Source organism: Acomys minous (assembly GCF_964271855.1).
Source record: "Acomys minous genome assembly, chromosome: 16".
Taxonomy (NCBI): domain Eukaryota; kingdom Metazoa; phylum Chordata; class Mammalia; order Rodentia; family Muridae; genus Acomys; species Acomys minous.
In genome coordinates this window covers 68,714,839-69,288,757 of record NC_140498.1, presented here as the reverse complement: position 1 = coordinate 69,288,757, position 573,919 = coordinate 68,714,839, and the positions used below count along the sequence as shown (strand labels likewise).

Here is a 573,919-nt window from a genome sequence, read left to right as displayed (position 1 = left end):
AGCTGATCCTGGAGGAAGGCACACAAGGCAGATGGCGAGATCCTGCTACCTGCAGGCTGCTGGGCCCTTCCTATCTCTGCGTTCTTTCCGTGTGCATAGTCTATGTAGCTGTGCATGTTCACGTGTGTGAGTGCAGGTGCATGTGTGAAGGGTGTCCTCACTGCCAGGTGTGTCAGGAGCTGTGAACTCCTCAGCAGGTTCCTGTCCCCACCTCCTAGCTCACCGTCGGAGTGCTGGAGTTACACAAGTGCACTGCTGTGTCTGGCTTCACCTGGATTCCCAGGCTCCAAACGCAGGGGTCAAGCTTGTGTGGCAAGCAGGGTGCTCACTGCTCCATCCCCCCCTCCCCCTCCCCCCTCCCCCTCCCCCCTCCCCCTCCCCCCTCCCCCTCCCCCCTCCCCCAGGCTCCTTTCCTTTTATTCATTTGGCTTGAGGCAGAGACACTTGTGTGTGGATTTACAGGCATATGGGAGGGCCCGGCAATGGCCTCCTCTGCCTCTTTCCCTTCTCTCTATCCTCCCTTCCTCTTCACCATCTTTCTTCATCTTCTTCCTCCTCCCTCTCTTCAACCCCACCCTCAAGTACCCAACAGCTAACATGCTCCAATGACATTCTCCTTTTCTGGTCTCACAGTCCCAGCTCTCCTAACACCTATCTAAGCTAGAGGAGGCCATGTCAGCAGGCATACCTGCATGTGCACGTATGTGCGCGCACACACACATGCATATGTGCACACTAACGTGCTGACTTGTGCACACACACACATTTGGACACACTTGGACACATGTGCACAAACCCATATGTGAACATGTCCACACACATATGTACATACACACACACACACCTCACACACATGCATACACAACAGGCATGCAAACACACATGCACACAGATGTGCCTACCACACTCATGAAAACACACAGGCACACACACATACACACATGATTGTACATATGCACATGTACACACACAGGGACACACATGTGCATGCATGCATACATACATATGCACACATGCACACTCACAGCCCACTGACATGTGCACACATACACACATTTGGACACACTGGACGCACACACATGCACAGACCACATGCACTTAAACATACACACATATGCCTGCATGCACACATGTACACACATATACACACATGCACACAGACATTCAGGGACACACATGTACACACACAGAACACTTGGACACATGTGCATACACACAAACAAGTGCACATGTATGAACACAACACAGACGCACACATGCTTGCATGTACACACACGGGCATATACATGTGCACACATGTACACACGTGTGCACACACACACATACACACACTCTTGTACACCCACCCACACACCAAGGCTTCCCAAGACTGGAGCTGGTCCAGCCCCACTCCCTGCTGGTACTGCCTTAGTGAGGTAAGGCACGTACTGCTTTGGTGGCACGTGGCAAATCCATCGAGAGAAATTTGTAGATGAAATTAAACTGACAGAAGGGCTGATAATATACGCGATGTTAAAGCCATCCAACATTGTCGGAGTAAATTAGAAGAATAAAATAAGGCTTATCCCCAGCAAAGCTGGAGCCGCTTTAATGGGAGAAAGGAGTCTGAGTAGAAACAGAAGAAGTTTAGAGCATCGTGATGAGGGAGGGCTGGAGGTAACGTAGATGTCAGCGTTAAGCATGGCAGTGAGACGCTCCAGAGCCGGCAGTGCCGAGGCAGGACAGGGACTCCTCGTCTTGTTTGGCTCTTGGTAGCGGTCCAGTTCAGGTCCCAAGAGATGCATGAGATGCAGACATGCAGGCTCAACCTAGAAGGTGGTCCACACCTGCAAGATGGCCGCTGTGGAGACAAGTGGATCTTTGGGGCTCCCTGGGCGTCTAGTCTAGCCAAGTCTGTGAGCCTCAGGTGTCGTCAATGACAGCGCATTTCTCAAAACCAGGGTTGATCCTGAGAAATGGCTCGATGGGAAAAAGCACTTGCCGGACAATCCTAGTGCCCTGAATTTGGTCCCTACAACCACATACTTACACCAGGAGAGAACCAATTCCACACAGCTGCCCTCTGACGTCACACATGTATACTGCGGCATATGCATGTATCTCCACACATCTCTCCCTCTCCACCTCTTTTTGTTTGTTTGTTTTTTTTTGGTTTATCGAGACAAAGTTTCTCTTGTAGCCCTGGCTGACCTGGCCTCGCTTTGTAGACCAGGCTGGCCTCGAACTCACAGAGATCCACCAGCCTCTCGAGTGCTGGGATTACAGGTGTGTGCCACTATGCCCGGCCTCCTGTCCACCTCTTTCTGAGAGAGATATACACTATATAGATATATATATCTTGAGGAGCAACACTGAGGTTGACCTCTGGCCTCCACCCCACACATGTATGCACTCACCGGCATACACATGAACATGGAAGCACACAATCACACACGAGGATGTGCACGCAAAACTGTTGATGGGAACAGCTAGAAGCTGTGTCCTGGGTTCCAGACCATAATATAAGGACTCATAAAGGCTCCCGGATGAAGCCCTGGACTGGGCGGTTCCTGGGTTCTGGATGTCCTAGACCTGTGGTTCTCAGCCTTCCTGAGGCTGCGACCCTTTAATACAATTCCTTGTGCTGTGGTGACCCTCCTGCCTGCAACACACTTATTTTGTTGCTTCTCCACGACTGCAATTTTGCTACTGTTATGAATCGTAAGGTAAAGATCCGATGTGCAGGGTATCTGATACGTGACCCCTGTGTAAGGGTCACTCGATCCTCCCACCCGCCTCACCAAAGGGGTCGCGACCCACTGGTTGAGAACCGCTGATCTAGCTGCCCAAGCGGGTGAATAGCAAGACCTTTGTCTTCCTACAGGGCTGGCCACACAAAGACTGCCCCCTGCCAGTGAGTCCTGTGTGGGGCTGGGAAAGTGAATGCTTTAATGGTGGAGGGAGGGAAGGAGGGAGGGAGGAAAAAAGGGGAAGGGAAGGGAGAGAGCAGAGAAGGAAAGAAGGGAAGGGAGGAAAAGAGGAGGGAAGTGGGAAGGAGGGAAGAAAGGAGGGAGTCTTTATCATCCAAAAAGAACGTGACCATCTTCCCAGGGCGGGGCATACAAGCCCAGGAAAGTTACAGTGGATACAGCTGGCTGAGGGGAGAGAGAGGTGAGGTGGAGTGAGCAGCTGAGGCCGAGGCTCCAGGAGGGACAACTCGGGAGGATGGGTCTTCACGGAAGTGCAGAGGAGCATTAGTGACAGTCTGGTGTCAGGCAGGCCCCCCGGCTCTCCCAACACTGGCATCTCCAGCGGCCCCATGCCAATTAAAGATGAGTCGAGCGCAGCATTTGTTAGCTTCCAAATCGTCAAGAAGCCAATTAAAGGAGCCTTAGATCCACTTGACCGCGTCTGCCGATTGCCAGCCTTGGGGGACTGCTGTTCAGGCGGGGTGGCCCGCTAAATTGGCCTAGGAAACCGGATCCAGGCATCACTCTGGCTTTGGGCTTCTCTGGTGTGGTCCTAGGTTTGAGAGAGCTTCCTTCTGGAGGGGATGAGCTACCCCAGGGGGAAGTCCCTGAGAGGCAGTACTGAATGCCACCTGTCAGAACTGGCAGTCAGGCCAAGTTTAGAGTTCGAGAAACAAGACCCTGGGTGGGGGGGGGCGCATTGTGTGTGGTCCTGGGGCTTGAAGACTCTGCAGCTCTGCAAAGGACACCTTTAACTCATCCAAGTGGCTTTCTTTGTTTTGCTTTTTTTTTTTTGGATACTGGTCTTATTCTGTAGCCCAGGCTGGACCTGAACCTATTGTATTTTAGCCCAAGCTGGCCCTGAGCTCACAACATCCTTCTGCCTCAGCCTTTCCCAGTGTTGGGATTGCAGGGATATGCCTCCATACTTATTACTCAAGGGGCCATCTAGGTTTTTAACAGCAACAGCCTGCTCTCACAGGTTCCACCTGTGCCTGACAGTTCTTTTCTAGAAGGAAGCAGAGACCCGGCTAGAACTTGCTGAGGTAAGAGGGAAGGTAATGTCCCGGAGATTTGCATATATGAGGGGGCTGAGGCTGCACACCATGGCTCCACTAAATACCTGTGGCTCTTAGCACACGCGGTCCCATTAGGAGCAGCTCCTTCCCCTGGGGAGGCAGGCTGCAGAGACAGAGCCCCTCAGAGCTCAGAGCCTCAGGCTACCTCGGGAAGCTCTTGCTTCCACTGGAAAAATTATTCTGGAAAGTGCTCTGATCCGTGGATGGCTGAGCGCTCAGTGGAGTGACGAGTGGCCGAGCCACGAGAACGTTGAGGTAGGAGCCAGTGGGTGGCCAGGGTCTGTAATCGCACTCCAGGGAGGCAGAGGCTGAAGGATGGACCTGAGCCACGTGACGTGATCTGGGGGGACAAGGCTCAGCCCACGAAGTGCATCCCATACAAGCATGAGGACTGAGCTCCACCCAGAGAACTCGTGTAAAATGTGGGGTGTGGTGTTGTGTGGCTGTGATCCAGGGAAGGGGGGCGGTGCAGAGACAGGAGGAACCATGGGGCCCACTGGCTAGCTACATAGTAGAATCAGTGAGCTTCAAGGCAGTGGACATCCTGTCTCAAAAGACATGGTGCCTTGTGTCTGAGGACTGATGCCAGAGCTTGTCCTCTGGTCCCACACATACGTAAACATATACATGTCTCACACACACATATGTACCACATACACGTACACATGCATGCTACAGATATGACGTATACACAAACCACACACATACCACGTACATAAAACACACATACACCACACACCTTTCCTACCCACATATGCCACATACAGATACATACACATATGTACACACACCACATAAAAGAATAACACACACAAGCCATGTACATAAAACACATATAATATACACCACATATGGAATATTCATACCACATACATACAAACAATTGGCATATATATGCTATATACATACACACAACACACTCTCTCTTTCTCTCTCCCTCTCTCTTTCCAAGCCAAACATGAGAACCTGTCTCAAAAAAAGAAAAGAAAAAAACGTTGCTTTTTATCCAGTGTTGCTAAGCCTGGGCCAAGTGCCAGGCACTGCCCCACTCTTAAACAGAACATGCCAGGAAGCCAGAAACAAAGGGAGGCCCAGGGTAGCTGGGAGCTCTGAAGACAAGGTCCCACTGTGCCCTACGTGTGGTGGAGGAGAATCCGTCCACTTGGGCTCCTGTAACGAAACCCTGCAGGCAGGGAAGCTTATCCACAGCACACACATTACGGTTTCTTACAGTTCTGTTCACAGCCACAGCACTAAGTGGATTTAGTGTCTGGTAAGGGTGGTGCCCTCTAGCCAGGTCCTCCCATAGCGGTGTGTATCGTGCATAAGGCATGTGTGTATGTGTTCAGTACATATGTGCTACGTGTATGTGTATTGTACGCACGTGGGATATGTGTACGTACGTGATGTGTTTGTGTGCTGTGTGTGTATGTGGTGTTTATGTGGTATGTGTGCATAACATATGTGCATGACTAGAGGCCGATGTCTTCATGTGATGTCTTCATTACTTTTCATCTTATTTTTCAACACAGGGTCCCTCCCTGAGCCCAGGTCTCACCCTTCACTGGTTCAGTTGGGTGGCTGGCAGTGAACCCAGGGGTCCCTGACTCTACCTCCCTGGTGCTGGGATTACAGACACGTATACTGCTGTGCCTGGCATTTTTATGTGGGTTATGGCGACCCTGCCACTCCAGCCCTCTAAAAATAAATCGTTGCTGTAGGTATGTATGTGGAAAACCCAGGGTTTGGTCCTGCCCAAAAGTCAGGCATCTGCTGGGTCTTAGACTGGATCCCCTACACACCAGGAGGGGGGGGAGAAGTTGTCCAGTGCAATCGAAACAACTTGTTCTCTCACCAAAGAGCGTTCCTGGGGGCTCTCGGTTCCCACCACAGCTCCGCTTAGCTTAGTGGCTGGCAAGTCCCCACTTGGTGCTTTGGAATTGGTGTGTGTGTGTGTGTGTGTGTGTTTCCTGCCTTCCTGAGTGTTACATGGCATACCTCTTGTTTATGGAGTGTACCCTGGGCCCTCTTCCTGGGTCCCCACTTGCCCTTGCCCATCCCCCCTCAAGCCTTCCACCGGGCTGTTCATCATCTTATTGATTTGTGGGCGTCCTCCTAGAACTGGGACATTCATAGTCACTCGGTTATGTAGGATGCAATCATCCCGCCCGCCTGTGGCTGCGTCTGTCTGGCGGCTTTGTTGATGGTGCAGTTTGTCTTACGGAGGAGATTCTTAATTTTACTCTGCTGGGTCCTGAGTGTCTTTGCCTTCATGATTTGTTCCTTGGGTGCTTGTGGAGGAAGCTCCTGCTGCCTGGAGGCAGCAGAAAGTTTGCTTTGCTGAGGCCTGCAAGCTGCCGCCGACTGCCTGTGTTTGCCTGTGTTTGGTTGTAGGGCGCCTTCGCGTTTCCTTCGGGTGGCCACCAGGAAACAAACCCCAGGTGTTGATTCCCGCTCTCCATCTTTTTTCCTCAGTGCGATTTATGACTATTCTGTGTGTACGATGCCCGTGTGGTGGCACATGTGCCTACACACATGTGTGGGGGTCAGAGGACAAGTCTGTGAAGTCACTTCTCTCTTGCCTCCCCTGCACGGGTCCCAGACCTGGAACTCGGGTCACCTGGCTTGGGTGGAAAGTGTTTTTCTTACTGAGCCATCTTAGCTCTCTGGTTTGTTTTTTTGAGACACAGTCTCTCCTTGGTCTTGGAGCGTGCTAATTCAGCTAGGTTGGCTGTCCAGCCAGCTGGAGGGATCTGCCTGCCTCCACCTCCTCAGTGCTGGGATTGTTAGTGCACACAACCATGCCTGGCCTTTTATGTGGGTTCTGGGGGCCTCTAACTTAGGCCTTTGTGTTTGCAAGGCAAGCACTGTACTGACTGAGCCATCTCCTCCCAAACTTCCAATTTCCTACCCGGTTGGCCTCTAGCATAATCAATCGTTACCCGACTGGTGAGTGTTGGATCTTGGTTTGCAGTGTTTACCACATGGCATAAGGCTGATTTGAGATTTGGGGGGGGGGGCCAGCGGGGTTGGGAGTCAGAGACGTGGAGAGTGATGGGGAGTCTGTAAAGGGAAGAGAAGCCAAGTGTTAGTGACTGGGGCCACGGGGGGGGGGGGGGGAGGTGGCTTCCTGTGTTGGGGGTGGGGGTGGGGAAGGAAGTCTGCCTTTGCTCCTTTTTTCTCATTGATCTCATGTGATCAAATATATGGCAGAAGCAATGTAAGGGAGGAAGGGTTTATGTGGCTCACAGTTTGAAGGGAGACAAGTTTATCACACTGGGAAAAGCATGGTGGACAGAGAGAGGCTCATGGAGGTGGGAGTTTGTAGCCACTTCTTGCTACCATCTTGATGGATTAGGAAGCAGAAAGGGTTTGGGGCCTGAAACAAAGCCAGCTTATTAAACCCTCCTCCCTCCCCCCATCCCCCTTCCCCGACCCTCACCCGCCCCCTGACAGCAACCCACTTCCTCCAGCTAAGTCCTACTTTCTAAAGGTCCCACCATCTCAGACTGCTACCAGCTGGAGGCCCAGTGCTCAGTCACGCTGGGGACATTTCATCTCCAAACGGCAGGGTGCGGGGGTGGGAGCAGGGGGAGAGGAAGGGGGAGCGATGGAGAGAGGGTAGTAATAAAAACCAATACAAAGGAGCAGTGCCTGTCTGAGTCACTAAGAAGACGGCAGCATCCTGTGCCTCCCTTCTAGTTTGAGTGTGCAATGTCCCCCACAGGCTCATGTGTTTGATCAGTTGGCACCCAGCTGCTGGTGATGTTTAAGAATGTTGTGGAGCCTCTGGTGCTGGTGTCCGTGGCAGTTGTGAGCCACCTGGTGCAGGTACTGGGTGGGGTTTGGAGGTTGTGACCCAGTCCCACCTACAACCTGAGCTTTCTGCTGCCTCGTCCTCCGAGATGGGAGCAAGTCCTGCTGCAAGCTCCCAGTGGCTGCCGCTGCTGCCGCTGCTGCCACTGCTGCCGCTGCTGCAGCAATCTGAGCTGCTCCTTCCTCTCTAGCCGGACGTGACTTCCCTGACTCGGACCCTGAGCAAAATATAAACCCATCCTCCATTAAGTTGCTTCTGTCAAGTATTTAGAATTTTTAAAATTTCTTTCTTTCTTTCTTTCTTCTTTTCTTTCCTTTTTGGTTTTTTAAGACAGAGTTTTTACTGTGCAGCCTTGGCTGTCTTGTAACTCACTCTGTAGACCAGGCTGGCTTTGAACTAACAGAGGTCTTGCCTCTGCCTCCTGAGTGCTGGGAGTGCTAGGCGTGAGCCACCATTACTTGGTTTCCTTTCATTATTTTTAATTATGTGTATATGTGTATCTTTGAGTGTGTTTGTGCATGTGAGTTCAGGTAACTGTGGAGGCTAGAAAAGAGTATCAGGTCCCTTAGAGCTACAATCAGCAGTAGTTGTGAGCCACCTGGTGTGGGTACTGGGAACCCAATTTGAGTCCTCTGGAGGAGCAGCGCATGCTCTTAATGGCTAAGCCATCTCTGCAGCAATGAAAAAAGAATGAGCCGGGTGGTGGTGGCACACACGCCTTTAATCCTAGCACCCGGGAGGCAGAGACAGGCGGATCGATGTGAGTTCAAGGCCAGCCTGGTCTATAAAGTGAGTCCAGGACAGCCAAGGCTACACAGAGAAACCCTGTCTCAAAACAAAAACAAAAACAAAAACAAAACAAAACGACAACAAAAAAGAAAAAAAGAAAGAAAAAGAAAAAAGAATGGGTACAATCCCTTAACTTTCCTACCGAAGACCTTATGACTTTCTGGGAAGCACAAGATAGCGGCCACCACCAAGGGTCAAGTGTCTCTGATGCTCTGTTCAGTTTCTCTCTCCTTACTCAGCTAGGAATTAAAGGCTCAGTCTGGAGGGTTGTCGAAGGATCTGAGGAATCAAGGAGAAAATTAGGGGATGTCCCAGAAGTCACTCTGGGCAGAGTGAGTTCCACCTGAAGCGCTCTCTCTCTCTCTCTCTCTCTCTCTCTCTCTCTCTCTCTCTCTCTCTCTCTCTCTCTCTCTCCTCTCTCTCTCCCTCTCCCTCTCTCTCTGTCTCTCTGTCTCTCTCTCTGTCTCTCTGTCTCTCTCTCTCTCTCTGTGTCTGTCTGTCTGTCTCTCTCTCTCTCTCTCTCTCTGTGTGTGTGTGTGTGTGTCTGTCTGTCTGTCTGTCTGTCTGTCTGTCTGTCTGTCTAGCTCAGGCCATCTTGGTACTTGCTTTATAGATAAGCTGCCCTTGAATTTTACTCAGGGCAGTCCTGAGTCTCAGGGCTAGCTACTCAAGTGCTAGCATTGCAGGCTTGGTCACTAGGCTTTGCCTAATCTCCCCTGCTCTGCCCTCATTCACTTGTGTAGGTGTCACAGTGAAGTCACATGTGAAGGTCAGAGGACAACCTGAGGCGCCTTTCCTCAGAGAAAGGGTTCGATGTTTGCACCCCAGGGTGGCTGGCTTGACAACTTCCGAAGTGCTCTTCATCTCTGTCTCCCATTTGCCTTAGGGATGCTAGGATTATAGACATGTGCTGCCTCTCCTAACTTTTCAGGAGGTCTGGGGGTCTGAACTCGGGTCCTCACACACACACACACACACACACACACACACACACACACACACACACATACAGCGAGGGCTTTATCCACTGAGCTACCTAGTCTTTTTCTCTCCGATCCCTAGTCTTTTCTTTTAAAAGGTTTGCTTATTCTTATTTTATGTGTATGAGTGTTTTGCCCCCGTGTATGTCTGTACACCATGTGTGTGCCTAGCGCCTACAGAGCCCAGAAGAAGATGGAAGATCCCCTTGGAATTTGAGCTGAAGATGGTTGTGAGCCACCGTGTGAACCCTGGGAATTGAATCTGGGTCCTCTGTAAGAGCAGCAGCCAATGCTCTTAGCCCCTGAGCCATTTCTCCAGCTCCCTAATCTTTCTTGTAAGGACCCTAGTCCAATTGGCTTATGGCCCACCCAATGACCTCATGTCCCTTAATCGCCTCGTTAAAGGCTCTGTCTCCCCCAGTAGGATCACCCCATCAGATCCTGTGGTTTAGGATTTAAGCATATGAAATGGGGGTGGGGAGGAGGCACAATTAAGCTTATAACGTACCAGGGGTGGGCACGAGACGTCAGGACCCTGGAGAACTTTACTTCACTGGCCACATTGAGCCAGCAGGAGGTCACACTGATTGAGGGGTGGGAAGTACCTGTCAACCAGAATGACAAGGAAGTAATGAGGTGGCTGAGGACAAGAAGCCATACCCAGCCATTGGTAGGATTTCCCAGTGGCAGTAGCACAGAGAACCAGCCATCCAATATACATACTTAAGGGCTTTGGAGCCTATGTTCCCATTACAGTGAGGAGAGGTGGGTCTTCCAGCTGTGTAGGTCTGCCTTCTTCTTGTCTAGAGCCCGAAGCAGAGCTAGTGTGGCCAGGAGCTCATGTCCCCTGCTTCCCCCGGGGAAGCCATCCCCCAATTTTGGAACCATATCACTAAGGAAGACCAGTCCCCTCTATGTCATAAGTAGTATCATAATTGATAGAGGCTTAAATAGTGAACTCAGGTGTCCCAGAGCCTGGAGCCCTCCTAATGTAATCAGCTCCCCGCTTGAAGTCTCCTGATGACTGCTATGGCCTGGGGAGATAGAGGGGGCAGTGCGGGTCACCAAGTCAGCCAGGTCTTTGGGCTCCAGGGGTAATCCTCCGGTAGGAAGGTAGCCCCAGTGTCCAGCTGCTGGTTCGCTGGTCCGAGGCCAAGTGAGTGCAGACAGCAAAGTGTGCTGTCCTGTGTGCCCCCCGCCCCACCCCCACCACCTCCAGCCATGACTCAGGCACTTTGCCCCGCCCATTTCCCCTCCACCCCCTCCACCCCACTTTACACCCACCCTGTTCTAGCCATGACTCAGGCACCTTCCCCTCCTCCACATCCACCCCATTCCCCCTACTCCCCCGCCCCACTCCACCCCCACCCCACTCCAGCCGTGACTCAGACACCTCGCCCCTCCCCTTCCCCCAGCTCAGGCAGTGGAGGCCACCTGCCCTGCTGTCAGGATTAGCTGAGAAGTCGGGCTGGCTGGTTTAAGGCTGGCTGAGCCCCTAGCACCTCCTCTGACCTTGAGAGGACACTGAGCAGGTGTCCAGGCAGTAAAGAGGTGGTAGAAAGCGGGGGCTACTTAATCCAGAGGCCCAGCATGGTGCGAGCTGGAAAAACTTTCTAGAACCTTCTCTTTGCTTTATTGCAGTTTATGCCAGTTCTGCTTGCTTCCTTTTCCTTTTTATGCCTCTCTCCTCTTCTCTTTTTCTTCTCCTCTCCTCTTCTCTCCGCATCCCCTCCCCCTCTTTGTGAGGGAGGAACTCACTATGTAGCTCTGGCTGGTCTTGAACTCACTATGCAGTCCAGGAGGATCTTGAAGTTGTAGCAATCCTCCTGTCTTTGCTTTCCAAGGTTCTGGGATGACAGGCACGAGCCATCATGACCAGCTCCTCATCTTCCTCTTCCTCCCCTATGCCCTCTGTCTCACTGGATAGAAGCAGAATACATGACAGGAACCATTCCGTGCCTGGCTGTTCCTCCTAACTGTGACTCCAGGCCTGATATTTTGCACTGGCTGTTGCGCACATGTGAGCTCTGCCTTGCCCATCCCATCCACTCATTGCTATGGTGTCTAGCATAGCAGTGAGCGCTCTGGACATGTGATTCTTCAGTCCCCGTGTTCCAGTTACCTTTCTCCTTGTGAAAAAACAAAACAAAACAAAAAACAAAACAAAGAAACCCAAACACCGCCTAAGAGAAGCAGCATAAGGGAGAGCGGCTTATTTTGGTTCCGGGTTTCAGAGGGTTTGGTCACATCCTGCAGTAGACGGGAGGCAGAGAGCTCAGGGCAGAAGCCTGCAGGGCCCCTAGTGACCTAGCTCCATCAACCATGCCTCCAGCCTCCAAGGTTCCACAGTCACCCAAAACAATGTCACCAGCTGAGTCCCAAGTATTCAAATGCAAGAGCCTGGGGACACTGGTTCTTAGTCCAACTTTAGAACCCTGTGTTTTTGTTTTGTTTGTTTGTTTGTTTGTTTTCATACACACCATGGCATGGGGTTTCTGGACCACATGGGAATTCTTTTTTTGGGAGGGGGCTTTCGAGACAGGGTTTTTCTGTGTAGCCTTCACTGTCCTGGACTCTCTTTGCAGACCAGGCTGGCCTTGAACTCACAGAGATCCGCCTGCCTCTGCCTCTGCCTCTGCCTCTGCCTTCCCAAGTGCTGGGATTACAGGTGTGCACCATTATACTTGGCTACCAAACGGGAATTCTACGTCGACATTTTCGCACGAATCCAGGTCTGTCCCCAATAGCGGCTGTAGCGTTTTTCCAGTCCCACCAGTTTGTGTGTGAGGCTTCACCTCCACCCACCCCCGCCCCCATGCGTGGTCCTCCCCAATGTGGGTCCCAGGCATTGAATGCAGGCAGTCAGGTTTGGCAGCATCGTCACCCACTGGGCCATCTCACCAGCCCATGCACCTTGGGTTTTGAGTCAGAGTCTCTCACCGGCCTGAAACTCATTAGACTAGACTGGCTGGCTAGAGAGTCCCACGGATCCGTCTGTCTCACGACAGATCTCATCTGTCAATCACCCATCTCTCCAGTAAGCCTAGGCTGCCATGACCAGCCTTTTCACATGGTATCTGGAGATGGGACTACTCAGGTCTTTCTGCTTGCAGGACAAGTGACATCAATGGACACATGTCCCCGGCCTTTGGTTTCTTTTCTTTTTCCTCAGCTGGTCTGAAACTCAAGCCCACCTTTACTCCACACCCTCCCACCTGCCCCACCCCATTCATCCACAGCCAGGACTACAGGCTATGTGGCAGTTAACTTTTTTTTTTACTTTTCCCTTGTTTAGTCATTTTTTTTTCCCTTTGAGGTGCCAGGGCCTGAACCCAGGCTCTCCTACATACTAGGCAAGTCCTTCATCATTGAATGCCAGCCTCAGACCATGAAGAGTATTTTTTTTTTTTTTTTTTGGCTTTTTGAGACAGGATTTCTCTGTGGAGCCTTGGCTGTCCTGGACTCACTTTGTAGACCAAGCTGGTCTTGAACTCACAGCGATCCGCCTACCTCTGCCTCCCGAGTGCTGGGATTAAAGGCGTGTGCCACCACGTGTGGCAAAGAGTAGATTTTTTAATCAAGTCTTGCCTATTAATGTTTTTCTTTTGTGAGCCAGGCTTGATGTCATATTTGCAATAATCTTTACCTAGGCAAAGATGCAAAGATTTTCCATGTTTTCTGACAGAAAGTTGATAAGCATAGGTTTTACATATATGTAGGTCCACGGCCCATTTTGGGTTGGTTTTGTAACTGGAGTAAACTGCTGTTCTGCCGCGACCACCGGTTCTTCTCCTAAGCAGCTTTATTCATGCCTTTCTTCTTCTCTTCGGCGAAATCCCCCCAAGCCACGCCCCTCACGCTCATTTATATCACTCAAACAGCCAATCACACTAAGATACGTCTCATGCGCTGATAGGCTCGCAAGCAGTGGGCCTTTTTCAAATAAGGGGTTGTTTAAATCGAGGTGGCTCCGGCTGCATGCCAGGCGCCATGTGGAGGCGGGGGTCCACAAAGGGCTCTGTGGCTCCCCACACTGTTCCATGCTTATTCTTTGCACACAGGGACACCCAAACACACCAGCGTTATCACACTGCCAGTTAGCCATCCGTGGGGCTAGGGTTGATAAAGCGCTTGCTCTACAAACAGGAGGACCTGAATTTGATCCCCAAAACCATGTTTAAAAAAAAAAAGGTAGATGTGGGCTGGAGAGATGGCTCAGGGGTTAAAAAGTACTGACTGCTCTTCCAAAGGACTCGGGTTCAATTCCCAGCACCCACATGACAGCTCATAACTATCTGTACCTCCAAGATTGGACACTCTCACACACCAATGAATGCACATAAATTAAAATTAAATAAATTATTCTAAAAAAGCCAGATGTGTTTGTAGGCTCTTGTAATTGTAGCTGAGAGAGCAGAGACAGACAGGTGGATCTCTCTGGTTCATCAGCTAGCAGCATAACTGAATTGGCTACTTCTAGGTAAAAATAACAATCTTTGCTTTAATAAACAAGGTGGCTGGAGAGATGGCTCAGAGGTTAAGAGCACTGTCTGCTCTTCCAGAGGTTCTGAGTTCAATTCCCAGCAACCACATGGTGGTTCAAGGCCATCTATAATGAAATCTGATGCCTTCTTCTGGCCTGCGGGAATACACGCAGGCAAACACTGTATATGTAATAAATAAATAAATCTTAAATAAAATAAGAAAAAACCAAGGTGGCTGGTGCTTGGAGAGCCATATCTAGAGTTAACTCTGGGTTGCTCCAGGGGCACACACAAACATGCACGCATGCACCATGAACACGCACAGATAAAAATAAGTTGTCATACATGTGTGCAAATGTGTCCAGGCTCACTCTTGCAGTCATGGATTGTTTTGCCTGTATTCAACCAATACCATGCTGTTGTATTTACTATAGTTTTGTAGTGTGTTCTGAGTCCAGCATGCGGCATGGATGTGCTAACCTTGTTCTTTTCCCAGGTCACTGGAGCTGTTCACATCCTTTTCGTGTCTCTCCTCTCCTGCCCAGGCACTGGGTCTCCTGGGGGCTGAAGATGATCATTTTCCTGCAAAGTTCAAAGCCCAAGAAGGTTTCAAATGTGGAAAAATCTTTCCTAAGAGTTTGATCCTGTTTCTAGACTAGCTTTTTCTATTATAGACTAACCCCAAGGTGCCAGTGGAACTATCTAATGCTTGAGATATCGTCAGTCACTCATCCACCCACCCATCATCCATACACCTATGTATTCAACCCATTCACCCACCCATCCAGTTTATCCATCTATTCATCCATAATCTATCCATCATCATCATCCACCCATCCATTCATTCATCATCCACACATCTATCAAACATCCATTATCCATCCATCCATACGTATAATTTATCCATCCACTCACCCATTACCCATCTATCATCGATTAATCCATTATTCATCCATCCATCATGCATTCAATTTACCCATCCAACCATACATTCGTTACTCAACTGCCTACTTATCCATCATTCACTCATCTACCCATCCAGTCTACCCACCCATCCTTTATCCATCCATCCATCCATCATTCATCCATCCATCATCCATCCATTAATCCATCCATTGAATCCATCCATCCATCCATGCATCCATCCATCCACCCAACCATCCATCCATGCATCCACCTACTGACCCATTCATCCATCCATCCATCCATCCATCCATCCACCCATTCATCCATCCATGCATCCATCCATGCATCCATCCATGCATCCATCCATCCATCCACCCATCCATCCATGCATTCACCTACTGATCCATCCATCCATCCATCCATCCATCCACCCATTCATCCATGCATCCATCCATCCATGCATCCATCCATCCATCCATCTATCCATCCATCCACCCATCCATCCAGTCACCCACATTCACCTATCCATTTAGCCATCTGCCCATTCATCCATCAACCTCACCTGTGGACATCCCCACCTGACCCGTGTTACCTCTCACCTCGCCTGTATATAATAAGGGCTGCTGAAATGTAACATGGAATCCTGGCTGAGCCCACACAAGCTTCACTGAGAGCAGGGGATGCTGGGTAGGTGGGTGACATGCCCAGGAGTGCCCACCAGGCTGGAAGGAAGGCAGTGCATAGGGGACAGCTGGCCCTCCATGTGCCCTGGCTCCCGCTGAGCGGTCCCCACTCCACGCATCTGGTGCATGTCTGATGAGATGCGTTTTGGAGCTGTAGCCAAGCTTTTTTTTTTTTTCTTTTCCTTCATTTTCTCCTGGCTCCGTGGCCTCTGCCTGTTGAGTCAGGGGCCCCAGCTGCCTCTGGGGGACTGTGGACAGAGAGCTAAGAACAAATAAATCAATGGACTCTCCAGGAGAATGTTGAAAAGCTCACAGCAGAGGCGATGTTCTGAAAGCTTGGAGGCTTTCTTTGCAGGAGCAGGGCTTTTCAGGGAAGAAAAAAGGGTTTTAGGTAAGAACACAGATTTCATTGGCGTAATCTGTGGCGTGGGAGAGGCTGTGGGGGGGGCCCTTTGTCCTGCTTGAGAGGGGACTGTTGAGGAGGCAGGAGGGGGAGCTGAGAAATCCTGATGTGCTTGGGGCTATCAGCAAAGATGACGTGTGTGTGTGTGTGTGTGTGTGTGTGTGTGTGTGTGTGTGTGTGTGTGTCAGAGAGACAGAGAGACAGAGACAGACAGAGAGACAGAGAGAGAGAGAGAGAGAGAGAGAGAGAGAGAGAGAGAGAGAGAGGCTTGTGTGCTTAGCTCAATGTGCCTGTACATAAATGTAACTGTGCATAAATGTAACTGGAGAAAGGCATCAGGTCTATATCACCAGCCATCTTATTATTTTGATACAGGATCCCACTGAACTTGAGCTAGGCTGATGGCCAGCATACTCAAGCAACCCTCCTGTTTCTGCAACCCCCCTGCCCCTCCCCCCCACCATACTCCAGCATTGAGTTTACAAGTGCATGTATGACCATATCTAGTGTTTTCTCTGGATGCTGGAATCTTAACTCAAGACCTCACGCATGCACCGCAGCCTTTCCAACCTCAGCCCATTCTTTAGACTAGCCCTTGCTCACCCCAGCACGGCTCCCAAGGAGAAGAGGCCTCCATTCTGGCTCTCGCAGATGTTACAGGCATAATTCTGAGGCTGCGGTCCTTGCTGGGGCATGGCCTCAGCACCAGCAAAAGGAGACGCAGTATGGCAAACGTAGGGTAGCAGAGCAGTGGGTTGGAGAGGGGCTGGCCCCTTCTGGGCCCCGCAGCTTCTAGAGCTGCAGACGATGGGAAAAGGCCAGCACAGGAGAAGCAGCACGGCATGAGGGTCTACCTGGAACTTGAGCCAGTTGGAAGTAGCCACGACTCAGCTATGGCAGGGCTCAGGGAATCGTCTCGAGAAGTTGAGCGCTCCTGCTCTGAACTTGATCCAAAACTGCCCCTCTTGCAGACAGTGTGGAGCACGCCTGTAATCCCAGCACTAAGAGGGAATGGAAGGTGGATCTCTGAGATTTGGAGGATAGCCTGGTCTACATAGTGAATCCCAGGACAGCCTGGTCTACATAGTGAGACACAGTCTAAAAAAAAAAAACAAACCTCAAAACCCCAAACCAAACAAACCAGAAAAATGTTTATTCCCTCTAATTGTCCCCTTATGCTAAGTAGTTTCTGTCAACTTGACATACCTAGAAAGAAAGAATCTCAACTGAGGAGTTGCCTGTCTCAGCTTGGCCTGTGGGCTTGTCTGTGGCAACATTTTCTTTTCTTTTCTTTCTTTCTTTCCTTCTTGCTTTTCAAGACAGGGTTTCTCTGTGTAGCCTTGGCTGGCCTACACTCACTTTGTAGACCAGGCTAGCCTCGAATTCGCAGAGATCCACCTGCCTCTGCCTCAGGAGTGCTGGGATTACAGGTGTGTGCCAGCACACCCAGCTTGGGGCAACATTTGATTGATGGGAAGATCTATCCCTATGGAGGTGGTGCCATCCCTGGAGAGGTGGATCTGAGCTATATAAAAAGGGTGCTGAGCACGCCAAGGGAAGCAAGCCAGTAAGCAGCATTTCTCCATGTTTTCTGTTTTAGTTCCTGTGTTCAAGTTCCTGCTTTGAATCTATGCCTCGATCGTGGACTGTGAGCTAAAATAAAGTCTGAAACCACACAAGTTGCTTTTGGTCAATGCTTTATCAGAGCAACAAAGAAACACAAACAAAAATTGGTACCAGAAGTGGGGTATTGCAATGATGGACCTAATCTTGTGGCTTTTATTTTCTTGTTTTCTTTCTTTCTTTCTTTCTTTTTCTTTCTTTCTTTCTTTCTTTCTTTCTTTTTTTTTTTTTGAGACTGTGTAGCCTTGGCTGTCCTGGACTCACTCTGTAGACTGGGCTGGCTTCAAACTTATAGAGATCTACCTGTCTCTGTCTCTCCAAGTGCTGAGATTACAGGCATGTGCCACCATGCCTGGCTCCTTGTGTAGTCCATGCCTTGGACACTTTTGTGTGAAGAAAATGAGGGTTTACAAGCTTTGCACTGGAAAAGCCGTTGAGTATTCAGAAGCTTAATGAGCAGTTGTGGGAACTTAGGAGATAATGCTGAGAACAAACAAACAAGAAACAATGAAGATTCCGCTTGTGAAGTTTCAGAGGGAGGGTGAGAGTCCCTCAAAGGCACAAACGAGGCTATCTGTGTGGTATTTTGAATTAAGGTTCTGTGGTTCTGCTCAGCTAGGCTTGAAGAGTCAGCTGTGATTAACAAGAGATCAGCACCATTGAAGTGAAACCTTTGCTTTGCTGGGAAAATCAATGCTAGTTAGCTGGAGCTAAAAAAACAAACAAATTGTGATTACGAAAAGGGGGGGAAAAGCAGCATCGTTGAGGCAAAATCTTCTAGGAAATATTTCTTTAGCATCAGCACATGGAAGATGTGGGCCAGTAAGGGATCCAAGGCAGCACATCAAGCTGGCAGTGAGACTTGATAAAAAGTGCACAAGGATTTCCCATGAGGTGCTGATTTGGAAGACATGAAGAGGTCATGGAGACAAGCTGAATCTTGTCACTGTATGGCAGCTCAGAGTCTCCCCAAAGAGAGGCCATTGGTAAAGGTTCAGTCCCAGTTGCAGTGGAGGTGCCAGCATATTGTAGATGCCAGGACTGTGGGACAACTATCAAGGACAGCAGTAGGTGTAGAGAGGAGCCTACCTGAGCCTGTGAGGCAAATTGTTTGTGTTGCTGATAGCAGAACTGGTAAGTGGGCCTACCCAAGCAGTTAGAAACCCAGAAGATCACTAATGAGCCCCAGATGTCAGATCACAGAAATACCAGCCACAAAGACAGAAAGAAGAAGAAGAACAAAAAGAACAAAAAGAGAAAGAAAAGAAAGGAAAACATTAATTGAAACATACAAACACAAACATATAAATAAAAAGACATGTAGACAAGCCAGGCATGGTGGTGCACGCCTTTAATCCCAACACTTGGGAGGCAGAGACAGGGGGATCTCTGTGAGTTCGAGGCCAGCCTGGTCTACAAGTGAGTCCAGGACCACCAAAGCTACACAGAGAAACCCTGTCTCAGAAAAACAAAACAGACAGACAAAAAAGACATGCAGACATAGCTGGTGGTATAGGCCTGTCATTCTAGCTACTAGACATTATGGAGGTTGAATCAGGAAAATCATGAGTTTAAGGTCAGCCTGGGGAATTTGGTGAAGCCATCTCCAAGTATAAAAATTAAAAGAAGGCCAGTGAGATGGCCCAGCCTGTGAAGGTACTTGCTTTTTTTTTTTTTTTAATTTTTTTGAGACAGACAAGGTTTCTCTGTGTAGCCTTGGCTGTCCTGGACTCACTTTGTAGACCAGACTTCAAAGTCACAGCGATCCACCTGCCTCTGCCTCCTGAGTGCTGGGATTAAAGGCATGTGCCACCAAGCCTGGCGAAGGTACTTGCTATTAAGATCTGAGTTTAATCTTATGTGGTGGAAAGACAGAACTGAATCTTGCAGGTGACTTTGGCACACGTAACATGGCACAGACACTAAATTAATAAATTGAATTTTTAAAAGTTAATAGGGTTAGAGGTAAAGCTCAACAGTATTTTGATTTTCTGGAATGTCCTAGTGAGCGGCTGAGGTGTGGCTCAGTGGTAGAACACCTGCCTAGAATTCCTGAGTGAGGGGCTGGGGTGTGGCTCAGTGGTAGAGCACCTGCCTAGAATCCCCCAGTGAGGGTCTGGGGTGTGGCTCAGTGGTAGAGCCCCTGCCTAGAATCCCACAGTGAGGGCCTGGGGTGTGGCTCAGTGGTAGAGCTCCTGCCTAGAATCCCCCAGTGAGGGTCTGGGGTGTGGCTCAGTGGTAGAGCTCCTGCCTAGAATCCCACAGTGAGGGCCTGGGGTGTGGCTCAGTGGTAGAGCCCCTGCCTAGAATCCCCCAGTGAGGGTCTGGGGTGTGGCTCAGTGGTAGAGCTCCTGCCTAGAATCCCCCAGTGAGGGCCTGGGGTGTGGCTCAGTGGTAGAGCCCCTGCCTAGAATCCCACAGTGAGGGCCTGGGGTATGGCTCAGTGGTAGAGCCCCTGCCTCGAATCCCCCAGTGAGGGGCTGGGGTGTGGCTCAGTGGTAGAGCACCTGCCTAGAATTCCTGAGTGAGGGGCTGGGGTGTGGCTCAGTGGTAGAGCACCTGCCTAGAATCCCCCAGTGAGGGGCTGGAGTGTGGCTCAGTGGTAGAGCCCCTGCCTAGAATCCCCCAGTGAGGGGCTTGGGTGTGCTCAGTGGTAGAGCACCTGCCTAGAATCCCCCAGTGAGGGGCTGGGGTGTGGCTCAGTGGTAGAGCCCCTGCCTAGAATCTCCCAGTAAGGGGCTGGGGTATGGCTCAGTGGTAGAGCACCTGCCTAGAATCCCCAGTGAGGGGCTGGAGTATGGCTCAGTGGTAGAGCACCTGCCTGGAATCCCCCAGTGAGGGGCTGGGGTGTGGCTCAGTGGGAGAGCACCTGCCTAGAATCCCCCAGTGAGGGGCTGGGGTGTGGCTCAGTGGTAGAACCCCTGCCTAGAATCCCCCAGTGAGGGGCTAGGGTGTGGCTCAGTGGTAGAGCACCTGCTTAGAATCCCCCAGTGAGGGGCTGGGGTATGGCTCAGTGGTAGAGCACCTGCCTAGAATCCCCCAGTGAGGGGCTGGACTGTGGCTCAGTGGTAGAGCCCCTGCCTAGAATCCCCCAGTGAGGGGCTGGGGTGTGGCTCAGTGGTAGAGCACCTGCCTAGAATCCCCCAGTGAGGGGCTGGGGTGTGGCTCAGTGGTAGAGCACCTGCCTAGAATCCCCCAGTGAGGGACTTGGGTGTGGCTTGGTCATAGAGTACCTACCTAGAATCCCCCATTGAGGAGCTGGGGTGTGATTCAGTGATAGATAGAGCACCTGCCTAGAATCCCATGGTAAGAGTTTGAGGATGTGGCTCAGTGGTAGAGTAACTCCCTTGTATATGAGGTCATGGGTTCAACCCCAGTTCCATGTAATAGAAAAGAAAAACAATGCAAGGTGACAATGTTGAACTGCTGGGGACTATCTCAGGCCTGAGTAATAGCTCCTAAAAGAAGCTAGCATGTCTAAGAAGCTTCCAGAATTATCTGTTCAGAGGCTGCGATACAGTCTTCTCACCCCATCCCCAGCATCCGTGGATAAGCAAACACTTGTGGGGTGGTTTTAGTTCTGGATGTAAGGAATGTGGCAGTATTTGCAGACTGTGGTTAAAGAGGTTTCTAAGAATGCTCAGGAGTGGGCATGTTAGCAACCGGGTAAATATTGTGGCTTTAAGTGTTTACAGAACCGAAACGATAAGAGCCTAGACAGGCCTCCTTAGAGGCGTTTCTTACCAGTGACTCAGTCTGCAGGTCCCCCTGAAGAGGCTCTTACAGGCAGCGGATACAATGTATATCAGATGTATTTGTAAGATGCTTCTGGAAAAGTTGGTTTGAGGGGCTGGGCAGATAGCTCAGTTGGGAAAGTATTTGCTGTGCAAGATGATCACCCAGAATCTGCATAACAATAAGATAGGTTTGGGGGTGTATGTTCCTTAACTCCAGCACTGGGCTGGGAGGGCAGCCATAGTCAAAATCCTGGGGTCACTGACCAGGCCGCCTAGCCTACTGAGTTGGCTCAAGGCCCATTATGAACTGTCTCAAAATACCAGGTGGACAGCTCCTGGGAAGTAACACCTGAGATTGTCCTCTGGCCTCCACACACATGCATGCACACGTGTGCAATGGCACACACACAGGTGTGTAGCCATGCAATCAGGCACAGACACACACACACTCCCTCTCTGTTCTAAATATATTACTTTGTATACGATCACAGGCGAGCAGTTCAGATGCTTGCACACAGAGACTGATGTGAATTAGCCTTCTGCCTCTGTAACAAAATGCTTGAGATAATCAATCAATTTAACGAGGGGAAAGGCTTATGTGTGGCTTACAGTTTCGAAGCGTTCAGATCATGCTTTTTGATCTGTGGTGGCCCAGTGCATCATGGGAGGAGTATGAACTGGAAGGGGCTGAGCCTTCAACCCGTGGGACTTTAAGGGCCACATCACATCTGAACAGCGACATCACAGGCTAGCCAGATGGCTCCGCGGGTGAAGGTGATTAGCACTAAGCCTGATGGCCTGAGCTTGATCCACAGGAGAGAACTGAGTCCCTCAAGTTGTCCTTTGACCTCCATACGCATAAGGTGGCATGCTCACGTGCACACTCACATGATAAATACGTAGGACAAGAGCATTAAAAATGGCTTTAAGGGCTGGAGAGATGGCTCAGAGGTTAAGGACGCTGGCTGCTCTTCCAAAGGTCCTGAGTTCAATTCCCAGGAACCACATGGTGGCTCACAACCATCTATAATGAGATCCGGTGCCTTCTGTACATGCAGAAAGAACACTGTATACATAATAAATAAACAAATCTTTTTTAAAAATCATTTTTAAAATGGCTTTAAAATGAAATAAACTGTAACACTAGGGCCTGGAAGATGGCTCAGCTTAGGTAAGTAAAGGGCTTGCCATGCGAGCACAAGGACCTGAGTTCAAGCCCCAGCCTCACATTAAAAAAAAAAAAAAAAAAAAAAAAGCTGGGCATCATGTGTTCTTGTAATCCCAACACTGTGGAGGCAGAGAAAGGCTGGTCTCTGGCCGGCTCATCTAGCAAATTGGCTACTTTAAGGCCTTGTCTCATAAAACAGGATGTGGCTCCTGAGGAACAATACTCAAGATTGACCCCTCTCTTCCACAAGCATGTGCACACTGACGCATGTACTCCCCCCCAGCATGTGCACGCGTGCGCACACACACACACACACACACACACACACAGGTGTACATGTACCAAATAAATACACAAATATACATGAAAATAAATGAATGAACTGTAACGTTCCCCACGGAGACCAAGTCTGGCCGCCACACACATCTGCGTCACACCTGTTATATACTCACTGCTGAGACAATAACAGCTTGAGTGGCCTTGGACGTTGGCTTCTGTCTCTTTGGGATCTATAATGTGGACAGGATTTGATGGGAAAGGCTTGTTTTCACTCTATGGCGCACTGATCAGAAGGCGGACCAGGAGCTTGGACTCTACTTAAAGATGGCGTGTGAGGCTGGCGGGTAGCCCTGCCTGTCAGCCAGCATCTCAGGGCTTCTCCCTAGCCAGTGTGAGGCTGGCTCCATGCATGAATGCCCCTGGAAATGAAGTGAAACCAAAGCATCTTCTTTTAATTGTTCAAAAGTTATTGCATTTACTTATTGTGTGTGTGCGTGCGTGTGTGCTCTGGCGCATATGAAGGGGGTCAAAACACAACCTGTGGGAGCTGGTTTTCTCCTTCCATCGTGTGAGCTACAGGAATTGAACTCGGGTTATCGGGCTTGGCAGCAAGCCCCTTTACCCGCTGAGCCACCTCACAGGTTTGGATTATAGGCTACTCAGGGCATGCCTATCGGCAGTTCTCTGTCTCTCTGCCTCTCTGTCTCTGTCTCTGTCTGTCTCTCTGTGTCTCTGCGTCTCTGTCTCTGTCTCTGTCTGTCTCTCTGTCTGTGTCTCTGCGTCTCTGTCTCTGTCTCTCTGTGTCTCTCTGCGTCTCTGTGTCTCTCTGTGTCTCTGTCTCTCTCTGTCTCTGTCTCTATCTCTGTCTCTCTCTGTGTCTCTCTCTCCCTTCTTCCCTCCCCTCTCCTTCCCCTTTCTCTTTCTGTCTCCCCCTCCCCGACCTAGCATGGCCTTCTGTGACTCCAATTCCCCACTTTTATAAAGGAAGCCTACCAAGCACCCAGGACTGTCAGTGGCTCCAGGTGGCACCACCTTAGATAAGGGCACACATTAACTGAAGGGGCTGTGCCCATTTGGCCATTACCTCATCCTGGGGAGTCAGAGAGAACCTGACCACAAACACACACTATGGGTCCATTTAGCACATGTCTCGGGGCCTCCCTCCTCTCTCTCTGAAACCTGTATGAACGCGTGATCAAGTTTTAAAACCAAGTTATGAAGTGTCACCTTGACACAACCTAGAATCACCGGGCTGGATGAGAGATAGGTTGGCCTGTGGGGCTGTCTGGTGTGTGTGTGTGTGTGTGTGTGTGTGTGTGTGTTGTCTTGATTATAGTTCACTGAAGTGGGAAAACCTACCCACTGTGGACAGCACCATCCCCAGGGTTCAAATCCCAGATTGTATAAGAATAGAGAGAGCTAGCTGAGCGCTAAGCATGCATACTTGTGTTTTTCTCACTCTTAAAAAAAAAAAAAAGGATTTATTTATTTATCATTTATACAGTATTCTGCCCGCATGTGTGCCTGCATACCAGAAGAGGGCACCAAATCTCATTATGGACGGTTCTGAGCCACCATGTGGTGGCTGGGAATTGAACTCAGGACCTTTGGATGAACAGACAATGCACTTAAGCTTTGAGCCATCTCTCCAGCCCCTCTCTCCACTCTTGACTGTGGATGTGATGTGAATAGTTTCTCCTAGCTCCTGCCCTGACTCCCTTGCAGCAATGGATTGTAAGCTGGGGCTGTGAGACGAGAGAAACCCTTTCCTGCAGTAAGTTGCTTTATGCCAGGGTAATTTATCACAGCAGCAGAGATGAAACCAGGACAGAGGGGGAGCCCCCATATCACCCCATGAGTCAGAACTCTCTTCAGACTCTTCAGTACTTTTCTGCTGTGCTACACTTGTTCGGTTTGGACGATGGGCTACTCAGGCCATTCCCATCGGCAGCTCTCCCTCCCTCCCTCCCTCCCTCCCTCCCTCCCTCTCTCCCTCTCTCCATTCCTCCCCCTCTCTCGTGAGTCAGTGTGCTGTCTATAGTATTAATATCTTTTCTAATAAATCTCTTGCCACAGAGGACAGTCTGCTCCCATGCCCCCCTTGAGCCCTGATCTTATAAAATAGAAGATAGACTTCAATGATCAATAGCAGGAAGGCCAAGGTCACCCTGAGAGAGTAGGATGTCCCACAAGAGAGGTGATGTAGCCACCTTTGGAAAACAAAAACCCGCCTCCCCCCCCCCTCCAAGTGGATGGAGCCACTATGGGGTCTGGCTCCTGTGACGTTACAGATCCTCCAACTGCCCTTCTCTCTTCAGAAATTAGATCACATGCCCCTGTAGTTCCCTTTGGGACAGTGACAGTTGGTAAGAAGCCGTGCCTCACCCAAGGTCAAAATAAGTTTATGGGCTTTTGTCCCTTGACACACGGACTGGGCCAGACTAAGTCACGTGGTGTGGAACTCCTGACACGCCCTAAACACTAACACAGGTCAGAAAAGTCCCTCTGTTCGTGTTTCCTAAAAGGAAAACGAAGGGCCTGTCTCTTCCTCCAGGGCTCCCATCCGGCTGCATGTGGGTAGACGTCTCCTTTCCCTCTCCCATTTCAAGGGTCTCTCAGATTCTCTTGAGCTTTTTTTTAAATTTAGTTTTTATTTTTAATTATGCGTATATGTATGGGGGTGTGTGCATGTAAGTGCAGTGCTCACAGAGGCCAGAAGGGGGCATTGCAGACCCTGGAGTCAGAATTACAGGCAGTTGTAAGCCATCTGATTGTTGGACCCTGGCCCAAAATGTTAGACCCTGGGAGTCCAATTTGGTAAGGGGTTCGCTGCGAGAAACCACTCAAGTCACACCAGCTGAGAGGTATAGGTAAAATTTATTACTGACACACCAGAAGTCCCAATTGTTGATGTGTCAGGGTCTCTAAGCACTCAGGAGGCAAAGGACCCCGAGGAGCTGTTACAGACTGCTAAAACTGCAAACCAGGGGGAGGACCTGACCTTTAAACTGATTGGTTGGGCTGCTGTATCTGAGGTATGTGAGCAGGATGATTGGCTCCGGCCGGGTTAACTGAGGGCAGAGTGCAGGCCGTGTGGGGTCTTTCTGCCTGGGGTGTTTTCCTAAAGCCGCAGGTGGTGTTTTGTTTTGCTGGTTTCTTGGAACTAGGGTAGGGGTCAAATGGCCCCGAGCTTGGCCTTGTTTGTCAGGCTTTTCAGATGTGGGTATGGGGGAGGTCAAACTCTGGTTCTCTGCAAGAGCGGTGCATACTCTTAACCACTGGGTTCAGCCCTTCCTTCCTCTTGGGTTTTGAAGAGGTTGCAAGAAGTCCTGGGCTGGGGGCACATTAACAGCATCCATCCCTTACTTGTGAGGTTCCAATGGCAAGCCAAAGTATGGTTCCCACACTGGCTCCTTTTCCTTCCATTGATCCGAGCTAGAGTCATCTGAAAGGAAGGAACCTCAGTTGAGAAAAAACGCCTTTGTAAGATCCGGCTGTATGGTATTTTCTTAAATAGGGAGTGATGGGGGAGGGCCCGGCCCATTGTGTGTGGTCCTGGGTTCTATAAGAAAGCAGGCTGAGCAAGCCACAAGGAGCAAGCCAGTAAGCAGCACGCCTCTCATGGCCTGTGCAGCAGCTCCCGCCTCCAGGCTCCTGCCCTGTTCTAGGTCCTGTCCTGGCTTCCCTCAGTGGTGGACTATGATGTGGAAGAAGTGTACCCCAAATAAATCATTTCCTCCCCCCCCCAAAGCTGCTTTTGGTAGAAGTGTTTCATCACAGCGATAGTAACCCTTAACTAGGACAGTTCTCCTGGGGGCACCGCTGAAGTTATTGGATCATAGAGCACGCGTCACCCTAAAGAAGCCATCCTAGAAAGTCTACACTCAATGCAGATGATGGCTTTCCCATAGCCACACATAGGGAGCCCCCAAGTAATCCTCCCCGGTCTATGCACTCTAGTTACTAGAGTCTAGTGCCTCCCGAGGCCATGAGCAGCTAGGTCAGACCTACATACACAAGGCTGGGAGGAGCGACTGGAACCTCCCTCCCTGCCCCTTCTAAGAGGGCATCGCAACAGCCTACAGCCTGATTGGGACAGCCTCTTGCAAGTTGGTATAGCCAATCTGATGAAGCTGCTGGCTCAGGGAGTAGGTCTCTCCAACCGAAGGGAAGGCGCTCTCCCTCCCTCCCTCCCTCTCTCTCTCTCTCTCTCTCTCTCTCTCCCCAAGGCCCCAGCTTAATTTAATGTCTCTGGTGTGATGGTGCTGTCTCTCACAATTGTTCCTTCCACTTCAAGGAAGGCCTGATCATCCCCACCCAGCCCTGTGATCACAAGGTCTCTGACTCTGTCTTTCTCTGTCTCTCTCCCTGTCCCTCTCTCTCTGTCTCTGCGTCTCTCTGTCACTCACTAAATAAGGCTTACTCAGAAGGGTAACTTGATATCAACTCCTTTCCCAAAATTAAGTCTGACCTGGAGCTGGGTGTGGTGGCACACACTTGTAATCCCAGCATTTGGGAGGCAGAGACAGGCAGATCTCTGTGAGTTTGAGCCCAGCCTGGCCTACAAAGCGAGTACAGGACAGCCAGGGCTACACAGAGAAACCCTGTCTCCAAAAAACAAACAAACAAAAACCAAAAAAACAAAACAAAACAAAAAGATAGAAAGAAAAAGAAAAACTCCAAAAACCAAAACCAACAACAACAGCACCCACCTGGAGACCCCCATGGGTGGGCCCCCCACAGTCAGCCAGTCGTGGGAACCCCACAGGCAAGGTTGTTACATTTACTTTTCCTGGGGAAATTTGAATAAATAGCTACTCACCCCAGATAAAGCATCAGTGACAGATCAAGTCCCACCCCATGGTTTTACTGGACTTCCTTATAAAGTGTAGGTGAGAGGGTCACAGTCAGGAACTGGAGTCATGGCAAAGTCCTACCCCACGGTCTCCCCATCCCCCACGGAAGCCGCATCACAGAGTTCCCTTCTAGTCAACCCTCTGCTTCCTGTATACCCGCCAGCGGCTTCCAAGATCAGTTGCAGCTGGGGGACTGCAGAAGGGAGTCTTGGATCGAACCCCAGTGAGGGACCCTGACTCTCTCCTATCAATAGTGCATTACCATCGCCATCTACCTGGTACCCTGCTATTGTTCCCGCTGCCTGGTTACCATGGCTACAGGCTACAGGCAACTTCTCCAAGATGGCGAACATGTCACGTACAGCCGCAGTCTTTCCACCCCCACCCCCACCCCCACCCCAGGGCTCAGTCTTCCGCCTCAGGGGATGAGTTAGCCTTGCCTTCGGCAGATGGGGCTGGAGGAGGATTTACACTGAAGTGTGTGTTAATTTTGAAGTTTATTTTGGTTGTTGTTATTTTATTTTGGTTCACAAAACAAGTGGTGGAGATATCAGCTGCCTACAATTACACCACAAATTGCCCTAAAATGTTGCAAATTATGAACAATAAGGGTGCATTGTCCTATCTAACTTCTGGGAGGAACAGTTTTGGAGGGGCTCAGATGAGTGGCTCTGCCTTGGGGACTTGCATGATGGAAGCCGACGCCGGGGAGTCACTGTGTGGCGCCAGCAGGGACTCCAAAGGGCTGGAGGACCTGCAGCCAAAGTGGTGTCCTCTTGCGGCTGGTGGCCGAGGGCCTTGGCTTCTCACTAGTGTCGTCATAACAGGACATGGCTTCCTCTTGGTGATGAGACTTCAGCACCCAGGCAAGGCCACCCCCATCTTTGCAGCCTCACCTAGAGGTTCACCCTGCCTTGGACAGCATCGTTTTGTCCAGATAGGAATTCAGAGGGCACCCGCTGAGATGCCCGGATTCTCGTGTCCCATAACAATGCCCTGAACAAGGGACACATGGATGGTGACTGAAACACAGTAACTTCTGAGAGTGGATTTCGTCTGTGAAGATGCTCCGAAGCCCCATGCCACATGAGCTCCGGTCCTTTATAGGTCGTCTGAGTTGCTTGCCTCATTTCTATGACAAATACTTAAGGAAGGAAGGGTTGATTTTTGGCTCACAGTTTGAGGACACACAGTCCATCATGGTGGGGGAGGCACGGCGGGAGGAGCATGAGGCATCTGGTCACGCTGCACGCACAGTCAGGAAGTAGAGAGGGATGGATACTGGTGCTCAGCACACAGCCCCAAAACCCAAGCCTAGGGAATGGTGCCGCCCACAGCGAGGGTGGGTCTTCCCATTCCAGTCCACTTACTCAAGATAAGTCTTCATCAGCACACTCAGAGCTTTGTCTCCAAGGTTATCCCAGGTCCTGCCCAGGTGACAGTGAATCTAAACCATCAGGTTGGATGAGCTCTCTGAAGCTCACGTGCTTTCAAACCCAGTTTTCTCGTTTCTGTTCCCTTCAGGACCCCAGCCAATGGGATAGTTCCACCCATATTTAGGGTGAGTGTCCTGGACTCGCTTTGTAGACAAGGTTGGCCTTGAACTCACAGAGATCTGCCTGCCTCTGCCTCTCGAGTGCTGGGATTAAAGGCGTGTGCCACCACTCCCGGCTCAAATGTCTGTCTTGATAGCTCTTTCCACATCTTTCTTGCTACATTTGTCACTCAGAGAGAAGACAGACTGACAGTCTGAGGCTATAACCTCACTGTGGATGGCACCATTCCCTAGGCTGTCTGGGATTCTAGATTAAATAAAAAAGAAAGAAGAAAGCAAGCTGAGTGCCAGTATCGACACTTCTCGGCATCCTGACTGCAGATGAACGCAATTGGCCACCTCAAGCTCCTGCGGCCACAATGGACTGTGTGCCCTGCAACTGTGAGCCAGAATACGCTCTACCTTCCTTACATCACTTGTCCCAGCAGAAAGATGCTTCAGAGTTTTGCCTGGGTCATCTCAAGACAATGCCAAGACAAACTATGCCTCTTGTTTAGGCACAGCCTTTGGCTGGGCATCCAGCTTGTGGGGGATCCAGGAAGGTATCTGCAGGGACATCCAACCTCAGGTCCCACGGAGGAGGCCAGAGCCAAGGATCAAATGTTAGTCCGGGTCAGCAAGCAGCAGAGAGGGCAATGGACCTGGAAGCAGAGCAGGGCCCCTTAGGGACCTGGATACCAGGCTGAGGCATCGTTAGAAAGATCTCATCTCCCCTCAAACATAGTCACTAAGATTCTCTCCCATAGAAACAGAAGCCACCAACTAGGAGAAATGTTTCCAAATATTTATCCAACAGAAGACTTGCATTCTAAATATGTAAAGAGCATTTACAGTTCATTAACAGGAAACTAAGAACGTGAGTTTTTTTAAATGCTCTAAATGTTCCAATCAGTCTAATCCGTGAAGATTGGGGACTTTTGCAATCTCTGAAAGAGTGACACATATCCATGCATTGCTAAGGACCCCCCAATAGTAAGTATGTGCCCACACAAAGATAGATGTGCCCACAAAATTCATGATGTACCATTTACCTGCCTGAACTGTGGGATTCAGTTAGTTGATGGGCATAGTGATGCCTTGCATGGCCTGTCCCTTGGGATACACTAAGCAAATAATTGACGATGTTATTTTTGTGCCTCCTGTGCTGCTTTATCTGCAGGAGGGGAAACTGAGGCTGCAAAAGTCCAGGGCAACAACAAGGATCGGCTAGCAGGTCAGTGTCTAAGCAGGGACCAGTACCAAGGGGGACATTAAAGTCCTTCCTCACTTTATCTTGGCCGGGCCACGTCTCTACCAGACAATTTCTATGCATCCCTCTGAGGTTTAAGGTGGCGTTAATTGGGCGGAATCTGGACTAAGTCCTTTCAGAACCACCCTGCTAATAAGCAGGCCATTACACGCAGGCAGGAACTGCCAGAGCCCTCACTGGCTCCGGCTCAATTAATTCAAACAAGAAGAGACTGTGGAGCTCTCATCCAGCTGGCAGGCTTGACATGCGCAGGGGTGGGGTGGGATGCGGTTTGCAGGCAGGGTTGTGGCAGGGGGTTGGCGAGGGAGGCTTCAGGTAATCCCTTTGGAAACTGAAGCCTGGAGTTCCCCATGAGGACAGGAAGGTGGCTTCCTTCAGCACCCCAGAGGGGGCTTGATCAAGGAAGTAGGTGGGGTTGTGTGGGCCTGTTTGAACAGGTTATATTAATAATAATAATAAGGTTCCTATTATTATTATTATTATTATTATTATTATTATTATTATTATTATTATTATTATTATTATTATAATCAGGGTCTGGCTGGCTATGTAGCTGAGGCTGCCCTGGATCTAAAGACTTTCCTGCCTATGCCTTCCAAGATCTAGGATGGCAGGCATGTCCCACCCTACCTGGCTTAGGTGAGTCTGGACTCTGTTCCCCTGGAGTTTTAGGGCCCTCAGTCAAGCATGCATACTCCCCTGATCTGAGCACTGGTGCAGGCTGAGACCTGTTTCTGTGACCCAGAGTGTCCTAAGAGAGTCCATAACATAGCCTCCTGCAATGCTGTATCAGCCCAGGACATTACAATACCTAATAATTAATAATACAATAACTGATCAGGGTCAGTGACTCATGAGGCACTGGGTAGATCTGGAGTAAACAGGGCTTGGATCATTGGTAGACAGTGGTCAGTGGTAGCCGCATTGACTTGACAGTGGGAAATGCTTTCCTGTAATGTGGTTTCCCCCTCTTGTCAGCTAGCTCACCCCTCATTCACCTCTGCTCTCTTGGAGCATCCATGACTGTCTACACCCCAGGATGTCTAGGTTGAACTCTTCCATGTCAACTGGAGTCACCAGAGCATCCCCCATGCCAGTCCCAGGCCTTCCTCTGGGTACCAATCTCCAGATCCTATAGAAGGGGGTCTTAGAGGCTCAGCTTGAGAAATAGACTTGCCAGTAATACACACCATGGCTTGAAGGTCACCTTGACTTTTTTACCCAGCACGATGGTCTCCATTTTGGTAAACCATGATGACTTCCAGAAGGGACTTGGGGACTTTTTCTGGGCTTTAGGCCATAAGCAGGAATTCCCTTCACCATTGGAGTGGTGAGGGGTGGGGGTGGGGTGGGGTGGGGGAAGGCAAGGCCTGGGCAAAGATCTGCACCTGCCTGACTCTGGCCTTGACCGTGGGCTCCTCTTTGCTTCTTATAGACAGGGTATGGGCCCCCTGCCTCCTGGGATCATAGTGAGAGAAGGCAGATGCTGAGCCACACACCTAAACTCTCTGAACATAGAGTGAGAGAGTTGGTGGGGATCCCCCACCCCCCAGACTCTATCCTAAAAGCAGGAGACCCTGCATCCCTCAGCTGAGCCCCTCTGCCTCTGAATGGCCCAGCCTGGTCCCCCTGCCCAGCTTTCCAACTTAAACAACCTCGGGTCCTGAACAGTAACTAGGATGCATAAAGTTGGTAGGGGAAAAAAAAAATCTGGATATAAATAAATATTCCTGAGGCACTCCACCTCCCGCAGGCATGAACTTTGAATAATTGGAGAGAATTATGCCGAGGACTAATCAAAACTTTTTTTTTTTCTCTTTGCTAATTACCTCTGGGCTTCATCAGTGTCAAAGTCTAATCAACTCCAGACATCTTAATTGACCCTTGGGAAATGCCAGAACCGGAGGGCTTTGGTGTCACAGCCAGAGGGGGGGAGGGCTGGGAGCAGAGAAACTGGGGTCCTGGCTGGAGCCGCCTTGGCCTGGGGAGGGGGCTAGGGATAGGGAGGGTCAGGGCAAGCTGCTGGCTCTGATCGCTAGGGAAGAAGTCTTGCTCTGTCCTGCAGGCCCTCAGACGTCATCTTCCACATCCTCTGTGGGTTTTAGCCATCGAATGCATGGAGTTCAGGTAGGGTTTGTTCTGGGTGGTCCCAGGGGTCGGTCGGGATGCCTTATTTAAAAAGGAGGATCCGGGTAGCTCTGGGATGCTCCACCTGGCGCGGGGCAGGGGGCGGGGCAGTTGGGGGAGCCCTGGGTATCTGCAGGCGGAAATAGGGCTTGGTTTTGTTTTTTTCTGAATGAAGTCGTTTGCTCAGGATGGAAGGAGCTGAAAGCTCTCTCTTCTAAGAACAGAACTCAGCCCTGGGAAGAGCCCTAGGAGGCAGAGTCCTGGGAAGTGGGCAGGCTTTGGGAAGTGGAGAAATCTGCTCCAGCAGGCAAGCCAAGGACTTGGTAGGGAGGGAAAGAGGAGCCCTGTGTAGGCGGTGGGGTCCAGAAATGGCTGGCTCCCAGGAAGTCTCGCTTGCTCGTCCTCTCTGTCCCCTGCCTCCCGGATTCTGCCTGTCTTCCTGCCTTCCTCCTCATCTCCTCACCTCCCCATCTGTCCCCACCTTCCTCCTGCTCTCTCCATCTGTCTCTCCTAGGGTCTCCAGGGAGGCTTCTCTGGGTACACAGCTGGGCTTGGGAAGCTGTGAGACTTTTGGTGGCTGATGTCACCCTGGGACTGATTGGGTGGCCTCTTAGGGTGCCCTCTATGGTCCCCCAATGGACAGAAGGCCCAGGCACCACTTCTTTGTGCCAAGTAACCTGATATTTCAGCTGTTGTCTGTTACTGTCTGGAGTCTGAGAGAAGGACAGCTCCTTGCCTAGAGGCCAGGCTAGCCCACTATAGCTCCAGTCTGCCAGACACAGGGTAATTTACTATGCTTAGGGGGCTGTCCTTGACCTCAGTGCAGAGAGACCTCAGGAGATTCCTGGGGATGATTTATTTTGTGGTACTGGTGATGGAACTCAGGCCTTCTAATGTACTAGGCAGCTGCTGGGTTGGTGAGCCACACCCCAGCCCCTCACTGGGGGATTCTAGGCAGGTGCTCTACCACTGAGCCACACCCCAGTCCCTCACTGAGGCTTTTAGGCAGGTGCTCTACCACTGAGCCACACCCCAGCCCCTCACTGGGGGAATTCTAGGCAGGTGCTCTACCACTGAGCCACACCCCAGCCCCTCACTGGGGGAATTCTAGGCAGGTGCTCTACCACTGAGTCACACCCCAGCCCCTCACTGGGGGAATTCTAGGCAGATGCTCTACCACTGAGCCACACCCCAGCCCCTCACTGGGGGAATTCTAGGCAGGTGCTCTCCCACTGAGCCACACCCCAGCCCCTCACTGGGGGAATTCTAGGCAGGTGCTCTACCACTGAGCCACACCCCAGCCCCTCACTGGGGGAATTCTAGGCAGGTGCTCTCCCACTGAGCCACACCCCCAGCTCTCTCTTTATTTTAAGACAAAGTCTGTCAGAGTTGCCGGTTCAGGCCTGGAACTCACTCTGTAGCCCAGTCTGGTCCTAAACTTGTAATCCACCTGCCTCACCCTTTTGAGTAGCTGTGATCCTGTCTGAGACATCTGTCCTTGATTTTCTTCTGTCTGTCTGAGGATCAGGCTTCATCGCTGCCTCGTTGACCCCTCCTACCACCAACCTGCCCCCCCGCCCCCATTTTTTGCTTGTATACTCTTTTCTGCAGCCCCACACCGTGGACACACTGAGAACCATTCAGTGTCTGGCGTTTGTGTTTTATTTCTGGTGGGGTTGCTCAGACAGGAGTGAAATCTGCCTGCGTGGACCAGTGTCCTGGAGGGCATGCTGGGTACTCTGAGTCCCTGCTGGAACAGAGGGGCCTTTAGCTATGCAACTTCAGCAGCGGTCCCTCCCTCCAACACAGAGCCCGCCCACCTCATCAGGCCCCCAGGCATCCGGGCCCCTGGATGGACCAGCTTAGCCTCCTTGGCCGGGCAGGAGCCATCCATCTCCTCTCCGTGATTGATGGTTTGTCCTTCTTCGCACCCACCGCTCTTGCTATTTCAGTGGCAGAAAAATGTTTATGGGTTCCCAGGGCAGTGCCATCCTCCCTCTACCCGCCCTCCCACCCACCCTCTTTTCCTGCACGTTGGGGACTCTCAGTGGTATCAGGCGGGCTGCTCAGGCTATTTTAATTCTCTTAATTTGCTGTCCCCGGCTCCTCTTTTTCCCCTTATTGCATTTGTTTCTGAGGGAGTTGGGGGGGGGGAGAGGGAGGGCCTCTGGAACCAGGCAGACATTTTCCTGGTGAACTTTTTGAAAAATAAAAACCATCATTTATGATTATTTTTTCCCTCCCCTCTCCCCTGTCAGCCTCTGCATTTGGTTCCTTATCAAGGCGACTTCCTTTGTCCTCGCCCCACCCCCACCCCCACCCGCACCGCACTGACACAGGCGGGGGTTTAAGAACCTAAAGCCGGGTCTGCACCTCCTCACCGATGCCCCCGCCCCTGTCTCCTCCTGGACTCTTCCCAGAACCTCCCCTGGTACATGCTTTCCATGTATTGGTAGCATCTGTGTGAGGCCGCTTTATGTAGGAGTTACAGTCTGACCATCTTCATATAGACATAAACTTAGGACTGTCGATCATTCATTTACTCACGCAGCAAACACTCCCTGGGGGCTCCCCCATTTTTCTGGGTATATTCATGTAGTGTGTGTGAGCGAGTGTGCATGCGTACATGTGTCTGTGTGTGCATTCTGAGGCCAGAGGTCGATGTCCAGTGTTCTTCCTCAATGTCTTTCCATCTTAGCTTTTTGCGTGTGTGTGTGCGCGCGTGCGCAGGTGCGAGCGTGTGCATGTGTGTGCATGTGTGTGTATGTGTGTGTGTGTGTGTGTGTGTGAGAGAGATAGCGTGTATATGGGTGCCTGTAGTTAAAGTTATGACAAGAATAGTCTCAAATAATCTACCTCATTAATTTTTTTTTTTTTTTTTTTGCTTTTTGTTGTTGTTGTTGTTGTTGTTTTCAAGGCAAGGTTTCTTTGTGCAGCCCTGGCTGTCCTGAAACTTGCTGTGTAAACCAGGCTGGGTCTCCAACTCCCAGAGATCCGCCTGCCTCTGCCTCTCTGAGTGCTGGGATTAAAGGTTTGTTGTCACCGCCCCCTCCCTCCGCCAGGCTTGCTCTGGGGGACCCCATCCCTGCCTTCTGAGGTGGGCGCTCACCCAGCTTTTCCATGGGCTCTGGGCATCCTCTTGCGTGCACAGCCTTAACTGCTGAGTCATTGCCCGGCTTCCTGAAGAGTTTTATTTTTGTGCCCCAAGAAAAGCCATACGTGTCTAGAGCAGGAATCTACCTCATAGAGTCTGCCTGTAAATCAGGGACATCCTCCTTCTACATCCATAAAACGGAGCCTTGAGCTTCCTCGTGATATTGCTGTGCAACATTGGGCGAGTCACTGGCCCTCTCTGAACCTTCCTTTCTTCCCATTTCTGTGAAAGCAAAACCTGGGTGCCGGGTACCTCCACTCCATCAGCAAATCTTCCTGCTGGTCCTCAGGTAACACCTGGTCTGAGCAGCTTTGAATTGGCCCAGCCCTTCTGTGGCTGTCTGCCAGTCACCAGGAACAGCTAGGCCTGCCTGTGTGGGGCACTTCCCCCAGCCTGTCATGCCCAAGTGTCTGGCCAGCTAGGCTCTGGAACCCTCATCCAGGTCAGGGAGAGAGCGAGCGCGTGTTCCAGATCCTGGGTGACCCTTCCTGAAGGGGTTCTTCCAGGTCTGCTGGGTGGGGTGCTCCAGGGCTCAGGGTCACAGAGGGTCAGGGCTTGAAATGGGCTCAGGAGCAAAGCATCTGTCCACCTAGCCTCTCCTCACACTGATAGAGGAGGTCGTCATGAATATTTATAAGCCTATAAATATTCATGACAAACAGTGATGTCACTTTTCCTACCCTCCTGCCCTTGGGCACCTCCATTGCAACTAAGTCCCCCTCCTCCCCAAAGCCACGTGTCTCTGTTGACCCTGCATGTGACCCAGCAGTGCGCAGCAGCTTGTTAGGAGCCTGTTGAGCGCTCCGCCCAGCTCTGATTCTCTCCCTCGGTAAAGACTGGCCCTTCCTCAGGCCTCAGTTTCCCTTTTGACCCTCAGGGGACTTGTGCCCCACCACCACCAATTGCAAGCTCTCTGGTTCCACTGCCAAACCCTTCATTGTATCTGAGACAAAGACAGGAACTTTAGGTTCCTGGGCACGTCAGACTGGATGTCAGGCAGTGTAATCAGAGAGGCGTCACTGCCACTCTCCAAGCTACCACTGGGGACATCTAGCTTCTCCCCAGTTGGAGCTAGCTGGACCACACACTGTGGGGGTCAGGATAAGCAATGACCTTGGCACAATGGACCATACTTCCTAGTCAGACTAGAGACCCCACTACTAACCTGTGTAACCTCTGTGCTGTGACCCGCTCAGGACATTTTTCCTGTCTGTGTTCCAGGCCGGTCTGTCCTTGGTGAATGTAGGCTGTTTCGTGGTCTGAGAGCGCCAAGCTGGACATATCTGGTCATTCACCCAGAGGGGACCCAAGGAGGCCAAGCCCAGAGTGGCTGCAGTGCACTCCGCTACCCAGAGGAGCCAAGGTCCCCAGGTTTTTCTTGTAAATCCTGCAGGCTCTGGATTTTCAAGGTACCTGGCCCCATCTATCTACAGAGTGGACATTCCTTCAGGCTGGCCTTGTCCACGGGACTCCAACAGAAGGTAATAGGTAGCTAAACTTACAAACAGGAACAAGCTCTGTTGAGTGCCTTCTGGAATGTTCCAAGATCCCTGTGGTCCTTGGAGCTCTAGGGCCTCTGTGTGAGCCTTGCATATAGTGAGACGAAAGGCATTTCTAGGTCCCGACTTCTCACCCTGCCTTCCCAAGCCCACAGTGAGATGCTTGGCTCTCTGCTGGGAGGCTTAGCTCTGAGCTCACTTGCCCAAGGTCACACAGTGAGTGTATGGTGGGGTTGGAACCTCTCTCCGTGTGTGCTTAGGGCCACCTTCCAGGGTAGAGGGCGAATAGAGGTCTCCTTATACGTTGGGTCTATGCCGAGACTGACCCTGGGGGAAGCTTCATGGCTGAGACCCAGCCTGCTCCGTGCTGTTTGCCTAAATATGTTCAACCCCTGTCTTCCCATGGGACCGACGCAGCCACCGCCAACATCTGTGGGGACAACGGCACTGGAATGCCTAATGAGAGTTCGACGTGGCCTTGCCACGGAGCTCGGGCTGGGACAGATGGTTCATCATTATCTATCTTTATTAATTACTGGCTCCCCGGGCAGCGATTGGCTCCTGAGATCAGCCTTGTCAGAGGCACCAAGGCCCCCAGCTCTTCTGGAAGGAAGAAACAGCCCTTGGATGAGTACAGCACGCCTTTCCTCCAGGCTGCCTTTGAGGCCACAGACAGTTTTGGCTCGGTGAGGTCCCTGGGGTGCTGGGCTAGGCGAGGAGAGCGAAACAAACTAAACAAGTGCAGTTACTTGAGGGTCCTGAGTGGGTGTGCGCATGAGGAGCAGAGACACTCCCCCTCGCACATGAGATCTGGCCAGTCACGCCTTCAGCTGTATGTGTGCATGGCCTTGTGTGTGTTTTTTTGCATCTGTGCCCGTGAGTGGGTGTGCATGTGCGTATGGAGGCCACGGGTGGGTCTGAGGTGTCTTCCACAATCTGTCTCCACCTTGCTTTGCAGATTTTTGGGACATGTGTATGTGTGTGTATTTCTCACATGTGTGTAGGCGCCCAGGGAGCTGGAAAAGGGTGTTAGATCTCCTGGAGCTGGAGGTGACAAACAGCTGTGAACCGCCTGATGCAGGTGCTGGAAATCAAGCCAGGGTTCTCTGTAAGAGTAGTCAGTGCTCTTTTATTCTTATTTATTTATTTATTTGGTGTTTCGAGACAGGGTTTCTCTGTGTAGTCTTGACTGTCTCTGGACTCACTTTGTAGACTAGGCTGGCCCCAAACTCACAGTGATCTGCCTGCCTCTACCTCCCAAATTCTGAGATTAAAGGTGTGCGCCACCATAGCCCGGCTGCAGTCAGTGTTCTTAACCTGATAACCACAGAGACACCCTGATCCTCTCTACCTTGGTTTTTGCTTGGTTTGGTTTGGTTTTTCGAGACAGTTTCTCTCTGTCGTCCTGGCTTTTCCAGACCTAGCTCTGTAGACCAGGCTGGCCTCGAACCCAGAGATCCGCCTGTCTCTGCCTCCCAAGTGCTGGAATTAAAGGCCAGCGCCCTCATTGGCTGGTTCCACCTTGTTTCTTAAGACAGCGGCTTTCACTGAACCCGGGGCTTGCTCGTTCAGCTAAGGACACTGAGATCTGCCAGTCTCTGGTACCCACACTGCCAGCCCTGGAGTTATAGACAAAGCCACTGAGCCTGGCTTTCATGTGAGTACTGGGATCCGTACTCAGGTCTTTATGTTGCAAGCCAACTCAGGCCCTTCTGCATCCCCCACAGTCCTGGCTTTCTTGGGGACCCAAAGACCCTTGAGGTCTCATCCTGCTTTACCTCTCACAGGCTCAGAGTACCATCTGTCCTGAGGCACCTTGAACTTTGATCTGGGTCCCATGCTCAGCTCAACTTTCAAAGAGGCCCAGTGAGTCCCTTCCGACTTCCCCTCCCTGTCACGTGCTCATCTATGATGAGGAAGTACACAGACTCCTTACGGTGTGGTTCCTAGGTATCATTGAGGCTTAGATAACTGTCCTAGGCCCAGATTGTGGCATGTACCCCTGGTCTCTGGTCCTACCCTGAGGTGACATCGCTGTCCTCCCTGCCCTCCAAGAAGTGACTGAACAGTCCCCAGAGAAAGAATCCCTCTGGACTCCGGGGCTAGGTTCTGTTGCCAAGGCCAGAACCAGGCATCCCTGGGCTGTGCCAGGGCAGCTGAGGCTGCATGTTCCTGCCAGCCGACACACACCCCCAGCTTGTGTGCAGCCTGTTAGTCAAGGAGATGATGGGACGTGAAGCATGAGATTTCCAGTCAATAAAAAGTGCCACGGAGGTTTTTTATATCCCGTCTGTCACACGGGGTAGGCGCGTTTTATCCGCTGCCCATTTGACAGCTTGTCAGGAAGTGAGGCCTTCCAGGAGCCCTTGGTGCTGCCCGACTCAGTGGTGAGCAGCTAGCCCAGCCTCTGTGAGGGGAGTGACAGACTGAGAGGACCCTCCAGGCCCCGCATCCATCCTGAGCTAGAAGAGCCACCTGCCTGTGCCTGTTTGTTTGTATCACCATGACAAAACACAGTCCTAGGGACTGGAGGGTGGGTGGGGCCAGGTGTGCACAGAGCTGCCTTCCCCTGGGGAACCCCTCTTCTGGGCATGGGGCTGTATGTTCCATTGGGTCCTTGAATGGCCAGCCTTCTGCACGAGTCTGCATCCTCATCTCTTCATCAGGCAGTTCACAGCTGTTTGTCACTTTCAGCTCCAGATCTGACACCCTTTTCCAGCTTCCTGGGCACCTACACACATGTGGTAAATACACACACATGCACATGTTTCAAAAATCTGCAAAGCAAGGTGGAGACGGATTGAGGAAGACACACACATGGGGGTGTGTGTATATAAATGTGGAGGTCAGAGGTCAACCTCAGGCTCTTTTCACTTTTTTTGATTTTTCTAAACAGGGTTGCTCTGTGTAGCCCTAGCTGTCCTGGACTCCCTCTGTAAACTAGCCTCGAACTCACAGAGATCCACCTGCCTCTGCCTCTGCCTCCCTGAGTGCTGGATTACAGGCATGTGCCAACCACGCCCGGCTTTCTTTCTTTCTTTCTTTGTTTCTTTTCTTTTCTTTTCTTTTTTGCTGGTCTCTCTCACTGAACCTGGAGCTCATCAATTAGGTTAGACTGGCCGGCCAATGAGCTCCACGGATCTGCCCGTCTCTGTCTCTCCAGTGCTGGGGTTACAGGCCTGGACCCCCATGCCAGGCTTTTTTTTTTTTTAAATGTGGATTCTATGAATCAGACTCAAGTCCTCATGTTTGCAAGCTAAGCATCAGCTGAGTCACCTCCACAGTCCCGTAGGGAGGAGCGCCCTGTGTGGTAACCTCCTTGAAGGCTATGTCTCCAATACAATCACATTTTGAAGTTCAGGGCCTCTGCTTCAGGACACAAATGTATGGGAGGACTCAACTCCTTCCTTCCTTCCTTCCTTCCTTCCTGCCCTAAGTGACTCTATGTACCCTACCTCTTCAAAAGCTCTACGTTCTTCAAATGAGTGGTCAGGATCCATAGCAGTCATCTGCCTGCAAACTGTAGAGGGCCACGTCTGTGGGAGCCTTGCTGATGGAAGAATCAATGCAGGCTGAGCAGCCACCCATGGTCACAGCCACCCATGGTCACAACAGAGCTGAGGCTGCTGAGGGGCATCAGACTCAGTTGAGACATGGTAGCTTGACTGCTAGTCCTGCCAATGACTGGCCTGGGTAACCAGACAAAGGGTGTTTGACCTTTTCGTCTCAGCTCCCTAATCTAGTAAATGGAACGGGGGAGGGGCGTAGGGATGAGTGAGGGGGCAGATGGAGGCATGTCTGCTGAGCAGTCGGCAGGCTGAGGAGAGGTGTGGCGTCAAGGAGGGAGCAGGAACTGGCTGGAGAAAGTCTTGAACCCAGGGAAAAAGAATAGTCACGCTTAAGTCTGTAGATAGTAAGAAACTTCAGGGATTTCCCCCAGCACAGACACCTGAAAGGTCAAAGTAGGGTGACACTGGCAGCTGTGCCACCAGATCACTGAAAGGGGTCTTTGTAGTGATCCAGAATGGGACAAATAGCGAGGGGAGACCTACCCAGGCTTCTCTGAGAAGGCGAGAAGAAAGAGGGCTGACTCTGGGCCCGTGTAGTCTGTGACAGGAAGATGTGCTGCAACCTGTGATCCCTGAACTCAGGAGGCTGGTTCAGAAGGAGCCACAGTTCAAGAACAGCCTGAGTAACTTAGTGAGAGCATATTTCAGAATTAGTAGTAACGAGAGGTAGGATGTCACTCAGTGATAAAGTGCTTGCCTGGAATCCCCCAGTGAGGGGCTGGGGTGTGGCTCAGTGGTAGAGCCCCTGCCTAGAATCTCCCAGTGAGGGGCTGGGGGTGTGGCTCAGTGTGAGAGCCCCTGCCTATAATCCCCCAGTGAGGGGCTGGGGTGTGGCTCAGTGGGAGAGCCCCTGCCTAGAATCCCCCAGTGAGGGGCTGGGGTGTGGCTCAGTGGTAGAGCCCCTGCCTAGAATCCCCCAGTGAGGGGCTGGGGTGTGGCTCAGTGGGAGAGCCCCTGCCTAGAATCCCCCAGTGAGGGGCTGGGGATGTGGCTCAGTGGTAGAGCCCCTGCCCAGAATCCCCCAATGAGGGGCTGGGGATGTGGCTCAGTGGTAGAGCCCCTGCCTAGAATCCCCCAGTGAGGGGCTAGGGTGTGGCTCAGTGGTAGAGCCCCTGCCTAGAATCCCCTAGTGAGGGGCTGGGGTGTGACTCAGTGGTAGAGCCCCTGCCTAGAATCCCCCAGTGAGGGGCTGGGGTGTGGCTCAGTGGTAGAGCCCCTGCCTAGAATCCCCCAGTGAGGGGCTGGGGTGTGGCTCAGTGATAGAGCCCCTGCCTAGAATCCCCCAGTGAGGGGCTGGGGTGTGACTCAGTGGTAGAGCCCCTGCCTAGAATTCCCCAGTGAGGGGCTGGGGTGTGGCTCAGTGGTAGAGCCCCTGCCTAGAATCCCCCAGTAAGGGGCTGGGATATGGCTCAGTGGTAGAGCACCTGCCTAGAATCCTCCAGTGAGGGGCTGGGGTGTGGCTCAGTGGTAGAACACCTGCCTAGAATCCCCCAGTGAGGGGCTGGGGTGTGACTCACTGGTAGAGCCCCTGCCTAGAATTCCCCAGTGAGGGGCTGGGGTGTGGCTCAGTGGTAGAGCTCCTGCCTAGAGCTGCTTTGACTAAGAGCCTGTGGGTGGTAGTCAAGAGACTAGGACAGAAGGCTTACTGGGTAAGTTTGGGAGAAAAATATCTTCTAAATTGTCTCATGTACTTTTTTTTTCTTTGTTTCTTTTTTTTGGCTTTTTGAGACAGCGTTTCTCTGTGTAGCCTTGGCTGCCCTGGACTCACTTTGTAGACCAGGCTGGCCTCAAACTCACAGAGATCCACCTGCCTCTGCTTCCCTAAAAGTTGGGATTACAGGTGTGCACCATCGACTGCTTCTTCTCCAACCTTTTCTTTCTGGTTTTTTTTGAGACAGGGTTTCTCTGTGTAGCCTCAGCTGTCCTGGACCCCTTTGTAGACCAAGTTGTCCTTGAACTCACAGCAACCCACCTGCCTCTGCCTCTGCCTCTGCCTCCGGAATGCTGGAATTAAAGGCGTGTGCCACCACGCCCAGCCTTCTCCTACTTTTTCAAACAATAAAAATCCCATGGAAATTCTGGGCAGTGGTTGAGCATGCCTATAATCCTGGCACTTGGGAGCAGAAGCAGGCAGATTTCTGAATTTGAGGCTGGCCTGGTCTACAAAGTGAGCCCCAAGACAGCCAGGGCTACACAGAGAAACCCTGCCCCATGAAACAGATAACGCCCTAACCAAAAAGCCTCCAGGAAGCTACCTGGGCTGTCTAGGCTAGAACCTGTCCCCACCTTTGTAGGGCCTGCAGGCCATAAGCAGTATTCTTTTCCAGGCTGGATGATCTTGGCATGGCATCTCTGAGCTTCATGTCCCTTTGAAAAACAGGCGAATGAGGTTCACTTCCTATGCTGCTGAGGTAAAGAAGGCAGGGTGTCAAAGGCTTCACATATTACAAGGCAGTGTGCCAGCTCCAAGACTTCAGAGTAAGATGCTACTGAGCACAACCTTTACCGAGGTGATCAAGGCTAAATGAGGTCACTGGGGTGACCCTAATCCATTGTGACAGTGTCTTTAAGAGAAGGGAAAATCTGGACCCACAAGACACAGAAAGGAAGTAAGTGAGATAGCTGACAGCCACAGAAAGCCAGCTGCAGCTGTGTCCTGGGAAGGGAGGTGAGGCGGGGTGCTCCTCCACAGCATCCTGGGGAGGCAGCTCGGCCTCCTACACCTGTGAGTCCAGTTTCAGCTGCAAGTTGACACCTTTCTGTGGCATTAGCAGCATGTGGCATCCCATTACTGTGGCCCCAGGTCATTGACACAGGCCTAGGTGTGTCAGGGTCCACGCTCTGAGGGCTGCTTGCTGGGGCGGGAGATGTTGTCTAGACCTGTGTTCTTCCACAGAGCCCTGCGCCCCAGAACACAGACATTAGTGACACCTATTCCCTTTTGTAGCCTAGGGAAGAGTGACGTGAAACTCAATTGTTGGTGGGCAGCAGTACACACTTACACAGGCATACACACACGTGGATATTTATGCCATGGGCATGCATATACATGCATATGTTATGCTTAAATCATGTATGCAAAACACCTACAATGCATGTGTACACACATGCATGCATACACATATGTACATCTGCACAAGGCACCTTGCACACGTGTACACATGTGTATGCACACAAACCCACAGCACACACATGCACAAGGCATCCTGAACACACATCACACACAAAAGCATTCAGCACACACACATATGTACTCTGCATGTGCTTAGGTGCATGTCTGCAGACATACACATGGAGGTTCCAATGCAAGCTTGTCCACATACAAGTTATATCACATGTGTATGTATATACACACACGTGCATACATCCACATGGGGCTCCAATGCACAAATATGCACACACAGGCAAACATATTGATATACCCACATGCACACTCATGTAGGCGGGCATGCGTCAGCACAGCTATGCTTGGAGATCACTAGCCCATAGGTGGAGAAGTTGCCGTAGCCTCTGTCTTCCCTTGTACACACTTTAGTGAAGGCAGTCCTGGTGTGTATCATTAGGCATAGGCTACAGGCTGAGCATCCCTCAGGGTACTCAGCAGGCATCCTAAAGTGATTATTGTGGGCAGCTACTGTGAGCACCTACTGCATGCAGAATGGATGACCAAACCTGTATGACCCAAAGGAGATCACAGTGAAAAGTCCAGAAAGATAGTGCCAAAGAAAGTCAACGGAAGCAGGAGTTGTTCAAGCCTGCATTTATGGGTGGGGGGTAACAATGGCCCCTCAATCCAGGCTTCAGGAACCCTGGACCACATGGCTGAAAGACCTATGACCCTCCCTTTCTGCTCCTAGGCCCCTCTTACATCTCCCTTCCTAGGAGGAACCTAGCTGCCCGATGCTGGTTTTGTTTTTTGTTTTTGTTTCAAATAAAAGACCTCTGGGCTCCATCTACTTAAAAGCTTGCAAAATGTCACTTTTGTTACCTTCTCGTTAAGACCCATTTAAGTCAGAATTGGAATGAATGGCTGGGATTGTGGAGCAGGTCTCGCTCTGGGGGTTTCATCCTCGCATCTGAGGAGAACAGCCCCAGCCTTCACAATGCAATGGGTTGGCGGGAACACAAAGAGGATACCTGTCCAGCACCCCCCTACCCCCCCACCCCTGTTCTGCCCAGCATCTCCCCAGCCCTGGCCTGGTCTGCCCACTGTCCCGGGGCCAGAGAACACCAGGCTTAGGACTAGTAACCCTTTCCCAGCGTCTTGTGCCCCACCGCCATGCAGCAAGCAAACTTTGGTCAGACAGGAAGATGGCTCCGACGAGCCGCCTCCTAAACCGTGAAGGGTTCTGGTGTGAGCAACCCACCCACGTGGAGAGTGGTTGATGGTCTGAGAGACCAAGTGAGGAGAGATGCTGGGAAAGCCATCAGCAGACATGGGAGCAGGCTGTGGGATCTGGTGTTGGCAGCTAGGAACTTCAACTTTGTTGGAAAAAATTCCTGAGTTAAAGGGGAGAAGGGGGTCAGCGAAAGCATCAGGCAGCGATGCAGGCTTGTCATCCTGGGCCATGCAGTGAGATCTTGTCTAGAAATAGGAAGTAACAGGAGGGGCAGGGTGGAGGCAGCTGGGAAGACAGCACAGTCAGGAAAGTACTCGCTGCCTGAGCACAAGGATCCGAGTTCGATTCCTGAGGACTCATCTCAAACGGTTGCGTGTGGTGGCGTGAACTGAGAACCCCAGTGCTGGCCAGTCATCTAGCATACTTGGCCAGTGAGAGACTTTTCTTGGAAAATAAAACGGAGTTGGCGTGGTGGCCCACATCTTTAATCCCAACACTTGGGAGGTGGATTTATGTGAGTTCCAGTCCAACCTGGTTTACACAGACAAGACTATACAGTGAGACCATGTCAGAAAAGACAAAATGAATAGCACCTGAGGAACAGTGTCCATGGCTGACCTCTGTTCTGTGTGTGTGTGTGCATGTGTGCGCATACACACACACACACACACACACACACACACACAGACACCTAAAACAAATTAGATGAAAACAAAGCATTGACCTAAACGTAAAAGCTAAAACTGTAAGTCTTGAGGGCTGAGGAGCTGGCTCAGTCCATCAAGTGCTGGCACCACAATCATGAGGACCCGAGTCTGATCCCCAGCATCATGTGACAAAGCCAGGTGTGGTGTGCACTGGAAATCCCAGCACTCAGGAGGTGCAGGCACAGAGATGGTGGGAGTCACTGCCAGCCAGTCAGCCTACTTAGCACGTTCCAGGCCAGTGAGATGCTCTGTTTCAAAAAACAAGGCTGTTGGGTTCTGAGGAATGACACTTGGTGTTGACCTTTGGTTTACACATGTATATACACACACATATATACACACAGATACACATGTACACACAGATAGATACACACAGAGAAATATACACATACACATAGATACAATACAGTACATACACAGAAATATACATATACACACAGATACACATATATGCACACAGATACATACACATACAAATACATGCATATACACAAGGACACAAACACATACACACAGATATATTCACCTACATATGGATACACATACACACAGATATGCATACAGAGATACACACACAGAAATACACACACAGAAATACACACACATACATACATATACATGGATGCATATACATACACACAGATACACACACATGCACACACATATATACATAGGCACATACATACACCTACATAGATATACACAAGGATACAAACACATACACAGATACACACAACACACACATACATACATACACAGATATACACACATACATACATGCACATGGATATACACATACACATACAGAGATCACACACACACACACACACACACACACACACACACAGAAATACACCCATACATACACATGATACACACACATATGCACAGACACACACACACACACAGATACATTAGAGGAGAACTTAGGAACAAATCTTTCTCATAAGCAAAGGGTGTTCAAATGTGTCACCAAGAGCTCAAGGAATTAAGAGAAATATGGACTTCATTAAAATTCTCTGTGCCGCAGACAGCTCTTATGAAGACAAACAACCCACAGGGACAGAGAAGACACTTGCAAGTGATACGCCTAATGAGAGACTTGTGTCTAAACTATGTAAAGAACTCTGACAACTCAATAATAAGAAGATAAATATCCTGATTTTTAAATGGGCAAAAATATGAATATTCATTTATCCAAAGAAGATATGCAAATTTCTCATGCATGCACAGAAAATTTCTCAACATCAATAGCCATTGGGGGAAATGCAAATTGTGGCCACAATGAGACAGCATTTTACATCCTCTGGGATGGCCATCATTGCAAGTGGCAAGGTAAGCACTGATGTGAGTGTGGAGGTGTAGAAAATACTGGGCTCCTCTGAGGAAGACTGCAGATTCTTCGGAAGGTTGAACATGGTTCTCTTGCGATGCAACAACTCATGGGCTAAGTCTCTACACCCAGAGAAAATGACACCCTATGTCCACACACAACTGTCTGAAAACATTTGAGCAGAAATCATTCAAATGCCTATCATTTGACAAGGATAAATAATAACAATGGTATATCCACCTAGTGGAGTATTACTCAGCAATGAAAAGGAATGGGCTACTGATACTTGCTTTACTGTGAGGGAACCTCAAAAAACATGACGGTCAGTGAAACAAGTCAGTCACAAGGACCACACTGCAAAGGATACCATTCTTAGTAAGGACCCAGAACCGTCAAACCCACAGAGTTAAAAAACAGGTTGTGTGTGGTGGTGCACTCCTTTAATCCCCGCCCTCAGGAGGTAGAGGCAGGAGGATCTCTATGAGTTCAAGGCCACCCTGGTCTACAAAGCGAGTCCAGGGCAGCCAAGGATACACATGGAAACCCTGTCTCAAAAAACAAACAAACAAACAAAAAGAAAACAAAAAAACAGGTGGCTAAGTCATCTGGGGTTGATAATAACTGTACAGAATCTTCTTTTCAGGTGGTGAAATGTCCTGAAATTAGATGGTGCTATGCTCACAGAATGCTGTGTATGTGGTGTGTGTGTGTGTGTGTGTGTGTGTGTGTGTGTGTGTGTGTGTGCGCTCAAACATGCATGAGTGCATGCTCGTGTACCATATATATGTGTGGTGTGGAGGTCAGAGGACAACTTTTGGGAGTTGGTCCTCTTTTGGGAGTTGGTCCTCTCCTTCCACTGTGGGTCTTGGGAATCAAATTCACGTCATCCAGCTTGGTGACAGCACTTTTACCTGTGGAGCCATCTCCCCAGATCCTCAAGTTGTATACATTCGATGAAGTCTCCTTATTGGAGTTGTGATGACCCCTGAACTTTGGTCTTGTCACCTATGAACAAGGGCAGGAAGAGCCCACCCTTCCTGCTTACCATAGGGATGAGGAGAGAGAACGAACAGCCTAGGAGTCTTCATTTTTGTTTTTAACATTCAAATTTATTATGAGAGGAAAAGTCTGTACAAACAATCAGACATTTAGAATCATCCAGGGACATCAGATCCATTTGGGGGGGGGGTGACACTGTTAGAATGGCCACCTAGGTGGAGGTTACCCGGCGTGTACACATTGTCAGAGCTCCCTGCACTCGGGCCAGAGAGAGGGCTCGACCAGTAAAGATGTTTGTTGCCACACTTGACAACACGAGCTCAATATCTCCTGGACCTAAACAATGGAAGAAAGAAAGAAAAAAAAAACCCAACTCCTACAAGTTGTCCTGTGACCTCTATATGTTACTATGCCAGGCGCCCCCTAAACACAAGCAAATAAATATAATTTCTTTCTTTCTCTGTCTTTCCTTTTTGTTTGTTTGTTTTGTTTTGTTTTTGAAAGTTTCTCTGTGTTAGCCTTGACTGTCCTGGACTTGCTTTGTAGACCAGGCTGGCCTCGAACTCACAGCAATCCGCCTGCCTCTGCCTCTCGAGTGCTGGGATTAAAGGCGTGCGCCACCACGCTCGGCTATAATTGCTACAAATATGAACTCTTAGCACTGCGTTCACAGCAGAATATAGACGTCTGCATTTTGCTGACCATATAAATAAATATGACATTTTGAGACATGGCCTCACTGTGTCACCCTGCTTGGCCTCGAGCTCCCTAGGCAGACCAGGATGGAACTCACAGAGATGCCCCTGCTCTGCCTCTCAAGGGCTGGGCTTAAGGATGTGCATCCCACACCTGGCTGAAGAATAATTTTAGACATGAGTTCCCTACACCTGTTCCGCCCTCCCAGCACTGGCCACAGGGTACTATGGGAACTAACTGGAAAAATAATTCCTGAGCACAGCAAAAATTAATGTCCTTTCCTGTCCATCTTTTGTAAACAAATGCAAAAATAACAGACTGGCTTGTTCCTTGCTTTTTTTTTTTTTTTTAATCCTTTAAAGAAACTCTTGAACCTGGGTTGGCCAGCACAGGCCTGTTGGGCCAGCTACTACAGAGGGTAAGGGAGGAGGATTGCAAATTCAAGGCCAGTCTAGGGTACAGAGTGAGTTCAAAGTTTGAACAGGAAACTTAGGAAAACCCTGTGTTAAAATAAAAAGTAAAAAGTAGCTAAGTTTGCTCAGTGGTAGAGCACTTGCCTAGAATCCCCCAGTGAGGGGCTGGAGTGTGACTCAGTGGTAGAGCCCCTGCCTAGAATCCCCCAATGAGGGGCTGGGGTGTGGCTCAGTGATAGAGTACCTGCCTAGAATCCCCCAATGAGGGGCTGGGGTGTGGCTCAGTGGGAGAGCCCCTGCCTAGAATCCCCCAGTGAGGGCCTGGGGGTGTGGCTCAGTGGTAGAGCACCTGCCTAGAATCCCCCAGTGAGGGGCTGGGGTGTGGCTCAGTGGTAGAGCCCCTGCCTAGAATCCCCCAGTGAGGGACTGGGGTGTGGCTCAGTGGTAGAGCACCTGCCTAGAATCCCCCAGTGAGGGGCTGAGGTGTGGCTCAGTGGTAGAGCCCCTGCCTAGAATCCCCCAGTGAGGGGCTGGGGTGTGACTCAGTGGTAGAGCACCTGCCTAGAATCCCCCAGTGAGGGACTGGGGTGTGGCTCAGGGGTAGAGCACCTGCCTAGAATCCCCTAATGAGGGGCTGGGGTGTGGCTCAGTGGTAGAGCCCCTGCCTAGAATCCCCCAGTGAGGGGCTGGGGTGTGGCTCAGTGGTAGAGCCCCTGCCTAGAATCCCCCAGTGAGGGACTGGGGTGTGGCTCAGTGGTAGAGCCCCTGCCTAGAATCCCCCAGTGAGGGGCTGGGGTGTGGCTCAGTGGTAGAGCCCCTGCCTAGAATCCCCCAGTGAGGGGCTGGGGTGTGGCTCAGTGGTACAGTAATTGTTTGGAATCCCCCACTGAAGGGCTCATTGGTAGCATGTTTGCCTAGCAAATTGGTTCTCAACCTGTGGTTCATGACCCCTTTGGGGTCAAATGACCGTTTTGCAGGGGTCGCCTAAGACCATCTGAGGATAGAAATACTTATATTATAATAACATTAGCAAAATCAAAGTTATGAAATAGCAAGGAAATAATTTTGTCGTGAAGGGGCATGGTCGCAACCCTGTATTAAAGGGTCTCAGCATTGGGAAGATTGAGAACGGCTGGGCTAGCACATGCAAGGCCTTGGCTTCAGCTATCAGCACAACAAAATAAATATATCGGCAAGTAAGAGGAAAGCCTTGGAGCTGGGTTCTGAGTGTCCGGTCCCTCTCTGCTGGCTGCCCTGCTCTGCTGACTGTGCTGCGATGCATGTAAGTCCTCCCTCATCTGTGGGTATTTAGGACACCCACAGAGCGCCTCAGCAAACAACCTTGCACAGAGCCATAGATCACTTTTTTTCATTCGTGACAAGCATCTAGAGGACACATTCCTAGAAGAAAATGCCAGGCCCAAGGGTGTGTGGCTTTGGAATTCTGACATTCGCTCAAGAATTCCGGGAGCATCCACTTTCCTTTGGTGTGGCCTCAGAGTAGCTGTAAAACTTTCTAACCTTTGCCCTTGGGAGTGAAAAGTCATGTGGAGTTTTCATTTGTGTTGTGTTAAGTGTGCTGACTTCTCTATTGTCAAGAGACCCTTTCTCCTCTTCCTCATTTTCTGTTTGTTATCTCTGCCCACTTTCCATGCCTTTGCCATTTTTTTCTTATTGAGTTGTAAGAGCTCTTTATATATGAGGAAACTGGCTCTAGCATTTCTTTTGTGGCTTTGGGGTCTTCTGGGGGGGGGTTGTAGATGTCACCGTGAAGTTCTGGGTATAGGAGGGACAGTCACCATTTTTCTCTAGGCATCAGTTTCTTTGGTGGCATGTGGAAAGCCTCTTTCACATTTCTCAGCTTTCTGCAGAAACGAGATCTCAGTGTCTCAGTGGATATAAAGTCATCCCCCCACCCCTGCTGGACCTCTGCTAAAACAGCAGAAATCATATGGATGGCTCCTGAGCCTGGGGTCCCACATGTGCCCAGTGGGAGAGTTGGGCCCACCCCTCTGAATCTGTTCTCAGCTCCTTCACCCCCATTTCAGAAAGAACAGCTGTCATGGCTGCAACTGTCCCTGTCTAGAGACAACCTTGCCAAGTGCATGTGTGTGTGCATGCGTGTGTGTGTGTGTGTGTGTGTGTGTGTGTATGTGTTTGTGTGCATGCATGTGTGTGCATGCATGTGTGCATGTATGTATGTGAGTGCATGTGTGTGTGCATTGCATATACGTGTGCATGTATGTATGTGTGTGTACTGAGTAAGCATATGTGCAGGGACCTGTGTGGGCACAGATAAAGAAATGCCAAGGGCAAGCTGAGCCTGATGGCACACACACCTATAACTCTGGCACCGAGGCAGGGTACTGGAGTCGTGGACTGGCCTGGGCTGCAGTGTGAGGGCCTGTAGATGGATAAGGAGGAGGAAGAGGAAGGGGGGATGGGATAGCAAAGAGGTAAGGGTGGGGGGCTTTCTTTTCTTTCTTGGTACCTGGTCTGATAGACCATGCTACAGACATCTGGTACCTCTGCATTCCTGAGAATGACTTTTGCACTCCCACACCAGTGTATAAGCTCAGGGACCCTGCTTGCTCCCTCTGGATCCCCGGGGTATGTGTGACCCTGGAGCAGAGTGGGGTGCCTTGGTGACTACCTTCAAGGGTTCTCCTCTGTGACATCTCAGCGGGGATCCTGTGTGTGTGTGTGTGTGTGTGTGTGTGTGTGTAGGGGGGCTGTGCTTCCTTCCAGGTCTGATGTCCTTCATGAGAGTGGGCTTAAAGCTGTTCTGCACATGAGTGGGTACCGTATACATGATGCCCACACTGCAGGGTTCTCTGAGGGTACGTATGTCTGGTGGTGACAGGGTTCAGAAGAATGGGAGAGGGAGGGAGGGGTGGGGGGTGGAGCGAGGATGAGACTCAGGAGAAAGCTAGCCTTCCTTCAATCTCATCCCTGTGGCTCTGATCTGAGGTTAGCTTTGTAGCCTTGTCAGCTTGAGGGGATCCTGGCCTTTTTGTGGGTGCATCATCCTGGAGAGCCAGCCCCAGTGAGGGTCTCTTTTTCAACATCATAAAGAGCTGTCTGTGGGGGTGGGGTGCAGTGAGGGTAGATGCATGGCTTGGGCTAAGGGCAGCAGCTCTCTTTCCTCAGCAAGGATAGTTAGCTCCCAGGAGGAGTCAAATTCCAGAATGCTGAGAAGGGGTAAGTGTTGGAACAGGTCTAAGTTACTGGCAGGTAGATTCTGAGAGGCCCAGCAAGAGAGGCCCCAAAAGTAAGTAGCCTTTGGGCCTTTGGTCTTAGTGATCCTCTTGAGGTCTGAATGCCTTGAGTTGAATAGTGTGGAGAGCTGTCCCCTTGACCATCATATTCTGTGTCCAAGAATCCACCGGAAAGGAGACAGACCTTTCTCTCTACCCTCAGCGTCAGCTGGAGGTTCCAAAGGAACCTCGGGGTTCCAAAGGAAAGATGGGCTGGGCGAAGCCTAGGGTCCTGCCAAGTGTGGGCCGCCTGCCCGGTGCCGCAGACTGGATGGAGTTTACGACCTGCAGAAGATTCGCAGGACAGGCCACAGGACCCGAGCTCGCGGACGCCCATCCCGGTCCTATGGCCGAGCATCTTCACATCATTCCTGTGCCTATCCCTGGTGCTATGGCAACCCCAGTGGCAAGCCCCTAGCCCCCAGCATCCCCTTGCCCATTGCCGGATGTACTTGGCCGTACGCAGCGCCTCCAGCCTCCCCCCACCCCCACCCCGCTCTGTCTTTGTTGACGCTGCTTCTTGAGGGTCCTCTTGGCTAAGAAGCGGCATCCAAAAAGGGTTGCTCCCGCTCTGACCAAAGGGGGTCCTTCAGCTCAGCAAGCGCACCGAGGCTCAGAAGATGCGCGCAAGACCTTAACCCGGCGAGGGCGCTCTTGAATTTGATTTTGAATTTCAACCCAACACGAAAGCTACCGGCTGGGGAAGGGGCGCGGTAGGGAGTGGGAGACTAGGCGACCGGCTCTGTCAGTGTTCCGGGAATGAGGAGGGGGTGGGGTGGACTGCCCGGGGCTCAGAGCCCCAGAGGGGCGACTTGGATCCCCAGAAAATTAAGAGAGAGACCAGTGGGAAGGGAATCCGCCACTCGGAACCTTCCGGGAATGGGAAGGTGCCAGGCTGATCTCACACGCCTCCGGGTCTCTCAGTCCAAAGGGGTGGTGACAAGCGTTGCAGGAGGGAGGACTGTGAAGGGGGTCGGTGACCTTAGGGGAGAGCGAGTCCCTGGTGGGAAAAGGGCATGTTGCATCTCAGAGGGCCTGAGAATCTTGTACCACCTCCTACTTGTCCCTCCCCCTCGCCCGCCCCATGAAACAACGGTCCCTGCGGGTGGTGCTGTGACACACGCGCTTACACGAGGTCTGACTTCGGGGTCAACTTCTACATGGCTTCGTGCGTGTACGTGTGTGTGCACAGCCGTGACTGTATGCGCGTGCACATGCTCGCCTCTCGTACCCACCTCCCATCGCCACGAAGGGTCCCAACCCCTTGACACTCAGGGACTTGGACTCCACGGCTCGGCTCATTGGCCTGGGGCGCGGGCAGGGGACGCAGGCAGGGCCAGGGAAAGGAGGCGAGGTTGTGTCGCGGCGTCCTGAGATGTCCCCACGGCTCCAGCCAACTTCCCCTCGGGGAGCCCTCACCCTCTCCCAGGACCACCGATGGACGTGCTGCGGCCCCTGCTTCTGCTCTGGTCCCCTCCCCGCTCGGCTCCCACGTCCGACCTGCCTCGCGCTCACAAAATGAACCACCGCCTCGCGTCGCCGCGGCCGCTGCCGCCGCGCCCGCGCCCGAGCTCGAGAGCCGGAGCCGCCCGGCCCCTTCGGCGTCGCCGGCGCCGCGGCCGCCCCGCCTGCCCGGCCGGTCCGGGGATGCTCCGATCGCGAGGTCCCCGCTCTTGACGCAGTGAGCGCCGCAGCCTGGGTCCCGCAGGCTCCTCTCCGCTCCCGGCGAGAGGCCGATCCCCAAGCCCGGCGGGCTCCGGGAGGGGCGGGCAACGCGGGAGGGGGAGGAGGTCTGTCTGGAGCCTGCGAGAGCCCCGAGGAGGAAGAGGAGAAGGAAGCAGGGCTCGCCACTGCTGCCGCCGCCGCCACCGCGGCGCTCCCGGGACTTGGGCGCGTGCGCTCCGCTAGCCGGCGACTAAGCTTTCAGCCTTGGGGGCCGTAGCCCGGTTCAGGTAGGATGGGGTGTGCAGTGGGTGGGGGTACACTCTGCCGCAGACGCGGGGTCCACAGGTCCCCGCCCCTGGGGGGGAGGGGCAGGGAGGATGCGCTCTCACCGGCTTCCCGGGTGGCGCGGGAGTCCCCAACGGCTCCCGCAGCCCTAGTAACCGCTATCGTCCCAGTCCCCCTCACCTTGTCCAGGGTGTCCGCACCTGGGCCGAGTCCCTTCCTTGCCCGTGGGGCTTTGGATGCGGCACGTTTAGTCTGAGACTCCAGGGCGCCCCCCACTTACCGGTGTTCACAAGGAGGGTGTACCCGAAGTTCTCATCGCTGAGCTCCGACCGGACAAACTTCCCTTCTGGGCTCCACAGATAGGAGAGCCTGGGCTTGGGACCCCACCTCGGATTAGGAATCACCAGCCGGGACCCGAAACTTTGCTGGGCATGTTCCCTTCGCCGTGGTGGGGTCGCTTTGCTGTAGGGTTCACGGGATGGCCGTGGTGCCCCACGTTGGCCCAGAAGCTGCACCCCCTCCCCCAGTCCGAATACCTCCACTCCTAGTCCAAGGAGGGAAAAGTGGGTAGTGGGGCCTCGCCTTCGTGTGGCACACTGGTCTCCAGGCTCTGGAGCCTTGGGAAGGGTAGTGTAAGACCTGCGCCCCGACCTCAGCCGGGTGCCCGAGCTCTGTCCAGCTCCCTGGAAGGACCGGGCTCCTAGTTATTAATAGGCGCCTGTAACAAGAGCCTGTAGGGATTGGGAAAGCCGCTGGGCTGGGTTTGGCTACGCGTTGTTGCCAGACCTCAGCGAGAGGCTGTCCCCTCCTCAGTTCTCACGGAACCCACTCATCACCAGCCCGCTCCTCTTCCCCCATCCTTCCCCTCCTCAGGCCTCGAGGCCTCACCTCCCCCTCCCCTAACTTTTTCTCTTCCCAGACAGCCCGGTATGGACTGTGACCACCCGAGGTCAAGAGCCTTGGTCGATCTCTCAACATCAAAGCACTTTCTAAGTCCCTCAATGTGAAGTCCCCGGAGCCACCCTGACAGGCATGAGCAGGGACCACCCCCAACAGCTTCGAGTCCTTGCGACCCATCGCCCACGCGTGACACATTCACAAGCAGCTGCCTAGGGGCTCTGGGGAGCAGATGGGCCTGCGAAGCTCCCGGAAGGGTTTGGGGGTGAAGTGCTCCGTTCCCTGTGAGGAAAGGAGCCAGTGTCGTCTTGCCAACCCCTCTGGCTCCCCCGCCCCCCGCCGCCCCTTCTCACACCCTGATGTATCAGGAGGATTCCGTGCCCTCTCCCAGCCTCATCCCAAAGCTGAGGTCAGAGCCTGAGTGGGCCCTAGTATTTGGGAACAGGGGAGTTCGTCACTTCTTCCTGTCTGGGATGGGAGGTTGCAAAGCCCAGACCCCAAACAGTTAGGGGAAATCTTTGTCCCAAGGGTGCCGCGGCCCCGCCCCCTTTAGGTCCACCGCTGGCGAGCTCGCTTCGGCAACCTCAGAGCTTGGAGAGCTGTGGTGGCGCACCTTTTTCCGCTGTTCTGGGTCTGGAGAGCAGGGGGTTGAGAGGGGGCGTGGAGCACAGCGATAGGCCCCTGACAGATGTCCTCGCGAGGCGGCGCCGGCGTCTCTGTGATAGAATTAATGGCTTTACAAGCAAACGGCCCCGATCTGTCCTGTCCCGGGGGAGGGGCGGCCCCAGGGACTCCCGGATCTTGGTTCCAACCAGCGGAGCAGTTTGGAGATTGGGGGATGTGACCTGGGGGATCTGACCCTCTACTGGTCGGGTCCCATCTTCACTCTTACCGGCCTCCAAGCTGGATGCTCCAATATTGGATGTCCCGGGGACCCTTCCACCGAAGGACGACTACCCGTGTTTCCCCTCCTTTAAGCTGACCCCCTGGGATCTTCCTCCCTTTCCTGCAGACTGCTGACCCTGGGAGGCCACAAACTTGCCTTGAGGGTGGGTTGTACTGGTCAAGGGCCCCCTGGGGACCTGGACCCCCTCCCCCTTCCTTGTTCTTCGTAGAAAGGGTCAAAGGAGCAAAGTACAGGGAATCTGGCAGTACAGTGCTTCTTGCTACACAAACCACACTCCTCCTAAATCTCAGATTACTACCAGACCTTCTCTCTTGAAGTTCACTTCCAGAGGCTGATGGTAGGCGTGTCAGGCCCTTCTTGTCCCATGCACAGAACTGGCTAGCCCCAGAATACCACTCAAGAGTGACCAGGAGACCCCAGGCACGGCCTTGTCCCTGGATATCAGCCGTCGGAGAACTCTTTTAGATATAGCTGAGGAGATACCCTCCACCTCCCACCCGATATCCATGGGCCACGCACGTTCTAGAACATTCAGCTAGCAGTATTTAGCTATTTAATGTCCTTGTTCTGGGCTCAGGCCATGACAGGAGGCCAGGTTGGGGAAAACTATAGATGACCCAAGGGCCCTGAGGCCCTTTTGCTTCTCACCTGACCCGACCTGGTTACACATTTCAAAGACATAGTCTTTGCCCAGATCTGCTGTCCCTTCCTGGGAGCCTCACCCCATAAGCACTGGGAGGGTACACAGCCCTTAATTTCCGAGTTCAGACAGTGCTTGAAGGAAGACCTGGCAGGGGGTAGCTAAGAGCCCACAGTCCCCTTTCAGTTTCTGTAGGTACCCAGGCCAGGAGGGAGCCCAGCCCTGCCACCCCAGAGCAGGGCCAGTCCATACATGAGACTGGTGCTATGGGCGTTCATTCACTTTCCGTCTTCAGTTCCCCACACACTATAGGATTTATCTTGATTTGCTCTGCTACTGAATTGAGTCAACTCTTTTGTATGCTCGGTGAATTGCCCAGCTGCTGGCGAGAAGCGGAGGAGCGGGGAGAGAGCGTGCCGGGGGTACTGAGGCCGGGAATCAGGAGCGGGCGGGGAACAGGAAATGGGGAGGGGGCGCGCCGCGTGGGGACGAGATGGGCCGTGTGGGGAGACTGGATCTGGCAGAGGCACCGGTGGGGCTGCGCGTAGGATTTATGGAGGACGCTGTCATCAGCGTGCTGTCCAGAGCGACGAGTCCATAGAGCTCTGAGCCTTGGGTCTTCTGGGGCCTGGTGGCCTGGGGCAATCCTCTCCTGACTCGGTTTCTCTCCTGGTGCTTCCTCACAAGCAAGCGCACGTCGTCGGGACTGGTAGGCTAAGCTGGAGGGCTGCTGGAAAGCCAGCCCCGAGTCCTCTCAGAGGTTGGGATGAGTGAGTGAAGGATGGGGGGGGTCAGAGTCAGGAGTGTCGTTCTGCGCCCCCAGGTCCCAGCTGCCTGGAGTCTGGGACAGATTCACGGGAAGACCCGGGTCCTGAGGAGGAGGTCTTAGTGTGATGGTGGTGATGGGGTCGTGCGAGGCCTCTGCAAAAGTAACATATACCCCCTCCTACTTAGACGTGCAGGAGGGACTGTCAGGTGCCCCTCGATCTCCAGGTCCCGCAAACCAGATCCTGAAGACGATCCGAGCCTGGAGCGCAGAGGGGACTGGGAGGCAGGGCGGAGGGAGGGCGAGCGGCTCTCGCAGCCGGACTGAGCGGCGGCGGAGCGGGTAGAGGGAGCTGGCTGGTGGCGAGGGCGGGCGGGGGGGGGGAGGGGAGGGAGGACGGGCGGCGGGAACCAGCCCCCCCCGAACCCCCCCCCAGGCCGCGCGGCGAGGGGCGGGGCGCGCGCGCAGATCGATGGGCGAAGCTGGGGAGGAATTTCAATCCGAGAGCGAACTTAGAGCTTGAAGGACGGCAGCGGCAGCGGTGGTGGCGGTGGCAGTGGCAGTGGCGGCGGTGGTGGAGGGTGCAGCCCCGGAACGCCGGCCGAGCCGGGCCGGGCAGGTAAGCTCGGAGATCTCGCGTCGCAGCGTGGCCCGAAGCCGAGCTTGGTCGCACGGGACCCTGGCCACTCCGCGGGCGGCCCGCAAGCGACATTGCGCTTCTCTCACCCCGGCGCGTATGGTGCGCCCCTCTCCCCCCTTCCCGCGCTGCGCCCCAGGCCCTGCTCACAAACAGGGAGCGCCGCTGCGGCCGGTGAAGTTGTAGCAACTTGGCGGTGGAAGAATCCGAGCCGGTTCAGTCCTACAGAGCCAGCAACTAGGGGTCCTGATGTCACCTCAGTGTCACTGCCGCAGCCTTCAGCCTGTAGTGGAGCAGCCCCCCTCCCCAGCACTTTGCTTTGCTGCGTGCACCCTGTCTTGCTCCCCAGTGCCAACGACCCTCCACAGCCGCTGCCCTGCATGGAAATCTTTGTGCTGTCCACGCACTTCCTCACCCGAGCCCCTGACCCCCATCCCGCCTGTGTCACCAGCCCTACCCTGTCTGTCATTCTTCCCACGGTTGGTGAGCCTACTGGCAGGGCACCTGGGACTGCTCAGTCGCACATCCGTGAGATCAGGGTCTGCATCCGAAACCAGTGGATTAAAAAAAAAAAACAGCATGGGAGTTGAGGACTTTGCCAGGAACTTGATGGACCCTCCACACAGACTTGAAGCTTTCCATGACCTAGGGGCTGGGGTGAAGAGCCTGTGAACCTGATCACCCCTAACCTGCATCTTCCTTAAGGTAGTGCCAGAGAGTGTCTCAGGCTGTGTTTACAGCCACCCTCAGACCCCCTTCCCTCAGGACCCCACGGAGACATCTGAGATCAAAATTAGCTCTTCCCGGTAGAGGTTATGCGACCTCCAGGCACAGTGATGTCTCTGAGACTCAGTTTTCCTGTCTGTAAGATGGGGATAGGATACCTTTAGAGGCCCAAAGGGTTAACAACGATGGATCTGGAGGACTTGTTTTCTCCAGCCTGGGGCAGAGGAAAGCAAGGGATGCCTGGGACTCCAAGGAGGAGCTGTTGGCTGCCACCCTGACCCTTACCTACTGAGGTTGTGAGGGCTGTGAGAGAACCATGCCCAGGAGAGCCTGGGATCTTTGGGGACAGGAGCTCTGGAAGGCATCCGAGCTGGGAGCAGGTAGAAAAAGCATGCCCCAAAGACGTACTCTGAAGAGTCCTCACCCAGCCCAAGAGGCAATCCTCAAATTGGGGTTATGTCACTGAAAGGCTACAAATAACCTCATCTCTCCTGCCTCTGCCGGCCTCCTCAGCTGTCACCTTGTAACTGAGCAAGTGTCAAAGAGACAGATTCCTAAATCCCACCCTATCTGTGTGTCCCAAGAGAGTTAAAGTCGAGATAGCAGAGGGCAGTATAAGGGAACACTTTCTTCTCCCTCTGGACTCAGGGGTGTGTGGGGTGTGTGTGTGCTGAGACCTTAGCTTTATCTTTTGCTTTCCCTGGGACCCGCAGAGAACCAGGCAGGTTGAGGAAGGTCTGAAGTGTCCCCACTCTGTACAGCAGAAAGCCCTTAGGGTCTCCACGTGAGAAAGGTCTGAAACAATGTTCTTTCCCCTGTTCCCCTAATGTCTGTCTACCCCCTAATGCCTGGTACACCCCCTAAGGCCTGGTGCACCCCCTAATGTTATGGTACCTGGCCCTTTGAGTGTACATCACTCAGCATGATACAGCAGGCTGTTCTGGACTCTGAGAAAAGTTGGGGTGAGCCCCCACTCTGAGGCCTGAAAGAGAGGGGGGAAGAATCAGGGAACAGAGCTCTGACCAGAGGAGGGAGGGTGGGTAAGCACCCCAATGCTAGGGGACCCTCCCTTCACCGAATAACACTGATTCCCCCAAAGTGTCTTGGCTTTGGGTTCGCCACACCTGAGTCGAGCAGTCTGCTAGCCGTTTCTCCCTTGACTCCCCCTCCAAAAAAAAAAACTGCAAGTGGTTGAGGCCACCCCCTCCCCCCAATCAGCCCCGAGTTCAACCGTGGCATTTGAATCACCGAACCTAAGTCCTTGAATACAGGCTCTTTAGATCGCACTCTGGTAAGTAGAACCAAAATTCTGACAAAGTTGGACCAGAGAGCACAGTGGGAGGTCTCTCTCCCTGTAACCATTGCCTGTGCCCAGGGTCTAGATGAGACCTTTCGATTCTAGGGAACTTTCCTGAACGCTCACAAAGTCATTCTCAGATCCCGTTACACCACCATCCTAGCCCCTGAGGAACCCAGTTCTCATCTGTAGACGACCATACTCTAAGTGGCAAGACTCAAAATACTGTAGCTTCTGGGTTATTTACGAGCGGAGAGGCCCTGGCCCCATGGATTCATATTTCTCAGCTGAAAGAGGCTAAGTCTTGTCGTCATCAGGATGGGGGGGGGGGGTTACAGAGATAGAGACAGAAGGAGCGAGATGAAGAAGTGTCACTGACTGACAGGCAGGAGAGATCTCCAGAGCAGGAGACCGACGGGGGCCATAAATTTCCTGGTGTAAACTTGGAAGCAACGATGTGTTACAGCAGACATTGGATGCCTTTGTCGTCACCACCACCACCACCACACACACACACACACACACACACACACACACACACACACCGCATTGTTCTGCTTTTGTTTTCTCTCCTGGATTTAATTTCTCCCAACAATGTGTAGACTGTCACCTGGCCTTGAGTGAGGTAGGTAGCTGATGACAGGTGCCCCCTCCCCCGGCAGGAAACTTGAGCACGATCCATTCCTAAGGTTCATATGAGGAGAGGAGGCCCAGAGAGGCATAGGATGGTGTCCAGAGTTGCACAGCAAGCCAGGTTGGGGGGAGTAGCTGGTTGTTCAGGCTGCTGGCAAACACCTGTGTGTGTGTGTGTGTGTGTGTGTGTGTGTGTGTGTGTGTGTGTGTGTGTGTGTGTGTTTTCTCTCTTGCATCTGTGCTGGAGATGAGCAAGAAGTGGGGTGCTACTCGTGGCCTTATGGTACCCCTCTGCAGAGCTATTGGGACAGCTGACACTATGAACCCTACTCTGTTCCCTGAGACTACAGGCCAGCTTCCTGGAGGTGGAGGTGGGGGGTGGGGGGTGGGGAAGGGGGCAGAGCAGAGGAGCTGAGGGCCAGCATAGGACTCCCAGCCACCTCAGCCCACCATGTACTGAGGTCCGCACCTGCGAATGAGGCTGTGGCCCAGAGTGTGGGAGTCAGACACAGCCACCATGGTTGTTTCTGATGGAGACCAACTGATCCGCCTCCTTTTTCCAGAAAGGTCTAGGACCATCCAAGGTCAGGAGCTGTGAGCACTAGGACTTAAGCTTCTAGAGGCTGAGAACTGCTCCCTCCCTGGAGGGTTGTCCCAGGGAGCCAGGACCTCAAATTGGAAGGAAATAGAAGGCCTAGCCTAGTCTAGCCTCCTCAGGCAAAATACAGAATTGGAGCGGGGAAGCCTTGGCTCCCTGCTCCCTCTGAGCTCTGGAGGGGAGGGAAACTGAGTCATGATTGGCTCAAGCCATTAGAACTGAGGCCTTAGACTTATCCTCCATCCATTTGGGTGAGGCTCAAGGCTGGTCTGCAGGGGGGACCTGAATCTTGATGGTTTGACCTCCTCCTCGCCCTCACCACTGCGGCCTGTCTCTTAGGGTCCTCTCTCTTGTGAGATGGTCCCATGCTTCTCTGCTCCAATATGGAGGGGTGTGGCTTGCAGAAAAGGGTCTCCTGGTCCTTAAGGCCTTTGTCAGGGGTAGGAGGCTGTTACCTTACCCTCCGGTGTAGTCTTCAAATAGCTGCTGTTCCCCTGCAGTCTCTGTCACCGAGTCTCCCCTGTGCCAGCCCCAGGGATGGACTCCAGTCACGGGAAGAGACAATTAGAAGGAATTCTGGGGCACAGGCAGGACTAGGGCCATCTGCAAGGCCATGGCACCCTAAAAAAGAAGCTGAAGTTCAGGGAAAAAATGGGGGTGGAAAGGCATGTGAGCTGTTCTGGAAACTTCCATTAACTCAGCCTAGCAGCTCAGCTCCACTTGCAGAACAGTCCAGCCATCTAGTAGACGGGGAAACTGAGGCCTAGACAGGACTATCGCCATGCCATGCTAGGTCAGAAATGATAGAGCAAGTCAGAGACCACAGCCAGGTTCCCAGCCTTGCAGATGGGAATTGTGCCCATGGCTACAGGTCTTCATCGCTTATGGTGTCCCCCAGAACCCTCTAGCCTCAGAAGCACATGTCTGCCCTCCCGATCTTACCTCTGTGAGAGCTTTTTCACTCATGCAGGCAATACTGGCAGGACACCGGAAGTTCAGAAAGCCTGTCCCGCTAAAACAACACCCCTGCCTTAGAAGCTATTGGGTTCAGACAGAAGCCTCCTATGGTGGGAACCCCAGGGAAATGATTGACAGCCTGAGACTCGCTTGTGTTTACTGACAGATCCCAGTTTTATTTTCAGTAGGATCAAACTTTGGCAACTCTTAGTCATTAGCTTCCTCTGGTTTAGTAAATATGGAAGCTCTCGTGGGCTGCCACATAGTCCCAACACACACAGACACTCACGCACATGCACACACGCATGTACGTGCATACTCACACATGTGAGCGTGCACGAGCATACACGCACATTCATGAGGACGACCCCTGGGTAGCCAGATGGGGGCTGAGGATCATGTCTAGGAAGGTGCTGTAGCCAGTGTACCCAGTGAGTGCTAAAGAGTGGGCTTTGTGGGATGAGGTAGGAGATGGCGGCCACGCCTTGCTGGGCAGTGACAGCTGTGTACTCCTGTAGGGCTTTCTTCTGACAAGGGACCTTGGAGTCCTCACTGTGTCCACAGCACAGATGTCAGAGGACCCGAGGCTTCTTGGGTATGTTCCTTGGGAAGTCAAAGCCTTGAGCCAGGAAGGCACCACCAGCCCCGCCTGCTAAAGCCCTGCATCCTGGTTTCTGACTGTCTCATGTGAGGTGGACATTTCAGGGGCCTTTCCACTGCTTAGCAGCATCAGGGTTCCTTAGATTGTATCCCCAAAAGAGATATAATCCCCCAATCTCCTTAACATCTGTGTTCTTGGAACCCCAGGAGAGAGGCGCACATCACCCCCTGTCCGGTGTTTATCTCACGGGACATTTCCATCAGAGCCACACCTGTCCCCCCACAACCAGGGGGCTTTGGGAGGGTGTGGGCTGCAACTCAAGGGTGACCCCTTTGCCAGTCATGTGACCTGGAAGTAATGTGACCTTTCTCCTGTGCCTCCGGGTTTTAATCTGTCAAATGGGTCTGAGGCATTGGGTGTCAGAGGGGACTGGAAAGCAGAGTCTAGAGATGGGATGAGGATGTCCTGGGGAGGGGGGTGAGATGTAAGTGTCCGATGTGGGGTGTGGCCTGCTTGGGCCCCTTCCCCCTCTTCTGAGCCATGACTTGCCCTGTGTTAAGGGAGAGTCGGTTTGGATGGATTATCACAGCGTGTCTATAGAGAAGAGCGAGGGTGCTGTACCTCTTAAATAGTTGCCCCCTGCACTCGGTGCTCTGTCCTGTGGGATCCAGACATCCTGGGTGGTGGCACTTCTGTCCCCATTGGGGGTAAGAATGTAAAGCGAGAGGGTTCTGAGGAGGGAGGGACAGGAACCAGGGTCCTGGTACGGCCACAAGCTGGTATGTCACAGGATGAGTGAGGCCAGCATGAACAGCCACCTAGGCCAAGAACTTGAAAGAGGAGGCCACGGGGTTCTGGCTGCCCCCTAGGCTGACGTTCCTGGGAAGAGCTGGTTCTTCTTCTCACAGCTCAGGGAAACTTCTGGAAGTTTGTAGCATCCCGGAGACCAGGTTGACTTAATGTGTTTAAAGGCCTCTATGAAGCAGTCAGGGTGATGCTGAGGAGGTCGAGGCAGGGGGATTTCAAATCCAAGGGTAGACCGGGATGCAAAGAGGGACCTTGTTTCAAAAACAAAGAAATGAATAAATTATTATTATTAATAAATAATAAGTAATAAGCCCCCCCCCCATGGCCTGTAGTGGAGAAATAGGTTCGAGGCACAAGTCTCGTGATCTGGGCTGGAGATGCAGGTGATAGAGAAACACGGACTTCTCTTTTGACATTGCTTGAATAGTTGGAGCTGGCCCGGCAGCATGGCCCAGTGGGTAAAAGCACTTGCTGCCCAGCTCAGCTACTGAATTCAGTCACCGTGACCCACACGGTGGAAGGAGAAAACTAACTCCTGCAAGCTACCCTCTGACCTCTCTGTAAGCGCCGTGGCATGCACATGCCCTCCCCTCCCCAAAAAATGAAATGTAATTTTCTGAAATTGAAGCCACCTCCCTATAGAGGAAAATGGTCTCTAAAGCGAAACCTTCCTTATCTGTGTGTGTTAGGAAATGAGAGACACACCCCATGAAGAACGAGGCTTTTGAAAGTAAGTCTTGCTTCCTTTTGATGTCCATTAATGCTTCAGAGGTAGAAATGGGGTGCGTGTGCCCCCTGGGATTCTTGTGGATGCTGGTGACAGTGGTGCACATTCTTGGAAACAGGTATCTGTCTTGGAGATAGGCTCAGAGGACACGCACATGTGTGTGCAGGAACACCGACGACAGCCCAGGCTTTGTGACATGCACACGATTCGGGCCCTTCCATTTTCTCAAGCCTGGCTGAACAGGTGGAAACCGGAGGATGAACGCGTGTGGCTCTGTGGAGCTCAGGCAGCTCTCACCTGTTGGGTCTTAGTGCTGTCCTGGGAGCTCACGGAAGACACTCAGGCCTCTGAGGTGCTCGCCGCCTGACAGACATCTGGGCTTGTTTTGGTTTCCTCCGTCTGGTGTCCCCACAGAGCAAGGAGATGCTAGATCTGAGGGATGCGCTTCATCAGGGATGGTGTTTTTTTGTTTTTTTGTTTTTGTTTTTGTTTTTTTAGAAAAACAGCTTGTCAGAAAGCCAGGGTGTCGGCACCGGAAAGATGGCTCGGTCTATAACAGTGGCTCTCAACCTTCCGAATGCTGTGACCCTTTAATACAGTCCCTCATGTTGTGGTGTTTCCCCCCCACCCCTACCCCACTATAAAATTATCTTTTCTTGCTACTTCTTAACTATAATTTTGCTACTGTTATGGATCATAACGTAAACATTTGTGTTTTCTGACGGCTGTGGGTGACCCTGCGAGAGGGTTGTTTGATTACCAAAGGGGTCATGACCCACGTGGTTGAGAACCGCTGGGCTGTAAAAAGGCTGATGTGTGCACATGAGGACTTGAGCTTCATGCCCAGAACCCTTGAGGAAGATAGGTGTGCCTTGCAAATCCAGTGCTGGGGTAAGGGAAACAGGAGGATCCTAAGGGCCCTGGCCAGTCAGCTAGCCTGGCCTATGTGGTCCATTACCAGCGAGAGACCCCGTCTCAACAAGCAAGGTGGATTGCACCTGAGGACCAGTTACCCAAGATCGATCTCTGGCCTCTACACACCCGCAAATGCACACTGGCACGCATGTTCAAGCAAGACTGGCTAGGTGCTCACAAGGGCTCACTGCTCCCCGACCCCCACGTCTTCCAGAATACAGCCAGATGGGAATCTCTGCTCCAGACCTGCTACAGCCGGCTCTCCCAGGGTCACAGGGAATAAAGATTTGGTTACCCTAGTAGTGTCCTACTGCCTGCAGAATAGCGCCCCCCCCCCACATAACCCTCCCCCCCCCTTCATCACCACTCACAATGTAACCGCTCACCAACTGTCCCCACCCTCTCATGACAGATGAGATTCTGAAAGGACAGCATAGCTCCCCAAGCCAACGTTTGTCCCCGCCCCCTCAGCCTCGAATGTGTGTGTGTGTGTGTGTGTGTGTGTGTGTGTGTGTGTGTGTGTGTGTTCTTGGTGATCAGGTTTCCCTGCTCTGCCCTCTCATGTACGCCCTCTTGTCTCTGAGGCATTCCTCTTGGTGGCGGGCAGCGGCGCTGTCATATCTCCTCAGCTGAGTGCTTCACGGAGTTGGCCAGTGTCATGCTAAACAAATGACTGTGACAGGAAATTTGGGGGTGGGGAGGAGGGTAAGGTGAGGCATAGAGAAAAAGCCGTGGCATTTCCCACTTCTGTTCTCTGCTGTGCCCACACTGGGTGGAGCCCCAGGTCCCTGCTGAAGCAAAACTCTTTTTGTTGTCGTTTTGTTTTTTATTTTTGTTTTTGTTTTGTTTTGTTTTTTTGAGACAGGGCTTCTCCGTGTATCCTTGGCTGTCCTAGACTCACTCTGTAGACCAGGCTGGTCTCAAACTCACAGAGACTCAACCGCCTCTGCCTCCCGAGTGCTGGGATTAAAGGCGTGCGCCACCACGCCTGGCTGAAACACCTCTTCTGAAGTTGGGTTTTTCCCTGGGAGGGAAAGAGACAGGAAGAGCAAGAAGCAGCATCATGGGGTCTGTAGGAACCTGTGTACATTGTATGTACATTGTATGTACATGGCTCACAGGGCAGCTAGGGCAAAGATCAAAGATGAAGCACTTTCCCCTCGTCTTCGTGCCTGGATGCCTCTCTCTGACTTGCGCTCCGTGTTCTACATGCTGCATGGACGAGCCTTCAAGATGCCTTGCCTTAAGCCCTGGTCCCCCTGGGTCTATGGTTGCATCAGGACACTCTGGAGTCCGAGGTGTGTCCAAGGCAGGGCATAAACGGGATGGGAGTGGGTGTTGGATTTGGGACAAGACCCTCAAGGTCAAAGTCAACCTTTTGCCGTGAGTAAAACCAAGTGAGCTGATGGCCATGCAGGGAGTGTTAGCCTCAGGGAGGGCCGACCCCAACCTTGGGGACTCAAGAGACATGGCTGGCAAATGGGGTGCCCGCTCCAGTAGCAGGGTGCACCTTACCTTTTCTCTTGAACAGTGGATTTTACGTATTACAAACACCATGGAGTCCTGCCTGTGCAAACTCCCACTGTGAGTGTGCAACTCTGTAGACTTAGACACCTACAGATTCACACATCCAGGGCCGGCTTTATTCTACTGTAGCCTTCATTTAGTTCTGAGACAGGGTCTCAGGATGTAGCCCAGGCTGGCCCCCAAACCCCCAGCCACCCTCCTGCCTCGGATTCCCTAATGCTGGGATGGCAGATGTATGTGACCACACTCAGCTCCGCTTTCTTAGTGTAATGTGTGTGCACGTATGTGCACATGTGCACATGTATATGGGTGTTTGTGTGCATGCGTGTGGAGTCCAGAGATAAGCCTTGTATCTCCTTCCTCAGAATGCGTTCATCTCTCACTGAACCAAATGGGCTAGGCTGGCTAGCCGATGGACCTCAGAAAACTCCTCTCCACCTCCTCAGTGCCAAGTCTCTCTCTCTCTCTCTCTCTTTCTCTCTCTCTCTCTCTCTTTCTCTCTCTCCCTCCCTCCCTCCCTCTCTCCCTCCCTTTCTCTCTCTCTCCCTCCCTCCCTCCCTCTCTTTCTCTCTCCCTCCCTCCCTCCCTCCCTCCCTCTCTCCCTCCCTTTCTCTCTCTCTCTCTCTCTCCCTCCCTCCCTCTCTCTCTCCCTCCCTCCCTCTCTCCCTCCCTCCCTCCCTCTCTCCCTCCCTCCCTCTCTCCCTCCCTTTCTCCCTCCCTCCCTCCCTCTCTCTCTCTCTCTCCCTCCCTCCCTCCCTCCCTCTCTCTCTCTCTCCTCCCCACACATAGACATGCACACATGTGTGCCCTCACCTGGTATATGTGTGTGTGTCAGGGGGGACAACTTCACACTCATGCATCCCACAAATAAAACCAGGAAAGAGATCTATGGTGTCTACCCACCTGATTCACACAACTTGAGATTGAAATAGGAGAGGAGGAAGAGGCACCCCCAACACCACAACTCCCTGGAAACGGGAAGGTGCCACCACACCATTTTTTTTTTTAAACATGGCTTCTAGGAATCAAACTCGGCCCTCAGACTTCCGGGGTAAGGGCTTCACCCTCTACGCCTCCTCCCCTGCCCTAGTGTAATGGCTTTGAAGTTCACGCGTATTGCTGCATGAGTCACCCCATGTTTATTTTTAATTGCTAAGTAGTATTCCCCTGCCTTGATAGAATTCTTTTCCTTCCTCTGCCTCCCAAAGGATAGGCATTTGAATCATTTCTAGTTTGGAGTCGTAATGAATCACACAGTGACATTTGTGTACCAGCCTTTATGTGGACGGCAGCTTTCGCTCCTCTCGGGTAGATCCCTCGGACTGGATTGCTGAGTCATTTTGGGGAGTTTATATTTAAATTCTTAACAAACTGCCAACTTGCCAGACTTCCAAATTGGCTGGACCAGTTTTCGTCTCCATCAGCGATCCTTCAGGGTCGGCGCTCCTCTGGTGTGCGCTGGTACCCCATACAGCACCGTACGGCTAGTTTTTTTTAATTTTTTATTATTTTTTATTTTCTTATCATCGATATCTGGGCTGGAGTGCGGAACTATCTGGTGCTGGGTCCAATTTGCAGTTTCCAGGTTGACCAGTGATGTTGAATGGCTTTTTGTATGCTCTCGGGCACTCAGGTTTCTTCTGTGATAAAACGTCTATTCAAATCTTTGCCCATTTTTAATGGGTTTGTCTCATTATTAGCTTTCAGAATTATTCAAATTTATGGTGAGAGAGCTCTGTGTGTATTCCAACATGAGTCTCTTGGAAGAAACACATTTGTAAATGCCGTCTCTTGATATTCTCCCCCTCCCTCCCCCCTCTCTCCCTCACCCCCCTCCTTGAGAAAGGGTCTCACGTAGCCCAGGTTGGCCTCAAACTGCTACATAGCTGAGAATGACTGTGGTCTTTTGATCCCCCTGCCTCCACTCCCACATGGTAGGACAACAGGCGTGCACCACCACACAGGAATTTATTCTGGGCTGGGGTAGGAAGCCGGGGCTTGCTTCATGCATGCTGGGCAAGCTCCCTACCCATGGAGCCCCAGCCTTCCGTTTTCTTTGTGTTATCTTTCCAGAGCACAGGTTTTTTTTCCCTATCGCAACGTCCACTTTACACATTTTCTTTTCTTTGATGAATCTTTTTTTTTTCTTTCTTTGCCCAGTCCAAGGTCACAAAGACTTTCCTTCATTTTCCCTTAGGGGTTGTAGAGTTTAAGTTCTTAGATTTATCGGCTATCTGAAGTTATTGTCTGCTTTTGATGTAGAAGGGCCCAAGTTAATTTTGTGTGTGTGTGTGTGTGTGTGTGTGTGTGTGTGTGTGTGTGTGTAAGACTCTCTTCTGCTTTATATTTTCTTGAGACTATAAATGTAGGAGCATATTTTGGGATTCTTGTTTCTGCTCCATGATATCTATTAAAAAATGTTATATGTATTTGTTACTGCGCATGCGTGCACACCATGACATGCACGTGGAAGTCAGGAGACGACCTGGTGAGGTTGGGTTCTCGCCTTCCCCCATGGAGTTCAGGTCTTCGGGCTTACCCGCAAGCCCCCTCACCTACTGAGGCATCTTGCCAGCCCGGCTGTCCGTCTCATTCTGTCCTGACGGCACGCTCTGCACTACTGGGGCGCCGCAAGAAGGTTGAGAAAGAAGAATCGTAAGTCTTTCCAATTGTTTTTCTCTTCAAACTCATTCTGGTTCTTTGTAGTCTCTTGACATTCCATGTCAATGGTAGGACCAGCCTATCAGTGTCTGCGAAAGGGCCTGCTGGGAGTTTGGGTGGCTTATGCCTAGTTAGTAGATGAATTTAGGATCTCTGCTTTCGTAGCCACACCTTAGAATGTTGTTTCTCTTTATTTGGGTCTTTAATGTCTCTGAACACTTTGTCATTTTCTATGAACTGAACATGCTTTCGGACGCTGACTCACAATGTAGCCCAGGCTGGCCTTAAACTCAGGATCCATTTCCTTCCATTTCCAACCGTGGGAAATAACACGTGTGCACTCCCACCTCCCCAACCTAACTGGATGTCTTCAGGGACCTCCATCCTAAATATTTCATTTTCTAGAATAAGCTATTGCAAACGAATGTATTTGCCAGGCATGGTGGCGCACGCCTTTAATCTTAGCACTCGGGAGGCAGAGGCAGGCAGATCTCTGTGAGTTCGAGGCTAGCCTGATCTACAAAGTGAGTCCAGGATAGCCAAGGCCACACAGAGAAATCCTGTCTTGAAAAACAAACAAAGAAACCCCCACCAAAAAAATGAAGGTATTTCTTAGTTTCACTTTTGCAATGTCTACTGCTAGTACAGGGAAATATCGGTGTACACAAAATGTATGTGTAGATTTGTGTGTGCAGGTGTGAGTGTGTGGAGTCCTGAGGACACCCTTGAGTGTTATTCCTCAAGATCTAGCTACCTTGTTTTTAGAGGTAGGGCTCTGTCATGTTGGCCTGAGTAGGCAGGGCTGGCTGGCCATGAAGCATCAGCCTTCCCCTGTTTATGCTGCCTCAGCGTTAGAATCGCAAGCAAGTACGACCATATCCAGATTTATTTATGTATTTTTAAATATTTTTAAATTTTTTTTAATGTGTATGAGTATTTTGCCTATGTGTACACAAGTGCACCCTGTGTGTGCAGTGCCCGTAGAGTTCAGAAGAGGGAGTCAGATCACCTGGAGCTGCAATTACAAATGGTTGTGAGCCACAGTGTGGGTGCTGGGAACTGAAACTGGGTCCTCTGCAAAAGCAGCCACTCTTAAGCACTGAGCCATGTCTTCAGCTCAGCACCCTACATGTTTGAATGTAAGTTCTGGGAGTGGCATGGAAAGCACTTCACTGACTGAGCCATCTCCCCCAAAAACCCAGATTTTATATATTGATCATTTGTTCCATAGCCTTGTTAGCTATTGATCAGTCAGTTCTGGCAGGCGTTAGTGAATGCATACAGGGTCATGGTGTCTGAAAACAAGGAGGGATTAACACCTTTACTTTAGAGCGGCATATGCCATGTTTCTTTTTCTTGCTCTATTGCTTTGGCGAGCATTTCTAGAGTCGTGCTGGACGGCAAAGATGCTTTGCGATCATGGAGAAAGGTGTTCCGTCTTTACTGTTCTGTTCAGGATGAAGGCCGATGTGGGATTTTTTTTTTTCAGGGTTTAAAAATTTCCTAACATTGATACCTGACTGCAAGTTTTTCCATACTAGCATTGGAAATACTAGTGCTGTCAACAACTTTTTCTGCATTTGCCAAGGTGACCCTGCGGTTTCTGCCTTTTGTCTATTATTTTATGTTGCTAGCTTGACTTGCTAATATTTTATTGAGGACTTTGCATTGATTTTTCTCAAGAGACAAAGAGGCTTATCTATGTTCTACTGGGATGTTTTTATTTTCAGTGCCAGCAAAAAAAAAAATCAGCCTTATGAATATGTCTCTATGTCTGTATGTCTCTCTGTGTGTCTCTGTCTGTCTCTGGTCTCTGTTTCTTTCTCTTCCCCGAGTGCCTTGGGCAAAGATTCTACCATTTGAGTTATAGCCTCAGCTTTTGTTTTGAATAGGGTTTTGATGTGTAGCCTCGGCTAACCTTGAACTCATAATCCTCCCACTTCAGCCTTTTGAGTGCTGAGACCACCAGAGTGCACACAGATGCATACAGCTCATCTCCTTTTCTTGAAAATTCTTAAAGATTTGATTTTTTTTTCCTCTTTAGCTATTAGACAGAATTCATTATTAAAACCTCCTGGGCCTGAGCTTCTCTTCATGAGAAGACTTCAAACTAGTTGTCTCTTTCAGTCTTGATCTGAGTATATTCAGATTTTTTGATGTTTGTCAAATCTGTTCTTGTGGCTTATGCCTGTCTAGACGTCTGTCCACTACATTGATACTGTTAATGCTTTCATCATAAGGCTCTTAATAATGTCTTTTTCATATTCCTGTGTGCATTTGAAAAGAATGCACTGCCCCCTAGGTTGAATGTTCTGGGGAAAAAAAATCATTCAGCCAGGTTAGTGATGTTGTCCAATCTGTATTCTTCTCCACCCCAAACTCATTGTTTTGTTTTGTTTTTGTGACACAGTGGGTTGGAACCTAGGCACATGCTCATTTGTTGAGCTACGGCTCTACTCTGGTTATCTGCATATAATTCTTTTTCTATTCCCATAATTTCTACATGTTTATACACTGACACTAAAATGTATGTCTTTTACACAGTGCATGTTATATTTGGCTCATTCTTTTAAATCTACCTTGATAGTCTCTGCCTTTTATCTGGATTGTTTGGCCCATTTATAGTTTTTATTTCAGGGAGTTTCCATTTACACAGTTGTTTTCTATGCCTCATATCCCTCTCTCTCTCTCTCTCTCTCTCTCTCTCTCTCTCTCTCTCTCTCTCTCCTGCTTCCTTTTGCACTAGGGAATGTCTTTAAATAATTGTTTACTTCTATTGATTCTTGGTCAATGGAGCTTTCATTTCAGCTACTGTACTTTTTAACTCCATATTTATCACCACCTCTCCATTTTCCTTCTCCTTCTTATTTTATGACAGGACTGCTTTATATAGCCCTGAGTGTTCTGCAATTCTCTAAGTAGAGTTGGCCTCAAACTCACAGAGCTCCACCTGCCTCTGCCTCCCAAGGGCCGGAATGGAAGGTGTGTGCTACTGTGCTCGGCTTCAAATTTATCACTTTATAAAATAATTTCTGTGATGCCGAGAGCTGACTCAATAGTTAAGTGCTCTTGCTGCTCCTCCAGAGGACCAGAGTTCGGTTTCTAGAGCTCGTATCAGATGGCTCACCACTCTCTGTAACTCTAAGAAACCTAACACCACTTCCGGCCTCTGTGGGCACTGCACTCATGTGCACAGATCCACACCTTCATGTATACATTCACTAAAAATGAAATAAAATCTTAAAATAGTTTTTGTTGTTGTTTTTGAGACAGGGTCTCTCTAGGTAGCCCCTGCAGTCCTGCAGTGTGCTATCCAGACAAGGCTGGCTTGGATCTCATAGAGACCTGCCTGCCTCTGCCTCCAGAGTGCTGGGGTTAAAGACTGGCTCAGAGGTTCCACACTTTCACTTGTTATTATTATACTTTAACTCTTTAAACAGTTTTGTTTCTTTGAACCAATTTATTAATATATTAACTGTCGTGGAGTATTTTTCTTCCATACTTGCCATCTGAAGACTTTTCCATGATGTTTCTACTTAATGCTCTTTTTTTCCCCCCTTAGTTGGAGTCATTGCTCCTGATTTTGTCTATTGTATAATTTTGTATTGAAAGTGGACAATTGTCCCAGAGTGGATCTAGATTCTGAGTTTTTTTTTCCTTGGAGAGTTGTTAATGTTGGCATTTTATGTGTCTGTTTTATTGTTTGTTTAGTAACTTAATTGGACTAAAGCTGTGGAACAGACTTCCTCTGATCTGTGGCCACCAATTTCTCCGTTGTTTCTGCTCCCTTACTTGCTCAATTCTAATTCTTCCTCCGCGTTTGTATTTTTTCTCTTCTCTTCCTTCTGTTCTCTCCTTCCCCTCCCTTGTCCTCCCTCTCCCCTCCCCTCCTCCTTCTCCTTCCTCTCTTCCCCACTTATTTAACTCTTCTCCTGCTGCTCCAATGTTCTCTGCTTTTCCCTACTCGTCTTCCCTTCCTTTTCTTCTTCCTCATCTTCTTCCATCTCCATCTCCTTTCCTCCCCCTGCCTTCTCCCCTCTCTGCCTCCCTTTTTCCACCCCCTCTTTCTTCTTCTCCCCTTCTTCCTCTCTTCCATCTCATCACTTCCTAGGGGCCACTCTGTGTCTGCCCAGCTTTGTGGTCAGTGAGGGACCAGTTGGAGGTTACGTGGGCTGCTTGGGGCCTGTGAGTCTCCATGCCAGGCTGACAGACCTATATGTGAGTTTGGAAGTACATGGAAGAGCAGCATGGTCTCCCTTCGCCCTTGCTTCCCGCCGGATGCTTTTGTGGCACCTACCGACTCTCGGTGGACCAACGGCCTAAGCTATCTGGACCCCTGCTTCCCCACATAGGTGTCCATCAGCCAGCTGTGTGGAGAGTGATAGGGTCTTTGTGTGGTTGCCAGAGCTCATGCGTAGTCTCTGGCTTGTCACTGCCCCCGTCTGGATCTCAGCTCTAGCTTAACAGCCTTGCTGGCTTTCCCTCCGCTTCCGCACTTTCCTGTCCTGTCGAGTTTTGTGCCTTTTGCTTCCAATCAACTGAGCCCCTGGCAGAGAAGCTTGGAGTCCTTGTGGCATGCTCAGTGCAGCCCTGTTTAAATGCTGCATCAGCCAAGTGGGGGAAACAGAGGCAGCTCCAGGGAAGAGCAGCGCAGACCCCTGTGTTATCCTTGGCTGGTGCTTTCCCGGCCACCCCCCCCCCCAACAAATCTCTTTGGCTTGTTTATAGGATGCTGGAATGATCACTGTCGAGAGTTTAACCAGTGTTATAGCTGAGGTGTGTGTGCGCTCGTGCGTGCGTGCGTGTGCATGTGCGTGTGCGTGTGCGTGTGCGTGCGTGCGTGCGTGTGTGTGTGTGTGTGTGTGTGTGTGTTCCCATGCATATGTGGAAACCTAAGGCCAATGTTGGGTGTCCTCCTCAATCCTTCCCTTAATCACGCTCCACCTCCACCTTTTTGAGGCAAGGTCTCCCACTGAACCCAGAGCTCACTGATTCGGCTGGACTAGACGGCCAGTGAGCATCTGGGATCCTTTTGTCTCTGCCCCTCCCGTGTTGGGGCTGCGGACGTGTACCACCATGCCCAGCTGCTATATGGGTGCCGGTGATCTGAATTCAAGCCCTCGTGCTTGTTCAGCAAAGTTCTTTATCCCCTGAGCCCTCTGCCTAGCTTGTGATCCCCCTGCCTCAGCCTCCCGAATACTGAGATTATAGATGCGTGCCATAAAACCCAGCCAGACTGGGTCTCGAAGAAAAGATTTTGCTGTCATACTACATTATGGTGGTAGTCCCACCTCCTTAGTGTTATCTTATAGACACAAAGTGTTTGGGCCAACAGGCAAGGGCACCTGCCGCCAAGCCTGACAGCCTGAGGCTGATCCTCAAGACGGCTCCACATGCCAGAAGGTGACAGCCAACTCCTGCAAGTTGTCCTCTACCATCCACATAACCACATGGCACACGTGCCCCCCGCCCAATTCCCTGCAAATAAATAAAATATAATAATAGAGTGGTAGTGGGCCATGGAGACAGCTCAGCAAATAAAGGTGCTTTCAGTGAAGCCTGAAAACCTGCACCCACCTGGTGGAAGGAAGGAATTGACTCTTGCCCTCTGACCCCCATACATGCACCACGGCATGTGCACGTACGAGTGTGCACCCACACCCACATGCACTCACACATGCACACACATGCACACATGCACACACACCCACACATGCACACACATGCACAGCACACACGTGTGCAAAAATAATTTCAAGAAAAAAAATTTAAAATAGCATACATACCATGAAACAGCACAGAGTAAACATCACGTAAGGACCACCCACATATCACCCCCTCTTGGAAACCTTCCACCATGTCTCTCTTGTCCTCACCCTTCTCCCCTGCCTAGGGGCAAGCACTCTGATTTTGACCCACATGTCCTTTCACAGCTTTTTTTTTTTTTACATGACATGAGTGGAACTATGTAGTCTTGTTCTTCTGTCCGGAAGTGTACGTAAGATCCCTGAATGTTGGTTGTTCATGCCCGGTCCCATATAGTGTTCCATTTACCCGTGGGCAGATGCATTTATTGATAGATTTATGGTTGTATGAGTGGACGTGTGGGTGAGAGGATGGATGAATCGGGGTTTGGATGCATGGGTGACTGAATGGATGAGTGGATGGATGAGTGCATGGGTGGGCGGATGGACTGATGGGTAAGCAGACGTATAGATGGATGGGTGGTGAGCGGGTGGAAGGATAGGTGGACGGAGGATGGAGATAGTTAAATGGATGATGGATGATGGATAGGTGGGAAGATGAATGACAGCATGGGTGGGACAGGAAGGGTGGATGGGTAGACAGGTGAGTGGTTGGATAGGTGGGTGGTTGATTGAATGAATGATGTTTGGATGGGTGGATGGGTGGATGGGTGGTTGGATGAGTGGATAGATGGTTGAACGAATAGATGGAAGGGCAGATGGATGGTTGGATGAGCAGATGAGTGGGTGGGTGGGTAGATGGTTGAATGGGTGGATAGATGGATGCATGGATGGATGGGTGTGTGGGTGAATTAGATGGTTGAATGGATGGGTGTTGAGTGAGTGGATGAGTAGCTGGATGGATGGTTGAATGGATGGATGGGTAGCTGGATGGATGGTTGAATGGATGGATGGGTAGCTGGATGGATGGTTGAATGGATGGATGGGTAGCTGGATGGATGGTTGAATGGGTGGATGGGTAGGTGGATGGATGGTTGAATGGATGGATGGGTAGGTGGATGGATGGTTGAATGGGTGGATGGGTAGGTGGATGGATAGTTGAATGGATGGATGGGTAGCTGGATGGATGGTTGAATGGGTGGATGGGTAGGTGGATGGATAGTTGAATGGATGGATGGGTAGGTGGATGGATGGTTGAATGGGTGGATGGGTAGGTGGATGGATAGTTGAATGGATGGATGGGTAGGTGGATGGATGGTTGAATGGATGGATGGGTAGGTGGATGGATGGTTGAATGGATGGATGGGTAGGTGGATGGATGGTTGAATGGGTGGATGGGTAGGTGGATGGATAGTTGAATGGATGGATGGGTAGGTGGATGGATGGTTGAATGGATGGATGGGTAGGTGGATGGATGGTTGAATGAGTGGATGAGTGGGTAAATGGATGCACAGGTAGGTGAGTGGGTGAACAGATGACTGATAGCAAGCATAGGTCATAGATGCACCCACCCATGCTAACGGGCGGCTGGATGATGGAGTAGCATAGGATGGCAATGGCTGATTGGATGGTAAATGTTTATATCCCTGCAGGGCCTGAACAAGTGTCCCCATGGTTAGACATTTGAAAGCGTAGAATCCCTTCAAATGGTGATAGTCACTGATGTCACCAAAGAGCAGATAGAGACCTGATGCCCACATAGCTTGACCAAGCTTGTAGGGCCAGGCGGTCCTTGTGGTGAGACTTGAACCCAGATCCAGCTTCCTTCCAGCATATCCTCCTGAGGTGTGGCACCTAACGGCTGGGACTCTAGTGGACTGACTGATTTCTGAAAGCCAGAGCCCAGTTTGTACCCTCACAGGCCGGGTCTGTCACCTCCATGTGTTGTGATCCCTAGCTGCTCTGAAGCCTTGCCTGTCTTTCTCCTGGCCATAACCACTCACTAAGCACTCACTGTGTATCTGACACAGGATAGACCATGAAAGCTCAGAGTCTTATAATCCGTCGCTTTAGAGGACACGCCCCCCCAAACACACATACACATTTATATAGCATGAGGTTAGAATCCATGCTCCTGAAGGCTGTGCTGGCTGGAAGTCACTGCTCCCAGAGCTCAGCTCTGCATCTCCAGCCTTGTCCACCCCCTGTCTCCGTGTCCCACAAGTCAACTACTGGCATAGCACTTCCGGCAGCATCTGTGGGTGGTGATAGATGCAGGCATGGTGGAAATCTCATAGAGGACGGCCTCCTGAAGAGCCTGTCTTGGCTCCGCACAGGGGTGTTGCTAGGCTGTCTAAAGGCTGGGCCAGGGAGCCTGGGAGATGTTTAACTTTGAAAAATAGACCTTCACAGCTCATTAGGTCCCAGCCTCTCGGCCCGGCGCCTCAGGCAGCTCGGGAATGGGAGACGGCAAGGCATGAAATCGCTGAGGTATTTAAAGGCCGATTCTGCATTCTCCACCAGTGGTGTCTGTCCGCCCGGCCCCTGGCAAGGCTGTCGTGTCACCCAGAATGGGATGGGGGTGGCTGATGGATTTCTGGAGTGCTGTGTGTGACCTGACTGACCTAGGTCAGACACTTCTGCGTCTTGACCTCAGTCAAGTCAATTCTTGATGCTGGGCCTCAGTTTCCCCATGTTTACCTATGCCTGTGTGCCAACATTTTTGCTCTTAAAAAAAAAAAACCATGTAGCCCAGGCTAGTCCCAAACTCCTTAAGTACCTGAGGATAATCTTGAACTCTTTATCTTCCTTCCTCTACCTTCTGAGTTCTAGATGACAGGCATGGCTACACTGGGTTTGTGGGGTGCTGGAACCCAGGGCTTTATGCATGCTGGGCAAGCATCTCCTTCCTGACTCTCAGAAGTGGAAACTGGTTACTGCCCCTTAGGGACCCTGCAGCTTCTCAAGGATATTGTGTTCCAGGCCCCCTCCTGCTCCTTGATGCAGGGGACCCCAGGGTCTGAATAGCATCAGCCAGCACTCAGCCATAGGCGAGGCTTCCGGGGGGCTTTCAACATGGTGAGAGCTGCAAGCCCCCGTTGGGCAGCCAAGAGGCTTGAGGTTTCCTTAGTTCATTCAGTGTCCATCCTAGGGGCCAGGAGGAGGGACTGGGGACGATAGGAGGAGGTTCATTTGCATGAAGCCTCAAAGAGACAGCCGAGAAAAATCAGGGCTAATCATTAGAGCCGGCTGCGGCCACAGGGCTCAAAATTGCATTAGGCGGCTTTTGGTCTTCATTGAGTGTATCAGATGCAGAGGCAGAAGCAGGAAGCGCCGGGCCCGGGTGACCTGCCAAGCCGCCCCCGCGGCTGCTGTCTCTGGCTGGAAGCTGGGGCCCCTCTAGAGCCCTGCCCCCCAACTCCTGCCTCTCCAGCCCCTGTAAGATTCTCGGGGCTCTGTGACCTTGGACGAGTTACTTTCCTTCTCTGGGCTTGTTTCCTTATTTAGAAGCTTAGGAAGGCTGGCTTTCCTGAGTGCCAAAGCTGCCGATGGAAAAAGACGAAGCCCACAGGGCGGGGCGGGGGGGGGGGGGAAGAAGGGGGATGTGGACGGGAGGGGGGGGGAGCGTGGGAGGGGGGCGTGGTCGGAGGCGCTTCAGGCTTCTTCCTTCTGCTCTGTAGGCACCTGTGTCGGCCTGTGTGGTCCCCTCGTCTGTATCAGGCAGCCTGAACTGGAACTCTGAACCTCGGTCTTGTTGACTAAGCAATGGGTCCAGGTCGGTTGGGTCCAGTGCCTAGCCCTGAATTCACCCAGCACGGTGGCGCATGCCTGTCATTCCGGCACTCAGGAAGTCATTGTGACTCTTTGGGGGAATATGGAGTACCCAGGAAATGGTGTAGAAACAGAGTCCCTTCTGTGGGTCTGCCTTGGAGCAGGTGTGGCTTCCTCTTCCTCGGGAGGTTTCAGAAGGTTCTGGGAGGTGGACATCCAGGCTTGGAGGTGGTTATGACTGCAGAGTTTTCCTCAGAGCCAAGGAGACCCCAGCTAGGTAGAAGTGATGCCTTGTAAGGTTCCTTAAAGAGGCTCCAGGGAAGCCCGCATCTTCTGTGCAGGCAGGTGCACTGGCGTTGGGTTCAAAAGGCTAGGACAGTCCCCGTAGTACTTGCACAGCCCGTCTGTGTACGCCAGGGAAGCCACATCTTTCATGAGGACACACACAGCTGTGTGTGCACATGCGCATGCTAACAGACCCCCGCACGGTGAGCAGATATCTGTAGTTATGTCACCCCTGGGGCTGCTGTCCCGTGTGAACACACAGAGTCAAATATCCACGGGTGTGTGCTCCCCGCTCCCGTGTGCTCACATGCAGCTGTGTGCACCCCGCACTTGCTCCCCCTGCTCGTCCCCATGGCAACCCCAGCAGTGTGTCCTGGTAAGACATAAAGCAAGTGTCGGGAGATCTCTGTTGGGGCTGGGGAGTCACAAGGGAGGGGCTCCCCAGCATGGACAGGGCTCCCCAGCATGGGCAGGGCTCCCCAGAATGGGCAGGGCCATCTAGGGTTCTTGAGCAGAGTCTTTGGGCTTAGGAGAACCTTTTGGAGCCCCCCCCACAATCTATAATTCCTACAAGATGAGTCACAGTCCCAGCCAGCCAGAATTTAGTACTGTGGGGTCCTTAGTGATAGATCAGTAGCATGTTGGGAAGGTAAACTGAGTCTTGAAGCTGCTGACACTGTGGACTCTCAGGCATCCCAGAAGGACACAGGTCCTTTCCTCTTCCTTTCCCACCTCCATGGAGAGAGAGGAAGGGACCCTGACCCCCTCCTGTTCTAGTCATGAGTGGGGTAGGTGGAGCCCTTGCCTTAAAACCTGGCTACCCAGTGGCTCCCTGCTTCCTTCTGCCATTTGGATGGTTGTGGCAGATCTCTGCCTTGAGACCTAAGGCTCAGGCCCTCCCCACCGGCATGTGAAGTCATCCAGCTCGGGCTGGCAGGGTTCCCATGGCAACAGCAGTGACGTCACAAAGGCTGGAGGAGGACAGCCAGAGGGATGTATGGGGCCCGCGAGGCTGAGAGGGGGGATTCCTGGCTTGTGTCCCACCTTCTAGAAAGATTATGCTTTGGCCACTTGTTACCAAGCAGGCACGAGCCACTGACACTAGGAATAGACCTTGGATGCTCCCCCACAGTCCTCACAGGTAAAAGGAGTTGGGGACACCCTCCCGTCCAGGTGCCAAATCCCTTCAGGAGTGAGGAGGTGGACGATGATGTGAGGCTCAGAAACAGAGATGTCACGGTCACCTGGCCTGATTAACTCGCTACTCTTGCCAAACTTGGAGAGACACCTTTCAAAGGCCTATGACTATGCAGGTCACTGCCAGCTGTTCCTGTGGGGGCATGGGAGCTGTGCCTGAACTTACTTCTTTTGTTACATGTGTGCACGTATGTGCATGTGTCCGCGCGTGCGTGCGCGCATACACACACGCACACACACACACACACACACACACACACACACACACACACACACACACACTTGCACTTGGGCACATACCATGGTGCTTCTGTGGAGGTCAGAGGTCAGAGGGCAACTCACAGGAATCAGTTCTCAGGTCTCTCCTTCCGTCACATTGGCTCCAGAGCTCAAACTCGGGTTATAAGGCTTAGTAGCAAGTGCTTTAGCACGCGAAGCCATCTCTCCAGACCCTCTCCCTCACTTTTAAGATAGGGTCTCTTAGTGCCCAGGCTGGCTTCAAACTCACTACTTAGCTGAGGATGACAAACATCCTCCTCCCCCTCCCTGCCCCTCCCTCCCAAGTGCCGGGATTACAGGTGTGCACCACCACTCTGGCTTTATGCAGTGCTGGGAATGGAACCCAGGGCCTTCCTGCACACTAGGTAAGCACTCGGTCACCGAGTCGCATCCCAGCCTGCACTGGAGTTTCTTGGTCTCTCCTTTAGCCTGACTTGATTGACTGCCAGGAGGCACTCTGCCAGGCTCTCATTCTTCATCCAGACACCCACCTTAGCAGCACCAGGACCCCTGGGTGCTCCCCTGCTGGGCGGGGACAAACCAACTTTCTGCTCCTTGTTGGAGTTGAGCATAGGTCAGAGCTAAAGGCAGGCGCTGGCCTGTCGTGCCTTCTCTTCAGGCCTTGATAGCTCTAGACGGGGCCTGGGAAAAGCTGCGCACAGTGGGCTCATGAGAGGTCCTGGGTTTGGCTAACCTGGTGCTGTCAGCATCCCAGCAGGCTCACGAAGCCACTGGTACCCGCAGCCGCCTGTGTACCTGCATCCTGCTTCCCGCTCCTGCTATTCCCAAGCCAGAGAGGGACCTTCTCCTCCCGGGCTGCCCCCTCCATGCTCAGATTCCCAGGAGGGCGGACGTGTTCAGAAGCATGGGACAAACATGGGGTCCTGACCAAACTGTGCAGGAAGTAAAGAGGTAGACACTGCTTAGCCCGCTAAAACCCAGCTGGTTCAGGCTGGACATCTATTTGGAAAATGCTATGCTGTTTTCTTTCTTTTCTTTTTTCTTTTAGTTTTCCTTTCTTTCTTTCTTTTTTTTTTTTTTTTTTTGTTGTTTGTTGTTGTTGTTGTTGTCTTCTGAGACAAGGTTTCTCTGTATAGCCTTGGCTGTCCTAGACTTGCTTTGTAGGCTGGCCTTGAACTCACCGTGATCCACCTGCCTCTGCCTCCCGAATGCTGGGGTTAAAGGCGTGCGCCACCATCCCTGGCTTCATTGTTTTGTTTCTTTGAAGCAGGCTCTCACTTTGTAGCCCAGGCTGGCCTCGAACTCATGAACCTTCTAGCTCAACCTCATTCCCCACAGTTCTGGGATTACAAACATGAGCCACCACCCCCGGGTTTTATGTAGGTTCTGAGGATTCAACCTGTGTTTGCACAGCCAGTACTTTACCAATTGAACATTTGCACATCTTGTCGGGTCCAAGTACCCCGCCCTGTACCCAACCACAGAGTTACAAAACAGAGCCTGTCTTACTGGGTATGTAATTATTAAGGGCCTACTGTGTGCTATGCGTTGCCTGTGTTGGTTTAGACACAGAAATTACATGCTTCTTCTTGGAATCTTCTTTCCTGTCGCCCTCTGCCATGAACACATGTAGGCATCTCCCAGCATCCTGCAGTCACTGGAAAATGTATCCGCTGGGCAAGAAGGAGCAGGAACACAGAGCAGAACTTAAAGGCTCTCTTCCCTGATGCCACCACCCCACAGGGAGGCAACCTCCTATGAGGGACTTGAAGGCAGGTGGGCAGGTGCTGACCCCAGACAAGTGACACTCTTTTCCTGATGGTCCTCACCTGTCATTTGCCTCTAACAACAAGATCTGTAGCCATTTGGGGGTGGCCCATGCTTATCATCTCAGCACTCAGGAGGCAGAGGCAAGAGGATTTCAAGTTCTGGGCTAGCCTGGGCTATAGCATGAGTTTCTAGCTCAAACAACAAACAGAAGATGGCCCTGATAGACTCGAGGTGAGAGAGTTGGTAAAGGGGGAGAGTTAAGGTCGGTTTTTTTTTTCTTTCTTCGAGACAGGGTTTTTCTGTGTAGCCTTGGCTGTCCTGGACTCGCTTTGTAGACCAGGCTGGCCTCGACATTGTGCCTTCCTGGGAGGGGCACATGGAGGGAAAGGCTCAGGTCAGCTGGAAGAGTGGCAGGAGGGGACAGAAAGCATGTGACGATCCTTCTGTTCCTGGTGAGCACGTTCAGACAGGGCTGATACAACGGTCACTATCTCTTCCTGATATATTGCCCGAGTCTAGATGTATCTTTTATTTTCCGCCTACATTTGAACATCTCGCTCATTTTTTTTTTCTCTCCTAGCCCATTAGAGACCGAGGGAAACTTAGTTTCGTCTTAGGCAAACAAGCAACATCCCGGCCTCGTTTTCACGTCTCTCTCTAATAAGCACTTCTCAAATGTACGGCTCGCAGGCACAATCCGTCAGGTTAATGCCTTTCTCGGGCCTCGCTTCCCTTCTGCAGAGACTTTCTTCTCCCGCAGTTGGCACCCTCAGAGGGAGACACTGCCTCAAGCTCCCAGGGGCAAATTAGTACCACTGGCTTCCTGGTGGGCGTGGAGCTGCTGTTGGGGCTGTGAGAGAGTGAGGAGGTGGGGTGAGGGGACCCCGGCATCACTGCGGCGCAGTGGGCTTCCAGCAACACTCAAAGCATTTGTGTCTCCTCAGGCCGCTCAACACTAATAAGCACAAACGTGGCACTGTAAACACTCGGAAGGCTGAGGCAGGAGGACGGAGGAGGTCCAGGCCAGCCTGGGTTACAGGGTGAAAGACCTTATCTCAAAATGATAAAGCAGCACCAGTTAGCACGAGTGCTTTTCTTTAGCCTAGCGTTTAAAGTTATGTTCATATAAGCCCAGGCATGGTGCACATCTTTAACCCCAGCACTTGGAGGGGCAGAGGCAGGTGGATCTCTGTGAGTTTGAGGCCAGCCTGGTCTACAGAGCTAGTTCTAGGTCAGCTAGGGCTACATAGTGAGACTCTGTCTCAAAACCAAAAACAAACACAACAAAAAGAAACAAACAAGCAAGCAAGCAAACAAACAAACAAACAAAAACCCTCAAAACCCCAAAACCTTATATTAGTATATTTTGTTTTTTGGGGGTGTATGTGTGTGTGCGCCTGATACATTTGTGGGTTTGTGTGTGGAAGCCAGAGGCCAACCTCAGTTGTGTCCCTCTGTCCACCTGTGTCTTGAGACAGACTTCTCTAACTGGCCTGGAGCTCACCACGTTGGTTGCTGAACTCAGGGTGGCTGGTTCCTGAGTCACACACACCAGCAATCATGGTGTGTACTTTTTTTTTCCCCCTGAGTTTAAGTTTTGGCTCAGGATTGTCTCAGAAGACCCATTGTCTTCCGCCATGTCTAGTGTTCATTAGCCTTCACTGAAGGAGAAGACTCTGTTGCAAGGGCCAACACTGTTGCAAGGGCCAACAGGGGCTGTGCAGTTTGACAGTGAGGATTCCTTTTAGAAGGAACGGCACACATTTAAAGTTCGCCAAGGGCTTACACGCAGCAGATATACGACCCGCCTATCAGACACATGTGACTTTGCGCCAGACGGCATCCCGCGCAGTGGACTCTAGCAACCTGCGAGTGTTCCGTGGCCACCACGTCCTCCCACTGTCAGACAAGAACAGATGGAAGCGTACCCACCTGGTGACTATGTCATGGTGGTTGACCAAATTTTCATCCTAATCTCCCTGATGTACCCAGGAACTGAGCGTCAGGGGCGGGGCTTAAGGCGACTAGGGGCGGGGCTTAGGACCACTTCTTATTCCTCATCTGTGTAATGAATTCCCTTTTCCGATATCTGTTCATTTTACAGCTGAGCTTTCTGTGTTTTCCTGATCAATTTGACAGATTTTTTTTTTCCTGGACTCTGAGAGAAGATTTGCCTCAGATGACACAGAAGACAGCGAGAGTGACCTCCTAACATATTGTGTGTAGCCTATGTTTGTTGATTTTGTTTTTCTGTTTTTGTTTGGTTTGACTTTTCATTTTGGAGGATTTGATAACTCAAGCTGGCCACGAGAGCATGATCCTTCTGTCTCAGTTTTCGTAGTCTGGGAATATAGGCCTGTGCCACCATGCTTAGCATAGGGTTTATTAACTTATTTATTTATGCACTGGTGATTGAATCTGGAGCCTTGTGCTTGCTAGAGAAGCACTCTACCACTGAGCCACACCCCAGCCCCTCACTGGGGGATTCTAGGCAGGTGCTCTGCCATTGAGCCACACCCCAACCCCTCACTGGGGGATTCTAGGCAGGTGCTCTATCACTGAGCCACACCCCAACCCCTCACTGGGGGATTCTAGGCAGGTGCTCTTCCACTGAGTCATAACCCAGCCCCTCACTGGGGGATTCTAAGCAGGTGCTGTACCACTGAGCCACACCCCAGCCCCTCACTGGGGGATTCTAGGCAGGGGCTCTACCACTGAGCCACACCCCAGCCCCTCACTGGGGGATTCTAAGCAGGTGCTGTACCACTGAGCCACACCCCAGACCCTCACTGGGGGATTCTAAGCAGGTGCTCTACCACTGAACCACACCCCAGCCCCTCACTGGGGGATTCTGTGCAGGGGCTCTACCACTGAGACACATCTTTTTACTTTTCTATTTTGAGACAGGATCTTTCTTAGTGTCCCAGGTTACCCCTGTGTTTATTATGTAGCCCAAGCTGCCCTTGAAGCTGTGTCTCTTCTGTATTTATCTCCCAAATCTAGGCTTGCAAGCTCATTCCACCATGATCAGCATATGGTACATTTTTAAGAGCAGAAATGTCTCATTTTTGAGCAATGATATTTATTAGTTTATAATTGTGTGGGTGGGAAGGAATTCTCCCCTGTCACCACATTATTAGTGTATTTTCAAACATGATAACTTAATATATAAAATGTATCACTGTATTATACAATGTACAGCTCTCTTTCTATGCTGTACACCGCCATCGTTTCAGTTTTGTTTTAGTTTTTGGTTTTTCTAGACAGGGTTTCTTTGTGTAACAGCCCTGGCTGTCCTGGACTCACTTTGTAGACCAGGCTGGCCTCGAACTCAGATTCTGCCTGCGTCTGCCTCCCGAGTATAAACATAAGAGAATAAGAAGTAAACAGTAGATGATGAGTGAATGGAGAGAGAGAGAGAGAGAGAGAGAGAGAGAGAGAGAGAGGCAGACAGACAGACAGATAGACAGAGAGACAGAGACAGAGAGAGACAGAGAAACAGAGAGACAGAGATAGAGACAGAGACAAAGAGACAGAGAGAGAAGAGACAGAAAGAGACAGAGAGAGAGACAGACAGAGACAGAAGAGACAGAGAGAGACAGAGAGAGAGAAAGGCAGACCCATAGACAGAGAGACAGAGACAGAGATGAACAGAGACAGAGAGACAAAGACAGACACATAAAGACAGACAGAGACAGAGATAGACAGACACAGAGACACAGAGACAGAGACAGAGAGACATTATCAGACCAAGGGCTATGAACACCCAGTAGAAACCAGCTGGGGAAGTCGAGGCAGCCAGCTGGAGCCATGACGAAGCTTTCTCTCCAGGGATGAACTTCCGGTTTATTTTTCCAACTTTATGTACTTTCACATCACGGGATAAATAGTGACCTCTGGAAATAGTTTACTGTCTGGCTCTTCTCAAGGACGTGGTATTCTTCCTCCTGGGCCGTTTTTCTGTGGTCTTCCCTCACAGTCACTGAGTTGGGGGGCAGCCCTTACTCATGCAGACTGTAGAGGACACTTGGAGACAAGCATGGCGGATCTGAAGTGGTACGGATGAACCCCAGTCCCAGAGCCAGCCTCTCAGGGAGTTCAGTCAGCGCATGACCATCACCATGACAACGGATCATGTAGGTCTGGGCTCAGCCTGGACTGGTGGGAGGAGTTTGACGGGACGAGGAACTCAAGTTTAAACTTCAAAACAGTGTTTTGTGCTTAGATATCTGATTGACAGAGGGCCCGTCGCCTTTCCTTGTTGGATAGTTGTACCACACTAAGGGTAGATCACAGATGAGTCTCTAGGTGTTCCATGTGCACTGTGGGCACGTGGGCACACTAACACTAACACTAATTTACATTCGTGTTACTCTCATGCAGTTGCCATAGCTCTACAGCCAGATACCTGTACAGACTCCAGTAAACCTTGTTCGTCTGGTGTGTGTGTGTGTGTGTGTGTGTGTGTGTGTGATGTGTGTATGCAGTATGTTTGTGAGTACGTTATGTGTGTGTGGTAGTTGTCTGTGTGTGGTTGTATGTGGCTGTGTGTGTTTGGCATGTGTGTATGTGTGTGTGTGTGTGTGCGCGTGCGCGTATGCGTGTTAGTATGTGTAGGTGCTTACAGAGTCCAGCAGAGGGCGTTAGTTCTGTGGTTGGACTGTGGTTGGGAAGCTGCTGCCTCAAGTTCCCTCCAACCCCAGGTTTTAATTTAATCAGTGTTAAACTGCTTTTTGCTGTGAACGCATAGACACCCAATAGACAGTAGGGTGTGGATTTTACATCTATCACCTTGACTACCTATTATTAGTATTGTAATTCACATAATTTGGGCTTTTACGTACATAGTCACGTCCTTGGAGAGCACCTAGAATTTCATTTCTTTCTTTCTGAATCTCAGAATTTCCATTTCTTTTTCTTGCCCTGTTGCAATGGCTGAAGTCACTAGGACATTATCAAATAGAAATGGCCCTGCTTTGTTCTTGATTTCAGAAAAGCTTGAATTTCACCATGAGGTGTTCTTTCCTGTGAACCAGGCCTAATTTCCTTTGACCAGGCTGGCCTTGAACTCACAGAGATCCACCTGCCTCTGCCTCCCCGAGTTCTGGGATTACAGGCATGTGCCACCACACCCAGGTAAGAGCCTTTAATGTGTATTTTAAAATGATGTTTCAAAAATGCTTGGCCCAGTCTACCACAGTCTAATGAGCTTTGCTGGGCACTGAGTTTTAGCCTTATGTTAGGGTTTGCTTGTTGCTTAGATCAATTCTTATTTGGTGAGCACAAGTGGAATTATATGTTATTTCCTTAAAAAAAAAAAAAAGACATTTCTGGGATTTGTAAGATGGCTCAGCAGCTAAGAGCACTTGCTGCTCTTGAAAAGAACCCAAGTTCAGATCCCAGAATTCATATGGGATAGCTCACGCTACCACCTATGACTTCAGCTCCAGGGACTCTGATGCCCTCTTCTGGCCTCCTTGGGCACTGCACTCAGGTGCACACGCACATGGGAACTAAAAATAAATCCTTACAAAATGTGTTTCCCTGAGGCACAGTGTTGAACATACGCGTGTACTTGTTAGCCGTCTCTGTTTTCTCTTTCAGCCTGATTCTTTGCCGTTCACTCTTGGGACTTCAACGCTGGTGTGAGTGGGTGTTGTCCCACCTCTGCCAAACGTACCGCAGACATTTCCTCTCTGTACCGTAGAGATTTCATTTTTTTTGTGTGTGTGTATGTTATTTTTTATGTACCTTTTTCCTGATTTTTTATTTAGCCAAATTTGCTTCTCTCTTCTTTTACAATTTATTCCACTCCTCCTGAGCTTGGAAAAGCCGGCTTCTCTCCTGAGACCTCGTAAGGATTGCATTCTGTTTCTGTCCAGCTTTTTTTTTTTTCCTTTATGGCTTAATATTTCACATTTAACTGTTTACTCCATCTGGATTTGTGGGGCTGTGGGTGTGAGGTGAGGACTTAATTGCTGCTCCAAATTTATCAGGGGAAGAAGGGGCCTCATTTGAACCCGACAGTCTCTGGGGGTCCAGCTTCCTGCTGCTGTGCCGAGCAGGGAGAGACTGAAGGAAGGGGGGAGGTGGCCAGCCGCGCAGGCATCATGGGAACTGTGCAGCCCTAATTACCATAGGGACTGTTCTGCCTGCTGCCTCTGCCTGGCTTTAAGTTTAAAGCAAGGGATTCGGCCCAGCTCAGGTACGGGCTGTGGAATCCTGGCAGTGACTCGGTGTCTTTTCTGCAAAACGGGGTTTAAGCTGGGTGTGGCGCAACCCACCAGTCCTCCCAGGCCTTGGGAGGCAGAGGCAGGACTACAAAGAATTTGAGGCCAGCCTGAGTTACAGAGTGAGATCCTATTTCAAACAAAACAAAACAGCGGGGCTGGGGAGATGGCTCAGGCTGTAAAGCACGTAGTTGCACAAACACGAAGATCTGGGTTCGATCCCCAGCACCCCACATAAAAAGCTGGGCATGGATGTACACACTTGCAATCCCAGCACTGGGGAGACAGAGACAGGAGGATTTCTTGCGCTTACTAGCCAGCTAGCCTAGCCTACTTAGTGAATTTTTGGGTCAATGAGGGACATTATCTCAAAAAACAATGTGGGCGGCACCTGAGGAATAGCACACACAGTTGGCCCCTGGCCTCCACACACGTGCACACATGTATACGTCTACATTGTAGGATGCACCTGTATACACTTGCACATGTGCACACATGCACACACACAATCAAGGGACTAGTGACACCTTTGTAAGAGCTATCTCACAAAGAGCAGGCATGCTGGGATGTGCCCTATACACAGACAGGGACCAAGTTGCAAGTCCCAACTCTTCTGCGTGACCTTGGTTAAGTGACCTGACCTCTGTGAGTCTGAGCTTCTGCGTCTGAAGGTGGAGATCACAAGGGGCTTGTGGGACATTTCCACAGAACACCCCACAATGTGAGGCACAGTGCCTGGCCTCGGGAGCACCCTCTGACAGGGTAACACCCACAGTGGTTATCTTTGCTATTTGTTCAGGAGAGCGTGTCCATCTCTAGATAGTGAGTAGCCAGGGCCCACTGTGATGGGGACGAGAGGGGACAGTGTTTGGGGAATGGAGCCAGCTCCCTGCCCAGCTCTGATCGGTCTGTGTCCTTCCTAGTCTGACATTGCATGCTGAGAGGGGACCCATAGGCCAACTCCTAAGTCTTTTGTCCAGTTCAGCCCTGACCTAGATAAAAGGACACACATCACCCTAGAAAGTCTACAGTATGCACATACGTGCACAACATAACGCACACGCATGCAACCAGGCCTCTGAGTACCCGTGGCCTTACACAGATGCATAGACAGGGAATAAGCACATATGTGCACACCTACACACCACACCCTTCTACTTGTAACCAGAGCCTTAACACACAAAAAGCCCTATATAGCAGACAGGCGTAGACCATGGACATAGACACACATACACACACACACATACACACACACACATACACACACACACACACACACACACACACACACACACATACACACACACCATGCTCATACTGAGGCACCAAGCTGGACCAAGAAGAAGTTATCTGGGTTCAGCTGTCTCATTCCTACTGTGCCTGGTTGTCTGCTGGTCCCTAGACAGCCTCTCCCGGCATCTCCTGTGGTCACTTTCTTGCCCATGTCCACCTTGAGGCAGTTCTCCAGCTCAGTGGGAGGATGGGGGGCTGGGGAGGTGGGGCCGAATGCGAGATAGAGACCTGCCAGCAGAGCCCTGGGGAATCTCAACTTGGGATCCTGAGCGTAGCTTGGGGTCTGGAGTCAGGGTGAAGAGGGATGGATACCGTTTCTCTCTCTTGCCCTGTTGGATACCGCCTTCAGCTCTTTTTCTCTTCAAAGCTCCAGCTGCCCTGGTACCCTGAACTGCAAGCCCAGCACTCAGAGGAAGGCAGAGACGTGCTTAGGTCATCCTTTGTTGGCCTAGCCTGTCTGTGCAACAGGGGAGAGCTGGCAGCCTCACCCATGGGAGTCTCAAGGCCCTTGGTGTCCTAGAGTTACAGTCTGGGAGATCTTGCTTGCTTGTTCCCATTAGGGTGATGCTAAAGATGTCCTCCCTGCCCCCCCCCCCACCACACCCGAAACTCGGCTATGAGGGGGAGGAGTCAACATCCAGTTCCGAGTGTCCCAGCCTGGTGGGGGCACTCTGAGTGAGGAGAGAGACACACTGTAGGGGACAGACAGGGCTCAGCGGTGCGGAGCCAAGGGCAGGAGACGAGAGTGAGGAGTCTGTGCCTAGCTTGGGTACTGGGATTAGGTATCACAGTGAGTCTTGTCCCCTCCCTGCAGGGAACCGGAGGTGCGGTCTTAGGGATAGGGTGGCAGGCAGGCAGTGGCGGGCAGTGGCGGGGAGGCACAGCTGTGCAGGAGGCCGGACTGCTGGCATCAGCAAGTGCCCCTCCCCCCCCACGCTAAACAATCACGGCACAAATATGCAAATGGTATAATTACTGTTATTTGTTTTGCTGATATAAGTGTTTGAAATGCAAATGTCAACTCTGGGCGCTGTTGGTTTTTCCCACTCTTCTCCCCTGGACATTTGCAAGTCGGATCAGTTAGCCCTCATCCTGGGAACACTGGGGTACCACCAACTGAGAGAGAGCCTGAGCACAGGGTACCCACCACCTGCCCCAGCCAGTGTACTGACTCAGAGGCCTTCGTGACCTTCCCAAGGGGACCTCTCCGTGGAGAGATCTCCTGCTCTATTCCCAGCGAGCTGGGAGAGAAGGCATCTGAACCTCAGTTTACCTCCCTGTGTAATGGGCCCAGGCACTAGCTGGCCCATTGCAACTTGACTGAAGAACCTAGCTCTCAGTTTCCCAGCCTAGAGTCCCTGAATTTGGTCTGCCTCTCTCTTCCCCGGAATCAGAGGCAACAGAGTGGGCCCTGAGTTCTGATCCTGCAGCCTCCGTGAGGGCTGAGGCTCCCAAGTGGAGCAAGTGGGAAAAACTGGATAGCAGTTCAGAGGTTTATTGAAGACCCGTCAGCTAGGGATGTCACTTGAATGCCACCTCACATTTGTGAGTCTGCAAGACCTTTCCCCTCTAGTCGGACCCACGAGCTCTGTTGTTTTGTTTTGTTTTGTTCTTTGTTTGTTTGTTTGAAACAGGGTTTCTCTGAGTCACCGTAGCTGTCCTGCACTCATTTTGTAGATACAGGCTGGCCTCCAACTCACAGTGATCCGCCTGCCTCTGCCTCCCGAGTGCTGAGATTAAAGGAGTGCGCCACATGAGCTCTGTTTTTTAACCTGACTAGAAGCAGGTCATGCCCAAGCCATCAGATTTCAGCCATCAGGCCCAGTGCTGTGCCTCCCACAGTGTGCCTTTCTCATTTACAGCTTGTGTGTGTGTGTGTGTGTGTGTGTGTGTGTGTGTGTGTCCTCCAGCAAAGCCACCAATCTGTCATCCATGCTGTTTCTCAGACACATGTGAGGGGCCAACCAAAGCCCTTGAACCACCTCTTATCCTGTCAGAGTCATGTACCTGAGAGACCTGACATGCAGGCGTCTCCCAGACGGCCAGTGAGTGGGCCTGAAGGCCCTCATTGGCTTCTGCCTGTGTTCAGGTGTGCACACACACATGCATATACATACGTGCACTCACCTGCTCACGCCCAGGCTCACGCTACGTGACAGACTCCTGGAAACTGCCTTGACTTGGGTGTGGCACCCAGCACTAGCTACGAGAACACAGAACTGCCTCGTAGCTCAGTGGGACAACAGAGTCCTTGTCTCCAGCCCCCTGACCTCCGCTCATACTTTGGGATAGTGCTAGTGGTAGAGTTCTGTCTTAGCTTTGCTGCAAAGTCTGACGGTGGCAGGAACTGTCCCGGCCCTGCCCTGAGGTTGCTGTCATTGGCAGGCCACGGACTGTCCTCAGAACTCAGTTTTCCCTCAAGTCTCAGGCGTGTGGTGGGGCTCACTGGGCGTGCACTCCTGCTTCTCCCCTGAGCATCCTTGCATTCTGGGCTCTGTCTGCCAAACGCGAGAAGCTGGGCTGCCTGGGGTTGACAGGTGGCCCAGCACAGGGACCTTGACCAGTAATAGAGATGGAGAGAGAGCATGTGGTGGCCATGGACGGGGCCAGGCCTGGACGGGGAAGGAAGGCTATTTCCCCTGGGTGTCATTTCATCCCTGAGGCCTCCTGCTATTTTTGTTCTCCTTACCTTTACGCAGGGAGGCAGGTTTGGCCTTGTTTAGCATATTCAAATACGGCCCATTATTATTTGAATTAGCTGTTAAGTAATTAGTTCTAATTGATGAGTGCCCCCCCCTACTTCCCTGTGTAGTTTTTGGTTATGTACATCCGCTCCTAACCTACAATTTTAGGTAATTACCGCCACTCACTGTCTATTTACACACACACACACACACACACACACACACACACACACACACACACACTCCTCCAGCGACAGGTTCCTTGTCGCCTGTAACATTCCTTGCCAGCCAGGGAGACGCAGTTGTGGATGCGGGCACAGACCCAGCTGGTTCTCCAGCTCGGCCAGCCTTCCAAGGGCACCGGTACCCGAAAGCCTCCTCGCTACCCCCATGAAAACCTTCGCGTTCAGGGTCCCCTGCTCAGGACGTCACTTCTTCTGAGGTGCACGACTCTGGGAGAAGTTATTCCTCTTCCCAGACCAGACACACTGCCTCCCAGACTGAAAAGAAAGGGTGAACGACACAGTGACGTTCATGATTGAAGAGAATCTACGCACGTTCTAGATGCTCAGAGACTAACGGGCCCGATGCGTTGGCTGGGTGGATGGATGGATAAATGGAAGCTCAGTGAACGCACGTGTGTGAAAGAGTGGATGAATGAGTGCATGCAGAAACTACTGAACACACGTATGCGCGAGAGAGGCCATCTTCTGCATAGAAAAAACGTGTTAGTGGCCACCTTCCCCAAGATTGGTTAGATTGGCTACAGAGATGCCCTGACTTAGTTTCCCCAAATTGTGGTCCCTGGCTAACTCTAAACAGCCTGTGCCCCTGGGAAAGAGAGAAGAGGCGGTGGTGATCTTTGCTTGGCCAGCCTCTCATGGAGACAGAGGTAGAGCCAGACATTGGACAGATAGGTGCCCTGCTCATGGGGTCCTATGTAGAGGCCACACCTATGTAGAGGCCACAGGGGCCAGGACAGAAAGAGACAGACCTGGGGCGTCAGGACCATAAACATGGCCACAGATAGAGTTGGGCCCCGGTGGGAAAGTGGGATGAGGCTTCTGGAACCACCCAGGTGCTCTTGTGACCAGAAGTCCACCTACAGGTGGCGGGGGATTACTCAGTCCTGGCCTCGATACAGTTCTGTTAGCGTCCTGCCTTGCCTTGAGGAGCTGGGATGTAATGCCACAAATGACCAGTAGGAGGTGCTGTTGGAACCCCCCCCCCCCCCCCCCCCGCCCAGGCACCTCTCTAGAAAGTCTAGTTTTTGAGTGGGATTTTCCTCCTGAGGTGGCTTGCCTGCTGCATTTGAGCACTGGAGAATTCTACATTACCAGACTGCAGGAGGAAAGCATTTGGAAATTTGTGGGGTGCTCTCCCCTGTGTCACATAGTGATGAGATGGGCGCGTGTGGTGCCTTTGTCTGCTGGAAGTCAGACCTCTCAGGAAGATAGTCCTTGCAACAGGTGGCCCAGGAGGCCTCTTGGAGGAGGAGCCTGGGACTCCTCACAGAGCCTGGGTCTCAGGTAGGCAGACAGCAGGCGTCCAGTCTCTGCTGTGCCACACACAGAGATGGCGGAGCAGACACTCAGGTAACACAGACCCTAAGTAGCCCTGACATGGTGGCTAGGGAACATGACCACAGAGACAGGACAGAGTCCCTGGACCCAGGGAGCAATCATGGGTGGTTGTCATGGAGCCAGGCAGACTTGGATGTGCTGACCACAGGCCATTGGCACAGCCATGAGTGCAGAAATTACGAGGGCATGGAGGCTGGCCTCACGTTGGGCCATGGCTCTTCTCCCATGATCCTTGCCTTCCACTCCCTGCCAAGCTTTTCAGTGTCTCTGCTGGGTTTTGGGGATGTCATTTCCTATCCCTAACCTCCATTTAAAAAAAAAAAGCTCATACGGGTCTTCTTGGCCTTCTCAAGCAAGCACAGTGTCTGCGGAATGTACGGATCCGCTGATCAAGAAACTGGGGAGGGGGCCTGCGCTATTCACACAACACCCACGCCCGGAGGTGTGCCCACCCTTGGCCCTTCTAAGGCCCCCCCTTTCCTTCCTTCCCTTTGTACCCCAGGCTTGCCACTGTGTTCAGTAATGTGCAGCCTCCTGGACCTGGCAAACACGGGCCCTGAATGAGTATTTGTTGAATGAGTGGAGGATGGGACAGTTCCCAGCCAGCTACCTAGACAGGCAGGTGGCAGAGCAGATGGCCTCCAGGCTCCTGCAGGTCGGAAGGAGGCACACATATGCTCCACTAGGGCCTTCCTCAGGAACCCAGGAGCGGGACACACTGTTTCTCAGTTGCAGGGATTGAGCTATAATTTGGAGGGGTTGAGGATGAAACAGAGGAACTCCTGTATACTAAGTCAGCACGCTACCACTGAGCCACACCCCAGCTCCTCACTGGGGGATTCTAGGCAGGTGCTCTACCACTGAGCCACACCCCAGCCCCTCACTGGGGGATTCTAGGCAGGGGCTCTACAACTGAGCCACACCCCAGCCCCTCACTGGGGGATTCTAGGCAGGTGCTCTACCACTGAGCAACACCCCAGCCCCTCACTGGGGGATTCTAGGCAGGTGCTCTACCACTGAGCCACACCCCAGCCCCTCACTGGGGGATTCTAGGCAGGTGCTCTCCCACTGAGCCACACCTCAGCCCCTCACTGGGGGATTCTAGGCAGGTGGCTGTGGTAAGAACAGCCTGAAGCTAGTGAGGTGGAGCCCAGACTCTGTAAAGGCCCCTTCCCTCCCCGGCCTCTGTTTCTCCGTCTGAGAAATGGTCGCATCGTCTCTCCGGCACTTGTTATTCAGAAAACATTCATCAGCTGACTTGTCCAGAGCCACGGGCAGCCCTTATGCTGCAGAGGTCCCAACTTGCTATGCTCTTCGCCAGCACAGCACTGTTTATGTGCCCCAGGGCGACAGGGGGTGACAACAGCCATGTTGGCCTGTTGAGCCGCTGTCTAGGGATCGGCTGGAGACAGGGAGGCAAACATCTCCAGCTAATTAGCGAAAGGTCACACCGGCTCCCGGAGCCCCTGTTTTTGAAGTCTTGCCACAGGCGGGTAGAGCAGCTTAAAGGATACTGGGGTGACCAGACTCCTGCCCCCACACAGCCCCAAACTGTCCAGCCCATGACTCTGAGTCTGGCTTTCCAGAAATTCTCCTGAGCAATAGGGGCTGGACAGGCCCCTGGGCAAGCAGGCCTCTGTCCCCAGCAGCTGGTGACCTTCACAGCCCTGCCCTCGCCTCATCCCCAGAGGTGACTCAAGGATCTGAAGGCTGGGCAAAGGGCCCAGACTCCCCACCACTGTGCCCCTCATGGACCCCCCCCTCCCCTGCCACAACACCCTTTATGGCTTCTCACTAAATCAATCTGCTTTTTAAAAACTTAAATACATTTATATAAAGGGAAGTTTTATAGCACTACACAAATGGAAAACAGGTCTCCCCGGCCATAAATAGAATTCATAATCATAAAAATAAATTCAATGGAAAGAAAACAATGTTATTAAATTCTCGTTGGATGCTGTAGCCCCAGGGAGACTCAGAGCCCAAGGCTTGCTATTGCTGTATGAGAGAGAGAGAGAGAGAGAGAGAGAGAGAGAGAGAGAGAGAGACTAACCTGAGAGATTAAGACCTTAAGACCTATCTAACAGTGTCGGAAGCATTTTCAGGGAATTGAGAGCCACGCCCTAAGGTGGCTCTTTATGCTGTGGCAGTTAGAGTGTGTAAAACAGAGAAGACCTGTACTGTGGGGCTGAAACCCCAACAGGGCGGCTCTTTCTCATGTGAAGAGCGTGGTGATGGGGCACCGTCCTCAAAACTAGTCAGTGATTCTGGTTCTTGCTCGGTCATCGCGAGCATTTGTCCTCATGGCCTACGATGGCTGCTGTACCTTCAGCCACTGCATCCGTGTCTCAGGCAGGAAAGAAGGAGAGGATAAGAGAGGGAAAGGAAAAAAAAAATCTCATAGACGCATCTGTTTCTTGTTGCCAGGAAGGCAGCTGAGGCCACTCTCTGGCCAATCAGGTTGAATTTGCCGAATATATTAGCACATGCACTGTTGTAGCCCAAATTTCCCAATCGCTGTGCCCCTGTTCCAATGCCTCCCACCACCACCACCCCCCCACAACCCAGCATGCCTCGGGGCATCACTGTGTGCTGTGTTGGAGCTGTAGGGGAGGGGCAGGCCTTGATGAAGAGGGAGGGGAGGGGGCTGGAGTGACCCGTGGTGACCTGAGTGGCAGCCGACGGAGGCTCTCGCCAGCCGGGATGTGATGTGGGTAGCCATGGCCCAGAGCTGGGGAGCGTCCTGCAGGAGGAGGCAGCATTCACTTAGTGTGTACTTGGTTAGCGCCAGCACCTGAGCCCTGCTGTCCTGTTGCCTGAGAGAGGCACGGTGGCTCTGAGGACACACAGGGAAAGGAGCTGGTGCCAGCGCAGGTGTCCGTCTCTCCAGCTTGGTTACCCACTTGTTGCGCCAAGATGGGGCCACCTGCTGATCCATCTTGCTAACCCTCCAGTTTAAAGGATATGAAGAGAATAGAAGTTGATGACCTGCCAGGGTTCTTGGACATAGATTCTCCATGGATGTCCTTGATCTTGGGACCTAGTAGGAGACAGAGGACACAAGGGTGCCTTAGGAGCCCGGGTAGGGTCATTTTCAAGGCTCTCCGTGGCCTTCTCTTGCCAGGAGTTCCTAAACAGTATACTTACGAAAGCGAAGGCACTGGATAGAGGAAGCCACGTATTCAGCCTGCTGTCCGCACAGTGCCTTGGGGTGGAAGGCAGCCATTAGCAGCACATAGAAGCCATAGGATGTGCTTTCAGATCGAGAACCTTCCTTCCGTCGTCTGGGTGGGGATCCAAGCCTTAGGTGACAGTCAAGTTCCTGAAAGAGGCTGGGGAGGCTGCTCAGTAGGTAAGCATGGGGACTGAGTTCAAAGGCCGTGTGGTGTGTGTCTGTCCTCCTTGCGCTCCTACGGGGAGACAGGAAGTAGAGACAGGAGGCTACCGAGAAAGCTCATGGCCAGCTAGCCTGGTGTGTGCAGGGCAGAAAAAGCCTTGAACAAGGCAGAAAGCAAAGACTGACACTTGTGTGGTGACACAGTGCCCTCCCTCACACACGTGACTGTTCATGCATTCATGCAGAGCATGTACGTGCACACACACACACACACACACACACACACACACACACACATACAGACACAGAGACAGAGACAGAGAGAGAGAGAATAATAAAGGTAAGGACAGCCACCTGAGAGTTCCAGAGAAGTCTGAGTTCTGACACCTCCGAGCCCCACTCAGAGCCTCGGGGACAGAGCAGGGTGGGGGATGGGGAGGTGGGGGTGGGGAGTCCACCTGCCGAGGAGTTGTCTCCAGGCCTCTTCAGGCCCTGTGTCATTGACAGAAGACATTGTAGAGGGGTCTCAATTGCAGCTCTTCTGTTTCTTCCTTCCTTCCTTCCTTCCTTTTCTTCTTCTTCTTCTTCTTCTTCTTCTTCTTCTTCTTCTTCTTCTTCTTCTTCTTCAGATTTTTAAATTTAATGTATGAATGTGATGTACACCCACAGGCCAGAAGAGGGCATCACATCACATTACAGATGGTTGTGAGCCACCACGTGGTTGCTGGGAATTGAACTCAGGACCTTTGGAAGAGCAGCCGGTGCTCTTAACCTCTGAGCCATCTCTCCAGCCCAGCTCTCCTGTTTCTAACCTAATCTGGCTGTGTGTCTCCAGGAAAGCCCTTCGGCCATTCTGGGCAGAAGCCATCGATTGCGGGATCTTAGGGCAGAGGCTGAGGTGGGCAGGTGGCTCCTGGGTGGCAGGAGAGAGAGATGTGTGACAATCTGGATGGAGCTGACCGGCTGAGCCCATCTGCACTCTGAGCAGCAGTGGTTCTCAACCTTCCTAGTGTTACGACCTTTAACACAGTCCCTCATGGTGTGGTGACTCCCAGCCCCTCAGCCCCCCCAACCCCCAACGCCCCCAACCATAAAAATATTTTTGTTGCTACTTCATAACTGTAATTTTGCTACTATTGTAAATCATAATGTAAACATTTGTGTTTTCGGGTGGTCTTAGGCACCCCCTGCCCTCTCCCCCAACCCCTGTGAAAGGAGTCATAGCTTGAGAACCACTACTCTAAAGCCGCATTGGCCAAGTTAGGAGGGTCAGAGAGTTGAAACGCCCCCCCCCACCCCCGCCTTCAGAAGGGGGTGCAGCCTCCTGGAACCCACAGCTCTTCTGTGCTGTGCTGCATGGCCAGCTTCATCCCTGGCCAGCTGATGGAGCTTGTCCTTGCAAAGGCAACCAGATGGACTGAGCTCCTGCCCTGTGCTGCCCGGAGCCCCTGTGATGACGTGGTCCTGGTCCTCTGAGGGAGAGAAAACTGCCTTTCTCCAGAGCTGGAGCTGGAGACAAACAGACAGACCAGATCGTGACCCCCTCACTCCTAACCCACCCCAGCAGGACCCCCACGTGTCAGCTCACCTCCCTCTGAGGCTCAACCCCCACCCACCCTGTGTCCCCCGCCCCCCTTTCTGCCCAGGCAGCCAGCCTGTCCTTGCACACCTCCACGGACGGGGAACTCAGTCCGAAACCACAAGCCGTTCCTTTTCAAAACGTTTTAAAATTTATTATAAAATATTCAAGACATCTCAAATATTTAAGGAATCCCTAATAAATATTTCACTAATTATAAAATATTTACTGTGACCAAAGGTATAAAGAATAACACAATGGCTCGCCTCCCGCGTGGCTTCTCACTCTGGCGGCTTCCCGCCGCTCATAGCGGCCCGTCCCTCTTCTCTGTTTGTCTTTCAACTTTTAACTTTGCTGAAGTCCTCAGAATAGCAGTTGCCATCAGAACATGGGGTGGGGGTGGGGGGACGCAGCATGGGCTCTCTATGTTGTTCAGGCTGCCTTCAAACTTGTAGTCCTCCTGCCTCAGCCTCCTGCGTGCTAGAATCATAGACCTTAGTCATTTCTTTCTTTTTTTTCTTTTCTTTTCTTTTTTCTTTTTCTTTTTTTTTCTTTTCTTTTCTTTTCTTTTTTTTTTTTTTGAGACAGGGTCTCTCTGTGTAGCCTTGGCTGTCCTGGACTCGCTTTGTAGACCAGGCTGGCCTCGAACTCACAGTGGTCCACCTGCCTCTGCCTCCCAAGTGCTGGGATTAAAGGCGTGCGCCACCGCCGCCCAGCCGCATGTGTGTTTGTATGAGTATGTATGAGTGTGCATGCATGTCTGTGTGTACATGCATGAGTGTGAGCCTATATGTGCATGCTTTTTATGTGTGTATGTGTGCTCGTGTGTGTGTGTGTGTGTGTGTGTGTGTGTGTGTGTGTGTGTGCATGTATGCATGTGTGCATGTGTGGAGTGTACACAAGCATTTGTGTGTGTGAGCGAGTGTAAAGGCCCGGGGCTGACTATCCCATGCCATCATATCTTTTGAGACAAGGCTTCCTCCTGAGCCTGGAACCCACCGACTTGCCTGGACTCTCTGGCCAGTGAGGCCTAGGGGAGCTCTTGTGTCTGCCCCTCCCCTCAGGGGGTGCTTTTTTTTTTTTTTACTTTTTTTTTGGGGGGGGGGTTTGAGACAGGGTTTCTCTGTGTAGCCTTGGCTGTCCTGGACTCGCTTTGTAGACCAGGCTGGCCTCGAACTGACAGCGATCCGCCTGCCTCTGCCTCCCGAGTGCTGGGATTAAAGGCGTGTACCGCCACCACGCCCGGCTTTCAGGGGGTGCTTTTAACGTGAGTTCTGAGGATTGAACTTAGCTTCTCATGCATGTGTGGTATTTTACCCACTAAGCCATCTCCCCAGTCCCCATGAGCTGGGGACCTTCCCCCTCAGCCACTGGGCTGATGAATAAAGCCACACCGAGCCCTTCCCCCTTCCTTAATTCTCTGCTTCTTATTCTCACACATGTTTGCATCTACACTTACCCTACCTAGCCCAGCAAAGGGCACTGCTGCAAATTCTAAAACTTAGGCATGGGGGACAGTGGAGCAGGTGTTCTCAGGAGCATGCTTTTGGCTGGGCGGTTTGTTCCTTTTCATGGCTGTATAATAGTCCACAGTGTGCACGCACTGCCATGTTTTCAGGTGATTCTCCGTGGGCTCCTGGAGTCCCTCCCTGGACATTCTGAACAGGAGACTGCTGTGTGCATCCTCCGACACCTCTTCCAGCTACATCAGGGATTTGACTTAGCCTGGGATTTTTAGCTCACGGCCATGTGTCTTTTCTTGTAGTTTTCCACTCAGGTGTGCATGTTCCCCACTCATTAGGCAAGCTTGGAGAAGTCAGTAATCACCGGCAGCCTGGGGCGGTGGCCCCGCACGTGCTCTGTGAACTCCAGGCAACCCCTTACTTCTTCCCACTACCCATGAGCCTCTCTGTCTTTTCCCATTGGCGTAGCCCATTCACCCTGGATCTCACACTGCCGGCCTTGTGGCCTAAGGTCATTCATAGGCTCTGCTCCAGTCTCCTTGGCTTGAACTCTGACCCCTCACCCCCGCTGCTATGGGAACGCACGCAGGTGAACTAGCTTTTTATGTGCGCCTCCCAGGATGACTGAATGCTATGGATGTACGAACAAATGAGAAATTCTCAGAACGGCATCGGCGGTGGAGCAGGGGTGATATGAGTCGGACTTCACGTCCCTCAAGATCAGAGCTGAGTTCGGACGAGTGCCAAGCAGTGCTGGACCAAACTCGAGTGTCTAATCAGGGTCAATGTGACTGCACCATGACCCGTAGGCAAAAGCAGTGAGGGCAGGGACCTGGAGGCAGGAGCTGATGCAGAGGCCATGGAGGGATGCTGCTTACTGGCTTGCTCCTCATGGCTTGCTCATGGGCCTGGCTTTATCAGGACCACCAGCCCAGAGATGGCACCACACACGATGGTCTGAGTCCTCCCACGTCCATCACTGATTAAGAAAGGGCCCTGCAGGCTTGCCTGCCGCCTGATCTTCTGGAGGCATTTTCTCATTGAGGCTCCCTCCTCTGCGGTGACTCTACCTTATGTCAAGTTGACACAAAACTAGCCAGTACACGGAGCACCCTCTCCTCTCCTCTGCTCATTATATCTCTGACGTCAACCGAGTTTGCCTCTTGAAGTTCGTCTTCTGTCTTTCTGTTTCCCGTGGGTGACATGGGGCCACACTTCTCTGCCCATACCTTTGTGGTACAAGTTTCGTTGCATAGGAGGACAGCGTGGCTGGGTAGTGACAGAACCCACGGTCTGCCTTGAGACTCAGCAGGCCAAAGAGAGTGCAAGCTGGGAGCTGGGAAGCTGTGCAGGGCGGGGGTGGAGGGTTGGGGGGGTGGGGGGATGGGGGGTGGTCTCCCAGAGCAGAGGTGGGAAGTTGAGCTGCCTGCCTCCCCCAAGGTAGGTGCAGCACACTTGCCTGGCACTGTCAGAAAGAACCTGGGGAGTGAGGCAGTGGCCTCAGAGGAGGGCTGCCAGCCTTAAAACCTGCCTCAGAAGCCAGGCGTGGCGGCGCACGCCTTTAATCCAAGCACTTGGGAGGCAGAGGCAGGTGGGTCACTGTGAGTTCGAGGCCAGCCTGGTCTACAGAGAGAGTCCAGGACAGCCAAGACTACACAGAGACTACTCAAAAAACCAAAAAACCCCAAAACAAACAAACAAAATCTGCCTCAGCCATCCCTGAGGTCTTAGGAACAGTATGAGTCTTCCTCACAGAGCAGAAAGATGTGTGTGTGTGTGTGTGTGTGTGTGAGAGAGAGAGAGAGACAGACAGACAGACAGACAGACAGACAGACAGACAGACAGAGACACAGAGAGAGGGGGAGAGAGAGGGGGGGAGGGAGGGAGAGAGAGTGTCTAGGGGGCAATTGCATGGCCTACAAGCTGCTCCCTTGGGTGGCAGGTGACAGACAGGGACTCAGAGACATGGGCAGATAGGCAGGGAGCCACGGGCCAGGATTAAATCCCTAAGGGCTTTATCAGGAAGCGAGCCCTGCTAGACCCCGAGGCTGTGCTCACACCCCAGTTGGGTGGTTTCCAGGCCCAACTGGGACACCAAATATGGAAGGTTCCCAGCTGCCAGGCGACAGCAGCTGAGCTCCTAACGCTAGACAGGAAACAGTGTCATATGCAGCATGTGGCGAGGCTAGGCACAGCAGGAATCAGGGTATAGGGGTGCATGCCTGCTTGTGTGTGAAATCATAGGAGCATTCACACTGGCCCTGGTGGGTCTCAGGATAGAAAATTCTGGACTTGTGACTCCCATCCTGGCTCTGTCCTAGGCTGTGGCCGCTCCACCCCAGGAGAGTGAGAGAGATAGACTTTTATTTTGGTGGGGAGATCTTCTTAGGCCCTGACATTGCCAGAAGCTGTGTGACTTGGCCAGGCTTTTGTTCCTTCTTGTGAAAGAGGCTAAAGGGACCTCCTAGGGATGGTTCTGCAATGCCTAGAGTTCTTACCAGCCCCTGAAGAGGGTGTCTGTCCCCACTCTCTGACTCCAAATTCTCCCATTTGCCTGGAGGCTCTAGCCTTATCCTCCCTCAAGCTCCCTAGTAGGAACCTGATGGTCTGAGAAGCTGGAAGTCCAGAGACCCTGACTTCTGGGCTCCAGGCCTCAGAAGGATGCTATTTCCTTAGGGACTGTATGTATGTGAGCCCGAGGCCAGGCCCACTCACTCATGACCTCCACAGCCCATCTTCCCAGGCCATACAGATGGGGGATCAGATGGTGCCCCACCCCTCTACCTCTGCTTTGTCCCCTCATATCTCTGCACCCCCCCCCCCCGACACAGCGCACCACTCTCTGCGCCCTCCCTGCTGTAAACGCCATTCTCTGGGTTATAAGTTGGTTTTGTTTTGTTTTTTGACTTGGAGAGCTATGCGGCTTTCTGGAAAGCCATACCATGCTCCAGCTGGGTACAGTCTCTGTGTCCCGCCCCCCACCCCGCCCCCCAGCAAGCCACCACACTTGTCCTCATCCATCCTCTTCCCTCCGAAACCTCGCCCTCTTTCCTCTTCATCCCCCTCCCACCACAAGTAAAAGAGCGTAAGAGCCATCTTGAGGAGCGCTGATGTGCCTGTGGGAGTTCAGTGGGTAAGTGGCTCTCTTATGAGGCCACTTTTTTGTTGTTGTTGTTTTGTTTTGTTTTGTTTTTCGAGAGAGGGTTTCTCTGTGTTAGCTTTGGCTGTCCTGGACTTGCTTTGTAGACTAGGCTGGCCTCCAACTCACAGCGATCCACCTGCCTCTGCCTCCCGAGTGCTAGGATTAAAGGCCACCATGCCCAGCATGAGGCCACTTTCTTGTCCCCATTTCTTTAAAGGAGACAGAGATCAGAGTGAGTAAACACTTTCCCCTTAGGGAGCTGAAGGTCTTCAGCTGCCTACCCCCCCGTGCCCAGCACAGGATGACACTGGTCCTTTCCCTGTGCCCTGCACAGACACAGAACCCTAAATACCAGCTGGCACGGTGGCCCTGGTCACAGTGACCAACTGGCCCACTTGTCGGAAAAGTAAAAATGAGGGTTGGAGATGTCTAGGAGCATCCTTGGGGCTGGGGGTGGGGGTAGCATGAGGTCCTGAGTTGAGGTTCCCAGCACCCATAGAAAAGGCTGGAAGTGGCTGGAGAGATGGCTCAGAGGTTAAGGGCAATGACTGCTCTTCCAGAGGACCCAGGTTCAATTCCCAGCAGCCACACGGCAGCTCCCAACTGTCTGTAACTACAAGATTTGACACCCTCACACAGACATACATGCAGGCAAAACACCAATGCACATAAAATAAAAACAAATTAATGAAAAGGCTGGAAGTGGAGGCCTATGTTTATAATCCCAGCGCTGCGGGGCTGAGACAGGAGGATTCCTGGAGCTCTCTGGCTAGCCAGCCTACCCTACCTAGCTCCTGAGAGGCTCGGTCTCAAAAATAAGGTTGACAGAGCCTGAGGGATGAATGCCTACACGGTCTTCTGTCCCCCCACTCCGACCTCCCATATATACAGAAGGAGGAGGAGAGGAGGAGGAGGAAGAAGAAGAGGAGAGGTTGTTGTTATTGTTGTTTGCAAGGAAGCCTATGGCCGTCAGGTAGTCAAATCAGGAGGCAAAAGGCTCAACAGTTTAAGGGGTCCTTGCTAACTTCCAGCTAAGCACCAGGTATATGGGGCTGCTCAGGCTGGCTCTGAGGGCTGGGGATTCCCCTCAGCAGGGAAGCTGGGAAGTGGGAGGGAAGCTAGGAGGTAGGGCCACTACCCACCCGGTTGCTGCTGCTGCTGCTGCTGCTGCCGCTGCTGCTGCTGCTGCGTAACAAGCAGTCCACCAGCTGTTCCACATTCAGGTTTGTGAGTCAAGCACCCAGGGGAGGGCTTGGTGGCACATTTGGATCTGCTCAGCTGTGATGCTTGCCCCCAGCTAGGCATGAAGGGGCCCTTGGCCTCCATCCCCTAGTTCCCACACATACACCTCAACACCCACAGCAGGATGGCATGGAAGTCGCTTCCAGGACAATGCTATGGAGCTACTGGCCCAGCTGATCGAGCTAATGCCGTGGCCTGGTGAGCCCCCCCCTCGCCCCCCCTCGCCAGGCCTGGGTTTAAGGGTGCCAAGGTAGAGCCAGCCAGGGAGCAACAGGAGGTGACACAGGTGCTGTAGTTCATAAGCTGCCCTTGCTGGGAGTGCTGACACTGCCGTGGGGTCTGTCCTTCTGTTAGGAAGGATGAGGCAGAGGCCCAGTCGGGGCCATCCATATCTTCTTGTGTATCTTTAGTGCTCGTGGGGTGTGCTGCAGTTACACATCCGTGCACGGCTACCCTGGAGCCTAGCCTTGTGGGCCCTGGGGACTGGTGCAGAGAGTGGCCCCCAGTTGAGGTTTGTGTCCCTTCCAAAGTCCCCATGATCCCCCCCCCCCTCACTGCTCTTGCGTCTCCCAAGAACGAGTCCTTCCACGTTTCTAATGTGTTCTCAGAGATCACCCTGTCCGCTGCCCCTACCGTGGGCCGACCCCAGAGGGTGATGCTCTATGTTAGGTCTATGTGAGTGATGGTCACCCACACCGCTTCACAGAAAGACCCCACGCCTCTGAAACCAGGGATTCCCCTCCAAGAACGTCAGAGGCTGAGGCCACGGCCACCTAAAGGAGGATGTAGAAAAGGCCACACACTCCCCGAGTGGCAAAGACACCCCAGCAATGAAACCCCATACCGTCCTTCCCCGTGAATGCCGTCAAAATCTCCTTGGGGAGACAAGAGCAGACGCAGTCTCAGATTTGAAGAATATTAGAGAGATGATCCGCCTTGATTATACAGGATTCATACAAAGAATTCAGAGATGGCTTTGAGCTAGAGCAATCTATTAATATAATATATAATATCAGTCAGCCAGCCAGCACGCCGTGTTAACAAATGACAAAGGGCGTTTGACCAAGCCCTGGTGCCAACTTCTGGCTTTAAAGGAACAGCTAAAAATAGGTCTGGAAAGGTGCTTTGCTATCTGACTGAAGAATCTACCTCAGCGTCACAGGCCACGACTGTTCCAAATGATGGCATTAAAAAAAAATCATTCCCGTTCTAAACCTTTTATTAGAGAAAAGACAGCACCTCTCTCTTTGTAAGAGATGGTAGACATAGCAATAAGACAGGAAAGCGAATTGAACGTCTCTAGGAAAAATTTTAATTATTTGCTGTCAGTGTGATTTGAGACCCGAGAGAAGCAACTGAAAAATAATTTAATATACGAATGTAATATAAAGGTACAGAGCCAGAGAGAAAACACGTAATACAGATCAATAACTTTCATTTGTGCTAAAGAACAAGTGGTTGGAACAAGTAATGAAATAATTGGTCCCCACTTGAGATGGGTACAATAAAAACAACAGCACAGAAGCCCCGAGGAGTTTCTCGAAAATTTGACAAGAAAAATTTAGGATCATTATAAAGAGCTCGATACTGACTTCCGGAGGGACAGGGAGGAAAAAAATAACAATGAGAAGAGGCTTGCCGGAACCTTCCGTGGGAGTTACTCTAGACTTAATTTACAGTCTGAACGCAGTTCCTCTGCATCAGGTGGCCAGTTTTGAAAAGCAGGAGAGAATTGTCCTCAAGGCCACCTGGAAGGCTATTCAGAGCCGGGTGTAGTGGTCTCCCAGTGCCCAGGAGGCTGAGGCAGGAGGATTGAGAGTTTCAGGGCAGCGTGTGCTACATAGAAAAACATTGCCTCAAGACAACTACCTCCCCCCTCACCACCACACAAAAAAATGAATATTCAAAAAGGAAAATAATGAAATGGAGCTAAGGACGTGGTCCAGTTGGTGGAGTGCTTGCCCGCTGCACAAAGCCCTGGCTTCCACCGTCAGGACCATATAAACAGAGTGTGGTGATGCACACCCGCAACTCCAGCCCTTGGGGGGTGGAGGCAGGAGGATCAGAAGTTGAAGGTTGTCCTTGACTACCCTTGGCTTGAGGCCAACCCAGGCAACACAAAATCCTGTCCAAAAAAAAAAAAAAAAAAAAAAAAAAAAAGCAAAATTAAGAATCAGAAAATCAGAATATATAAACAATTTAGCTACAGTGTTTGTCTTCCTAGATATGGAGCTAAAACTATGAAGGACAATGGTGACCTGTGACAGAAAGTGTACAGTTTTGGTGAAAGAAGAGGGCTGGGGAGTCTCCTGGGAGACTGTGCCACCAGGCCTCCTCCTGTCGTGGCTCTGCTGGTAGTGCGATTCTTACTATTTGTTCATTTAGTTGAGTGTGTGTTTGCACGCAAGCATAGAGTCCAGAGGTCAACCTCAGGTACCATCCACCTTGCTTTTTGGGGACAGGATCTCTCCCTAGCCTGGCGCTCACCAGTTAGGCAAGGCTGACTGGCCACAGAGCCCTAGGGATCCCCTTGGTTCTGGCTTCTCAGCTCTAAAATCTCAAGCAAGTGCTACCAGGCCTGGCTTTGTCTATGGGTTCTGGGGAGGGGTGTGTGAAAATCAGGCCTCTTGCTTGCACAGAAAGCGCTATACTGACTGAGCCACCTCCCCAACCCTCGTGGGACTGTTCTGGGGGATGCTTGGGAGCTGTGTAAGGCTGTGGAAGGAGGGAGGGAGGGAGCGAGGGAGGAAGGGAGGGAGGGAGGAAGGGAGGAAGGGAGGGCAAGATTGGAGAATCAGAAATCAACCAGAAGGAATAGATTAATCAATACATCTTGTCAGGACCATTTGCTGCTACTTAGGAAGGGGCTGGCAGAGTCGATTCGGACCCTTTCCCATGTGGAGGAAAACCTCCCATGTGGAGTGAACACTAAGTATCAGAAGGGGCAAGTGTAAGGCAGCGTCCCCTCTGAGGGCAAGCCAGTGTCCCCCCCCCCGCCCCCACCCCTACCCCCCGCCCTGCTCTGCAGAGCTGAGGGAGGCAGGGCTGGGGTCTCAACCCCAGGGACCTGGTGACAGTGAACTCACAATCTTCCTGCTTTAACCTCCTGGGAGCTGGGAACCCACCGCACCTGGCTCAGGGGAGTCTTCCTTGGTGGCTGCACACCATTCCCTGGTGCCTGTCATGGGTGAGGTGATGCGGCCTCTGAGAGAGGGCTGGTGGCCGTGGGAGCTTCCCAGGAGACAGGTCATTCTGGTGGTGGCAGCGATTGCAGACACCACCGGGTCCGTAAAAGCCGAGTGATCCCCAGGCAGGAGGATAGCCTTCAGTTCATCTCCTCAGAACTCGCCACGTGCTGGTAGCTCTCAGAACAAACGGAACGTGGGCAGCCGTGGGTATGGGGGGGGGGAGGGAGGGGTGTCGGTGTCTCTCCTTCCCATCCCCTCTTGCCAGGGCTGTGGACTCCGTCAAGAGGTCAGACACCCGTTTCTGGTGGAGGTGTGTCCCACAGAGGGGCAGCTGGAGGCTCAGATACACGCTGGTGCCAGCCACTCGGGTCTCAATGCCAATACCCTCGGGATAGATTTCGTGTGTTTTCTTAATTTCCCTAATTAATGTAATGTTGACGGACTAATTGCTCATTAATTAACTGTGTGTGTGTGGGGGGGGGGTGTCTGGCTGTATGCAGAGGCCCACATCTAGTGTTCTCCTCAGTCACTCCACGTTATTTTTGAAACAAGGTCTCTCACTGAACTAGGAGTTCTCTGCCTCAACTAGACTCTTGGCCAGCAAGGCCCCAAGATCCTCCTGACTCCACCTTGGTACTGGGATTACAAGCATGCGCCATGAGGCCTGGCTTTAATGTGGGTCCGAGGATCGAACTCGGGACCTCAAGCTTGCACGGCTGGACACGCTTTACCCGCTGATCCGTCTCCTCAGTACCCCTTGTGTGGTGTTTTCTTTCTTTTTTTTTTTTTCTTTTTAATTGCCAGATAATTGTAACATCTGAAGGCTAGTGACCTCAGCTCAAAACAGTGGTCCTCCAAATCTTTAGTGTGATGACAAAATGCCAGGAACAAGTACAGATCCAACAGCCAAGGTGGCAATGGCCCGAGGGTCAGCCTGACCTGGTGAGTGGCTTGCGGATAGTCGCTGTGTCTGTAGTGGGCCTGGCGGGGACAGTATAAAGTGAGGTCTGGCCCATGTTGTTCCCCCAGGACCAGCCAGCCTCACCTACAACAACTCCTTGCCTTCCCACCAGGCCAGTACCAACGCTCCCCGCCCCCAAATCGGGCCAGAGTTCTCGAGGTCAGGAGAACCTGACAGGGCCTTTCTGGAGCTCAGACGCTCTCAGAGGTCAGCATAACGCTGTAGCAGATCTCAGACCGGCCTTCCCTCAAAACAACTGGAAAGATTCAGGTCAGACTAAAGATAGAACCTCCTAGCTGCCAGAGTTATGGGGTGTGTGTGTGTGTGTGTGTGTGTGTGTGTGTGTGTGTGTGAGATGGGGCACCCAGACCCATGGTTGCTTTCAAATGAATCTTTCCCGTCTGACGATGGGGACCATGGCAGAGTTCCTGGAGAGGGTCACACTGTCTGTCCTCTTCAGGGACCAGCCTGGCACTCTCCTCCAAAGGCGCCTGCCAGCGCTTGAGCAGGGAGCCTTTGCGGACTGATTTCTCCCTCCAGTGGCGCAATACATCATCTTTTTTAATTTAAAAAGATGCCCGGTGGAAGCTTCAGAGACCATTAAGTGTTTGGGTCCCTAATTAACTTCAGAGCAGCCTGGAGCAGCAAAGGAAGGGAGGGAGGGAGGGAGGGAGGGAGGGAGGGAGAGCCACAGGGAGTGATGAGGGGGGGGGTGGCTCTAGTTGGGAAGGAAACTGCAGACCAGACACCCCCTCCCTGCACCTCCAGGCCAGAGCCTCCTGGGGGTGGGGAGGGTGGTTGCCTTGTACATCTGGCTCCAACTCCACAGCCCCCTCTGGAAGTTTCAAGTGAGTCAGGAGACCACTTTGCCGCAAAACTGCCTGGCTGGGTTCTTTTGCTGGTCTCTGCTGCCTGGCTGGCTTTCCCTCTCTGAGCCTCTCCACCTCTCTCTTCCCTCCCCCACCCCCCCCACCCCCATCCCCTCCCTCCCATCTATGTACCGAGGTTATCAATGTTGGCCTCGGTATCCAGTAGGTGCTCAATAAATGCAGATGCGGGGAGGAGAAGAGAATTGCCCTGGCTGCGTGCATGCAGAGTGGGGTGAGACCTGAGGGTCTCCTACAAGGCCATCTGGCATTAGACAGTCTCCCTGTCACCTTAACTCTCCTTGGTGACCCCTGAGCTATCACAGAGAGGGGCACAGCGTGGGCAAGAGTATTCTCTAGTCTCCAGTCTCTGGCCAGTTGGAGGACATAATCAGGGCCAGCCAAGGTCCGGGGCATGCCAGGCCTGACCCTGTGGCCAAGTCCCAAGGTGCCAGGCTGCTGGTTCAGTCATTCTACACTACTGCCCATGTCGACCTTGAGTCAGAGGGTCTGGGAGTGCAGGCAGGATTCAGGCAGCCTTGGTGGGCTGTGAGGAAACCCTCAGAGCTGGAGGGGTTCCCTGGGGCCTTCCCGGGGTGAAGGCAGGACTGCACATAAGCTCTGTCCACCCAGGCTGTTGACAAGGCCTCTCATTAGATCGAGGAGGGTCCAGAAAACCATCCATGAAGAACAGATGGGGGGAGAGAGAGAGAGAGATGTACAAAGTTCTAGAAAGCTTGAATAACCAGGAGCTTGCTTCCTTTGCCATCAGCCTAGGAGGGAGCGCCAAGCTCATCTCTACTTGACAGCAGAACGAAGCTCAGAGAGGGTCAGTAGCTCTCCCAAGGTCACCCAGCCAAATCAACCTTAGCACCTCAACGTGAGCTGAGGAGCAAGGGAGGAGGCTGGCTCTTGTCTGCCCCAGCTTCAGCCTCCAGGACCTGCCCATCATAGGGCTCTGCCACAGAGTGCCGCCGGGACAGTTCTGCCTGGAGCCCTGCTGCAGAGGCAGGCAGACATTAGCAGTAAACATGATCTATTGGCAAAACATTGGAACGTTGAAAAGTTATCGATCGATTGCCTTCCACCCATCTCTCTGCGTCTCTGCCCTGGCCCTCAGCCTGTGCTGCCCTGGCAGCGGGGGGTGGGGGGTGGGGGTGGGGGTGACAGGTGAGGGTGGGAGGGATGTTTGCAAAATAGGGAGAGAAGTCCACTCCACCAGCGGAAACCTTGGCCCAGCTCCAGCCCTGCCCTGGCCGCTCTTGTAGCTCTATGATCGAAGACAGATCCGTATTTTTAGACACATGCGATCAGTCCCACTCGCCCGCCATGATTATGCAAATCTCACCATAAGAAGTTTAAAAGCCTGGAACACCACACTCTACTTTGTCATCAGTGGAGGGCTGCGGGGTAGGGACAGCAGGACAAACACAGCACATCCCGTTGTTCCCACTGTGCCCTGGGCACAGCCACAGTGTGTGTGTGTGTGTGTGTGTGTGTGTGTGTGTGTGTGTGTGTGTGTGTGTGTGTGTGTGTAAGAGTCATCCCAGATACTAGGTCCTGGCACTATATGACGAACCCCTATAGACACCCAGGGAAACTCAGGTGGGGAAACTGAGGCCTGGGTTTGGAAATGGAAGACTTGGGCAGCGCAGGCTTGATTCTGCCCGCACCCTCAGTTTCTCTGGCCCCGAAAAGACTCTGTCTTTTGTTCTAAGAGGAGAGAAGTGATAAGGAGCAGGGAGGGCAAGAAGTAGATAGGAACTAAATCCGCCCCCACCCCTCACCCCTGCCTCTTATCACCTTGGGCCCCTCCTCCCCAACCCTGCCCTAAAATCCACCCGCTATAGCCTGGGGTACTGCCTGACACTGCCTACTCCTCTCCGTCCCCCTGAACACCCCACGGCCCCTACAGAGTGATGGCTCTGGTCTCATGACCTTGTACCTTTGCCTCTTCCCCTCTCTGCTCATCTTCTTTTCTGCCCGATGGACTCCTACTCAGCCGCTATGATCTTCCGTCTAATGCCCTGCCCACTGGCCCGAGGCCCAGTTGCATCTCCTCAGCTCGCCTCTCTCCTGCCGGGCTGGGTCCCTCTGTTCATGGGCCTTTGGGGGGTTCCTCTGCTGTTCTGAAACTCTACGCCCAGCATCCCTCTGCTGTGGGGAGAGACCAGAGGGTGTCTTGCTGCTCAGGCCTGTCAATCTGTGAGTCGGATGTCTAGTGAGAGTCTGTCAGAAAAGCCACACTCAGCCGGGCACGGTGGCGCACGCCTGTAATGTCAGCACTAGCACTCAGGGAGGCAGAGGCAGGGGGATCTCTGTGAGTTCGAGGCCAGCCTGGTCTACAGAGAGAGAGAGTTCCAGGACAGCCAGGTCTATGCAGAGAAACCCTGTCTCAAAAAACAAACAAACAAACAAACAAACCTCCAAATAACAAACAAACAAACCCCACAAAAAAAACCAAAATCAAAAAGAAAGAAAGAAAGAAAGAAAGAAAGAAAGAAAGAAAGAAAATCTACACTTTGTTCATCTCTGTTCATTCTTAGGGTATCTTTGAAAGTTCCTTTGGCCTGTGGCAGATCCTCTCTCCCTCCCTTCCTCCCTTCCTCCCTCCCTCCCTCCCTCCCTCCCTCCCTCCCTCCCTCTCTCCCTCCTTCCTTCTTCTTTCTCTCCCTCCCTCCCTCCTTCCTTCTGAGTGTGTATACATGTGAGTACAGATGTGTTTGCACATGCACACACATGCAAGTGTTCCTGCACATGGGGGCCAGACCACCTCAGGTGCCATTCACTCTCCTGTTGAGACAGACCCTCACCGGCCTGGAACTCACTGCTTCGGTTAGGCTGTCTGGCCACCAAGCCCCAGGGACCCTCCTGTGTCTCTGCCTTCTTGGTGCTGTGGTTGGTCACATGCTTTGCTTTCCACATAGGTTAAGGGGCCCCAAATCGAGGTCGCCGTGCTCATAGGACAAGTGCTTTACCAACCGTGCCATCTCTGCCTGTGTGACATTTCTTTAAATGGCTAATTCACTCCCTCAGGGACCTCTGCTTTCTCCATCCAAGCCAAGTGGCCTGGCCCTCAGCTCCTAGGCTTCAGCGCCTTCCTGTGGTGTAAGGCTGACAGCTCAGTGGTCAGAGCTGTCGACAGCTGGTCCCCAGCACCTGGGGTCGACCCCTGCATCCTGTAAGTGGAATCTACCTTCCAAACTAGGCCTTGGAGTTCCCCATTGGGCCCCACATCTGCAAACCTCATCTGCAACCTAGGAAATGTGAGGGCTGTGGAGACCAATGGGGGCCCAGGCAAGGGGAACGGGCTTCGAAAGATCGCATTGGACAGTCCAGCTATCCAAGTCATCCTTAGGTCCCCATGAGAACCCAGTTTCAGGGACTGGGATGGTGACACAGTGAGCATCAGACACCCTGTGCCAAAGGCCGCCACGAAATGAGCAAGACAAAAGCTGGAAGTTAGCGGCCCAGAGGTCACATATAAGAGTGACAGGAGGACATCACTCCCTCAGATCCGAAATGAAAATGGCTGCGGGGGGGGGGGGGGTGAGGGGAGGGGGAAGATAAAGGCAAGAGACAGTGAAAATGGTGGGTTACACTTTTTAGGGAGTTTGCTTTGAAGGGCAGGAAAAGGAGAATAGGGAGGCAGGCCCACAGGTTTAGTGTGTTGGTTGCTTCAGTGGAAGATTTAGAAGGACTCGGTCCAGCAGCCACTGGCCGCACTTCTGACATTAGGTACCCATCCACACACGGGCACAGGAACCCTGACACAGAATGTGGCCCACGGCCCAGGACTTACAGACGTCTCTTCCAGGTGGTGGTGGGCCCGGTGCCAGGAAGGAGCTCCCTCGTGCGGGGGTCCGTGTGCGCCCTCCACCCTGGAGGCCGTGGATTGTCGAGTGAATTACTGAGCACAGAGTGAAAGGAGTGTTGCGGGCATGAGAGGGGAATGGCGGGGTGAGGCGAGTTGTGGGGTGAGTGGTAGATGAATGGAGGACATTGGCTGGAGAGGTCGGGCTGGAGGTGGGACACTGTCCGGGGCCATCAGTACCCACCATGCAATTCGGCCTGTTCTCTCGCTAACTGCTCCCCTAGAGCTCTCCATGGCGGCAGTGCTGTGGGCCCAGACCCACGGGATGTGGTCTCTCTTCTACCTAATTCTATGCCTGCGGCTCTAGGTGTCATTGGGCCAGTCCGCTCAGCCCGTCCTTCACCTGGACGGGAAGAAGCACAGGCCAATTCACTGTGTGACCCAGGATGGGCCTTTCTTTCTGGGCCTCAGTTTCCCTGATCTGTGAAACTAAGTGTGGAAGGTCAATTTGGGGGGGGGCTACGAGGCTGAGCGTAGTAGGGGGACAGCCATGGGTTCCTGCCTTGCCTTGTACTAAAAGATCCCTCCATTGTTGAGGAGCCTAGATGTGGGGTGACAGGAGCCTGGGGGAAGAGACAGGACTACACCGTGGCTGCAGGCAGGGACCCTCGTACTCTGCCTGCCCACTGTCACACTGGCAGGTCCAATGGGGGTGACGGGGAGAGGGGGGGCTGTTTCCACACTGTGAGTCATAGCGCAAACAACCAGACTGCCATGTGGGAGGAGACATGGTGACACAGAAGTGTGAAAGAGGCAAGAGGGGACAAAAAAAAAAAAAAAAGAGGACCCAAGTCCCCACATAGCCTGTCCCGTGTGTGTAGGTGAGCATAGGTATGCAGAGCCACGCTTAGGAGGACACGGGAAGTGCAAACGTCCACGTGTGCACACTTGCATCAGCGAGCGTAGGAGGCCAGCACGGTGCAGCAGGAGACATCGTGGCGCCTCTTTGGGCCTGTAATCCTGCTTAACTCGACTTTCAGTTATTTTGAGCAAGAGATTACAGCTGATTAAGATCTCTTGCCAGGCGCCACCCCTCCTGTAGGCTAGGACAGAAATGCGCTCCGCTCACCCGGGCCAGTGGCCTCAAGACCAACCCCACTAGGCTTTCTCTGGCTTGCACTCTTCTCTGGTGTTGGTACGGGCATCAGGGCATTGTGGCTAAATTGTGCCACCACTGGGCCCTTGACATCGCTGTCAAAACCCAGGATAAGGCTCCCAAAAAAACCTCCCAGGCCCCACTGGCTGAGGATCATGCCTCCCGACTGACCTGTGTCCCCTTTCCTGCTCCAGTGCACAAGGTCCAAACAGACCCCGGACTGCTGAACTCCAAGGCAGTGCCTGGATGCCTCTGGGTCCCCAATCTGTCCCCCTTCATCTCTCTCAGTCAGAAATGGATTCCCTCGGGAGCCAGGTCCAGTTTATGATGTTTGCAAAGAGGAAATGTGAGAGTGTGTGTGTGTGTGTCTATTTTTTTCCCCCTCCTTATTTTAGTCACTTCAGTGCAGCCTAGTTGCGGCTGTCAATATTGGTGAAATAAACTCGGCTGGCTGCTGGCCAGGCCACTGAGCAGTGACAGAGGCTGCTGTAAATCCCTGTATTAACAAGCTAACACCCATTTCTTCATCCTGCAAGTGGGCAGAGGGAGACCACGGGTGTAAAGGACCCCAGTTCTACTGTGAGCTCTCTTCCTATCACCCCACAGTCCTATGTGCACACACTCTGGGTGCTGGGGGTTGTGGGGAGGCACAATCCTGGTCCTGGGGGTGTACATGGCTAGGGGGAGACATGAGGGAGAAGGGGCTGCTTGTAGAAAAATTTGGGGCGTGAGATAGAAAGAGAGCTTCGCCCTGGGAACGTGGAGGTGCTTTTGTTAAGCCTGGAAAGGACTTTTTTTTTTAATTAAAATTTTGTTTTTACATTTATTTATTAATTGTAGGGGGTGGGTCAGAGGACAGCTTGCTGGAGTTGATTCTCTCTTCCCTGTGTGGGCCGTAAAGATTCAACTCAGTACTTGTCAGCAATCGCATTGATTGGCTGAGCCATCTCCCTGTCTTCCCACAATCCCACAAGGACTTCTCAGCGGAGGAGCGGAGGAGCGGACTGTCCCCCCTCTATTGTCACGCAGGGATGGCTTCATCAAGCCCTTGGGTACCGCGAGGTTGGTTGGATGACTTCAGAGGTCAGCCAGTTGATCCATCTGGAGGAACTGAGGCCCACAGGACAGTGGCTTGCTGGGCCACGGGGATAGGAGCTCCTCAGTGTGCCAGGCCTCTCCCCCTTGCCTGCCTCCTTGAAGGCACAAGAAGGGTTGATCTGTCTCAGGCTGGGGCCATTGACTGGGTGTTCGGCACCCCCTGCAGGCAGTTCAGAAGGTGTGGAGCGGCTGGCGCTTCTTGGGGAGAAAGGACACCTAAGCGCTTGGGGTGGGAGGGCACAGTGCCAAAAAGTCAACGCCTTGGCCAGCCCTACCACTGCTGAACTCTGAGTCCTTTCTTAGCCTGTTTCCCTGTCAGTCCAAGGCTGTGCTCAGTCACCTGCATCAGTTGTCGTTAGCGCCTCTGAACTGATTACTCGGGGGGGGGGGGGGCCTCATGTCCACTCTGCACATGAAAAAAAAATGGATCTGATGGATGTCTGTTTTCCTTGGTGATCCCAGACCCTCTGAGCCCAGGCCCGTGATCTGGGACAAGTACAGTCTCCGTTTTACAGCAGACACTGGTGGGCGGCTCAGCTGAATTCTTCAAATAGCCACACAATGACTTTGGACGTGGCCTGTTCTGGAACTTACTCTCTTCTCTCTTGTCTTGCAGGAGAGAATACTTCAGGCAGAGGAGCCAGGGAGAGCCACCAGGACACACAGGCCCATGGGAAAGCAGGCCGTGGCCACCTCAGGACCGGGGAGGATGACAAGGGACCGTGGGCACTGAGGGAACCATTGTCCCTCCCAGCACCTGCGCCATGCATCTCGGGACAGGACACCTCTGACAGTGCAGGCAGTGCCCCATCCCCACCCCCTAAGTCCCCCTGGGGGCGGCCCATTGCTCAGCCCTCCTCCACCCTGTCCCAACAGGCAGAGTGTCCCGAGATGGCTGGGCACGGGTGGGGTGCACCATGGGTGCTCGTGGCAGCGGCCACGTTACTGCACGCAGGTGGCCTGGCCCAAGGCGACTGCTGGCTGATCGAGGGTGACAAAGGCTTCGTGTGGCTGGCCATCTGCAGCCAGAACCAGCCGCCCTACGAGGCCATCCCTCAACAGATCAACAACACCATCGTGGACCTGCGGCTCAACGAGAACCGCATCCGCAGCGTGCAGTATGCCTCGCTGAGCCGCTTTGGGAACCTCACATACCTCAACCTCACCAAGAATGAGATTGGCTACATCGAGGACGGGGCCTTCTCCGGCCAGTTCAACCTCCAGGTGCTGCAGCTGGGTTACAACCGGCTGCGCAACCTAACGGAGGGTATGCTACGGGGCCTGAGCAAGCTTGAGTACCTGTACCTACAGGCCAACCTCATCGAGGTGGTGATGGCCAGCGCCTTCTGGGAGTGTCCCAACATAGTCAACATAGACCTCTCCATGAACCGGATCCAGCAGCTGGGCAGCGGCACCTTCGCGGGCCTGGCCAAGCTCTCGGTGTGTGAAATTTACAGCAACCCTTTCTACTGTTCCTGTGAGCTGCTGGGTTTCCTGCGCTGGCTGGCCGCTTTCACCAATGCGACCCAGACCCATGACCGGGTGCAGTGTGAGTCTCCTCCAGTCTACGCAGGCTACTTCCTCCTGGGCCAGGGCCGTCACGGCCACCAGCGCAGCATCCTCAGCAAACTGCAGTCTGTGTGCACCGAGGACTCCTACACTGCTGAGGTCTTTGGCCCACCGCGCCCGGCGCCAGGCCGATCCCAGCCGGGACACTCGCCACCGTCACCTCCGCCGGAGCCCAGCGACATGCCTTGCGCTGATGACGAGTGCTTCTCCGGTGACGGCACCACGCCCCTGGTGGTCCTGACTACACTGGTCACTCAGACAGAGGCTCGCCCCTCCATGAAGGTCAAGCAGCTGACCCAGAACTCAGCCACTATCATGGTGCAGCTGCCGAGCCCGTTCAACCGCATGTACACCCTCGAGCAGTACAATAACAGCAAATCCTTCACCGTGTCCAAGCTGACCCAACCTCAGGAGGAGATCCGCCTCACCAATCTCTACACACTCACCAACTACACGTACTGCGTGGTCTCCACCAGCTCTGGCACCCATCACAACCATACCTGCCTTACCATCTGCCTGCCCAAGCCGCCCAGTCCACCCGGCCCCGTGCCCAGCCCCTCCACGGCCACTCATTATATTATGACCATCCTAGGCTGCCTCTTCGGTATGGTGCTGGTCCTGGGCGCTGTCTACTACTGCCTGCGCAAGCGGAGGCGGCAGGAGGAGAAACACAAGAAGGCAGTGGCCGCAGCCGCCGCCGGCAGCCTGAAAAAGACCGTCATCGAGCTCAGGTATGGCCCTGACATTGAGGCACCTGGGCTGGCCCCTCTGACCCAGGGCCCCCTGCTCGGCCCTGAGGCTGTGACTCGAATACCTTACCTGCCAGCCACCACCAGTGACGTGGAGCAGTATAAGCTGATGGAGAGCAGCGAGACCCCCAAGGCCACCAAAGGGAACTACATTGAAGTGCGCACTGGGGAGCCGCCGCCGGAACAACGCAGAGGCTGTGAGCTGAGTCGGCCTGGCCCTGAAAGCCAGGGCTCGGTCGCTGAGATCTCCACCATTGCCAAGGAGGTGGATAGAGTCAACCAGATCATTAACAACTGCATCGACGCACTCAAGTCTGAGTCCACCTCTTTCCAGGGCGCCAAATCAGGGGCCGTGTCGGCGGCTGAGCCGCAGCTGGTACTGCTGTCGGAGCCTCTGGCCAGCAAGCACAGCTTCCTGTCCCCTGTGTACAAAGATGCCTTCGGCCATGGTGGCCTGCAGCGGCACCACAGCGTGGAGGCTGCGCCCGGGCCCCCGAGGGCCAGCACTTCACCCAGCGGTTCTGCACGCAGCCCTCGCCCCTTCCGGCCCGAGGCCACCGGCACACATAAGGCCCCAGCCACTGAGACCAAGTATATCGAAAAAAGCTCACCTGTGCCCGAGACCATCCTCACTGTGACACCCGCAGCCACCTTGCTGCGGGCCGAGGCCGACAAAAGTCGCCAGTACGGTGGCGAGCACCGGCACTCGTACCCCGGCTCTCACCCTGCCGAGCCACCCGCTCCGCCACCACCTCCGCCCGCCCACGAGGGTTTGGGCGGCCGCAAGGCATCCATCCTGGAACCTCTGACGCGGCCGCGACCCCGAGACCTCGTCTACTCGCAGCTGTCCCCGCAGTACCACCACCTGAGCTATTGCTCCAGCCCGGAGTACACCTGCAGGGCGTCTCCAAGCATCTGGGAGCGTCTCAGACTGAGCCGCCGGAGGCACAAGGATGATGCGGAGTTCATGGCGGCTGGCCACGCCCTGCGCAAGAAGGTCCAGTTTGCCAAAGACGAGGACCTGCACGACATCCTAGACTACTGGAAAGGCGTGTCTGCCCAGCACAAGTCCTGAACCTCTTCTCCTCCACCCCTCCGCAGGGCCCAAGGCAGCCTGGCCCTGTCCTCTCCGAAACTCGTGATTGCCCATTGGACCAAAAAAAAAGGATAGATCATCCGCAGCAGCTATCCCTGACTGAGACTCAACACTAAATCCAACGTCCGTGCACAACAAGGGGCCTCTGCGTTCAGCGCCTGGCCCACAGGGACAGCTTGAGGAGGCCACAGGTGGCCACAACAGTAGATATACTAACTTCCATGTAAACTGTAATGTGCCTGCTGCCTGGTGCAAGCAAGCAAGCTACATACACACACACATACACACTCACACATACACACACACTCTCACACACACTCACTCACACACACATACACCACACACACACACACAAACACATGCATACACAACGCATGTGCACACACAAACACACATACTCCTAAGCATGCACACACTCACACACACACACACACACACACATACACACATGGGACTTCGGAAAACTGTGTCTTATGGGTGGGGGTGGGGGAGGGGAATTTTTTCCATTATCTTTCCTGTTTTGAGTCTTCTCTTCCTCCTTTCTTCTCTTTCTTCTTTATTTTTTCCTTTTTAAAAAAAATATATATATAAAAGTGAAAATCTTTAAAAAAAAAAAAAAGAACTAAATCACTTACTGTGGGGCACGTGACCAACCAAGTGTGGCTAGCTTCATGGCACCTCTTAAATGTGATCTCCTGGTCTGTGGAGTGCAGAGAGGTGCAGCCAAGACAGATGTGTCACCTCTGTCTGGCAGCATCCTGAGGCTGTGGGATGCGAGCGGGGAAGTGGAGACTGTGCCTGGGGACAGGTCAGGGTGGCAAGGGGGGGGGTGCAGGCTGGAAAAAATTGTGTGGTCTCCCCCCACCCCAGCCCCATCTTTGTTGTACACTGTAGCTGTTCTATTGTACAGAAAAAAATCTATATTTGCAAAGTTTGCTGTAAAATGAGAGAGAAAAAAGACTATGTCTACTAAAAAAAAATCTGCAAAGGAAAAAAATGCAAATATGCGTGTTCTGTGGTTTCTTTTCTTTTTTTTTTTTTCTGGGTTCAGGGTCCCATTTAGGCAAGCGAGTGTACATAGTGACTTGGACGGGCTCGGTGAGAGCCCATGGGAAGATCAGTGGCTCACACTGGGCAGGGAAGGGTCCAGCCTCTTTGAGAGTGGGTCCCAGTGTGGATGGATCAGGGATAAGGGGCCGGAGGAAGCTGAGGGGGGCTGTGGCTACACCAGGGCCCGTGTGCAGACCTGGTGGTAATGGTGGGGTTGCTGTAGGGGTGTCAGGGTATGTCTTGGGGCGGGGACTCAATTCACACCGAGAGCACCACCCACATGGAAAGGGACCCCCTCCCTACCCTGCAACACAAAGCCAGCCTTCCTCCTCCCACAGGCAGCCCTGCCCTGCCAACCTTCTTTGCCACGCTCTGTCTCCTGTAGCCTTCCTTGGGTGGGCCCCATCCTCAGTGCATGAGCAGTGGGAGTCTATCCAGGTTCTTCCGTTTCTGGAGCCGATAGGAGGAAGTCCCACTCTGAGGCTAGCCTCAGTACTGCCTGCTGTCGAGACGGTAACCACCCTTGTTAAGAACATACTCTGTCTGCACTGCGCTAGCCTCATGCTGTGATCACTCCCACCCGAGCTGGTCTCTTCCAGGGGGATTTAGTGCTGTGTAGGGAAGGGACACCTTGTCGCTTCATACCCATGGGACCCTAAGGCCATTCTCTTTACCTGGGCAGCCAGGAGGCTTGCCCCCGGATCAATATTCCCAAACTCGTTTGAGGGCCTTCCTCTCATCACCCGAAAGTCCCTAGTCACTGAGGGCGTCCCACCTAGGGAACACAACTCCTAATATGAACTTCTGACCAAGACCCAGCAAGACACCAACATGCTCGATCCAACGAGGTGCCTGGGGTCTTAAATACAGAGCTACGGTCATGGAAAGAATCAGGCTTGGGTGTCTGCTGAGCTGTATCGAATAGGCCAAGGTCCCAGCGTGGCTGGAGACGAGGGTAGAGAGGGTGAGTGAGGGCCGGGAGCTACCATCTTCTGCTTGCATACTCTCAGGGACCAGAGGCACATCTCTTTCCTCCAACTTTAGGCACTTTCTGGAGATCTACACAGCACCAGAGGCTAGTTCAAGCTCCTCCCTGGAGGGGTGCACGTAGCTATACACAGGGCCTACACTGGATTTCTTTTTTCTGTTTGTTTGGTTTTTTTTTTGTTTTGTTTTGTTTTGGTTTTTCAAGACTGAGTCTCTCCATGTTAGCCTTGGCTGTCCTGGACTTGCTTTGTAGACCAGGCTGGCCTTGAACTCACAGTGATCCACCTGCCTCTGCCTCCCGAATGCTGGGATCAACGGAGTGCACCACTACTTCCGGCTACACTGGGTTTCGAACCACAGTGCACCCTACCAGTAAATCCATTAAACAGGTCCTTTCATGGAATGCATGGCCGGCACTTTCTTGTCAAACTTAACAGACTAGAGAGACACCAAACCCTGGCAGCCCCTTCCCAGCTCTGTATCTTCCTGAACATCAAAGGAGAATCTGTCACTGGCCCAGAGACAGTGTGGTCATACCCAGAGGGGACATAGGATCAGGAGTTGGTGGTAGAGGCCCAGCGAAAGGTCTTTACTACACGAGGAGTGGGGGGGCGGCGCATAGCCGCTCGATGACAGGACAGAAGGAGGTGACCAGGCCTGTTCAACATATTCCCTGTCACCAAGAAGACAAAATGTTTATTTATAAGGGACCAAGGACAGACAGAGCAAAGGTGGCATCCTCTCAGGCTAAGCATCTGGCCAGGCCATGTACACATGTGAAGGAACAGGAAGAGAGAGCTGGTGCCAGGATGGGCTTTGGTGGAAGAATCACAGGTTCGGAGAGTGGGGAGGATGGAGAGGCGAGAGGCAGGAAAAGCAAGCAGGATGCTTAGCTGCCAGAGGCCAGGAAGAGGTTCCTAGTCTCCCAGGGTCTCTTGGGGGTCAATGGAGTCACCTCTGTATTGAGTGTGAGCTGGTGACAGAGACCCACATGGTGTCACACCCTTACAGTGTGTTTGATGAGGTGCTAGGAAAAGACCTACACATTATTTTTTTTTAAGATTTATTTATTTATATGTGTATACATGCTTTTGCCTGCATGCATGTATGCACACCATGTGCATGCCTGGTCCCTGTAGAGGCCAGAAGAGGGCATCTGGTTGCCTGGAACTGGAGTTCTGGATGGCCGTGAGCCACTGTGTGGGTGCTGGGAGTCACACCTGGGTTCTCTGAAAGAGCAGCCGGTGCTCCTGATTGCCGAGCCATCTCTCCAGCCCCCGGCCCACACATTTATTAAGTGCCTACTGTGTGCAAAACTGTGCCCAACTGAGCTTGGGAACTCACAGGCTGGCCCCACGTGCCATGGAAGAAAGTGGTCAGCTCAGAGGTGCACAAGGGATGAAGGGAGAAAGCCAGGATGCTCAGGGGGGGAGGGGAGCTCCTGAAAGTGGTGGGACATGGCTTAGAGAAAGGGTAGGAGAAAGGAGGGCAGGCTCTAGGTGGGTGGGGTCTGAGCTGAGTTCAGAGTGGGGACATGGGAACTCGGCCCATGGTCCCCCACTCTGTGACTTCCCAGTGGGAAGTGGAGGGTCTGGGAGCTTGAATCAGAGGCTCCTGTTCCCACGGCCAACCACATGGCTGCCCTGAGCCCCAGCCATCTCCCTCATGCAGGGTGGGGATGGCGCTCACAGCCTCTCCTCTTGGTACCAGGATAGTCTCACAGGTGACCCTGTCCACTATTCTCTACCACAGAGGCAGTGCTCAGGGCAGCGGCAGGTGGACAAAGGCCACTCCACACGGCGCCTCTTAGCTTCCACACCCAGCCCTGAGGGAGTGACCCCTGGGGTCACGTCAGCCCTAGGGGCCTGTTCTGTATGGCTCAGAAGGAGAGCTGAGGGCTGTACTTTTCTTTGAGTGAGTGAGTGTACTTCTCAAATATATAGCAAGCCAAAGCGAGAGAGATAGGGAGATGGCAAAACACCATCAAAGCAGGGCCAATTCAGCTGACACTGACTGGGGAAGCCCCACTGAGGCAGACAGCCGGGGCTTCCCATGGAGAGCCCAACTGACAAAGACCAGAAGCTTCCGCGGAACAAACAGCAACAGATAAAGATCGCCTCCTCCAATCGGGGCCTCACAACATCAAGCAGAAACCAGCTGGGGAAGTTGAGGCAGTTGGCTGGAGTCCGGGCTGAGTGTCCGGGTTCTTTTCCCTTTCACATCCCAAGCTAAACACAGTTGAAATAGTTCTAAAACTGTTTTCAAGGCTGTGACGGTTTCACTCCTGAGCTGTTTGCTCTCCTCTCCTGCCTGACACGGAGCTAGGGGGACCAGCCCATTCCCAGGCAAGAGGTCTTAGAGGACACACGGAGATAGATGTGCGTGGGTCCGAAGTGTAGGGCACAGCCTTCTTTTGAGCCCGTGATCTCAAACAGCGAGTGATCATCATCAATAGAGTGTACATTGCAGTGCGCCATCAGCCTGAGCAGGCCAAAGCCACGGGGAGGGGCAGGCCACTTCCTAGAGGATGGGGGGGGGATGGGGGGGGGAAGTGGACATCAGATAGAGATTCCCTGAAGGAGAAGAGTACAGAAGCAGTAGACAACCATTAATTCACTCAGTCATTTTATTCAACATGCAACTATAGAGCACCTACTGTGTGCCACACTCTGGGAAATACCAACACAGGACACTGCCACTCTTGAGGGCGGAGCAACCCTAGTTGTAGAAAAGAGCATAGGGGACCAGGAGGTAGATGAACTTCCTCAAAGCAGGAAGGAAACGGCACCAAAGGAGCCTGGAGAGGAACCATGGGGGAGGGGCACAGCTGGCGTTTCTTTCCATTTCTCCCCCCAGCTCTCTCTCTGAGCTCCTCAGTGGCCATGTGGCATGACAGCAGGGGTCAGGGGGCCCTGGTGCTGACGTCCAACATCAGAGAGGCAGAGCGAGCATGTGGGAAACAGCCTGGCCCGCTGGGGAGATGGCTCAGCGGTTATGAACATCGGTTGTTCTAAGCCGAGAACCAGAGCACCAGAGTTCGATTCCCAGTGTCCACATGGATCCTCACAAGTATCTGGAACCCCGGTTTCAGTGGATGCAATCTCTCAGAAAGCCAGGCAAAATACCAATGCCCAAAATAGGAACATCACCACCACCACCAACAACAACAACAAAAAACCCTCAAGAAAACAAAAAACGTTTAGCCAGGCGCTGGTGGTGCATGCCTTTAATCCCAGCACTTGAGAGGCAGAGGCAGGTGGATGGATCACTGTGAGTTTGTGGCCAGCCTGACTGATCTACAAAGAGTCCAGGACAGCCAGGGCTACACAGAGAAACCCTGTCTCGAAAAAGCAAAAAAAAAAAAAAAAGAAAGAAAGAAAGAAAGAAAAGAAAAGAAAAAGAAAGAAAGAAAGAAAAAGAAAAAAAGAAAAAAGAAAGAAGAAAAGAAAAAGAAATCAGCCTAGTCTGTGATTCCAACATGCCAGCCAGGATGGTGGCAGAGGGAGCTACCATCTCCTCTGGACAGGGACACTCTTTAAGGAAGATGCTCCTGTGAGGCCTTGAAGGACAGACAGGAGCTGACAGCACTGAGATGGGAAGTGGGGCCAGGAAAAGGGGATGGAACCCCCCCCAGGGCACACTCAGCAGGGAGGCAGGTGGGAGGCCAGGTTGTCAGTGCAGTTAGAAACTGGGGCAGGGCTTCAGCTGGGCTGGGCAGCCTTCTTGGCAAGTGTGAAGAAATTCGAGGGAGCTGCGAACCCCAGGGAGCCTGCGATGGTATTTTAAAGCATAATAAGTTTTATTGATTCTCCTTATCTCAGAAGTAATCCTTTTATTACATAAGCCTGAGAACACAGCTGAACATAAAGAAAAGAGAACTCATGGTGTTGCTCGGCCCAGTAATAACCATGGTAATTTAAGGTCTGCCCACGACCACTGGGAATCTCCGTCTCCTTCCCTTCTTAAGAGTCCTCTCTCTCCCCAAGCAGAGAGTGGGGTGCCTTGTGCAAAGGTTGGGGAATGGTAAGGAAGGAGGGGGGCAACCGTACAGGAGCATGGAGGGCTAGAGCAACAGAGGAGGAGTCCAGATTTGGGGGGTGGGAGGTGGGGGGTGGGGGGTGGGGTGGGGTGGGGTGGGGTCTGCTAGAGAGGCCAGTGTTGTTCAGCACCACGGACAGCCCCTCCATTCTGAGTGGAGGTCCTGGCAGGTACCTGACACGACTGCTTTTTGGCCTTTTTTGTTTTACTTCCTGGAAGAGTTTTAAGTATTTAATTGAAAAAAAAGTGTGTGTGTGTGTGTGTGTGTGTGTGTGTGTGTGCGCGCGCACGCGCACGCACCATGCGCGCGCACACGTGCACTCACATAGATACACACATACTCACATATCACACAACTTACACACGCGCGCATGCACACACATATGCATGCACACACGTGTTCGCAGCCCAGAGGTCAACATCTAATGATATCCTTGATCACTTTCCACTGTAATTTTTGAGGCAGGGTTTCTCTCTGAACCTGGAACTCATGAATTTCATTAGACTTTCTTGACCAGCCAGCCCTGGGGATCCTCCTGTCTCCACCTGTCCAGTGCTAGGATTATAAGTGTGCCCCAACATGGCCAGGTCCTCACACTTATGAGGCAAGCACTTACATGGAGCTGTGTCCCCAGCCTGATGGCCATATAGTTTACATTTAAAATCTAGAGTTATAGAAAGTTGTGAAGTTTCATAGCATCACAGGCTGTTGCCATGGTAACATCTTACCCCACTCTATTATAGGATCAAAACCTGGAAACTAGCTTGCACATTGCTGCAACGTATTTGTGACCTGGCAGGGCTTATTTATTTTATGTGTATGTGTGCATGTGCATTTGTGCGTGAGTGAATGCATGCTTGTGCATGCACACCTGCATCCAGACATTTGCAATTATCACCACAATAAAGACACAATAGGAACACTGGACTTCACACAGATCCCCTCAACCCCATCATATCCCTGTTGCTAGTGACAACCACACACCTCTTCCCCACTCTCTCCTCAGAAAGTCACATCTGTTACCCCATGCCATGTGACCTTTGGGCTCCATAAGGTTTTGGAGAGCAGTCTGAGGTGCTCCGTGTTGGTAGTTTTCTTTTTTCATTGGTGAGTAGTATTCCATTATATAAGCGATTGAGCACTCTCTGTGTAAGGCCACTTGGGATGTTTACACTTTGAGCTGTTGCAAATAAAGCCACTACGAAAGGCCCTCATTGGCTCTGTGTGAGCACAAGTGTTTGCTTCTCTAGGGTAAATGACCGTGAGAGCAACTGTTACTCTATGCCCCGCCCTACCCCCCCCCCCCCAGGCTGAGAATATACCATGCTCAGCTTTTCTCCAACCGTTTGTTTATTTTCGATTCAGGGCCTCACGCAGCCCAGGCTTGCTTCAAATTCACTACGTAACCTGGGACGCTCCTCTTGCCTCCACTGCTCCAGTGGTGGGTTTACAGGCACGCGCCATCGCACCCAGCTTAATGTGGCGCTGGGGATGGAACCCAGGGCTTTGCGCATGCCAGGCAAGCGTGCCACCAGCTGGGCCACATTCGTAGTCCTGTCACATGATAAACAACCAAGACAACCCCTCCAGACATGGCCAATCTGACCTAGCTGATCTCTCACCGAGACTCTCAAGCGACTCAAGGCCAGCAGTTCTCAACCCTTTGGGGGTCGCATCTCAGAGATCCTGCATATCAGATATGGACATTACTATTCATAACAGTAGCAAAAATTACAGTTATGAAGTAGCAATGAGATAATTTTATGGGTGAGGGGGGGCATTCACCACAACGTGAGGAACCGGATTAAAGGGGCTCAGCATTAAGAAGGCTGAGAACCTCTGCCCTAGGCTGTGTCACGTTGACAGTCACAGCCAACAAGGAGAGACGTCAGCTCTCGTGTAACGGGAAGGTGATCACTTCTGTTTCACTCAGCAAACATAATCTTTAAAGTTCATATATGGTGGAGGCTAGCCCTTTATAGTTACCCCTCCCCTTCTCCCTACCCCACCCCCCCACAACCCCGGTTGTTCCCTTCCCTGCAGTTGCCAGCCTCTTAGCTTTTCTTTCTGTTTGGAATCTTTAACAGTCAGTTAAAGCTGCATTTGCTGGTGACCAACTCTCTAGAGAGTCATCAACAAGGAGTTCGTGGTTCCCCGAAAGGACACACCAGACCTTCAACTCCTCTTCCTTCCGGAAGGAGGATCCAGTGCGGCCCTTGCTCTCTGCTCCCTTTCTAGCCTCCGCGGGGTGGGGGTGGGGGTTGGGGTGAGTGGGGGGGTTGGGGGGGGAAATGAAAACTGCCAGCATTCACATGGGTGTTCCCCTGTAGGTTAGCAAGCACTCTCCCTCCCACTGCTTAATATTATTTATGTATTCAGTGTCAGGAGATTAACTATGCATGCCTGGGTGTTTTGCTTTTTTAACTTGGAGTTTGCATACCCTGATTCTGTAGACTTAAGCCTTTTATTCAATTTAGGAAATTGGAATTTACAATGAGAGCCCATCTTTTCAGCCCCCTGTTCCTGCTTCTCCCTCGGCTGTAATTTCCTGACACGTGTGTGTTCTGTCTTTTGTTACCACTCTGTGGTGGGCGCGGGGCGTCTTGGGATTGGTTTGTCACGCTGTCTGCTTCTATGTCATTCGGATTGTGTCATTTCATAATCTTTTCTGTTGACTGGTTCTCTTTTCCTGAAAATAACAAGTCGCCCTGTCCTGTGGACTTTTATTTGTTTACTCACTCACTCACATACTTACTTATTGTGTGTGTGAGGTTTTGTGTGTGTGTGTGTGTGTGTGTGTGTGTGTGTGTGTGTGTGTGTGTGTAAGCACACATTCTTGAGGAGGTCATAGCACAATTTGTGGAACCAGCTCTCTCCTTCCACCATGGGGGTCTGGGGATCGAACTCAGGTCATCAGACTTGGCAGCACTCACCCTCCTGAGCCATCTCACTAGGCCTCCACTGCAGTTCAGTCTTTGGCTATTACATTTTTTTTTTCAGTCCTTTGTTTCCTATTAGATTTTTTTGCTTTTAAACCTTCTATCTCCTAGGTGAGATTTCCTGTTTCTTTGTCTCAGAAGTGTTTGATGGCCCCATGCATCAGACTACTTGCCACACAGGCTTGGTGGCCTGCCTTTGGAACCCTCGTGAAAGGCTGGGTAGGTCGGTGCCTGTGCCTGCAACTCTGGGGCCGTGAGAGATGTAGGCAGTGGTAGGGGCTGTGTGTGGCTGAGTGTTGCTGGCTGCCAGCCACGCTCCAGGGGCAGTGAGAGACCCCGCCTCCAGGGAATAAGGCGGAGAGTGGTGGCGCAGGACCCTCGATGTCCGCTTCCGGCTGCTGTGCGTGAACAAGCATGCATATTTTCACATAACTGCTCACTCACTGACTCACATATGAGTATCCATAGCTGCTTGCTGAACCGTACTTTACAATTACTTCTTTGAAACACTTGTCATGCCATTTTGGCATCTGAGTCCCCTTGGCACTGCTGTCTGGAGGGTCATTTTTTTCCCCCACTCTGAGTCTGGATGACCTGGTTCCTAAAAAGGATGCTATGCTCAGTGTGTGTATTATGTGTGTGTGTGTGTGCGCGCGTGTGTGTGTGTGTGTGTGTGTGTGTGTGTGTGATTTTTGAAAGCTTCAAAGTTGGACCATTTTTTAAAAAACATACCAAAAACATTGTAAACAGGCGCCACCTTAACTGACCGAGATCACGGAGAAACGGCCGATGACAGTCACAGCCCACACTGAATGAGACCTGTAGACGCCCATAAAGACTAGCTAGCCACACTGACACTGACGGGAGGCCATTTGGGCCTTTGAAAGCACCCACTCTTATTTTAATTGAGATATGTACAAAGTGGGTGTGTACGATTGTATGCATGCCAGTGCGTGCATGCGTGCATGCGTGTGCATGAGTCATGTGTACATGTACATGTATGTATGTATGTACGTATGTATGTATGTATGTAGGCTGTAAGGTAAATCACTCTGGTCCATTTTCAGTTTTAGGTGCATGGTGAGCGCACCAGAGCATCACAGGTAACCAGGAGATACTAAGCCCCTGTCTTCCCCATCAGCAGGGGTGGGGTGGGTTGCTTGCTTTTCTGGGTGCTTTTCAGTTTATTTTAGCATCACAAAGGAACAGATAGTCTGCAGAGTGAGCACGTGTGTCAGAAAAGAAGGGAATCCTGAGGCCCAGGAAAGTGGAGAGAAGGGATGGGGGCCAGTGGGGGAAATTAGACCTCTCCGAAGACATTAGCCAAGGAAGAGTTCAGGGGGCAGGAAACTGAGATTGGGGGAAAAAAACCCAACACTGTTTTGTGCCAAATCAGCACAGCAGCCACTTTTGCCTTCCTTCTAGGCTGACATTCAACTTTGCAATGTCAAAATAACTGCTTTTTCTCTTTGCTGATCCTCTAGTGCTCTTATTATGAAGCGATGGTCAGTGTTTCCCACAGGCCAGAGGTGGAATGAGGTATCTTATTACATTTCTCTCAATCATTAAAAAAAAATCTCATTTATTATTTTAATGTCTCTGTGTCGGAATGTGTGTGTGTATCTGAGTGTGTTCATGTGTACCACATGTGTGCACTGTCCTTGGAGACCAGAAGATGGAGTCAGATCCCCGAGAACCTGACTCACAGGCAGATGTGAGCCAGTCCTATGGGTGCTTGGAACCGAACCCTGGTCGTCTCTCTCTCTCTCTGCCAGTGAGCCATCTCTCCAGCCCTTCCACCCTGCGGTTTGAGGAAGGGTCTGTCCTTGGAGCTTGCTGAGTAGACCAGACTGTCTAACCAGAAGATGCCCGCCCCCAGGGGTCCCCTGCCTCTGCTTCCTTCAGTGACAAGTTCACAGGCGCCACCCTGCTGTGCTCTGCTGTCATGTGGCCACTGGGAATCTGAACCCAGTTCCTCAGTCTTGCACAGAAAAGACTGCTGCCCACCCCGCCAGTTCCCCAGCCCGTTCATGATCGACTGAGTCTCTCTCCCTCTTGGCACCAGTCTTTCCCTTCTGAGACTCTGCTCAGCCCTCTGCTGCGTCTTGAGTCTCCCTTTTCTACATAAAATCTGGAGAGAGCCTTTTGTACCTCAGCGGGGCCACTAACTCGAGGGCCAGGCAGGTGATTTGGTCAGGCACTTTGGATGGAGACGTAACTGTCTTTTCGCTTTGGCTGGCTTCTCTAAAAACCATGCCTTTAATCTTCCGAGGGCCCCCGACTGGGAGAGCGGCAGCAGGAGGGGGTGGGGAGGCTCAGAACCTTCCAGGAACTGACACTCAATCTCCATTTTTAAAACAGGCCTTCGCCTTTGCCTGCGCCTGGTGTTTTCAAGCACAGGGGTCATGATCCCATCTCTCCCAGGATAAAACTTCTAAACTAGTTGTTCTGTGGCTGAGGATGATGCCTCCTCATCCTCAGCGGCATCTCCTTCCTCCTTCCCTCCTCCTCCTCCCCTCCCCCTCCTCCTTCCTCTTCCCCTCCCCCCTCCTCCTTTCTCCCTTCCTTCTCCTACTTCTGTCCTCCCCTTCCTCCCTCTTCCTTCCTTCTCCTCCCTCTCTCTCTCTCTCTCTCGTTCCCTTCCCTTTTCCTCTTCCTCCTCCTCTGCTTTGTGTGTGTGTGTGTGTGTGTGTGTGTGTGTGTGTTTTACAGATACTGGTATGTGTAGAGGCCAGAAGTCAATCACAAGCATTATTCCATAGGCCAGTGATTGTCAACCTGCGGGTGTCAACCCCTTGGAGCGGGTGCCTGCACATCGGATTCATCATTACAGGAGCAAAATTACAGTTATGGAGTAGCAATGCAATCATTTTATGTTTGGGGGTCACCACAACATGAGGAACTGCATTAAAGGGTCCCAGCAATAGAAAGGTTGAGAACCACTGTGTTAGAGACTTTACCTCAAGTGTGTGTGCATGTGTGCATGTGTGTGTGTGCATGCCTGTGTGCAAGCTTGTGTGCGCATGGGTGTGCATGTGTGTATAAGTTTGTGTGTGTGCATGCTTGTGTGCATGTGTGCGCTCCCGTGTGTGTATATGAGTGTGTGCACGTGTGTGCATGTGTGTGCATGCTTGTGTGTGCACGTGTGTGTGTGTGTGTCTGTGTGCCTGGAGCCTGAAGTTCGACCTTGAGATACTTCTGAGTTTGCTCTCTACCTTATCTTCTGAGATAGGCTCAGTTATCTTTGGTGCTGTGATAAGATGTCCTGATAAAAAGCAGCTTAAGGGAGAGAGAGTTTGCTTTCACTCACAGCTGCAGGCCACAGTCCGCCCATGCAGGGAAGCCAAGACAGGAACCACAAACAGCTGGTCACAGGACACATGCGCACTCACGTGCACATGACAACACATGATACATGCACAGCCAGGGGCAGAGAGCAATGATTGCATGCACGAGTGACCACTGCTCAGCTAGCTTCCTCTACATACAGTACAGTGCCCACACATCCCTTCTCGCTCCCGTGGGAGAGCAGCTGCCTCGCTTCCCCTAGCTGAACACAACCAAGCACTCTCGCTAGCACAATGACAGACTCATTCACACCATGGGGACTTAAGCTGTGAGGATAGAAAACTAACTTCCTCCATGAGTCATCGGATGTGACGAACAGTAGGCCACGCCCAGCCCCCTCCTCCTCTCTTGCCTTTTTGATGGTGCTGGGGATTTAACTCAAGATCTTGTGCATGCTGCTCCATTGGTCAACCATTAAGCCATGCTCCCATCTCCTCACTGGAGATTCTAGGCAGGGGCTCTACCACTGAGCCACACCCCAGCCCCTCACTGGGGGATTCTAGGCAGGTGCTCTACCACTGAGCCACACCCCAGCCCCTCACTGGGGGATTCTAGGCAGGGGCTCTACCACTGAGCCACACCCCAGCCCCTCACTGGGGGATTCTAGGCAGGTGTTCTACCACTGAGCCACACCCCAGCCCCTCACTGGGGGATTCTAGGCAGGTGCTCTACCACTGAGCCACACCCCAGCCCCTCACTGGGGGATTCTAGGCAGGGGCTCTACCACTGAGCCACACCCCAGCCCCTCACTGGGGGATTCTAGGCAGGGGCTCTACCACTGAGCCACACCCCAGCCCCTCACTGGGGGATTCTAGGCAGGGGCTCTACCACTGAGCTACATTCCCAACCTGGTTTTCAGTCAGGATCTTTCTTAAGTTACTTGGGCTAGTCTGTAATTCTAGCTTAGGTAGCTCTGGAACTTGCTCCTGCCCCAGCCTCCCAAGTTGTGGCATGGTAGGGCCCTTAACACCAAGCCTGGCTTAAATCCATGCTGACTGCTTATTTGTATCAAATTAAATCATACTCTTTAATAGGTTTTATTCTTTCCCAGAATATTGGTAACAGCCCCATTCATCAAAGCTGAAAGTGACAACAGCCCAACTTCTGCTACAGAAGACGGGACTGACACTACCACAGAGCTAAATACCACAGCACACAGGATGGAAGACCCCAGTACACAGAATCCATGCCAAGAGTCTCATACTGAGCTATTCCGACCAGCCATTAATGAGTACCCATTGTGCAAGTCCGAGGAGTCTATTTTTTTAAAAAACACTTTAAAATATTTACGTGTGTGTGTGTGTGTGTGTGTGTGTGTGTGTGTGTGTGTGTCCTTTAGCTTGAATATGAATCCATGCCAATGAGATAGCTTAGCAGGTAAAGATAGGTCAGCAGGCCACCAAGCCTGCTGGATGACCTGAGTTCAATCCTGAGACCCCCATGGGAGAGGAAAAGAATCAACTTCCAAAAGCTGTCCTCTGTCCTCCACAGACACGCCATCCACCATATGCATCCCTACATATGCATACAGGCCCACACCTATACATCCACACGATAAATACATAAAATGAAATAGTAATAAAAGGAGACTCTGGACCTTGTACAGTGACAGCACAGGATCGGGAAATGCCATCAGCCTCCACGTGGCTGACCCTACGCTCCATACGGTCTGGAGTGTCTCTCCAGTGTCTACTGCCTGCAAGCGCTCTGGCTGCACTCTGCGTTGTGATGAGCGTATCTTCACCCTCATCAGCTCCTGGACTGGTGCTCTGACTCCTCCACGCCCCCCCCCCAACCCCAGCCCAAAGTCTGAGTCCCAGTGTGTTCGGGTAAACATGAATCTTAACAGCAGACGAGGAGAGCTTCTCTCTTCAATCTCGTTCTTCGCCGCTCTCTCCCATAGGCTCTTCCAGCAGCTGCCGGACCACTTTCCAGCAGCCACGCTGGGCTTTTGTAGGTGATTGCTTCAGGTTTATAGACCCAACTCTGGGGAAAACGACCTCTGTACAGCATTTACAGCTCCGGGGGGGGGGGGCAGCAGCCCCAGGAGGCTGGGCCTTTAATCCAGTCTTCTCTGAGATGCTTGGGGTGAGGATCAGGGCAGAAGCTGTTTCTTTTTCTTCTTCCTTTTGGTTGGCTGTGTGTGCCCACCTGCCTGATTCCTGAGTGTGGGACTGGCCTAGAAACTGCTTCTTGTGTCCTGTGTTCCACGTGGAAGGTCTCGCCTTTCCTGGTAGAGATGTGTTTCTCATGTTTTGGTAAGAGGTCAGCCTGAGGCATTATCCCTTAGGATCTGTTTGCCTTGATTTGGGGGTGGGGGGGGCAGGGTCTCTCACTCGGAGATCAGCAAGTAGAGTAAGCTACCTGGATGATCCATCTGTCTCCGGCTCCCCAGTCCCAGGATTACAAGCATGGATCACTATGCGCAGGGTTTTTTTTTCTGGAGACCGAATCCAAGTCCTCACACTTGGATAGTGTTCTAGGTAGCTTTGCTCTTAATGTGATAAACACCTTAGCAAAAAAATCACCAGGGGCAATATAGCTTCCTGTTCATCATTGAAGGAAGTCAGGGTAGAAACTCAAACTGGAGGCTGGACACAGGGACTGAAGCAGAGGCCATAGAGGAGACTTGCTTCTCAGGACTTACTCAGTTACCTTTAAAAATATAACCCAGGCCCTCCTACCTAAGGCTGGCACTACCCAAGTCATTGCACGTTAATTAGTGCGCCCCTTTAATCTCAGTACTCGGGAGGCAGAGGCAGGTGGATTTCTATAAGTTCAAGGCCAGCCTGGTCTACAGAGAGAGTTCCAGGACAGCAGAGGCTACAGAGAAACCCTGTCTTAGAAAAGAAATCTCATAGATTTACCCACACGCCAATCTGATCTAGATGATTCTTCAGTTGGGTTGCCTCTTCCAAAGTGACTCTAAATTTGTGTCAAGTTGACATCTTAAGATAACAACGACATTCCACCTCCTGTCAAACTTGATATATAAACATGTCACTTTAAACTATAACCTTTCTTTTCTTATTTGTCCCCACTATCTCATGCTAACATCGTAATATAAAATAGAATACAACTTTAAACTTCAATACTTCAAAAACACAAAGCCAAAAATAGATAAATAAATAAAAACCACAAAGCCTCTTATATATGGACTCCTGAAAAATAAAAAGTTATTTACTTTCTTCTTTCAAGAGGGAAGAAGCGGAACATAATTACAATCAGATCAAAGGGGAAAAAAAGCATCAATCTAATGGTGTACAAGAAAGAGCAAAAATCTAAAGGTGTAAAAAGCTCACGGTCTAACATCTTGGACTTACTCATGATCTTCTGGGCTTCAAAGGTCACCCTATCTCTCCAGCTCTGCCATCTGCAGCACACACACCTTGCCCAGTAGGCTCAGGCTGGCTTTCCGGTAGATCTGCTTCTGTCCTTGGTGGTCATCCATGCTATGCCATCACCTGTGGCGTAACCTAACGTCTCTTCAGGGAAATCTCAGCTTCTCTCTATTGCTACTTTGATGCAGCAGCTTCCCTGAACCAGTAAGTAAGTATAGACTCTTAAACACTGCTAAGTTTGGCTTCCAGATTGAAATGCTGCCTTGTCCCATATTGGGCCCCAGCTTCTATACGCTGCTCCTGGGGAAATGTTCCCCAAGATAATTTTGTCCCAAGGACACTGATCTCTTTTTAATCACAGCGGATTCATCAGTCCCAGCTAACCAGCACCCACTGCCCCAGTAAAGCATAGAGGACTTCACTTCCGCAAACTCTTAATTTAAATATATTACACAACGGAATTTCAAATGTCTGAAACTTCACAATCCGGGCCTCCATCACCTGCATTTTTCTCATCATTTTTCCCCATCAATTTAGTTATTTGATCAGTTTACAGCCTGATTGCAGTCCCCTAGCTCCTCCCTTCCCAGTCACACTCTCACATCCCCTCCCTCTGAAGCCAGAGAAGGAACCCCAGCTATAGGAAAGGGATCCAGGGGCAGGCAACAGAGTCAGAAACAACCTCTGCTCCGACTGTTAGGAAACCTACATGAGGAACAGGCTGCACGTCTGCTACATATGTGTAGAGGGTCTAGGCCCAGCCGCTGCATGCTCTTTCATTGGTGGCTCAGTCCCTGTGAGCCCCTGTGGGCCCAGGTTAGTTGACTCTGTAGGTCTTCGTGTGATGTTCTTAACCCCTACCGTTCTCCCAATCCTTCCTCCACAAGACGCCCTGGGCTCGGCCTATTATTTGGTTGTGGGTCTCTGCATCTGTTTCCAACAGCTGCTGGATGAAGCCTCTCAGAAGACAGTTACGCAAGCAGAGCAGACTATTGTACCTTCCAAGGCTCCCACAGAACAGCCCACCAAGCTTTGAACACTCACTGGGTTTTCTAGCTCTAATTCAAAAACACTCCTACAATCCTCCCCAAAATAACACATGGGTTTACTGGCTGTGCCATCTCCTCAGCTCCCGCCATGAAAGCTCGTGTCTGATTCTGCAAAGCAAAGTCTGGCCCTTTGTCTGGAGGAACAAACCTCTTTGTTTGGGAGAGTCTTCACAGCTGGGAAACCTTACCACATTTCCACCCACCACACCTGCCTCTGTCTCCCTGGCCTGATTGCTCATGGGTTGGTTCTCCAAACCTGCTCAGTCTCCAGCTTGCTGTCCTTGTGGTACCCATGTCTGGAGTCTAGAGACCTTCCTGGTAGCTACAGATGACGCTGGATGGCCCTGGCCAGCGACTGCCTTTTCCACAGAGAAAAGCCCCCTAGACTCAGTTTTTTATCATAGAGTTATAGATGCTGTTTTATATCCTAACTCAGCCTATTCTGAGTTACTGAAGTAGCTTCTAATCTGCCATCCCACCCGTTTGTTGTGCGCGTGTGTGTTTGTGTGTGTGTGTGTGTGCGTGTGTGTGTGTGTGCATGTGTGTGTGTGTGCGTGTGCGTGTGTGTGTGTGTGTGTGTGTGTGTGTGTGTGTGTGTGTGCTTGTTGAGGCCCCAATTTGATGCTAGGAATCATTTTCCATCACTCTTCTACCTTATTTATTGAGGCAGGGCCTCTCAATCAAGCCCAGAGCTTGCTGATTGGCTAGCCTCTCTCTAGGATGCTGGCCTAGGCTGGCCATGAACTCCAGATCCTCCGGCCATAGCCTTCTGGAAATGCAAGTATGCACCACCATGCTTGGCTTTGTTTCATTTTTTTTTTTTTCAAGACAGGGTTTCTCTGTGTAGCCTTGGCTGTCCTGGACTTGCTTTGTAGACCAGGCTGGCCTCAAACTCACAGCGATCCGCCTGCCTCTGATGCCCAAGTGTTGGGATTAAAGGTGTGTGCCACCACAGCCCGGCATCATTTTTTTAAAAAAATTGTATTTCGTTTGCTAACTATACATGCACACACCTCGCAGGAGTTAGTTCTCCCTCCATCGTGTGGGGTCCTGGTATTGAACTCAGGTCATCAGACTTGTCAGCAAGCACCTTTACCCACTGAGCCCTCTTGCTGGCCCCTGCTTCCGCTCACTCCCACACGCCCACAGTTGGTCGTTATCATATCCTCTCTGTCTGGTTGGATTTTGGTGTTCTCTTAAGTTTTTAAGTGAAATCTTTAGCTTTTCTAATATATGCTTTTATGATTACAAAGTTCCCCTAATCACTTCGCAGTGTTCTGTCCATTATCAATATTTTTGTTGTTTTCTTTTTGTTTTGTTTTGTTTCGAGACAGGGTTTCTCTGTGTAGCCTTGGCTGTCCTGGACTCACTTTGTAGACCAGGCTGGCCTCGAACTCACAGCGATCCGCCTGCCTCTGCCTCCCGAGTGCTGGGATTAAAGGCCTGCGCCACCACCGCCCAGCATTATTATTTTTAATTACTGCTCATGAGACTTTAGTTTTCATCTGTGAGTAATGAGAAACGTTTACCTGGGAGAAGCTAGGAATCTGATTTCTGTGTGTGCTCACGTGGAGGTGGGAGGTCAAAGGTTAGAGGTCATGTGTCTTCCTTAGTCTCTTTCCCCCTTATTTTCTGAGACAGGGTCTCTCATTAAACCTGAAGCTCGCTGTTTTGCCTGGCCAGGGAGCCCCAAGCACCCTCCTGCTTCTGCTTCCCAAGGCCTGGGATTGTAGGTGCGTGCCTACATGCCTGGCTTTTTATGTGGGCTGTGGGGAGTCTAGCTCAGGTCCTGATGTTTGTGCAGCCAACACCGTGCCGAGAGAGGCTTTGCCCCAACCCCAAACATGCTTTTACATTTCCAGATTTCGGGCAGTCATTGTGGTGTACGCTGGAACCCCAGCATTAGGGATGCAAAAGGCAGGAAGATTGGGAGTTCAGGGTCATTTCTGCTACGTGACAAGTTCAAGGCCAACCCGGGCTGTGTGAGGTCCCGTCTTGAGGATACAACAAACAAAATAAATCTCCAGATTTATTTTAACAGTTATGTTTTTTTTTTTTGAGAATTTTGTTTGTTTCCCTCCATCCTTCCCTTCCTTGGCGAGCTGGGAAAGAACCCAGGACCTTACACACAAGCCCAGCCCTTTCTTATTTTGTGTCAGAGTCTCACACTGTGACCCAGGCTGGCCTCCAACCTGTCATCCTCCTGCCTCTGCTTTCTGAAGCTGTGGGGTCCCAGGCAGACTGAGAAAGGAAGCCTTGCTTAACGCGGAACTTGTAATCCATGTTACAATGTTTCCTTCGCTGTTACAAACCCCCCTCCAAGTTGCAGGAGTCTGTAGGTATCCCAAGTCTCCCAAATCCTAACAGAGTCTTATCTGCCCCTTTAGTCAACAGTTGAGGTGGGTGCTTTAAAGTCCCAGCTGTCCTGGCAGGGGTCCTGTGCGCATGTGTGCTCAGGCTCCTGTGTGTAGAAGGCAGAGAACAACGTCTGGTGTCTTCCTCAGTCAGGGAGCTTCTGCTGATCAGTTTGATTCCTCCATGCTGGGCTTATGGAGTATGCCACCACGCCCAGTATTCAGGTGGCCTCTGGGGATTCAAACTCAGACCTGTACAGCAAGCATTTTCCTGACCGAGCCATCCACACACCCACTTATACACCCCCCCGCCCCGGCACACACACACCCCCCCCCCCGCCCCTGTCTTCTTTAGGAGGGAAGTTATACTAACAGGAGTGTGCAGCTTCAGAATTAGCGTAAGTGGCTATGAAATTGCACGGCACTATAGCCCAATCCTCTTTATCCCTAGAGGTGCATTTTGCATTTTGATAAGACTCTGTTTTGCATTTTGATAGGACTCCCTTTTGCTTTTCACTAAATGTGTGTGTGTGGGGGTGTCTCCTAAGGACAGTGTGTAACGTGTGTGTCCGCGCGTGTGTGTGTGTGTGTGTGTGAGTGTGTGTGTGTGAGTGTGTGTGTGTGTGTGTGAGTGTGTGAGAGTGTGTGTATGTGTGTGAGTGTGTGTATGTGTGTGAGTGTGTGTGTGAGTGTGTGTGAGTGTGTGTGAGTGTGTATGTGTGTGTGTGAGAGTGTGTGTATGTGTGTGTGTGTGAGTGTGTATGTGTGTGTGTGAGTGTGTGTGTGAGTGTGTGTGAGTGTGTGTGAGTGTGTGTGTGTGTGTGTGTGTGTGTGTATGTCTGTGCGTGTCTGTGTTGGAGTGCTGGCATGTGTCTATCCACGACCTCAGGTGTCAGTCCCTCCTTCCACCTTGTTTGAGGCAGACGTTAAAGGAGGTTGGTCTGATGTGTTTTGATGCTAATTACTGCTTGTGCTGTCTTTGTGTCCCAAGATTGCTAAGTAACCTTGCCTCAAAACTTACTCCTATTTGACCAGTCAAAAGCCGGCACACCTGGGCAGGCAAACAGGATAGGCGTGGCTAAGGCGTGGCTTTGGAAGACAGACAAGGAGAATCTTGGGAAAGAGGAGACCCAACGGAGGAAGAAAGAGCTGGGAGAAGAATCACCATGGGACAAGAATAGAGCCACGTGGTCCAGAGAAGGGACTCTGAAGTTCGTCATGGAAAGAAGTGAACAGCGACAGCAAGTATTTTGGGATTGTGCATGGGAAGTAGCACAGATAGAAATTACTAGAAGCAGATGGAATGGGATGGACATTATTATTGGAGGACAGCTTAGGAGGTAACATCTGCCTTGCCCCAGGTAAAGGCTCATTTAAAAATACCCCAAGTGTCTGTGTTCTCATTGGTTGCTAGCAGGTTAGAAAATACCACCCTAATTTATGCGACCCTAATAAGTGTTTATTGTTAGCCTCTACCTTCTAAATTAACCAGAACGGATATCATCACCTGAGTCGGGCTGGCTGACCCATGAGCCTCGGATAGGCTTTTCCTTTCATCTTGCTGTAGCTGCTGAGGTACAGATGCACACTATCGCATCTGGCCCTACGTGGGTGCTGGGGAGCCGAACTTGGGTTCTCCTGCTTAAAGGGCGAGTGCTTTTTCCAGTGAGGCATCTTCCCAACCCCGGGGTTGCCAAGGTCACATTCTTCAGGGACATTGATAGATGGGATTTGCTCCACCCACCTCAGAGCTTTTCTTCCTGTCAGAGTTCTTGCTGTGGGCTTTTGTTATTCTGCGTTGTTCTATGGATGGGTGTTTCGCCTGTGTATACGTGTGTGCACCATGTGAGTGCTGCTGCTCCTGAAGACCAGAAGAAGGCATCAGATGCTCCGGACCTGGAGTAAGACAGCTGTGAGCTGAGACGTGGGTGCTGGCAACCAAACGCTGGTCCTACGCAAGAGCAGCCAGTGCTCTTAACTGCCGAGACTTCTCTCCTCTCTGGCCCTTCCTGATATTTTTGTTTGTTTTTTTGTTTTTTGTTTTTAGAGAGACAGGGTTTCTCTGTGTAGCCTTGGCTAGCCTGGGCTCACTTTGTCGACCAAGCTGGCCTCAAACTCACAGAGATCCACCTGCCTTTGCCTCCCAAGTGAGTGCTGGGATTAAAGGTGTGCACCAGCACACACAGCTAAATCTTAAATAAATAAATAAATACTGAATTCATTAAAAGTTCAGGGTTTAAATTTTTCTGTCTCAGTTCTCCCTTTTAATGTATTGATTTGTTTAATAAATATGTATTCATTGATGGGTTATGAATTTTGTTTTTGTTTTCTGGGTTTTTTGGGGGTTGTTGTTGTTGTTGTTGTTGTTGTTGTGACAACAGCATGGTCCTTACCATGCCACTCTGGCTGAAACTCACAACACTCCTCCTGCCTTTGCCTCCTAAGTGCTGGGATTAAAGGGGAGTACCACTAATCAGATCCCCTGGGTTATTTTTGGTGAGGCACAGTGGTGGTGCACCTCCTTTAATCCCAAGCACTTGGGAAGTAGAAGCAGCCAGATCTCTGTGAGTTCAACGTCAGCCTGGTCTCCACAGGGACTTTTAGAGAAGCCAGGGAAACAAAGTGAAACTCTGTCTCAAACAAAACAACAACAAACAACATTAACTTGTGTTTTGGCCTTTGTCCAAAAGCCACCCACTAAGCCTCCAAAGCTCCCAGGACTTCTGCCCTGTCCTTGTGAGGGACTGCAGTCCTATGAGTACTGTCCGTTACAGCTTTCTTTCTTGTTTCTGGGAGACAGAGCCTCACTGAATATCCCCATCTGGCCTTGAACTCGGTCCTCTGTCTCAGCCTCCCCAGGGCTAAGGCTACGGGCATGCACCACTATATCTGTTCTCACTAGAATCTACGTCATCAGCCAGGCGCCGTGGCGCACACCTTTAATCCCAGCACTCAGGGAGGCAGAGGCAGGAGGATCTCTGTGAGTTCAAGGCCAGCCTGGTCTAAAAAGCAAGTTCAGCACAGCCGGGGCTACACAGCGAAACCCTGTTTCGAAAACCAAACCTGTCTCAAGAAGGTGGTGGCCTGGCAAGGTGGCTCAGTAGGTGCTTAGCCTGGCCACCTCTGAGCAATTCCTGTGACTCCCGTGCTAGAAGGAAAGACTTGATTGTCTTCCACCCACACACATGAGAACCATAGAGGAAGAAGATGTTGGCTGCTGACCTCTGGCCTTCATCACACACGCATATACATATACATAGATCACACATGCACACCAATAAATAAAATAAAATAATAATTAAAACAACGATCATCTACATGTTGAGGTCTCAGCTGCTCTACATGGCCTTGTCTCTTCCTGGGCTGCCGCCCAGGGCCACCCTACCCTCTGGTGTGGCACTCAGTAATTAAGATGGTTCTGTACAAATTTGATGACCCAGAAGAAAGACCAAAGGCCCCGAGGCAGCCCCTCTCCTACGAGGACTCCTGATTTATGGCGGTCCATGCCCACCCGGGAGCGAGGAAACTGTTTAATAAATGCTACGGAGACAATTCGCTATTCATGTGGAAAAAATGAAATTGAATTTCTGCCTCAAATCATAAATAAAAGTCACTTGTGGAAGACAGGGTGGGAGAGCTTCTCTGGGTCCGCTCTGTGGCAGAGAGGCCTGCTTAAACAAGACGCAAAGCGTGCCGACTGTGAAATACAAGATTGATAAGTTTCGCTATGTGAATAGGCAAACTTTGCTCGCCAAAAAAACTAACAGAAGGGGGGTGGGGTGGGGGTGGTACAGAAGCAAGCACCAAGGACTTGGGAGATGCTCCAATATGAAGAATTTGCCAAACACAAGGACCACATTTGCTCCCCAAAACTCACATAAGAAGCTGGACATGGTGGCACCTGCTGCTCATAGCCCCAGTGCTGGGGAGGTGAAGACTAGAGTGGGGGTGGGGCTGGGGGGGTGGGGGTGGCATAGCTTGCTGACCAGCCAATCTAGTCAACTCTATGAAATCTGGGTAGAGTAAGAGACCCTGTCTCAAGAAATAAGGTGGATGGGGCATGGGGGTTAGCAATATGGCTCAGTGTGGAAAGTGACTTGCTGGCAAGCCTGAGGACCTAAGTTCGATTCCCATGACCTACATGGTGGAAAAAGTTATCCTCTGACCTCCACTTGCATGCTGTGGTGCACACACAACAAACAAAGTAATGAAAAGTTTAGTCAGGCATTGTGGTATGTGCCTCTTTTTTTGTAATTATTAATTTTTCCATACAATGTATTTTGACCATTTCGCGGAGCCTTTCCACCTCCCTACCCACCCCACTCCATGCTCTCTCTCTCTCCCTCCCTCTTTCTCTCAAAATAAATTCCCAAAGAAAAATGAAAATCAAAACAAACAAAAAACAGTAAGACAACATACACACCACAGAACAGGAAGGAAGACATATTTCCTACACATAGACCATCCGAAGGGGCAAACCACTCAGGTTATAAAAAATCCACCGGCCAATCTGTGGACAACGTGGATGACAGACAGGAGCAAGTGTGTTGTAAGAGGCGCGCACGACGGTTCATTGTCACTTCCAACTTCACTGGAATAATGAGAGTCGCCCGGCTCCTGGCACACCTCTCACCGTGTCTGTCAGAGCATTTGCATGGAGGGTTGACTGAGGACACACAACAGTTAGTGCTGATTGCCAGCGTGACAGGACCTAAGTCACCCAGGAGAGCAGCTTCCAGGAACACATCTGAGAATTAGCTTGGCTCCTGGGTGAGGCTGGGGGGGGGGGGAGGGGGGAGGGGCCCATATCTTATGAGGTTAATGGAGGTAATGTGATGTTAACTGTCAACCTGCTGCATCTCCTGAAAGGTGGGCCTCTGGGATCGCTTTGATCACCCTAGCTGTGGGAGGGGCAGTTCCCCTGGCTGGGAACCTGGGCTGTGTAAGCGGAGACAGCGAGCTGAGCACCCTCTCTGCTTCCTGACCGTGGACACCATGAGAGCACCTGCTTCAGCATCCTGTTGCCTGGACCACACGGGGCTGTACCTTTCACCCCAGAGCTAAATAAAATTAACCCTTTAGTTGCTCTTTTCAGGACATTGTATCACAGCACTGGGAAAGGAAACCTAAATGTGGGTGGCACCATCTCATGGGCTGGGGGACCTCTGGACTGAATAAAAAAACGATAAAGCAGGCTGAGCCCCAGCATTTCCCCCCCCCCCCCATCTCCCCTTCCCGACTGTGGTTGCCATGTGAGCAGCTGCCTCACACTCTTGCTGCCATGCCTTCCCACCTTGATGGACTGTGTTTATATGTGCGAGGGAATGCGCGTCCGTTTGCTGCAGTCCCTTCTGGGTTGGCAAAACTCAGAGACACAACATGGTTAAGAATTGATGATGAGGCAATTCAGCACGCTCCCGGATCTTGCCAGGAATGCAAGCAAACCAGTCTTGACATTTCTCTTGGACACTGTGAGCTGCCTGGGGGCGCTGGAAGTCAAACTGGGGTCCTTTGGAAGAGCAGCCAGTGTTTTGACTGTGGGAGCCATCTCTCCAGCTCCCCATTTCCTCATTTATGGGGGGGGGGTGCAGCAGACTCTCTCACTGAACCAGGAGATCACTGATTTGGCTGGCCTGGCTAGCCCATGAGCTCCGGGAATCACCTGTCTGTGTCTCCCCTCTTGTCCCCCACAAATGCTACTATACCCAGCTTTTTATACCAGCTCTGGGGTAGACTCGCCTGCCCCCCCCCCGCCCGCTTTACACACTGAGTCGTCTCCCCACTCCCGACTATCCTTGTCACTTCAAGTTCTGTCTTGCTCCTTAGATTCTCTTCCTGGCTCCCCAAGCAGCCTGAGTCACAGCCTCACAGACACATCGCTCAGTTTCTCCCATGCCTCAGTTTCTCCCTGGCTGATCCTGCATGAGTTGGAGGGTGAGAGCCTCAGCCTGCCTCCCGCCTCCTCCTGTGACTTCCAAAGTGAGTGGTGTTCACCTGCCGGAGGCTCCCTCGGCTTCCCACAGCCCTGCTCATAATCGCTGAGAATAATCTTCATAAAAGGCAAACAAATGGTCTAATTTCCAGGCAAAGGGGGGGGGGATCAGATTAACGAGGCACATAGCAGAGCGCCTGCAGCCACGGAACCAACACTTCTAAGATGTAATGCCACGGAGTTACTGGAGCTATAATTTAGTGCAAACAGAAGTAACTCAAACCAGCATGGGCAGCCAGTGCCTGGGAGAAATCACTGTGCTTGTGCGTGGGTGAACATGCACACACGGACACACACGCACACGTGCACAAACACACATGTGTGCACAGAGACATACACTCATGCCGCGCACACACATATGGTCCATATCAGTGTGGCTGATGCCCGTCTAATGACTTATTCATAATGTGTGTCTGTGCAGTACTCTATGCACATATTAGGTACAGATATGTTCTGTATATACTTCTCCATGTTTGTATGTATGTGCGTTATGAACAAATATGTGTTTCTGCTCATCCATCCATCCATCCATCCGGCACCACCTCCCTGCAGAGCGGAAGCTCCCTTCAGAATCATCAGCTTCTTCTGTAGAAAAGGTCAAGTAAGAGAAGCGAAGGGCAGAGAACAGTTTGTTGCTTCCCTCTGGGACTGAGGCAGGGGGTTGCCTCATCATGAGCCTTAGGACCAGTCACTATGAAGCTTTGCTGTTTGGTGCTGGGGATGGGACCCAGGGCTGCTGGCTCATGTCACACGTGTGTGCGTGACTGCTGAGTGATGGCTCAGCTGGCTTTTTTAAAAAATGCATATGAGTGTTTTGCTTTGCACATATGTCTGCACAGCACATGTGTGCCTGGTGCCTGCAGAGGCCAGTAGAAGGCTCCTCTGGGACTGAACTTACAGATTGTCGTGAGCTGCCATGTGGGTGCTGGCTCTTCTGTATGTGACCTTACGTGACCACTCATGTGCATATGTAAATATAAGTGCTACATGTGCCAATAACCCTGTGAATGTGTGTCATGTATACAACTCAAGTACAGACACACAAACACACACATGTTGTACCAATAACTTTATGTAAATACATGGTCCATGTACAGGCCTAGGTGCATATACTATGTGTCTTTAACTCCATGTGTGTGTCACTAGGCTATGGGTCACAGGGGAGTGTCATCCTGCAGAGACTGCCTATATCTGTCTTGAAGAACAAGTCAGGAGACAATTCTTGAGTGCTGCAGGCCCAGGGGACAGCTCCACACAGTTACATACATGTACATATATGCACATGCAAACACACAGGTGATAACACACAAGTGCACTGTCCTGCACACAAACATGTACACATGTGTATCCAGGAGATCCAGGAGGATTGGTACACACACACACACACACACACACACACACACACACACACACATTTTCAGCATATAGACAGACAACAAAGAAAACTATATGGCCTCAGAATCATGGGAGCTGGGAAGGTGGCTCAGTGTGGGTAAGTGTTAGGCACACAACTGCGGGGACCTGAATTTGTAATCCCAGAGCTGAGGAGGAAGAGAATGGTGTGTGTGTGTATGTGTGTGTGTGCGCATGCGCCCAGGCTTATTCGGGCTGGGCGATGGTGGCACACGCCTATAATCCTAGCACTTGGGAAACAGAGGCAGGCAGATCTCTGGGTTCAATGCCAGCCTGGTCTACAGAGAGAGTTCTAGGACAGCCAGGACTACACAGAGAGACCCTGTCTCAAACCAAACCAAACCAAACCAAACCAAACCATAAGGTGGGGAGCCATTGAGGACACTACCTGAAGCCAACCTCCAGCCTGCACACACACACACACACACACACACACACACACACACACACACACAGAGAGAGAGAGAGAGAGAGAGAGAGAGAGAGAGAGAGAGGGGTTTTAATTTCCTTCTTGTGTCCCACATATTTTCCCCATTGTCCTAGCTACATCCTACCACAGAACAAGCAGCTGAGAAGGCTTGAAGGCTAGATCTAGGCTCTCAGGGCCAGTGCAGTGGCTCCTACAGCACATCGCCGAATCCTGGAGGAGACTCTGGCTGGGTGGCTGCGTGGCTTTTGTGATCACCAGGGAGGGGCAGCCAGGGTGGGCATCTCACACTCGCTACCCTGGGTCATGGCAGCCCCTGGGTCTCTGGTCCAGCTCATAAGGGGTTAAGAGGCCCACTGATGCAAATTAGGCTTAATTAATCCTTTTCATCAGCTGCAAATATACCTTCTGAACCCTATTAAGAACATGAATATGCAAATGCAGACCTTTTAAATTTTCATTTTCAAGGACCTGGGTGTTGGGGTTTGATTAGTGAATTCCGTTAACAGCTTGTAAACCTTGTGTAAAATTTAATTTTCTATTTTAAGTATAATATAAAAAAGAAAGAGGGAAAACGTTTGGTGGTGTCTGGCGGTTGGGCTGACTGTGGGATGACCCTGGAGGCTGGTGCCAAGCTGATTCTGAGACAGCTGCTGACACCCCGCTCTCCTGCTGTTAGCCCATTTCCCAGCTTTGGAGACTGAGGCCACAAAGGAAGGCTGGTGCTGAGCCAACATGGAATGGAGGCTCCTGATGTCTGGCCGAGGGCATTCCCAGCTGGAATACCCTAGTAGGTCAGAACGGCCTTAGAGGCTGGCTGTGCCCTTCACGGCCCCAGGTGCTTATGTAGTTATCTTCTGTCCCCCAACCCCTGAGCCACGCCCACTCTGCCACTGTACACAGGAGTCATGTGCCGGCTCATTTTATGTCAACTTGTCACAAGCTAAGAGTCATTCAGGCAAAGGGAGCCTCAACCGAGAAGATGCCCTCACCCAATTGGCCAGTAGGCAAGACTGTGGGGGCATTTTCTTGATTAATGATTGATGTGGGAGGGCCCACCTCCCCACCCTATTGTGAGTGATGCTACCCATCCCTGGGCTGGTGGTCCTGGGTGCTATAAGAAAGCAGGCTGAGCAAGCCTCGAGGAGCAGCATCCCTCCACTGTCTCTGCTTCTGTTCTTGCCTCCAGGTTCCTGTCGTGACTTCCTGGTTGATGGACTACAGGCTGAAAGCTGAAAGAAACCCTTTCCTGCCCAAGTTGCTAAAGTTCACCGTGTTTATTACGGGAACAGAAACCCTGAGACAAGAGGCTTCACTCTGGGTTCTGTCTTCCCGTCAGCCAATCAGGAAGAGCCGACAGCCTCTCTCAGGGAACCTGGTCTGCATCCTGAGTGTCCACAGAGCAGGACAAGCCAGGGCTACTGCTGTGGGGCTCCATCCATGGCCACTGAGCCCCAAATGTGGCTAGTCCAACCAGAGGAGGGCAGAAAGTGGAAGAGACTCCTCAGTTTCCAAGACTCTGAACCAGCAAAAACTGGCCTGTGCCTAGTTTTTTATTTATTTATTTATTTATTTATTTATTTAAAGACTGATCACTGCCAAAAGCCACCCTGTTAAGGGAGCTCACTAGGCATGTGGGCTGTCTAGGAGGTGATCTGGTATTTGCAAGGTCTTGTACCATGATGCACCCCCAGAACTGCTTCCAGCCTGACATGCTGTCAGCACCCATTGATTTGGGGAAGTTCTGTAGGCATGAGAGATCTCTGGAGGATCTGGTATTTGAAAGGTCTGTATTGTGATGAACACGAGAACTGCTTCCAACCTCTGGCTACCCTGTCAATTGTGCATTGCTGCATCCATCTCTCTAAAATCTGGCATTAGAGCCAGGCATGGTGGTGCATGCCTTTAATCCCAGCACCCAGGGAGGCAGAGGCAGGTGAATCACTGTGAGTCTAAGGCCAGCTTGGTCTACAAAGTGAGTCCAGGATAGCCAAGGTTACACAGAGAAACCATGTCTTAAAAAACCAAAAGAAGTTGAGATGTCTAATTTCATCCACCTTTTCTCTTGAATGTATCTATCCCTTTCTTATTTCTCTGTAGATTTGCAAATAAGTTAGCAGACTCAGGGCCATCAGCCTTCTATGGCTAATGAGCCCAAGTTTACATTAGCTTACTGGAGATCTCCGCAAAGATGCCTATCTACAGATCAAAGAGCCTCCTTTTAGGACCCCTGTGCAGCTTCTGGCTAAAGTCGCTTTTACAGCCTCAGCCACAGGAAAGTTGTGGTCAGTTTAAATTTTCCTACAGCCTGTCCCTAGAAAAGACACCCTGGGCTCCCTTCCCTCCTTTCTCTTTCAATCCTGATCGATTGCCTGAGCCATCAGCTCTGGCCACCCAGGAGATGAAGCGAACTGGAAGGGCATCCGCATCCGCATTCAGCACCAGAGGCCCCACCCTGGACCTCTTCGGAGCAGCAGTTGGGCGTTAACAGATCACAGGCTAAAAAGGGAAAAATTTAAATGTATTTTGTTATATAAAACATATCTGGGCCTGGAGAGATGGCTCAGTGGTTAAGAGCACTGTCTGCTCTTCTAGAGGTCCTGAGTTCAATCCCCAGCAACCACATGGTGGCCCACAACCATCTATAATGTGATATAATGTGTACTGCATGCATAATAAATAAATCTTTAAAAAAACAAAAAAACCCGTATCTGAAAACTAATTCCAATGGTTTCTTTATTGTCTCCAGTGGTCTTTTTTTTTTTTTTTAGTGTGCGTGCGTGCGTGCGTGCGTGCGTGCGTGCGTGCGTGCGTGTGTGTGTGTGTGTGTGCATGCAGGCAATGTCAGGTCCTCCTCAAACGCTCTCCCCCTTAGTTTTTGAAACAGAATCTCTCACTGAACCTTTGACCTTGTCCATTCAGCTAGGCTGGGTTGCCAATGAGTCCAGGATATGCATATCTCTGCCCCCTCTTGGGGTTCAGATACTGACATGCAAGCCACCCCCTTAATTAACACAGGGGCTGGTGATCCAAACCCCAGTCCCTGCTCTTGGACAGCGAGCTCTTTACCCACTGAGCCGTCTCCCCAGCTCTGTTCCTAGTTTGTTTTGAGATAAGATCTTGTTCTGTAGTCCAGTCTGTGCTGGAAGTTACGATGTAGCCCAGGCTGGCCTTGAATTCATCCTCCCTCCTGCCTCAGCTTCTTGAATGCTGGGACTGCAGGTGTGTACTCACACCTGGCTCTAATTTGCACATTAACCTCTGTATTGCAGTCTTTGGATCAGTGCTGCTGAGTCATGTAAACACATCTGGCTCCTTAAGAGTAGCCCAGGCTGCCCTTGACCTCGTGATCCTTCTGCCTCATCCTCTTATCACTCTATACTTCTGTACAATGGGTTTGTGTGTACATGTGTGTGTGCGAATATGTGAGTGTGTGCATGTGTGTGTGAATGTGAGTGTGCACATATGTGTTCCACATCATGCATGTGGAGGTCAGAGGGCCGTCTTGGGTGTATTAGTCCTGTCTTGTTTGAGGCAGTCTCCCTTGCTGTTGCCTGTGCCAGAATAGTTGGCTAGTGTGCAAGCTTCTAGGGCAGTGGTCCTCAACCTCTATGATGCTGTGGCCCTTTAATACAGTTCCTCATGCTGTGCTGATGGGCCCCCCCCCCAGCATAACAACTTTTTTTTTTTTCCGAAACAGGGTTTCACTGTGTAGCCTTGGCTGTCCAAGACTTACTTTGTAGACCAGGCTGGCCTTGAACTCACAGCAATCTACCTGCCTCTGCCTCCCCAGTGCTGGGATTAAAGGCGTGCGCCACCACTGCCCAGCCCAACCATAACATTTTTGTTGCTACTTCATAACTGTCATTTTTGCTACTGTTATGAACCATAATGTAAATATCTGCTATGCTAATGGCCTTAGGTGACCCTCTGTGAAAGGACTGTTCAACACCACCCCCTGAGGGATCACGGCCCACAGGCTGAGAACCACCGTTCTAGGGGCTTCTCCCGTCTCCAGTTCCCATCTCCGTTGAAACACTGGGATTACACGTGTGTGCTGCTCCTTCTGTCTTTTTGTGGATTCTGAAGGCTCAGATCCTTGTCCTCACACTTGTGCGACAAACACTACCCACTGACTCATCGGATTAGCTCCATGCCGTACTTCTTTAGCATGACTATGGAACATACATTATATGTGTGTGTGTGTGTGTGTGTGTGTGTGTGTGTTTGTGCATGTGAGTGCAGTGCCCATGGAGGACAGAGAGGGCTTCAGATCCCCTAGAACTGGGGTTACAGGTGATCATGAGCCACATGACGTGGGTTCTGGGAACCATATTTGGGTCTTTTGGAGGAGAGGTGTGGGTCCTTAAACCATTGAGCCATTTCTCCAGCCCCCCTTTGAACATTTCAAATGACGTATGTCATCAACATGACATTTCCTTGAGACAGCACTGTTCCATAGGTGAGAAGAGACTGATTAAAATATCTCCCTACATATATATGCATATTATAAGTGATGCACCAAACATAATGCGAGGTGGCGGTAAATGTCACAAGGGAAAATGCAGCAGCCTGGGTGGGAAAGTGGTACCCACATGTGATCTCAGCTTAAATAACACATTCCTTCTCCCAGCCCAAGGGCAAGGCTTGTATATACATCTCCTTGGGTCCTCAAGGGGTCATCTGTCTCTGTGTTCTGATCACTTCTCTTTGGATGCCTGTGTGTGTGCATGTGCACACGGGGAGGCCAGAGATCAACTATAGGCATGGTTTCTCAGGAGCTGTTTGCCTTGTTTATTCACTTCTGAGACAGGTCTCTCATGGAACCTGGGACTCACCGATTAGGCTACGAAGGCTGGCCAGAGTCCTGGGAATCCTCCTGTCTCCACCTCACCTCATCCTGGGGCTGTGGAACAGAACATGGCAGCTAACATGTGGGCAGATCTGATTGCAGACAAGATGCTCCCTAACTTGGAACTTGGCTATTCATTTGCTTTTTCTTTTCTTTTCTTTTCTTTTTTTTTTTTTTTGTGTGCATAGGATGTTTATTCAAGCTTGATCCCTCAGCACAACTATATGTATAGAAATGTAAGTAGGGAAAATATAAACCATACTGCCATGAAGTCCCTTCCTGTCCTGTGGCTTCGTTTTCTCAGTGTGCCCCTGCCCCCCCCCCCCCACTTTTGCTTCAAAAAGCCTAGAGTGTGGAAGGCTGGGGTCACTTCTTAGCAGTTTCTGCCTGGGCTGCCAAGTCTGCCTCTTTCTGAGCAGCCTAAACAACGGCTTGTTCATTCCAGAAAGCTGCCAGTTCTTCTGCAGTGAGGTCCTTCACCACACGAATGTCCAGGGAGACGGCAGAGCCAATGATGGAGCGGACCACAGAAGACAGGGGTTGCACGGCAAAAGCACCATCCTTCGCTTTGAAACAGGTGAGTTCATATATGTGCTTCAAGCTCACCAGACCTGCCACCCCGTTCCCTGTTTGTGGGGGCCCCTTCTCAATCCCAGCAGCTGCCTTTAGAAGTAGGAAATTGTGGGCTGCCCCACTTGAGCTCAAAGGTCCTGTTGGGCTTTACAAAAATCTTTGTGGGCAAAGCCTTCTTTGATGTCCTTTGTCTTCCAGTTGGTTGACAGACACCTCGCTGAGCCAGGACGGGACCTAGTGGCAGCCCAAGCACAGCTTGGCCTACTCCAGTGATGGTCCGAATCATGCTGCCCACCTTGGGCTTCTTGAGGGTCCAAGTGACCTGACATGATGTGGTATTTCAATCTTAGTTCACCTCTGAGAAGCAAGAGTCATGCTCTGAGAGCTGCCATTTTGGATCTATTCATTTGCTTTTAAAGATAGTGGCACAAGTGAGATGGCTCAGCAGGTAAAGGTGCTTGCTGCCAAGCCTGAGGATGTGAGTTCAAATCCCCAGAACCCACATGGAGGAAGGATGGAACCAACTCTGGCAAACTGTCCTCTGACTTCCACATATGCTCCATAGTAGGTGTGCTACACACACACACACACACACACACACACACACACACACACACACGGAAAGGTAACAAGGCCTCAAATGGCTCCAAAACACAGCAGTCCTGGGAGTTGCTGGCAGCTTCACCTTCACTCAGGAGCTGGTATTTCTGTTAGCCCTGGTTCTTAGGAAGCCTTCTGAGAACCTTCCACATTTGTTTCTTTCAGATCCAGCAATGAAACCCAGTGGCGATAGTTGTTGAGAAAAATTGAGCTGCACAACAAAGCAGTTATTAAAAAACTTCCGTATAGAATCTGACGAAACAAACCTGGGAATCCTTGCCAATTCACACGAGAGGCATGCAGGTCTGCCCACTGGGCTGGGAGCCAAGGGAGGGGCTTTCCTTCCTGTCTCTTTAGAGGCTTACTAATTTTGCTTTAATGATAAGAACATATTCAAATTGTGACGCTAACCCGAAGCAGGCATAAATACAGACCTGGCTGGGGCTCCCGGCTCCCACTTGTGTCTGTCTGTCTGTCCGTCTGTCTCTGTGTGACACACCCTTCTCTGGGTGACAAGCAGCACTCAGGTTGTAAGTGTGCATGTGTGCAACAACACCTATATGGCTCATGCAGGCAGAGTCCATGCCCAAGATAGTATGCACATGCACATATGCAGTTATGACTCATGTTTCATATGCAAGCACATCCCATATACGTACATGGGTGTCCGATTTGCATGTGTAATGGTGCAGCATGTGCACATGTATGTTGTGCATGTTTTTGCTCTCAATCAGAGCTCCTGGGCTTCAGTGTCCCTTCCCAGCCTACCTGAGGATAAAGGCAGCCTAACTTAGCCTTAGCTGTGGACACGGACGCAGGAGGGACCAGCCATGTCTGGCTCTGAAGCTGGGCAGCTGGGAGATCTGGGTTTGAGTGCAGACCTACGGGTACCTCTGGAGCAGGATCCTTCTTTCTAACCTATCTGATGCCACCCAGTTCGAAGGCTGTGATCACATGGGGACCAGCTTGTCATGGGAGAATTAGCTGTGAGCTGGGAAGTTCAGCTGGGTATGGCCTGTCCCCGCTGCCTGGGGTCTCTAAGTTGATTTTGATGCTGCCCTGGTACCTTCACCCCTGCCTCTGAACTTCCTAGTGGTCCCTGGGCTGAGCCAGGAGCTAGAGAGACACCCACAATCTGTACTTCCCAGAGGGCCTTGCACCAGCCCCAGAGGACAAGGAAGTAAGGAGTTCAGCCATGGGCCAGCACTGGTCGCTCCAGGTGAGTGGGGTGGGAGCTGGTGGGGACAGTGGGAGTCCACTGGTAGGGGAGCTGGAGGCTGGGACACAGCAAATCCTGTCACCTTCTGGCTGTGCGGCTTGTCACCATGGCACTAATCCCTTAAAGTGAGTCATTAGCAGCTTAAGAGCCATTTATCAGTGGGTGCCCACCAAGGAGCTCGTGAAAGCCAGGGGCTGCTACAAGTGGGACAGACTGTCTCTGGCCAGAGGGCTCCCAGGGCAAACCTGAACATTCCTCTTGCAGGCATGTGATGGGGGTATGACCCTCGGGTGGCAGGTCATCAATGCATGAGGGACACATGATCAGGTGCCTTGACTCTCAGGCCAGCCCAGACCCTCTCTTATCCACCTCTGTCCTATAAAACCTCTTAATGGGAACTCTTGGTGTTGTGCGATGGTTGGGTCTGGTGGGGGCCCTTGCAGAGGGAGCTGACAAGGGAGGGTTACCCTCTGGACTTAGAGGCCTAGGGCAGGGGAGAGGAGGAGAAACCAAGGCAGGGATGAGACACCCAGGTCACAGAGAGATAGGATACAAGTGCTTCCCTGACCCTATTTACCTCTCAGGCTGCGTGTATGAGCAGGCCTGCCCAAGTGTCCAATGGAGCCCGGCAGACGGTGTGGTGAGGCCTTGGACAGTCAGGGGAAAGATGATAAAGATAACTTTATTTCATCAGGCTGAGATTGCAGACTCAGGCCATGGCCTGGCTAGCAAAGTGACACAAGCAACCAAGCACATGGGAATGGAGGCTGGTGTGGGGACACCTTGGGACAGTATGGGGAGGGACCCAAGAATGGGGTGGGGGTGGGGAGAGACTCAGTGCTAGGGTAAGAGAGGAAAGTAGTGAGGTGTGATCTAGCCTGGTCATCCCCCGACTCCACCCCACGCCACCCCAGCTGCTCCTGCTGGCCAGAGACAAGAGACAGTGGCTTGCTTGTGCAGAGGCCACGGCAAGTGTTTGTCCCATGATGCAGCTATGGGTGGCAAAGGGGCCTGGGGCCAATGTGAGGTGATGGTATGTAAGACCAAGAGCTTGGCCAAGGTCTGGGGGCTGCAGTCTGAGACGCTGCGGGACAGGCTGGGCTGAGGTCTAGCGGCCGTAGCGGGAGGATGCTTTCGGGAAGAGGCTACATGGAGGTCTGGCGGCTGAACAGCTCTATGGTGAGCGCGCTGAGGAAGGCTGGGATGCTATCCTGCTGCAGCAAGTGCAGCTCAATGAGCTCGGGCACTGAGCGTGAGAACTCTGTCTCCAGCAGCTGCATCTTGGAGCCTGAGGGTCCCGTGGCCTGGAGGAGGAAAGAAGAGAGGGGTGTCAGTGGTTGCTGCTGGGCAGGTGGCAGCCCTGTCCTCACATGCGCCCCAGCAGAGGGGGAGAGGGACAGGAAAAGCTGTGCTGCCTGCCACCTCTACTGGGGTACCGGCTTGCTTCTGTCCACTGCCCACTGAGGCAAAGTTCAAGGCCATCAGCAGAGGGAGCTGAGATTCAGGATGGTCAGCCAGTCCTGCCCCAGGGCTATCCCAACTACAACAGGCCGTGGATTCCTGGGGACCTCCATTCCAGTCCCCGGCTCTTCAGCTGCCACCTGCTTGATCTGGGGAGATGAAGCAAGCCCAGAGTGTCTTCCAGGATGCTAGGTATTGCTGGTGGAGGTCTGGCCCTGGCAGGGTAGAGTCTAGAGCCCAGACTGGTTCTTATCCTGTTTTCTTATGTCATTTATCCCTGAACAGAGGACACAGTAGCTCTGTGACCGCTAGGATGGAGAGGTGGGAGTGGAACGTGCAGCCAGGCTCACAGCTGCAGTGGTACACAGCTGTTTCCCTGGGCCTGCCCAGGGCAAGCTGCCCTCTTCACCATGCAGGCTGGGCTGGGAGAAGCAGACAGAGGCCCTGGGCCTTCCTGTCACCCTGACTTTCCCAGCAGTCATATCCTAGGGCCTCCTGCGAATGTGCCGAGCCACGCTGCAGCGGCCAGAGATGCAGAAGGGCTGCTTAGGTAGGGGAGAAGAGGTCCTGCTTGCAAGGCCAAGCAAGAAGTAGTCGCAAGCTGGGCACAGTGGTGCATGCCTCCCAGCATCCAGGGAGGCAGAGGCAGGCAGATCTCTTGTGAGTTCAAGGCCAGCCTGGTCTATAAAGCAAGGCCAGGATAGCCAAGGCTACACAGAGAAATCCTGACTCAAAAAACCATAAAGAACAAAAGACACCCATTCAGGATCGCTCCCAAACCTTAGGTCTGATGTAGGACTAGTGTCCAACAAACCCAGAGTCCTTCCCCACTCAGCCACAGAGAGAGGAGGGGACCAATAGGAGTTGGGCAAAGTCAGACTGGATGGTTCTCCAGGGAAGTAGCATGGGGGAGGGGGGCGGCGAGAAAGCAGATGGCTTCTAGGGTCACGGGGGGGGGGGGCAGGGTGGAGTCGGGTGGAGGGGGAACGCAGGTCAAGCTATTAGGACAGCCACCCCAAGAAAGGCATGCATCCAGAGAGGATGAGGAGAAATCAGAACACCTGTGCATCGATGGCAGGAAGCTCAGCTACTGGGGAAAAGCCTGGCAATTCCTCAGCATGACTGTGTGATCTACTGGTATCCCGTGTGCACCCGGGGTAATTAAACACGCATGCCCACACCAAGATGCACAGTGGCATGATTCATATTGGCCTGAAGGGATGTAGGAATAACAAAATGCAGTTTAGCTATATAGGTATATGCATATACACACATATAAATAAAATTCAGCCATGAAAAGGGAGAAGGCTTGATGTATGGCTGAATTTCATTTATGTGTCTATATGCATATACAGGGTCACCTGAACATGGGAGGCTGTTTATGTGATACCATCTATACAAGACGACATGGCAGAGGAGGGGCGGGTTGGAGTGTATCAGGGTGAGAAAGGTAGGGCGTGCCTGCTTTGGGGACATTGTTTCTCTGTGGATTAGCCTGTGCCAATGAATGCAAATGCATGTGCTAATGAAAACTCAAATGTATGGCCGTGGTGAGGCCAAGGCAGGGCTTGTTCTAAAAGGTTCCTCCTGGCAGTGGCTCTGCAGGTGCCCCTGCTCCCAGAAGCCACACAGATGGCCAGGCTGCTCCCACTTGTCCTGGCAGCCATGACTGCCACTAACTCCCTAGCATGAGCAAAAAGGGACCTGGGGAGACTGCAGCTGCCATCTACCCCGCACCCCATTCCACCCCCATCCCTCGTGGGGCACCAGGGCATGTAAGGCTCCATCTCACTGTTTCCTAAGCTGTCTCCTGGCTTGCTTGTTACCTGGGTTTTCCTCCTGTTTTCTTGCATGGGCCGACCCCCAGCCTGTTCCCATGGCCCTTAATACATTTAGCCTTGTCATAGTTCAACACAAACCATCTTTAAACAAAAATAAGAGAAACCACTCTGACCTTTTCTTGAGAAAATCCTTTCATTTCTCCCTTCTGCTCTCGACTCGCAATGTTTTTCCTGAAATGTCAGAAGGGCTGACTCTGAGGCAGCTGTTGGGGAAGGAGCAGGCGGAGCTGGCTGGGTGGGGGTAGGAACAGGGTGGAAGGAGAGCCTTCAGGGTTCTTTCCGGTCCCAGCACCCTCAGCAGGATCCTTTGGGTGTCATGTCTCCACTGCTTCTCCCAGGTGTGTGTCTGTTTAAGTGTGGTACTAGGAATGGAACCTAGGGCCTTATACAGGTTAGGCAAGTGCCACACCTCCCAGCCCCTCACTGGGGGATTCTAGGCAGGTGCTCTACCACTGAGCCACACCCTAGCCCCTCACTGGGGGATTCTAGGCAGGTGCTCTACCACTGAGCCACACCCCAGCCCCTCACAGGGGGATTCTAGGCAGGTGCTCTACAATGAGCCATAACACAGTCCTCTTGTTAATACTCTTTTATTTTGAGACAAGGTCTCATTAAGTTGCTCAGGCTGGCTTTGAACTGAGGTCTTCCTACTTTGGTGTTCCAAGTAGCTCAGATGACAGGCTGCAACACCCATTCTTTATTTGAAAAAGACCTGTCTCTGCTGCCAGCACCACTCTCCTGTTCTTGACAAATAGGCAAGAACTAAAGAGGACACATGAAACCTACTCCCGTCCCATTGGCTATCTGCTCATGGAGCGCCTATGTGGCCAGTACAAGTCCTGGCAGGTCCCTCTAGGAGGATGGAGGGAAGGCAGGAAGTATCTCCCTTTGCAAGGCTCAAACAAAACCAAGTCTGAGGTTTGCATAAGTTGGGCATGGCCCAAGCAGGCCCTTCCACAGTCCCTCTGCCCACTCTCTCAACTTGGGTCCTCCAATGGCCCTGCTCCCCTTGGTGCTGGTAGGCTCACCTCCTGATGCAGACCCACCCAGGGAAGTGGTCCTGGCTTATCAGCATGTGCAGGTTGAATGACACCCCGCCAATCAGTCCCTGCACTGCTCTGCCGTGTTCAAATGCCACCCGGTCCCCAGGTGCCTGCAAATCACCATAATTAGGGCCTGTTCACTTAAAATTAGAGCGCAATTTTTTAAAAAGCAAATTGCCCAGTCAGACGTGCTGGCTGCGGTTAGAAATATTTATGGGCTACGTGCATGTGCCGTCTCCAGCTCCCTCTCCCTCTGTGCTGGGGATGGGCCAACAGCACTGTGGGCCCAGCCCATCAGGGATGAAGATGCTCTGCTGCCGACAGTTGGCAGCCTCTGCACTTTGACCTTGGCCTCTATCTCCAGCAGGGGACTGTCCCTGAGACTTGCATTGCTGAAGGGCTTTGGGAAGGGGGCGTGACTTGTACATGTGTGAAGCTAAGGAGATCCAGACGGAGATGTTCAGGTGGCTGGGCAAATGGCCAGAGGGATGCTAAGGACCATCCATGAGCCAGCATTTGTGAGTCCTATCTGCTCAGGCCCAGAGAACATGGTGCTCTCCATCGTTCCCCTCTTCCTTAGCATCTAGACCTGGTTATGTCCCCTCTACTCTGCTGACAGTCCAGTGGCTGCCATCCCTACCCTGCCTTGTGCTGTCAGAGTGGGTTGTGTGCAGGCCTCATGAGCCTGTGCTATCTGGGTGGTGGAGACAGCGAACTACTTCAGGAAGCTCAGCTCAAAGACCCTCTTCCTGCCACCCATCTTGTACCTGATCCCCAAGTCCCCACCAGATACTCCTCCTGCCTAACCTGGGGTCGGTGGTTCATGGGAAGAGCTGTGCCAGGGTGCTCTGAGACACTTGGCATCCAGCACAACCTGGCCTCTATCTTCTTCCTGTGCCCCCAGGTGCCAGACCCCAGGAGGAACTGGCAGCCACTGGATCAGTATAATGAGCACACTTGAGGATGACTGTCCTGCATGCTGTGTCTATGTAGCAAATGGCTTGCCTGGTGTCTCTGCTGAACTGTGCCAAGGAAAATGTCCAATGTAGTGTGGGCTAATGACAAAGTGAGAAAGAAATTTACCATTCTGGCTAGGGGTGACCTTTCCCTCTGGAGCTATGAGGGGGGTGGTTATGCTAGGCCCTGCAGCCCCTAATGATTCTCAAACCCACAATTATTATTATTAGCTGCTTTCTATTTATGAGCACTACGTCCCCCAGGCTCGCGTTCCGTTTCAGAGTTCCACAGCTGCTCTTGCAGCTTTGGGAGAGAACAGAGGGCAAAGGGCAGGACAGAGCTCGTGGGTCGTATTTGTGGGGTCTCACTCAGCAGAGGAGACAAGGGGCCCTGGCCCTTCATAGGTTCCCTATGGGCTTGGAGACTGCAGGGGCCCAGGATGTTGGAGAATGGTGGTAGACAGGAGGCGGGCACCTCAGCTTATTCCCTGAGGAAAAGGAAATGCCGGGGAAGTCACTCTTTTGCTTAGACACTGTGGCTCGGAAGCCTTGGTCAGATGACCAGTCTCACTAGTCAAAATGGTTGGGAGACAAAACAGTTGGGCTGGTCTCCTCACTCTTCTTTCTTCCACCTACAGGGCACTGGGTCTCTGGGAGTGACTTCCAGAAGCCACCATGCTTACAGCGTTGACATCACCTGGTGAGCTACAACCGTAGCTGTTATTCTTATTTGCTGTGTGACCAGGGTTTAAGCATTGCTTTCCTTCTCCAAGCTAGTATCCTCACATAAAACAAGGTTTGGTGCCTTTGGCCCTTTGTTGGGGGAGGGGTGTAAGCAACTCAGAGATTCCAAGCCATACACAAAGCTCCCAGTCAAGGCAATGAACAGGAATAGTCACTCACGACCTGAATGAATCCGAAAGAGCCAGGGAGCCAGGGAGAGACTCGTTGGGTAAAGAGCTCATGGATCACGTGAGGATCTAAGTTCAGAAGTCTAGAATGCTTCTAGAGCCAGGCGTGGCAGTGCCCATCCGTAATCCTGACACTAGAAGAGGCAGAGACAGATTCCTGGAGACTGAGGTCCAGCCAGCCTAGCTGAGCCAATAAGCTCCAGCATCCCTGAGAGATGCTGTCTCAAAAGACAGGCTGGGCAGCTGGCCAGAGGGCCTGGCAGGGACAGGTGCTTGCCACCAAACCTTTAGACCCGAGTTTGATCCTTATTGAAACTTGCATAGTGGAAGCAGAGAATCGACTCTGCCTCTGGCCTGAGTGAATGCTGTGGATGTGCCCTGCTCCATCAGTAAATGAATGAAGAAAGAAGGTGGAGTGCATTGGGGATGGTGGCCCCACATGCACACATGTGCTCCTGTAACCCTCCCCCCCCAAACATACAAACACACATACAGGAGAAAATGCCACAAAACCCAAACTGTGAAGCACAGTCTTCAAGTCACTGGACCCAAGGGCACAAAGGATCAAAACGGCTGGCCCGAGGTCGCAGGGCAGAGAGCTGATGGCGCAGGAGGAGATGACTTCACGTGTGTCCTCTGTGGCACAATGACTGGCACCTGGGGTAAGCAGCTGCCAGACCACGACAGACTAAAGGACCAGAAGGAACCCAGCCAGCACTTGTCGCTCAGAGGGCTGAGAAATGCCCTCTCTCCCAGCCCCAGGATGGCTCTTGGGGACTCAGGAGACACTAAAAAGGTCTGATGTTGGGGTGTGGTGGGAGGAGTCCTGCTGTAGGGGCCAGTCTCACAATCTTTTCTGCCTGCCTCTGCCTCCAGAGTGCTGGGATTAAAGGCATGGACCACCACACCCAGCTCAGTCTCACAAATCTTAAACCAAGGTCCCTGAGGCCCAAACGGCCTCCAGACAATTCTACTGCAAAGTCAAAAATAGTTACTGTAATCTAGAAAAATCAGGGACCCAGTGATAGGAGATTCAGGGTCCTCGGCACCGACTGAGGGTCAGATGGTCACAGAAAGACTCAGGAATACACGGCTCAGAGGGAAACGAGGACCAGCGGACAGTCTTGACAGGCAGCATTAACTAGCCCATCACCACTTCATACCATGTGGCCAGAAGCTGAGAGATAGAAAAGCACAAGCGGCCCAGCCTATCCCAGAGTGAACATGGCGCCATGAAACACGATGGGCAGGGTTGGGACCAGGGCAGGCCGGACACTGCCCTGAAGGATGAGTGATCCTAGAGATGCCGTGGGAGGAGATACCCAAGGTGACAGAGGAGAAATCATCCATCCACGACAACCGGGTCACATGACAGGGCTCCACAGATATCTAGAGTCTCAGAGGAAAGGTCAGGGTGCGCTGGTGCCTGTGGAACAGCTCCCAAAATCGCACATCCAGATAAAACAGTCAAGTCAGTCCCACCCTTCAGTGAGATCTGCCTCAAACTATGTGCATGGCTCTGTGTCACCTGACACTCAGCTCTAATGGGTATTGCTGGGCTCTCTCCCACTGCTGCCGGAAGCTCAGATGAAGTGAGCTGCAGTGCAATAGGGAATTGACAGCGGCCGCAGGCAGCAGCTACCAAGGAAACATTCCTGGTGACAGCTCTGTGGAAGGGTCTGCACCCATCCTTCCTCAGAAACCTGGTGAATGAGGCCAAGGGAGACCTGGAGCAGTGCCCTGCTCAGACCTTGGCCTTCAGAATTGGGGGCTGTGGTCTGTTATTCAGTGACACGTAACTGACATGGGGTGGGGTGAAAAAAAATGTTTGAGGAAATAACGCCCACATTTGTGCAACGTAAGGACAAGTTTAAACCAAAAGACCCAAGAAGCCTAATAAACTCCTAACAAAGCAAGAAGGAAATAGCATCACAGCACACCATCAACTTGCTGAGCTCCAGGAAAAGACAAAATCTTGAAGTAGCTGGCAGGAAGAGAAATGCTTTCTCTACAGAGGAGTAAAGATAAGGACAACAGCAGATTTCTCCCTGAAAACAATGACAGCAAGGAGTCAGTGGGGCAACAGGGAGCAGACCAGCGACCCAGAATGCAACACACAGTGGGATAACAACCCTGAAGACCCTTCAGACACTCGAGACCTATATGACTGACTCTTAAGCTGATCTATACTATAGACCACCTACTCACCCACCCATCTATCCATCCACTCATCCACCCACCCACCCACGCACCCACCCATCCATCCACTCTGTCCACCCACCCACCCACCCATCCATCCACCCACTCTGTCCACCCACCCATCCACCCACTTGCCCATTTTGCAGTTCTGGGGATGGAGCCTAGGGCCTCATGCATAACAGTAAGCACTCTACCCCAAGCCACTCCTGAGTTCCGTGGGAGGATTTTAGGCAGTTAACCTACCATCTAGACACTTCTCCAGCCACTCACACAGACTATTTTAGGAAAACTGTCTCAACCCTACCTAGGTCTGCTTTGAGATGAAAATCTGAAGACATCATGAAGAAAAGGCAAAAACTACAAAAGAAGGACCCTCTGGCGACAGAGAGTTCCCAAAGAGCATGGCTACAACCCAGGTCCCACAGCATAGTGCACACTCTACCTTACAACTGTGTGTGTGAGTCACTTGTGTAGCCAGAGGTCAGAGGTCAACCTTGGGTGTCACTCCAAGTGCAGTCCACCTTGGACTTTACTTTTCGAGACAGTCTCTCCCTGACCTGGTGTCCACTGGTGAGGCTAGTCAGGTGGGCATGAGCCTTAGGGATCCTCCTGTCTCCATCTCCCCAGCATAGGGATTAGAAATCTGAACCCCAACACGTGACTTTTAAAAATGTAGGTTCTGGGATCGAACTCAGGGCTTCATGCTTGCAAGGGCAGTGCTCTGCTGACTGAGCCATCTCCTAGCCCCTCCCCCCTGCACCAGTCACATTTGCATAGCTGTGTAAAATACTAAAAGATGACTGATTTTCCTCCCAGTGTCCCGGGCAATCATGGAGGGGCTGAGGCAAAAGAGCGCACCTCACTTTAGCTGGAAGCAGAGAAGGGGGCTGCCGGGGTCCAGCAGGACGACACACAGCAGACACAGGCCTAGCGATCTGCTTCCTCCAGCAAGACCCCACCTCCTAAAGCTTCTAGACTTCCCCAGGCAGTCTTAGCCTGTAGAAGGTGCTGTCCATTCCAAACAATGACCCAGCCAGGCCTCTCCAAGAACACAAGGCTGCTTGGCACCGGAGACTCTGGTAACTTAACTACTAACAATGACAAAGAAACTTTACACTCATCTTAATGCAAACACACGCACACACGCACACACGCGCACACACACACAAGCACACACACACCAAACAACATACATTCCATGGGTGTGTGTGTTTGCTCAGGTGTGTGTGGTTCACGCGTGTGTGGAGACCGGAGGACAAACTTAGCTGTCATCCCTAGGGTCATGCATCTTCATCCCGTCACATGGTCCCTCACTGGCCTGGAACTCAGCTGGCCAGAAAGCCTCAAGATCTGCCTTTGTCTGCCTCCAGTGCTGGGGTGACAAGTGTGCCACTATGCCTGGCATTTGTGTGGGTGTGGGGGGGTTCAAACTCAGATCCTATGGTGTTCTTATCCACCAAACCACCTTCCTAGCATATATTTTTCAAAAGCAAAGCCAAACATCTTGGCAAAGTAGGATGCGAGCAAGGATGGCTGTGGGCAGCGCATGGTGTAGCTATCCCTGAGGGTCAGGAGTGAATGTTTCTCTCAGATGAGAAAGACGAATGAAAACGCCCGCTCACCACCTCGATACTAGCAACAAACAGAAATGAAAAGTGTAAACCAATACTTTTTTTTTTTATAACAACACTGAAACATGAAGTACCTAGGGAAAAATTGAGAGAAGATTGAAACAGCTGCAGGAGGAAAATGAGAAGATGGGGCTCAGAGCAAGTCCCCCCCCACCCCTCCCAGCCCCGGCTGGGAAGTACGTTGCTAAGATGCAGCGTCCCCAGACACTCTGCACAGTTGGTGCATGCCCAGTCAGCACCCCAGCCGCCCTCCTGCTGCTGTAGAACGTGAAGGAGCTCTAGAAACCCTGGGACTCCCACAGGGTCTGAAAAAGAGCAAGGCTGGAGCAAACACTGGCTGGATGGTGGGCTAGGGATGCAGATGTGGTCCTAGCAGCACCAGGCACAATGGCTAGACGGCGGTAGCTCACCCTGAGGCTGACTCTCAGGTTCATGGCCAAGGTACAAAGGCAACTGTTTCCTAAGCAATGTCACTGCCGGGACACATGCAGGTATGTGCCCCCTTCTCCCCACACTTTTTTTTTTCTTTTTGAAACAGGATCTCATGAAACCCAGCCTGGCCTTGAACTCTGTGTAGCCAAGGATGGCTTTGAACTCCTGATCCTCCTGCCTATTCCTCCGTGCTGGGATTCCAGCCATGCACCAGCACACCTGGCTTATGTGGTCCTGGGGTAGAACCCAGGGCTTTGTGCGTGCTAGGCGAGCACTCTGCCATCTGAGCCACATCCCAGAGGCGTAGATGTCTGAGAGAACTTCAAAACATGTCTAGTATCAGATACAAAAGTCAACTACAATGCCTTAGACGTGTAAAACATACACAGTAGAACTGCTAGAAGAAAAGCACAGAGAAAAATGCTCGGATTTTTAAACACCAGATGCACACGCCACAGAAGACTCACGAGCCATCCAAAAGGAGAACCTCTGCTCTTCCCCACATGCCTTCAGAGAAGGAAAAGGCAAACGCTGAAGGGACTCCGGCCAGCTGGCGTGCATGGCTCTGGCAGGCTTTGCCCTTCTCTCCCATTCCCTCTGCCTTGCTAAAAAACGTTCCTGTCCTGAAGCTGGTCACTAAGGTCTACTCCCTCACTTGGCCACTTCCTCCTTCTGAGGCTGACTATGAAGATCTAGTTAGCAAAGTACGGAAGCCCAGCAATCCAAAGCCCCCCTTGGCGCACCCAATTAGCCTGTCCTATTAAAACCGAACACCTCATTCTGACATAGGGTGCGCCTTTATAAGCTGCCGTTTGCTTATGGGCCATGTTGTTCTCCTCTTATCCAGAGGCAGCCCTCTGTCCTCCGGGACACATACCCATCCCGTCTCCCTTGCTCCCTTCCCCGTCTCTGTCATCCTCTACCTCCTGTCTTTGTCTCTTATTCTCTGCCCTCTGTCCCTCTGGGGCAAATCAGTCTCCTTTGTGCAGAGAACTTGGTCTTGGGAGTCCTAAGCTGATACTTTTGCTAACAAGTGTGGCCTAGGAGAACATAGCATGGTTTGTGGCTGATAAACATTGTGCACCCAGCTGTGCAAAGACTCCCCAAATCCAGTATCAAGGAAATAAACCTAGTTAAAAAAAAAAAAAAAAGAGCTAGCCAGGCATGGTAGTGCAAGCCTGTATTCCCAGCACTCAGGGAGGCAGAGGCAGGTTGTGAGTTTGAGGCTAGCCTGGTCTACAAAGCAAGTCTAAGACAGCCAAGGCTACACAGAAAAACTCTGTCTCAAAAAAACAAAACAAAACAAAACAAAAACCAAAACAAAACATAAAGCAAAACAAAACAAAGCCAAAATAAAAAACAAAAGGAGCCAAGCAAGATGGCTTGGTGGGTAAGAGCTTGCCATGCAGCCTGAGGACCTGAGTTGGTTTTTTGGAACCCATCAATGAAAGGCGAGAACTCGCTCCACAAAGTTGTCATCTATGCCCCTGAGCAAAGATTTGAAGAGACACATAACCAAAGAATGGCTAACACAGTAGGCAGAGGTTCCATATCTACATGCATGTAGCTGCTAGGTAAGAGGCAATGCATGTCAACACCAAGACACACATGTGAATTAATGCTCCCTGGAAGCTGTATTTGCAATAGGCCCACCTCAATGCCCACCAACAGGTGCATGGATAAGAGAGTTGTGGTACGTCCATTCAATGGACTACTATTTAGTATTTAAAATGAATGAACTGTTGATGTGCAAGGCAACAGGAACGAATGGACCTCAAATAAATCATGTCAGATGGAAGAAGTTAGACTGTAAAGTACACTGACAGGAGACACCTGGGGTTGCCGGGGAGTGGGGTAAGTTGGAAGGGAGCTGCAAAGCGGCAGATGGATCTCTTGCAATGACACAAGATGGTATCACTGACCATCTTGGCAATGAGAGGTGTGCCCTCTCTTGTTGCAATGAAGCAGGCATCGGGCTTTCTGGGGTGGGCAGGGCAGGCCCTTGCAGACACAGGACGCCCCTGTTGTTCTTGGCCTTGATTGATGCATGGTCTAAGAATGGCAGTTTTGGCTCCTGCTGCCAGAAAACCACACAACACCTGCTTAACACTTTGTATGTAAAGCCCAAAGGGCTCCAGGAAACACCCCACATGTACCAAGACAGTCCTAGTAAAAGGGGGCTAGCAAGATAGCTTGGTGGATAGAGAATGTCACCTGAGGACCTGAGTTGATCCTTAGAACCCATGGAAAGGTGGAGAGGACTCACTCCACAAATTGTTTTCTGTCCTCCACACAGGTGCCTGGAACAATACTTCCCAAGGCAGGGGGGCTACTGTGGAGGACCAGGAGAGTTGGAGCTATGGAAGACAAGTGGCACAGCCTTCAGAAAGTTCCACAAGAGGGGCGCAGTTCCCCATTACACATGTAGAAGTCACGTGAATGTTTGTTACCCTTGTGCAGAGCTGGCGGTGACACGGCACAGGCGTATCTCCAGAACTGCCAGTCTAGCCAAGCTGTGAGCTCTAGGTTCAGTCAGAGAACCTGTCTTAGAAAATAAGGTGGTGGGCTGGGTGTAGTGGCGCATGCCTTTAATCCTAGCACTCGGGAGGCAGAGGCAGGGGGATCACTGTGAGTTCAAGGCCAGCCTGGTCTACAAAGCGAGTCCAGGACAGCCAAGGCTACACAGGGAAACCCTGTCTTGAAAAACAAAACAAAACAAAAAGAAAAAAGAAAATAAGGTGACGAAACCCAGTGGTGGAGGGATCAGGGATTTGAGTTCTAGCATCACCAAAACAAAAGTCTTGGGGCAGCCAAGTGATCAAAGTGCTTGTCACACAAGCATGGCAGCCTGAGGTCAATCCCTGGAGCACATACAAAGGTAGACAGGGAAAATCCATTGCAAGAAGCTGTCCTCTGACTTCTGCGTGTGTGATGTGGCATGCAGCCCCTGCCCTAAAACACACACACACACACACACACACACACACACACACACACACACACACACACACATACACACACAGAGAGACAGAGTAATACTAGACAAATACATTTAATAATAAAAGGAGTGGAGAGGGATAGAAAACTATTCCTAACACTTTCCTCTGAGGGAGCAACAGTGGAAGATACCAGAGCCAGTGTCTATCCTCCTGGCCCCTCCCTCTCAGCTTGTGCTAGGGATGGAACCTCAAGCTCTGTGCCTGCTAGACAAGTGCTCCCAAGTTCAGCAGAGTCACCAGCCATATGAACTGTGCCTTAATAAAGTGGTTTAACAGAAGAGGCCTGGCTGCCAACTGTCCACACAGGAAGGGAAGGCCCTTGTGGGTACGGGGACTTGGCAGAGGTATACTGCAGGGCTCACAGCCCAGCCCATCACTTGTCACCATGCAGCCAATCACGGGCTGCAGAGGGAACTCTGTACTGTAGAAACCTTGGGGCAAGCCTTGTCTCCTTCCTAGGGACCTATCATTTGCTCCATGTGACATTCAGCTCAGCGGTCATACTGGGTCATACATGGCTAGCAGCCTAAGGACCCTGCTCTGTGATGGGAGCTCAACGGCCTGTGGTCCTGGGTGCTAACAGTGTGAGCTTGGGCTCACACTCCACCCCTCCACCACCACTGCTGGATGCCTACTGGGTGCAAGCACCTTAGCTACTTTTCTGTCACTGTGTCAGATTAGCCAGCGTGGATGCCTCAAAAGAGCAACAACTTACTTTGGCTTCCAGCTTCAGAGGGTTAATGGCATCATGGTGGGCAGGGCATGGTGGCAATGGAGGTGCTAACCTCATGGGGGATGGGAAATAGAGAGGGGAAGAAAATAGCCAGGGATAATATGCCCCTAAGGAGCCATCACTGGTGACCTGCATTCTTCAGCTTGGCTCCACTTTCTAAGTTTTCAGAACCTCCCAAAATAGCGCTAACATCTGGGAGGCAAGCATCTCACCCGTGAGCCAAGGGGAGGTGCTTTTTATTTGGGCTGAGGCTTGTTCTGCCCCCAGTGATGGGCAGAAGTGAAGAAGGCCAGGTGAGCAGAATGACTCTGGGGATCCGGCCCTGACTGTGTGTTGGCATGGTGACCAGGTTTGAGGTTTAGGCTTCTCTGAACCATGCGCTGGCCTCTCAGGACCAGTGGTTGGTATGGAGCTGTGCTCTCGGTGGCTCCAACATGCTTTGCTGAAGGCAGCTGCCCTTCCTACATGGCAGGTGTGGCTCAGGGCTCCTGGTGGGCCCAGGGACATGGATGACAGCCGGGCAACCATCTGCCCTCAAAGCTGCGAGCTCAGGCTGTTGCTGTGGCTGCCGCTAAAAGGCAGATTTGTTGGTTCTTGGTTAAAAATATGCTGTGAATGACACGACTTTCAGAGGTAAATCTCTGCAGACTTGGGGAGGGGGGTGAGGACGTGCTCTCCTCAGCTTTGTGTCTCACTTGCCTGAAGTCTGACACACGGCGGCCTGGGCCCCAGTGGGCCAGGCCACTCACTTCTCAGAAAACCGCCTGGACGTTCCTTACACACAGCCCGCTGGTACCTGGTCCAGGACTGTTCTGTCCCAGTTCAGACTCGTGCAGAGCCTCCGCTGGGAGCTCTCAAGCAGACTGAGTAACAAGATAACTGCCTGGCCTTCCTGATGGCTGTGGGTACCTCAGGATGAAGGCAGAAAAGTCTCTGTTGCTTGCGGTACAGAATCCACCTGTTCAGACCCTCTGGGCCGGCTGCTCTGAGCACTGATGGATTTCCATTCAGTCCCCACCACATGGGCTGGTGGCATCTAGTGAGGGCATCAAGTCTGGTTGCTGTTTTCCGAGATGTGCTGCCCATGGCAACCTCTTCCCAAGGAGGGATCCAGAATGGTGAGGAGGGCTAAGGTTCAAAGGTGCCTGCCTATGCTACCGGAAGCCACTGTCCTGCTGCCTCAACACCTAAGACCAAAAGGAGAACAAGGCAGAGCACTGACTTCCAGAGGAAGCCTCCTAGGGACTCTGGTAGGGATGTTTCAATAGCCCAAAAGGTAGAATTCATCTTGGGTACAATTCTGGTGGGTGACTCAGCCCTCCTGTGAGTCCCGGGTGCCTCCTGGCCACCCTAGCCTGTCTGTCCATCTCTGTGGACTGCTTGCTTCTCCTTGGTGTCGGCATCATCGGCAAGCTGCCTTGGTTTTCATCTTTGGCTGGCCCTGAAAGCAGAGCATGAGAGGGAATTTTCTTTCTTGTTTTTTAATTGGACTCGGTAACATCACCAAGCTGTGAGCTTACGGCTTTGTAGATCTTGTGTTTCTGACAGTAATTACTCACCGAGGCTTTTCAGGCTCCATTTCAACTCGGCAACTGCCCTGCCAGTAATTAAGCGAGAGAGATGAGGCAAAAGATTCTGGGATTCACACGCGGCCCTTCCCGCCTGGGCTCCTGGCTTCCTCTGGCTGGAGCCTGGGTGGGTGTGCTTCTGGGTTACAGCCTTGGGGGCGGCCCGGCTCTCCACTCGGAATCCACGTGACTGTCTTGCAACAGCTAGAAAGAAAGCCAGTGCTCCGTAAAGGGTACCTCATGGTATTGGCTGCCTCTTCCCTTCCATCTTTGGCTTGTTCTGTCAGTAGGTGAGAGGAACTCATGTCATCCATGCAAGAGAAATCCAAAGTCTCTTCTTTAAGTCCATACCAGGAAAACTTGCTATCACGTCTAACTCTCCTCTGTCAACAAACAGCCGGTTGGCAATGGATGCTGCCTCAGACTCTCCCTCCTCCCTCTGTTCATGGGCACCTCTGGGACCACTGAACCATGTCACGAAATAGGGCAGGGTCCAGGGGTCAAACAGCACGTGCACATGCGCACTGTCCGTGGCCACTTCTCATGGCTTAGTTTGAAGACCGACTCAGAGACTCCTCTTCTGGGTGAAAACTGGCTGGTTGAAAGCCTCCAAGGCTAAGGGAAAAACCAGACTGTGTGAGGCTCAGGGAAGAGGCTCAGGCTGCCAGGCTGAGTCACATGGAGACCGATGGTGGATGAAAAATGACTCCTGGACTTCTTAGGCAAGTAGGGCCCATGAAGAGGAGGGAAGTGCCCCCTCTCTGACCTGGCTGTTTTATTATAAGCACTCCGGAGTCTCTGGTGCAGTCTTTGTGTGGAGGGTCTGGTAGCATCAGTTGTCCACACTGCTTGCTGCTTCTGCTTTGTGCCTGAGGTTCTCTGATTGTGGTGTACACTGACTCTGCAGATTAACTCTTCCTCTCTCTGGAGCACTCATTTGAACTGACCCAGAGGACTGTGGCAGGAAGCCCAGAGGGGGCCAAGGCCTAGTTGGCCACACAGCATCTCGATGGCTGAGTGAGTGGGCAGGCTCCATCAGCTGGCCCACCTCTGACTGTGCCAGGGCTTCCTTAAATACAATTGGTTAGTCACAGTTTAGTGTTCTTTATTGTAAGCTATTTTGAGAGGCAATTAAAACATCCCACTGCCAAAGTGCATGTCTCCTACCGGGAGTCCTAATATGAAGGAGTCAAAAACAAAGACTGGGGAGGAGACCCAGGCTCCAGGCTCATTTTTTGAAATGGCAGGCTTTGTCCTGGTCCAGTCTTCTTGGAGAGTGCCAGGGAGGCCATGCTGGGGAAGAGCCAGGGCTCATGGAGCAGGAAAAGCTAAGTCATTTCTACCCAGAGGCCATGGCATCATGACACTGATATGGCCGCTCCTGCCTGCTGAGCTCAGCACAGCTGAAGCCTCTTGCCAGGGCCGGTCCGTGACTGCAGGAGAGAGCAGGCTGGGGTGGGGGACCACACATAGGAGGTTTGATTTGCTTCCAAGAGGACTGAGCCTACAAAGCCGATTGGAATGGTGTGAGGGAGGGCTGCCAGGAGAGTCTGCTGGACTGGTTGCAGGCATCTGTGTTTTTACTGTGATTAAAAGGCAATTTTAAAAAGTAGCCAGAATTTTCAGAGGTGCCTCAGCCAGTGTCACTGAGCCTCCTACAGGGCTGACCATCCCCGACACACATCTAGCCATGCTCCCAGGGGACATAGCTTTTCCACAGCCCCAGCCTTTCTACCTCTGTGACCAACAGGAGAGGCCTGTGGTTGATGGAGTGCAGTGGCCTTATGACGTTGTGCTCCACGGGGCACAGGTGGTCAGGAAGACCTCGGATGGGAGGCCACCTATGGGACACTTGGTGGGTGTCCACAGCAGATCCCGAGGTTTGAGGTGTGGGACTCAGCAGCAAAGAGCTCTATCCTAGCCAGGGAGCTCCCTGCTACCTGAGGCTACCACGTGGCCTTTCCTTGAGGGTTGGCACAGGCGGGTACCAGAGTTGACCCTCTCTTGAGGGACTTCCTCTGGCTGCACGGCAGGGCTCAGCTCATAGGTGTTTTTCAGAGGATGCCTGTGATAAGCTCCACCAACTGTCTCGGCTTCTTCAGGGAAGTCAGCAACACTGATTCAGGTGTGGGGAGATGACACCTGCCCGGAGTCCTGCCAGAACTGTGGAAGATGAATATGCATGCAGCTGGCTGGTGAGCAGGCAGAGTGCCACGGTCATTGAACCACCCCTAGCCTGTGCCCCAAGAAGGCTGGGGCAGGCCCTAGGGCATGGTCGGCATGGGGTCTGCTATACCTACAATCCGCGGAAGATCCTGGAGTTGGACCAGCAGGGAAGGGCCTCTGCTTCCTCCATTTTATTGCCCCCTTATTACCTAGACATAGCATGTGAGGGAGACCCCACTTCTCAGCCTCTTGCAGCTCTGCTGCAAGGCTTGAGGCAGGGTCCTAATGCAGAGTGAACCCTGATCAGTCATAGGCAAGGCACAGAATTCCCATGCAGAAGAGGCCATTGTCTGACCTTGGCCAGCTCTAGGGCCTTTGCCACCCCTAGCCCCCCCCCCCCATGGCTCAGAACTCAATGTGTGGCTATCTGACGAATGGCCAGCCTGGAACTCATCCACCCCCCACCCCCACATCTGCCATAAGAACCAGCCCATGTCCAGGCTAATTGCCTGCCCAGTGGGCCTCATTTCCTCAAAGCCCAGCCCTGGACTTCACTGGTGGCAACCACGGCCGCCTCTCCCTTCAGTAAAGTAGAGTTCCAGGAGATGATCAGAAGGTCACAAACCACTACCCAGGATGATGTACCCTGGGGAGGAGCACCTTCGTCCCAGGATTCCAGGACTGATGCACCGTATATGCTGGGTGGGGTGGGGGTGGAGAGGATGCTGGAGACCCACAGGGTGATATGGAATGGGTATCTGATCATGATGGAGATGTGGGAAGAGGGAAATGACTGCCTAGCTCCATGAGGTCACTGGAACCAGGTGTCCTCCTAACTCCCACCAACAAGAGAGCAGCTGAGGGGAAGGACAATGCTTGCTGGGCTGGGGTGGGATGCCTGCAGGTCTGGGGCTGCCACACTCCCTCTGGGGCCCCATGGGGGCAAAAGTGTCTTGTTCTCTCTAGAAGTGAGTGTGGGAAAGTGGAGTGGTCAGCATCCTTGGCCAGCAGGAGGAAGGGGAGGGTACCGTCTGCTTTGGGAGCGGGTCTTAAGGCTCACATAGTACTGGGGTTGTCTCTACCCCCATCTTGCAGCAGGAGGGTCTGTGTGCTGCTGTTGGTGCTGCAGTTTCATTGACGGCGTTCATTTAAAAAAGAAATCGCAAAACACGCTCCGCAGTCAATTTGCTCCTTGGCCCCAAGAATAGAATACAAATCATCTCCCATCCGGCAGGTACCATCCTGTGATTTGCTTTAGGAAATGATTTTTGAGTGGGCTCTGACGTTGCCATCTGTCTTGGGAAAGGGAAATCACGCTCCCCACTTGTCCAGGGTGTTGAAGACCACATCTCTCTTCCAACCAAGTTTGTCCTTTTTCATTTAGCAGGCTCTAGTTTTCTTCCTGGCCACATCTGAACTGCGTGGATGGGCAAGGGCTAAGTGATGGGCACAGCAGCAGGCTGGGCACTGGCTGCCCACTTGCCATACAGCAGTGATACCCTTAGGAGGCTACATACATCCAAACACTGACAGAGCCCCCGGTCCCTTAACTCAGTTTGCATTGAGTGGTGGCTGCAGACAGAGTTCCATGGAAGGGTGCTTGGGTACCCTGCTACCTGCCAGAACCTGCAGCTATGGACCTATGGGCAGGTCACCTGACCCTTCAGAATCTCAGTTTCCCTGTCTGAGAAGTGAGGGCCAGGTGGACCCAGACGTAGCACTTTGGATCACAGGATATTTGAATGAATTAAGAAGCAGCCTGACTAGGCCAGTGAGTGCTACTCACAGGCACGTTGTCCCAACTATAAGGACCGACTCTCTGGGTGCAATGCCACACAGCAGCCAGACAGGGCCACAATCTCGCTCTTAGCAGAGTGGTGATACCTCTGCTGCTGGGGCCCTGGCACTGATGATACCCGTTCTACCTTGAGATGGAGTCTCACTGTGGAAGCCCTGGCTGGCCTGGGGTGCACTAAACTAGTTTCAAACTGCAAAAGAGCTGCCTGCCTCTGTTTCTAGAGTGCTGGAACTAAAGGCGTGTTGCCACCACACATGTCCTTGTGTGTTTTTTAATTATTTATTTTTATGGGTGTGTTTGTGTGTGCCTGCCTGCCTGTGTCTATGTGGGTATGTGGGTATGTGGGTATGTGGGTGTGTGGGTATGTGGGTATGTGTCTATGTGGGTATGTGTCTATGTGGGTATGTGGGTATGTGGGTGTGTGGGTATGTGTCTATGTGGGTATGTGTCTATGTGGGTATGTGGGTATGTGGGTGTGTGGGTATGTGTCTATGTGGGTATGTGTCTATGTGGGTATGTGGATATGTGGGTATGTGGGTATGTGGGTATGTGGGTATGTGGGTATGTGGATATGTGGGTATGTGGGTATGTGGGTATGTGGGTGTGTGGGTATGTGGGTATGTGGGTGTGTGGGTGTGTGTCTATGTGGGTGTGTGGGTGTGTGGGTATGTGGGTGTGTGGGTGTGTGGGTGTGTGTCTATGTGGGTATGTGGGTGTGTGGGTATGTGGGTGTGTGGGTATGTGGGTGTGTGGGTATGTGGATATGAGTGCAGGTGGCTGTGGGGTCCAGAAGAGGATGTTAGAGGTGGCTGTGAGCCACTTGATAAGGGGCTGGGATCCAAACTTAGGTCCCCCCTAAGGAAGCAGTGCTCTTAATTACTGAGCCACCTCTCTAGCTCCTGTTGTTTTTAGTTTTGTTTTAGTGTGTGCACAAGAGTGAGCATGCCTGGGGGAAGTGAAGCTAGATAACGGGGTCCCTCGGACATTCATGAGGAAGAAGGAGAAAACCGAGGATGTGTGCTGTGGAGACATCAGGCAGCCATGATGGCGTGGGCAGGAACAGGGCAAGGCTCCCGCTACCTGTTACACCAGGCCATCCTCCCCCTCAACACTAGCACTTGGCCACAGGCAGAGGCAGCCATACAGGAGAGGTCATTTAATGAAACAAGGGCCCACGTGGGCGCTGCTGCTTTCCAAGATGAATGAGCTGCTGGACACGGGCACCTCTCCTCTGAGAAGAGGCAGCCTGTTTGATTAGGAAAATATTGGTTAATTTTCTAGTGGAGAGCACGACCTTCGGGGAGAGGGGAAGCTAATTTTTAGAACAATGCTGCAGATAGCTCTCTTTTGGCTTTTGCTGGTCTGAGAAGTGCAGAGACACAGCCGTAGGGCAGTGCCCACCTTTGTCCCGTGCAGTGAGCTAATTAGATGGGCAAGCTCCCCCTCCAGAGGACAAAAATGGGTGAGCGCGCGCCACTCCGGGATGACTGGTTTGGGAAGTGTTTTGGGATGGGCCCATGCCATGGTGCAGCAATATCAGCACGCTTTCCTGTTTCTGGGGTCTAGATAATGCTAAATATCAGTGACGCTGCCCACCTGGTACAGGTGTCCTGTGATGGGCATGGTGTCCGTGCCAGGGTACCCAGGATGAGGCACAGGCTTTACCTGCCCTAGAGGACATATCTGAGCTCAGGTGAGGATTTTGTCAACCTGTCCTGGGGTTGTCTGGCCATGGTAGGACCCATGGTGGCTGCGGGGAGCTCCCTTACCTGGAACCTCAAGTTCCTGAGGGCTCCTGACAGACCTGGAGCCTGGGGCTACAGGTTCCCATAGTGGGCTGGGAAAGGTGATGTCATTTGAGGTCAGGCCCAGGGGCTCCCAGGACTCAATGCTACAGAGGACAAGGAAGCCTAGTGTGACCCAAAAACTGAGGGATAAGTTGCAGACCTGTGACATCACTGCACTACCCACCTGACACAGCCAGCTATATACTGCCATTCTGCCACTGGTCACAGCATGATGCTGAGCCAGCACCTGAGAGTGCTCTACTTGCGAAGTTCTGAGCTGAGGCCTTCACAGGCACACTGACTGACTTGTTCCTATGACTATGGAGTGAGCATGCGAGAGAGGCTCATCCCAAACCCACCCACAATGCTTGGGCATCTGGGACCCCATCTTCACAAGCATACAACCACAGATTCGTCCAGGTCCAAGGTCCTCACGTCCACTCTGCAGTCTGGTGGGGTGGGCATGGCTATAGGCAGCTGGCAGTAAGTTCAACGGGTAGGTACATCCCAGTTCCCACCCGTGTCAGCTCTATTGAGTCTCACTTTGCAGGGTAACCCATGGCTGAGAGCCTACTAGTATAGCGGTGACAGATGCACAGGGACAGGAGCCCACAGAGGAGATCCGAGAGGACACTTGAATCATAGCCTATGTGGCCACAGGGCAGAGAGAAGAGCTACCACATACTCACTACAGAACGAGCTTGAGGTGGGCCAGACAGACACAGGGCTTGGTGCCCTGCGGGGAAGATGTGGACAAGGGCAACTGGTTCTCTCTGGTCCTGACCACTACAAGCACCTAGAAAGAACTGGCTACCATGGCTACTGCCGTGGCCACACCAAGCAGCCAGCATGAGGAGACTCCGATTAGAGCTGCCGACCTAACAGAGCCTGGATGAAAACAAAAGTGGGGGAAGAGAATGAGCCTGCCAGTCACAAGTGACCAAACGTCAGAGGAGAAGAAAACTAAAGCAAGCAGTGAGCAGAGTCACACAGGAGTGAAAATACGCTAGATGGCACCCCGATGCATTAGATGATACCCCACTATGTTAAACTGTGCCTCAATTTGCTGGACAGCACCCCAGTAATCTGGAGGGAATTCTGGAAGACTGGGCAGAACCCCAGTATGCTGGAAAGAACCCCAGTATGCTGGATGGAACCCCAGTATGCTGGAAAGAACCCCGGTATGCTGGAAAGAACCCCAGTATGCTAGAAAGAACCCCGAGATGCTGGACAGACTCCTAGTACACTGAGTAGAATCCTAGTATGCTGGGTGGAACCCTCCATGCTGGACAGAATCACAGTGTATTAGGTGGGCACTTGTCGTGCTGGGTGGGACCCTGCTATACTGGACACTGGCACAGGATCTGGTATACAGGATCCTGGTATGCTAGCTAGAATCCTACCATATTGGGCCAAGTTCCTCAACAGTGGATCCTGCTGGTTGGAGGCAGTTATATGCGACAGCACCCTTGTCTAAGCACCCTTCTGCCATGGCCTAACGGCCCACTTTGGGAAGAGCCATCCTCTATGACTGAGAGGAAAGTGGAGAAGGTCACCAGGCTCTCAGACGCAGAATGTGAGGGCAGGCAGGTGTGGTCTGGTAAAGGGCCAGGAGTCAGGGCATAAACACAAGGTCAGAGGCTAGCTATAGAGAACAGGGCTCGGTGCCATAGTCTCCACTGGCCATGCAGGACTGACCTGCGAAGGCTGAGTTTCAGGGCTGGAGCCTGAAGTCTGTCTGTAGGTTCCTATGGTGTCCTGTTGAGCCCACATGTGAGCAGTAGGGAAGATGGTGCTGACTACTGTGCCAACTATGTGTGTCCAGCACCAAGGCGAGGTCTCTGCTGATGTCCCTTGAGTAGTTTTCTAAGGGGTATGGCAGCTCACTGGGTCCCCTGCTGGAGAGCAGGACCAAGCTCACTAAACCAGTGCCAAGTATCCACAGTGGGGCCTCACTCCCTGGGCAGAGACGAAGGGGAGAGAGCAGGCCAAGCCCAGGCCAGCACAGAGCTAACATTTGAGGTAGGTTGGGTGACAGTACGTGATTTAAAAGTTAATTAAAATGAGTGGTATAGAGTGTAACAGCCTCAGGTGTTTATTTCCAAAGGGCATTTGGAAGGAAAAGGGGGAAAATCTAATAAAAAGCTTGTGAGGCATTGCATTAGCAGGTAATCACGCCGCTAAATCACCAGGCGTCTGGAGCGGCCCAATGACTGCTGCCGCTGCCGGCCCTTCACCCAGGGAGTGGGGAGAACAGGCACCCTCAGTTTCTGGAGCGGGCATGTGAGAAAGGTGGGAGCACAAAGTGAGGTCTGGGATACGGGGCTCAGCCTGCAGGGAAGGCAGCCGTAAGTCAGTCAGCCTATCTTTCCTTCCTTCCCGCCCCACACACCCTGAGTGCTAACCAGAGACCCAGAGACCGGGCCATGGTAGTAAAGTCCCTCTGAAGGTCCCTCAGTGCGTGGAAGACGGCCAGTCAACAGCACAGAGACCATGCAGAGGGCCATAGAATAGCCCTGAGGAAGAAGCCTCTGGGCCAAGGCACCAAGGATGTGGCAGGTGGACTGGTGAAGGTGGGGGGCGGCAGTGGGGGCAGCTTCATGCTGGCAGGCCTGACCTTAGGGGAGCTCACCTCATCAGGCCTGACAACTATTGGGTTGGCCTGATAAGAAGGTTCTGTGAGTGACGCATGAGTCCCTGAGACCTGCACAGCTACAGAGGCTGGCTGGCCCCTCCTGCAAGGGACAGAGCAGAGATTCTTGTAGGGCTTGGTGGGACACTGGGGACGACAAAGCAGAGCCCCTCCCTGGACTACTCCTGTCATTCACCCATGAGTCATACCTGTGAGCTGACCCTGTCGTCCCACATGGTACACCCTGACCTTCTGCTCATACCTGTCATCAGGTTCTCCTGTGCCCTCAAAGAGGCCCTGTTGTCTCAGGCCCACTGACCATGTCCCTCATCTCCTAGTCAGGCCTGGGAGAGAAGTGGCTAGACAGCTGATGAGCAAGCGGCTGTGCGTCCACCTGGGAACCTTTTCCTGTGATTTGGCCCCAAGTGCCAAGCAGCCAAGGGCAGGTGCTGCCTTGTGGCGTCAGCCACCAGAAAGCCCTGCCAGGGGTTAGCGGACAGTTCTACCTCTTGGCCGTGTAACAGGTGAATGGAAGGCTTTTCTCTGCTTACGGTCGCCCCCTCCCTGACTGTCATAGGATGTGCTGAGGTGTCTCAACATGAAGAGCAATTACGAGCTTTGCCATGGTGCTGTGTACGCATCCCCCTCCATCTTCCAGGCAGAAGCTGCATCCACCAGCATGGAGGCAGAGTCCTGCACTTGCCCTCCTCACTCCTGGGTATCTCTGAGTACTTTTCAAAGCCAAGGCAATGGCCATACCAGGTGCTGGCAGCCACAGCTGACTTGTGGCAGCTGCTGAAGCACAGAGCCTGAAGCTTCGAGGGCCCGACTGACTGCTCAGGCTCCCACTGGTAGACCTGGCTTGTGGTGGCTTCTGCTATGATGGGGGCCTGTCTCAGTCCCTTCAGACTGGGTGGAGCAGAGATGACAGAAACCTTCATAATTCTGGGGTGTATATGCCAAGACCGAGGCCCCGGCAGAGCAGCGTCTGCTGAGGTGGCTACTCAAAAGAAGTCTTTCCACATTCCCTCACGCATCTCAGGGCTGGAGTCCCACCAAATGTCATCTGGAGTAGAGACAGGCCAACCCCAGACATGATCACCCCCAGCCCAGTCCCCCTCCAGAGTGAAGCCAGGCAAATCACATAATGACATGGCCATCCCAGAAGAAACAGAAAAGGAACAACTGTCTAGGGTAGGTCCCAAGCCAACAAGACCAGATCATTGCAATTTCAGCTGCAGAGTTTCTTCGCTGAGGTTCCTCCATCCCCAGGGGCGAGACTTAGTGGAGGACCCCAGCCTGGGCCACAGACCACAGCGGGCAGAGAGGGACAGTACCTTCCTGCAGGGGTGCAGGGCACACCCCGTTGGCTGGAGACAAGGGAGGAGGAGGCATCCAGTACACACAGCATCACCTGCTTATCCACCCCCTCCCCAATCTGTTGGCTCATTTGTTAATTACCGAGCAGGCTATCCATCATCACGCCTGTTGCCTGGCTGTTTATCACCCACCTTCTGCATTTGCCGAGCTCTATGTGAGCAGCGATAAGCGTCATTAATAAAGAGGAGCTCGGGCAGGGCTGCCTGGTGGCTCCTGCCCAAGTCCCCGAAGTTTCCAAAACAACTGCTGTCAGAAGGGAGGGGAGGTCTTAGCTCTACCCACAAGCCTGGTCCCACGGTGCACTGCGCCCACAGCAAAGCCTTAGGTCTTTTCAGGTGAGTACTATGAGGTGGTTCTGGAATGTTCTAGAGTTGTCTACCTGGTGGCAGAACCTGCTACCACCTGGAGGAAACTTGAGAGCCCCTCACAGGTTCCTTGTGCCTCAAAGCTGGGAAATAAGACTACTGTGTATGTGAGGATGGCACTTACATCTGTGACCACAGCCTTCCTGTGGATGCTCAGCCTGGCACACAGTAGCCTTCAGGACGAGCAGATGGAGCTGTGTACAACAGTCAGAACTGTTTCCTTCTGGTCACCTCAAATGTCCTGCACACCTGTAGGCCTTGCCTTGTCCCCCATCACCCCTGCCCACACATACACATTCTCCAAGGAGTACTCTGCAGATACTTCCTGAGTGGGGCAGGCCAAGGAGGAGGAGAGGAGGAAGAAGGAAAGGGCAGAAGCAGGGCTTGGGTCGAGCTGGGGTCTTCTTCCTCACAGTGTCCAATCAGGGGCGGCATCTGAAGCAGAAGCATTGTGGACCTGCACCCGTCTTTTCCTGAAACTGCCCCACCAATGGCCATGTGAGGAAGTGCCTGCCTTCATCTCATATGGGATTAAAGGGGACACCTAGCCAAGTATCAGGTCCCTCAACGTAGCTGCTTTAGGAAGTACCTCACGATGGCCAGCGCCATGGATGGCATCCCTGTGTCCTATTAAGACCTCAAGCACAGCTGGGCCCCGCCACTCTCTGCGCTTGCTGGCTTGACCATCACAGGCATGGGCTAACACAGGTGGGTCCCCAGCTCTACTCCTGCAAGTGGAGGAGCAGGGCCGGTGGAGGAGGGGGTGGCACAGTGGCCACAGCCTCTGCACTTGCCTGAGAAAGAGGAGGAGGGGGCAGGGTGAGTGGTCAGGGAGGAAGCAAAGGGGACAGGAGAAAGGATGCCCAGCTGGTGACCAGGGCTGGCTGGCCTGCATCAGCTAGGTGCAGAAGGCAGGCTGAGTAGGAACCCTGGTGCCTGGAGTCAGAAAGTGCCAGGAGCTGCCAGTGTATTACCAGGCTCAGGCTCAGGATCTGGCTCGTGCTGGAGCAGGCTGCCCTGGGGAACCCAGAGTCTCCTCTCTGCATACATTAATTATGACAGAATAAACAACACTGTTTTGAAAAATGCATGTTTCCGTGTGATTGCATTTTTTAATTGGTTGGTTTAACATTTGAAATTTAATTTAATTTCAACTTGCTTTTCCTCAGCACGGGGTCAGGTTGTGTGTGGGGAAATCATTACCGGAGTACCATCAGTAATGGCGGAAAGGGGCCCCCGAGCATGCACAGGGTCCCTTGGGGGCCTGGCTGCCTTGCTGTGGCCTGGGAATGGGGGTTTGGGAGTCCATTCCTGTATGTACCTGCTCTTTGTAGTTCAGGCTCCAGCTGTACCAAGGCTAGACCCCAGCCCTCCTGGCTCATGCTGGTTTTGATGAGGGATGCTGGTCCATAGGCGTTTCACTTTAGCCTCACTCCAGCTTGTCTCCTGGAGAGTCACCTACTCAGACAGAGGAGGCCAAGAAGCTGAGGGTGGGGGTGAGGCTCTAAGATGGGACAGGAGCTACCCACTCAAGACAACTCCGAGTCCCACCATCATTGCTGCTGTTCTTGAACATTCCATATGTGAGTGAGGACCAGGCCGGGGGCAGTGGGTACAGGTATTGGGACAATGAGGACAGGATGGGACAGGATACGGTGAGACCTAGAGCCAGTCAGTGAGACTCCTGCTGAGGCTCCTGGTACAGTCCCTGTCAGACCCTTAGGTTCAGGAGGTGTAACAAAGTGAAGGAAGCACCATCTCCAGGGAGTTCCTCCTTCCCACTCTCTTGAGAACTACAGAGACCGAGTTCCTGTCCTTAAGCGGCCAACAATCACACCACGGGACAACTCCACCTGGGAGAGCAGCCATATTCCTCTTCTGTGGCCTCCTCAGGAGGCTCTCTAATCCTGATGAGTGACAGCCTCATGGGCTGCAGGGACCCCCGTGGGGGAGACAATGGGGTGCAGGCTGCGGAACTAATAAGGCATTTAAAACTTGAAGCCCTCTGACCTGCTCTTTCCTGTATGACATCAAATCCCATGTGAACCCTCAGGGTATGAGGGACACAGAGTGACAGGAAGCCACGGTTCAGGTGACTGTTAAAAGAGTCTGCACTGTCGACAGACATCTGTAATCATGCCAGCAATGAGGTAGGAACAAAGGCTTGTATTTCTCAGTGTATGGCTGAAGGCTGGGCCCCTGAAGTCCCACCTGTTGCCTGCAGACTCTCCTTAGACATGGCTGGGGGGAGGATCCTATGTGTGTTCCAGGCCTGGGGCACCGCAGCAGCTGGTCCACCCTCTGACAAGCCCCTTATGCATGTATGTGATGAAGGATTTGGCCTGGCTTCCTGGAGCCACAAGTCCCATTGAGACCTGAAGCCAAGTGTAGAAAAAGGCAGAAAGAAACACCATTCTCATACATGGTGCACTGCCTGGGAGCCCATCGGCCTGACAAGCCAGGGCCAGATCTGGGCATTCGGCGGCTTCCAGGCTCACTATGTAGCCTCCAGGGAGAAAGAGGCAGTGTGACGTGTGGCAGCAGGAAGCACCACTGTGAAGATCTAAATCAGATCTATGGTACCGAAGCCATTTGTACTTTTTAAAAGCATACACACAGGTATCTGTGTGTGTGACATGAGCTCGGCAGAAGCAGAGCTGTCTTTGAAAGGATGTTTAGGAATCAGAGAATGGGTTGTCTGTGGAGCTGGGGATTTTCAAGGCGCAGATCTTCGCATTCTTTAGTATGAACAGACACACGGAGTCCCAAACATTTAATTAAAATAAAGCAGAAATGTAAACCACTCTTCAACAGGGCAGTTCCTGAGGACCACTGCACTAGACAGCTTTACCAGAGACAGTTGGCTGCAAGCCAGGGGTCCTGTACTCATGATAACACGTCTGTCCATGTTCATCCCCCCTGTACCCCAAAGTACTAAAGAAATGAAGCCAGATAACGCTGATCCCCCAGTGCAAGTGTACTCTTAGGTTTTGCACCATGGCTGGATGGAGTGTGGCAGCTGGGGTCCCGGTGGTGGCTAAAGGCTCTGGGGTTACTGCCAGACAGGGAAGGGTCTCAAGCCCTAGCTCTGTGGGCAGAAGCCGGGGTCATGGCTTCTACGAAAGGTACCTATGCTGAGGGCTGAGCAGGTTAGCTAGGGGTCAGGGGTCTGAGGAGAGAACTGTAGCTCTAGGTGGAGGGCTGGCTGAATACCAAGGCCTGGGGAAACAGAGCAGGTGAGCAGTGGATACCCAGCACACATAGCCAGAACCAGAGCCCACTCCTGCCCATTTTGGCCTTCTGGCAGCTACTAGAACTTTCCAGAATGCTCTCTCTGAGCTTTTCACAAATAGCTTCTCCCCACCCCACAGCACGCTCCTTCTGTACTAGGGTACCAATCCCCGCAGATGTAAATGTCTCTGCGTTACTGTCATCAACTCAGGGCCGCATCCTGGGCCTCGGTGCTCCTCCCACAGGGGCACATATTTGAGAATGAAGGCATTTGTGAGGCAAGGGTCTGCTTCTGGGCTGCACCAAGCCCAGTAAGCCCATGCTAGCCTACGATGGGGCTGGCTTTCCTCCCTGGGCCATCTCACCTGACCATAAAATGGCTTCTTAGATAATGAGTGTGACTGAAGCCATGCATAGCACTAGTGTCCTGCCATATCCTCTGCCCTGGTGTGTGTGCCCATGCCACTAAGGAAGGCCCTGCAGGTGGGCCTAAAGCCTATTGCCCAGGAAGACTGCATGAAAGTAAGGTTAGTTGTTCTTGCCCATAAAGGTTAGGTGAGACAGGAAGGGAGGTCTAGGGCTGCAGTATTGGCTCTGGGCCCACAAGGCTATGAGGACCCAGTTTATCTTCTGTGTGACACACTGGTTCAAAGAGAACTCTAGGACTGTTCCCAGATGTAGCCCCCTCCTTTTGATGCTCAGCTGGCCTCATTGTGGAGAGAACCATGTGCCCTGTCACATGGCATGTGTACACTGGGATGGACCTAGGAGGCCTTGGTTGAAGGCTGCGTTGATTAACACTGACAGGCCAGAGATGCACAGCAGCAAGTGGGCTACTCCCATGGCCTTCCTGTTTACACAGCCTGGAATAGCAGAATCAGTCTGTGGAAAGATACGGCCTGGTACGTGGTCTCCAGGGTTGGCAGAGCACGCAGGCCACAGGCAGCCATCTGGAACCTGCTTAAACTAGTGGAGGTGGTGGGTACCCAGCTGGGGCTCCACTGAGTTTGGGGCAGGACTGGCTTCTGCAGTGCTGGGGATGACCCTGGGCCCCGGGACTCTGTTGCCCTTACACGAGGGAGAGGATGTCGCAAAGGGCATGGACAGCTGCTGGCGAGTGGAAGTGGGACCTGGTGGGGCAGCTCCTCTCAGCCCAGGGACTCTGCAAGGACCTGAGGACAAGGCAGAGAACACACAGAAGGCTGCTTAGGTGACAGAACAGAGATGCCACATTGCCTGTCTCATGTTGCTCTCCAAACCTCTGCAGTAAAATGGGACCAGTGTGTGCCGCAGCACTCCAGCAGAGGCCACGTGAGCTGTACAAGGCCGGGGAGTCACTGTGGGAGGCTCGGTGTAGGGGCTGCAGGAGGCTGCCTGGCCTCTTCAACTCTAGAGCGCCAAGGAGGGCTGGAGAGCAATAAGCAGTGAGGAGAGGCCACTGACGGCAGCGGGGCCAGGCACTGGACTCTAGCTTAGGTCTGTTCTCCTCATGGAGGCCCTGGCTGGTGGTTCTATCTCTCTGACCATGCGCTGCTGGACTGCAAATGAGGCTAGGTTGAGGGTAAATAAGGCAAGACCATGTGATCTGTTGACATGATCACCCTGCCTGATGGCTCTAAGATGGCAGCCCTCTTAGCTACTAGCTAGTAAAGAAGAGACAAGGGGCATGAACACAGACTGAGTCCATTCACCCACAAAGCCCTCTGTGGTCTCTGGACCACACAGTACAGTACACATAGTGCATTGCACTTGGCAGTGACCAGGCTACCCCAAGGGTAGGCCCTAAGCTCCCACCTACTGTCGAGGCTAGATCATTTTGTACTGGATGGGGGAAATCTTTGCTGCATTGCCTGACCCTAGTCATTAGAAGCAACCAACACTGTCCCAATAGGGACACCTGCCAAGTGTCCCCTGAGAGGCAGGAGTAGCTCTGCTTGGAACCCAGCTTTTTCATCTGTGGGTTACCGTCTCAGCTGAGTCATAGCTCAATGTTGAGGCCACTAAACAAGCTGGAAATGGTGAAAGGTTTCTGAATGTACCATGACTGAAAAGTAATTTAAAGTCAGCAGGTGACGAGTGAGAGGTGTTTGCGACAGTGCTCACCTGTGCTGCGCTGCGCAGCGTCCCTGCAGCTGTGGCTCTCGACACGCGATGGTGCATACTTTGCACTGCGTACATGTCATGCCACAGCAACGCCATGAGCACTGCCTCAAACACTGCCTGAGAGTCAAGACCACCGGATGCTGGGAACTGTAGTCTGCCTGCATATGATGTCTGAAACACAGGGCTTATTGTGGAAAGCAAAAGCTTTGCTGTATTTTCCTCCTGCCAGCCCTCAGCAACAGAAGGGCCAAATTAGCATATCTTTGCATTGTATTGAAAGTTTGATTTTAAAATTGCTCTTGGAGCTGCTGACTCATGTTTCAAAACTATTAAAAATTTCAAAACTTTGGTTTTTGATTAGAACAAAATTCCCAACAATTTTTGAAAGGGCCCTGAACACGCAACTGCCACTTTGTAGGGAGTATTTATGTGAAATGAAAGACTCAGCATTGACAAATATAAAATCAAAGTATTGATCAACTCTGAAAAAAAAGTTGAAGATGCTCCACATCCCACAGCCACTGACATTAAGACTTGATGTAAAGCAGGAGGGCTGGGGAACGGCTCCCTCAGTAAAGTGCTTGTCTCACAGGCCTGCAGGTTTGAGTTCAATGCCAGAATCTGTGGGAAAAGGGGCTCAGTAGCAAGCAATTGTAATCCCACGTATGGTAGGATGTGAGGCTGTCCTCTGACCTCCAGGAGCACATGTGTGCACCCACCCCACTAAGCAGACAAACCCATCTACAAGTATGTAAACTTGTTTCCTCTTTATAGGGGATAAAAAATTATATGTAGAGTAAATAATTGTTTTCAAATAAATTTCTTTTATGATTATGAACAAATGTTTGATTTGTATACCTGGGTTTACATGCAGATTGTTGGGTTGAAAAGGACAGGGATGGAAGGAGTTTAGAAGTCTTAGCCTAGAGGCATGTGAGGCTCAAGACTGCCCCCTGTCGACCCTTCCCCTCAGCCCTCAATTCCCATCTGTGTGTGCCCCGTACATATACTGAAGGAGTGGACAGGGCAGAGTCAGGTGTGCAGAGAGGAGCCAGGTGTGCAGGGTGGAGCCTTGACTAGGAAGCAGACTCAGCCCCCAAGTGGAGGTTACCAGACAACAGCTGCAGACTGTCACGTACTCAGCACACCTCATCAACATAAACTTCATGTAAAATAACCTTTGCATGGCTAGTGTAACAAGGAACAGGGGGTGACTATGGGAATAAATTAAAGAGAAACAGGAAAACTGTCTGCTGACTTGAGGTAGTTGGCTCTAAGCCTAGGGTCTCTTGCTGGCTACAAACAGGAGGGCAGGAGAGGCCTAGGCCAAGGGCTGCCGATTGTGGAACAGTTTGGCACGAAGCTGGGGACGTGGAGGGGAACATACTTTTAGACCACTAGCTTACTTTGTGCCCTGAACCAAGGGCTTCATGAAAAGGTGGCCCAGAGGCAGATGCCTGATTTGGCCACTCTGGCCGAGGGAGGGAGATAGGGGTGGGATGGGGACCTAGTTAAAAACCCATCAAGGGTCCATGGAGAGGTCATTATAGATCAGCTGAGGTGGAGGCAGCAAGGAACATGAGCCTGGGGCAGGCTGGGTGGCCAGAGGCAGACCCATGAGAGGTCTTCCTGCCCACAGCAAGCCTCTGAGATGAGCAGGGAGCTCTGCCTGGGCAGGGTCTGTACCATGCTTCCCACACTTGGGTCTGTTGGATGGACAAGCCTACAGGAAGCCCGAGGCACTGAGCTGGAGCTGCAGTAGGCAGTCTTGAGTGCCTCCTATAGCTAGCCAGGTTCAGAACATGGAGCCTCAGGCTCAGGGAGATGTCTCCTCCCTGAGGCCATTGTTTGTGTAGCTGGCCCAGCACTGTTGGGCAGGGGTCCCGACACCCCTGGAGAGCTCACTATGGCTGTGCACTGACTGACACTAGCTAACACTGGCTACTCTAGACATTTGGAGGGAGGCCATTGAAGAAAGGCAACTGAGGGAGAAACCAGTCAGCAAGGAGTATGCCATGAGGGGCTGCTGTCAGTTTGAGAGTCAGCAGGGCAGGTTGTCCGGGGTGGGGGAAGGTCTGGGGTGACGTGAGCAGGGCAGGTGGTCCCCCTGGAGGGAAGTCTAGGGGTGAAGTGATCAGGGCACCTATGTGGAGGGAGACCCACGGTGAGGCCAATAGGGCAGGTGCTCCCCAAAAGGAGATCTGGAGTGGAGTGTGAGACAGGGAAGGTGCTCCCCCTGGAGGAGTCTAAGGATGGCACCTAAAGAAGAGCACATGAACAGGGAGTCACTCTTCTGAGTAGGGGGGCTTATTCTCCCTGTGAGTCAGTCCAACACACAGGAGGAGAGGCTGGGGCCCTGTTCCGGGGAGAGCCTGGGGACTTAAGGGGGGGGCAGGAAGACGAAGGAGGACTGTCTTCTCTTTTTAGTGCTCCAGGGAACTGAAGATCAAAGGCCTGGCCATTCCCTTTGATTGGGCCAAGCTCTGGAACAGGATGTGTCATTATCCAAACTGCTTCTAGCTGCTGAACCCCACCCCCACCCTGCTGGGGGAGTCTCTAAAGGGTGACTCTCCAACACCCTCAAAACACATGGGCAGCTGGGCAACGGTTAGGAGAGAAAGCGCTGCCTGGACTGTTGGACACGCTGGCTGGGGCGGGCCTGGAGAACTCCTGATAGGGCCATCATCCAGTCAAGGCCACCCCATGCTGCATGCTAACAAGAGGGTGAGGCCGGCCCCATTCAGTGCAGGTGACCTGGCCCTGTCGGGGCTCTGGGCAAGGTGAGCTCACCTCACAGGGTTAGACAGGGTGCCTCCGGACACGTCACCCACCGTTTCTCCCTTCCCAATCCCTCAGAAGAAATTGCTTTAATATTATTTACAAGGGTGGCACATCCAAGAAGCCACGGGGAAGATGAGACTTCGCTGGGGAAGGCTGGCAACCTGAGCAGGGTATGTTCAATATTAATACTGCCACACTGGCATGGAGTCTGGGCTTCTTGGTAACCGGAGGCTGTTCACACAGCTCCCTTGAGGGATACCTTCCACAAACTTGGATGTGAACTAATTAAGTTTGCACAGCTAATCAGAACGGGCTGCCTTGGAGACTTGGAATGCAGAGAACCAGAGGTGGGCCACGGTGAACTATGGAGTGGCTGCTCTTTGTCTCAGCCAGCCCTCCTGCCTGCAGGCTAGCATACTGCCCAGCTGGCTGCCAGCCCTGGCTTCTTTCTCTTCCTGTTAGGAGCAGAGCCCTGTTCCTACCCATGGAGGCTCTGTGAAGTCTACAGACAAGGGCAGCTGGTATTCTGTGATGCCATCAAGGTCTAGCGTGACAAGTCCCATCTTAGTCAGACTGGTACCAACAGACAGTACATGTGCCATGCGAAGGTGGCACTGGCCTGGCTATGTGCATCTTCTAAGCTAAGCTCTTAGGGGATGCAAAGGGAGCCGTGCTAGACACCCAGACTATGGCTGAGACCTGAGAGGCAGGTGCTTAGGGTGGGAGAACAGACAGCTGAGTTCAGGTACATGCAGGGAGACAGGCACCCAGGGAGCAAGGGAAGATAACAGAGTCTGGGTGCATGCTGAAAAACAGGAGCCCGGGACAGGAGGGCAGATGCTCAGGTGTATGCTGGGAGGGCAGATGCCTGGGGGGCCTGCTGGAGTCAGGCACCCAGGGCAGGCTGGTAGCTATCAAGGTGCATGCTGAGAGCCAGACACTTGAGCTCAGAAGCAACAGGTTCCAAGGTCTCCCAAGACAAGGATGAGCAGAGAGGGTCAGCCCTCTTGGGGCTAGCACTGGGAATGCTAAATGATTCTTTTCCTTTTAAAAGAATAGTAATGTGTGTCTGTATGTGCATGTTCATATATATGAACAATTGTAGGAAGCCAGGAGGGCCTTTTTGTTTGTCTTTGCTTTTTGCTTGTGAGGCTTTTGTTTGTTTGCTGTTTGCTTGTTTGAGGTGGGACCTCACTATGTATCCTTGGCTGTCCTAGAACTCACTGTGTAGACCAGGCTGGCCTTTGAACTCACTGCTGTCTGAGTGCTGGGGTTAAAGGCATGCATTACCACAGCTGGCTTGATGTCAGGTGTTTTCACTGAACCCAAAGCTCACTGGTTCAGCTAGACTGGCTAGGCAGCAAGCTACAGGAATCTGTTGGTCTCGGACTCCTCCCATCACTCAGTTCTGGGTTCCGTTTCAGACAAAGCCCTCAGAGCCCAGTTTCCATCAGGGTGCTGGGGACTGAACACAAGTTCTCATGCTTGCACAACAGGCACAACCTCCTCTCCTCAGCCTGATTCCCATCTTTTTGAATAGGGTTTTATACAGCTCAGAATAGCCTTGAGCTGATCCTCTGGCTCCCCACCTTCCAAGTGCTGGGGTGGCAGGCACATGCTACCATGCCTGGCTGCTTTGGAACGTTCCTCAGTTGTCACTGCTGGCTGAGCTTATACCTTACTCAACAACCAACAGAGAGCTGAGCGGAAGAAGGGGTGAAGGGCAGCGGACACCATGCTATGGAAAGTGGTTGGATTTATTGCATGGGCTAACAGGGGTCCTCTGAGGGCCCTCTGTGAGGTAGCACCACAGGAGTCCTCTGGGGAGGTGAGGAGAGGCAGAGATAGCTGCCCAGCTAGCAATGGCTGGAACTGCAGAGTGAGGGCATGCTGACAGATGGTGGCAGCCCCATGGCCAGACCTTGCAGAACTGACACCATATTGGACACCACGCATGTGTGGCTCAGCTAACTGCAACCTCACTCCTGCCCTCCTAGGCCTCCACTCAGCAGACAAAGACCTAAGGGAGTTGGGAGAGAGCTACAGCAGCATGGTCTCCACCAGGTCCCACTGCCCATGTCACCTGTGCTCCAGGCTACAGAGTGGGTCAGCGAAGCACTTGGTGGCCCAGCAGTGAGAGGAGTGGGGCTGGGGTTAAGGCTCACCACAACAGTTGAAGCTTGGGGAACCAGCAGTCCTAGTGAAGCCAGGGTGGGAAGGAGAGACCAAGGCAGGGCTGTCCACAGCAACGTCCTGAAGGACCTCTTCTGGCAGACTGGCATGGTCAGGCTATGAGCCAGGGACACATAATACAGCTGGCCCCAGCATGAGGCTCCCAGAATCCCCTGGGACTGATGGTCAGTAGAGGGGGCATGGTGGGCATAGTGCCTGGAGTCACAGAGGTCAGCTGACTCCCACCTACAACAGGGACAGGGACATAGGGGGAGAACACCAGCAGCCACATCTGTGTTCCTGGCAGCCCCTGGGATAACCCTGGGAGCCTGTCCACTTGTCCTTCAGCAGAGAGTGAAGTGGACAGCTGGTCTCCCGTGGTGGCACTCAGCAAATAGAGTTGAGGTTGGATGACACAGTTGGGGAATGCCACAGCCCATGCTCATCTCAGAAATTCCCTGCGAGGAATTCTATCTGCATTCTAGACACCTCAGCCAGTCCAAGCTTCCCGAAGTCAGGCAAAGAAAGGGCCGCGGGCCCATTGTTTTTCTCCTTAGTCCAAGGTTTCTGTGAGACTGCAAGACGGGCTGTGAGGAAAGGGGACGTGAAGGGCAGTCTCTCTTCAAAGGCGCTGGGAGGGGAGGGCATGGCAGGCTATCAGCTCTGGACGTTAACTGAAGCTAGGCTTGTTTGAATGACTTATTAAAAATAGATTACAAAGCATTTAAGAGTCTGCCCAGATCAGAATCGCACAATTAAAGCATCGTCCTTGCTTGCTTCTTCCCCACCTCCTGTAATAGGGAGCGACACGGGGCTCTAACAAACTCTCCGTCCCATCCTTCCTGCTCCTGTCGCACCTGCTCCCAGCATGGCAGGAGAGAAGCTGTGAACTCCACTGTCATCCCTGAGGTCACTGCAATTTCCTGGGCCCTGCATGGAACATGTCATACAATACACACCAAAGTGTGTCCGGGCACTTCTTAGGCAAGGATGTATCTGACACCACAGCATTGCCAAGGGAGTGGACTGCTTGCCCAAGGTCACCTGGAGGCACGGTAGGGACTTGGAGGTCCCGGGGAGGAAGTGTGGCCACCTGGCAGCCTGAATTGGAGCTTCTGAACAGTGTGGCTCTATCTCAGAAAAGTAACCCAGTTCCCCAAAATCCTGAACTCGGAGGACACCATGAGCTTCCCTGGGCTCTGGGACCTTCCAGCACTATGCTATCCCATGACTTATGAGCCTGACCGTGGTGGCTACTAGAAACACAGGAAGAGGGACATGGCGGCAGGGCCGCTGGCTCCCCAGCACTGAGATCCTTTTCTTCAGGACTACCTGATGCACCTGGGAGTCAGCACGGCGCATGTGCAGGGCCAGGCTTTCTGGCCTTGGCTGGTTGCATTGCTGAATGCTGAAGTAGTCAGAGGCTGAGACTCCGTGATGGCTACAGAAGCAAATGCACAAGGAAGGGAGAAAGCAGAAGCCATGGCTCCATGCAGACATGAGTACCAGCTTGCAAGGGGGCGGGGGAGGTGTCCTGGAAGGGCACATGTGCACACATGCCCTTCTAAGCGTAAAAGTCCCTAGCCTCTGTACCTCTTCCCCAGTATTTGTTAAATTGTTGAATTTGAGCAGGCCTTCTAGGGGTCACACTTTCTGCTTGCACCCCTCAGAGCGTCTTCAAAGCCAGCTGCCAAGTCCTGCTGCTCGCCTGACAAAGTGCTGAGCCTAGGTGGTCCTCATCAGGTAACCCAAGGCTCTCATGAAGTGGTGACACACAAAGCCCCTCATAGGTCAGGGCCACCAGAGGAAGGACTGGCTTGTCTGTGCATGGCAGCACTCTTCCTAGGAGGCAGGGACTGACACAGGGATGCTGCCTCAGCTGGGCAGGGTTGTGGTGTCTCCCAGTTAGGCCCAGAAAGGCTTCTAGCAGTGCTGCCCGCCAGGCTGGCAAGAGCACAGCTGACTAGCACCTTCCGAGGCTCTAAGGAGGGAGAGGAAGGCAGTGTCTCCACAATGTATGACTGGGAGCCAGCCAGTGCTCTGTGAGGACTGCCCACGCCTTCTGAGGTGGCAAATGTGGGTGGGTGACATGGAAACTGAGTTCAGTCATCTGTTCTAAGTTGTCCTTTCCTGCACAGCAGAGTGGCTCCCTAGCCTGTTCATTAAGGCCCAAATAGCTGTGGCCACTGGGCTGGCTGTGTGCCCCCCACAAAATCTGCTATTTTATAGTGACTCAAATATTGGCACACTTGATATTCAGAACAGAGATGTCCCCAAAGGCCAAGTTCCACAGTGACCCTCAATCTGCTCGACACTTAGACCAGGAACTCACTGGATACAGCATGGTGACTCCATTCGCCCCCCACTGACCTGCATGATGACCCCCAGCCCACCTGACACCCTACACAATGACCCTGGCATACTTGATGCAGCACATGGAAGACCCTCAGGCACATCAGACACCCTGCACAGTGCTGCTGACACACCAGCTGGATAGTAAGCAGAGTGGCTCCTCAGTACATTTGGTATTGTGTACACCCGCCTCTGGCACACTGGATACCTTGCGCAGCAAAGCCCCAGCACACGACACATGGAGCATGGTGGCACCTTAGCACATCTGATAGTCCACATACTAAGTGCTCACCCCAGCATACCTGATACCCCACACTCCACAGCGACACCACTGGCTTCCTGGATCCCACACAGGGATGCTCCTGTGAACGCCCAGGAGTCACCACACTGAATCAATGGCTCTCAGGCCAGCCTCTGGTCATGTGAGGAAAAGTCCCCGAGAGAATTACTGAGCACTGCAAGTGCTGCCCTTCAGCTTACTTTGCGTGACTTCATATGTCACACGATCCTGCAGGTGACCAGGCCATGAGAGCAGCAGTTGGGTGAAAGCAGGTCAGCATCCCCTTGGTGCATGCTTCTGGCTCCTCACCAATTCACCTCCTATCTCTGGAGGGCAGGATCAGTCTCAAATTCCCTTGTTTCCAGGGAGTCCCCAGATCAGGAATGGGCATCTCCAGAGCAAGCTTGTGTCACACGGGACACAGAGCTTTCCCTCCCCTGGGTCCCACCATCACTGAGACTTTAAGGGAACACTGGAACGTGAATTAGGACTAAATACAATTGTGCCGTAACCTGGCTGTGCCATTAATCTCCTAGGCATTAATTTAATTATGGCGAGTCAATAATGAGTTACAACCCTCAGTTAGCAGCATCACCACTGACAGTTGCTGAGGGGAGCCAGGAGTCCACAGTCCCGCCTGGTGACTTCAAGGGCCCAAGTCCTGCTCCTGCCTTGGCCTCTGCATGCCTAGGCTGCCCATCGTGTTGATGCAGCGTCGGGAGCCTGCAGGCCCACACTGATAACCACAATGGGCTGGAGAAAGGTCAAGATTGAGCTGCTAAGAGGAAGTAGTAGGGCTGGCCTAGATCCTGTTCTCACTCAATTGCCATACTTGGCCTGTGATGTGTTAAGACACCCAGCCTAGTGAACAGGCCTGGCCTCGGATGACGGGCTATGGGGGACCTTACATGCCAAGCCACAGCACAAAACTCTGAGCAGGGAGGCCTGTGCAGGCTGCAGTTGACTGTCACCAACATCTGGCCCAGGCGGTTGCCTGGCATGCACCTGGCTCTTGTGACCTCGAGAGAGCCACATGGCTCAGCCCTCACATACAGCACAGGGCATGGGTCCTGGTCTCAGAGTCTGCGGCCCACCAGAATGCCTGTCCTGCATTCGCATCAGTTAGGAGAGGGTCACAATCCATTGGCAAAGAGTCCTCCCTGTAAACAGCAGCTGCTGGGGGTGGGGAGTGATCTGGAGGGGTTGAGCTCAAGGAGACAGAGGAGCGGGAAATGTACCTAGAGGCCAAGGGGATGACGAGGGCGTGAGGAGAAGAGTGAGATAAGGGTACAGACATGAAACAGCACTGCTGACCAGGGCTGAGGGAAGAGCCGCGCCCAGCAGAGCAGTCTGTGCTCTGCAGGTCCGGCCTCTCAAAAGGGAGGCTGGTACAGTCTCTCTGGGACTGCCTGCTTGCTTGCCTTCCCAGGAGTTATTCAAGACACCTAGAGGGATTATAGGCAAGGGTTCTACCGCTGTGCCACATCCACAGTTCAAACTTTTACCTTGGTCGGGAGATCTAGCCTTGGAACCACAGCAGATTTGCTGTTGAGAACCCTTCACAGGTTCCATCCAGCACCTTCTACCACAGGCTCTGTGGTCTGAGCAGTGCCTGACCATCCAAGTCAAAGCATGGGTCTTCTCCTACCAACTAGGTGTCTTGGCTGCAATTCTTTAAACTTTCTTATATTATTGAATCGGTTACTAACTGTGGTGATTAGTGCGGTCAACCTGGCAGAGTCTAGAATCACCAGGGAGCTGGAACTCTGGGCATGTCTCTTGGATTATTTTGATTGCCTGGAGGTGGGAAGACCTATCCACCACGGGCAGCACCATCCCCTGGCTGGGATCCTGGACTGTACAATAGAGGAGGGGCTGAGCAGCAGCAGCATTCACCCCTCTCTGCTTCCTCATACATGGATGCATTGAGATCAGCTTTTGTCTCGACTTCTCCACCATCATATGTACATATGTATTCTTGAACTGTGAGCTGGAACAAACCCATTCTCAACCTTAAGTTGCTTTTGTCCAGAATATTTTATCATAGTAACAGAAAAGAAACTTAGACACAACATGCTGTTATTTGTATAGAAAAGGCAGGACGCTCGCTTCTTTGCACTTTCGTTTGGAGACAGGCTCTTGCTCTGTGTCCAGGCTGGCCTTGACACCAGGCCTGGCCACTCACTGTGTTGACAGGGAGTAAATAGGAGTACGCCTGGAATCCAAGCACTCACAGACTAAAGCAGGAAGATCAGCCTGAAGCTAGCCTGGGAGAGATATGAGCCCCCGTCTCAAACCAAAAACGAAAGCAGCAGCATGGAACAGAGCTGGGGTGCAGCCTCTCCCAGAGGTACCAGGAGCACCATGATAAGTTGAGGGGTGGAGCTGTCTGTCTCCTGTGTTCTCACTCATGCCAGCAAAGACCCTCTCAGGCTCCTCATGTCCCTGTGCTATGAACCCAGCTGTCTTTAGCAGTTCCTTGGTTTTCTAGGAGGACTATAGTGGCCTGGGAGCCACCAGGGCCCAGATGGCAGCATTAAGCTAGCTCTCCTTCTGGGAGGGTCTTGAAGGAAGAAAAGTTTCGGCTGACACCGGCAGTGTCCCTGTCCGGCTTGGGAATCCATCCCCTATTCTGCCCCACGAAGGTGGTTCAGAGGCTGCTGCTGGCCTTTAGAACTAACGAGGTTACAAACTGCAACCATGGAGGCCCAGGTCCACACACCCGCAGTGGAGGCCCCGAAGCCCAACAGGGGAGACATGTTAGGGAAGGCTAGGGAGAGTTCGCTATGCGTCCCCACCCCTTGCTGATGGCTGAGCTTTCAGCTTGGAGCTAGGGAAGCTTGGGTGGTCCAGGTGGTGAGGTTGGCCTTGGGGTCTGGTCCTCTTACGCACATGAGAATGGCACTTGACAGTCAGTCAGCACATCAGCGGTGTGATAATGGGAGAGAGCAGAACCCCAGGCTTGGTGCTCTGGCAGTGGCTTGGGGAAATGAAGGCTCAGAGAGCTAAGAGCTCAGGATAGAAATGGGTTTGATTGAGGATGGTGCTGGAAAAATGGAGCAAAGGAAACCGTTCAGCAGCCACAGATGGCTGCCACAGCACAAAGATGGTAAGACACAGGCCACTGTTGGCGTCCACTGGAGAAGGCCATGCATACACAGACAATGGCACCACCACATGGCTTAGGTCAGGCCAGCAAACAGCACATACAAAGGGCCGTCCTGGCTAAATGGGAGGAGAAGAAGGAAGCCTTGCACCCCAAGGATCTCAGGGCATGGTACAGCGGCAGGGCTGAGCATATCTCCCTTAAGAAGTAAGAAGAGGACCAAGCCGCTTTCACAGACCATGACACCTGCATCAGTGGCCTGGGAGAGAGACCTGGGGAGAGAAACATCTGGTGGGATGACACCTGCTTGCTGTTCAATTGGGACCTCCTGACTGGCCCTGAGAGCATGATACAATAAGCAGCAGGTGCGGGGTGGAGGGTGGGGTGGGGGGGAGGGGGGGTTGGGAGGGTAGCCCAGGGGTGTGTAGCATGGCCACTGAGGACAAGCCCTGGCAGGCTTAGGGCTGGATTAAGTACAGTAGCCAGGCCACAGTCATTAGCAACCAGTGATCCAGGCTGTGTCCTGTTGGTCCCACTCAAGACTGGCAAGCAGCTCCCATGCCACTCTGGGCCCTCCAGGGGAGCCATGCCCCCATCATCCACCACCACAGTAGCCCAGCTCACAGCAAAGCAGGGGCCAACTGACCAGAGAAGAAATGTCCCTCTGCTTGACAGGAGACCATCCTCTCAGCAGCAGACTCAGAAATGCCATTGAGAACTGGTCAGAGAAGGAAGTCAGGCTGTGCAGGCCCCACGAGCAGGCCTGCCTCTATCCCCTGGCACTGCTCACTGATGGCCTGCTCTTCAGAACCTACAAGTAAACGTGCAGAGAGGAAAAGAGAAGGTGGGTGGAGAACAGGTATGCTTGGTAGGAGGGCATGGGTTAGTGAGCAGTGCAGCCAGGTGCCCAAGTGAAGAAACCGACATTTTAGGAAAGGCCCCGACACGATATGATCCCATTTAACTGCAGTCCCTGTGCTATATCTACCATGCAGTTCTCAGACATAGGGAGTGTCTGCCTGTGACAGACACTGAGTGCTACTACAAATGGGTACACACACGGCGGCTAAGGACTAGACTGTGTTCCCTGAAACTCTGACACCAATTGCCTTCCTCCAACATGGTGGTGTTTGGAAGCAGGTCCTTTAAGGAGGTAATAAGGGCTAAGTGTGGCCACAGGGAGGGACGACATCCAATAGGGCTGGTGGCTTTATAAGAAGGAACAAGATGGGCACAGGGGGATGGCACTTATGGATGCTTGTTACAGCTCCTAGCTTGGTGTGGCCCTTTCTCCCTCAGTCCAGTCTCTCTGGGGAAGCAGCTCCCAGGGGTGGGCCACGTGAGCTACACGGGGCACTTGAGAGCAGGGCCTCTGGTCTCCATGGTGCCTGTAGAGACTGAACCACAAGCAGCCGATGGTACATGAGAAGAGGCCTTACCAAGCAAAACCACACAGCAAAACCTAACCAAAGTGCTCGCCTTTCAAGGCTTATGAGCAAGCAATAACTAGCTGTGGTGATCCAGGCTGGGAGGTTTGACGGTATCTTGTTATCAAGCAACAGATCACGAAATAGAGACTGAAGGAGTCAAGTGGGCCTTTTGGTTTTGTTTGTTTGTTTTTCGAGACAGGGTTTCTGTGTAGCCCTGGATGCTCTGGAACTTGCCCTATAGACCAGGCTGACCTACAAGACATCTAGCTGCCTCCCAGTGATGGGATTATAGCTGTGTACCAGCACTGCCTGTCTTTTGTTTTGTTTTGTTTTGAGGCAGGATCTCTCATGGGCCTAGAACTTTACCATGTAGGCTGGGCTGGTAGGCCAGTGGTCCCCAAGGGGCCCACCTCTGCCTGGCTCCCCAGCACTGGGATGGCAAGGGCTCTTTACCATGCCTGGCTTAAAACAAAATAAAGCTGCTGTCCCCCTTTCCTTCCCACCCCTCCCGCCTCAAAACTTGACTGGCTATGCTATCTCCCCAGCCCTGAGGTAGCTCTTTCTATGTAGTCCAGCCTGGCCTTGAAGTTGGGATTCCCCTGCTTCAGGCTACTGAGTGCTGGGATTACAGGCCTGTGCCACCAGGCCCAGCTCCAACCGTCTAAGACCCTTTAAATATGAAGAACAGTGTTTGGAATGAAAATACCACAGAGTGAGATTGATAGCAGATCAGGCCCTCCAGAGGGAAAGGTCAGCAATAACCAAGATCACATGAGAAACACGGGACGGAAAGCAGAAACGACGGAGGGGAAAGAAGGATGATTCAACAGCTGGACGCTGATGCCAAACAACCCCAACTGTGGAAGGTCAGCGCTGGAGGAGTAAAGGGGGTATGGAAACCACATGACCTCCCCAGTTCCTTCCTATTACTCGTTGGTACTGCGGGAATAGAACCCAGGGCTGCACACATACTAGGTGAGAGCCATGTCCCCAACTCCCTGCTGGGGTGGGGGTGTCTACACAGGTGCTGTCCTTCTCAGCCAGATACCCAGTGTCTCTCTAGAGAATTTTAGGCAAGTGAACCATGCTCCACTTGCTTTTTAAAATTAGGCTATTGACTTCTTTATTGGGCTGGCACAAGATCCATGGTGCACATGTGGAGGTCATAGGAAACTTGGAGAAGTCAGTTCTTCTCATTACGAGGGTCTTGAGGATGGAAAGAAATCAGGTCAGCTCGGAGGCAAACACCTTCATCTGCTGAGCTGTCTTGCCAGCCTCGTACTTTTTATTTTGAAACAGACTTAACTAGGTTCCCCAGGCTGGCACCGAGCGCACCCTGCAGCTGAACAAGGCCTTCAACCAGACAGTCTCCTGGCTCGGCCTCCCAAGGAGCTATGATCACAGGCCTGGAGCACCACACTTGGCTTTGTAAGTCTTCAAAATTTGTTCAGTTATAAATGTAGAAGCCCAAGGAGTTGGACTACCAATACACAAGATAGCACAAAGAAGTCACACAGCCAGCTGCAGGAAGACCCAGAGCATGTGCAAGGGCTGGTGGTGAGCAGATTTCTCATCAGAACACACATGAGTCAGAAAAGACACAAACAACAAAAAGTCAAGAAGCTGAAAGGAGCCAAGAATGTCAGCATGGATCTCAGATCCAGTCAAAGTGAAGAGGAATAAAGGCATTTCAGACAAAAGGAGGGGCTGGGCTGCTAGCAGATCTGCCTACGAGCAATAGTTAGGAGGGGTTTCTGGCAGAACAGCAAAGATCAGGCCAGTGATGTGTGGGGCTGTCAGCGTGTGTGCACACTTGAAAGGTGTTTGCGAAGCATTTAAATGTAGAAGATTAAAAAAAGAAGAAAGGAGAGATTTAAAAGATAATGGGTTCTCCAAAGTACACTAATAATATGGAAGCATGACAGAAGTTACACATAAGTGAGAAGCCGGGAGTCGCTGCTGCTGCTGCTGCTAAGTGCAGTGATGCTATTTATAGGGAGCCTGCGCTAATTTGCATACTGAGTCCAGAGCAGGCTTGGCAAACCAGCAGTGCAGGGCCCCTTCTGGTCCACAGGCCGCCTTCTATACAAAAAGTTCTACTGGCGACTGGGGAGACCTTGCTGCCCTCTCAGAGGTCCAGAGTTCAGTTCCCAGCACTGGTGTGAGGTGGCTTATAAGGCCTGTAACTCCAGCTCTTCGGTGGACACAGATCCCCATGCTCTCTGACATGTGCACACCCACGTGGTGGCCAGAGGAAACCTCAGCCATCTTTCCTCAGGAGCCATCCAATCTGTTTCTTGTCTTTTTCTGGGACCTGGGGCTCTCTGATTAGGCAGGCTGGCTAATGAGGCCCAGGGATAAGCCTGCTCTGCCTCCTTGGCGTATGTGAAATAGAACAGGTTCTGGGGGTTGAGCTTAGGTCCTCTGGACTGACAGAGTTATTGTCTTCCTAGTTCCCTGTCCTTTTTTTTTTTTTTTTTTTTTTTTTTTAATGAAACAAGGTCTTTCTGTAAAGACCTGGCCTGGAACTAGACTAGACTAGATTTCAATTTGTAGCAATCCTACTGCCTTAGACTCTGAAACTACAGGGCATTTACGTATACAGAGGTTATGGCTGTACTAAAGGAAAGTGATCTGAGCACAGGCTAGCCTAAGAACTCTGGACAGCCCCATCTCATCACCAATAATGTTCTTTAAAAGCTTTGGAATGGTCCCCAGGGCTCTTGGGAATGAACCCATGCCCAGGGTTCATCTCTAGTGTCTTGATTCAGTTCTAAGGATGCTCAGCCTCCTTGACCACAGGACCTCTGCAGAAACTGCTGGACCCAATACCAGTTTCTTCCTCCGTACTATGTTACATCTTGGGGACATGGCTGTTGGCCATGGAAGATGGCTGCTTGGGGATGGGTGTGGAAGCTGCCACTGAACCCCACCCTAGATCTACCAACTTCTCCTTAAACCCGTCTTGCCAAAGGGAGCTCAGCACTCACTGCACCATTGACTCATCCTTTGCTCACCTGTGCAATTTCACCCAAGCTCACAGGGCTCCCATCCTTTGCCCCTGGCTGAAGGCCAGCTGCAGGCAGGCCTGCTCCTCACACAGACCTAGTGATCCCTGATGGGGGACCACTAGCCCTCTTGAACACTAGCCCCACCCTGAGAATAAGTGTGTCCACTGCTGGGGTCTCTGGGGGCAACTACGCAACCAGCAGAGTGACTCTGCCTCCTGCATTGCTGAGATCCCACAGCCTGGTAAGCTCAGCCAACTCGACTGAAGGAATGAGGCAGGTTTTGAAGTCAGCATGCGTTCTTAACAACTCCATTTGAAATTCAGGGGACCCAAAAAGGCAAATTCAAATTAAAGTGTCTATCTAGATCTCATTGTTATCTCGGCAGACAGGAAGCCTCCAGAAGCTGGCCTCTGCCAACAGGAGCCTGTGAATGGGCCTGATTGCCTGTCAGGGGGGAAAGAGGGAGGGCCAGAGTGGTGTACTGCCTCCTCCACCCAAGCCTCTCTGTCTCTCTCGGGGCCTGTTGAGACCGCTGCCCGTCACCCACTTTCTGCCTGAACAGCCCCCACACACAGCCTGAAGGGCCCTTTTTCCTGCCCATACTCAGGAAGGTCAGGCTGCACATAGAACAGGGTGGAGCAGGAGGCAGCCTTATCACCCCAGAGGTATCCGCACAAAGCTGCAAGCTTTGAGAAAGAACAAACCTGTACGGCAGCCTCTCCTCAGACGGTACCCCTTTCTAGCAGTGGTATCTTTAGGGAGCCTGGGGACGAGAGCTGTGGCCAACATGGGGCCTTGTACCTGGGATAGCATCTGACTAGCCTGGACTTCACCTTTGATTCTGGCACCGCAAGAGGGAACAGCTCCCAACGCAGTGGCTCTAAATGCAGCAGCAGCTCTCTGAACTGGGCACAGGCGAACCCAGCCTGGAGCAAGGAGGATGGGCCATACAGTCCACATGCAGAGGTCTGGTTCCTCCAGCACTCCTTTTCCAGACTGTCCAAAGCGCCCTCTCTGGGCTCCATGATGGCTACAGCAGTGGCCTCAACATATAGGTTGCCACCCCTTTGGGGGTCAAATGACCCTCTCTCTCACAGGGGCCACTTAAGACCATTGGGAAACATAGATATTTACATTATGATTTATAACAGCAGCAAAATTACATTTATAAAGTAGAAAAAAAGTAATTTTATGGTTGGGGTCCCCACAACATGAAGAACTGTATTAAAGGGTTGCAGCATTAGGAAGGGTGAGAGCCACTGGCATACCTGTGAGTGATCAGACAGTCACCCCCACTCCCCACTCCCCACCCTGCCTAGTATTGCCTGTCAAATACAGAGGAGAGAGCAGATGAGGTCTCTCAGCACACCTAGGGTCTCCATGATCATATGACTGCAGTGAGGGTAGGAGGAAGGTAGAGAGACAGCAGTGCTTGGAGGGCAGCTCTCAGGACACCTGGGCTGGCAGAGACCCTCGCCAGGGTGGAGCCCCATCTTTGCCACAGTCCATTGTGTCCCAGTTGCAGCTTGTAATGCTCTGTCCCCTCACCCCATCAGCTTGACTGTGGTTAATTTGAGTCAGAGGCGGGACCCTCAAGCTGGCCCCTGGTGGTAGTGATCTCTCTTATGTGCACAACACTTGAGGATCTCTATCAAACTTTCAAGAGGCTCCTTAGGTGCCCACACCAGAAAGCTGAGGGTGGTTGTATGTACCTTTCTCAAGTCCTCTGTTTCCTAACTACCTTCCACAGCCTTTATCCTCACTGTGCTATAGACGAAGATGGACAAGGTACTAGGCCTTCCAGTTCACATCCACAGTATGAGCACCAGGTGGAGGCTGGCTAAGTATAGACTGCAGGCACTGGGTGGCTGCATACAGGATGGGCCTTGGGATGGGATGTACTGGTTCCTGCTTTCTGAGCTGTCCCAAAGGACACCTGTCTATCACTACCTGGCTTTCCCCACTCTGTTCCTCTAATCTGTCCCATGGCCTGACCTTCAACAGTCAAATTCCTTCCACTGATGACAGAGCTGAGGGCTGGGCAGTCACTTGGGTCCTATCTGCCAGTGTAGACACACTATTCCTAGGTATGTGATCCCAGAGCCATGGTCACAGAGGGCTCCAGGCCAAGGTGATGCTACCTCTGAGAGCTGGAGCTTCTCCCCGCCTCTGCTTGTCCTGTAGCACCCCTCACCCAATGGATTAGGAACAGCTCATGGTCTGGCGTTCCTTTAGGGCACTGGCGGATGACTTAGGGCCAAGCCAGCAAGACTTTCAGAGCTTTCTCTGTGAGCAACCATCCCTCCCCAGGAACCTAGAGCGTCATGCCTGATCTGTGTGAGATGGGTGCAGGGAGCATAGCAGGTAGGCAGGCAAATTTGCTCTGTGTGTTTACAAGGCCGCGTTGAAAGGCAGAGGCAGGGCAGCTATGAAGGTCACGTCTACACTACAGTGGAAATGCGAAAGCTTCATCAGGGAGCGATAAACCCTGAGCAAATCTCAGCCCATGCCCACATACCCCAGCTGCATGCAGGCCCTCGTCCAGCCAGTCTATACTCTTTGGCAGGAGCCATGGCCACAGATGCCCAGCCTGGTCTCACCATGGTAAGAATGATAGCCAATTGAGAGAAGTGTGGTCCTGAGGGGCTGCAGCACACAGCACCTGTGAGCAGGTGCATGCACACTCTGCTCCAAGGCCTTGCAGGGCAGCAGCTGGTGAGCAGAGCCAAGGGAAGTGTGATATAAAGAAGAGCCTGGGGTGCAGCCTCTGGCCCTGATACTGCCTGGCACCCAATACCCAGCAAGTGTTTGCTACCCAAGTGTTGACCACTGATGGGCTATGGGAGGTTGGAGAGCGAGAAAGGCTTGCACACCAATGGTCTCTTCCTACGTGGTTCTCAAGAGGCACCAGGAAGTATTTCTCTCACACAGCCTGTGTTATAGTTTGAATGTGAACTGGTTCCCCACAAGCTTGTTTGTTTGAACACCTGGTCCCCAGCTGGTAGCGCTATCTTTGGAAGTTGTGGAACATTTAAGACACAAGGTGGTTGTAAGCTACTAGCACTGAGCCACATCCTGGCCCTTCACTGGGGGATTCTAGGCCAGTGTTCTACACTGAAGCCACGCCTTGCAGGCTATACCTGATTCCAGTTCTAGCCGGAGCTCTCTGCTTCCCTGATCCACCAAGATGTGGGGAGATGCCATCTCACCCTTGCCACCATGGGAGGGGCCATCCCAGCACCATGCCTCCTCTCCAATGACAAACTGTATCACTTGAAGTGGTGGCCCAAGTAAATCTTTCTAGCTTTACGCTGCTTCTGTATATGTGTTCTGCACCACAGCGAGAAAAAGTAACTAACACAGCCTGTGTACACTGTGTTAACAAAGCTTTAGGGGTCTTAGGGACAGCAGAAGAATCCAGGAAGCCAGTCCTTGAACACTGGCACTGAGCACATAGCTCGTAGCTTTGAAACATATGTTCAGAGGCAGGGGCCCCCACCAGGACCCACATCATCACCATCACTTTCTGATCCTGTTCCTCTGACTTCTCAGAAGCAGGGGGTCATATGGGAAGCACCAGGGGAACAGAAAGAGGCCCAGTGTGTGCGTGCACGTGAGTATGTATGTGTATATATGTGTGCACACATGCCTGACAGTGAGTGTGCCAGGAACCAAAGTAGGAGATGAGGGTATCCCGGGGCCATTTCTGCTTTCCAGGAGGTCCCGTCTCAACGGCACATCTGGTGGGCCTTGATGTGCAGATGTGGAAGTGGAAGAAGAGTACTCTGGATAAAGAGGTGATGGAGGTCAGAGGCTGGCCAACTATGGAGTCTGCATCAACTGAACTGCAAGTGACTGACATTAAACTGTCAAGCTTGCATTTAAAGCTTTTAGTATTGGAGCCCATTCATACTCAGTCAAAACTGGATATGGAGGGTGCCCTTCAGTAGGCAAATAGGCACAAACTTATGGTATGCACCAAAATCATCAACAGAAAGAAATGAGTAGGCCAGGTGTGGTGGCTCACATCTGTAAGCCCTCAGAAGAGAGGCGATGGCAGTTTGAGGCCAGGTTGAGCTACACAGTGACATTCTATCCGAAAAAAACTAAAGGCTAAAAAACCTAATACTTGGAACTCAGTGGTAGAACACCTGCTGAGAATCCCCCAGCAAAGGGCTGGGAGATATGGCTCAAGAGTAGACTATTTGGCTTAACATGAACAAAGTCCTGGGCTGCCTTTGTAGGCCTGCAAAAAATAAAAACAAATGAGTGACCAAGCCCAGGACAGACCCAGAGGAATCTCAAGTGAATGCTGCTAAGTGAAAGAATCCAGTACATAGAGCCCCCCCCCCCCCACCGTTGGGACAAGAACGGCAGCATGATGGGTAGGAGATCTGCAGGAGCTGAAAGATGACAGATACTCAAGGACTTAAGACAGGGAACTCCTCTGTGTGACGCCACAGTGATGGCACAAATTTTGATGCGTCTGCACAAACTGAGAACATTCCATCAGCACAGACCCCAGGACTCCAAGCAACCAGACAGAATGATCAGGCCACACTTGCACAAGATTGGTCAGCAGTATGAGGAAGTGTGGTACAGGTTAGGACACAGGGGAACCTTATTTTACCCTCAACTTCTCTATAAACCTAACACTATTCTACAAATAAATGTATTAGTTTTCAACAAGCCCTAAGAATAATTGGTGTGCTATAGAAACTCTATGAAATTCAGAGCTTGGTACCATAAATAAAGTTTTATTGAAACATGGCCCCTCCATTGTTATTCCTGTCCACAGCAGCAGAGCTGAGCTCCAAGAGATTAGGCTGTGAGGCCTTTTCCAGAAGAGAGCTGTGTGAGGAGAACTGGTGGTGCTGGCTGTAGGACTTGGTGATGGGTACCCATGAGTCCATGAATCCCGTGTACCAAGCTTTGGCAAACACCCAGCCCCTTTCTCCAAGAAGTGTACTTAGGAAAGAGACTCCAAGCTCTCTGAGTAACCCAACCCTTGCACAACCACCCTGTGGGTGGAGACGCTGACTCAGGCTCTCCTGGTGGCCTACCCAGCAGCGTTCACACTCTGCATGTCTGAAAGGTAAGGCACTCTGGGACACTTCCTATGAGCACACCTGCAGTCTCTGGCAGCCCTGCGCTGTGGGTGCAGGTGTGCGGAAGCTGGCTGCCTCCTCACCTGCTCTTTCTGCTCTGCGCGTGGGCTCTGCATGCTTCCGCAAGAGCAAGGCAGGTGGAATCAGTGATACAGGCGGGGCTATGCCTGTGCCGAAGCTGGGCACATGGCTGAGGAAGTACCCACCACAGGATGCCAGGCTGCAGGGGGATGGGTGGGAGCAGCTCTGGGAGGCAGGTGGCTTAGGCAGCTTCTATTGGAGCAAATGCCACACTGTGCTCCAGGCACAAAGCCCTGTAAGGGGTGACAAAACTGAGCGAGACTTTCCACTGGTGCTGCTGAGCCCACACCACACATCCCAACACAAGTGCTATGACCCAGAGCCAGGAACCAGCATTACTGGGAGGCACAGGAAGCTAGGGGTGGTCCCACATCTGCCTAGAGCCCTGCTACAGACACAGGGAGGAGCCTGCAACTGGTCTACGGCCCCGAGAGCCCTTGCCATGGCATGACCTTTGGCTCAGGTCTGGTTGGTAGATGTACTAGTGACAGACTCCACGATGGTGCTTGTATGGGCGACATTGACTGCAATCCCAGAAGTCCAGGCAGAGGCAGAAGGGTCTCCGTCAAGGTCTGCCTGGGCTACAGTGAGACGTTATGCAAAGAAACAAAACAAGGGGCTGGAGAGATGGCTCAGCGGTTAAGACTGCTCTTCCAAAGGACCTGGGTTCATTTCCCAGCAACCACATGGCAGTCCGTAACTCCAAGACCTGACAACTTTACACAGACATATATACAGGCAAAAAAACCCAATGCACATAAAATAAAAATAAATAAATTTTAAAAAGAGAGAAACAGAACAAAAGAGAAGGGGCTGGAGTAAAACTGCTTCCTGTGTAAGTATGAGGACCTGAGTTCAATCCCCAGTGCCCATGTAGAAAGCTGGGCCCACCCATGTGGATAGAGGCATGGACCTGTATTTTATATAAGCATGCACTCTCTCTGCTTAGGTTGTACAATCTTGCTTCCCAGATCAGGAACTTGTGCTAGATAGCTAAGATTCCCCACGATCTCAGATTCCAGGTCTGCCTCTGGCTGGCCCTGAACAGGTTCCTCCAGGCCCTGGATTATGCTAGACTGTGGAGTGGTCACAGGCATGAGAGAAGGGGACCCAAGGTCAGGGCCACCTGTACCTCATGGGCTTTGTATCATTCTAGGCTTTTGGGCCTATATGGGCTTTGTAGACGGCTTTCTTGCCGTCCAGCCTCTCCCTCCTGTGACAGGAAATGTTTACCTCTGGGAAGGGGGTCCTGGTAAACCACAGGGAATGACATCAAACGAGGACAGCTGAGGATATTTGGTAGGCCGCTCCTTCCAGGCCCAGGTCTTTCCAAGGAAGCTGGAGACTTTGGGGTCCAACTCCTCTAGGGAGAGGAGGAGAGGGCAAGATGCCAGGCTCCCACTGCGTGCTGGAGCTGAGCCTCTGCCTTCCCCCACACGGCAGCCTTGGGAGGCAGCTCAGCCACCCACACACGGCAGAGGCTGGGTCTAGGCTGGGAAGGGAAGTGGAGCCATGTGGGCTCGTGAGCCAACCCTCAATTATCCCAGCACACATTGCAGAACCTGCTTGGCTGCAAACAGGCCCCAGCTATTTCTAACTCTGTCACAGACCCCTCCTGCCTGGAAGTTGTTTGGGGCGGAAAGAAAATGAGCGGAAGTTAGCGTGAGCTGTGGGGTGGAGTGGCCTTGCCTGAGCCTGAGTAGGCCATAGCCACGCAGTGTGTATGAGCCAGCCCTGGGTGCAGAGGTCAGCCTGCCTCTTGCCTGGTCCCTATCCACTTTCCCTCTTCTCTCACCCATCTCCACTAGGGCTTGTGTGCCCCTCTCTGCTCACCAGGCATCGGCTGGCAGGCACTGGTTATGCAGCTCCTTCAGCTCTGATAGGGTTGCAGAGGGTATATAATGGCCAAAGATGGGATGGGACTGGGCCAAGCCAACAGGTGACCCAACTGTCCAGAGATGCTTTACGGTTGCTGTTGGGGACCACTATGGGCCTTGTTAGAGGAGACAAGGGGTGGGGTAAGAGTAGCCTGTGCCTGGGGTCTTGCTGCCTCTGCTCCGAGACCTGCCTGCCCTGGCTTGCCCACTGTGGACAATGCTGGGGAACTGCTTTAAGGCTCTGACAGGGTTAGCGGCAGAAAAGGTCCTGGTGTCATCACAGGCTGCATGCAGGAGGACAGCATCTGTGGGTAACAGTTGAGTCACCCAACAGGGACCCTTGGGTAAGCCACACCTTCACAGGATCCTGTAGGGCCAGCAGGCCCTGTAATTCTCCACTCCTGACAGATGAGGAAGCAGACGCAGAGGCAGGCAGCTGGCCAGCATCAGTTTACACTGCAGTGCTCTGAGGACCAGGTTGTGCCCAGCATAGGGTTCCTGCACTCATTTGCACAGCTGGATAGAGTGGGGCCATGAGGACAGGAATCTCCAGGCTGGACAGGGCCAGGTATGAGGAGGAGGCGGTGGGGCGGTGGGGCAGAGGGGCAGGCCAAGCCAAGAGGAGGCTTTGGAGAGATCGGGAGCCAAGCCCAGCAGGCAGCAAGAAACCTTTCCCGGTCTCTTGCTGAGCTGCCCACAGACTCACTACCCTTAGCGCAGAGGGGTGGGCCATGGGAGGCTGAGCGGAACAAGCAGGGTGCTCCAGAGGCTGCTTCAGACTCTGCTGTGGAGAGGCAGCTGCCCCTCTACTGAATAACCTTAGAAGGAGGGGAGACAACCCCATTGTAAAGTGCTTGCCTTCCAAGCACCAGGACCCCAATCCAATCTCTGGAAGCCATGTGGAAAAGTCAGATATGGCGGTGCACTTGTCATCCCAGGCTAGGGAGGAGGAAAAAAGTGGAGCCCCAGGGCCTGCTGGCTAGCTGGTCTAGCCTGCTTAGCAAGTTCGAGGCCAGTGAGAGACTGTCTAAATGCTGGCTGGTGTTGCTGATGATGAGCAGGTGGAGGTGACCTCTGTCTCCGTCCTACACACACACGTGTGCATGCATGCTCAGGAATGTGCGTTCTTACAAAGAAACCATGGTACAAGGAAGAGTTTAGACACCCAGGACTGCCCCGAGGGACATGACGCAGTTGTGTTCTCTCTCCAATATGAGCCACCAGCCACCTATACTAAGGTCACATGATGTAGCCTCTTCAGTATGCCACCACATAACACGTTTTTCACCTGTCTGGCCACCATGTGACCAGTGACCACGGCAACACACTAGCACTTCCCCAGCCACTGCATAGCACAACTTCCACTAAGCCGCTCCACTGTGTCCCAGAGTGTGCACACATTCTGTGGCCTGTCTAATGCCAGGTGTTGAGAGAGGCCCCACTGTGGCTACACTGGCCACCTTGAGGTTGAGGTGCTTTTGAGGCCTGGGTATAGCTAGGAGCCCAGGAGAGGCTTCTTAACAGACTGAAACCACACAGGCTGGGGGGTTGCGGGGGGGGGGGTGTGGGGGGGGGAGGTGTTCATCAGCAGACCACATAGGAACTCCTCCTTGTCTCTCTTATCATAGCGAGGGAGCTGCCTGGAGTTGGGGAGGCCTGGGCTGCTTCTGAGCCCCAAGTTGAATGCAGTTGCCTGCCTGGCTGTGTTAGTGTCACTGAATGGCCCTTGGGTTTGACCTACTAACATCTGGAGCATGGTGACTGTGTGTGTGCGTTGGCTAGGCAACCCCAAGGACAGCCGGTGGGCAGGCACACCGCATCCGCCTACATGGGCAAGGGAGGAACTGGGGAGTGCGAGGCCAGTGTGTACTAGGTACAGTAAGCAGCTACTTTTGCCCTGGTGTGCAGAGGAGGCTGTGGATGGTGGTACACAAAGTCAGGTCTCGCATGCAGGTAGGAGGCCACCACAAATGGGCTTGTGACAGAAAGGTGGGCAGGACACCTAGGCCTGCGTGGACTGGAACTAGCTGGAATAGGGTGACAGGGCCACATTTGCCTTTTGGAGACTGAAGCAGAAGTGACTTCAGCTTTTCTGAGGCAGGTTCTCACTGAGTAGCTTTGAATAGCCTGCCCTGAAACTGGTAATGCACACTATGCTTTCAACAACCTCTAACCTCAGAATACAGCAGGACCTCGTGGTGCCTGCTGAGGCAGGAAAACTGCCAGTCTAATAACAGCTTGAGCTCCAGGCAGAGTTCAAGGCTGACCTGGGCAACTCAGTGCGTCCTTGTCTCTAAACACAGTAAAAATGTAGTTCAGCAGGATGTAGGTCGGGGATGCAGTTCAGTGGCAGAGTGCCTGCCTAGGCCTCCAGAGAGGCTGGGAGGGTGGCTCAGTGGCAGCGTGCTTGCCTACCTATCATGCAGGAGGCCCTGGGTTCCACTCCCATACCACCAAAGGACACAACAGAACAAAACACCAAAGTACTTTGGAATGCAAATTAGACCTTGTCTACAAACACGGATGGAAGTGATGTGTTCATTGTGACAGCTGCTCAGCACATCTTCATTTACCAATCTTTAAAACAAAACAAACCATGGAATTCCTACACCGCATTAAATTAAATACCCATCAGCAATCCTGAGTTATTCAAAGGTACACAGAAGCGAAGAAATACATTCCTGATAGCTTACTGACTTAGAGACTTTGGACGTTCAAATATTTATTTACTTAGTCAAAGGTTTGAGAGTGCTAAGAAGTGTAAAAATGGATGGATGTAATCTGAGAAGTCCAGGAAGTCGCAGAGCCACACCATGAAGTTGCAAGGAATGGTAGGTGCTGCGCTTCACGGGCCTCTGGCCACCACACTAAACAGCGTCCCCTGAAAGGGGCCAGATAGACAGAGGGATGGGAACAGGATAAGTGAGCCACTGGACAACAAAATGATAAACTCTGGGGCAGGGAATCTTTCTGTGAAATTCTGCTCAAAATACATAGGTCACACTGCACACATTTTTTAGACAGAAATGAAAGCAGGCTCTTGTTTCTGCAGGGCATGGACTGCCTGGCTGCCGAGGTCGCAGGTGGCCCAGCTACATGTGGTGCAGAGTAGAGCTGGCCAAACTCTGGGCTGCCCACCCACAGCTACTGACCAGCATCTCTTCCTGAAACAGCCACACACAGCACTAGGATCCCAGGCCACACGAGGGCTATATGTCATGCTAGTACCATCGACCATCCCACGGACAGGAAGTAAGGCTGCTGCCGGTGATGGGTAAGCCCTTATAATCTCAGATTCTGGGTATAACGCCACTCCACTCCTAGTGAGAAACAACTTCTGCTGGAGAACTTGCGCACATGTTTGGCCAAACTATACTCCAAGCACCCTTCCTCAGGGCTGCGCTGCTCCTGCTTCAGTTAAGAGAGATCTTTCCTCAGGAGCCCACATTATACATGAGACTCCAACTGGTACATGTTTCCTGAAGACCACATCCCCATCCCCAGCTACCTACAGGATCAGCGTTGGTACCTGTGGCCTGACCACCAAGTAGCTGGCACACACAGCCTGTCCTTTCCCTTCCAGGGGCTGTGCCACACATTGACCCCTGCAGAGGTCTGGCAGCAAGAGGCCTGCCATGCCCCCCATCATCCTCTGGGTGCCTACTTACTGCCTCTGGACAAAATCGAAGTACCCATAGGGCAGACCTCACAGAGTACAAAGTAAAGAAAGCCAAGCAGAAGTGGCCCCACGTTAATGTCTGTTAGGAGTGGGGAGCAAGGAACCAGTGTGTCCCCTCTTGGCACCGAACACCATGCTTTGGGGACATGGGGCTGCTCCAGCACATGACTCATTTACCAAAGCTCACACTGGCCTCCCTCCTAGTGAGGAGGAGAGCTGCCTGTGGCTGAACGAGCTGACATGATGCACACATGATGTTGCCTACCTTGAAGATGAGGCAGTCGCTCTGGTGCTCGGCGTATCGGGAGGTGAGGCGGTATTGGCTCTCAGTGGTCACGTCGATCTGGTAGCCAGTCAGTGTATAGCAAACCTTGCGAAACTCCTGGATCTTGGTCTGGAAAACTTCTTTGAGCCGCTGGTTCTTTAGCTCAGCACTTTCTACCTGTTTCCGCAGCTCTGTGGGGAGAGAGGCATGGTGTGAGTCCCACTGGGCATTGGTATTGATGGAGAACAGTCAGGGGAAGGGGCAGGGATGGACTAAGGATGAGCTGGGGTCCCTGCTGCCTGGGGATGCCTGAGGCTGGTGTCCATCTGTGAGCCCCGAGGAATCAGGGAAAAAAGGATGAGAAGAGAGATGAGTTGTGTGACCTTCTGCTGGCAGCCATAATGAAGTCACTATATTAACAACAGTACTTTAAAACAATCCAAAACACAGTGACTCTGAAAGACATATGCTGTGACTAAATAGCCCACTAGCAGAACGGTTACACCAACAGGACATCAGCCCAGTCACTGTTAGAAAGCACCGTAAGGCAGCTGGTCATGCTGTGGGGGTGACTGGTCCCAGCTGGCCAGCAGGTTCCAGAGCCTGCTAGAGAAAGAAGTTCCAGGCCTCCAGGTCTGCAGTGAAGGGCAGAGCCCCAGCCACTCTGGCAAATGGACCATCACTAGACTGGCCTAAGCGCCTTTCTGCCAGGGGTTGCTCACTCCTCCTGCATGAGCTAGCACAGCTCCCAGAGAAAGAGGCGGATGGAAGCTGCTTGGCTATTGTAGACTCTTTTATTTATGGGGGCCACATGCTGGCCACCAGTGACCAAAAGTACCCTCCTTGTCCCTCAACAAGGTCTAGGTGGGCTCCAGATAACCCCAGGACCCTCTTCCCAGCCTCCCCTGTGCCTCTGAGGGTAGCATTCAGGGCAGAGCACTACCTCCTCAATTGCCCACCATGGTTTACTGGTGCTCAGGGAGAAGCCAGCTGTGCAAAGCCACCAGGAGCACACACAATTACCATGAATCTCTCACCCAAGGTGCCTGCTGAGTAATTAAGCCCTGATTTACGCCCCTGTTAATTACCAAGCTGGGCTCCACTTACACACACAGGGACTGTCTCCAAGCTGGGCGCTTCCTGAAAGTCCTGTGTGGAGCTCACTCATAAAGGGAGCCCCGCAGGCCTGGGCCATCATGCTCAGGTACTGCGTGTGTTGTGCCCCCCCCTGCTGTGACGAGGGACTGGGGTTAGCTAACATAGGCCATGATATATGGTTGGGGGACACAGAGAAGACTGGGTACTTCTGAGGAGGATGATCCCAGGCTTGTGTGGGAAAAGATATCCCTAAGTTGAGAGGATGTAGAGTCCAAGAGACTCCATGGACCAGGCCCAGTGAGGGTCCCTCATGGGCTCACTGTGAAAGAGTAGGAGAGACAAGGTATAAGGTGGAGCATCAGAGGTCAGGCCTGAGGCAAGGAGAGTGAGCCTGTGCTCTGTGCATCACAGACCCAGACAGTGGTTAGTATGTGCACATGGGATGGCCTTCTAGAGATCAGTGAGGCAAGAGAGCCTGCCTTCCACAAGAGCCGTGTGGGAACCAGAAGCTTCGAGCAACCCCAAGGAAAACAGAAATAACTAGAGAGGGCTGGGCCCCATTGTGTCTTCAAGTCATCTCCCAGGAAGAGCACAGCAGCTGGCTTCAGATACAGTCTTGAGGATCCTGCCAGGGCAAGCCCTGCTGGCTAGCCTAAATCAAAAGCATAAACTCAAAAGCCACATTGCTGCTGTGACATGGTGGCATGTTGTTCTTTTCTCTGAACTGAAGCACTCCCTCTCGCTAAGTTCAGAAAACTTGCAGGGCTCAGAAGTAACTAAAGCTTACAAGGCTTAGGAAACACAGAAAGCTGTAAGATTCTTGACTCCACCTCCCCAAAGTTCTAAAAGCAGTAGCAACCGCTAGGGAGAGGAGATCCTCCAACTGTCCAAGCTGCCTTCAAGTTGCACGGGGAGCTTCAGGGATGCAGCTTTTATGAGTAGTTACCAATTGGTGGGCTTTTTGGTGGTGTAGCTCCCCTGAGTCATGAGCGCTTCAGTGAGTGACTGCTCACTCATGCTCCTGTAAGTAACTACAGCAAGCTCACTAACTTAGACTTGGATGAATGGTTCTGTTGTTGGTGCCCAACCTAGAATGAACAGATTCTTGTTTTTTAATGTCTTCCCAGGAAACCTCACAGGCCTCCGAAGAACATGCCCCCTCCTCCTTTTTATAAACAAGGAAACTGAGGCTCAAAGAGCACAGCCACTGGCCCATGCAGCTGAAGAGCTCCAGCAGGGCTGCCGTTACCTTTGCTGTCCCTCATATTCTAGAATGTACAGCCCACCCACAGTCCAGTGCAGGAATCACACTCTGAGCAAAGCATGCCGGTACCAAGGCAGTGAGGAGAAATGGCCTGACAGACCCAGCCTGAAGAAGCAGCTCGCCTGTGGGGCTGTCGCCTGGCTGCTGGCCCTGCCCTGTGGCTCCTTCATCCATCACCTGGCAGAGGCCTTGGCAGACACTGTTATCCACAGTGTGAGCCCCTTCAACAGGACACAGGCCCAGAGCCTTGATTAATCGAGTGATCAGACTATGAAAATGAAAGGTTAATTGGCAGCCCTGACTCCAAGACTCTTCCTGGCATCCCTTAGCCCCTCCTCGCTGAGAGAGAGCCTTCGGCGGGAGAAGAAATTCACAGCCCACACTTGGCAGGGATGTTTCTGCCACCAGATCCTGGGATAACTGTTGATGGACCACAGATGTCCAATGGGAAAGACTAACCTGGGGCCCAAACCCAGGCTGACCTTGAGGAAGGAAATGGGTGTTCACGCAGTTCTGATCACAAAGGCAGGTGGGGGCTCTTAGGCCCATGCAGGGCCCGCGGGGAGAGGGTCAGTGTACTTCTTGGGGATGAGTGGAATGGAGGTGTCCTGGCCACACTCCCAGCAATCACAGGCATGGTTGTGGCTGCAAAGGAGGAACACTAACTGCCCTTGGTGGGTGGAGTTGAGGCCACCTCCTTCAGGGAGAGAGTGAGGCCAGTGTGTGTGTGTGTGGGGGGGGCAGATAAGACAAGAGAGGGGTGATGCCCAAAGCCTGAAAACAATCATTTGATTTGGGGTGCTTCAACTTTCCTGTTATTTCTGTGGCTCAGTGACTTACATAAACAAGAATGAATAATTCACTTGGTGGTTTGGATTAAATAAATAAAAGATGGGCTCCACCTTGGAAGTGTCATTACTCTCCTGCCACTGGCTGTCACTCAGTCTCTTTCAAAGTGACCAAGAGCAGAGGTTGCTTTCGGGCTTCTTCCAGGAGGCAAAGGGCCTTGGGTCTGTGGTGACACGCTCTGGCCTTGGGGAGATGTCCTCAGCCACTCATGAGTGTGCAGGGAAAACCGTCGGAGGGAGGGCCAGGGTGAGACCCGGGAAGCTGCGAACCAGAAGCCTTAGTCCCCGAAGAGGCCCTGAGGTCATCCTGAGACCCAGAGAAGGGCAGCTTTGCTCTAGGGAGCCATCCTCTAGATCCTCAGCCAGCCCTTGGGCCACAGTCTCACTCTGGGACAATGTGGCAACTGAGACCCTGAGGCTCTGGGTGCCTCTCCATTCTGTCTCAGGCCTTGCCAACTCCTAAGTCCTGACAAGCTGCCAGGAGGAAGCTGTGGCTGCTGCCACTCTCCAGCTCTATGCCACTGTCCTCAGTATCCGCAGCAAGGCTGCCCATGCCCTCCCCTCTATGGACTCTCTGCAAGGACAGTCCTGGTTGTCCTGGAAGGACAGAGTGTGGTAGGTGACAAGTGGGAGCCAGGGAAGGGATATGCTTGCTCATCAGAACCTTCGCTGGACCTGACGCTGGCAGAGACTAAGATGGGCCAGAGTAGATTTCCAGAGTGGCCCTGGGGCACGTCATGCCTCACCCTGAAACCCTGATCTGTGTTCCATGTCTGGCCTGCAAGCTCAGCCTGGCCTGCTGATGGCTCCACTCCCCTAGAGAGGCTGACACCCCTCGCCGTCTCAGCCCCGTGCTTGCCCTTTTGGACTCACAGGGGGAAGCTGTGAAAGTTCTGAGGGAAGGACACAGGACAAAAATAGCTTGGACTCGGCCAGATAAAAGCTGGTGGGGATGCGCGCTCCTGCCTGAGAGCAGAGATGTCGGGATAATGAGCGCCTATGGGCTCGGATCTCTGGAGTCTAAGCTCCTGGCCTGAAGTCTGCAGAATGGCTGAAACTAGTGCGGCCAGAAGGGCACACGTGAGAGAGACACAGGGAAGAGATAACCAGAGAGATGACTGTGGGCTCGCAGCAGTTATACCACCTGTGCAAGTCTGTGGACAGAAAGGTGGGGGCGGGATGTGTTTTGTATTTACATTTTCTAACAATTTAAAATGATGTGCAGACTTTAGAGTGGGTATGTGCGTGTGATTGCAGGTGCTCTCAGAGGCCAGAGGGCGGACTGGCTATGAGTTGCCTGATGTGGGTGCTGGGAATTGAACTCAGGTTCTCCGGAAGAGCAGGACACACTCCCAATGACTGAGCCACTTCTCCAGTCCCTGTGCTGGTTAAGTTTTTGTAAACTTACACAAACCTTGGAAGAGGGAACCTCAGCTGAGAAGACTGCTTCTTTCAGGCTGTCTACAGGCATGTCTGTGGAATGCTGTCTCGATTGCTAAGATACATAATTGAGGCTAGCCCACGGTGGGCAGGGCCATTGGGACAGGCAGGCCTGGGGTACATAAGAAAGGGAGCTGAGCAAGCTTTAGAGAACAAAGTAATGAGAAGCCTTCCTCTTATCAGGTCCTGACATCAATATCCTGACTCAGAACCACCCAGTAGCGGTCTGCAGCCTGTAAAGCAAATAAACGCTTTCCTCGCCAGCTTGCTGTTGGTCAGTGCTTCATCACAGCGGCAGGGACGCAAACTAGAATGGACTCTAACGGTCCTGCCCCTTCACACTCACAGGCTGCTGCAGCTCTGGGTGACAACAGCGGCAGCCCCTATGACATCTGTCACGCCTCTCTGATGGAGAGAGGGGTCAGCCCTGGGGTCAGCCCTGCAGGATAAAGGAAAGCCCAAGTCTTTTCTCTTTGGAGAGAGAAACACAACCTCCAAAGAAACTACTGAGAGCCTAGCAATATGGCTCAACCAGGAGTCCTTGCCATGTGTGCATGAGGCTCTGGGTTTGGTCCCCAGGACTGCATAATGGTTCATGACTATAATCTCAGCACTTGGGAGGTAGAGGCAGGAGGATCAGAAATTAAGGCCATCCTTGGCTACATAATGAGTTATGGCCAGCCTGAGCTACATAAGATACTGTTTCAAAATCAAAACCAAAAAAAAGCCCCACCATGCCAAGCTCCTAATTCGAGAGAATTGGCAAAGTTCTGGGTTTCAGTCACAGCGTGGGAGAGGACCTGCCAGAGCCCTGTCTGGAATGGCACACTCACTCCAGCGCCTGGCAAACAGCAGCATCATAGAGCACCGGTTCTTCTCAGCTCAGGCAAGAGACACAATGAGAGAACAGGAAGGGAGGGCACCTGTGTGGTTGTGGACATCATCAGGGCAGGTGCCTGTGGTTGCACCCGACCCCCATCAGAGCAGGCCGCACTCTGTGACCCCAAGGGTCAGAGCCCATGTACAGCTAAAGCCACTGCATCTCTTAGCAATAAGAAGACACGCACAGGCCCTCCAGAGTTCCAGGAGTCGTCGGGCATGTTGGGCAGGCAGCATGGAAAACCAAACTGTGAAAGAACACGGCACAAAGGTGGCATCCTCACCCCACTGCCAGTTAGGCAAGATGAGGATGGATGTGCTGAAGGACCCAAGTCACTGCATCACTGACTCAATACGAGCCCCATCATAGCTGAGTGTGGAGAGGGGTGTGTGTGTGTGTGTGTGTGTGTGTGTATGTGTGGGGGTATATCCATGTGTGTATGTATGTGTGTGAATGCATGTGTATGTATGTATGTATGTGTGCATGCATGTGTGCATGCATGTGTGCAAGCACACACCAGAGCATACTCAGGCTGGAGAAAAAGAATGCAGCCTTCCCCTCTGCTGAGAAGCCAATAGACAGTCATGAGGCTAGAAAGCAGGTGTCTTAGCTGATGTTCTATTGCTTTGAGGAGGCACCTTGACCAAGGCAACTTACAAACCTAAGAATTTACTTGGGAATTGGCTTCCAGTTCCAGAGGGTGAGTCCACCAAGGTGGGAGGTGGAGTCACGGCAGGCAGGGATGGCACTAGAGCAGTAGCTGAAAGCTTGCATCTGCCTGGTCAGAGGAAGGCAGGGAAGAGCCTGGGCCTGGGGGGCAGGGGCTTTCAAAAGTGACACAGTGACACACCTCCTCCAGCAAGGCTATACTTCCTAATCTTTCCCAAACAGTTCTACTAACTGGGAACCAAACACTCAAATATATCAGCCAACGAGGGTGGTTCTCATTCAAACCACCACAGCGGGCTAGGCATGGTGCGCAGGTCTGAGGGCTTTGGCAAGTGAGCCGAGGCAATCTGTTATCACATTGACACTCATGTGAAAACAACTACATTTGAGTGTGAGCATGCTGGAAGGAAATACAGCCAAGCTCCCACCCAGCCTGGAAAGGAAACATGCTTGCATACAGGCCAGCAGGAAACACGCATGCTCCCCTCCCTGGAGCTGAATGTCACTGTGAAGGGGCATTGACAATGACGCTGGAAAGGGACAGGTGAGGATGACAGGGATGGGCTATGTGACCCTCTTCTTGGCCTTCCACCTTTGCAGAGGGACTCTCTCCCCCTTCCTGGCTATAATGCTATGGGATGGAGCAGAAAGGAGGGTATGGTCCAATGGAGCAATGACTATCCCAAGGCCCCAGCATCTCAGCTGTGACCCTTGGGGTCACAGAGTGCGGCCTGCTCTGATGGGGGTCGGGTGCAACCACAGGCACCTGCCCTGATGATGTCCACAACCACACAGGTGCCCTCCCTTCCTGTTCTCTCATTGTGTCTCTTGCCTGAGCTGAAAGTAGCTTTTCGAACATTCCTCTGGGGATTCTGGGCAGAGCCATTTTCCGTCCTGAAAAGTGAATAAAATCCACTTACTTAAAGCTGAGATTTTCAGGCCTTGCAAAACCCACCTGGATACTAGGATGTCATGCACTACAGCTTTCCCAACTGCTGCTGCTGTTCCCAACTCACCTAGCCGTAAGGATGGCCTCGCAGTCAGAAGATCATGGCCTGTGCTTTTCCTGATGTTCTAGCTGTGCCTGCAAGTCTATTCCTGGCCCCTTTGAGGGATCCCTGCACACCAGGCATTAAGGGAATGGCTGGACCCCTCTGTGTCTGGCCAGGTGGCAAGACAATACTTGGCCTTTGGTCTCTGCAGTAGCATGAACACTGACCAGAAGGGGTGCTGTTTCAGGCTCACCCAGGTGGAGGGACCGTCTCTGCTTGGCCACGGTGCAGGCTGGCAGCTTAGGCCTCCCCATAAACCCACTCCTGACTTTACAAGGCAAGGTTTGAGACTTGGCCTGCAGTGTGATGACAGGACCCTGCCTGAGTCTCTGTTCTTAGCCTAGGGGACTGGTGGCTTCTCAGAGAAGTCCCTGGTACTTATGTCCCTGGCTGCAGCAGGCACCGGAGGTGCTGGCCCTGTTCAGACCCAAAGCTGATGTGCATTGAAGGAATGAATTATTCATGCCTTGCTAACTTCCAAACCATCCCAGTTTTACATTTTTAAATATTTAATAATTAGCTATCAAATATTTATGCAATTTTATTAGCAGCTGTGGAGGCCGGGCACTGCTGTGGCTGTAACAGGGATGTCTGTGCCCTCCTCCCGATGGCTGCCTGGAGAGAATGGCAGGAAGTGTCCTGGAGCACTGTCCCAGGACCTGCTGGGCCACTATGGTTTCAACCTTCTGAGACACCACATGGAGAGAGGTGGAATGGCCAGCCAATATGGCACAGAGCACAGAAGGCTACTAGCCTACCCCAAATCTAAACTTCAACCAACCAACAGGTAGAGTGGCTGGCAGAAGGAGGTAATGGGCAATGCCAGCTAGGATACTTTTGGAGTTCTCCTTCCCTGAACCCACCCTGCAGAGTGACATGCAGTACAGTTGTTGTAAGGGACTGTGGTTCCCAATGTGACTAGCCCCTCCACACACAACCAATAAGGTGTCCTGCTGCCCTACAGACATAGGGCTGCTTTAACTCTACTGATGCCACAGGCCCTGATATTTGGTCCCCACCACCAGCCTGGGTTCCCCTGCTGGGCCGGAAATTGCATGGTTTACACCAGCCTCAGCAATGCTTGCTCGCCCTGGAATTATATGCAGATGAACAGATCGTGTGCACCCGGCTGGCTGCTGGCAGCCGCCCCTGGGTAAGCTCTCAGCGCCTTTCAAACGGGGCATCTCTGTGTGATTAACTGCTCACTCCAGCAAGCAGCTTGTCACCTTGCACAAAAATGATTTGAAAAGACACCGGCAATTACAGCCCACCAGATTACAGGGTGGGAGAGTCCCGGGGTGACAAGCGGGCGCTGATATCATATTCCTTCTTGTAAGACTCCCTCCCCCACCCCAGGGATAGAGCAAGAGAGGCCCTGCAGTGCCAGGCTGCACAGTCCCTGTGGCAGCACTCTCGGCAGTAGAGAATCAGCAGCCCGTGATGTCTGGGTGTCCTCCAGGGTGGGAGGGACACTGCACTGGCTGATGGACATGGAAACAAACAGAGTCCTGGAGGATCAACATCACCCAGCCTGGGTCTTCAGGATCTTGGTAGCCCTGAGAGACAAACACCTACTGGGGCCAGGTGATGCTACTGCAGGCACCACCCTGGGGGTTGAGCAGGGGCTTCCATCAGCAACTCAGGCCTTGGCTCAAAACAACTGCTGGATGCCAACCAGGCCGAACCCACGCAGTCCGAAACATGTCTCCTGCTGCTGACTTCACTTCATGCCTAACCTGTTGAGTCACCAGCCAGTCCTTCCTCCCCACTGACCCTTCCTAGAGCAGGCTTCTGTCCTATGGTAAAAGCCTGAGGTACCTGGCAGAGGCCCCTTCAGTGACAAGAGCCATGTCCACTGCTGTATAACTTCTGGCTTAGGAAAATAAGGGTCAGGGCTTGGGGTCAAACTGCATGCAGCCTCATATGGAGCTGGAGCAGGGCCCTGGTGTTAGTGCTCCTCCAGAGAGCTATGAGCCCCACCCATTAGGCCTCCTATAATTCCCCACCTGGGAATTGTGAAGCTCTGTGTGGGTTCATCAACCCTTCCTCATGACCCCAGTGACAAGTGTGCCCTGAGTCCTAACTGATCGACACTTTCTTCTTGCTCTTTTAGACACCCAAGACCACCAGTGCTGCCTGTGACCAAAGCTGCTCTAGGCTGTAGCCCTTGCCAGCTTGGCCCCCACACTCACCCTTGCCTTTGCAGCCTTTGTCCAGGAAATGAAGTTCCCATGGACTCCTGCAGACCCAGGACTGACCAGAGGCCCCTAATCAGATGTCTCACCTCTCCCTCTTCCCCACCCCGACTAGGCCTCCTGATCTGATGCATGGGGCAGGGTGGGGGGTGGGGGTGGGGTGATGGGACAGAGCAGGACTTCCCTTCCATCTGCTGATGTAGAAACCCAGCCCCAAGTGCTGGCTCCGCTTCCAATACTGCTGTATTCAAGAGGTTCATCCACCCATGCCTGGACAATATAATTCTCTGCCGTGCCACAGGTGGCGGAGCTTCTGCCTCCTACAGGGGACTGTGCTCAGTGCCACACTCTACCTGGTGCCTGCCTTCCTGGCCTTCCCTTGAGCTTCTGCACCTCTGGTGGACACGTGTGCTGCCCTGCTTTGAGGGTCCGGTGGACCTTGTCTGGTTGAGGGCCTACTTCCTCCACTGTAGAGGTCCCTGGAAGGCAGAGGCTTGCTTAGGACAAGTCCAGCACCCACAATGCCTGGGACACAAGACCACTGAAGCAGGCTCATAGGCACTAAGAGAGCTGGTGGGCAGAAGAGCAGCTGGGCTCTGACTCTCCTTAGACACGGGGCTGGGTGGCTGGGAGTAACCTATGATCCCACTTGAAGGTCTCTAGTACACCTGTAATCCCAGCACTTGGGAGGTAGAGGCAGAAAGACCAGAAGTTCAAGGCTAGCCTGGATGACATAAGACCTGGTCTCAAAGCAAGCAAGCAAGCAAGCAAGCAAGCAAGCAAGCAAACAAACAACACCCCCCAAATGGCAAACAAATAAATGAGGGAGAGGGGAGAATGAGGCCTGGCTGGCTACAGGCACTTGTGCCCACTAGTCCACTTCTGGGAAGTACTGCAGGGTGTAAGACGCACTGTAGAGGGCCAGACACTGCAGAGTATGAGATGCCAGCCAGCACTGCTCCAGGATTGTTTTCCATCCACAGCCCCTGTTGGTGGAACGTGAGCCTCTTTGACATGCCACCAGACCACAAGCAGGTGTCTTACCCAAGGGCAGCCAGCCAAAGAGCTGAGGTCCTTCCTTGGCTCTAAAGGCTATGTTTCTCTTTAGGGAGCCCTGCACTAGGCAACAGAAGATAAGGAGGGAGAGTGTATGTGGGGGAATAAAGGCATGCCATGGGTAGGGTAACAGAGGGCCAGAAGGGCCACTGTAGGCTCTAGCCAAGTCCTGTCCTGGGGGTGGTGACTCTAGCAGCCATAGTGCACACAGTCTCAATGAGCACGCATCAAGGCGGCACTCCCTGGTACCTGAGCTGAAGACCTCTCTTCACTGGATCTCGGCAGTGTGGTTCTAAGAGGTCAGGGCTGCATTTGGGTTGTACTTTGGGGGAGGTCATCTCCAGTCTAAGATAGGGGGAGGGCCTGGGGGAAAAGCCCAAGACCATGGGGACAACTTTGGTGATGGAAGACTGAGCCTACAACACTGGCGAGAACAGAGCTCCATCAGCTTGGCTGTTGGGAATGACTGTCCTCCAAGCCCAGTAACTGCCATCTTGGGAAGTTCAGCTGTGCCCCCTTGCAAAAGGATCACCCCAGCCAGGCCTGCTGTTTGAGTCCCACCATGGAGTGCTGGGAGGGACACGAGACCCTTACCTGAGTGTCCAGCTATACCCTACCACCAGTTATGTGTGACTCTGCCTTAACTGCACTTGGACTCAGGGAGGGGCCCGAGCATGTAGGATGGGGGAGACAAGGAGAGGGAGAAGCCCTCATCCCCGTTTGGCAAGGCTGTCTCATATGGCCAGCTGGGTGGTAAGAGTGCTCTAGGAGAGCCACAGCTTTCAAAGGAAGGTTTCACACAGACAGATAACCAGAAACTAATTAATAGGCATGACCTCATCACGTGTATACACACATACCCTCGGCTCCCCTGCCTAGCCAAAAACACTTTAAGCACAGAACCACATGACAAACACAAGAACACATCTGCTTCGACACAAGCTTCCAGAAGCTTCCTTTCACAGAGATGCCAGGCAGGTGGTCAGGCAAGAGAAGACTGGGGCAGAGACAGTGGCCTGCCATCATCCTCTGGACAGGATAGAAACTTTGATGGAGCCAGTGGGCAGAGGCAGCGAGGAGGAGTCCCATCAGAGCCACAGTGGTGGAGTCACATGTACAGGAGGCGGAGAGCTGGCGATCCATTCTGCACACTGGATGTATTATGAATTTCTGACACTGGGAGTACAGAAACCGTAACTCCCTGGAAGGTGAGCTCCCGTTTGGGGGAGGCGGTGTTCAGAGCTCATATTTTATTGACCGAGTCATTCTTGAGTCAATCCGTCTGCTCTTGGCGAGACAAGAGTTTTAAATCTCCTTTGTCCCTCCTCCTTGAGACGGAGCAGTGTATTAAAAGCCTGCTAATGCATGCCACAGCCTCAGACTTGATATGGAACCAATTCTTCAGACAGCAGATTAAGAAAAAGGCTACAGGGCCGACTCAGCAGCCAGAGCAGGGAAGGGAAGGGTTGGGAAGGATGCTGAGGTGGGGCAGCAATTGTGACTGTGGAGGCACTGGGTGCTAAGGATCTAGGCAGAGCAGAAGGAAGGCCATGGCTGCCAGAGAGGAGCCCTGGGTAAGAGGAGAGGCGCCGGGGATACCCAACTTATTGCCACACACTGTCCTGGAAAAGGAGACGAGGACTGGCTCTGCTCATTGAGTGTGAAATCATCAGGCTTCAAAGAGAGGCAGCAAAGGCAGCCTCCTGCTCCCATGGTTGAGTCCAGATGGAGCGAGTAGCCTTGGCCTATGGAGGCATGAAGGTTGTAACATGCTGATAACTAAACACAGCCAGAGCTGGGGCTGAGTGCAGGTAGCCTGGACTCTATTAGCCAGAGCAGGAGTGGGGCTCTGCTGACCCTGTGTATGTGTGCATGTGTGCACACATGTACAAGCATGTGTCTGTATGTGTGTGTGCAGGTCAAGGACAACCTTAGGTGTTATCCCTCAGATGCCCACCTTTTGATCTGAGTTAGATTCCTGGGACTTGCAAGATAAAGAACTGACTCCAGAAAGCTGTCTTACGCCCTCCACATCCACTGTTCTCACACCCAGACAGATGCACACAAACTAAAGAAATGAAAATGCAAGACATGATGTTTAAAAAAGGTATCCTGCTAGGGCGTACAGATCTGTGTGCTGTGGTCTCCATCACTCCATCTCACTGCACCACAGCAGAGGGTCTACTTTGAAGCCTGGCCAGAAAGCACATGTTGCAGTGGGTCAGGGAGGTGACAGCATGGCCCTCAGCATCTTGAAATCAGACCGTGGACTGTAATGGTCCTCAGGAGGCTCTCAGAAGAGTTATGCTCCCATGTGTGGGGGGAAGGCCCAATGGCCCTCTCACCCCCAAGGTTATAAAAGCAGTAAACAGTTGCTGGAGGAGGAGACTCAAATGGAGCTGCCTGCAAGTTATGCTGGAAGCTCCAGGGGTGTAGCTTGCAAGAGTCACCAGTATGCTGAGGTGGCCTGGGGTGCAGCTGTTGGGAGTCACCCACACTTCTGTGAGCCACTCATCACCCATTGTAAGTGATCCTGCACACACATTCCTACAAAGAACCCCAATAAACTCACTGATTCATTAAGCTGGGCTTGGTTGGAGTTGTTTCTTTGGTTGGTCACTGCCACCTGAATTTGGTGTGAACAGAAGTAAGACGGCCTGGTCACACACACACCTGTTTCCAAAAATGCAGGAAGGACAGGGCAGCTGACTCAGAAAAGTGCATGAAAGGGCGTGCAGTCTCAGAAGAGGTCTGGAGGATGCCCAGCCTCTGCTTCAACTGTGACAGGGATGGGCTGCCAGGACTGGGTGGAGCTGTGGGAGCTGGCCAAAGGCACTCAGCAATACAGTATTTGGGACTAGAACCCACATCGTGAGCTGATCTTCAGAGTCACAGAACTGCAGTCATTGCGCTGTTGTAACTCAGGCTGGCCTCCATCTCACCAGCTGGCCAAGGATAAACTAAAACCCCCGATCCTCCTGCCTCCACCTCCAGGGTGCTGGGATTGGGGAAGGCAAGTGTGCAGGTCAGGTTTTTGTCAACTTGATACGAGCTAGGGTCATCCGAGAAGAGGGAACTTTGTGAAGAAAATGCCCTCATCAGATTGGACTGCAGGTAAGCCCCGTGAGGCATTTTCTCTATTAATGACTGATGTGGGAAGGCCCAGGCCACTGTTATGCAGCGTCACCCCTGGACAGGTGGGCCTGGGTCCCAAAAGAAAGCAGGCTTAACAAGCCATGGGGAAAAGGCCAGTGAACAGCGTTCCTCAAAGCCTCTGTCTGCTTCAGCTCCTGCCTTGAGCTCCTGGCCTGACTGACCTGTGGCCTGTGAGAGGGACATGTAAGTCAAACCAACCCTTTCCTTCCCAAAGTGCTTTGGTCATAGTTTTTATCCCAGCAATAGAAAACAAGCTAACACAGCAAGCCTAGCTGGGTGGTCCATCATGGCAGGGTGACTGAGGATCAAAGAGGACAAATGGATCTGGATTCCATCATCAACCTAACAGGACAAGGCGCAGGGGCCGGAGCCAAGCCCTTCGGTAACAATCACGGCGGCCACAGCGCTGGGGTGAGCTGAGTCCCTGGGACAAAGTGCCTGCCACGGAAGGAAGAACAGATAAATTACACTTCATCAAAATTAAAAACGCTGCTTATCAGACGAAAGCATTAAGAAAATGATTAGAAGACAAACAATCCAATTAAAAACTGGGCAGCGATATGAGAGGCGTCTCAGCGAGGAAGATGTATGAATGGCTAATAAGCTACAGAAATGAGCTCCGAATCATTAGTCATTAGGGAAATGCAACCACAGAGGATGCTGTCGTCAAGAAGCCAGGAAAGATGAATGGCAGGGAGGATGGCGAGCACACACAGGGGACCCTTACAAGGGGATGTCAACAGGTACAACCACTTACAAAGGTGACACATGTACTGGGTAATCCCCAAGTCCCCTTCTACACATAAGACATGGGCACTATCTCCAACATCCACATCACCAGGACCCACAGTGGCCCAAAGTGGACACAACACAATGTCCACCATCAATGACTTGATCCCTAACGCATGGGCCACCCGGATGGTGGAATATTACTCAGCCATACAAATGAATATGGATCTATGCTATGGCACGGGAGAATCTTGGAAGTACTAGGCTTAGTGACAGAAGCCAGAACAAAGGCCTGTGTAGTGTAAGGTTCTGTTTAGACAAATGTTCTGAAAAGACAAATTGGCAGAGGAAAGATCCATGATTGCCTGGGGCTGTGAGTAGGAGTGGGGACAACTGCAAGGGCATTGGGGACCCATCAGGGTGAAGGGAACATTCTAAAGCCAGGCTGTCATGGGGGCAGAGCACCGCTATAAGCTCACTAAATCACTGAGCTAATTACACCCTTAGACAGCCAAGGATGGAGGGTGCTGCTGAGCATGGTGAGACACACAGGGGAGACAGCCCGGTGCAGACTCCTGGGAGAGGGGGGTGACTTTCTGCACTTATGCCAACTCAGTCAGATGGATCTTATAACCTCAGGACTCCACAGCAGCTAAGTCAGATGGACCCCCATACCATAACCTTTATACGCCCCACGGAGTGGGATATAGAGCATGTGCCACAAGCAAGGATTGCAGGCTAGCTACTAAAGCCAGCCTTGTGACAGCCCAGGCAGGCAGGTGTGCAGGCCACCCTCTCTCTGACACAGGAAACTAAGGGCTGCCACGCTAGGCCTGGATGACCTCCCATGGGGACCCCAAGCTGAAGGGCCCTGACCTCACCTGACTGTGAGTATTGGCTGTGCCAACACCTCCTGGCCCAGCCTGGCACTGCAGGTCTGAGGTGGGAGGTCAGGGCTGCTATGCGTATCCTGCCCGGGGTTCCAGGGCGCCCGCTTGTTTGATGTGTCATGCAATAAGACGCTCGCACTTCAATTACGGGCTGAATGAAACTGGAGAGAAATCCCTAATTGGGTACTTGGCTGCAGCTACACGGCAAAGTTTACAGACATGCCAGGAAGGAAAGGAAACAAGGCAGTCAGCTGAGCAGCTCAACGTGGCTGGGGAACGAGGCGGTTACTCAGCAGTCTCCACAGACCCGGGGATGGGGGTGGGGGTGGGGGTGGGGGTTACAGGGACCAGGTGGAGGCTGGCTCTGCCCTCAGCCACGAGGGACTCAGGATAAGACTCAAGGTCTAGGGATGTGGTCAGAGGTGGAGTGCTAGTGTGAGCCTAGAGCTTGCTCCTTGGCATCTGCAAAATAAAACAAGACTAAAGCTGCATAAGGCTCCATCTCCAAGGTGTCGAGAATCCACAGAAGAGCACAGGTGAGGTGTCAGTGAGAGGGAGAGAGGGTGACCTGAGGGGAGGGCACGCCATGGAAATAGGCCTGGGAGCATGGTCAGCAGGCTGGTTAAACTCTGATGGAGGCCTGGGGCCACAGGCAAGAGTCACCCTGGCTCTGGACAAAGACCCAGTGGCTGAGAAGCCTAGATGGTGTCCACAGAGTGGAAGCAGATAGGTTGGAGCTGCAACCAGACTCAAAAGGTCTCAAGGCTGGGCCTGGACAACATTCGAGACACTGAAAGGAGCTAGGCTATGCTGAGAATGTTGACACTGCCCAAGGCAGCTCTCTACCACAAGGCACAGTTCCAGGAGGGGCTGAGGGGTGGGCTGGGGTTGAAGACTCTTGGGAGAGCCACAGCCTTGAAATATAGCCTCTGCCCTTTACCCCAAGTCTAAGCTCTCACTAACTATACTTTGCAGCAGGGCTATACTCACGAGATGAGCAGCTTTCAGTTTTACCTGACTTGGGACAACGCCTTAGGGTTCGGTGCCAAGTTCTCTGTGGGAGTTCCATTTCTCAGTCCCATCCAGGTCTGGTCCTAAAGTGAGCCCCCAGCTGTGAGGAATCCCCTTGCCACTATCACTTTGTTCCAGTTCAGGGTCTATTCCCACACTGGCCCCTGAGCTTTGAACATCTGGCTGGGCCTAGAAAGGTGGGTGGGAAGAGGACTAATTTGGGAATGACCTGAGACCAAGTGGGAAGGCCTCTCCCAGTGCATTAGCCTGCAATTAAATCCCATGATTCTAAAAAAAAAAAAAAGTGTGTGTATACATGTTTGTAATTATTTGTGTGACATATATGTACATGCATAATGTGTATGTGATATGCATATGTATGACATGTGTGAGCATGTGCTTGAGGGCATGAGCACATACAATAATATGCTTGTGAAGGTTTAGAGGACCGTTCGTTTCTGTGCCAGTCCTCGCCTTCCACCTTGTCTGAGGCATCCCTGCTCGTCAAGGAGTGCCCAGGCTAGCAGGCCCGTGAGCTTCCCAAGTCTTCTGCCTCCCGGTCCCAGCTTGCTGTAGGAGCACACCTTTAGGCAGACAGTGCCTCGCGAAGTTGCTGGCCTTCAACTTGAGCTCCCTCTGCTTCTGTCTCCCAAGTAGCTGTGGTGACAGCCTGCACAGAAAGGCTTGGGTCAGGCTTTGAAGGTTCCTTCATGAGCTGATAAATAGTTTTCTTCTAGGCTGTTCTGCTGATTCCTTCTGTTGGAAGCTGCAGAGCCTCCGTAATGTCTTCAGTGTGTGGTTGAGGGTCAGGGTCTAAGTCTGTCTTTGTCTGGATCACTGAAGAGTTGTCCTAGTGACATCTGTCAGAGGTTCCCCATGGGCGGACTGCTCACTGCTCATTACATGAGTATTAACTTCTTAGACAAGGGAGACTAGGGCTCAGGGTTTCTGCTTGTCTTTTTATCCCACTTATCCACTGGTAACAAGTATGACTTTTTTTTTTTCTATCTCTTTTACTTGGTAAGGATTTCACTCTGTAGCTCAAGGTGTCCTATAACTTGGGGCCCCAAGAGCTGGGATTACAGGTGTGAACCACACAGTAGCCATTTTTAATGGCAAGTGTGGACTGAGCAGTAGTGCTTTGCTTTTCACTTGCATTATTAAATATAGCCACGAGTGGCCCAAATCTGAAGTGCACTGGCACTCTTTCCACTTCCTCCTGCTAAATGTCATCAGTCCACAATACAAGGATAACAGATCATACCAGAAGCCAGGCAACATCACAGGTAAAGAGTGGAGGTATGAGCAGATGGAGGGTGGACCACTACGCACCCAGTTACATGATTCAACAGCGGGGTTACGCTGAGGGTCTGGCTGGGTACCCTGAGTGGCCTCAGCCTCCTCCTCAGGGGCCAGCAGGTGGCTGTCCCCATGCTGTCCCCAGGTTCAGGATAGATGACAGTACTGTGTTCCCATTCTCTATCCTTCTCAGGCATTGGCCTGCACCATCACTAGGGTCACCTCAAGGAAGCATGAGGAGAGCACCATAGAATGTCATCCAGGAAGAGACTACTCAGTGTGCAAAGTACTTCCTGAGGTACTTAGTCAGGCTTGGGAAGCTGGGCGCTGTGCTGAAGACACAGCACTAGACACAAGGAGGGATGGAGCAGACTGTAGGCCTTGGCCTGGGGATGGACACCTGGCCTAGGGCTGGAGCACGACTCCCATTGGGGAGCGAATGGCTGACAGTCTTGCTTGAGGCTGTCACACATAGCATATGGAGCATATGTGGCAAATGGAGCTGTAGAGCCCAAGCTGCTACTTTACCACATGAGCCCTAAAACCAAGGTAGCAGAGCATCTCTTGCTGATGTGTTTCTTTGGCTAATGAGAAAGAGAGCTTTTGTTTTCTCTTGTCAGAATTGTCACCCGATAACTTCATCCTTTACAGAGTTTATGTCAGAAGGTTAATGTTAAGAGTTGTTTTTTAAGAAGAGATGATTTTGTTTAGAAAGATTGAGCTTGAGGCTTATCAATTTCATTACTTTTAATGAATTAGTCCCCCCAGCCCCCAAGTACTGGGCCTGGAACCCAGAGCCTTCAAGCACCGCTAAAGAGACGCTAAGCCACATTCCCAGCTCCTTGATGGGGGGAGTCTAGGCAGGTGCTCTACCACTGAGCCACACCCCAGCCCCTCACTGGGGGATTCTAGGCAGGGGCTCTACCACTGAGCCACACCCCAGCCCCTCACTGGGAGATTCTAGGCAGGTGCTCTACCACTGAGCCACACCCCAGCCCCTCACTGGAGGATTCTAGGCAGGTGCTCTACCACTGAGCAACACCCCAGCCCCTCACTGGGGGATTCTAGGCAGGTGCTCTACCACTGAGCCACACCCCAGCCCCTCACTGGGGGATTCTAGGCAGGTGCTCTACCACTGAGCCACACCCCAGCCCCTCATTGGGGGATTCTATGAAGGCAACTAACTCTTCTACTCTGGGAGCTTAACTCAGCTGCTGGGGACATTCCTAAGAATAGGGTGGACATATTTCAATAAAACTTTTTTTTATGGTACCAAGCTCTGAATCTCATAGTTTCTACAGTATACCAAGTATTCTTGGGGCTTGTTGGAAACTAATACTTTTATTTTTATAACAATGTCAGGTTTTTTTTTCTTTAAATATGGTCCTTCTGGGTCCCTGCCCCTGCCATGTAGGCCATATACATCAATGGTACTTTGCTGTTCTGCATGGGAAAGGGAGCTAGGGGATGGGGACTACAGTGGGGATATACCTGCTCAGTCAGCATCAAGCTATGCAGCACTGTGGTCCCGGGGCTCAGAGCCAATAGCTGACACTTTCCCCAGAGCAAGAACAGCTCTATGGAGACACCTGAGACGAAGTATCTCTATTTGCACTCAAGAGCTGCTCAGACCTGCCCAGACCACCCTTGCACCTCTAGGTACTTCAGAGAAGACTGAGGCCTGGGAGGTGTAGCCCTCCCCAACAGAACAAGACAGTAACTGGCCTGTACCAAACAAAGCCGCCAAACTGATTTCGGCTCTGAGAGCATTGGGGCATCCCTGACCCTCCCTTACCACTCTAGCTGACCTAGGTCCCAGAACCAGGGCCACTGTGTGGGGAATATTTGAATCAAAGCAGGAGCAGCAGCAGTCTTGAAGTCACATGGTACAGGAAGAGCATGCAGACCATGGTATCTCAGGCCCAGCTGTCAAGTGTCAGGTGCTTAAGCATCAATCACACTCAGTCAGGCACAGTGGTGTGAGCTTTTAATTTCAGCACGCAGGAGACTGAAGCAGGGGAACAGAGAGTCCAAGGCTAGCCTGAGCTACAGAGGAAGGGCCTGAGCTATCCATGTTCCACCCACAAAGCCCCACTAGGCCTTGGAGAGTACCCTCATTTCTGAGGCAGAAAGGCTACAAGTAAAGAGAACTCCCCACACACCAGCTCCCTTTCTCTCTTCCCCAGAGACACCTCTGGGATCCACTGTGCCCAGTCAAGCAGTGATAAATTTGATCACCTCCAAAGTGTCACTGTGACAAGATGAGATTGTTTTAATTTTAATGCATGTCTAATTAAACTGCAATTAACCAGCTCGCTGGCAGGGGCCAGAGACAGCAGGGGGGCCACACACACTGAGCCTGGGCGGCTATGGGAGGCTGGATTTGGTCCCTGTATATGGAATGGGTCAGCATTTTTCAGGAGGAACCAGGAAATTCCTGAACTGTCTCCCTAAATAGCCCAGCTGGACTCCGGGCTGCTGGGAGCCGGTGACAGGTAGGTGCATCTGGCTGCCAGTGTTGGTGAAGTGGAGAGCTCAGGAGTGTAGGCTGTCGCCTGAAAGCTCAGGGCTGTTACAGCTTGCTTCTGCTCTATTGGAGAGAGGGAGTGGTCTGAGACCTGAAAGAACTGGGCTCTAGACCCTGTTGCTTTACATGTGTGCGGGCTCTGCTGTGCAGAAGCACAGACACACAGGATGTAAGACGTCAATGTTAAGTTCCTTCATTCTGAAAACCTGACGTGGGAGAAGGGTGGAGGGGAAGGAGTGGGCAGTGAGGGTACGCACTTCCCACCCACAGCCATGCCAGCTGCTCATGAGAAGAGAAATAATGTAAGCCAACATGATCTTCTAAGCTGCCAAGAGACACGGGTCCTGACCTATACCATCTGTCACTCAGAGCTGACCCCTACAGTGACACAGGAACCTCAGGACTCATAAAGGACACTGACAAACTGGAGGCCTGTCGGAGCAGAGCACCAAGGCTGTCAGGCATCCCTCTGGTCAGGCAACAAGACTGTGGCTAATAACACAGATACGTCATATGGAGTGCCTACTCTACACTAGGCTTTCTGCACAAAGCCCCAAGGTATCAACTGCTTCTCAGAGCACCTCAACTTGACAAGACATGGAGGAGGGTGCACCAGCCATCCTCACTCAGATGCTGGGTCCTCGGGGCACCAGACCCCTGATGCGTGCCTTCAGTCAGCCCAGGACCCCTAGGGTCTGTGTGATACTGTCTTCAGGAGCCCTCCATGAAGGCCCAGGGCTCATGCAACAAGTGGTAGGGAGCAGGAGCAGGAATGTTGGGATGAAAAGGACAAGTTCTGCCTCTGCCACTGCATCCTGAGCCCCGTGCTGCAGGAAGGGCTCTCTGATGACGGTTCTTTCCCCCACGGATGAAGGACTCTCCCTGGAAATGGCACGTGCTGCCACAGGACCGGAGGACAGACACACAGAATGGGAATAGGAGTACTCTGCAGGATCAGAGTAGTTGAGAGCCGCATGCAAGACATAAACCCCAAGATGGCAGTGGCCCAGCTACATCCCAGCACAGTGGCCTGGAGTGCCCCGAGGGTAAGGAGACAAGAGTGGTGTCAGGTCAGGCAGGGTCGCTGCAACCCCGGCCACCAGCAGACTCTTGCCCCAGTTCCATTCCCACCCAGACCTAGTGCACGTGTTTCCTTGTACTCCCAAGTATGCACTGCACATCGGCAGAGCAAAGCAGCTAGGGCAGGACCTCATGCTACCATGCTCACTGAGGCTCGGTGACTGAGGCCAGTGGCCACTATACTGCATCGGGATGACAGGCAAATGCTCTGATGGCTGAGGCCTGATTTACTGACTGGAGAGGGTGGTGAAAGGCACTGCCTGTGCTGGTCTGGCTCTTCACTGGAATCTCGGGCCTGGTTGCAAAGGGCCCTGGGCTCTGTGACGTGTGCTTAGGCCAGTGAACGATGGCCCTGCTTTCTCGCAGGATTGGATTTACTCATGATTAATGGGTCACATAGAAACTGATAAATGGTATTAATTTGTTTTGGGGGGTCTGAGACGATCTTAGCTGCTTGCAAACTTGGATGACTAACCCTGTTTGTGAAGCCTGCAGGGAAGCAATAGCTCTCAGCTGGCCGCAGGGGCCAGCGGGCTCTGTCCATCCGCACAGCCCAGATGCCCCATGCATATACCTTCCCAGAGACCATAGGGCTGGGTGAGTTGACCTACCTGCCACCTCCTTGGATGAAGGCAGGTTGGAGGCAGCCTCCAGGTCAGCAGGGACAGGGCCCCCTCTCTCTAGGGCATGCACGAGTCCTCGCAGTCGCTCGCACTCCTCCTGGAGCCGGTCATGGTCCTCACGCTGGCGCTGCCTGGCCATGCTGGCCGGGTTCAGGCTCATGTGTAGCACTTTGGTTCGACTCTGGTTGTAGTCACCCTAGAGGAGCAAACACAGCAGAGGGTCATTGGGTGTGGGTGAGGAGCTCAAAAACATAGAGCACAAGCCAGGAGGAATCTTGATAATGGGTGAACAGTTGTTGGAACATGAGGTATGGGGTGGCAGCTGCTGTGACAACCATCTTAGCACCCTGGACAATGTGTACAGGTGAACCTATTACCAATCTGGGTTCTAATCTCTTAAGAGTGCAGAGGCCACGAACTAAACTGGTAGAGAAAACTAGCAAATCAGTCTTCCTCCTCTTTGGCCATCATAGGTGCTCAGAGCACACCAATCCCCTGCCCAGTCTACCTAAACACCAAATTTAATGCCAAGCTCCAGTAGGGATGAGAGGCACAGGCTTGTAATCCCAGCTACACCATAGGTTAGGCAGGAGTTTTTGCCAGGATAAGGCCAGTTAGGGCCATAGAGTGAGTACAAGGGTAGCTTGGGCTATTTGGTGAGACCCTGCCTCAAAAAACAAAAAAACCTAAAAAAACAAAAAGCAAAACAAAACAAACAAAAGAAGGAGGAAGAGGGCTGGAGATGAGGCTCAGTGGTACAACTCTTATGTAGAACCTAGCAGAGAGGTTGGGGGCGTGGGCTCAGTGGTAGAGCCCCTGCCTAGAATCCCCCAGTGAGGGGCTGGGGTGTGGCTCAGTGGTAGAGCCCCTGCCTAGAATCCCCCAGTGAGGGGCTGGGGTGTGGCTCAGTGGTAGAGCACCTGCCTAGAATCTTCCAGTGGGGGGCTGGGGTGTGGCTCAGTGGTAGAGCACCTGCCTAGAATCTCCCAGTGAGGGGCTATTGCAGGGCTCAGGATGTGGCCTAACACTTGCTTAGAATTACCTAGTGAGGGTTGAGGGTACAGCTTAGTCATACTGGACTTGACAGCATGTGCAACGGAGCCTCCACTCACAGACGCCTCCACCCAATGAAACCTGATGCAAACACTGAGTGACCAGACTCACAGTGCCTATGTTGCTGCCCTGTGAGGCCTGTCATTGATCCCTTTCTGCAAGAGGTGTGTGAGAGGGAGGCCCAGAACTGAACAAGAGCACCTTACTCTCTAGAATGGCTTCACAGAGAAACTATGAGTGCAGTAAAGAGAGTTCTCATAGACCTCACTCTGGTACCCACAGATAACAGTGCCAATGAGTGGCACCCACACCTCATTGCTCCCTCAAGCCAGGGACAGCCACAGGAGAGCAATGTGGCTGAATCTAGCATGTATCCCAACATGTTACAAAAACAGTGACTTGAGATTAGTGGCACCAGAGAGAGGGTGGACAGGATGCCCTCATGACCTCTACCTCTCACTACATGCAGATGCCAACTCCAGCGAAGCCAAGTCAAGATTAAAAGGCTATGGGAATGGAGAGACAACTCAGAGGTTACGAGCACTGACTGATCTTCCAGAGGTCCTGAGTTCAATTCCTAGCAACCACATGGTGGCTCACAACCATCTATAATGTGATCTGATGCCCTCTTCTGGCCTGCAGGTGTACATGCAGACAGAGCACTCTACACATAATAATAAATAAATCTTTTTTTAAAAAGTTTAAAAGGCTAGATTAAAAATAATTTTGAGGTTATTTTATGAGTATTTTGCCTGCTCGTACATAAGTGTACTGCATGAGTGCCTGGTGCCCATGGAGATCAGAAGAAAGTGTTGGATTCTCCAGAACTGGAGTTACAGCCGTAAACCACCTTGTGGGTGCTCTGCAGCCATCTCTCCAACCCGAAAGGTAAAGACTGAGAGTGAGCATGGGGAACATCACTGTCCCGACAGCACAGTGCTGACGACGTCTCAGATGGGATAGAGGATGTGCTGGCAGGAGAGAAATGAATGGAAGCTGGTGGAAAAGCAACACTCAGGGAGCTGAGGCAGGAAAATTACAAGTTATGGGTTAATCTGGGTTACATCAAAAAGGCAAATGAAAAAAAAATAGGGCTGTATGTGTTGGGGGAGGTACATTGTACCTGAAAAGGCACAGGAAAGGAGGTGGGCAGCAGCAGGCTGGAATCCTTCTCAAAGGTTCATTCACCTGATCGCCTCACACCTAGATGCTATTCGCAACTCAAAAGTAATCAAGAACGTCAGCTACTGAAAAATAGGCAAAATAATGAGCAGACACTTCCCAGGCAGAACCCAGAGAGCCAATGGACACTGAATGGTATATAGGTGAGCCACCAGGAAAGCCCAAACTGCAGCCAGAGAGATGGCCACACACCAAGCATGAAGCAGGCATCCCATGCAGGAGGGCTGTGCATTCTGGCAGGGCGCTGCGTGGACAGTGGTGTGGTGAAGCCACTGAAGGGACCCATCCACCCCCTGACCTGTGTGAGATCGGAGGCTCCCCGCTGTCTCCACTGAGCCCAAGATGGCCTTCTGTGGGGTCTGAGATGACTCAGAAAGTCAAACAAGGAGTCAGTTGTCCTCTCTGGCTGACCTCTCTCCAAGTGCCCCTGCTCTCTGACATGAAATAAGGCTGCCCCAGAGCATGGGATGGAGGCTTGGATTTCTCTTCTAGGGTCTGGGTGGCAGAGAACTCATATATGATGAGCCCTACACTGATGGGCTTGGGGTCCAATCCTCAAAGCCCAGGTGCTCAGCAAGGGACACTCACCTCCAAGTCTACATCTAGGGGCTTCCTGGCTTCTCTGGCCTCAGTCTCCCCTCCCATGATGTTTGCTTAGGAAGCAGGGAAAACAGCCCACCCATTCAGACATCACACTCACTGAGCAAAGAAGCTGGGAGACTCATTTAGTGAGGCAGCTGGTGCTCAGTAAGCCTCGGCATCCCATGAGCTAAGTTGCCATAGGTCACTGCCCTTCTAAAATGTTGAGGGCAGTATGGTCTTTACCTGGAGTACCTCATCCAGGCCACAGCCTGTCAGCCCTTGGCCACTCCTCCAGATTCGCAAAGGTGGGTGGGAGGAAAACAGCAAGACCCTTCACACAAGCAAACTGCCCAACTGCAGTCTCCTGGGATGGGATAGGGTAGGGGGAGACAGGGAACAGTAGAGTTTGCAACCTTGGCTTCCCAGGCCACATCCTGAGTATATTCTCACCAGAGAGGTAGGAAGGAGGAGGCCACCAGCCAGAACTGGGAAGAGGGAGGGAGGGGGAAGATGCCTGCAGGCTCTTCAGGGCCTTCCTGAGAACCTTGTAAAGCCCTGGGGATGAAGAGGCTCCTGGAACGCAAGCCGATTCCCCGGCTTTCAGGGTTGAAAGAGGCTGTTACTTGTGCAATTTCAACAGTCTGTTATTCCGTGCAATTTCACCAGTCGGGGAGATAACCAAGCATGTGAAATCCTTCACCCACACCCGCTGTGACAGCCCTGGGGCTGGACAAGCACCTCGGCTTCCCTCCCCAGGCCAAGCACCGAGAGCTGGGCAGGGAATCAGAACCCCAGTGCCTACTGCGCAGCTCAGTGAGAAAGCAGCCACAGACTACAGGCGTGGGAACTGGCAGGGAAGAGCATCACTTGTGCCAATGAAACCATGCTCACCCAAACACAAATATTTCACGTGGCCTAAAATGTTCTTGAATTTTTCTTTTTAAAGACTTTAAAAACCACAACTCAGCCCTTAGTCTGAATGTTAAACAGGCTGACAGGCTGGGTCTGGGGGGATCTCAAGCTGAGGTGGGGTAACTGAGGCCTGGAACAGCTCCCATAGCCCCATACTGAGCGCACAACACAAGAAGCCACAAGACTCCTGGGAAGAGCCCGGTGTGGCGGTGCACATTTTATCCCAGCACTCAGGAGGCAGCAGCAGGAGGAACTCTAGGAGTTCGAGGCCAGTCTGGTCTACAGAGTGAGTTCCAGGACAGTCAGGGCTACACAGTGGGACCCTGTTCCAAAAATCAGAGAAGAAGGAAAGGAAGGAGGGAGGAAGGGAGGAAGGGAGGGAGGGAGGGATTCTGGGGACAAAGCAGGCAACCTGTCTAGCTTGAGACCCTTCTGCCATGAAGTGCCGAGGCCCACTGCCTCACTCTACCGAGCATGAAGCCAACAGTGATGCCTCAATGCCTACCAAAACAAGTACCCAGCTACAATCTGACAGGCAACAAGTGACAGCCCATCACTACCCTTGCCGGCTCCTCTCCACAGCACCTACGCCTTATGACACGCTGTGTCATCTTAAACACTTGTTTTATTAGCTGTCCCCTAGCAGAGGTCAGCTCTGTGAGGACAGGGCTGTCTGTCTTGTTCTTCACAGTACTTCTGGTACTGACAACGTGTCTGATACGGCACAGAGTCTACCGAATGGATGTTTAATAAATAGAACATCTCTCAGGCCAGAATGTATTTCACACGCTTAGAAATCAGATCACCAACTGAAAGCATAAAGAGCCAAGAGGTCCAGAGAAACAGCCCGGCCTCCCTCCTGTGACAGATGCAGCATCTCTGCTCCTGAGTAGACACAGGGCTGCTACTGCAGGCACAAGTGACCCCAACTTAAGAACACTCTTCCCTACACGACCACCTGGGGACAGGGATTGCAGGTGAAGGGGCAGCCAGCCATCTGCAAGGGAGGGAGGAGGCAGGAGCAAGGGCACCACCTAGGCCCACAGTCATGTGCGCTCTCACTTGGCACCCAGCACCCACCTAGGTTACTATGCCCAAGTCACATGGCAGGGCTGAGAGAACGGGGTTTCAGAGCTTGGTCTGGAAAGGGAAGCTAAGTGGCAGAGGTGGAGGGGCCACAACGTGCAGGAGGAAAGCTGGGCGGGTGTCATCCATGTTAAGTGTGGCCTCAAGACTACCGGGGTGGCAGGAGGGGGCGTCAGTACTACCACCATCAGGCACACCAAAGACCCCGCTGCAAGGAAGGGCCAGCCAAGAACTTCATGACAAAGACAGGAGGCTGGGCAAACCCTGAAAGGCTGTCACAGGCCAGGGAACCAGGTCAGTGTCCCCTAAAGCATACCAATCTACCTGCCCAGGAGATATCACCAAACATGCTTGCTTCTGTGCCAGGGCATATTTGAGTACCTGAGCGGCCAGGCGGCTATGTGGCCTCTCTCTACAGCAGAGGCAACAGAGACAACTCAGGGGAAGAAAAGAAGTGCCAGGTTCATGCCCACAGCACTAGACCTTGTCTTGGCACTGTTTTTGGTTCTGCTTTGTCTCCAGACACACCTGCTGCCTGTTTCAGGCCCAGGAGCACCAGTGCCGATATAAAGAAGCACCGTCCAGGGGGCCGGTGAGGCATACGAGACGAGCAGATGGGAGCGAGTGAGCAACTTCGCTGAGTCTGCCACAGGATGACAGCTTTGAGGAAGAAAAGGGAGAATGGCTGTAATCTGCTGCTAAAATTTGTTGCCTTGTTTGATTCGCAGCTGAGGAAACTGTGGAGGCACTGACAAGAATCTCAAAAGGAAAATTCTGGAACTTTCCTTTGATGCCACGATGCAATCATTGACTAAACAAAAACATCTCACTTGCTGAGCGAGCGAGCTGACGTCTTTGGATAATGACTGTGGACACACCGGAGCTGACAGTCAGACTATGAGGCAGGAAGGTAGCAATACCGGGACACTCTGTGGCCCCTGGTCAGGGCTATAGATAGTGGTATTGTCAGGCCTCTGCAGAGGCTCCTCCAGGGCACAGTGCAGACTCCCTGAAGAAAGGTGGCTCTCACCGCCTTTCTGCTCTGTGACCTTTTGTTTGTTGCTCAGGTCCATGGAAGCTTACGTGACCAGCCACGTGACCATCCAGACAGCCAGCAGGCACACGGCTGGGAGGGCCAGTATGTGGTGCATTCGGTTCACATAGTATATTCTTCTCCTGATGTGTGAGTGGCCTTCTGCAGGCCCTCCTAGCCTCTGGGCCTCTGGGCCTCTGCTCTCCTGAGTGAGGGGGAACATGGTGACTCTGACCCTTTTTGTATGTGGTGCGCATGGCTGCATATAACCCAGTGTGCAGGACCATGCACATACGGAAGCCAGAGTGAGGCACTGGCTGGGGCAGGGCCCTTCTTCTACTGCTCTTAGTCATGTTGTCTCCAAACAGGGTCTTTTCACTGAACTGGAAGCTCACTGCTTTAGGCAGGTAGTAAGCTCTTAGGCTCCAACGTCCTCCACCCTCCAATGCTAAGGTTATAGGCATGGACCATGCCTGGCATTTTATATGGGTGCTGGGGAATTGAACTTGGGTCTTACCCACTGACCTGTCTCCCCTATCTTAGTGAATCTGGTCTTCAAGAACCTTTCTTTTGGGCTAGAGAGATGTCTCAGGGGTTAAGAGCATTTACTGCTCTTGTAGAAGACTCACATTTGGCTCCCAGCATCAGATGGCTGATGTGAGTGCTGGGAATTGGAGTTCCAGTTTGAATCAGAGTTCCCAGCATTCCCCTCCAGTTGCAGGGGATCCAACATGGGCATCTGTAAGTACCCACATGGTGCACATAAGATGTATACACGCACGCACGCATGCACGCACACACAGCCTTCCAGCCTGTGAGGTGGTTCAGTATGTAAAGGGAAAAGGTACTTGTTGCCAGTGCTGACAACCTGAGTCCCATCCCGGGGACCCTCAGGACAACAGAACCACATCTCCTATGTCCTCACTGGAGGACAGCTGCCCCTAGCCTCACTCCTCCGGGTCCAGCTGCCCCAGGGAAGGTCCAAGTAGCAAGCTGAGAGACAAGGCCGCCTGCCACTGGGTGCCTGACTCGCATACCAAGAGACCCTGCTGGAAAGAGGCAGCAACGCGAGGAGAATTAAAAAGCACAGTTAAATAACCGCCGATCCTCATGCATATTTATAAGTCACTCAACTCAAAACTCAATCAATACCTCTCCCAGCTGAGCTCGCAGCTCCATAGCGAGAGCAAGGCCTTTGGTGGACTGCTGGGTCTGGGAGTGGTGGGCGGAGTTGGGTCAAGGAAGAAGCAGAGGCCTCAAGTGTGGATCACAGGTCCCCCAGGTGCCCCACTCAGCCTGTGGGACCTGCTTGATCAAGAGACCAGGTTGGGCCACACTTCTGACCTGCCCTCAGCAACTCCAGGGATGAGACTAGGGAACTGCTTGAGCCAGCATAGCTCCGGGAGGTTTTTATGACACCCTCAGGTGCCTGGCTCCTGGTGACTAGGGTAGAGGAGAAACCAAGACAAGGGAGTGCCTCTGACTTTCTCATGCACAGGCCAGCACTCAGACAGAGCTCAGGAAGGACAGAGGGCTGGTGACTGCTTCAGGACCCTTAGGGTCTACTCTCTTTAGCTGTTCTGCTCGGGCCTCCTGGCAGGGCCATAGGCAGGGCCATAGGCAGGGCCATAGGCAGGGCCAGGCCTGGTATGGAAGTCAGTGATCCCACAGTCCCAAGCATCCCCTCATGTTCTGAAGTGATCCCACTGGGCTGCCTCCTTTACCAGCTTCAGCTTGTCCCCATGCTGTGGGTACTGCCGAGTGGCTCCAAGTCCTTAGGAAGGACAAGAGGGTGGGCAGACGGGAACTCGTTCTTTACAACAGCTTTGGAGGGTGGGCAGCTTTTGCCTAGGTGGCTCACGGGGTCAAAAGCTAAAGAGTCAACCAACCCAATGCTTTTGTGTCCATTCCTGCACCCAAAGCAGGTCCCACAGTCTGTTTGCCTGTCTACCTATCCATCCTCATTCCTAAAGCTAAGATGCTAGCTGACTAAGGCTAAGACTGTCTGTTTGACTTGCCCCCAGCCCCATGTTTGACATGCCCAGGTGGCTGGCTATCTCTCAGTGTCATTGATCATACTATTCATGGACCTGAGGTTTCCTCGAGATATCGTGAGAGGCCTGGTTAAATAAGCCTAGCCAACTCCATGACAGGCTTCAGGTTCTTGTTAGTTCAGAACAGGCCGAAGTCCCCATTCCTTGGAGGTCACTGGAAATGCTGCAGAAACTGGCAGCCAATCAGAGACGGCCTAGCCACCTGGTCGGAGGAAGATAAGTTTGCTTAAGGTTAGTTTACTGATGGTCTAATTGCTTAAGGAAGATGTACTGCCAGTCTAAAATCGCTTGCCTTATGATTAACTCATGACTGCTGACTAGGGTCCTGAGTTTACTCGGCTTGTCCAGACTTTCTAGTTTGAATGCTCCAATTATGTTAATGATCGCCTAATCCCCTTGGAATGCCCTGAGATGTCTTTAAAAAGAGCCTGCGCACTCACCTTGGGGTCACCATTGTGTCTAAGTGGTGACCCCAGCATGCTGGAGTTCTGCAGAATAAATGCTCTTTGTTGCTTGCATACTATTTAAGCCCAGGGTCTTCAGCTTATTCAAGACCCTAACAAACCCTAAGAAATAAAGGATACCTACCAAAGTGAGGCAACTACTAGAGGCTACGAGGTGCAGACCCAGGCTGGTAAAAGAGATGGCAGCCACTAGCACTCATCCACCACAGTGGGATCAGAAGTGGTGGCAGCAGCAAAATGAAGGAGCAAGCAGAGAGCCTCACAGAGCACTTAATAGCCACAGGTTTCAGGTACTCATGTCCCAAGGCTCTTTGGCCACTGGGGCACCTGGAGGTCACCCGTTTCCTCTTTTATGCTTACTCTCTCTGCAAAAAGCAGTGTCTGATCCAGTTTGCTTAAGATATGCTCCAAATCCAAAAGAAGCCCAGAGCTGGCAAAGCCAAACCCTAAGAGCATGGCAGCCGTTGGGGAGAGAGGGACCACCTGGGCATATGCAGTGCTGTGGGCTTGCCAACCAACTGGACCAGTCACCACAGGGCAGGACAGTCCTGGGGAGGATGTGGGACTATGGCGGCTACACACACGCTCAGGGATAGCTGCCATAGAAGAAGCCAGGGAGTCTTCAGGTTTGGTCTCCAGATCCTGGCCCCGTGCTCCATCCCTCCTCTCTGCATCGGGCTTGCAACCCAATGTACTCAACAAACCAAATAGGGAGACAGCAGGTAGAGGTGGGTCAAGGAAGGCTGACACTCAGGAGCTGATGTCTGCGCAATGCTTGTGGTTGACAGCCAGCAGGAGGGAGGCAGCTGAACTCAACTTTGGGCCCAACTCCACCAGCTCCAAGCTCGGTGTGTCCTCAGGATCCCAGTCTCCACTTGTGCCCCACAGCACTGAGGATGACAATGGTTTCACTGCCAATGACAAGGACAGACACCCTGGGCTTCTACAACAGTATAGTCAGGGTGTGGGCATGCAGTGGAGACTGTTCCTGGAGGAGAGGCAGGGATCCATAGCTTAGGCTGTCATTCTCAGTGTCCCCAGGTTGGGCCAGGCAGAAGAACCTCTGGAAAGCAAGGAGCCTCTGTTCTCACAACCTCCTTGCTGGACAGTAACTGGCTGTTGCCCAACCCCCATGCCTGGTGCTTGCTAAGGGCTGGCAGGAGGCTGCAGAGAGACAGGCCAGCAATAACAGGATCAATTAAGAGGTGATGGTCAAGGGTCAATGAGAGCTGAGCAGGAGTCCGTGAGGGAGGTCTGAGAGCTACCACCATTAGCACACTGACGTGCATGGCAGGCACTTCCATCCCTGCTCCTCAGTCTCTGTGAAAGCTGATTCATCCTCCCCTCCTGCCTGTCCCTCTCTCCCCTCTGTCTCATGTAGCTCAGGCTGTCCTTGACATCACTATGGAAGCCAGGAAAATGACCCTGAACTTCTTCATGAAGATGGACTCCTGCCTCCACAACTTGAATGCTATGACTACAAGCATGCACCAGCATGCCCAGCTTACATGGTGCCAGGGAGCAAACTCAGGCTTCATGTGTGCTAAGAGAGTACTCTATGAGCTGAGCCGTAACACCGGTGCCTTACAGCTTTCTAAACAGAGATAACACATTGAGCCATCCCTCAGTGCATGAAGCACATGCAGAGTTGTACAACCATGACTGCCCTCCATCCAGAATGCCTTCTCTTACCAGCTGAAACTGACATTAAATACTAACTTCCTGCTCCCAGCCCAGCCTGGCTTCTGCTTCTCTACTTTGCATTTCTAGGCACCTGATATCCAAGGGAACTGGCTTCTTTTTCTTATGGAATTCATCAGGGTGTAGCCATACTGCAGCAGGTGTCAGGAGTTCATTCAGCGATGAATAATGTCCCATGCGGTACAAAGGCTATCTACTTCTCTGCCCATGGTCACAAGTGCTCCATGTGAGCCCAGTGTATGAACAGTTCCCAACCCCTGCTTCCAATCCTTCTGGACTTGACAGGTCATGGTTAAAGCAAGGTGCTTTGAGGTTGTTTTGGTTGTTCTAAAACAAGGTTCTATATATAGCCCAGGTTGGCCCTAAACTCACCAGCCTCCTGGTTCAGACTCCTGACTGCTGCGATCAAAGGCCTATGCCAACACAGCTGGTTCTAAAGGGGTCTACCAAACCATGGCATCCACAGCAAGCATCATGAAGCCCCTCAAGACATTTCCCCTAGAAACCAGAGACTTATCCATAACAGCAGGGTCATGCTTATCTTTGTCAATATCAGGCTCTATGACAGAGCAATTCATTTGAACAGGGAATACTCTAAGGCTGCCACCACCAGGAGGGCCAGACACCTGGACAAAACTACCCCATCTGTTTTGAGCACAGATGGTGAAAGAGATGCCAAACAGTGCCAACTATGCCACACCCTGAAATGCACTGTTCCTTCCATGTAGTTCCCCCAATGCTTGACAGCTGTTCCATTCATTAGCCTCCCCATGGAGACAGCTTGGCTGGACAGTCTCCATGTTGGTGCTGCTATGCTCATCTCTCGTTGTACCCTGCTGCAGGAGAGTGTCAATTTTCCCAAAGATTAGTCACAAGCAACAGTCTAAATACTGGGTTTCTATAGTGCTAAGAGTTGGGGTGTGATACAATGACAAATACCTGACTAGAATGAACCAACCTGAGACTAGGGGTGTGGCTCAGTGGTAGAGCCCCTGCCTAGAATCCCCCAGTGAGGGGCTGGGGTGTGGCTCAGAGGTAGAGCCCCTGCCTAGAATCCCCCAGTGAGGGGCTGGGGTGTGGCTCAGTGGTAGAGCCCCTGCCTAGAAACTCCCAGTGAGGGGCTGGGGTGTGGCTCAGTGGTAGAGCCCCTGCCTAGAATCCCCCAGTAAGGGGCTGGAGTGTGGCTCAGTGCTAGAGCACCTGCCTAGAATCCCCCAGTGAGGGGCTGGGGTGTGGCTCAGTGGTAGAGCCCCTGCCTAGAATCCCCCAGTAAGGGGCTGGAGGGTGGCTCAGTGCTAGAGCACCTTCCTAGAATCCCCCAGTGAGGGGCTGGGGTGTGGCTCAGTGGTAGAGCACCTGCCTAGAATCCCCCAGTGAGGGGCTGGGGTGTGGCTCAGTGCTAGAGCCCCTGCCTAGAATCCCCCAGTGAGGGGCTGAGGTGTGGCTCAGTGGTAGAAAACCTGCCTAGACCCCCCCAGTGAGGGGCTATGGTGTGGCTCAGTGATAGAGCTGTAGCCTAGAATCCCCCAGTGATGGGTTGGGGTGTGGCTCAGTGGTAGAGCACCTGCTTAGAATCCCCCAGTGAGGGGCTGAGGTGTGGCTCAGTGGTAGAGCACCTGCTTAGAATCCCCCAGTGATGGGTTGGGGTGTGGCTCAGCAGTAGATCCCTTATCATGCACAAGGCCTTGGGGTCCACTTCCACATAACCAGTAAAAAAAAAAAACCTAATTAAAAAAAATAACAAAACAAAACGCTGGGTTTCTAACATTATCATCTAAATCCTTCACAAATACTCCAAGGAGATAAAGGTGCCTTGACATGAAAAAGTGCGATCACCAAAACCTTAGACGCAGTAAGAGGAAAATGAGCATCAAGTAGCCTGCCTTCTGGGTTCTGAGTGCTGCTGAGCAGGCTGCAGGTAGAGATGCCAATGGGAATAAGCTAGAAAGGCACAACGCTGCTGCAAGATGAGACCATTGGGCTCGAGTGAGCCTGTCAGATAACCTCTGCCTTCTGACCAGACTGCTAATCCAAGCCAGGGTGCTGAGCTAGTAGTCGGGGTTAGTGTAAGGGTCCAAGCTGGGGGTCTGTGGAGTATGAGGACCCTGGATACAGTGGAAGGTAAGAGGCTGCAGCAAGTTCAGTGCTCCAGCAAAAACAAGCAGCTGGTGCTTTGGGGGACTTATAGGGCCAAAGGACTAAGCTCTGTAGGAGGTGACATCAAAAGGAGGAGGGGTTTAGTATGGAAGGTACATCAGTCACTCCAAAACAATCAAAAGAAATCAGCGCCTGAAGAAATTCACCACACTGCCCATCAGCAAGCTGGCTGTTTTTAGTCTCTGGCGTTAATAAACATGAGCAGCCTGCGCTTACCTCTGTGGGGCTATGCTCTCTATCCTTTCACTGAGCATATTACTTTATATAGACTCTGTAAGGCAGGCCTTGGAGGCTGTACCAGGAGAGACGCTGAGCTCATCTCTGCTCAAGGCCAGCTCCCAATCCTGCCACAAGTAGAGGCAGGTTGGACATATTCTTGTCTTGTGCAAGATGTTAAGGCACAGTAGGGTGTGAGGTGCAGGCCCACCCCAGTATATGGGGGCTAAGACAGGAGGATCACAAGTTCAAGGTCTGCCTGGGATATGAAGTGGGTCTCCAGGCCAATCTAGGTAACTTAGTGAGAACCTGACTCATAATAAAAAGAAAAAAAAGAAGGCTAGGGTTGTGGCTCAGTGAGAGAGCACCTGCCTCAAATCCCCCAGTGAGGGGGCTGGGGTGTGGCTCAGTGAGAGAGTACCTGCCTAGAATCCCCCAGTGAGGGGCTCGGGTGTGGCTCAGTGGTAGAACATCTGCCTAGAATCCCCCAGTGAGGGGGTGGGGTGTGGCTAAGTGGTAGAATACGTGCCTAGAACCCCCCAGTGAGAGGCTGGGGTGTGACTCAGTGGTAGAGTACGTGCCTAGAACCCCCCAGTGAGGGGCTGGGGTGTGACTCAGTGGTAGAGCACTTGCCTAGAATCCCCCAGTGAGGGGCTCGGGTGTGGCTCAGAGGTAGAGCACCTGCCTAGAATCCCCCAGTGAGGGGCTCGGGTGTGGCTCAGTGGTAGAGCACCTGCCTAGAATCCCCCAGTGAGGGGTTGGGGTGTGACTCAGTGGTAGAGCACCTGCCTAGAATCACCCAGTGAGGGGCTGGGATGTGGTTCAGTGGTAGAGCACCTGCCTAGAATCCCCCAGTGAGGGGCTGGGGGTGTGGCTCAGTGGTAGAGCACCTGCCTAGAATCCCCCAGTGAGGGGCTGGGGTGTGGCTCAGTGGTAGAGCACCTGCCTAGAATTCCCCAGTGAGGGGCTGGGGTGTGGCTCAGTGGTAGAGCCCCTGCCTAGACTCCCCCAGTGAGGGGCTGGGGTGTGGCTCAGTGGTAGAGCACCTGCCTAGAATCCCCCAGTGAGGGACTAGGGTGTGGCTCAGTGGTAGAGCACCTGCCTAGAATCCCCCAGTGAGGGGCTGGGGGTGTGGCTCAGTGGTAGAGCCCCTGCCTAGAATCCCCCAGTGAGGGGCTGGGGTGTGGCTCAGTGTTAGAGCCCCTGCCTAGAATCCCCCAGTGAGATTCCTCTAGTGAGGGGTAGCAGTAGAGAATTTACCTAGGATATTCAAGACCCTTGAATAGAATCTGAACATGCAAAGAAAAAAAATAAAGGGAAGGAAAAAATGGTGAAAGTAGTAAAGGTCCACTGGGAGATACAAGATGGAAGTAGTGTCTGTACACGAGCAATGCTCACAGTAAGGCACAAGACAAAAGCGAGATCTGTTCTAGAGGGATACAAAGTAGGTCTCCAACTAGAGACATCAGTCAGCACATTGGTTCAAGGAGAGCCGGCATGTAGAGAATATTAAGTCTCCAGGTCCACCTTATTCCCATAACTGTCATCAAGATTCCAAGCCTGTAGGAGAGGCATGGTCACTGCCCACAGGTAGCTGTACAATGGTCCTGGGCAGGGGCCGGCAATCAAGCACTGCAGAGTCTCTGTGGATAGCTGGAGGAGAGGGTGCCATGGCTGGGCTAGATAGAGCAAATGGGTTCAAGACAGTGGCAAGAGTGGCATCTGGCTTGGTCTCTGCAGCCTAGGCAACACTGCAAGACATATAGACGGGTGGTGTTCTGTGGGCCTCGCAGACATATTAAATCTTTAATAGGCAGAGACAGAGACTGTCTGCAATGCTTTGAGAGGACGCCCCAAGTCTCTGCCTGATGTCTGAATCTTGGTACGCCACTTACTGCTCTGTGGTATGTTACTGCCTTCCATGATCCATAACCTTCATACAGGGAGCACTGATGCTGCCTCCTTGGTGTGTCACTCAGCATCAGGTGGAGGTTTGGGGGGGCGGTACAAGAGATTGGTGCTGGCACAGCCTAGAGCTCATGGATCCAGACAATACTGGTTCTTCCATACAGTATCTTGGGGCCTTGCCTGACATGGTTGTCTCATGGTAAGTGACATTCTGACACTGCAGAAGTGTGTGCAGTGAGCCCCCTAGAAGCCAGACACCTGTGTCAACAGCCAAGGTCAACACTGGAAGGATGGTAGTAAGGGGGAGGAGACGGGCTTGGAAAGATGCTGTCCTTGTCCTGGGCAGGAGGCTCTGGATAGGTGTGGCTGACAGGAGCCAGTGGGGCAGCAGGAAGGCGCAGGGTCATACACTCGGTAGATCCCAGGTAGCTGCAGGGGAAGGTAGATGGGAGGGAGGTGTGGGCACAGGAAGAGGTGAGGCTGGGCACCCTAACCGCACTGCTGCCTGTGACGCAGACAGGAGCAGGGACGACTACAGGCACGGGAAGCTTTCCGCTCCCAGGAAACCCAGCAATTTTCTGCCCACTCCATTTCCAAAAAAGATATACTGATTTTAAATGTCACTGGGCAGCCGTCTGGGCTCTGTTCTGAGCAGCGTTTTAGGAGGACTGTCAAGTGACAGAGACACCAGCCCAGCTTCCCCGACTGTGGGAAGACTGTGCCAGGCTGAGCCGGAAGGACTCTATAAAGGATGGTCAGCTCAGAGAAGCCTGCCCCTGGCGTCCACTGGCATAGCCTCACTGGTGGAGGGAGGAGCTCAGCGCCATGATGAGGCGATACTGTGGGACGGCGGGGGCCGGGGCGTCAGATTCCAGAGATGAATTCGCTTAATTACATGCATGCTCGAGTGCTTAGAGGAAGTGTACAGATGTCTGCAATTTAGTTTCAAATGCATCAAAAGAATAAAACGGACTGATGGATGGCAGAGGGATGGGTAGGAATGTCATACAGCCACAAGTGTGCCCATTCCCGGCAGGATGTAGGTGGTGGGTAAGTGGGCATTCACTGTAAAATTCTTTCAACTTCTCTATCTTGAAACGCTTGCAATAAAATCCTGGAGGAAAGTGGTAAGGCCAGCTTCCATGGAGGCCCACCCTTACTGCCTATAATGCAGGAGCCAGGAGGCATCAACTTGTCTCAGAGATGGGTGAGCACGTCATCCTTCACAGAAGAGGAACCTCACTTATCACCAGGCAGGGATATGACCTGTGCTGGACGGGCTCCTCTGTGTCTCAGGGTGGTCAAAGCCCCTGACCAGCCTCGGTGACGTACAGTGCCCTGACCTAGCTCATCAGAAGCAAGTATGTGGAGGCCTTCATGGGAGGCTGTGAGGAGCATGGGCCTCTGTGATAAAGCGGCTGTCCTGCTTTTAGGGGACACAGAAGGCACCTAAGGACAGAGATTGCCAATCCCCTCTCCCCCTATTTGCCTCTGTGCCAGCCTTAGTTTTCCCATCTTTAGGTAAGGCCTTCCTGCAGATTTTCCCCTTTCCACACAGGATCTCGCTATGGAGCCCAGGTTCTGAAACTTGCAAACAGCCTCTTCAGTGCTGAGACTGAGGCCTGCACCACTGTGTCTGTGCTCCCTGGAGCTCTGACAGGGCTGACTGGGAGTCCAAAGTTGGCTGTCCACCCAGCGAGCTGGTGTGAGATCCCATTAGGCAAGTAGACCTTTTGCTCCTCACTAGCCACATAAGCAATGCACCTGGGTCACTCTGGTCAGTGAACAAACAGCCCGCGCCCCAGGAGACCCAGAAAGGATGGCACCAACTTGGCCAGGCTGCATGTAGCCACTGTGATGACCCTTCCACTAAGCCCCCAAGATGCCCACACACCCAGCTCTAAGTGGTCACCGGAGTTTTGCTTCCTCGCCAACCAGCTGTGAACTAATTACGAAAAATTCTAACTAGTTGAGCTCCCTCTCCAAGCATATGTTCCCAATTAAGATGAACCGCAGCTGATTTTAATCAATCTTCCTTGAAGCGCCAACTTGAAGCCACTCTTCCTCTCTGGAGGGAAGGAGTGAGGCGGAGAGTGCGAGAGCAGGAGGCTGCCTGCATACTGAGCACACGGGCAAGGCTTGAGGAAGGTTAAAGGCTGGCCAAGCACTGCGAGCTTCCAGGTCTGAGCACTAGAGCTGCACTGAGGAGACCGGGACTCAAAGAGGCTGGCATCAAGCGTGATGACCAGGCCATAAGAAGACCAGGACGGAAGTTTCTTCCCCGGTGCCGGAGGGGCCCAGGTTCAAGACCAACATATACTAGGAATGAGGTCTTTGCCCTTGATGAAAACGGAGGAGCAGTGATAGCACACGGCTGAGCATCTGACAAGGGCTTGCGGGAGGGTGGGGTGGGGGGAGAAAGGCCCTAGCTCAAGATTCCCTCAAGAATACTCATCACAGCCTTCCTCTTTCTTTTGTAGGTTTGGAGATAAGGGTTGAAAAGAAAGAAAAGGGGTCTAGAAATATATAGGGATGATAGGACAAAAAGTCGATTATTCAATCTACTCCTCAACTTAAGGCCTTAATGGTTACTCACCAATGAGGTTCTTTTTAACTCATTGGTACAGAATTTTATATATTGATGCAATGGTATAGAACTCAAATTTAAGATTATTCTTCACACACTTTCTATATATAAATTTCTACTCTAATATTAGGTATTGTACCCATACAACTCAATTATAATACAAGATTTACTTCCAATACCTTGAAAGTGGTATTGCAGGCTGTTTAGGATCCTGCAGGAAGGAGATCTTGTGAATCCCACCCTCGTGTCACCCACATGGGGCACAGAACACTGGCACTTCCTCCAGCTGTGCTGTCCCTGAAGTCCCTGCTAGCTGCACTGAAAGCCATTTATCACCCATGCTAACACAGTTCTGCAGCCAGGTAGCCTCAATTCACCCTCCAGCAGCCCTCGGCCCAGGACAGTGGCCCAATTAGAACAGAACAGGATGACAGGTCCTAGGGCCGGGCATGAGCACAGCCAAGGTTCTGAACACCTCACTTCATCAAAGTTGTCACCTCTCCCATCACCAAGATTGGTAATGGGGACACCATCTGATTGCCTCTAATAGGTGCCAAGGTAAAAATCAATGGCCTGTCTAGAAGTCGGGCAATCTCTAACCTGTGGGCTTCTTGCCATGAGCAGTGGGATCAAAAGGAAGAAAACGAAAAGGAAGAACCAGTCCAATGCAGACAGCAGTGAAGGTCACGGCACAGGGAAGTAAGCAGAATGGGGGACAGCAGCAGAGGCCAGTGCTGAAAAGCAGAAACACCAAGGGCAGGAGGAAGGCCTGTGGCCCTGCAGGACCCAGCAGCAGCTCTCAGCCAGGTAAGGTGTGCAGGAGGAAGCCTGGGGTTTCATGCCCGGGAGCTGGAAGGAGTAACGTCTGTGCAGGGCATATGTCACTGGCCATCCCACACCTACCTGTAGGGTTAGCCTCTCCATCTGCATCTCCAGTGCCTGCTTCTCCTGTTCCAGGCGGCTCCGCTCACCTTCCAGCTCCTCCACCTTCAACCTGCAAGAAGATCACGGCATGACCAGATGCCGCCACAGCCTGACACAGATGGAAGGTCACGGCCGTGGTGGTGATTCCAAGGGCAGAGTGGGAGCCAGTGGGGAGCACTTGTTCAGGCTCAAGGGCTCAAACCTGGGAGGCTGCAGATTGGCTACAGGTAAGAACTCTGTGTCTCAGGATCCCTGATCTGCTCTGGAGGGTGACCGCAGGCTAGACGGGGAACTGAGAAAAGGAAAAATGACCTCAGGAGTCTTCAGGACAGTGGTCTCAACTTTCCTAGTGCTACAACCCTTTAATACAGTCCCTCATGCTGTGGTGACACCCAACCATAAAATTATTTTCTTTGCTACTTCATAACTGTAATTTTGCTGCTGTTATGAATCATAATGCAAATATGTTTGAAGACAGAAGTAGAGCAAAGGGGTTGTGACCCATAGGTTGAGAACCACTGCTTTAGAATGATGCAAGAGTCCTAATGTGCTGCAGAAGGGACTGGGGACATGGGAGTTTTGGACAAGCCATCAACTCTGAGGCTTGCTGAGATACACAGCACACCAGCCATCCAGCCATAACACAGGATGACAATGGCGCAGGTCCTCAAATCTGTGTAGTTCAGGGACTTGAAACACAGTAGCCAGCCAGCTTCAGGGACCTGAAAGGAAATGAACTGTACAGGGAGCACCTCACTACAGCAGACACCGAAGAGAAAAATGTGTAGCATCCAGTGGGGGGCGGAGAGGGGGACATGGGGGAGGAGAGAGAGAGAGAGAGAGAGAGAGAGAGAGAGAGAGAGAGAGAGAGAGAGAGAGAGAGAGAGAGAGAGAGAGAGAGAATGAGACTCGAGTCAATAAGCCAGGCTTCCACTTCAAGAACAGAGAAAACAGAGAAAAGGCTGAGCAGGATGGGGACGTACCTGTGAGCCAGCCCTCCCAAAATGAAGGCAGAGGGGGCAGGAGTTCAAGGCCAGCTTTATGAGTTAGGATCTGTGTGGCCCTGGCTGGACTGGAATAGTCATTAAGCACTCCAGAACAGACCTAATGAATGGCCACAAAACCAACCTTAGAAAGTTGAAGATACTCAACGTAATAGGATGCCTGCCATTAGAGATCAGTGTTAGAGGGACAGCTAGAAAAGCCTTAAGCAGGAGGCAAGTTGACAACATACTCTTGTTGGGGCGATGGCTTTGTGGGGAAGCACTTGTCTGGAGAGCATGAGTCTTGAGTTCGATTCCCCTACGTGAAAAGCTGAGCACAATGGTGTGATGACGCACACTTGTTATCCCAGGGCTGGGGAGGCAGAGACCAGACCAGGGGTTCTCAACCTGTGGGTCATGACCCCTTTGAGGGCTGAACAATATGGTGGTCACCTAAGACCATTGGAAAAACAGAGATCTTTATGTTATGATTCATAACAGTAGCAAAATTAGTTATGAAGTAGCAATGAAAACAATTTTATGGTTGCAAGGGCATCCTACAACATGAAGAAGTGTATTAAAGGGTCGCAGCATCAGGAAGGTTTGAACCACTGGCCTAACCAAATTGGTGAGCTCAGGCCAGTGAGAGATGCTGCCTCTAGGGCAGGTGTAAGAGTTGATGGGCTGATACCTGGAGTTGGCCTACACCCACCCACCCCCACCCCACACACTCATAAGACAAAAATGTAAGAAACTACAATCTGAAGTGACTCTCAAGTCAGAAAAAAACTCACAAGGGAGATTAGAAATTGCCAGAGACACACACCAAGAAGCACCTGAGGGTTCCAAATACAAGGAAGACGGCACAGCAGAGCACGCACAATGAGCCCAAAGGAAAATCAGACAAGAGAAAGCAGCTCGAGCTGGGAGCTGACAGCAGGCTGCAGACAATGGGGTTGTCTGAAAGAGGCAGCGGAAAATTCCGGGCCCAGAAGCTGAGGTCCAACAACAAACCTTCCCATGGCAAAGAAAACCAACCAGGGAGAAGAGCTCACTGTGAAAGTGGAAGATGCCCAAAGACATCACAGGATAAAGGTCGCAAAAGGATGCTAGGGACAAATGGGCACACGTCGAACATCTGAGATGAGAAGTCAAAGGTCTCCCAACCAAGGGAAGAGGGCCAGGCCAGTAACCACAAGCAAACACTCCAAGGAAGGATTATACTCTCCTTCAACTGTGCAGAGAAAGGGAGGAAAAGGAAGCCCTCCCTTGTTGAAACCAGCAGCGGGCAGACCAAACAAAGGCAAAGACACTTCCAAAAACGATGGCCAAGCTGGGCCTGATGGCATAGGCCTGCCAACCAAGCTATGTGGGACTGGGGGAGCAGGATCAAGCGGTACAGGCTTTGCTGGGCCATGGTTCAGTTAAGGACTACTCGGTGGGATTCCATCCCACAGTGTAAAAAGCAGTTACAGAAAGAGAGCTGGGAAGGTAGTTCAGGGGTAGAGCGCCTGCCTAACGTGCATGAGGTCATGGGTGAAAACTGCAAAGCTAAAACTTAAATGAGAATGAAAATTTAAATATATGAAATAAAAACTAAAATTATTGTTGAGAGAGAAGGCGCACGCTGAGTGATTCCAGCACCCACAGAGGCAAAAGCAGGCGGATTCCTATGAGTTTGAAGCCAGCCTGGTCGACAAAGTGAGTCCAGGAAAACCTGTCTTGAAAAATCAACAATACAACAACAAAAAAAGCCCACTAAAATTATTTTTTAAGAGAAACAAATAGAGGGGGCTGGAGAGATGGCTCAGAGGTTAAGAGCACTGTCTGTTCTTCCAAAGGTCCTAAGTTCAATTCCCAGCTCATAACAATCTATAATGAGATCTGGAGCCCTCTTCTGGCCTGTAGGACTACATGTAGGCAAAACACTATATACATAATAAATAAATCTTTTTAAAAAATGAAAAGAAAACAAAAGAAACAAATAGAACTGAGACCAGTTAACCTGGGGACAGACGTGGACATGCCTAACCTCATAAACCTGGGGGACTGGTGTGAAAAGCCCTAACCATGTAAACCTGGGTCAGATGTGGAAACACCTTAGCATGTAAACCTGGATGTGGAAATGCCTAACCACATAAACCTGGGGGACCGATATGGAAACGCCTAACCATGTACAAGCTGTTCCCTGAAAGCTTTCTATGCTGTTGTAAGGGGGTTTGAAAATAACAGGAGTATAAGCCACCACAACGTATAAAAGGTGCTATGTGACCCTCCAATGCGCCAAGGGCAAGAAGCAGTACTCTATCTGCTGCAGTTGAGACAGGACATCCCTTCACCAAATCCATTGCCTTGCACTCAAGAGGGAAGCAGCCTCACCAGGACATGGCATTCCTGAAAACAAAAACAAAAACAAGCAAACAAACAAACCCAGGGGAGGATACCTGTGAGATCTCCTCAGGACAAGGTCTGTAAGGTGGTTCAGTAGATTAAGGCATTGCCACCAAACCTGATGTCCTGAGTTCCAGCACAGAATGGAAGGAAAGAAAGAATGCAATCCTGAATGCATGTGTGCACATGCACATGCGTGGACACACACACACACACACACACACACACACACACACACACACACACAATCAATGTAATAAAGAAATTTTTAAAAAATTGGGACAATGCCTGCTGTGACTGCTTTCATCTGACTAAACTGCCAAAGCAATTAGACAAGACAATGAAATAAAAGCTTCCAAATTGTAAGAGCAGCAAACTGCTCCTATTCACAGATGCCTTGTTGATACACAATCCAGCAAAGCAGCACCATAAAAATCAACATGTGAGAACTCTGTTGCATACTCTGTTAAAGCATCAGAAGAACAAAACATCTGGGAATGAATTTACACAAGGCAGAGCGAGATGATCTATGACCTGCAAAGCACTGAAGAAAAGAAAGACAGAGAAAAGGAAAGCCATGTGAATGCCTGTGTCCACAGAGGAACCAACATCCACATAGGTTGTCTAAAACAACTGTCAGTAACTTTAGCGCCAGGGGATCTGGTGCCCTCACCTGGACTCTACAAGTACCTGCACCCACATGCACATGCACATGCAAACATAATTACAAAATAAGAAAGAGTTCTCTTTATAAACATGTAGATGCTTGTGTTCAGGGACAGGAGAAACTGATGCTGAGGCTGCATGGGGCAAAGCAGACAGGAAAAGAAGAGCCAGCTGGGAAGATGCACCTCCTGCCTCCAGACTCACAGCCATGGAAGGGGAAACATTCTTTTAATGAGATGCCCCCTAGGGTGCTGCACCGAGTGGCAGGTACCAGTGTGAGGAAATGATAGGCATGGAGTCCACCCAAGTGGACAGGCTGCCCCAGAGCAGGCCACAGGCTGAAGTGTGCGCCAAAGGAGCTGATGACCGCACCTCCACTACCTGTTCATGGCTACCCAAAAGAGTCTCCACAGCACACAAAGATAAAGTACTGGCCTCAAAGGCAGGATGGCCTGAGTTTGATCCCCAGGCCTCTCCAGCCCACCCACCTAATCTGCTTGGTGAGTTCCAGACCAGGACTCAAAATACCAAGATAAGCAGCTTTTGGAGAATGACAACAGAGACTGTCCTCTCACTGCCGCATAGACACACCTGCCTTTGTGGCCCACAGCCCCTCACGTACAAGTGCACTCACTGGCACATGCAGGAGCAAACTCAGAGAGGTGGGAGCAGGTTCTGGGTTCCATCTCCGGTGATAACAATCTTAGTTGGTGATTGCAGATGGCCAGGGAGACACAGGAAGCTTACACTCGACATGAAGAGAAGTTGGCAATATAAATGCATTTCTTCTTTTTCTTGTTTTTGTTCTCTCTCTCTCTCCCCCCCCTTTCTTTCCTTTCTTCCTTCCTTTTGTATGTTGTTTCACTTACAAAAAAACAAAACAAAACAAAACAAAACAAACAACAACAAACATATGAACTGGGCATGGTGGTGCATACCTTTAATCCCAGCATGTAAGAGGCATAGGTAAAAGAGTAAGTTCAAGGCTGGCCTGAGCCATTCAACAAAACTTTACCTTAGAAAACAAAACCCCATACATAAATAAGCACAGGAACTCCTAAAGATGGTGGTGTGAACACAGCACTTAGGAGCGCTGTCAGAACGCCACTGGAGTTGAGAATAAAGGCAGTCTTGCTTCTCTGAAGCCTGGCCACAGAAAATAAAAGGGACAGCATCAATAACTTCCTTAGAAGTTAGAAGCGACAGATAGGGGCGGGCAATGACCCCCACAGCTGGATCCCTGATTATGAGTGACCCCAAGGGAGCTCTGCCAGCATGAGCACCCCGCAGGGGCTTGCAGAAGCAGGATGGGGGAGGTTGAGAAGGCACTAGGTAGAAGGTCTTCCAGAAACTTCGTGCACTTGAGGAAATGCAAGTGACAGCTTCTTCCTGTCCGCTCAGCTCTCTGAACAACTTCAGCAACAGTGTCTGTGCCAGCAGAGTTGTCTCTGTAGGGTCACTGCATGTGTCACCCATTGCCGTGACATTGCCTCATCCCAGGAGCACCAGGCTCCCTTGGCTGTGCTTTGTAGACACCCTCCGTCTTCTGGAGGATGGATGAGTCAAGCTGGTGCCCATTAGGCTGCAGCTGGTGAGCAGGTCCCTCGGGGAACCAACTCTCTGCCTTTCTTGGGAGCATTTTAATTATGACTTCACGTTTAAACTGTTCATCAACTTAATTCTACATCTTGGTTCGGGTGTTTGCTTTGTTTGCTCCTTTGGAGCCAGGGTGTCGAGTAGCTCAGGCTGGCCTTAAACTCTTGTGTAGCCTAGATGGACTCTGAACTCTGATCCTGCTGCCTCCATTTCCCCAGGCTGGGATTACAAGCAGAGCCCCATGCTGGGGCTAGTTTAGGCTTTGGTTCAGAGGGGTGACTAAACCTGCTAGTAGAAAGCTGGTGTGCCTGTAATATCCTTCAGTGGCCACAGGCTCTCTATATAGCAGTGTCCCTGTGTCATTCCCGATACCGGTCATTTGTTTCTCCATGTACATGTCACTTTTGTTGGCAGTTTGTCAATTTTATAGATTTTTCCCCTAGAAAAACAGCCTTTGCTTTAGCATTTTTCTCAATTGTGTTTCTTTTTTTCAAGTTCATTACCCCTTCTTCCTCCTCATCCTGGCTCCCTTGCTTGCCATGTCCTCCTGGTGGCAGAGCCGGGGCCTCTGCTCTGTCAGCTGGAACGCTGGGTGCCGCAGGTTCTCTTCTCTCCACGGATCCAATGTAGTGAGAGTGTTTTCATTAGTGTGCACTTGTTCATCTTCCCTTCCGTGCTTCCAGTGTGATTCGCAGGCAGTTCAGAAGCATGCTGTTAATCTCCACATGGGTACAACTTTTCCTCCTGCATTCTGTTACTGATATCTAGTTTGAGTCTGGTGTGTTAGGATGACGTTTTCCCTGTGCACCTTAGATGTGTGTGCTTGTGTGTGTGCATATGCTCTGAGGGAGCAGAGGTAGAGGAGGGTGGCCTAGCAGTAGCAGACACAAACAGAAATACATCTGTGTATGCACACGCCTGTTCGTGTAATGTGCATGTGCTCATATGAACACCCATGCAATGCATGTGGGAAGCCAGAAAAGGACTTCCCAACAAAGCAAGCACCAGCATTTGCGGCCTTGTTACACTGCTGCTGCTCTGCTCTGGTGAGGGAGGGGCAGGTGGTGTTGGGGGACCCATGAGAGAAGAAGGCTCCCCTTCCTCTCTTTGTGGCCCAATTTTAGGTGTTTGTGTTTGCTGCTACTAGGCCATCTCAGCTCCTCAGTTGGCCACATCTATCCAGGTCTGCAGGTGAAGGAAGCAAGCCTAGGAGGAGAGGGGCCGCCCAGCGACCAGAGCTGGACACTAAAACCTCTTCAGTAACCAGGCCCCCTTTGTCTACCGGCTTCTTACACCCATGGTGCCCATGTGCCAGAACTACAGGTTGGTCTGTCTCCTGAGAGGAGGAGGGGCCTGGGCTGAGGAAGAATGTCTCCTCACTGTCAGCAGATACTGCTGTCCCCTACTCAGCTGCCAGAATCACACCCTCCAAGTCTGAGTCTCCAAAGATACACTGGGCCACAAGAAGAGACCAGAGGATGCCTGCCATGAGCATCCCAGTGGAATGGTCCACACAAGCTCCCCCGTGGGAAGACACAATGACAAGTGACAAGCTGCCTAAACAAAAGGTCTCCTGCAACTCGCTGATCCCTCTCCTAGAGAGGGTGACCCAGGCAGAGCACACAAGGCACCAGTCACAGAGTTCTTGCTTTCCCCTGAGAAAGGCCAATGTGTCCAATTCCCCATCACAGTATCCCTCAGCTTCCCAGAGCCCGAGAATGCCCGCTCAGGCTGGGGCCCAGCAGGCAGTGAGCATGGCTGGGAATGAAGACGCTGTGGAGTACGACTAATGGGTTCTGACCCAGATATGCAAGCCCACAGTCTACCCAGCTGCTAAACCCATGGACACTTAGGATCTGTCAGAGATCCTGTCTGACAGCAGAAAGTAACGAGCCGGATTTGTTCCAGGCGAGAGGCCCTCAGCTGCCACCACTTGGTTTTGCACTGGTGCTCCCCAGGCTGGCTTCACGGAAGGATTGTGCAATGCCAAAGGTGTGTGCAATTCACATACCATACTGACATCTGTGCAGCTACTGTGATGTATGTGCATGCCTGTGGAAGCCAGAGGCCAACAACAGGTGTCTTCCCTAGCCCCCTCCATCTTAACTTTTGAGATCTGATCTCTCACTGAACCTGGAGCTCACAGCTAGACAAGCTAGGCAGCAAGTCCCAGGACTCCTCCTGTCTCCACCTCCCCAGGGATAGGATTATATAAGCTGCAATACCTGGCTTTAAGAAATAAACGAACAAACATGGGTCCTGTGGATCAAACTCATGTTGTACAGCAAACTCTTTACCCATGGAGCCATCTCCCCAGGCCCTTGCCCCGTATATGTGGCCAACAGCTCTACGCAAATCCACCACCCCTCCTCCTCACAGTGCCCCCAGGTAGCAGCACTACCCTGCTCTGTCCTCTGCGCCTGCTAGCTGCCTGTGTACACAGTCGTGGTCCTGAGGGAAGGGCAAGCTGACCTGAGGTAGGGCTCGCCTGTCCATTCTCTTTCTCTGAGTCAACCACTTCAGAAGTGGCCCTCAGGAGTTGCATGAAGGAGCAGCAGGAAAGGCACTTCAGGTTCAGGAGAGGGATCCACAGGAGAAGTGAGCTCTTGTTCCAAGAGGGCAGCCTCAACAAGGGGCCCGTACTCTTGGCCAGCTGGAGGAAAGTGAGACTTTAGAGTCCATATTGCCAGTGTCCCTTCTAAGGTGAGCTGGGGCAGCAACAAGGGGCCAAAGACCCAGCTCCTCTGTGGAAGTCTTAGGTGGGCTGCCCCTCCGAATGCTCTTGAGCCAGAAGGTAGCACGATGGGTCCCAATTTGTCATCGCAGTAAAACAAGATGCCATACATAGCACAGTCCACTTGCTCACATAACAATGACAAGCACACTGAGTGCACTGTGGGAAACTGAGGTACGATGGTACAACGTTTGACACAGCTGGGAGGTTAGAGAGCAGGACAAATGGGACCAAGCATGCCAGTGCCAACAAAGAAGGGCCGTGCTGGTTGTTGGCTTCTTTGTTTTTGCATGTGTTTGTTTGTTTGTTTATATTTTTGTCAACTTGACACAAGCTGGAGTCATCTGGGAGGAGGGAGCCTCAGTAGAGGAACCGCCTCCATCAGATTGCCCTGTGGGCAAGTCTGTGGAGGACTTCCCTGATTTATGATGACGTGGGCAGTGTCACTCCTGTGCAGCCAGTGTTGGAAGTACAAGAAGGCAGACTGAGCAAGCCACAGGAGCAAGGCAGTAAGCAGCATAGCTCCACGGTCTCTGCTTCAGCTCCTGCCTCCGGGTTCGTCCTGCCTTGAGTTCCTGCCTCGGCTTCCTTCAAGATGGGCTGAAATATGATCAGGACATGTAAGTCAAATAAACCTTTCCTCCCCAAGCTGTTTTTGTGGTCACAGTGTATATCACAGTGATAGAAATCAAATGAAAACAAAGGCTTTGAGGTGGCAGACTACCTTGCGGGAGGCAGGCTCAAAGAGGGAAGGAGCTAGGCTGACTATGCATGTTTGGCCCAGCCTGAGCCATCTGCCCAAGGCATGGCCTCCACTTGAGGTCACTGCACAGAGGCCCTGCTTGCCCGGACTTTCCTACCACACATGCGCCAAACCCTCAGGAGTCACCTGCACACCCTGCCTTGCCCTCGGCTGGAAAGCAGAAGTGCAATCAGAGCAGAGAGGGCTCCAAACTCACTGACCTGCTTCTTATCAGCTCCAAAGGCGCCTCACTCACAGCTGTTTTTCCAAAGAAGACAGGAGGCTTTGATCTTAGTGTGGAAGATGTGAACAGCGAAGCCCCTTTTTAAAAACCTAACAATCATCAAACCTGAGGTGCACCACCCTTAGCAAACCTGACACACCCTGGTCTACACTCCCACAAGAGGCTGTGGGGAGAAGAGGCCTGCAGACAACACAGTACTGTGGTATGAGGGGAGTGGAGCTGCATTGGGGGCCATGCAGCTAGCCAATTCCGTAAATATGACACTTGCCCACACCCAAATCCAAGCCCTCTGCCTACCAGCTGATGTGGAGCTGAGTACGCAGGGCTACCTGCCTTGTTTTTTTTTTGTTTTTGTTTTTTGGTTTTTTGAGACAGAGTTTCTCTGTGTAGCCTTGGCTGTCCTGGACTCGCTTTGTAGACCAGGCTGGCCTCGAACTCACGGGCTACCTGCCTTGTGTGGCCCCAAGGACCACACTGAATGCAGGCAGGCTAGCAAGCACTTTACCTCAGCTCCCCAGCCTTAGAGACAGCACTTCTTGCCAGAACCTCCCAACCAGCTGCAAATGAAGGCTGCCCTGGCTCTGCTGTCCCTGGCTTCAGGGACCCAGAGCCCACATGGACTATGCTTCCAGGTCCACTAGATGCCCCCCACTACCCCTCCCCCAACACAAGTGCACATGAGGTCTTTATCACAAAATGGATGTTGTGGAGTATCAGTGGGAAGTGTCTGGTGTGTCTGCCCAGGAGCAGCCTCTCTGGCTTGGCTGAGTCTCACAATGAACACTTCCCAGCACTTGGCCAGGGCACGGCTGCTGGGCCTTGCCAAGTCCCTCTGCCTGGCCTAGGCGGCCAGCAGTGCCTGATGCCTGATGCTACAAATCAGATCATGTCACTTTTCTGCTTTAAAATGCCTAATGGCTTCCCACTACTCACAGGATAAAACTCCCAACACTCACCAGGGCCACATTAATTCTCCAGCCACCCAGGCAGCCACAGTCCCAGCCTGTCCTCTCGCACCCAGATGCATGACCCAGGGACCCTGTCCCCACATGCCAGCTCTCATAGCACCACCCATAATTAACCAGCCACAAGCCCATGTGAATAATATCCCCCCATTAAGCTCTGAGCTGATGAAGACGGAGTGTGTGGCTCTCCTGGCCAGTCAATTATCCACTCTGCTCTGCCCTGACAGCGCACAGCACACGCCACGCTGGGACAAATGCAAACAAACAGCTCTGTGCCTGGTAGCCCCACAGAGCTACTTCCCAGGCCTGGGTCTGTGTGAGAAGTGCTTTGGCAATGAGAGGGAACCTCCATCCCATAAGGCACCTCAGCGCTATTCACCGAACACTTCTGGGAAAGGTGCCAAGAAGTAAGCCTTCCTTGTTCTAACCTCAACAGCCCTGCAAAGCAGTTGTCAGTCACCAGCCATTACCCAAAGAGAGATGGAAGTTGGAAGAGCCTAACAGACAAGGTCAATTCCACACAGAGGCAAGATCCCCAGATAGCCTCTGGGACACCAAGAGCCCAGCCAGAGAGGGCTGCATCCCCTCCCCCAAGCTCCATGCCACTTCATCAAGAGACCACTCAGTGTCTACAGGGCTTTCTTGTTCCCTAGGCCCCGTCCCACTCAACAGAAGCATCCAAAGGCATCAAGTCCTGCATGCAAAGCAGAAGCAAGTGGCCGACTCAGTACAGTCCTCCTGTTGCCACTCACAAGATGCCCGGGCAGTGGTGACAGCCATCCCACAGCCATTACAGACAGCAGTTAGAATGGCAGGGCCTGTACAGGCTGGAGGAGAACCTGAAGACAGTTCAGAGGTGGCATCCCCGTGAGAAAGCCTGGGTGTAGACAGGTGCCTGCAGTTCCCAGTGCCAGGGAGGCAGAGGCAGGAGGGTCCCAGGAGCTCACTGCCAGCCAAGCTAGCCCAACTGGAGAGGTCCAGGTTCAGTGAGAGACTCTATCTCAAGAACTAAGGTGGAAACTATTTGAAGAAAATTCCCCACGCACACACACACACACACACACACACACACACACACACACACACACACACACACGAACACTCAGGCACACATACATGCATATGGCAAAAGCAATAAGTTGTCTCCAACCATGCACCAAAGCCGCCCCACAAATAGTCACCCTGAAGCTTAACCAGACTGCTCATCTTTCTGTGAGACAGTCTCTGAACGATGCTTGTTTGCACCATTCAATAAAGTGCTGGCTGTGAGCCCCCCAAAGGAGTTAGGCCTGGTGTCTCATGTTGCTGGCAGGAAGGCAGGTCCCCATGGACACCCTGACGGGAGTGTCTGTTCCTCTTAAGCGTGGAGAATGAATGCCAAGGGGCCAGCTGTCAGTGACCTGGGGCACGACACTAGAAAGGCAGGGTCTCAGCAGACAATGTAACAAAAACAACAACCCTGGGAAGGCGGGATGGCAAGGGCTCTGGCAGGCTCTGCTCCTGCTCTGGGGAGTGATATGTGTGGCAGCCAGAGGCCAAGAGAGGAGGCCATACCTGAGTGCGTCCACCTCCTCTTTGCAGAACGGGAAGCTGGCCTCAGCTGAGCTTGTCTGGGTCCTTAGCATCTTCAACTCCATCTCCAACTATAAGGAAAACACAGGGTAAGTGGTCAGCACATGCAAGGACCCACAGCCCAGGTCCCTGCTTCATCCCCAAAGTCCTGAAGTCTGCATCTAACATCTCTAGGCTGGATGCCTAGTTTGTGCTGGGGACGTGGGGAAGAGGGCCGTTTGCCTTGCCAACTGTAGCCTGGATCCCCCCAGCCCACAAGGCATCCTGAGTCAGGTAAACTAGGTCCTTTCTCTTTCTCGATGCTCCTATTCCAAAGGTTCATGTACTGCTGAGGAGAGCTACAGCGCCTCTGAGACAGAGAGGGACAGAGTAAGTAGAGAGACTACAGTCTAGAATTACCTATAGGGTGTAAAGTCACAGCATTTCCTATAGGGTGACACGAGCTTAGCTTGTCCTGAGCCAAGGTTTGCAAGCTGCTCTGCACACATGCTGGGGGGAGTGGAGGTGGCAGAGAGGGAGCCAGACAGACCCCAGGCACAGAAGACACAGGCAAACTCAATCAGCCAGGCCCAGGGGGAAAGCAGATGGCTGCTGAACTGGTGGCTTCCTGGACAGCAGGAAACTCACCCAGAGCTGACCCTTGCTCCTTGAGTGTCCTCAGCCCCATCCCTCCCAAGAGATGCAGAGTCAGTGCAGGGGCCTAAGGAACACAATGCCAACAGTCTTCAAGGAGAACAGAAACCTCCTTAGGGATGGACCACAGGTCAGTGTCACGGCCTACAGCCCAGCTCAGACCCCTCACCCACCCCATCTCCAGCCACACTTGGCCTCCTGACATCCCGCTTTCCAGACTCTAGAATCACGAGCCAAATAACATCTTTACACATTCTGCTATAGCTATACAGGGTGGGGAGGAACAGGGCAAACTGTATCTCTCTGTGGGTATGCATGTGTGGGCATGAGCATGAATATGGAGGTCAGAGGTCAGAGCTCAGGCGTCATTCCTCAGGAGCCATCCAAGCTGTTGGCCTTGGACGCAGGGTCTCTCACTGAACCTAGAACTTGACAATTCATCTAGGCAGGCTGGCCACCTGTCTCCATCTCCCCAGAGCTAGGGTTGCATGAGTTCCAAGGACTGGACTCATGCCTTCATGCCTTCACAACAAGCACTTTACAGCTGAACTGTCTTCCCAGCCCCAAGGATGGTTTTCATCTTCACATGCTGCCAGCTTTTATTCCTAAGACACTGACACTGTCATTCATGGTACAGCCCCTCCAAGGCGAGGAGTAAGCAACATGGCGCTCACTTCCAGAGAGCCCTCCCCTTGCCTCTACATTCTAATGTGCTTTATAGGCTGCGGTAGGTCTCATAGTTTCGAGAATCTGATAGACTGGGTCCTGGCTGTACTGGACAGACCCCAGCAAACTTCCTGCTGCTCATTGTTGGAGGAGGTGGCAAGGCTGCAAGGTCTACTGCATGGCGCTATAGGAAGGGGTGTGGATGTGTGTCTATCTGTGAGTGTGTGTGCACACGCATGCATATGCACACTCACAAGCACACGGAGCCATACTGTGGGTGTAGGTCAGAGGATGACTTGCAGGAATTGGTCTGTCCATCCACTGTATGGGTCCTGGAGATCAAACGCAGGTCACCAGGTCTGTGCAGTGCCTTTACCTGGGTAGCCATCTTGCTGGCCTCATAAAGGAGTCCTTCTCGATAGTAAGCTCTTGAGCTTTGAAGAGACCAGTTAGACACACATGCACACACTGTTATCCTGGAACACGTGCTTCTCTGTGTACTTCCATGCCCCTTGCAGAATGGAGTACAGCTGTCCTTGTGCACCTTCAGTACTGACAGGCACATCTGCCCGCTTCCTGCACTGCTTTGTGGCTTGAATTCAGATGAGGCATGAATAGCTGATGCCTGCTCAGATGCTTACAAATGCCAAGTGGCCTTGGCAGCCACCTGTTCCAATTTCTTTGGTTCTGCGTAGAACTCATCAGGAAGTCTTCTCCTTTTAGTAGCAGAGTTTAGTCCATTTATATCTTGCTATCTGTATTGATTTCTATTGCATTAGGCTCCTGTGCTTTTTCTCTTCTGGCTTGTGAGCCTGTTTCCTTTTATGTGTCTTAATATTCAGCATTTGTGCTGTTAGGTACTGGCTGCTTTAGGCTGCATCTATACCTTTCTGTATTGGCCTGTACCAGGGACAGGTTCCATTAAATGTCTGACTAGTTAGATATGCCACCCTCCTCACTTGGTACACTTGGTGAAATTTATTCCACATGTTCACCTGTTGGGCTGAATGCCCAGATAATAAAGCCTGGTACTCAGTACTGATTTAGGACACTTAAGACGTCTTTCTCCAGTGTGGGCAGTGGCACCCATCCCTGGAGCTCTGGACAGAGGAAGGTGACAGTGGGACTCCTCCTCTTCCACTCTGATCACAATGGTGACAGCTCATCATATCACTGTCCCCGAGCAGGCCTCCTCTATCAGCTCCCCGCACCTCTGACCATCAGAAACGCATCATGAGCTTTTAAAAATCTCTTGCTGACAGACATACAGCACATGCAGGTTTTGGGCCTCATTGGCCTTTTTGTTCTTGTAACCCGCCAATCACAGCCGCTCTCCATTAGACAGAGGATTCTGTCAGCCCTGATGCTCTGATGGGTCCCACAACACAGCTAAGTATGCTTCCACTTCATGGAAACTTTCCACAACATCTTCCCGTTCTTGCTGGCAACGATGGACAGCCCTTGCTTTATTCCCTCATCTTTGCTGCACTCCTTCGTCTGTCCAGGTGTTTCTTTCTAAACACCTGCATCCTGCATTACCTGGCACTCACAACGGATTCTGCCATGGCACTCCCTCCCAGTACCCTGCCCTCTCCCACCGCCCTGCATGCCTGCTGCATTTCCTTGGCCAGCTCCTCCACTGATGCTCTGGGCCTACTCATGCCCAGGTTCTAATACATGGTAAACTCCACTTTCTGACAAACTATGCTGGGGTCAACTTCTTTGGCTGTAGACATCTCTATCCTGTTCCTCAGCCTCCTACCTTTGATCTCCCTAAATATGAGCCTTACTGCTTAGTACAGGAGGCTCCTATCAGATCCAGTTCCATACCTGAAGTAATGAAAATTAATGGCTCACAGGACAACATTCAGAGGGTGAATCCTCTCATGTGAATCTTCAGCCTCGGGTTTATGCTCAAACACCCCACCCCACCCCCACCCCCCGCCGAACAGTTCTCTTTCCCTGCTAAGCCTGCACCAGGCATGCTTCCTACCCACTATCTTGGTTCCTTGACCAAGACTTCCCCTCCACCACCACTGTAAGCCTACACACACACACACACACACACACACACACACACACACACACACACACACACACACACACGCCCAGTATACCCACAGCTATCCTATCACACATTTGCTCTACTGTGTCATGACAGTCTGCCACTGCCTGGTTTCAGGCCCATGACCCATGCTTCATGAAGGATGTCCTGCCCTCCCCTTTGTGGGCACCTGTTCCCTTCCAGCCAATAGGAGCTGACTCATGTTTGGGGTTGGTAAACATGGGATGAAGGGAAGAGAAATTTGGTTGTGCCTGAAGGTTTTAGCCTGTACCTATCTATTTTCTACCTCACTGAGGAAAACCGGGGTCTAGAGTCAGCTATAAAAACAAGAAAACATGGGACTAATTGGATTGCGTCTTCAGGGACTCTGCCAAATGCCTCAAACCACGGGCCAGATTCCAAACTCATCCTGCTAAAAGGATTTCACACACAAAGTGCTTTTTGGAGGGATCATCTGCAGCTGAGCAGCAGAGCCCCACGCACATGCCTGCCAAATGAGGGGGGATCGAGGTGAAGAGGAGCCCTGTGCATGCTGGGGGGGGGGTTCTCTCACCACCTGCCACTGCCCCGTCTCCCACTTTGTTCAAACTGAATGTCCTAGAGAGGCTGGTGCTGCCCACCCCATTCTCTAAGACCAGCAGGCATGTGACTATTTAGCCCTTTGGCACTCTCCTGGTAGGACAGCTAATGTTCCTGATATCCTCTACACCCAGGTGTAGCTGGACACCTGACTCTGGGGACAGCCAGCATGTGCCTCTCAGCAGGCTCTGCTCATGTATACCAGGGATGGGATGGGGATGCTGCCCACTGCTCACTGCCCATCAAGACTCTGTGGGTCCTCAGGGCCACCCAGCACTGCGAGCTATAGCTAACAGTTGCAGGTGACTGACTGCTCTTCCACACTAGCTCCTATTCCTCCGCCTCCAGCTGCTATTCCAATGCTGTGCAGCCTACTGCACACCAGCCAGGCTGAAGGGCTACAGAACAGGGCGGGTGGCCCAGGCCTGGCTGGAGGGTATGAGGATGAACACACCTGTCCCTCAGGTGAGGCTGGATGAGCCAGGATGTACTCTAAACCAGGACAGGGAATGCGGAAGACCCAGCCTGCCACTGACCTGAGCAAATGACATAGACTTTTCTGAGCCTCTATAGTGAGAATTTTTGTTTATTTAAAAATCCAGTTATGTTACGTGAATGTTTGTGTTTTAATCCCAGGTGTGGGATATGGGGCTGCTTCAGTTCCACCCCAGCCACCAACTATGATTGTCTCAGGCTCTAGGAGGAGCATGATTTTTGCCAGCTGCAGATAGTTTAATTCTGGGGGCTCTGGAGAGGGTATAAATGGGAGAGTCCTGACAGTGCCTATGGCAGCAGCTGGTCCCTCGGCTGCTGGTCTCTGCAGCTGCATTTGCTGGTGCTGGTTGATGGATATTTTGCAAAGAGTAGACTTGCCCCTAGGGACCCAACACCCTTGATCAGCAGGAAGTAATCTAAAGAGGTCTCCGCCCCTCTCCCCTCTAACCTTTCTCACTTACCTAGTGTCGGAAGGTTAAAGGGACTGGGGTGAAGAAGGGTGGTCGATAGAAAAGCCCAATAAACGTAAGCCTACAGGCGTCAGGCTTCTTCCGTCCTAACAGCCCCATCACAGGCTGTTAAAATAAACTAGATGGTGGCTCAATGAGACCAACAGATCTATCAGACCAAACTCCCAAATGCTGGTCCTGCTGCTACACATGGAGAAAGACTCTTTTCTCTTCTCTCGCTTGCCCACATACCTGTACTGTCTACTCAGGTAGCAGGCACTAAAAAGGCATATGTAAGTGGGGCATAGTGGTACATGCTGTATTCCCAGCACTGGGGAGGTAGAGGAAGGAAGGCCAGCACTGGCTACATAGTGAGTCTAAGGCTACCCTGGGCTCATGAGACCATGTCTCAGAAGTACAAAGTCACTTATAGAAAATCCAGGGTAGAGCCCAGCCCCAGCCCTGGCTTTCTAAGTACCTTACAATTCACACTGTCTCAGCCTCATCACAGGCAAGAGGACTCACGACACTCTACCTCTGTGCCAGGGACACCCTGACCCCACCCTGTTCCTCATCTGAGTTCTGGCTGGCAGAGACTGAAAGACAGGCAATGCAGGTGACCTCAGGGTTCAGCTCTGCTGGAGATGGCATGTTTGGTGGGCCAACATTCTCCTGTGGTAAAGTAGGCTCAGGACATTTTCTGCACTCCACACCTCCTCGGTGTGGAGAAGGGATGCCAGCAGTGTCCCTGCTCTAACGTCTGGGAAGACTTTTGGGTCTCTTCTTGGGCTAGGTCAGGCCTGGAAGGTGTGAACAGGCAACAGTGGGAAGCAGCAAGACACAGGGTGAGCGCTGCCTCTGTGGGACTGTGGGAGTCTAAGCTTCAGCCAAAGGCTGTCGAACAGGAAGCCTCATTGCGGCCAGGGCCTGAGTCTCCAGTTTCAGAGGTGCAGAGAAGTCAGGTGCCCTCGGAGCTGGGTCAAACCTCCGAAGCGATGGACAGAATCAACGCAACTCTATCAAAACTGCAAGCAGTGACTGGAGGGGAGGACGGCGGTGGAGTGCATGCGCAGCCCGGGTTCCCAGCACAGCAAAACCGAGAGCTTCAAACGCCTTTCTTGCAACACTGGGTTTGGTTTTCTTTCTTTTTTCCTTGTTTATGCTAAAATTCACAGGTACGTGCAGGGGACTCTGAACAGACAAGATGATGCTGATGGGCGCAGTGGTTACTTTTCTTGAAGCTGCAGTGAAATACCTGATGAAAGCAACTTAAAGGAGGAGGCTCACAGTGTGAGGGTGCAGTCCATCGCGGCGGGGACGGCATGGTGACAGGAGTGTGAGATGGCTGGCGGCACTGCATGCACAGGCACGAAGCAGAGAGGAGGAACGCTCGGCTCACACTCTCCTTTTAACTCAATCCAAGACCACAGCCTATGGCATAGGACTCCCCACATTTGGGTGGTCTTCCTACCTGAGTTAACCCAATCCAGAAACTCCTTCAGACATGCTCGGAGGTGTGTCTCCTAGGTGATTCTACACCCCTTGAAGCTCACAGGCAAGACTTAGTCACCACTGTGTGTGTGTGTGTGTGTGTGTGTGTGTGTGTGTGTGTGTGTGTAGGGGAGGTGGCAAAGTCACAAGGTTCACATTAACCTAAGACCAAAGGGACACTAAAGATAACAACTTAGGCAGTGGCCTATGGAAGAACCCACAGCTGGCACACCCAGCTGCTATCCGTGAGGAGGCCATGCCTACTGGATACAGAGAGAAGAGGCTCTGCAGGGGACAGGATTCAGACAAGTGGCCATGCACACACAAGATCCAGGCTGGAGCCCTAACTTGTGCCATATTAAAAAACCACCTCAAAGTGGATCCAAACCGAAATGTGAGACCAAAGTCACCAGAAGGAAAAGACAAGCAGGGGAAGATGGAAAGAAAGACAGGTGAGTGAGAACGCAGGCCGGATCTTCCCAGCTTCGGATCAGGCACCGGTTTCTAAGCTTTATCAACAGAATACAGCAACAAAAGGAGATAACAAGGCCTCATCACACACGTGTCTGTATGCCAAAGGACACGGTGAGGAGAGTCTATAGGACAAGCTACGGCATTGCTGAAACGGAGCTCTGATAGTGGCCGAGTGTGCAGAATACAGGAAGAGCTCATACAGCAGAAAGCACAGCTTTAAGATGGGCGAAGGGGTCCAGGGATGCGGCTTAGCTGGTAGTGCGCTTGCCAATTAAGAACAAAAGGCAGAGAGCAGATAACAGCCCACTTCCGTCATTCCTGGTATTGGAACTTCATCTTCCTGACTAGTATGGCTGGAGGCAACTCAATGCAGTGGCTCTCACAGCGGCAGACTTTGATCGTGTTCAGAAAGGCGACCTCTCACAAGTGATTGAGATGAACATCCCTCAGAATTGCAGAAGGCTGTCTGCAAGAGACAGCAGCACAGGGGAGGGTGGCCAAGACCCCCCACCCTGAGTATGAAGAGCCCCAGTGCTTTCATGACCAGAGCTCTCTGGCAGCTCAGGAAGGCACAAACCCAACTTGCAGCAGAACCAGGGATGCTCTCCCGAGAACACTGACCGCTGGGCACAGACACTCACTGGCCCTGTGCGGCCCAGCCCCGAGTCTTGCCAGGTCTCTTACCTATAGGCTCCACCAGCTCTGCCCGGAAGCATCCCTGAGATTCAATTCTAAGGATGCTGTGGCTGCCTCCCCAGCAAGGCATGGCCTCCTACTAGAGACTGTGCTGTGGCTTGGGTGGTTTGTGGTTTGATCCTGGGAGCAATACCCAAGTCTACAAAGTAATAACCAGAGCAGAAGCTCAGTACCCTGCCCCTTCTGCCAGCAGTTCTAATTAATGAGGCTGCTACTGGGCACCAGCGTGAGCATGCTCATCTGTATACCTAATCCTGCGTCGTCTCATCATTCAGTGCTCGGTACATACCAGTCTCCATCTGGACCAAGTACACAGATGAGTGCCAGGTCCAGGGCTCTGGAGAGCTCTCAGGCTGCCACAATCTCACCAAAGCCCACTCTGGACGGACATCTCGGGCTCTAAGGGGTAACTCTGAGATGACAGTGGGAATTCTGAAGGAGGCCACCAGAGCCCAGGGAAGTATCTGAGGAGCTGTGTCTTGGTAAAGGGGCAGAGGGGTCTTAAGCTGAACTCTCTCCCTACTTCCAGTTCAGCGTGGAGAGAGACACAGGGTACATAAGGCTGCATAACCACTGCTAGCTCCCCGGCACCTTGCTGCTGAATGCAATGGGCCTCTCAAGTGGGAAGCATCCACAGAGGCCAGCTTGTAGTTTCTACCCAGGGCTGCCAGGTCATCACTCCAAATACAGGGAAGAGAATTCTGGCAGCTCCGTAGGTGCGCAGCCCAGGGTGTAGGCTGCTGCAGAGCAGGCTGGCTGAACCCCATGAGGGATAGGTTGGATGGTCAGCTGCTGGAAGGCAAGTGGTAGGATACACGCTGAGCCTGTGTGGCTTCCCTCGAGGAGCCTAACAGGTCAGGCTTGGGGAAGTCCAGCATCTCAGATGCAAAGAGTAGAGACAGGGTGGAAGGCTGAGGAGGTCCAGAAGCAATATGAATAGCCCCTGCCAACCTGCTTCAGCAGGGCGTCGGCTTCTTCTAGTGGGCATGTGCAAGGTGCACCCTCACAGGTACACAGGGACTAGGGGAAGGCAGCTAGGTAAAAATGGGGCAGTGAACACCGAGTTGGCCATGCAAAACAGAAGGGTGTGCACTACCTGCCAAGTCCACATGATGAAGTAAGTCCCTCTGGGCAGCAGTATGAGGCAGGGGAGACTGGACACTCAATGGGGCCAGTTCCTTCATAGAACTCTCTCAGGCTCCCTGCATGCAAAGCTGGTCTGGGAACCAAGGTACAGCTTCCCCAGGCCCCTAATTGGCCACTAGACTCTTGGCTTCTAGAGCTGAGACCCAGTTTCTACTGCTTTGAGCTGCCTAGTGCTGTATGCTTTTGTGTTAGCATCAGGGTCAACCCAATGCATCACCACTGAGCTGTCCTGCTCCCTCAGAATAATGCCTGGGGAAGCAAGTCTTTAAGGACATGCTTGCCTAATGCTGTAGCTGCCTCAGTCTGCATGCCACACTTACTAACATACAGAATATACCCACAACGGGAGAAAGGCTGAAGCTTCACCAGCTGGGACCAGCTCTGTGGAGGACCACAGAGGGTCCAACTGTGGAGTTCCTCAAATAGGAGGCCATGCACATAAAGCTGCTCGTGACATGGTCTTGGCTACAAAGAGCCCATTCCAACACCGACAAACACTACAGGGAGGCAGCCAGTGCTAGACACCATGGTAGCTTCCCTTCACACCGTGTTCCAGCATAATCTTGTACCCAGTAATGCAAACCCAAAAGGACAGACATGGAGACAGGATGAACAAGTCAGTCTCAGAAGTAGGAAGGGCTGACAGGAAGTGGCTGGCTAGGACCACAATGGCAGGCTATGAGGAGACCAGATGAGTGGGAAGGGCACACAAGACCATGGTCCCCAGTACTCACTTCTATGACATCCACCTGACCCAGAATGGCACCCTGAACAGGCCTGGCCCTGAAGGGTGTCAGACAGACTTGGACTTTAATGAGCAAGCAAAGCTCTGGGAGGCCATGGAGATGTGGAGACCACACACTGCACATGGTCCTCAGAACTCAGGTCTTTCTCCATGTGGAACCACAGGGTCTATACTGTTGGCTTGTTTGTTTAATTTAGGCTGAAGAGATAGCTCAGTGGTTAAGAGGGCTGCCTACTCTTGCAGAGGACTGGGGTTCAGTTCCCTGGATCCACACAGCAGTTCACAACCACCTGTTAACTCCAGCTCCAGAGAACTCCACACACTCTTTAAGTTGGGTATGGCGGCATGCACCTTTAATCCTAGCACTCCAGAGGATGAGGCAGGTGGATCTCTTTGAGTTCCAGGCCAGGCTGGTCAACACAGAGAGGAGGGCAGCAGACAGCCAAGGCTACACAGTGAGCCCTTGTCTCAAAGAATGCAAATGAAAAGTATTTAGTTATTTTTGTTCCATGTGTGAGTATTTTGCTTACATGGATGCATGTGTACCACAGATGTGCCCAATGCCTGTGGAAACCAGAAGATTCCCCTGAAACTGGAGTTACAGATAGTTGTGAGCCACCGTGCAGGTGCTGGGAACTGAACCCAGGTCCATTGCAAGAGCAACAGGTGTTCTTAACCAAACCATCTCTGTAGCACACACAGGTGTGCGTACATACATACATACATACATACATACATACATACACACACACACACACACACACACACACACACACACACACACACACACACACACAGAGCCTCCTCTTTCTTTGTGATCTGGTCTCATGTAGCCCAGGCTGGCCCTGAGCTGGGATGACAGTGAACTTTTAGACTCCCTGCTTCCACCTCCGGCATGCCAGGGTTGCATGCAGGTGCCGATGCATACCATGCAGTGTCAGGGATGGAGACCAGGGCCTGTGCCTGCTTGGGCGAGCACTCTAAGTACCAAGCCCTGCTGTCAGGTCATCATACCAAATGTCTGCCTGTGAAGAGAATGTGTGGCTGGCTGCAGAGGGGGACACTATCTGCAAAGATGCTCTCAGAGACGGAGTGCGAAGAACGGCCAGACTGATTCTACCACAGCCTCTCTGGGGACAGAGGCCCCTCCTGGTCCACAAAGCTCCACTGGGAATAAGACACAGAGGGCAAGGAGAAGCCATTAGGAGAAAATAGTAATCAAGAGAAATGACTGCTTAATTACACTGGATGGGAGGGGGCTGCCTGTTAAGACAGAAAATAAATCCACATTTCTAGCTCCCTGAAGTCTATAAAATATTGGAGGCCTTTTATGGTTGTAATCAAAAACCTCATTTCTCTAGCCACTGCTGGCCGGATCTAATTAGGGTGAGGTATGCTAACGACGCAAGCCTGGCCCGGGACCATTGCTCCTTGTGGTATTAATTGCATTTAAAGAGGAAGCATGAACCACACTCATGCTCACTAATTAGTGTGAGGTTACTAATTAATAACACAAAGTCAAACTGCCTTTGTCCTGCCATTAACGATTAGCTCAATATGGCACAGCGTCCTCTTCTACTACTTGTGAACAAGCTTGGAGTCAGATTCCAGCAGGCAGAGGGCTAAAGCTGCACGCATCAGGCATCCCTGGGCCAGTCCCTGACAGTGCCGGATGCTTGCGTGCTTCCGCTACCTGCAGGCCACATGAGCCTCCTTCCCAGGGCTGGGGTGGTGGTGGTTCCGCTGGCCCTTCTTCACAGCATCTCAGCCTGAGGAAGACAGCAGGCTCAGAAACGGGCTGTGCAGCCCACTGGCCTCCCAGCCTCACTGCCTGCTCTGAGGTACACTTACCCCTTTGTCTCTGGTTCTTCTCCATTAAGAAAAGAGCTACTAAAGCCGGAGAAGTTGGCAAGCAGCAAGAACCTCACAGGCAATTCACTCTATAAATGGTGGGGAGGGGATAGGGCCAACCAGAGGAGGGTGGACCCAGGGCCCGTGCACAGCTGACTGGAGAGGTGACCACCATAGCTGAAGAGAAAGTAGGATGACAGAGAGGGCCCTGAGGCTGGCCTCTCCGCAGTTCCATGGGGAGCCCTGACAGGAGCCTCTCTTCTACAGGCCTCTTAAGGACACTCAATGGCAACATCAACTGCATCTCATGAAGCCACGACAGAGGGACCAGGACTCACAACACAGGGCGGGGGTGGGGGAGCCTAGGAAAGGAGGCAGTTGTGGTGAGTATGCCTCTAACCTGAGCACCCGGGAGGCTGAGGCAGGGGAATCATGAGTTTGAGGCCAGCAGCCTAGGCTACAGAGTTGGACCTTTACTCAAAAAGGCAAAAGCAAGGCTGAGATGACGGCATTGTGCCTGCCTCACAGGCAAGGAGGACCTTGATTCTGACTCCCACCCTGCAGAAGCCAGGTGTGACAACGCAAGCAATGGGGAGATGGGAGGTAGAGAGAGTCAGGTCCCTAGAGGCTCATGGGCCAGCTGGCCTCGCCTAGAAGCCAATGTTCCAGGCCAATGAGAGACCCTGTCTTGAACAGCAGAAGTGTCCAAGGAATGACAGCCGAGGTTATTCTCTGATCTCTACATGTATACACTCATTTGTGCACACAGGTACAAATATATACTTACAGACACAAAGAAACACAAAATAAGGAATAAACAATAAATAAAATGGAGGAAATAAATGAAGTTGTCAGCAGCAAATGCAGCCATGAAGGCAGGAAGAGAAAGGTGGAAGGGCTTCCAGAGAAACGACAGAAAACATTCTGCCAACCAATGAGCCAGGTGACCTGGGCTGCACGGGAGCCAAGGCAACACACAGCTGCTTAAAGTAACCCCAACACTGAACAAGACTACAGTTGTGTGGTGGGGCTAGGCACTCATGTGATACACTGCTCCACAGAGTGTAGCTCCTGATGCTCTGAGGAAAAACACACACACACACACACACACACACACACACACACACACACACACACACACACACTTCACCAAGCTCAGTGTGGCCAGGAGGCAGGCGAGGTGTCTGGGGCAGCCAAGCCTCAGAGGTCACTGACAGTTGGGGCATGAAGATGGATCTGCCATACCCCAGGTCACTGCTCCTCCTGAGGCCAGGGTAGGGCTTACTCAGCTAGCAAGGACACCCCTGAGCCCCTCCCAGTACCTGTGGGAAGGATGGAGGCTGTGAGATAAACACACGCATGTGACCAGCAGCTGTGTCCCAGGTCCCCAAGCACTGCCACTTCTTATTTTCCTCTTAAATGGGAAGAAGTGAAATAAACAACTTGAAATGACCTGAGATTAGGCAATCAGAGGCAGAGATCAAACACTGGCCTGAGGAGACAGCTACATCCCCAACCCTAAACAGACATGAAGGAAGCCTGCCCCAGGGGCCTGCATCCTATTCTGCAGCAGCAGAGATGGGCATCCTACAGCCTGTGGCACCTGCCCCTCTCTCTCTCTCAAGGGTCAAAGACAACCATGATTCACAGAATCTCGCATTGGCCACTGTCTTAGGGTTACTATTGCTGTGACAAAACAGCATGACTAAAGGCAACTCTGGGAGAAAAGTATCTACTGTGTTCATGGTTCATCATCAAAAGCAGTGAGGGCAGGAATCTGGAGGCAAGAGCTGATGCAGAGGCCATGGAGGGGTGCTGTTTATTGGCTTGCTCCCCATGGCTTGCTCAGCCTGCTTTCTTATAGAACCCAAGACCACCAGGCCACGGATGGCACCACCCACCATGGGCTGGGTCCTCCCATCAATCACTTAATTAAGAAAAAGCCTTGCAGTCTTATGACTGCATTTTCTCAACTGAGGCACCCTCCTCTCTAATGACTCTAGCTTGTGTCAAGCAGACATAAAACTACCCAGCACAACCATGGTCTCCAAGTACCCTAAAACCAGGGGTAAGCCTCTGCAAGAAGGACAGGCTGGGACTGGGGAGTTAGACCAGGGAGAAAAGCACTTGCAATAAGAGCCAGAGGACCTGAGTTTGATGCCCGGCACTCAAAGCTGGAGAGGGCAGCAAGTGTCTGTAACCATAGATGGAGGTAGAGACAACTCAAAGGACAGCTAGCCAGAAATACAGTGGTAATGAGACACTACCTCAAACAAGTGGAAGAAAAGGACCTATGCCTTCTGACTTCTACATGCCAAGGTGCATACATGTCCTCCCTCCCTCCCTCTCACACATACAATGTAGATACAAACATACATTAAAACAAAAAATGAGGCAGGGGTAGAAGCCCAAGCTCGTTGAGACCAGAGCAACACAAGTCAAAGCCCATGCTGCCAGAGGCCCTGGGATTCTAAGTCCCTTTCTGTGGGGATTGCAGGCAATAGTGCTTTTCAGGTCCTAGGAGTTTCAATGAGGGCCATGTGAGGACCAGTTAGGACCTCAGCACTATGCCACTTAGTAGCCCCATACTCCCGCACCAAGATGTGGAAGCCTACAGCCAGACTAGGAGGCTGCTTCTGCACCCTGCCTCTAAAATGGACACGGGGCACATGGTTCCTCCAAAGTGACATGGGACATACAGGGCAGAGCCAAGCAGCCATGCTTCTGTGCCTAGTGCACCCTGAGTAACAGCAAGCTTAGCCACAGAGCCCTGGGCCTGGCATGTGCTTAGCGCAACTCATTTCTAATTCTTCCTGGCCTTGTGTACATTATGAAAACAAGGCCCTGGGGTACATCTCAATTCAGGTCAGCACTGAGGAAGCGTACATGTTGATGCACAGAACAGCAGGGTCTCCCCAGGCTGTGCAGACTGATTCTCAGCTCACACAAACTCCCACAATCTGACACGTGGCTCCCCCAATGGCAACAGCAAACAGACCATCACTAAAGGAGGGAGGAGCGCTTGGATCACAGGGATAAAAGGGGGGCCATGTGTGGAGACAAGAGGGTTACTACACTAGCCCGCCCACAACCAACACTGCTTGGGTAGAACCAGATCATACTAGCCCTGACAACCTGCCAAAGTCGAAGAAAGCCACCATGCCCACTGACAGACGCTACACTCCACAGTCCACAGACCCTCCTCCACACTCACTGCTGGACATAACACCCCATAATCTACAGGACCGTCCCCTCCATGCTCCCCACACTCTAGGCCATAGACCTGCCTGACCTGCCACCTTCCCCTCTCTGATGCTGTCTTCCTGTCAGCTATCAGCTGGCTGATACCTTGCTGCTTGATGCTGGTGAGAACACACCGTGTCTGTAGCACTTGGTGATGGGCAGTGGACACACCCAGTATTGCACAACCTTCCCTGATTCTGTATTCCATGTCTGGTCTCTCCCACCCCCAGATCAAAATCTCAACCCTGACCCAGAACCTTCAGGGTCCCCACAAGCCACCCCTACTTGTGAATTCTAATCCACATCTCAGAGTCCCACAGGCAAACCCCATCTGCATTATCTTACCTGTGCCCTTGAGTGTCTACAAGCCTATCTTGCTTGGGCTGACCTGGCCAGACCCAAGCCCTTAGCCATAGACTCCCAAAGGCTCCCTAGACACCTGCTGGCTCACCCCAGGACTCAATCTCTACCCCAGTTCCTTCCACTCTGAAGTTTCTGATATCAGACAAACACCATGGCCACACAGGAGGATGCGCCTGGAGGCCAAGTCCTGCTGGGGGAAAGGTAAGAACTCTCTTGTGTCTGGATCCTGGACTCAAGGTGGTCTGCCTCAGGCTGCCCTTCCCCTGCACAGCACCAAGCGAGCCCCACTTCAGTACTCACCGTGTCAGCTCTCTGCTTCTGAACCCCAAGTTCCTCCAGGGCCTGAGACAGCTGAGCCTACAAGATAAGACCAAGGGAGTCAGGGTTGAGAGGAGATGCCTGGCAGCACTGGAGTCCAGGTCTGCCACCCTAGTCAGGCCCTGGGTAATATGAAATTCTGAGCCCACAATACCTGCTATGTAGTCATACATTGGGGGGTAGGGGTGGGGGCTGAGGAGCAAACAAGCCAGCCACAACCTGCATCCTGCAGTTTCCCACTCTGGAAGTACTAACTAAGGTGGTCCTGCCAACCCAGGCCATGGCCCAGAAAACTGGGGGTGCCCTAGCCCAGTTATTACTTGGCAGACTGGGAAGGGGAAGGAAAAACCCTCAACCAGGGACACCTGGCCTGCTAGCCCCAGAGTACCACCAGGGTCTCCTGACTAAGAGCCCCAAGCCCTGAGCCCCACACTGGGCCTCTACTCCCAAAGGAGGATGGCGTTCCCGAGGTTTCTGGGCCTCTGCTTCAGCAACCCAGTGAAGGAGTAGGCTATTGGAGGCTGCCCTGCTGGAGGCCACAGCAGAATAAGCACAGATTCAACTCCAGTTGAAGGCTTCAAGAGCCCAAAGGTCAAAGAGCACAGACCTTGGCTTCAGGGTGCCACGGACTCCCATCCTCTTGAATCCACAGCATGCCCCCCTCTACGATGGCAGATAGTCCTCATTGACTGAACATTGTGATTTTCACCGGCCCTGCTAGAGCCTTCCTAGGCAGGCAGTAAATACCTTGGCCAAGAGGCTTGCAAAGATACACCCCAACCACAGGTAGCTGCTGTGGGCCATCTATAAACGCATACCAACTGTGAGCCAACCACTCACATGGCTAGGATGCAGGCCCCTTCACTGAGCTGGAAGGGCACTGGCCCAGCCCAGAACAACAGTCTCCATTGTCAGCTCTGCAACAGGCAAGGGCGCTCCTTCCTTCGCTCTGTCTACCGTGGGGCTGGCTCTCTTCCTTTGGGGACTGCCACAAGCTGAAGCACCCTGCAAACACCAGGGCAATTCAGGGCCTGTGGATATTCTCCTGGCACCATACCCTCCCCTAGGAGAGCTTTTCTTAGGAAAACACCATATACAATTCAACGAGTGGTCAGTGAGCATAGGAGGATTTGAGCCCAGGTCCAACCTAAGACTCTCAAAACTAGAAGAACTGCAAGGCATATGCATCCATCTCCAGGGTACAATCTTTCCTCTCTGTCCCCAAACACAGCACTCTCCCAGCTTTCTAAGTAAGGGGGTGGCGGACAGAGACTGACAACCCCTCCACCTGATTGGCCTCAAGGACACACACTGATCTGCTACAAAGCAGTGAGGGAAAAAATAAACAGTGTGACAGCAGAGCGGGCAAAGAGGCAAACAGACATCTCCCAAAAAGGAAACGCACACAGGCGGCAAACACACAGAAAGGTAATTAACATGGTTAGCAATTAGCCAAATGCAAATCAGGACCAACAGCGAAACACCACTCTGTGAAGACAGGGCTGGCAGAACCCAGGAAGTGCTGGGGCTCTGAAAGGAAAGGATGGGAATTAAGCAAGTCTCGGTGACGGTGACGGTGACAGTGGCAGTGAAACTGCAGAAACTCAGATCTGGTTTTCCCTTAGGGTTTAATGTCTGCATAATCAACTCCCGGTATGTGCTCAAAGGACTGAGAAATGGACTTCTGGGCTGAGAAGATCGCTCAGCAGAAAAACTGCTTGCCACATAACTGTGAGCCTCTGAGTTCGGACCCCAAAAGTCCATGTAAGAGCTAGACACAGTAGCACACATCGTAATCCCAGGGCTCCTCTGGTGAGACGGAAGGCACAGACAGGAGACTCTGGATGCTCTTGGACAGATAGTCTGGTACACTTAGTATGAACAAGAGCCCCTGCCTCAAAATGGTGGAAGGCAAAGATCAACGCTGAGCTTACCATGCATGCTCACATGCGCGGATGCTGACACGGACACGGACACACACACACACACACACACACACACAATCTCTCTCTCTCTCTCTCTCTCTCTCTCTCTCTCTCTCTCTCTCTCTCTCTCTCTCTCTCCAGCACCTGTGGCTGTGGCCTTGGCCACAGAAGGGTGATAAGTGACAATCTGCCTTCTATAGCTAGAAGAGGTCCCGGCTACCACTGCAGCTGGAGCGGCACCCCATCCCATGCCTGCGTCAGGAGATAACCATTAAGTTCTTTAGAAGACTTCTAGAAAACACTCACTCCAAACGGAGCCATGCTTGCTGGGACAGTTGGCCAGAATCAAACACCATGTCTATGACATGGCTACCTAGCAAGGGTCTCGTCTCTTGGGCAGGCCAAGCATGGCTAGCTGAGGTAGTCTTCAGAGGGGGTGAACAGCACGGCCTGGGAGAACAGCAGAGTAAGTACTGTCGTAGGAGGAGATGGTGGGGGAAATGGGACATCTCAGTCACCACGTCCTCATCTAGAAAGCAGGTTCCTTGTGAGGTCCCAGGGCAGAATGGATGGCCCAGATGTGATGAGCACACAGCTCTCAGAAGGGACAGAATGGCAGATCCCTGCCTGCAGCCCGAGCACAGAGCCTCTGACAACCGCCATTTCAGCACAGAAGGAAGACAGCAGAGGTGATGGCTCGGGCCTCGATGGAAGACACGGTGTAGAGCTGAGGATGGAGGCTGGGGCGTGAGGCCCAACAGAGGGAGACGGGCAGGTGCAGGGGCCACATTACTGGCATCTAGACGAGGAAGTACTGAGGTGGTGGCATCACAGTTAGTGTCCTGCCCTTTGCAGGGACATCAGGGCCCATATGCTCTTGCTTTCTCCCGAGACTTCCAAAGAGGGACAAGCAACCTTTACATAGAAAAACAGCAGCAAAGTGCCTCAGCCCACCAGCTGTTCCTCATCTGCCCAGAGCTGGCCCAGGCAGCTCATAGGGTACCAGCTACCAGCCCTGCCCAAGATACTGCTGCCATGAAGGAGGCAAAGCCTGGCTTTGAGGCTATGCACAGGGAAGACAGGCTGGCAGACTGTTCCAGAGATGGTCCCAGTTTGGAGAGGGCAACAGCAGCTCCTGCTCAGGCTCAGAGAGGCAGACAATAACACGGGGACAGCACAGCTGTGGTTGGGTCTCAATTGTGGCCAAGGTGGCCGGTGGGCTAGCACACACTTCTCAGCCCTGTCAAAGCACTGACAGTACTAGCCCTGGTCCCCAGCCAGGCCCTGGGGACTGCGTGTGTTCAGACACAAGGCCTGGACATGCGCCACCTGTGACATTACATCCTGCACAGAAACCTCAGCAGGGCTATTTTTATCCTGACGTGAGAAGTGGCGGCCTGATGATCTAGCACCCCTGCAGGCACACAGACAGCCTGGAGTATGCAGGAAAACCTGCGGGTGGGTACAGGCAGGGACAGGCCATCCCAAGCCCTGAAGGGGGCTGGTGATACCTTCTGCAACAGCACAGCCTGGCCTGCCCTGCCCTAGCTGGGAGCACCCAGAGAGTAAAGCATCAGGCCCACATGGACCCAAGAAAGCAGGGACCCCCAAGGTCACTTGGGGGGCAGGCAGAACACCTTCCTTCAGCTTCTGGGGGCCCCGCAGAGCAAGCCAGCCCCTGAGCAGACAGTCAGCATGCTCAGGAATTCAAAGCTGCAGACTGTGGTATGGGCAATGGGGGATGGGGTGGGAATGGAGGAGTGGGGGATGGAAGCCCTGTGGGCAGGAGTAGGTGCTGCTGGAATGAATGGGGACAAATGGCCTCAGCCTGCGCCACCACACTCTATTCAGGGTTAGTGACTCCACAGAGACCCATTCCCAGCAATCCTCAGCACTTAACTAGGAACAGGAGATGCCCAGGCCCCAGGCCCCAGCCACTGGATCCAATGTCAACGGAGGGTCCTTGCCTACAAGTGTACCCACAAACCCTGCAAGGGTCCCAACAGAGCTCACATTTGGGAACTGTTGCCGCGGGCAAGCACTCTTCTGGCATGTGGCCAGATCCCACTGGCTGCCTATCATCCATCACAAAAGCTGACCTGAGGATCTGACCTCAGCTCTTACAGCATGTGCCCTCCATCTACGCAATGGGCCCGGTGAGCTGGAGCTATAACTCGGTGGCAGAGCAATTCCCTGTCACATGCACGGCACTGGGTTCCTCCTGTTCCTCTCTTCAGCATCCTGCATTCACGTCTCTGAACTCTTTGGAGCTTCTTCCCCTACGCTTCCCCTACAGTGAGGTCTTCTCACCAGAAAGCAGCATGCTGGTCTGTTTGGGAGGGAGTCTCCATGTAGCTGGCCGCGTGGTAATCTGTTTTAATTAAATACGCTGGAAACACAACTCAGGTGACGCGTGGCATCCAAGTGCCACACACTTGTATTTATGGCTCTGTCGACAGAAGACTCGTGACATCTGCTTCCAACCTCCGCAGCCGCTTTATTAAATGGAATAAATAAAATCTGGGCAAAATGGTAGCAGCCCCGCCAGAGACAGGCTACTGGGAGTCTCCCGGCTCCCCATTTCTCGTTTGTTTTGCTGAAATGATTTTGCTGGAATCAAAGCGTGCCCCGTGCTGGAACTGCTCAAAGATGTTAGCCCAGGCCAAGGCTGTGCTGAGAAGAGGCCTGTGGTGGCTGCCTGCCTTCCCGTGAACAAAACTGGCAGTGCACATTCACACCATCACTGGCCAAGCATGGAAAGGCTAACCCCTTTCCAGTGCACAGGAACCCATAGAAGGGTCTGTTGACCCCAGAGAAAACGGGAGCTTGGGGTGAGGGTAGGTGAAGAAAGGGGACAAAGAAAAGCATTCAGAAAGAAAGAAAGATAATAGAGGGTGCCTGGGAGACGGCCGGTGGGTGAAGTGCCTACTGCACAAGAATGGAAGACTGAGTTCCCATCCCCAGTGCCCATGCAGAACGCCCAAGTTTGGCAATGTGCCCCTTCAATCGGTGTGGGGAGGTGGGGCGAGAGGCACCTCGCAAGCTCGGTGGCCAGCCAATGTGAGCTCAGGGTTGTGGTGAAAGAACTTGGCCTGACCTTGACAAGCATTGGCATGTGCACCCACACACGCACACGGAAACACACAAATGCACAACTGACAAACACACACAGGGTGAGAACAGGCAAACATAAGGGAAGACTAGGGATGAAAGAGAAAGGAAATAAGAGGAGGAAAGGTGGACAGAGCTGGAGGCGGCCACACACCCAAAGGACACCCTGAGGCACAGCATGGCTACCTGTGTTCTTCCTGTTTCCCTGGAGCCCTCTCTCTTATCTGTGAAACTAAGGGACGCCTATTCCTTGAGGGAGGATGTGCAGTCAGAGCCCACACTGGGGTGCTCCCAAGCATGTGTCTCTCCACCTTCTGACACCTCAGGCAATGTGAGGGCTTGCTCTCCATTTCCTGCTGTGCATCTTCCCTGGAAGAAACTACTTGCATCCCAGGCGTGTGTGATGCTTGCCAGGCTGCAAGGCGTTAAGGGACCTTTTCAAAAGGAGTTCCATGAAGTTATGTAACTTTTTACTGTGTCGATACAAGCAGCTTGGCTAATAAATGCCTGACAAGACTTTTAAAGCTCTCTAGGCATGAGCCATTTGCAAGCTTCTGGTATATGAATTTGGCTGTCCAGTTAGGAATGGAAAGCTACCATCCATGGCTGCAGCTCTGGCACCTACAGCAAGCCAGGTGGCCTGCCCCTTGGCCTGCCCCTGGCCTGGGAATACAGAGGTAGGTCGAGGCTGGGCTGCCCTACAATAAGCTGAGCACTCTCGGTCCAAGATGATGGCCCTCCCTGATCTCAGCTGCTCTTCAGGCATTCAGCACCCAGGAGGTGCTAAGCCCTCTTTGAGTGTAGCCCTAAGACCTGGGCAGTGAGTGAGGTCTCTGGAATGTACCCACCAGGGATGTCAGCACGCTCATGGGATGAGAACAAGAGAGAGGAAGGTTTGCCTTGAAGCCTTGAACCACCCTCCACCTCAGACTCCAGTTCCCCCAACTGCAAAGGAGACACTTAGTCCTATCCCCAAGAATCCGGAGAGATCCTGAGTAAGACCAAGTAGGCTGTAGAATGTGTCTACCAGCCAGGTCAATCGTAAGTGGCAGGCGATGTACGCCATCTTGAATAACAGAGTAGCCTGAGATGGTCACAGTGCACCTGCTGGACCCCAGGGTACGATATAACCAAGCTGTGGCTGTTCTTGGCCCAGCAGTGCTCTCCTCAAAAGGGTCAGGGGTGGAGATAACAACAGGCCTAGGCCAGGGATCTACAGGGGCTGGTGATGGCCAGCATGTGGGCTGTGAACAGCAAGCTCCATGGCTGCTATGGGAACAGTGATCTGGCTCACTGTGGCCAAGGGGCCTTTTCCACCAGTCACTCTCAATTCCTAGAACTTCTGACTCAGAATGCACCCCCTCCAGCTTCACTAAGGCCCCAGGAGCCCACACCTGCCTCTCCAGAGGCAACTCCTCTCTTCTCTGGCCAAGGCAGAGCTTGCCTTCTATGCCGAAGCAAGGTCGTCTGCCCATCTCCCTTCTCACTAGCTGGGGACTTACAGAGCACCAACTGTGCATGGACTCTGCAGGGCAAGTAACAGAATGGAGAGGACAAATGGCTGGGGAGAGAGTGCTCTCCAGAGTTCGTGCTTCCAGGTAGAGCTGGGAAGCTAAAAACCAAGGCCACCCCTGTCCCTGCAGCTTCCTCAAGAGCAGGCCACCAGCTGTGAAACTTTCACACCTGCCAGGTACTTGCCTCTGATCAACACCTACCCAGGATGTGCCCAGTCCCCCACAGTTCCCCCTTGGGAAGGACCATCCTTTCTTACACCTGCCCTAGCCCCCTCCAGGCCAGCAGCTAGGCCCAGAAAGCAGTGAGCCCGTCTGCTGCCACCTGGTGGAATCAGAAGGTGTACCGCCCCCATGCCAGTGGCTTAGGAGCTCCAGACCAGCTTCCCATCCTAGACTACACTAAACTCAGGTACTATGCCATCCCCAAAAAGCTGATGAGCCAGACCTTGTGCTCCTCCAGGCCTCACTGTATGAGGCCTCTACTGGAGACAGGGAAGCCGGTGACTGACTGGGTACAACTGCCTTTCGGTGACTCCTGTGAAAATGAGGCACAAGTCTGAACACATGGCCACTCCAGACTGCAACAGTGACATAGCCACCAGCTCTAAGCACAACTAATGGAGCCACAGTATGAGCAGAAAAGCCACCAGGGCTCTGCCCACAGGATCCTATCTCACTACCGGCATGCTAACAGCAGACCTGCGGCCAGAGGAGGAAGATCACTAAGGGCCAGCCTGCTTCAAGAGTGGGCTAAAGTGCCCATGCACAGGAGGACAGGCTGTGACAGGGACCACAAAGGCGTGTATGTCAGGGGAGGGGGGGCCTTCTCAGCCTCCCTCACCTGGACTAATCTCATGAGCACTCACAGTTATGATGACTGTAAAATAATAAAAGCATCTTGCTTAACATCAGTAGAGTTCCCAGCCTTTCCATTCACAGGCTCTCTCATAGCTCTGGGACACAAAAGAGGAGGAAGAACTGCCATCTTTACATCCCACAGGGGAAGAGAGGCTCCTGACACCCACCCCGTGAGCAGGTGACAGCAAGATGCTGACAGGGAGCGCGCGTCTGCTGGAGTTGGATCCTGACAACACTGATCGCTTGACATAGACCACACGACACCGGCTGTGCCCAGACTATCACAGTCCTCACGACCTAAGGGCAATGCATACAAGCAGCACAGACAGGACCTCTCAGCGAGAAAATACCAGGGGATGCTGCAAGGTGTCAGGGAGCAGACCCGCAAATCTCTCCTCGTTAGCGTTTCTCATGGAGCTAAATGTGCTGTAATAAAACAGCTATTAGCACACTTACATTGATGATGGCACAGCTCGCCAGAGCCTCAGTTAACCTTTCAAATGCAGCAGCTCACAGCAGGCCTGGTGGGCTGCACTCCTGGCTGCCAGGCACCTGTGAGACACAGGGGCATGTGTGCAGCCAGAGAGGGGGTTGGGAGGATGAACACAGGACCCAAAGGGGTCTCCACCACTCATGGGGTTGGTTTGTTTCACTCTGCCAAGAGTGTCAGTGAGGGATGCTCCTCCGGGAAAGGCCAATGCAGGCCCAATGTGCCTGATGAGAATCTCATGGGCAGAAGGAACACAAAGGCAGCCTGGACCGTGGCCTCCTTGTATGGCACAGCCTTGCCACAATCCATCCCAAGAGCTGGAGCTAGCAGCTCCCACTGCTGTCCCTTCCCAGTCTTCCCACTGTGACACCTGTAGCCATCCTTTCAGGTGTTGATTCAAAGGTGCTTCCTTACCTTCCCAGATGTGTTAGAACAATGTCCGGAGTTTCTGATTGTGCCCACGTGGGAGCCCATATCTCCACACCTCACACCTAAAATGCTACTGCATTTTTTGTTACTGTGGGATATGTATGTATGTATGTATGTATGTATGTACGTATGTATGTATATATGTATGTATGTATATGTTTTGCAGTACTAGAAATTTAATGCAGGGACTCTTGAAAGTTAGCAGGTGCTCTACCACTGAGCCACACCCCAGCCCCTCACTGGGGGATTCTAGGTAGGTGCTCTACCCCTGAGCCACACCCCAGCCCCTCACTGGGGGATTCTAGGCAGGGGCTCCACCACTGAGCCACACCCCAGCCCCTCACCGGGGGATTCTAGGCAGGGGCTCTACCACTGAGCCACACCCCAGCCCCTCACTGGGGGATCCTAGGCAGGTGCTCTACCACTGAGCCACACCCCAGCCCCTCACTGGGGGATTCTAGGCAGGTGCTCTACCACTGAGCCACACCCCAGCCCCTCACTGGGGCGTTCTAGGCAGGTGTTCTACCACTGAGCCACACCCCAGCCCCTCACTGGGGGGTTCTAGGCAGGTGCTCTACCACTGAGCCACACCCCAGCCCCTCACTGGGGGATTCTAGGCAGGGGCTCTACCACTGAGCCACACCCCAGCCCCTCACTGGGGGATTCTAGGTAGGTGCTCTACCACTGAGCCACACCCCCAGCCCCCTCACTGGGGGATTCTAGGCAGGGGCTCTACCACTGAGCCACACCCTCAGCCCCTCACTGGGGGATTCTAGGCAGGGGCTCTACCACTGAGCCACACCTCAGCCCCTCACTGGGGGATTCTAGGCAGGGGCTCTACCACTGAGCCACACCCCAGCCCCTCACTGAGGGATCTAGGCAGGGTCTCTACCTCTGAGCCACACCCCAGCCCCTCACTGGGGGATTCTAGGCAGGGGCTCTACCACTGAGCCATACCCCAGCCCCTCACTGAGGGATCTAGGCAGGGTCTCTACCTCTGAGCCACACCCCAGCCCCTCATTGGGGGATTCTAGGCAGGGGCTCTACCACTGAGCCATGCCCCTGTCACTCTAGCTGTTCTTTTAGACACTCCTCCAGGTAGACAGCCAGGAGCTCTGGCTGGGAAAGGGCGGAGCTGCCTATGCAGAATGACTGGCTCCCGCAGCACCTCTCTGTGTGTCTGCATCATGCCAAAGTCAAGGACCAGCCCAAAAGGTATGCGCACCAAGACCAAAAGAGCTGATAGTCCACAGAGCGACAAAGGCCTTGATCAGGATGCTCTGCAGGTGAGCAGTGCTGCAGTCTAGAGCTAACTTTGTCCACAGGTAGCTTGGTCTCTGTCCTGGACCTTCTGGGTTTCAGCTCTCTTGCCATTAAAATGTGGGCAATGACAGTCCTGCTTCTAGGGTCACAGCCTGAGTCAAGCTCAGAAATACAACTGAAAAGTGGGTACAGAGCAGATACAGGCAGCATCTTGGGGTGTGGGGGTGTGGTTTTCCTGAGAGACAGGCTCCTGCCTCATCCTGTATGGCCACATAACCACTCCAGAGAACTAAGCAAACATGCCCCTCTCTGTTGGAGGGAGAGCAGGTACCTCCTCCTGTGGCCAGGACGGTTTTGAGGGGTTAGTCCTGCCCCAGGGAATGCCAGCATTTAGCAGGTAGGAGTCCTGCACTGGCAGAGGCCAGCCAGGAGGGAGATGCCAAGTGGGTTCACACTGGTTCCCAGTACCTAGCAGCTTTCAGGGGCCAAAGAGTTCTCCCCTCTTTTAAAACGGGACATTTTCTCTACCATCACTCCACTAAAGCAACATGAGACTTGACAGCGGACTCACAGTACTGCAGGTGGTGACAAGGAGAAACAAGAAGCCACAGACTGCTTGGAAGACACTGTGCCATCCCCTAGACAGGAACACGCAGCAAGGGAAGCAAGCTGCCACAGGGACCACATGGCTACATGACACAGACTGTTCTCAAGGCACCTGGCAATAGTATGGCAGAGGCCTTGCCTCACCCGGAAGCTCTCTGACACACACCTCTGCTGCCTGGAACCCCTTGACCACCAAGTGCCCTATACAAAGTCAAGTAGGACACAAAGGAAAACAAGCCCCATGGCTGCCATCCCCCCACTTGCCCATGGAGCACACCTACCTCCATCTCCGAGCTGTGGGCATGCACCTTCTGCACCATGTCCTCAGCCTCCCACATGCGTTGTGTCAGCTGGGGTGAGTACTCAGCTTGGGTCAGCTCACTGTCATAGGATCCCAAGATAGCACGCATGCCATCTCGTTCCTGTGGACACAGAGGGCCTGGTCAGGGTGGGTACAGTGTGTGGTAACTTGGAGAAATACAGCAGCGGGAGCTTCGCACTCCTGCAGTGTCCAGCTTACGACACTGGCCCATTTCCATCTGTCAGCAGCGCACACCTCCAAAGAGTGCAACAGAGGCCCAGGTGTACAGAGTCCTAGACTCGGCTTCACAGGTCAGTGATCAAAAGAGCCAACCCTGCCCACAGCACTCACTACAACCATGCCAGGGTGGGCACCAACTTCTGATCGGCGGCACTTCAGAGCAAGAACGCAAGCCTGGTGACTGAGGACCAACCCTTTCAGAGCAGAGGCTCAAAACCCTTGGCCCTGTCCTAATGCCCAGACACCACGGTTCCAGAAACAGCTGTGGTCTTGGCGAGCACCTCACCTCCACAGAGAACTCACAGATACATGAGGCCACCAGCCTGTCCAGCCATGTCCATGGCCAGCCTGAGCACACTAGAGACCCTCAACTAGAAAGTCAGCAGTGGAGAGATGCTAAAGAACGGAACCCAAAGTCCCTAGGATGCTAGAGACACCTATCAGGGGCTGAAGGGAAGCGCCCTCCATCCTACTAGCAAGGAGGTTTGCAGACATGCAACCTGCCCTGTGTGGGGAGCCAAGCTGCTCTGAGGGCCACATATGGGGTACAGCATTGTTGGGTAGCCTGGCCTCCCCAGGGCTGTTTACTGCATAATCTATTTTCCTGTAACTGGAGTTCTTAAGTATGGCCCAAAACCTACAGGCCAGTGGGCTCCTTTGGACATAGCTATCACTCCTAGGTAGAGAAGACCCAGCCCCCAAATCCCAGGCCCAGGCTAGGAACCCTCACCCCAACCTGATGTCACCTTCCGAGAGTTCCATGGGGTGCACAAGCTGGGGTGGCAAATCCTTCCTTGGAAGTCCAGGTGTACCAGGACCCAGCTTCAACAACCTCCTGTGAGCATCACCTTGTGGAAGGTGATGAGGCTTCTTACCCTGCAGGGCTGGGCAAGCCCGGCCCTGTGCTTCTAACTGGAACCTGGGGCATCCCTGCTGATGAGCTTGGCGCCCTCTGCTTAAGTTCTGCCCGTTCATATAGCCAGCAGTGCGGATGCTGGGAACAGCACAGCTCAGGAAGAAGGGGACAGTTCCTTCTATAAGAAGCAGCTTCCAACCCCCGCTCTGCTCTGCAGCCAGAGATCCAGTCACCCCAAGTCTCAAATCCTCCTTCAGCAGGAAAGTGGTCACAAGGGCTGCTGTGTGGATCAATACTGCTGTGGACAAAGTGTCCAGTGAGCTGGCCTGTAGATAACCGGCACTCATGAATAAAATGGAATTATTACCATTGGCAAATGCTGTCCCAGTACGATGGCTAGGACGTGGCTCCTATGTGCTCCGGCGTACCCCTTCCTTAACCACGCACCCTGGAAAATGTCTGAGTGCCCAGCACAGCCTTGCTCCACGCCCCCGGCCAGTGGCTCCTTCCCATGTGACCTGCATGGTCTGTCCACACTGGGGTAAACACTGACCTCCATGGAGCAGCTCAACTCAGATCATGGAGGCAGCAGGAGCAACTCCTGTGGCTACCAAGGACTTTCCCATGAGGCTGAGTCCAGCTGTGTCACCCAGACTTAGCCACCGTCAGCATCAACACTGCCCATCCTTAAACTCCCTTATTTAAGAGAGTTGGGGTACCAGGATTCAGACCCCACTCTGCCTCCCCTCGGCCTGTGGGCCTCCAAAGCCTTGTCTGGGGTCTCTTCCCTCCCAAGCTGAGGGCAGGGTTATCACCTCGGCATAAATTCACTATTAGTGAATGCCAAAAAATTCAATAAGTGAGAAATTAAAGTTCCAAATCCAGCTGGAACTGGCCACCGGTCTGGGGGCGATCTGTTTCCGTGGGAAGGTTTATGAAGTGCCATAACTTTATTGAAATCCTATATCTTCCCATTGACTTTTATCGTCTCGAGCTAGTTACCCAAGTTATCATTAGCAGAGTGTCGATGCCACGAGAGGCCGGGCGGGGGATTTCCTTTCATCAACAAACTGTAATTGTCTCTTTTATTGATCGGTAAATCTCCCTGCTGCCGCCTTTTGCTGGGCTTCGCTCCTCGAGTGTCTCTAGGCTGGCGTGGAAGAAAAATAGAACTCAAGAAGTTTGTTGTTTGTGTCTTTTCAAGGAATGGCCATCACAGTGAGGGTGCTGTGTGGTGCAACTGGGTAACGGTTCTTTAATGAGCGATGCCACTCTCGTCTCAGCTCCACTTGAGCGGGCACAGGCGATTCACTGCAGCACAAACAGGCGCCTGGGTGGTGCCCACAGAGCCCTAAAGACCTGCTTGCCAAGCACCAAACAAAATGGTATTTTCCACTGAGTGCTTCTCCTCGGGTACAGAACAATCCTGTTTGAAAGCAATCAAATTTGCTCACCGTGTAATTAATGGCGATGAGAGAGTGCTAGCAGACAGTCTCACTGAGGGAAGCCATCAGCTAAGGATGGAGACCTCAAAACCACCTGAGACAAGTGGAAAGGATGGTCGGCTTCTGGGGCAGTGTCTCTCAGGGGCAGGAGAGGCCAGGGGCCATCCTAGCTCTCAGAGAGCCCATGGTGACATTACAGTAAAATGCCTGATGGTATCATGGAATGTAGAGAGGGGCTGGGCAGATGGCTCACTGGGTAAAGTGTTTGCTGTGCAAGTATAAGGACCTAAGTTCAGTTCCCAGAACCCATGTAAAAAGCCAAGTGTGAGGGGACGTGCTTCTTATATTAGTGCTGGTGAGGTGGAAACAGGACTCCCAGGGCTGGCTGGTCAGCCAGACTAGACACACCAGTGAGCCACAGGCCTCAGTGAGAGACTGTGTCTCAAAAAACACAAGGTGGGGGCTCCAAGATAGCTTAATGATAACATTTGCTGCCAAACCTGAGCATCTGAATTTGATTTCTGGGACCCACATGATAGAGAGAGGGAGCTGAGTTCTGCAAGTTGTCATCCTGACCTACATGGGCCCCTACACAAACATATATGCACAGACACCAAACAGCCAACACACACACAGACACACACACACACACACACACACACACACACACACACACAGACACACACACACACACATACACACTGTAGTGGAGGGAGGATACTAAAGCTACACTGCATGAACATTTTCAATTCACTCGTAGCTAGAGAGAGCAACAACAGATCCAAAGAAAGGACTCCATTTGTCCATCTGTATCCAGATGGTGAACAATACATTTAGTGAGTTCACTTTTAGAAGCATGGGTAACCAGGGGCAGCTGCATCACCAAAACCTCACCCAGGCATGCAGAGGACTCCACAGAGCTACAGCCTTAGAACTCCCTGTGCAGCTTGCAGGCAACTCCACCAAAGAGTCTCCTCTCCCCCAGGAAACACTCCCTGTTTTTATAGCCCTGGGGAGACACTCTTGAGCCGTGTCTCATGTAAGTGTCACGAGTCACAACCCCACACTCAATCCCACATCCCACCTGAGCCTCCTCCCTGCCTCCACAGGCCAGTTTCAATCTGGGGGTGGGGGGAAACACTGCACAAAAAAATTAGTAAAGAATTCCAAGGCCAGGACTTCAGAGTGGTTTTCTAGAAGGAAAACCCAGGGACACAAGTGCAGAATCACTTCTCTTGGAACCCAGAAACTCCAAATATTTGCCTTCTGGGACTTGAGCCTCCTGACAATGCTCTTCTCTGATGACAACATTTAGGGTGGACTCAGAGAGCCAGGCCAGAGGGCCACAGGTGACCATCACAAGACAAGCAACAGCAAACATGGGGTACAGGAATCCACATCTCCACTCCTGGGCAAGCACTGGATACCCCAAGAGTTCTACTGTCATTGTGCCAGTGGAAGCCCTGTCACTCATCTTGGACCCACCAGTGTGTGCTTACTAACCTGTCTTTGGCACAGAGAAGGCCCCACTTAAACCCATGGAGGTCTCCATAGTGCAGCCCAGTGGACCTTAGGATGCAAGAACAGGCCAGTGGCCAGAGCGCTAAAAAGACAGCAGGTAGTCACCGATAAGTATAGCATGCAGGCTCCACCTGCTGCATGCAAAGAAGCATATCCCAGCCAGAGGGCAATGTGGGTAGTTTCCTTTGCCAGAGAGCAAGACATAGGAACCACATGGGGTGGGAGACTGACAATCACAGCAGCGGAAAATCAAACAACTGCATCTTCAACCCCGAACACCAGAGAGCACAAGCTGGAGGTGGGGCAAAGCTCTACGCTCTCAAAGCCCGCATCCTATGGCGTGGTCCTGAGCAAGGCTCCACCTCCTAAAGTTTCCACAACTTCCCAACAATGCCAGCAACCAGGACCAAATGATCAAATACATGAGCCTACAGGGCTCACTTCTCATTCAGACCTCCACCCAGCCCGTCCTTCACCAGCCTCTGGTTCACTGTGAGAATGCAGTCAGTCTCTCTGAGCCTCAAGAGACTGGACTGTACAGTGGAGAGGCTAAGTGCCTGAATGATCTTGGAAGTTCAAGTACAGCCCTCTGCAGGAAGCTCTGGACGCAAATGCCACACCCTCCAGGTGACACGTCAGTCTGGCTGGGTGGATGTGTGCATCACTGCTATCCTCTAGTCCCTCTCATCATGTCAAACACCCCTGCTTGGGATGGACATGAGTGACGCACTAAGCAGGCGTGCGCGCTGCTCTGAAGCCCACTCAGACTGTTGGAAAGGAGGGATAATAAAGGGCTCAAGGCAGCCCTTGTCACTTCCCACACTCACTAAAAGGGAACTGGGTTGGAGGCACCTGTATGTTGGCACAGTGGTCTCTCCCTAGATGCAGAGCTGCCACCCCCCACCAGCCCCCTGCAGAAGCAGCTGGTATCAGAACCTATACTCAGCGCAGACATGTCCTCCCCCCCCCTTCCCTCCTCTCCTCCCCTCTCTTCTCCAAATCCCCTGCCAGTGCTGATTCACTGGGCCGCCCACTCATCGCAGATCTGTCTGAAAAGCCTCCAAGGGCCTCTATGCACGGAGGCTCTCTGCGGGTATCTCCTGTGGTCCTTCCGCTGCCCCCACGGCCTCTCTCTGTGTCTGAGTTCCTCCACTCAACTCTCAGTCACTTCACAAGGCTTTCTTAAGGAAAAAATAAACCATGAGCTTACAGACCACAAAGAGATATTCTGATTACCGCCTAGTGCCAGGAGCACAGGGGACCTCCAAATGAAAACAGTCCCTGGTAGGACCTAAAGCCCCTCTTTTACAGGCTTATCTCTATTTGGAGACCGTGGCTGTACCCAACCCTGAAAGAACTGAACAGACGAAGTGCCCATGCCTCCCTGCCCTAAGTGCCCAAGCATTCTGGCCCCACTGCCTCCAGCTCTGGTCACGCCACCACCAGGCCTGTGCGCTGCCGCTTGCCACAACTTAAAGGACTCTTCAAAATCCTCTTGAGCTTCAGATCCTCTCTAGAGGACCCAGGCCTGTCTCTGCAGCCCATCCCAAGGGAATCCCAACAGGTCAGGGGCAGGAGTAATTCTCGCTCTAGAGTCAAGCCTGCCAGGCACGTGCCCTGCACATCCACACTAGTGCAGAGAGGTTCCAGAAAGAACAGGGCACAACATCACACTGGAGGACACATGTCTTCAGGAGGTTGAAGGTGCCTGCATAGCTTTGGTACCTTTGTGACCCACAGGAGCTTCCATTCTGATCAGCCTAGCTGCCTATGAAATGCCTGCCTGACCAGAGCCCAAGCCCCGAACACAGGCTCACAGAGGCCAGGGATGGCCAGACTGACCACATCCTATCAGGGTTGTCTGCATTATCTCTTTCTGCCAGTTTCCTCCTGGAACTCTCTAGAACTGCAAACAAACGTCAGACCTGAGGAAAGCCTGTTTACAGGGTTGTAAGAGAAAAGAGGCCTCTCCATGGCGCATATAGTCTGACAGTGGACAAGTCAAACCTGGTGCTGTCAACACAACAGCATCTCCACCCATCTCTGTGAGGGCTGACTGCTCACTCCCAATCAAGAAATTGGCTTCTCGAATTCCAGGGGCCTCACTCACTGTCCACAGACTCCAGAGCAACCATGACCCAAGTGAGCAGTGAGTACCAATGTCAAGTGATCAGCTTATATGGTAAGGCTGTAGGGAGTGGACAAACCTCAGTTCATCTGCAAAGCTACAGGCCACCAAGGTCTAGGACACAGCAAGCTTGGAGCAGGAGAAGGGCAGAGATTGTGTGGCCTGATCAGCTGAGCACCCTGATGAAGGGCCCTGGATAGAGCAGCCCTGCCCACAGGGACCCAGCTTCTAACAGGGCCCACCACTACACAGAGGATGACTGGGATATGTACGCCCGCCGTGATGCTGGGTAGACAGGAGAACCCACAAAAAGCCTGTGACCACAAGCCTGTACGCAAAACCCAGGACCTGGAGATAACTAGTCTGACATCACAGAGCATGTCAAGCCCAGATGGACACACAGAAGGCACAAGTCCTACAAGGAAGGCAGAACCAATCCACTTATCAGATAGCATCCCCAGGTGAGTCAAGGGCTGGCAAGGAGGGTGTGGGAGCAGCCATCCTTCCCCACTGAGACTCTTCAATCAGAATTCAGCAGGGGACGGAACTAAGACAGAACGGCTGCCTTTGGGATATGTGGTAGTTGATCTTGGTTGGCACATGACTTGATCTGGAATGAACTGAAGGACAAATTGCTGTCAAACCTGTAGGGGACTTTGCTGAGGTGATTTTAAGTGGAAAAGCCTGCCCTTCCAGCAGCAGCCCAGATAAAAGGAGGTCCCTGAAGAAAGCTCGGCTCTCTGCCAGCTTGCCTTTGTGCCTCGCTGGCAAGTTCATCTACCCTGTGGCTGCTGCGCCACTTTGCTGATATCAGAACCCAGCTTCCTCGGACTTCCTCATGGACTGAAGAGCAGCGACTCTCCCAGAATCCTCTAGGCCTTTGGGAGCGGGCCAGACTGATGAGACACTCAGCCCTGTGGGCTACTGAGCTGAGGCCCAGCAGCTCTCCAGTTAAGGAATCCACTGTACTGCCTAGACCATACTGTGTAAGCCAGTCTAAGAAATCCTTGGACAGCAGGAGTGGGGTCAAGATACAATAGCTGCAACTCAGAAACTATGCCGGGAGAAAGGGGAGGGCCTCAGGGAAACCACAGTAAATTGCGGACAATGGGAGGCAACTGTAACTATGATATTTTTCAATGGTACATATAAAGTACTAAATTGGAATACAGAAATTCAAATGTGAAGAATAAACAACAAGGAAAACTACACATGCTGATTAAAAGACGAAGCTCACACTGTATTGTCACGGACTGGTTTAGTTGGGGATAGGTTTTTGGGAACGGGGATTCTTGAAGTGTTGGTGAACAGAGATAAGGCGTGTGACAAACAGACACAACCACACTGGGTCTGAGTGTCACACGCCTTATCTCTTTCACCAAAGCTTCAAGAACTCCCATTCCCAAGGACCTATCCCCAACTGAGCCGGTCCATGACACTGTGTAAGCAAAACAAGTGTCCGCTACAGAGCACTTCCACAGAGTAAACGACACATGGTGACGGCAGCCAGGGAGAGTGGCAGCCCCACCAACCCAACAAGACACAACTGAAGGCCAAGGCTCACCTTGGGGGACCTGGGTGTTACTCGAGTGACCCATAGCCACCAGACAGAGGGGCTCACTATGCAACAACCAAAGGCTCAGTACACCAGAACCATGTGAGTTGCTGATGAGAAAGAGGGCAGTGACAGCCTGGAGCTGTAAAGCCACTATTGATACAATGGCAGATGTCAACAGCCTTCAGTGACAAGTCAGGTTGACAGTCAGGGGTGAGCCATGGAAACCAAAGACCAGCATGCAAGAATCTGACCTGAGGTATGGTTGGTATGGAACTTTCCACACAAACATGAGGATCTCATTCAAACCCTAGAATTGACTCCTGGGACTAGCCTAGCCTGTGTGGAACACCTCAAGCCAGTAAGAGGCTGTCTCAAAACAACATAGGCTGGTAAGCCCCTCTTAAACATCAAGGGACAGCTAAAAATAATAATAATAACCTTCTTTAACTGTAACAGTTTTAAAAATTAGCAAGTGCTAGGATACAGAACACAGAACACGAATTCCAAATGAAGAATCATTCAGAGCTACTTCAGAAAAAGAAAATGGTTTTCCTGAGAATCAAGTCTAGAAAGACTGTGAACAACATCTAATACATTTGTAAAGAAGAAGAACAACTCATATTTTCAGCAAGCAGAGGTTAAATAAGACATCCTAGGAGAAGCATGACGATATAAAGATAAAATGAGAGGGCCAGCGTGGTACCTCTGCAGGCTGCCGTGAACGCCCAACAGCCCGGAATGTAATTCCCTAAACCTCAGGTAAAAACACCGGAGGTGGTGACGGATGTTTGTAATCACAGCACTGTCGGTTATAAGAAATGAGAGGCAAAAACGGGGGAATCACCTGAGAGCTCTCGGACCAGCCAGCACTGTAGAAACCACACCAGAGACCCTGCATCCCCAAGGTGCAAGGAGAGAACTGACTTCTGCTGTCCTCTGATCATCATGTGTCCATGAGCACATGCATACACAAACAGAAACTTACAAGAACAACATCTTCCTGTCAGGAAGCATGGCAGTGTGAAGTCCCATCTACCAGGTGCCTGGGATAGGAGAAAGTGACGTGGGCTCTGTGCCAACATCAGACATGCCTCACAGGAGTCCCAAGAGCCTCAGCTCCACAAAGGAAGGTCAGTTCTTTATGGAACAAGGACACAACGGAAAAGTGTGGACAAGATAAAGTAGATGAATCTCCTTGGGCTTCATTCATCTCGCAGAGGCTGCATAGACGGCTCAACAGTCAAGAGCATAGACTGTCTGTTCCTCCAGAGGACCAGAAGAGAAGTCCCAAAATATAGGTTGGGCAGCTAACAACCATCTATAACTGGAGATCCAGGAAATCTAACTCCCCTTTCTGGCTTCCCCAGGCACCTACAGCATACATATGCACATAAATACACAACACACACACACACACACACACACACACACACACACACACAGTAATAAAAGTAAACTTTTAAAGTCAGCACCTTGGGTGACTATGGTGCTCCTGGGTAGATGGTAAGTGGTTCAAAGAGCTTAAGATCATCCCTTAACCTACAAAGTAATTCAGTGCTGTCAAGCCTCAATGAGATTGATTATCCCTAAGTGTCTATGAGCAACATTTAGACTACCACTAAAACAAAACTAGCCAGACCTAGTGATGCAGGCCTGTTGGTCCAACTACTCTGGAGACTGAAGGAGAAGGACACCAAGTTCAAGACCAGCCTGATACACAGAGTAAGGTCATGGCCAGCCTGAAAAACTTACTAACATCTTCCCTCCAATAGAAATATAAAACTGGGTGTGGTGGCACATGCCTTTAATACCTGGGAGGCAGAGGCAGGTAGATCTTTGTGAGTTCGAAACCAGCCTGGTCAAAAACCGAGCGCAGAACTGCCAAGGCTACACAGAGAAACCCTGCCTCAAAGCATAAAAATAAAATGTAAGAAGTGGACTGCAAGGTGTAACAGTGGAGATGTGGCTCCAAAGTACAATACCAGAATTCCTTTCATCCCCACCACTACCTAGAGCTGGGGTATGGCCTGGTATAGGAGCACCTGCTTAGAATCCCCCAGTGAGGGGCTGGGGTGTGGCTCAGTGGTAGAGCCCCTGCATAGAATCCCCCAGTCAGAGGCTGGGGTGTGGCTAAGTGGTAGAGCACCTGCCTAGAATCCCCCAGTGAGGGGCTGAGGGTATGTCTCAGTGGTAGAGCCCCTGCCTAGAATCCCCCAGTAAGGGGCTGAGGGTGTGTCTCAGTGGTAGAGCCCCTGCCTAGAATCTCCCAGTGAGGGGCTGGGGTGTGGCTCAGTGGTAGAGCCCCTGCCTAGAATCCTCCAGTGAGGGGCTGGGTGTGGCTCAGTGATAGAGCACCTGCCTAGAATCCCCCAGTGAGGGGCTGAGGGTGTGGCTCAGTGGTAGAGCACCTGCCTAGAATCCCCCAGTGAGGGGATGGGGTGTGGCTCAGTGGTAGAGCACTGGCCTAGAATCCCCCAGTGAGGGGCTGGGGTGTGGCTCAGTGGTAGAGCGCCTGCCTAGAATCCCCCAGTGAGGGGATGGGGTGTGGCTCAGTAGTAGAGCATCTGCTTAGAATCCCCCAGTGAGGGACTGGGGTGTGGCTCAGTGGTAGAGCACCTGCCTAGAATCCCCCAGTGAGGGGCTGGGGTATGGATAAGTGGTAGAGCATTTGTATAGCATATGCAAGGTCCTGGGTCCAAGCTAGTATGGGGGTGGGGTGGGTGAGAGGGAAGCTGCATAATTCATGTGCTGCCAGAGGGGGAAAACTGAATGATAAGAAATATGCAATTAAATCCAAACAAGGCAGATGAAGTGGAGATAAAGAGAAAGGAAACAAAGAGCAGTGACCAAGCACAAAACGGAAAGAAACATGGGGTATAAAGCAAACCGTGTCAATGATCATTTTAAATGTGGATGATCTAAACACACCAATTAATCTAAGCAGGCCACTTTGGAAGATACTGTCAGAGTGCATTAAAAAAACAAGACCTAATTACATGCTGTCTACAAGAAGTGGTCTTTCAACAAAAAGACACATCTATTAAGGTAAATCGTGAAAGATATACCACACTAAGTCCAATCAAAAGAGGGTTGGAGAGGTTAGAGCAGCAGCTCTCTGTAACCTGTGGGTTGTGCCCACTTGGAGGTTGAGCAACCTTTTCACAGAGATCGCCTAAGGACATAGGAAAGCACAGATATTTGCATTATGATTCATAACAGTTGCCAAGTTACAGCTATGAAGCAGCAATGAAATCATTTTATGGTTGGGGGGGGGTGTGACCACAACATGAGGAACTGTATTAAAGGGTCACAGTGTCAGGAAGGTTGAGAACGCTAGGCTAGAGAGATGGCTCAACAGTTAAGAGCACCTCCTATCTTAAAAAGGACCTAAGTTTGGGTCCCAGAACCCACATGGACATCTCATAGCCCTCTGTCACTCTGGTTCTAGAGGAATCAATGCCCTCTTCTGGCTTCCAAGAGCACCTGCAACTCACGGGGACACACACACTACACTTCTGCACTTCAAAGGGGCCCAGGAAAAGCACGAGAAAGGAGCCTGGCTTTACACAGTGTTAAAGGGGTCCCTGTGACAGGAAGCCATGCCTGCCCTCCACACCAACTCACTGATACTAGAGTGACGAGACACACACAGCACAAACAGATCAAAGTGCAGAGAGACAGATGAGCCCCTAGCACATGTCAGACTTCAACACTTCTCTATCTGAAATAGGCAGAAAATCAGTAAGAACACCGCTGACCCAAACTGTGCCATCCATCACCTGGCCTGACAGTGATAGAGTACATCATCCTGGCAGAAGAACCCATGCGGCCCCCAAGCTCACAGGGAACACTCGCAAAGCAGCACACTGGGGCCAGAAACAACATCACAGGAAATGGGGATGGGGAGAATGTTGCTACTGAATTAAACTGGGCACTGGGCACGAAAGAACTGGGGGTAGAGACCCCCAAACGCACAGGCATTAACAAAGCGCTTCTAACTAATGCACAGGCAAAGGAACAACTCAAGAAACTCAATGATGGCTTGAAACAACAGGAAGACAATATAACTTTACTAAAGTTGTGGAACATAGCAGATGCTGGACTCAGAGGGAAACTTATGGCCCTGCATGTGTTTTACAAAGATCTAAAATAACTAACCTTCCAGGAGAGAAACTATACAAAGGGAAACAACATGAGCGCAAAGCAAGGGAAAGAAAACAGTAAGGCCAGAGCAGAAATGAGTGAAAATCCATACAGAGACCAGAAAAGCAAAACGAGGGCTGGATCGTTCAAACAATTGAGGAGGAAACCTTAAAATTTGGCCCACGACTCGGCTGAGAGCAGGGTAGACGGTTCCGTACGCATAGCACTTGCTATGCAAGCGTGAAGACCTGAGTTCAAATCCCCAACATTGCAATCCCAGTGTTCCTAGAGCAGCTTGGAGGAAGAGATGAGGGAAGCCTCACAGAGTTCAGGGAGTAGCAGCCTGGAGGATGCAGTGGTGCCTTCAACAAAGTGGAAGATGAGGACTGACACCTGAGAGTGCCCTTTGGCCTCTTTGTGTGTGGCATGGCATATGCACACCTGCAATCACATACATGTTATACACTTATGTACACCAAAAAGAGCCACGCTCTCAAAAACACTGACACTATAGCATGGGCAGCAGATGCAGCCGAGTTCAAAAGAGGTAGACAAGTTCCTGTATGACACCAGCCACCAAAAGCCAATGGGAGGAATGACACCTGGGTTACCCAATGCCTGTTCTTCCTTGGTCCCAACTGTGAAACACAGAGCACAGTAGTGCTGCGACCGGGCCAGCTAGACATCACTGTAGGCCGTGGCCTGCCAGGCCATGCACTGATGAAGGTGTTTAGTCTTCTTGGCTGACACACATAGAAACCAGTGTGGCTGTGAGCTGAGCTGTTAGCACCATAAACACACGACACCCGGTCACAAAGGGACTGCATCCAGCCCCACCCTCTGTTTCCTTCTGTGGAAGCCCAAGTGACCTGATCTATAATTGTCAGGACAGCTAGCCTCTTGATCTGCTCTGTCGCTGCTGCAGGAGTACAGCGTGACAGGATAGCCTGTCTGTTAAAGGAACTCAGGTTTTTGAAATGGGAACCAACAGCCCACAGGGTCCCACTAGAATCTAGTGACTATTTGGATCCTACCTCAGGATTCCACAAGGGAGGAGACCAGTTCACTGCAAGCCTTCAGTAGACAAGAACAGTACAGGGAACTATAAAGAGAGCTCTACAATGCACCCTTGTCAAAACCCACAGAACTAGTCAAGAACAGAGGCATGCATCTATAACTAGCTACTCTAGAGGCTGAGGCAGGAAGATTACTTGAGTATAATTTGAACAATACCATAGACATACCAAGACAATTATACAGCACAAAAATACATGCTAATGAAAGCTATGTACATTTAGTAATAAGACTATGATGGTTAATTCCAATTACCAACTTAATTACATTAATAAAAGCCTCAAGGGGTAGAGAGATGGCTCAGTGGTTACGAGCGTGTACGGCTCTTACAGAGGACCTGAGTTCTATTCCCAGCAACCACCTCAGTCAGCTCAAAACTGCCTGTAACTCCAGCTCCAGGGATCCAAAGCCTCTGAAGTCTATAGGCACCTGCACTCAACAGGCACATATCACCCTCCCACAAAAGACACATGTATACACATAACTGTTTAATTAATAAAATTAAATGATGAAAGAAGAGAAAGAAAGAGAGAAAGAAAGAAAGAAAGAAAGAAAGAAAGAAAGAAAGAAAGAAAGAGAAAAAAGGAAGAAAAAAAAAGACAGGGCTTGGGCACTGCTGAGATACAGCTTCAGGGTACCAGTTGGGTGTTTCCAGCGAGGACTGACTATACAGTCTCATGGGCTGATATTCATCTATATGTGAATAATCAGCTTTAAACTCAAGCTGCTACAGCCCAAAGCAGCAGCCACCACCTACTTCCAGCACCATGCCTTTCTGACTGAACGTGTACCCCTTTCTCCTTGTTGGCACAGCCATGAATTAACTAAATAATTCATAAGGTATACATACTGGCTCACTAGTTAGAACAAACGGACCACAGTAAAGCAAGCTAGTAGGTACAACTGCCCAGTTCAAACATATATAAACAATACAGTTCTGTGCTACACAGCTGTAATCTAAACTCAGGAGGCAGAAGCAGGAGGACCAGAAGTTCAAGGCTAGCCTCGGCTACACAGGAAGTTCAAGACCAGCCAGAGCCATATGTCCTTTTCTTCCTTCCTTCCTTCCTTCCTTTCTTTCTTTCTTTGTGTTTGTTTTTTCAAGACAGGGTTTCCATGTGTAGCCCTGGCTGTCCTGGACTTGCTTTGCAGACCAGGCTGGCCTCGAACTCACAAAGATCCATCTGCCTCTGCTTCCCGAGTGCTGAGACTAAAGGAGTGCACCACCACACCTGGCTCATATGTCCTTTTCTTAAGGAAGTACATCAGTATGTCTACATCTTCATATCACGTCAATATCCATGAGCCTATGGCTGAGGAACAAAGCAGAAACAAATGGCTCAAGGTAGGAAAGAGCGGGATGTACTAATTTTTACTAGACTTTGATAATAACAGCCTATCTTCTCATCAGCAGTGGCGCCACTAAGAAGAATCACATAAAAGCACACCAGGTAACCAAGATAATGAGGAGAGAAAAAACAGAAAGTTTATCCTATGACAAAGTACAAAAAGGGGAGGGGAAGAGCCCAAACAAAACGTGACTGTAAGATAAATAACTGAAATGCAAATGTGTTAAGCTGAGGACATAATGCCCCAGCAGGGGACAGAGGCCTGGCTCAGCAGTACAGGGGCTGGAATATGGCTATAGTGATAGAGCACCTGCCTAGAATCCCCCAGTGAGGGGCTGGGGTGTGGCTCAGTGGTAGAGCACCTGCCTAGAATCCCCCAGTGAGGGGCTGGGGTGTGGCTCAGTGGTAGAGCACTTACCTTTGACATTTAAGACCTTGGGTTCTCTCTGATTCATTCATAGGGAAATAGATTTATCATTACACAGAGGACAACTAAGGTAAATATTCCAACTTTACAAAAAGAAACATTGTCTGACAGAATAAAACCATTAAACCTATATTCCACTTATAAATGTTTATCACCAAATAATGAAGTTTCAAATGAACATGGGAAGAGCAAAGGGTGCAGATATAAAAATAAAAGCTGATTGCCTCTAGAGAATTAATCGCTGGAAGAATCCATAGATGAAGATGAGTTCCTATGAAGAAAAGGAAGGCTCTCCAGGAAGACTCCACTGTTTAGTCAGCACCTATAGACACAGGATGCTAACTCACAAAGCTAATGGAAGACACAGGCAGTACACAAAGAACCAAACCAGGGGAATCTTCACTGGAGATTCAGAGAAGCTGAACAGAGCACCAGGCCATTGACACGGACATTTGCAAGTGAAGACAACCAGCAGCTGCAGGTCAACTGCACACGCAGAGATGTTTCACGAACACATGTTGCCGTGAGGTCTAACACGAGGCTGTGCGGCAGGTCTTCACAGTTACTTTTAGACAGTCTCACGCTGTAGGCCAGGCAGGCCTCAGCCTCACAGTGATCCTCCTGCTTCCAGAGCACTGGGACAAGAGTGTGTGCCAACACTCTAGGCCATGTTGCTTGCTAAATTTTAAGAGTGGTATCATTCAAAGCATAATCTGAGGCCAAGGAAATTATAGAATTCAATAATGCAAGAGCTAAAAACCCAGCAAGTGGTTTTAAATTAAGAAATTTATTTGTGAACAACCCATTGGTCAATTGAAAAAAAAAAAAGATCACAATGGAAATGGATAAATACACCAAATTGCAAAGTTTCAGTGTTTGAATCACAAGTGTCCCCAAAGGTCCCTGTATTGAAGGCTTGTTGCCCAGCCTGTGGTGCTACTTGGAGCTAGCTGGCCCTTTAGGAGTTGGTGCCAAGTGAAAAGAAGTGAGGTTTGTAGGGGGTGTGACCTTGAAGGGGATTGTGGGATGCCAGGCTCTTCCATGCCATATCTTGACCCCAGGACCTGGAGGTGAATGGCCTGGCCTCACCACATGCTTGTCCAGGATGTCTGGACTGCCCACAATGTAAAGCCATAATCCAGTATAGCGCAGAACTGCCAAATAAGCGTTTTGTTGTTTTTTTTTTAATAAGGAAGATCTTGGCAATCTGTTATCATGATGGAAGGTTGTTTAACACAATGAGGAAAATATAATATATCAAACACACAGCATGCAACTGAATTACAGCCTTAAGAGCAGACATCCAAAGAGAAGGAAAAATAAGACGCAACCAGCTCCATACACAACTGAGACTGAAATACAAATTAACACCATAGAAAGGAAAGAGCAATATGCAAAGACAACAAGTAATACAGGATAAATGTTATAGAGAATTAATAAAGCAAAAGTTGACTCATTCAAATGACTAATAACATGAATAAGCCCTTAGGCTCAAGAGATGGCTCAGGGCTAGGAGTGCAGAGTTCTATGCACAGGGCCTTAGTAGGGTTCTTAGCATTAACATAGGATAGCTCACACCTGCCTGTAGCCACAGCTCCAGGAGTATCTGATGCCGCCTCTGGCCTCTACAGGAACTTGCACTCACATGTACATAGCCACAGAGACAGATATCCACATAATAAAATACACACACACATACATACACACACACACACACACACACACACACACACACACACATATATATAATCTTTTTTAAATTAATAAACCCTTGGTGAAGTTAATGAAGAAATACAGATTACCAAGCAAGACTGAGCAGGAAGCAATACACAGCAGAAGAATATTAAAAGCACCGGGAGAGGAAGGCTGCAAAGGTAGCTCAGTGGCTAAGAGCACTGGCTGCTTTTGCAGAGGACCTGAGTTCGATTCCCAGCATCACTAGAGGTTCACAAGTGTCTGCAACTTTGGTTCCCGGTTCTTTTTGTGGCCCTTGGTGCACAAACATACATGCAAGGAAAACACTCATCCATTTTTTAAAAATGAAACTGTGGAGATGGCTCAGTCAGTAACATACTATATAAGCAAGGACCTGAGTTAGGATCCCAAGCACTCATGCAAAACTCTGGGCTTGGTGAGAAACTCTGCCTGAAAAAAACAAGGTTAAAGCTGAAGAGATGGCTGAGTGCTGAAGAGTGCTGGCTGCTCCTGCAGAAGGCCTGAATTCGGTTCCCAGCCCCCGTGCTGGACAGCTCACAAACACCAGTAACTTCAGCTCTAAGGGATCTACACCCTCTCCTGAACACTGCAGGCACCTGAACACGTGATGTATACCTACAGGAACACATGCATCTATACAGAAATAAATCATTCTCTTGAAGGTGAAGAGCAATTTAAAAATATACTCTCTAGCCTTTACATGCATAAACACACATGTGTACCTGGACGGACGGATGGACGGACGGATGGACGGACGGACACACACACACACACACACACACACACACACACACACACACACACACAAGCATGCTCACACATACAAAATAACTTAAGTGTTGAGGCTAGAGAGATGGCTCCATGGGTAAAGGGCCTGTCAGTCAAGCATAAAGTTGATCCCCAGCAGCCACTTAAATTCACATAGCCACATGACTCTGTGACTGCAGAGAAGAGGTGGGAAGAGGCAAGCAGATGGCTGAAACTTACAGGCCAACCAGCATCTTACACGTTGGTATATTCCATCAGACCATTAAGGAAGAAGCAGGCACCGGTCTGACAGACTATTCCAGAAAATCCACAGCACAGAACCTGGTAGGAACCTAAGGGCCGGACTCTCTAGCCATCATTCACCCAGAACCTCGGCTGGACGGCTGGGCAAACACAGGGCTGGGCAGCAATGCACACCCCGCAGGGGAGACCTGCTTGCTTCGTCCTGGGATGACTGTACAGCTCCATGTTTGGAAAGTCAGAAAACTAATCCACATTTCCAGAATAAGTAAGAGAAGTCATACAATCTCAATATTTGCAAGAAAAACATTTGCTTAAAATGGATACCTATTCACCATGGAAACAATACAAGAAAAAAGCCTCTTAGGATCGGCGATATGGCCCAGCAGGTCAAAGGCCTTGTTCTGTAAAGCTGATGACCTGAGTGCCCTGCCCCCCCGCCCCATTCCATGGTGGAATGGGATATCCAACTCTTAGAAGTTGTCTTCTGACCTCCACATGAATGCTGTATGGCATACATATACCGCACGCTCACACACACACACAAATAATAAATGAAATGAAATAAAGGAAATGGTCAATAGTGCCTCTTTGCATATGAAGACTGGAGAGCCTGCTGAAATGGCTGGATTTCCTCCCGTGGCTAAGTGTGAACTCTTAACAGCTATGTACTGCCAGCTTAGCTGAGGCTTGCAGGGAGGGACACTCTGCCACTAACCCTCTGTTCAAAGCAGTGTCGTTGAGCTTCTCAGAACTGGAGCAAAGCAAGAAAAGAACCCGAAGGATAAAGGCTGGGAAGGAAGGTGATGCGGATTGCCAGCACACGCCACAGCTGTGACCAGATAATCCGACTTAATCTACAAAGGATTACTAAAGTAAGTACGTTTAGCCTTAGCCGTGCGGCTGGGCCACAGCAAAATCATCAAGGATAAACAGAGGCACACCCTGGGAAGAGGAGCAAAAGTTCAAGGGCTGCCTGGGTGGCAGGGCAAGGGAGGCCAGGCCTGGCAAGTTAATGAGACTTTGTCTCAAAAGAAAGCACAAGAGGACTGGGTTGCGGCTCAGTGGCACGGGCTTGCTGTGCACGGCCCTGGGTTCAGTCCGCAAGCTCAGTCCCCACTACTGCAAGGGAAAAAACGTATTCACTTAAAAGCCCTACCCTGCAGCAGCACAAGTGGTTAGAAGTAACACTGAAAGGTACTGTGACTGTCCACTTTACGGGACTTGGTATCACATGACTCTGGACAGGTCTGGAGGGTACTTTCTGGATGGATTAACTAAAGGGGAAGACCTTCCCCCAGAGTAAATGGTGCCTTCTGGTAGTGGCTCAGTGTGGTGGTTTAAGTGAGAAATGTTCCCCATAGGCTTCCGTATTTGAACACTTGGGCCCCAGGTGGTACCATTGTTTAGGGAGGGTATGGAGGAACCTTTAGCAAGTGAAGCCTTACTGGACAGAGTGTGGCACTAGAGACAGGCTTTGTAGTTTCACAGCCTCACCCTACTTCCTGTGCTTGCTCTCTGCTTCTCAGCCAACCTCCTACTCCTGCCACCATTCCTCGTCCTCCTCACCATGACAGACTATTTCCTCTGGAACCCTAAGCCAAAACAAAGCTTTCTTTTCTAGCAACAGAAAAGTAACTACTATACCCAAACATAAGGGGTCTCAGAGTAAGGCTATTGCTTTTTGCCTGCTCCCCACTGTCTCTTGCTGGTGAGTGTGTCTACTCTGCTGCTGCCTCTGCCACCCTTCATTAATATCTGACTCCACTTTCCTTGCCTCCAACAGACTGAAGAACCACACTGGGTCTCTAGCTGAGGCACTGTCTTTAGAGGGTCTGGAAGTTTGAGGACTGTGGCCTCCTTAGCAGAAGAGGGGCGCTGGGAGCAGCCATCATGCATTCCTCGGCATGCTGGGCTGTATCCAACGAACCAAACTAAGTCCTTTCTCCTTTAAGTTGCTTCAGCCAGGAATCTTGTCACAGGGACATGGTAGCTCATAGGGCAGATAAAGCCACATGAACTGAAGGCACAGGCAAGAGCAAAGGCTTCTAAATCAGGACACACACCACAAATAACAATCATAGAGGAATCTGAAAACAGATTAGAGCCTGGTAAAATTAAGAACTTCAATTAAGTGAAGGAATGACAAAGGCCAGATGGAGGGGAATATATTTGCTATCACTTATGTAACAAAGGATAGTGACCAGAATTTATCAAGACCCTTATGAATCACTGAGTCAAAAGAGCAATGGGGTTTGCTGTGTGCCATTTTCTGGGAAGTCATAAAGGAATGTCAATTACCCCAGAGAAGGGCCACAAGCCAAATAAAACACTGTGTCCAAGTTATACTTTGGTGACTGCCTCCACTCCTTTGCTGTTTCTGAGATAAAGCCAGCAGCAGCTGAAGGGAGAAGGGTTCCTCAGGCTCACAGTTCAAGCATGTAGCCAACCACAGTGGGGACGTCAAGGCAGCAGGGAGCAAGGGTGGCGAGCAGGAACCACGGTTTCGGATTAATCTGAGTACTAGAATCATCACTAGTGACAAAAGAAACAAGACACGACGGGAAAGGCTGAGGGCCTGAGAACACACAGCCTACACTTGGATTAGCTGTGGCACTGGGCCCCCAGGCTAGATTCCACCTCCCCACCTGCCAGATCCCTCACAACAACTGATGTTCACAAGAATCTGGGAGGTAGGTCTACAAGACACAACTGAGGCCACCAGGTCCTGCTATGTCCAATCCTGTGTCCATAGAGCACTGGCGATGAGAAAGGAGCCCAGAGACGCCAGGTGGAGCACAGAGAGAGAGGTGGCTGCCCCACACACCGCCTTAGCAGAAGCGAGGAGAAAACAAAAGTGTGCCCCCAGTGGCTGTTTGAACAAGGGGTGTCGGGAAACCTCTCTGGGGACAAAAGTGTTCACAGTCATCAAAGCTCATTAAATGTGGTTAATTGGGTGAGGCCAGTCCCACTGATGACGAGGGAATGAGAAGATAATTTTAGTGAAATGCAATTCTATTAATTTCCATATAGTCTCTTGAACAAAGCGCTAACAAAGTGTTACCAAATGCATTTCTTGCTTCGATTCCTTCATGAGTAGATAAGGCTAATTCAGAATTAGCACACCATTCACTTAGGCCAATTAGAGCCGTTTAAACAAGGTCCCTGGTCTGTTCCCATGTGTTGTGCTTCCTGGGTGGGCTGGGGCTGGGGAGCTAGAAGCTAACCCTTCCAACAGTGCAGGAAGCTGTCAACACACGCTCACGGACACATGGGCAGAAGCCTGTCAGACAGCACATGGAGAGTGGACAAACTGACTTCCGTTGGTGACCATCAGCCACCCTGTTCTGTAGCTGTGGAGACAGCAGGGCTTGCAGGCCACAGTAAACACTCTACGCTCTGAGGGGACAGAGAGCAGCCTTGCTGAATGCCTGGCACACCTGACCTCTTTCCCAGTTCTGAGTCTTCCCCTCTCTGAACTGTGGTAAGCCTTCTGATGTGGTCATCTTGCCACCTTCTGGATCACCAGCTTCTGTAGCACCCCACTAGAAAGAGCCAAGAAGCTCCACTCTTGTGTCAGCTGGCGTGCGGCTGCACCTGTCAATGTATCTGGCTCCCTGTGGGTGGCTGAAGCTAACATAGCTACTCAATAAAGGGACAGAAGGAGCGCTTCCCCATGCTGCATCTGCTCCCTCCCTTCTTCTGGCTAGGAAAACAGTGCAGACAGCAACACACTCTCTCTCTCTCTCTCTCTCTCTCTCTCTCTCTCTCTCTCTCTCTCTCTCTCTCTCTCTCTCTCCAGCCCAGCCTCCCTCCTTGAGCCACTGCTTCTGACTGCTCCTTGCCCACCCCAGCTGGAGGGGACAGGAGAGGAGGAGGCCCTCAGCACTTTGTACCACGAGCACCGAGTTCCTGAGATCTCAACCTCCCGAGAAAAAGCTCTACAACACCTATTGTAGGAAGGAGTGGGAATCAATTGAGACTTCCCGAAGCAATCTTACTCTGGCTTCACACTGCTCTATTACAAACTCCATTTCATTTACGCTACTTGTAAATGCATTCCCAGCATCCACCCTGAGCCGGCCCTGTGCTTCCAAGTGACAAGTCCTCACACCGGGTGCGGGTGACTCTGTGGGCAATGCATTAGCGCTCATCTCCCTGGGGGAACACCAAAGGCCGCAGAGGGATGGAGTCTCACTGACTGCCCCTCCCTCAGTGTCCTCAGGGAGAAGTGAGAAACAAGGTCCATGCTGATGAAGAGGGGGGGGGGGGCGCTATGATAGTGTCTCGGGCCTGGCACATTCCACAGGATGCAGGAGGAAGGTTAGAAGACATAGCCTACAGCACTCAATGAAGCCGATGCCCTGGATGCTCGGCCTGGCTCCACCAGCTCCAGACAGTCCCTGGTCTCCTCCAACTTCCTGTTTCCCCTACTTATGAGGAAAAGACTGAAATAGACAACTTTGTAATATCTCAGTTTTATAATGCTGAGCAGCTGGCTCACCAGGGGACATCACAGGGGACATCACAGGCAGCTGGGCACCTCAGAGTGCTGGCCAACATCACAACCTTGTCCTCACTCTGTGACAGCTTGTCTGCCTACCCAACCTAAGGCTCCTCCTACTGTACTACTCATGTCATGGTATTCTTCCTGATGACCACACCTCCACACATCTGGAGCTGTGGTTCTCAATCTGTGGGTCATCACCTTTGAGAAGAGGGGTGTCAAATGACCTTTTCACAGGGGTCGCATATCAGATATCCTCCATGATAGATATTACAATTCATAACTGTCGAGCCAGACATGGTAGCACACAGGTAAGGCTACACTGAGAAACAAACAACATCAATAACAACAACAAAAAAAAAACAATACAATTCATAACAGTAGCAAAATTAGAGTTATGAAGTAGCAACAGAAATAATTTCATGGGTGGGGGTCACCATAACATGAGGGACTATAAAAGGTGTCACAGAACTAGGAAGGTTGAGAACCACTGGTCTGGAGGGGCTGGGTCAAATCAGACAGTGCATTGTTCCCAGGACCTCAGGTGAAACGTGAGAACACTCTTGTGAACTGTTCTGCTCCAAGCTGAGAAGGCAGCAAACCCAAGTGCAGATGCCTCCTTCAGGTGGCAAACACGACACACAAAGCTGCAGACACAAGTCCTCTGGAGTTCACATGCAATCCTTACTAGCATGGGGCTCACAGTTACGGACAGCCCTTTTCAAGGAGACATAGATCCCGAAGGGTGACTTTGCTTAGCCCGTACAGGGGAGATGGCTCACCTTATCTTGCCCATTTCTAGATTTCTTCTTCTCAAACCTGGGCTGCCTGAGATGAAGGTGAGAGAACAGAGAGGCTTCTGGCAGCAGGGTGACCCTGGGTCACTGCCAACACTGCCATTGTGCCATAATTCCAGTGTCTACAAGAGGACATGCACTCAGCATGGACCCTAGCAAAGGTCTCAATTGAAGAAGGCTGGCAGACATCAACCCATCACCGAGACTCCATCATCTCCCCTGGCTACCCAGACAGGGGATCACAGGCCCCAGGCAGAACCTACTGACGACACCAGCTGCCAAGTAATACAAGGAGTCACTGTGATAACATGGGGACTGGTACCCACAGACCAGTGAAGGAAGAAATCCTTGAGTGTGATCCCTGGTGAGGCTGTGTCTTCCCTGAACATCTGCTAGCATAAGATGTACACACAAGGAGAGTGTGGCATGAAAGACATTAAGCAAATGCCTTAACAAACACTATCCAGGTTGACAAAAATCTAGCCATCCCGAAAAGCCAAAATAAATAGTCTACAGGAGGAATGTAACTAAGAAATAAACATGGGGAGGACGTGAGACTAGATTGATTAAAGCCATCACTGGAGCACAGCAGGCAGTGAAGTGGAGGCATCCTGAGAAGAGCACCCACTAGCCAGCAGTTGTGGTACAAGCTTTTAATTCCAGCACTCGGGAGGCAGAGGTGGGTGGATCTCTGTAAATTTAAGGCCAGTCTGGTCTACACAGTGAGTTCCAAGATAACCAGGGCTACACAGAGCAACCCTGTTTTAAAAAAATGTTCTCCTCTTCACACACACAAAAAAGTGCCCACTAACCAATGCCCCAGAGGCATAGAGACCTTTAATCCAGCAAATCTACCTGACAGGTGAAGCTACTGGAGCTTGCTCTCACCAGCAGGAAAGTCAGAGTCCACCAAATTACATGGAAGGTCGAGGTGTGCATCTCTACAGAGAAGCAGGGTGTCAGGGCACGTTCTGTGACAAACGCAGATTTGGCCCCAGCGCCTATGTTGTTACTGATGGAAGAGTGAGCGTAAACACAGGATTGAGGAGGCTGTGTGTTCAATACCATCTTGGGGAAGATGCAATGGGCTTCCCAAATGGCTTTCATACTTTGTGTGTGTGTGGGGGGGGGGGGTTGCTTTCTTTGTTTGCTTGCTTGCTTGCTTGTGTTGACACAGGGTCTCAAGTAGCCCAAGCTGACGTCCAGTTCACTTTGCAGCCAGAGATGTCCTTAAACTTCTGATCCTCCTGCCTCTACCTCCCAAGTGTTAGAATTATAGGTATGCATTGCCACATTTGGTTTATGTGGCGTCAGGATCAAACACAGAAGTTGGGGCCACACTTGGCAGAGCCAAATGACTTGGGGTCAGGCCCAAAGGCACAGAGGCCAGATCCTAGAACAGGCTGAGAAAACACAAGCTGGGGCTCCCAGTATTATGGGAGTGAGATGAAACCATGGGTAAGAACCTCAATCCAAAAATCAGCATCTGTTCTTGTCCAGCCACAGGCCACATGCACTGCAGGACAGCTACGAACGCAGCCCAATACAGATCACAAACTTGCTTAAAAACTATGAGATTTGTGCTGGGCGTGATGGTTGCACGCCTTTAATCCCAGCACTTGGGAGGCAGAGGCAGGTGGATTGTTGTGAGTTCAAGACCAGCCTGGTCTACAAAGCGAGCCCAGGACAGTCAAGGCTACACAGAGAAACCCTGTCTTAAAAAACTGGAGAAAAAGAAAAAAAGAAAAAGAAAAGAAAAGAAAAGAAAAGCTATTTGTGAGTTGGGGGCTGTGGAGAGCGGGGAGGAGGTCTGTAATACAGCTGCACCATTCCAAGCCTGAATTTCATAGATAATGACATTATATCACAATGGCAAAGGTTGGACACACACTGAACAAAGCTTCCTATCTGACCGTAACTGTGACCTGCAATGTCCACAGATGTCCAGCCTGCTGCTGAGGTTTCTCACAGCTTGTACTGAGGTAAATCCATGGGCTGTGAGACCCACTGCTGGCCTCTGATCACAGCCAGGACCCTAAAAGACAAGGCTCGAAAAACTGTGTCCTAGAGAGCACATCCCCCATGGTGAGGGACTTGCCAGACGCTCTATAAACAGAGCTGCTGTGTCCCAGATGTAGGGCAGAGGCCACATGCTGCAAGGTACATGGGAAACAATCAAAATGGTGTCATACACTTAGAAGCCCAAAGCCAGATTGCCTCCAGGTGGCCACCAACACTGTAGGAAGTGGTTAGTTGGATGCAGCCTACCTCTGGTACCTCTCACTTCTGATGCCAAGTGCCCCTCTTCCCCAAGCCACCAGTGCCACCAGAGGAAGCCCCACCCTCAGCAGAGAGCACAGCTCCCAGCCTCTGCCAGAAGAGAACCAAGCTGGCTTTCCTCCTAGTAACAGGCTGTATTTTTCAGAACTGTTTTAGATTTATAAAGAATGGGACGATAACAGGCATGTCACAAACCACGCCCAGCCTCTGTGTTACTCATGACATACTCAGGGCATAAGCAATGGTTCCTAGCTAATGCAGAGACACCCAGCTGCCTCAGCCCCTCCCCGTGCACCCCAGGACCCCTCACTCCAGATCTAGCTACAATACCACGCTGCCTGCTAGCAACATGCTCCAGAAATCTCGCTGCCTTTCTACATTCCTGGTGACCTGGGCAGCCTGTGAGAAGCTCCACCACTGGAATTCGCTTAGTGTTTTCTCCACAGAAGGACTGGGGTTGGAAGTTACTGGGAGAAGGCAAGAAGGCTATGGGCAAATGCACTGCTTTGCCATGCACATTCAGGTGATACCTCTTCAGGGTGACTAAAGAGCAGAGCTGGGCCTGCTCTCTCTCTCCAGATGGCATATGGTGGAAACTACCACCTGAAGCCACAAGTACAGAGCAGGATCTATGGGCCATGCTCAAGGGAGAGCTGAGCCCCACAAACCACTGGAGACTCCAACCGAGTGAGTTTGTTGCCCCACTCACACTGGCCAGCACAGACAGATGGGTCTGCCAGCCAGCCAGTACCACCTCCCAGCCCTCCAGAGCTCACAACACTGGCTTTCTGGAAACAGCAGGCTGCTACGATGCACCAATTGGTTTGCTTATGAGGGCGGAGGGCGGTGGCATTGAGTGCACTCTGCACTGGTACTCCAACAAGCTCTTGGTCACAGTTGGCATTTCCCAGCCAGTCTCCGTGGCAGCAATCTGTCCTACAGGCCATCTTCTGGATGCAGGATACACTCACTACAGGGGGACCTTTCCCCTTCTAGGCTGTTCTGAGAAGTCAGAGCAAGGACGGGTTTGTGCTAACCTGGGTAGGGATAGCTACTCCAGATGCAGCTGCCTCTACAGTAAGCAAGACACACACTCCTGGGGTGTCCCCAGCTCTAGGCCTGCAGCCCAGTGCTCACTCTCACCCCATGCTGATCCAAATCCAGCAGAGAGAACCCCCTAGTCAACTGCTCACTTCTATGTAAACGTGTGGCACTCAGATCACATAACCTGTGTGACAATGGCACAATAGTATCCACAGAGCTCAGTGCTCCTGTGTAACTGGCACCAGTCACTCTCTGGGAGTATGCAGGCCAGCACTCCCCCACAATCGATGTCTAAGAGGCTCTGTCAGCAACTGTTCTTTTTGTCTGAGCATTTGGTCCACAACCCTATAAAGACTGCAGTTCCTATCTATGTGAACATCTGCTAAGAACAGATTTCATCTTTTTTTTCTCCTCCTCCTCCTCCTCCTCCTCCTCCTCCTCCTCCTCTTCCTCCTCTTCTTCTTCTTCTTCTTCTTCTTCTTCTTCTTTTTGGAGACAGGGTTTCTCTGTGTAGTCCTGGCTGTCCTGGAACTCACTTTGTAGATAGACCACGCTGGCCTCGAATTCACAGAGATCCTCCTGCCTCTTCCTCCCAGAGTGCTGGGATTACAGGCATGTACCACCACCCCTGCTGATTTCATTGGTTTACAAAGCACCACAGGGGACAGGACAGATGGCTCAGTAATTAAGAGCACTAACTGTTCTTCCAGAGGACCTGGGTACAATTCCCAGCACTCACATGGCAGCTCACAACTGTTTGTAACTTCAGTTTCAGGGGATCTGACACCCTCACACACACATATATGCAAGCAAAACACCAATGTGCATGAAATAAAAATAAATGAATTTTTAGCCAGGCGGTAGTGGCGCACACCTTTAATCCCAGCACTTGGGAGGCAGAGGCAGGTGGATCGCTGTGAGTTCGAGGCCAGCCTAGTCTACAAAGCGAGTCCAAGATAGTCAAGGCTACACAGAGAAATCCTGTCTTGAAAAACAAAACAAAACAAAAAATAAATGAATTTTTTTTAAAAAGCACCACAATAATAAAAACAGCACGTATTGCAAGTGGGAGACACCAACCTTTGGTGATGACAACCCATCTGCTTAGGAGGGTGAATGAGGCAGGAACACTAAAAGTTCAAGGCTAGCCTGGACTGCAGCATAGAAAGAGGGCTGGGCTCAGCAACAGTGTCCGCCTAGAATACAGACTGAAGGGGCAGGGGGCAGGGCTCACTTAGGAAATGGCTCAGCAGTAAAACAGGCTGGCCTTGGATTCCAGCATAAGGATTTGGAGTGTTAGGGGTGAGGCTCAGTGACAGACTGACTGATTATCTGATATTGCAAAGTCCTGTGTTCAGCCTCCAGTACCACAAACAAAAGGAGAGGGGGAGTATCCCTTTGAGTTAGTACCAGCAGGGGGCCAGCACCTGACCCGCGCAGTCTCATGGTATAAAAGAGAAAAGGGAAGCGCCTGTACCCTGCAGCCCATCTCTGCCCCTCTGATACATCTGTGCGCAGGTTTCCTAGAGTTAAGAACATTCCTTTGAAATGCCCCTCACTTGGAAGAACAAGGTCTAGTCTCCCCGGTTCAGGGGTAGGGGGAGCCTAACTCTCATGGCTACAGCACCATACAGCCTGCCTGGTTGCATTCACCCAACCAACCTTCCTGCCCACTTTTTGAATTGTCATTTTTCCAGACCCCCAACTCCCCGACTATCCCTTTGAAAACGCTTGTTGCCTCTGCATCAAATGGGCCACAGCTGAGCTCTCCTCTGCTGTCAGTGGAGAATGCAATGAGCTAGTTCACCACTGTCACATCTGGCTGTGCAGGCAGGGAACACAGCAACAGGCCACTGCCCTGCTACTGCCCTTCCTGTGCCCCATTGGGACAGTTGCCACACATCACCAAGGTCAGCCACCAAGAGGTGATACTGAACCTAAATGTTGCGAGTCACTGTCACCGTGGCAACTAGATCAGAATAAGACAGTGGTAGCTAGGTCTTTTGTAATGGTAAAGGAGCTACTGTGCCCTACAAAGGGTCAGAAAATTCAGCCTAGCATTCTAACTATTATCCACATCCCTTCTCAACACTGCAAGTGTTCCTGGGAGATGCTAGTGTACCTAGACAGTCCTGAGAGCTGATTCTCTATCACAACCTCCCCCTTTGCACCAATTAACCAATCGTGTCACATTGTAAAGTGGAGCTCCTACCAATGGATGAGCCTTTCTTACCACCTGTGTTAAAATAAAAACTAAGTGAACTTCCTGCCCCATGTGCTTACAGCCCCATTTTGGTCACGCCACACCCGTTTTGCAAAATAAAACTGCATTGCCAGGTTACTTTCGCTTTGTTCGTGCTTCTTTGGGTAACACTGAGGCCATTCTTTTCTGACATATGGAGACACAACAGCTGGTCCTAAGGAGGACTCCACAAAGTCTGCATCCATTGTGGGTTGAGGCTCTGTGGCGATGCAGATGTTTGGGGCCACTCATACCCCTGTAAGTAACCTTTCACCTGTGTGCTGTAAAAAAGTTCAATAAACTCACTGATCTTACCAAGTTGGATTTTGGTAAAATTGTACTTTGGCCTGCCATCCATACCACATGCTTTGACTGGGTGTTCCTATGAGTCTCTCCAGGGATGTTACACAGCACTAAACCTCCCTCTTTGCCTTCCCTGACAATCTGACAATAAAGCAAGCCCCAGGGTTCACCCAGCTTTGTCCATAGCTGGCATAGGTCATGGAGACCATCACCGTGGAACAACAACAGGGACTGTCCATTACTGAGAATGACCAGTGGCAGCCTCCACCCACCTTCTCATCTTGTGAACATGCTAGCACCATGGCCTCCAGCCCTGTAGATCCCACATAATGCATGTATTCGTTTACTCACTCAACGTGTACCTCAAGACACCATGCAAACCATGGCCACCTCTCCTTAAGGATACCTGACTCCTGCTGCTAATGGATACGTTGGCCAGGAAGAAGGTTCCTGAGAAGCAAAGCCCTGAACTCAGAAAGTCTGTAGGCTGCCTGCATCCTCCTTACTTATAGAATTGCTTACGTGATGATATTACCATGCATAATGCACTCAGCTATGCAGCGCTAGCAGGAGTCTTAATGGAGAAAATTCAAGTCAGCCACGCAGACGTCAGGGAGCCTGCTGCTGACTTCCAAGCACGCTTGGGCCCCCTTCCTTGCTGTCCACAGGGGCATGGAACATGCACACAAAGCTCTGGGCTGGGCTGGCTCCCAGCTACTTTCTCACGTGGTGCGCTGAGAAGCTGACACCTTTCCAGGGCCTCAGTGGCAGGCCCGCATTTGCATGTAAATAGCTGACAGATACAAGGAAATGAAAGCATGGGAGAGCTCTTTAATTAACTTTAACCCCCTGAAAATCCACGCAGCCATCTCCTCCAGAGCCCTCTGAAAGCTGTAGCTGGGAAGGGGCAGCTACAGCCTGGGAACCAACTTCTACCTGCTGCCAAGTTTAGAACAGTCCACAGGAGCCAGGCTGCAAGGGGCTCCCAGGTCAGCCTTACACTCTTCATCGGTGGCACAGCCAGAGACAGGACTAGGTGACCGACTGGGCACAGCAATCTGAGCTCAGGGGCTTGCCTGGGGCTACCAACATGGCGGGGGACAGCAGCCCAGCAACAGGGGCTCCTGGTTCCTGAGAGACCATCTTCTCCATGGGAGGATCCCAGGCCTGCCTGTGGAAGGAGGCCAAGATGGAACTGTCTTTACAACCACACCCCCTGCACACAGGGCAGCAAGCACCTGTGGGAGCACCGCACGGGTGACTGGCAAGCGAGCTCAGCAGCTTCAGAACCAGCTTGGGACTTGGAGGTCAGAAACAAACCCCAAGCACGCACTGAGCCCCAGGCATCTTGCGCTGTCTCCATCTTCCTGTCCAGCCAGCAGCTTCATGGCGTGTCATTCTTCATGAAGAAAAAGCTTGAAATGCTTAAGCACAAAAGGTTGAGTACATGACTTAGGCAGCCAGGGCCAGACAGCAGTTCCTGGGCACTAGCATGGCCAGAGGAAACCAAGGGAAGGGCAGGAAACACAGGAGCCACTTGTCCCTAACAAAAGAGCTACTGTGGGGCAGTAGAGGCATGAAAGACCACTCCCACTCAGTTTATGTCCCCTGCCCTCTGCCCTGCTCTGAAGACACATGAATCTGACCTGACCCTGTTCCATCCCAGGCTGTGGACTAAGCTCCCTCCCAAGGTCACTACAGAAAGGCTGGCTTGCCCCCAGCCCACGCCCTGAGCCAGCCTTGGCTCTGCATTTTCTATAATGCTGTTCCTCTCGGGAGCACGCAGGGGGCTTAAATGAGGCTGGCTGCTTCTGGAATAAATCACGCTGCTGTAGCTAGCAATATTTCTTTAACCGGAGGTTAATAAAAATCACCGACGAAGGCTAACCAGTGGATCTAATTTATTTAGAGACTTCCATCAGGCTGTGGATAGAGCCCTTTATAAGGGCTTATTACAGCGCCGGAGGAAGCCCCAGAAGAGCGACGGTCACTTAGTGGGATTTGCGGACCCCGGAGCAAAGTGAAAAATTTAACAGGACTCCTCCAGGAAAGAGAAAAGAGAGTGACATGAAGCCAATTTATCACTTAACAAGTGAGCCTCTGCCAGGGTCACCTCAGAACCTGTCCCAGGGAGATGGCCAAAAGCAAGGCCCATGATGCCATCAGCTAGGCCTGCCCTGCAAAATGAAGGGAGATCTGAGTTGCAGCTAAGAACAAAGTCCTCCCAGGGGCCCCAGAAAGAGGCCCAGGCACCCTCACAGAGAAGATGACGCAGCCCCATAGGCTGTACCTAGAAAGTACAACATGGCACTGTGAGGGAGGGCTGCCTTCTGGGCAGGCTGGCTGAGTGTTGAACCCCAGTGCACCTGGTGGGGGGGGGGTCCCTTACAAACCACTAAGCCCTAGAGCCAGTACCCTGGGGTACTAGAGGTAAGCATGCAGGTATTAACACCAAGTGGGGCTGGCAGAGCCTGCCTCTCCTTGGCCCAGTGGAGACCCTCCCCAGCCTGCGTGCTTTGCTGAGACAGCCTTTGAAACCACAAGAACACAGGAGACGGGCTGTCTACATGCAGAGCCAAGCCCCTTCTCACTAGAGCCCACCCACTGGCAATGTCAGAAGTTCTGGTCAAGTAGCACCTTCCTCCTTGGCCTGGGTTGGGAGGCTGACAGAAGATGGATTCTTTAACACACTGGAAGCTTCTAGTCTAGAAAAGCTGAAAAATCTCTGACGGGTGAAGTCAAGGAACTCTTCATATTTCTCTATGATTTGTCTAGAAATCAGGCACTGTACACAGAACATCAATACCTCTGACAGAAGGCTTCTGCAGACCACCAAAGAGACACTACACTCAGCCTTCATAAAGTCACAGAGCAACATCTTGTGCCAACAAGGGCCCAATCTCTACCCCACCTTCTTCTCAAAGGACAGGCAGGACCCCTAACCTGGGGTCACCGCACAGCCCCTGGGCTCCACCTTGGTGAAAAGGGTGGACATTTTTGAGGGGGACTGCAGCAGGCTCCAGCCCCAGCGAAAATCCCTAGGAAGTGCAGCCACAATCACACCTGGTGAAACCCACCATCAGGCTGTGGATGAGGGAGAGCCCCTGGGCTTCCTGTTCTGCTCCCCCCCTCAGTGAAACCCCCTTCGGCCCACACGGCTATATACTCAGGTCCTGGGGCCTTTCTGGCTAGCATCATTTTCAGCTCTCTCTGGCTCTGCAGACTCAAGTCGAGCTGACCTAAGGCAAAGCCAGTAATGAGCATGCACTCAGGCTCACGCCATGTCATCAAGCACAGGCTGACAGCTTAGGCCCTGTGACAGCACTGCAAACCCCAGAAAGGATGCTGAAGCAAGCTGGTGGCATGCTAGTCTAATGAGACATCCCCTCTTCCTGGGGTTTTATTGGGACCAGTCTGGGTCTTTGCTGGGGAAGTTAAGCAGAAGAATATTAGTTCCAAGTGGCACCCCAGCTATCGACCGCTTTCTACTTGGTGATGGATGATATTTAATACCCTCTAGTCGCAGCACCCCAGGTCTGTAAATACTGATCCTGTTTTATTGCTATTTAATCACTATTACGATGGCCAGGGCCGGCCCTCCTCCACTGGGTTTAATGTTCCATGGGAGTCTCACGGGAAACAAAGCGCAAGAGCAGAAGATGCCGGCTTTTCAGGACATGCACAGCCACACACATACATACACATACAGTACACTCACACACATGCACACATGTACAATGTGCTCACACAGCCTGCTCATAGGTACACAAACACTCATCTGCACACTCGTGTGCAAACACTGGCAGCTCTGCCTCTAGGACATGAGTGGTGTAGTAACATGGACGAAGGAAGGGCTGCCAAAGAAAGTCACACACACACCTGCTCAGGAATGTTCCTTCCCCAGCCCACCCCCAATTCCCTGGCAGCCACCCATCCTAGGCCAGGTGCAGCTTCCTCTTGTACAGAAACAAGACTGGGAAATTCTAGGTGCGTTTTCAAAGTGACACTCCCCGCCGCCCCCCCCCACCGCCACAGGATTATTATAGTGGGAACAGTTAACGGAAGTAAGTTGGTTTGATGGAAGCAAGCAACATGGTTCCTGTGGGTGGAGTCAGTGCGTGCCTGAGCCTCTGTGATAATAGAACTCCCCCAGAAAAGGAAAGCAAAGACCTCACCAACAAAACCCACCATAGGTCCTAAAGCCCCGGCTCAGCTAGTAAACAGCTAGCCACAGAAGCACAAGGCCCTGAGTTCAGATGCCCACCAGCCACAAGGAAGAGCTGAAAGCAGCATGGCGCATGCAGTGCCGCGGAGGTAAAGGCAGGATGATGCCATGAGTGCATCAGCTTCCCCCAGGCCGCTGGGAAAAGAACTCAACTTCTGGTCTGTATACACAAGCACAAAACACAGATGAGAACACACACAGACAGCAAACACACACATTAAAAGTTGTTTCCAGCCAGGCGTGGTGGCGCACGCATTTAATCCCAGCGCTCGGGAGGCAGAGGCAGGAGGATTGCTGTGAGTTCGAGGCCAGCCTGGTCTACAAAGTGAGTCCAGGACAGCCAAGGCTACACAGAGAAACCCTGTCTCGGGTTGGGGGTGGGGGTGGGGCAGGGAGTTGTTTCCCAGAAGAGCCTTTAATCCTAGCAGAGACGGGCAGATCTCTTTTGAGTTGGATGACAACCTGGTTTAACTATCAAGTTCCAGGCAAGCCAGGGGTACAAAGGAAAAAACATTGAGACCCTGTCTCAATCTAAGAAGAAAGAAAGAAAACAAAAACAAAAACCCAACCATGACAACCAGAAGCGAACGAAGATGGCTTGAGTCAGCCAGCCCAAGAGCTCTTCTCAGGGTACAGAGCCTGCCACATACACCCTAGCTTTGGGGACCTCGTGGGATCCTTAGAAGGCAGTTATGTGGGGAAGCATACAGTAGCAGCCCCAGTGCTGAGCTGGTCCTGCAGCTGGCCAAGGGCAGACATGAAGGCCAGGCAGCAGGGGAGGCTGCCACGCACTCAACATCTTTAGAGCAGGCTCCAGGCTGAGCAGGGACCAGTTCCAGCACCACTGTTGTGGCGGCTATTTTTGGAAGCCGCACTCGAGAGGCTGTCTTGGCAGGGAACCATGCCTTTGAGCACCACCATCAATTTTCACCTGCAGCAGGCGCCTCTCCTTTCAGGACCAAGGTTATTCAAAGATTTGGATTTCTTCGAAATTGTGTGAAAAAGTTGGAGAAGGTCTTCACCGCAGGCAAAGAGGTTCTACGGTTTGAACTGAAGTGTCAGGGACAAGCTGGACCTCTAGTGGCACCCAGGTACCTTGTTGAACCCCCTGGGCGTGGGAGGTCACATGTCCCCCACCAGGCTAAGCCATAGGCCACCTGTGCTGAGTGGAGAAGGCCAGACCCAGGCCCTCCCTGGGGACCTAGTCAGGCTGGCTCCTCCCCTCTCATTAGTGTGTAGCCTTGGGTTGGGATTTGACTACTGTACTGACTGTTTTTGGTTTGGGCTGCTGTCTAAAATTTGAAACAGGGTCTCACTCTGTAGCTCAGGCTGGCCTTGAACTCATAGAGATTTCTCGGCCTCTGTTTCCCAGGCACTGAGATTAAAGGCATGTGGTGGCACTGAGCTGTGATGTGACTAGCCAGAAGTGAAAGGGCATCTGGCCTGGGATGACGCAGGGCAGCGGTGCGCACGGCAGGCTTGGGTTTGATGATGTTCGCAACAGCTCTGAAGATCAAGATCAATAGCGCGTGAATGCAGTACTTTAGAAAGTCAAGGTTAATAAAAAAACAAACCTTACAAGCATCCTACTAACATTTCCTCCTGGAAACAGGCTTGCCTTACCTGCCAGGTTCACCCTGCCATCCTCACTGTCCCTCATGTCCCAGCCCCCATCCTGAGGGACCCTGAGGACTTTCAGAAACAATGACAGGGATGCCAGGGTGGTGTGGCCTCCAACTGTATAGACCTTCTCCAAAAGCCACTCTGGAGAGAACTGAAAGAGCCCGTGTCCTAAGGGTGCCCTTTGGGGTAGGATGCACTCAACAGTGACAGAGCAACATGGAGGAGAGGGCAGGTCCATGAGAGATAGACACGACCACACAGCCTCAGCATCTTCAGACATCATCCACCAAGGCCAGGACCCACAGCAGGGCTAGCATCCTTACCCAAAGTGTGCCAGTTGACCACAGGGAAGGATGGATGGTGGCAGGGACAGGGGACTGTGCTCTCCACCACACACCTCTCTTCTCCATCACTGAGGGCTCCATTTCTTCCATTGTTGAGAAACTGAGATGACAACAGCCACCACCTTCCAAAGAGCTAATTTTACGCCATGAAACCAAACCAACCAAAAGACCAAACAAAAAATCAGAAGCCAAAGCATCTGTAACTGCTACAGGGTGTCCATGTCTTCCAGATAGATGTCTCTGGAGTGCTGTGAAGGGCAGGCACAGGGTGACCTGTCTTTGGGGCTGGGGGCAACACACTCATGCTCTCCCATGCATGCAGGCCATGCAGAAGAGGGCAGTGAGGCTTGATTTGCCATTCCCATTGCCAGGTGGAAGACTTCCCTGGGCACATGACCTTGGGCAAGCGCCTTCTCTGTGCTTGTCCACCCACCAGATGAGGGAGGCCCACACTTGCCAGATTTTGATGGCTGCAAACAGCTGTGCCACAGGGCCTGTCAAAAGCAAAGAAAGAGGGATGCGGGTGAGCCAGCAGGGGGCAGGACAATGGCAGTGCCAGGGGGCAAGAAAAGCAGAAGCAAAGGCCCTGAGACATACAGTGGGCTTCAAAAGGGTGATCTTCCCTGGGAAGGTCTGAGGCCTAGAGAGGCAGGGACCCCATCAGGTCCCTGGAACGGCGTGCATGGCCTTGCTTTCATGGATCAGCTTCAGTAGCCAGAGGCAGCCCCCAAGCCCCTCCTGCCTGCACACCCAGGGCCCTATCTTAATAGCCATCTGCAACTTGGAGAGAAACAAAAGGTGTTTTGTTTTTATCTCATTTTATTTCCTAAAATTGCTTTTCTCCTTAAAAACTTTTTTTTCTCCCCTGTCACAGCCCAGTTCCAGTGGCCCTCTTGGTGGGAAGATGCAAAAGTACTGTGCCAAGGACAGCCTTCAAGTGACTTTGTAAATGGCACCTTCCCAGACCAAAATGAATGTTTTCCTTCCTGTCAGACAAAATGGGACGGGGGGGGGGGGGGGGGGGGATGTGTGTGTAGGAAGTGTGGGCTGGCAGAGGGTTTGTCTGGCATCCACAAAGCCCAGGGTTCAATTTGGACAAAGTGGCACACTCTTGTAATTCTAGCATTGACGAGGTAGAGGCAGGAGAATCAAATGCTTAAGGTCAAGTTTGAGGCCAGCCTGGGTCACATGAGACAGCCATGGGACCCAGAAAGGCTTGAGCAGGCGATTCACAAACACCTGAACAATCGTGTCACAGTCTAGACTGGACCCTACATTCAAGGTACACAGAACAACTCTCCAGCAGGAACAGACACTGAGGGATACCTCAGCAACTGCTCCAAACTGGTTGCCAATGTCAGCAGAAATGGAGGGAACTTTTAAGAAAGAAGCCAGCAAGCTTGGCCCTGAACCTGGCTGGGTGGCACAGACAGGTTCCGTTTGTGACGGAACCATCCATTGCATCCTGCTTCCTTGCAGTGTGGCTCGGGGCTGGTAGTACAGAGTGCAGAAACCCAGGTGCAGGGGCTAGAGAAGTAGCTGAACAAATAAGAACACATACACACAGTCTCCAATTCCAGCTGCGCCAGAGTGACCAGTGTGATCAGACCTGAAAGGCCCAGAACAATGTCGAGTCTCTTTTCCCTTTGCAGCAAGCAGGGGGCGGGGGCACAGAAGGCTGGGGACCAGGGGCAAAGAGAAGAGGGGAACACCAAGAGCCACACCTTAGAAGAGATCTGCCCCTTTGTCCACTCCCAGGAAACACAGAAGACCCATGTGGAGTTGTAGTCATGTCCACACACCTGTGCCAGGTCAGCATCCCCTAGGACAACAAGGAGGGCCCTGTAGCTTCTCAAGGAGAAAAAGAGGTCAGGGCTGCAACCTCAAAGGGTCCTGAGGCCAGACCCTCTCATAGGCTAAGGGCTAACCAGAGCAGTCAAGAGGAAGGATTCCAGACATGCCTGATTAGACAGGCCTGCTGTCCCAGCTATCCAAGAAACTGAAGCAGAAGTCTTGAGTTCAGGGCCAGCCTGACAAATGTTGCTCAGTGGCAAGGTCCTTGTCAGTCATGCTCAAGGGCCACGGTTCAAGCCTTAGTACTCTAAGATGGACTCCCTCGCCACCAGCACACAGAAGCAAACCCTACTGTGCAGAGCACACCACACAGACTCTGGCTTGAGACTGTGCAGGGGGTACTGTGAGAAGAGAATGAGAGAACGGAGCATCCGCTCCTGGAGCAGCCTCAGCCAAGCCTCTAAGCCGCACTTAGACCTCATTTGGATGAGTTAAAGGAGGGCTGCGGCACAGATCTCACAGCCTGCGTGGCTGCCAGAGGATCGCTTTGCCATAGACCCGGGAGGCTGCAGAATTACAGGGAACACCGCTTACAGTCAACAGCTTCCCCAGGGTCCAGAGAAGGCAACAGGCAGGAAGATTCTCTTCTCTGTGGCTGGGGTCCCACACCCAAGAGACAGTGAGAAAATGGTGAAGACGGGGCCGGTAGTGAAGAGCCTGAGCCTGGAGCTCCAAGCCTGGCCCACAGGGCAGCTACCCCTGGCTGGAGGATGGCTGAGCAAACAGAACAATGCTCCATTGGTCATAGAGCCTCCACCTACCACTGACACCTGCCTGGGAGACAGGGGACTGCCACTCACTACAAGGCCAGAAGGAGACCAAAGACAGGCTCTGTGGAGGTCCCAGGGTGGTGAGCGGGGGGCCATGAGCCAAGAGCTGAAATGGCTCAGGGGTTAAGAGTGCTTGCTTGTGGAACATGAGGGCCTGAGTTTGAATCTCTGTACCCATATAAGAAAGTTGGGCATGGCTACACATACCTGTAGCCCAGAGTTGTGGGGGCATGGGGACAGAAGGATCATGGGGAATTGTGTCTAGACAACTGAGCCAAAAGACAGCAAGCTCTGGGCTCAGTGGGACTATGTCTCAAGGAAATGAGAGTAATAGAGAGGGGGTTGGGGTAGCTGGTGTCCTCCTTTGGCCTGAGTGCATTCATCCTTGCACACATGTCTGTCACACAGGGCGGGGGTGGGGGTGGGGGTTAGAACAAACTAAACAGAAGAAAATAAGTCATGAAACTGTCATTAAGACAGTGACACTGGGAGATGCCACCTCACCTATCTTTGTGCCTCATTTTCTTCACTAGCCCCAGCCTCAAGGAGATCTCAGAAGAGGATAGGAAGTCTTATATGTGGAAACCATCATGGGCTAAGGGTGGCTGCATGCAAAAGGTCTGATACCATACGTACTCAGAGCTGAGCAGTGTCACCATAGCAGCCACTGCTGAGGACCACATCCACCGTATACATATCTGCTAGAGGCAGAGTCAACTGTAATATACCAGCTGATGAATGCTGGGTAAACTGCAGTCCACTGTGCACTACAATGGTAACCGTTTAAGCCGAGCAGTCAGCCAAGAAAAATGTGGAGGAATCTGAAGTTACCTTCCTAAGTGAAAGACACCAGTCTACAGGCTGAGGACGCAGCTTGGTTAGTAAAGTGGCTGCTGCCCAAAAAGGGTCCCAGCTAGAGCCCCAGCGCTCCATAGAAGCTGGGTGTGATAGGCCATCTGTAACCCCAGTGCCAAGGAGGCAAGAGGACCCCAGGGGCTCAGTGGCTGGCCACCTAGCCTACACAGGAAGCTCCAGAACAATGGACAATGAGAGACCCCCATCACACAGAAAGGGCTCAGCTCAGCACAGCACTACTACGCCAAGGACTGCTGCGAGCTCCCAACCCACAACCACACAAAGCCCAACTGCTAAAACCCATGGGCCACTGTGATGCCGGCACTCTAGCAGGTGAACGTCCAGGCAGGGGTCCACCCAGACGGAGAATCAGTGATGAAAAAAAAGAAAAGTGATGGAGCTATGACAAGCATGGAGGAATCACCAGCCTAACAGTACTGTATACTACCCAACAGGCTACAATAGGAAGGCATGGCCTGGGAGATGGGGGGCAGGGCTGCCAGGCATTCAAAGCAGTAACAGGAGGAAGGGAGGACCAGACAGGCACAGAAGGTGTCGGGGTGGAAAAGGCTCTCTGGACCACCTGTAGGGTGTAAATCCTACACCCATCTAGTCCCGCAGAGGACACGCCTCTAGTAACTCTCACAGTGCCACACTACGAACAGTGACCACAAAGGACATGGGAGCCAGAACCTAAGAGTCTGCAGATGGGAGATCATGCAGACAAAGGCAAGAGGGAAGGGTGCCAGCAACGCTTGGCATGATGCTCACTGCTTGAAGCCTAAAACTGGGGCTAGCAAGGTGGTTTAGTGGGATGATCTGACTAAAACCCCCGAACCCAATAAAGGTGGAAAGAGTGAACTCATAAGGTTGGCTTCTGGCTATAGCACACACGACGACAACAACAACGATGGCGATGTTGATGATAGCCTAAAACTGCTCTAATGTGATACAGCTTAATTCATAAAAGTAAAACCACAAACATGATTCTGCTTTGATGAGATGCTTAGAACACCAAACTCAGCCAGATGAGAACCAGAATCTCAGTCATGGCCAGACAGCTCTCCATCCTGAAGGTCATGGGGCAATGCGAGCTCTGATGGGAGACAGCATGGCACCCAAGCTCATCCTACAGCACAGCTAGCTTACTCCAGGAGTGCTGCAGGAGAAGCTCAGACCCAGGCATGAGGGACACCTCTGAATCATCACAATGCCCTGTGATTCCGTGACCACTTGACCACCAAACAACCCCCCCCCCCAGCATGCATGTTGCCAGCCTCTACTGCGCAGTGCGCAGGTGCTCTCTTCTCCAGGCTACACTGAGGCTTAACAGAGCGCCTGTAGGAGGCATCACCCAGGCCTCATCATACCTAGGCGACAAAAGGTAAATAAAGTAAAAGTCTCATGAGATACTATTAAAACCCACTGCAAGTGGCTTAGGGGTTAAGAGTACTTCCTGCTCTTGGAAAGGACCCAAGTTGGCCTTCCAGCACTCAGGTCAGGAGGCTCACAACTGCCTGTAACTCCAGCTCTGAGAGAGCTGATGCCTCTGGGCCTTCGGATACCTCCACCCCCATGTGTGCACTCCCCCTGCCACAGACTAAGCATAACTAAAAATAAGTCTTTAAAAAAGAGCACACACCATGAGTAGAAAATAGTCAGGGAGGAAAATCCAATGCCACGTCAGATTTTTAGTGTAAAATCTATAAAACGTGCTGTGAAAAATTAAAGACCATCTCAGTAAATGAGGGATGGTTAATGCCACTTATAAAACTAAACAACACCAAGATATGATTTCTCCCCAAAATGATTCATAAACTCACGTAGTCTGAATCGTATCCCAGCCACACTTTGTGGGAAGTAACCAGCTGCACACAGGGAGGTGTAGGGGCCTAAAGATCTGTGGGAACACTCGCTTTATTTATTTATTTGTCCCCGTGACAGCAGCCAGGGCCTCAGCAAGCATTCTGCTGCAGCAATTTGTATGTGTAGGTGTGGGGCTGCCCATGTATAAGAAGTACAATTTTTCCCCAAGATCTATTTGTGTGAGTGTGTGTGTGTGTGTGTGTGTGTGAGAGAGAGAGAGAGAGTGTGTGTGTGTGTGTGTGTGTGTATGATTCGTGTGGTAGTCTACAAAGGCTAGAAAAGAGTGATGGAACCTTGGAGCTAGAATTACAGGCAATTCCAGCATCCCAATGAGGCTGCTGAAACTGAACCTGGGCCCTCTGGAAAACAGCAAGAGCCTGCAATAGCTGAGCCACCTCTCCAGCCTCTTTTTCTCTCTTTTTCAACTTTGTTTGTTTGTTTGTTTGTTTGTTTGTTTATGGGGGCTCCATAATACACATATGTTAGTCAGAGGACACCTTCATAGAGTCAGTTCTCGCCTTCAGCTTTATGTGGGTTCCAGGGACTGAGGGCATCAAGCTTGACAGCAAGCACCATTACCTGCTGGGCTCCCAGGCCTGGGCCACCTCAGCTAAGAAGTGCTAAGGAACAACGGGTCTGGGGCAGGAGTGTGGCTCAGCCGTTAAGAGCACTGACTGCTCCTCAAAGGATCCGGGTTTAATTCCCAGCACCTACATGGCAGCGTACAACTGTCTGTAACTCCAATTCTGGGGAATCCTACACCCTCAACATATATATGTAGGCAAAACACTAACGTACATAAAATAAAAATGAGTAGATTTTCATTAAAAGGGGGGGGGGGAAGCAACAGACCTGGAAGATGCCATGGGCAAACATCAACACTTATCGAAGTGTCCAGCCAGGGTGACATTGGCTCACAGCCACAGGGGCTGACAGAACGGACGCTGCAGCAGCCTACTATGGACCGACCACAGGCGGCCCCTGCTGTAAGCAGAGCCATCCACCAGCAGACATGGAGCGCAGAGCAAGCCTGGGCAGCTCTCTCATATCACACTCCGAGCCCACTTCCAGATGCCTGTCAGACGAGAGCACAAAAGGTAAAACAGAGACTGCTTGGAGGAAGCTGTGAGATCCCTTTAATATCTGCCTGACTTCACTCGGCAGAGATACTTAATCAAGACGCCCAGAGTGCCGGCAGAAAGAGAAAATCGATACACTGGACTGCAATTAAAATAAAAACTGTCTGTTCACCTGCAGACACAGAGGTGGTGACAAGAGGAGAAAGGCAGCCACAGGTGAAGAGGACCCTATCCCGATGCAAGGGGTCACACTCAGAACCTAGAACTCTTGCTCAACCCGATGAAAAATCGAGACACCAAAGAACTGGGCCGTTGCTGTGAATCTAGAGGATAAGGAAGGCCCCATGCTCCTGGCAGCGTACAAGGGGCACCCTCACCTGGCACTCAGGTCAGAGCATGCACTGTGTTCAAGTACGTCATCACAAGAGTAGTAATTCATTCACATGGTAGAACACTGGCATGTAACGAACGGTCTAGCAACTTCAGGTAAACACAACAGCAACAAATGCTCACCGAGGAAAACAGAGACAGGACATGAAGAGCAGGGACCCTGTGACTCCATAAATGTCAGTCCACCACTGGGCCACGTTCAAAGTCAGAAGCAGGTGGGACCCCAGAGAGTGAGGGGAGCCTAAGGTCATCAGGGGCAGGCAGCAGGCTGCCTCAGTCTTGCTCGAACTGCAGTGTGCACATGCAGCCTTCAGCACAAAACTTGCTGGGGAGAAGAAAACACACATGGCAGAGCAAAGGCACAATGGACACTAGTACCAACTGCCATGTTCCTAAATATTCCACAGCAGCAGCCACACTGGAGAGAAGCCAAAGGTGCGCCCAGATGGGCCTTTCATGGTATAGTCACCCCACGATCACAGAAGTGCATAAGCACTGTGGGTGACAACAGGCCTCCAAAGCATAATGCTGCGACAAAAGCAAAGTAGCCACAGACACATACACACACAGTAACCCTACAGAACTCTTCTGAGGACTTTCCTACACATGTTGGCTAGGAAGGCAGCTCTTCACAGAGCCCTGGCTCCGTTAATTCCCCCACAGAAGCCCCCAGCTAGTTCTCAGCATGTCTGTCTCTAGAACTTTCTTCACAACCACATGCCATGAAGTAAAGGGTGTGAAGGCGCTGGAGTTCCACCTGATTCCACACCCACCATCCGTAAATGAGTAGGACAGGCTCCGGTAACCCAGGGAGCCTCCCACTGGCATGATGCTCACCTGCAGACAGCAACCTGCCCAGCACTGGAGCAGAGGAGATGCTGCACCTGCTAGGGAGGCCTCCAAGCAGAAATCTGGCAATGCTGGCTCCGTGTATAATTAACAAAACCTTGAGCAGACGTCACTTCCCTTTACTGTCTGTGGGGTACAGGCACATGGCACCTGACCTTGTGACAGCATCCCAGCAGGGAGTAAATCAAGTCACTCTAAAGCAAATATTCAGCAAGCCAGGCTGCGTGAGCCTCGCCCCAACACCTCTCCTCAGCCCTCACCAGGGACACAGACCCTTGGACATGGTTCCTACTTCCTGCCCACAGTCCTTCCAGGACTGCAGGAACCCACGACTGTCTGTGGTCTCCAGCTCTCTCAGGAGCGGTCTGTGAGTCATACCCTGCCACACACAGGAGGATAAATCACAACCCCTGCAGGTTAGGAGTGGAAGGACTCTCACCAAGACTCTGGGCTGACCAGTGATACACTCTCCACAGAGGAGGCCCAGAATCCCTCCTGTCTGCTGGTAGCTCATAGAAGTCCTAAAACATGGCAGCACAGTCAACAAGCCTGCTACTGGCCTCTGGGGATGAATGCCATGTTGGAGCACAGTGCCAGCCAGCAGAGACCTGGAGACCTTGAGACAGTGGGAACCTAAGGTCTGTGAAGAGCCATGACTCAGAGGACATTTCATAGAAAGAGACAGCTCAGTGTCCCAGCAAGCTCAAAGGACAGACAGCCCTCACCCGCCAAGACAGCGGTTCACAGGGTAAGGGCACTCTGCTGCCAAGTCGGACACTATGTTTGATCCCCGGGAATCACAGAGGATTGCTTGTTTATATTTTAAGCCAAGGTGGGTGGAACCTGAGGAAAGATACTAAGGTTGATCTCTGGCCTCCACATGCACAGCCATATGAACAAGAGCTCACATGTGCAAATTTATGTACACACACACACACACACACACATACACATACACACGCGGGCACGCACACACAATCTGAGGTAACCTAAGGCTCCAGGCCATCACTAGGACATCCAAATGGCCTCTGAAGGTACCATGTAACAAAGATGGGACTGGCCACCAAAGGCCCCACAAGCCACCTCTTTCCAGGCCTGCTTTCTAGAATCTGTGTCCCTAGTGACTGCTTCCCCGGGGACCTTGGGCAACCAAACAGGGAAAGTGGAAGGCTTTCTTTCATTAAAAAAATAAAAATAAAAATCTTGCTATAAATATGATTCTGCAACTATGGTAGAGAATATTAGTGCACACTGGAAATAGCGTGTCTCAAATAGGAAAATGGTTTGTGTTCACCCAGTGCCAGAAGCCAATTTTCAATTGCTTAAAATAGTCATGATATTTTACCAAGGTAATTATACTCTTAGCTATCAGTAACAATTAACTCCTTAGACTGGAGCCGCTTAATAAAGGTCTCGAGCAAAATTGCGCATGCCAAGCACTGTAAACTGAAATATGAAGCTGGCAAAGAGGCCCCTTGGAGGGGAGGCTGAGGTGGAGCACCACAGCCAGTCCCAGGGCCATGCAGATGGGTGCAGGACAGGCCCCACGCCCTCCCATGGGGTTGGGAGAATGGGCTGGAGGCACACAGAGGCAAGGTCAGGCAGAGGTGAGCAGTCCTGGAGACTGAGGCCCAGCAGTAGCTTCCAAAGGGACAGTGGAGAGTGGACACTGCCCCACCACAGGCAAGCAGGCTGGAGTACAAGATACCCAGGCCAAGTACCAGCAGGGGACATTATACTATGCCTATGAAGCCACGTGACAATGCCCCCAGTGCCTCTCCACACCAGCCTAATGAATTGTTTTATCATTCTGGCTGGCTAGCAAGCCAAATCCCTACATCCCAGACCCAGGGCTGGGAAGGCAATGGGTATTGATCCATTGAATCTCTCGGAGGGACAGCAGGTATAGATAATCAGTCAGTGCTGGGTAATCAATAGCCACTTCCCACTCACTCAGAGGGAGGCCAGTTTGGACCAGAGAAGTATTGGCCTTCCATTTTCAGAGAGGAGACTGGAAATTTCCTGACTTGGGAACACTAGGTGGGAATGTCAAGGCAGAGGCACCCACATAGAACACTAGGCACTAGGCACTAGGATCTGTTCAAACAACCATGGGGACTCAACAGAGAACACACTGCATTAGCTTCATGGCCAGCAATGCCCACTGCCACCCAAGTCCCAAGCCTGACATGACGCCCAGACAGCCAGAAAGTTCAGAGCCACTCTGGTGACATAGCAGGGGCCACAAGCAGTACACCAACTATATGGGCGTGCACATATGGGAATGCTACAGAACACAGGCCACAAAAAACTAGACCATGTGGGTGTACACATGTGGGAACGCTATAGACACAGACCCAGATCAGACCACGGACTTCTCCAGGAAGTGGATAAAACAGCTATGGCCCCAGGTGATTTCTACAAGGAACCAGAAGGCTGGGACAGATGAACACACCACAGAAGTGCAGAAGCTGGAAGCTTCTCTACCAGGCTGGCTGGGGTGGGCAAGGCATCTTGGAAGCATGAAAAAAAGCATGTGCTGACTCAGTTTACCCCCTGACCACAGGTAGCTCCACCTCCTGGGGCCATACTGCAGAGCCTCCCTAGCCAAGACAAAGACCGGGCAGGATGCTTCAAGAGGCTGCTGCACTAATGCAGTGCACTCAGAGCGGCTCAGGACCACCCCGCTGAGCTGACGATTGCAGAGTCTGGGCACCGGTTCTGTGACTAAGTCTGAAGGTTCTGGGTCACAGGACACAAGCATGTCATCCACTAAGGATGTCTATCAAGCAGCTCCCCTTCCCATGCCACTCTCTGAGCTTTCCCACAGCCAGCTGTCTTCTCATGCCACCAGCACAAGGACGCCCTGAGCGGGGTCAGCAGCCCAAGACATCAGCCACCTCCTGCCCCATGTGCCTGCAAGTTGGCATCATCAACAGCGCCTCTGTGACAGCCTTCTTCCCTGAGCCGCGCCTCTGTGGGGATGGGGCCAGCTCTCCTCACATGCTCTGGTAAACACTAAATCCTCTGGGTCTTTGCTCAAGCCTAACCTCCGACAGCTCCTCCCATGTCAGCATGCACGGCCGTGTTTGTCTTTGTCACGGCTGGTGAGTGGATGGCTGAGCACTCTGCTGCCTTCCCACTGCACTGTCAAGCCCAAGGGCCGTGACCCGATATTCCCAGCACATGGGCTTCATAGTGACAGGTGCTGGGCAGGAAAGGATGACTTTGAGGCTCAGAGGAGGAACTTTGCCAACACACTGAGCATCTTCTCAGCCAAGCTGGGACTAAGCTGCTATGAGATGACAGTCTAGCCACCTCTCTTCCTGGGCCACCTGCAGGGACCCTGGGGCCTGAAGAAAGGACTTGGCCCCGCCCCAGCGCTAGGAAGAAGTGTTGGAAGCCAACACAAATGCTAGCTTTCCTTTACGAGACAGTGACGGGTTGGCACAGGGCTGTCTGGTCAGGAGCAGCTGTGAAACGGCGGTGGGAAGCAGGAGAATGGCTCACTTTGTAGCAGGGTCCAACCCGGAAGTTCCAGTAGCAAAGGGTCAGGTTTCCATCAGACACCACAAGCACAGAGCTGGCCACATACACCCTGTATCTTGTGGGTGCACCATCATCCTCCTGCTCACACCCATCAAGGTAAGACTGGGCCTCCACCGCACAAGCTGGCCTCCCTACTCTCATCTTCCCAGGGGCAGATCCAGCTTCTCTGTCCTTATGCTCTGAAAGCCCAGAGTCCATGAGATGCTCTACATCTGTTCACACTTGAAGACCTCTGTGCACCATGCAAGACACCAGAACGCCTTTGGGCCAGAAGGCTGAGAGAGGCCTGGACACCAGGGAGTGAGCATCACTTTGCTGGGAACCATAGCATTAGCTCAGTACACCTGGGGACAGGTGACCCTCTTCATGTCACACTGGGATGGAGCCCACTCCAGCATCCTGTGCTCGTGCTGGCAGCAAAGATGGGGAAGGCTGGCTACCACTGAGGAAGGCCAGCTTATAGGAAACTCTCCCGTGGGACACTCACTACACCAGCCCAGGTCAGGACACACAGAGAACATGAGTCTGGGAGACTGTTTTTTATCTTGTTTTGAGAGGGGCAAGGCACAGAGCCCAGACTGGTCTTCATTTCACCATCTCCCTTCCTGCCTCAGTTTCCTAAATTCTAGGGCTATTGTTGTAGGCTGCCACTCTGGGCTCTGAATGATGTTTTGCCATTCAGAAGACAGTCCTCAAATCTGGACTAAGAGCACACAGCCTAAGTGAACTGTTCTGCTGCAGCCTGCAGCTGGGGAAGGACAGCACTGTGCCGGGCCTGCAGTCCAGGGAATGCGGGATACGCGCTGGTGATGTAGGATACTGATCACAGACAAGAACATGCAGCTTCAGAGAGGTCTGGATGAAGATGCGCAGCCAGAGAGAAAAGGCAAGGCATAGGCATGGTAGAGCCTGGCTACACTGTGAAGACTATACCTTGGTCAGCAGCACGATGCGCTTCTGGAGCCTTCGGGCCAGTGCCTCATGAGTCTCCCTCTTCTTCCTCTCCTCTAGCAGCTGTGCACTGACCTGCCGGACCTCATCCTGGAGCTGTTGCTGGGCTTTCTCCAGACCCCGGGCACTGCAGGGAAGGTAAAAGGGTAGAGCTATGAGGCCTGGCATGACCATCCCCCCACTGTGTACCCTACAGGGCCCTCCTAAAATAGAGCTGCACGTGCAAACACCTCGCTGTCGTTTCCTAGCTCCTGAATAGCTACTTAGTGCCTTTCAGGAGGTTCTGGATTTCAAAGACACCCAGGGTGATCCCAGAACACGGTGCGAGGGGGAGGGAAGTGCAACTCCACACACAATGGGAAAGATTGTCAGCCACAGGCGCTTCAGGACTGCACTTCTGAATGAGCTAAATTGCCAGCGCAAGCACTTCCCATGTGAGTCACAGTCGGCACAGATGTGCAGCACAGGGCGGGTGTGGAGAGCAGCCCCCGCAGCAGGCACTGGGCCTGAAGACTTTCTGAAGGAGAAAAGTCCTACCTAAACAGGGGTGCTAGGTCTGCATGTGATTGACAGATAGCAGGACAAACCCAGGCAATAGCATCTGACCTCCTCTATGTTCCCTTTCTCTATTAATCCATGTATGTGTGTGTTCTTGCAGTATAGAGGATTGAAGTCAAAGCCTCAGGCATACTAAACAAGATCTCTGTCACTGAGCCAGGCTGTCAGACCCTCACTGGGGGATTCTAGGCAGGTGCTCTACCACTGAGCTACACCCCAGCCCCTCACTGGGGGATTCTAGGCAGGGGCTCTACCACTGAGCCACACCCCAGCCCCTCACTTGGGGATTCTAGGCAGGGGCTCTACCACTGAGCCACACCCCAGCCCCTCACTGGGGGATTCTAGGCAGGGGCTCTACCACTGAGTCACACCCCAGCCCCTCACTGGGGGATTCTAGGCAGGGGCTCTACCACTGAGCCACACCCCAGCCCCTCACTGGGGGATTCTAGGCAGGGGCTCTACCACTGAGTCACACCCCAGCCCCTCACTGGGGGATTCTAGGCAGGGGCTCTACCACCGAGCCACACCCCAGCCCCTCACTGGGGGATTCTAGGCAGGGGCTCTACCACTGAGCCACACCCCAGCCCCTCACTGGGGGATTCTAAGTAACTGCTCTGCCACTGAGCTATATTCCCAGCTTCTTTGGATTTTTTTACTTTAAGACAGGATCTCACTAAGTTTCCAAGACTGAACTCAAGCTTGTAATCACATTTCAGTCTCCTGAGAAACCAGGCTTACAGGTTGTAGCACTAAGCCTGGCTTCCCTTTACAATATCTGCTTTCCTACTGCATCCCTGTGGCCTCCTTGGCTCAGTCACTTTCTCCCCTGTGTCATCGCAACAGCCTTCTAATCCGGCCAATTGCCTCTGCAAACATCAGAAGCTCAGGTCTCTGGACTGAGGCCTCTTAGGGCTGTTGGCCACTCCCAGGCTGACCTCAAGCATTTTGGCAAAGACCCTCAGACAGTACCCTTCCTACACCCCACCAATCCCACAGCTGCTGCTACTCCTTGAGAGGATGTGGCAAGCCCCAGAAGAGCAAGGGCAAGGACCTCATCGTGTACCCAAACGGTGCCTCTCCCATGTGCCCTGGGCTGCAGCCCATCTTAAGGCTGTACCTGGGGAAGGACAAGGCCAGATCAGTTGATAGGAGCCGTCATGGAAGGACTGACCAACCCCAACAACCAAGAAGGTACAAAGCAGGCTGATGAGGAAGGGACAGCAGGAACACAGTGCGTGTGTCCCATCAACAGCAGAAACGTCTTCCCACAGGGAATCCTAGAAGCTCTCAAAAACTGAGACATGGAGGCTGGGAAGATAGCTCCGTTGACAAAGTGCTTGCCTTACAAATACAAGCACTGGAGTTTGGACTCCCAGCACCCACACAATAAATGGGGCATGGCAGAACACAGCCGCAAGCCCAATGATGTTAAGAAAGACGTGAGGCAGAGACAAGCAGACAGTTCCTACAAGCTTGCTGGTCATCTCTCTAGACTACTTGATCATGTTCCATGCCAATGAAAGGCCCTGTTGCAAGCCAAAGGCAGATGGTGCCTGAAGACAGCACTGGAGGTTACACACACACACACACACACACACACACACACACACACACACACACACACACACTAATACATAAGCAGAGCATCAAGATTCCAGTCTCAAGTGACATCTGTAATGCTCATGCAAAGTGACCATCACCAGAACACTGAAGCTACCTTGAAAATGTACAAACAGGGACAGGGCCAATGAGAGACACCCAGCTCAGCTTACTTCTGCATCCAATTATTTGTTTGCTTTGATTACACAAATTCAGGAAAACCTGAATTCACAGGGGCGGCAGATAAGGCTTTTGTCAGGTAGACGCCCCTACAAATATGTCTATTTCACATCTGACTGAGTACAGGATTTTGTAAATTATAACTTGGTAAAATCATTTAAACAGCTGAAATGCAATTTGAAAGTGAATAAAGTCAAGCATTTATGAAACTTCAGCAGGGGCTTGTGAGGCTTCTGAAAGTGTCACAGGGAACCGTGCTCTGAGCCACCAAACATGACCAAAGATGACAGAGTCAACCATGTAACATCAAGGACAGTGGCTTGGCTTCAACTGTACAATCTCAGATGTCTTGTGCTGTCCCCTAGTCCCTCTGAGAAGCAGTCGAAAGCCACCTGCACCCTAGGTGCGTCACAACCCCAAATGTAAGGCAAGAGCAAATATTCATGGGAAACAGAAGTATAAAGAGGCTATTTTGAGTTCCAGTTCAATTGAAAACTATTCATAGACCAATTTAATAATCAAGGACTGTGAAATCGACTCTTGAATCGTTGAATTCAGGTGGGGAGGTTCACAAGCGCCTTAAATCACTGCTCCAAAGTGGGTAATTTAATTAGAACGGCAGCATTCGCTCTGCTCCTGAAGAGCCAGGCACACACTGATGCATGGCAGGGCACACACAGGCAGGGTGGGACAGGGGGTTTGGGACCACTCTGATACACTGTCCTCGGCACAGCGTTCAGGGGAGCATTGCAGGAAGACTGCCAACCCCAAGGCAGGAATTTAGGGAGAGCATTGCCCTTGTAGCTTCCCAGGGTCCTGGCCACCCACTGCAGATGCAAACAAAGCAAAGAACATGCCAGAACAGCCACTTTGTCAGGACTTTGAGGACCAGCGCTCAGTGTAACAGAACCAGGCAGCAGGATTGAACACCAGGAAATCTGTCTCTCACTCTGAGCCTTCTAGCAACCTCCACTCTGCAGCTAGGCTCTGCTACCTAAGGAAAGCAAAGACACGGACGGGTACACAATCTCCACCCTGTACCTAGGTCACAATGTGGAACTCCACACACACTGCAGGCTGTGTACAGAGCTGTGTGCACTATGGCACCAGAGGATAGGGTGGGGTGTTAAGGGTATAGGGGAGACTTGAGTTGTAAAATTGCAGATTGTAAAGGAAATTCTTTGTCCCTCCCCACAACATTTCTTCCCAAGAATAAAAGATCCCCTCAGGAATGTTAGGTATCTAACCCAAGGCTTCGCTGATGCTACATAGGGACTCTCCCACTGATCCACAGCCCCAGTCCACATCCCTCTTTCAATCCCTTCCCCTCCTCCCCTGCACACAGACCTCTGTGCTCACCTGTGCAGACCAGAGATCCACGTCAGGATGTCTTCTTCAATCTCTCTCCACTTTACTCACTTTAATTTTGGAGACAGAGTCTCTCGCTGAACCTGTGGCTTGCTGTTTTGACCAGGCTAGCTAGCAGGGGAGCCCTGGAATCTGCCTGTCCTGCCTAACAGAGACACAGTACAGTGCCCTGCTCTATGTGAGCTCTGGGGACCAGAACTCAGGTCTGCATGCTTGTATAGCAGGTGCTTTACTCAGTGAGCCATCTCCCCAGGCCTCATACTCTGTTTTAAGAACAAACACATTTCATCCACTGTGTAGGGCAAAAGCAGATGTCAGAGGAATGCGTGACCCAACAGAAGAGGCCAGACAACAGGCAGGACTGCAGACCACAGCAGGTCCTAAGGTCCTTCCCAGGCAGAATAGGTTCTCAGGTTTCCTAGAGGATAGGACTGAACTATAAGTTGCAGTTCAGAGAATGGCGTGGCGAGGGCGCTCCAGAGCACCATTTGCAGAGCTTCAATAAAGCCCTGAGGCTTCCAGATCAACAGGCTGGGTTCTTCCCGACCCCGCCCTTACACACAGACACACACCTGGTGCAAGGCTTGCTAGCATAAGGTGCTGCAAAGCAGGCATCAATCATCAAACAGGAGACTTCAGGGGAAGAACAGCTCACATGAACCAAACGGGCAGCAGCAACACCTTCTGAGACTGCTGGACACCTGTGCCTGAGTGGGGAGAGGGCATTGGGCGGGGTCCAGAGCACTGGGCATGGTCCAGGCCTGGGGAGGGCGCTGCCTGCAGCAGACAGACATCAGCCTTGATTCAGGGGTTATGCAGGAGGAAGCAGATGGGAAGCCAGCAGGTGAGCAGGGCAGGCACCGGGCCCTGCACGTTCCTCTGGCACCTGCGACAGGCTAACTATGTGCCAGCTGGCAAGGTAAACATGAGTTGCAGGTCAAAGCAACACAGAGCTGAAGCACTGCTGCCTCACTGGCCATGACAAAGGACAAATGAAGAAAGGCGTGCCATGGTGAGGAGGGTGGGGTGAACTAAATGCCCACGGCACAGGGGAAGACAGATGTGTGGGACACTCAGGGGAGGGAAGGCAAAACACTCTTATATCCAGGGCACACTCACACTGTGTGGAAATGAGAGTTGGCTATAAGGCTCAGAGTCCTTAGCCACGAGGCCATGGAAAAACCAAGGAACAGGAGCAAGGAGAAAACATCTCAAGAGGAGGAGAGAAAAGGACACAAAAGCTGTCCCGATGCTCCTGGGACTACAGCAGTGAGAGGAAGGCAGCACGGGATGAGAGGCAAGGGGCTAGAAATCCCAGGCCCTGCTTAGAACCGGCAACAGGTGGCTATTCCCCATCCAGCAGTTGGCTCCATGCAGGGGACGGGTTGGCAAGCTCCAAGGGTGGGGCCCACGGAGAGGACAAGGGCCTCCAGACAGACAAAGCACACCATACCAGAGGGCTGCAATACAATGTCTCAAGAGGCCCTGGACGCTGGTAGCCAGGCTTCTCAAGTCACACCTACCACACAGGCCTAGACACCCAGGCATGGCAGGGTGCAGAGATGCAAGGATTTTCAAATTGAAAGGGGACTCTGCTGCTGGGCCCAATGCGAGCCTCAACAGCTGGGAGAATTCGAGCGACCCCCTCCCAACACAGATCCCCATCAGCTCCCAGGACTACTGGTTTTCTCTCAGCCTCCCTTGCCCCCCGCCCCCCTGAAGGAGGCTCTCTCCATTCAACTCCAGCCTTTCTTCCAAGGAAGAGAAGGAAAAGCTCATAAAAAATTAAAGCTCTCACTCCACAGCACACTGAACTCTGAGGGCAGCGGCATTTCCACAAACCTCTGGGGCTTCAGAGCGAAGCTCGTGGTGCTTCAAGAAGCCGTTGTGCGTGTTTATCGATCGCTGCCTTTCTGAGGCAGCATCTGCTGAGAGAATGAGTCCGAGCCTTTGAGAGCCATCTTTGGATGTGGCGGGCCACTGCCGCTCACTTTCATGTGAGCTTCGTCAGAAACCCAGGCCTAAGAATATCTACTTTCAAGGAACCAGGCCAGGCCAGAAGACACTGCAGAACGGCAGGAGACATTTTAACAACCTTCTCCAGGACACCAAGACAATGCAGCCTCTAGCTCTTCCTTGCCTGACCCACCATTTCACAGCCTTGGGCCTGCCTCCCTCCCCTGCTCGAACCCAGCACCCACACTCACGCAGCAAGAGAAGCACACCTGCATCAGCAGATGCTGTGGGACCCCAACACTATGGCCCCACCCAGCAGCTCTGAGAAAGAGCCATGCTTGGTACCCAGCTGAGAGGGGACATGTACCAAGTCACAGAATGACATATACATCACGCAGTGAGTTGTCACACAATGTGGAGCTCATTGAGAAACTGGCTTTAGCAGAAGAGCTGAGCCCTCTCTCCCCCATTTCAGATCCAAGCATGTCTGTCTACGAGCATCTAAGACTATGACAACAGAATAGTCCAAGAGTAAAACTGTCACTCCTTTAAAAACAGTTGCACCCATTTCCAACAGAGGTCACTAGTGTTTATAGCATGATAAAAGAGTGCCTGCAGTGGGAAAGAAAAGCCAGAAGTTCAGCCATGGGAAGTTCAGCCATGGGAAGCTCAGCCACAAAGAAAAAGCTCAATGGGGAACTCGAGATGCCTCAACTTCCCCTAATTGGCGTCTGCAGGATGTTGTGAATACCCAGTTGAATAGTGTTTGCTATCTATGTATCATCGATCTATTACCTGCTATTTATCTTTTGACGTTGGCTTGTTTTATACTTAATAAACTCACTCATACAAAACCACAAATGTGAGTCTACCAGGCCATTCACCACGAGGCATAGAATGCAGTGATGCAGCGCCGCCGCCTGGTGCAGAGGCACAGAGCATGTTCATGTGGCTCCAGTCATGGCCAAGCCCACGTTCTAAGTTTTAAAAAAGAAGAAGAGGAGGGGGAGGAGAAAAACCCTGGGGCCAGAAGAGATGGTTTAGCAGTTAAGAGCACTGGCTGCTCTTCCAGAGGACCCAAGTTCAATCCCCAGCACCAACATGGCACCTTACAATTATCTGTAACCCAAGTTCTAGTGGATCCAACTTCCTCACACAGATACACATGTAGGCCAATTACCAAAGGCATATAAAAATAAATAATTAATTAATCCTGTACGTAGAAGAGCTTGATTGTTAGAAATAAAGAATGAGAGAGAGAGAGAGAGAGAGAGAGAGAGAGAGAGAGAGAGAGAGAAGAAAACTTTGAGGGCGGGTGGTGCAGCCCAGCAGGCAGAACACTTGCCTAGGATGCTCAAAGCCCTGGTTCTCCAGCACTGCACAAACAGGTGTAGGAGTGAACACCTGTAACCTAGCATTTAGGAGGTGGAGGCAGGAGGTCAGAATTCAAGATCACTCTCGGCTATGTAGCAAACTCAAGGTAAGCCTGGGCTACACGAGACCCTGTCTAAAAAATAAAATAAGAAGCTGGGTGTGGTGGTGGATGCCTTTAATCCCTCCAGAGGCAGAGGCAAACAGATCTCAGTGAGTTCAAGGCCAGCCTGGTCTACAGAGCTAGTTCCAGAGCAGCCAGGGCTCCACAAATAAGACATCTCTGAGGTAGCTGAGGTAGCCCTAATCCCCAACATGACAGTGTTGAGAGGAGCCTGGACAGTGAGGAGAGAGCTCTCAGGATGGAAGAGCGGCCTTAGAGGAGACCCTCACGAGCTGATGCCAAGCAGAAAGACAGCCCTTCTCAGACGCACACCTGTAGGCACTGCAACCTCAACAGCCAGCTCCAGGACCAGGAGGTAGACAAGCTTCCAATTTAGGAACCCTAACTATGGCAGAGTTGTGACAGGAGCCCAAACTCACTGAGACAACCCTGTTCTGAAACACTTGAGGAGAGGTGTCACACAGAGGGCTACCTCCGAGCCTTTGTGGTGACAGCCCAAAGCAGTCTGACAGCAGTGGTCTCCTACAGCTATGACAATGAGATTCCACATGAACTGGTGAGTTTTTTGTAATTCATCTCTTTCAGGAAGCTAAGAAAATACTAGTAAAGTATTATTCAAACCCTACAGCACCTTTGTTCTTAGAGGTCTGAGAAGAGCAGATCAAAACCTGCTAACACAAATGATTTCTAACCTTGAGCTTTGTGGATGAGTCAATGCAGAATAAGCCTCTGAGTCACCTCTACAAGGCCATGTATCTGCACCAGGAAAAGTGGACGCTTGCTCTACCTGACCTCTGGGCACTATGCCTGGCACAGCCACAACACTGACCTAAGCCACTCCAGGTCAGGTGGAGCTAAGCTGCTAACAGGTGCCTGTATGTTCCTAATCGCCACCCCTACGTCAAGAGGAAATGTGCAGAGTGCAGGTCCCCATACCCGAGGCCTGCTGTGATGCAGTCACCTACAGACCCAATGCCATGTACACGGAGCAGGAATAGGTCAGCTTGTCCCTGCTTCCTTCCTCCCAGCTCACTGGGGAGTCTCTAGAAGCTGAAAGAAAATTCTAGAAATCTGTTTGTCCAGTGAGTAACAAATTAACAGGGACCACGCAGAGGCAAGATGGGCTAGAGTTATGGCCTCAGAAATGGATGACAAGCAGAGGGCCAGCTGGTCAGCCCTACAGTCTGCACTGAGCCCTATTCCTAAGCCTATGAAATAGCCACCCATGTTATTAGGGCAAGCCCTGACAAAGGCAAAGGGACTCAGGGTATATTAGTAGTAGTGAGCAAGCAGCCTCCAATCAGACAGTGAACACCATGATCTCAGAGTATCCTGATGCTTCCGGATAGTGAGATGTCATGAAGGGAGGGCCCTGTCTGCCAGTAGAGCTTTGAAAGTGACCGGGATGCTTACACCAGGGTACAGACGCAGAGAAGGGGGAGCAGAGGGTGCTGGAGAACCGACTCTGAGCAGACACAGGAGAGAAAGCCGTGGAGCTTTACAAAAGACAAACAGAAGAAAAGCAACTGGAAATCTTGCACTCAGGGCCACGCTAGGCTGCTTGGTAGGAATCTCACAACAGGCTAAGTCACCACCCAGGAGGACCCTCTAGACAGTCAGTACTGCTGTGGACCACACTTCAGGGGATTCAGGCTTATTACTGGTAGGTGTGGCTTTCGGGGGGGGGGGGGAGCCAACTGACAGAGAGCTACATATTCAATAGAAGGTATGGAAGATATAGTCCACATTAGCCTGATTCATCAGCACTCCCCATACACACCCCAGTCAGGGATGAAGTAAGGCCATATGCTCCTACATCCCTTTGGATGTCACATCCTAGGTGGCCACTGGTTATCTATTCCCAGATACATCCCAGATACATTCCTTTCTAAAATACTTCCAACAAAGACAGCAAAGGCCCCAGCACTGAGCACAGAGTACTTAGAAGGACCACCAGCAGCAGAACAAGGTGGCCATACCTATATTACTGAGTCTGCAGGCAGAGCTAGGATGTCCTGTACTGTCCCCATCCCTCCTTGGCACACTCTTGGGAGGTCTCCGATGACTGAGGACAGTCAGATATGGAGCAGCCTCAAGGAGGCCATGTCAGCACATCTAGCCTGAGCCATGAGGTAGTTTTGGAATTTGTAGGAGAGGCAGGATCAGAAACACAGGGAGACAACAAGCAGCAGGCCTGCCCTGCCTCCCGCAGTGGGGCAGCCTGATGCAAACTCAAAAGGAGCCAAAGCTTCCAAGTGCCCTTGGCAACGGAGCTCAGCACAGCACATAGCTGTCTGCATTTCCATCAGTTCCATTTCTTAAAAATCTCCAAATATTATTACACATTTTTCTGACAACCATTCATACCCCCACACCCAAATCACAAAACTGCCAAATAGTAGAGACAAACCAGAAAATGGGGAAAGGAGAGATTTAAATAATTACCAACCAAAGGCTCAGCCCAGGAAGCCCGTGAGGAGGCCGGTGAGGAGGCCGCCTGGTCTCTGGTCAGCGGGCACACAGCCTCTGACGAGAGCCGCTCCTAACAGCTCATCAGTTACAGTCACCAGATTCAACTTGCATTCCCAGATAACAGAGGCCATCAGTAAATACTCTCATCTGGCCTTGAAATGTGAGAAGGAAAATCACCTTTCACAATTTCTATCTGCTCCGGACCATAAAGAATAATCCAATCTGAGTCATCAGTTACCAGCCTGCAACCTCCAGGTGAGGCAGAACTCACTGCCAGCCACTGAGTCTGCTGATGACGCAGAGATGGAGGGCAGCTCAGCCCTCCAGGCCTTGCTGAGCAGCCCTTGTGTGCCCTCTACCAAACATTTGGGATAAGAGGTGTAAACAGATAATCCAGACAGCTAGACGAGGCCTGAGGGTGTGACTCCGCAGCTCAGCACTTGGTGGTTTACTTGTGAGGCTCTTGCTATTCTCTGGAGCACTGAAAAGGGCTATTAAAAACCAAAGTTAGAAATGGCTAAACAAGGGCTACTGCTCTTGCAGAGGACCTCCATTCCATTCCCAGCACCCATCACAGTCTGCTCCCAGCTGTCTGTAACTTTCCAGCTCCAGATCTATATACTGTCACCCTCCCCTGACCTCTGGCCTCTGAGTGCCTTCCCCCTGGTCCCCACTGTCCTCCCCTGGCCTCTGAGTTCCTTCCCCCTGGTCCCCACTGTCCTCCTCTGGCCTCTGAATGCCTTCCCCCTGGTCCCCACTGTCCTCCCCTGGCCTCTGAGTTCCTTCCCCCTGGTCCCCACTGTCCTCCTCTGGCCTCTGAATGCCTTCCACTGGTCCCCACTGCCTCCCCTGGCCTCTGAGTGCCTTCCCCCTGGTCCCCACTGTCCTCTGGCCTCTGAATGCCTTCCCCCTGGTCCCCACTGTCCTCCTCTGGCCTCTGAATGCCTTCCCCCTGGTCCCCACTGCCCTCCCCTGGCCTCCACAGGCACCTGCACTCATTCATTTATACTGCCACAAAGACAAGTAATTAAAATAAAATAAAATAAAATAAATATTTTTAAATGCCCGTGAAGAAGCTGTGAGTGACACAGGTGTATGTCAAGTAGGAAGGGGCATTCTCACATGTCACTTCAGCATGAACATGACTGGAGAAGAAGAGCAAAGGCCTGGGTGTGGCGACCCTTAGGAGAGTCTACAAACTGTGGCAGAGATGGGCAGGAGCTCAGCCAGAACCCTTGCTCTCCTCTATATGCCTGACCTTCAGCAAACAGCCTTCCCTCCCTTTGCTCACAGTCATACCCAGCATCGACCACTCTGTGGCTGCTTTCCTATGGGCAGATGTGTGGGCTGAAAACACAAACATCTTTCTTTATCTTCTGTGCCCATCACAGAGAAGGGCTACTGACCACTGGCCTACACCAACAGTTCACTTTTGAACTAAAACACAGATACACACTTACACCACAGACCCACTAATGACCTAGCTTGCCTCCTAGGCATGCGCCAATAGCTTCAGAAGCTCCTGCTGGCCTAACCCAGTCACAGTTCCTGCACAGGTAAGAATTCTAACCACACAAAACCCCTGTTTCAGAGTAGGGGTGCAGCTCAGCTCAATGCTAGAGCAACCGCCTGGCATACATGAGGCCCTGAGACTATCCCCAGCACTGCAAAAATAGACAAATATATAGATAGACGATATATAGACAGATGGATTCACACCAGAAACATAGAAGATGGGTAGGTATATAGGCAGATAGATGCATGGTAGAAACACAGATGAGCAGATGGACAAACAGTCAGACAGAGTGATAAATTGTCCCCAATTCCCCTCAAACCTAGAACCTACTTCCTCACAAGAAACCTAATGAAGGCTGGAGAGATGGCTTAGAGGTTAAGAGCATTGACTGCTCTTCCAAAGGTCCTGAGTTCAATTCCCAGCAACCACATGGTGGCTCACGACCATTTGTAATGAAATCTGGTGGTCTCTTCTTGTGTGCAGGCCTACATGTAAGCAGAATACTATATACATAATAAATAAATCTAGGAAGGAAGGAAGGAAGGAAGGAAGGAAGAAAGGAAGAAAGGAAGGAAGGAAGGAAGGAACCTAATGAGGGCAGGCAGGAGAGATGCTCAGCAGTTACAAACACTTACTGTTCTTGCAGAGGACCTGGCTTGAGTTCTCAGCAACACAATGGTGCTCACAAACTACTTTAACACCAGGTCCAGGGGACCTCATGGCCATTTCTGACCTCAATGGGCTCCTGCATGTATATAGTGCTCAGATATATACATATGCTTGAGTACACATGCAAACACATAAACATTTAAAAATAAGTAAATCTTTGGAAAGAAAGAAGGAATCACAGTATGCCTCAGGGTGCCCACCTCTGCACACAAACAGGAATGAGAGCAGCCCTGGGCCCCAAGTCCACTGCCAACACACTGAGGAGCAGCAGGAATGACGCTAAGGACTGCCCCTCACTCCCCCATGAAGGCCTGGGGAAGCAGGGGAAATCCTTTCTTCCAACAGCACCCCAGGCACCTACCTAAGGAGGGCAGTGTCTTCGCCCCATGCCCCAACAAGAGACACAGACGCTCAGAGGGTCATGGTGCTCCCAGTGGGCCATCACTCCCAGGTAATGTGGCTGGAATATCAGCTAGCCCTCAAGCCAGCTAAGAGCTCAGCAGTCTCCCATATTCTCCCACATCCTAGTCTTCTGAAATTCAGGCCGTCTCCTTCCCTGGACCCTGACTCTGGGAGATTAGATGCAGGGGGATAGGGGAAATCCCAGCCTGGGAAGAAAGAAGAGACAGAGACCAGGGACCAGAGAAGGCTGGAGTTCTAAAATACAGGACAGCAGCAGGAAGTGAGGTAGGGGGGCGGGGGCTGGGGGGGGGGGTCTCCAATAGGTCTCCAATAGTGCCCTGGGGGTTGAGGGCACTGGTCACTATAAGGCCAGGTCTCTGCACTGGGCTCCTTGATCCCGATCTATCTAAGCTCTCCAGCTCTGACAAAGTCCACCAATCTCGCTCTAATCATCCTTTCCAAGATACAAGTTGCAAAGGCACCATCTCCTATCGCCACCCCACTCTACCTGCACCACCTTCCCAGACAGGCTGAAGGAGAAGCAGCAGGACAGCCATGGCTGCCTAGAGGTGAGGGTACTGCTAAATGCCTCCATGTGGCAAGGGGCCCCTCCCAGCAGGCTGGCTAGACTGTTCCTGTACCAGCACTGCTGGGGCCTCTCTCCCACATACACACATACACAATGACCCCAGAGTTGTCAACACAGGACATGTATGGGGAGGTAGGGAAGCACTGAACCCTACGATGGCCATGAAATGTCCTGTGTCACCCAAGGATGGCAGCCTTTGAAGAGATGGCCTGGTGGAGGCGACAGATCTCTAAAGAGCACACCCTCACAGGGATTGTAATGCTCTGCTCTCTCTGTCTCTCTTTCTCTCTCTGCTTCCTGGCTTCTGGAATAATTGGTCCTGCTTCACCAAATGATGCATGCCATCACCAGAGACGCAAAGCCATGGAGCTGCCTGTCTGCTCCAACCTCCGGAAATGAGGCAAATAAACTTTTTCTTTGTAATATAGCTACCTGCCTCAGGTATTTTCATATACTGATGTAAAACTGTAAATACAGATGTCAAGAGGGGATACAGGCCATGGGCCAATGTGTATGAGACTACAATGAATGTGTGCTTCTATTCACATAGGTGTGTGTATGTGTAACACAGGCGGTAAGAGGGCCCAGGAGTGCTTGACTGGAGTGCCTGTCAACATGGTGACTTCAGCCTCCTGACCTGGAGGTCGTTCAGAGCGCAGAACTGAGCCTACCCCTCCAACTCCATGCCTGTGTCTAAGGACAAGTAAGGGGCTCAGGATGCATTGCAGGCCCAGGCCAAGGAGAGAGGAGCCCTGAGGGGTGGAGCTGGGTGCGGGCTTAATTGAGAGTGTGAGTCAAATCAGACAAGCATTTAGGAGATAAGACAGAATAATCTCAGCCACGGCTCTCTCTCTTTGGAATCACCGGGCAGCCCAATTAGCAGTTCTGATGCTGAGGTTCCTGGTGTAGCATGGTCGATAGCAGCCCGCTGGCCAGCATGGCCTGAGCGCCCACACCAGATGCACTGTCAATCGACACCTGGGCTCCATTATAATCCCTGCAGCTGCCTCGGTGGCGCCTGATTAATAAAACCCATTCTAGTGTTTATTCTCCCATTGATTTCCCTGTCCTCGGCCCGAAGCCCAAAGTCAATAACCGGTTGGGTGAGGCAACTTCGCTGGGCCTCTGCTGTCTCCCCTGGGCAAGAAGCATCATCTGCCCTTGTCAATCACCTGTCTCAGCACAGGGACCACTGAGGGGCAGAGCCATCTAAGCATGCATGGGACGTCAGGCTTAAATGCTGTCACTTGATTAATAAAGAAACATCTCCAAAGTGTTCCCCAGGCTGAGAAGTGAAGCCAAGAGGAGAAAATGAGTTTGAGACTCCCCAGTGTCCTGTCTGTCCACCACTCTGGTGAGGGCTGGGGACAGGGAGGCACTTGCTGACCGATGGCTATGTCAACATGGCCACTCATTTATTAATCTCACTTCCTCTCCCTGCAGGCTCAGGCTTGGAGAGTTGACACTTGGCTTGAGAAATGCCAGCTCTAAGCAGTTTATTTCCTCTTGAACTTTAAGAGCTGACTGAGACAGAAGTGACCTTTAAAAGGCTGGGTTAAAGCTTGTCGGGCCTGGTGTGGCACTCCTCTACGTACACAATGCGAGAGAGCCGCAGGCCCCATCAGCACACTTGGTGACCCTGGGCTCGGAAGAGAGGCGCCACAACAGGTGGGTCAGAAGAATAGGTCCAAGGTGACTGGACTGGGTGATGGCCAGCATGGAGTGACAGCGCCTGTGGCAGGAGTGTCCAAACACATGTGGGCTCTAGAGTGAAGACTGGAGAGGCATGGTGTTGATAAGAGCAAAAGCAGCACACTGAGGGCTGGGACTTAGCCCGCATCACTGCCGGTGGCCAGTGAGTCACACATAAAGAAGGGAATCTACTTCTCCACTCTACCAAAAGAAACTCACTGAGGAGACGCAAAGGTGTCCCCAGCACCCTGTAGGGCTCCGTTCTAGCCTCCCAACAATTCCATGGGTCGCTTTCCCAGCATTTCCAGGGTACCTGCTTATTATGGTCTGGCCCTAGGTGGTCTTTGACCATGGGACTCTATAGTGCCCTTGGTGATAAGTAGGCTGTGACCCAGAGCCAAGACTGAGGGTTGGGTGAGAAAAGCAGAAGGCCCTGGGAAAGGGAACAGGCCCCTTGCCTGGAAGAGGTGTCATCAGGAAGTTAGTAAGAAAGCAAGCTCGCCTTTTGCCTAGAAAATGTTTTGCTCTGATTTTTCTCCATGCATTTTTACCCAGATTTTTCACATGGCTTTGTGCCAGATGTTTTTCTTAGATTTTGTTACCGTATTTCTCATTAAATTTTCTCCTGAATTTTTGGCCAGGTAGTGGTGGTGCCTTTAATCTCAGCACTTGGGAGGCAGAGAGTTCAAGGCTAGCCTGGTCTACAGTGAGAGTTCCAGGACAGCCAGGGCTATACAGAGAAACCCTCTCTGGGGGGTGGGGGGGGGGAGGAGAGAGAGAGAGAGAGAGAGAGAGAGAGAGAGAGAGAGAGAGAGAGAGAACTTCATCCTAGTGGACATCCCCACAGGAAGGAGGCAGTGCAGCCTAAAGGGCCCCAGCTTGCTGAGCATTCAGCACAGAGCAACCACGCACAGGGCTCCCGGAGAGGCTGAGGACCCACAGCCCTCACCTGTGGCTGCAAAGCTGAGCAGCCCTGAACAGCCTCTACTCACTGGCGAGGACCACAGGAGAGACCGCAGCTGCAGAGCAGGCATGTGGGGTTGGATGCAGCCTGAGAATCAGACTGGAAGTAGGCTATCCTCCACATGGACCTCCACTACGGGAGGGGCTCTGTCCTAGGAAGCAGCCCCAGTCCTCAAAGTAAGGGAGCAGCAGGCCACCTGTGCCCGCCAAATGCTGTACTCTGTGGTAGCAGAGCTGGACAGAAGTGAGGGTGATTGTGAGTATTCTGCTCAGGGAAGGTTCATGTTCTGAAGGTCTATGCAAGGCACAGGCCAGAGTGATGCTGCACACAACCACAGCTATGCAAAGTATGACTTCAGTGACAAAGAGGCTGGCCCCTGTGACCTTCGAGCACTAGTGGAGCTCTGCAGGGGGAGGCTGGGCAAGGGGAATCAGGGCTGCACAGGGTGGCCAGCTGCTGAGTGGGTCTTCTGCAGCCTCCCACACACCCCATGAACAGAGCGGAGCGGAGCTGGGCGGCTGCTGCTGCTGCTGAGCAGATCCCGCCAGGGCCCATCTGCTGAGCACAGATTAGAGGCAGGAAATGCAGCTCAGAGAGCAGGAGCCAGAAAACACATTTCCTGAGCCATTGTGTGAGTCCAGCGCTCCTGGCGGTGCCACTCAATCGACAATGCGCAGCGAGTTTAATAACTTTCTTAGAAGACACTCAGAATTGACCTCAGACCCTTGACTATCTGCTTCTCAAACTCCCATCCAGCACCTAGAGCTCTGTAGGCCCAGGACTCCCCTTAGAGGCTGGAGATCACTGCTAATACAGGGCAGAGGGGAGGTGTACTGTACAGTATAGTGTAAACTGCCGTGTACTGTATGAGCTCACGGAGAGGCCAGCTCTGGAAGTAAGATTACCTCCCCGGCTGCAGACCCAAGCGTGATTGTCTCCACGTGTCCTTTAAGACCGCTTGCCCTGGCACCAGCTGTCCTGGCTTTGTAAAAGGGGAGGTGGTGACCAGCAAAAATGCTGCAAGAGTAAAAACATCACACAGGTGAACTACTTCAACAGACATTACTGTTATGTATCCCATGGTAAAAAAAAAAAAAGCTCCTGCTGTGAGAACAAGAAGCTAGAAGCTCATTCACGGAAAGAAATCACAACCGAGACCCTAGATGACTGTGTCCACTTCCCCAGTCGTCTGCAGGATGAGCTAAGACCCCAATTGTCGGCATTTCCTCTACTCTCAAGCAGGCTGCTCCACAGTCTCCGAGGGATGTGATAGGATAATCGTTTCCTCCATGTCTGCTCCTTGCTACTTTTCTTTTATTTTTTCTTGCTATGTGCTTAACAAAGACACCTACTCAAAACTAAAAAGGTAGGCTGGAGAGACGGCCACAGATTAAGAGCACTTGAAGGGTGCTCTTGCAGACGGCCTGGGTTCAGTTCCCAGCACCTACATGATGGCTCACGACCACCTGTAGCTCCAGTTCCAGAGGATCCAATGCCTCTTCTGACCTCTGTGGGCCCCTAAACACGTGGTACATATAAATACACTCAGTACACGCATATACACATAAAATAAGTATATTTTACAAGACTGAGAATATGGCTAACATAGGTCATTTTCTAGACCCAACAGAACAAAATGCACGACCATCCCCAACACTAAAGATGAAAGCCACCCATCTTTCCATCTTCACTTCTAGCCATATACCATCTCCTTAAATTCTGCCCCAAGTCAAGTGGTATGGTCTACCCCAAAGAGGAAAGTCTAACCGAATGAGGGGTCCCAAGCAGGGCACTGGGAACCTTCACTGAGGACACCAGCAGAGAGGAGAGGTCAGTCCTTGCTATGTGGTACATGTGAAATGTCCCCAAAAGGCTTGGCTGTTTGAGCACTTGGTTCTCAGCTGATGAGCGGTGCTGTTTTGATAGCTTGGGCCAGTACATTACAGCGTGGCCCGAACTGGTTCCTGATCCACCAAGCTGTACAAAAGCAGTCCCTCAATCCTGTTGCCACCACTGTGAGCACCCACCTCTGCCAAGTCTTCCCTGCCATGGTGGACCACACCCTCTCAAGCGGTGACCCTAACTAACCCAACTCCTATAGGTTGCCTTTTTTCAGGAGTTTTACCACATCTATAAGAAAAGTAATGGAGGCAGTCTACTAAAGAAAACAGCACAGAGCCCACAGAAAAGAAGCAAACAGAACCCCAAGTCAGCACTGGGGCTAGAGAGCCACTTTCCCTTCCCCCATGGGAAGACAGCTGCAGAAGGTGAACTGGAGCTTACCACAGCCCTGCCTTTGCCTTCCCAGCCTCCAGGATGGTAACAAACAGGTTTCTGTGGCATACGAGCTGCCTGGACTAACGCAGACAAAAAGACAGCAACATGGAGCTTGCAGCAAATGAAACGATGGATGATTTTAGACATGAAAGTCAAAATCATGAAAGGGGAAAATGCAGAAGGAAGCCTTAATGATCTAGGGAAAAGAAGACCTTTCTGTACCCACACGAAACCAAAGCACTACTGCACAAGACTTCAGAACTGATGCCCGGAAGATAAGCTTGTACTCATACAGAGGGAAATGTCAAATGAGAAAGCAGCTGGGTGTGGTGGTGCAGGCCTGTCATCCCAGCACTCAGGAAGCTGAGACAGGAGGATTTAGAGTTTGAGACCAGCCTGGACTACACAGTCAGACCTGTCTCAAAAAGAGAGTAAGCAAATCATATTCTGAAAGAAAATAGTAAATTCTGGGGACAGAAAAATAGCCCAAGTATATAAGTGGAAAGCAGGGCAAAGTGGAATGAGACACAGGTCAGCTGAGCAGCAGTGAGCACCTGTACTCTACACCACTGATGCCAGGTGAAAGCACACCAGGCCTCTCCCACTCACCGTCCACACTTAGTTGTGGCTATGTGAAGGTCCAATGGTGCACATGGACACATCTCAACTTCTCCTAGATATTTCCCAGTGGCCACAGGTCCATGTCAAGATGCACGTGTGTGAGCCCTCAAATAATTCTGCACAGACACACCCACACTGTAACTCACAAAGACTGAAACCCAGCACTGACACAGATACCTAAGAGCAGGGGACAGATGTGCAAGGAATGCTGCTCAACAGAGGGACAATATGACAACCCCACCTCAATGCAGAAGCAACCTCAGCCAGGAGTGCTTGGGGCCAGCTATGTCATGAGGCCCTATCAGAACTCATTGTTCCTTTGTAGTATGACACACGAAGATGTGTGAAATTCAAGAACAGAGGCAGCAAACCAGGGTAGAGAAGCCATAACAATAGTCAGCTCCCCTGGGGGCTCAGGCAGCCCACTTCTGAGGCATGAGTTATGTCCCACATATGACTTGGAATACTAATCCATGGGGACTGCTAAGTCCTTCAAGGAATGTTCTACATTCTATCTCACGGAAACCAGACTTCAAGAAGGTACTAGGTTGCTGGTGGTGGTGTTTTTCATGACACACATGCACGTGTGTGTCACACGTATGTGTGTATGTCTGTGTGTGTGTGTCTTTGTGCACGTGTGCTCACAAGTGAACATGTGTGTGGACCTAGTAGTCAATCAGCTGACATTGTTTAGGGGCCATCTACTTGTTTGTTGAGACAAGGTCTCTCACTTGCCAATTGGGTTGGGCTGGCTGGCCACCAAGCCTCTGGATCCACTGTCTCTGCAGTCCAATTCCCCACCATTGCAATCAAATGCACAGCAACCATTGCACCCAGCTTCAACTCTCGTCTTTGAAAGCACTTTAACAAGGAGCTGTCTTCCTAGCCCCAAGTACTGGATTATACCTTTTCCCTGAGGTCATACTGATACTCATTTTCACTTAAAGAGAGTCCCACCTGCTGGGCAGTGGTGGTGCACGCCTTTAATCCCAGCACTTGGGAGGCAGAGGCAGGCAGATCTCTCTGAGTTTGAGGCCAGCCTGGTCTACAGAGCGAGTTCCAGGACAGCTAGGGCTATTACACAGAGAAACTCTGTCTCGGAAAAAACAAAAACAGAGGGGGGGGGCGAGCGCACGAGAGAGAGCGCTAACACATTTTAGTTAATGATGCCAATGCTTCTGGTTGGCCCCAGTGAGGAACCTCTGGCTTCTCGTGATTGCCAACCCTGCTGGAGGCATGACACTAGCACCGGTCACAACAGACTACCTCCCATAGGCCCACAGGTGCCCCCTTCTGCTCAGAGAACAGGACACCCAAGAGGAACACAGCTAACAAACACTTGCCAGCTTCCTCCACAGCTGCAGTCACTCAAAGTCAAGGCAAAGAAAAAGAACACGGCACTCTGCAAAGAATCGGTAGAGTACTGACACAGCCTGGCTTCTGCCATAGCTGAGGGACTAATAAGGTCTTTAAAACACGCTAATTAAGGAGAAGAGCTCCCAGTGACTGAAGACAGACTGCAGGACAAAGCTGGAATGAAAATGGCCTGAGACCCATCACACCGCTGCCAGCTCCTCATTGCTGCATGAGGCCCCTGTAAATTCTGCGGTAGCGTAAGGTGATGGATTGGATGGCCTGTAATTGCTCTTATCTGCTTGTGCTAAATGTCTGGACTGGGAAAGAAGACTGTAGAGGCCAGAAGATGGTGAGATGTGGTCAGGAGTCCTCAGCGTGACATGCTGTTGAGGAGAGGCCTCCCTTGGCTCTGAAGGGAGCTGGCTGCAGACGCAGAAGCCTGACTTCAAGCCTCACTCCACTCAACCCTGGGCTTAAGGGGATGGAGGCGGGGACTGGCCTGAGGGTGGTAACCACTGCCCTTGACGGCAGACACTCAGCTCTAACGCTTGGGTTGTTTGTCAGGACCTGCAAAATAACACATCAACGGAGTTTCACAACTAATAAATAAAAATCAGTTGGATTGCCAAGTTTTCAGGAAGCGGCTGCCGTGTGGATCTGAGCGGGGATGGCCAGGCATCTCTTTATGGTAAAGGGAAGGCTGACAGCCAGCCAAGAGCAGGAGGGTTGAAGTAAGCTCCAAAGTGTCTGTGCTGAGAGAGCTCCTGAGACCCAGAAAGCATAGCCAGGTGAGAAAGCAGCTCAGAGGGCCTGGGATGTGGCTCCACTGACAGAGTGACTGCCTAGCATTCATGAAGCCCTGGCCTTGATCTCCAGCGCTATATAAACCACTTGAGGTGGTGCATAGCTGTAATTCCAGCACTGAGGAGGCAGAGGCAGGAGGACCAGAAGTTCAAAGTCACATCTGAATACACATTATGTTTGAGGCCAGCCTGTACCACGCAACTCTGAGGAGAGAGGTGGGGGTGGAGTGGAGACAGAGGGAGGGAGAGGTGAAGTACAGTCATCACAGACATTTAATTCTCCCCTTTGACTCCACACACAGAAGACTGAAGGTAGGGGACATGAAGGGATCCAAACTTCCCTGCTTTGCTGGCTGACATCAGGCAGTCAGGCTGTGGTAGAGGAAGGGCTTGCAACAGTATGGGGGATTCTAGAACTTGCCCATGCTTCAAGCCTTTCCTGGAATGAGCCATCCCCAGTCTCCCACGCCCTGCCCCTACCTGCCCCTTGTCACCCAGGTTTCTCACCTGTCCTCACTCACTGCATCCAAGCCTGTCTCTGACCTTCTGACACTGGAATACATGGGTTCTGTGGGCCTCTGGCGCAGCTTCTCAGAAGCCATGTCTGACCACCGACTCATGCCCTGGACAGCTCTCTCTGGCCCTGGACAGCTGTGCCACCAGCTCTGTGCTTTTGGTGTGGTTTGATTTTGAGCCTACAGCAGGGTGTTTCTCTGTGGTCTATGCCGGTTTTCACTGTTGTTATTGTTTGTTTGTTTGTTTGAGATAATGCATATTACTCCTATTACAACAGGGCTGGAAGTATCAGTTGGGCAGGCACCCTCAGCGGTGACAGAGCCAGCAGACCTACCATCCACAGGGACAGGCTGGTCATGGGAGGTTCAGCCTCCCTCACCAAAGACGTTCTTGTTCCTTTTCTGCCCTCTACCCATCAGAGGAGTCAGCAAGCCTCACCCAGAAGGGAAAACTCAAGAGAGCCCTCTGGAGAGGAGAGGGCTACCTGTGTGGCCTAGGACTCCACATCAGAAAGTTTCTACAAGAAGTTGAGATATAACCATTCTCTCAGGGGTATAATTCACAGGGACAAAGCTGTTTTGTTATATTTCAACTCTCTGTCTCCAATTATTAATTTCTGAGGCAGAGTACCATGTAACCCACACTGTCTCAACTTACTATACAACTGAGAGTGGCTCGGAGCTTCTGGTCCTCCTGCCTGCACCTCACTAGTGCTGGGATGACAGGTACGAGCCGCCATACTAGGACGTGTGATGCTGGGATGGAAGCCACGGCTGAGAGCATTTACGATAACCATTGGAGACCCTAGTGGAGCCTATTTACCAATGTTTCTCTTAGGCTGATTTGCTTCTGGGGCAGAAACTAAAAGCCCGGGGGTCTGAGCCAAAGCCATGAAGATTTTCTCGTACCTTTTTTTGCTGGCTGAGCAAAGGGCCTTCTTGACTATAATGAAGATAATGTAGGTAAAACCACGTGGCTGGGGCAAAACGTTCCCAAATGGCTTGCTTTTAAAAAGGTGAAGACTTCTAGAGGTACAATTCTGATTTAAGAGTTTTTCTTGAAGAAATAATCAGCAGTTATGCAAGCAAGGATTTGGAGGCACATATTAATCAGGGCATTATTTATAATAGAGGTGAAAAACTAAGGATGATTAAATACCTAACAATAAGGGAATGGCTAAATAAAGTACTCTTAATGAGTACAATTTATAGTCAGAAGTTTGGGGTGGAGTGGAGGGGTCCCTAAGTGGGTCCCAGGGCTGGGGCTAAACTGATCTAGGTTCAAAAAGTTGTTTTGTGAGAACAGTTAATTTGGGAAATGTCAGGAAAAATTAAGTAAAATAGGTAGACTCCCCAAATAGTATTGTTTTCACTAAAAACTACCTCAAGATACACATACACACACACACACACACACACACAGAGTCAGGCCGAATCTGAGCCAACACATTTAGACTGGCTTTCACCAGGCAGAGGGATTATGGGAAACCTTTCTTCTCATCTTTTCTGTTTGTTTCCTCTACATTGTCAAATGTTCTAAATGGAACTGGTTCTTTTTTGTAGTGAGACCAAAAGCAGGTTATTCAAATGCATTGCTGACATCCTTTCCTTCCAGGTGGGGGGGACACAGCTGCAGGAAGTGGGAAAGACAGATACAGCAAACCTGAGGAAGAACCAAGGACAAGCAAGGATGGTGCTTGGCCTCTCCCACCCTACAGCTCCCGGGGCTGATCCAGATGCACAGCAGGAGGGTCCTGAGAGAGACTGAGACCAAAAAGGGCTTACACAGATACAAGAGTCAGGCCAGAGGCCACCAACTGTGACCCAAAGAGTATCCCCAGGGGTTGACAGTGGAGGTAGAGGAAAACACCCCAAGCTCCAGGGGCCGTCAAGGTACTTCTGGGCAGAAAGATGTCACTATGGACTCTGTCAGCACAGCCTGATCACAAGGGATACAACCAACCCTAGGGAACTGCTTCTGCTGTGGCAAAGTAGATGGGCCAGCGAAAACCTCCCCAGCAATGAACTCACCAGGCTGTGAGGAATGGGGCCGGAAGAGACAGAGACACCTACTCAACACTTATCACTGGCCACCCCCAACCCCCCAGGAACCTGCTGTCTCCAGGAGGGAGCCCAAGGGCGAGATGAAGTAATGGAAGAAAAGCTGGACAAAGGGGCCAGAGCACCCACTATTTGACCTGGGCCTGAAAGCCAAGCTAGAGTCAGCTAAAGCCAGGATCTGAACGTGGAAATTCAGGCAGGAGGACGAGATACTCGGGGAATGCGACAGCTTTCTAATATGACACATAATGTCACAGAGTGAAGGGACAAGGCTGAGAGCACACAGGAAAGGAAGGGGCACTACAGGCCCAGGGCCACCGAGCCTAGACTTCCTAAGGGTGGTGGAGAAACAATGAGGCCAGCTTTGCTGACAAGGGTCACAAGGACGAGGGCAGCTCCCAAGAGACCTAGGGCTTTGGAGGCCAAGGTCCTTCTCACCCCCGCTTTGCACACTTCATTCACTGCAGCTGGCTGCGTGCAGCACAGCTCTGACCATCTCCCACCTAGGGCTGGAAGAGCGGCCCCATGCTTTCCACCTCCTCCGCATCCTTAGTAGGCAGCCTTGACTGAGCCCTCTCTCCTGCCTGCTTTTGTGCAAGAGATAAGTAACATTTGAAATCTCTGCTATCGCCCAGCTGCAAATGTTCCAGCTTTTTTTTTTTTAACTTAAAAAGAAATGAAATCTCATTTTAGATTTCCAGAAGGGACAGCTACCAATCTTTACTGTACTTTAAGAAAAAAAAGAAAAAAGAAAAAAATCTGCCACCCAGAGGACAGGTAGGAGGTGAGCACACAGAGGTGAGAGGGTCAGGCTAGGAGAAGCCTGATCTACAGACACACTTTCCTCCTGACTTCAAAACCCACCAGCCAGGCTTCGGACGGCAGCAGAGCCTCAGTCCCATAAGCAGGGTCTAGAATGCAAAGAGCACTGCCCTGTCCACAGACTGCAAGTGGGGAAGAGTTTCCTCCAAGGAGTCAACACTCCATGCATCAGACACAGGTAAGACTGAGTGTGGGGGTGCACACCTGGAACTCCAGCACTCCTAGGCAGAGATGGGCAGATCTCTGCAAGACATAGGCCAGCCTGGTCCACCGAGTGAGTTCCAGGCAGCAAGAGATACAAAATGAGACCTTGTCTTAAAGGTGGGGGGGCAGGGGGGGGAACATGTCACCTGGGCTGGTCAGTCATAGAGGGTCTCCAACTGTCTGCACACCTCATCTGGCAGCCCCAAGGCAAGAGAGGTCTTTTCTTAGCCTTCACTCTCAGCTACACGAAGGCTACCAATGCATGGACATAGGCACTCCGTGCTGGCCTGCTGGACACTCAGAGTGTCAGGCAGTGCCCATCTCTTGCTGCAGAGGTGATGTACACTAAGCAACTAAGCTAGAGCAAGTGGCCTTCCAGGCAGGACAGCAGGAGCGCAAAGCCTGTCTCTGAGCAAAGCCAACAACTCCTCTCTGACTAGCTGGCTGAACTCTCACTCATGTCTGATGCGCAAGAAGAGGAGGACACTGCCTTTCAGACGGCAGCTTCTCACAGAGATTAACAGCATGTCACATGGGGCCGGGGCTTGTTGCTCACAGGTCAGGTGCCTACCTAGTGTGCAAAGCCCTGGGTCTCGTCTCCAGTACCACATAAACCAGGCATAGTAGCGTATGCCTCAAGTGCCAGCACTTTGCAAGTACAGCCAGGAGCCAGCCTGGGCTATATGAAATCCCATCTTTAGCACTCCCCAGCACGAGCCCACTGCCTCCCAGGGGGAAGCCCTTCACCTAAGCCTAAGCATTCTGAGACTAAACGGGGAAGGCCCGGTTCCTGAAATCAGACATGGAGTCCCCGGAGGCCTCCTCCACTTGTGCTTTGCAGTGTCACAGCAGACTCTGGTCACCTGCGACTTATCCTTCTGACACCAAGACAGGGTCCTACTGCTCCATGGCATCACAACTAGCCTGGTCCCTAGCAGAGAACAGAGTGGCTGCTGTTGCTTGCTCCCTGCCCAGACACACCCTACAGGCTCCTCTGCCTCAAAACCCTGAGCTTAGACCAGAAAGGGGCCTGTTGATCAGCTCCTCCCAAAACAGGGCAGCCAGGGTGCTGCATCCCAGCAGGGAACCAGACAGATTTCAAAACAAAACTGCAGCTACCAGAGCTGGTGCCAGCTGGTGGGAAAGAGCCTCTGGCCCAGCAGCTCCCAGGAAGGTCCCAGAGCGTCACTTACCATTTTAAATAACCAAATAACCAGCTGGGTGGAGTGCGGCACCTCGCCAGGATCACCTTCCTTGTCCAGGAACTCCTGACAACTTGACATTGGTGTTAAAATTTTATCATTTATGTAACAACTTAGTTATTAACGGAGGCTCATTTGCACGTGTCAGAGGAAGAGAAAAATCACCTAATTAACTAACCACTTTCCCCATCAGCATCACAGAGCAGGGAGGGCTGCCAATGTGCTTCAGCGGCTTGCTTCCTACCCTTGGTGGCTGCCTCACCTTTAATAGAAAAGATTTATAATCCGTCGTCATGAGGGCCTGAGAAAACTCCCCTTCCAATTACTGGAGTGTTAGCTACACTAGCTACTCCAATTTCAATGCTGTCTCTTGCCATGGGTCTGCCATCAAGGGAGTCACAGGCACCATGAAGTTCCTGGTGACCCTGTCTGGTGCTAGCCCCCTACTAGAAGGGCAGGCTCAGTAACAGTGGGAATACAACAAAGCACACCTGTGAGTAGCCTAAATAATCACTACTTTTGTTCATTTGGTTTTTGTTTTGGTGCAGTGTAGCATAGTGTGGTGCACAGGATTGAATCCAAGGCCTTGCTCATGATAGGCAAGAACTCTGTCTGAGCAACACCCCAGCCCCTCACTGGGGGATTCTAGGCAGGTGCTCTACCACTGAGCCACACCTCAGCCCCTCACTGGGGGATTCTAGGCAGGGGCTCTACCACTGAGCCACACCCCAACCCCTCACTGGGGGATTCTGGGCAGGTGCTCTACCACTGAGCCACACCCCAGCCCCTCACTAGGGGATTCTAGGCAGGGGCTCTACCACTGAGCCACAACCCAGCCCCTCACTGGGGGATTCTAGGCAGGGGCTCTACCACTGAGCCACACCCCAGCCCCTCACTGGGGGATTCTAGGCAGGGGCTCTACCACTGAGCCACAACCCAGCCCCTTACTGGGGGATTCTAGGCAGGGGCTCTACCACTGAGCCAAACCCCAGCCCCTCACTGGGGGAATTCTAGGCAGGTGCTCTACCACTGAGCTCTACCCCATCTCCAACAATGTTTAAAGATGCTTCTGTTTGAAATCAGTGTGAAAAGGGAGTACTGTGAGCATAAGAAGGAAGTGCCAGGCCATGTAAGAACCTACTTCCCTCCACCTGTGCCAGTATTCACACCTCTCATGATACAAGAGCTTGCCACCTCCCATTATACATTCAGTATGTCAGGTCACAGGGGTTAGCTGGTTCTCAGACAAAGCCCACCAAGTAGCTCCAGAAATGAAGATTACCAAGGCAGAATGAATTTGGGACAGACTCTAGAGGACCTAGCATCAGTGACGAACAAGTAATGAAGTATGCACTCACTAACAGGCATCCTGACAGGTGGCACCAGCAGCCATCTACAAGAGGAGCCCCTAGGCAAGAGTCTCGTATACAACACCAAGGCTCTGAGGATGCCATGGAAGTGAGAGAAAGGAGAGACCTCCACACACACCTAATTATAACTATCTGATCTAAAACACTCCAATCCTAGAAGAATTGACAGGATTTATTCCAAAGGAAGCAGCGTCCAGCTTCCAGCTTGTAGCCAGAGCCTGGAATTGTGGGCCAAAGAGAAAAGAACAGAGGTCTTGGTGATGAAATAAGGTAGTCTCTAGGCAGAAGGCCCAGGGTGGAGCTCTCAAGGTAGGCTGGCCACACCCCAGCCACACCTGCCACTCACACTACTGATCCAACTGGCAGGTGCTCAACTGTGAGGGCCATAAAGGACAGCACAGCAGTCGACTGCCACCCAGAGATACCAGAGTGACAGCTCACAGGCTTGGAGAAGCATATAAGCCCAGTGAGAGGCACGCATGGCAGCAGCCCCCAACCATGAAGACATGCTGGCCGACCAAGGAACCTCAGCCTGGTTCTCTGGCTTGAGGAGAAGTCTGCTGCTTCAAATAAAATCCCCCTCCACATGTCACACATTGCCTCAAGCAGGCAACTTGGTCATCGGCAGAGCAGAAACCATCCTGAGTACCAAGCAAAGCAGAAACACCTGTGGGTTACAGGAGAGGAGCCTGGGGATAACAGAGGACAAATGGTCACCTCAAAGAGAGCCACACAATGGGCTTTCAGGGCAGAGAGCTGCCTGGAGTCAGCTGTGGGTTAAATGAACTGACTCCTATAAATTGTGAACCTGGATGCATAACTGATGTGTGAGGACAGGACCCAGACTCCGCTGACACCTCCTAAGAGAAGGATACTGTGGCCAAATTTCCTAAGCTCTGAGCCTGTATGTCATAGCCTCCCACATTCACCGCCCTCTGCTTCCAACCACAGTCCAAACAGTAAGCTTAGATCCAGGCTTGGGGACTCTTCCTGTGCACAGAAATACGCCCAGTCACCTCCAACATACTGAGCCATGAAAAAACCAGACAAGAGTAGCACCACACTTAAGACACTCATCCTAGACACACAAGTCCCACCACACCTGCCACAGCCTTCCTTGTCTTCAGTCCAGGTGCAGAAGGGAGGGACCTTTGGGAAGGACCAATGCCAGAGAAGGAAGCTCCACCCTGCAACTTAGAAAGACCCCTGCTCTCTCAAAGATCACATGTGAGAGAGACACTGCCGAGGGATGCCAGGTAAGGATGCTTACACATGGATAAGAGGTCTGAACATAGGAAGAGAGTAGCTAACCGTGAGCAACACAGGACACAGGTTCAAACAGAGAGGAAGGAAGATGAGAAAGGAAAGACCCTCCCAGGGACACACCCATCAGGGATTCCCACCCCTACATAGCCATGTCCTTTGGGTTGCCATGTCCTTCAGGCCTGGCACTCCTGCAACTTGCCTCTACCCTATCCTACCCTTGGGTGGGAGACAAGACTGTCCCAACATCTGTGCCTGTAGGAGCTGTTCCTGGGGCTACTAAGAGGGTGGGAGTTTCAGTCACGTCCACTTCCCCATTCCTTCCCTCCTCCTAGGTCTCCTAGATACGCGTACACCTGCTTAATCCCAACTAACGCTCCTGTGAACATCTGCCCAGCTAGGAGCGTCTTCCCCAGTCCAGCTTAAAACTGCGTGTGAGGGGGATGGAGAGACGCCTCGGTAGTTGGGAATGCCAGCTGCTTTTCCAGACAACCCCGGCTCGGTTCCCAGCACTCACTGGATTGCTCACAACCATCCGTAACTCCAGTTCCAGGAGATCGGACTCCCTCTTCTGGCCTCCATGGGCTCCAGACATATATGTGGTAAACAGAAATACACACAGACAACACCCATGCACATAACAAATAATAAAATGATTATTTTTTTAAACCAAGGCTGAGGTTCTGGGCTCAACCCTAACAGGAAGGGAGGGGCTGCTCACCTACTGCTCCCACCTGGCCAGCACAGGCAACCAGGCAAGCGCAAACACTCCACACACTTACAGAGGAAGTCTGGTGACCTGCCTGCCTGGAACCTCGCTTGCAGCCATTAGGGCCACAGCCACTCTTCTGTCTTCCGCAGTTACTAAGGTACAGAGGTTAACCTTCCCGCAGATAGCAAGCTCCTCCACAGACATGACAGTTGCCACTGCCGCCCGCCCGTGGTAGAGCTCAGAATGGAGATGTCCCTGGGTCCTGACTGACCACTTGCAATGTAGGCCCTGGTAAGGCTCTGGGGACAGATGAAGCTGGCCCAGTTCAACTCTAAAGACGTCCAATCCCTTGAGAAAAGGCAGCAGATGCCGAAAGCTGTGTGTGCTCATAAAAGTGGTACTTGTGAGAGGGACAGACCCACAGCCTGGTACTGAGGGAGGAGATAGGGAGCCATGCACAGACCACCATGCCAGTGTCCAGCAGGCTGGGGCATCCAGGCTCCTGAGCAGCAAAGCTCTTCAAGATAGGGAGCAAACAGAAAGCTGCAGATGAAGCAGGCCCACCTCCCTACCTCCCTAGCACCGCAGGGAAGCGGTGTGTTCCTCACCTGCAGGTGGAGAGGCTCTGAGGAAAGGGCAGGGTAGGCAGCCTCAGCTGCGGTGGGGGACTGCAGACCCTGATGGGAGGCAGCAGCCCAATGGCAGAATGGACAGATGGCCACTGTTGCTGCAGTCTTCCACCAGCTGACAACAGCCTACCCTGTTGACTCCAGGTCCACATACACCATAGAGCTTCCTGCTCCCCAAAACAACATACGCCACTCCTCTAAATAAGCCAACTAAATACGTCACGCCATACTTCCAATCTTCACATGGCTGGACCACAACACCCACAGCCCTGCCCGTTCTCTCAGCGACTACCTCTCCTTTGGGTCTCGGCTAAGATGCTTTCTGTTTCCTGCCTTGTATACGAGCTATCCGGCCCTGAAGGGTGTCCCTACCCACCACTTTTCTTACAGTACTCTCCACAGCATGAGTGCATGTACATATGTGTACGTTTATGTACATGTGTTTGGCACGAGTGCATATGCATGCATGCTTGCATGTGGGGGCCAGAGGTCAACATCAAGGATCTTCCTTAATCACGCTCTACCTTATGTGGTGGGCACAGTTTCTCACTGAACCTGGACTGATCGGTCTAGACTGGCTAGTCAGTGGGCTCCAATCATCCTCCCCGTCTCCCCTGTGCCATCAATGGGATGAAAGGCGTGTAACATGCCTGGCTTGTTTTCACATGGAATCTGGAGCTTAAGCTCAGATCCTCCTGTGTATATGGTAAGCATTTACTGACTGAGCCATCTCCCCTGGTCCCACAGTTTTTCCCCAGCACTGAAGATGAAAGCCGAGGCCTCCCATACATGAAGCAAGTATTCCACCCCTGAACTCACCTCAAGCTCTTTCTATAACTGGGAACTGCTATGTGTCTGATTATATAAATCATGCTGGCCTAGAACTTGTGGAGATCCCCCTGCCTCAGCTTCCTGGATGCTGGGATGTGCTTTTCTTTTTTTCTCTCTCATTGAGGACATCTGGGGAGCAGGGTGGGGTGGGGAGCCAGCTGGTAACAGTCCTGGCTAACTCACCGGCTCCAAATGGTAGTATGCCTTCCTGGCATGTGACAGGCCCTGAGTGCCATCCCCAGCACTGCATAAACTGGGCATAATCCCAGCAGTTGGAGTAAAAGCAGGAGGACCAGATATTCAAGGTCATGCTCAGCTACACAGACCAGCCTGGAAAGAAGGAGGAGGAGAAGGAGGAGGAGGAGGAGAAGGAGGAGGAGGGGGAAGGAGGAGGAGGAGAAGGAGAGGAGGTAGAGGAGGAGGAGGAAGACAAGGAGGAGAAGAAGAGGAAGAGGAAGGGGAAGAAGGAGAAGAAGGAGAAGACGGAGAAGAAGAAGGGGAAGGAGGAGGAGAAGAAGGAAAAGGAGAAGGGAAGGAAAAGTGGAAAGAAAAGCATCAACCCTCAGCCACCACTTCCTATCTAAAGGAAGGCCCAGTGGGCTCAGTGATTGGTGCTTGCTGAGCAAGGGCAGTGTAAGAGCCCTCCAAAGGACACTAGCATGCCAGAAAGCCTGGCACACTGGAGGGCCAATGCGCTCATCCAGGTGTGCGGAAACGCCTATTTTAAAACTTGCTGACCAGGTACTCCACAGTGAGAGTGGAGTGTGTACTCCGTGTCTTCATTATTAGGAGATGGCATCTCTGTCAAAAGGAACAAACTCAGGGGGCCCCAGTGCAGATCCGCTCAATTGGCTCGGTGGGATTCACTTCTCCCCACTTGGCTATTCAGCCTCCCTAGTCAGCAGCTCAATCGGCATTTCATCCACATTGTGTCTGAGAAAGGGACGAGGTGCAATTACAGGGGGAGCGCTTGGCTTAATTCATCTTTCCTCGCATCAGAATGAGCGCAGATGTTCCATTGGAGGACAGGAGGGTGATGAGCGCTTTCACACGGCACTTTGTTCCTTTAAAACTTTATTTAAGATGAAAAAGTGATTTAAGTGAAATTTACACACAGTGTTTTTCTCCCTTTGTTTGACTTGCTACGGGGCATTCACTTTCAAAGGCTGGTTCCGCTTAATTTGATTTCTCATTTTCAAATGAACATCTGTGTTTAGGTCTAAAAAGCTCTTTGTTTAAATATACAGAGAGGGTTGGGGGATTCTGAACAAAGACTCGGCTGTAAACACTCGCTTACCACGAAGGCCTGTTCTGGGGACCAGGGCCTGAAGTGTGGGAGCCCACAATTTGGCTTGCTGTCAAGGCCTGCTTTACGGAACTGGGATCCAGGCTCTGCAGAGCAGATCCTGTGCCACAGCTTAACGTTAAGAGCTGCTTTCAGACGCGGGGATCTAGGCCCTGCAGGATGAAGCCTATGCCTGGGCTTCCCAGGAAGGCCTGAGTCACATATAGGCCTAGACTTCCCAGGGCAGCAGAGTGGGGAGTCCATTTCACAGTAACCCTTGTGCCTAGGCTTTTGGCACCAGGAGAACTTGATCTCTTTGGTCAAGTCTTGGGCTCACCGGCCAGCCCAGCAGCTCTTGCCCAGGCAGACACTGGCACCAAACACCATGGTCTCTGCCTCTGGTCTCCCATCACTATTTAGAACTGGGGTGTGATGAAACTTAGAATCATCATGGTAACGCACTTCTCGGTGAGTGGCACCATCCCATGGGCTGGGGTCCCGGGCTAAACAAAAGAGAAAAGGTGAGCTGAGCACCAGCATCCATTTCTGTTTTCCGACGGCAGGTGCAAGGAGCCTGGCTGCCTTGTGCTCCTGCTGCCCCACCTTCCCAGGGGTGATGAACTGTGTACCCTTAAACAGTGAGACAAGAAACCTTTCCTTCCTGTGTTCCTCTGCCAGGTACAACAAGAAAAGTAGCTGATAACCAAAGTGTGAAGTCAGTACCGCATGGAGCATCCTACCCCTCAACTCTGTCCTCAGCCCTCCTACTTCTTCCTCTGGTCCAGGGTCTACTCAGGCTGGTCCCAAATGCACTCTGTAATCCAGGCGTGCCCTCAACTGGCATGTCCCCTCAGCCTTCCTAGTAGCTGGAAAGACAAGAGGGCGGGCCTGTCCCTGAGACCTTTATCACCTGGACTCTGGAAGGTGACTTCCCCCAGCTCTGCTCCTCCTGCAATAATAAAAGTTCCCCTAAATGGTTGGGCAGCCTCTCAGCTGCTTCCTGCCCATGCAGAGAGTCCCATTCTAACCAGGCCACACAAAGCCAGAGCCAAGGCCTACAAAGGCATGGAACAGACAGGATGCACTGACCTGGCCATAGAGGGAGCAAGGTTGCCCTAGGAGCCCCATGTCAGTCAGCCACAGCAGGTCCCAATCACTCTACAGACATCAGAATTCATAGGAACAAGGGTGCAGGGCCTGCGGGAGCCAGGGATGCCCCTACATGCCATGGTGGCGCTTTGTTTTGGAGGCTCAGGAATAAGTCAGAAGACCTTTCTGCAGTCACGCCTGGTTAACAGGAAAGTTTAGCACACAGCCCACTGCAGCGTTGTGGGTCTAAACCGTCTGCAACACTTCTGTGTTTTTATCCACTATATTTAGAAATCCCTAAATAAAACCCACGAAGAGCGTTGCAATACTATACATTTTTTTAAGCTCACTAATTGAATGTTGCCATTACGAGTGCTATTTTGGACCATCTGCTAAATATGTAATTTAGGAATTAAGATTCATATCTTACAGGGTACCAATTATTCCCTGGATCCATGTGGGGACTTTTGGAACACATGCTGCAAGTCCCAACAGTTGGCAGGGATGTTCACTGCAGTCACACGAGTGGAGGTCAAACCGCTGACAGGCACAGCCCAGCATAGGAAGAGCTGTCAGGAGGCCACATGCCTTGCCAACCCGAGATGGAGCCAGCAGGGTTCAACAGCAACAGGTACGGGTTAGGACCCAGCCCATTAGCCCCGCCCTCTGCCTAAGTCAAGAGGCCTGTGTGCAGTTGACAGCAGTGAGTGCCGAGCCTCGTAACTGGTCTAGTTATGAGAATAATGACTGTTGAGCGTCCAACTAGAAATAGGATATCAATAGCAACCGCTCTACGGCTCAGGGAATGTCACAGAAGAAGAGCCAGGGGATGGGGCAGACAGTGTGAGACCCATCTTCTAGACATGACATGAGCAGTGTACCACAGCAGCTGTGGTAACCTGCACACAATTGAAGTCCATCACAGGTGGGTAGGAGGACAAGAGGTCCACCCCTCCCTGACGGCTAATGGTGGTTAAGGCTGCAGGAGGAGTAGGAGTCTTAGTCCTTGGTACAGACACTAAGAAGTTGCCTTTGCTCAAGTAAATCGGCCCCAACCATGTTCAGGCAAGCATCCCTGATTAAATCCAGTAGGCCAAGGGGAAAAAAAAAGACAAAATTAGGAAGGGAACACGTTCATGGAGGTGGACAAGAGGGTAAAGAAGATAGTGGAGGCGAAGATGATCAATGTGTGTGTGTGTGTGTATATATATATATATATATATATACACACACACACACACACACACACACACACACACACACGAGACTGAAATTTTAATTTTTGAGACAGGATTTCTCTGTAAGCCTTGGCTGTCCTAGAACTTACTGTGTAGACCAAGCCGGCCTCAAACTCACAGAGATCCACCTGCCTCTGCCTCCCAAGTGCTGGGACTAAAGGCATGTGACACTACTATCAGTTATTTTTTTAAAAGACACAGCTTATGTTGCTGTAGCGTCCTCCATTGTTTGGTCTTGTAGCTCAGTGAAAGGATGGGAAAACTGAAGCCACACACTGACCTCACCCAGAGGCTCAGCATCCCAGTGCCACACTAGTGCCAGACAGTGATGGTGCTGGCTACATGGTACACAACACTCTGCCTTGACACAGAGGCACAACTATGACAATGACAAAGACTGTTCCTGTCCCTCCTGGACCTGTCCTCCACTCATGGGAAGGAGCACTGCCCCAGGGTGTATGAGACGACAGCAGGGAACACTCTCTCTCCACACACCCTCAGCTTCAGTGGTGCAGTCTGAAGTGGTCCCCTCTGCACTCAGCACAAAGAGGCTGAATCAAGCTGGCTGAGCCCTTCCTAAGAGCTGTACCTCTTTCATCCTCAGCATAGGCAGCAACTTTAGACCCCCAAGTGTCTCTCTTGTCTCGAATGTAAATGGTCTTGCAAAGGGCCCGTCTCTTTAGACTGTTAAGACATCCTGTGATGGTTTCCTCATCAATAAATCCTGCTTCTATACCATCACCCACCACCTGTCACCCAGCAATCCACAGCACGGGGAGATGCCTTTCATGGAAAAAGACAAATAGCCTGCCCTGAGATCTTGTGACATCCAAAAGGGCTCCCCAGCAGGCAATGCATAAACACTTTTTGACCAATCAACCCTCTTGTTTCTCTGTCCCCATGGCCAAAAATTCTGTATATACCTAAAGAGAGACAGATGGGGGAGACAGCCATGCCTGAGGGTAGGGTGGAAGCATTGCATGAGTGCACAGGGCACATGGAGGCTGAGTGCTGGGGAAAGAGCTCATAGGAAACAGGAGCCAATATGCGGACAGGTGGCTCAAAGGATAAAGCTCCCATTGTGCAAGCATGGGGACCAGAGTTCAGATCCCAGGATCTACATGAAACGCCACTGTGGTGGCACACAACCACAACCCTGGTGGCAGGAGGCAGAGACACGCAGAAGGCTCTCTGCATCTCACTGGCTGGCCAGCTGGCTGTCAGTGAGCTCCAGGGCTAGTGAGAGACCCTGCCTCTAAACAAAAGGTGGGTGGGCTGGAGAGATGGCTCAGCGGTTAGGAGCATTCGCTGCTCTTCCAGAAGACCCAAGCTCAGGGCCCAGCTTACCACCACCTGTAACTCCAGCTCCGAAGGATCTGACACTTTCCTCTGACTTCTATGGGTGCCACATTCATGCTCACATAAATGCATACAAACACATGCATATCACTAAGAAAATAATCTTTAAAATGATAAATATGGTGAAGAGTAGTTAAGACACCCAATGTTCACCTTTAGCATACACACACACAAAACCACATGCATGTGTACAAGCACACACATACATACATACTATATTTACAGATCTACATAAAATATGCATGCACACACATTCATGTGCATGCACACAAATATGCATAGACACATACACATACTCACATATGCACACAAAATGCACATACACATACAGACACAGAAAAGGAAAAGCAGAAAAGAGCTAGAGAATACCAGCAGGAACGGCAGACAGCTGAGATATCTGACATCACACACATGCTTCACGCCACACAGTCATGCAATGAAGCACACTTGTGTCCCAAAGTATGCCTCACATCACATTGCACACATCACACCATGTGACTATCACCATGCTGTGAATCTCACGGCACACTACCTGGCAATGTGACAGGCTCTACAACAGGACAGCCTGGTCTCCCTCCTCCATGGACCAGGTCCCATCCTCCACCTTCAACCCCACACCTCTGGGTACCACTCTTATTCAAGGTCATTGCTGCTCACTTGTCACGCTGCACAACGACGGGAACAGTGGCTCTGATGAACTGGGGATGCAGTTCCCCGGAAGTCATGAGAGTCCTGAGCTAAATGAAAACGGAGGCTGATGGGGGAAGGAAAGACAAATGGCTGCAGGGCTGTGGAGTGTACTGAGAGGGAACAAAAACTGAATCTTACATCTGGGGCTTGATCTTGACATACAGGGAGTTGGATATGGAAAACAAGTTATGACTGGAGGGCTTCCAGAGAAATGGAAAATTCCAGAGACAGTGAGGACTGGAAAGCTGCACACCTAGAAACACACCTGTAGCCCATATGTCTGTGGGACTGGTGAGACCAATAAGACAGCATCAGCACAAGGAAGGGCACGGAGGGGCTGGGACTCCAGTGTGAGGATGCCCGTGCCAGAGCTTCCTGCATTTCTCATGAGGCTAAAAGTACACCACGATCAGAAAGGTGCACACATGCGCGCGCGCACACACACACACACACACACACACACACACACACACACAGAGAGAGAGAGAGAGAGAGAGAGAGAGAGAGAGAGAGAGAGAGCGCGCATCAGTACATGCAGCAGTTCCAGTCCTTCTACCAAAGCCCAGGGTGGCTCAAAGAAGAATGGATGAGTAAACTGAGGTCCTTTCTTATGATAAAATGCTCACAGCTTAGACATCCTTGTATAGAGGACAGATGACTGTGGCAAATCCTTATGGGGGGAGGACTGTGCAGCAAGAGGAGTGGTGCCATCCACCCCGTGCAACACTAAGGACCTTCAGCTGCCTTTTGACAAATTGGAAGTAGCTATATCCCTATGGCAAGATGGCATGTGTCAAGGTGCTAGGGACAGACCTTTCCGAAAGGGAGGGCAGAGCTTTGAGGGACAGGCTGGGAGAAGAAATTGCTAGCAATGACTTAAACATGACAAGGAAGAGGTGAAAATCCACAGAAGTGTACATGATAAAGAGCAAAGGTTTTTTTAATGTCAATTTTTTAAAAGAGAGAGAGAGTGTGTGTGCGTGTGCATGTGTGTGTGTGTATATATATATAAGCATGTAAGTTCAAGTGCCAATGGCATCCAGAAGAGGGCATAGAATCCCCAGAGCTATGAGCCACCTGACATGGCTTCTGGGAAGCACTGGGTCCTTTCCAAGGGCAGTACTCACTCTCAACCATGGGCATGCTGAGCCATCGCTCTAGCTCTCCTTCATGCTAACTGGTTTGGTTTGGTTTTGGTTTTTTGAGACAGAGTTTCTCTGTGTAGACCTGGCTGTCCTGGAACTCACAGAGATCTGCCCGCATCTGCACCGCAAGTGCTGAGACTAAAAACATGTGCCACCATGCCCGGCTTCATGTTAACTTTTAAGAAGCACCCAGAATGACAAATGGTCCAGAAGAAGCCTGAGCCTGCACCTCATGAGTAACAGAACTCTGGGGAGTAGGGAGCAAGCTGCCTGCAACCCAACAGGTAAAGACCAGATGCCACAGTTCTTCGTTCTGGTTGTAGATTAGCAATTCTGCAAGGGAGGCCTGTGCGAAGTCTGGGGTTGCTCAAACAAGGAACAGTTCCCAGGCATCAACAGGATTGGTGTTCACTTGAACCATCACCTCAGGAAACAAAGTCTACGCATGAGTTGCTTTACAGGAGCCTGCACTGCTAACATGCAATGCCCTGCACTCCCAGATGCAACAGTGCAGCCCCATCCTCTGGACTATATACAATTTTCAGAGCACAGATGTAACACAGAGGGTGACCTGGGCCTGCAGCCATCCCTCACTGCTGCTAGGACAGCGTGTCTATGCAGGCTCCTGACTGCCCTGGCCACTCTCTCTATGTGCCACCCCACAGCTCTCCTCACAGGGGAGGGAGCGGGAGCCTTCCACTGCCCCTGAACAATATGCACAGGACTCCTAGAGCCTGCTTACTTTGGCAGGGCAAGGCAGGGATACAGTTCAGGAAGTGGGTGTGCTTCTCCCTGCACAGAGGCAGAGACTGAGGAGATGACTTATTTGGTCAAGTGCTTGCCTTGCAAACATGAGGACCTGAGTTTGGATCCCCGGCACCCACGTAAAAAGCCAGGCACAGTGGCAGGTACGCAAAACTAACTTAGCAGGGGGAGGTCACAAGCAATCGACCCCTGGAGTTCACCACCTGCCCCACCACCTAGCAGAACTGCGAGTTCCAGAGTCAGTAAGAGGCAAGGAACAATCAAGGAATGCACTTGGCATCAGCCAATATGCTCCATACATTTGCACGTCTGCATATGTGTGTGTGTGTGTGTGTTGTGTGTGTGTGTGTGTGTGTGTGTGTGTGTGTGTGTATGTGTGTGTATGTCAGAGACAGAGACAGACAGACTGAAGGACTTTAGGGTCAAGCTGTACTAAGAATTGATACACCCCCAAAGTTCAAGGTGCTTCCAAGACATTCTCCCTTTCAAACCTCCACTGAACACCCACTTTTTAAAAATTTAAATCACTTTACAGCCTGATCCCAGCCCCCTCCCTCCTCTCTCCCAGTCCTACCCTCATGCACCCCTCCCCCTGTGTCCCCTCTCTTTCTCACAGAAGAGGAAGCCCTGAAGGGGTACCAACCCACCCTGGCACCTCAGATCACAGCAGGACTAAGCACAATCCTCTCCAGGGCCTGAGGAACCTCCACTTTCCATAGCCACACTGATCCTACGTCCTGCAGAGCCCCTCCCCCTTGCTGCCATCCAGGACTGTGACCTTGGGTCTCACCCTCCTTCCAAGCTCTCTAGCTATGAGCTACTGACCCCCAAGGCCTGTCTGCCATCCTCCTTGTTCCCGAGAAGTCCTGTGCAAGGGAGCCAGGGTCAGCTTCTCCTTTCTGAGCCTCAACCCTGTCCTGGCCACTTTGCAAGCCCTCTACTTCTGGGAACATGGATCTACCTTACACTCTCAGGCCCTGCTCCGACAGCGTCCCCAGCCCCTCTGTGTGGTCTGCTGCCCCTAATCCACCACACTCGCGTTACTTCCCCATCCTGCAGACCAAACCACTCTTTCACTAAGTGCAACAGACCACACCCACCCCTCATGCTCAGATCCCCTTTAACTTCTTCCTGTGTTCTCCACATGCTCTCTGCCACCTTTCGCCACCATGGATAGCATCCTCCAAGATAACCTGACACTGAGGGCCATAGGGCCAGCGTGGGAACACTGGGAGCCAAATGGGATCCCTGAGGATGGGGTGAGCTGAGCACAGCCCTCAAGCAAGTGCCCAAAGCAGAGCTTCCCTACCCAGGAGCTGGCTTTGTAATTCATAGTCCAACAACACCAACCTTCTCAAAAAAAAATGCAAGCAGCTAACCTGATGGTGGTGGTGCACACACTTAATCCCAGCACTCAGGAGGCAGAGGCAGGCAGGTCTCTGAGTGCAAGGCCAGCCTGTCTACAGAGCAAGTTCCAGGACAGCCAGGACTACACAGACAAACTTTGTCTTGAAAAAAGAAAAAGAAACAAAAACCTACACACAGCCTAGTTTCAAGAGAGCGTCAATGAACCTGTGTGGAGAGGCAGGCTGGGACAGCAGAGGCCAGGCAGTGGCCTGAGCGCCATCTGCAGAAGGAAAGGGGTGGAGGTCTAGTGACAGAAAGGTGCCCCTCAATGCCACCAGGATTACAGTACTGGAGCCGACTGGCTCTGCTGAGTCCGTGGCCTCTATAGGCAGAACAAGGAACTCCATTTATAGGTGCTGGAGCAACCTGGGAAAGGCTAGACACAGAAGTTAGCTGGGAAGTGCAGCCGGGAAGACATGGTGGTTCTGTGTCTTAGTTGGTTTCTACTGCTATGAGAAAACACCTTGACCAAAAGCGACTTGGGAGCCTGTTTTGGTAATCCTAGCACTTGGGAGGCAGAGGCAGAGGCAGGTGGATCTCTGAGTTCGAGGCCAACCTGATCTACAAAGCAAGTCCCCAACATTCAAGGCCACACAGAGAAACCCTGTCTCGAAAAACCAAAAGAAAACAAAACAAAAACAGACACGAAGGCAACCTGGGGAGGAAAGGACTTACCTCAGATTAAACCACTCAGATCACACTCCATTGCTGAGGAGAGTCAGGGCAGGAACTCAAGCAGACGCCATGGAAGAATGAATGCTGCTTACTAGCTTGCTCCTCGTGGCTTGCTCAGCCTGTTTTCTTATAACACCCAGGACCACCAGCCCAGGGGTGACACTGCCCAGGGTGACTTATCCCCCTGCCCAAAGATACACACACCAATCATCAACCAAAAATATACACCACAAGACAATCTGGTAGGGTTATTTTCTATACAGACTCTAGCTTGTGAAGAGATGACATGAAGTCACATGACACACATGACTCGGGACACAGGACTCATGCAGGTGTTAAGTGTGAAGGTCTCAGGGGAGGTCCACCTGTGGAAACACAGGTCTGTGGGGTCATCCAGGCCCTGCAGATATCAAGCTCTCTCATGGGGTAGGCCTGTGTGGTGCCTTTCATAGGACAGAGCCAGACAGGGCAGCTGAGGGTCCTTCTAAGTCTGAGAGCCTCCATGAGTTGGTCTCCAATAGAAGACCAGTTCCCTGTTCCCACAGCAACGCCAGCATTGGCACAGCTGAGAGGGTAAATCCACATACAGTACATGTCCAACACAACACAAAGCTTAATGAACCCAGCCTCAGACAAGGGGAGGGTGGAGACACAAGCCAACCAACACACACACACACAGACACACACACACACACACACACACACACACACACACACACACACGCTTTAGTCTACAGAGTCAAGACACACTGGCCTGCCTGGAGTTTCCCCATGGGTGGCTGGTGCAGCCTCACAGCTCTGAGCAAGCAGCTCATTAGTGGAGCCATTGATCTTGCTTTTCCAGGTAACCAGCTCCAAGTATGTCTTGGAGGGAGGAGGCGCAGGATTATGCTGTGGATTCAGGCAGGCAGTCTTAGACTGTGGCCGGCAAAAGGGGCCAGAACTAAGCAAACCCAAGGACCTCAGCCACCAGCACCAGATCCCCAAGTAATAAGTACCAAGAGTGTCAAGTCCAGAAGCCCCAGAAGTCTCTGAGGGGCCATCAGAACATTACTTGCTAAAAACAGGAAGCCAGACTCCAGGTGTCAGGCAGAGGACCATCTACCTGTCCTCTGCTCTGTCCCTGGCACAGGCTGGTCCAAAGAAAGCCAAACACATATGCATGGATGGACACCTGAGAGGACACAGGCAAAGAGTGGTAAAGTCCAGAGATCACTAACTGCCTATGACTGTCCTGGGAGTGGAATGGGCTCCGGGAACCCTGGCTTCGCCACCCTTCACACAGGCTAGGGCTGAGACCTGACTCTACCGGCTAGTGTACTAGACTATCCCTTATAACAAGATGGGGGGCAGACACATTGTCTCCACACGCAGCTTCCACCACAAGGTCAGAGCTCCTGCCTAAATAAAGCAGAATCTTCTCTGCCCACATTGCTCATGAAAAGGTAAGGAATTTGTACAGTCACCAGACAAGGATGGCACCTGTCCACTTTGGCTAAAAAGCACTCCACAAGACACCAAGAGAGACCAGGCAGCCCAGGGCAAAAATGAAATTTGACATACATGAGTCTATACAAGCCAGACATCTGGCCACAGTGAGAGGAGTCTCAGAGCACAGAGGAGGCTGATCAGCCCCTGGCTGTCTCTGCAAAGGCCACACAGTTTCCTTCACCCCATTAGGCTGTCCTCACTGCATTTCTTTCCCTAACAACACAGAGAGTAAACCCAGTAGCCTGGACCTCCAGGGTCATTGAGTAGACAGCACCCAGGAGTTGTGGCACCTCCAATGATACACTGAGCGGGAAAGACCTCACTCCTGGGGAGGGTAAGACCCCTCAGTAAGTAGAGCGACACCTCAAAGCAAAGCTAGCTGGGACCTGGTGTGTGCAGGCCAGTCTTGAGGCAATTAAGCCCACTCTCGAGTAGGTTTGGCAGGCGGTGCCCAATCGATGAGCTCTCCCCCCACGCATGCCTGCAGGTGAGGAATCAATCAGGCAAGTGCCTCCCGCCTGTTCCTGCTGAGCAGAGAATCAAAGCTGTTTACCATCCAGGCCTGGAAATAAATAAATAAAGCCGTCAATTAGTCAGCACCTTTGTCTCTCTGGCAAGAGCTTTTCAGCTGCTTCCAGAAAGTCGGTGTTCCTACGGACCCTCAGGCAGTGTGCCGCTCTGAAGAAGGGGCAAAGGAAGGGGCAGGCTGAGGGCTGAAACCCCAGATGTGGGCTCACCTGGGCAGAGCAGGTAACCCAGGTTCCTACCCCAAAGGCCAAGGGCATGGTCAAAGGTCACAGCTCTCATATGTTTACCCCACACCCTCATGAACAGATCATTCTAGAAGAAGACCTTTTCTCCCAAGAGTCACGTTCCAACCCACTTTGGTGCAGATCCCTAGCCTAAGCCTCTGCCCCAAAAGCTACTGCAAGGGCAGAGCCAGAGCTCAGCAAAAATAGGCTACCACCCATCAGTTGTCCCTGCCCAAAAGGTTATCTCCCAACAGACAAGACTCCCAACGTGGAGCTGAGGACTAATAGATGGGGGCACGGGTGCTTGAGTCAAGCACCACACGAGGCTTACAGTGACATGTGCCCAATGCCATCTACTCTGTAGCAGATAGAGGCCATATCTTGGTCCTGCTCACCCCCTATGCAACAGAAGGGGACAGACAGCATGTACGAGGCAGCCAGTGGACACAGACCCTTCAGAAACACTGAAAGTGGAACCACATGCGCTGACCACAAGGTCCCCCAACTTCCAAATCTTGGAGGATTTGACTCCAAAGGCCCCATACTTAATAAAATGTACAAAATGTAAAGAGGGCCAGAAGGCAATCCTGGGAGGCCAGTCTGGGGACTGGATCCAGTAAGAGGCCAGCTTGCCATCTAGTGCATACGGCCTTGAGGCTGTCAGTGGTTGGCTCAGGATAGACAGCACGCAGAGGCAATGGGAAGGCTTAGGACCTCTACCCTGGGACCAACCAGAAAGGCCCAGGGAAGCAGGAGGAATGGAAGTGAGGGAGCCGTTCTGCTGGGCAGGAGGCTCCAGGGCCTCACAGCTCCTCAGCCATGCCTCCACAAGGCAGGGAGTGCAGGGGAGCAGGGGGTGGGGCCCACAGTGATCTCAGCTGAGATGGTCACACTCCACCTATCACTACTCACTTGGGAAACCTATTGATCAGCAGGTACCGGTGTGTCAGACATGGCAGTACCATGGCAGAGAGACACTGCACAGATGTACCCCTGGGATGAAGGACACTGGATGGTGACACAGACCCTGAGAACTTAAGAGGGGAAAAGCAGAAAGGAGACACAGCCCAAATAAGTGGCCCAGATCCCTGGGAAGGCAACGGGGTGGCTGTTCCACAGGACATACATACGAGGCAGCCCAAACAAGCCAGGGCTATGATGGCAGGACAAAAACAGTAAAGTCCCTGACTATCACACTCATCACATAAAGAGACTCTCCACGGTCACCAAGGACCTGTGACCCAGAGGAGGAGCCTGTGGCAGTAATCACACTTAACAGGCAAAGCCAGAACAGAGTGACAGCAGACACCCATCTAGTGACAGGCTGGGATGTGGCTCAGTTGCCTTGCCTTCACAAAGCTCTGTGTTTGATTCCCAGGGCAGCATAAATTGGATGCGGCTGTGCACACCTATAAACTCAACATGTGGGCAGAAGAGGCAGGATCAGTAGTTCAAGGCCGTTCTCAGCAACTCAGCAAGTTGAACCCCAGCCTGGGCTACATGAGACCCTGTCATTAAAAAAAGAAAAAGAAAAAAAAGAAACCTGTCTAGTGGCCTGGACTGCCTTTAAACACAAGATACTGGGAAGCTAGGGGTAAACTGAGGCTGAGCAATGATGGACTGTTGACAAAACTCAGAAATGGCCCCCAGGCCTTTCAAGTCACTTCTACAATCCTCGGAGTGTCCCTAGCGCCACCAACAAACCCAGAAGAGAGAGGACAAGAACAGCAGATACCAGCAGAGTACAGAGGCTGGCAGGAGGGAGCAGGCACCCCAGCCTAGGCTCTTTGTCTGTCTACCCACACATGTGACACGTGGTGACATTTCAGACTAGTAGGCTAGGAAGGGAAGCTTCAGCTATATTTCTAGGGCGCAATTTCTGACATGAAGACTTATGAATAGTTATGAGTCCTTGTCTGTCCAGGTGAGCCTGGGAACCTGTTTAGCTCACCCCAAAAGCAGCGCTAGCTCTAGAACAGAGGGTTCAGAATGGCCAGTATGCCTGGCACAGCGGGACGGGAGTGGTTTTGACAGCTGCTGGCCTCGGCCTGATAGATGAAAGATGAGCCTGAGAAGGCCAGAAGCTGACTGCCGTGAGCTCGCTATGACTGCCTTAACACCAGACAGGGGCCACTTTGGTCTCCAGTAATGGCCTCTGGGGTCCCTTCAAAAAGACGAAAGTGGTGGTGTGGAGAAAGCCTCCTGACATTTGTCCAGCGTCAGAATTTCAGAGCAGCCAGCGGGAAGGCCAGCTCAAAGCACCTACTTAAAAGTGAGCCCGCCCGCAGCTTCCAAGCGTGCGGCCAATTAGTGCATGGCCCACCGTCGGTTGGCTCCCTGACATTTACAGCCCTGGACTGAGAAGCCTCAGCACAGGGCAGGCAGCGCTGGGTGAGGGTTGAAGTCCTGTGTGGAGCTGCAAGGGCAGAAGAAACAGTGGTCTCAGTAACATAGGCCTGCCAGCCTCAGGCCTGACTGCCACTCCAAATGACAATGTGGAGGAAGTGGGCCACCTGAGAGGTGGGCAAGGCAACTACCCCTGAATTTAGCCAACATCTAACAAAACACCTGCAAGATGCACGGATGTGAAAAGAGGCAGTGACAAGGGCTTACAGCCAAAAACCGCTACGAGATAGCTCGGTAGTGGGAAAGCACTTGCCACATGAGTTCGGACCACCAGACAGACCGCACATCTGTACTCCCGGCTCCTAGAGTGAGGTGGGAAGCAAAGAAAAGAGACTGCCTGGAAGCCGTGAGCTAGCTAGACTGACCTACGCAGTGGCCAAAAAGAGATCCTGCCCCAAACCCAAGAATTCACAGCACCAATGGTTCAACATCCTGTGATAAGGCAGAGGCTCATGAGACCCCACAACTCCCTGAGGAGCAGGGTAAGCCTGCTGGGGGGTAGAGGAGAGTCCATTCCTAAGTGCTGTAGCCTCAGGTAACATGCCCCTGCTCAAGTGCACGAGCCCCACCCATGTTCAGCAGGCAACCCTAGTTAAATGCAGTAGAACACCCAAAAAGGGTATTATAGAAGGAAAGAAAACACAAATGAAAAGGCATGATAGAAAAAGCAGGCTGAAAAGAAAATGGGGTTCAATGGGAGGGAAGCAGAGCGCATATGGGGAGAGAGGAGCAAAGCACATCACATATGAGATGAAAACTGCCAAAGAGTAGAAAGTATTTAATGGCATCCACTTGTAAAAAGAACGCACAGGCTGCTCCAAGCCATAGTAAATTACGAATGGTTTGGGTCCTTCCACCATTGAGCACTTCAGTGGCTGCTGGAGCCTCCACCCCAGATCCCTGCCAAATCAATTTGGCTTTCATGAACCAGGTGATTATCCATTGCCTACAAATTCTTTATAGTCTCTGGTCTCAGACTAATTATTCCACATCTCTGTCACTGAGTGGCATTTGTCACCAGCCCCTCAATTGCTTCTCATCACACCAGATGGTTCTCCTCAAAGCCTGGCAGCCCATTCATGGGGCAGTGCCGGTCACTTCCAGGACATGGGGGTGGCCTTGGCAGTGTGGAGAAGAGACAGCTCCGGTCATGAGACAGCCCTCATCAGAGAAGAAGCTACCAGAAGCCTGAGACACACAAGCTGTCTCAAGGAAACAAGCCTCCTTGAGACTCCTGGACAGCTGCTCCCATAAGCCAATGCCTCTGGTGGGCATCACCTAATGAGCAGGTCCTCCACAGTATGATAGGCAGGCACCTTTGTGCCTCCTGAGTCCAAGTCTGAGGCAGAACCAGAAACCAATAAAACATGACCAGTTGCCAGTTGTGATGGTGGAAGCCTGGGATCCGAGGCTAAAGCAGAGGCATCCTGAGTTTACGGCAAGCCTGAGCTCCACAGCAGCAAGACTCTGCCTATAGAATAAGCAGAGGCTAGAGAGATAGCTCGCTTATTAAAGTGCTCGCCACAAGCACAGGGACCTAACTGTCCTCATGAGCCCACCCACACAAAAAGCCAGGAATGGTGCTATGTGTGTAAACCCAGAACTAAGGTAAGACGTTGGGGAGGGCTGGCCAATCAGCCTAGCTAAATCCCCAAGCTCAAGGCCAGTCAAGACATTGCCTCAGGGAGCTAGGTGGACAGCTCCTGGGAATGACACATAAGCTTGACCACTGGCCTTGGCTGTTTGCATACATGGGCACATGTGTGCATGTACACATGCATGCACGCACACACACATACACTACAAAAATAAAATAAAATAAACAGCTTCTATCCAAGAAGGCTGAAGGTTTGATCTGGCACCTCGACCCGCAGAAAGTTCCTGGTGTAAACAAACACTCACAGAGGAATGGCTAACAGCCACTCAGCATGATCACTTAATCTACCTCTGCCAGACTTGTCCACATCTGCAGGCCTCACTGTCAGCCAGCATAGGACCAAAGCAGCTAGAGTTTTCCCTTGGTCTGTTCACACAGAACTCCCTGAAGACCTTTGAGTTCCCAGAGCCATGAAGGGAAGAAGACCCCGTCCATGGAGAGCTGGCCCACTTTGTGCCTGCCTATGCTCTTCATATGGGCCAGCCAGGAAGGAAGTAAATCTGGGGCATAGGCCTCAGGCATCAGAAATCCAAGTGGCCTCTCCTCCAATGCCTGAATGAGGAACGGACAGCAGCAAGCATGGCCACCCCAGTGGGCTGCAGCACAAGGGATCTCTGCAGAAAGGGACCTGAGTTTGCAGCCTTCAGCTCTCCAAGCCCAGAGCCGGTGAGCCCTCTGGTTCATACCTGGCAGAGCTAGGGCTGAAGCAGCACAGTGGTCCTGATGGTGTGCTCAGAGAATCCTTGAGCCCCAAGACGCCAGCTAGAACCAACATTGGGGCAGGAAGTGAATATATGTGGGGCTCGGGGAAGATGCAAGTGCCTTCAGAGGAGGGCCCAGAGTAGGCTCTGGGCAAAGCTGCCTGAGCTTTAACAGGCACAAAGCAGAAAGGTTTTTCTCTGTGGGACCACATTAGACAGTCAGGTTGGGTCATCCAAGGCTCCTCGGGGCTCCCTATCCACCATGACTAGCAATGTTCACCTTGTGTAGCTACTGCTCAACACTATCCAAATATGAGAATTCCTGGGACATGAGCCTCAGGGTTCAAAAGCCTGGGCATTTCTTCTGAAAAAGGACATGTAGCAGAGAGACAATTGTAGGAAAGTAAGTGGGGGTGGGTGTGTGTGTGTGTGTGTGTGTGTGTGTGGGTGTGTGTGTGTGGGTGTGTGGGTGTGTGTGTATGTGTGTGTGTGTGTGTGTGTGTGTGTGTGTGTGTGTGTGTGTGTGCAGGAGGTTGTCATCTCCTGCAGAGAGGTGACACATGGGTAGCTTTGCCCCCTCCCAAAGACCAGAAAACCAAATGTAGCTATTTCTGCCCGCATGCCAAGTTGGTCCAAGCAGCTAGAGCCACAGCAAAGAAAGGCCAAGCGCCACCCCCAGGGTCCTGTCTGGACACAGGGTCTAGACTTAACACGGGCTGCCCCTGTCAGAGGAACAGACAGGTGGGCAGCACACAGGGACTCATGGCATCCTGGGATCTGCTGCCAGCATGGCCCTGACAAGTCAGGAAAGCTGTCCTGTTGGGATCCAGTGAACTGTGAAGAAAACATTTCCCCAAGGGAGGGGTGAGCGCCAGGAGGGTCTGACAGATGGCAGGCATCACATGGCAACCGAAACCTGCCTGCTTCAGAAGCACTGTGCCAATGCCAGGGATCTGGCCCTCAGGAAAGCTGAGAGACAGGGACTGTCTAGACATCACCCTGTTGAATGCCTGGCCTCCTGGATCACCTCAGTCCCCACATGAGAGCCATTCATATGCTATAGCCTACTGAGGAGATACCACTGCCTTCCTGAGCTCCCTGTGCCCCATGCCTCTGCCCTTTCCAGTGGATAAAGACCTGGTAAAACAGACCTGACTGTAAGCCCACAAGGCTGCCTGCAGTGCAGCCTGCCAGGGGGCTGTGTGGCAGGTAGCATCCAGCACCATCGGTGCACAGCCAATGGAACAAGGCTCAGTCAACACCCGGCTCCATGTGCTGGATCCCATGCTGGAGACAGCCGCGTGTCTCCACATGCTGGCTCCCTGCAAGTGCAGGAGAAACAACTGCAGTATCTGCCTGCAAAGCCCACGTATGTTCTAGAAGCCATGAAGACCTGAACCATCACAGGAGACTGAATACCAAAGAAAATAACAAGGTCAGAATTACATACTAGAAACTAACTTTGGCAGATCTTTTAAAAACTAACACTGAAGAGCCAAGCAAATGGCCTTCCCACCTATCGGGACAACTTGAATTTGGTCCCTAGAACCATGTAGTAGATGGACAGAACCAGCTCTGGCAAGTTGTCCACATGTGAGCTGCAGGCATCTGAATACAATCACACACACACACACACACACTGAATAAACAAAAATCTTTAGATGTTTTTAAGCTGACACTGAGATGCAGTTGGAACAAAGTATGAGACAGTCGGGGTTTCTGCAATGAATCACAAAGGCAGCTTGCCTGGATTAGTGTCCCAGCATTAGCAAGTGGCAGGCTGGGTACAACATGGAACCCACATCTACTAGACACTATAAACCATGTCACCACCTTCCTGGCCAGAGCGGGACTGCAGGTGACATGAGACAGCAGAGCTCTGGCTCCCGACAGTCTTCCCCAGTAATACTCTTGGGGGCAGCTGAATGGGCAGACTGGACAACTTGGGGCTAAGAGGATAAATCCTCTGTGCCATGAATGAACTACATGACAGGAGACCTATGCCCCAGGCCCTTGGCCGGTCCCTCTCTGTGGGTCCACTATTTCCATATGAACCCATGTATCCAATGAGTCCTGGTGCACTGGGAACTTCTGTTAGGACAGCCAAGGGCACAGCCACGCTGGGGACAGCACATCCAACCAAGCACATAAGGAGCACTTCCAGAATGCTCCATGGGTTGCAGGGCCCAAATGCTTGAAAATAGGTGGGTGAGCATTCCAAGGTCTGATGAGGCACAAGCCTCTCACTTCTCCAGCTTTTTATGGGAATCTATATTAAAAAATGGTTCAAACACAATAAAATCTGTTACATTTATGACAAGAAAATATGGAACAACCATAAAATTAGCAGAGCATGGAAATGAGAGGGTGCTGAAAGTCTAACAGAAAGATGAGAGACTGTTAAAGTCAAGGAATTCAAAAAGCTACTGATCCTTGCCTGCTAGGCCTAGGCCCTGACAGCAGATGCCTGAGTCCAAAGCACATTCCCACCATGTGCTCACAACAGGGAGCATCTTCCTGCCTGACTCTATGGCCCAGGGTAGGCCCAGACCGCCAGCCAGTGGACTACAGGTAGCATAAGGGAACCCATCAACTCAATGCTTGATCTTCCACTTGACTTTTCCACCACCCCAGACTCAATCAGCCCAGCTATAATCCCAGCTGTACACACAATTAAGGCTGGGGCCACAGTGACACAGCTCCTCACATCACTAAATGAGTCGGTTCTCTCCAAAGCGAAGTGAGAACCACAAAAGCCTATTTTGCCCAATCATGAGCTGAGGGGCAACAGGGACCAACCGAATAGTTGAGAGACTACTGAGCCGAAAGGAAGGAAGGAAGGAAGATCACCACACTAAAATCAGCATCTTTGATTCCCCATGCTCACAGTCAAGTTCTGGGGACTCTGAACAAAGGTCAGACTGAGGGTGTGACTTCAGAATCTCAACAAAGAGACAGCCTTCTCTAGCCCCATCTTACTTAATAATTATGATGGGTAACCTTTCCTCAGGAATTAGAATCACCATGGAAACACGGCGTGTCTGTGAAGGAATTCCCAGAGTATCTGAGGAAGGCACTACCTAAATATGGGTGGCACCATTCCCTAGGCTGGGTCCTGGACTAACTAAGGAGAAAGGGAACTGAGCACCAGCATCCATCTCTCTCTCTCAGCTATCTGACTATGACATCTTGTGGCCAGCTGCTGCAATGCCTTCCCTGCCATGACACCATGATGGACAGTACCCCAGAACTGTGAGCTAAAGCAAAGCCTTCTTTCCTTCAGCCACTTTTGTCAGTATTTGGTCACAGTGACTGGGAAAATAACTCACAGTAATTCTCTTCTGTACTGATGGACGCTGTTATTTAGAGAAAGTTAGAATCGCTAACAAAACTGAACAGAAATCCTAGAACTCTGAGACCCCTGGAGCCAGCCACGATGCCCTGGATTAACAACTACCCTCCATGACTCTGTATAGCACTTGCAGCACAAGCCAGAGGGAGGAGTGAAATGCAGCTCCCCAGCACCCCACCAATGCCAGTGGCCAGCCTACAGCTCCACAAGCCAAGAGACAGAGGCAGCAACCACAGAGCAACGTGGTTAGCCAAACTAGGGGGCTCTGGGCTCAAATATAAGATGAACATTAAGTTCTGACCTGTACCCCTACACACACACACACACACATACACACACACACACACACACACACACACACACACACACACACAGAGTTCTATCACTCATCCTTCTTTCCCCGCCAATGCACCAAGTCACCCTTTTCCCTGCAATTCACCAGCCATTGCCATTGTGATACCGTTTCTAAAAATGTCCTGCAATAGAAACCTCAGCCTCCCACTTCCAGGAAGTATAGAGTCCGTCTGTCTTCCTGGCTTCAGGGTCCATCTTTTTAGCGCTCAACAGCAGCCCACTCTTTGGGTGTACCAGTTTATGGAGCCAGTTCTCTCTTCAATTCATCCTAGCTGCTTCTAAGGCTTTGGCAGGTAAGCCTGAAGCTTGGGTGAGAAAGATGGCTCAGCAGGCAAAGCACTTGCCATGAGCCAGGTAAGGCCGGCCTGGTAGTGCACAGCTGTAATGCCAGCATTCCTACAAAAAAAACGGGAGGCAGAGGCAAGGGCATCCACAGAAGCCTGTGAGTCAGCTAGCCTGGTGTATGCGGTGGAAACTGACCCTGTCTCCAACAAGGTAGAAAGCATGTCCTGGCACCTGAGGCTGCCTTCTGCTCTTCATACGTGTGTCCAAAATGACACATAACACACACACACACACACACACACACACACACACACACACACACACGCTAAAAATAGAGTAAGGCTGTTGTCGCTGCTTCCAGGCAAGTTGCTGTGTGGATGCAGGTCTGATTCACCCAGGTATGCTTCAGAGGGTGCAATTGCTGAGCCATATGGTGAAATTATGTTTACTTTTGTAAGAAACTGCAAAACTGTCTTCCAAAATAGCTGTACCATCTCACATTCCCACCAGCAGCAAACGGAGCTTCTGTCTACTCCTTTGTGGGCATTTGGTATGGCCAGTGTTCGGATTTGAGACATTTCAAGAGGTATACAGAGGTGTCTCATTTTAATTTACAATTCCCTAGTGAAATGTGATGGTGAACATCTTTTCAAACGCTTAGTTGCCATCTGCTTTTCTCTTCAGCGAGAAGTCTACTCTCAGATCTCTTACCCATTTTGTTAACTTAATTGTTGTTATTGGGATTGAAGGGTTTATTATATATTTGGTATTCTGGTAAAAGTCCTTTATTCAACACGTATTTTGTAAATATTTTTCCATGGTTTATGGCTGCTACTCCCCAATCCCAAAACTAGGGATTGAACCTTGGCTTCTGTACATGTCACACAAGTACATTACCACTGAGCCACACTCCAACCCCTCACTGAAGGATTCTAGGCAGGGGCTCTATCACTGAGCCACGCCTCCAGACCCTCACTGGGGGATTCTAGGCAGGGGCTCTACCACTGAGCCATGCCTCCAGACCCTCACTGGGGGATTCTAGGCAGGTGCTCTACCACTGAGCCACACCCCAGCCCCTCACTGGGGGATTCTAAGTAGGTGCTCTACCACTGAGCCACACTCCAGCCCCTCACTGGAGATTCTAGGCAGGGGCTCTACCACTGAGCCACACCCCAGGCCCTCACTGGGGGATTCTAGGCAGGGGCTCTACCACTGAGCCACATCCCAGCCCCTCACTGGGGGATTCTAGGCAGGTGCTCTACCATTGAGCCACACCCCAGCCCCTCACTGGGGGATTCTAGGCAGGTGCTCTACCACTGAGCCACACCCCAGCCCCTCACTGGGGGATTCTAGGCAGGTGCTCTACCATTGAGCCAAACCCCAGCCCCTCACTGGGAGATTCTAGGTAGGTGCTCTACCACTGAGCCACACCCCAGCCCCTCACTGGGGGATTCTAGGCAGGTGCTCTACCACTGAGCCACACCCCAGCCCCTCACTGGAGATTCTAGGCAGGGGCTCTACCACTGAGCCACACCCCAGGCCCTCACTGGGGGATTCTAGACAGGGGCTCTACCACTGAGCCACATCCCAGCCCCTCACTGGGCGATTCTAGGCAGGTGCTCTACCATTGAGCCACACCCCAGCCCCTCACTGGGGGATTCTAGGCAGGTGCTCTACCACTGAGCCACACCCCAGCCCCTCACTTGGGGATTCTAGGCAGGTGCTCTACCATTGAGCCACACCCCAGCCCCTCACTGGGAGATTCTAGGTAGGTGCTCTACCACTGAGCCACACCCCAGCCCCTCACTGGGGGATTCTAGGCAGGTGCTCTACCATTGAGCCACACCCCAGCCCCTCACTGGGGGATTCTAGGCAGGGGCTCTACCACTGAGCCATACCCATAATCTTTCACTGGGCAGTTCTAAGCAGACGTTCTCCCACTAAACTAATTCCTAGCCCTCTTTTTGGTTCTTAATTTGAGACAGGGTCTCACTAAGTTGTTCAAGCTAAACCTGAACATACTTTGTAGCCCAAGTAGCCTTCGAACTTGTAATACTTTTGCTTGAGCCTCCCTAATAGCTGGGATGACAGCCTGCAACACTATATCCACTTATGGTTTTTCTTGTTATTCTCTTGTTATATATTGGCAATATAGTCGGCAGAACAGACATTTTTAATTTTAATGAAGCCCAGCTTATCAATTATTTCTTCTAGAAATTATGCCTTTCATGTTAGGTATTAAAAGTCAACACAAAATTGAAGGTCAGCTAGATTTTTCTCCTGTCACGTCCTAGGAATCGCGGCATTTTGGGTTTTACACTTAGGTTTGCAAACCTCCTGGAATTAACAATGAGATATATAAGGCCTGGGCCTAGTTTCTTTCCTGTGGCTACTGAGTTGTCTAGCAAGGCCTGTGCCAAAGCCCCTCTTCCCTCCAAGCTGCCTCTGCACTGCTGCCAGTTAGTTTGCTGTGCCAGCGAGGAGTCCAGAGCCCTTCCACCCTTCCATGCAGCCATGCTGCCTCCATCACTGCAGCTCAGCGCTCAGCCCTGCCGTGAGATGTCAGCCACACCCCTTCACTCTTCCTCAAAGGTATTCCAGCCAGTCTGGGTTTCCTGCTTTCCCCCATAAGCTTAAGAAAGCATGTGTTGTGAGGACATCCTCAAAATAAGGCTGGGGGAGACCGCTCAGTGGGGAAAGTGCTCCCTCAGCAGCATGAGGATTCAAACTGAACCCCCAAGAATTCACTCTGGGGGAGAGGAGGCATGGTAGGGTGCATTTGTAATCCATTTGTACGGGAAACAGAGACAGGCAGATCTATGGAGCACCCAAAGGAGCCAGCCTCCCTTGCTTGATGAGTTCCGAGCCAGTGAGGGAGCCTGTTTTAAGAAATAAGGTGAATGGCACCTGAGAAATGAGATACAAGACTGTCTTCTGCACTCCTCATTCATGTGCAGATATGTGTTCCTGCACCCCAAGACACAAGTGCATGAACATGCATATACACACAAGCACAAAGTGTTCCAGGATTGTGTTTTGAGTTCACACTACATCCAGACCCGGTTGGTAAGAGCTGCCATGTCTGCAGCACTGACTCTTCTATCCATGAACATGGGATGTCTCTCTGAGCATTTTCATCTTTTTTTCCCCCATCAAACTCTTAATTTTCCTCATACAAGCTTTACCCACATTCACAACCTTTCCTTCCTCCCCACTGTCTAGTGTCTGTGTGAGTGGCAGTCTGTTTCTGAGCTGGCGTGGCCACTGCTGCTGCGGCTTCAAGGGAAGCAGCCAAGCTCAGCACACTGATCCCTGTACAGTTGCCCTCATCGCTGCTGTGTGACCTAAAGCACTGTGCAGAGAGACAGGGAACAGCAGCCCACCACAGCCACATTCATACTACAATAAGCTTCACACCCCAGCACTGAGAAGTGGGGAGAGGCACTAGACTTCAGCAGACTAACCTCAGAGACAGACACAGAAATCCACTGCCTCTCCTTTATCCAGAAGTAAAGGAGGTGATATGTCACTGTTGTCACTAACCCTGGCAGCGGTTAGGGTAAAGGGGAGAGAATTAATGAAAAGCTGGAGGAAGAGGTGGAGTGTCAGGGAACACAGACTTCTGGAAATGACATGTCTGTTGCACACGTAAGTACACAGCGCTGTGATCACCTGACAAGGCCCACATGAGACTGAGCCCCAGAGTGGTCCAGGCAACATTCCATTATGGATGGAGGAGGGACTTGAGAGGCCCCACCTCTCCTTAAGGAGACACTGGCTGTTCTCAGCTGCTGGGTATGGTGGTTCAAATGACAAATGCTCCCTACAGGCTCCTGTATTTGAACACTTGGTCCCTGGTGGGTGAGCAAGCTTGTGGAGACTTTAAGAAGCCGAGCTTTTCTGAGGAAGTGCCTGGGGGTTGGCTGGCAGTGTCTATGGCCTCTCCCACTTCAAGTTTACTATGGGAGACGAGATCTCTCAGCTTCTGCTGTGGCGACCTGCTGCACTGCCTCACCTGCCATTTTGGACTCTCTCTCTGGAACTGTAAGCCAAAATAAACTCTTTGTTCCATCGCCTGCTTTTGGTTGTGGTGTTTTATCAGCCACAGAAAAGTTGCTGACATGGGGGGGTGCTCTTCAGTGGCCTACACTGCTCAGTCATTCTTGCTCCAGTAAATAACCATCTACTCAGTAGGTCACAAAAAAGAGGAAAGACATTAGAACACTGGGGGTACTAATTGCAAAAAAGTGGGGTTCAGCAGGAGAGGGAGAAAGATAAACAAAGGCTAACAGGTATTTTATACATCCATAGGCAACAAGTAACATTGAGTGAAATAATAATTTAACATAGATATAAATATACATGTATGTGAGCGTATTGTGTGTATATTGTCTGTCTGCCTGTGTCCATTTAGTAGGGGGAGGGTTTTTTGGTTTGTTTGTTTTGTTTTGGGTTAGGTCTCTCACTAGCCTTGGCTGGCTTGGAACTCACAATATAGACCAGACTGGCCTCTATCTCACCAGATTTGCTTCTGCCTCCTGGTGCTGGGATTAAGGGCGTGTGCCACAATGCCTGGCCTATATAATATTTTTGTCTTAACTTTTAAAAAGGATAAACATTGATGCAATTCTCGAATGTAAGTAGTTTGTTTTCAGTGGCTGCTGTGCTAAACTCCTGAAACCACATGCCAAACAGCACAGATATGGGACCAGGGTGTGGCATCTGAGTGCACCCACCACCACTCTACTACAACTCAAGTGCGCAGCTAAGAGAAAGAGGCACCTGACAGAGTGCCTGGGTGAGCCTCAGCTGTCTCCCCACGTTCTCCCTAAGCAACTGGGTGGGATCCTCTGATAACCCTCTAGGCCCCAGGGGACTCCTTGCTGACAAGGAGTCTTTCTCCGTTACACAGCAACCTCAATCTCACACTGTGCTTGACAGCACAAGGGCCAGCACGGTGTCCCCGAGTCTCAGCAACAGCAGCACTCTTACTCTAAACTGCCTGTAGGGCTTGGTTCTTAACAACTGTCAGTAATTGAGGTCTCCTAACCCAGAGACGTTCTTGTCTGACCCAGCTGAAAACAGTGCTGCCTGATGAAACACTGTGGGACGGAGATGTCACACAGGCCTGTGTTCTGTGTTCAGACCCAGATGGCCACAGGGACTGGCTGGATGACAAGTAATGTGTCACCTAGTAGGCAGGCTTGGCTAAGGATCTGGGGCTCCTGAATCTCCGCAGGACCTCTATGAGCCACGGCTTCTATTGTCCCCAGCTACACAAGTGGCCCCAGAGAGCCCACAGAGACATATGGCACCAACAGAAGCCCCGACATCCAACCAACTGCACTCACAGCCAAGCAGAGGTTGGCCTTGAGCTGGGAGTACTTAGAACCTGAGGCCTGAGCCACAGGCAGCCTTGTTCCTGGCTCATGGATCTGCAACCACAGCTGCAGAGCAAGAGAGCTGCCCATCTAGAACCCTGGGAGGCACCTCTGCCTCAGCCACAATTGCTGCCCTAAGAACCATCACAAAGCACCCCCGCCAAGCTAGCCTGCCAGGCCAGGCCGGAGTTAGGGTCTCTCCACAGGCCAGAGTTAGTACCTAGGAGCAGCTCGGGCACCAGGGACCTGGCCAATGCCACCTCCTGTACCTCACTCAATGGCAAAAGCAGGCAACTCTCACTGCCCTCTGGTAACAGGCAAAGAGATGCCACTCCTGAGGGGTCTCAGGAGTGCTAGCAGTGTATCTGCATTCCAGTCATGACAGGAGTGCTGAGCAGTGCCCCTGAGGCCTGAGGGCCGTTGGCAGGGGAAGGGGTGTCATTTCCTCAGCTGGGCCCTGTGGCTGTGGTCTCAGGAGACACCTGAAGCTATCTGGAAGGTAGACTGCACTGCTCAGTTGCTGCTTCCTTCACGCCATATTCTGTGCATCAGCTTTCCACTGCTAATACAGTCCTGTCTAATGCTGTCTCCTAGGGCTTCCCAGACACCATAGTCTACAGAAAGACCTCACTGAGATGACAAAACATGATGTCATACTTAGAAAAGGGGATTGAATAGCAGAGGCCAGAAACTGTGCTCACTAGGTCTGATTCTGTCAAAGCAATGTCAAGTAGAGTCCCTGAAGGCTCTTCCAGTTGTGTGTTCAAAGCTCAGCCCCTAGAGCCCTGCACCGATCCACTGCCTCACAGCAAAGCCAGAGATTGTAAAGCTCCATCTATGGAACCAAAGTGCCTACCCAGGCTTGACCTCCAGCCAAGGCTAGCCAACAGAATCTCCCTCGTTGGCCCCTCCACTCTCTCCAGCTACAGTGTCCTCCACTGGGCTTCCTACAGACAGACATTCCAGAAGCAACAGCTCAGACAGCTCCCAGATGCAAAACTGGAAACCCTAAATCACCTCTGACCTATGGCCCTCACGGATGCTGTAGGGAGAAGGGAGTGGTTGCTTCTCCCCTCCACAGAAAATGGAGGTGCAAGGAGACTGGTCACTCAAAGCCCCAATCGCCAGTGGCTGAGCAAGGAGAAGCCTAGGCAGGGACACCTAATGATGCCTCAAAAATGGTAAACCTTATCTGTCTTAGGCTTTTCTTCCAAGAAGGGAGATGTGGGAGTGGGGGGCTCGGTGGGTAAACTGCTTGCAATACAAGCATCACCGGCATGTGGATCGCCAGCACACACCTAAGGCCAGGGCAATAGTGGGTGTCAGTATTCCAAGCACTGGGAAGAAGCTACCCAATGCAATGCCCTGGTCTTCATGTACACATGTAAGCGCGCGCGCGCGCACACACACACACACACACACACACACACACACACACACACAGGCACACTTGAATAAGGAGAAAAATTATCCCATCAGGAGGCAAGGGTCACACCACAGGGGCTGCAAGTGTGACAAGATCCTAGAGCATGGCTGTGAGCAGGGGACTGGTGAGCTGTGCTGTGTGCTGTGTGCTGGACATGGGCTGGGCAGGGCAGGGCAGAGCTGAGAGAGGACCATGGGACAGGATAGCTGGCTTCCAGAATAATCTCCCATGGCAACAGAGCTAACCACTCAGGAAGTGATTGCATTCAGGGTAGGTGGGGGTGAGGTTTTCTCTGGTGCTTGAATAAAAGAGGGAGTTTCACATTTTATCCACTTCTACATCCCTTAACAATAAGAACTTATTTAAAAATCCATGAATATGTAAATACCATTTTAAATATGGATATGCAAGACACACAAAGCAACAGTCCGGGTGAGAGATGTTAATGGCAGCTCCCCTGGTTGAAGAGCCAGCACAAGCAGACTGAGAGGGCCTGGTCTGGAATGCTGGCCCTCCGCACTCCAGGATGGTGCAGAGGGGACACTGGGCACTCCTGGAAGGACAGCAACCTGGCCTTGAGGGAGGATATGCCCATCTACCCAGCACACACAGGGCCCATCCTTAGTAGGCCTTTCACGTCCACAGCTGTGTGTGTCTCTAGACTATGATCAAGACCAGGCAGACATAGCTAGGGAACTCTGAGCATTCAGTAAAGGACCCAGACCTTGCTCTGGACTCCAGGATGGGCTGGGTGTTCTTTTGAGGGGACAGGGACCCAGGCTTGGTCTCAAGGCACAGCAACAGAACAAAGGCAGTCTGAAACAGAGGAGTGCCTTAAACAGGACCAAAGCCAAGCTAAGGTTGGAGCTTATATCACTACACACATTCACTCTTTTCGTACACACACATACACACACACACACACACACACACACACACACACACACACACAGAGCCCACCCCACCAAAGAGGGCAAAGATCGAACATCACAGGACCAGAGGAGAGACAACCCTCCAGGAAGACCCTGTGACACTTGCCCACTCACCTCAAGGTCTCTCCATTCTCCCTCTATCTTCCCCTTTCTGCTATTTGGCCACAAAATTTATAGACTTGGTGTGGATGCCACCACTGGGGAGGCTATGGAAGGAAGCTCTGAGGAGCAAGCAGACAGGGCTCCCAGTGCTGCAGGCACCATCTCATGTCCAAAGCTGGGCACTGCAGCCAGTTGCCAAGGCCTTCAGAAGCAGCCCTGTGCTGACAGTGTAAGCCTGGCCCGGCACAAGCACACAGATAGCTTTAGGATAGAGCCACTGGGTTCTGTTCCTACTAAAAATTTTAATAATAATAATAATAATAATAATAATAATAATAATAATAATAATAATAATAAAATAAAATTTAAAACCACACACAATTACAGCGGGTAAGTATCTTAAAAAAAAAAGAGCTACTAGCCTCCAGGTGGACCTGCCTGCCCTCGTGTTCCCTTCAGAATACTCAGGGGCCTGCATAAGTGTAACAGTGTCAGATATTAGCCCGCTGGGTCCCTAAACCTCACCAGCAGCACACTGGGTCTGTTCTATGGCACCAAACTCACCAAATGGAAAGCGACTATCCTGAGTGCACAGACTAACAAGACTTCAAACACTGTGCTACACAGCCATGCTCAAGCCCTCGCCTGGTAAGCATGTCAGAGGAAAAGATGGTGACTGGTTTGAGCTTGGGCTAACCCACAAATGCCTATCGCATTCTGCAGCCCAGGTCACAGGCACATCAGATTGTGCCAGACGTTCCCATGGCTCCTGGCCAGGGAGTCCTGGGGCTATAGGCGGCTAAGAGCAGCATGCTCCTTGTAGGACAGCCATGGGCCACATGCCCCAGCTCCATGCCACTAGTGCTGCAGAAGACATGAGAACAGGGCTGGGACCCAGGCAGCCGCTCTCCACATCTCAGCGTATATTTCAAGATGCTTCATTTTGTTTTGTTTCCCTCCCCCACCTCCCCCCAAAAAAATACCAGTTCTGGCATTACAGGACCTAAACAAAACTTGCATCTGCTAAGACATTCTCTCACCTTTTAGAGCCACCTATGCTAGCGGATCGCAAACACTTTACACAAGTTCTATACCTCGGTAACACTGTGTACACACACACACACACACACACACACTTGCGCACTGACCCCTTCCTGATCTGTCTCCATTGCTTCCTTTCTCTATGCAGACAGCCCAGCTAACACCATTGCTGCCCAGCATTCCGTATCACCATTGCCACTGATGGCAGGCCTGTGCTGAGGCCCAGTGTACACAAAGCCTACCAAAGATGAACTCCTCCCACTTGGCGCAGCCTCAGATCTGTCACAGAAGCTGCCTCCCAGGTACCATGTGAAGAGACAGCTTATTGCTTAGGCACTGAACAGAATGGCAGTGTGGCCTCCAGGCAGATGCTATGCTCAAAGTTCTAAGCCAGTTAGCTGGCCCAGGCTGAGGCAGATGGGCTGGTGGAGGGAGGGGGCTGAGAGCTGACAGGTGCTCCAGATACCGAGTAGCAGAGCAGCCACAGGCAATGCAAGGCACCACCTCTCCGGCTTGGCTCCTGACGCACCTAGTAAAACAGGGGCCCAAGTGACAGAGAACAGAAGACAACAGGGAAGGGAGACACAGATGAATTTACAGGCCTTTTAACACCACCAGCCAAAGGAAGAAGCCAGAGCCATCACAACACTCCATTCTTGAGCTGACTGACGTCAGGGGAAGGGGCGTGTATTTACTCAATACCTCTTGGGGATGGACTACACGCCAGGCACGCAGAACAGCCATTACCATCCTTACCACAGCAACTGTGCCGACTACTCACAAACAGCCCTGAAGAACAGGCCGCTAACCAAGCAGTGGTGGTGGTACATGCCTTTAATCCCAGCAGAGACAGAGGCAGAGGCAGGCAGATCTCTCTGTTCAAGGCTAGCCTTATCTACAGAGCAAGTTCCAGGACAGCCAAAGCTAAAGAGAGAAACCTTGTCTCCAAAACAAAACAAAACAAAACAAAAGACAGGCCTGCTGACACTCTCTCACAAAAGGGGGAGTAGGAAGGGTCATTAAATCCTCACCTGAGATCCCAGCCCTCTCTCCTGCCCTTGGCCCCTTTCCCACCTGCCTGTAATTCTGTCCCTGAATCTTCTGGTCTCAGGAGGTGCTGGAGTAGACAGCGGGCGGAAGGTGTCTGCCGTGTTAAGTGAGACTCTACGCAGCTATGGAGATGCCGTCATTCATACTGGCGTGAGACTCTTCAGTGACATGGCTGTGGCTTCTGTAAGCAACCCCTCAACCATGCTCTTACGTAAGGAGGCCCAATAAACTCATGGGTTCTCCAAGCTAGGCAGGTGGAGGGAGTCCTTGCTTTGTCTGTTCATGTCTCAAAGAAGACACCTCACCCAACATGGTAGCTGGGAGAAATGACCTGCCCAAAGGAGCACAGATGAAAGCTAAAGCCAGGCAGGCGGCCATAGTGGTTCCACAGCAGATGAGAGATCGAGCTTCAGTTGTAAGCAAAGGGAAAAGTCCCAAGTTGTGGAAACAGGGGTAGCATGTGCTAGAAGTGTGTGACTACTGACAGGTCAGGAGGGCAGAAGCAGATGCATTCAGAGTGCACACAGCTGTGGGCAACAGGGGACAATGGCAGTGATCCTTGTGATACCTCAGGTGATGTTGAGCCCAGAGCAGGCAAGAAGGGAGACAGGGTGACTAGTCCAGGATAGCAGGGAAGGTGCTCCTGCTGGGTTCCAGGTAGAGCTGGTAGCCTCGTGGCTTGCACAGGATGTAAGGGAAAGCCCAGGCCTGTGGGACCACCAGTGGTGCGTGTGCATCTAGCTCAGCTGCAGAGCGTGTGCTGCGGCTGCAATGCCAGCAGGCTTGCTATAGGTCAAACCAGGCCCTGGCCCTGCAACTGAGGAAGACAAGCAGAGGCACACAGACAGAGTTACACAGAGGCAAACATGCATGCATTTTAACAAGAACCCTAGCTTTGATGGGTCTGCCAAGCCAGCAGGGGAAACAAGGCCAAGAGAGAGCATAACAGTAATGCTCGTCGGGGAGGAGGGTGGAAAGGCAGCCTAGAGGGAGTGCACAGACCCTGGACGAAGCCAGCGCAGAAGCAGAGGATGCTGGTGTGGTGACAACAACCTGGCAAGGAAGCCACATACACCCTGGAGACAAGCACCAGGGGAAGGCTCAGGTGTGGGGACAATGTGGCGTGACCTGAGTGATAAAGTGTCCCTCAGACAGCTGTGTGGAAAGCAGGTGTCTAGAGGCAAGTGTAGAAAAGAATGACACAGTTTGTCATTTTAGAAAAGGCAGTGACAGAGAATGGCATGAATTCTAGCATGGCGGAGATACATGCACACCAACAAGACCTGAGATAGGGCACAGGCCCTGGGCCTACAAGGACAGCGCTAAGACTATCACAGACAGACCACAGCACAGAAAGCAGGCGGCAGGACAGTGTCTGTCTGGCCAGCCGTGCAGGGCCCACCCTGGCTGAGTTTTGGAAACAGAATTGTTTGTAACCATACTCTCAGCCTCCGCACCGAACTGTAAGGCAGGCAGCTCAGCCAACAGGCTGAGCCTCCCACAGCTCCATAAGGAGCCCAGACAACAGTCAGCTCAGAAACAAGTACTGAACCAACCAGCCTACTAGTGAAGGGAAACCCTAGGCTGCGGGGGATAGTCCTCCCTGTGTCGCAGGAAGGAAAGGATAGGCTCTCAGGCTGTTCCTCCAGAGGACCCAGCCAAGGGTCTAGGGACACAGGGATCGTGACCAGCAGCGCCTGAAGGAGCTTGGCCTGGAGTTGCTGAGAAGAGGCATGTGGTCACCATGAGCAGGTCCCACAGCGTCTCTGAAACACACAGAGGGACTGCTACATAGGACACATGGAGAGAGCCCACCACATGTAACCTGGCTCAACTGCTCTGCCAAAGTCCAGTCACACTGGGTGGAAAGAGCCAGATGGACATTTGAGGCCTCGGCCTGTGTCCCTCACAAGCCCAGGAGCTGGCTCATGCCAAAACAGTAAGTGGCTGGAATGAATATAAGCCCTGGCAGGGGACACGGCTATGGGAGATGGGCCAGGGCAGGGCTGGCTGCTCGCTGCTCTCCTCCTCCTGCCCACCCAATCAACCGGATCAAATCCCAGCAACTTCTCCATTGAAGATGTGCCCAGCCCCCAGCCCCTTTGCCCATCACCAAAACTCACCTTGCCCGTGGTGTTCTCTAGGAACACCCCAGTGCCAGACGGGCATGGCTCAGGAGCTGTTCACTGTGTCTCCCTGAGCACAGAAGATGACAATAAAGATAGCTATGGTGGCTGGCCAGCCCCTTGTTTGCTATTGCAGACACCAGCCTGTATCCTTTAATATACTTCACCCTCCTGCACATGCCCCACTGGAAACGGTGCCTTCACTGTGGATGGGCTAATTAAACAAGGTGCTCCTCAGTGGTGGGGCTGATTCAAACCCAGGCAACAATGACTGCTCCCCCATCACAGCTCCAGGATAGAGCACAACACCCCCTCGGAGGCACAAAACATGTCCCACATCATTAATCTTGAGCACCTGTCACTGGCTTTGCTGGCCTCTAGACAGCTCGAGAGCACTATAACTCATGTGGACACCAGCTCGCACAGGTGACAAGGCCTCATTATACAACAAGATGCTGTGAGAGGGTGGCCTAACTGCGCTAGACAAACAGAGGCGAGAATTATGGCCTGGATGCTGAGCTTATTTTGCTCTTGGGAGGCAACGGAGAAAGGCAGGGCACAGCCTTTGTGACACGGATGGCATGAAGCCCTCTACTACTTACTGTTTCTTAAAGTCCCTCTGCTGGACAAGTAGGCATGTCATCATCATCGTGTCCTCTACCTGTGTCTGTCTGTCCACCCGTGAGGAAGGTGGCTTCCAACAAAGAGAGCCAGCCTGGCTCAGCAGAGACCTGGACCACAGGTACCTCAGGACTCCACATGCCTAGCCCCTGCTCCCTAATCCTGCCCCATGTCTGCAGGCAGAAGGAGACCTTCTGGACTACAGGTGCAAGGTGAGGCCACAGCAAGTGCAGTCCTGGATCTGAGCACATAATTATGAAAGCTGGCTAGAAAAGGAGTGCCTCAAGCCAGGAGTGGTGGCACACACCTTTAATCCCAACACTCGGGAGACACAGGCAGGCGGATCCCTGAGTTCGAGGCCAGCCTGGTTTACAAAGCGAGTCCAGGATAGCCAGGGCTGTAACACAGAGAAACCTTATCTCAAAAAGCCAAAAAAAAAAAAAAAAAAAAATGGATGGATAGAATAGGCAAGGCCAAGTGGAAGGAAAGATGCCTGTGTCTACATAACTGCACAGTCTCCAGTGGCCTTGCCTTACAGAGTATCTCAAGAGGTGCCAGACTAGAAAGCACAAGTGGCCCGGACGGCAGCTGTGTAGCATAGATGCTTGGGAGAACTGATAGGCTGGGTTCGCGCTCTGTTTCTACTCTCTCCCTTCAGACCCACTAGGGTTCACACTCACCTGCTGCAGAATGAATGAGGGAATGGGGACCACACCTACCCAGGATGGGTCAGGCACTGCCCGGGGTGTGCTAGCAAGAGTGTTCCAAGCAAGGTAACACCCACGGACACTGGTTGCTCTAGGCACAGATGATGAAGAGGCCTTGCTATCTCTATCAGCCCTCTCCCTATGCAGCAAAATGCAGAAATCCACTCAAATCCCTGCATAAGCTTCTCAGTTCTGTCAACACTCACAGGGCACAGTGGACCATCCCAGTGAGTGGCTGACTGCATGATAACCTAGCTATGCAATCAGTGAGCCTCCTGCAGGACACTCCACCACAGCGCTTTAGCACCACGAGAAAGCTGGGAAGTTTGACGGTAACACGGCGAGCACCTGGGCCTCTGAACTCCTGACTCTAAAGGCCCAGCAAGAGCAGAGGGGGCTTTCAGGCAGCACTGGCAGCCAAGTGCAGTGGACAGTGAAGACAGGAAATACCCAGGATTTACATACAAACCCCAGGCAACCTGCTGGCCCCTTTGCCACAAAACCAGGAGATTATCAGCCCTACAGGACAAAAAGCAAGGCTGGCACAGTGAAGAGGGCAAGGCTCTTGACACTGTAATCAGATCCTGCCCGAAGGTACCGGGGATGCACAGGCAGGCCCTGACAGCCCCATCCATATCCATGATCGATAGTGCCCGTGAGCTGTGCAGGATGGGTGAGGAGGAGAGCAGGCGCAGCCCAATGGCTCGCGGCAGCCCTCAATGGAAATGTACAGACCAGCACCTTCCTTGAGGATTCCCTACTGGTACCCAGTGGACAAGCTGCCCCTTTGCCCACCAACTCCAGATGCATGTATCTTGCACATAGATCCCTCCCATCCCATCTTTACCAATCAGAGAGCTTCCCAACACCAGGGATGCAGTCCTCAACACAGCCCTGCTGAGACAGACAATGTTCACCTAGCAAAGGGTACCAGGTCCTCCTTACCTACTGAAGAGGACACATTTGTCCATCCATCCCTCCATCCATCCCCTGTCCCCTCATTCTCCCCAACCCCCATTCCCACCCCTCACCCCATCTCCTGCTACCCAAAAACACCAGTCCCCTACCAGGAGGAAGTGTGAGTATCACCTCTGGGCTTTCACCCAAACCCTCAAATAAAAGAGAAAACAAACAAATAAACAAATTCAGATGGGTGGGATCACACAGACACACACAGGCACAAGCGCACACACACACACACACACACACACACACACACACACACACACACACACACACACACACACCAAAGCCAGCATCAGCTACACAAGAAATTCCAGGGAGTTCCAGATCAGGCTTGGAAACATAAGGCGACAATGTCTCCATAAAATGAAGGAATCAATTGCAGTTTAATGAGCTCAGACCCACGCCTGACCAGCTAGGGATCAAGGTCATCCCATCTCAATGGTAAAGAAACACTTTCTCTGGCTGGTTGGAGACTCTAGGGTGAGACATCATCTGACCTTCCCAGAGGCAGATGATGCCTATGGCTCAGCCTCCTTCAGAGAGGCACACTACAAGACCGCACCTCACCCACACAGTGCTCAGGTCAGAGCCCTGCCTAGCAGCCTTCCCAGAGGCATGGCTCTGCCCCACACATGTCAGGGCTTGCTGAGGTAACTACAGCAACACACAAAAGCCCAACTCCAAGAGCTTCTCAAGGCTCCCCGGAGACTGACCTACAAACACTCACTCTCTGGCTTCCAGTCACCGGCCCACCAGCTTACTAACCCAGCTAGTGCTAGCAGACACAGATGACTCACACAATGAGTTGCGGGGGTGCTGTGTGCCCGAGGGAATGTCCTTATGACTGATGGTGTCGCCATGCTCTTCACAGCAGAAAAATGGAGGGCGGGGGGACAAAACCTTCTAAAAGTTCATGGGCACCCTGAGACCACACTGAACAAAAGTCTGCACTTTTCCAAACAACAAAATAGAAGTGGGGAATTGGGGAGCAGAGTGGGGAGAAGGAAAGGATGGGAGGGTAAAGAAGAGAAAGGAGGAAGAGAGATGGAAAGAAGATAAGGAAAGAAAGAAGGACGACCAGAGGTGAGGAAAAAGAAGGGGGTAGGAAGAAGTGGGAAGGGAAAGAGGAAAGATGGACTAGAGGGAAAAGGAAGTAAGGGAAAGAGGAAGGGGAGGGAAGAAGAGGAAGGGGCAGGAGGAGACGAACAAAATGGAACCAAACAGTGGATCATGAAGTTCATGGCAGCGGTGTAATAAAGAACATGCTTAAAAGCTACAAAAGGGGCAAACATTTGTTTCCCAAGTTCATACTTGATCGATAGCTGGGCTGGTACTGTGGACAAGAACACAGCATGATGGACGTGCAGGCCAGTGGCTGACATAGCTGTTGAGGTGTGTGACACCTCATGTGACACCGTGACCTGAGGTGGGACTGATGGTCTGCTCCTCCACAACAACATATCACCCAAAAAGAAAGAGCCCCAGGTGCCCTGCCCGTTCTGTGGAAAGCCTGTGACGCACTCTGCACTGCAGGCTGCACGCTGCTCTCTCCTTCCTACTTCATCTGAATCTGCCTAACCATCTTCAAAAGGCCAAGGAAAAACATTTGGCCTTGCAGGGTCTCCTGGTCCCACAAACAAAATGATGGAGACGTGCCCTGTAAGCCTGGGCCCCAAGAGCTGAAGCGCCCAAGCTGGGATAATCCACCCAACCACCAAAGCCAGTGCCACCTAGCCACCTCCCCATCCTCAGGTCTGGTTCCATCTGGAACCTGCATTAAAGGGAAAGGCAAAGCCACAGCCCAGCACACAGTAGGCTGGGAACATAGGGCCTTAGCTCATTTCCTGAGTGGCCTGAAACACATTCCACCCAAAGTCCTGGGTTGCTAACCCATCTGCCCTACCAAAGCAGCAACTACCTTATTCCAGGCCAACTCAGTTTCCAGCATGGAAACCAGTTGATATGGACCTCATGGTGACCACTGGTTTCCACCTTACTAAGAGTGGCCTCTGCCCCAGCCTGCCAGTGAGGAGCCCTGGCAACCCAGCCCCAGAACCCCACAGCTGTTGCCTATCCATTCCTTAGCTCAGCTCTATTCCAGAGGCTCACAAGCCAGGCTCCATGAGAAGCCTGTATCTGGGCTACAGAAGCCACATAGGATAAGGAGTTGTCACAGGTCCCACGTGAACCCAGGCACAGAAGGCCTACAGCCAGAAACCCAAAAACAACCCATCTTGGAAAATCGTTCCCAGGGAGGCAGAGGCAGTTCTGTGGACCATGCCTCTCCTCCCTGAGATCTGCTAACTAGGGACCACATCATCCTACAGAAGAGAGCAAGCTACCAGGCACATCCATAGGGTGTCCTGATGTTAGAGCTGTACTGGCTCAGGGGACCCCCAGCCCTGCCTGCCCCTGGCACAGGCTACTCCAACACTCCAGTCTCAAACCAACACAAACTGAACCACAGGCTGCCTCAGCCCACACTGGCAACCTCAAGGCAGGTATGCTGGGAAGTACGCCAGGAGCCCCCTTCCTCACGGCTCTTGGGCAGACATAGGCCTTACGCGCCTTGGTCATGGCAGCTAACTAGTGGGTGCGAGGGAAACGCACACAGTCTCCCTCCCCTTTAATAGTTCATTCCGTTTCATACATAGTCAGAGGAAAGGGAAGAGGATTGCCAGGCGAACGTTAAAGCTTTAATTCCAAATCACTTTTCACACCCGTTTCATCTGACAGTGGCTTTGAAAGCAAGAGGCAATCTTTAGCATGTGAGCTTTCCCAAGTAAATGGATGTGATTATGTCCAACATAACCAGATGCTTCTGAAAGCCAATTTTCAGAGTGACATCAGCGCTCAAAATGAGAAACCTTTCTTTCTGGCTAGTAATAAATGATTAAAACGCTGTCTCCACGAGATCGCCAATGACAAACAGGTCAGCTCCATGCTCCTCCCAGACCAGGCCATGCAAGGGTCAGTGCTTTCAGGGCACTAGGGTCTCCTGCCCTAGTCGCTGCACACAGCCCCTCCCTCTGGTTCTACAGAAGCCCATCCCACTTGCCTCAGGTAGCTCACACACACATGGGATGACCTTGGGCTCACCATGGCAACCCCATCTTCTGTCAGTACAGGATCTGTACAAGGCACACAGCTCAGTTTTGGTCAATGAAGGGGAGCAACTGGACTGGGGCCACAGAAAAGCCTTCCTTACTCCAGAAAAGACTCCAAGAAGACTTCTCCTTTTTGTCTTTGGACATAAGACTAAACCTGGGAAGGCACCTCAAAATCACAAAATCAGCTGAGTGGCCAGCCACAGGGGAAAGGGCAAGAGCACAGGCCCACGTGAAAGAAGATGAAACACATCTGGCTTCAGTTTCTGGTTCCTGGCAGAACCCTAAAACTCTTGGGCTCCGCTGGGTGACAGGCCTGTCTGCTGGTAATTCTCAACAAGCTAATGAGATAAGCTGGTACAAGCCCCATAAGGCTCAGGTTGGAGCTAGTCACAAAAAGACTAGAAAACAAAGGGAGACTCTCCTAACCCCAACCACCGACTTGGGGACTGTGACTCGTGTGTATGCTGTTTATAAGTGAGTCTGTCGGAAGCACTAGTATATGGAGGGCACTGACCTTCAAAGGGACTAAGACAGCTCAGAAACTCTTGGCTAGGGCTCAAAAGGCCTGATGTAGTGGCACATGCCTTTAATCCCAGCACTTGGGAGGCAGAGGCAGGCAGAGCTCTGAGTTTGGGCGAGCCTGGTCTACAGAACAAGCTCCAGGACAGCCAGGCCTACACACGGAGAAAGCCTATCTTGAATAACCAAAAAGAGGGGGAAAAGGGGGGAAGGGGGCAGGGGAACGGGAAAGAAAAGAGCTCTTAAAAGCCTTCTCCAATATGCACCAAGTGTGTGTGCACACATGCACATCTGCACCCACAAGCCTATCACCTGCTGTCCTTAGCAGAGCTACACCTCAATAATACCATCATTATGTCCTAAAAAATAATAATAATAATAATAAGTTCTTCTTGAAAAGTGTCCAGCCCCAGGTACTATGTCACAGTCATGGAAAACAGACAAACAAATCAAGTAAACCAGGAGTAAGGCACATGACTCAAACTGGCCCACCCCCATCCGCGGGGTTACCTGCTGGCAATGGTGTTATTCTTCTCCTTCAGGGCAAGCTCTCGCTGCTGCAGCTCAACCACGAACCTGGAAAGGTCCTCTGGAGTCCTGAAGAAGAAAGAGGGCACACTCAGCTCCTGCTCTCCCCAGAAATGGGCCACATTGTGCACACAATACAAAAAGCCACACCATCCACTGGCGATTCAGAGATCTGCATAAATCCATTCCATCCCCATGTACAGAGGAACAAGTGCTCACAGCACCGGGGTCCAAGCATAGCCTACCCACCTAGGTAGACTACTTTCAAAATACACCTTCGAGCCATGGGGGTTATTCCATTGGTAAAATACATGTATGCAAGCATGAAGACCAGAGTTCAGTTTTTAAAGCCATGTTTAGAAGGAAAAAAAGCAAGAAAAAGCTGGGTGTGTTGTGCTAGCACTATGACTCAATGGGTAAAAAGACAGTTGCTACCAAGCCCAAGGACCTGAGTTCCGTCCCTGGGATCCACTGGGGGAACAAGAGAACCAATTGCCTCAAGTTGCCCTCTGAACCTCATGTGCACACACACATGCACACACATAATTACAACATGGAATTTAAAAGATTAAGAATACACGAAGTCATATGTGTGGCACCTGCTCAGTGTTGAGATTGACACAGGAGTATGTTTAGGGCTTGCTGGCCAGCCTAACCTGGTTGGTAAGTCCCAGGCCAATAAGAAATTCCTATCTAAAAACATGGTGAACGTCCCCAAGGAACAACACCCAAGGTTGACCTCAGACGTCTAAATGTGTGTGCACATGGGCAAATGCACACGAGGCTTAACTCTACCTATAAAAATATGAAGATCATGTCAGAGGGTCGCCGTGCCTAGGAAATAAGATGCACAAAGCACCCCATGGCTCGGCATGAAGGCAGGACTCGGATGACCTCACACCCTCAGATGCTTCTGCAAACAGATGAGGCCAGCGAGAGGAAAGAGCAGCACTGAGCTGATGCACATATGCATGCTTCCCAGCTCCCCAACATGCTCTGCTCACCTGTGTGTCATTGTGAGCGGACCTCGTCCTTATTGTTTCCATCTTTTCAGTGAGAAAACTGACAACCAAAGATACCGCCTGTGTACACAAGGTCCACTGCACCCATGAGTGCAAGCAGACACAAGCAGGCCACATCGCCTGACTGGCACATAGTGGGATGCATACTCTGAATCTCATGTTTTGAAGAACAGTATGACCAAGACCAGACACACATATGGGCAGGTAGTGAGGCTGTGTCTGCTTTCCTCATCAACTATGGCGACAGTGAGCACAACGCATGCTGAAGGCACTACCCGGTCAGTCATTTAGGAACTCCCATAGCGTCACCCAGGAGCTGGCAGGACCATGGGGACAATGGGAACAAGGCCGGCTCTAACTGTGTGCTATGCTAACGAGAGGCTTGCACCATGCTGCAAAGAAAGCACTGGGAGACACCTGGATTACAGTGTACTCACACTGAGCACCTCGGGTTTCAGGTCAGCACCCAAAGAAGCACACAGAGAAAAGACAATGAGCCAGGACAAGGCAACTTACTCAAAGAGCTACAGTCTTCATGAGCAAGAGACTGGTGAGTCCCGAGTGTAAATGAGCTACCCTACCAACCGGTCACTGTGCAATGGACTGAACTCTGTCCTTACAACAGGGCTGTGTGAAGGCCTGGAGAGCCCACTCAGTGGCAGAGGACTTGTGTAGCAGGCATATGTTCCAACTCAGCACCAAAACACCAAAACAAAACAAAACATTAAGAATCTCTTTTTTCCCCTCTGCAACATGAGGTCACAAAAAACCAACCCTCTGAGAAGCAGGGGATGAGCCCTTGCCAACGCTGTACCGTTACTCACCTGCAGACCCATGAGAGGTCAGTTCCACTCCCCAAAGCCTCACCTGTGGGTCATCTGGCAACCCACATAGACTATGAAGTTGCTCTTGGCAGAAGGGCAAAACAGGTGTGGCTGGCAAAGGATGCCCAGGAAAGAGCCAGGCACAGACTCTCTGCACCTCAGCTACACATGCAGAAACATGTATGTTCTTATAGTCAGAACGCACCCTGGTGGGAAGTGAGATTCAGTGGAAGTGTGCTTGCCCACACAGGTGGGGGCAGTCAAAGATCTCTTTTACGGACTGTGTGAATTTCACAAACTGAGAACTCTCCGTGCGTGTATATGGAAGTATAAATAAACACCAAAAAACTAAAACAAAACAAAACAAAAACCTTAAGACATGAAAAAGCTACAAGGGAGGAAAGGCACGAGAAGCGCCCAGCTCAGGAACAGGATACTAGCTGTGTGCTGCCATGAGGCCTAGCACTGGGATGGCAGAGCACAGGATGGAGAGCATGGGGGAGGGTCAGGGTGAGGAACAATCCTTAAGAAGCCCTGGGAAGGCAGGGCAGTGCTGACACACGCCTTTAATCCCAGTGCTGGGGGATGGGGAGTGGGGGCAGCGGCAGGTGGACTGCTTGATCCCACAGGAAGTGAGGGTGCCCATCAGCCTCCACCACCTGTGCTGAGCCTCGTGGGCATGGAGGAGGGTTTTCAAGACCTGTGGAGTCACAGGGGACTCATCCATAGACGCAGCCTTCACCTCGTGCCTGACCAGCAGCCCATGGATTGCCAGGTGCTGGCAGTGTTTGTGCTTCAGAAGCTCCTGGCCTGTGTGGTTAAAGCTGTTCAGAGATGCTTGCAGGCACTCGAGGGATTAGCAAAGTGCTTTCAACTACAAGGCGTCCCACCGAGTGCCACTGTGGCCTAAAAATACCACTGCCAGTCCGGTCCAGCGAGCGTGACACTCGCACTTCACAACTACAAAGTGGAAGGCACTCAGGGCCTCTGGGGCCTCCGACACATGGGATGACAGGGAAGTGACAGTTCCAACTGCAGCCCAAGCTGTGGCATCTGCTGCCGAACAACCATGGCTTCAGCTGCTAGGCCTTTCATGGTCTGGCAGGGGGGCTCTCTGGGAGAGGTCTCTTTGTTCCATGCACAGCTGAATTGTGACACAAACTCAGCTGCAGGCACAGAATGCTGTGGGCCTGAGCCCACTAGTTTATTTCTGAGGCGAAGACAGTTCCAGCCCGACCGCAGCTATTTTGAGTTCTAATAGCAGGTGCCATGGCTCTCACTGAAGCTCTAAGTGCTGGTTTCACAGTGTCTGAAAGACACCCAATCCCGAGGACACCAGTGTCGAGAATGAATGAAGTGGCAGCAGCCACAGACCCAATTAGCAAACGCCAGGCCATGGAGCTCTCTTCCAAGGTGCCATTCTGTCCAAAGAATAGGAAGCCACAGGGCTGAGACCGTGGTCCAAAACTGCAGGGACTGGGCTTCAGCCAGGGCCCAACAGAAAATGAAGGGGAAGAAGGGAACACAGTCCTCCACCACCCCATCCCCACCAAAATGCATTTATTGTTCTTGCAAAGCATATGCCAAGTCCAGGACAGAACACACTAGGCAGCAAAAACTAAAGGATGACAGGCACTCACGGCTATGGAGACATGGAGTCAGATGTCTCCTGATGATCTAGAGGGCTGCAGGCTCCTGCAACTGATGAGACCCTGGAAGGAAGGCTCCAGGACAGTGGACAAGCAAACATCACACACTAAGTCAGCATTACATGGCAGGCTTCGGCTGTGCCAAGCACTGCAGATCTGCCTGCAGTGGCCGGACCTCCTGCCCACAGCCGTAAGGCCACCCAGCAGGAGTTGGAATCTCTCAAGTACTCAGGCCACAGCCACTAAGGCATCCGGGAACACTCAAGAGGCACAAGTGTGTCGTCATTGGAGCTCAAGACCACCCTGTGACAGCCTGACCGTGAAGTGGGCCTATCCACCTTCCAAAGCTGTACTTCCCAGCATGCACAGGTACAGTCCCTCTCCCTGAGAAAGGCAAGGCAGGGCTGGCTGCTGTCCCAAGCAGAGGTTTGCCACAGCAGCAAATGCTGGACTTGCAGGCCCTTGTCACATGACATCCCTCCTCCTTTTTGGAAATGAGGTCACACAGATGGCCTGGCCAGGCGAGGGACAGGAAGGCAGATGCTGTTCCAATTCACAGCCATTACCACATTCCCTCCTTGGATCCCTACATGTCCTTCGGGTCCCTTCCTCAGGGTGCTTCTCCTGTGGTGTGCTCACACAGCTCTCCTGTCACCCTAGGTGTCCGCTCACTGTCACCTGTTAGTTGGGCTTGCACCAGCCTACCTATCTGCAACCCAGAACCTTGCCACGCCACACTGTGTTCCTTGTGGGTCCTGTTTGCACCATTACGCTCCCCCAGCCCAAAGCCCAGGCTCCCACATCAGGCCGTCCACGCTGGTCACCTGTCTTCATCAGGTGTCAGGGTCACAAGAGGGATTATTCCCCTTTGGTTGTGTTCTGGCTCTTCCCTGCAGAGACTCCAGAGAATAAATGAAAACCCACGAGACCTTTCTAGAAGACATCCAGCCACGTTCTGCCCGAGCCTGAAGTTCAGATGCTGGATTAAAAGCGCAGGGTTGGCCTGAGGGTGTGACAGAGGGCCTGCTCACAGGAACCAGGCCTGGGTTCCACACCCAAGCCCTGGGGGAACCACAAACAGATTCAGTGTTACTGGCCAAATTACGGTCTACGCAGATGATGAAATCTGGGTAAAATAAAGAAAAAGAGGAACACTCACATAGATAGATTATGAAAGAGCTCCGGAATGCACTACTTCATAAGCGCAGGAGAAGCGGAACGTGAGTGCACTGTGTTATCTGAATAAAGCAAAGTTAAGTACGGCTGTGCTAGCCTGCATCTAGGCTAACAGTGCAGGAGACGAAGAAGATACAAGTAGCTTCCTCAAGGGAGTAAAAAATAGCCAAGAGACTTACTTCTAAACATTTATAAACTTCTTAAGTTGTTGGGGTTTTTTGTTTGGTTGGTTGGTTGGTTTGGCTTGGTTTTTTCGAGACAGGATTTCTCTGTGTAGCCTTCACTGTCCTGGACTTGCTTTGTAGACTAGGCGGGCCTCGAACTCACAGAGATCTGCCTGTCTCTGCCTCCCGAGTGCTGGGATTAGTGGCCTGCACCACCATGCCCAGCTTAAGTATTTGTAAATTACATGTATTTATTAGAGGGTTGGGTGGCATAGCACATACGTGCAGGTCAGGGCAACTTGCAGGAATCGGTTCTGTCCTCTTTGGAATCAATCTCAGGTCACCAAGCTTAGTGGTAGGCACCTTCCCATGCTGCTTCCCCAGCCCCTTCTTAAATATTTTGTGCCATGGAAATTAAAAAGACAGTAACAGATAATCAATGACTACTGATTTCAAAGTTTAGCTCTGAAACCTTGTGAAGCAGGTGCTACCTAAACTCTCTTTAAAAAAGAAAAATCCCCATGGCAAATTAACACACGGAAACAACTCTAACCATTTATAACCGAGCAATCAGATCATTCCTAAGTGAGGTTCAGCTACACAGAACAAATGACTTGCATTATAAAAGAGGCCATTACAGGAGTATTGGAGAAAACTGGAGGTGGGGGAGGGTGTCTAAATACTCAAGGCTTGCGATCCCTAAAGTTTGTTAAGAGAGAAATTGAAAAATCTATGTACCTAAGTTACTTGGGGGTGGGCAAGGCGGGGGACAGAGTCTCACTATCTAGTCCTGGCTGGCCTGGAACTTGCCATGTAGACCAGGCTGGCCTCGAACTCACCAAGATGGTTTGCCTCTCAAGTACCGGGATTAAAGGTATGCAGCACCATACCTGGCTTGCACCCAGAACATTTTAACTTAAGAAAAAAGAAAGGAAAACAATATGGGCTGAGAAGGTGGGCCCTTGAGTAACCTGCCCAGGGCACAAGTGTAAGGATCTGAGTCCAGACTCCTTAGCACACACCTGCTGAGCACAGCTGCACAGATCTGCAACCCCAGGGCAGAAGGAGCAGACACAGAGGACCCCTGGTGTTCATTGGCAGCCAGTGTAGACAGAGCAGCAAGCTCACGTTCATGGACAGATCCTGTCTCAAAACACCAAGGTGGACAGCAATTGAGGAAGACACCTGATGTCAGCCTCCACACCATCTCACCTGAGCAAGCATGCATTAGTGTGCATATCACACACTCACAAACATGCACATACATATGCATATGCACACGCACATGCACACTCATCCCCAAGTCCGCCTGTAGGAGTTTTATCTTGTATTTTCCACAAACCACACCCAGAAGACACACACATGACTTTGTGTCTCAGAGGCAGGCCCTGCTAGCTAAATGATTTTAAAGTGGATTGCTATCTTCTTTGCACGCTGTTTTGTTGAGAGCTTTCAGAATCTCTCTGGTCACAGAGCATGCGCACCTGGCTCCTACAGGTCCCTCCTGGGAGTAACTTCTCTCCCAGAGCTCGGTATGACTGATGGGAAGGGTGTGCACTTGGGGGGAGCTTCGGGCAGAGTGAGGGTGAAATGGCGGAGGCTCCCCGTCTTCAAAGGCACTGTTCCTTTGGTAAGTGGAGATGGCTACAGAGATGACAACCTGATTCTTTTTAATAAAAAGAAAAAAAATTTTAAGACAAGGGTAGAGCCTGTGGAGATGCTGTGGTTGATAAAATGCCTGTCCGAAAGTACCCAAGACCTGACTTGTTCATTTACACTTATTCACACTTACATGAGAGCCAGAGGGTGGAGGTCAGAGGGCAACTTGTGAACTTTGAAATTCAGTGCTCTCCTTCCCTCACGTGAGTCCCAGGACCCAACTCAGGGCATTGGGCATGGTGTCAATCCTCTTCACCCTTAGTAAAAGCAGGGGGTGGCAGTTCCGGAAACAGAGACAGGGGATCCCTACAACTTAGCAGACAACTGGTCTAACAAAGTCAGTGCTCTTCAGGCTCAGGGAAACACCCTGTCTCCAAAAAATAAGGTGGAGCATGACGGACGAATATGCCGTTGACCTCACATGCACACACGCATTCACACACACATACTACATACATGTGCAAATAAGAAGAAGAAACAGAATAATCATAAATGGCAACCTGGGGCTGCGAGATCTGACAGAATTCTCCAGAGATACCCTGGACTAGCCTAAGCAACACTGGTCAACCCAGGAGATCATTCCAGGCCATGGTCCTTCATGGTGTGTGCTGCTGCCCATACAAATCCAACCCAAAGCATGGAGCAAGTACAGACAGCAGGAAATACACAGAGAATAGAAATGTGGGGCAGGGGACGTCTCATTCTCATTTCCAAATAGGAGACTCCACAGCCATCAGGAGACTGGGGCGTAGAACTCACAGCTCCCAGGGGGAAGACAGGCAGTACATGAGCTGCCCTCACACAGGTCTCAGGCCCTGTACCCAACCAGCAGACCCCTGCAGACTCAGCTGCCCCCCACTTCATATGAGAAGTCATGAGGACAAAGTGCTTAGCAGGGCTTCACTGTGACACTGCTGAGACTGCAAGCCGTACAGTTCTTTACGACACGCTTGGCTGGAACCCAAGGAGCAGTGGCTGCCCTGTGCCAGGAGTGTGCTGACAAGGATAGGAGAGACACCAACAGCAAGCACGCTTCCAGGCCATTGAGATAGCTCAGACAGTAGAGGTGATTGCCACCAAGTCTAATGAGCTGAGTGATCCCAAGGACCCACATGGTGAAAAGAGAGAACCAGGCCCCCATGTCGTCCTCTGGCTGGCACATGTGTGTCATGTCACATGTGTCCTCATACACATTCAGAAACGTAATTTTAAAAATTTGAATACATACTTCTGTCCCCCTGGCCTCGTTCCAGGGCAAACAAGTGTGGTTCCAAACATCTTTAAGCATTGTCCCTAAAGTGCTGATGAGAAAGCAAAGCCGTGAAGAGATAGGGCATGGCAAGATTTGGAGCCGGCCAGGATCCAGTTCAGGTCCAGCTAAGCCTTCGCTTCCTGATCTGGGAAACAGGGATGACACTACCTTACTGACAGCCTGGCATCGGAGACATTGGGCCATCAGTGGGCCTTTGTGGTCCCTGCTGCTGCTGGGTCCCCCGGGACAGTTACACAGCATTGTACTCCATCCCACGCCGCCCCCAACCATCATGCTGGACCTATAGGACACAGGCCTGCCAGTTCTGGAATATGCAAGAAGGAAGAAAGCAAAGCTGCTCGATGACAGAACCAGGTCGAAAATCACCGAGAGGCAGGCTGTGGGTGGATAACAGGGAGGAAGGAAATGCTGCCACCAAACTAGTCACCTTTGAGCACACGGAGGAGGGAGCACCTGATCAGCGCAGCATCTGAGAGGACTTACAGACTCTGTGTGTCTGGGGCAACTTCCCAGCCCAGTATGGTAGCTTAGCCTGTGTGTGATCTGGAAGCTGAGACAAGAGGATTCCATCAGAGTCCCATGCCAGCCTGACTGACACAAAGTAAGGCCTTGTCTCCAACAAATTTAGGAGTGCTACGTGTGTGGTCCCGCCCAGAGACCTGGAGATACTGCGCTAATGGAATGCATGGCATCCAGAGTCACAGAGACTCACTAGCTGCTGGGGCTGATGATCACTGGGACAAAACCAATGTGTGATATACTTCCATTATGAGCACAGTCAAAGTCCAGCAAGGGAACGGGGCAGTGTGACCAAAGTGAGGAGGTCACTTTGACAAGCTGGTCAGGAACAGTCTCCAAAAACTAGGACAATGGCTGATGGGTAAAGTGACTAAGGCCTGATGATGACTTGCGCTTGACTCCTCAGCACCACCTAATAACCAGACACAGTGGCACACAAGTCTGTAATCACAGCACTCCCACATGCATACAACAGGCAGAAACAAAAGCATCCAAGTACATGTAAAGGAGAAATTTCAAAAACAAACTCCCATCTCAGCACTTGGAAGCTTGATTCAGTAAAGTCATGCATTCCAGGTCAGCCTGGGCTATACAGTGAGACCCTGACTCAAAAGCAAACACAAGGTGAGGGCATGGCTCAGTTGGTCACTGCCTGCCTGGCAAGCATGAAGCCCTAGCTTCCATCCCCAGCATAAAGCTGGCTCGATGTCATTTGTAACTATATGTAGAGTTCAAGGCCAGTCTGGACCACAATGAGACCCTAAGCATCTCAGGGAGAGCCAGACAAGAGTGCTCGCCCTGCTGTGTCCACCTGGTACAGGCTGGATTCACCTCTGAGGAACTAAAGAGGTGTGGGAGAACAGCTCTGCTGGGTGCCTAATGTCCCATGCTCATGTAGCAGAATAAATGACTGGGGGCATAGCAGCTGGCGGCCAGGAGCAAGACAGCCTGCCTCCTAAGAAACCAGGAAGGCCAGAGGCTGCTGGACTGCACGGACACAGTGCTCACTGGTGCCACTTTGAAGTGACCCGCTCGCTGCCCTGAGACTCCCTATTCCAACCAGCTAAAGTCCACATCTCACTCAGCTGTCCATAGCCGAAAACACAGCTTAACTGCCTCAGGGAAACGGGCTGCGTGGGTCCCCAGACACATGTAAATAAAATGAAGAAATTTCAGATTTACAGTTGCTGCCTCCAAATTCTTTCTCCCAACCCAGGAAGGATTAAAAGGACTTCAAAGGAGCCTGGGTTCCAATTAAGCCAGTGTGACCACCCCAGGGATGCTGGAATATTCCTCTGATTAACAAGAGGAGTTCTTTGAACTATTCTCACTAAAAAAAGCTCTCAGAAGCTCTCAAACAAACGCCTCGATTCCGCTCCCGCACCCGTCGCTCTGGAAGAGCTGGTCGTCTGATGCTATAAACATCCAGAAATGTGGCCCTAAACAAACTTCAGCAAGGGGTTCCAGTGAGCACAGGGAAGGGAGAGCCAGAGAAGCACACCCTGAACAGACCTGAAGGGCGCGCTCCTCTCCTCACGATGGACACACTCCAGGACTGGAGACAAGAGCAGGCAGGACTGACAGGTCCCTGGCCAAACCAGGAGCAAGCAGAGCTTACCTGCCACCCTCCCCACGGAGGACCTGAGTCAGCTTAGTGTGGGAAACCTATGCACGCTGGGTGGTAGTGTCTGAGGACAAGAAAGTAGGTAAGACCAGATGCATCCCGGGCAGGCGTCTGAACACAAACAGATGTGTGGTCAGAAGAGGATTTATTGGAAGCTGATCGGACTTCAGAGATACTAGGTTATCAACTCTGGACAGGACTTTCAATATTAAACAGAAGGGAGGGGAACCTCCTATAATACATTTACAACTCCCGACCCAATCACTACCTACCAGGACTTCTCTCAGCGAGGGAAGACTGAATTAAAAATCAGCGCACCTGGCTTCCAGGGAAACAATCAAATGCAAAGGCGAACAAAGGACTTGGTGGATGCAGCGGCTCAGAGAGAAGCCATCATTAGTGAGGCACTCGCTTTGAACTCACTGAGCAGCAAATGGAAGAGAAGGTCTCAGAACTTTGCGGAAGCAAGTACTACATCCATACAGACCCAGGCTGAGGGCCCAGGCTGATCTGGAGCTTGCTGGGTAGCCCTAGGCTACTTATGTGGCCTCTCTGAACTCTGGTTTAATCTATCTGTAAGTGAAAGGAAGGGATTAAGAGGCCACATCCTGATTTAAGATACTCTCTCCAGAAACAAAAATTGACCTCGAAACCTCACCCCTCTGGCCATGACAGTGAAGAGAGAACAGAAACTGTGTGGAGCTCGGAAGCAAGAATGAACATAGGACGTGCCCAGAGCAGAAGCGCTCAAAGGAAGTGTAGACCAACAGGGACAGGAAGCTTGGCACAGGGCCTGCGCCAGGTGGCATACTGATATGCTTCTCAGGATGCAGAGAACAAATAACTGACGGCTTATGCTGGAGGATGATTCCTGGGACACTGTGACATGGTCTAACACAGTGGTCCTCAACCTGTGGGTCACGACCCTCTGAGACTGAGTATCAGATATCCTGTATATCATGTATTTACATTATAATTCATAACAGCAGCAAAATTATAATTATGAAATGGCAACAAAAAAGTTCATGGTTGGGGCTCACACATTAAGAACTAGATTAAAAAGTGGCAGCATTAGGAAGACTGAGAACCACTGCTCTAGGTGGTGGGTCCCTGGGATTGAATTTAGGTTGTTGGACTTGGCAGCAAGCACCTTTACCTGTGTGTGTGTGTGTGTGTGTGTGTGTGTGTGTGTGTGTGTGTGTGTGTGTATGGGGGATAAGGGTGCCCACAGACACCAAAAAAGGGCATCAGATTCCTTGGAGCTGGACTTACAGGCTGTTCTGACCTCCCTGTGTGGGTGCTGGGAATGGATCTCTAGTTCTCTGCAAGAGTAGCAGCTGCTCTTAACCACTGAGCCATCGCATCAGTTCCTAAGACTTAAGATTTTTATTTATAGCCAAGCAGTGCTGACGCACACCTTTAATCCCATCACTTGGGAGGCAGAGGCAGGTAGTTCTGTGAGTTTGAGGCCAGCTGGTCTACAGAGCAAGTTCCAGAACAGACAGGACTACACAGAGAAACCCTGTCTCAAAAATCTAAAAACTTATTTATTTATTCAGAGAGAAAGTGCACATGCCACAAAAGTCTGTGTGGGTTTATATGCATCACCTTCATGCAGTACTCTGTGGAAGCCAAAAGAAGACATCAAATCCTCTAGAGCTGGAGTTACAGGCAGTTGTGAGCACCATGTGGAGGTTAGGAACTGAAACCACGTTTTCTGCAATCCAAGTAAGCACTCTAAACCACTAAGCTATACTTCCTCGGATGTGTTTTAAAAGGACACATCCCCAACCGTCGTATAACAGGAACACAGAAATCCCTGTGGGAGGTTTCTATGGTCAGCAGCAGAAAGAAATGGGACGAAGCTAGGACTGTAGTTGAGTGGGAGAATGCTTAGCTAGCATTTGGGAGCTCCATCTCTGGTACCCCAAAGGGGGTGGGAGGAAGATGAGTAAGGACCAGCAGACCATGGCTTTGGATAGAATTATGGCATTGATTCTGCCAAGATCCTCTGAAGGATGGAATGCAGAGCAAGCTGGAAGACAGGCATGGAGACAGAACTCCTGGGTCAATGCATAGAAAGGACTGCCTCTATGCACACGGTGTCACAGCTTCATGGTGGCTGGAGGCAGCTTGGCTTGAGACAAACTATAAGGGGCCCTAGAACTCTCAGTAGGAAGCCACAGCCTCAGTGCTAAAGTCCCTTGGACTCCAGAGAATTCTCATGCCTCTATCACCTCTGCCAAATGCTTCTCAAAGAGGAGATGAAGGTGAAGATGGGGATCCATTGACAGAGCAATGCACCAACACCAGGCTTGGTCCCAAACACAGAAATAAATTTGTTTTCTGTTTTGTGAGCCAAGCCCTGTGGTGTGTGTCTATAATAGCAACACTCACGAGGCTGAAGCAGGAGGTAGAGCTTCAAACCAGCCTAAGCTACACAACAGCTCCCATGCAGCCTAAGCTATACAACAAACAGCTTCCATGCAGCCTACATTGCAAGGCAAAACTGCTTTATAAAAGGAAACAAAGCTCAGAGGATACTGTCGCCTTCATAGGAAGGACAGCCACACGCATAGGTGCCAGCCTTGGGAAACTGCTCACCCCTCAACCTCCCTGGAATCAGCAGGACTCAGCTCAAGCCTGGATGGATTCCTGCCACAGCCTCTGTGAGAAGCCTGTCAGAGCTTGCTGCCCAAGCACAAACCTCTGAGTTTGACCCCTGAGCAGCCAGGTAAAAGGCCAAATGCAGCCATGCATGCCTTCAACCGTAGCACTGAACAGAGACAAGAGCGTAACAGGGTCTTCCTGGGTAGCCCCTGGCCTGCAGGGAAACCCTACAGTCCACCATGACTGAAAATCCCTGAACTCAGCGCAAAATGAAGGACTCCCTTTGTTGGCAAGCCTTCCTCTTCTCTGTCCAGGGAGCCCAGAACCCCACACCCTCTACCTGAGGAACATCAGGTAGTCCTTCGGGAAACTACAGGTCCAACACTCTTTCTCCCGACAGAACCAGTCCAGCAGCTGGGCAGTGGTGGTGTACCCCTTTAATATCAGCACTTCGGAGGCAGAGGCAGATGGATCTCTATGAGTTTGAGGACAACCATAGCTGAGAAAGAAAGGAAGGAAGGAAGGAAGGAAGGAAGGAAGGAAGGAAGGAAGGAAGGAAGGACCCCCTCAGCAAACACCTGGGTTCCTGGAATGCCTCTCCATGTAAACGCGGCATCCCAGTACCATAGCCCTCCAACCAATGATCTATACCCACCCTGGAAATCCCTACGCCCTCCCCAAGGTTCTGTTATCATCCTCACTCGCCCCAAATAAAATGTATCTGCCTCCCTGAAGCTGGTCCAGGAAGTCATCATTTCTATGCTCACAGGCCACTGACTCTCCAGTTTGTCACTTCTGCTCCCTTGTCCCTGGGGACCAGTGTCCATCAACCCCCCAGGAAGAAGGGAGAGCCACAGCAGCCTAGCTCTGGAGGACAGGTCTGGGGAGCATCTTCAGGGTCCACACAGACCGAGCCTCTGGTTTGATCCTCATTCTTCTTTGGTCCTTGCTCTCTCCAGATTTCCTCAACCTTCTCCACCATCCCCAGATTTCCCCATATCTGCTCAGTGTGCATTCCCTGAACTCCTCTGGTTCATAGAGTGTTCCTCTTTCATAGAATTCTCTTCTTGTCTCAGTATCTCTTCTCTGGGAATGCTCAGGGAAGGGTGTAGCTTCTGAAGTCTCTCCTTGTGTAGTTCCCATCTCCACCAAGTTCCGTGACTCTGTTTGGTCATGTCTTCACCAGTGTGGCAGCTTGCTTGGTGTTCTAGCTTCCTTTCTGGTCTGTGATAAAACACCCCGACAAAACCAGCTTAGGAAGGACAGGTTTATCTCACTTATGATTCAGGTGAAGACCCATTCTTGAAGGGGAGTCAAGGCAGGAACTTAACCATCACATGCACAGTCAAGAGCAGAGGATGAATCCACACCTGCCTGGATCCCTGCCTCCTGCTTGCTTGCTCTCAGCTAGCATTCTCTCTAAACTATTCTAGATTCCCCCACCTAAGGAATGGTGCCACCCACAGTGGGCCTTCCTACACCAACTAACAATGAAGACACTCTCAAGTCAAACCCGCTCTACATAATCCTTCCCTAAGACTCTCCTGCCAGGTGATTATAGGTCACACCAAGCTGACAGTTAACACTAACTGCCACACTTGGATATGGAGAGCACCTGTTGACAGGCACAGGCATCACGGCAGAGGGAGCTAGGGCCCCCCCAGGATAGAGCACAGTGATGACCTCCTTCTCCATACAGCCATGGCCTCCAGAAGAGGCGCTTTCATCTCCTCGGTGGATGACAGCTTGCTGGCCAGATTCAATGCTGAAGCAAATGGAGACTTGTAAGCTCGTCATCAAGCGTGCAAAAGCTCACTGGCATGCAAGAGGGAACCAATCACAAGGGCTGGAGGCTTCGCCTGCCTGGTACCTTCTCTCTGCCAGGCTGAGCGTACAGCAGCCCCACTGTCCCACAGAGGCTCCAGGGCTCTGCTGCCCTTACTAACCCTAACTCTTATCTGGAACTGTGTAACCAATGCACAATGAAAGCCATGCACATAATTCGAGCTGGCTCTTGGCTTTTACCAGCTCTCCTATTAACCAGCCTCCCCTTGTCCCTTGTCCCTTATAACATGAGCTTTCCTTCTAAGACAAACTTTTATCAGTGTGGGAGGCAAAAAGACAAATACAGTAGATAGATACACACACACACACACACACACACACACACACACACACACACACAAGCCAGGCATGGAGGCTGCAGCAATGACTGCACTTTACGAGCACTGGTTGCTTTTCTCGAGGCCCAAGCTGGATTCTCGGCACTCACATGGCAGCTTACAACTGTCTGTAGCTCCAAGTCCAGGAGACCGGATGCCTTCCTCTGTCCTCCTTGAACAAAGGACACATACATGCTGCATATACATACATTCAGGCAAAACACACATACATAAAATTAAATAAAAAATAAATTCTGGAAAAGAAAAAAAAACCTAGGCAGCCGGGTGTGGTGGTGCATGTCTTTAATCCCAGCACTCAGGAGGGAGAGGGAGGCGGATTTCTGTGAGTTCGAGGCCAATCTGATCTACAAAGTTAGTCCAGGACAGCCAAGGCTACAAAGATAAACCCTGTCTTGAAAAACCAAAAGGAAAAAAAAAAAAAAGCTAGGCATAGTAGCACATGCTTGTGGTTCCAGAATTGGGGAACAGAAACAGAAAGATGCATGGGGCTTGCTGGAGCCCTAATCACCAAATTCCAGACTAGGCAGAATCTGTCTCAAAGAGTGGACATTACTAGGCAAACAGCTGATACTGTCCCGTAGCCTCTGCGAGCACATGCACTTCTGTGAACACAGAGACATGCACCTGCACATGGGCCCAGAACCTAAGGCTGAAAAGAAAAGTGGGCAGAGAACAAAATACGAAGTCAATATTCAAAAAAAGCTGTTTCTTATATACACAAGAGAACTGGGTTCACGCACCTCAAACCTGCCCACAATCTTTCTTCTGTGAAAATAAAAATGGCAGGACACTGGCCGGGCTCACTGAATCTCTTCCTTTGATAATACTCGGTATAGTCCCGGAAAGTTCTGCCTCACCCAAGACTTTCTGTAGAAAACTGATGTTCCTCCACTCTGATAAATTAGACGGTGACCTACACTCACTTCTTTCCAACAGGATTAATCACTATCCATGGTGATGCTGTCTAATTTTCTAATTGCTCTTTGTATCTGGTTTTGATGCCACAGAAACCACCCAGCTTCCACATCAGTCAGTCACTGCTGAAGTTCCTCAGGCACCTCCATCTGAACACCATCAGTAGTGAGCTACTGTGGAGTAAGTCTGCCATCCCTGGACAGTCATACTGCACTCTCAAGCTAGATGGGAGGCTCAGGGCAGCCACAGGCAGAGTTGCCATCTTCCCCATAGAGGACCAAGGTCAGACTCACAGGAAGAACACCCCACTCCAGAGACATCCAGACTTCCAAGACACCATCAACCTAGATGTGACCCAGTAAGAACTAAGTATACAGAGCTGAGCTAACTAAAGAGGGAAGTCTTACTGGGACCATTGTGTAGGCAACATTTTTATGTTCTGTGTTCAAAACATGGAAGGAAGTGATTTCTCTTACACTCTTTAACCTACAACAGCTTAGTGTCTGATCCTCACTGAGGTCCTCAAATTCAGAAGCCTCTCTCATCTTTACAAGGCAGGAAAGCAGACAGCTATCAGCACACCCTGAATTAGATTTCTTCCTGTAGTCTGGAGAGATGGCTCAGAGGCTAAGAGACTGGCTGCTCTTCCAGAGGACCTAAGTTCAATTCCTAGCACCCACATGGCAGCTCACACTTGTCTGTAACACCACTTCCAGGGGATCTGGCACCCTAACAGAGACATACATGCAGGCAAAACACCAATGCACATAAATAAATACAAATAAATTTTGTTTTATTTCCTCCTGCACTGGGAGATGGCTCTCTGAGAAAAGGCTCTCTGAGAGTGGGGGTGCACAGTGTAGGGGATAATGAATAAGTCTCTAATCCAAGCATACCTTTCGGGAGATGGGAGGTGGCACAGAATGCCCAAGATCTCACAGGCTACCAAACCTGGGGTTCCCAGTGGTGAGGACCCTGTCTCAGACAAGGTGGAAGACAAGGACACCTGACGTCCTCTGACCTTCACACATGTGCTAGACATGTGCACACCCAGACTCACACAGGCAAAAGAGTATGACCAGCATACTCAAAAGGACAATTCTATAAAATAAATCAATAAGAGGCCATAAAACACACAGAAAAGACACTTGCAAAAGAGCACAAACCGGGGCTGGAGAGATGTCTCAGAGGTTAAGAGCACTGGCTGCTCTTCCAAAGGTCCTGAGTTCAATTCCCCACAACTACATGGTGGCTCACAACCATCTATAATGAGATCTGGTGTCCTCTTCTGGTGTGCAAGCCTACATGCAGGCTGAACACTGTATATGTAATATGTACTAAATAAGTCTTAAAAAAAAAAAAAAGAGCACACACCACACAGAACATGACAAGGAGCTTGGCAGACACTAGGGAATCAGTCACTGAGCAGATGTGGTTTAAAACCCCGGGCAGACAGCACTTCACACCCAATGGATTAATAACATAATTGCTTTTTTAAAAAAATAAAATAAACAGTCTCAATGAACTGATGCAGAGCAAATGGAATCTTGAGACTACAAGAGGAATGCCAAGCCAGTGACCTGGCTGGAACCCACCTGGCCATTCTCATGGGTCTAAGCACACAATGACTAATTGGCCCAGCTATTTCACTCTTAGCTACCAGCTTAGGTGAAGGCAGTAAAGTGTGCATAAGAAGACAGAGGCACTCATGTCTCCATCCCAACAGAAAATAGATGCAACGCGCCTGTCCCTGCAATAGACCACCACCCAACTACAAGAAGGAATGACCCCTGACATGTCCCCCAAATATGCTTCATCCGAAAAGTGTCATGTTAAGCAAAGGCAGGGACAGGATGACAGTGAAGCGAGAGGGTCACCAGCACAGACACAGACGGTATCCCCAGGCCCCATGCTAGAGTTATGAGGAACAGAGCCCAGCCTCTGTCTCAGCCCCGGGAAAAAGAAGGAGCCATCAAAGGCAGAAACAGCACATTTCCCTGATTTACAATTCTAGAACAGAGGAAACTGATCGGTGGAAACAGAACTGAGAACAGCGCTGTCTCCCGGGGGCAGGAACAGCCTGGCAGGAACAGAGAAGGATGCCGGGGAAAGTAAGGGAACATGCTGTGACCTGCCTGCCTGCGGAGAGGAGCACAGGTGACGTGTCCTCAACACCCTCCAGTCATGTACCAAGGAGCCATCCATCACGCTGCATGTCATTACCATCTCATTCAAAACTCAGACGGGAGTTGCAACCTCTGGTATCAGTCTGCATCCTCAGCTACCGGAGACCCTATCTCAAATGAATGAATGACCAAGTTATCCATACACACACACACACACACACACACACACACACACACACACACACAGAGGTATATTTAAAGAAGAATCCAGGAGGGTTGGGGAAAATGGTTCAGTGGGTAAAGGTGGTTGCTGCCAGACCTTACAACTCCAGTTCAATCCCCAGGACCCAGGAGTTAGAAGTAGAGAGCATACAAGCTGTCCTTTAATCTCCGCATGCCCTCTATGTGGTGCATGTGCAAATACTCAGACAGACAGACAGACAGACAGACAGACAGACAGACAAAGGATAAGGAGGTAGGGAGGTGATAGAGAGATTAGATAGATAGATAGATAGATAGATAGATAGATAGACAGACAGACAGGCAGATAGATAGATATGAGAGAGACATGTAATTTGGGGTTTTGTTTTGTTTCTGAAGGAAGAATAGTAACTAAGAACTGGGAGATGGCTCACAGGGCAGAGTGCTAGTCAAGCTATCCTGATGGTCTGAGTTCATCCCCCCACCCAGGACCCAGAAAACCACTAGATACAGAGGGAAGTATCTATAATTTCAGCATTCCTATAGTAAGATGAGAGGTGGACAGAGAGCACTCTCCAGGAAAGACATGGACCAGAAACCGTGGAGCTCGCAGCATAGCAATAGACACAAGGAAACCCTATCTTCAACAAGGTAAAGATGCTAATCAACACCTAAGGCTGTCTTCTTCTCGCTCTCTCTGTCTATAGCACATATATGCCCTCCAACCACACACACATATGCACACACACACACACACACACACACACAATACACACTACTTTATTATTATCATTATGAAAGAGGACTCCAAAGAGTGTCCTGCGTGTCCCTCTGAGGTTTGTGCAGAACAATATGTCAAAGCAAGGGAATGGCCTCTGCTGGCAGAGACTTTCTGAAGTGAGCCACTTACTTCTGGAATTCTAAAACAGGTTTCTTTAACCCCAGGACACTGGCAGCCAAAGATGCCTGCCCTACTGTGATAAGGCAAGCACAGGTGCTCCGCACAACTCCTAGGAGACTCCCACTGTCACCTCAGCACTGAATTCACTCGATGCTGCTGGTAAGCTTCCTGCCCTACGCTTTGTAGCAGGGAGCACTCTTGGTCCCATGCACGACCATTCCTGGGCCCCAGATCCCACGCAGTGGTTCCTCAGATATTGTAAAATAGAAGCCTAAGGCCTGGCCGTGGGATCTTCAAGTGTCTGCACACACATGTTCTCTGCAGTGTTCTTCACGAGTGCGGGGACACCAAAGCAACAGTGTATCACTGTCATAGAAGAAGAGAAAAATCTCATGGGAGTGAGGAACCTTAAGGAGGAAGGACAATGAAGCTCTAGGTCACTGGTAGACACTTTGCCTTGCACACATAAAGAAGTAGTTTCAATCTCCAAAATTATGTCCTCCAAAAAGGAAGGAAGGAAGGAAGGAAGGAAGGAAGGAAGGAAGGAAGGAAGGGGAAAAAAGATGTTTTTATGGGTGACTGCTGCCTTGAAGTTGTCCTGACGGAACGCTGGGACCACTGGGTCAGCAGATGCTTCCCTAGTCTACACGGCGCCCTGGGCTCTGCTCCCCAGCACTGCACTGAACCACATATGGGTGATGCTCATGGTCATCCCTTGGAAGGGGAATCAGAAGTTCAAGGCCATCCTCGGCTATGCACCTAGTTTGAATCCAGCATGAACAACAAGAAATGGGGGAGGAAGAGACAGCTCTCCAATAAAGAATGCTTACTGTTCTGAGGATCCGGCCACGTGAACATAACCACACTCAGATACACAAATAAAAATAAAACCTTAAAAGAAAAGAAATCCCATCACCTGCTATACCAGTCAACCTTGAGGACATGATGCTCAATGAAATACACCAGTCACAAAATGACAACCACCACAGAATCCTGCTCCTATCGGATGCATAGACTCACAGATCCAAAAACCGTGAAGAGTAGAATGGAGGTACCCAGGGGCCAGGGAGTCAAAGTTGAGTAAGTGAGCAAGATAAAGAGTGTTAGAGTGAGGGCCACAGGCAATGTGAACCTCCTTGACCTAGACACTTATTCATACACCCCCCACGCATGCACGCACACAAAATGCAAAGCTGGTTCTAAAATCTACCCACAAATACAAAATCCATAAATAGCCTTGACAGTTTTGTTGTTGTTGTTGTTGTTGTTGTTGCTGCTGTGTCCGAGTCTTCTCTGTCGATCATGGGGAGAGTGGTGCACAAGCCACGGCATGAGTGTGGAGACCCCAGGACAACCTTGTGGAGTCGGTTCTCCTATCTTTACATGTACTCTAGGGATCAAACGCAGGGGGACGGGCTTGCATGGCAAACGCCTACACCCACTGAGCTGTCACACTGGGCCCTCAACACTTAACTCTGACTGTCAACTTGATTGAGGAAGGCCAAACTTTGACAGTCATGTCCGTGAGGACATTTTCAGAAAGGATCAACTAAGGGAGCGACCCACTTGAATGTGGGCCTAAGCAAAGGAAAAGCAAGAATCCAGGCAATTTTCTCTTGTTCAGTCACTCATTTATTCATTCTTTCTTTCTTTCCTCTCTCCCCTCCCCCCAATTCCTGAGCTCCATGAAGCAAGTGGTTCTACTTAGCCAACCTTGGCCCAACCTAACGGTGACAATTGGAAGGTAATTTTTACCAGAAAAAAAAAAAAATTATGAACAGACCCCTTCCTGGGACCGGAGCTTGTTGGAGCTCAGTAGCTTGCCTGACGGCCCTAGGCCTATGACCTTCAGCCACCATGAGGAAATGGGAGTAGGCAGCATGGCTCTGACCACAGCACAGAAATGAGCCTTGGTAGAAACCAGCTAAGGAGACCCACAGCCACTGCACACTGTGGACAGAAAGCAGGTCACATGACACAAACATAAGTTCAAATCAGGCCAGTGGCAGCTTGCTGATGACAAGTCCGTACTATGGGGTGGGACAGGAGACCAGGACGGGCTGCATCTGGTACCCCTGGCCCTTCATAAACATCAGCCCTCTGCAAAGGGAAACAGGAAGCCATACAGACATTGATGACAGGGAGAGAATAGAAACAAAATGAAGCTCAGCCTGCTGGGAAACTGGGTCTCTGAGGAATGAAATTTTTTTTTAATCTTTTCCAAAGAGGGGTGGGGAGAAACACGACCTTCCTCCGCGGCCTCCTCCGTGCTCCTACAGCAACGTCATGCCCCAAGGAAACGCGAGAAAGGCTGTCATTAATAAATTTCCTTCAACTTTCTTTTCAATGGTGCTGAAAAGTGTATGCAAATCCACCCGTAATTAGGTTTAAAAATTCCATTTCATGGGATAATCAGACTTCAAAAAACTCAATTTTAGTTTTAATCAGATTTTAACAAGGATATTAAGTCCATTTCGGTTAGAAAAGGAAAAAACTGTGAATTTAACACAAAATGTATTCAAGCTTAGCCCTGGGAGATAATTAAATAAAATTAATTTGGCAAGGGTTGTCAGTAAATGAAAAAGGCCGTAAACAAGGGTTCATGTTGCTGATGGAAACAAAAGCAGGTCTTACTATACAGTCAGATGTGGGGCTTACCATGCACTGGCGAGCGTGTGCCCACAGCCCTGTCCAGGGTGAGGAGAGGAGTATTCTCAACCCCAACCCCACCCTCAGGGCTGAAGGAGGCCAGGGCAGGGGAGGAGGGCTATGGTAGGAAGAATAAAGCTCCCACCATCCCCAGGAGAGCCGGGCATGCCGTGCAGGCCTCACTACTCACCCAGACCTGCAGATCCTCAGGCAGCCCCTGGCACCAGCTACCTAATCTACGAGGATAGCCCAGTCCTGCCAGAGAACCGCTCCCTCCTGGTGGCTTTCACAGCCTGTGACAGGCAGGTCCTCCTGCTCTCTGCCTCCTCAGCTCATGCTAGACCCCATCTGTGTCCATGTTTTTTCACCCTGAAGCTACCTTGCAGAGGCTGTGTTCCTTCAGATCCCTATAAGGGAGGCTCATGTTCTTTAGATAGCTGCAGGATGCTTATGGGAGGCCCCCTTTGACCAAGATCAATACTCCAACCATGACAGGCACTGCCTGCAGCTTGGGGATGCCACCCCACCTGTATAAGGCTCACGCCAAATAAAACCACTGCCAAACAAGGTCACAAGATGTTGGTAAATTCTCCCAGACCAGGAGAGAAAACATCCCAGGATGCCAGGGCAGAAAGCTACTGGGGAGTAAGCTACCAAGAAGGAAGAAACAGAAAGAAAGAAAGAAAGAAAGAAAGAAAGAAAGAAAGAAAGAAAGAAAGAAAGAAAGAAAGAAAGAAAGAAAGCCAGAAGCTTTGTGCTGCTTTCAATCCAAATGACTAGATATTGGTTTTAAAAACAAAGTTGTTCTGTTTATTTAAGCTACTACAGATGGAACCCAGGGCCTCAGCATGCTAGGTAAGTTCTCTACCACTGGGGGATTCTAGGCAGGTGCTCTACCACTGAGCCACACCCCAGCCCCTCACTGGGGGATTCTAGGCAGGGGTTCTACCACTGAGCCACATCCCAGTCCCTCACTGGGGGATTCTAGGCAGGGGCTCTACCACTGAGCCACACCCCAGCCCCTCACTGGGGGATTCTAGGCAGGGCTCTACCACTGAGCTATATGCTCAATTCAAAAGGAAAGTTTTATTGAACATGGCATAGCTAGGTCCAGTTGTTCATACTGTCCACAATGGCTGGGTTTTGTTGTTGTTGTTGTTGTTCTGCTTTGAGTTTTGTTTGCTTTGCTTTGTTTTTAAGACTACAATAATGACCTACAGCCCACAAGATCTTCCAAACCAAACCATCATGCTTCATAACTTGCAGAAGACTGAGAAGCAACACCTACTGACATGCCTCTGACAGTTCAAGCAAGCTACAGTAAACAATAAAATGTCCAACTACAGGCAGGGCCAGTAACAGCACCCAGTGACTCTCTCCTCATAGCCAATGTTCTCTAAGTCAATTTAAAAAAAAAGCTATAGTTTAAAGAAAACAGAAATCAACATGCTACAACTTGCCTAGCCTAAAAGGCAGCTGATACCTGCATTCTGTAATTGCAATCCCAATAAACAGCAAGATGCTCCTGAGACTGAGGCACAATAAACTATACCACAGAAGAGGGCTGAGGCGGGGGAGCACGCAGGAAGCCAGAGAACTCGAGTCTGAATGTCTTCCGCGAAGACTCATAAGCAATTGCTATCAGCTCCAGAGCAGACGAGCAGCGGTGCACTGGGGAACGAGCCGAGCGGAGCCGCCCCTCCTCGCGGTGGGAGGACTGTTTGGTTCCACGGAACTGGAGAGGAGTTTGCACGTAATAAAGAATTAATTGCTAATCTTCTACCTCGGCCGCCTCCACAGAGGAGATGGTATTGTGTTTCTGCCTCCAAAGTTAAACGTTTCCTTTCCCAAGTGATGGCTGCCTGCGCTCTACCTGGCAGCTTCTACCTGGCAGTCCCTGCAGCAGGAGCAATTCCAGATCCAGCTGGGAGGCAGGGCAAAGGTGGTGGGCTGAACAAGCCCTCCAGGAGGCCTTGCCAAACCAAGTGCTACAGAGCGACAGGCCTGGAAGAGATGCCTCCCCGGGGCTTCCTGACACATGTGCATCGTGCTATGCTCCAAAATGGTGGTCCCTGGCGGAAGGGAAATATCACAGCATGGGATTGAACACCCTGCAAAGATGCAGGGCCAGCTGCCTGGCGCCAGATGATTGGCCAGATGGACGGAGATTACCAAGGGCAGAGCCCACGGTACTGCAGGATCAGCTGAGTAGCCCACCAAGAGACAGGCTTACTTGGCTGACCTGAGCCACAGGTCCCTCCAAGAGCCTCTGGTCCCACGCTGTCAGGCAGAGGCCATACAGAGCCACAGACAGGTAGGGAAGAGCAGAGCTGCTACCAAGGAGCAGGACAGACTGCAGCTATCACAGCCCTGAGGAGCCTCAGAACCCGCCCAACAAGGACTGTCTTCAACCAAGTTGCCTGCGGGTTCTCTGGCAAGATACCTGTTTCTACTGTAGAACCTGCCCTGACCTCTGTTCCCACCAACAGCATCAAACCAGCAAAGACCAGCAGGCTGGTCCCCAACTTAGCAGGGTGCCCTAGAACCATGTGTCAGGTGTACAGTCCACAGTCACAGGTCACCTGGCTCCTTCCTGACTCCTACCTCTAACGACAAGCTACAGAACAGACATTCCAAGGTCCCACCTCTCAGTTTGCCCAGGCCACAGAAAGCCAGGGCCTATAAGCATAGATAGATCCACACTGATGGCAGGTCACAGGTCTCCTCCAGTTCACTCCACGGTGTGCCTCCCAGTCCAAGCACACTTTGGCCTGGGGGACACCAGCCTGGAGGGTATACCTGATCACAACTCCACGTGACGTGAGACTCCTCACTCACAGACAGAGCTGGAGGTGAGCCCAACCACACGTCTACCCAAACAGATCCCTCGCTTAAGCAAAGAGCTCTATCAAAATAGTTTCCCTAATGGGTATGTACCTCACTTGGTACAATGCTCGCCTAGCATGCATGAAGCTGGCGCCACATAAACTGGGCATACATAGCAGTGGCTGCGAGGCAGAGGCAGAAAAATCAGGAGTTAAATGTCATCCCTAGCTACAGTTTAAGATTAGCCTGAGCTACATAAGACTCTATCTCAAAAACCAAAAACCAGGGCCAGAAAGATGGCTCAGTACATCAGTGGACCTGCTACCAAGCCTGCCTACCTGAGTCCAACACCTGGAACCCCACATGGTAGAAAGAAATAACTGACATCCACAAACTACCCTCTAACCTCCACACTGCGTCATAGCATGTGTGCACATACATATATATGTACTAAATAAATAAATAAATACAATAAAAACTTTTTTAAAGACAAGAATAAAATAAGCAAAAACAAAAACCAATTCAGAGACTTCACTGGCTCCAAACAGAAAAACTTAACTATCAGAAAGAGCACTTTCCAGGAGCATTCCCAGGTGTGTGATCCCAGGATCTTCCTCACACTCGTGTCTAGATGAAGAAGCACCATGTAGAACATTTGTCATGTGCTCCACTGGTGCCATTCAACAAGTGTTGCCAACCATGACTGCAAAAACCATACTTCAGCCAAAGCCAGGCTCCCAGGACATCAAGCTGTGTGTGTTCTGTAGAAATGGAAGGATGCCTGCAGATTCCCTGCACTCCCGTGAGTGTGGTATGTATAATAGCGATGGTGACAGTGCCTCATGCTTCATTTCAGAATCCTCCACCTCCCACCACCCAGGCAACACTTGGTCCAACCAAAGGCAGGAGGCGGCCTGCTGGAGCCTAGGGATGCAGGCCAGGGTCAAGTTGGGAAGACACATGGGCCAGCAGGAGCTGGGATGCTACTCTTGAAACCTGCCTACGAGCCCATCTTCTCCACAGCTGAGCAGGCTCTTGGATAGAAGGCTCTCAGGCCCTGTCCCTGGCAGGCAGCCTGCCCTAGGTGAGCACTGAGGACTTAAAACCATGGCCTTAAAGGCGATGCTCACCTGGGAGATGCCCCAGCCCAAACGCCTCACCATGATGCCAGCAACAGAGCGGAGTGGTTCAGTCTGTCTGGGGCGAGGCATGGCCAGAAGCAGGGCAGCTCTGCTTTAGTGGTGGTCAGGGCTCTTCATTCAGATAAGCGCTCAACTATCTATCACAAAGGCAGAGTGGAGAATGGAGGAGCCGCCTGCCTTTCAAGTGGGAACTGCACTCTGCTGCTGTGAATGCAAGCCTGCTCTCTCTGCTGCAGCCCCACACAACTCTGCTTGGAGGGCTCCGTGCGCCAGCTCTCTATCAGAGTCCCTGAGTGGGATGAGGACCACCACCCACAGGCCAGCTCCATTCTGCAAATAAAAGGCTAGCTTCAGGAAAAGGGGTGCAGGGGCTCTAGAAAACTAATGACCTAGGTTCTGTGGCACTCAACAGCTAGGGAATCCCAAAAACTGAAGCCAGACAGCCCAGCACAGGGAGGTCACTCTGAGCAGGGTAACATGAAAAAGACCTGAAGTTTCTGACACCAATGGCAGCAGCTGTAAGGAAGGACAAGGTAACCCATCCGGAGTCACAATCTCACATGTGGGGAGCCCAGGCACTAAATTTTCAGCACAAGCAAAAGAACCCAAGTTCAAGCCCCAGAATCCATGTAAAAAGCGGGTACATAGCCAGGCATAGTATTACACACCTTTAATCCTAGCACCTGGGAGGCTCAGGCAGGAGGATCTCTGTGAGTTTGAAGTCAGCCTGAACTACATAGTGGTTTCACGACAGCTGGGGCTACATAGAGCGGATATGTCTCAAAAAATAAAAAATAAAAAAAGAGTAGGGGGTGTAGGGGTCTAGGGGTAAAACAACATAGGTCTGTTTCTTGGTACTAGGGAAATGGAGAAAGGAAGATCCTTGGAGCTCATTAACCAGTCTAACCAGAACAGCACGTTTCAGCTTGAGTGACAAACCCTGTCTTAAAAAATAAGGTTGACACATACTTGAATCATAGGATACAGAAAAGCTAAGCTGGTACCAACTAAAGCTTCCCTCCTACTGGCTAGCTTTCATAGCACTGGGAGGTGCTGTGCAAGCAAAGCAGTCAATCAATAGTCTTACTCAGCTGTAGAGCTTTCCGTCTGTAACAACCAGCCAGGCAACAGAGGTACAAGTGTTAACGGATCAACAAACCACTTTCTAATTAGATTTAAAGCCCATTACACAAGATGGAATTATGCCTAGTCCTGTTAACTAGGTCAAGAGCCCATGACTGAGTATATCCTAGACCTCAGAGGAAAATCTACTAGTATCATTCTGCTAAAGGGACCTAGTATTAAGTTGTCCCATAAATACTTATCTTTCTGCCCACGGATTAGTAGTACATCTCTTACTCTTCATCAGAGAAGCTTCTGCATGTGGTAGACAACAATTAATACTGACACTCATAACTGGTTGCTGTGCACAGAATAAGAGACTGTGAAGTACTCGGCCTTAATGGAACATCTACATCAAAAGTCATCCCCACAAGGTTCATGGATCACTGTAAAAGAGAGGGTAGGAAGTTCCTAAGAGCCAGAGGTGGCAGGTGACGTGAAACAGTGTTCTCCAGGCATGAACTCAGTGATTCTCACTGCATGCACAAGACTCACACAAGGGCAAGCAGGGGGGGAAAGCCCAGTGTGGACAGAGGAAGGGTTGAGAAGGGAGTCTGTTTTCGCTAGCAATGTGAAAGCTACCCATGTTCCAGTCCTACACCTCGGTGCATCCTGCCAACAGTAAGTAGACTCAGGGGGATTTTTAAAAAAAAAAAACATACGAAGTTGGGAAGGGATAGCAGGGAGGAGTTGGAGGAAAATGGGGTGTTTGATCAAAACACATATGCATATATGACATTCTCTAACAATAAAAAAGAAAAGATGGGGGATGGAGAGGTGGCTTGGCAGTTAAGAGGACTGACTGCTCTTCCAGAGGACCCAGGTTCAGTTCCCAGCAACTCCAAGACCTGTCTGTAACTCCACCTGTCTGTAACGCCAAGACCTGATGTCCTCACACAGACATACATGCAGACAAACCACCAAAGCACATATAATACAAATAAATAGACTCTTTTTTTAAGGGAAAGAAAAGAAGGTGGAGAGTGATTGAGGATGAGGAAGATACCTGACATCAAACTCTGGCCTCCACATACATGCATACACATATGTATATGCACACACAAAAAAAAAGAGGGGAGGGGACAAAACCAACTGTGACAGCAGGGATGCTGCTGTAGCCACTGCCACATCATCCCTGGGCACAAATCACACCCACCTACCCAGTGCTTTCCAGGCTTTGGGTGTTGTCGTCTCAACTTTTGAAGGAGGCACTGGAGATGCGAGCTATCTACACAGCCTGGAAGAAAGGCCCAAAAGCAGCGTGAGGACCAAGGGCCCATTGAGTGTGGGGCACTGCCTGGCCAGCTGCTCCCTGCTAAGCATGCAGGGCTGCCTGTGCGCATGTGCGGTGTCTGCTCCAGAAAGCATTTGTTGGCCATACTCTACACCCTACTGCTTTCAGCCCTGCTCTGGTGCATGACAGGCAGAGGGACGACACCAGCCAACTCTGTCTCCCATCCCTTCCCGATGGGACTAGGAGACCACTCATCTCAAGCAGATGCCTCTTTACAAGGGGCAAAGAAACAGAGGGGCTGCCTCCCCAACCCCACAGGTCAGGATGGCGCTGTGGCCCTGCAGCCCCTGCTTCCTACTGGAAGGTACAAATGGGCAGCCCCAGGGCCTCATCAGAGCCATTAGGCAAGCCCAGAGACAACAGTCATGGCCCTCCTCATACACCCCCCCAGGGTTTACTGAAAGCCTACTGCTCTGAAGACCAGCCCCTCCCTTAGGTCTCAAATCATCAGACTGATTTGATAGCTAATATAAAACCTTCTCATTCTCCAGGGCAGGAAGCAGCAAAGGATTCTGTCAGGAATGAGCCGTATCTAATGCCTCTGAGACCACTGCTTAGGGGAAGCCCACCACAAGCACATGAGCCAGCAGGGTTCCTCCCTCTCCAGGACATAGGCCACACACAAGCAACTTATGAGCAATAAACCAAGAAAAGGCTACCCAAAGGCCAAACGTTTCTCAAATCTCCCTCCTCCACATCTAGGCCTCAAAGAAAAGCAAGCCATGACAGACATCACGTCTTCAAGACACCTGACAGCTTGCTTTCCTTCCAAGCACAGGGGAGCTCTGGGCATCCATCAACAAGACACACAGGTCATTACAAACCTCGAGCAGAGAAAGCAGGTTAGCAGAAGTGTTTGGCCGGGTTGGCCAATTTGCTCCCCTGCCTTGGAAGGAGTCTACATACTCACTCTCCCCACGGTCCCCCTAATTGGCCTGGCACATCAGGGAAGCTAGTCCCCAGAACGTGTCATCTCGTTGGCCTAGAGATGCTTCAGCAAAAGTCCAGCTCAGCACTTGCTGGATTCCAACTCTGACTCCAGGTCAGCAGTCTGAGGTGGGGCGCTGCCCACCCTCCCGGGGCCACACCACATCACTCCTCAGTGCCATTCAGCCCGCACACACATGCTGACAGGTATAATGACCACCTAGCGGGGTCTGAAGCAAGGCCAGGCTCTGGCTCGAAAGTGACAGGGTCAGGTGCCAAGCAGCAGAGGCATTCAGCCACTGGCAAATTATTCCCAACACAAAATGCAGGCCTGACTACAGAGGGGGCCAACACTCACTCTGAGCCTGCTTAATAAGGCTCTCGCTTCCATCTGAATTGCTAAGTATAGTGTTTAAAAAGCCAAGCCAGTGAAGTAGCCTGCTCTCAGCGCTCTGTTGTGACTCGCTCTGGATCTCTGCTTGAACCTTCGAAAGCACACTCACCCAATTAAGCCATGGGCTCCCATACTCTGACAGAAATGTGTAGAAATCTGGCTTTTCAAAGGGCAATTTGACATCAGCTATCAATTCTAAACACACACTTTCTTTTGAACTAAGGGGGAAAATGCCTTTAGGAATGTATCCAACTGATGCTAATGCTGTTTATTAGGGGGGAAGCAAAGCAATTGTCCCTCTGCATGGAGAAATCAGTCTGTCCGCACCATGCAGAACTGGGCAGTGATTCAAATACTGTATCTGGTACAAGTATACTGTCCAAGACGAACTGAGAGGCCACGGGGTATGGCTCAGTTGGTAGTGCTTGTCTAGGACCTGAGGGAGCCACTACTGCTGTGATAAAGACCATGACTGAAACCAAGCTGGGGATGAAAGGGTGTAGCTCCAAGGACAGCTTGTAGTCTGTCATCCAGGGAAGTCAGGGAAGACACCAACGCCATGAACCTGGAGGTAAGAACTGAATGGAGCAGAGGCCATGGAGGAATGCTGCTTACTGGATTGCTCCTCGTGGCTTGCTCAGCCTGCCTTTTAGGACCACCTGCCCAGGATGCCCCAAGTAAGCTAGGCCGGCCCACATCAAGAAAAGGCATCACAGGCTTGCCCACAGGCCAATCTGGTGGGGGCATTTTCTCAAAAGAGGTTTCCTCTTCCTAGATGACTTTAGCTTGTGTCAAGTTGACATAAAACTGGCCAGCACATCTGACATGCACTAAGCCCTAGGCTCTACTCCCAGCACTGTAAAGAATGGACCTAGTGGTGAATGCCCAAAATCCTAGCACTCAGGACGTGGAAACAGTAAGACCAGGAGCTCAAGGTCAGCTTCACAGTGAGATGGAGGCCAGCCATGAGTCTCAAACACACAAACCAAACAACAATGGGCAGACATAAAGGCTTTTCTGCACTCTCTGAGCATCCCTAGCAAATCAACTCAAGGGCCTTCTGGGAGCCTTGCCTTGGCGCCAGTCTACTGGAACGTGGTGACAACCTAGGATTGAGAACAGGCATTGGAGTGGGCCAACCATTTGAGTCTGAGGCCTCAACCTGTGGCATTCAACCAGAACTCTGACAGTGTCTGGGCTGGATTGTAGGACGCCCAGCTGGCATCTACTAGAGAACTGCTTGCTGTGCAGGAAAACACACACAAACACACACACACACACACACACACACACACACACACACACACACACATCTGGTGTCAGGGTGCGGGGCTAAGCAGGCAACTAGGAGCAAAGAGGGAAGGGTCTATTTTCTCCTCCCCCCGTCTCTTGCCACATCCCGCCATTATTAGGTCATCCATAATTACTGACAGCTGCGTCTTATGTTTGCAAAGCACAGATCTTGGACATGCTGTGTTAAATTTATCCCTAAGTGCTGCACTACTTTGATGCTACTGTACAGGCCGTGTCCTTCCCATAGGTCGCCAGGGTGCTCAGAAATATGCTCTATCTTTGTCCACGGTCTCTAGTTCTAGGACCCTGCTGACCTGGCTAACAGGTCCAAATAGCTTTTTGATACTTTGAAATTCCTACATGACTATGTTGTCTCCGGATAGGTTTTTCCTATCCAGGCTGCACATCCTGGTTTTTGCAGGGGGAGGGAACATATCTGTATGTGCACACATCCATATGCATGTGTACAGAGGCTGTCAAAACGTCCTGCTCTATTACTTCCTGCTTTGTTCTCAGGAGATAGGTTTTCTCATGAATCTGGAGCTTGGCTAACAGCCAACAAGCCCCAGTGATCCTGTCCCTGCCTTACAGTGCTGGGGTTACAGGCACATATAGCCATGTGCGTGCTACGATCAGAGCACAGGCCCAGCAAGCTTACCCATGGAAGCATCCACTCGGTCCAGGGATGACCTGCTCTTTAACCACCTAGTCACACAGGGAAGGACATTCAAGAGGAAGGCAGGGACATGAGGCCTCATCCCAGTGAGGGGCAGCAGCCAGTCCAGCATCTACAGTGTGAGCAAGCGGCTGAGACTGCATGCCTCCTCCCTAGCCACCAGTATCACATTCAGGCAGTTGTTTCCAGGGGACTTCTTTTGGTTTGGGTTTTTCGAGACAGGGTTTCTCTGTGTAGCCGTGGCTGTCCTGGACTTCCTTTGTAGACCAGGCTGGCCTCGAACTCTGGACACAAATAGGTACACACTTGCATGTTCCAGCTCATGTGACCACATACACTGAACTCACCAGAGGGAGAGAGAAACATGTGCCCCAGCCCACATGACCTCATGCACAGGACACATCACAGGTACACAGGTCCATCTGTCCTGGCCCCTGTGGCACAATGCATTCCCGGGACACATCAGAGTCTACGTATAGTTCAGCATCTGACACCTGGTTTACAGTGGCCAACCACCCCAGTCAAGGTGCTTAAACACTCTTCCTAATATCTCTAGGCTCCCCAGACATAAGAAGTATCACACTGCAGACAGCGACACTGTTACACTGGGAGGAACTCACGCAGGCCAAACCGCTGCTCTAACCTAGGTGTGCTGGTTAATCTGCATGGCCAGCTTGTCTGGATGTAATATTACCAAGGAGACACACACCTGGGCGTGACTGTAAAGATGTTCCCGCGGTGGTGGTGGTGGTGGTGGTTTTGGGCTTTTTGTTTGTTTGTTTGTTTGTTTGCCCCCTGCCCCCACCGAGACAGGGATTCTCTGTGTAGCCTTGGCTATCCTGAACTCACTTTGCAGACTAGGCTGGCCTCGAACCCACAGAGATCCACCTGCTTCATGCACTGTCATCAAGCCTGGCTCTCCCATGGAGTTTTAAGCCAAGTCGAATGTAGGTGGCACTAGGCAGTGCACTGCGGTGAACAAGGAGGAAGTGAGCTGAGCCCATGCATCTCTCTGCTTCCTGACTATAGACACAATGTGACCAGCGGCCTCATGCTCCTGCCTCCGCCGTGCCCTCCCACCTTGATAGACTTCACACTCAAACCAGGAGCTAGAATCAGCCCGTCTTCAAGTTGTTCTAGCAGGTACTTTGTCACGGCAACTAGGAAAGCACACTGGTGACCAGAGCTATGTCCTCAGAGGATCTACACCAGACACCAGCAGCACTCAGACCCCAGGGGACAGAGGACTCTGAGCAATGATGGTCACACAAGGGCAGAGGCCAAAGAAGCAACCAGCCTGCCCATAAGAGGCAGCCAATGGACTCAGACCCCGCGCAGCTTGGGTAACAAGACCCCTGATACTACTGAGGAAGTCCCTGGGGGAGGCAGCAGGCCCCTGGACAGGCTGCCAAAGGTGTTCCCAGACCTCACAGAGAAAGCTGATCATCAAGAGGGCAGTGCCACCTAGTGGTAGCTGCACCTCAGAACCCACAGCGCCACAAGTCAGTCTCCGGCTAAAGACTGGGTCCTTGAAATAGTACACAGTCATGTGTGCTTGTGCGTATATGTGTGCTTGGGCATACGAACATACATGTAAGAATATGTGCACAGGTAAATGTCTGAGTTCTGAGGAATCACAGCCCAGCACTGAACCCTAACTGTCGCCGTCCTTACATTACTTCTGACCCTGTCCTTAATCTCCTCACTCTCAAGCTTCAGTCAGTCACTCCTAGTCCTGCACAAAGAGGTTCCAACAGCCGGGCGTGACAGCGCACACCTTTAATCCCAGCACTAAGGAGGCAGAGGCAGGTGGACTGCTGTGAGTTCAAGACCATCCTGGTCTACAAAGTGAGTCCAGGATAGCCAGGATACCCACAGAGAAACCCTGTCTCGAAAAAAAAAAAGTTCCAACAGCTAATCAAAGCCTGTCTATAAAATAAAGGAGGAGAAGGAGAAGAAAGAGGAGAACAGCCTTGGGGCTGAAGAAATGGCTCCACTGTGAAGAGCGCTCTGTACTTTTTTTTTTTTTAAGAAGACCCAGGCTCAGGTTCTAGCACCCACATGACAGCTCATAGCCACCTGTGACTCCAGTTCCAGGAGATCCAACACCCTCTTCTGGCCTCCAAAGGCACCTGCACACTGTGATACACATGCATGCACAAATGCAATAAATAAACAAACATTTTTTAAAACACAGAAAATCCAAAATCCTCATCAGAGCAGGAAGTCAAGAATATCAGTTTTTGGGGCTGGAGAGGTAGCTCAAAGGTTAAGAGCACTGCCTGCTCTTCCAAACGTCCTGAGTTCAATTCCCAGAAACCACATGATGGTTCACAACCATCAACAATGAGATCTTATGCCCTCTTCTGGCCTGCAGATGTTATATGCAGGCAAAGCACTGTATACATAATAAATAGATAAATCTTTAAGAAAAAAAAAAAGAATATCAATTGTCTCCAAACGCTAATGTTGTTTTCTCTTTTAGCTTCTCTGACTTCTATTGCGTATGTAAGGTGCGTGTCTCAGTACTCAAATGCTATGTATGACCCATGTAGTCAGAGGAGAGCTCTGTGGAGTTGGTGTTCTCCTCTGCCTGCATTCCAGAGATCTACCATAGGGTGGTCTGGCTTGCATGGTAAGCGCTTCGTCCACTGAGCCATCTCAGTCCCCATCCACTTTTTGAGGACCAGCTGCTGGGAAAGGAACCCAGGGCTTCACACAGGGAAGGTGAGCAGGTGACACTGCGCATCCAAGGTGCCAGGAAGCCTCAATAGTCCAGAGCAGTGCACACACGGCAGTTACCAGAAGACCAAGGGGACTGTGGACCAAGAGGCCAGCACTCTCTGCCTTCCAGAAAAGCCAGTCAGCAGCCGAGACACTTCCTAAGACATGACCCTGCTGGGCCTCAACAGCACAGCTGACAGAAGCCCTGCACTCCTCCTCAGTTAAGGGAAGGGGGGTCCAGGGTAATGCAGCTACCAAGAAGGGTCTCCCCCTTGGAGCACCATAAGCACCCACTCCTTCCTCTGCTTGGCACAGGCAGCTAGACAGCACCCAAGGAGCAGCTTGCCCTCACCAGCAGAGCCCCTGACAGGGCTATCAGTTGGGGAAATAGGTCACAGGGCTCGCTGAGCAGCTTGACGCTGCAACCTGGCCACTGTGACCTGTGCTACCCCAGCCAGGGCAATGGCTCCACAGGCCTGATTGACACTAAGTACCATGTGGCAGAGAGCAGACACGCAGGCCCACCAGCACGCCAGTGTTCCAACAGGGCTGGTCCAACCGGGCATGAGCGGCCTCTGATCTCTGTCACAAGAAAGAAGTCACGGAGGTGTCTTGTCTGGGCAGAGCAGCCCCAGGGGTAGGAGGGACCCTTGCGGGCAGCTAACGAGCACAGAGGACAGGAGGAAGCATGCAACACTGGGCCTGCTGGGCCAGCCTCTGAAAGAAGGGCTCTGCAGACGGGTTGGAGAGGGAATGAAGAGGCACAGTCAAGTGACAAAACGGAAGGCAGAGCTGCCATCGGAAGGTGACGACTCCAGAGCCAGCAGGGGACAGTGTGATTATAAGACAGCTGAGCTCAGGCAGTCTCCATCTGGCCTCGTTTCTCAGAGCAGCAGGAAAGACAGCCAGCAAGCCAGAAGTTATTAAAACAAAGGGCTGTTTAAATCCCACAGACCTGTTCCCAAGCTCCATCAGCCCATCCCAACCAACAGTACCCCGCCCCAGCTTCCCTGAGACCTGGAACAGGCATAGCCACCATGAAGGGTGACATCAGACCAAGACTCAGGGGCTCACAGCTGTTGGTGGCAGCTGGCAGGCAGCCCAAAACTGACCCACGAATGGGTCAGATCATCAGAATGGCACCCCAGAACAGAGCAGTGTACAGATGGGAGAGCAACAGGGAGCACCCTGCCCTTGATGTGTTGAACACACAGGGCCCAGCAGCTCTGCCCTGTGGCCTCTTCTGCTTCTCTCAAACCATGCCTGACATAGATCAGTCACATGGGATGCTCCAAGGCCCCCGTAGGACATGAATTCTCCAGGGTGGTTGGGTTTTAACTCAGGTCACCCTCCAAGTTTATTATCACCTTGAAGAAGTGATTATCCCCCAAAGCAGTTACTTCCTTATATGTACAGGGTCCTGTGAGCATGCAGGCCAGTGGCTGTGGCCACTCTGTGGCTATGCAGATCTCTACAGTCTTTACCATGAGGCTCAAACTCTCTCCCAGGCAATGCAGCCATTAAGCCTAAACAAGAGCTCTGCCACAGCACACGAAGGAGCCTGCCTGCCCTGTCCTGAGGCCTCTGAGCCAACAGACCGAGGACAGCACTGGAAGCCAGCAGCCAGGCATGGAGATGGCAGCAGCACACCCACCTGAGACTCAAGCCCATGGTCTGGTCCAGTTTCTCCCAGCTCTGCAGCTTTGCGAGCAGCTTCTAGAAAGACAAGTACACCCATCAGTCTCTCGTGCACAGCAACTGTCATGTGAAGGCAAACAATGACAGAGGTCTGGAGTCCCTGTCCCGCCTGAGGTCACAGGTGGTTGGCCGACTTCAGCAGATGAAGGTGCACAGGCCTTGCTCCCTCCTGCCCCATGGTGCAAGTCCAGGCAAAGCCCTGGCATGGGAAGGGTGCCACAGCCTGCAGGAGCCTGGGCTGGGTGCAAACTGCTCCTTACCCTCAAGGACTGAGCTCTCCACCTTCCAGGAGCCTCACTCACAATGCTAAGCCCTAGGCGGATGAACTCCATTCTAGAGCCAAGTTCTCCCTGACTCTATGGAAGGCCAAGACAAAGAATAACTTAGATGGGACTAGCCAGCCATGAGGGGTGGACAGGGCCAACTACGGCTGTGTGTTCACACCAGCTTGAACCCACAAATCAAAGTCTCTCTCCCTGCCCCTTGGAGCTGAAATGACCATGAACTTCAGATCTTTGGGGCCCATCACACAGCTGTTACCTGGGGTCCACCCAAGGCTCTGGGCCCACAGGCATGCCCCATGGCTTTAATCCAAACTCTGGAGACAAAGGCAAGCAGACTTCTGAGTGTTCAAGGCCATCTTAGTTTACACAGAAAGTTCCAGGCCAGCCAGGAATATACAGTGAAGACACTGACTCAAAACAAAAAAATGCCTAGAACTGGCAATATACCAGCAATACGGTGAAGAAACTCACCACACCTGGTCCCCAGAATGCACATCGGGCAAAGGAGAAAACTTACTCTCACAAGTTGTCCTACAAAGTCTATACATACACTATGACATTCACTCTTTTCATATACACACACACACACACACACACACACACCACACGCATAGCATATGCACTCACTCTTTTCACATACATACATATACATATACATGCACACATATATACGCATATACAACATGGCACATGCACTCATTCGATCTTTCTCACATGCATGCATACATCCACAATCACTGTGACATGTACACTCATTCACTCTTTTCATGTACATACACATACACCATGCATACATACACACATAGACTGTGGCGCGTGTACTCATTCACCTTCTCTCATACATACATACATACACCCACACACAAACACATACACACACATACACACCTACAAGTAGCACGTAACTCATTCATTCTTTTCACATACCTACATACACATACACATGCACAAGCACACATACATACACAGTGGCACATGCACTCGTTCTTTCTCACATACATACATACACACATACACTGTGGCATGTACCCTCTTTCTCAAATATATACACACGCATACACACATATATATACAGGCATGTACACATATCCAGGGGCACATGTACTCACTACCTCACATACATACACATATACCCAAACAAAAAATGAAAAAAAATTAGGGGGGCAGGTGCTCAGCTACTAACTTCCTACAGCCAGCCAATGTTTCCATAACAGGGCCAGGCCCTAAGCACGTTCCACAGCACAGATGGGGCACGGACTGACCCAGGGTTAGCAGCGAGCACTCTTCCATATAGGACTTGAAGCTAAGCTGTGGGATTCTACACCCTAAACCTCAAAAACTGTCAAGGACAAAACAAACAAAACACATTACATCTAGGTGTAATATAAGTTACACTGGTGAATGGCGTGTGTTGTTTGCACTTGTTGAAAGTCGGCTCAAGAACCAAGGTGGCCTTCCTTGTCTCAGAGTTCAACCAGCTTAGTTAACGTTCTGGGCCAGGCTGGACCCCTGCAACAAGAAGCAAAGTGAACTACAAGCTGCTATGACATTTTTAAAAACGTGGCACTTAGCAGTGGTGGCACACTCCTTTAATCCCAGCATTCAGGAAGCAGAGGCAGGCGGATCTCTGCATTTGAGGCCAGCCTGGTCTACAGAGTAGGACACACAGGACTATACAGAGACACTCTCAAAAAAACAAAAATAAAAAGCCACTTGGCCCTTGAGAATAGCTAAAAGGAAAATCATCCAGCAAAGATTATTTATTCATTATTGCTCATTCATGGTATAAAAATGCCTGTGGTGGGAATGTGAAGCCGGAAGCCTCACTACTGGATGTTCTGCCCAAAACTCTCCGCTGGGACCCAGCAGGACTTGCGAGTCATCTCTGTGGGATGCTGCAAGCACCCAATTAGATGCTTTGTGCTGTCTGCTGCTTCTCTCTATCTGCTCCTTGCTGCGTTTTTCTTTTACTTTCGTTTGCTCTGTACTTAATAAACTTACTCATTCAAGACCAAAAGAATGGCTCTCTGGACAGAATGCCAGAGGAAAGGACAAAAGAGTTCCAGGTCTTTTCGCCTACGAGAGCCAGCCTCCCAGAGAGGCCTGTCTGGGAGAGCACAAACAGCCAGAAGCTGCAGCGCTGGTGGGTATCGGAGAACTCTGTAGTACGCACAGGGCCCTCAGCTGCCTTAGAGCTGGAGATGGCTCAGTCAAGCAAACAGCTTACCACAGAAGCATGAAAGCTGAGGTCACTCCCCAGCACTCACTTAACAGAAACTTGGCAGAGGATCAACCATCTAAAATCCAATGCTGCCAGGCGTGGGGGTGGGGGTGGGGGGCACGCCTGTAATCCCAGCACTTGGGGAGGCAGAGGCAGGTGGATCTCTGTGAGTTCGAGGCCAGACTGGTCTACAAAGTGAGTTGAGGACAGCCAAGGCTACACAGAGGAACCCTGTCTCAAAAAACTAAAATAAAGTAAAATCCAACCCTGAAGGTGAACAGACAGACAGAACCCTGAAGCTCAGGGGCCACCCAGCCTAAGCTGAATCAGCTAGCTCCAGGCTCAGTGAGAGACTACGTGTCAAAAAGGAAAGAAGTCAGCGAGGCCTCTGCGGCTCTAAAACAATGTAGGGAAATTGCCACTGCTATTGGTTGCCCACCAGAATTACATGGGAAGACACTGTTGCTAAAGACAGCACACACTATGGAGAAGAGGGAAATCAAGCTAAAACTGAGCTAGAAGCTTCCTCTCTGCTAGCTACCTGGTCCCCAGAGTGCTGCAAAGTGCTATCCAGACCACCAGGGAAGAACTGTCATCAACAGTCTTACCCAGCTTTAGAGCCTGTGTGCACAATAACAAGCAGCCAAGCAAAAGGAGCCTACAGGTGCAACAGTAGGGGTGCAACAACGGCAAGTATGTTACTAGGACAACTGCTTTCTGGTTGGACATGATGCTCACTGCAGAACAGGGAACCTTCACCTGGTACTGTAAAACCAGTCAAAAGCTCATGGCTGGGAAGTCATAGACCCTAGTACGTAAACACTATTCGCCCACTGCTCACCTCCTTCTCCAACTCCAGGTCAACCAGAGCTTCCTGCATCTTCTCCTGGCGGCCCAGCTTCCTTTGCAGACCTTCCAACTCCTCTGTGAGCAGCCCGTTGGTTTCCTTCATCTCCCTACAGAGCCAGAACAGTCACACCAACAGCCACACGTGTCGAGGCTGAGCCCAAGGGACACCAAGCCCAGGCAGCCAACTCCCAACCAGGGGCAGCAGGCTGGGCACTGGCCTCACCTTAGATGAGTGTTCTCCTCGCGCAGCCTCTTCAGCTCACGCTCCACCCGAGGCAGCCGCAGCAACTCAGACTTCATGCTCTTTACCACAGCCGCATCCTGCTCCTGCAGACACAGCTTCTGCTCCAGGTCCTGTCAGAGGCAAAGAGGAGAAAGGAGAGTGAGCAGCCGGGAGGCAGAGCAAACGCAGCCTCTGTACAGGGAGGCTAGTCTGAAGGACACACGGGCCTCCAGTCCCACAGTGATCTGGAGAAGGCACAAGGGCGGTCAGTTTAAGAGAAGAGCATGCAGACGGAGGTGCCAGGAGCTAGGGAGTACCTACCTGGCATGCATGAAGCACAAGGCCCTAAGTCCCCTCAAGCCCGCACTGCCCCCCTCCATACACACACACACATTTCTTCTAAAGGCATAAGCCTTTATTCCCAGCACTTGGGAGGCAGAGGCAGGAGAATCTCTGTGAGTTCAAGGCCAGCCTAGTCTACACAGTAACCAAGGCTGGTACCCAAGACAGCCAGGGCTTCATAGAAAGACTTGCCTGAATGAATGAATGAATACACGAATGAATGAATGAATGAATGAATGAATAAATAAATAAATAAATAAATAATTTTTTTAAAAAAGCAAGCCAGAACAGCAGTATACATTTTTAATCCTAGGCAGAAGGAGGGCAAAGGAGAGTCTCAGTGAAAGGTCCTGTCTGGAAAAGAAAAAAGTGGACAACATCCTGAGGAAGAACACTAACCTCCAGCACCCATGTCATACTCACACTGTAACTCCAGGCCCAGGGGACATGACATCTCTGGCCTCTCTGTGACACCTGCATGCACGTACCTGCATTCACATACATGTACGCATACAGACATAGATACATATACACCAAAATTTTAATTAGGTGAATCTCTTCTTTTTAACAATGCCATGGGAGCCACAAAGGTCTTCTAGCTTGTCCCGGGACCTCTGTGGCCTCCGGAGCCCAGGCTGTCTAGGATGTCTTCCAGGCTAACATGCTCTGTGCTCAGATACAGCCTCATGTGCTCTAGAGCAGCCGTGCAGCACCCACAAGAGCACACATGGCACTGTCCCTCCTGCCTATGCCTGGCCACACATCATCCAGCTCTCTGGTCCCCAACCACAGGGGTACATGGCACCTCTGGCTACCTGTGGACCGCTTCTGCTGTCTGAGTAGTGAACCTGCAACAGTTGCATCTGTTCCCGCTGTGTGACAGACTTCCCTGCACTACACCTGTCACCCCAGGCCTCAATAAGGTGGCACTGGCACATAATGACAAGTCACTGAACAGGCTGAATATAAAACCAGGACACCCTCATGGACTCTAGCTCCATATAGATACAGTCAAGTAGTGGGAACAGAGTGATGGAGAGGACCAACTGGTCAACCCCTATGCACAAGGAAATATTGAAGTTAAGCCGAGAGGGGGGGGGGAGGGAGAGAGAGAGAGAGAGAGAGAGAGAGAGAGAGAGAGAGAGACCAAGAGCTAATGAAAGAAGGACAAGAACCAGGAAGAAGGTGACTAAGAAGGCAGGGACAAGAAACTAGGGGCATTTGCTGCTCTTCCAGAGGATTCAAATTTAGTTCCCAGTACCTAAACTCCACCTGCAGACACCCACACCCAAGCACACATAAATAAAAATAAATCTTTAAGCAACTAAAGAAAAAGAAACAGAATAAGGCAAACCAGTAGCTAGAGGCACCACCTTGGACTGAACACACACACACACACAGACACACACACACACACAGACACAGAGAGAGAGAGAGAGAGAGAGAGAGAGAGAGAGAGAGAGAGAGAGAGAGAGAGAGAGAAGGAACAGCAGGGAGACAACTGGCACAGGCCTCCTTCGTGGGACTAGCTATCACCCTAAAGGCAACAGGAAGCCATGGCTCAGGCATCACCTCTCCAGCGACACCCACTAGCGTAAGGAGGTTGAACTTAAATCAGACAGGCCTGACTTAGGGACCTGCTCAGCCATGCTCTGGCCATGCAAATGCAGACAGGATTTCCACCTTGCTGAACCTACTTGATGGAGTACAAGTTGCTCTGAAACTAGGGTCCTCCCATCTCAGCCTCTGGTGTGTAGGATCACAGGTGTGCTGTGCCCACCTCTCTAAGCCTACACTGCATAGTCCTCTATGATAACTATTCCTGTGGGGCTCTAGTGGGTCTTTGTCACTGAGGTGTCAGCTTCCCTGGAGCACTCACTGTGGCCTCCCTACCAGTCAGCACACAAGGCCCGGCATCCAAAAGCATCCTTACATGCTACTGAGCACATCTTCACTCAAGAAGGCCTGTGAGTGACAGGAGGGCTGGCCCCACCCCTGCTTAGTACAGGAAGCTTCAGGCTGACTGGAAGTGCCTACCTTAATCTTCTGCTCTTGGTCAGCTCTCTCTTCTTGACTGGCCTGCAACTCCTGGATCTTCTGATTTGCCTCCTGCCATTTCCTGTGAGAGAAAGGTATAGTCCATGCAAGGCCAGTCCATAATGCTCCTCAACTTGAGCCCCCAGCATCGACTTGCGCACAACACCCACCTCATACAGGGAGACCCCAAGTCCTGGGCCAGCCTCTGCACAGGCTCTAAGACTGTGACACTGTCTCATGGGGTCAGAAGGGAGACCAGGGACTACCTGGTTCTCTGCCTACCACTCAACCCACAGTGTCTGCCAGCCCTGATGCTGCCACAGGCGTCAGAGGCCACCCAGGCCCGCCCACACTAGTGGTAGAACATTACTCAGGCAATGCCTGCCTAAGGTAAGGGCCAGACCTTCAGGGAAGAATCCAAAACCTCCTGGCTGCCACCCACTCGCCACCACATATCTGTGTCCTCTGTGACCTGAAAGAGCTCATCCCGGCCCAGAAACCCATGCCCTTGAAACCTAGCTTAGCTTGTCCCTCTTCGGCAAGTCACCCCAGGAAGGAAAGAACTAAGTTGTTACCCCCTTATTCTGATGCCCACTCCCCAAGTCTAGAGGCCTCTCTGTGTGTCCCTTGTGTAATCTATGGACAGGGACTCACAAAGGTTGGCCATGCTCTCACCGTTGCTGTAGGTCCAGCTGCTCCCTGAGCTCCTGCTTCTCAGACTCCAGGCGCTTCACCTGTACCTTCTGGTCCATTGCACTCAACTGTAGTTCAGAGACACGCCCCTTCAGCGAAGTAATTGTCTGCAAGTGGGAAAACCTGGCTGCTCACTGGGGTCTCATCTGCATCTTCCACACACAGAGACCAAGGAGAAAGGAAGGGCAGGGCACCTCCCATATGCTACCCAGGACAGAACAGAGCCCACTCTCCTGGGAGCATGTGGCAGGTAGCCAACACACTCTCTCAGGAGCATCCTGGCTCAAGGCCTGCCTTGTGCTCCTCACCATTGACACAGATGTGGGTCACAGCCTTTAGGGAAGTTAGTCCTAGTCACATCTGACCCTCTGAAGTCCATCAGCCTCCATATAGGGGACCACACCCAGTGCCCTGGACACCTTTCTCCACACCTCAGACCGCCATCACACAGCAAGCCTCCTTACCACCTGCATGCCAACATTCCAGCAGAATGTAACTCAGGATGGAAAGACAGCAAGGCCCTGGCCGAGGCGCAGGCTGTCATCAGACCTTTGTTTCAGAGTTTAGCTGGTGGTGCACGGCCTGTTATGCCAGCTACTTGGGAGGCTGGGGCAGGTGCAATAAAAGCTGAAACTCCGTAAGGGCTACAGAGTAAGTTCAAAGTCAAAGCGGAAGCAGGCGGACTTTATGTTGAGTCCAAGACGAGCCAGGGCTTTATAGTAAGATCTTGTCTTTAAAAAATTAAAGTTGGGAATAGAGATACAGCCCAGTGGTTACGAACACATACTAGTCTTCCAGAGGCCTGGACTCAGATCCTAGCCCTCATACCAGGTGACACAGCGGCCTATGATACCGGCTCCAGGGGACTCCAATATTGCCGGCCTCCAGCCTCCATAGGCACCTATACCCACATGCAGACACACACACAATCCATACACACAGAAATGCAACTAAAAATAATTTTTTTAATCTCAAAAAAAGAAAAAAAAAGAGAATAAAGGTGTAGTAAAATGGTAAAATAACTAGCTGAACTCTCCTAGGGAGGTGAGGGCTACAGGGGGACTAGCTCAGTGGTAGAGCCCCTGCCTAGAATCCCCCAGTGAGGGACTGAGGTGTGGCTCAGTGGTAGAGCTCCTGCCTAGAATCCCCCAGTGAGGGGCTGGGGTGTGGCTCAGTGGTAGAGCACCTGCCTAGAATCCCCCAGTGAGGGGCTGGGGTGTGGCTCAGTGGTAGAGCCCCTGCCTAGAATCCCCCAGTGAGGGACTAGGGTGTGGCTCAGTGGTAGAGCTCCTGCCTAGAATCCCCCAGTGAGGGGCTGGGGTGTGGCTCAGTGGTAGAGCACCTGCCTAGAATCCCCCAGTGAGGGGCTGGGGTGTGGCTCGGTGGTAGAGCACCTGCCTAGAATCCCCCAGTGAGGGGCTGGGGTGTGGCTCAGTGGTAGAGCTCCTGCCTAGAATCCCCCAGTGAGGGGCTGGGGTGTGGCTCAGTGGTAGAGCACCTGCCTAGAATCCCCCAGTGAGGGGCTGGGGTGTGGCTCAGTGGTAGAGCCCCTGCCTAGAATCCCCCAGTGAGGGACTAGGGTGTGGCTCAGTGGTAGAGCTCCTGCCTAGAATCCCCCAGTGAGGGGCTGGGGTGTGGCTCAGTGGTAGAGCACCTGCCTAGAATCCCCCAGTGAGGGGCTGGGGTGTGGCTCGGTGGTAGAGCACCTGCCTAGAATCCCCCAGTGAGGGGCTGGGGTGTGGCTCAGTGGTAGAGCTCCTGCCTAGAATCCCCCAGTGAGGGGCTGGGGTGTGGCTCAGTGGTAGAGCTCCTGCCTAGAATTGCTGCTATAAAAGCTCCTCAGGATAGGGAGAAGTGAAGCAAGCCAGCAAGCTGAGCCACAAGCTAATGGGGAACCGTAATACTTAGAAAAAGTGCAGTCTCAGAGCAAAGCCAGTAGGCCTCATCAGGAAACTCAAGGATAAACTGAAAGTACATCTGACATCACTGCTTGTCCACACAAAGAATTCTAGCTCTGCCCATGCCTCCCCAGCAGATCTCCCTAGCTATTTTCCTAGAAAGAGCATGCTGGCCCAGCCACTCAGATAGGCCAGCCCACTTAGAACTGCTACATGAATTAGCATTTGCAAACAGTGGCCTGAAGCCAACTACAGAAAAATCTCACCAGAATGGGCCTAGAAAAGACCGTAAGTGATGCTGGGTGGCCCTGCATTGAGGTCTACCAGCTTTCTCAAGTTGGCACCCTCTACAGAGAGGCTACATTTGTCCTTCTATGCATGACAAGCCACTAGGATCAATCAGTGGGGATGTTCTATGGGAGGCTGGCTTGGGGCTTGGGGAACCCCACATTACAGCAGCCCTGTGCCTTATCACAACACTCAGACTATGATGGTATTGAGAAAGTGTTCAAAAACAAAATGTGATGGTATGTGTCTGTGATGCTCGCACGGGAGGGGTGGAGGCGGGAGGGGCAGAAGTCAAGGTTGTGGTATGACACTATTCTCCCAAGCAAACAGCTGCTATGTTCATGATTTTGGCTGTCACAGCTGGGCTTGGTGACAGCAGACAGTGTGTTACAGGAGGGGTGGAGAGGGCGGCTGGAGATCTCTGGAATACCCAGGCACTCCAGCCACACTTCCCACCCACTTGTACTCAGTTCTGCACTAACTGCACAGGGCCCCGGGGGCTTGGGCAGGGCTAGGGTACATAGGCTGGGAAGGACTAAAGGAAGAAGACCCCAGCTACACAGCTGTGGGGAAGCCAGCATCCACACTGGGTACAGACTTTACAGTGTGGCTGCTCTGGGGTCACCACATTCCTGTCAGTGCCCTGTCACCCATGCTCTACAAGGAAACCTAACAAATTCACTGTTTCCCACAAGTAATTCTGGTTTGTCATTTGGATCTTAAAAGGGGAGGAGCAGGCATAGCTTGGTGCCTTTCCCCAGGGAGAAAATTCTCTCAACATTATCTTTGGCTACATAGCTAGTTTGAGGCCAGCCTGAACTACATTAATCCTTGTCTCAAAACAAAACAAGCAAGCAAGCACAGGGCTGGTGGGACAGCAGCCACTCAGAAAGGACTCACGTAAGGAGGAAGAGACGCCAACTCCAAAGATGTCAACCGACCTCCACAAACACACTCGTTCATACATCACATATGCTAGCAAGAATAAAGCACAAAAAATTAAAATAAAATTTAAAAAGCCATGTTCAAACCAGACAAGAGTCCACACACACACACCTTCAGTCCTAGCACTGGGAGCCTAAGGCTGGAGACATGCAAGTCTGAGCTTGAACTAAACAGTTCATCTGAGGACACCCTGGGCCACACAGTGAGACCATCTCAAACACAAAAGCAAAAATCAGGGGACTAGAGATTTGGTGCAGGAGGTAAAGGCACTGTCTACTTTCCTGAGGACCTGGGTTTAGTTCCCAAGAACTACACAGTGGCCCACAAGTGTCTACAGCTCCAGTCCCAGGAAACCTGATACTCTCATCTGGCCTCTGTGGCATCAGGTATGAGTATAGTATACTTAGATACAAGCAAGCAGAACACTCATTCACATAAGAAAATAAAATCTTTTTTTTTTTTTTTCAATCAGGAAATTAGGGAAAAGGCTCACTCAGTAAAGTGCTTACTACGCAAACGTGAGGACCCGAGTTCAGATCCCCAGAGCCCATGGAATAAGCTAAGTGTGTTGGCTAGTTTTTGTCAACTTTACAAAACATACAGTCATTTGCACGAGAGAACACCAAGTGGGAAAATACTTCCCCAGGCAAACCTGAGGGGAAGTCCACGGGCATTTTCTTGATTGGTGATTGATAGGGGACAGCCCAGCTCACTTGGGGTGGTGTCACCTTAAGCTTGGTAGTCCTGGGTCTTATCTATTAAGCAGGCTGAGTAAGCTATGTGGAGCAAGCCAGTAAGCAGCACTCCTCCACAGCCTCAGTCCTTGCCTCCAGGCTCTTGCCCTGACTTGTCTCCATAGTGGACAGCTACTAAGCTAAAAACCTCTTGCCTCCCCAAGTTGCTTTGGTCATAGTGTGTTGTCACAGCAATACAAACCCTGACTAAGACACTAGGTGTGGCACCATACACCTGTAATCCCAGCACTAAGGGAGCAGACAGAGAGACCCCAGGAATTGGCTGGCCAGCCAACCGAGCCAAAAGACAACTCAAGGTCTATTAAGAGACAAACCGCCCATGGAACAAAATAAGGTGGAGACTGACTAAAACAGACCCTCAACAGCAACTCTCCAAACATGCACAATGCATGTGCATCTGCATACAACATGCATGTCTACAGGAACACACACATACAAACGCAATACACACACACAGACAAAATGTTTTAAAAATCATTTAACAGTGCATACCACCTTTTAGAGGTCTCTCTGAATTCAGTAATGGACACAGGTACTAGGTGCTAACAGGGACGGCCTGCCCTCATGAAGGACAAATATCACGGGGGAAGTGTACAAATCAGCAAATGAACAGATGAATGGCAGAACTGCAGGGCAGGGGTTGGGCAGTGATATATTGGGGCACACGACTGAAAACTGCAGTGGTGGGCTTATGATTTTGGACTGTGTGACATCTAAGAGCTTCCCTAAGGAGGGGCCACAGACCCTCCCCTCCCCTTCCTGAGGGGGATGCAAGGGTCTCCTCTACCACAGAAGGGCCAAGGACCCAGGCCAGGCCTGTGCCCATGTGAAGCCAGAGCTCACTCATCTGGAAACAGATCACGGCTCCTCTCCTGCCAAGACTTGCTTTGGAAGACAGATGCGCCAACAACCTTAACATGCTCCCCGGCGCTGCAGAGGCAAAAATAACCCGCAGCCCGCTCCGAGGATCTATCAAGTGGAGAAGGTGCAGGGACAGAATACCAATGATGCCACGCGCCTGGCCCCTGGAGCTCTCAGCTGTTCCCTTCTGGCACCTGTGATCCTGAACACTACAGAAGAAGGGCAGAAGGCCTTGGGGGTGGGGGTGGGGGTCCGGATCTCTCCACACCCACACTCAGGCAACCTCCAAACCACACTAGCACCAGCTTCCCTGGACCGCGCTGCACCTGCAGCCTTCTTCAAAGGCAGTCTCTGATGCTCGGAGGACTCACTGGTAATCAAAGACATGCAAATCCACAAGCGCCTACTTACATCTTCTGGGGAAAAAAGGAAACAGGACTTCCAAAATGTTCCCTACCCATGGCAGACAAGACAGCAGTGCCATCAATACCTCTGTCACAGTGGCTGTTAACACAGCCCATCGAGTGACAGCAGCAGTCAGAGGGTCACAGAGGCCTGTCACCCTGCACCTAGTTTGCCCAAACAAAGCAACAACTGGGGAAGCTGATGGGTGCACACAGGAAGCCATGTCCCACAAGATATTGAGACACCAAAGCAATGGGCTGGCCAACTCTCGAGTTCACATGTACACCCACATGTACAAAGACCCAAGTCAGAAACGGGTCAGCTCCCTCTCGCCATCCCAGGCCACAGAGACTGAGACAGGTAGACGGTGTCCAGTTCAAAGGCAGCCTGGACAACAAAGTGAGACCTTGCCTCAAATGCAACAAAAAACACCTACGTTCAATACACTCATTAACCTTGACCCTGCTGAGTGGAAAATCAGTGTTTTTACTATGATTACAACCCCCAAAATGAAGTCACTCATGATACATGTATTTAAAATGAAGGTGCAGGCTGCAGAGATTGCTTAGTCAGCCGCGAGTTTGTCATGCAAGCACAAGAGCCTGAGTTCCAACCTCTAGACCCATGTAAAAAGCTGCTGCAGTAGTGCTTGTAATCCCAGTACTAGAGTGACAGAGACAAGCACATCCTATAGGTCGCTGGCCTGCCAGTCTAGCTTAATTGGTGAGTTTCAAGCCAGAGAGAGATCCTGTCTCAAAATACAATGTGGGAGGAGGGAGGGATGCTGGAGAGATGGCTTGGCTGTTAAGTGCATGTGCTGTGGTACAGAGGCTCCAAGTTAAATTCAAAGTACCCACATCAAGCAGCTCACAACTGCTTTTTAATTCCCATTCCAGAGGATCTGATGCCCTCTTCTGGTCTTCATGGACACCTGCATTAAATATGCACATATCCATACACTTATGTATAATGTAAAATAAAAGTAAAAGCAAGCTGAATGGCACCTGAGGAAAAATAGCCAAGGTTGGTCTCTGGCCTCCACAGGCATATGCACGCACACACATGTACCCACCCACATGTGCGCATGCACACACACCAACAGATGGAAAAATAAAAAGATGTCTTGCTGTACCATGATGAACCATGGGTACATTCACTCTTCTTCTCTTTGAAGGCAGCCATCTGTACCAGGGTGAGTCTAGGTCCCCGGTCTGGGCCTGCGCTCACCTCCCTGGCAGCAGCCAGGCCATCCTCGCGTTCCCGAAGCTGCAGGCTGGCAGCATCCAGGTTCTGCTTGCACAGCCGGTGGCGCTCCAGCTGCTCCCGCATCTTCTCTTCCGCTGCGGCCTCGCGCTCCTGGAGTTGTCGAATGCGTGCCAGGAGCTCCTGGTTGCGATCCACCTCACGCTGTGGACAAGGAAGGGCTTGGTTTGGGAGTGTGGTAACAGAGGAGCCAGGCAGGCCTACCTGTCACAAAAGGACAGAGCCAGGAGCAGACAAGAGACCCAGGTGCCAGGGCTCCTGGTGCGGCAGCACGGTGACTCCCGCTCTGAGAAGCAATTGGCATGGAGCACACTACACACTCGTCACACAGTCTGCTCACCGCCGCCCTCCTTGCAAGAGGAGATAAAGCATGGAAAATCTACAATTCAGACTTGACCTTGGAATGAAGCTGAGCTTCTGCAGCGCCAGCAGATCTTGTCTGGCCATGCTCAGGCTGTCATTAAAATGCGCTGAGACTCCCCACGGAGAAGATGACTACAGCCAGGAAGGGACACGGACAGCCGACTGCAAGCAGGACCATTACTGTCCCAGGTGTCCATCACACACACCTTCAGGGCCACCAGACTAATCTCCAGGAGAGCTGTGTGGCCCAGAGAGGTGGAGACAGTTCTGAGGGTCAGTCACACACCTCATGACTCCCACCACAGGGACATGAGGCTTATGTCAGCCTTGGACTTCTCTAGCTGAGTCTGGGGAGGACAAGGCTGAGAATGGTCACTCTACCCTCAGCAGAAACCACCCACCCCAGCTCCCACTAAGATCCGCCAGGAACTTAGCAGCCAGTCCTACTCAATGAAGCAGATGTCACCAGTGTCTAAAACAGTGCATCTCCAACCAAGGCAGCTCAAATACACACACACAGGGCTGCAGCCTCTATCCAAGGCAGGCTCAATGCATGTACACAGGGCTGCAGCCACTAGCCAAGAAAGGCCCAATGCACACACACAGTGCTGCAGACCCTAGAGAGAAGGAAGGCTGAACACACCCTGAAAGGACTCAAGAGAATAGCAACTACAAGTGCAGCCTTTAAAAAGCAGGAAGACCCTTCTGCAAGTCCAAGAGGCCTGCTCTATGACTGAGACAGGGAGGGAAGGAGGAATGGGTAGGGGGGGTGAGAGAGGGAGGGGAAAGAGGGATAGATCAGAGTGCTGCCAGAGCCAGGAAGCACTCTCCTGATGCCGCCAAGCCACTACAGAAAGGGAATCAGACAGGCCCTCAGACCTTCCGTCTCACCCCCTAGTACCTCAAGGTGGGAGAGACACCTGACCTGTTTTATCTACCCACCATTAAATAAAAGTTGTCCCAGAAAAGCCATTGTAAATGTCAACACGCCAAGGGACAGTCTGACAACTGGAAGGCCTCATGGCTCACTCCACCCCTTAGAGTGTCTCTGAGCAGGACGAAGAAGGACAGGCCTCTGAGAAGGGAGCTGAGAGTCAGAAGGCCTAGTACTGCTGCACCCTGTTTCTCCCCAAGAGAGACCCTCACTCACTTAAATGTCTTCCGTGCCCATGAGGTCAAATCAGCGCTGCACACTGGAGACCCATGGCAGCAGGCAGGTCTGCCCTTGAGGGCCACCAGCAAAGTGCAAGGGCCCTGGAGGGAAAGATCTACTTGTTAAGGTTAATCTTGTCAACTTGGCCTAGAAGACACAGGGATGTCTATGAAGATGTTTCCACAGAGGGTCTACATGAGGCACGACCCTGAAACAGGCAGCCTGATCCCAGTCTGGGTTCTCAGACTAATTTTAAAAAAGAGAGAGAGACACCAGGTATGGTGGCACACACCTTTAATTCCAGCACTTGGGAGGCAGAGACAGGCGGACCACTGTGAGTTCAAGGCCAGCCTGGTCTACAAAATGAGTCTAGGACAGCCAAGGCTACACAGAGAAACCCTGTCTCAAAAAACAAAACAAGACAAAAAAAAGCCCAGCATCAGCATCTACCTCTGTCTGTGTCCTGATCATGGATGTGATGTGAGCAAACACCTCATGCTCCTGCTGCCATGGCTTCCACCATGATGGACTGTGCACCCTAGAACTGTGAGCCACAATCAACTAGGGCCACACATGCCAGACTTATATTAACCCAACCAGCAGCACACCAAGGAAGATGCCAGCCATTCCCACCAGCACAAGAAAAACTGTGATGGGCCCATCAAAGAAGAATAGAGCAGGTGGCCATTACAGGGTCATGGTGGCACTTATATACTGATCAGAATCCTAGAAGGCCCCAGCAAAGCCAGTAGTAAAACTGAGGCAGGGGCTAGGAGTATGGCTCAGCCGCTAACGCTTGCTTAGGAAGCCTGAGGACTTCAGTTTCATCCCCAAAACCCACATATAAAGTCAAGAGTATAAGGGCTGGGGAGATGTCTCAGAGGTTAAAAGTACTGGCTGCTCTTCCAAAGGTCCTGAGTTTAATTCCAGCAACCACATAGTGGCTCACAGCCATCTATAATGAGATCTGGTACCCTCTTCTGGTGTGCAGGTGTACATGCAGGCAGAATACTGTATACATAATCAATAAATTAATCTTTTTAAAAAATCGAGTATGACAGGCGTGGTGGCGCATGCCTTTAATCCCAGCACTCGGGAGGCAGAGGCAGGTGGATCTCTGTGAGTCTGAGGCCAGCCTGGTCTACAAAGTGAGTCTAGGATAACTGGGGCTGTTACACAGTGGGGGAGGGGGGGAGTCAAGAGTACAATGATACATGTATTTAATCTTAGCTGTGGGGAGGCAGAGAAAGGAGGGTCTCTCAGGCTCACTAGCCAATAGCCTAGAAGAGACCTTGTCCCAAAGGAGATGGGTGACATTCCTAAGGATGACAGCAAGGTTTCCCTATAGCCTTTACATGCATGCGCACCCACACCAACACACACACAAATAGTAAATTAGTTTCTTGTACTGTACATCTCCAAGTCATGGGGCTGCACTGCCCAGTTGCCCACCCCCATTACAGGGGCACTTTCATGAGGCTCTGGAAAGACCCAACATAGCCCCCAAAACTCTGCAAGCCTGCAACTTCCTGAGCCTATCCCCCAACCCTACCCCAGCACCCAGTATTTCTTCCAGCTCTACACTGCAATTCTTCTGGAAAGAAGTGTAAACAAAGGCCAGTCGAAGGCAGGTCTGCCCACACTATAGGATCACAGCAAAGACACAGCAAAGAGCCCCCTCTGAAAAACGTCTCCAAATCAAGCCACCCTTCTCCAACCTGCTAGCATCAGGTGACCACAGAGGAATGCCCTGGTGCCTCTGACCCCACCATCTGGATCCTATGATAGTCGACAAATGATGGCACATAGCCCTTTGCCTCCTGGGGCTGACTGGACCCACCTCGTAGTTCCTGGCACTGGTGCTGGCCGCTCTTTCCAGCTCCACTCGAGCCCTCTTGTGGCTCAGCTCCATCTGCATCTTCTCCCGCTCCACCTGGATGAGGTAGGACTTCGAACGGATCTGCTCTGCTCTTTCTTCCAGCTGAGCAGTTGGTACCCAAAGAGAAAAGAGAAGGCTCAGTGGTCACAGCAAACAAGGCAAACTGACAACCTCCAAGGCCAGCACTCAAAAGGCTGAGGAAAGAAGACTGCTGCATAGCAAGATCCTGCCTCAAAAAAGAAGGAAGGGGCCGGGCGTGGTGGCACACGCCTTTAATCCCAGCACTCGGGAGACAGAGGCAGGCGAATCGCTGTGAGTTCGAGGCCAGCCTGATCTAGAAAGAGAGTCCAAGACAGCCAAGGCTACCTAGAGAAACCCTATCTTGCAAAACCAAAAAAAAAAAAAAAAAAAAAAAAAAAAAGAAGGAAGGAAGGAAGGGAGGGAGGGAAGGAGGGCGGGAAGGAAAATGTCTGAACTCTGAGCACACTGTCCTAGCAAGGCACTGTCCTAAGCCTGAACTCCTATTTGGAAATGAGCGGGAGGTAGCAAGATTACAAAGGAAGAGGCTCTAGGGTCAGTCGGAAAGTTCTTGCTGCATACAAGGAGGTAACTAACTGTCAACCAGACAGGATCTGAGACCTGGAGATGGGCCTCTGAGCATGTCTGCAGAGGGTCAGCCTGAGCTGAGGCAGGAAGATCTGCCCACTGCGGGCAGCACCACTTCCTATGTGGGATCCCGCACTAAGTGGAAAAAGAGCTGAACAGCAGCATGAGTTCATCGCTCTGTTTCCTGATGTGGATGTGATGTGACCAGCTTGCTCCAAGCTCCTGCTGCCTTGACTTCTCCACCCTTGACCTTCAACAAAATAAACCCTTTCTTCTTCCTTACGTTGCTTTTGTCAGGGAATTTCATTATGGCAACAGGAAAAAATAACTAAGACACCACGAGTGTGAATACCTAAGTTCAGATCCTCATTACCCACGAAAAAGAAAAAGGCCATATGCCTGGCATACAGATAATTGCTCAGTCGGTAGAACATGGGACTCTTAATCTCAGGGTCATGAGTTCGAGCCCCACATTGGGCGCCAATTTGTTGCAACTATCTGTATGGCCTAAGAAGCCAATAACAGATACAATGAGACTGTGGTGTATTTTAAAGCTGCAAGCACTATGCCAGGCAGAATCTAAACTACTACTAATTTACTAGTAAACTAAAATAAACTACTCTAATCCTATGTCCTCATAACTTACATATATCCCCATCACTTGCCGATCTGATCCTCCTTGGGCGGCTTCTCTCCACCAACTGTCAACTCTCTCCTCCCAGCTTCCACCCCCAACTCCAAACTGTCAACTCTCTCACTCCAGCTCTCCCCTCTTGGAAGCCTCGCCTTCCACTTCCTGTCCTTCTGCTCAGCTGATTGGCTAAACAGCACTTTATTGACAACTGCTACATTCACTCAAGGCATTCCTCCACATATTGAACCAACATTTCATCTAGACACATGCACTTTAAACTCATACCCACAGACTCGGACAGTAGCTCCCCACAGAGGGCAACACTGTCCCAGGGAACATTTGTGACTGTCTAGACTCTAGAGGCATTCCAACTGCCACAAGGCATTAGAGGTGTGTATGCAGCTGACACTAGTGGGTAGAAGCCAGGGACTCGGCTATGGACGACACACACCACAGAACTATCAAGACTGCCTATGCTGAGGCCAAGCCTCCCACATGCCTCCACCTGTGCATGTGGGGTATGTATGCATGTGTGGTGTGTATATGTGTTCATGTGGATGGGCATATATGAGTATGCCTGGAGGTCAGAGGTCAACTTTGGGCATTTTCCTGGATCACTTCTACCTTAGGGTCATTCACTAAACCCAGAGCTCATCCGTTCCTCTAGGGTGGCTGGCCAATGAGCTCCCAAGACCCTCCTGTCTCTACCTGCTGCCCCCTCTAAGCAATGTGCTTACAGACACATCACCTACTGGATGTTTACTTGGGAGCTGGAGATGTGACCTCAGGTCCTTATGTTTACACAGCCAGCACTCCACCCATGTCCTTAGGCCACAGTGTCTTTGTTCTATCTCACCTCACCTCCACTCCCACCTGCTGGCAGGAGGTGTGAAGCCCCTTCCCACCCCATCTCACCTCCACTCCCACCTGCTGACAGGAGGTGTGAAGTCCCTTCCTGCCCCAGGGCTCTGTTTTAGTGGCAAGGTCTTGCTATGTAGCCTGGCTGGCCTCAAACTCACAGCAGCCCTGCCTCCATCCCCCAAGTATCCCATGCCCAGCTCCAGTCCTGTGCCTCAGCAAGCTGGAGCTCCTGCAGAGGACACAGCCAGCCTAGGGAAGGAGCGTCACACGACACCTAGGACCTCAGACACCCTGACCCACATCTTCCTTCTGCTGGAACCCCTCCATAACACTCGCGTGCACGCAGTGGGCCAGAGTGCATGGCAAATGCTGCCAGCCAAAACAAGGGCAGGAAGAGGAGAGGTGGGCAGTGGTGGTACACATCTTTAATCCCAGCACCAGGAAGGCAGAGGGGGAGGCCAGCCTGGTCTACAGAGTAAGTCAGCAAAGACTACACAGAGAACCTTATCTCAAATAACCAAAGCAAAAGAACTAATAATAATAAATCTAAAACAAATAAAGAGGCTTGGCAAGCACACATTCAGCCTTCTTCATCTCCAGATGCCCTGGACCAGCTCTGACCTGCCATCTTCTCATTTTTCTAGTGATCAGACTCATCTACCACCTGTTGGCAGCATCTTCAGAAGAAAAAGGCTTAAAGCTGAGGATGTAGGGACATTTGTGTTATCAGAGAGGATCCAGGCATGGGATATATATATACATGCAGGCAAATCACTAACTCACATAAAATAAAACAAATCTAAAAAAATTTTTCAATAAAATAAAGCTGTAGCTCAGCAGTAGAAAGCTTGTGGGTTCAATACCCAGTGCTACAGAGAAAGGGGGAGAGGAGGGGGATGATTTAATACCCAAAAGACCTACTCTCAAGATGACAATGCTTGCCACCAAAAAGCTGAGTGCAGGCTAGTGCTGTGACAAACAGCGATTCAGTCAACAAACCAAAGCTCACAAACACTGTCCACTTCACTGGGCGGTAAATGAGCATCACAGAGCTCCCAGAACAAAGGAAGCTCCCAGCTCAATACAGAACAGCTCTGGCCAGAGCAGAGGGAGGGCAGGAGAGAAAGGTAAGCAAGGAAGCCCAGGAGCAGCCTGGTGTGCTGACAGGGCCAGACAAGCAAAAACATCAAGGCTCTCCTTCGGCCCAGAAGCCCTAACCACGCCTGCGGCTGAGGCATTCAGGAGCTGTGGTTGTCTTCACAGGAGCAGTGCCAGGGATTAGGATGGAGTAAAATAGGACTCCAAATTACAGTTAACTTCTGCCAGCAAAAGTCACCCTCTGGGGGACTGGGGGGGGGGGGGGGGGCAGGCGGAACACAAAGGCTTTTGTGTGCAGAGACAGGCAGAACTTGGTGTGTTCGAGGCCACCCTGGTCTGCATAGTGAGTTCCAGAACAGCCAGGACTACATAGTGAGACCCTGTCTCAAAAAATAAACAAATAAAAAAGATATATAGATGATAAATAGATAGATAGATTAAAAAAATAAACAAATAAATAAGATATATAGATGATACATAGATAGATAGAAAAAATAAACAAATAAATAAGATATATAGATGATACACAGATAGATAGATAGATAGATAGATAGATAGATAGACAGACAGACAGACAGACAGACAGATGATAGAGCAAGTGCCCTAGAGATGACTCCGTTAGTAAAGTCTGTGTCTCCAAGTGTGAGACCCCGAGTTCAGTCTCCAGGGGCAAGCAAGGCAGCCTCTACCCAGCATGCTCAGGATAGGCCCTGGTCTCCAGGTCCTGCTCAAGTGCCATCAGGACATGTATCTGGCCTTCAGGCGGAGCTCACACAGACCCAATCTCACTACACAGAGCTTGAGTGGGCCGCGCGCCGGCCAAGTGTATACTGGAGACCCACCCGGCAGGCCACTCACCTGCATGTTCTGCTCATACTGCAGCTGTAGGGACCCTGACGCAGAGGTGGACACATCTAGGCCTGATCCTCCCTCTACTCGCTGAGAAATGAAGTTGTTCAGAGACCTCAGGGTGGACAGGACTGTGGTGTTCTCTCCGAAATCCTCCATGGTCACGCTCCTTCTGGAGAGAAAGGTAAGCTTAGAGGCAGCCTTCCCACACGCTATCTGCCAACAAGGCCTACGCCTAAGACCCTTATGGAGTCAACCAGGTTTTCAACATTAACTTTGAGCCAATACTGCCAATGTCGTGGAGAGGAAATGAGGCCTGTGATCAGCTGGTAGAGGCAGGAAGATCAGAAGTTCAAGGCCAGCCTCAGCACTCAGACAGAGGCAGGAAGAGCTCTGCACATTCAAGGCCTGTTTAGCAAGTTCCAGGACAGCCAGGGCTGCATACAAAGACCCTATCTCAAAAACAAAGGGGGGGGAGTAAAAGAAGACTCAGGGGTCACAGTGTTTTCCCCTCTTGCAGAGGACCTACATTCAATTTCCAGTACTCACGCCAGCCTGTAGTTCCAGTTCCGGAGCACCCTCTGCCCTCTTCTGGCCTCCCTAAGCATTGCACTCATACACAGACACATTTTTAGAAATTAAAAATAAACTTAAAAGCAGGGCAAGTGAGATGACTCAGTGGGTAAATGCAGTGACAACCGAAGCCTGATGACCTGAGCTCTGTCCCCTGAGCCCACAGAAAGGCAGCACCACCATCCTTTACTCGCCCCACGGCACCCATGGGCCTACAGTAGAAACACCTGGGCTTGACTCCCCAGAAACCTACGCATGGTGGCATCTCTAATGCCAACACCCCTACTGCAAGATGCAGGCAAAATAATCCTCTGGTGCTCACAGGCCACACACACACACACACACACACACACACACACACACCCTAAATCCTCAACTCCAAGCCCCCATCTGAGGGCTGGTCCACACACCACACAGGCTGACATTAACCTCTGAGGAGGTGCTCAGAGGCCCAGGGATACACCCCCCCCCCCCCAAAGCCACACTCACCACAAATGTGGCCTCTGGGAATCAGAAACGAGCATGGAAAAGTCAGGTGACAGTGGCCCCAGCAATGTTGTTCCCAGCAATGCTGCTCAATGCTCCCAACTGGGTCTCACATAAAGAGGGGTCCTGCAGGTTCCTAGCACCTACACTTGCTAAGGCTCACCTTCCTCCCCCATAAACCCACTTGAGCCATAACCCAGCTTGGAAGAGTCAGAAGGGCAATACAGAATGGTGCCACTACCACCACTCTCTGGGAGCCTCCGCCTGCTGGTGCACTTCCACACACCCGCTCGGTCCCTGGCACATGGCAACCCCAGCTTCTTACAGAGTGGGTTTTGGTTTTTTACTTTTTTCTCTCTCTTTTAAGATTTTGTGGGCGGGTTGCTTGTTCGGTTGTTTTGTATTAAGATAATCTCTCACTCTATAACCCTAGTTTGCCTGGAACTCACTATGTAGAACAGACTGGCCTCAAACACATACAGAGCCTAGACTAAAATAGGCATGCACTACCACACCCGGTACCTTTTTTTTTTTTTTAAGACTTGATCTTGCTATCTGGCCCAGGTTGGCCTGACACTGTGATTTCAACCTCTAGGAGTCAGGCTGCTACACAGTCAGCAAAAACACCAGTTCAAACTTCACCCCAACCTTCCAGACCCCGGAGGGGGAGAATGGGAGATAGACAGGATCCCAACTTTCTGGCTAGCCTGTGATCCGAGAGTTGAGCAAACACTGTCCTTTGGTCCCCAGCCAAGTCACAGCTGGGAAAACTAAAGGAGTGCAGCCTGGTGCCGCAGGCCTGTCATCCCAGACACTCAGGAAGCATGAGCCTAAGTTCAAGGCTCACCTAGGCAACTTAGTGAGACCTGGTCTCAAAAAGTTAAGAAGGTAAGCCAGGCATGGTGGCGCACACCTTTAATCCAAGCACTCCAGAAGCAGAGGCAGGTGTATTGCTGTGAGTTCGAGGCCAGTCTGGTCTACAAAGCGAGTCCAGGACAGCCAAGGCTACACAGAGAAACCCTGTCTCAAAAAACCAAAAGGAAAAAAAAAAGTTAAGAGGGCTCAGGATATAGTGCCTGAAGTCCTTATTATGACCCAAAAAGAAAAAAACACAACATAACCCTTGACCATCCTAATCTTCAGCCTGAGCCAGAGTGCTCAGGCTGAAGAAACAAGACAAGGAGCAGGCAACTGGGCAGTACCAGAGGTTTATGAGGAAAGCACCTGCTGGGGGGAGCGGGCTCCAATAAATACCAGAGCTCAGGGTGCACTTCCACACCGCGACCTTATAGACTGGGGCTACGAAGAGCATCAGGCTGCTGGGTACTGAAAAAGTAATACCTACTTCTGGCGTGGAGCACAGCAGTGAAGGGAGCGGCTACTGGGGTGTTGGACTCAGGGTGCAGAGCTCTTTGGCCCCAACACCTCTCCGTGTCTATGAGCCAGTTGTGGTGGGGCACGCCTCTTATCTCAGCATTGTCTACATGGTGAGTTCTAGGTGGCCAATGTTACAAGAGAGACCCCACCTGAAAAAAACAAAACAGAAAATAGAGAGAATAAGGAGGAGGCCGGTGGACTGGGAGCCAGTCAAGCACGCCCAGTGAGAAAGCAGCTGATGGCAGGAGGCTAAAGGGACGTGGACAGCAGTGAGAGGAGACTTTTGTTTTGCTTTGTTTTTGTTTTTCGAGACAGGGTTTCTCTGTGTAGCCTTGGCTATCCTAGACTCGCTTTGTAGACCAGGCTGGCCTGGAACTCACAGCGATCCGCCTGCCTCTGCCTCCCGAGTACTGGCATTAAAGGTGTGCGCCACCATGCCTGGCTTGAGAGGGGATTCTTACACTGTGCACCTCAACATCTGAAAGGGGGGATACTTTAAGAGCAATGCTATTATGACTGTGCAGAAGAGAGTGTGAGGGTAAAGTTACAGAGAGGAAGAGATTCCCAGGAAGGAAGCCTGAGAAGTGAGAGTGGTCGGGGCCCCACCCCACCCCTGCAGGGCAGAGGACAAGGCTGGGGCCTGCAGGAAAGGTGGGTTAATAGCCAGAAGAGGTTTATGTGGCTGAGCTGGAGACACGCAACAACATCGTGCCCTGGGCTTGCCAAGGGAACAGCTAGTGGGTAGAGAATGGGACAGCCTGTGGTTCTTTTCAGCCCAGTAGCTGGAACAGGCCAGGGAGGGAGTCACTGGTGTAGGCGAGATGGAGATTTAAGCGTTGATCCAGGCTGGGGGATGGCAAGACAGCGGCATTCCCATGGGCACGGAGACAAGGGAGGCAAAGGGAGACACCCAGATGAGGGCCACAGGCAGCATCCAGCTGCCAGACTGAGGACAGGAGCTGGGAAAAATAGAAAACTGGAGAATGCAGACAATCAAGAAACACATGTGGGCTGGAGAGGTGGCTCAGCAGTGTAGAGCACTGGCTGCTCTTCCAGAGGTCCTGAGTTCAATTCCCAGCAACCACACATTATAGATAGCTCATACCCATCTATAATGAAATCTGGTGCCCTCTTCTGGCCTGTATGTGTACATGCAGATAGAGCATTCATATGCATTAAAAAGGAAAAGAAACAGGCGTGCCAAGGCTTTTGAGTGATAGATGGCATCTAGCCAGGAGGTAAGGGGAGGGGACAATGTAGGGATGCTGTGGCCCTGATGATCGCTGCTATTCTTGGTTTGGCATAATGGAACTGGTGTGGGATGTCTGTGACTTTAATGACTGGGAGGGTTGTTAAAAGTACTTGTCTTGGGGCTGGAGAAATGTCTTAGTGGTGAAGATGCTTGCCCCAAGCCTGCTGGCCTCAGCTTGATCCCCATGACTCACACGGAGGAAGGAAAGAACTGACTCCCACACTGGGACACCTCGGAATTCACATACACATGGGCCATTTTATGAATGGGGTCTAGAAGCAGAGCATGGTGGCCCACGCCTTTAATCCCAGCACTCGGAAGGCAGAGGCAAGTGGATCTCTATGAGTTCGAAGCCAGCCTGGTCTACAAAGCAAGTCCAGGACAGGCAAGGCTAAACAGAGAAACCCTGTCTCGGAAAAGCAAAAAGAACAGGGCCTATGGAGTACCCTTACAACAAAAGCAGACAGATCCAGGATTAGGTAAGAGGTTAGCCTTTAACTCATTCACTCTTGCTGTTGCCCCCACCACCACCACTGCCTGGTCCCCCTAGAACAGAGGACTCTAGTACAGATCCAGAATATTCTGATAAGTCTGACAGCTAAGGCTACAGAGAGAAACCCTGTCTCAAAAAAAAAAAAAAAATTTAATTGGCTTGCTAGCAACTAACAATGTTGCCCTAAGTCCAGAAGTCATGGTAGTGGTTGGGGCAGCAGACCTCAAGCCTCCTCAGTCTTCTTTCAAAAGCCAAGAAATGAGCTAGGTGCAGTGGCGCATAGCTGTAATCCTAGCAGTCAGGAAGGCAGAGGTAGACAGATATCTATGAGTTCAAAGCCAGCCTGGTCTACAAAGGGAGTCCAAGCCAGCCAAGGCTATATAGAGAAACTCTGTCTCGATAAACAAACAAACAAATAAATAAATAATTTTAAAAAGACAAGTAATGATAAAACTCTTCTTTTGGAGGCCACCTGAGCTGTCCTACTTCTTCCAATTAGTCAGCCCAGGGCAGTGAGTGAACCCTGTCCTGAGTGTGGATGGAATCTGGATGTACCTTCATGGCTGCCCAAACCACCTCACAGTCCTCAGGGCACAGAATGGAGAAGCTGACAAAGACGTCATGGCAAGTCAGACAGAAGGACCATGTATGGTATTAGGATTCCTACTAGGTCAGTGGCAAAGGAGCCCAAGCATCTCTCAATCTGACAGAGGTTCCTGAGAAGGAAAGAAATGTATAACCCAAGCACCTGAGAGGCGGAGGCAAGATCATGAGTTCCAGGCCAGCCTGGCCTCTACAGACAGACCCAGGTGACAGCTAGACCCAATCTGAAAGAAAAAGGAAAAGGAAAGGAAAGGAAAGGAAATTTAGTTTGCAGAAATGTCTTAATTTCCCACTTAACAAAAACTTTGGTGTGCACACATGCCAACCACACACATGGCAATGCAGAAGCTGGTGGGCCAGGCAGGCGACAGGCACAGTGCAAAGAAGCAGGCCTCTGGTCTCCAAGACCAAAGAAAAGCCGCACTTTCCATCCTACCTCTTAGGGCCAACAGGAGGACTCAATTAAACACACTAAAATGAAGGGCTACGGTTTCGGAAGCCATGACACTCCCAGGCATCTAAATGCCAACTCTGGACAAGAACACACACACACACACACACACACACACACACACACACACACACACACTGCCCCGCCACACCCCTGCCTGGACACCAGCTGCTCAGGATGGCATCTGAGTAACCCATTCTGGTCTCAGCCAGGGGGACACCCTGACACTTGGTACTCAGAAGGCTGAGACAAGTTAAAGGGCTGGTGGCAAGTTCAAGGCCAGCCTGGAAAATCTGGGAAGCCCTATCACAGAATAAAATTTTAAAAGAAAGAAAGAAAGGAAGGAAGGAAGGAAGGAAGGAAGGAAGGAAGGAAGGAAGGAAGGAAGGAAATTTAAAAAGGAGGAAGAGGAGGAGGAAGAGGAGTGGCGGTGGTGATGTGGTTGACTTAGCTGAGGCTGAGGTGGTCTCCAGAACGGGAACTGGGGACACCTCAACCCTAAATGCACTTTAGGTCGAGCCAGACGAGCAGGTTTCCTCCCCTCTCCAGGACCCATACGGTGGAAGGAGAAGCAAGTTGTCCTCCGACCTCCCCAGAAAACCCTGGTGTGTGCTTGAACACACGCAGACACAAACAAACACACACACACACGATTGATTGATTGATTGATTGATTACTGATTAATTTGTTAAAGGGCTGGGAACATAGCCCAGTGGTACAGTGCCTTGACTAATATCCACGAGGTCCTAGATTCAATCACTAATAACAGCCATAAGAAAACAGGTAACTAAACAGTAAGGTGGGTTTGACAGACGACTCAGCGGCTCACTCGAGCCGCCAAGTCTGTCAACCTGAGTTCGACCCCCAAGACTTACAAGGGTGTAAAGTGCTAACCGACTCCGATCCAGGAGCCCTTCAGCCTACAGCGGGCCACCCGCCCCACCGGACCAGGCACGCCTCCCCGCGCCCTGTAGCGGGACCCCGGGGTAGAGAGGACGTCCACAGCGGCCCCGGGAGCGCGACACCCAAGACCCTGAAAAGGGGAGGCGCGCGACAGGACCCGACCCGGACAGTGTGCGTGCCAGATCGCGGCAGGCACCTCCCTTCCCGTGGCCTCGTTACGACCCGGCAGAGCGCGCAGCGCCCGCGAGACACGCATAGCCGGCCACTCTGTCACTAACCTCAGCCGAGCAGTCCGGTGCGGCAGCAGCCGCTCGGATCTCCCTCCTCTCCGCCCGCGCCCGAGTCTCGCGAGACTTCCATGAGGGGTGTCGCGAGATCTGAGAAAGAGAACCGTAAAGAATCGAATATGTGCGCCTCCGTAGTCGTGCCCTGAAGTTGGATGCTGCCAAGACTGATGCAGGGTGTGCCAGGGGCCCTCAGGGCAATCTTTTATGCCCACTGAGGGTGCCGTAATGTGTGGAGTAGCACCGCCTAGAGGGTTTTGAGACAAGTTTTTCTCTGTGCAGCCCTGGCTGTCAAGGAACTTGCCCTGTTAGACCAGGCTGCCCTCGAATTTAGAGACCTGCCTTCCTGCTGGGATTAAAGGTGTGCACCACCACCGCTGGGCATGGAGAGGAAACAAATTTTAGGAAAGTTGAATTTTTCTCTGAGTCTTGCTACCACGTACACACAGGTTGTTCTGTTTGTCTTTGGCAATTTTTGTTTTGTTTTGTTTTGTTTTGTTTTGTTTTTCGAGACAGGGTCTCTCTGTGTAGCCTTGGCTGTCCTGGACTCTCTTTGTAGACCAGGCTGGTCTCGAACTCACAGAGATCCACCTGCCTCTGCCTCCCGAGTTGCTGGGATTAACGGCGTGCGCCACCACGCCCGGCTCTTCGGCAATATTTTTTTTTTAATTTCTTTATTATATATACAGTGCTCTGCCTGCATGTACAGCCATTGCTTACCCGTCTCTGTGTCAGCTCTAACATGCTGTGACTAACGGATTTTTAAAAACCTCTTGGAATATATTAAAACCCAGTTTGTACCAACCCAAACCCCTCACACAGCAAGCGAAGCACATAGCTTGGGATTTCTCTGCTTTGTCGTAACCGCCTACTTCACACTTGCACCAATGTCTTCCTTTTTATGTTTTATTATTGTGTGTATGGGTGTCTTGTGTGCATGCATGGTGCCCACGGAGACCAGCTGACGACACAGACCCCCTTGGAACCGGAGTTACAGATGTTTGTGAGCCAATGTGTGGGTGGTGAGAATCGAACCTGGGTCCTCTGGAAGAGGAGCCAGGGCTCTTAATCCCTGAGCCATTTCTCCAGGCCCCCATCCACCAACATGGTTTTAAAGTGCCTTAGTTCATAGCTTTCTTTGTTCTGTTATATATATATATATATTTTAAAGATTTATTTATTATTATGTACACCTGCAGGCCAGAAGAGGGCACCAGATCTCATCATAGATGGTTGTGGAGCCACCATGTGGTTGCTAGGACTTGAACTCAGGACCTCTCGAGGAACAGTCAGTATCCTTAACCTCTGAGCCATCTCTTCAGGCCCCTTTGTTCTGTTATTATTTAAAAAAAAAAAAAAGAAAAGAAAAGAAAAAAAACCTTCCTCACTGCTCCCGTGATGGAACGTGGAATTTAGGGTAACCTAAGTCTGTGTTTCTGGGACATAGTCATATTTGGCTCAAGAATAAACTATCTCTCTAACCCGGTTGTGGTGGCACATGCCTATTAATCCCAGCACTCAGGAGGCAGAGGCAATCAGATCTCTGTGAGTTCAAGGCCAGCTTGGTCTACAGAGGGATTTAGGGTTTTGGGGGTGGTAGTGGTGGTGGTTGGTTAGTTGGTTTTGATTTTTTTGAGACAGTCTCACCGTGTAGTCCTGGCTGTCCCAGAACTAACAACGTAGAGCAGGCAGGCCTCAAACTCACAGAGATCCTCCTGCCTCTGTCTCCCTAGAGTTGGGATTAAAGGCGTGAGCCACTTTGCCCAGCCTGGGATTTGTTTGTTTGTTTCTTGTTTTTGTTCACTAAGTTAGAGCACTGCCACTGAATTGCCTTCCCAGCAAGTCTTTAATTTTAATTTGACAGGGTGTTGTTAGGTCGTTCAGCTTGGCCTTGAACTCTCTGTCCTCCTTGGCCTCCTGAATCACTTGTTTTACAGGTGTGTGAAAACATGCACACCCAGCTCTATAGTGTGGTCTTGAGTGACTTCCACCTTGTACTTTTTCCTGTACCCACCAGAAATGCAAAGGAAGCTACCTCCCCAGGGCTCTGCATAGAGGAAGAGCTCTGAGGCAGGGAAGGCAGGTCAATCCTAGTAGATGCAACATTTTTCCCATCCTTGATAATGGAATCTTCTAGATAACAGTGTAAACAGTGTATCTCTGACAACAATGTATTTATGGGGGGGGGGGGCGGGTTGGTTTGGTTTTAGCTTTTCAAGACCGGTTTTCTGGAGCCCTGCCTCCCAAGTGCCAGGATTAAAGGCATCCACCATCACACCAGGTTTAACAGTGGTGTTTTGTTTCGGCTTCTAGATTTTATTGATATGAGTGCTTTGCCTTGCATGTCTGTCTGTGCGCCACATGCATGCCTGGTCCTTGAGGACGTGGTGAGCCTCCATGTGGATGCTGGGAATTGAACCTGGGTCCTTCATAAAACCAAGTGCTCTTAACCACTGAGCCAACTCTGCAGCCCCGACACTGTATCTTTCAGGAAGGGAACTTTCCAGAAAAAAAACAAACTTGTATCTTCAGCTGACCTTCTGTAGTGCCGACTGATTAGCAGGCCTGGGTTTGTGAGATGGTTGGGAGGTTGTAGGTGTACAGCTTAATTAATACTTATCTTTGAAGCTGGGTGTGGTGGCACACGCCTTTAATCCTAGCACTTGGGAGGCAGAGGCAGGTGGATCACTGTGAGATCGAGGCCAGCCTGGTCTACAAAGTGAGTCCAGGACAGTCAAGGCTACACAGAGAGACCCTGTCTCAAAAAAAAAATCAAACGTCTATGATGCTGGACTGTGAGATTTGGAGTAACTTAAATGTGTATTCCGGGGGGCTGGAGGGATGGCTCAGTGGTTAAGAGCACCTATTTGTTCTTCCAAAGGTCCTGAGTTCAATTCCCAGCAACCACTTGGTGGCTCACAACCATCTATAATGTGATCTGGTGCCCTCTTCTGGCATGCGGAGGTACATGCAATCAAGACACTGTATACATAATAAATAAATAATTTTTTTTTAAAAAATGTGTGTTCCTGAGCCACAGTCATTCAGGTGGGGCGTCAGAATAAACTGTGACCCACTTTGAGGTGAAAGCCATGCTTTGCATCAACACTTTCTGGTTTAAAAGTGTCCCTCCTTCCATTACCCTTTTTGGGCAGCCAGCAAGTGTGCCCTCACGGCAGTCCAGCTGTTTTGAACCCTCTGCAGATCCACTGAGGAAGCTACACAGCAACTACAGCTGCTTGGTGCCAAACTGCAGCTGCTTTGAAGACCACAGCGGCTTCAAATGCCCGACTGCTTCAAACACTCTGTGCCAGACGTTTTGCCACCAGGAGCCTCTGTGAACTCTAGCAGCCATTTTCACCCAGGCCAGAGTAGAAGCAGCACTTTCCTCAGACTGTCCTGCTGGCCCGTGGCTAGTGCAGAGAGACACTTTGACAGCAGGAAGAACTGCTAGCGACAGTGCAGAAACAACTGTCACATCCTATTTCTCTGCATGGTTCTTCCCATGTTTTGGTTTTTTTAATTTTTTTTATGTGGTGGGTGGGGTGGGCGTGGGGGCTTGCTGGAATGTAGGTCTGTGCACAATAATGCAGTGCCCAGGAAAACCAGAAGAGGGCACCAGATCCCGCGGGAATAGAGACGCAGACACTGATGGTTGTGACACACCATGAGAGTGCTGACACTTGAATGTGGGTCCTCAGGAATAGTTCTTAACCTCAGGGCTCGCTCTCCATCCCCTCCCAGTTTGCGGGGATGGGAGGTGTTGTTTTGTTTTGATGGTTTTGGTTTTGGTTTTTTTGAGACAAGGTTTCTCTTTGTAGCCCTGACTGTCCTGGAACTTGCTCTGTAGACCAGGATGGTCTCAAATTCACAGAGATCCACCTGCCTGTCCCACCACCGCCCAGCTGTTTGTGGTGTTTTGTTTGCTTTTGTTCAACATTTATTTCTTTGCTGTGGGGAGCAGGGAACAGGATTCATGCGTGCCGTGGTACATGTGTGGAGGTCAGGGGATGGCTGTGAGGAGTCAGGCCTTTCCTTGCACCAGGAAGGTCTTGGAGACTGAACTCAGACCTTCTGCGTTGGTGACAAGTGCCTTTACCACCTGGAGCATTTTTGCCAGCCGTCACTTTTTACTTGTGCATGTGGGGGGGGTGGCTAGTGTGGATGTGTGTTCTCATGTGTGAGCACACGTGTGTGCAGATGCATGTGTGTATGTGTGCGTATGGAAGCGTGATGCTGACGTGACGTCATTGTCTCCTTTGTTCTCCACTTTTTTTTTTTTTTTTTTTTTTTTGGTTTTGGTTTTTCGAGACAGGGTTTCTCTGTGTAGCCTTGGCTGTCCTGTACTCGCTTTGTGGACCAGGCTGGCCTCGAACTCACAGAGATCTGTCTGCCTCTGCCTCCCGAGTGCTGGGACTACAAGCGTGGGCCACCGGGCCCGGTGAGAACCCCAGCACACAGTTTGGTTGGTCTAGCTAACCAGCTACCATCGAGATTCCCCGTCTCGGCCTCCCATGTGATGGGATAACAGGCTGAACTGCAGCCTTCCGAGCACCATGTGATTGCTCAAAACCAGGATCCCACGGACGTCCCTGCTCCAACAGACAGACAGGAACAGAAGAAAGAGACTCAAAGGTCACGTGATCCTGAGAGTCCGCTGCCCAGTCTAGCCCAATCCATGGGTTCCGGGTTCAGAAAGGCCCATCTCAGTAAATAAAATGAAGTAATTGAAGAAGACACTGGATGCCAATCACTGGCCTCTCCACGTGTGTACTCATACACACGCGCATGCGCGGGCACACACACACACACACACACACACACACACACACACACACACACACACACACACTCAAGGATGATGATGACAGCCATGCAATCCACACCTGTAAAGCTGGGTGAAGCTCAGAGGAGCAAGTGCTTTGCCGCTTGCTTTGGCAATGACGCTTATGGTCTTTGGAGCTGAAGTATAGCAAAAAATAAAAAATAAAACAAAAGCAAAGCACTCCTAGCCTAGGGGCCAACCCACACCGAATGCCTCCCCCGAATTGCTCTAGGGACTGTCTCTGCTTGAAGAAGCATTTTCAGAGTGTTCACCAGAGACGACGGAGAGAAGCTACAGCCTTTGCCACTTTCCACCGGTCAACACGCAGCGGGGACATCCTTGCTGTGCTGGGATGGCAGCCCGGGAACTCCTGCTTCTCTCAAGCGCTGAGTCTATGAGCTGAAGGTGGTGGTCCATGAAGACAGAGCCAGGCACGGCCGTCCTCTGTGGCCAGGCTGATTTTGAACTCCTGATCCTTCTGCCGAGTGCTGGAACTGCCGGCAGACGTTACCATTCCTGGCCTATGCAGCCAGTGCTGGGGCTGCCGGCAGACAAAACCCCCCCCCCCCCCCCCGCCAAGTCTACGCAGTCGGTGCTGGGGATGGGACGCAGGGCTTCATAAATGCCAGGCAACTACGCTACCCATTGAGCCACACTCCCAGCCCAGCAAAGGGGTTTCTTTGCTTTTGTTGTTTTCCCCTCCGCGGCCCTAGAATAGTAGGTCTGTTTTTGTTTGGGGATCTCCCCCTCGGAGCCCTTCACGCAATAGACAGGCTCTCTGCTGCTGAGCCTTGATCCCAACCCAACAAACCTATGTTCCTTCTCCCATCGTCCAACCAGTTAGTTAGTTTTCGAGACTCAGGCTCTCTGCTGCTGAGCCTCAATCCTAACCCAACAGATCTCCTTCCGTTCAACTATTTATTTATTTATTTATATTTCAAAACAGGGTCTTTCTGTGTAGCCCTGGCTGTTCTGGAACTTATCTGTAGACCAGGCTGTCCTCCAACTCAGGGAGAGATCCACCTGCCTCTACCTCCTGAGTGCTGGGATTAAAGGCGTGCGCTACCACGCCCGGCTCACCTGCTTTCTTACACAACTCAGGACTGCCTGCGCAGGGGTAGGACGCTCCCAGTGGGCTGGGCCCTCCCACATCAACCATTAATCGAGAAAAATGTCACACACACTTGCTCACAGGCCAATCTGACGGAGGCAGTCACTCAATTGGATTCTTTCTTCCGAGATATAGCTAGGTTTGTGCCAATGTATCTGTCCATATTGTGTGTCCACGGGCGTGCGTGTGCGTCAGGTCGTCAGGCACGGCAGCGAGCACCGCTACTCACTGCGCCATCGTGCTGGCCCCATTTTGTCATTTTCTCTCTCTTTAAAAGCTGAGAGGTACCTTGGGGAGCTGTTCGGATCCACAGTGCTGCTCAGATCCCAGCCTCGCTTAGGAAAGTGGCCCCGGACGGGCAGGGCAGACTCACTGCTGTGCAGAGCCCTTCCTTGCACGGTACTGTGTGGCTAAGAGGTACACCTCTGAGGATTCCTTCCTGCTGGCCTCGGGTTTCATGACCCTTGTGTTCTGGAATTCTTGGGTCAGTCTCTTTTGTAGCAGGTGGCTTTTACTTCCGGCCCAGGTTTTGCACAGCAGCGTGCCCCCGGGATGTAGGATGTCTACAGCATAGTCCACCAGGGTAAGACACAAGCCGATGAGCCTGTCGTGATCAAGGTCTCGGATTCCACTGGCGTTGGGTGCCATGTCACTCAGAATCACGTCCACTCTCCTTCCGGGAAGCAGTTCTAAAATTCTCTGCAAAGTTCTGGGGTCAGTCACATCAGCAGGGCATAGAAACGCTGCTCCTTCCAAAGGGAATATATGCAGAAGATCGACCCCAAGCACGAAGCCCACAGGAGAGCTGGGGTCTATGGAAGCAACAGAGCACATTCTCACACCACGAAGCTTCCTATCAAAATACAAGTCACAAAGCAAAGGCACCAGGGCCAAGGAAAACAGCTAACATGCATATATGTGCGAAGAGGCTTTTTTTTTTTTTTTTTTTTTTTCAAGGCAGGGTCTCTCTGTGTAGCCTTGGCTGTCCTGGACTCGCTTTGTAGACCAGGCTGGCCTCGAACTCACAGAGATCCGCCTCTGCCTCCCGAGTGCTGGGATTAAAGGCGTGCGCCACCACCGGCCGGCTAAGAGGCTTTTTTTATGAAGACACATGAGGCAGATGGGATGGCACTGGCCTATAAGGCAAGCGCTTGGGAGCCTGAGGCAGGAAGACTATCACAAGTTCAAGCCCACTTTGCGCTACCAAGTGAGGCCCTGTCTCTCAAAGTTGAAAAAGACTAATGGCGTGGGGTAAGGTGCCCTCTAATCCCCTTGGGAAAGCTGAGACTTGAAGAGGAAACGATCATCCTGACTGCCAGGTGCTGAGTCCCACTTTCCTGTCAGCTCAGCTCACTACCCCAGGCTCTGCTTCTCTAGAAAGATTCTTCTAAATAACATTTTATTGTATTTTTGACTGTCTTGGTTCTAAAATGTGAATCTCACTAGATAGCCCAGGCTGGCCCAAAACTTAAAGCTTGGGTCTTAATACAGTGAGTGAGGTTACAGGTGGGTGGGCAACACCACACCCAGCTCCCAACAGCCCTGTTGGCTTGTTTGCTTTTTATTCTTTGAGACAGCCTCACTGGGTAGACCAGGCTAGCCCCAAACTCAGAGGACTAATGCCTCTGTCTCTAAAGTGCTAGAATAAAAGCACGTGTGACCACACTCGGCTGTTTTGCTTTGGTTTTTAGACTTATTATTTACACCTGTGTGTTTGCATGTGTGAACGTGTACTCGACTGCAGCTGCCCGTAGAGTCCAAGGCCTGGAACTAGAGGAAAGGAGGTTGTGAGCTGCCTGGCATGACTGCTGGGAACCATCCCGGGGTCGTCTGTGAGAGCAGTGTTCTCTCCAGCCCCTCCATTTTGGCTGCTGGGTCTTTGAGAACCATGTGACATAGGCCTGGAATTCCTCTTCCTCTCCAGAGTGCTAGGGTCACAGGTGTGCCTGTTTATTGTTTCCTATTTGGGTACTTTTTTTTTTTTTTTTTTTTGGTTTTTTGAGACAGGGTTTCTCTGTGTAGCCTTGGCTGTCCTGGACTCGCTTTGTAGACCAGGCTGGCCTCGAACTCACAGCGATCCGCCTGCCTCTGCCTCCCAAGTGCTGGGATTAAAGGCGCGCGCCACCACGCCCAGCTATTTGGGCACTATTTCACATAGAGAGTATTCTTAAGTCCCTATTAAACACACGCAGCCAGCTGGGCGGTGGTGGCTCACGCCTTTAATGCCAACACTCCGGAGGCAGAGGCAAGCGGATCGCTGTGAGTTTGAGGCCAGCCTAGTATACAAAGCAAGTCCAGAACAGCCTGTCTACACAGAGACCCTGTCTTGAAAAGAATGAAAAAGAAAGAAAGACCCAAAACCATACTACAGCCTACCACAGTTCAAGAGTGAGGAGTCCAGAGCCCCAGGCAGATCTCTCCTGAGACTCTGGAGATGGCAGCCCCAGTGGGACTTCCATGAACCTTAGGCTTTGAGGGAACAATTTGGGAACCTCAGGGACACATTTACTGTCCTGCTTCCAAATCCTGCTGTCTTAGTTAGGGTTTCTATTCCTGCAATGAAACATTATGACCAAAAATCAAGTTGGAGAGGAAAGGGATTATTTGGCTTACACTTCCATATCACTGTACCAGTGAGAGAAGGCAGAACAGGAACTCACACAGGGCAGGACCCTGGAGGCAGGAACTGACGCAGAAACCATGGAGGAGTGCTGCCTACTGGCTTGCTCCCCATGACTGCTCAGCCTTTCCTCTCTCTGTCTCTGTCTCTCTGTGGCAAAGTGTCCCTGTGTAGCCTTGACTGTCCTGGAGCTCTCTCTTTGTAGACCAGGTTGGCCTTGAACTCACAGAGCTCCAATAGCTTCTGCCTCCCGAGTGCTGGGATTAAGGGAGTGTGCCACCAGGGACTGCACCGCCTACAACACACTGGGCCCTCCCCACTAATCACTAATTAGAAAATGCCCTACAGCTGGATCTTAGGGAGGCATTTGCTCAATGGAGGTTCCCTCCTCTCAGATGACTTTAGCTTGTGTCAAGTTGACTTAAGACCAGCCAACACACCTGCCAAGAGATCACTCTGAGAAAAATAGCTCCAGCAAAGCTCGAACACGGATGTGGTATAGCACTCCTGGCAGATTCTATCTAAATAGAATAATAAACAAATAAATTAATAATAATAATAATAATAATAATAATAATAATAATGCAACCTCAATTGAGAAAAAGCCTCCAGATTGGCCTAGATTTTTCTTGGTTGATGATTGATGTGGGAGGGGCCCACCCCACCCCACCCCACCCCACCCCACCCCACCCCACTTTGAGCAGTGACTCCCCTGGGCAGGTGGTCCTGAGTTGTATAAGAAAGCAGGCTGAGCAAGCTGGGAGAAGCAAGCCAGTGGGCAGAGTGCCCCTGTGATCTCTGCTATAGTTTCTGCCTCTGACTTCCCTTCATATAAACTGAAAGAAACCCCTTCCTACCCAAGTTGGTTTGGTCACCGTGTTTATCATGGCATTAGAAAACAAACTAAGACGTTATTGTTTAGTTTCGTAGGGTTTTTTGTTTTGAGACAGGAACTTGGTAGAGAGCCCAGGCTAGTTGCCAACTCATGAACTCATGTGGTCTACTTTTAGTTTTCTTCTTTGTTCTTTTTCTTTTTTTTTTTTTTAAGATTTTATTGATTTATTATGTATACAGTATTGTGCCTGCCGGCCAGAAGGAGGCACCAGCTCTCACAATAGATGGTTATGAGCCGCCATGTGGTTCTGAACTCAGGACTTTTGGAAGAACAGCCAGTGCTCTTAACCTCTGAGCCATCTCTCCAGCCCTTCTTTGTTCTTTTGTAAACAATATTTTGTTTATTTAATCGTGTGTGTGTGTGTGTGTGTGTGTGTGTGTGTAAGTAGCTGCACGCCACGACACACTTGTGGAGGCCAAAGAACAAGGCTCAAGCGTCCATTCTCTCCTTCACCGCACAGGTCTCGGGGAGAGAACTCAGGCCATCATGCTTAGCAGCAAGCACCTTTTATCCACTGAACCAAGAGCCTCTCAACCTTCCTAACGCTGCAACCCCTTAATATATTGTAGTGACCCGCCCCCAGCTATAAAATCATTTCGTTCTTACTTCATAACTGTAATTTTGCTACTGTTATGAATCACATAATGTAAAATCTGGCACACAGGATCTCTCATATACTACAGGGGTCACGACCCACAGGTTGAGAACCGCTGCTGGCTTCATCCCTGCCCTTTTTTTTTTTTTTTTTTTTTCCCTTTCGGAGACAAGGTCTCCCGTGCGGAACTGCCAACACAGTATGTAGCTGGGATGATCTTGAACGTCTAAACTTCCTGTCTCCACCTCCCAAAAGTTCGGATCACATGCCTGCACCAGCACACCTGTTTACCTTACCAACGGATCTCCAACATCTCTAAACCAATTTAGCTGCTCAAAACATGCCTCTGGGTGAAACGCTGCTTACTAGCATTTCCTCCAGCACCTGGCAGCCAGAGGAGCTGGGAGTGAGTGACAAGCAGGGCCCACCTGCGCCTGTGGCGTTGACTTCCTGCACTGCCACCTGACTCCAGGCTCCTGGAGCGGCACCGCAGTCCAGCACCCGGAGACCAGGGCGCAGGATGCGATGCTTCCGGTTCATCTCCAGGAGTTTGAAGGCGCTGCGGCAGCGGTAACTCTCCACCTTTGCGGCCTTCACAAACGGGTCCTTCAGGTGCCGCGTCAGCCACTGGTGCTCGGCGCCAGTCTTGCTCTTGTAGTGACACGCGGCTGTGTGGAACCTCTGAACCTTAAGGGGAATGCCCACCAGCTTCCGGTACCTGGTGGCGAGAAAGGAGTTAGGCAGGAGGACACGACACAGAGAGGCAGGCAGGCAGGTCTGCGTGCGAACGGGAACCCAAAGCTAACAAGGGATGTCCCCCTGGCTTGCTCTCTGCCTTACATATATTGACGTTAAGGTCGCCAAGCAGCCAGTGTCGCTAGCCAGCTTGCTCCAGGGGACCCCTTTCTCTGCCTCCCCAGCACCGGCATCACATTTGGACAACACACAAGCCCAGAAATGGGTTCTGGGCATCGGAACTCCAATCCTCGGGGCATCTTTTATCCGCTGAGCCACGTCCTCAGCCCCATACACTATTTCCACGTTGGAAACCAAACTCACGTCTGTACATGAATAAGCATCATACACACCCCGGGACAGAAGTTGTAAGCGCCCCTCTGTGACTCAATTCACTGAGCTGTGCCGAATACTGTCAATCCACCCCGCGCACGCACGTACACCCTTTCAGAGCAAGACAGACTCGCCAACTCTACTCACCAGGCCATGGGTGCTTGCAGGCAGTAGCCTCCCGTCACCGGAAGTCCCGCCCTCCCTTCCAGCGCGAGCTCCCGCCCAGGAAGCTGTAGCTGGCGCGCGGCAGGTATGGATGGTTGTCTGTGCTTGGGAGAAGTGTGCGGGAGAGACGCGGGGTATGGGGGGTGCTGGGGCACTGGGAAATATCTGGAGGGGGGGCTGGAAGAAAGACTGGGGAGCGGCTTCAAGCCAATCAGGAAAACTGGGGTGCTGGGCAGACCTGAGGTTGGAGAGACTCGGGGAACTACAGAAGGTAGGGAGCAGAAATCAGAGGAAGAGAGGACCTGGGAAGTAAGATGGGGCAGGGCCAGGTTGTAAAGGCTGAGCCGGGCTAAGCCCCGGGAAGGGTAAGTTAGGAGCAGCATTTGCAGAGTGCTCACTGCAGGCCGGTCCTGGGCTCTGTACTCCAATGTGCATCGCCTTCCAGCATTTGCAACAGTTGACCTCAATTCAGACCAGATGGTTGTCAGCACCCCCAAACCCTGGCATTTGAATGCTCCCTGACACGCACCCCATTTACCATCTCTCACAAGCTACTTGAGCTGACATCCAGGGCACCCTGGTTTGCTATATAGGCTCTACCATTTGACCCCGTTTCACATTTAGACTGAACATCAGTTTTCACCTCAGGAAATGAGAACGTATTTACATAGTTCTTAGTCTCACTAACTGGGGCAGCATTTGAAAGCAAGGTTAACTGGAGCTGGGGTGGTGGACGCCTATAAAATACTTGCCTCACATGCGTGAAGACCCGAATTCAAGCCCCAGAACCCACATAAAAGCCAATGTGGCATACACCTGTAACCCCAGTGCAGGGAGGCAGAGACAATTGGATTCCTGGAGCAATCGAGTCAGCTAATCTTGCTGAACCCACGAGCTCCAGGCTCCAATGAGAGACCCTGTTTATTTGTTTTATTTATTTATTATGTATTACATCTGCAGGCCAGGAGAGAGCTCTTAACCTCTGAGCCATCTCTTCAGCCCTGAGAGACCCTGTTTAAAAATAATAAAATAGGGACTGGAGAGGAGGCTCAGAGCTTAAGGGCACTGACTGCTCTTCCAGAGGTCCTGAGTTCAATTCCCAGCAACCACACGGTCGCTCACCACCATCTATATAATGTGATCTGGTGCCCTCTTCTGGCATGCAGGTGTACATGCAGGCACAGCACCGTATACATGATAATAAATAAATAATAAATCTTTAAATAATAACAATAATAATGATGATGTGGATGCAGCTGGAGAGATGGCTCAGTGGTTAAAAGCACTTGAGGTCCTGACTTTGACTCCCAGCACCCATGCAAGGTGCCTGTGACTCCAGCTTCTGGGGCTCCAACATTCTCTTCTGGCCTCCGTGAGTAGCCACATGAAGATGTACATACGGCGGGGGTGGGGGGGGTGAGGGGGGATGGTAAATAAAAGTAAAATCTATTTTAGAGGCTGGAAAGAGCACTGGCTGCTCCCGCAGAAGACCAAGGTCAAGTTCCCAGCTGTACATGGTGGTTCACTGTCTAACTTCAGTTGCTGGGGAGCCAACGCCCTCTTCTGACCTCCATGGGCACTTAATGCACCACATGGGATAATTTTCCAAGACAGAATTTCTCTACATAGCCTTGGCTGCCCTGGACTCACTTTGTAGACCCCCCCCCCCCGCCTCTGTTTCCTGAGTGCTGGGATTAAAGGCATGTGGCCATAGTGTGCCACCATGACCAACTCTAAATCTTTTTCTTTTAAAAATACTTTTATTTTATGTGCACTGGTATTTTGCCTGCATATATGTCTGTGTGAGAGTGTTAGAGCCCCAAGAACTGTAATTACAGACAGCCATGAGGTGCCACGTGGGTGCTGGGAGATGAACCCAAGTCCTTTGGAAGCGCAGCCAGTGTTCTTAACCACTGAGCCATCTCTCCAGCCCCCTCTAAACCTTTTTTGGGGGGAGGGGATTTGAGACAAGATTTCTCTGTGTAGCCATAGCTGTCCTGGACTCGCTCTGTAGACCATGCTGGCCTCAAACTCACAGCAATCTACCTCCTCTGCCTCCCAAGTGCTGGGATTAAAGGCGTGCGCCACCATGCCCATCATAAATCTTTTTTTTTTAATATGAAAAAAATGTAAGGTGTAGAGCAATTGAGAAAGGTACCCAATGTCAGCTGTGATCTCCACACACAGGCAGGGATGCACACATAACACACAAAGAAGACTAAATTTCCATTTTATATCTCTGGGCTCAGTATCAGCAAATCAAAACCTTCCTCCTATCCCAATAAGCCTTGTTTGTGAGCACTAACCGACTTAATAAACCCAATGACCATGAGGTAAGATATTGCCATTTGCAGAGGGGAAAGCAGGCTGGGAAGTGTATGTTTGAAATGATGCCAAGCTCATTCAGATTCCAATCTGTGTGCTCAAGGCTCACTTCACTGAGACAGGTCGCTGGGCACGCTGCTACATGCCTGTCTTTCCAGCACCCAGGTTGTCGAGGTGAGAAGATGGTGAGTCTAAGTCCAGACTAGACCACAGGGAATGACTCATTTAAAACACCTGCGAAACAAATCACGTGGACACCTGTCATTACTCACGCCACGAAAACTATTCACGTAGTATTAGTGCTGGGCTTAAGGTAAGCCAGAGGATGTGTGTAACTTTCCGGCAAATGCGCCATTTCAGGGAAGTCGTTTCGCCTGCTTTGATTCTGGGATCCATGGCAGGGTCGGGGTATCCACCAGTCGCTTGTGGATATGGAAAGACAGCTGTATACAGCTGGTGCTTAATAAGAGATGACTGACTTAGGAAGCCAGAGCTTCAGGCACGGGCAAGTGACTTTCAGGACAAGGACACAGGCTACTTGTTCTCCTCTTCCTTCTTCCTTCCCTTTCTTTTTTTTAAAGTTAATTTAATATTGTAAAAGTATAGGTTTTTGGTTTGTTTTGTTTTTTGAGACAGGGTTTCCCTGTGTAGCCTTGGCTGTCCTAGAATCGATTTGAAGACTAAGCTGACCTTGAACTCACATCGATCCAGCTGCCTCTGCCTCCTGAGTGCTGGGATTAAAGGCATGTGCCACCGTGCCTGGCCCGAGTATAGTTGCTTTGTTTTGTTTTTTAAGATTTATTTTATGTGCATTGATGTTTTGCCTGCATGTGTCTGGATAAGGGTGCCAAGCCCTCTGGAACTTGACTTATAGATTGTTGTGAGCTGCCATGTGGGTGCTGGGAATGGAACCCCAGTCCTCTAGAAGAGCAGCAAATGCTCTTACCCAACATCATTTATCTAGTCCTCATGCAGGTTCCTTTTTTCATATACTGCAATCTCTTAGAAGTGTCTCAGTTTCTGGATATTCCTTTAGGCAGTTTAGGCCAAGAAAAAGATAAAATAATAAATGCCTCAAGGGGCTGGGAAGGTGGCTTAGTGGTAGAGCCCCTGCCTAGAATCCCCCAGTGAGGGGCTGGGGTGTGGCTCAGTGGTAGAGCTCCTGCCTAGAATCCCCCAGTGAGGGGCTGGGGTGTGGCTCAGTGGTAGAGCACCTGTCTAGAATCCCTCAGTGAGGGGCTGGGGTGTGGCTCAGTGGTAGAGCACCTGCCCAGAATCCCCCAGTGAGGGGCTGGGGTGTGGCTCAGTGGTAGAGCACCTGCCTAGAATCCCCCAGTGAGGGGCTGGGGTGTGGCTCAGTGGTAGAGCACCTGCCTACCATGCTCAAGGCTCTAAGTGTCATTCCCCAGCACTGCATAAAGAAAATTATATAATAATAATCAATGAAAAGACAGGCTCAAAGGCACATTTGTACATGCCGTAGTAAGCCACAAGATTTACCATGTGGCTGAGGAATTGCCAGAGGACCACACCTTCCACCTCTCCTGGAATGTGTGTCCCTCTCATGGGGCTCACACATACGATGCACACTCTAACAGACCCTATTTTCTGATCCTCTTCACAGGCCCTAGGAGACCATGGGTACCTCCAGGCTCTATACCCTGGTGCTGGTGCTGCAGCCTCAGCGAGTTCTCCTGGGCATGAAGAAGAGGGGCTTTGGTGCTGGCCGCTGGAATGGCTTCGGGGGCAAAGTGCAAGAAGGGGAAACCATTGAGGACGGCGCTAAGAGGTGAGGAAAAGGGAGGTCTGACCACACAGCCAGCCTAGCTGGGGATAAAGACCTGGAGAGTAGGAGACATACCCACGAGACCCTCAGATGCTATGGAGACCAGGCTGGCCTTGACCTCATAGAGATCCACCTGTCTTTACTTCCAGAGTGCTGGGATTTAAGGTGGATGCTACCATGCCTGGCTTTTAAACGTTTTTAAAGGTTAATGTGCATTGGTGTTTTGCCCACATGTATGTCTATAGGAGGGAGTCAGATCCCCTTGAAACTGGAGTTCCAGACAGTGTGGACTGCCATGTGGCTGCTGGGAATTGAACCCAGGTCCTCTGGGAGAGCAACCAGTGCTTTCAACCACTGAGTCATTTCTCCAGCCCCCATAAAGGATTTTCCTACATCCTGTTGGCTCTCCAGCCCCGGATTATGAGGCCCAGGTTGGTTTCAAGCCCCCAAATCTTCCTGCTTCGGCCTCCTGAGTATTGCGATTACAGGTGTACAGTATCATGCCTGAACGTTCAAGTTGATTCCTGACTTGGATATAGCAACACCTCTGCATGACATCCTCTTGGAAATGCAGCCCGCAAGTCCTAAGGCTCCTGTCGCATGGGTCTAGCCCTGTGAGCACGCACGGATGCCGTGCTCGCTCGTGAGCTATCTTAAGCCATGGCCTTCCTTACCCGTCTCTGCTGCAGGGAGCTTCAGGAAGAAAGTGGTCTGACAGTGGATGCACTGCACAAGGTGGGCCACATCTCCTTCGAGTTTGTGGGTTCCCCCGAGCTGATGGACGTGCATATCTTCTCTACTGACCACGTGCATGGGACGCCCACAGAGAGTGACGGTGAGCCTTGGGCCCTGCTCCCCCCTTTCCCTCATGGCCAGCCAAGTGTACCCAGCCTCACTTGCCTGCCTGGGAGAAAGGACTCGGCCCTTACCAAATGTAGGCCCCATGTCTGTCCCTACCTATTGCCTTTGCTTACCTTCTGAAACAGGGGCAGCTAGGCCAGGCAGCCTGGGTATGAGGCCATTTCTTTTTCTTTTTTCTTTGTTTTTGTTTCTGTCTTGAGACTGGGTTTCTCTCTGTAGCCTTGGCTATCCTGGACTAACTTTGTAGACCAGGCTGGCCTCGAACTCACAGATCCGCCTGCCTCTGACTCCCAGAGTGCTGGGATTAAAGGTGTGTGTCATGGAGCCCAGCTGACCCCATTTCTTTACTTTATGAAATATGGAAACAACTACACATATTGATAAATACATTTTTATCCCAACACTCGGGAGGAAGAAACAGAGTATCTCTGTGAGTTCAAAGCCAACCTGACTTACAATGAGAGACCCTGTTGAAGAAGAAAGGAGGAGGAGGAAGAGGAAGCAGCAACAGCAGCAGCCACTAGGCAGTAGTGATGTACGCCTTTAGTCCCAGTGCTAGGGAGGCTGAGGCAGGAGGAATGTCTTGAATGTGCGTAACAACTGTCGATAATGCAGTTTAGCCAATCAGCTGGGCAGAAGGACAGGAAGAGAAAGGCGGGACTTCCTGGAGAGGGGGCGAAGCCAAGAATTGACAGTTGACGGGAGGAGGAGGAAACCTCCAGAGATCAGATTGGCAAATGCTTGGGATTTGTTTCGGGTATGTTAAAAGGTTTAGAGTAGTTTATTTTAGTTTACAAATAGATTAGAATCAGTTTAGATTTTTGCCGGGCATAGTGCTTGCAGCTTTAAAGTACGTTTCAGACTCTGTGTCGGTTATTGGCTTCCTGGGCTGAACCAGTAACAATTTATTGTAATAGCTGGTCATGAGGATGAGCTATAAAAATTAGGCCAGGATCGTTTCTCAGATAAGCCAGGTATAGTGGTGCTCATTCTTGTTTATTTTTGGGGGGAGGGGTGTTTGGTTTGTTTTGTTTTTTGAAGAAGGGTTTCCTCTCTGTAACAGCTCTGGCTGTTGGGGATTCACTTTTAGACTGGGCTGGCCTCAAACTCACAGAGATCCGCCTGCTTCTGCCTCCTGAGTGCTAGGATCACAGACATGCGCCACCACGCCCGGCTTGTGTTGCTCTTTTTTTTTTTTTTAAAGATTTATTTATTGGGGCTGGAGAGATGGCTCAGAGGTTAAAAGCACCGGCTGTTCTCCCAAAGGTCCTGAGTTCAATTCCCAGCAACCACACGGTGGCTCACAACCATCTATGAGATCTAGTGCCGTCTTCTGGTGGGCAGGCCTGGTCTACAAAGCGAGTTCAGGACAGCCAAGCTATCACAGAGAAACCCTGTTTCAAAAAACCAAAAAAACAGAAAAACAAAACAACAAAACAGATTTGTGACAGAGCTCTGTGTTCAAGGCCAGCCAGAGCTACATGCCTTGAACAGAACAAAATCTCCAAACATGTATTCACACAGCCCCAAGAGTAATCCCTCTCAGGTCGGCCGAAATCCGTGTTCAACGTCAATGTTCTTCCTCACTCCCACCCCCACCCCCGGTTCCAGAAATGCGCCCTCAGTGGTTCCAGCTGGACCAGATCCCCTTTGGAGACATGTGGCCCGATGACAGCTACTGGTTCCCTCTGCTGCTTCAGAGGAAGAAGTTCTGTGGGCACTTCAAGTTCCAGGGTCAGGACACCATCCTCGACTACTCGCTGCGTGAGGTGGATGGATTTTAATGCAGAGGTCCAGCTGGTCCTGGCCAGACGCTCAGGTGGTTACACAGCCAAGGGCACTGCATGGAGGGGCTGGTATCTTCTGTTTGCAAGGCGTTGTTGGTTGAAATGTGAAATGGCACCGATACGCTAGTATATCTGAATACCTCCTCCCCACATGCTGGTCCTGTTTTAGAAGGTTAAGCTCCTTTAGGAATCAGAGCACTGATGGGGAAACTGAGTCAGTAGGGGGCTCAGAGATGGAAGATGGGCCTTAAGGACACTGTTGCCACTATGCCTTAGCTGCCATGACGGACTGTACCCCCTTGATCTGTGAACCAAAATAAACCCTTGCTCCCCTAAGTTGTTATGTGATTACAGCATCGAGAACAGTGAGTGGTCCAGGTGACTGGAAAGAGATCCTGGCAGGCACTGAGACAGCCAATTCTTCGTCCCATCACACTACCCCAACAGGGTGGATGGACGCCAGAGCACAAGATGAGGACTTTTTTTCATGCAGGAGCCACAATCTGAATGGAAAACTAGAGTCTCTGAAGTGCTTGGTAGGGGCAAGATGCCAGGCAAGAGCAGGCACTCCAAGAAAATCTGCCAAGAGCAGGCGCCATTTTGAGAAATAGAGCCATGGGTCTGGGGAGGCTGATGTGGACGGTGTCTCAGGCAGGTGGCTGGGCTGCCAGGACTCCAGGTAGGGGTTGGTCCAACTGAAAGGCTGTGTCCAGAGGTTTATATAGATCCAGATGGGGCCTGATAGGCTGAAACTGGTAGGCAAGTCAAGATAACCAATCAGAAGAGAGCCTGCAAAGCCTGAGAGGCACACTGCCACAGGGGCTGAGTCTTAGACCAGGAACCTCGCAATGTGGGTGGTAAGCATGAAAGCATGCTGTTACATTTCACACTGTATCCTAACTGCTTCACATAAAAACCAGTTCTCAGGGCTGGAGAGATGGCTCAGAGGTTAAGAGCACTGACTGCTCTTCCAAAGGTCATGAGTTCAATTCCCAGCAACCACATGGTGGCCCACAACCATCTCTAATGTGATCTGTGCCCTCCTCTGGCCTGCAGGTGTACATGTAGGCAGAGCACTGTATACATAATAATAAATAAATCTTAGAAAAAAAAAGAAAAGAAAAAGAAAAACAAACAAAAAAAAACCCCAGTTCTCTGTCAGGAAGAGGGAGCCTTTAGGGAAAATAAGAGGAGGGCTGAGCGGTGACAGCAGCAGCATTGCTCTTCCAGAGAATCAGTTCCCATCGCCCACAATGGGCAGCTCGTAACCATCTGAGCTGACGCCCTCTTCTGGCCTCCTCAGGCACCAACACCCATAGGCACATCCCTCCTACACATACACATAATTTACGATAAGATATACACACATACTGTATCCTACTCAAAAGCCAGAGACATTGTTAGCTGAACCACCCTAAACCTAAAGGGGCCCACCCTCGAGTGCCGAGACAGGGGCATTACTGCAGCCCCCCTCTTGGATTCGTGTTTCATTAGGGCATGGGGTGGGGTGATCACAGAAGGACGGGGAGCACGGAAGTCAGAGGGCCATGCCACTGGAGCTGAACTCACAGGACACTGTGAGCAACCCGATGTGGGTCCTAGGAGCTGAACTCGGGTCCTCTGGAAGAACAGCAGGTGCTCGTAACCGCTGAGCCACCTCTCCAGCCCCTGGGATGTCAGCTTTAAATGTCAGGTGATGTGCTTTAGAATCACCTGGGAGGAGCATCTCACAGAGGGGCCGTCCAGCTCAGGATGGGCTGTGGGCATGCCTGGGGTTCTGCTGGGTACCCTCCCCATGGGAGGAGATCCTCAACAATTTGAGAGTGGAGAGAGCAAGCTGAGCACTCCAGCTGGCTCAAACTACAATCCTCTGCTCCCCAAAACTGGCAGACTATGAGTTAAACCCTTTCCCACTGTATTTCTTTTTGTTGTTATTGTTTTGTTTTGCTCTCTGAGACAGGGTTTCTCTGTGTGGTCCTGGCTGTCCCAGACTCACTTTGTAGACCAGGCTGGCATCAAACTCGAGATCCGCCTGCCTCTGCTTCCCGAGTGCTGGGATTACAGGCGCATGTGCCACCACATCCAGCTCCCTACTGTATTTCTTTTGTTGGGGAATTTTATCACAGCAACAGAAAATGAACTCAACTAATCCAGCACCAAAGACGATCAAAGAAATGATTCTGCTGAGTCTGACTTCGTGTGTACTTAGTACTTCGTGTGTAAGTACTTGGGGTACTTACAGGGGTATGGGTGAGAGCTCAGCTCACAGGAGCAGGGACTCCTTAAATGGTAGCACGGGCTAGGACTGAAAACTCCTCCCCTTAGCAACTGTCATAAGGGAGGGACCCTGTGAATCACGTTTCCAGATTTTAAGGTTTGTGTACTTTAAAGATGGGTCTGAGGAGCCTACGTCAAGGAGGAAGCTGTATCTAGGAAGCTGCCATACAACACTCCCCCAACAGGGACCACCAGGCTAGGGGCAACTGCCCATCCCAGAACTTAAGCCTTGAGTTTCCAAGAGACATTCGAGCATGAATGTGGGGGTTTACAGAGAGAGACTGCAGCATGGAAACCATCTGTAAACACTTCCAGTTTATTGGGTGTGGCAGTAACTGATTCCCGCAGTCCATAAAGTGCTTCATTCATCGAGCCGAACCCACAGCACCAGCTTCCTGACTCCCTTAACCCAGAGTCCACACAGCAGTGCCCAGAGCCCTGCCACCCGCCCAGCGTCTTCAGCCAGGCAGGCTAATACCAAGTAGGGAGCACCCAAAGGCACTGTTCCCTTCACTCCTACTCGGCTGGCCCCCCGGACTGTCCAGTTAAGGCTAAAGCTGGGCCCCACTCAGGCCAGGAGAAGGGAAAAGCAGGGGGGGAGATTTGGTGATATTTGAGCTTCTCCATCTTTCATGGCTGTGGTGCGGCAGAAGGGTACATGGACTTTTGGTTCCTCTACCCAGAGAGTGGAACTCAAGTTTGGAGTCAGGCACCCACAGCCCAGTCAGAGAGTGACTATGTGAGAAAAGACAGGCTCTACTGCCAGGCTCGGGGGCCCTAGAGCACAGAGGCAGGAGAGGGGGGCCGGTGTAGGAAACCGCTCACATCCAGGTGGAACCTGCTGCCAGACAGCCTGGGCACCCAACAGGAACGCCCATCTTCAGTGTTCCTCCACAATCCCTCCTCACCCCCACCCTCCATAACCCCAACACACAAAAGTATCCTAAGCCCTCATCCACTGTGGACCTCGAGAGGCCTTGGACCAGGGCTCCATGGATAGCACTGGAGTGAAATATGTCCTCCACAGCACCAAACCGCTGCACGCGTAGCTCCCGCCTGGCCTGGAATACTCCCAGAATGTCTGCAGGCCCCAGCCTATAGTCACATTGCCACCCTCAGTGACCGACCAGCTCCTTGCCAGGCAGTTCTGGCAGACCTGTCCTCCAACTTCTTTGCTGCTAGGTTAACCCCTAGGCTCCCCCAGCACTCAGTGACCCTTTCACACTCCTCCAGACACCGCTTGCTACGTACAAAAGGCCCTTAGCACTGTAGGGCACAATCCATTCCCAAGCGCCCTCATCTCCCACGGGCCACGGAGCAGGGAGACACATAGACCACCAGCACAGCCCACAGGCAGCTCAGGGCCACGGCTGCCGCCTGGAGGGAATCAGCCAGGGGACACACTGTTTGCAAAGAGGTTTTAGTGAGGCCACAGGGAGCTCTGTTGTGGGCCGTGCCACTAGTGGGGACACACGCCGTCCTCCTGCGGGGAGCGCGGTGGCGTCAACACGCTGTGAGGTCCAACAAAGAGGCAGCTGAGCTTCGGCTTCAGGTCATTCCATACCTTGCTCATCTGCAAGAGGAAGAAGGGGAGGTGAGGTGGGCGGCCACAACCTGCTCCACGACAGGCCACTTGCCATTCTTTGTCGTCTGGTAGCATGAACAGGACGGCACTCACATCACACTCCCTCACACACCAGGCTCCACAGCCAGAGCTTCTGAAAGGGGAGGCAAACCACACCAACACCCTGAATGTTGGCCCACCTTCCAGAGGCAAAGACAGGGGGATTGCAAGTTCTAGGCTAGCCTGGGATGCATAGCCCAAAAAAATCAAAAACAGGGCTGGGATATAGTTCAGAGTTAAGAGTTAGCTTGGGCTGAAGAGATGGCTCAGAGGTTAAGAGCACTGTCTGTTCTTCCAAAGGTCCTGAGTTCAATTCCCAGCAACCACATGGTGGCTCCTATCATCTATAGTGAGATCTGCTGCCCTCTTCTGGCGTGCAAGTGTACATTCAGGCAGAATACCATATACATAATAAATAAATTTTAAAAAAGAAAAGGGGGGCCGGGCGTGATGGTGCACACCTTTAATCCCAGCACTTAGGAGGCAGAGAAAGAAAGAAAGAAAGAAAGAAAGAAAGAAAGAAAGAAAGAAAGAAAGAAAGAAAGAAAGAAAGAAAGAGAGAAAGAAAGAGAGAAAGAAAGAGAGAAAGAAAGAGAGAAAGAAAGAGAGAAAGAAAGAGAGAAAGAAAGAAAGGGGCTATCTTAATAAACATGCATGAGACCCCAAGTTTGATCCTCAGCACCCCATACAAAAAAAAAAGAAATTTAATAACTGCTATATAATATAGGATGACCCTGAACTCCTAATCTTCCCGTGCCCATCTTCTGAACACCAGGATTATAGATGGGCACCACTATAGCTGGCACATGCAGTACTGGGGATGGAATCCTAGGCTCTGTGCATACCAGGCAAGCTCTCTACCCACTTAGTAGTCTACTGGCCTGGTTGCTGTGAAAGCTACTGAGCAGGTCAAGTACCAGGAACTGTAGCAGAACAGAATTTCTGCCTTGAGCCACTGTGACTTCTCACCCAATGTAGACAGTCCAGCCACCATGTATCCCTGCAAAAGCACAAGCTAGTGCCCCCTGGCCTACATCTGAGTGGTCCCTGGCGGGAGGAACCAGCTGCAATGAGTCCAGCTTCTGCCCATCACCCATCACAGAGCCCAGACAGATGCTGCCAGGCAGGGATGGCTGTATCTGTCTATAACCGTGACACCCAGCAGCACAGAAGTCAGGTGTATAGCAAGTGCTTAGCATCCCAGCACTGAGGAGGCTGAGGCAGGATACCAAAACATCAAGGTGTGGCCTTCAAGATGGCTTGGCAGGTAAAGATGCTCGCTGCCAACCTGATGACCTGAGTTCAGTCCCTGTAACCGATGTAGAACAGCCAACTGCCCTTTTGGAGGGAGAGGAGGCTCCCATAGCCAGCAGGAGCCCCCAGAGTCACTTAGAAAAACCAAAGGAGTCCAGCTAGGGAAGATAGGTGTGTGTTTGTGGGCAGGGCGTGGGGGACCCACCTACACAGGCTAGAAAAGCAGATGTGATCAGATGAGCCCTCCAAATCCTAAGCAGAGTCGCTCATCTTGCAGCAAGCCACCGGTTAGTCATATGCCAGGCTGACCCTCTCAAGGCTGGATAGCATTCTCTTGGCCAGCAGAATCCTGACAGCACAGGGGCAGATGCGTAACTGCCACAGGCTCTGAATGTAACGATGTTGCCTGAGCTGGTGGTCACTTCTGCTCCTTTGACATTAGTGCTCTGAAGCCAGATTCCACTGTAAACTTGGAGCCATGTAAAGTAAGCACTTCAGAGGGCTGAGGGGATGGCACAGCGGGTAAAGTGACACTACATATATCAGAAGTCTGGCGCTCAGAAGCCCAGCACCCAAGTAAACATCAAGTAGGTGTGGCAGCCCAAAAAGGAGACAGAAGCCACCTGAGCCACCTGGCTAGTTAGCCTAGCAGAATCAGTGAACTCTGGGTTCAGGGAACTGCAACTCTGCCTCAATATATAAAGCAGGGACCGACGCAGAAAGACTACCCACATCAACCCGTGACCTCCACACACATGCACCAATATTTGCTCTTGCACACATGTATGTGCCCATGCAAACATCCATACACACAACATGTGCATAGAACAGTAAAAACAACAACAAAGGTAGAAAAGGGCTCTTGGCTGTGGTGGTACATGCCTTCAAAGCCAGCCCGGTCTAGCTACATAGTAAGATCCTCCTGTCTCAGAAGTTATGAGCAGTTGCTGCTCTTGCAGAACACTGGAGTTTGGTTCCCAGGACCCACATCAGGTGGCTCATAACCAGATGTAACTGCAGTTCCAGGGGATCTGACACTCTCTTCTGGCCCCTATGGGCCCCTTCACCCATGTGATATACATAATCTCATGCATACACATAAACTATGAACAATTTTTTTTTTTGAAACAGGGTTTCTTTCTCTGTGTAGCCCTGGCTGTCCTGGACTGGCTTTGTAGAACAGGCTGGCCTCGAACTCACTGAGATCTGCCTGCCTCTGCCTCCCAAGTGCTGGGATTAAAGGTGTGTGCCACCACACCCAGCCTCAATAATTTATTTTTGTTTGTTTTTGGTTTTTTTGTTTTTCAAGACAGGGTCTTTCTGTGTAGTCTTGGCTGTCCTGGATTCGCTTTGTAGACCAGGCTGGCCTCGAACTCACAGAGACCAACCTGCCTCTGTCTCCCTAGTGCTGGGATTAAAGGCGTGCACCACTGCCCAGCAAGCCTGGGTAATTTTTAAAGGTTTAAAATAGGGTCTTAGTGGCTGGGGAGTCGGTAACTTAGGAGGGAAGTGCAGCTCTCTGTAAACATCCACCACTCAGTAAGTAAACCCCAAAGAGCTAATTTTACTCATCCCAATGAACCTCAATGAATCATTAATTGGACTGTTACCACCCCAGTTTGGGGGCATTGGTTTGAAAGCCCCCTCCCCCCCCCAAAAAAAATCACACAACAAAGAAGCTAGGCAGGCACCATCTTCAAACTGCTGCCTCTGTCACCACCGGGGAAAGCGAACAAGAGCGGAAGACAGGAGCTGAGGTCTCAGGACTTCAGGCACAGGGCAAGCATCCAGGGGCTCTCAGCACCCCATCACCCAAGCTACACTTAGAGGCAGCTGACAAGGAGCTTCCAGGAAAAGTCCTCTGCAGTGCAAAGTGTTCCCAGCCAGCCTAACTGCCCCCACCTGTTCCCTCGGTTGTAGGGCTCAGAGATTCTACATGCTTTTTCCGGCTCCCAGAGCTCTTCTAAAAGAACGAACTTCCTGACGTCTTTCCAGTCCAGCTCACAAATCTTTGGTGCCACCATTCTGGCCACACAAGAGGCTGGAAGAACTAGGGTCAGGCCACTGGGTTATCAACTCCAATCTCAAGGTCACTGGTGCAGGCTAAAGGCCAGGCAACTGAGGACAGGATGGCATCAGTGACGACGGGGACGGGGAAAGGGGAGGTGGGGTTGGCTCACCTCCTTGTGCCCTTGGATCTGGGAGTTCACAAAGGCCCCCAGGATGTGCGAGGTGAGAGGCAGGTAGACATGGACGAGCTGCGTCTCCTGGTGCAGGCAGTACAGGGAGAAGTAGTTTCGGAGCTCCATCGTCTGGATCACAGTCTCCTGCTGCAAGCAGAGAGCCGATCTGTGCACAGGGCCCTCAGATGTGGGACAGAGCATCTGCTTTGGGCCCAGGCGCTGGACCCTGTCCTCACGTCCACAGGAGTGAACACCAAGGAAACGCGAGGCCAGGCACACAGCCGCAGAGCACCCTGGGACAGCTCCCACCTCTACCACACCCCCGGCCCTGACCCCTGACGTGCACAGCCACAACAACCCCAGCTAACCAGCAGGAGCCAGCTGACGGAGCGAGTCCAGATGCCGCACCACCTGCAACCCACAGCTGCTTCCTGACGCCTGCCTGCTGCTCACCTCCACGATCCGTGACTCCAGCTGCTCCACGGACTCGGGCTCTCGGCCATGCGCGGCGCTCATCATCTGCCTCTTCATCAGGCCGTACTTGTGCAGTGCCCGCTGGTGCTTGTGAAGCACACCCTTCTCGTGCCGCTCACACAGGTCCTGCAGGGCGAGAGGCACGCTCAGTCTTCTGCAGCAAACCCTGAAGGATCTGGAGACCTTCACGCAGCCCTCACCTCCCATCCGAAAGGGAAAAGTACGCCAAGGGGAGAGCAGAAGCAGCCAGGACGAGGGCTCCTGCTGACTGGCAGTACGCAATCAGGACCCTGAGGAGGAAGACTAGCTTTTCCTCTTCAGAAAGAGTCCAGGCTGGGGCTGGGGGTGGGGTGGGGGTGGGGGTGGGGTTTGGGGAAGCAAGATGGCTTTGTGGGTAAAGGCACTTGCTGCCAAGCCTGATGACCTGAGTTCAAGTCTCAGGACCCACCTGTTGGAAAGCAAGACCTGGAAAGCAAGTTGTTCTCTGACCTCTGCACACGCGCACCCCGCAGACATACAAATTAAAGTAATTAAAATGAGAAGGACAGTTACACTCACACTCTGGGTCAGAGCCAAGCCCCATTCAGATCCTATCTGGCTCAGGTGAGTCTGCATGGGCAACTGCACTGCCCCAGGCCCCGAGGGAGGGATCTGTATAGTCCAGGGTCCTGAGGCAGCCCCAAACCTCTCACACTGATGGCAGGACAGTGCGCCCAAGAAAGAAGACATATTGGCATCAATTGGTGTGGCCCTAACCCCAGTCAGAACCTAACAGGAGTCCAGGCATGGTGGTGCAAGCAGGAAACACAAGCCCCTGAACAGCGGAAGCCATGTACTACCATCCCAGTCAGCAAAGCAAACTCTCCCAAAACATTCCCTGTAGGCTCTGGGCCAGCGCCTCTGGAGCTCTTGAGAAGTAAAGGTGTCTCTGGCTCCACAAAGCAATCCACCCATCATGGACACTGGACACTCTGAAAGTCGCTTCAGCTGCAGGCTCAGCCTGGCTTCCTGGAACCCTCAGCCATGAGAAGCAGCAAAGCCCCCTGTGTGAGGGAGGCCCAGGCCCCCAGCCAGTTACAGAGAGCCTGACAGTCACACATACTCACGCATCTTGGTTTCTACCACACACTGCGCACCTCCACTTCAACTTGGGAGAGTCCTGGGGTGCTAGCAGGTGCCCTGAGCCCAGGGCACCCACAGGCAGGCAGGCAGTTTCCCTCTGGTCAGATGTGACCACCGCCATCTTGAAACAGAGCGGCTATGACGCCTCACATGAGCTCCTCAGGAGGTCAGATCTGCTAACACTCACTCACGGAGGATGGGGAGACAAATAGAAGCTCCCCAAGATTAAGTAAGAGGCGAAGACTGAATGGAGAGTGAGACTATACTTTAGGGTGTACCACCTGTGAGGTACCCTAACCTCACCAGTGGACACAGGTGGGTGGCATCCTCTCGCTCTGCAGTGCTTCACCTCGGGGAACAGACACTACTACACAGCAAACAAAACCGCCCAGTGGCCGGTCCCTTCCCTGCACAGCCTCCACCTCACACGGATCTACAACCACCCCACGGTCGTGCCACATAGAAACAGTGGAGACTCACTTTGTAGGACTGCAGCAAATCCAAGAAGAGGTTCAGCTTCTCCACCACATCGTTCTCTTCCTTTTTACCCTAGGAACAAGGATGAGTTAGCCAGCAGGCAGCACCCAGGACCCAGCATCCCCTGGCAAGCTCACTCCTCAACCATCACCTTGCAGCTCTCCACACTGAGCCGCTAGCCCAGGCTTCAGGAGGACTCAGTTTCCCACACAGAACACTGAGGTCGAGGCAGACATGCCCTCAAGCCTGGCGGGTATGGGACAGGGCGGCAGGGACTCCGCTCCTGACAGGTCTCCTTTGGGCACCCCATGTGCAGTGTCTCACAGGCACCACAGAGCCACACTTCATGCTGGCCCAGCAGCTCTGCCCAACACTTAACAGCTTCTGTTTGAAGCTATGCGTGTCCAAAGGGGAGACAGGTGGAGGAAGGATGCTGGGGGCGGGGGGGGGGGGGGGGGGAGGCATGTAAACGACAGGGAAAGAGGTCAGGAAAGAGGATACGGGAGAGGCCTGAGTGGAGTCGTGAACCCAGACAGTCTGGTACTTCCAGGTAGCACAGGATAAAGGAAGAGCCATGCTGGAAGCCAAAGCAGGGGAGCATGGGACAGAGGATACAGGCTCAGGACTTTATATACAGGCAACATGACAGCTGTGACGAGTAGACGGACACAGACAGCCCTGTTAGTGCATCTGTTGATGAAAAAGGAAAGCCCAGTGCCGTAACTCAACCATAGCACCCTGGGGACAAGAACAAGCAACAACGGCCCAGATGCTGCCTGGCCTCCGACACACATGCAGTAAAAGCACTCTAGGACACACTGACAGCCATGTGCATTCTGCTCACGCGTGTGTACACGTGTCCCAGCCAACAGTGCCTGAGGCTCCTAGCACTCCAGCTGTAGCCGAGAGAGATGCTCACCCCAGGAGCCATACACTGACAAGTGCAAGAAGAATCACGTGGGAAGAGGCGGCGGAAGACTGGGAGAAAATGAAGGCATTTTCACAGAAACGCAGGAACTGGATTGAGCTGGATATGGCCACCTTGAGTGGACTCTCGGATGTCCCCCCAAGCTTGAGTCCACTCATCAGGAGGCTCCCAGGCATTCAATCCCACACCTGCAGCCAGTTCTGATACAAAATAGCAAGGAAATTAACCGGTGAGCCAAAGGCGTTCCAGTTAGGAAGAGAAGCTTGGAGAAACGGCTCAGACAGCAAGTGCTTGCCACGCCAATGTGAGGGCCTGAGTTCGGATTCCCAGCACTCACACAAAGCCAGGCATGATGCCACGCTTAAGGTAACCCCTGAGCAGGGCTGGAGAGATGGCTCAGAGGTTAAGAGCACTGTCTGTTCTTCCAAAGGTCCTGAGTTAAATTCCCAGCAACCACATGGTAGATTATAACCATCTGTAATGAGATCGGGTGTGCAGGCATACATGTGGGCAGAATTCTTATATATAATAAAGAAATAGATCTTTAAAAAAAAAAAAAAGGTAACCCCTGAGCTGGGTGGAAGCCCAGGAGCTCCAGGGCTTGTTTGCTATCTATCTAGCTGAACTGGAGAGCACCAGGTTCAGTGAGAAGACTCTACCTCAAAAAAACAAAAACAAAAACAGAAAACAAGAAACAAGATGGGAGCCAGGTATGGTAGCAAATTCAAGAGCAGAGGCAGGCTGATCCCTGTCAGCCAAGGATGTACAGTGAGACACTGTCTCAAGCCAGCTAACAAACAAATAACTCTTTTGTTTGTTTTTGTTTTTTGAGACAGGGTTTCTTTGTGTAGTCTAATTGTTACAGACTCGCTTTGTAGACCACTCTGGTCTCGAGCTCACAGCGATCCGCCTGCCTCTGCCTCCCTGAGTGCTCGGACTAAAGGCACGAGCCACCATGCCCGGCTAAATAAATATCTTAAAAAGAAAAAAGATGGAGGGGCTGGAGAGAGTGCAACAGTTAAGAGCACTCTGTGCTCTTCCAAACAGCTTGGGTTCAATTCCCAGCACCAACATGGCAGCACACAACTGGCTGTAACTTCAGTCCCATGAGATCCCTCCCTTTTGGCCTCTGTGGGTACTAGGCACGCACATGGTTCACAGACAGACATACAGGCCAAACATCCATACACATAAAACAAATCAATTTTTAAAATTAAAAAAGATAAGATGAGCAGTGTACAAAGACACATGATATAACACACCTAGCTTCCACACAAATGTACCCTCATGCATACACCACGCACACAGTAATGAAAACAATAAAAAAGCACAAGAAAGGGAACCAGCAGCTGGCGCAGTCTCCCTGTCCTAGCTTACAGGCTGGGGCTTTCCCCTCTACAGTAGGAAACAGGATTCTGGTTCTTCCTCCCTGGCTCACTGGCCACCACATCCCATCTGTGCACGAGACCCTGACCATCCAAGCACATGACTTTAAAAAAGACACAGCAGAGGGGCTGGAGCCATTCGTTGACTGCCCAAAAGGTAAGAGCACTTACTAGACAAGTCCAAGGACCCAGGTTCAAATCCCAGCGCTCATGTATAGCTGGGCATAGCCACATGCATAACTGTAACCAGATGCTGTGAGGCAGAGACAGGAGGGGCTTGTTGGCCACCTGCCTCACTCCTGTTTCCTTTCCTTTTTTTTTTTTCTTTCCTTTTCTTTTGGTTTTTCAAGACAGGGTTTCTCTGTGTAGCCTTGGCAGTCCTGGACTCGATTTGTAGACCAGGCTGGCCTTGAACTCACAGCAATCCACCTGCCTCTGCCTTCTAAGTGCTGGGATTAAAGGTGTGCACTATCATGCCCAGTGAGAGACCCTGTTTCAAGGGAACAGTGCAGGATGAATTAAGACTTCTGCCACCCTCTTCGGTCCTATGCACACATACACACACACCACGCTGGCCATGCTGACACATACCTGCAATCCCAGCACTCAGGAGACAGAGGCAAGCCAGTTTCAGGAACAAAGTGAGAACTCACCCCCCAAAAGTCTAAGATGGCACCCCCAAACTAAGCAAAACAAAATTCCATTAACTTCAACATAAGGAGTGGAGGAATATTCAGGAAGCAGCACATGCCCCCCTCTAAGTTGTTTCAATAGGGAACTCGAAAATGTCAAAGAAGCACAGGGCTGGGCAGAGGAGCCTCAAGCTACTCCTCCCCCACCCAGAGCTCCGGAAGCACCAGCTCCTAGATGGAGGCACAGGCGGCTGAATCAGGAAGGCCCTGGGAACCTACAGAGATAGCCGCCCTATGACCTGCAGAACCCCAGCCCATGGCCTGAGGCTTCCCACTGACTATAGAGAGACCTGACCGGTCTCTGTGACAAGCAGCTTCACAGCTCTCTATGCTCGGTGGGAAGCCACAGAAACAGAACAGCACCTGGAAGCTCTGAGGTGACCACCCTGCTTCAAGAAGGGGGAAGGAAAGGCAGCTCTCCAAAGTTGTCCTCTGAACCCCACACATGCACCATGTACACCCATGCACATGCACACAAACAAAAAAGTAAAAAGCATGGAAGTTGTGCTTATGATCTAGCTTGACCCTCATATCTAACCATTGGGGACACTGGGGTCCAAGGACCAAAGTTACTACAGCGACGTCATGGTACACAAATTACAAAGCACAGACCCTGCCCAAGCCCTGACACCTCAATTCTTGGCCCTCCCTACCTTGAAAAGGGACAGTTAAGGGCTGGAGAGATGGCTCAGAGGTTAAGAGCACTGTCTGTTCTTCCAAAGGTCCTGAGTTCAATTCCCAGCAACCACATGGTGGCTCGCAACCATCTACAATGAGATCTGGTGCCCTCTTCTGACAGGCAAGCACACGTGCGGGCAGAATATTGTATAAAATAATAAATAAATAAATATTTTTTAAAAAGAAAAGGGACACTTAGAGTGGGAAGGAATAAACTAACAGTGAGTAAGAGAGCTGGAGAGCTGGCGAGGAGGCGAAGACACTTACCACCAGCCCTCAGGAGGACCTGTGTGGTAGGGAGAGCCAACTCCTATAGTTGGCCTCTGACCACCACACGTGCACTGTGACACACACGCACACCTCCCATACCATAAATAAGTGGAAAGTAAAAAACTGGAGGACTGGAGAGATGGCTCATTGACAAAAGCACTCGCTGCTCTCACAGAGGGCATGGTCTCTGTTCCAGCACCTACATAAGGTGACTTACAACAAGGTGGCTCACAACCTACTGAAATTCAAGCTCCAGAGGATCTGACACCCTCTTCTGGCTTCTTTGAGCACTTGCATATATGTGCATGTACACATATAGACACATACATAAGATTTTTTTTTAATTAAAACATTAACGGTTGGAGAGACATTGTGGTGTGAAGCATTGCTCTTGCAAGGATGAAGACCCAAGTTCAAACCTCAGCATTCACATGAAAATTCAGGGCACAGTGGTTCTGGGTTGGACTCCAGCGCAGGGCACTGGAGACATGAGCATCCCTGGGGCTTGATGGACAGGACAGCTAAGTCTAGCTTAATTGGTGACCTCCAGGACTATGAGTAACCCTGTCTCAAAGGAGGTGGGTGCCATCCTTGAGAATGACCTGTGAAGTTGTCTCCTGACCTCCAGACACATGTGAACACAGTCTTTTTTTTTTTTGGTTTTTCGAGACAAGGTTTCTCTGTGTAGCCTTGCCTGTCCTGGACTAACTTTGTAGACCAGGCTGGCCTTGAACTCACAGCGATCCGCCTGCCTCTGCCTCCCGAGTGCTGGGATTAAAGGCGTGCGCCACCACCACCCGGCGTCACGGTCTTTTTTTAAAAAGATTTATTTATTATTATGAATACACCTGCAGGCCAGAAGACGCCATCAGATCACATTATAGATGGTTGTGAGCCATCATGTGGTTGCTTGGAATTGAACTCAGGACCTGTGGAGGAGCTGTCAGTGCCCTTAAGCTCTGAGCCATCTCTCCAGCCCCCGACACATGTGAACACAATGTCTCAAATCCTGACATTCCTAGCTCAGTGACTGGGCTGCCCTTTCCCTCAGAGGCTCATCCCTATACAATTCATGCCATTTCAGTTACCTGCCTTTTCATATCTTTGGCCACCTGACTGCAATACCTGGTTCCCCTCGTGGACACATGAACTAACATACATGCATTGCTTACAAGTAGAAAAACATAGGCACATTTCTAAAGGGAATACACCAGCTCTGGGAGCAGAAAAGGAAGAAAATTGGGGACTTCCCACACAAGCAAAGCGGTCAAATTCCCTCATGGGAAACCTCATGGGCACCTGAGCATCCAGCCTTTATCAAGAAAAGCCCCCAAGTCCCCAGCAGGTGGATCACTCAAGACGCACAACTAAAATGTTTCCATCCTGAGCAGGGAACAAAGCTTCAGCAAGCATATTAACTTATTTAAAACCACAGCTGGAGTGGCATCCCAGACAGGCAGTGCCAGCTACTCAGGAGACTAATGCAGGAGGATTACAAATTCAAGGGTAGAAAACTTAGTGAGACCTTAACTCACCAGCAATGATGACAAAAGAGAAGGAAGGAAGGAAGGAAGGAAGGAAGGAAGGAAGGAAGGAAGGAAAAGAGGCAACTCAGTGTAGAACCCTCCAGTGTTGGGCTGAGGTGTGGCTCAGTGGTACAGCACCTGTCTGATACATACAAGGAAGGCCCTGGGTTCACCCCACAGGACAACAAATACATAATCAGTTTAACAATAGGCACAGCTCCTGCACACACAGCACGGCATCTTCTGAGAGTCTCTTGGAGTACTGAGTGCTTAGTTATTATTCCACTGGGTTAAGTCACTGCTTGCCAAGCACAAGCCGGCACGATGGGAACTCTGTGGCCCAGCCAGAAGCAAACTGCAAGTGCCAAGGACGGATCTATTTAACCTTAGCAATGCCAGGGCTGGGGACAAGGACTCAAATCTGTTTCAGTCACTAGCAGCCTTCTCAGAAACATAAATGGCTCAGGGGGAGCCACCCAGAACAGATGGGCACAGGCAGTGTCCGCTCAGAGAAGCGAGGTCAGCTACACAGAGCTCAGGGTTAGGCCAGGCTAATTGGAAGGTGCCCCACCACACAGCACGGCGTGTTCTGGGACAAGGGACCTGTGGAGAAGAAAGACACTCACCTGCTGCGCAGCCTTGTCTGCAAGCAGCGCGAACTCCACCGACAGGCCCTTGAGCGCTTGCTTCAGGGAGCCCCACGTGCTGAGGTGCAGGGCAGCCCAGGAGGGCAGAGGGGTGGTGTCGGAGCCTAAAGCACTGCAGGGAGAGAACACACACTCACCTGCCTGCCCCTTCCCTAGATGTGCGTTCCCATGAGGCTCAAACCTCTCGGGAGGTTCAGTGGGGATGTGTGAAGTGGGTGAGGGAGGCGGAGTCTCAGGCCCCACTCTAGACCCAGGACATCACTGCTTCTGCTAAGCCCCCAAGGCCTGCGCGCTGCAGAAGCACGGTTCTTTCTATATATAGCCCATAAGGGAAACTTGGTCGGCCAGTGGCTGCTCTTGATAAGGCAAACAAGGTTTGTTGTTTTTATTTTTTTGAGACAAGGACTCACTTTGTAGACCAGGCTGGCCTCGAATTCACAGAGATCCTCCTGCCTCTGCCTCCTGAGTACTGGGATTATAGGTGTGCACCACCATACCCAGCTAAACAAGTTTTTGGTTTTTTTTTTTAAACATTTGTGCAGATTAATATTGTCAACATGGGGGATGTATGTCTATGAGGAGGTTTCTAGATTGGGTTAACTGAGATGAGACGACCCACAGAGGAGGGTAGCGCCATTCCCTGGTGTGGGGTCCAAGACTGAATAAAAAGGAGCACCATGCTAGGCCCCCTCTTTCATCTCTCTCTGCTTCCGACTGTGGATGCCATGTGAGTAGCTGCCTTCTGCTCCTGCCGCCATGCCTTCCTGCCATGATGGACTGTGCACCCTTAGACTGTGGGCCAGAACCAACCCGCTTTCCTTCCTTAAGTTGCTATTGTCAGGTATTTCTCACAGCAGTGTGAAAAGTACCAAGATGACCACTGTATGAGCAACTGTGGGAGATGTGTGTGTAAGGGCCCCAGCGCTCTGCGTAACTCCTCAAACACTGCTTTCTCTTGCCCCGCCCCCCACCCCCCACCTCACTTATGCCACAGTCCCTACAGCCTCCACATGCCTGAGCTCCTTCCCGAAAATGAGAAGATCAGCAGCGTTGTCAATGGCCCGGGACGCGATCCGCTCGGCTCTGTCTCGGAGCTTGTAGAAGCTGTTGTAGACATTCCGGATCAGTTCCCGGCTCATGGCAAACTGATTCTGGATGTCACCTGGGAGGAAGTCCTGGGAAAGGGTGGAAAGAAAAGAAACAGTGGCCTTCAGCTTACTCTCAGAGAGGACATCCTGGAGCCTGTCTGCTCATCTGCTACAGGGCAAACCCTGCTGCCAGGGGGTCCAACAAGGGCAGGTGGAGGATGATGACACGGTCCCTGCCACCCAACAGAGGCGTGGTGAGGGGCATCAAGAGTTAGCACTACCGTTCCTCTGCTTAAGAGGGGAAGAAGACCCAAAATCAGAAAACTACCTTGGCCCTAGGAGCCAGCTTACAGTTCGTGAATTCATCCCCTGTGCACTGGGCTGCCTCCTTGAGCTTGTGTTGAACATCCTGAAAGAAGAAAGACACAACGTCACCCTCCCCTGCCTGCAATGACCCGCAGCTGAGGCAAGCGACTCATTAGGAGCCCAGCCACCACGACAGCTAAGCCTGGGGAGACCACAGCCGGAGACGGAGGGTTCCAGGCCGGGCTGGGCTACACAACAGACCCCGTCTCAAGAAAGTGAGGCTGGGGAGATGGTTATTGGGTAAGAGCACTTGCTACTCAAGCGTGAGGACCTAATTCAGAATCCCCAGAACCCAGGTAAGAAGCCCAGTGTCGCCTCTGATGCCTGTAACCCAGCCCTGGGGAATGGAGACAGGATGGCGGGGCTTTCTGGCTGCCAGCATAACTCCGGGTGCAGTAAGAGACGCTGTCTCAAAGGAGTAAGGCAGGGAGTGACAGAGCAGGAGTCCAGATGTCCTCCTTCAGCCTGCATGCATGCACACAGGCATCCACACCTGCACACACACTACACACAGACACCACAGGCATGTGTACACACACTATTAAAACAGAAGAAAACAGACAAATGTAAGCTTCTTCAGGAAGTTGGTGTGATGGTGCATGTCTGCAATCCCAGAACTCAGGAGCTTGAAGCAGAGAGATCACTCAGAGTTCCAGTCCCTGTCTCCAAGAGAAAGAAACAAACAAACGAAAAAACCATTAAAAAAAAAAATGCAGTCCCTTCTGAAGAGGAACAGTGCATTTGCTGGTCTACCGGCATTCTAGAATCTCTTTGCTGTCTTACAGACTCTCCTTAGGGTTACGCTGTAAGAAGAAGCCTGACAGGACAGCAGCACAGCCGTGCTCCGCCTCTAAAGCACAGTAAGGCCCCTCTCAGAGGTTCCACCTACAGCAGGCGGCTCAGCATGGACACAGGCCATGAGGGCCATGAGACCCTTCAGACTCCAAGCAGCAGTGGGTGGGGAGAGACTGCATCCTGTGAACAGACCTTAGGGATTAGGGATCCATAGACCTCAGGGACGGCTGGTGGGGAAGGAAAGGTAACCGGGAACTCAGTCTCAGGCCAGGCTCTGACATGTGGCCCCAAGTGGAGGCCTCAAATGGCAACGCTATGCCTTCAAAGTAGGCAGCTACCTGGGAAACAGAGAAACACACAGTGGGCAGCCGAACCTGTGTGGAGAAGCTTAAAGACCATTTCTTTTATTTATTTATGTATTTATGTATTTATTGAGATAGAGTTCCTCTGTGCAGCCCTGGCTGTCCTGAAACTCACTTTGTAGACCAGGCTGGCCTCGAACTCACAGAGATCCGCCTGCCTCTGCCTTCCAAGTGCTAGGATTAAAGGCATATGCTACCACACCTGGCTTAAAGATAATTTCTAATTCTCTTTTACAAAAAAAAAGAGAAAGAAAGAAAGAAAGAAAGAAAGAAACTAACTGAGGATCAGGGACATTACAGACACACACTATCCATGGACAGACAGACATGACACCATCCTGTCACCATAAGGAGAGCCGTATCCTCCACACCTGACTTCTAGTCCTCTGCCTGGACTATCTGGAGTGCAGGTAGCTTCCTGGCTCCACCCTGACTCCTGCTCTGGAATTCAGCAATGTGCTCCAGGCTGGAAGGCCACACTAGGGTTAGGTGAGCCTCACTAGAGAGCTGTCAGGTATCTGCCATACATGAGGCTCAAGGTCAGAAGGCAGCACCACAAAAACAAACAAGCAAGGCTGTAAGCACAGACACTACCCACTATGGGTGGAGAGCTACCCAGGAGTGTCACCTAGTGAAAGCCTGGTACCTTCCCAAACAGGCCAGCTGCCCTTGGGGAAGTAAAATCAAGTACAAAGGCTGGGCTGGGCTGGGCTGGGCTGGGCGATGGCTCAGTGGATAAGTGTTTGCTGCTAAAGCATGAGGGTGTGAGTTCAGCATCCATGTAAAAGGCCACTGGTACCTGTAACTCCAGTATTGTAAGAAGTAGGGACAGAGGATGGCTGGGCTTGCTGCCTACCAGCCTGGCTCCAGGTCCCCTGAAAGAGCCTGTCTCTAGACAGTAAGGTGAAGAAAAATAAACAGGACACCTGACATCCTCCTCTAGAGTCAGTATGCACACACACAGACACAAATACAAATACTCACATATACATAGACACACACACACACACACACACACACACACACACACACACACGCTCACAAAACAAACTGTGCTGACTCCTGACTACCCCATGTTTTCTGCCCTGCCCTAAAGCTAGGCAAGGCTTGGAAGGCCCCAAGTGCCCATTCAAACAGAAGTTTTCCTCCCGTTCTGCCCACCCATCACAGAGCCTGCTTGCCAAGAACGGCTGGCAGAACCTTCCATATACAGTTAAAAACCCTTGGGCTCATACCTGGAAACAGTGCTATGTAGAGAAGACCAGGCCCTGATTCCTAACACAGGCCCTAGACTCAACCACAGCCCCACAAAAGACAAGCTTCTATCTCCAGTGGACCATGGCCAGAGGTACACAAAGCCTCCATGTCACACAGCTGTGGTGGCGCACACCTTTAATCCCAGCACTCGGGAGGCAGAGGTAGGCAGATCTCTGAGTTTGAGGCCAGCTTTGTCTACAAAGTGAGCCCAGGACAGCCAAGGTTATCACAGAGAAACACTGTCTCAAAAAATTTTTTTTAAAAATTAAAAAAATTAAAAAAAGAGAGAGAAAGAAAAAGAAAAAAAGAAAAAGGCTGGTCTGAAGGTAGTGAGTTATCACAATTGATTGTTCACAGTCAGTTACAGATGAACTGTTCTACACCTTTCCCCCTTCTCACTACTGCACTTGACTAGTCTGAAAAGAAAGAAAGAAAGAAAGAAAGGAAGGAAGGAAGGAAGGAAAGGAAAGGAAAGGAAAAAAAGATGATGCTGATGCTGTCCATCTCAAATATGCTCTGGACATTCAAACAAGGGCAGGTGACAGGAGGAGAAACATAGGTTCAAGGGCTCCCAGCACATGGGAAGCTGAGACAGGAGGATTGCCTCTACTGTGAGCCCAAACTAGGCCAGCCTGAGTGTTAGACCAGGTCTCATAGAAAGAAAAGACTGCAGCAGGAGTTTCGGGCCCCAGGACTCCCCCCGGGACGGGAGCCTGCGGGGCACACTTACGGAGCCACTGAAGGAGAGGAAGAGCTTGAGCAGCACGTCCTCTGAGAAGGGCGGGTGCCGGGCCACCAGGTTGATGAAGCGCTTCAGGGCCCTCCGGCGGCCCTCGATGAACTCCCTGTCAGCTGGAGGAGAGTACAGGGTTACCACGGAGCCAGCAGAGGCCCCAGTCACCAGAGGCTAAGAACGCAGCGGGCAACGGAGCTCCAACTACAAGCTCCCCAAACACACATGGGTGCAGGAGTGGACAGGGCTATCAGTTTCAATGGAGAACAGTGGGAGGTTGGGCATGGTGACACACATCTGTGTTCCTAGCACTTGGGACACCGAGGAAAGAAGACTACAGCTAGATGGAGTATAGCCTAAGCTACAGAGTGTGTGTTGAGGCCAGGCTGGACCACAGAGCAAGACCTTATCAAAAGCAAGTAGGAACCGGTGAAAGGGCGAGTTAGGAGGCCGTGGCTAGCACACCTGGCCGTAAACACACAGCCTACTGCTCACAATGCAGCTCAACTTCCCCGTGCTCCCCTCTCACAACTTTAAGTTAGGCTCGGGATGGTGGTCAAGGCCTTTAGCTTAAGCACACAAGAGGCTGTGATCTCAGCGAGCTCCCTATCAGAGCTAGAGCATGAGGCCCTCTCACATAAATACCAAAAGTCGAGTTTTGTGGCGCGTGCTTTTAATCCCAACACTCAACAGCAAGTTCCAAGGCAGCCAGGGCCACACGTGTCAGACAAACCAAATAAGAAAACAGAAAACTACAGTGAGATAAGACCCACCCCACCCCACCCCACCTCCAGCTCTTCAGGTGTCCTTGAAGGCTGAGCTCTCAGAAATGCTCAGTCAGGTGACAGTGTTTGCTCAACCTCCCGGCACTAAGCTCTGACTGGACATAGCCAGCTTGGGTGCAGGCAAGGGTCCCTTCCTCACAGCCTCATCTTCTGAGTCCCACTGCATGTGACATTCCTTGTCAGTGAGGAGGAGCTCAGCAGCCCCAGAGGCGCAGAGGGCTGGGAAGGGGGCCAGTCATCAGAAGCTGAGACACCGGGCGGGACTAGGATGGAAATAGGTTTATATCCACACTGAGGAGGGTCAGGGTGGCAGAAGCTGGAGAGCTGAATAATCCCAACCAAGGTCCCCGCTATGCACATTCACTTTCTTTTTTTCTTCTTCTTCTTCTTTTTTTTTTTTCAAAACAGAGTTTCTCTGTGTAGCCTTGGCTGTCCTGGACTTGGGGTTCTGGGGTCATTTCAGATTGACAAGCAAGATCTTGTGATATCTGGTACCCTATAGAGAAGCAGGCCAGACACTAGTAATCCCATGCACATCCCAAAGCACCTTGCAGGGGCAACACTGCGGCCAGAAGGCACCTGAGGCTGGCCACCCTCCTCTACCAGAGCAGGGTGAAGCCACAGCTATGACCCCAGAATGGCCAAGTTGCAAGTGCACTGCAGCCCTGTTCCTAGCCTCTCTTAGACCATAAGCAGCAGCAGCCTGGGCTGCAATGGGCCCATTCAGGGCCATGCCTCCCAGGAGGGCAGCTTGCTCCCACTTTATTTGGTCTCCCAGAACCCTCCTTACCTCCCAGCACTCTCTTGGGCGGAAGGGCTGGTACCATGCGGTACGGGAACTTGTGAAGCAGCACTTCATGGAAGACCACAAAGTCATTGTAGCGTCTGTACACGGAGGACTTGAAGCGCTACAAAACAGGAAGAATGGCAAGAACATTAGCAACCACACCATTTCTTCTAGGCAGGGGCTCTACCACTGAGCCACACCCCAGCCCCTCACTGGGGGATTCTAGGCAGGGGCTCTACCACTGAGCCACACCCCAGCCCCTCACTGGGGGATTCTAGGCAGGGGCTCTACCACTGAGCCACACCCCAGCCCCTCACTGGGGGATTCTAGGCAGGGGCTCTACCACTGAGCCACATCCCAGCCCCTCACTGGGGGATTCTAGGCAAGGGCTCTACCACCGAGACACACCCCAGCCCCTCACTGGGGGATTCTAGGCAGGGGCTCTACCACTGAGACACACCCCAGCCCCTCACTGAGGGATTCTAGGCAGGTGCTCTACCATAGGGTCATCTCGCTAGCCCTTGTTTTACTTTTTGAGTTCTGATCTAACTAAGGTGCCCAGGATTGCCTTGAACTCACACTGTACCCCAAGCTGACTTTTTTTTTTTGGTTGTTTTGTTTTGTTTTGTTTTTTGAGACAGGGTCTCTCTGTGTAGCTTTGGCTATCCTAGACCAGCTTCGCAGACCAGACTAGCCTCGAACTCACAGCAATCCACCTGCCTCTGCCTCCCCAGTGCTGGCATTAAAGGCATGCACTACCACGCCCAGCTCCCAAGCTGACTTTTTTTTTTTTTTTTTTTTTTTTGGTTTTTCAAGACAGGGTTTCTCTGTGTAGCCTTGGCTGTCCTGGACTCGCTTTGTAGACCAGGCTGGCCTCGAACTCACAGCGATCCACCTGCCTCTGCCTCCCGAGTGCTGGGATTAAAGGCGTGCACCACCACCGCCCGGCTCCCAAGCTGACTTTTTAAGTTCAACTCTCTTGTCTTTTCCTACCAAGTCACTGCAAGCCGATGCCTACGCAATCAGGCCCTGCAACCGTGGCATTTTGGCAGACCTCTTTTCCTTCTCTCGTCATGCAACAGAACTCACAGGAGTAACGCTACCAAATTCTTCATCCTCTCACCCCAAGTTTTTACCAAAAGTAAAAGTTCTAGAATTCTATATGGAAATACAAACGATGATGCTTGCATAGTTCTCTGGCATCATGAGACTTCTTCACTACATGCATGGGTATCACTCTGCTCTTACAAAGTAAAGCATGAGGCTGAGGAGATGGCGAAGCACACACAAGCATGAGGACCCGAGTTCAGCTCTCCGGCTTCCATGTAAAGACCAGATATGGTAGTGGTGACACACATCTGAAACCTTAGCGTTGAGTAGTAGAGACAAATACTAACAAGAAGAGACGAGAAATGCCATAAAACAGCCTGCAAGGGGGAACAAGGCAAGGAGGGGGTTCGCTGGGGGCAAGCACAACTTCCCACATGTAGTTTGCCAGGCCTAGGCACCAAGGGCTCCAAGGGCTCCAAGCCCTCACTGCCTCTACCGGGTGGCAGGTGGACATGCTGTCCCTGTGGCAGCCCTGATGGAGGCTCACCAGCTCAACCCTGCACACAGGCTCCAGGACTGCTGAGGAGCACACAGACAACCCTGTGAGTCCCGACTTTGCAGAGCACAGGGAGCCAAGCAGGAAGCATTCCTATCGTCCTGGCACTTGGAAGGTAGAGAGGACTCTGTGTGTGTGCGGTACCTAAGGTCTCCCAGGCTAACCTCAGTTACATGACTGCCAAAAACAAAAACAAAAACAAAAACAAAAACAACGAGAACATGGTGGTCAGCAGTGATGGAAGGACACCTGCATACTGGGCCTTTGTCCCGAGATGAAGACTTCACTACTTTTCAGACTAAGCCTGGTGTAGCCACGGCTGTGCTTTCTTGGGAGGGTGTGGGCTGCAAGTCCCTCACACACTGAGGACAACACAGGACCACAGAACAGTGTTAGCCATGAACTATTCTATCACAGGACAGACAGCAAAACTCTCCTAACTCCATCCTAACTGGAGCAAGACACTGGAAGAAAAAAAAAAAAAAAGGAAGGTGGCACAAAATGGCCAAGATAGCTGGTGCCGCGGGAACACCACATGCTGAGCACCAAGCCTGTCACAACAGAGCCATGTTTCACAAACTCAGACACTTGGGTGCCTGACAGCAGGAAAGTTATGTCACTAAAGGGGTGAAGGGCATAAGCTGGTCCCCCCTGTAAAAGGGAGACAAGATTAGAACCCACATTCTACTAGGCTGATGTCCTGATCATCAGGGGACCACAGTGTTGCAAACCAGCACTGGGGCAAAGGCACTGGAAGTATACACACTGAAGACACAAAGACTGTAGCTGGGCATGGTGGTCCATGCCTTTAATCCCAGTATTTGGGAAGCAGAGGCAGGCAGATCTCTGAGAGTTCAACGCCAGACTGGGATAACCAGTGAGACCCTATTGCAAAAAAAAAAACCAAAAAAACAAAAAACAAAAACCCACCAAAAAACAAAACAAATAAATGAAAATAAAAAATAAGATGCCTACAAGCCGGGTGTGGTGGCACACACCTTTAATCCCAGCACTCAGGAGGCAGAGGCAGGTGGCTCTCTGTGAGTTTGAGGCCAGTCTGGTCTACAAAGCAAGTCCAGGACAGCCACGGCTACACCGAGAAACCGTATCTCAAAAAGAAAAATTTAATTTAAAGATCTTGTCTAAGAAAAAGAAACAGACAGGCAGAAAGATATTATGGTTCAAAAAACAAAACAAAAAAAAGGTTAAAGTAAAAAAAAAATGGACCTGCTAGAGACCTGGCTGAGTCAGGAGCAGCTACAGGTGCACAGGTATCCAGAAGTTGGCTGGCCAGCCTGCCTACCCGATCAGGTACCGGGGCACACCGTCTCCCATCCCCCAGCCCCAGGCTGGTCTGTGGCTCTCCCCTACAGCACCCCATACCCCAGGTACCTGGCTGGAAACCTCATACTCCACATGCTTGAGGAACAGGCCCTTCTTCTCAGGGATGAGCTCCACCTGCACCGTGTCCCTGGCCAGCAGCTCCTGCAGGGTGTAGGACAGCAGCAGCGGGTTCCCCTGCGGCATCTGCATTCGCCTGGGGTCCAGGTCCCGCCGCTCGGTGACCTGAGATGTTTGTGGGCCTGAGGGAGACACGGGAGATGACAGGTAAAGCCAGCTGCTCAGGGAGTGGGGCCTCCCGGCACATACCCTGTGCTGACTCAGCACATGGACTCTGGCCACAGCCTCACAGCCTCACAGCCACAGCAGACCCACCTCCTTCCCCAGGCTACAGCACCCAGAAGAATCCCTACCAAGGAATTTCACGTGTGTGGATGGGTAAGGTCATGGAGAACTATTACAGTGCAGTTAGGAAGGGGGAATGCTGTATCAACACACACAATCTATAAAGGCCTTTCTCCAAAAATGTATTTGGGAAGATGCTGCACATCATCACCACCAGGAAAACATGAATCACGGCAACAGGAAGACACCACCACCACCACCACGATGGCACCGGTAAACCTGTCTGTGCCTAAGTGCCAGCCTCACGTGTTATTCTTCATGCCATCTCCCTCACTGTTTTTTAAGATGTGTATGTGTGTTTTGCTTTCATGTATGTAAGTGTAGCAGTACCCATGGAAGCCAGAAGAGAGTGTTAGATCCCCCTGGAACTGGAGTTAGAGACCGTTCTTAGCTATCCTGCTGGGAATTGAATCTTGGGTCCTCTGGAAAAGCAGCCAATGCTCTTAACTGCTGAGCCATTTCTTCTGCCCACCCCTCCTTAAGACAGGGTCTTGCGGGGGGAGCCAAGGACACTCTGAGCGAATGTGTAAGAAGTGGATGAAGACCTGAGTGAACGTGCATCGGTGACACAGCCATGTCAAGGATACAGTCGCCTCAGACCCACTGGCAAAAGCTTCCTCATGTAAGGTGAGCTCAGAGGCATGGCAAAGCTTCTCCTGGTACAAATGTTTCTGAACCACTCACCAGTGTGTGCAAAAACTAGCAACTGTGACTTCCTCTCCCCAGGCAATGGCAACCTGAGATGCTCTCCCACAGACACCTCCTTGTAGCCAACCCCCCTGCTGTGCTGAGGCTCCAAGTGGTGTATTTGGTGCTGCTCCAACAGAGAGAGCAGGACGCACCCGCCCCAGCTCTCCCGTACGTGTCCATCCTTTCCTCATTCCCTCACTGCCCCAGCCAGGGTTCTAGGAGCACTCCATGATGGATTGGGTGGGGTCTCCTACTTTACCTGGACTCCTCAATTCAACTAAGATGGTAAAGTAGGAGGCACCGCCTCCAAGGAGCCTCCTCCACCAAGCCTCGCCTTTTCTGCGGGTTCTTGTGTCACAAGTACTAGTGAGTCACCTCCCTGGCTCTACAATGAAAACTCTTTGGCTTTGCTTTTTGTTTTCTGAGTCATGAATCTCTTGCTGGCATTAAAGCGGCACATAGGTGAGGAGGACCTAGAAGGTACATCCCTTCTGCATCAGCCTCCCAGGCGCTGGCCTTAGACAGACGCACCGCCATACTCAACCCAGGGGCTTTCTGAAAGGATAACATGTTCTTTATTTGTTTTATGTATGCACGCTCTGTCTGCATTTACACCTGTATGCCGGGAGAGGGCACCAGATCACATTATACATGGTTGGCAGCCACCATGTGGTTGCTGGGAATTTAACTCAGGTCCTCTGGAAGAGCGAACTGTGCTCTTAACCTCTGAGCCATCTCTCCAGCCCTAGTTCATAATTTTAGAGACTGGGGAGTGGGGGCATGGGGAGCAGAGACAGAGAGAGTAAGGGCAAACAGAGACAGAATCTTTAGAACAGTGAGACAGAAGTGATTCTTTATAAAGAAGGAAGCCCTCAAGTAAGACCAACAGCCAACTTTTAAAATATATTTATTTATTTATTTATTTACTACATATACAGTATTTTGCCTGCATGTACTTCTGCCCTCCAGAAGAGGGCAGCAGATCTCATTATAGATGATCGTGAGCCACCATGTGGTTGCTTGGAATTGAACTCAGGACCTTTGGAAGAAAAGACAGTGCTCTTACCCTCTGAGCCATCTCTCCAGCCCAACAACAGCCAACTTTTAATCAAAACCACAGAAGTCAAAGACAGGGCAAGTATAGTGGCACTGCCTGTAATCCCAGCACTTGGGAGGAGGAGATCAGGAGTTCAAAATCAGAGAGATAGAGACACACACACACACACACACACACACACACACACACACACACACACACGGACAGAGAAATGGAGACAGACAGAGAGGCAGACTACTGTGGAAGATGTGCTGGTGAACACTTGTAATTGCAGCAGTCAGAGTCTGAGGCAGAAGGATCTCGATTTCCAGCCTGACTATGTAAGAACTGGTCCCTTCAAAAATGAAAAAAAAAAAAGAAAGAAAGAAAAGGAGGAGGAGACGACGATGACAACCTGGTCTTAAAAAATAAAACACAATAACACAAAAGAATAAAACAATAAAAACAAAATCCCAATGTGGTACATTGGGATTTATAATTTATAATCTATAACTTATAGAATTATAAATTATAGAATCTAGGAGGCAAAAGGGGACAACCACAGACTGCCTCAAGTCCAAGCCCAGCCTGGGATACAGCGTGACACCTTAGCTCAAAACACAATGCCTGCTGAAAACACCAGAGTAATACAAATGACATAGGGACAGAAAAATGAACGGAGCCAGCAGAAAGATAGTGAACAGAGGTGCAAGAAAGGTCTCTATTAAAGAGTTTTGTTTTGTTTTTTTTCCCAGACAAAGCCTCACTACTTTCCTTATCCCTGGCCGGCAGAAGACAAGTCTAGCCCTGAACTCAGCAAATATCTGTCTGCCTCAGCCTCCCAGGTGCTGGAACCAGAGCTGTGCACCACCGTGCCAGCTGAACCTTTTTCATCAATGTTCTCTATTAAGCATGTATTTATCTTCATGATTTCCCCAAAGATTAAGATAAGACAGTCCTCCAAGACAGCCTGAAGCCTCACTAATGATTACCAACGGATCACATGTGGGCGAAGAACGCGAACTCTGAACACCAGGAGCCTCTCCCTCCCGCACCCTCTGAAGCACAAATAGCACCTTGACCCTTGGCTTCTCTCAAACACCCTAGAAAGGCAAGTGCAGGGCCCTGTCCGGCTAGGCGTGAGGGCACACACCAACACCCCAGACCTGACGGGCCAGAGACAAGGATCCCTGGGATTGCTGGCCAGCAGGCCCACCCTAGCCTGGCCATCTGGTTCTAGGCAAATGAGACCCTATATCAAAGGAAGCACACAGCATTTTCTGAGGATGACATGCCTGAGGTTGTCCATTAGCCTACACACACACACACACACACACACACACACACACACACACACACACACACAATCACACGCACATACAGACCCTCACCAGCACATATATACTCATTTAAAACAAAACAAAACAAAAAACAGAAAAGCCGGGCATAGTGCACACACCTTTAATCCCAGCACTCGGGAGGCAGAGGCTGGCAGATCACTGTGAGTTCGAGGCCAGCCTGGTCTACAAAGAGAGTCCAGGACGGCCAAGGTTACATGGAGAAACCCTGGGGGGGTGGGAACACACACTAGTCAGAAGCCATGTCTCAAAAAACAAGGCTAGTTGTGGCTGGAGAGATGGCTCTACAGTTATCAGCATTTGTTGTTGCCAGGCAGTGGTGATGCATGCCTTTAATTCCAGCACTTGGGAGGCAGAAGCAGGAAGATTGTTGTGAGTTCGGGCCAGCCTGGTCTACAAAGTGAGTCCAGTACAGCCAGGGCTCTGTATAACATAGAAACCCTGTCTTGAAAAACAAAGCAAAACAAAACAAAAAGAATAAAGAGAGAATCCAAATGTTAAAGTCACACTAACACTTCCATGAATAAAAAGACCCAAATGCTCTCTGCCAAGGCACCAACCACAACCCAGTGTGACCCCAGATATTAGTTTGCTAATTTCAAGGGCCTGCTAGGTGTGGTGGCACACATCCTTAATCCCAGCACTTGCTGTGAGCCACCACGCGGGTCCTCGGCAAGAGCTGAAAGCATGACTTTGAAAAGAAACTCTAGATGAGAACAAGAATGCACAGCTGGAACCGCAGCACTTCCAAGAGGACACCTATGGCCTCCATATCCCGACTGTCCCAAAACAAAACGCGATAAAAAATCATTTTGGACTGCCTTACCATCAGGAGCGACCACACGCAGCAGAAAGGACGGAAACAGAAAAGGAGACTCTGGATTCTCTGGGATAAGCCCCTTGGCCCTCAGCTTCTTCCAGCACCACAGAGATAAAACGGGTCAGAAGAGAAACTAGCCAGGCCATGGCGCTAGAAGGCAAGCTCTGATGAGAGACAGCTGGTGGAAGCCAGCACCCATGTCTCTGTAGGTTTGTGGGTCAGTATGTGTCTCTTGCAAAAATGGATGCAAAGAGCCAGATAAGGGAGCTGGTGAAATGGCTCAGCAGGTATAAGCAGTTCTACCGAGTATGGCCACCTTAGTTTGATCACTGATGTCAACTCCCTCAAGCTGTCCTGACTGCCACTTGTGCACCATGGCACATGAGTTCCCCTGAACATAAATAAATGGAAAATTGTAATAAAAAATACTCTCTAAGAGGCAAGCACAATGGCGCACGCCTGGAACCCCAGGACTCAGAAAGCAGAGGAAGGAGGACTCAGACTTTGAGGTCAACAAGATTTTGACCAACAGTAAGAACCAATCTCCACACACGCACAAAGGAAGACATAAGAAGCCCCAGGCAGCCAGCAGCCTGTCCCACCTCTGCTGAGGACACAGCAGGAATCCTTCCAGTCCCTCCAGCGTCCCCTAGACAGGCCCCACCAGCCTCTTGCACTCCCAGCTCTAGCTGTTCTGGAATAAATTGCTTTACTGTGGGGTTCTCAGCTGGCAGGCAGCGTGCCTCAGATTTAAATGACACAGCACAGCTGAAAATAGATGGCGAAAAGAAAACACTCAATAACCGTCGCCGACTTCCTCCCAGATTTATTACACTCCAGTCCGAGAACATTTTGCCAAGCCACCAACAAAATCTTGGAAAGTGTTCCACCAGAAGCCATGACTGCTGGTGCAGCCTGGGTATGATATGAGCTACTTGGGAAGCTCCACGCAGAAAGATCACAAGTTCAAGGTCAACTTGGGATAGATACAGTGAGTTCAAGGCCAGTCCTATCTCATGGCTCAGTGGTTAAGAGCACTGACTGCTCTTCCAGAGGTCCAGACCGGAGTTCAATTCCCAGCAACCACATGGTGGCTCACAACCATCTGTAATGGAATCTGAATCCCTCTTCTCGTGTGCATGAAGAAAGAGCAATCACATACATAAAATAAATAAATAAACCTTAAAAATATTTTTTTAAAAAGTAAAAAGTGGGTTGGGAAATGTAGCTCTGATAGAGTGCTTGCTTAGAATGAGGGGCTGGGGGTGTGGCTCAGTGGCAGAGCCTCTACCTAGAATCCCCAGTGAGGGGCTGGAGGTGTAGCTCAGTAGTAGAGCACCTGCCTAGAATCCCCCAGTGAGGGGCTGGGGTGTGGCTCGGTGGCAGAGCCCCTGCCTAGAATCCCACAGTGAGGGGCTGGGGTGTGGTTCAGTGGTAGAGCCCCTGCCTAGAATCCCCCAGTGAGGGCCTGGGGTGTGGTTCAGTGGTAGAGCCCCTGCCTAGAATCCCCCAGTGAGGGGCTGGGGTATGGCTCAGTGGCAGAGCCCCTGCCTAGAATCCCACAGTGAGGGGCTGGGGTGTGGTTCAGTGGTAGAGCCCCTGCCTAGAATCCCCCAGTGAGGGGCTGGGGTGTGGCTCAGTGGCAGAGCCCCTGCCTAGAATCCCCCAGTGAGGGGCTGGAGATGTGGCTCAGTGGTAGAGCCCCTGCCTAGAATCCCCCAGTGAGGAGCTGGGGTGTGGCTCAGTGGTAGAGCACCTGCCTAGAATCCCCCAGTGAGGAGCTGGAGATGTGGCTCGGTGGTAGAGCACCTGCCTAGAATCCCCTAGTGAGGGGCTAGGGTGTGGCTCAGTGGTAGAGCACCTGCCTAGAATCCCACAGTGAGGGGCTGGGGTGTGGCTCAGTGATAGAGCACCTGCCTAGAATCCCACAGTGAGGGGCTGGGGTGTGGCTCAGTGGCAAGGCCCCTGCCTAGAATCCCCCAGTGAGGGGCTGGGGTGTGGCTCAGTGGTAGAGCCCCTGCCTAGAATCCCCCAGTGAGGGGCTGGGGTGTGGCTCAGTGGTAGAGCACCTACCTAGAATCCCCCAGTGAGGGGCTGAGGTGTGGCTCAGTGGTAGAGCACCTGCCTAGAATCCCCCAGTGAGGGGCTGAGGTGTGCCTCAATGGCAGAGTCCCTGCCTAGCATATACAAAGCCTGGGTTCAATATTAAATATTGAATCAGTGTCTTCCACAGCCATTTTTATGGCTATTCTGGAAATACCTTCTAATATGGACGTATTTAAGGGACTAACAGACCTCCCTACCCTAAGAGCACATGAGCCACTATAGAAGGGAGTAAGCAGGTATGGTGGTTTGAATGAGAATGGCCCCAAAGGCTCATATATTTGAATGCTTGGTGCTCAGTTGGTAGAGCTGTTTGGGAAGAATTAGGTGGGAGGTGTGGCCTTGTTGGAGGAGGCGTGTCACTGGGGATGGGCTTTGAGATTTCAAAAGCCCAAGCCATTCCCAGTTAGCCCTCTCTGCCTCCTGGTCATGCCTCAAGATGTAAGCTCTCAGCTACTGCTCCAGCACCATGCCTGCCTGCCTGCCCGCCTGCCCACCTGCCAGCCTCCAGCCTGCCCACCTGCCAGCCTCCAGCCTGCCCACCTGCCCACCTGCCAGCCTCCAGCCTGCCCACCTGCTAGCCTCCAGCCTGCCCACCTGCCAGCCTCCAGCCTCCAGCCTGCCTACCTGCCCACCTGCCAGCCTCCAGCTTGCCCACCTGCCCGCCTGCTGCAATGCTCCCCACCATGATGGTCTTGGAATCACCCTCTGAAACCTTCGGACCCAATCAAATGCTTTCTTCTATAAGTTGCCTTGGTCATGGTATTTTTGTCACAGCAATAGAAAAATAACTAATGTAGGATGTAATAATAGGGAGCCATCTCATTGGCAGTATGAACCCATGTGACCCCAACACAAAAAACAAACAGACAACAAGCAAAACTCAAGTCAGCTACCCACTCACTAACAGAAAAAAGTAACGAATGACACTTAGGTAATCCCAGCAAATAGGAGGCTGAAGCAAAGAGTTTTGTGAGTTCCTGGCCGGGATGAGCTACGAAATGAATTTGAGGCCAGCCTTGACTATATAGAGACCTTGTCTCAAGAACAACAAAAGTAATGACACACACACACACGCACACTCTATTCTTGTCCCCAAGGCTCTTCTGCTGAATGTTTAGACAGTAACTCCATAATCGAGGAGCCCAAAGGGTTCGGGAGCAAACAGGATCTTCCTTCCTGGTAAACCACGCCATAGCCCTCTCCCTCCCTTGCTAAAGTAACCCTTTTGCAAATGCTGACCACAGCATAGCAGTCCCCCAGGCCAGAGGACGTCCTGCAAGGCGTATGATATCCATGGGGACAGACAGGCAGCTCAGTGGAAGGCCGAGCCTAGAGCAACTCAGGACCATACTACTCCAGGCTGACCACAGAAGGAGACACCCTACTCCATGTTGGTAGGATGGACACCCTTCGCCAAGGAAAGCTCTCTTAGACCCACCACAGGTGCCGTGTGGCTATCTCCAGTGATGGTGAACCCAACCATCACTGTCCTGACACACAGCAGCTGTGAGGAGACCCGCATGAGACTCAGCCTACTGACATGGTTGCATGGAGGGAGAAGAGGCTCAAAAGGCTTAGGGCCTCCCCAGGATGCCGAATGCTCACACTGGGACTTTGCTGTGCAGCCCACAGGCTGCTTGTGCTTCTGTAACTAACCCCAATAAACTCAACGGTTTCAGCACACCTCCCTACAGTGTTCTCCCTATAGTGAACAGGAGCTCCTATGTCTGGGCTGGGCATGGCAGCAAACGTCTTCAATCTAGCATTGGGAGGCAGCAACAGGTGGATCTCTGAGTTTGAGGCGAGTCTGTTCTACTTAGTGAGTTCCAGGACAGCCAGGAAAGAACAAGTTCCTAGTTGCTGTGTCTGCCCTAGGGAAAGGCACACCGGCCAACAGGACACTAGGTGTTCTCAAAGAGGTTGTGAGGTTCTTCTGGCTTGGTGGCAGAAGGAATTGACTGCCCTTTCCTACAGACTCGGAGCTCAGAGATGTACCATTCTAAGAGGCAAACCTCAGCTGTCAGTTCACCATCAGCAAGGGGTGAGGGAGGTCAGTGACAGGTGGCAGAGTCCCAGAGCTCAGGACTCCAAACTGGGGCTGCATTAGAGTCACCAGGTAGGCTTGCTCATACACGGATGACGCCCCCTACCCATCCCCCTCCACACACCCAGAGACTCCTAGCCTACAGGCCTAGGATGGGCCTAAGAACAAGCATTCCACATACATTCCTAGGCACTGTTGTTTTGCTGGCCCCAAGACCACAGACTGAGGACCAGTGTCACGGGGCCATGCTTACACACTCCCAAGACATTACAGTGACCTGGTGCTCCTAAACACATCTGCCGGCCTCTATTTTCCAGACTGGGGAAAATAAGCAGCAGTATGCCAGAGCACACTTACATGGAAATGAAATGAAGTCGAGGAGCCTGATGGAGTGGGTCCTAACTGTGACCCCTGCACTGAAATCACTAAGACAGGAGGACGGCAAGGTCAAGTCCTGACTAGGCCACAGAGTGAGTTCAAGAGCAACTCAGGTAACTTATGAGAAACTCTCTCCAAAAGTAAAGAGAAAACTTAGGATGTAGCCAAGCAACAGAGCATTTGCCTACAATCCTCCTGTGAAGGACTGGAGCAGTGGTAGAGCACCTGCCTAGAATCCCCCAGTGAGGGGCTGGGGTATGGCTCAGTGGTAGAGCACCTGCCTAGAATCTTCCAGTGAGGGGCTGGGGTGTGGCTCAGTGGTAGAGCACCTGCCTAGAATCTCCCAGTGAGGGGCTGGGGTGTGGCTCAGTGGTAGAGCACCTGCCTAGAATCCTCCAGTGAGGGGCTGGGGTGTGGCTCAGTGGTAGAGCACCTGCCTAGAATCTCCCAGTGAGGGGCTGGGGTGTGGTTCAGTGGTAGAGCACCTGCCTAGAATCCCCCAGTGAGGGGCTGGGGTGTGGCTCAGTGACAAAGCCCCTGCCTAGAATCCCCCAGTGAGGGGCTAGGGTGTGGTTCAGTGGTAGAGCACCTGCCTAGAATCCCCCAGTGAGGGGCTGGAGTGTGGTTCAGTGGTAGAGCACCTGCCTAGAATCCCCCAGTGAGGGGCTGGGGTGTGGCTCAGTGGTAGAGCACCTGCCTAGAATCTCCCAGTGAGGGGCTGGGGTGTGGCTCAGTGGTAGAGAACCTGCCTAGAATCCTCCAGTGAGGGGCTGGGGTGTGGCTCAGTGGTAGAGCCCCTGCCTAGAATCCCCCAGTGAGGGGCTGGGGTGTGGCTCAGTGGTAGAGCACCTGCCTAGAATCCCCCAGTGAGGGGCTGGGGTGTGGCTCAGTGGTAGAGCCCCTGCATAGAATCCCCCAGTGAGGGGCTAGGGTGTGGTTCAGTGGTAGAGCCCCTGCCTAGAATCCCCCAGTGAGGGGCTGGGGTGTGGTTCAGTGGTAGAGCACCTGCCTAGAATCCCCCAGTGAGGGGCTGGGGTGTGGCTCAGTGGTAGAGCACCTGCCTAGAATCCCCCAGTGAGGGGCTGGGGTGTGGCTCAATGGTAGAGCACCTGCCTAGAATCCCCCAGTGAGGGGCTGGGGTGTGGCTAAGTGGTAGAGCACCTGCCTAGAATCCCCAGTGAGGGGCTGGGGTGTGGCTCAGTGGTAAAGCCCCTGCCTAGAATCCCCAGTGAGGGGCTGGGGTAAGGCTCAGAGGTAGAGCTCCACCTAGCAATGCACAGCTCAGCAGTAAAATGCTTACATAGGAAAATTTTGAGTTTAAGACCAATCTTGGCCACATAGCAAGACTCTGTATGAAAGAAGATGGCAGGGGTCTAGGACACCACATGAAGACCTACAGAGTAAACTAACTTAGGCTCATGGGGGCTCACAGAGACTGAACCACCAACCAAAGAGCTTGCATAGACTGGACCTAGACCCCCTACACATATGTAGCAGACGTGCAGCTTGGACATCGTGTGGGTCCCCTAACAATGGGAGTAGGTGCTATCTCCGATTCTGCCTGGCACTAGATCCCTTTTCCCAGGCTGCCTTGTCTGGCCTCAGTGGGAAAGGATGTCCTTAGTCCTGCTGCAACTTGAGGTTCCAGGGTAGGCTGATACCCCTTAGGGGCATCCCCTTCTCTGAAGAGAGGGAGGATTGGGGGAGGGGTGTGTGAGGGTGGAGGAGAGGAGGGAGGGAGCTCAGATCAGGCTGTAAAATGATTAAATGAAAATTTGAAAAAAAAATAAAAAATTTAGAAGAAAAAAAAAGATATTAGGCGAACAGGTAGGTGATGGGGTGGGACATGCCCTCAGCATTCAGCATGCAGATTCCCTCTCAAGCTCATGAAACTATTTACACTTTTGATTAGCAGCTTCTCTGAAGGGCTGGAAAATTGATGGGTCAGTGGTTAACTGCCCTGTAAGTTCAATTCCCAGCACCTACCTGACTAATAACTATCTTTAACTGAAGTGTCGAAGGCATCTGCTCCCTTTTCTTGCCTCTACACCTACTAAGCGTGCTCCCAGTGAGCATCCATACATGCTGACAAAACATTCACACACACTTTTTAAAAAAAAGCATTCAGTTTTAATAAAATTAAAGCAAACAAAAACTTCTGAGCTAAGTTCTGAAATAAACAAACTGTCCTCAGGAAATGGGAGCAGAAGTTTCCTCATCCTTATCATGACCACAGCTTCAGAAATGACAATTCAGCAGCTTCAGAAATGACAATTCAGTGGCAGGCCAGGAGACGCCAGGATGCCCAAGACACAGGAAGCAGTAGTCTTCCATGTCGAGGCCACAGGCTCCAGCCCAGGTCCTCTCTGGACTAGGACGGGCCTCCTACTCCTGTGTGGGTGCTGCCCAAAGGCTCCACTCTCCTGTTTTTGATTGTTCCTTGCTGGGGCTAGAACGCAGAGGCCTGCATGCTAGGCAAGCACTGTGCCACCGAGCCCTGGTCTACCACATAGCCGGCTTTAAACAAAATGCACAGAGGAACTCGAATCTCAGTCCAGCTGGCTGAGGCAGGAGGATGTGTTGAAACCAGGAATTTGAGGCCACATTAGGGAAGATAATAAAATCTGGTCTCAAAAAAAAAAAAAAAAAAAAAAAAGAACAGGGCTTTGAGAAAACTTGCCTGGCACTTGCAGAGACCTGGATTCCAGCCACAGCAGCAGTAGGGAAAGGGACCGGCGGAAGCCTGCTCGTAGCCACCATGCTGACGTCAGCCCAGCCCCTCCAGCCCCTCAGCCCCTCCAGCTCCACAGCCTATGCAGACTCTGGGGACTTCCCCATCCTCAAAATTGCACTGTTCCATATGGACTGCTTTTCAAATATCGAGTGTTTCCATATGTCTACAGAACACGTTTTCAAATTTTCTGCAAAACAACAGAACTGCCTAAATCCCTAGCCACTCAAATAATCATTAACACTTTTTCATTCAGTCTGTTTGACTGGTTTTTTTGTTTTGCTTTGTTTTATTTTGGGGTTTTTAACTTTTTTTTTTCCTAAATACCTTTGAAATGTCTCTATCACAAAGTATTTCAAACACCCAAAATAACAGAAAAAAGAGCTTAGGATGACGGCACATGCCTGTGATCCCAGCACTTGGTAGACTAAGGCAAGTGATTGTCAAATGCCTCAAAACTAAAACAAACAAACACGTCATCCCTTTCTTTTGTCACCACCACGGGACCCTTCTTCAACAGGTTGGCTAGGGCTATTTCATACAATGGAGTCGGAGCCTGGGCTCTAACCACCTCCCTTGGCTTCAGGCTCACACAGGTCACACACAGAGGACACAGCCTGCCCCTTCCATGAGTCCTGCCTGCCACGCGGCTACGGTCACCACTCACTCACTCCATGTCTGCTGGGTGTCTAGGTAGTTCCACTGAGAATCTATGACACATAGCACTGCAGAGAATGTTCCAGAACATAGCTTTCTGTGGACATATGTTGCATGCACTTCTGTTGGATACATACATAGCACAGGCTTGAGTGTATGTGCCGGATCACAGCACTTGCATATGCTCAGCTTAGTAAATATTTCCAGTTTTCCAAAGTGACTCAGCCAATCTACACCCCCTCAAGCGACAGGCCCAGCTGCCTCCCACTTGGGCCAATGTTCCGTATTTTCCATGCTCGTTCCCTCAGTCTGAAAGACATACATATCTTTCAAAACTTACCACCAACTGATTTATAGGGTTTTTCCCTTTCTTTTTCTTTCTTTTTTGTTTTGCTTTGTTTTCTTCTGTTATTTGGAGACAAGATTTGTGTAACCTTGGCTGTCCAAGGACTTATTTTGTAGACCAGGTTGACCTCAAACTGACAGATCCACCTGTCTCTGGCTCCTGAGTGCTGGGATTAAAGGCATGCACCACCAGACCAATTTACAGTCTTTTCTTTACTAAGGATTAAACCCAGGGGCTCACACATAATAGGCTAGTGTCCTACCATTGAACCATACCCCTAGGCCCTGACTGAGGCATTGGAGGCAGGTGCTCTACCACTGAGCCACACCCCAGCCCCTCACTGGGGGATTCTAGGCAGGGGCTCTACCACTGAGCCACACCCCAGCCCCTCACTGGGGGATTCTAGGCAGGTGCTCTACCACTGAGCCACACCCCAGCCCCTCACTGGGGGATTCTAGGCAGGTGCTCTACCACTGAGCCACACCCCAGCCCCTCACTGGGGGATTCTAGGCAGGTGCTCTACCACTGAGCCACACCCCAGCCCCTCACTGGGGGATTCTAGGCAGGTGCTCTACCAATGAGCCACAACCCAGCCCCTCACTGGGGGATCCTATGCAGGGGCTCTACCACTGAGCCACACCCCAGCCCCTCACTGGGGGATTCTAGGCAGGGGCTCTACCACTGAGCCACGCCCCAGCCCCTCACTGGGGGATTCTAGGCAGGTGCTTTACTACTGATCCACACTCCCCAGCCCTATTTTTACTTTCTGTTTTCAGACAGGATTTCACTTATAAGACTCCTAGGGAGGCCTAGAATTTTCAAGTTCTACATCAACTCTTGAGTAGCTAGGAGACAGCACCACCATGTCTAGCGTAATCCCTGGGCTTACTGCAATCCTTTTTTCTGTGTACAATACATACACTACTCCACCTGCCTACAAAGACAGAGTTCTCACAGCAGGTCACAGCTAAGAGAGCATCACGGAGCATAAACACCCTCAAACAGAACACATTCTGCTGTGATTTCATTCAGAGCTCAGGACAGTCTACAGAATCACAAATTGTTTTCCTGCCTGTAGGATTCAAGCCAAACTCCTAAGAGTAAAGTGTCAGATAAGACTGTCTCCAAAGGGCTGGAGAGATGGCTCAGAGGTTAAGAGCACTGGTTGCTCTTCCAAAGGTCCTGAGTTCAATTTCCAGCAACCACATGGTGGCTCATAACCATCTATCATGAGATCTGGTGCCCTCTTCTGGTGTACATGCAGGCAAAACACTGTATATACGATAAATAAATAAATCTTAAAAAAAAAAAAAAAAAAAAAAGACTGTCTCCAAAGTCCCTGCTTATGGAGGGACCAAGTACTCCCCTGAAACATAGTTGGGGGAAAGCCTCATTATGTTAAAAGAAATCAGGCTGGGGCGTGGCTCTGTGGGTGTGGAGCGCTTGCCTAACATGCAGGAAGCCCTGGGTTCCATTCCCAGCTCACCGCCCACCAGAGTGAGGTGGTGCACACCTGTAATCCCAGCCTTCCACTACCCAGCCATCCAGCAGGAGTTCCAGACCAGCCTGGGCCACCTGTGACGCTGTCTCAAAACAAGGAGGAGGAGGAAGGAGAGAAAAGGAAGAGAAGAGGAAAGAGGAAGATTAAAAAGGAAAAGGGAGGAAGAGAAAGGAAAAAGGAACCGCTACACCACACTGAGGAAACAGTCCCCAAGGAGAACAGGCCCTAAGCAAGGCCCTAAGCCAGGCTCCCAGTCTGCTGCCACCCACCTCATGTTGTTTCCACTCTCCCTAGCCACACTGCTTCCCTGCTGTCCCTCCAACTCAGCAGCCTTACTCTTGGCCCTGGCTGAAGCCTTGGACACTGTCTCCTCTGCCCAGAGCGCTCACCCCCCCCTCCACCCCCACCCCATCCCCTGCCACACACACACCCAATCCCTTTCTGCTGGACCAACTTCCTCCCCTCCTCGGGATTCTGGCTGTGAGCGCTGCTTTCTCTGTGGCACTTTTTATTGGTGATGGCTGTGGTTTGCCAAATCAAGGCCCCTACATGGCGCCTCACCTGGCTCTGATTGTCCCTGGCACATTCTATGGTATATTTTGGTTATTTCATCTCCTGACTGCTGTATGGTTCTCATGAGACTATGTCCTGCAAAGCTGAGGTCTGTATTCACCCTGTTCAGTCACTATCCCAAGAATTGAGAGTAGTGCCAGTGGCTGGGGACGTGGCTCTATGGATAAAGCACTTGTCACACAAGTATGAGGACCCGAGTTCAGAACATGTAAATGGCAAGTGGGCGTGGAGGCTGGCCACCAGAACCACCGCCACCACCCCACCACCACCCACGCCCATATTTGGGGGTAAGGGGGGGGCAGGAGACAATTCCAGGAGCAAGGTGGCTAGCTAGGCCAACCAAAAGAATGAACTGTTTCACACCAACACTGAAAGGGGCAGGGTGGGGAGAACCAACTGTGGAGATGGTTCAGAGAGTGAAGTCCTTCCTGCTCAAGAATGAGGACCTGGCCGGGCTTGATGGCGCACGCATTTAATCCCAGCACTCAGGAGGGAGAGGCAGGTGCATCTCTGGGAGTTCAAGGCCAGCCTGGTCTACAAAGAGTCCAGGACAGCCAGGGCTACACAGAGAAACCCGGTCATTTCCCTGCCCCCCCCCAAAAAAAAGAATGAGGACCTGAATTTGATCTCCAGCCCTGAGGGGAAAATGGCAGGTGTGGTAGTGCATGCTTGAGAGCCAAGATGGGCGGATTGCTGGGGGCTTGATGGGTGATCTAGGCCAGTAAGACCAGTCTCAAGGGAAAAACACACACACACACACACACACACACACACACACACACACACACACAAAACAGGGGGGCTGGAGAGATGGCTCAGAGGTTAAGAGCACTGAGTGCTTTGCTCTTCCAGAGGTCCCGAGTTCAATTCCCAGCAACCACATGGTGGCTCATAACCATCTATAATGTGGTCTGATGCCCTCTTCTGGTGTGTAGGTGTACACAAAGGCAGAGCACTGTGTACATAATAAATAAAAATCTTTATAACAACAACAACAACAACAAAAAACAGAATGTGACATTTGAAAAACAATACCTGGTATACATATGCACACAGGCATGTGCACCTAAACACACATGCAGCTACATACACAAACACATATACACACACTCGAACAAAACATGTTTTTAAAACTTTTTTATTTTATATGTGCATTTGTCTGCATGTGTACCTGTGCACCATGTCCTAAAGAGGTCAGAAGAGGGTGTTGGATCCCCTAGAACTGGAGCTACGGACTTGTGTGAGCTGCCACATGTGCGCTGGGAACCTAACACCAGTCCCCTGAAGAGCAAGCAGTCAGTGCTCTCAGCCACTGAGCCATCTCTCCCACAATAGTGTGTGTGTGTGAGTGTCTGTGTATGTGTGTTATTTTTTTCATCAAAGAAAAAAAGATGCCCAGTCCAGAGCACATGCTCAGTTCATACCTGTTGGATGAATGAGTGAAAAGTCATAAACTCAAGCAAGAAAGTCATATGACTCAAGCAAAGAGTAGAAACTGTGTGTTGCCATGGCAACAGCTGCACATCCTTCCAGCACCAACAAATCTTATTTAAGGTCTTGCAAGTGATGGAAACTGCCTCAGTGAACAGCAGCAACGAAAGCTGATGAGGATGATCAGCAACAGAGGTAAACCCTGAGACGACGCCTCATGCTGGTGGATCCTTCCTCCGCACCACGAGCCCCCCCGCCCCCCGCAGATGGTCAGCCATGTCCATTTTGCCAAAAGGGCATCAGGAAGCCCCCTTGATGACAAACCTTGTGGGCGCCATGCTAGCCTGTAGGTGCTGACAAGCTTCGGAGATCTGGTTCAAATCCTGAACCACTCCTCCAGTATGGAAGTACTTCATCTACTGATCCTCCTTCACAGTTCTCAACGGTAGCCTGAGTCTTTTTTTTTTTTTTTAAAGAAAGTACATGGGGGAGGGCTAGCCTCAAACTCCCCATGTAGCCAAGGATGGCCCGAAATTCTGATCCTCCACTCCTCAGTGCTGAGATTACAAGCACATAGTCCACAGTGGGGGAAATCTCACATGCCAGCCTTGACGCACTGAGGCACAAGTGCTGGGCCGGAAACATCTCTCTTATGAGCTCTTGCAACTCAAGTCAGAGGCAGGAGGCAGGAGGCAGGCTGAGGCAAAGGGTACTGCACCCTGCTCCCGGTGAGCCACCAAGGACTCTTTTTTTGGAGACAGAGTCTGAAATATAAAAGCTAGCTTCACTATATAGCCCAGGATGGCCTCTAGAATCTCTCAAGTGCAGGGAATTTTCTAAAAGGACCTATCACACTTCAACCCACACCTCAGAAACTCCCAGGCCTCTCATCATGAAACCACTCACCCATGGGGAAGCCCAATGGCACCCTTCCAGAGTCTAAAAGGGAATGACTCTGCTTGCCAATTTGGGGGATCTTGGAAGAACTGACATACTGTGAGTTCAAAGTTCCAAAAAGCATCCTTGTGCCTCTCTATTAGGTCTGTTTTCAGTTTGTTGGGGGTTTGGTTGTTTGGGGTTTTTTCCTTTCTCTTTGTCTTTTTTAACTTTCCACCCTTCTCTGGTTAACCACTCTGCATGTTACTCCGGTTTTCTGACACAAACGTGGAAATATTCCAAAACATCTCAGGATCACTGACATCTTATCAAAGGCTACACAGAAAGCCCACCTGAGCCACCATGGTGGAGCTAGGGGTGGTGGCACAGGCCTATAACCCCAGCACATGGAGGCTGAGACAGGAGATCCAGAGTTCAAGGCCAGCCTGGACTACAGTGACAGCCTGTCTCAAAAAGGGTGGGACGTGCTGGTTATGTGATTCAGTGGTAGAGAACGCTTGCCTAGCATTCACAAAGCCCTGGGTACCCTCCCCAGCGCTGCATAAGGTAAGAGGATCAGGAGTTCAAGGCAATCTCTGGCTACATAGCAAGTTCAAAGTCAGTCTGGGCTACCTAAGTCCATGTCTCAAAAGACAAAACAAAGAGCTAGGTGCTCCCAGAGACTGCCGAGCAGGCACTTGGCAATGTAATTAGCCAAGCACCACAAGACCAAATCCATTTACACAAACCGTATTGATCTGTGGTAGGAACATGAAGGCTAAGGCAGGAGTCCCCGCCTTCCACGGCTAGAGATGTAGACAGCCCAGGAATACAATTAACCAGAATCGGAAGGCCGTAGAAATCCACGTAACAAATTAGGAACTGGGAATTTTGTTACAGAAAGGAAACTACTGAGTCAGATCCTCCCCAACACCCACATCATCTGCACCAAGTGTGGAGGCTGAATCTTCCACGCCAAGGTGGCTGTCACATGACACTCAGATACCCTGAAACCCCAAGATGAGCAGACCAGAGCTAAGCCAGTGACAGTGGAGGCTGTAATTCATTGTGGGGAACTTGCCCAGTGCCTCCCAGAATTCAGGAAGTGGTGGCTTGCTCAGGAGAGGCAGCCAGCCAAAGACCCACACTCAGCCCTGCTGGCCACCCGCCTCCACGCCCTGTGCCTGCTGGCCAGACGCACTGCTGTGCCTAAGCCAGAGGCCAGCAGGCTACACGGGCACCCACTCCATTGGATGCTCTTCCGATGTGTCCTTTCATCCCGTTGAGAACATTCTGCTCTGAAGGAGAGGGTGCAGCACAAGCATACCTGGGCCTGGGCAGTACACAGGATGACAAGCCTAGCCACCATCCCATCAGGAAGGTGAGGGGAGATTCCAGGCTTCTCCGTGAGGCACTTCGTTGGTCAGTTCAGGGCAGATTAAGGAAGTCACAAGAGTAGACGTCAGGACAGGCGGCATCCACTCCTCACGAGAGCCAGGCATCCGCTGTGACTCCAGCGCCACCGCTTACCACAAACCACCTTGTACTGCCATTTCCTCACCTGCAAGGGACTGCAGTGAGGGCCTAAACTGTTCCACAGGGAAAGCACACTAGTCACCCACAGGGAGCAGTGGGCCGGCACCTGCAGCCCTTAGAAAGCCCACTCACACAGCCGGGCCGGGAACCCTGCAAAGCCTCCCACCCGAGACCCTCTTCCCTAGCCCCCCAAAGCAGTATATTTGGAAAGGATTAGGAGGTGTGGCCTTGTTAGAGGAGATATGTCACTGGGCCGGGGCATGCTCTGTGTGTGTGTGTGTCTGTGTGTCTGTGTGTCTGCAGGCTAGTTGTGGATCAAGATGTGAACTTTCAGCTACTTCTGCCACCATAACTTTGTTCCTACATAATGGACTCTAAGCCTCTGGAAACAGTAAGTAAGCGCAATTAAATGCTTTGTTTTATAAGTGCCCTTGGTCGTGGGTGTTTCATCACAGCAACAGAAAAGTAACTACTAGGACAGGACCCCAGCCTTGCCCTCTCTTCTGATCCTGCCCTGCAGTCCTCGACTCCCATCCAGTTCCAGCCTCAGGGGCCCAGCTCACTGATCCCCTGCCTCTGCCTCCCTAGTGCCGGGGTAAAAGGCGTGTGTCACCAAGCCCGTCAGGGAAGCACGATATTCCATTCCGAGCTATGTCACTGACTATATGACTACGTGACCATGTGACAGTTACATAGTTTACATTATGCCACTGAGTAGAACATTTCAAAAACAACTTGACAGTTTTGGGCTCAGTCTGGGGCTTGTTTGGCATAGCACATGACTGGCACACAGTATGCTCTGGGCTCCAGCAACATAAAACCCAGGAGTGGCGGTGCTCGCCTCTGATCTCCACACTTAGGAAGTAGAGGCAGACGGACCATTCTTTCATGTATATATTTCAAGGCCAGTCTGGGCTACCTAACCCCAGCCTCCACCAAATAACAAATAAAAATAAAATAAACCTACTCAGCACTGAAAAAAAAATCAGCAGAGGAAAACAAAAAACAAAACAAAACAAAAAAGACCTTGAAAGCTATATCCGGGACACAGAGAGGACAAGTTCATGAGCTGAGCAGGAAACAAGGAACTGCTGGAGGAGGCTGAGGGATCAGAATCTCTGGAAAAAATGTCTGCACTGGCGGCTCTCTGCACTTAGGCAACGTTTCCTCAAAGCGCCAACTCCCATGCAGCATTAAGTGTTTCTGGGTCTGACTACAACTCCTCCGTAAGACTCCAGCAGTCAACACTTCCCAGGCACAAACCAGGCGTGGAGAACTGCTGGTAAATGACATCGCTGTAGGGATGGGGAGGAGGCAGGTTGGTGGAGTGCTTGCATAGCATGCAGGATGTCCTGGGCCCCATCCCCAGCATATAAGCCAGGAGGCAGGGTGGTACATGTCTGCCATCCTGTACTCAAGAAGCGAAGGTGATCTCAGCACTTGGGAGGCAGAGGCAGGTAGATCTCTGTGAGTTCGAGGCCAGCCTGGTCTACAAAGTGAGTCCAGGACAGCCAAGGCTACACAGAGAAACCCTGTCTCGAAAAACAAAACAAGAATGTAACGCCATCCTCAGCTACATAGTCATTTGAGGCCAACCTAGGCTACATGAGACCTTGTCTCAAAAAAAAAAAAAAAAACATTTCCAGGTGGTGGTGGCCCATGTGTTTAATCCTAGCACTTGGGAGGCAGAGGCAAGCAGATCTCTATGAATTTGAGGCCAGCCTGGTCTACACAGAATGTTCCAGGAAAGCCAGGGATACACAGAGAAACCCTGTATAGAGAAGGAAACCAAAAGCCAAAAAACAAAGAAAGAAAACACTCCCATGAGCATTGTAGAAGCAGCAAAATTCCTTCCAAAACCCATCCACACAAAAAAAACACCAACTGAGCTAGGGGCGAGAGTGCAAGCCCAGCTACCTGGGAGGCTGAGGCAGGAGGACTGCAAGTTGGCAACTAGCTACACAGTTGAGTTCCACACCAATCTAGGTAAAGTAAGGAGACCCTAACTCAAGAGAAAAAGCAAACAGAGGGTCTGGGAAGATGGCTCAGGTGGAAAAGTTTTACCATTCAATACAAGAACTTGAGTTCAAAGCCCACCCAGCACCCAAGTAAGAAAACTAGTTGGAGCCCAGGTGTGGACGCACACCTTTACTCCCAGCACTTGAAAGGCCTGTTCTACAGAGTGAGTTCCAGGACAGCCAGGGCTACACAGAGAAACTCTGTCTTGAAAAACGAAAGAAAGAAAAGAAAGAAAGAAAGAGAGAAAAGAAAGAAAGCCAGCTAAGTGTAGTGCCCTGTGCCTATAATTCCAGCATCAGGAAGGAGGCCAGCAGAGAGCCAGTCCAGCTGACTTGGCCAGCCCCAGGTTCAGTGAGAGACTGTGTCTCAAAAGCTCAGGTAGAGAGGGCATGACAGTGCGCACCGCTGATCCCAACCTTATGATCACCCTTGTCTACGTAATGAGTTCCAGGCCAGCCAAGGCACAAAATGAGACCCTGTCTAAAACAAACAAAAAAGGTGGAGACCAACAAAGCCACCCAACATTAACCTCTGTCCTCCACACATGTGCACCCACACACTTGCACGGGCACACACATCAACATTCAAATGTGCACACACACACACACACAGGCACATTAAAACAACCACAAGAGACAAGAGAGGGCTGGCACGCCACTCAGAATCAGAGCTGTTGGTTGCCTTGCACACGTAGTGTGGCGTGTTCAATCACCAAGCTTGGGTGGGGCTGGGACTCAGCTGGTGTGGAGTGCTCACCTGGCATGTGTGAGGCCTTGGGTTCCGTGCCCAGCACTGCACAAACCAGATATGATGGTGTTTGCCTATTACCAGCATTTGGGAGACAGATGTAAGAGGCTCCACAGTTCAGGGCTACATGAGATCAGTCTAAAATCAAAATCAAACCACTAACAAGCCTGCATCTGATTCTCCAAGAGTTAAGGCCATCATTTCTCTCCAAACACATTCCCAAAACCACACCTCCCTTAGTTCAGGTTCTAATTCATTAGTGACTCTATAAAGGAAACTGGGGAAGCCCGGCCCTCGGGTCTGAGCCCACCTGCAGTTCCAGGTGTGAACACATCACTCCTCCTGCAGCCTCTGCCCACCACCCTGGCACACGGCACAGCACGTCTTCTTTGTGCTTCATTTTTCTCAGGAAACAGAAAAAAAAAAAAACATGAAAACAGAATTCCCCTGCTCGGAATACATCACTTTCTTGCTAAACCACAAACTCTGTCAGAATCTGTTCTACATAATAGAGACCCAGCTAGTTCCTCTTTCTTCAATCTGACACATTTTACCTTGCAAATTGTGTGTGTGTGTGTGTGTGTGTGTGTGTGTGTGTGTGTGTGTGTGTGTTAAAATATGGCCGCACATAGTCTAGGCTAGATGAAGGCTAGCCTTGAGTTTATGATCCTCAGCGCTAGAGAGATGGCTCAGAGGTTAAGAGCACTCTCTGTTCTTCCAAAAGTCCTGAGTTCAATTCCCAGCAACCGCATGGTGGCTCACAACCATCTATAATGTGATCTGGGCTCTCTTCTGGTATGTAGGTACACATGCAGGCAGAATACTATATAAATAATAAATAAATCTTTTTTAAAAAAAAAGAATTTATGATCCTCCTGCATCCAATACAGAGATGACAAGAGCGCACCACGACACCCAATTTATTTGGTACTGAGGACAGGGCCCAGTGCTTCATGGGAGCGCCCACCTAACGAAGCTACAACCATAGCCAAGAGAGAATAAAGAGAAATCGGGAGATAGGCAGAGAGGGTAAAACCCAAGCAAAGCACCATGGTAAATACACAGGGAAATATTTCTAGAAACTCCATAATGCCACATGTGGTGGCACACGCCTTTAATCCCAGCAGAGGCAGAGGCAGGTGGATCACTGTGAGTTCAAGGCCAGCCTGGTCTACAAAGCCAGTCTAGGACAGCCAGGGCTGTTACACAGAGAAACCCTGTCTCGAAAAACCAAAAAACAAAATGGGGCGGGGGGGGGGGGGGGGAGAGAGAAATGTTACTAGGAACTCAAAGAAAGAGGAGGAGGAAGAAGAGGAGATGACCAGGACTGGAGAGATAGCTCAATAGTTAAGACAGTTGCTCTTGCAGAGGACCTGGGTTCAGTTTCCCAGCACTCACATGGTAGCTCATAACCATCTGTAGCTCCATTTCCAGAGAATTGCATGCCTCTTCTGACTTCCTCAGACGCCAGACAAGCACGAAGGAGATATATATATATATATATATATATATATATATATATATATATATATATATATATATGCTGGCAAAACACTCACACACATAAAATTAAATGAAACATACACTAGGAAGTTGAAATATGACGCTATCTTTTAAGAGACGTATGATAATCTGCAGTTTTCTTCAAGCATTTGGGCTCCTCCTGAGTATCAGGTATTATTCCAGGTGCTGAAGAGGCAAAGAAAAATAAGCTTCTGGCCAACTCAAGTCTTCAGATCACAGTGTGTAAAACAGGAAGATGGATGCTTTTAATGTGAGCAGCCATTTCAGGGGTGATTAAACTGCCATCAGCTACACACACATCCGAGGTGGCAGCTCAATGAACTGTGACAAGTGCAAACACCCAGAGAAGGAAACTTCACTTAAGCAAGGAACTGACGGTCAGGGGGCTGTGAGCCCAGGCGGGGCAGGAAGGACAAGCTGGAGGAGGCGGCAGGGAGGCGAAGAGCGAAGGCCAGGTGACCTGACCACAGAGAACAGGAGGATAGCTGCCCGCTGGAATGTGTGGAATGCCATCAAAAGGAGCGGAGCTAACACAATGGAGACCAGCCTCCCAAAGACAGTGTGAAGCAGGGCAGGGACACACAGCAACAAAGTGCATGGTTTACTTGTACATGTGTGCTCTTGCTGTCACACACACACACACACACACACACACACACACACACACACTGAGATGAGATCCTAGGCACACACCACATTGCTCCAGTGACTCTGGGTATTTATTGTCCCTACATCACTGAGGATGGAACCAGGACCTTGTACACACTAAGCAAGTGTTCTTCCTCTGAGCCACACCCCCAGCTCCACTCCGTTTTTTCTTTTTTTTTCTTGTGTATTTGCATGTTTCGCCTGCAGGTATGTATGTGTGTACAACAGATGCATGCCTGTGGAGCCAGAAAAGGATACTGAGTCCTCTAGAGCTGGAGGTCCAGACTGTTAAGTAGCCGTATTGGTGCTAGAAACAAATTAGGGATCCCCTGAAAGAGCAGCAAGTGCTCTTACCGCTGAACCGGTTCTCTAGCGTCTACTGTGTGTGTCTGGGTATTCTGCCTACATCTCTGTATACCATGTGCATGCTATTACGAAAAAGCCAGGAGAGGACGTTGAAACTCCTGGAACAAGAGTTACAGACAAATTATGGGGGGAGGGGGCGGTGTCCTGTGAGTGCTGATGATAGGACCCAGATCTTCTCTCCAGCCCCAACTCCACTCCCCCACCCCACCCCACCCCACCCCACCCCACCCCTGACAGTGTTTTTCTGTGTAGCCTCCACTGTCCTGGACTCCCTTTGTATACCAGGCCAGCCTCAAACTCACAGTAACCCACCTGCCTCTGCCTCTGCCTCCCTGAGTGCTGGGATTAAGTGCCAGTGCGCCCGGCAGCCCCACTTTTTAAATGGATATTAATGCCTTCATTTGCTGGTGAGGGTCTTACTATGTGGCCTTGGCTGGCCTAGAACTCCCAGGAATCTACCTGCCTGCTTCTGCCTCCTACATGCTGGGATTAAAGGCATGCACTACCATACCTAGACTAAGGTCTTTTGTTTGTTTTTTAAAGATTTATTTATTTATTATGTATACAGTGCTCTGCCTGCATGTATGCGTACAGGCCAGAAGAGGGCATAGGATCTCATTGTAGATGGTTGTGAGCCACCATGTGATTGCTGGGAATTGAACTCAGGACCCTTTGGGAGAGCAGGCAGTGCTCTTAACCCTTAAGCCATCTCTCCAGCCCGTTTGTATTTTATTAGATTTATTTTATTATCAGGAGAGGAAGACAAAGGTGTGCCACAGCACATACGAGGAAGACAAAGGACAACTCTGAAGACTCATCTGTCCTTGCCCCATGAGGGTTTCAGAGATCAAACACAGGTAGTCAGGGTTGGCAGCAGGGCCTCTACTTGGTCACCTCCAGTTCTAGCCTTTGTTTTGAGAGGTCGATTGTGTGTAGCTCATGGTTTGGTTTGGTTTTAACTCATTACCCTCTTGCCTGGGCTTCCTGAGTGCTGGCACACAGATAGATACCATCACACCATTCCAAATACTTCACCAGTTACAACTTCAACATAAAAATCCACAGAGGAGAGAGGAAACTGGGGAGACAGCTCAGTCACTAAAGTCTTTGCTGTGCATGTGTGACAGCATGGCACTCTGTGCCTGTACTCCCAGCACAGCAGTGGTTTCCAAAAGAGAAGCCTGGAGCTTGCTGGCAACCCATCTGACCAAATCAGCAAGCTCCCAGGGTTCAGGGAGAGACCCTGTCTCAAAATATAAGGTGGGGAGGCTGGAGAGATGGCTCAGATGGCTTGGCATGTTCTTGAGAATGTTTTGCCTTGCAATCATGAGGACCTGAGTTCAGATGCCAGCACCCACACAACGAAGTCTAGTGTCCCACGAATACCTGTAAGGCTAGCTCCAAGGGATCTGACACCTTTATCTGACTTCCAAGTATGCACAGGCAGACACACGCACTTGCCTGCACACATATAAGTAAATCTTTTTGTTTGTTTGCTTGCTTGTTGTTTTATTATTGTTGTTGTTTGTTTGTTTGTTTTTTCGAGACAAGGTTTCTCTGTGTAACACTGGTTGTCCTGGAACTCACTCTGTAGACCAGGCTGACTTCAAACTCAGAGATCTACCTGCCTCTACCGCCCAAGTGCTGGGATTAAAAGGATGAGCCATCACTGCCCAGGCATAAGTAAATATTTAAAGCAAATATAAGGTAGAGAGCAACTGAGGAAGAGACTCAAATGTGTCACATCAGGAGGGGGTAAGGGAACGGAAATCCATTGCTACTCTGGTAATGGAAATTAAAACAAAAATAAAATATTCTTAATTCTCTCCATCCACCCCCATATGAGGATCAAACAAACTTGGCAGCAAGTCCCTTTACTGGCTGAGCCATCGCACCAGCCCTCCATCAGTCAAAATCAGCAACTGTGCAGACCCTAGTATCCAGCTATTCCACTCCTAGGATATTTTCTTTTTTTTTTTTTCTTTTTTTTTTTTTTTGGTTTTTCGAGACAGAGTCTCTCTGTGTAGCCTTGGCTGTCCTGGACTCACTTTGTAGACCAGGCTGGCCTCGAACTCACAGCGATCCGCCTGCCTCTGCCTCCCGAGTGCTGGGATTAAAGGCATGCGCCACCACGCCCGGCCCTCCTAGAATCTTTTCTTGTCATGAGTGCCATGTAAGAGCCCAAACCCCAGGACCTATGACTTTCTTACTTTCACTCAGCAAAAGGAAATTTAGGATTACAGTGAAATTTGAGGTTGCTCATCAGCTGATGTGAACATAAGAAGAAAAAGCTTGACTTTCCTGGGTGGGCCCCCCCCCATTCACAGGGGGTCCTTAAAAATGGAAATAGACAAAAAGCGAGCAAGGCCACACAAAAGAGACCTGGCTAAGGGCTGCTGGGGAAAGGAGACCACCAGCCTAGGGATGGGCCTTTTCTCCAAGCTGGGAAGACCAGCATATGAGCACTCCCTCAAGGCCTCTGGAGACTGTGACATCTTGTTTTCAGCCAGGGTGACTTGCTTTGGACCATGGGCCTCTGGACACACAAGGTGCAGCTGTGCAGATGTACCTACAATCTCAGCACTTAGGAGACTAGGCAGGAGGGCAGGGGGACTGTGGGTTTAAAGCCGGAACTACATAGTGGGCCCTGTCTCAAAAAAAAAAAAAAAATCAGTGAAGCCAGCTGTGGTGGTGGTTGCCTTTAATCCCTGCAATCAGACACTGCTGTCTGTCACATCTCTGTGAGTTCAGTTCTCCTGAAGGGACGGCTACAGAGTACGCACGGGTTACCCTTCAAATAGGTGATAATGGAGCTGCGTGCTGACAGCTACAGTGAACCCATTCCCCACCCCACCCCAGATATCCCAAACCACTACGGACATAAAGACCTCACAGCCCCTATGTGACGACGACGACGACTGGCAGCTCTCAAGTGTAGACAGAAGACGGAAGAGGAGATCTGCTCTGAGCCCATAAGCCCACACTAGTTAATCCTTTGAGATGTTCAAAATCAGCCAACTGTGAAGGTGCAGTTGAAGCCAATACCAACCTGTCGAAATCGGGTTGCCTGAGCCTATTACCTCTAAAATCCAACAAATCCTCAGGGCCAGGTGAGAGGGCTCAGTGGTTGAGGGGGGACATTTACCACACATGTGCAACGGCCTAAGTTCAGTAACCAAAACTCGCGGAAAAGTGGAAAGAGAGAACTGACTGGCTGTACAGAGTCGGCCTCTCCATACCTAAGCCACACCACACTGTCCACACACACACGGCATACACACAATCATTTTCTGAAGCGTCATTCTCAAAGATGTTCTGATTCGAGCCCACCTAGCCAAAGTCTCCACTAAGACACACTCCAAGTGAGCTTCTCCCCGGAAGGTAAGGAAGAAAATTTTTCTTTACACTCCACCAGACTGGTGCCAAGTTTCATAGAGAATGAAATGACAGGCTGAAAACCCCATTTTTTCTACTTACGTGGCTGCTGGGAGGGCCTGTAAATCGTGAAGGGCTACATGGCTGTGACTAATGTACAAGTCACACCACTGCCCACGAAAGCTAAGTTCTCTGTCAAAAATGCAGGTGAAATCATTCCGAATGTCAGCCATTAGCTGAGTTCTGCATAAATCAATATGGAAGGTCCCAAATCTGCCAAGAGATCTCTGACCCATCATCACCACTGCTTTAAGGGGCAGACAGGGGCTCAGAGCTCTTGCAGAAGACCCGGGTTTGGGTCTCAGCACCTATCTGTACGGAGTGGCTGACGAGTGTCTGTAGCTTTGCCTCCTGGAGAATCTAACACTTCTGTCCTCCAAGAGCACCAGTGTGTGCGCACACAGAGAGAGAGAGAGAGAGAGAGAGAGAGAAGAGAGAGGAGAGAAAGAATAATAAAAAATAACTTTTCACAAAAACAGAAGTAGTTTCCCATTCTCAAGGCGCCCTGGTATAGACACATAAGTGGTAGCTCCAACATACAACCTCAAGAATACAATGTGTTTCCCAGCAAGACCCAAAGCATAGATCAAGCTCCAAGATGAGTTCGATCTAGACACTGCGACACTCCATCTATCAAAGGCGTTCATTCATGTCCTCCCTCCCCTGGGGTTAAAAGCTACTACCCTAAACCTTTCCTCCCTAAGAGAAGAACCTGTCTTTCCACCACTACTCTAAATGCCCATACTCAATGACACTGGCTGAAACACATCAGGCCCAGCTCCAACCTTGCATCTCCGGCCACATGGATGTGTACCCACAGTCCACAAAGCCCGGAACCCCGGGAAAACAGTTTTATACAGAAGACACATCCCTTTTCCTGGGCATGGCCACACGTGAATATAAACCACTCTCTCGACAATCGTCTGCAAGGTGGGATCAGAAAAGACCCAGGTGCAACTCCCCACGAGCGCGCGCTGACCGAGCGAGGGCTGGAGCGCAGCGTCCCAGGGAGCAGCGGGAAGAAGCTGGCACCACCCTCCCGACCAGGAGAGGTGTGACGCGGGCAGGTGGTCCCCGAGTGCGAGGCACCTGGCTCTCCACATAGAGCCACCGGGCCGCCGCGTGCCCTACCTGTCGCCGGCGGATCCGCCTCCTCGTCAGCCTCCGCCTCAGCTGCCGCAGCGACTGCCGGCGAGGGCAGCGGGTCCATCGCGCGGCCAGTCATGTGAGCCCGCGCGCCCACGTGACTTCCTCCCGCGCCCGCTGGCCAGCCCCGCCCACGCCAGCTCTTGTCCAGCGTGGCCTCGCCCATCCCAACCTCGCCACGCCCCTCCGCTCACCCAAAACCGTGAGGCCACGCCCCTGGCCCCGGCCACGCCCCTATCACGTGGCCTCGGCCCGGGCTGTGTTCCATAGCAACTGGTCCAAGGCGCTGAGTGCGAGCGTGAGCATCGCCCGCGCCTTCTAGAGCCACCGCCCTCAGATGCGGGCCCAACCTCCCGGGCTCTCAGCCCCCGGCTGTCACTCATTTTCTTACCCACTGGATCACCCACGCTTACATTCATTGATGCTTTCGCTAACTCACTTGCTCTGGCTCCCAGGTCCGGGGGCAGGGCCTGTGAAGGGTACTAGGGACACAAAAGTGTTCTAGTACCGTTTGGGATCTGGAGCAGGGAAGGCTGGCCAGAGAACAGATCCCCTGACTATAATAGGTCTCTTTCAAGATTACTGATGAGCAATAGCCCATAATCATTTGCAGATAACCAGGCCATTCTCCTCACTTTCTACTGGGGATTGAACCCTTAGGCTCCCACGTGCAAAGCTAGCCCTCTACCACTGAGTTAAACCACACCCAGCGGTACATGCCTTTAATCTCAGCACTCAGAAGGCAAAGACAAGCGTATCTCTGTGAGTTCAAGGCCAGTCTGGTCTACACAGCCAGGTGTAGAACAGCCAGGACTACAAGAGAAGCCCTGTCTCAAAAAATACAATAAATAACTAAATAAATCAGGGAGAGCCTTATTTACACAGTTAAGACCTTGCTTCTCAGCCATTTGGTGGTGGCACACGCCTTTTTAATCCCAGCATTCGGGAGGCAAAGACAGGCAGATGGATCACAGTGAGTTCTAGGCCAGCCTGGTCTACAGAGAGAGTCCAAGAAAGCCAAGGCTCCACAGAGAAACCCTGTTTCGAAAAACCAAAAATAAACTTAAATTAAAAAAATAAGTAAAAGACCCTGCCTCTCCAGATATTGATGGCTAATGGTTTCCACCTCGTGGGCTAATTGAGAGCTGCCAAATTTGGAGCCCTAGGGTGTGTCTCCCTCCCCATAGTATTGCTCTAAAGCTTGTAAAGCCCCTGAGCTGGGCTGTATCTGCTGTCTAGGAGTGTAACAGGGCCCTAGTTCTTAGCGCAACTGGCCCCATGACCGACGTACAATTCAGACTGTAAAAGTCAGCATATCGCACCACCTGCCAAAACCGAAGACCTAGTCCATCAAAGTCCGTGGTTCTGGAAAAGTCTCTAAATGATATAACCTTGCTTTTTGGTTTTGTTTTGTTTTGTTTTGGCTTTTTACAGTTCTGCTTCTGACTAACTGTTCTTCTTAACTGAAGTATGCAAACCCAGAATATGTTTTTTTGTGCTTAAAATTCACCCCGAGAAAGGTTCAGAGCTACACTGGAATCCCCTCACCCAGTGTAGTCCCCAGACAGCCAATAAAGCCATTCTACTGGTTCAAACCCATGTCCTCTCTGGAGTCTTCTCTGGAGGATACCCCACAACAAAAGCAGCTCAAACGTTTGAGTAGAAACACTTTTGGAAAGGGGGGTTCCCAGACTGGCTGACCTCGAATTCACAGAGATCTGCCTGCCTCTGCCTCCCAAGTGTTGGGATTAAGGCGAGTGCCACCATGCCTGGCGAGAAACACTTTTCTAAGCACTAAGTTTTTTTATGTTTTTGGAAACAAGGTTTCTCACAGTCCAGGCTGATCTCAAACTCTCTACGTGATTGAAGATGGCCTTGAACTGTGTGTGTGTGTGTGTGTGTGTGTGTGTGTGTGTGTGTGTGTGTGTAAGGACAACATCTACCATTATTCTCCCTCAGGAGCCATCCACCTTGGACATGTTGGCTGTCGGCCAACGTGCTTCAGGATAAGCCTGTCTTCCCGGGAATTACAAGCACACTCTCACCATATATAGCTCTTTCCTGTGGGACTGAACTCAGATCCTCATGCCTGAACATCAAGCAGTTTTCTAGCTCAACTCTCTGGCCGGCTCCTTGACTAGCTCTGTTCCTCCTGCCTTCACCTGCTTGGTGCTGACAGTGCAGGGATGAGCCATCACTACAGTTTTGTAGAGAGCTGGACAGAAACAATGGATTTATACACGCTGGTAAGGCACTCTACCAGCTGAGTCACATCTGAAGCGCCATCATAATAACATTTTGGGGGTGTTGTTTGTTGCTGTTGTTGTTGTTGTTGTTGTTGTTGTTTGTTTGTTTTCTAGTATAATGTCTCTGGTGATGGAGACATCCCTTTTAAGGGTGAGTGTTCCCAAGGTCTCTCGGTCTCTCTGGGCCAGCTGCGTTTTCAGCCATCAGTTAGAGCCTGGAGAGATGATTAAAAAGTTAATAGCAAGAGCTGGGCGGTGGCGGCACATGCCTGAAATCCCAGCACTGAGGAGGCAGAGACAGGCGAATCGGTGTGAGTTCGAGGCCAGCCTGGTCTTACAAAGTGAGTGCAGGACAGCCAGGGCTACACAGAGAAACCCTGTCTCAGAAAAAAAAGAAGAAGAAGAAGAAGAAGAAGAAGAAGAAGAAGAAGAAGAAGAAGGAAAGAAAAAAAGAAAGAAGTTAATATCGAGGCCTAGAGAGATGGTTCATCGGTTAAGAGCACTGGCTGCTCTTCCAGAGGTCTTAAGTTCAATTCCCAGCAACCACATGGTGGCTCACAACCATCTATACCCTCTAATGCCCTCCTCTGGCATGCAGATAGAGCACTCTTTTTTTTTTTTAAGATTTATTTATTATGTATACAATATGATCAGATCACATTATAGATGGCTGTGAGCCACCATATGGTTGCTGGGAATTGAACTCAGGACCTCTGGAAGAGCAGGCAGTGCTCTTAACCACTGAGCCATCTCTCCAGCCCCAGATAGAGCACTCTTACACATAAAATAAATAAAATCCTTTTTTTAAAAAGTTAATAGCAAAAGAAAAAAAAGAAAAAAAAGGGGGGGCTGAAGAGATGGCTCAGTGGTTAAGAGCACTGCCTGCTCTTCCAAAAGTACCCGAGTTCAACTCCCAGCACCCACACGGCAGCTCACAACTGTCTGTAACTCTAAGACCTGACACTCCCACACGAACGGACATACCTTAAAATTAAATAAAATATTTTTTTAAAAGTTAATAGAACCACATGCTCTCCTAAGGGATCCAGGCTTGGTTCCTAGCACCCACATGGTGGCTCACAACCATCTGTAACTCCAACTCACGGAAATCTATCACCCTCTTTCTGGTCCCCAAAGGAAGACAGTGCAAGAATGTAGTACACACACAGACAGACATGCAAGCCAAACACCCATACGCATAAAATAATACATTTTAAAAATAAATAAATATAGCTCATCTTAGCTTTGTAACAACGGAAAATAATTTTCAATTTTGAATTGTTGGTTTTAAATGTTCTCTCTACGAACTTGGAACACCTCAGTGTCCCAGCATACCAGGACACCTGTCACCCATGCAAGCAGATACAATCAACAAGAGTTCTACAGATGGAGCGCCTGGAGGTGGTGCTGGTTGCAGCAGTGGCGCACGCCTTTAATCTCAGCACCTGAGAGGCGGGTTTCTATAAATTCAAGGCCAGCCAGATCTACAGAGCAAGTTCCAGGACAGCCAAGGCTACATAGAGAAACTTTGTCTTAGGGGGGAAAAAAAGTTCTACAGAAGGACACATAACAGCTTTCTCAACCCACAACGGAGATCACAAGATCCTGTGACCCTTAGTGTTCCCATCTGACAGCCACTTCCTTCCATCAAACTGGCTTCCTTTCAGCTGCTGTTGCCACAGATGGTGATATACTCAGCACTTTCTCTGAGTACATACACTCTGACGTATGCATGCGCGCACGCACGTGCACACACACACACACACACACACACACACACACACACACACACACCACACACACTTCATTTCCTGGCTTTTGGCACATATCTTTCTCTCCTGAAGATAATAAGATTTTTGTTTTTGGTCTTTTAAGACAAGTCCCATGTATCTCTGATTGACCTCAAACTCACTGCGTAGCCAATGATGACCTGGAACTTAGGATCCTCCAGCCTTTACCTCCCGACGGACGGGTATGTAGGCTACCCTGCCCCATCTGGCTCACCTAGTGCTGTGGATGGAACCCGGGGTTTTTTATGCACTAGGCAAGCACTCTACCACCTGCGACGCAGCCCCTACCCATGTCTGTGGTTTGTGTGTCTTCTCCAGGTAACCATGAGGTATGAAAGCAGCCAGGCTGCCGTGAAAACAGTCCTTCCTGCTTCCTGGTCAATAGTCCTCACCTCAAGGTAGTAGGAGCCAGGAAAAGATCTAACAGCTGTTAATAAGACAGGAAATGGCACCAGGCCTTTAATTCCAGCACTCGGAGAGGCAGAGGCAGGCGGATCGCTGTGAGTTCAAGGCCAGCCTGGTCTGCAGAGCAAGTCTAGGACAGCCAAGTCTACACAGAGAAACCCTGTCTTTAAAAAAAAAAAAAAGACAGGAAATGGCAGCTACTGGGTAGCGCACTCCTTTAATTCCAGCACTCGGAGAGGCAGAGGCCGGTAGATTGCTGTGAGTTCAAGGCCAGCCTGATCTACAAAGTGAGTCCAGGACAGCCAAGGCTACACAGAGAAACCCTGTCTCAAAAACAAAAAAACAAAACAAAACAAAACAAAAAACCCAGTCCTGGCTGGCCTGGAATTCTCTTTGTAAACCAGGCTGACCTCATACTCACAGAGATACTACTATCTCTGCCTCCCAAATGCTGGGATTAAAGGCATACTCTTTAAATCTGAGGTGCCTATTTAACATTTCAAAGCAGACCTAGCCAACAGGTTTTCCCAGAATCCCTTAGTCCCTACCTGAACTTTCCAGCCCAGGGGCTGGACTTCCTCTCACCCAGAGGCTCTTCGTTGTGTTATCCAGACATTTTGGTTGTCTCTTCTCTCCTCTCCTCTTCTCTCCTCTTATCTTTTCTTCTCTTCTCTGTTCTCCTCTCTCTCTGCTTTCCCACCTACCCTTCTCTGCCTCCCCGGCCCCAGTCCTTGGAACCAGACAAGCCGCCCAAGAGCTGCTCCTAACAAACCTGCCTTTACACTGTAATTTGCCTTGGCTTGGCTCATTTCGTTGGCAGAGAATACCTATCAATAACAGCAGCAACAACAACAACAACAAAATCCTGTCAATGATCTTGTTTTATAGCCATTTCTTCCTAATTGAAACATCCTTTCTGGAGGGAGGGGACAGTTTAGAAGACCCAGGAAACAAAAACGTGGAAAGCTTAGAAAGCTCCTGCAAGTCAGCCAATATAAGACCCCTCCTCCCAAAGGTGATGGATGCAGCAACATCTCTGGGATTAGGTCTTTATCACAGCTAGAGGAAGCAAGATAGGACATTATCTGACAATCTGTGGAAGTTGGCTCTCTCTCCTTCCATCCCGGTACCAGGAATGGAACTTAGGTCATCAGGCTAGGCAGAACTCATCTTTACCTCCTGAGCCACCTCACCAGCCTCTCGAGTCAAGTTTCTAGCCCTAAGCTATGGCCATAGCCCCCAATGATAAGGACTGTGTCTGGGCCAAACGTCCCAATGAAATTGGTCTTCAACTCTTCCCCCGCTCCCTTTCACTTGCGTTTTGTAAGCGGAAGTAGTGACCACCCTTAGTTAGTAAGAGCTTTAGGGCAAGTTCTCAGACAGCTGGGATGATCCAGCTCTCCCCAAGACTATTTGGCTAAGGGTAGCAACATGGTGAGCTGCAAAACAGGGCTGGACCCATGCCTCAGTGGTTAGAGGGTGCTTTTTTTTTTTTAAATTCATTATGTATACAGTGTTCTGCTTGCATGTACACCTGCACACCGGAAGAAGGCACCAGGTCTCATTATAGATGGCTGTGAGCCACTGTGTGGTTGCTGGGACTTGAACTCAGGACCTTTGGAAGAGCAAGAAGTGATCTTAACCACTGAGCCATCTCTCCAGGCTGGTTAGAGGACTCTTGTTGCTCAATCATAAAGGGGTTCAGCTCTCATCAACCTGTAACAAGCCAGGTCATGTAGAATACTTGTAATGCCAGCCCTGAGGGATATGAAACGTGCTGCACGCACACACACACACACACACACACACACACACACACACACACACATACACACACACACACACACACACACACACACACACAAATAAAATTAATGGGGGGGGAATCCTATGAATTGCTTATCTTGTGGACATGTGAACAAAGGTCTATTCACCCCAAAGTAGACACTGATGACAGGCCAAAGAAATGATTCAATTCTATTTTATTTTATTTGAGTCAAGGCTTCTCTGTGTAACCCTGGCTATCTTGGAACTCACTCTGTAGACCAGGCTGGCCTTGAACTGCCTCTCCTCTCCCAAGTGCTGGAATTAAAGGGGTGAGAGCCACCACTACCTGGCCAAAGAAATGGTTTTATCTACTACTTACGGCTAGTTTAGTCCCCCAGGGAGTTTATTGAGGTTGGCTACAGGAACATAGGTGACTCAAAGCCCACCCCAGGCACAATGACAGCTCCAGGAAACTGTGTCCTATGAGCTCTCTGCACAACTTTTAGGCGCACGGTCAAGGAAGAAGCCAAAACAACCTGGGAAGAAGAGTGCACTGGCTTACAGATCTCAGGTCTCTCACTGAGGAAGTCAGGGCAGGAGCTCATGGCAGAAACCCGGAAGCAGGAACTGAGGCAGAGGCCATAGAGGATTGTTTACTTCCTGACTTCCTCTCCTTGGCTTGCTCAGCCTGCTGTCCTAATACAACACAGTATCAATGCCCCAGAGCGGTACCACTCCCAGTGAATAAGGCCCTCTCACATCACACGTTAAGCAAGAAAGTGGCTGTGTGCCGGGTGCGGTGGTGTACACGTCTTTAATCCCAGCACTTGGGAGGCAGAGGCAGGCAGATCACTGTGAGTTTGAGGCCAGCCTGGTCTACAAAGTGAGTCCAGGACAGCCAAGGTTACACAGAGAAACCTTGTCTCAAACAAACAAACAAACAAACAAAAAAATAAAAAACACGAAAAGGAGCCAGGTGTGGTGCATACCCCTGAAATCCCAGGACTCAGGGAGGCAGAGGCAGGTGAATCTCTATGAGTTTGAGAACAACCTAGTCTACAAAGCAAGTCCAGGATAGATAGCCAGGGCAACACAGAAAAACCCTGTCTTGTAAAACCAAAACAAAACACACAGAAGGAGGGTAGGGTAAGGAGAGGTGTGGTGGCAAACTCCATTAATCGATGGGAGGCAGATACAAGTGGGCCTTTGAGAGTTCAAGGCCAGCCTGGTCTAATAGCAAGTTCCAAGACAGCCAGGGCTACATAGAGAGATCTTGTCTCAGAAAGGAAAGTAAAGGAAAGGAAAGGAAGGAAGGAAGGAAGGAAGGAAGGAAAGAAAGAAAGAAGCCAGAGGTGGTAGCGCACGTCTGTAATCCCAGCACTCAGGGAGGCAGAGGCAAATGGGTCTCTGTGAGTTAGAGGTCAGCCTGGTCTACAAAAGCAAGTCCAGGACAGCGATACAGAGAAACCCTGTCTGGGTGGGGGGAGTTCCTCTGCAAACTAATAGGCTATCTGGTGGAGGTCTTTTCTCTACTGAGGCCCTACTCAGGTTACCTGGTTTTTATTTTTATTTTTCTCAGGTTAACAAAAACAAACAAGCAGCCTAATCAGCGAAGATAGCCTTTAGCTAAAGGCTAGCTTTGCTGGTTTAGCTGCCTTTGGCCTTGCTGGTGTCCCAAGTGTAGGAATTAAATAAGCTCGCTTTGTTCCCTAACTGCTGTGTTCCTGGTTATTGGTCTCTTGGTCTTAAAGCCAAGAGCTCAACCTTCCTGATGCTGTGACCCATTAACACGGTTCCTCATATTGTGGTGACCCCGCCCCAACCATAAACTTACAACCGTTGCTACTTCATAACTGTAACTTTGCTACTATTACGAAATGTAATGCAAATATCTGATATGCAGGACATCTGATAAGCAACCCCCAAAGATTAAGGACTGTTCTCAGGTCTCTTTCCTGAAACAGATGGAAGCTTCCTTACGAACCGTCTTTAGTTAGTTTGTTACTGTTCGCATCCTTGCTTCCGGCTTAATTTATTATAATTAGCTGCACTAGAAATAAGGACAGATGAAAGCACAGTGTGATGTGCTTCTTAAAGGCTTCGGGGATCAGCTGGCCTGTCATCACTGGCTCAGAGCCCTTTGGGTCCTCTTATCTGTTTAGCCTGGTGATCACATAGCAAAATACAGGCTCGGGGCTGGAGAGATGGCTCCACGGTTAAGAGCACTGGCTGTCCTTCCAGGTGAGTCCCCTTCAGTTCCAAGCACCCACATGGCAGCTCACAACTGTCTGTCACTCCAGTTCCAAGGGATCCAACACCACCACACAGACATACATACAGGCAAAACACAGATGCACATAAAATAAATAAACCTTTTAAGAAGACAAAAGAAAAGAAAAAGACAAGCTCTCTGATTTCTCTTCTCCAGTGTCTCAGACTCTTTGATGTGTTAACCTTTGATCTTTCTTACTTGTTTGAGACAGTCTCACTAAGTAGCTCTGGCCGGGTTAGAACTCACAGAGATGCATCCACCCTAGTGCTACCACATCCCGCTTGACTTTGCTTCTACCCCAGGCTCTGTTCTCACTGCAACATCCTTGACCAATATCTTCTTTCCCCCTTGGCCCTTTTTTTCCCTTTCCACCTACAGAGAGCTAGGTCGTACCTCCTAAGATCTCACATGGACACCGTACCCAGACTGCCAGTGAGATGCCAGTGGCCAGGGTCACAGCCCCAAGGAGTGTTGACTGTATGCTGTCTGTGAGTCAAGCAGTTCAACCTCCTCTCACCCTGGTAATTCTGCACCACTTCCTCCCATAAGCTCTCTTTTTTGAGTGTGGCGTGAGAGCTGTGAGAGCCACTCAGGAGAGAAACTCTGAAAGCAGAGAAAACAGATCATTTCAAGAAGGACAGTGGTGGCCCCCTAAAATGTAGTAAACACGTAACTATCTGATGGCACAATGCTTGGTGTTAATTAGTACCCACTTGCTCATTAAATACTGAATGGCCTAGGATGTTTTAGATCAATTCAGGGGCAACTGATTTTGTAGCCTAGGCTGGCCATGAAGTCACTGTATATAGGCCCAGGATAGACTTAAGTTGAAAATTCCCTTGACTTTCAAGCTCTAAAGCACTGTGCCACCATGGTATCTTGAGTCTTTTCTTTATGGATAAATTCTCTCTCTTGCTGGGTGGTGATGGGGCATGCCTTTAATCTCAGCACTCAGGAGGCAGAGGCAAGTGGATCGCTGTGAGTTCGAGGCAAGGCTGGTCTACAAAGTGAGTCCAGGACAGCCAAGGCTTCACAGAGAAACCCTGTCTCAAAAAAACAAGAAATCCCTCTCCCCCCCACTCTCTGTCTCTCTCTCCCTCTCTCTGAGCATGTGTGGTGTGTGTGTGTGTGTGTGTGTGTGTGTGTGTGTGTGTGTGAGACGGCTCAAACCAAGAGGCTTTTATATAGTAGGCTGGTATTCTACAACTGAGCCACACTCCAACCCCTCACTGGGGGATTCTAGGCAGGTGCTCTACCACTGAGCCACACCCCAGCCCCTCACTGGGGGATTCTAGGCAGGTGCTCTACCACTGAGCCACACCCCAGCCCCTCACTGGGGGATTATAGACAGGTGCTCTACCACTGATCTATAAACTCACAGAGATCCTCCTGCCTCTGTGCTACCATGCCTGGCTCACTTCTTCCTGTTATGGAGGAAGCTAAGGCTTGGAGAAGGCAAATAACTCACTTGAATGTTGTATTATGAATGGAAACAGCTGAGATTTCATTTTTAAAATGTTTCGAATTAACTAATACTTCTTTCTTTCTTTCTTTCTTTCTTTCTTTCTTTCTTTCTTTCTTAGATAAGGTTTCTCTGAGTAACAGACCTGGCTGTCCAGGACTCTCTTTGTAAACCAAGCTGGCCGCAAACTCACAGAGATCTATCTGACTCTGCCTCCTGAGTGCTAGGATTCAAGAGGTGAGCTACCATGCCCAGCTCCTTAGTTACATGTTTTAATGTGGAGCTGAGTACATATGTGATTATGCATCCTGTGGTCTGAGTGTGGAGGTCAGAAGATGATATGTGGGAGCTGGGTTCTCTACTTCCACCATGTGCTTCCTGGAGATTGGACTACAACAAGGAACAACTACCTGGGCATGGTGGCACACACCTTTAAACCCAGCACTTGGGAGGCAGAGGCAGGTGGATCACTGAGTTCCAGGCCAGCCTGGTCTACAAAGCCAGTCTAGGACAGTCAAGACTACACAGAGAAATCCTGTGTCGAAAAAACAAACAAAAAACAAACAAACAAAAAAGACAAGGAACAACCTCTGGCCACCAGCATCTTTATTGCTGAGCCATCACACCAGCTCACAGCAGGACCCCAGTGCACCTGTGTGAATTCTGATCCTGCCAAACTCCATCTAGCCCGGCAGTAGCAGTACACGCCTTTAATCTGTGAGTTTCAGGCCAGCCTGGTCTAGAAAGAGTCAAGGACAGCAGGGCTCTGTGTGTGTGTGTGTGTGTGTGTGTGTGTGTGTGTGTGTGTGTGTGTGAGAGAGAGAGGGGGGGGGGATAAGGGCTTGGCATCAATAGATAAGATGCTCTGGGTCATCCATAGGTCTTCACTCACCCACATCTTCTGTAAGCTTAGAGACAGATCCGAGCTGAAAAAAATCCTCCAAATAACTGAGTACCTCTCCTGAGAGCCAAGAGCTCCTGCATCTGGTGATGGCAGCCATCAGAAGGATAGATGGGGAAAGGATGTGGCTCATCCCTTGGTGGAAGGCATGCACAAAGCCCTGGGTTTCATCCCCAGCCCCACAGAAACCAAGCATGGGGGCTCAGGCTGTAATCCTAGCCCTTGGGAGGCGGCAGCAGGAAGAGCAGAAGTTTAGGGTCATCCCTGGCTACAATAGTAAATTCTAGGCTAACCTGGACTAACTGGGAAGACATGGAGGGGGAGGGACGGGGAGAGTGAGAAGCAGAAAGGCAGTTCAGAGTGTTCTTTCTATCCTAGAGAAGAAGGAAGGCAGTTCAGAGTGTTCTTTCTATCCTAGAGAAGAAGGGCGGGCTGAGATCGCCACCTGCAGGTAGGCTGTTTCTTCACCTATGCTTTTCCCACAGTCCTGGCACCCAAGGCTTCCTAGTGTTTGTGCATCAACCTCTGGACCATAGGCTGTACAGGAGACCAAGGCTACGGCTCAGTGCTACCCCGCACGAAGGTAGCAAGCGCATTACCAGCAGGCATGATGGCCTTCAGCGATTTCTTAGAAATGTAATGTGGGGCTTGGGATGTAGCCTGGAGGTAGCACACTTACCTAGTACGTGCAAAGCCCTGCCTTCAATACCTTGGGGATGGTGTGTGTGTGTGTGTGTGTGTGTGTGTATGTGTGTGTGTGTGTGTAGTTACTTTTAAGTTCTGGGTCTGAGCCGGGCATGATGGCACACATGTTTAATCTTAGCAGTCAGAAGTAGAGGCAAGTAGATCTCTGAATTTGAACCCAGCCTTGTCTTCAGAGAGAGAGACACACACACATACAAACCCACACACACACAAACACACACACACACACACACACACAGAGAGAGAGAGAGAGAGAGAGAGAGAGAGACAGAGAGAGAGACAGAGACAGAGAGAGAGACAGAGAGACAGAGAGAGAGAGACAGAGAGACAGAGAGAGAGAGAGAGACAGAGAGAGACAGAGAGAGAGAGAGAGACAGAGAGACAGAGAGACAGAGAGAGAGAGAGAAAGTTCCAGAACAGCCAGGGTTACACGGGTTATAGAGAAAGCCTGTCCTGAAATAACAAATAAAAAAACAAACAATCATGCCCATTTTATATGTCTCAATATTAGCACACACCCCTGAGTGGATAGTCTACACTGCTATTGAGACATTGCACGAAGCTGGACATAGAGCCAGATAGAGAAGGATTGTTCTGAAAATGACCCTATGCTTTGGGATTGCAGGAACTCATGTTTCCAAAGGCTGCGTGATGGTGAGCATCTAGAGTCGCACTGTTGAGGATTCAGAGAATGAATGAATGCCTAGCCAGCCAGCCAGTGGAAGTAGCAAGCTGTTTAGTGAGTGTCTCTGTCCCACTGTGTGACATTTGAAAACCTCAACCTTTGCTCACTGTTTTCTACTTGAAGTGCTCTGGCCTGCTTCCTCCTGAAGAGGTCTAATTTTTTTTATTCTTTATTTATTTTTTTTTTTTTTAGACCAGGCTGGCCTCAAACTCATAGCGATCTACCTGCCTCTGCCTCCTAATGTTTCTTAATAAATTCTCTCACTTTGCTTGCTATCTCCTATGTGTCTGTATCCAATTCCCTGTTCTAGGACACAAGAACATGAAGTTTCTCTGGAGATAACCACTTGACCATATATCCACAAGTATCAGTAAGATCCCTTGTCAAAATAAAAATTAAAGAAGACTGGAGATGTAACTTAAATAAAGTACCTAATTAGAATCCTCTAGTAAGGAGCAGGGACTGTGACTTCTGCTTGCAATCCCCCAGTGAGGGGCTGGGTGTGGCTCAGTGGTAGAGCACCTGCCTAGAATCCCCCAGTGAGGGGCTGGAGTGTGGCTCAGTGGTAGAGCCCCTGCCTAGAATCCCCCAGTGAGGGGCTGGAGTGTGGCTCAGTGGTAGAGCCCCTGCCTAGAATCCCTCAGTGAGGGGCTGGGATGTGGCTCAGTGGTAGAGCACCTGCCTAGAATCCCCCTGTGAGGGGCTGGGGTGTGGCTCAGTGGTAGAGCACCTGCCTAGAATCCCCCAGCGAGGGGCTGGGGTGTGGCTCAGTGGTAGAGAACCTGCCTAGAATCCCCCAGTGAGGGGCTGGGGTGTGGCTCAGTGGTAGAGCCCCTGCCTAGAATCCCCCAGTGAGGGGTTGGGGTGTGGCTCAGTGGTAGAGCACCTGCCTACTGTAAATTCCATCTCTGTCACTCCCAACAAACAAACAAACAAAGTGGAAATAGGAAAGTACTCAAGGGAAGAACTACTGAAAATATGGGTTTTGACCTATAGGTTTTGTTTTGTATTCTTTTGTTTGTTTTAAAGTATGCAAGACAATTGTTCAGGCTAATTTTTTAAAAGATCTATTTTATGTGTATGAATATATATGTACCATGCACCTGTGTGAGTCAGAAAGTACTTAGCACCCCTAGAACTGGAATTACAGATGATTGTGAGCTACCATGTAGTTCTAGAAATTGAATTCAGGTCTTCTGCAAGAACAACCAGTGCTGTTAACCACTGAGCCATCTCTCCAGCCCCTGACTCATTTTGTTTTGTTTTGTTTTAAATGATATTTGCTAGGCAGGAGATGATCACGAACACCTTTAATCCCAGCATGCAGGAGGCAGACCAGGTGGATCTTTCTGAGTTCCAGGCCAGCCTGGTCTACAAAGGGAGTCCAGGACAGCCAAGGCTACACAGAGAAGCCCTGTCTTGAAAAACAAAACAAAACAAAACAAAAAAGACTCAGTGTTCCAAAGGGACATGGAACATTTCATTCATCCAGCAGCAAAGCATCTTAAGATTGCAGAAGCAGGGGGTTGGAGAGATAGCTCAGAGGTTAAGCATACTGACCGCTCCTCCAGAGGTCCTGAGTTCAATCCCCAGCAACCACATGGTGGCTCACAACCGTCTATAATACGATCTCATGCCCTCATCTGGCCTGCAGGTATATATGCAGTCAGAGCATTGTATACATAATAATAAATAAATAAATATTTACAAATATTACAAAGAAAGATTCCAGAAGCAAACAGCACCATAGCTTCAGAAAGTCCCCATCAGATTCATTAGGCCCCTCCTTCCCCAAGCTCTCCGAGCAGACACTCTCAGACCAGCTGCGTTGCCTGGAAGTGACTCAGACTGACTTAGGTACCTGGAAGAGACACCCTTCAACTTATCAGCTGCTTGCTAGGGTGGGCTTTTGGTGGTGCAGCCATCTTTTGTCAGTTCTGCTTCTGTACAAGAGCCCTCATTTAGCATGAGAAAAACATATTGACATAACTCAATGCTCAGCTACCCAGTACTTTCCATAATTGCATTAATATATATCCTGACCTTCTGCTAAACTAATTTCAAAAGAAAAGAAACCCCCTGAGTCAAGCTCTGGTTCCATTTGTGGACACACTCAGATTCACACACAGTCCCTTCCCCACTTTACCCCAAATACTCAGGGAGGAGAAATACACTAGTTCACACATTTCTTTTACTTGAATTTTAAAATTCACTTAAACTTTCAAAAATTATTTTTGAATATATATATATATATGTGTGTGTGTGTGTATATATATATATATATATATATATATATATATATATATATATATATATATATATAATTTTGTTTTGTTTTGTTTTTGTTTTTCAAGGCCGGGCTTCTCTTGTAGTCCCTGTTGTTCTGGACTCACTTTGTAGACCAGGCTGGTCTCGAACTCATACTGATGTACCTGCCTCTGCCCGCCAAGTGGTAGGATTAAAGATGTGCACCACCACACCTAGCCACTATTTATTTCTTTATTTTAATGTGTGTGAGTGTTTTTGCCTGCACAGACGAATGCGCTCTACACTTGTGTTGTGTGCCCAGGAGATCAACAGAGGGGGTCAGATCTACCGGAACTGCAGTTACAGATGGTTGTGAGACACCGTGAGACCACTGAGGGTATTGGGAATCAAACCTGGGTCCTCCGTAAGAACAAGTGTTTTTAACCACTGAGCCATTGCTTCAGCCTCTCTATTTTCTTCTTTTCTTTTTCTTTTTCTATTTTTTGTTTTTTAAGAAGTTTCTTGTATAATAGCCTTGGCTGTCTTAGAATTCACTCTGCAGACCAGGGTCGCCTCAAACTCATAGCAATCCACCTGCCTCTGCCTCCCAAGTGTTGGGATTAAAGGCAGTGCACCCACATGCCTGGCCCCTCTATTTTCTTTTTTCTTTTTTAATATTTATTTATTGTCTATGAGTGCTTTATCTGCAGAAGAGGGCATCAGATCACATTATAGATGGTTGTGAGCCACCATGTGGTTGCTGGGAATTGAACTCACAACCTCTGGAAGTGCTCTTAACCACTAAGCCATCTCTCCAGCTTGCCTTCTATTTTCTTTCTTTTGTTTTTTCCTCCGAGGGAGGGTTTCTCTATGTTATCTTGGCTGTTCTGGACTCACTTTGTAGACCAGGCTGGCCTCGAACTCAGAGCAATCCACCTGCCTCTGCCTCTCCAGCGCTGGGATTAAAGGTGTGCGCCACCACTGCCTGGCCAATTTCCTGTATCCCAAACTACTCTTAATCCCTCTTTCCACGACCTGCCAAAGGACAGTAGTCTCTTCATACTTCCCCACTGGCAGGAAGATTAGCTGATTCACTGGAAAGGAAGCTGGGCAGCCCCACAGTAGGGCGAACTGGCCTCTGTGGCCCAATCCTTTAAGGCTCATTTACTTTCCTTTTAAGCCAGGCTGACTGCATTGCTCCCTTTTCTATGGAAGAGGGTCCTGGAGCTCATTGGTTGTTTGTATAATTCCCTCTGCCTTCTTGGGTCATGCACACAGGTGCCACATGGAAAATCTACCTACGACGTATCCTACTGGCTGCCAGTTGCTAATTTGTTGGAAGAACTCTGCTGTTTGAGGGTGCAATCCTCTCAGTCCAAAGAGCTACTCTGAGCTTGTTAGATGCAGGACTCCCTCTCCCCAGCTCTTTGCCTGACTCCATCTGGAGAGTGTCTTTAGACATAGATACCCTGACACGGTTCCCTGTAGCTCTCTCCTCCCTGTGCCTATAGGGCAATTAGGTACCTATTCCTGCTCACATGATAGGAGCGTGCTGCCAAATGTAAACCAAGCGTCCTTAAAGTGCCTGGTTTCGACCAATTATGAATGCCTACCCTGGAAGTCCCCCACCCACTCCCCAAGGGCTGTATAGCCTTTGTTCTCCCTGAGTAAAGTTGAACCTGTTCCTGGAGTGGTTGGCCTTCCAAGGCCTCCACGTCATCTTCTGTTCCTTTTGCCTCCATGGGCTGGTGGCCATTAGCATCCTCCCCCCGACCCCCCCACCCCGCCAAGGGAAGAGAAGAACCGCATCAATTTGTTAGAAAGACTCAGCGAGGGCCGGGAGTGGTGGTGCACACCTTTAATCCCAGCACTTGGGAGGCAGAGGCAGGCACCTGCAGGTGGAGAGCATCAGGGACAGTTCTGAGGAAGCAGAAGTGGAGAGGAAAAACCATAGGGACCTGATAGACAACGCTTTGAAGAGCTGAGGATAAAAAGCTGTGGCTTGGTCACCTGGAAGAGCTCCAGAGAGCTGCCAAGCTCTGAGGAGAGACGTGTCCAACCTTTCGACTTTGCCATATGAAGCTGTCACCAGGAGTCCACCCTTGAGAACTGTGCGATTGAGTTACAAAATAAAATAAAAAATTGCCAAAATATATTTTGAGTAATTTCATGCTTTTGGGTTGGGCTACACACTTATAACTATCTTTGCCTGCAGGGGTGGGGGTGGGGGTGGGGGTGGGGGTGGGGTGGGGTTGGACAGGCTTGCGGGGCTGAGAGTCCTCCTAGTCAAGAGCTGTGACTCTCAAGCAGAGGCCCGCTTATCTGATGCTAGGCAGGTGGTGGTGCATTCCTGTAGTCCCAGCACTTGGAAGACAGAGGCAGGCTGTGAGTTCGAGGCCAGCGTGGTCTACAGAGTGAGTTCTAGGACAGCTAGGCTTACACAGAGAAACCTGCCTTGGGGGAGAGAGAGAGAGAGAGAGAGAGAGAGAGAGAGAGAGAGAGAGAGAGAGAGAGACAGACAGGCAGGCAGAGAGAGAGAGAGACAGAGACACAGACACAGATAGACAGAGAGAGAGGATACTAGCTATCAGGGGTCATGGGTCTTAAGCGCTCTGCATGTACTCTGTGGAAGGTTATAGTAGATGCTTTGTGTGGGGCTCCTAGCAACTTAGCCCCAGAGAAAAAAGCCTGTATCCCAAGCCCCTACAGCCGTAACTCCCTGGCTTTCTAGAACCTGGAGCCCTAACCCTTTCTCAAGATTTGGTTTATGAGTCCAGACACCGGGGCTCTGGGCTCTCAAAGGTCTGGGCCCACCAGAGCTGCTGATTTTGTCGTTGTTGTTGATGTTAATGAATTAACATTTGCTTAGTTGTGTGCACTGTGCAAATCAGAGGCTAACCCCTAGAGTCAATTCTCTCCCTTCCCAATCATGGGCTTCCAGGATGGAACTCAAAGTGTCAGGTTTGGCAGCAAGAGCCACCTGACTGGTGTGTAACTCTTGATTTCTGAGTAGGTCATACATGCTCAGGCAGCAGGCTGCTAACTCTTCCACAGGCCCCTGGCCACCTGCTCTGTCTGTTTAGTCTTTGTATCACACAGGCTAGTTTGAACTCCCCTTTCGGCTTCAATCCTCTCAGTGCTAGGATTCCAAGCCTACGCTTTTATGGTAAACTCTCTGCTCCTTTAAAAAGAATTTATTTTTATTTTTTTCTGAGGCAGGGTTTCTCTGTGTAGCCTTGGCTATCCTGACTCATTTTGCACACTGGGCTTGCCTCGAATTTAGAGATCTGCCTGCCTCTACCTCTCAGAGTGCTGGGATTACAGGCGAATGCCCCTGGGTAAAAAAAGTTTTTTATTAATTTTATTTTCCAGGAGTAAGCTAGGGCTGGAGAGAAGGCTTAACTGTTAAGAGCACTGCCTGCTCTTCGACACGATTCAATTTCTAGCAACCATATGGCAGCTCACAACTGTCTGTTAACTCCAATCCTGGGTGATACGATTCCTTCTTTTGGCTTCCATGGGCATCAGGCATGCACCTGTTGCACAGATAAAAATGCAGACAGAATACTCATACACAGAAGTTTTTTGAGATGGTTGTAAGCCATTATATGGGTGCTGGGAGCCAAACTTGGTCCTCAGAGAAAGTGTTGTTTTTTTTAAAAAGATTTATTATTATGTATACAGTGCTCTGCCTGCATGAACACCTGCAGGCCAGAAGTTGGCACCAGATCTCATTAAAGATGGTTGTGAGCCACCATGTGATTGCTGGGAACTGAACTCAGGACCTCTGGAAGAGCAATCAGTGCCCTTAACCTCTGAGCCATGTTTCCAGCACCAGTGAAAAGTGTTCTTCGCCACCACCACCCCGGACAGGGTTTCTCTGTGTAGCCTAGACTGTCCTGGACTCGCTTTGTAGACCAGGCTGGCCGTGAACTCACAGATCCACTTGCCTCTGCCCGAGTGCTGGGATTAAAGGCCTCCACCTCCACCGCCCGGCCACCGAAAGTGTTCTTAAACTCTTAGCTTTCTCAACTAGTTCTTTTTTAAATCCTCGAGGAGCCGGGCGTGGTGGCACACGCCTTTAATCCAGCACTTCGGAGGGGGAGGGGGGCGGGGAACAGATGCAGGTGGCTCTCTATGAGTTCGAGGCCAGCCTGGTCTACAAGGCGAGTCCAGGACAGCCAAAGCTACACAGAGAAACCCTGTCTCGAAAAACCAAAATAAGAAAAGAAAAATCAAACCAAACCAGACCAAAACAAAAAGATCGCCGAAACATCCCATAAGAGACAGCTCTGGGTTGGGCGCATTAAAAATCTTGACAGGCTTTCCCAGCAACCCCTCCCGGAGTGCGTCCTGCCCATTCAGAGCAGGCTCCGCCCCGACACCCCAATTTCGCCACGTGACCGCGCTCTCCCGCGTGTGAAGAAGGCAGCCTCGGGCGGACTGAACCACAGCGACCTTCAGTTCGGGGGCCCGTGCTAGGCTGCCAGCCGTGGCGGTGCGGATGGCCAGGGACACTAAAGCCCCTCGCGACCACGACTCCACCCTGTGCGGGGCCGTCACTTCCCTGCCTGTTGGCGGCCTCTGGGTGGCGGCGAACACCTCGTGTAATTTTGGAACCCTTCGTTCTTTTGCCCCGTCAGTGGACGGGTCTAAAACGCAGACCTTAAAAGGGGGAGAAACCCAGTTATGTCAGTCTAGACGTCTGTTTGAGTAAAAGCGAAGCTTAAGAGGAATCATGCGTGGGGCTTTCGGTTTTCTTGGCATGGTTTTCTAGTCACGCAGTTTTGTCTTCGTACAGTTCCACGTGTTAAAATCATTTAAGAGCCTACTGGGTGCTCCCTAGATAGTTCAGTCCTTCCCCGTAGCGCCCGCCGGGAGAGGCAGAGGAACATCTGCCATCTTGGACACAACTATTTCGTACCCAAAATGGGGGAGCATATAGCCCAGTGAGTTTCTTTGCTATCTAAAAAGCCATTTATAGCTGCAAATGATCTATTATATCTTGACAAATAAGCACGATATTTCTTGCTAGGTGTGTCTTATGCGTATCTGAGCATCCTTGGGGTGGTCGTGAGGAGTGAGGGCGTGGGTGTCTCCCCCGAGCTGCATCTTGGTACGACCCGTCCGCTGCACGCACGTGGCTCCGCGCTAGCGGCGCGCGGTGAATCCTGGGAGTCGGAAGCAGGGCGGCCGAGCCGGGTGAGAAGCAGCGCGGGCCCATGCAGGACGCTGAGAACGTGGCGGCGCCCGAGGCGGCGGAGGAGCGGGCAGAGCCCGCGAGGCAGCAGCCAGCCTCCGAGTCGCCACCGTCAGACGAGGCGGCGGGGTCTGGCGGGTCCGAAGTGGGGCGGACGGAAGACTCCGAGGAAGACGCCGAGGCCGGAGCGGAGCCCGAGGTGAGGGCCAAGCCGGCGGCCCAACCCGAAGAGGAAACGGCGACGAGTCCGGCCGCGTCGCCCCCGCCGCAGTCGGCGGATCGATCCCCGGCAAAGGAGCCTTCTGCTCCGGGGAAGGCAGAGGCCGCGGGGGAGCAGGCCCGGGAGCACCCCGCCGCCGGAGCGGAGGAGGAGGAGGAGGAGGAGGAGGGCGGGTCCGATAGCAGCGCGGCTGAGGCGGAGCCACGGGCACTGGAGAACGGAGAGGCAGATGAGCCCTCCTTCAGCGACCCCGAGGATTTCGTGGACGATGTGAGCGAGGAAGGTAAGGGCTGTAAGTCGTGCTGGTGTCCATGGTGAAGGGTACCCGCTCAAGTCGTCGAGGGCGGGAGGTCTCCCGACCGCAACGATCCACTCTGATTTCCTCTAAATTAGGGGACCATTTGGGGAGCCCGCTTCTGCGGGAAGACCGGGCATCAGGGGTTGGTTGGAGCGCAGGGCGAGCTGGAGTATCCTGGATATTCCAGTTTCCAGTGTGGAGCCGGGGGACCATTCAGAGGGACGAATGGGAGGGACAGGTCGTGTAGAGCCGGGGGCAGACGCCTGCTTATCTGCTTACCAGGTCGGTACCCCTAGGACGTGGCTCCTCCGCCTCGTTCATTTTCCAGCTTATTTAATATTCTTCTCTACGGTGACTGGCCTCAAGTCATTCTTTCTGCCTTCCTGCACGGGAGCCTCGAGTCCCTTATGACAGCTGATAGCACGTGTTTTCTGCCGGTTCAGCGTCAGGCTGAGAGCACAGGAGGCGCTTCCATTATGATCTGATTTGGTTAATACCGAGGGGTTTGGGGGTTAAGAGCAGCCGCCTCTATTTTTTAAATTTAAAAAAAAATTTTTTTTTTTAGACAGGACCTCACTGTGTAGATCAAGCTGAACTTGAACTCTTGATTCACCTGCCTCAGTTTCCATGGTGCGAGCACCACAGGCAAGCAACCCCAAACAATTGCTTTTGAACTACTGGTGATAAACCAAGAAAATCTAGAGCCTCAATATAGTTGTCAACTTAGAACTTAAAATACTTGAAGGGCCAAAAAAAAAAAAAAACAAAAACACACAACACAAAAACTTGAAGGGCTTGCCCTTTAATACCACCGCTGTTTTATGTACTTACTTTGATGTTTGTGGAGTTCGTTTTTATTTTATCTTAAGACCATCTCGAATAGCATTGTATGTAGAAGCTGGCATTAAACTGATCCTCCTGCCTCCACTTAAAGAGGCCAGGGTTTGGGGTATGAATCTTGCTTGTTTTATTTTTGTTTTTTTGTTTTTGTTTTTGTTTTTTTTTTTGAGACAAGAGTATCTCCATGTAGCCTTGGCTGCCCTGTAGACCAGACTGGCCTCCAACTCACAGAGCCTCTGCCTGTGCCTGCCTCTGCCTCCCTGAGCCCTGAGTGCTGGGTTGACAGGCGTGCGCTACCGTGCCCAGCTGTTTTACTGTATTTCTTAAGGTAAAAGAGGTTTTAGCTGGAGAAGCAGATAAACTCCTGTGAAGATTTTACAGGCTCCGCCCTGAGGAGATTTCTCTGTGGATGAAGCAGGTTTCTGGGTTCTTGCCACTTTGCCTGGCTCCAGGGAGCTCTAATGTACGTGCTCCCTCAATGTTAGAAACTAGGCTTTGGTTTTGAAGCTCCCTTTGAACCCTTGGTTGCCTTGGCTGTTTATTTGGGGTAAGAGTCATAGGGTTTCAGACAGTTGCTCACAAAGTATTCCATGCTGGCCCAGACTTTATAGTTCAGGCTGGCCTGTAACTCATGGTCATCCTCCTGTAGCCTCTCAAGTGCTGGGACTACTGGTGTGAACCACCACTAAGTACTGCTGCTTTTCAGGGGAGCGGGAGAGAGGGTGTCCCTGAACTTGGAGCTCACCAGTTGGCTAGGCTGGCTGGCCACTGAGATTCTTGCTTGTCCCTTTCCAGCACTGGGAATACAGGTGTGTGCCACTGTGCCAGCTCTTCGTGATGCTGGGCATCCCAGCAGTCACCTTTTGGACTAAACCATTTCCTCATATTCTGCTCCCCCTCCCCCACCTTTTCCTTTTTCAAGGATTTATTTTTGTTTTTTGTTTTTTTGAGACAGGGTTTCTCTGTGTAGCTTTAGCTTTCCTAGATTCCCCTTGTAGACCAGGCTGGCCTCAAACTCTCAGCGATCGGCCTGCCTCTGCTTCCCCGGTGCTAGGATTAAAGGCATGTGCCACCACACTGACTTAATTTTGTTTTTTTAAGTTAAAATTTGTTTTATGCATAGGAGCATTTTGCCCATGTGTATGTCTTTGGAGGCTGTTGGATCTCCTTGAACTGGAGTTAGTGTTGGTTGTAACGGCACCATGTGGGTGCTGGGAATCAAACCTGAGTCCTTTGGAAGAACAGCCAATGCTCCTAATTGCTGAGCAACCTTTCCAGCCAATATTTGTTTTATATTTAATTTTGGTTATGTCTGTTTGTCTCTGTGGGACTGTGTGTATGTGAGTGCAGGGCCAGAAGAGGGTGTCCAGTCCCCTAGAGCTGGGTTGCAGGTGGGTACTGGGAAGCAAGTGGGTCTGTCTGCTGCAAGGGGAGTATTTACATAATTATTTGAGCAAATTTAATTCACAGACTTAAGTGTGACAGACTCCAGAATTGGGGGATATAGGAGTCGGGGGATGCTGATGCGACTGTAAGGTCAGCATACCTCCATCAACTCTACTGGGCGCCCAGTGGGTCCAGTGTATGCAGGGAAGGGCAGAGTAATCAGAGGGTCCTGATGCTGAAGAGCTTGAAGTCCTGAGGGCATCTGGCTTTGGGTGGCCCTGTAAGAATGTCACAAGGGTGGGAGGAGAAGGGGGCCTTTTGGTTTTCTTTTCTTTCTTCCTGTTTCTGGTTATGAACAAGTTGTTTGTCCTAGTGTGGTGTGCGTGCCTGTCATTCCAGCACTTGGAAGGGGAGTTTGAGGGTTGCCCCTACTACGTAAGGAATGCAAAGCCAGCCTGGGGCACATGGGACCTCGAGTCAACAAAACCAAAAAGATGGCTTAGCAGTTAGGAGAACTCACTGTTCTGGAGACCCTAGCTTTGATTCCCAGCTCCTCCGTGATAGCTCACAACCCTCTGTCACTCCAGTTCAGGGACCTGATGCTCATGTGCCAGGCATGCCAGTGGTGCATGTACATAAAAAGGCAAAAGACTCAAATCAAGAGAAACGCAATGTGTTGGGCTGTGAGGCTGCTTTGCTCTGCCCTTCCCAGGGAGAAGCAGATTGTTAGAGGCTGCTAGACGCTTTGAGCTCCTGGGAAGGAGTCTAGTTTGTATAGACGCTGGGCTTTTTATTATATCTTGTTAAATTCAGATCCAGCTTAACAGGCCATTTAATAGTATGGTGAGCAGGCTTTTAAAGGAACCCAGAGTTTACTGCAGTTGCTGTATAAAGGTGTGTGGCGTTGCCGTGTAGAAGGCTGCCCCTTGCCTCCATGTTCTTTGCCTGCTCTTGATTCTGGTGTCTTTGAAGGTTTTATTTATTTAATGTGTGAGTGCTCTGTCTGCATGTACACCTGCATCCCAGAAGAGGCCATTAGAGGGTATAGATGGATGGTTGTGAACAACCATGTGGTTGCTGGGAATTGAACTCAGGACCTCTGGAAGAGCAGTGAGTGCTCTCAACCTCTTAACTGCTGAGCATCTCTCCAGCCCAATTTTGACATCTTTGAAATGTGTTTTTTTAGACAGGGTTTCTCTGTGTAGCCTTCGCTGTCTTGGACTCACTTTATAGACCAGGCTGGTCTTGAACTCACAGAGATTCACCTGCCTCTGCCTCCCAAGTTAAAAGGTGTCTTTTCAAAAAAAATTTTAAAATTTATTATGTGTACGGTGTTCTGCCTGCATGTGTGCCTGCACACCAGAAGAGGGCACCAGATCTCATTCTAGATGGATATGAGCCACCATGTGGTTGCTGGGAATTGAAAGCTGTGGCCACCAGAGTAACTTTCAGGAATGGGTTCTTCCCACCTGGTTAAAGTTAAGGCAGGGTCTTCTGTGTAGATCAGGTTAGCCTTGAACTCAGAGATCCGTGTGTATCTCCCTCCATCTCCAGAGTGATATTAAACGCACGCAACCACCCTGCCAGAAACAATTGGGTACTTTTTCACAGTACTTCCCATCAGGAGTGTGAGGATTAGCATTCCATTCTCTGTTGTTTAAGTAGGTCCTGACTTCTTTGTTCATGGTGGAAACACTTAGATGCCTCTCAGATGATCAGCTGCCGGCTAATGGATGAGTGCTTCTTGGCTTAACTAGAAAGCACCTGACATTTCTTCACTCCTTCAGAGCTGCTTGGTGATGTACTCAAAGACCGGCCTCAGGAAGCAGATGGCATCGACTCAGTGATTGTGGTGGACAACGTTCCTCAGGTGGGACCCGACCGGCTTGAGAAGCTCAAAAATGTCATCCACAAGATCTTCTCCAAGTTTGGGAAAATCATAAATGACTATTACCCTGAAGAGGACGGAAAGACAAAAGGGTGAGAGCTCGGTTCACTGCTGTAGGAGTGGTGGGCCACCCACAGGGACGCTCTATGCAGTGGCGCTTTGGTTCTTGGGTCCTCAGCAGGCCTCTGGAATCATGGCATAGTGGGTGACTGCAGACTGAGGTCACCAGAGCTGATCCCACAGGAGCAGCCGGCGACCCAGGATAGATAGATTCTGGAGAGAGACACCGCTGGCCTGAAAGTGGGCAGAGCTGAAGGGCCGGCCTGCCTGTGGGATTTCTCTTTTGGGAAAACATTTTAACCTCTCTGAAGTAGAGGTGAAAGCCTTCTGTCACTTCCTACTGTCACTAAAATCATGGGTGTGGCCTGAGGTGTGTGTTCTGTAGTTGCCTTCATCTCTTCAAAATTAGGTCTTCCCGTGCTTGATCTTAGTCCTTGTATGTGATGCGGAGCGCAGGGCTGTGCTACATGTCGTCTTTCCTGCGCACTGACACACAGCATTTGACTGTAGGCCATCTGCACAGCTCCTTCTATGAAGGCCAGATCTTGAGCAGTGGGGCTGGCTGCCCTCAGTGAGCTGGACAGGGCAAAATGGCCCACAGTGGCTGCTGCTAAGTTTATAGAATTTGTTTGCTTCTTGCCACTGTTGGCAGACCTCCCTTTCCTACTTTGTCTGAGGGAAATGTAGGATGATAAAGTCACTTTTGGGGATTAAAGACTTAGTGTTGTGCTTTTGTTGTTTTTTTTCAAGACAGGGTTTCTCTGTGTAGCCTTGGCTGTCCTGGACTCTCTGTAGACCAGGCTGGCCTCGAACTCACAGAGAGATCTATCTGCATTCTGCCTCCCTGGGATCATAGGCATGTGCTACCACACCTGGCCCTGTTTTATTTATTTATTTATTTATTTATTTGCTTGTAATTGTTTTTATGTGTGTGAATATTGTGTGTGTGTGTGTGTGTGTGTGTGTGTGTGTGTGTGTGTGCATGCGTGTATTTTCTGGCTGTCCTGGAACTGGTTCTGTAGACCAGGCTGTGTAATAGCGACTCTTAATGACATCATTGCTAAACAGAAATGCCTTCATATATAAAGTGGACACTTTGCTAGGTTTTGACATGTGTGTATCACAGGGCTGTCACAGGGTAGTGGCATTTCAGTTAAACTTTTCTGTCATTTATAACCATGAAGTCACAGTCTTTTTTTTTTTTTGGTTTTTCGAGACAGGGTCTCTCTGTGTAGCCTTGGCCGTCCTGGACTCACTTTGTAGACCAGGCTAGCCTCGAACTCACAGCGATCCGCCTACCTCTGCCTCCCGAGTGCTGGGATTAAAGGCGTGCGCCACCACGCCCAGCGAAGTCACAGTCTTGATCTTTATGTTAGGCTTTCATTCTTTGGGAAACTGCTTGGCCTCCATATTGTCCTCTGGTCCTCAGAATGACCGCCTTGGAGACACTGCAGGACAGTAGAAGGACTCTGTTCAGTAAGTGTTAGAGGTGCAACGGGTGCAAGCCACTTGCCTTCTCCCTCAGGTACATCTTTCTGGAATATGCGTCTCCTGCTCATGCTGTGGATGCTGTGAAAAATGCGGATGGGTACAAGCTGGACAAGCAGCACACGTTCCGGGTCAACCTCTTCACTGACTTTGATAAGTGAGTTGGAGCTTGAGGTCTATGGGTGATGCCTGTGGGTGAGGGGGGACACGGTGCTGGTGCCTTGTGTTGGCCAGGCAAGAGCATTTTATGTTTTTGTTTTGACCTTGGGGGTGGGTGGAAAGGATAGGATGTGCACCCCCACATCCATCCAGCCTGTGCTCCTCAACAGGGCTTGTTCTGTTCCAGGTACATGACTATCAGTGATGAGTGGGACATTCCAGAGAAACAGCCCTTCAAAGACCTGGTAGGTCTACAAAACCTCTGCCTGTGTAGTCAGGAGACATTTTGTAACTTGAAGTAGAAAGGTATCCATTGGTCCTATCATGTGCCAGTGTGATAACTTTCAGTGAGCTTTTCTTTGATTAAAATTAATACAGTGTACTAAGTCCCTTGATTTGATTAATTTTAGGGAAATTTGCGATACTGGCTGGAAGAGGCAGAGTGTAGAGATCAGTACAGTGTCATTTTTGAGAGTGGAGACCGGACATCCATCTTCTGGAATGACGTCAAGGACCCCGTCTCAATCGAAGAAAGAGCGGTGTGTACTAGCAGCTGGCCCTGGCCATGACCTCCTGTGTCCTTCCAGCAGGGCTGCTTGCCACGCAGAGGAGCAGGCGGCGGCTCTTGTTGTCTAGGCACTCTCTGAGAACAGTTGTCATTTCTTTCCCAGCTTGGAAAAAGGTTCTGAGAAGTGGGAAGGTGCACTGTGGAAGGAAGGTGTTGCTAGACTTTGTCGTCTTGACCCTGATCCTGCCTTCTTACAGAGATGGACAGAGACGTATGTGCGCTGGTCCCCTAAGGGCACCTACCTGGCCACTTTCCATCAGCGGGGCATCGCCCTCTGGGGAGGGGAGAAGTTCAAGCAGATCCAGAGGTTCAGCCACCAAGGCGTGCAGCTCATCGACTTCTCTCCATGTGAAAGGTCAGTGACACGCTCTCCTCTTGTCAACCTCCTTGGGTGACTTGTACAACAGACTTCGTACAACAGTCCCAGGAAGAATTGACTTGGGATGTGGCGACAGGAGGGTCAGTAGATGTCAGAGCCAGCCTGGACTTCATAGTGTGTGGCTGGGTTAAGCTACATGAGGCTCCGTCTCAAAACAAAGAGCCTGTTCACTTGCCTGCTCAAAGTGTGTGCAAACTGCCAGAGCCATGCAGTGGGGTGAGGACGGCTAGCATTCAAGTTTATTGTTCCTTGTCAAGATGTGACCCATTGAGCTGCATCCTCCCCAGCCCCACACTTGAGCAACTGGGGCAGGGGGGAGGAATAACGCCTTTTCTGTGGTTTATCTTCCTGGGCTGCAGTGACATAGCGTCCCACAACAGGAAGACTGTCTGGGCTCTTTTAGGAGAAGAGACCACACTGGCAGAACTCACTATAGTCTGTTCATAATGGTTCTGTTCTGTTGCCTTTGGTCTCGCAGCTGTGCTTAATGTATACTTCTCGTGGTATATGAGTATTACATACAGGATCCATACATGTACTGGGCTTGGCACTGGGACTCCCTGGTAGTTGAACCACATGTGCGCACCTCCAAGGCACATTTGCCCAGTAACCACCGTGTGCATTTGCATGACAGTTTGGTTCTAGATACTCTGTCAGCACTGATACTCGCTGCCATATTGTCACACACATCAGTTCTTGTTCTGGCTCAGATTCTAGACATTTTTCTTTCCTGTCTGAATTGGTCACAGAACAGGGACTTGTGAAACGTGGAGCAGGAGAAAGCTGGAGGAGCCCGTATGCCACACGTGGTGGGGCACACCAGAAGTCGGGAAGCAGGGGGAAGAGGATCAGTAGCTTTCACTCAGCCGGGCAGTGATGGCGCATGCCTTTAATCCCAGCAGAGGCAGGCACAGCTCTGAGTTTGAGGCCAACCTGGTCTACAGAGTGAGTTTCAGGACAGCCAGGGCAACACAAAAACAAAAACAAAGCCTCCCCACATAGACAAAGGTTGTTACATCACTGATGTGCTCGGCCCAGTCTTAGTGTGCACAACCCTCATCCTTTCACTTGGAACGTCCTTCCCTTCCTTTGTGCTGCTTCTGTAGAGTGCTCTGTAATGCTGAGCCACTCGTGTCTGATACCAGAGAGTCCGTTCCACCAGCAGTGCTGCAAGTGGGTATGGCTAGGTGGGAAGAGCATGGGTTCTTGCAGAGGACCCACGTAGTGGCTTGCAATCATCCATAATCCTAGTTGCGGGAAATCCAATTCCCTTTTCTGACCTCTGAGGGTACCAGGCATACAGGCAAGCAAAACACTCATATATAGAAAATAGATCTTTTTTAAAGAAAGGATGGGGTGGGGTTGTGAGGCAGCTGTGCCAGGGTGTCTCTTCACCTCTGTGGAAGCTTACGCAGTTCCCTCAGCAGTTAGCCCGCCAGCCTTCTGGGAGCACAGCTTTCTCTCCTCTGATACAGGGTTTAGCCCCAAATCACTGTAGCGGACCCTCCTGCCTTCACTTCCCAGGTGCAGGGATCAGGGCTGTGTACTACCACACATGGTGTGGTCTATCTGTTCACACATGTGTCCTTTTGAACAAATGAGCTGACCTTTGTTTCATCCTCTGTGCTTTGCTTCTGTAGATTGCATTGTTAGGACACTCATCACAGGCTTTAGCAGTGCGTGTAGTGTATGCCGCCAATCAGGATTTCAGTCTTGGCTGCGCTGGTGCTGCAGCAGGAGGGGTTTTGCTGGTGTTCTCTGGCTTGCTGTGGCCTCTCCCACCACTGCCCTTGTTGCGAGGGCTGTGTCCTTAGGATACCCGTACGTTGTGGGTAAAGGTACAGATTTGCTCTACTGTGTAGAGATGCCTGCAGTCAGGTAGTTAACTGCCCTTTCCCAGGCGCACAATCACTTTAGAACTGTATGTGAACATCTGTTCCCTCTCACATTAGTGTTAATTACGAGAGTCAGGATAGCGAGCATCCCGCATCATGCCTCCCTCTAGACCAACCCACTGAAGCAGACTTTTGTTGGGGGTGTTTGATTTTCCTGGTGCCACTCCTGGTGGGACCCTCATTCTGGGTGACTCTTTAAGTGGACTGTGATTACCTTGTATCTGGTTTGTTCACCCTACCCCCAACTTGGAAAGACCAGATGCCATTTTTGGGGCTCATGGTATTTGGGGTTTGTGTATCTTGTGTTTTTGACACAGTAATGTGTGCTGGAGCTGTGATTCTTATCCCCAAGGAGGTGCTATATAACTGACCCCCTCCCTTGCAGATACCTGGTGACTTTCAGCCCACTGATGGACACTCAGGATGACCCTCAGGCCATCATCATCTGGGACATCCTCACAGGACATAAGAAGAGAGGCTTTCACTGTGAAAGCTCAGCCCACTGGCCCATCTTCAAGTGAGTAGACTGTAGCCCTGGTCTGCCTGTAGCCTTTTCCTGATCTGTTGGTTCAGCCTGGCACTTACTTTCTCCTCAGGTGGAGCCATGATGGCAAATTCTTTGCAAGAATGACTCTGGATACTCTTAGCATCTATGAAACACCTGTGAGTTTTGTTTGTTTTCATCTTTCTGGAAGTTTCGGGCATTAGCTAAAATCCTGAGTGCTAGGCAACTAACTAACTGCTCTATCACCAAGCTCGGCCCAGCTCCCGTGGTGATTATTATGTTCCAGCAGGCAAATCAGACTGTTGGGTGCATGCATGGCTATACTTCAGTGTGGGTGTAGTCAGTGCGTCTCTTCCTTTGCTGTACTAAGGGGGGTGGGGCTTTGGTAGCAGGTGATAAGGCCAACCCTTCCTGAGCAGGGTGGAGGCCTGGACTCTTCTGCCCTGGCTGTGTGTGTGTTGCTGCTGCTGCCAGTTGATGGCTGCTCACTGCCCTTCATGCTTGTAACGCTCCCTAGATAAAGCAGAATCTTGCACTGTTAAAAGAGGGCAGGGGAAGGGAGCTGGCAAGATGACTCAGTAGGTGGAGGCACTTGTGGCTACACCTGACAAGTGAATTCAATCCCTACACTGCACTGTGGGAGGCAGGTGCTCACTCCCGCACAGGCTCTTCTGCTTTGTGCTCGTGCACTGTGACACTCTCTTCAGAATAAATGTAAACACAGAGTAGAGTTGACATTGAGCTGTGACTTTTTTCTCTCTTTCCCCTTTCCCCTCGTGGACAGTCTATGGGCCTGTTGGACAAGAAGAGCTTGAAGATCTCTGGAATAAAGTGAGTGAGTGCTTCTGTGAAGGCGTGCCAGTGTACTCTGCCTGCTGTAGCCACACAGGATGGGTACCTCCAAACAGCAGAAATGTCTCTTTCCCTTTTCAAACTGGAAGCCCAAGGAGGCTGGAGAGATGGCTCAGTGGTTAAGAGCACTGTCTGCTCCTCCAGAGGTCCTGAGTGCAATTCCCAGCAACCACATGGTGGCTCACGATCATCTATAATGAGATCTGATGCCCTCTTCTGGCCCACAGGTGTACATGCAGGCAGAGTACTGTATACATAATAAATAAACCCTTAAAAAAAGAAAATAACAAAAGTCCAAGGTGAGCCTGGTGGATTCTGTCTACCAGGGATTCATTCATATTCTCATTCTCTCTCTCTCTCTCTCTCTCTCTCTCTCTCTCTCTCTCTCTCTCTCTCTCTCTCTCCCCCTCCTGCCCCCTCTCTGTTCTCTCCTCTCTTCTTTCTCCTCTCCGTCTACTCCCCCCTCCCCCCTTTCTCTCCAAGTAGTTGGAAGGACCAATTTACTTCACAAGGGCCTCACCTATGACCATCACCTTACAATTCACTGTGCATTTGGGGAACATATGAACAGACCCTTAGGCCATCACAGCAGGGCTTTTATTTGTTTTTGTTTTTCAGTATAAGGTTTCTCTGTGTAGCCCTGGCTGTCCTGGAACTCAGTGTATAGTCCAAACTAGCCTCAAACTCAGAGGTCTGCCTGCCTCTGTCTCCTGAGTGCTACAATTAAAGGTATGCGCCACCAGGCTGGAGAGATGGCTCAGAGGTTAAGAGCACTACTGACTGTTCTAGAAGTCCTGAATTCAATTCCCAGCAATGACATGGTAGCTTACAACCATCTATAATGTTATCTGATGCCCTCTTCTGGAGAGTAGGTATACATGCAGGCAAAACACTGTGTTCATAACAATAAATACCTTTTATTTATTTACTTATTTTTAATAAATAACTTTTTAAAATAAGGTATACACCACCACTCAGCTAGGGTTTTCTTTCTTTTTTCCTTTTTGGTTTTTCAAGACAGGGTTTTTCGTGTAGTCCTGGCTGTCCTGGACTCGCTTTGTAGACCAGGCTGGCCTCGAACTCACATCAATCCTCCTGCCTCTGCCTCCTAAGTACTGGGATTAAAGGCGTGCACCATCACACTTGGCTCAGCAGTCAGTTCTTAAGCACTTAGAAAAAGCATTTGCTTGCTTGTTTCTGCAAACAGTGGAGCGCTGCAGTGGCTCCTGCTCACTGGCCACAGAATTAAGTACTAAGGTCATAGAGCCCTGCTTTATCCTCTTGGGGAAGCTCTCTGGTGGACGGTGTTCAGTGGGATGAGGCTTGCCTGTGTGGCAAGGATGTGCAACTCTTTCTGTCTTAGATGAGTGGCCATGCTTTCCTTTGGAGCTGCTCGGTTCTGGGCCGTGACTGCTTAGCAGCCCAGAGGACATTGGCATGTCGCCCTTTGTTCTTACATTCCTGGCTATCATTTGGGCATATAACTAAAAATAAACAGGTCATACACTGATCTGTACAGAATTCAAAACCAAATCTGAATGTGGTGGTGGCTTCTGCAATTTGCTGCTCAGGAGGATAAGGAGAGGAGGGGACACTTGAGCCCAGACTAGACAGCAGACCATCTCAAGAAAAACCTGAAGCAAGAGGGTTTTCACGCGGCTAAGCCCACACGCAGTCTGCCAGCGTCTGCCCTGGGGAGCAGTTGCTAGAGAAGGGATTGCTCACCTGTCCCGTCTTCCACCTTCTGGCTTGCAGTCCGCCCTTGGCACCTTGGTTGGCCTTCAGTGCCCTGTAGCTAGAGCCATCAGCCTGAAGTATATTTGTAAGGAGCAGTGCTAGGAAGTGGCTGAATGTGGGCTGGCTACGCCGGGAGGTGGGGACAGTGAGCAGCATCCCTGGTTGTCAGCAGCGGCGGCTTGTGAGGACTGCGGGCTATACTTCACAGCGCCCGGCCCATGCAGGTGTGCAGCCGGGAGCAGACTGGGCGCCAGTGTGGAGCTTGTACGAGTAAATCTCTCCTCCAGTTCTATAACCACCTGCTCTTCGCTTTCGTCCATTTGTCCCGCAGAGACTTTTCTTGGTCTCCGGGTGGTAACATCATCGCCTTTTGGGTGCCGGAAGACAAAGATATTCCAGCCAGGGTGACCTTGATGCAGCTCCCTACCAGACAGGAGATCCGAGTGAGGAATTTGTTCAATGTGGTCGACTGCAAGCTGCACTGGCAGAAAAATGGAGATTATCTGTGTGTGAAAGTGGACAGGACTCCAAAAGGCACACAGGTGAGTAGTTGCCATGGAAGCCCCTACTTCTAAAGCTTGGTTTCTTATTTTTATTTCTGCGTGTATGCATGAGTGCCACATGTGTGCAGGTGCCTGAGGAGGCCAGAGGAAAGCTCCAGGTTTCCTAGAGTTGGAGTTAGAGTTGGTTGTGAGCTGCTTGCCAGGGTGCTTGCAACCTCACTCAGATCTCACAGCCGCTCTCCAGCCCCTGCAGCTGGTGGCTTATTGTGGAGACTCGGGGCACTCTGAGAGCTGCCTGGTGCTGTCAGCTGTCTGCTCTCAGTGAGTTTCTCACCATATTCTTGTTGAAAGCTCTTTGGTTTTTCTTTCTTTTTTTTTTTTTTTTTTCTTTTTTCTTTTTCCTAAGACAGGGTTTCTCTGTGTAGCTCTTGTTGTCCTAGGACTTGCTCTGCAGACCAGGCTGGCCTCAAACCCACATCATTTTGCCTGCCTTTGCCTCTGCCTCTAGAGTGCTGGGATTAAAGGTGTGTATCACCACACTCAGCCTTGTCTCTGGCTTTTTTAGACCCCCCCCCCTTTTTTTAAACAGCCCCATCTATATTGTAGCATGTGTCAGCATTTCATTCCATCCCTTTCTGTGGGTGACTAATGTTCCAATACACACATCCATCCACATGTTAATACACACATCCATCCACATGTTAGGTGGTAGATGACTGGTTGTTGAATCTGCTGTTGGGTGTGGTCTACTGGAAGGTCACGGTGCAGGCTGCTCCACAGTGTGCAAGTCCTGTGGTCCCCTCAGTGGACTAGAGGACAACCCTAGAAGACTGCGGGATGTGCTGCAGAGCGCACTTGGACTGTTCTGTCTTTGTGCCAGCCTCGTCCCCAGCAGTGGGGGTGTGGATGTGCTGGTGGGTGAGCGCTGTCTTCTGTTAGACTGTCAGTTGTATTCCCCATCTTTCTCACGCCTTCACCTTCCGGAATGTTACCCCTTCCTTTTCATTTTTGTCAACAGGGTGTTGTCACAAATTTTGAAATCTTCCGAATGAGGGAGAAGCAGGTACCTGTGGACGTTGTTGAGATGAAAGGTAAGCTCTGTGTAGCAGGAAGGGCCTCTTGTGTCCATGCCTTGTCCAGCTTCTGCATGACTCGGGCTCCAGCAGTGTGCTGAAGTGTGTCTTGGCAGGAGCAGCCATCCCAGATCCCACTGACGGGAGCCCACAGCTTAGGTTGGGTAGCTGGCACCCTCCTGCCTGCCCTACACCACAGGTGCACACCACCATGCATCCAGTTGCCTTGAATGAGTTACTGGCTGGTTGCAGTCTTGCCTGGTTTGGTTGTGTGAAATAGAGCCTTATTCTGGTCTTGAATTCCAGTCTTTCTGCCTCAGCCTCTCAAGTGCTGGAATATAGACCTGTGCCACCAGACCTGGCTTTTTTTGTTTGTTTGTTTTTTGGTTTTTCGAAACAGGGTTTCTCTGTGTAGCCTTGACTGTTTCACTGTCCTGGACGCGCTTTGTAAACCAGGCTGGCCTTGAACTCACAGTGATCCACCTGCCTCTGCCTCTGCCTCCTGAGTGCTAGGAGTAAAGGCATGCGCCACCACGCCTGGCTTCAGACATGGCTTTCAACATAGTTTACTTTGTTCCTTTCTCTCCTCCTCACACCCCACCACCACCACCACCACCACCACACACCCATTTAGCCTTGTTGCCTGGAATTCACACAGACCCACCTGCCTCTACCTCCCAAGTGTGGAATTAGAGCTCGTCACCACACCTACTCTCAACTTTTTTTCAAGACAGGATTTCTCTGTGTAGCCCTGGCACTGACTCTGTAGACCAGGCTGGCCTCAAACTCAGAGTGGTCCACCTGCCTCTGCCTCCTGAGTGCTAGGTTTAAAGGCACATGTGACAACCCATTTGGCCTTTTCTTTTTAACTGAAGGAAAGGTTGATGTAGTTTACAGAACTCTCCTCTTCCTTTGCTGGAATAGTCACACAGCTTCTGCCTTTGTGTGGTCTGTCTTTGATTTGGCTTTTATTTTTGTTTCACTGACATGTATCTCCCATGTCAGAGTAAGGAAAGGCGGTGTGGTGGCACATGCCTGTGATCTTAGCATGTAGGGGGCCACGGCTGAAGATTCCAAGTCATAGCCTGGCCTGGGCTTGTTCCTGCTACAGCAGCACAAGCAGATTATACCAACTGCTTTTGACCTCTGCTGACTTCTGTCTGCTTGTTTGCTGTTGCTGTCCATTGATCTGGGGTCCTGGTAGTGAGGTCAGGACTTGGGTTGCTTTTCTCCAACTGGATGAAGATCTTTGAAAACGAAAATGGATGTGTTGGTGTGGTAACAGCGACTGACTTCTCTTTCCTGTTGATCGTAGAAACCATCATAGCCTTTGCCTGGGAACCCAATGGCAGTAAGTTTGCTGTGCTTCATGGCGAGGCCCCGCGGATATCCGTCTCCTTCTACCACGTGAAGAGCAATGGGAAGATTGAACTCATTAGTAAGCGGTCTGCCCTCTAGAGAGCTTCCAGGGGCCTGTGTTCCAGCTGTGGGTCGGATGGTGCTGAGATGGGGTGGCTCAGGACAGAGGGAGCACACACTCAATGTCCACTGGGCCCTTGTCTAAATGGAGCGTCTCAGCTTTAGCTCAGCCATTGTTTTGGGGGTGGCTGTGGTTCCTCTTGAGCATTACTGCCCTGTGCCCTCAGCCTGCCTGAGTCCTCCACTCTGTCCCAGCAGGAAAGGGCATGTTCCCATCCCACCTGTGTGGCAGTGCTCACCTGCAGAGACCCTCCCCTCTCATGGAGGCAGCTGGCCCTGCTTGGACTCCCAAAAGCTGCTCTGCTGCTGCTTACTCTGGTCCTTGTGTCATGACAGCCCCACACAGA

At 51.3% G+C, this 573,919-nt stretch overlaps 7 protein-coding genes, 1 long non-coding RNA gene and 1 pseudogene across 21 annotated transcripts in view; 4 read left to right on the top strand and 5 right to left on the bottom strand.

Moving 5' to 3' along the window:
* Window positions 1-39,647: 39,647 nt before the first annotated feature.
* Window positions 39,648-55,458, bottom strand: LOC311587170 (uncharacterized protein; the record flags this gene model as incomplete). Its single annotated transcript, XM_084763667.1, has 4 exons — window positions 39,648-40,067; window positions 43,192-43,308; window positions 54,781-55,300; window positions 55,437-55,458. 4 exons carry the CDS (start codon window positions 55,456-55,458, stop codon window positions 39,650-39,652), a joined length of 1,077 nt encoding a protein of 358 aa, XP_084619793.1. The 3' UTR covers window positions 39,648-39,649.
* On the top strand, window positions 53,831-120,840 carry ELFN1 (extracellular leucine rich repeat and fibronectin type III domain containing 1). Of its 4 annotated transcripts, XM_084761268.1 has the most exons (3): window positions 105,091-105,157; window positions 105,478-105,555; window positions 117,057-120,840. In XM_084761268.1, the coding sequence occupies exons 2-3, from the start codon at window positions 105,513-105,515 to the stop codon at window positions 119,831-119,833; spliced, it is 2,820 nt and encodes a 939-aa protein (XP_084617394.1). In that variant the 5' UTR covers window positions 105,091-105,157; window positions 105,478-105,512; the 3' UTR covers window positions 119,834-120,840. The 4 variants fall into 4 exon arrangements, 3 of the variants coding, with proteins under 3 accessions (XP_084617396.1, XP_084617394.1, XP_084617395.1); XR_014775338.1 differs by lacking the exons at window positions 105,091-105,157; window positions 105,478-105,555 and adding an exon at window positions 53,831-54,602 and having other exon boundaries at window positions 117,057-117,196; XM_084761270.1 differs by lacking the exons at window positions 105,091-105,157; window positions 105,478-105,555 and adding an exon at window positions 58,330-58,429.
* LOC311585955 lies at window positions 80,608-86,158 on the top strand. The gene is made up of 3 exons (XR_014775403.1): window positions 80,608-80,738; window positions 84,944-85,299; window positions 85,664-86,158. It is a non-coding gene; the product is annotated as an uncharacterized lncRNA (long non-coding RNA).
* A 31,171-nt stretch (window positions 120,841-152,011) lies between the features above and the next one.
* Window positions 152,012-152,504, bottom strand: LOC311587169 (large ribosomal subunit protein uL11m-like; annotated as a pseudogene). The gene has a single exon. The product of its transcript is annotated as a large ribosomal subunit protein uL11m-like (transcript).
* Window positions 152,505-154,700: 2,196 nt separating this feature from the next.
* MAD1L1 (mitotic arrest deficient 1 like 1) lies at window positions 154,701-467,578 on the bottom strand. 7 transcript variants are annotated; one of them, XM_084761272.1, is made up of 20 exons: window positions 467,489-467,545; window positions 466,002-466,080; window positions 463,477-463,657; window positions 461,082-461,244; window positions 456,986-457,126; window positions 453,594-453,773; window positions 447,197-447,321; window positions 446,522-446,603; window positions 444,143-444,273; window positions 443,912-444,026; window positions 440,522-440,583; window positions 404,957-405,043; window positions 335,671-335,815; window positions 288,676-288,816; window positions 278,181-278,237; window positions 262,967-263,055; window positions 251,071-251,161; window positions 233,221-233,428; window positions 211,416-211,606; window positions 154,701-155,341 (listed from the first exon to the last, which is right to left on the bottom strand). In XM_084761272.1, the coding sequence occupies exons 4-20, from the start codon at window positions 461,229-461,231 to the stop codon at window positions 155,183-155,185; spliced, it is 2,154 nt and encodes a 717-aa protein (XP_084617398.1). In that variant the 5' UTR covers window positions 461,232-461,244; window positions 463,477-463,657; window positions 466,002-466,080; window positions 467,489-467,545; the 3' UTR covers window positions 154,701-155,182. The 7 variants fall into 7 exon arrangements, with proteins under 7 accessions (XP_084617398.1, XP_084617400.1, XP_084617397.1 ...); XM_084761274.1 differs by having other exon boundaries at window positions 461,082-461,241; XM_084761271.1 differs by lacking the exon at window positions 463,477-463,657 and having other exon boundaries at window positions 467,489-467,578.
* Window positions 467,579-473,223: 5,645 nt separating this feature from the next.
* On the bottom strand, window positions 473,224-478,817 carry MRM2 (mitochondrial rRNA methyltransferase 2). The gene is made up of 3 exons (XM_084761961.1): window positions 478,756-478,817; window positions 477,969-478,258; window positions 473,224-474,242 (listed from the first exon to the last, which is right to left on the bottom strand). Exons 1-3 carry the CDS (start codon window positions 478,761-478,763, stop codon window positions 473,800-473,802), a joined length of 741 nt encoding a protein of 246 aa, XP_084618087.1. The 5' UTR covers window positions 478,764-478,817; the 3' UTR covers window positions 473,224-473,799.
* On the top strand, window positions 478,728-485,868 carry NUDT1 (nudix hydrolase 1). 3 transcript variants are annotated; one of them, XM_084761962.1, is made up of 4 exons: window positions 478,728-478,858; window positions 482,723-482,887; window positions 483,574-483,719; window positions 485,357-485,868. In XM_084761962.1, the coding sequence occupies exons 2-4, from the start codon at window positions 482,736-482,738 to the stop codon at window positions 485,527-485,529; spliced, it is 471 nt and encodes a 156-aa protein (XP_084618088.1). In that variant the 5' UTR covers window positions 478,728-478,858; window positions 482,723-482,735; the 3' UTR covers window positions 485,530-485,868. The 3 variants fall into 3 exon arrangements, with proteins under 3 accessions (XP_084618088.1, XP_084618089.1, XP_084618090.1); XM_084761963.1 differs by lacking the exon at window positions 478,728-478,858 and adding an exon at window positions 481,262-481,283; XM_084761964.1 differs by lacking the exon at window positions 478,728-478,858 and adding an exon at window positions 481,298-481,459 and having other exon boundaries at window positions 482,724-482,887.
* A 3,347-nt stretch (window positions 485,869-489,215) lies between these two features.
* On the bottom strand, window positions 489,216-538,693 carry SNX8 (sorting nexin 8). Of its 2 annotated transcripts, none has more exons than XM_084761265.1 (11): window positions 538,548-538,693; window positions 510,241-510,431; window positions 507,246-507,363; window positions 505,668-505,789; window positions 502,486-502,566; window positions 502,084-502,244; window positions 501,049-501,181; window positions 494,947-495,015; window positions 493,324-493,470; window positions 492,868-493,017; window positions 489,216-489,382 (listed from the first exon to the last, which is right to left on the bottom strand). In XM_084761265.1, exons 1-11 carry the CDS (start codon window positions 538,639-538,641, stop codon window positions 489,269-489,271), a joined length of 1,380 nt encoding a protein of 459 aa, XP_084617391.1. In that variant the 5' UTR covers window positions 538,642-538,693; the 3' UTR covers window positions 489,216-489,268. The 2 variants fall into 2 exon arrangements, with proteins under 2 accessions (XP_084617391.1, XP_084617392.1); XM_084761266.1 differs by having other exon boundaries at window positions 492,868-493,014.
* A 19,397-nt stretch (window positions 538,694-558,090) lies between these two features.
* The window catches only part of EIF3B (eukaryotic translation initiation factor 3 subunit B), a 20,930-nt gene continuing 5,101 nt past the window's right edge, over window positions 558,091-573,919 (top strand). Inside the window, exons 1-12 of the mRNA XM_084761676.1 lie at window positions 558,091-558,745; window positions 562,774-562,966; window positions 564,460-564,579; window positions 564,769-564,826; window positions 564,992-565,120; window positions 565,347-565,504; window positions 567,809-567,940; window positions 568,020-568,086; window positions 568,713-568,759; window positions 570,849-571,059; window positions 572,039-572,111; window positions 573,409-573,531. Coding sequence (XP_084617802.1) covers window positions 558,265-558,745; window positions 562,774-562,966; window positions 564,460-564,579; window positions 564,769-564,826; window positions 564,992-565,120; window positions 565,347-565,504; window positions 567,809-567,940; window positions 568,020-568,086; window positions 568,713-568,759; window positions 570,849-571,059; window positions 572,039-572,111; window positions 573,409-573,531 — 1,792 coding nt within the window. The 5' untranslated portion in view covers window positions 558,091-558,264. The remainder of the gene's footprint in view (window positions 558,746-562,773; window positions 562,967-564,459; window positions 564,580-564,768; window positions 564,827-564,991; window positions 565,121-565,346; window positions 565,505-567,808; window positions 567,941-568,019; window positions 568,087-568,712; window positions 568,760-570,848; window positions 571,060-572,038; window positions 572,112-573,408; window positions 573,532-573,919) is intronic.

Bases quoted from the DNA above. Each gene is read 5' to 3' on its own strand.
- ELFN1 (XM_084761268.1), top strand. From the start codon at position 105,513: ATGGAGCTACTGGCCCAGCTGATCGAGCTAATGCCGTGGCCTG. The intron at 105,556-117,056 runs GTGAGCCCCCCC...CTTGTCTTGCAG, and splicing joins CGAGCTAATGCCGTGGCCTG to GAGAGAATACTTCAGGCAGA.
- MAD1L1 (XM_084761271.1), bottom strand. From the start codon at position 466,024: ATGATCTTGCCTCCGCCTCTCAG. The intron at 278,238-288,675 runs GTAGGTGTGCTC...CTTATCTTGTAG, and splicing joins CCCACAGCTCGGAGATGGAG to GCTCAGCTGTCTCAGGCCCT. The intron at 233,429-251,070 runs GTAGGTGTGGGA...TTGCTCCTCTAG, and splicing joins TGGAGAGGCTAACCCTACAG to GGTGACTACAACCAGAGTCG.
- MRM2 (XM_084761961.1), bottom strand. The intron at 474,243-477,968 runs GTGGGCCCTGCT...TTGCTTCCATAG, and splicing joins AGTCAACGCCACAGGCGCAG to ACCCCAGCTCTCCTGTGGGC.
- NUDT1 (XM_084761962.1), top strand. From the start codon at position 482,736: ATGGGTACCTCCAGGCTCTATACCCTGGTGCTGGTGCTGCAGCCTCAG. The intron at 482,888-483,573 runs GTGAGGAAAAGG...TCTCTGCTGCAG, and splicing joins ATTGAGGACGGCGCTAAGAG to GGAGCTTCAGGAAGAAAGTG. The intron at 483,720-485,356 runs GTGAGCCTTGGG...CCCCGGTTCCAG, and splicing joins GACGCCCACAGAGAGTGACG to AAATGCGCCCTCAGTGGTTC.
- SNX8 (XM_084761265.1), bottom strand. From the start codon at position 538,641: ATGACTGGCCGCGCGATGGACCCGCTGCCCTCGCCGGCAGTCGCTGCG. The intron at 510,432-538,547 runs GTAGGGCACGCG...TGTCTCCCTCAG, and splicing joins GGCGGATCCGCCGGCGACAG to GCCCACAAACATCTCAGGTC. The intron at 502,245-502,485 runs GTAGTTTTCTGA...ACCCTTTCCCAG, and splicing joins AGCTGGCTCCTAGGGCCAAG to GACTTCCTCCCAGGTGACAT.